Source organism: Dermacentor albipictus, chromosome 1 (assembly GCF_038994185.2).
Source record: "Dermacentor albipictus isolate Rhodes 1998 colony chromosome 1, USDA_Dalb.pri_finalv2, whole genome shotgun sequence".
NCBI classification, from domain to species: domain Eukaryota; kingdom Metazoa; phylum Arthropoda; class Arachnida; order Ixodida; family Ixodidae; genus Dermacentor; species Dermacentor albipictus.
Genome location: NC_091821.1, coordinates 390,410,757 through 390,987,472, shown reverse-complemented (window position 1 = coordinate 390,987,472; position 576,716 = coordinate 390,410,757). Strand labels below are relative to the sequence as shown.

Sequence of the window (576,716 nt, the reverse complement as noted above, 5' to 3'; positions counted from 1 at the left end):
AAATAAACCCATACTCTCCGGCAGGTGCGAGTAGCCAGCGCCTGAGCGATCGGCGGGTAGCCATCTTCGATTCTTTTCTGAACGAAACAGTCTCCGGCTATTCAGAAAAAAATCCAGTCTGGTTCGGCATATTGATGCGTCTTTAACGCGTACACGTCACTTTGACGCAAAGAGCTTTCGAGGTTTTTGACGTCGAGTGGCCGCTGCAGTCATTTGACTTTGGGGCCCTCACCCGTATACTATTAGCAACCAACTTAGTATATTGAAAGAATAATAAACTGAAACTGAAACTGAGTGACAGTCAGGTGAAGTGGGTGCAGCCTGAAACATTTTGACCAATTGCAGAGGGCTAATGGCGAAAAGGCGTCGAATCAGAAATAATTTTTTTTTGGGGGGGGGTCCAGTCATGCATAATCAGTCGGTCCACGTCACGTCAGATTGGGAGCTATCGCGGTTTTCGTGACGTCGCCTAAGAGACAGGCGAAATGGGGGTAATCCAAAAAAAGTTGGCCAATCGTAGAGGGCTTATTGCAGAATTGGAATCATTGTTTGGAATAGCTTTACGTTATAGCGCCCTTGGGTCGCTTTATTTGCGCAACTCGGCATGTTCGACTGGATATGTGCCCGAATAGGCAACTTCAATCACCTGGGCACGTGGTACTGGAGAAAGAGAAAGGGAGAGAAAAGCTTGTGTGAATTAATTCTCGGCCAATCCTCCAGAATGCGTATGTATCACTGGTTATGTGCCTGAATAGACAAGCACAGTAAGCGGCAAGCAGCGAACTCGGCAAACAGATACTGAAGACGTCAGCTGCAAGTCCTGTTTACCAAATACCGATGTTCAATACCTACATTAAACTATTATCTGCATCGATATGGTCTAGCACAGTACTCCTTGTGCTCATATTTCGGTGAGATAGAGACAATAAAATGTAGTTTGTTATGGCGCCGTTTTTTATCATTCGGAAAAGATAGTTTAGACAGACAATTTTACGGCGCTGGATTGAATCTAGCAATTCTCGATATTCTGTCTTGCCTACTGACGTTATCATGGGGATGTTGGTGCAGCTGTTGTGAGGTTTATCATCGAATCAGGACGATTTCTTTGCTATATTGTTAAATATTTATCTGACTTCATTTGGATTTTTCAAAATTTCTCATTAGTGTTTATTTTAGGACTCGAGTTGTTTTCGCAAGTCGCCTGATTCTTGGTCAATCCTCCATAGTGGGCATGAGCCACTTGCAGAGGAAAACCAACCAATCAAATTTTCATCAGTTAAGTCTGATCAATCCCTCTCCTGAGTAGGAGCCGTGTTTTGAGGCAACAACAACAACAACAACAACAACCAAGTCAAGGGAAGAGAAACCAGATCGTGCATTGAGCTAGGAGCCTTGAGCTACATAAAAGTGAAGAACTTAATACATTTCAGTCAGCATCCAAGAAAGCGTCGCTCTGAATCGATTCCCACTTATGCGTGCAATCCGCTTTCTTTTTTTTTTAATTATTACATCGTCCAAATTGCTGACGACATTGTCCTGTTTAACACTCTCTGCATGCATCTTCTTCTTCCGATGTCGTTAGCTCCTTGCTGATTTCATGCTGCCCCCATTCTTTACTGCTTCCTCAGTCTTCCCGATGTTATAATTTTGAACATCAGTTATTTCACTATTGGTCAGCTTTGGCAACTGCATGTGCCACTGCGATGGAGCACTATGGAGCTAGACACTTTCGTGTGATGCAGTTTCTTCATTGGGTATTTTCTTAGTTCGGGCAGCTTGTCAGTTTGCTGTCTTCGTGCACTTCACCTCCAACTTCGAAGGCGGCTTCTGAAATTATTCTCGCTAAAATTTCGTTCATTATGTCTATGCTATATCTCCATCCTCCCGTTCCAAAGCCTCGTATTTGTTTGAGAGCACTAACCTTGAATTCATCCGCTGTTCCCCTGACTGCTTTGACGTTGACCAGTTCCTACATGACTAGTTTTGCTCTTTCTCTCTTCAGATTGGGAGCAACGCTTGACGTCACTAACATGCGATAACTGCCCTTTGCCTTACCTAAAGCTTCTACATCCGGCACAATGCTAGGGTCGGCAAAGAGTATATAATATATTTAATTTCTTGTGTCCCCGTTTGGTGCTTTTCCAAGTACACTTCCAGTTATTAAACATCTCGAAGAAGATATTTATTATTCACAATCAATTCTTCCTGTGAACTCAACCTTCATATGCCTACTGTTATTCCTAGAGTCGATGAAACATCTGCCAATTGCCTATTCCCCAGTCTGTCAGGGTTTTTTTTTTCTTTTTCTCTTTCGCGTTGAAGTCTCACAGGACTACATTATACTGAGTATTCCCTTTTCTCATTGCTTATGCAACGGCCACATAGAACTGTTCTACTTCATCTACATCATGACCGGACATTGGAGCCACGGTCGGCCTTTATTACCTTTAATATTTATCTCCTTTTTAGCTCTATTTCAATGACTGCAAATGATTGCTATTACGATAAACACCGACTGCGCCTTTCTCTCGTCTTGATGGGACTCCCCGAAAAATTATATCACATAGAGTCCCTGAATCACACAATCTACGCGGACGATATTACTATCTGGACCTGTGATGGCAGCGACGGATCAATAGAACAACGACTCCAGACTGCAATTAACACAGTAGAGGAACACCTCATAGGAACAGGCCTCACATGCTCTGCAGAGAAATCTGAACTTCTATTGTACCGCCCCACACTTAGAGGCAGGCCTCCCAGAGGATACGACAGAAACAAGGCTCATGAGGAAATCAAGCTACACACCAAGAACGGGCGGAATATCCCAATAGTAAACCAGCTCAAAGTGCTGGGTCTGATAATCGAGAACAAAGGCACAAATAGGGAAACCGTAATGAAGTTAGACACAAAGGTAACAAACACCATGAGATTAATCAAACGAATTACTAACAAGCACCAAGGTATGAAGGAAGAAAGTATCATACGGCTGATACAATCATTCGTAATCAGTCAGATCACATACATAGCAGCCTTCCACAATTGGTTTGCAGCTGAAAAGCGTAAAATTAACAACATGATAAAAAAAGCATACAAACTAGCGCTAGGGATCCCCATCAGTACTAGCACGGATCTCCTGCTAAAGTTAGGACTCCACAACACACTGGACGAACTCATAGAAGCACAACAAACATCTCAAGCAGAGCGACTTACCAAAACCAAAACGGGACGGCATATACTAAGCAAACTAGGAATGAATTATCACAATCTATACGGGGAAAAGATGACGATAACGAGAGAAATTCGTGACAAACTCCTAGTACCAAATATACCCAAGAACATGCATCCAGGTTACAACGACGGCAGACGCAAGAGTAGAGCAGAGAAAATTATCCGAAGCTTTGGGTCAGACGACAGAGCAACCTTCGTAGACGCGGCTGAATACCCAGACAGAAATAGCTATGTAGCAGTAATCGTAGATCACACCCAAAAACCCCTTACAAGCGTATCAGTTAATACCAAACATTCCGAGACCGCAGAGGAGGTAGCCATTGCACTAGCATTGGTCTCCACGAATGCTCAGTACATCATTAGCGATTCTCAAGCGGCCATTAGAAATTATGCAAAAGGTAGGATCTCTCCTGAGGCATGGCATATCATCAGAGTCAATGAAGCAAAGTTCTCCAATGCAGAGAAGAACGGCAGGCAATTGATCTGGTTCCCAGCGCATACGACTCCAGACATTCCCTCAGTCAACCTCAACGAGGTAGCACACCGCGAAGCTCGAGGTCTTACTCGCCGAGCTGAGCAAAGAGTGACTTCCATCGGTCAGGAGAACGCGGAGGAGGAAATTTGGAGAGAAAAAGACATACTAACAAGATTTAGTGACATTACCAAATTCTATCAAAATCGGAGGCGAGTATTACCACCGCCTCACACTAAACTGAACAGAGCTGAGTCCGTTACTTGGAGGCGACTACAAACAGAAACTTATACGAGTCCCGTGCAACTAAAAACTTTCTACCCCGATATATACGAGAGCGATATGTGCAAGCTATGCAAGTCTGTTAGAGCCACCCTTCAACACATGTTGTGGGGATGTGAAATATATCAAAATAAAATGGCAGTCTCCCCAGAAAATCTACGGGCGCGGTGGTCGGCCGTGCTGCTCAGCTCAGAACTCCAAGACCAACTTTGGGCCGTCCAGCGAGCCAAGGAAGCCACACAGGAGCAGCAGCTCCCAGTGGCCATCTAGGCGGCCCCAGGCCCGGGCCTCTCAATCGCCGGATTCCAAATAAAGTTATCGCATCGCCTTTCTCTATAGGTTGCGTTTGTCAGGAACGAATTGACGAAAACGAAGAGTGTTCCCGCTCGTGGTGCGGTTAACGCGCGAGGCAGGTGTGCCGACGTTTCTCGTTCGAGCCTGCAGCTCCTTCCTACGTGTCAGAATGCTGCTCACCCTCGGTTTCGTGCTGCTGGTGGCCTCAGCGGCGCTGGCCACAGAATACAAGAGATGTCCCGACGGGAGCATCTGCGTCTTAAGTGAGAATATTATTATTTGCGTATTATTTTGTTGTAGGCGTCGGAGCATCGCGCTACCAACATCCGCAAGCCCCGCTGGGGCGTGTCTTGGTCCAGTATATTGGATATATAATTGCGTATAGCTTAGGTGATGTCTCGCGTGACAGCATGTGTCCGCCACACGCAGTCTTCCTTGAGGGCTTCCTTCAGGGATTTTCCTTCAGGGCTTCCTTCAGGGATTCACCTTCATATTGTCCGCATACAAGGTTTTTTTTTTCTTCTTTTCTTCTCAGTAAGTGTACGGAGGAAGTAAAACATAATTTGTAAGCAACCCATACATGAAATAATAGCCTCTTGGCCATGTTACTGCTGGCGGTCGCGGCTCGTGGGATTTTTCTTTCCATCCAGACATGGTGCGAAAGGACAGTCGTATCACCTGAACTTGTTCTTCACATTGTATACAATGGATGAACTTCGGCAGGAGAAGTTTTACAGATTCGAGTCATCCAGGTATTCGAATCAACCGTGTGATCGGATCACCAAGAATCTTTGCACTGTGCCGCAACAAAAGAAAAAAATTAATGTCCCGCTCGTGTCGCGTAGTATCTGCAATACGGCACACACCTGGGGCACACGCCCCGTCAGTGGCGAGATAACAAGCCCTGCCCTGCTCTGCTTCAGCGGTGGGAGACATATACTGCCGTCGCACGCGAGGCATAGCGTGCTACAAGGGCTGGAGCGCTGGGTATTGCAAGAGTCCACCTAGAGATTTGCCATTTCGGCCGCTGCTGATATGCTGATTGGATGGAGCTGTGCGAGCGAGCAGGAGACGAGCGGCCCCAGCCAGTCAGCGGCGGTTGAAATGGGCAGTCCACTAGGTGGACTCTTACAGAACACCCCCCTGGTCTCGATGCTTTTGCTACATGCTTTATAAGTCGAAGTAGCCTTTCAAATCCGAATCGTACTAAACGTGTTTCTGGCGTTTTCTCGGCGTCGCGTGATGTCCCCGCGCTTTCTTTTTCTTTTTTTCAGACGGCACTTGCTGTCTGCTACCAGTCGGCCGCTACTCGTGCTGCACCATGAGCAACGCCGTGTGCTGCCCCGCGCGCAGCAGCTGCTGCCCCCAGCACTACGTGTGCGACGACGCGTCCAACCTGTGCGTGCCGGCGGCCGGGGCGCGCGGGCATTCCGAGGCCGCGAAAGCGACTAAGACGACCACCGTCGCCGCCACCGGAAGGACGACGCGCAGGAGCAGCGTCGGCGACGACGAGCGGCTCCTGACCAAGTGCCCGGCGGGGGACACGTACTGCTTCCGCGACAACAGCACGTGCTGCCGCCAGGAGGCCGGCTCGTACGGCTGCTGCCCCGACCGGGACGCTGTGTGCTGCAGCGACCTGGTCAACTGCTGCCCGCGCGGGTTCGCCTGCATCCGCGGCACGGGCAACTGCGTCCAGACCACGACCGTGGCGAGGCTGGCCGCCGCCGCCGGCGCGCGGCGCCCGGCGTTTCGCGAAGCTCTGCCGGGCTCGGACATGGCGGAGCCACTGGCCGTGCCGGCCATGAGGCTCGAGCGGGGTGCTGCGATGCCTTAGCGCGGGCGCGGATCGTTCGAGGGCCCCCACCGTGTGATCTCGAGTGGGGCGCGCCGTCTCACCCTCCGTCGGGTCCCAGCATGAGAGAAGGCGCCGCGGGTGTCTTTTGTGAAGTATATGTTGTAATCGCATGCGTCATTTGTCTGATCTGTTTTCTATTCGCGTTCACGCATGCGTGCGTGTACTGCGCGCCATAAATGGGGCGCACGCTATCGCACGGAATACAGCACACGAGGAACTCCAATGCCTCCCTACACCATTCCAAAAAAAAAAGTCGTAATATAGTTACTACTTAGTTGTCACACTGTTTACTGCCTTGGTATAACTGCAGTCGGCAACGGTAGAGTTGGCAACATTATTGACTAAAGAAGGTACTGCCTCTTACTTATGGGCCTCCGCTACCATTTCCAAACGAAGTTAGCGCCGCCGGATACGAAGTTTGCAGCCTATAACACTTGTATCGGACCCACTCTGGTGTACTGCAGAGTGGGTGCGATAAATGTTTCGACCCCATCAAAATGTGGTCGCTGCTGCCGGGATCAAGCCCACGACTTCGAGCTATGCGCGCACCACTATATCCATCACTGTAAAAAAAATTTCTTCAGTTTACGGTCAAAGCTGTAGGTAAAACGTTGCCGGACACTTTTCCGTCAAATGAAAAACGGTGTTTCCGTAAAACGGACAGGCCGTAAAAATTATTTCCGTTAAATGGAAAACGGTGTTTCCGTAAAACGGACAGGCCGTAAAATTATTTCCGTTAAATGGAAAACGGTGTTTCCGTAAAACGGACAGGCCATAAAATTATTTCCGTTAAATGGAAAACGGTGAGCTCCGTAGTTGTGATAACAGAATCGACCGTATTTTGCAAATAAGAAAAACGGTGAGTTCCGTAAAACGGAAATGCTGTAAATTGAGCCCCGTACTTGTGATTATAGTACATGACCGTACTTTGGTAATGAAGAAACGGGGACTTGAATGCTCGTGTTCTTGAGCCAAATTGTTTCGTTCATTGGAATAAGTTATTTTGGGCAATGAACCACCCAAGTCGTACATTAGAACGTGGATAACTTGCAACATCATTTAAGATATAGCTGGAAATGGGGCAGAAATCATAGCACACAGGAAATACACCAGACAGAACGTACTGTGTTTGCATGTTTCCTCCTAGTGTAATTGTTTTCTACACCGCTTATTCTTCGTGTCAGTGTTGTCATGTTGCACTTGGGTTCTACACCCAACATGTACACAGCATACATACAGATTTGTGTTCGAGAAACAACAAGCCACTTGAATCTGAAAAAACCTGTGTTTATTCTGCTTTACTGAAAAAAGCAGTGTATGAGACCGGGCTAGTTGGTATTCCATGCTGAAGTGACCATCACAAGAGTGAACGCAGGACACTAAAAACGTGACAAGAACAGGTGCGAACTTCCAATTGGTGTTTATTACGAAAAGGCATGTATATATACTCTTGTGCACTTGATCATAATCAGTTACAAGAGCGCACTAAGGCCGCCCCAAGGCCTAAGGCGGCCTTCCACATACAGACCCCAGGTATGCAAATTCTTTAATGTCAACGCTAGGGATAGTTTGCTAACGCAGTTGCCTTATGCGATATCTGCCCCCTCAATGATGGGCCTAGTGCTTTCTTATGCGTTGCTTGCTATTATTTGGTTTTTCAGAGTGCATGACATTTGCATTGGGAGTTGTGGATTCCAAGGAAACCCTCTCTCCCTTTTGTACTTTTGTATTATGTTCCTGTAGTCTCATATTTAGGCACCTTCCCGTTTGTCCCACGTAACGCTGCCCACAGAAAAGAGGTGTGCTATTCACTACTCCCCCTGAGCATTTCGACAAAACCTTTTCTGTGAGCAATGTTGCATGAAATTGATTGTCTGCTGACAGGGCTGGTTTTGGCACATAACTGAGATAACTTGATGGGTGCGGGAAAAACAACCGAAACTCCCGCCCTTTGGCCTATTTTCTTTAGTTTATGCAAGATAGCGTAATGTATGGGATGACTGCTAGATTCCTGTGAACAGTATCACATAGGTGTAACTAAAGAAAATAGGCCAAAGGACTGCAGTCTTGGTCATTTCTTCCGCGCCCCGCAAGCTATCCAAGTAATGCGCCAAAACCAGCCCTGTCAGCAGACAATCAAAATCATGCAACATTGTGCACAGAAAGGGTTTCATCAAATGCTCAAGAGGAATAGTGTATAGCATACCTCCTTCCTGCAGGCAGCGTTACGTGGGACAAATGGGAAGTTCCCTAAACTTTAGACTACAGGAACATAATCGGAAAGTACAAAACGGGAAAGGAGGTTTCCTTGGAGTCCATTGCTGCCAATGCAAATGTCATCGACTGTTTGAAAAAACAGAAATAATAGCAAGCAGTGTGAAAGAAAACGCTAGACTCATCATTGAGGCAGCGGCTATTGCAGAATGCAACAGCGTTAACAAGCCATCCCTATAGCACTGACTGTTAAAGAATCTGAATATCTGGGGTTTGTATGCGGGAAGCCGCCTTAGGCCTTGGTGCGCTTGTTTATTTGTGATGACCATGTTGACTTGCACGATTGTAACAGATTATGATCAAGTGTGCAAGAGTACATATACATACCTTTTTGTAATGAACACCGGTTGGAAGTTTACGCCTGTCCTTGTCGCCTTTTTAGTGTCCCGTGTCCAGTTTTGCGCAAGTCCTTTCCGCATAGACACTAGAAATTGGCTGACTAGAGGAAGGATTGGTTGAGACTTGGAATGACTGGCTGCTTGCAGAGTCCTTCGGCTTTGACTGAAAAGTAAGAAACACCAATCAATTAAGGCTGTTCAATTATTTACCATCATCATCACTACTGTTACTCAGATAAACAATGATTTCGTATTCACAACTGTCACTACAAGTGCTCTTGTCAAAAGAAATGGTTCAGACTCAGCCATGTGGGTATATATTCATTCGTAGCCTTATAGCATAAAAAGCTTCAGATAGAAAGGACCCAAGTCAATTGATGGTTTGCTTGGAACAGTCAAAGATGTCACGTGCACATTATGACATTCGGAGATTACATCTCCCATATTTAGGTAGAGCTGCCATGGCCACATACTGCAGACCATAGTTTTCAACTTTCACTGCTCCATTAAACAACCTTGCAGATTTCACTGTTTCCCAAAACAATTAAGCACTCTTGAAACAAGCGCAAACCATGCATATTGTTTACTTCCGACGCAGAACAAGCAAGCCAAAGATATTGTCCAGCTGACAGGCTGGTAGAATAGCGACAATACAAAAAAACCATGCTTGCACCACAACTGTGTCACAACAGCTGTCAGCCCCTTTTGGATATGGTCTGTTGTGTCACGGAAGAAGTATCAATGCGTAATATTCTTTTTACTCAAGCAGTGAAAATTGAAAGTTACGGTCCCGAATGCATCAACATACCCTTCCCATCTTCATAAAAAGTTACAATATTGCACTGTGTTCACCAAAAAATTTGCCCTTTTTGTAAAGAAGCCTGCAATTATGCCTGGACCCCATACATGGCTCTGGCAGGCAGCACTGTTTATTCTGTCCGTTTCTTGACTTGCAATCCCATAACGAAACAAATAATGCAACATATTTTTCTAGATTGCATTGCTTCATGCAAATGCGCTTAATTCGGGAAATTTCTGAAATGAATCAAGGCTCTCCTAAAAAATTTTAAAGTAGAGTAATTCATTAACATGCCTAAACATGAGCACTTCCCATAGATTTTGAGAGCCAATGAGGACAGAGCCATTTGCTCAAATTTCTGCGACTCATGGGAACAGGATGGCCAAATTCCGTGCTGTTAGTAAATGCAAAGAAAAAAAACTTTGGTCAATTTGTGCAATGTTTCGTTCCGAAATTTTTCTTCTTTATACCGTAGTGGCGATACTCTGTGGTAATTAGTTGAAATTATTGCTATTGGCCTGCAGTCTGGTACAAAATATTTTTAAACCCGCAGCGACAACACTATTTCCTTCGGATCTATCCAAAGTGCAGATTCGGTAAAATCCAGGAAAAATGCTCCTAACTAAACAGTTCATTCTATATTGTTTTTTGCAGAGACACCTTTTTTTTTTCTTGGGAAAACTAAGGTTAATTTCATTGTCGCCAGGCTCGGGCAGCAAAATAAACTTTTAAATCAAAATTAAAAGTGATCGCCAGGCATGTCCAGTTGAATTTATCTGAACATGCCCTACTGTCTGCAGTACACATGTTGCCACTTTAAAGGCCTGCAAGAAGGCACCAGTTATATTTTCTAGGGCAAGAAGGCAATGAAGTATGTTACTTAAGGCAGTTAGTCACAGGAGTCCTGGATCAGTAGAAGAAAATTTAAAGACTATAAATTGTTTAGAAGACTTAAGTCACACATTACTGAGTCACCGTCTATAGCTTACCATTAGTCTTAAAAGTACCATCATTGCATTGTGATAAAACTAACCTAAGAGACTGAAACCTGGCATGATAAAAATGGAGCTTGAGAATGAAGGTTTGCTCAACAAGCAACGGAACGACAAAAAATGATATGCATGATAAATTAAAAAAAGCCGCTGTTGAGGACGGTAGAGAACTAGGCACCATGAAGAAATTTGTAAATATGCAAGCATAGGATGGAGTCAGTTGGCGCAAGCCATATATATTTACAGATTACTAGGAAATGCCTTCATCCCGCAGTGGACATAATGTATGTGAGAGCGTATGTATGTCTGCGCCCCTTCGATTACGCAGTCCCAGACTGTCCGCAAACCACCTGCGGCTTCTGGTCTGGCTAGCATTGACAGAAGGGCGCATCACAGTCATGTGATCCCGCTGCCTGGGACTGTCCGAGGTTTTGTTTGAAAGCACCGCGATTGGAGGTCGCTCTCCTGGCTGCTGTTGTCCGCTATTAGCTACTTAAATTATGGGGTTTTACGTGCCAAATCCACTTTCTGATTACGAGGCAAGCCGTAGTGGAGGACTCTGGAAATTTCGACCACCTGGGGTTCGTTAACGTGCACCTAGATCTAAGTACATGGGTGTTTTCATAATTTGCCCCCATTGATATGCAGCCACCGTGGACGGGATTCAATCCCGTTACCTCATGCTTTTAGCTACTTGTAGATTGCGCCCTACCCAGCAAATTCAGTAGCGTGGTCATCAAAATAATGCAGTCTCAGAGGCCATGTCGCCGGCACAACCATAAAGCTTGCATAATGGAATCGCAGCCTGAGCACATTGAACATGTTAACAAAGCTCAGTTTACATCGTGCTCTCGCTCTTCGGGCCTTTTAACCGCTGTATTTAAGCCAGCTCATTTATTTCCTGTAAAATTTAAGCGTCACTGCCACACAAAAATAAGCAAAAACACGGTTGTGCCAGATCACTGTTCACCCACAAAGCACAGGCCGATATCCTCAAAGCTCATGAAACCGTCTACTAAAGGCCTGACGTGTGTCTAGGACAAAGCGCGTCTACACTGTCTACTAATCCTGCACAACCAAAAGCAAAATTTCGAATTTGGGTAACAGAAGGGATCAGCACACATGACAACAGCAATCGGTGAAGCTCTGATTATACAGGTTGTCCCACGTAACTTGAGCCAAACAATAAAAATATGCAAGTGTGACGTAGCTCGACAGAACGAAGGTAATGTTGTTTGCCGTCACTTGGAGATACTCGGATATTTTTTCATTCCACCAAAATAAATATTTCAACTTCGTTAATTAATCAACTTTTCAAATATTATAACTAGATTAGAAGTGTCCATGAGAAAATTGTAGAGTAACATGAAAAGCTCCCCATACAGCTTTGTGTTGTTCGAGACATGCTGCGTAGAAGTGTTTTTTCGAGAAAGAAGCTCGCGAATACACGCAAGGTGCTGCGAATGGACAGTCACGCAACAATTTAGTGTGTATTTGCAGGCTTCTTTCACGCTAGGAAAAACACTTTTATGTAGCATGTATTAATCATAATATTTGAGAATTTGATTAATTACCGAATACTAATTATTTAATCTGGCAAAATGAAAAAGAAATGAGTATCTCGAAGCGAGGGCAAACAACATTACTTTGGTTCTGTCCAGTTATGTGGCATTTGCATATTTTTAATGTTTGGCTCAAGTTACGTGAAACACCCTGTATGCCATGCCAGCTACCAGCATTAAATATCTACATGCAATATGATACGTTTCCTCGTTCACCAGTTTCACTCATCTGAAAAGCAAAATCTACCTGTTTACTATGCATATAGCAATGAGCATGACAGATTTCACGAAACACATCAAGAAAAGCAAGCATTTGCGCGTGATCACTGTGCTTTGTCTTAAAAAACACAAGGACTAAGGTTGCAGCAATTAGACCCCTCATGAAAACCTCGCATTATGGCACACGAAGCATCGATTTAACGGAAGCGATAGCTGAGTGCATGATATTTGCTGTCTGGAACGCACAAAGTACACATAAACACACAGCCTCTTTTAAAACATGGCGTCAAGCCCGCGTGCATCTTTTTAAGACAGCCGCCGTCTGCTAGCTACTTGCATATGTCAGAACAAATATCTGCTGACAGCTCTGAGAGTCCGCAGAGTCTGACTTCTGGTAAAACGAATGCGATACTGGGTGCTCTCGGACTGGTGGATGGGGCGTCCGAAGCTGATTGAGAAAATCGAATGCGGGACAGCACTGCTAAGCAGTCCAGGACTGTCAAGGACTGATAATCGAAGAGGCCCACTAATGCTTTGTGTTCCTATCCTATGTAATCTCTTCATACTGATCAGCTCAAGCTGCATGGCAAAGAAGTCTCTTGTTAGTGCTCTGAAGACAAGCCTCTTGCCCAAACATTGGCTATAGAGACGACCATCGTTCGACAACTGTTGATCTGTTCATAGAAGTGAGAATTCCGCGACAAACTTTTCAATGAAGTAAGCAATATGATGATGAACTTGTTTCACAAAACTTCATAAGTACACCTGACATTTGACTCACTTTTGCATGTAAGTAAATATTATGAAATTGTCGCTGTGAACAGTTGTCCCCGACTGCTGTACACTTGTGATAAAAAATTAACCATATTTGAAAGTTTGTATAATTAGCCAGGAGAGCCGCACTTGCTGGATGGCTCATCATCTAATTTGGAAAAAAATTCAGCAGTGAGCAGCAATTGTATCACTAATGACCTTGAACATCTTTTATAATTATTAATTTGTAAACACCTGTTGTCGAACAGCCCACTTACTGAAGTTTTGAACACATTGTACACAATTATAGCACGTACTACACAAAATAAGATCTGTAATAGACCTTACCAAATACAATATTAGTGTGGCGGCAGGTCAACTGGCTCCTCAGCAATGCTTGCGTCCTTCCTGGGAGAACAAAAGACGACATTAGGCTTACACTGACAGCACCAAACCACATAATTTAAGTTGCAAACAAGTGCCCCAGAACATAGGAAGTTCTAATTAGATATGGTCAACCTGCTTAACCATGTCACAGACATTGAATGACAGAATGTACATTTATGAAGCCTCAACTCTATGAAATACATGCTAATACAAACATGCTAGTACACAGAATCAAATTGGATGCATGAAAATTCTCAGTAAACTTTTATTTCCTAGCAACCACAAGTTGCTCTTTGTGAAGTGCAACAAGTGAGTGTCTAACCTACACTAAGAAGGTGGAAAATTCGGGATCCTTTCTGGTGAATAACTAACCATATCTCTACCGGCACCCAGCAATACAAAGGTGAATTGTTAGCATTATATTGATTAAAGAAATAGTTCAGTGCTACCAAGCAAGTACAATAAATAAATTATTTCGAATTCATCTTCATGTCAGGCTAATCAAGTTAATTTTCTTTGGTTCACATGAAAGAATGGTTCGAAAAAAATATTGGAATCTGTCAACAATGTTGAAGCAATTTTATGACGGCCTGCAGATAGCAGTTGTTGAAATAAGACCTGGGGCAGGGGGAGAAAAGACAAAGAAGTGTGATAAAACAAAATGGGGCCTGTGCTGTGCAGCTACTAAATGCAGTTTTATTAAAGTATGATGTGCAAAACAGCATATGTAAGAGATGCGAGACCCTCAGCTGGTATTTTGCAATGTTGTTACGGGAAATTGTTTCAAGGAGCATGACTCCTTAACCCTTCTAGGGTCAATGACGTAAATATACCGCACCGCGCAGTACAAAAATGGTAGATGCCGTATATTTACGGCGCTGTCTGTAGGTTTAAAAAGCACGACAATTTCCTAACCTTTTCTTTTCTGTCATGTGCTGCCACTATGTGGAAATACAGGGAATTTCTCTTGCACGCCTCACTCTCTCAGTTTTCGTTGCATGGTTTGTTTTAGCGCTAGTTTGCTCCTGCGCGTCTATGTACTACCGCTTGAGCATTGGCGTGCGTACGGGTGGCGGTTTGGATTTTGTTTTCGCGGGCGGTTTTGCCTTCTTGCGCTTGCAAAACTGATGGCTATCTCGTTACTAATCGCTCAAAAGGCTACTGCTTGTTTCTCGCTCATTTAGTGCTCGCAGGGGTGCGCATAGGAAGGATGCTGCTGTGCATGAGCTTCTGTTGCTCCTTTTCTTTTTTTTTGAGATTTGCGAAAACTAATTGCATCTGGCTGGCGATAAGATGAAGATTAGCGGAAGTTTGTACACGTTTTGCTTTTTTGATGGGCACACAACCGCACAGTTTTCTTGAGTGCGTGCACCTACACAGTTCGATTATGCTATGGATGTACTATCATAAGCAATATGAAAGGGAACACAGGAACGTGTGGCAAACAGACTCGGAGCGATGCGCGGATGGCGCTGTGAAAAACGAAGGGGGAAAGGAGAGCGCTCTTCCACTAACTGTTGGCACTCTCACCACGCTGGTATTTCTACAAAGGAGCAGCTTACGTCATGGATCGTCCAACAGCCGATAAGACGGTGAGATCGTCGCCAGTGACTTATACCGATTCACTTTCTTTTCTTTCATTCTCTTTTTTTCTTCGTGCAACCGCTTGATAGTACTCTGAGAAAAAGTTTGCCCTGTATTTCAAACCGATTCTTTATTTGAATAGACGCACTCAGTTGTAAGTGGCACCTCGAACAGCGGCGACGCTCGAACCAATGACGACAGAGGAATAGAATACAGAAAAATTTTTTAAAAAGAACATTGACAAACTGCCTCTCGCCCGACTTTGTTGCACGAAGTTCGTTCAGAAAAATTCACATCGCACACTGCAGTGGCCCACGCAGAGCAGTCAACTCTGAATTTGTAACCTCAAGATGCCTCGAGTGCCTTTTAAAGAACGGGAAAACATAATAGAAATGTCTAAAAGAGGTTATACACAGCGCAATATTGCTCTCGTGACAAGCCGCCCATTGAAAACGGTCAACCGGATTATCCAGGCTTACCGAGACGAAGGACGCATAAACGATGCGCCGCACCGCACACGATTTCGATCGACAACGAACGACCAAGACCTTTGCATCGTGGCTGCCGTCAGCGACAAACCATTTCAAAGTGCAAAGGACGCTCGAGGCGCTCTTGGCTTGAACAACTTGAGCGACAGCATGGTACGATGAAGGCTTAGAGAAGCAGGACTGCGAAGTCACATCGCCGCACAGGAACCTCTGCTCACCGCAACCAACAAAGCGGCTCGCCTGAGGTTCGCTACTGAACACCGCAGGTGGAGCGAGAGTGGGTAGAAGTATGTAGTTTTCTCTGATGAGTCCACGTTCTCGAGCCGCTGGGACCAACGAAAGAGAGTGTGGTGGACCGCAAACACGCGCTTTAGTCCACAGAATATCCAGGAGGTGGCCGCCAGTGGATGCATGTCTGTGAACATCTGGGGGGCGATTTCCGACGCAGGCCTAGGCCTACTGGCGAGAATTGATGGGAGGTTCACCAGTGCTGTGTATTGCACTCTGCTCGAGCACCAGATGATCCCTTATGTGTTGAACAGGCCGCACCCAGATGGGCGTTATTTTTTCCAGCAGGACTTGTCTCCCATTCACACATCGAAGGACGTGGCGCGCCTTTTGGAAGAGCGAGGGGTAATGCAACTTCAGTGGTGTGCGAAGGGTGCCGACATGAACATTATAGAGCACGTTTGGGGCCGTATGAAAGTGAACCTTTCGAAGAGCTCACTACAATTGGCGAACTCCGACCAACTATGGGAAGCAATAGAACATGAGTGGAAGCGCCTTCAGCATGATACCGCATTCATCGAGGCTCTCTACGCGTCTTTGCCTCAAAGAATGGAGGCCATCGTTCAAGTCGATGGTGGCATGACGCATTATTAGGCCACCAATGAACAAAACAAAGGACGAGGATAAGCTGCGATAACGCTATTGCCTTATTTCGTTTGCTTCAATATCTTTTTAATATTCGGCAAGTGCCAATAAACTAACTTGGAACGCACCCTTAAAGACCATATTTTCCCGGTTTAGAAGACTTACCATAAATCAATATCGAAGTCTGGAACAGTGCTATCTTTTGTAACGATTCGACGCAAAAGGTTACCAGTGACGCATGCGAAATTCCGCACTTTGCAGACACATGGCGGGAGTGCGAACAGCTGTTAGAACAGCGTTCCCCTTTCCACTTTGTTTCCGATGGTGGGCGCTGCGTATCACCCATACAGCTGGGTCTGAGGGTGTTTTCTACGCGTTCCTGTGTTCCTTTTCATATTGCTCATAACAGTACATATTTGTACATAACAGTACAAAGAGCAGGAACATTTGAGTCTTGCAAGGTATTCTCGTGTGCACATTTTCAAAGCTTTGAACTATAACAATGTATCAAATTTTTTACTCTTATAGGTTTATTTCCTTTTTTATTATTGTTATTCATGAATACAGAGTACATAAGTACCAACACAAAATAATTTTTTTCTCGCTTTACGGACACCCTAGAAAAATTACGGTCAATTTTTTTCGAAATAAGTCTCTAATTGGAATCTGCAATAAAAAAAAAAACGAACCTGGGCGGTCGAATATGGTGAAAAAGATCGACCCTCAAAGGGTTAATTATATTCATGTAATCTTCAGAAACGGATGGCATAAAGGACATACTTGTTGACAGTTTCATAGCGAGTCATGAACACGATGCACGCGGGAGTTAAATAAGCATCTTTAAAAAATGCTCTAGAAACTTGCAAAACGCAAGTTGAAAGCAAGTTTCTATAACCTCTCACAACACCGAGCTTCACCTACAAGTGTTGTAACATTTCCTTGCAACTTGCAGCACTGTTTTTACAGACATAGTTTGAATCACTGTGTCACAAGCTCTGGAAACAAAAGTGCATAAGTGCTAAACAAGCACATATGATGCCCTACTCCTACTGCACAGACACATTTATCTACACCAACACATGTAGATGGATTATGTCATCCATTTGGTAGCTTCTGATCATGTTCCAAAGCATGAATCTCATAACTGCAAATTCTATAAGAATGTGACACCAACTGATTACTTGGGGACAACACGAAAAGACGGGAGAAGGCCAACAACACGAGCGCAGGCTAAGACTTTTGGTTAATTGCACACACACACACACACACACACACACACACACACACACACACACACACACACACACACAAAAGCGCGCGCGTGCGCGCGCACACGCACGTACGCACACGCACACAAATAAATATTAGGCCTATTTGTCCTGCCTAGTTGCAGCTGCAGGACAGCGGGATGTTGTAAACCACCACACACTTGAACTGCTGCATGTGCCTCTTGCTACACTTTGCGTCAAGGCCTGGTCTGATTCACCTTTTTGAACCCAGATTGCTTGACGTGACAAATAAATGTTCTAGCTCTCCCAACAGTCTTTTTGAGACTATGGCTGACCTTCTGAATGTGATCTAACAGTGGTCACACCACTGTAGGCCAATGTTAGACCTGGGTATAGAAGTTCTCCTCGACTTGTTGAGGATGCTATTTCGTGCTTCTGTGACAGTGCTTCACAGCCGAACAGTGCGCTGATGCGAAAGGCAGAATTCCCTCCTTAAAAGATGGAGCATAGATGCAGCGCACATGACACTCACCAAAGAAAACAATGAGGTCAAGAAATGGAAGATCACTGTCTAGTGGTAGTTTTCCAGTAGAACACGTTGTGGGGCTACTTGGTGCAGAGCTTTCAGAAGATGAAGCGCCAACAGAGACAACACAGTAAGAAAGAACAAAGACAGGACAAGGCGCTACTTGTAACTGTTTATTGAGGTCAAAAGCTGCTGAATATGTAGCCATGGGGAGAAGGGGAAGAAAAAAACAGAAGCATTGCTTGTGTGAAGGCACACGTGCGAGAACACAGAAGATGAAGGGAATCATAAGATTAGCCAAAATCTAAAACTTATCTGAAAACATGCATTCACTTGTGTAAATATTCAGACACAGGCATGCTGACACAGGTATCCCCTCTATTCTTAACCTGGTTGGCCTCCAACAGTTCATGTGCCACAGTGTATTTGCTTTTAAGCACGATCGTTGTATCATGAAGCCTTGCTTCACATACTTGCTTATTCTCATCCTTGCAGGCCTTGCAATGAAGTGGCAAGTTTGAGCCATAACTATTTTTCAGCGAAAGCTTGTGCTCCCACAGGTGTTCACTAATACATCAGCCAGTTTGCCCGATATACTCTTTCCCACACTTCCACAGTATACGACCGCTTCTTCACAGTTCACAAAAGGATTTGTATGTTTAATAGAACACTCTACTTTTAGAGTCATGAGATCCAATCAGGCGGCACAAAGTAGCAAGCTTTCGGGGCGCAGCAAAAACCACAGGAATTTTATATATTGCGGCGACGTGTTTAAGATTACGCGCCACTTCGTGAGAATACGGTATCGCCACTGGATACGGCAGAAATTCTTTGTGGGCACGAGGTCGGTATACCGACCCTGCAATTAATTGTTGCAGTATAAGTCTATGCACTCCAAGACTGTTAAACGTGCGATTGCCACTATGTGCCTTGAATTTACCCTTAAAGAATTGTGCTGTCATAAGGCACACAAAACCTTTGACGAACAGATTTTGAAGTTGAAGAAAGCTGGCTTTCCTTGTTTGGTATTGAGTAAAGTTTTGGAGGCGTTGTTGAAGAAGGTGCATAAAGAAAGAAACTGAAGCAGTGAAGAAGGTCAAACATTGGAAAAGAAAGCTAAACCAGTGGTGATATCGTATTCTCACAAAGCAGCGCATAATATTACACATGTCATCGTGAAATACAAAATTCCTGTGGTTTCTTCCGAGTCCCAAAAACTTGCTACTTTGTGCCGTCTGATTGGATATGATGACTAAGAAAGTAGAGTGTTCTAATAAACACACAAAACCTTTTGTGAAGTACGGAGAAGGGGTCGTATACTGCATACCGCTGAAGTGTGGGAAGGAGTAAACCGGACAAACTGGCCGATGTATTAATGAACGCCTGCAGGAGCACAAGCTTTCACTCAAAAATGGTTATGGCTCAAACTTGCTGCTTCATTGCAAGGCATCTGGGAATGAGAATAAGCAAGCACGTGAAGCAAGGCTTCCTGATACAACAATCATGTTTAAAAGCAAAGACACTGTGGCATGTGAACTTTTGGAGGCCAACCAGACTAAGAAAAGAGGGGACGCCTGTGTCGACACCCTGTCTCCGACTATTTACAGAAATGAACGCATGTTTTTAGATAAGTTTTAGATTTTGGTTAATCTTATGATTCCCTTCATATGCCTCTTCCATATTTTTGCACATGTGCATTCACGTAATCAGTGCTTCTTTTTTTTTTTTCTTCCCCCTCTCCCAATGGCTATATATTCAGTGCTTTTGACCTCAATAAACAGTTGCAAGTAGCACCTTGTCCTGTCTTTGTTCTTTCTGACTGTGCTGTCTCTGTTGGCACTTCATCCATTGAAATGTAGTTTTCTTCCTTCCATGAGCTCATCTAGCACTGTAGAGAAGACAGAAAACAAATCACTCAACCCATTTAGTAGGCTTACTTCACGTCATATAGGGTAGAAAGTTTCCAATGAAGCAGAATACTTTTACTACGCTGGTTCTTACAGCAGCTAGTGTTTTACGACTAGCTGACAGTGTTCTCGGCAGTGAAAAGTCGCAATTAAAGTGGTTGAGCAACTTTTTAATGTTTCCTACAAAGTACCACGCATGTTCAAGTAAGCAAAACTACTACTGAAAGGCAAGCTCCACTATCTGGGCCTGAAGATTTTCTGTGGTGAGCATAGAGCTGGAGCTATTCCCTGCACTCAAAGGTGTTTCTACCTTTTCTATTGGTGCACCTGAACACTGAAGCATGTTGTTGCTGCAGGAACACCGGAGAGCACATTTAACACTTCGTACCACCCCGACGTGGAGGGGAGCCTCCATAACCAAATATGTTTGCTTTCAACAGTGCGTTCGCACAGCCTTTTAGCATGCATTGCCAAGAAGCATTTAATGGAGTTGAATGTAGCTGACGTCTCAGGTCAGACAACTTCGAGAAAGCCAAGGCCGATGACTGTTATGCAATTTGTACACAAAGGCAACCATCAATTCAAGCAAATTACTCAGAGAGTTGAAACTACCTTTTTATTTTCAGTGCCAAGCAATCTGGGCACGTTCAAAATGCTAACCGGACCAGGGCAACACGTGAAGTTTACATCAAAAAGTATGTGCTGGAGTTCATAGGTACTACGGTTGGTGCTATTTACAATATGCCACTGTCCTGCAGCCGCAATCATGTGGGACAAACCGGCCAACAACTCAAGGATTATCTTACAAAACATGCACAGACCCTTGACACAACATGGGGGAGCAACATAGCTATTGATGCCGCTTTGTGCAGTTGTACACCAAATTTTTAGCAGTGAAGTATCTTCATGACACATTTTCATAGCAGACATAACTTTCAGAATAGCTCCCACTATGCTAGCGTGTCATCACTTAACCTGCTTGGCAAATTGAAGTATTCAGATCAACCTGCCGGAGCATTCTGAATTGGGCTGCTTGTTGGTGCATGTTTAGAAGGGAACCGAACAGGGCTACAGACAGGACAAAGGGAATACGTTGCTGTGTACAACGCTGTCACTTCGTACTGGCAGTAGCACTGTTCGTTCCCTTTTAAATATTCATATCTTTTGGTCGCCTGACCACGCAACGTAGCTGCGAGCTCAGGCTATAATTTTACATTGTTACGTTGCCTTCCAATGTTGCACTTAATTACATCATCGCATACTCACCTGTTATAGTTAGCTCAACACTAGCTTACAGTGAGCTTATTCGTGGCTAATCTTAGTTACCATGGAGCCATGACAGTGCTAACGATCAGTGTGCAGTGTTGTTGCATACTCATTAAGCCAACACTAGACAAACAGTTATTTTATTGGTGCGTGTTTTATCTGTTGCCTCAAGTCTTGAACTCTGGCACTATAAGTGTTTTTTTAAACACCACTGATATGTGCAACCAAGTCAGGTATGGAACAATATCCCTTTCAAGTTGACGTGCTCATACTGAACCAATTTGTTGCCACAGGAAAACAAATCATCAATTATCCTTTGAATGCACTTGCAAAAATTACTCTACTTGCATAGGCCTCGTCATTCCACCAACATTTGCAATCACTGTCTAATAAGACTGCATATGCAAGACAGATATACAATAGAATGGCACAGCTTACCAGAACAAAGAGCACCACTACACAGACTGCTGTGGCACACTTTCTCAGGCCCGCTGGCTGAGAAATTGTGCACAAACCGGCACACAGACATCCTTGACAGGTGCAATAGCTGCAATTGAAGCAAATAATATCAGGTATTTTCAGACCGGTCGTCCACAGTAAAGCAAAAACATTTTCATATACAAATACTCTTGTACATAAGCTTGTCACCGAATTACCGATTGCTGTGGTATCGCTTGGTGTCTTCAATTGTATCGTTCAACTCATTTAAAGAAAAGACTTCATAAAGCACCTTCTATTCGGCAAAACAGCAGACATTTTGCTCTACATAACTCACAACATGTATTTTAGAATAATTACTGTATTGATGTCTGTATGCTGAAAATTAGTCTACGCAATTAGAGACAGTCAGTATTAGAACCAGCCTTTAACATCAGTGTTGACACATCTTTTGATTTTTTTATACCAGTTTGGAACATTTGTAACTTTGGATGTCCATTACACACTTTTGGGCACCGCTATTCTGTGTCAAGGTTACGTTAAAAATTACTTATCACATGCACTTGCTTTACAATTACGGCCGCAGATGGGCAAAATTTACGTGGCAATCCACTCCCAGATTACGTTAAATGCTGACGCATTGCGTCAGAACGTTGATAGTCAGCCTGGTAGCTGTATGAAGTAAAAACAAAACAAAAACAAAAACTCGCGAAACATCTGATGCCGATTACCAGCTAGCAAAATAATCAATTTCTTCTCCAGCGACCCTTAATGGGTATCACGCGGACACTTTCAAGTGCGATCGCGCACGATTGCTCGGGCTCGATCCTGTCTTTGTGTTCCAAGGCACCGTGTTACACCAGTGTTACCTAACACTGCAGACCGCACGAGGTTACGGCAGCAAGCACGCTACACCGTCCATTCACTGTGATGTAGGGACATCGCATGCAACATGCTCCATGAGGTCTTCATACACAAGCAGACTTTCAATTCCAGAAGCAGTCTTTCAATTACGGGTATGAACACAGCGATTATGCACGCCAAGCACACTGCGTCCTAAGCTTAAGGAAAAATAGAATTTCGCTGTGATGCAATGCGTCGCCGAATACGGCTAACATAGTGTTACAACGCGCCGTGAGAGATTGCTAAGGAGAACAGTAACTTCACTTTATTTTGGAATGCCAAGAACACATCACAACACATTGCAAAGCTGGAATGCCAACGTCAGTAAACCAGCTGCCACATACAGCCGATAACGAACTGCTACAGACGACATCGTCGCTGATGTTGCCTACGCGTCTCAATGTACTTTATATGAAATCAGCACAACAAACGCTACGCCATTTATCACAGACTCGCAATGCCGCGGCTTTATCAATCCTTACGGCCAAGCGGGAATGTCGTTACAGGGCATTGACAGGGCATGCTCACACAACACAGTTGAGCCCGTCAGCGGCCATCGCGGTGCATTTCGCACGCGCGACGTGCACCAACAACAAAAAGGACACTTAAATCACTTACTTGCGTAGCAGTCCATCGTCGATTCCTTCTTATTCTCTCAGTGAAATCCCAAATGCAACAGGTCTACCACCACCACACACCGCCATTTCCAGCCACTGTCCACTCTGTACTGTTGCGGCGGAGAAATGCAACCCGTCGTGTAGAAGCGATGAAGGGTGGTAAGCAGCGCCACCACTGAAACCTCTTCCGTTGTGTGGGCGTACTTACGATTCGCCTATGAATAATGTTCAAGCAGCGTTACCTATGGTGATATTATGTAACAGCTGGTAAATGTGGGCCGTGTCTTTTCTTTATATTCGTTGCGTGGTGATTTTTCGCTCTTAACATGCTCAGTTGCCCTCCACATGAAATTACGGACGGTTTTCCGTATTTCAAAAACAGAGCTCACGTCCGTTTTTTTACGTAGAATTCCGCCGTTTTTCATGAAACTGAACGGTCTACGTAATTTTTACGGCATGTTTGACCGTAAAATTACGGAAATTTTTTACAGTGCACTTAGCCACTACGCCACCGCGGTGGGTATTTTAGATGCATTTACTGATTAGCTTGAAACCCAGCCATACACCTTGCTGCGCATTGTTGAAACAACTGCTCTGTTGAATCAACTGCTCGGCTATCCCATACGTCTCGGCGATTAGTAACGTGTCTACACGTATAGATAAATATGGCTAGAATGAATTAGGCGATTGAGATCATTTACATAAATATGAAATAACAAAGCCGATGAAACGACACCTTGTGGTACTTCAGCAAGAGTAGAAAAGCGCTGTTTCGCCTATAGTGTTTAATATATACGAACGGTTAGAAAGATAATTTTTTAAAGAAGTCATAGTGCGTGTCCTCTAAATCCATAATTATGTAATTTCTTTTCTTGCCTAACGTCATTCGATTGATAGAATCGAACGCCTTTGATAGATTTAGGGAAAAGGCGCATGCAACCGGTTTTGGTTCACACGTTTTCTTTTGTTTATTTATTTTTACTTCCTTCATCTTTTTTTTTAATAAATATGGAGAAGTATGGTAGTCGCCGTGTGCTGGCGGCGGCTCCCTTTTTCGTTTGAATCATAATATAGGATCGTAAAGTATTAATGCTTGCATTATGAAGTGCTTAAACATAAAAAAAAGCGGTTAACACACTAAGTGTGAAAGTTTCTTTCGAAAGGTTCTCATTAAAACAAAGGCCGTGGAAGTCTGGTGTGCACAAGTTTTGGATGCGGGAACGAAACACACTCACGATGCAATAAGGTGAATAATTGTCACAACTGCCGGCGTCTTCAACGAACCGTTGAAGTGCTTTCATAACTTTGTGGTGCACTTTTGATGACCATGGGTCTAAAGGAGGAAGAGAATGGTGCAATCTGCGGGCGGATCTATAGCCTTGCAAATGCATGCAAATACGTTTAGACGCACGCGTTTCAAAGGGGACGCTCCATCCATCCACCCTGTAGTGTTCCTGTATATGCTCCCGCAGGGAACAGAGTTGCGCACAACCTTTCCGGCGCCGCTCGCACCGCTATTCGCCGAGCGCTATCAAGTGGTGCAAAATGACGTCAAATGTGCAACCGCGACGCTGCAAAGCCAACTTTACGGGCGTAGCGCCGACTCGTTCTCGTCAGTGCCAATCCAAATTGCAACCAGCGGACCGTCGAGCGTGCGTTGCACCGATCGGCTCCGGGTTGCAGGTACGGTATTCGACGATATTAGGTTAAGGACATTGGTGAAGTGGTACGAAACACATAATTTTAACACTTGTATTCCAGTATGACGGTGTGCAGCGCACCAAACTGCACAAACAGCACGGTAGGTGGCGAAGCTTTTTACGCGATGCCGTGTGCACGGACGAGACCGACCGGCTCCTAAAGGGACCAGTATATGCGAGATGTGTACGCCTTGTTTACAGAGGTGGGTTCGGCTTGTTTACACTAAAGCAGCGTTTATCTCGAGTGACACTCCTGTACACGATGAAATACGTACGCCTGGCATCAGAGGTTGCTCACTTGTGCAATTTTTTGGTGTATATGTGCAGCGTGACACAGACGCGGGACAAAGAATGGACGACACCTGTGTCGCGCTGCACATATACGCCAAGAATGTTTACTTACCAACTCGCCCAATTCGCTGTGTAGGTTCTACGATTGTTCTGACTGTGCAGCTCTAGAACAGTGTGTTCAAAACAGAGTAAATACTAGCAGATACAATTTGCCTGCTGCACCCTGGCTTTTCTCTACACTGCTCTTTTCTTTATTTTTTTGTCGGCGTTATGATTTTTAATTTAAGGCCGATTGATGTACTGGTGTTCATTGTTTTGTAGTAAGCGAAAACATCGTGTGCTCCCGCTGATGAGACAGCTGTTTTAGCTTCAACATTTACCGCCCGCAATATGTTACTTGTTCGATCAGCCTTAGTCGACATGAACTACATAAATTTGTACGTTATTAAACGTACAAATTATTTTTGTACGTTTAATAAGCGCTGTGTTGCAGTAAATTAACCTGAGTAGTATGAAGAGATAAGCAAAAATTTGTTGTCATATTACAGTGTGCAATGTGTGAATAATATACTTTGCAAGTTTGCCATATTATATGATTAGTGCAACAAAAATAACCTGTTCTTACTCTTAATAACTTGTTGCATTTCGAATGGCTTTCAATTCCACCCCCCAAGGCTCCAAGAACCAGCACTCATCCTCTGCTGCCACCATCCATTCCTCATTCATTCCCTTGTACGAAATAAATTTGATCTAGAAGCTCGCGCATCTTGAATCTTTTTCCACTTGCAGATTTGCTGCTAAGAAGCAGCAGTTAAGTTTGCTGTATGAATCGTAAAAATAAGCTTTGCATGAAATGTGCGCATGTGAACATTTGAAATGCGTTTAAATCTATGTGTCTGTACCGCGTATATCGAAAACGTGCAGCTGCTGTGGACTACAGCTATAGTGATGAATGACGGTCACGGTTAACGGTCACTAACGTAACTGCAGGCAGGATAGTTCTCTTGGTGACGATCGTTATTCGTCGGGTTTCGGCAGCCAAAATGTGCTCACATAAATGTCCACCACACGTGTCTGAAGTTTTCTTTAAACACCCTTTAAGACATATTGGCCTCGAGCTCCACCACTCGAAAAGCTGGCGCTACCGTCGGCGTGACGAGCTATTAGGGATCACGTGGACATAGCGGCCGCGTCGGTTGCTTCGGGAAAGCCGAAGCGAGCTGAAAACGAGAGTTTAAATTCCCTCGTACGCTTCGGTCCTCATTTAGTGGCGAGATTTTCCCGCTTACAACGTTTGAAAACACTAGAAGAGGTAGTGGCATGCTTTTGAAGGCGCGCAACATGGTAGGCTACTGCTCGGTGCCGCAGTGCCGGACGTACGCAACGGAGCCCGGTGTCAGCCTTATTCACACGTAGCCGCAGGACAAGAAGCTGCGTGAAGCTTTGCTCGCGAAACATAAAACCGGCAAACAGTCATCGGCTACAACTCGGGTATGCAGCAAGCACAGACGCGAGGAAGATTTCTACGACGGCGCCGGGTCTGTGATGTTCGGAAAACGCGCACTGAGGCGCCCGAGTCCGCTGCACGACTAATGTCATGACGGTTTGGTCTATGAACTTGTCGATGCTATAGATACTGGCAAGTTCACTGAAATGGAGATGGAGCGGTAAGACGCACACTAAAAAAAAGGCATGGCATATGGTCATATTTGTACGTGTTATGAATTAATGCATTGGATTAAAAAAAAGAAGCAGCGGGAATCTCACGCTGAGAACACCGATAAACATACTGTGCGACGCAACTCGAGAAATAATATGGAAACGTCCAAGAATTTAGAAGAAAAAAAAAGATTGAATCGTCGCGACGGCATATCACAGTCCCTGGCGTCGAAGTCTCTACAATGAGATTATTTTTGAACAGCTCTGATAGCGCTCACGCAACAATGGTTGCTTGTATACTGTCAAATGCTCATATTCTGCTGCCTAAAGCTCATGGCACAGTGCGAAAACGCGCACGCAGCGAAAGCGAAACTGCGCGGACAAGCATGCAGACGTGCAGTCGGTCGCTGCGAATCTGTGCGATCGCTGCATTGAGGCTTCATTCTATTACGCTCCATTTAATTATACAAACACTATAAGAACATATTTCACATAGTTTGCTCTCAGCGTATACCTACCTTTCACACAAAAAGCCGGTTCGGGAGACTCCATCGCTGCGACCGCGCGCAGTGGCGTTCACTGTATGTATTCGGTAAAGAGATAGCGTCTGTAAACGATTCTGCGCTTTCAGTTTGCCCAAGATTATTATTTAGACGGTATACAACTTCTCTCGCTTGGAAATCACTTACAGATATGTCAGGGAGAGCTCGCGCGTGGGTTTTTCAGTGAGCGCTGACAGCAAAACCTATGAGGAGCGCGCCGCGTGATCCCTCATACTACGCCAGCGAGGCGCTTCCGAGAGATGGCGACTCCGTAACTCCTCGCCGCCAATAAGACATTTAACACCCTTTAAGAGTGATATATGCTGATAACGCGCGTGCCGTTCGTTACTGGAAAGTTCCGGGCTCGCAGCGTTAAAGAACGGAAACGCATCAAGGCAGATAACGATTATTGCTGTGTGGCAGAAGGGGCAAGCCAAAGGGTGTAACTTTGCCTAAGAGTGTATAAAGCGAGATATAAGAAGGAAGAAGAAGCATGTGCTTGCTGCAGTAAAGCTAGGGAAACTATTGACACGTGTACTTATCTTTATCGGGCGACCACGTTTCGCCGCTTGACAGCTGTAATCTCACAGCGCGGGACGCGCCTGCATGTATCCGAAGTTTCTGGAAAGTTATCGATGCTTCTATCCGCTGTCTGTTGTCGCCGAACGTTGTGTTATCTGATTTCATCGCTTGACACGAATGGTGTAGAACATTTTAGAAAGCATGCGGGTCCCAACGTTTAATCTGGAACATTCGATGATTGCTGTATAAAAGCCGACGCACTTGACCCGCTGATCAGATTTACGACGATCGCCGACTGTGTTCGCCGCTCTCGTTGTGCTTTAAGTGTAGCCTGTTTTGTGGGCACAGGTTCGCCCAATAAAAACTAGTTTTTGCCTTTCACAGTATTGCTGTGTTCTTTGACGTCACGACCACGTGACATCTGGTGGAGGTGCTTTTCGTCCATGTACCGGACGCCCCCGACAAGCCGTGATCCAAGCCCGGACCGAAAAGAGAACACCAACGTAGTCCCGGAGCATCGAGCAAGCCGCCGTCTTCAACAGCTGCCCCCGGAGCACGGACTTCTACCTGAGAAGACCAAGAAGATTGTGGCCAAGGCAACCCCAATGGCAGCCCCAGCGTCCCCCATCGTGCTGCAGCAGCCCAGGGAACCTCCGACGTTCCGCGGATCAACAATCGAGGACCCGGAAACCTGGCTTGAGACGTATGAGAGGGTCGCTACGTTTAACAGTTGGGACAGCGACGACAAGCTGCGGCATGTCTATTTCGCACTGGAAGACGCCGCCAGGACCTGGTTCGAGAATCGGGAAGCCACCTTAACGACGTGGGACCTGTTCCGAAGCGGCTTCTTGCAAACGTTTACAAGCGTCGTGCGAAAAGAGCGAGCCCAAGCACTACTAGAAACCAGAGTGCAGCTGCCAAACGAGACGATCGCGATCTTCACGGAGGAGATGGCCCGTCTTTTCCGGCATGCCGACCCAGAAATGTCAGAGGAGAAAAAAGTCCGCTTCCTGATGCGGGGTGTCAAGCAAGAACTTTTTGCAGGACTTATCCGTAACCCGCCGAAGACCGTAGCTGAGTTTTCTGCAGAGGCATCGACGATCGAAAAAACTCTGGAGATGCGCACCCGGCAATATAACCGCCAGGGGCTCACGCCGCAGTACGCCATCCAAGGACTGGATTCCGACAACCTTCAGGAGACCATCAGAGCCATTGTGCGTGAAGAACTGCGCAAGGTCCTGCCTTCATCGCAGCCCCAAGTGGCTTCGATCGCCGACATCGTGAAAGAAGAGGTGCACCGATCACTTGGAGTTCCCGAGCTGCAACCACAATTACCGCAGCCCCAGCCAGAAGCGATGACATACGCCGCCGTCGCACGCCGTCAAGGTCCCCCTCCGCGACCACGCCAGGGCCCTGCAACGACGCAATTCCGTCGTCCGCCGCCGCCGCCGCCAGCACGCCCACCCGTTGCCCAGCGCACCTACGCGAGGAAGACGGACATTTGGCGAGCCCCCGACCACCGCCCGCTCTGCTACCACTGCGGAGAAGCTGGTCACGTTTACCGACGATGTCCATACCGGGAGATGGGACAGCGAGGTTTCGCCGTGAACGCTCCGCGCCCGCAGCAAGGTGAACGCCCCCGCGATATCGCCGATTACCTCGCCGCTACTCAGTGGAGCTCTCGACGACCATCGCGTTCGCCATCACCAGGCCGCTACCTGTCGCCGCAGCGCCGACCATACACTGGCCCAGCCCGGGGCCGGTCAGCGAGCCCATATCCGGAAAACTAAAAGCAGCAACCGATGGAGGTGCGGTTGCTGTTCGTCGAACTGACGAAGATCCTCCGCCGGCGACGAAGACACCGAAGAAACTACCTCGACGGTGCAACGACACGCCACCGTCCCGCCGAAATCAGGAAGCCAAGACTACACCGACGAAAGACGACTTGACGACACGACGTTCCAGCTTCAGCTCAACGCGACGCAGCCGTGACCCGACGCCAAGACCCAACTGCAACACCAGAAAAAGAACCACCGACCTCGACGTACTTCTCGACGGCCACGCAGTCACTGCCTTAGTCGACACAGGGGCCGATTACTCCGTAATGAGTGGACACATCGCCGCCCAGTTGAAGAAGGTTAAGACTGCATGGGAGGGACCCCAAATTCGGACCGCTGGAGGACACCTCATTACGCCGACTGGAATCTGCACGGCAAGAATTACCGTTCATGACCGGACTTACCCTGCCTTCATCACGCCAGACGGCCTCTACGAGTTCAAGGTCATGCCATTCGGACTTTGCTCGGCGCCTGCAACGTTTCAGCGCGTCATGGACACGGTGCTAGCCGGACTGAAGTGGCAGACGTGCCTTGTTTACCTGGATGACGTCGTTGTCTTCGCCGGAAATTTCGACGATCACCTTAGGCGGCTTGCGACAGTGTTAGAAGCCATCAAGTCATCAGGGCTCACTCTGAAGCCGGAAAAGTGCCGTTTCGCTTACGGTGAGCTTTTGTTCCTAGGCCACGTGATCAGCGAATCAGGAGTACGCCCCGACCCACAGAAGACAGCTGCCATCGCAAAGTTCCCGCAGCCAACCAACAAGAAGGCAGTGCGCAGATTCCTTGGCATGTGTGCCTACTATAGGCGCTTTGTCAAGGACTTTTCACGCATCGCGGAGCCGCTAACACATCTAACCAAATGTGATGTCGCGTTCAAGTGGGAAACGCCGCAGGTCAAGGCATTTCAATAACTCAAACGACGCATGCAGTCGCCGCCGGTACTTGCACACTTCGACGAGGACGCCGATACCGAAATCCACACTGACGCCTGTAGCCTAGGCCTCGGTGCCGTCCTAGTCCAGAGGAAAGAAGGACTTGAAAGGGTGATATCGTATGCTAGCCGCTCGCTGTCAAAAGCGGAAAGCAACTATTCTACGACTGAAAAGGAATGCCTCGCCATCATTTGGGCTACAGCTAAATTCCGCCCTTACCTCTATGGCAGGCCATTCAAAGTCGTCAGTGACCATCACGCATTGTGTTGGCTAGCTAGCTTAAAGGACCCTTCAGGACGGCTGGCGCGGTGGAGCCTCAGACTACAAGAATATGACGTCACGGTAATATACAAGTCCGGAAGAAAACACTCCGACGCCGACTGCTTATCGCGCGCCCCCATCGATCCCCCGCCGCAAGACGACGAGGACGACGACGCCTTCCTTGGGATAATAAGCGCGGAAGACTTCACTAAACAGCAACGAGCCGACCCGGAGCTAAAAGGCCTCGTCGAGTATTTGGAAGGGAACACCGACGTTGTCCCTAGGACATATAAGCGCGCGTTGTCTTCGTTCACGCTACAAAACAACCTGCTCGTGAAGAAGAACTTCTCACCAGTCCGCGCCAGCTATCTTCTTGTTGTACCGTCAGCGCTACGTCTAGAAATACTGCACGCCCTACACGACGATCCAACCGCTGGGCACCTCGGATTCTCCAGGACGCTGTCGAGAATACAGGAAAGGTATTACTGGCCGCGTCTGACCGCCGACGTCGCCCGTTACGTCAAGACATGCCGAGACTGTCAACGACGCAAGACACCACCGACAAGGCCAGCAGGATTACTACAGCCGATCGAACCTCCTCGCCGACTATTCCAGCAGATTGGGATGGATTTGTTGGGGCCGTTTCCGATATCAACATCCGGGAATAAGTGGATCGTCGTGGCGACGGACTATCTCATCCGTTTTGCTGAAACCAAAGCTCTACCAAAAGGCAGCGCAGCCGAAGTGGCGAAATTTTTTGTGGAGAACATCCTGCTGCGACATGGTGCCCCAGAAGTCCTCATCACCGACAGAGGAACGGCTTTTACAGCAGAGCTCACCCAAGCCATTCTGCAGTACAGCCAGACAAGCCACAGGAGGACAACTGCCTACCATCCGCAGACGAATGGTCTCACGGAGCGCCTGAACAAGACCCTCGCCGACATGCTAGCAATGTACGTCGACGTCGAACACAAGACGTGGGACGCCGTCCTGCCGTACGTAACCTTTGCGTACAACACGGCGGTGCAAGAAACAACACAGATCACGCCGTTTAAGTTGGTTTACGGCAGGAACCCGACGACGACGCTTGACGCCATGCTGCCGCACGTAACTGACGAAGAGAATGTTGACGTCGCTAGCTATCTCCAGCGCGCCGAAGGAGCCCGACAGCTCGCCCGCCTGCGGATCAAGAGCCAGCAGAGGACCGACAGCCGACACTTCAACCTCCGACGACGCTTCGTCGAGTACCAACCTGGCGACCGTGTTTGGGTCTGGACCCCGATACGCCCAGTGGCGTAGCAACAGGGGGGGCCGGGAGGCCGTGGGCCCCGGGTGCAAGGGGCCAGTGGGGGGGGGGGGGGGGGGAGGGGAGGTGTGTGTCATAGACGTTTGAAGACACTCCTCTTTCCGCCGGCTACACCCGGGGGGGGGGAGGGGGGTGACAGAAGACCTATGGGCCCCGGGTGCCATACGACCTAGCTACGCCACTGGATACGCCGACGAGGACTCAGTGAGAAACTACTCCGACGCTATTTCGGACCCTACAAGGTCATCCGACGTATTGGCGCTCTGGACTATGAGGTCGTGCCAGACGGCATTTCGCATTCACAGCGGCGCCGCGCACGATCTGAAGTGGTCCACGTGGTACGCCTTAAACCCTTTTACGGACGCTGACTAACTTCGCCATTTTAGTTCTTTTCTTTGCTACGAGCACTTTTGTTTATTACCTTCGTTTGTTTGCAGCATCGGGTCGATGCTTTTTAAGAGGGGGGTATTGACACGTGTACTTATCTTTATCGGGCGACCACGTTTCGCCGCTTAACAGCTGTAATCGCACAGCGCGGGACGCGCCTGCATGTATCCGAAGTTTCTGGAAAGTTATCGATGCTTCTATCCGCTGTCTGTTGTCGCCGAACGTTGTGTTATCTGATTTCATCGCTTGACACGAATGGTGTAGAACATTTTAGAAAGCATGCGGGTCCCAACGTTTAATCTGGAACATTCGATGATTGCTGTATAAAAGCCGACGCACTTGACCCGCTGATCAGATTTACGACGATCGCCGACTGTGTTCGCCGCTCTCGTTGTGCTTTAAAGGGCCCCTGAAACGGTTCGGACAAATTTTGTAGGCGCGTAGGGTACAGCTTAAGTAGAACATTCGCACTACAATTTAAATGAAGCGTTACGTATTAATGGAGCTGCAAGCGATTAGAAGTTACCCTCCTCCCTAGCTATGCTTTTCCTCCTCAACTCGCTCGCCGAGCGAGCGGCGCTAAGCTCCGCCTTCACTGGTTCAGCGTCACGATGCGACGTCACATCGCTCACTTCCGGTTGTTTAGGAGCACGCCCCCTCCCGCGCGAGACCTCTCCGCTAGCCGCTTGGCCGTCGACCGAGAGCTATCGAAGCAGCGTGCGTTGCGAGCATTCTGTCGTAGCGCCGAACGTGTCCGGTACTCCGCTAAAAACAGGCAAGCTGGTCATTTCGGCAAATGACTGGAGGCATAAACTCAAGCTGATGAAGGAACTTTAGCGTAGACGTACGTGAGCAGCCTGATCGGTCTGTACGGTCCAGACACTTGCTGGCGCAGCGCTTAACCAGTCAAACAAAGCGCTAATATTGCTCTAACCAAGTGTAAAGCATTTTAAACATTTATAAATCAACGTGTTGATGATTACACTCCTGCGAAAAATACACACCAGCAGCAAAGAATACACTTCGTTGCTGCTACTGTGTATGGTTGAGCTCTGTGCCACCAGGTGGCTGCACCGTGCAGACCGTTCACATTTGCCCTTCTGCTCATCTCGTGGCTCATCCCGGCACAGTCAAGCGGCCAGACCCTGTCCCCTTGCGCTTGCGTTTGCCCTAATACTGGACTCGCGATTTGCAGGTCGCTAGGTTTGCAGTCCACAAAGCAACAAAGTCGAATCATAGTGCTCGCGAAAAGACTGAGACCGACTCTGACCGCGGAGCTCTCGTCAAAATGGAGTACGTTGTAACACAAGCAGACGACACTTGCTGTATGCCGGAAGTGCTGAAGTGTACTAAAAAACTATTCTTGTGTATTCTCTTCGGGTTATTTTCTTTTTACAAAAACAAAGTAACTAACATTCCAACTATTACGAGCATCATTTGTTCACCATAAAGTTGGAAAAATTATCAACCACGCGCCCTGGTCAGCCAATCAGATAGCTCGCCCATGTGACGTAATATGGGTTATTTGCATCATATGGGTAGGGGCGGCTTAAAATTCCTCCGAGCAGTGCGCTGCGATCGGTAGCGATGGGTATTTTTAAAACCTTATAATAAATTACACGCTTTACGCAGAGCACTTAGATGCATCAATTAATGATCAGAAGAACCTACTCTAACGACTCAGTACGTTTGTAGAAAATCGCCAAAATCGTTTCAGGGTCCCTTTAAGTGTAGCCTGTTTTGTGGGCACAGGTTCGCCCAATAAAAACTAGTTTTTGCCTTTCACAGTATTGCTGTGTTCTTTGACGTCACGACCACGTGACACTATGGAGCATGTTTTATTAGAATGTGAAGACGTCTACCCAGCGGTCGATTTAGGCACCACTGGCTTCCTTGAAGCCCCTGGGTTCAGCGGGAGCAGTGGGAAAGTAAACATGTCCGCGATAGGCATTAGTAAGAGGCGATTGGAGGATTGGAGGAAGAAAAGTAGGGAAACGACAAAAGACGGAGACGTACAAAAGCACAGTTCGCACTAGGGGATCAAAAAATTTGAGTGTGGTAGTTCATAGTTTTTTTTTCTTTTTTATTGTTTAACCTATAGGTAGGACATTAAACAATATGATAGCAAGGGCTTGGTGGCGCAACCCACCGCCCCGTTTCAAAGGGGACGGTCATAACACCCATCCATTTATCCGTCATGCGCCACTAGCGCGCCAAGAAGCTGCACAACTGGGCAAGTGGCGCCCTCCATTGAGAATTCTTTAAACTGTTGGCGTGGCTCAAGCGCAACCAGTGGTCGCTGGTTATGGCTCAACCATAGGATTTTCGTTGACGCTGCCTTGCACGTTGTGCTCGTTGGCTTTGATATAATGCCTCCGACGTTATCTCTGTCTAGGCAAACATGCTGTATTGCTGGGTGTACCAACAGCTATGCAAACACGGCGAGTTCTGGTGAAACCATTCAGTTTTACCGCTTCCCGACGCGGCCTTTCTACCTTGAACGACGCAATGTTTGGATATCTGCCGTCCGCAAGACCAGGTTCGTACCACGGCAGGGTTGACACTGACTGAAATGAACGAAACGGCAACGTCTTCTCTGTGATAAAGAGCGCCGAAGGAATGAGTGCAACAAGTCGCTTTGCAAAGCTGGCATTCATGGGACAGCTGAACCGAGTTTTGTATGAGCGGCGATGTGCGCACAGCGCATTATGGAATTTTCTTTGTATAATTTTGACAGTGTTGTGTGAAATTACCTCGATCGTGCTGGGAGAGGATAGTGCAAGTACGCCGCCAGTTTTCAAGGAGCTGCTTGTGTTTACTTTGTCGATGGACTTTTTTTTGGACGATGGACTTTTTCATTTGTTGCGATTTATGAGTTTTCATCAGTGGTGTGAGATGGAGCAGTGCACAGGCCGGGCTCGGGCCTGTGAACTTCGGCTGGCTTCAGACAGGCCCGGATTAGGCCCGGACATGCCATTTCCAACTGCACAAAACTGTACTATAAAAACTGCAGCCTTATACAATTTTTAAGTCAGTGGTGTCTGACGGTTTATGTTTCGGAAAATCGAGGCAGGCAGGCCACGACACGACAGCGATACAGTACAGATTCGTGTGCATTAGCGGCGCTCTTCGGCCATGGAGAAAACGGTACCAGTGATTACCCGCGCCCACTGTGTGCACCGTTCTTTAACCCTATTAACATTATTTACTTAAGCAAACAGCGCAAAAAACGAGAAACAGAAAAGGGGCACACGACACGTGTGCTGTGTCCCGTTATTTGCGCTGTTTGCTAATGTATGTGTTTGTACCAACATGCGGCTAGCCACTTTTCTGTAGCATTATTTGCCTACTTAAGAGACTTTTTATCTATCTTCATCATCATCATCACAGCCTGTGTTATCTCTACTGAAGGACGAAGGCCTCTCCCTGCGATCTCCAATTACCCCTGTCCTGCACCAACCGATTCCAACTAGCGCCCGTGAATTATCCTAATTTCATCGCTCCATCTAGTCTTCTGTCGTCCCCGATTGCGTTTTCCTTCTCTTGGTACCCATTCGGCAACCCTAATGGTCCAACGGTTATCTAACCGGTGCATTACATGACCTGCCCAGCTCCATTACTTCCTCTTGATGTCAATAAAAATATCGTCTATACCCGTTTGCTCTCTGATCCAAACCGCTCTCTTTCTGTCTCTTAACGTTATGCCTAGCGTTCTTCGTTCCATCGCTCTTTGTGTGGTCCTTAACTTGTTCCCAAGCTTCTTTGTCTGTCTCCAAATCTCTGCTCCATATGTCAGCACCGATAGAATGCGTTGATTGTATACCTTTCTTTTCAATGATAATGGTAAGCTTCCAGTCAGGAGCTGACGATGTCTGCCGTATGTGGTCCAACCCATTTTTATTCTTCTATGAATTTCCTTCTCATGATAAGGGTTCCCTGTGATTAATTGATCTAGGTAAACATACTCCTTCACCAACTCTAGAGGCTGACTGGCGATCCTGAACTCTTGTTCCTTTGCCCGGCTATTTATCATTATCTTTCTCTTCTGCATATTAATCTTCAACCCCACTCTTACACTCTCTCTGTTAAGGTCCTCAATCATTTGTTGCAACTCATCTGCATTGTTGCTGAATAGAACAGTGTCATTGGCGAACCGAAGGTTGCTGAGACATTCGCCGTCAATCTTTACTCCTAAGCCTTCCCAGTTTAATAGCTTGAATACTTCTAAGCACGCAGGGAATAGCATGAGAGAGATTGTGTCTCCCTGTCTGACCCCTCTCTTTATAGATATCTTCCTGCTTTTCTTGTGTAGAATTAAGGTAGCTGTAGAACCTCCGTAGATATTTTCCAAGGTATTTACGTAAGCATTCTATACTCCTTGATTACGCAATGCCTCTATGACTGATCTATCTTACATCATGTGATAACATTGTTGTCTACTAACTTAATTCCACACATTAAGTGACTCAACCCTTGTTTTCACAACCTTGTATATGTTTTTCTAGCGCTACGTGGGTTCCCTGCACATTTATATCAGCAAGCAGATCGTATCCCAATCTGACGGGGAAAAAAAGCTATGTTGCCTAGATTGTACATGAACTGTACTGAAACAAAAATAAGACACAAGTCCATATTTTCTCATTTTGCAAAACAAGGATGCCTATATTGTCGACTGAAAAATTCACACTATTATAATGAAGCCGAATAAAGGTATAAAACTGGCATTTCCCGGCACGAAAAATGTGCTGCATGATTAGTCACGCGGCACATCCTCGTATTTTGCAGGCTTTCTTTAATACTTGGAAAAAACTATGTAGCATGTATAGAGCAACAGAAAGATCGATCGGGAATGTTTTATGGTGGCCTACAATTTTATGATTGACAATTTCGCTCGGATGATAATATTTCAGAAGTTAATCCAATTATGATGAGTAATGTAATCAGACAAAATATCCAAGCGACGGCAAGCAAAATGACCATGGTTCTGTCTAGCTATGTGGCACCCAGATACTTTAATATTTTAACACACGTTACGTTGGACACCCTGTTTATTGCCACACAACAGAAAATGTACGGCTTTCACATCACACTTTAAACGTCAAGCATGGTGGTCAACAGATGTACTTTTTTGTATCCGCCTCCCTAATATAAGCAGGCATTGTGCCACTTTCGGTGGCTGTTGTGAGCCTGCTTCCTTTCTATTTTCCTCACTGTCCATTGCATATGAGTGTTTTCATGCTGAATATTCAAATAATAATCATCTGTGCGTGTATGGCTAGCAATGAAATTAAATGGAATGTTCATTTCTGTAATGGTTAGAGTAGCCAGCAAGAGGGGACACTGGGCAAGAAACTGCTTTGACATGCCTTGAAGACCGCCCGGCGCACATTGATTAGATGACAGTATCTTCACTAAAACAGAGAACTCGACCTAGCTTCGTATAGGCTCAAGGGCTAGTGGGTTGAACAGAACTGGGCCAGGCAAAGTGAGCCCGGGCCTGAATGTTTCAGGCCCAGGCCAGGTACGAGCCAGATTTGAAATCGCCAGGCCAAGCTCGAGCAGGCCCACGCATGGCACTTTTGGGCTCCGGCTGGGCCTGGCCCTGAAAAGCCAGCCCATGCAGGGCTCTAGGGTGAGGTCTGATATGGGCTTTGCATCTAGCTTCTGGCGACTGAAAGAATTAGGATGTTGAGTATTTTTATTCAGTTTTCTGGACAATGCATGAGACATCCTCTCATTCAAAAACTTGTCGAGAACAACGCGTTGTGCTGCAGTATTAATTTCACCTCTGCCATTGCATCGCAGAGCATTTTATCACATCTTAAATACCTACTCTTCTTGTACCCTAAATATGCCTTGCATTCCCTAGTAGAACTGAATATGTACTTTTTATGTTTAATAATGAATTTTTACCCATGCACACTTTATACATTTGGTTGTAATCTTTTAAGAAATGCCTTCTTTCACAAATTTGAGCCAGGTAAATGTTATTGTGATTTCTTTTCCAGGGGTGATGATGACTGGGAGCCAAATCATAACTCACGTATTTGCAGTCGCCATTTTGTTGGAGATCGAAAGTCGGACAACCCCAGAAACCCAAACTACAATCCATCAGTCTTTCCACAGCCACAGAAACAAAGGTACAGGGGACATGCAAATGATTTTGAAGTCCTTCATGTGCACATCCGAACAGATCTGTGACTGTTGCAATCACTGTTGCATCTACCAATTTTCCCACTTCAATATTGTGTTGATAAAAAAAAATCTGTACAGAGGATTGCTTTTTTAAACACTGTTTATTATGTTTTGGAAGCAAACCAGTAGAACTCATTTTGCTTCTTTGATTTGATAGACAGACAACCATTTGCTCCACCTTGCATCCCACTGCAGGTCTCCCTGCCGCAAGCCAGAAATTGTTTCACAGCCACAATTGCAAAGGAAAAGGACACGGGCACCTGCATCCCAAGGACGCCGCAGGCCGTATGTACTCCTAAACAGATTATTAGCTCTCTGTGCTCCACCTGCTATCATGAAATAATGCATAAGTACCGTATTTTTGCGATTCTAAGCACCCCCCCCCCTCTATTTTTGCAAAAAAGTTAGAAAAAGTTTGCATGTGAATCTAAGCACCCCCCCCCCCCCCTGTTAAGAAGAGTGCGTAGCCAAGGCCGCCAAACCCGCTTGCTCACTCTGGAATCATTGCTCGGCAGACCTGCAGGCACACGGTTGATGCTTACGTTGGGTGAGTTTCGCGGCAACCTGACCCCGGAGGTAAATACAAAGTTTCGGAACATCAATAGCGACGTGGTTCTGATTCTGGGAGGCATGACGCCTGTGCTGCAATTCCTCGACGTTTCAGTCAACAAGCCCTTCCAAGCCACTCTCCAGCAGGAGTACGAAGAGTGAGTGTGAAACCCTGACCGGAAGAAGACGCCGACGGGAAAGCTGCAGAAAGCGTCCCCATCAACCATCGCAAAGTGGATTTCGGATGCGTGGAAGAGGGTCCAAGTGGACGTTGTGGTCAAATCATTTAAGAATTACTCAATCACAAACAACTTCGATGGAACGAAAGACGACCTGCTGTGGGATACCAAGAGCAGTGGTTCAAGCGGTGCGACGAACTCGAGTGGCAGTGATAGTGACTGAGCATCCTACACAAGCGGTGGGTTTACTGTCTGCACCGATTTTTCTTTTGAATGTGTGCAAAATAAAATGTTATTTCTCGCACCCATCTCGTCGTGATGTCGCAGCGAAAAGAGGGAGGGGGGGGGTCAATCTAGATTTTTCGAATCTAAGCGCCCCCCCTCACTTTGGGCATTGTGATCGTGAAAATAAGGGGGTGCTTAGAATCTAGTAAATACGGTATTCAGTTTTCTTCTATTTAGAATGTTTTGTGTGTGTGTGTGTGTGTGTGTGTGTGTGTGTGTGTGTGTGTGTGTGTGTATTTGGTTTGTATTACTTGTTCATTTTTCAAGCATTGCCGTGCTTTGGTACCCTGCCTTATAAAGGCATTAAACATTTTGTTAACAGAAAGAATGTGGAACTTAGAGCTCATTGTTATTTTGTATGTGCTCATAGTTTAACAAGATCACCGCAAGACACTCTTAGTATATTTAAAATAATTCATATCACATGTGTAACTCTTTATTATGTGTTTATTTTTACTAATAACTCATTATAAATGCCTGGCAAGTTTAATACTCACAACTGCTTGTGTAGTCAAATGGCAAAGTTCTCTACTACAGTTTCTGTCACGCCCTGTAACAATGGGCAACAACAATGCCACTTCAATAGCAAGCAAGACTTTCCCAACTACTGCACATAACAAAAATAACCTTCTTGAGGGGTACTAGGGATGGCATAACACAGCTGTTAATCAGCAAAATGATAAATGCAGGCCATTGCTTGATAGCATATTAACGTGATGCAGGCCCTAGTCCCACTGCTTTCCTGATACTCGTGTACTCCTGCGCAGTCACATTGGCAAGACTAGAAACTATTTATGTTACCATGTTACTTAAGGTCACCTCATTCTCAGCTTCACTCCTTGCCATAGGGCAAGAAAAAACCAAAACCAAACCAAGCAGGAATTCAGCTCCCATTTGCAGCAGTGTGCAATTGGGAGCTAGATGCACTAATGACTTTCCTATTCTTTAGCTTCAATGCCTGATAATTTCTGCAGGGTTCTTAGGCCTCGCATAGAGGCTGAGAATCGTGGCATCGGTGCACGTATTTTCAAGGCCACAGCAGGCAGTACTGTAGCAGATGAGGATGACGCTGTGTGCGTTGCAAAAAAAAAAGGTTCCTGAGAAAACAGTGGCGTCCACTGTGGGGGCCTGCTGCAGTCGCAGTAAACGAGTTCAGATTTGGAGGAATCACTGAAGTCTGCCACTTTCTTTTTTTGTTGTTGTAGTTTAACATCGAGCAGTTTTTATGCATTAACAGTGGTAGGAGAGAAATTTAGCATTTCCAGGCAGATTACTCAGAGGCAGACATTAATTGCACATCAAATTGGTGAAGTACAAATCAGTTACGTCATAATGAAGTTCTACTACTAATTTCTTTAGTTATTCACTTTAGGGCGGACGTTGCAATTGCAGGTATGGTCATTGACAGTAAAGAACTCATACGCGTTTAGCAGAAATGAGATTAGCACCAGTTTAAAAACTGCCCTTACTCAAAATGTGCTACTGAACACACTGGCATTCCAGTTAATTTTGTCCTGCAGTGCAGAGGGTAGACTTCTGAACTGCCGTCAACCGCTATGAAATGCCAGTGCCTTTCATGGCATATTCTTTAGACATCTAAACTATGCTGCTAATATCAGAATCTTTATTTAAAAGGTATGCCAAATAGTTATACTTGCTGGCAACTTTCTGTGGCCATAAAGGGGCGCTACAGAAGTAAATCACGTGCTAGTAAGGGTGTTCGTTAAGTGCCACATTCTCATCCACATAGCAAAGCCTTGAATTAAGCTGATTGTGCATTATACAATTCGTCCAACAAGCAATGTCCATTTGTCCAAGTAATCCACCTGTAGAATTGTAAATACACTGCTGAATGCAGGCAATGTTTTCAATTTTAGATATAAAGAACAAAGGCACCCAGTATAAAAATAGCAGCTCCTATACCCCAGGTAATCCAGGCACCTTTGTTCACTTGCAATGCAAAACACCCTTGTACTTAGATTTAGGTGCACGTTACAGAACACCAGGTGGTCCGAATTTCCAGAGTCCCCCAGTATGGCATGCCTCATAATCATATTGTTGTATTGGCACGTAAAACCCATAATTTAATTTTCTTTTTCTGCCTTGGATCAACTCGGTATTGCACTACCTTCGGGATCGGCCCTGTATGGGGAGTGCTTAATGCCTGCCTCACCACCACGGGTCCACCTGGTATTGAATTATCTTCGGGATCGGCCCACGTATGAAAAATTGTTGGTCTACATGCGGACGTGATCCGCTAGATTCTAGCCATATACAGCTTTGCTGTAAAAAGGCTACATGACCCGTATCCATCATGTCTAATAATTTGCTATCACGGAAGGTCTCCTGTGAATTCCACATTTTCATATCAGATTATTGGATATTCAGGATACAGGGCATTGGGCTTTTTGTCGGGATCATTTGAAAAATGACCATTCAACTAGTGCAGCCAAATTGAAAAATGTCAAGTTGTGACCAGAGGAGTGAAAAGCCTTGCCTATACATGCAACTGGTTGATCAGAGCATAGATATTTTACTGGTTTATACCTATATCAGGACTGAATTTCGACTTATGTTTAAGAGAGAGGAACTTTAATAGCAGAAAGGTGGAGAGGTTGGCCTCAGTGAAGTGCCTCTGGCCTGCTACTTCACGCTGGGGAAGGAAAAGGGGGGAGCAATGAGATAGGTTGAAGAGAGGATGGCATGATGAAGTTGATAAGAGCTGCAGAACTGTTCCTGTGCAACTTGTATGTGCACACTTCACATTATACACATCTTCACAGAGGTGAAAGCTACTTCAATGTAGCCAGGACACTGCCTATATTTATTTATTTGTTTGAAATACCTGCAGCGCCCAAAGGCATTATCGCAAGAGGGGAAGAATACTTAGTATATGAATGAGACCAGCGTGGAGCAAACAACGAACAACTGTGCACGCCATTGTGCACCATCAAAAATAACCGCGCGTGCCGTTATAAATCGAACAAAAATAACCATGCATGTCGTTATACACCCAACAACAGAGCTTGAAACGACACTTCAGTTCGGCATTCAGTAATTTGTTGTGATAGTCGATTCCATTGACTGATGGTGTACCAAAAAAATGGTCCATGAAAGGCATTCATTTTACAATTAATTTCCTTTATTTTCCATTGATGATCAGGTCTTTGAGATGTAAAATGAGGGGCAAAAGGTATGTTTCCCTGTCTACTTTAATCAAGCCGCAATAAATTTTGAAACCATCTCCACTCGCATGTTTTTTCTCCACCTGCTTAACCATTCGAATCCCAGCCCATCCTTAGGTGTTGTAACACTACAAGTAAAGTTATAATTATTAGAAACAAAATGAGCTGCGCAGTTTTGTACAAGTTCAAGCATATTAGGAAAGATATTAGTTTGTGGGTCCCAGACAGCACAGGCATACTCTAATGTGAATCTTACATTAGTAAAGTAAAGTAGTTCTCTCTAATTTTTGAAAGTGCTGTCCTGAAGTTACATTTGTCAAAATTCAGCATTTTGTGTGCTCTAGCTGTTACATATCCAACCTGCTTAGTCCAAGTGCTATTACATTCATAATGCATTCATAATGCTCAAATAGAAAAAGAGTACTGCGCGGCATTTGAACATTCATGTGTATAGGTTGGTTTCACAGTGTGGTTGATGTTATGCTTAGTAAAATACCTTGTTCTGGCGCAGCATTTGTGTAACGTGTACTACTGCGTTGACCTCACCTTTTCTTACATTGACATCAGGTTGAAGAGAAGGAAGGCTTGTGCCTTTGAGCTGCAGTCTACCAGCGCAAAAAACTGTGAAGATTACAACCAGGTACCAGCTTGACTATTTTACTACTAATTATGTTGCAGTGCTCTTATTTATTCATTCAAGTTCCACTAAATGTGTTTAAACTATAGTATTATGTAGATTGGGGTCACTACAGAAGTGCCAAAACCAACACTGAAAGTCAAGCAAAAGAAATGTTAATATAAAAGCATGCAGTCGAACTTTGTTATAAGGAAGACGCATCCAATACTAAAATACCTTTATTATATTGAATATTTGTTGCAAGCATGCATTCTTTACCTGCTGGGGGAGTATTAGCAAAAATAATTTTATATTTACTTCATTATATTAGATAACTTGTTATATTGGTGTTTGCTTTGTCAAGGTTTGACATAAACACAAGTTATAGCAATGAGAGGGAAATAGATATTGTTACGGGCATGTTGTGGGTATAGACAGACTGTATTTACAATTTATACGCAAGCAGAGTCAATGTAGTTAAGTGGCTGACCAGCACCAACATCAGACAACAACAGCAAGAAGAACAGACAACAAGAACAACAGACGAAGCCCAAGGGCTCTGGTGGTTCGATGACCCCTTTGCAGAACATTTTGTCCACTTCTGATTGGTTGACTCTATGTTCAGCATGTGATACATGATAGGGACGCCGACAAATAGGATTCATGTCTCCAGTGTTTACACGGTGGTGAACAACAGATGTTTGGCCTAGAGGCCTGTCGCCGAAATCAAAGATGTCACTGTACGATTCGAGCAGGAGACGTATGTCCATGGTCTGTGCAGATGTGAGGTCAGGTGCAATTGTTTAGCTAGGTAATCTGTTAAGGAACCAGAGCTGTGAGCTGCAATTAGTGCTAATAAACCACTCTCGGCATTCATACTCTCAATGTCAAGTTCGGAAGTACTAGAAACGGTGGTGAAGAACGTGCCGGCCAGAAGCACTTGAGGGCACAGGCTGAAATTCGGAAGTGGTAGAACGACGTCGTTATTAGTAACCGTGACCAGCATATGCGGAACAGCAATGTTCCGGTTCAAAACTATGTCGACGATCGGGCGAAGCACATATTCACTGTCAAGAACCTGTGGCTGCGTAGTCAAAGTGGCGTAAGTGACTGCCTCAGGTGACAGACGCACATCGTGAAGCGAGCACGAGTGTGGTGGGGCGGTGCTCGCAGCATCGGCGAGTTGAGGTAGTTAGAACTGAAGAACGCCGGTTGCGCAGTCGAGGAGAGCAAAATGGTTGTATAAAAAGTCCAATCCAAGGACAAAGCAGTGAAGCCAGTTGTCGATCACAGCGAAGAGAACAGAAGTAAGGCGGCCGGCTGTAATTAAATGCGCAGTACACATTCCAAGAACAACCAGCACGCCACTGTTGGCCACACGAAGCACTCAAACAGGGGTGAAGACTTTCTTTAAACGTCTACATAGGCTAGCACTCATCACAGATATGTGGGCTCCAGTGTCGACGAGTGCTTGGACAGATACGCCCTCTATTTTAATGGCAATTACACTTCTCTTTGTGGGCACAGACAGAGGATTTGCTGCAGTAGCAGGCAATGCAGCACCACCTTCGACAGCTGTGTTTAGTAGTTTTCCGAAAGGGTGGGACCAAAAGACACGGGACGAAAGGCGAGGTGGCTGTGGCGAACAGGAAGATGGGCGGCATGTTTGCGGTGAACAAGACCAGTATCCACGCAGCGATGGTGAGCGACTGTACCACGTGTTCCTATCAGAGTTGTTGGCGCTGTTAAACTCGGCGGTGGACGAAACATTGCGGGCATTTCCATCAAAACAGCTCAGGTTGGTCAGCGTGGTATTGAGGACCACAAGTTGCAACAGTATCGGCCGACATGACCAATGCGGCGACAGGCGAAACATACATGCTGGTCATCCGCAGTTCTCCACTCAGTCGGGCTGCGATAATGCGGAGAGGAGCAACGGGATGGATTGAAAATAGTAGAAAGGCACTCGTTGGCTCTGGAGTCGGCAACAGCAAAGACAGAATGTGGACCAATGTTTTCAAGTTCCTGGTGAACGATGGCTTGTATGGGGGTAACTGAAATAAAGGTAGCATCAGGGCTACACAACCAGAAAACTGCGTGCACCATTGCATCCAGTTCACATCAAACGATTCGCACCACATTCTCTGATGGCGACGCATGCTGCTGCGCGGGTTGAACTTCACATGTTGACATTGCAGCAGTAATAGTAAGTCTGGCGAATGGTTGCAGGACGTGTCTGCTTTTGGCCTGCTCGAATTTTCAGCACTGTTTGATGATAGCATGAACTGTAGAGCAGCTTTTGCACATGAGCAGATTAAAGGCATCAGCAACGCCCTTCAGCACGTGCCCGACCTTGTCATGTCGTGATCGGCTTTACGACACAATGCCAGCACGTTCTGGATATACAAGACATAGGACTCCATGGGGGATTGGGCACAGGAGGCCAGTTCCTGCTTTGCAGCAATTTTATGGCCAGCTGGTTCTCCAAACAACTCTGTCAACTTCTTTTTGCATTGGTCTCAGCTCGTTAGCTCCTCTTCGTGGTTTTCGTGCACTTTTGCCGTGCTTCGTAGGTAGAGCAACAGGTTAGCTAGCATAAGCATAGAGCCATCTGATGATTCCACTCACGCATTCGTACATAGCCACCCACTCCTTAACATCGGTGCCATCGCTCTCACAGAAAGTTCCAGGATCCTCGGGTTGCACAACTACAACCGAAGGAGACAGCGACGTAGCTGGTGACGGTGACGTTGGCGGCGGCAACGATGTTCATTCCACGTGCTCATTGTCGTTCATGGTGGAGACAGTGATGCAACGGCCACTGCGGAGCCCCGTTTCCAGCCGTGGTACCCACCAATATGTTACGGGGATGTTGGGAGAATACACAGACTGTATTTACAATTTATACACAAGCAGAGTCAATGTAGCTAAGATGGCTGACTACGAACAACACGCAGCAGCCAGAGTGTTGCGATCTTCTTCCTTTCTCCCCTTTTATCCTTCCGTAACAATATTACAGAAATAGTAGCTAATAGCATATTGTAGCCGGCTAAAGATGAAAAAAAGCAGGCAAGGGCAAAATAAGTCAATAATAGTACTTGTGTTTAATGATCAACGAAAATAAGCGATAGCAATAAGTGATAGCAAAGTGTGTGGGTAAAAAAAATTGTACATGAGACAACGAGGAACCCTTGCAAGCTGTGTGCAGAGGAAAAGATGTGAGCATGACAAAGAAGAGGCAAAACATCAGAAGTAGCTTGCACTAAACATAGAAAACAATGTGCCGAATAGATAAATGAATGGAGCTTGCATAGAGATTTTAAGTGAATCAGGACTAGCAATTCAGTAGTGTCGGTCTCGGTGGCAGTTTGGGGTTTTAGATGTTTTCACTTGTTTCCTTTATTTCTTGCATTTTGGAATCCTGGCTTGACCAAAAACTTCTACTTTTTTTACTCCTGCAGCCAACTGCTAGTCCAGGTTCTCCTACAATTGAATTTGATGGCAAAAATCAAGTGGAAACATGTGAGGCATGTAAATGCTTTAATCATTGATTACAGCTCAGAAAATAAAACTTGCATGTCACAATTGTTTACTTGTGTTTCAGATGGGAACAATGACATCACTTGAAGTTCGTGAGGTACATATATGGATGTTTCACTTGTTAACATCTAGTTGCTATGAAACATTGGTGCGCACTTTCAAGATAATTTATTGAATGAATTTCAGGTTGGCACCATGATGCCATTCAAAGATTGGGATGTACCTCGTAGAGTGAAAACACGGCATGTATGTAAATTCCTGCACTACTTGGTGTTGTTTGTGCGTGGCCTAATTGAACAATACTGTGACCTGTCATGGTTAATTGTTCTTGTTTCAGATTGGCACAGTGACATATTTGCAGCCTGGAGAGCTCCCTTGCCGGCCTTTTGCATTCTTCTGTGTCTCAGATGGCAGAAATGCATCCACACAGACTTGGTGCAAATACATTTCAGTGCAGTCTGCTCAGACTCGTACAGCTTATGCTGCAGCACCGCCACCACATTGTCGCTCACGGGTGGCAGTTAGTAATGCAGTGGTAGGAACAGACCAAAAGTCATTGTGCTTTGCCGGAGCACAGTCAACGGCATCACATGGTCGCTCACTGGTGGCAGTCAGTAATGCAACAGAGGGGCCAGACCACAAGTCAGTGGGTTTTCCTGGAGCACAGTCAGCAGCAGCAGCATCCTGTGGTCGCCCACTGGTAACATTTAATAATGCAGCGGTGGGACCAGATCTCAAATCAGTATGCTTCGTTGGAGCGCAGTCTATGCACCAAGATGACAAATCTATGCAATGCCTCTGTGCGGTGACTGCAGACATGTTCGCACTTCTGATGAGCATCATTCCCAATACAAGAACCCTCCATGACATCTCCAAAGCTGACCGTCTCACCCTTTTTCTGATGAAGCTGAAAACTGGACTCTCATACGGTTCATTGGCAGCACTGTTTGGTATTCACCACACAACAGTAGCAAGGTGTTTTCTCAGTATTCTGAATGCACTGTTTGACAAAACACGTTCGTGGATAAAGTGGCAACATAGCGCTGATGTGCTCTCTAAGGTGCCGGAGTACTTCAAGTTGCACTATCCAAACTGCAAGATCATCATTGACTGCACAGAGGCTCGGGTGGCACAGCCTGCACCAGTAGAGATACAAGACTTTTACACCTGTTCTAAAGGAACATTTTCAGCTAAGTTTTTATTTGGAGTTGCCCCAAATGGAGCCTTGACATTTGTGAGAAGTGCAGATGACAGAGGTAGTTTATTAGATGAGTTCACAGCTGTTGCCTCCTCAATGGATCCCATAGATGTTCTCCCTCACAGACCATCTGCTAAATCTGCTAGCTTGTCACAATCACATGAAATTCTGGTCAAGCCTCCACCTTCAAATGGAGAATGCTCAAACTCTGACAGAGCTGCTGCAGTCTATTCAGTGCACGGTGTACATATGTACGTGGACCGAATGATTCACAGGCTCAAGTTTTTTAACATTCTGAATCTGCCACTTTCATCTGATCTTCAAGATAAAATTGACCGAATTGTGCATGTCATTTGCATTCTGGCAAACCTACAGGGTAGCATTTTAAAAAAGCAGTGATCATGTCGCCTGAACTTAGTATTTTCTTATAATAAATAAATCGAGACCATTCAACTGTGACCAGTTAAAGCTTTCATATTTCACATGTTGCTCTGATATGATGCACAGCACTGAGATACAGTAACTATACAGCAGCTTCCTGTACCTTGTGTCTCTCAGTTCTGTGCATCATATGAGAAAGAGAACATGTGAAATATGAAAGCTTTAACTTGTCACAGTTGAATGATCTCGATTTATTTATTCTCACCTCTGTTTGATGTGACATTGTACAATAAAATTGCAGTGCTCATCTACAGTTTAATATCTATAGCCGTCCTTAAATGCTTAATTGTTCCATGATAAATTTTACCAAAAGAAGTGATAAGCAAGAATTTCTTGCATAAAAGTGACCAAGCACAAAACATATAAAATAAATGCTCATGCACTATTGTTACTGAGTATGACCAATGTGACAGCTGCAGAAATAATTGCTATCAAAAAACATTGCCAGATTAACTCTTTCCGTATCATGCCCATCGGGTATCGTTAGCCCGCTAACGATGATTTGATACGCAACGAGACACGTGCTGTCGGACATGAAGGAGAACTATTCTTTTGTTTTCTAAGCAGTTAGCATTTTTACCCCAGGCGGAGATTTTTGAACGCGCTCCGAAGTTTTCAAGATCGTCAAAGCAACAAGCAAAAATGGCCGCCCGCTCACGATGGTTTGAAACGCCGCTTTCGAGAACTTCCGTGCCGCTCACGGACACTGCACCATAGGACATGAAGGAGGATAACGAATTTTTTTTTCTAAGCAGTTCGCTTTTCCTGCGCAAGGTGTTCAATTTTAACGCCCTCCGAAGTTTCGCGACCATCAAGTAGAAAGCAAAAATGGCAGATCGAGGAGCGGTGCCGCGCTTCGAAAAATCGCAGATCTCGTGATTCCGCTGCGTTTGCAGCTGACTTTATCGGTGGGTAGGACAGCAGCGAGTCTGAGAATGCTGTCTTTTCGTCGGACTTGGACTCTGAGAGCGACGATGACGCAAGCCCGCCCGGAATATCGGCGGCCGCAGCCTGGCACGCCAAACTGTAGTGCTTGCACTTAAATTTTTCTAGTAAAAAACCTGTCGAATGGAAAATTTTGATTTTTCGGGATATATAGTGCCCATTAGACAGGAATATATATTTTTTTTTATATCTCATAGTTTTTGTTGCATTTCTTAGTAGATACAAGCGTGTCTTTACGAACTTTGTTCAATTTTATGTCACAATCTTGATTGGCAATTTATATCTTTTTTTATTACATACACCTCGTTAATAAAGCTTCTATGCGTGAAAAGTGCATTCATTCGGATTTTGTTTGTGCATTGCATAAAATATCGAATGCAGTAGCTCCTTCAGAAAATATCTGGCGTAATCTGCAAAAAAACTAATTTTCCCATGGTACGGAAAGAGCTGATCTTTTTACGTTGTAGTCATCCAGTTGCAGGCAGTTGTGTACGCACCAATTGTCTCGCAAACAATCATAATCAGTTTGGTACATGTTTGGCATTGGTAGCTTGTGCATGCTGATTACTTGCAGCAAGCCTGCCACTAAAGACGGGAATTCCTTTGGGATAACTGCAAAGTACTGATACACATGTTCTTAGTGGTATAAGAGCTCTAATATGTGTTTCCAGCACGCAAAAGAATGACACTTAGAAGATATGAAAGTTGCGAAATGCTTGTAGTATTCAAATTTGACCCTTAAAAGGGGCCATAACCCAATTTCCGAGCTCGAATTACGTATTGCATGTTAAACCGTTTGCTTCCCACAGTAAGCGGGCAAAATTTGAGCACATTCGGTGCAGTAGAAAATTTTTGTTTAAATTTTGCACATCCTACTTAAGCTCTACAGCAGCCTGGTGACGAAATGATATTGCACTCCCTGCAGCAGCTCACTGGTTAGTAATGGAAGCCCATCTCGAAAGCCATGCTTTATGTATGCTGGCACCAGAAGCGATTGCAGGACCCGGAAATGACTTATCATGGTCGCCATGCGTTTTGTTTCCGTATGTGCATCTTGATGGTCAGCCCGTAATCGTTTCTGCAGGCATTCTGGTTTGTGCTGATTTTGCTGCGCAGGTGAACGAATTGCAGGCACAATTTCACGGCGATATCCTTGCTAAGCCCTTCGGTTCTATAGCGAGTGGAGCGAGACTTTCGATGTGGTTTCGGGCTGTTTCGGAGGAGATGACAGGAGTGGCCCCGCACTTCCTGAAGCCACACAATCCATTCCGAAATGGTGGTCACTTCGATGAGGGGATTAAAGGCAGCGATTTTAGGCTTAAATTTCAGTCCATGTTTGTGTGTGTGTGCGCGCGCAATTTTGACGACTCTGTCATGGTCATAACCCCTTTCAATGGTCTCAAAAGACCGAAACTGGTGTCATTGACATTATCATAACGTCATGACAGAAAACATTTGCTGACTCGTGTAGTAACGCTACGTGCGAGATGTTGCTCATAAAAAGTTCAACGATTACGATATTCCCTAATGCGAAATTTGAGCGCAGCTCTATACGTGTTTTTATTTCGCATGCCAGTATTTTGTATTATGATTATATAGGTGCACGGTTTATACTAGAAAGTACAAGCACTAAGTAGCGTGGCTGGCGCGGTCAATCGGTCTAGTGCGGCACATTGCAAATGGAGCGAAATGTGGCGTGATTCCATCGCTAATAGAGAGATCGCGAGAGGCAGAGCGTGGGTGACGCCTGGGTGCGATTCAGAGTACACTCTTAAACAAAATTACGCCCTTTAGGTCGTATCTTGACACACAACAATAATCGTCATGCGAGCCCGGTACGTCCAAGTCACGAACGGCATGCGCGTTTTCAGCATGACAGAGCGGTTTCGAGAGGACAGTAGCGAGCGCAGCGTTTTTAAGAAAGCAAGGCGGCTGATTATCATTATATGGCAAGATACGACCCAAAAGGTGTACATTTGTTAAGAGAGTAGCCGCCGCGGACTGACCTCCGCCCATGAAGCGCTTTTGTTTCCTTATATAGTATCGGTGGACGCGCTCACCGCATGCCTTTTATCGATGGCGTCATGGGTTAACAAATGACGGCGCGCTACTCGTATAGCGGTCATCGCCGCTGAGCCCGTCTTGCGGCACTACGATTTTCTTTTCGCCGCACGTTACTCCGCTTTCCTCATCGCGCTATCGCCGTCTTTTGTCCTCCGCTGCGCTCCACCAACGGCTCCACGTTCGCTCTTCATCCTTCGCTGTGCTCGTTCTCTAGGTTACGCCGAGGGACGCCGACGCTCAACGCAGAAACGGGCGGATATAGGAGCTGCATGCGTGTCTTCTGGCTACGCTGTGCTCATGTTTGGCAGCCACAGCGATCGGAGGAAAGGGGCGAGTCATTGTATTATGACTTCATGACGCGGCCACGACCTGTAGGCCGAAGCTGCTTAGTAGAAACAAGTATTGTTTAGGGCGCTGTGACGCTTGTCAATTTTTGGCTATGGTTTAGAAGGTGGGAACCTTTATTATTGCGAAAGCAATTAGATAGACACTCAGGCGGATTAAAGTCGTCGCCGCCGTGATGTTCCCTATACAGTCTAAGTGCGATAACTTTTATGATGTAGGTGCGAGCGAACGCTTGTGAGGGCGAGCCGAGAAGCATGGTGGCTCGATGTAGCGGTGTCTTCTCGCGCTTGCAAGAGAGGAAGGCGGGAAGAGAGCGCGCTGTCTTATCACACGTCCGAAGGGGCCAGGTGAGTATGCATCCTCTTTCCAGCTGCGGTGGCTGAGCGCGGCCGCGCGCGTCCTATCTTGGAGGTAATCTGCGCTGGGTTCGAAGGCTAGCCGACCTGAGATAGATGGCTTCGTGCGCACTCTGTTCTCGCATACCCAGTTCGCAGTTGAATAGAAATCACTAATTAGGTTTTAACTGATTACCTTATGGCCCATATTGAAATTTACAAATTCTAGCCGAGGAGTTCGCAAGGCAGATCCACTTAGAACGAATTCTCAGGATGACACCAGTTTCGAGATGTTAATCCCCGAACTTTATGGAGAAATGCATTGGCGTTCCAGTTACTTCTTTAACAAAACGTCGTTTTATGCATTCAAGCAAAAGTAACTGAACCGCCAATGCATTTATCCGCAAAGTTCGGAAATTGATGTCTCGAAACTGGTGACATCCTGAATATTCGTTCTAAGTGGATTCGCCTTGCAAACGAGTCCATGGCTAGATTTGCAATATGGGCCATAAGGTAATTAGTTACAAACATAGTGAATATTAATTAGTCAACTATGCATTTCATTTTCTTGTGCAAGTAATGTCCGCGTCTTCGAGTAGACCAGCTCATGAACTAGAATTGTGCTATCTGTCACAGGCAACCTTTAAACATTCTTTTACAGCGAAGCTGTTTATGGTTAGGTTCTGGCAGGTCTCGTCACTGTGGACCTAGACCAACAATATTTCATGCGTGGGCCATTCCCTAGGATAGTGCAACGTGGGGCCGACCCGCGGCGGAGATGAAGCAGGCGTTAAGCACTCCCCATACGTGGGCCGATCCCGAAGATGGTAAAATACCGGGCCGACCCGCGGCGGAGGTGCAGTTCGCCATTAAGGGGCCCACTTTCAGAGCTTCGCTGGTCGTCCTTCACATGTGGAAGAGCACTGGATTTTTCGAAAGCGTACGCTAAAACGCCCGGTATACGCAAGCCGGCTTGCTTCAGCCTGGCTCGCGTGCCTATCGGGCGACGAACCGACGGGCGACCGACGACCCATGCAAAGCAACGGGTTGTTAGACAAAGAAAGCTTCGCTTGAAGGCGGACTCCCCTTCCCGCTTGCGCATTTTGACGCGAAACGTCTTTCATTTCGGTCAGCATATAGGAAGGTTGCTTGCTAAAACAGCACGTAACGATATGTAACGAGAACGTGTACTAATGTCGCTCATACCTTTGTAACCGTACTACCCACGCGCTTTACTTTGGTATCGTCATGTAGAGGGGAAAAATCGCTCAGCAGCACCTTTTGTCGAGCCAAGCGGGTGTGGTCGCGTTTGAGACAGCTCGCTCTGCCACATATAGTAGGCATAATCCGTCAAACTCAAACCTGTGCTCGTTAGTAGTTACAAGGCCTACAAGTGTGCAATTTGTTGCAGAAGTTTGACGGTCAAATTGCTCGGCTGTGCCCTCCCCCCCCCCCCCCGCCACTTTCGACACATAGGTCCGGCAACGGCGTGAAGAGATTCGGGCATCAGAACGGATACTCCAATCCGCACCCACCAGCCCTGACCACGGCGAGCCCACTACGAATAGAGAACGAGCACAATTATCAGATTAAACCGTAGGACCCCCACTACCTGTATCATTATAGTTAAGCATGTAAGTTTTGTAATGCGTGAATAAATGTCACTTGTGTATTTCGTTACACCATCAGAAACATGCACAAGGCGTTTCACGTACCCCAATGTGGCTGCGTTCCCTAAATAGCCGGCCCGATTTCAGTCTTCTACAACGAACTTGTACACCGCTACTCCCCAAATCCATTTGTCGTGTCCGTGGGCAAAAACTCAACCAATCACAGGTGGAGACGTGCGCCGCTGGGTTCCTTGCAGCACCACCAGATGGCGCTCGCATCCGCGGCAGTGGTGGCGACGGCCGTGCAGGGAAAAAAAAGAAGCAGAAAGCTTGCCTTCGCGCATAGCGTTTCCCGGTAAAGATTACTGTTGCATAAGCTGCAGTTGCCGGAAAGCGGCAACTGTAGCATACGAAGCAGGGAGGGACGCAACTACACTTTCGTATGTAAAAGAAGAACCTGCCTAGCAACTGATTTATTTATTTAGGGACACTGCAGGCCTTAGAAGGCCCAGGTATAGGAGGGGAAAGGTACATACAAAAAAGAAAATAGATTGACGAAGCAATAGAAAACGCTCCGGAAAAATGTAATAGAAAGTAAGAATGCATGATGAGTAAAGCACCTAGATAATGCATAGAGAGTGGCAAATAGAAATTGAAACACTGTTTCATAAGCACAATTTCGAAGCAGTGGAAATGTAATAGAGAAAAAGAGGAGTGTATAATTCAATATTATTACAACGCGTAAATCAATATTGCACAACGATACAAGTTGAAACAATCTTTCGTAACAAAAAGCACTAATTCGTGTTCTGATAACGCTATGCAAAAACCACGCATAGTTGGGTCTCCGGAAGAGCAGCGTGAACAAGATGAGCAAAAAAAAAAGGCAACCTCAATATGCTCAACGAAGTCGTGTTCAAGCTCGGCAGGACCCAGTTCAAGGCTAAGTCACGTTGGTCTATCGGATCGGGTGATGCCACAGCTTCGCTGGCCAACCACCTTCACAGCGTGAATCAGAGCCCCCCCCCCCCCTTTTTTTTTTCTCCTTTCCTTTTCGTAGGCGTTGGTGATACGGTTAGCTTTCTGCATCCGCTTTTGGATTTGTCACATATATAGTACACAATGCACAAACAGCACACGATGGCGCAAATAGCACCAGAGAACACGACGGACCAGCAAAAAGGAGGTGATCACAAGGCGCCCCGATAAAGCAAAGAGCCCAACAACACGTCTTGACACAAAGATATTAGAGAGCTTTAGAATGCCCCAATAGTTTGGGGTCTCAAAGAGCTTTGCCGGTGATAGCGTTGGGGCACGCTGGAGTGGAGAGCTTTAGAATAGGGCTTTGAGTTTGCGGACAGTGTCTTGCGCTGACATCGCCATTACGGCGTCAAAGAAAAACTATTAGAAAGAATTAAATAAAATATACCATTTTATGATAGGAATAGTAATTTTCACTTGCGTGTATTCGCGTTTCATTACAATTTAGAGGTTATTCTGTAAACAACAATTAGTTGCGCTTAGTTCTGAGCAAATTGACCAACTTTATGTGCCTTCACCGAACGTTGCCTTCGCCAGCCAAGCTTAGCCGTGTTAGGCCTACGAGCCATAAAATCCACGATCGAATTCGGAATCAGCGGCGTCTAATGAATCAATCTTCATAAACACGCTAGTTGAGAGAAAGCGATAACCGCAGTCACTTCTCCTGGCTTGCGAACTTCACGCGTTACCACGAATCGAACCCAGTTTAGTGCTAGGCTATAGAGCCGTCGCTTCGATGGGTGCCACCATATTTGCTGACGCAAAGCTTTTGGGGCCGCTATTTGGGCTCCCACTAAATCGGTGAAATAGCGTTCCCAAAAACGCAGTTTGCGTCTCGCGCATGCGCAGTGGCTTCGACGCTATTTCTTTGGGGCCCCAAAACGTTTGGGGCCCCTATTCCAAAACTCTCTATTAGCAGTAACACTGTTAGCAGTATCCACGAGCTAACAATTTTAAAATTAAGCTTTATTTGTAGTGCCGGTCAGCACACCTCAGTTCTGCGTAATCAAACAATAATTCACGACATAAAACCTCACGTATATTGATTCTTTGATTTTGGAATATTTCTTATGTTCGGCCTATTACACTGTCGGGCCAGTGTCTATATGTACGCACCGGATGCCCCGAATTATATACGAAATGTTGGCGGGCAAAGTATAGTGCCAGTTAGCGCATGTCCGTTCTGCGTGATAAACCAATAAAATACGGCATAAAATCTGTGCATATAATGTCGGCATATAGCTTTCTCTGTAGCACAAATACCTATTAATGGAATTACGTTCTTTGACTTTAAATTTCATATATTTGGGTTGCCCTGTATTCTTGGGTCTGTGGGTGTACGTCACTGTTGCACAATATGTGTTTAGATAGTATGTGTCGTACTTCTCTGAATACACCTCTCATTACTATTCTTCCCTAGATAGTAAGCATCGTGCAAAACCTTCGTCCGTGGTACATATCGCTGCGTCGACGTCTTAACAGCTAGTGCGCACGTACCCGCTGTTAAGAATGGCGAGCTGCAATGTAAGATTGCCACCCAGTTACGACCGGGGAACAAGACACGCATCCCCCACTCTCCGTCGCTTCAGCTAGGATGCGTTCGATGAAGCGGGCTTTGTGCTGACACCGCCGCCATCCCCCAGCCCCATCGCCGTTGTGACGGAACGAGTTCGGCGGGCGAACTATTGTGCCCGAGCTTACCAGCGCGTACCTGATCTGCTACGCGTGAGCAAGCTGCCGCGGGAAAGCCGTTTTTTGTTGCTTCCCACACGCCTTCCGGGACGCAGGACAACGAGCTACCCACCATGGCTCCGAGCTTCCCGGAACGGCTCCCCTCGGATGTCGGCGCCGGACATCGGAATGTGTGTGCCTATGTGTGCGTAAACTGTTCTGCGGAACGGCGCCCCTCTGACGTCGGCGCCGGACATCGGAATGTGTGTGCCTATGTGTGCGTAAACTGTTCTGCGGGGCGGCGGTGAGTTTACAATGAGTAAACGAACGTTCGCGTCACCTTGTATCGCCGGAGTACCGAGTGTTTAAATACTGCTGTGGTGCGAATGCTGGACACACTTCTCTTGAGCAGTCATGTTAAACTGATACACTTCTCTCGTGCAGTCATGTTGGACTGACACTCTTTTTCTCAAGCAGTCATGTTAGACTGATTTAAATACTGTAAATAAACCCATATTCCTCGTTCTCGATGAGAAGCAGTTCTTCCCTTCATCAACGTTCTCAGCGTGGCTAAGTTGGACGACGGCTTGGGCCAGCTACCTTCGAATTCATGCGGGACTCCAATCTTGACAAAGGGTCACGAGCGATGGGACTGAGCCCCCAATCCTGACACCGCCTGTATTGGCGTTTGCATTATGGCATAGCTTGCTATCAGTGTTGTGCATAAACGTAGAATAGCATTAACTTATGGCCGGTGCAGTACAAATATTTAAATTTCACGATATTACAAGTTGCACTGAATGAAAATCAATTATTCGCGTCGCGTTTATATTTGTTTAGCGCTTATTACCCGTTTTACGGAAGCTCTAGCTGCTTTACATGGATTCCAACATGTGCGTTGGATCTGCAGAACGTTAATTTTCCTCCTACAATGTGATCCAGAATTCAAATGTGGGTGCTGCAACAGCTATAGGCCACACAAGATGTGAACTTTGACGCTTCACCAGCGGAAAAATGCGCTGAATTCAAATGGGCACAATTTCCAGGGCATTCTTTTTTTTTTACTTAGAAGGTAGTGAACGAAACATTAACACTGTCATTCCGCACCAAACTGAGTGAATTGTGTACTTTAAACCAGCAAATGCTGCGGGTTGGCGGGTTTTTTTTTTTTCCCAGACTGCGTACACAACGAGAGCCTCAGAGAGAGAGAGAGCGTCAACTTGCGCTGGACAAAACTAAAGCAAAATATTACAAGATATGGGGACGTTGTTCGTATCCTGCTCTGTCTCTGCGCCGACCAGTGACGCGTTTCTCGACCGAAGCTAACGCGCCACAAGGCTAAACGGCTCGGCTATCACATTCGCTATCTGAGGTCTCGCGGGCACGGGACCGTAATCTCCGCCGGGTTCGAGTTCAAGCAACAGAGAGGGAGAAATAAGTGAGGAGGCGCGCACCACAACCCGAGGCATGCATGTTAAGCTGGCATTACAGCAGTCCGAAGAAATGGCGCCCGCGATGTACGTCTTCGTGCTTCTCGCGGGTCTCGTCGCCGCTAGCCAGAAGACCTGCCCAGATGGATCTCTGTGCAACGCTGGTAATATATGTAGTATTGTACCCTATCGTACGTCTCGGTGCATGCATATTAAGAGGAAAAAGTGAGTGTAGCATGGTCCTCAAACGGCCACGAAGTATGCGTAAGCTTTGCGACGGTGATCACCCGGCCGCACATTTTTTTAAGAGGGGTCGTATAGCTCTGCGCGGCATTGTGGAAAGTATAGCATAGTACAGCTAGACGGTTTCAGCGTGTACGGTTCTCGAGGAAGCATGCGTGTAAGTTGTCACAGTCGACGGCTGTGAGCTGGTCAGTCGAGAACCCTTGACACTTGTACATGGTTTCCACTGTATTGCACAGTTTTAATGGGAAAGCATATAGAGGGACAAGAGCGTTCAAACGCAATAGAAAACATGGACGACGCGAGCGGACACAAGCGCGGCATAGATATATATGTATGGTTCGCAGATACGGCGCTTGTTAACGGTTGTCTCCAGCAACTGAAACGTAACAATGCGAGCGCGTTAGTCTGACACATCCTGAGCTGCGACTATAGTGTTGGTGTACCAGAACGCCCCATTTGCAAGGATGTGTGTACTTAACGGACACTTCTCGCCGCTGTGCCGCCATATGTAAATGCAAAAGGTCCTGCGCACAGTTTGTCGCGTTTCATATTCACTGACGACTGCACTCACATTTTTTTTTTTTAGAGGAAAAGACTGTACATTTGCTCGTTGCAAGCACATTCAGCATGAAGGTGAAAGGACAGAAGGTCCGCCTCTTCCCTCCGCTGTAGCTCACTGGTATCAGCAACGCACTTCTTGCGTTTCGACGCAACAGGTTTATCACGCATGTACTTTCGCCCACGGTGATCAGCTATCGCGCAGAATTAATGCGCGAATTTCTCTTTGTTGTCTCCGTAGTGAGAACAAAAGAAAGAAACCGCGCAAGCTGAGCTCAATGCTCGTCTGGATACTGCGCTCGACAGAGGGAAGAAGGACAAATCTGTCATATTTCTTTCGCGCTTTCAGGACAGTGCGTGAGAGAGCCTAATTTGCATGCCTCCGGCCCGTGCTGAATGACTTAGAACGGTGTGAAAATTAGTTAATGCATATTCAAAGGAATGTGCCTTAAGCTAAACCAGTAACTAGTAATCCAAAAATGGAAGTATACAATGGGAACTAAAGTGCCTGGGTGTACTCATTCAGACATCCAGGTATGTCTTTGCGTATCTATATACTATACAAATGGTATCCTTTCATAGCCTTGGATATCCCTCACACTCCCTTCTTCGTTTTTTTTACTAGTCTGTCTTATCGTCGGAGTTTTTTATTGTTTTGTATTTTTATGGCCTTGGTAAATGGGAGAACAAATTTTCGCTGGTTTTAAGTACATAGTTGTATACAACGTTCGTGTTGAAAGAGTATGACGACGTAAGCAAGAACGGATCGACAATCGCCGATATGACTCACGCCCGTGTATCAACTCAACTGAGAAGGACCATAGTCCTAGAGTAAGTACGAACTGAAGAAATCGCACGCAAGAAAACGGCTGTGAAGCATGTGTGTATTAAATGAGAAAGCTTGTGCGCACGAAACGATCTCAACACGACACGAGCGATCGAAGGCCTTCTCATATTTGCAGCTGCTGCATTGATACGATACAAATAATCACCTCGCTCAGGCTCGTACCTGCCCCCCCCCTCCCCCCACTCCTATATAAAATATACCCTGCAAAACGAACGTCGGTAGGCCCAACTGCTTTGTCTGAAAACAGCTGTTAAGCAATTAGCAGGCAATCAGCTGGTACCGAAAATGCCTTCTGTGCGAAAAACGAAGTCTGGTATGGTGACCTGTAATCTTCTGAATAAGCGGTATTCGTAGTACAGTTGGTGCATACGTCCTGTGATTTTCTTGTTCTTGCCCTCGTTCTTTCGCACCGCTCTGTGCCGACTAATTCGAGCCGAGGTTCTGCCTCTGCAGCCGGGCAGGCACCCAGAGTTCTGGACAGTGATAAAGCTAGACCTCATTATCTCTGCACAGCAAACTCCCGGTGGCCAGGAATACATCGCAAGACTCGCAAAATAATCTTGCAACGTCATGTCCGTGTCGCGTGCGCACTCGCTTGGACTTCGCAGTTTTGATTAGCGTGCTTACAACATGTCAGTCTTTTGTGGTGCAAACAGTACGATGTTACGAACTCCCAACCGGTGCCACCAGTGTTACGAACTCCCAACCGGTGCCACCAGTGTTACGAACATCCAACCGGTGCCGCCAGTGTTACGAACTTGTACCGCTGCACCACGATTACGGCTTTGTGGTCCCGTAGCGCTCGTCACCCGTTTCGTGACAGAGCGTTGGTAGCGAAGACTCGGAGCCTGGCGTCGATGAGAATAACAAAAGGGACTTTATACATTATATACAGGTTATCATACAGGACATGAACGGGGTCGGCACTGGGGCCGAGTGCTCACAACAAACGCGACTGTTCTCGCACGACGACGTCCGGCGAAAACGCGTGACACATCTCACCCCAGTCGGGGCGACACTCTCTCCCGGTGGGGTCGGCGGATCCTGTTTTTCAGGCAGCGCGTTGCTGCTTTTATAATCCCCGAGGAACCATTGTTACTCAAACGGCCCAATACAAAGTCAGCACACGACGGGCGTCCGAGGGGTCCAACCAGCGACCGCGCTGGCCACCCGGTTCAAAGTTCGCGCGCGCGGTGACCTCCAGGCAAAGGGAGGCGCGGCGCCGGGCTGTCTGGCACACGCTGACACGTCCAAACTTGCGGCTTGCCGAGGCTTCTCCGCTTCTCCCGCAGGACCCGCTGCCTGACGGCTCAGCATCTTGACTTGTGAAGGGAGAATTAGGGCGCTCGCAGGATAGATTCTGCATCTTGCAGATTCGGAATCCGGGCTTGTGGTAATGGCACAACAGCATCCCCGCCCTCAGATAAGGCGCCGGGAAGACGAGCTGCCTCCACGTGGCTCGGATGCCAGGCGCGCACGTTCGTCAGGCTCGTCCAAGTTCACGTCCAGTGTCGGGACGCCAGGTAACTTCACGTGCCCAGGTCCGACTCGCCAGGACAGGAGCTCTGCTCACCGCGTCGTCGCCAAGGCACCTTGACCAGCTCCGCTCGGGTCGTTCCTAAGACCTTGCTTCTCGCCACTGGTCCCGCTTGGTCGTTCTGCAGCTTGCAAAACCGACCGGCAAAAGGCAACACCCAACACGAACAAGTGCCCTCTGTCTCCCGTCAAACACCAGACAAGGCCATAATCCAAATCAACCTAACTAAATAGCTATCCCCCTTTTGCTCCCGCTGCAACAGGAGGCAGGTGTACGATCTAGTACACAAGGCTCAAACAACCAGTTTTCAAATTAACAACACAACAAAATAGAAACAATTAATAATCAGCAATAATAATGACAAATAGAATGGTCCCCTTGAAATCACTTGGACCGAAAACATACTTCTGAGGAAGCAAATGAGGTCATTCATTTTTCCCGGCGTTATTTTCGCGGAATCCGAAGCTGCTTATATTTGCGACCCTGCTTATCCGTGTAGCGGCGGTACAATAAGCCAGATTCCTTGCCAAATGAAACCCTCTTTTTTTTCACTCCCCGTTTGACGCTCTTCCTCAGATCGGCTAATGAACAGCCTTCCTGTTGCTCGCGAATCCGAGTTCCCCTTTCAACTGCAGCCTGCTCCTGCCAGCTGGCGGAAACCGGAGCGAGTGTGGAGCCCGCGTCGCCTAATTGCGGCGTCGCGTCTCTATCGCGGCTAGCACTGCACGCGTCACTCCCACTCACCTCCAGGACCCGCTCGCCTAGGCCAGCCTCCGAGCTCTGCCTCTCCCGTGACTGCTCGCCACTCAAGTTACCGTGATCGGTCCGTGTGCCGCACCGCCTTTCGCTCACCGACGCTAAGTCAAGTTCCCTCGACAGCGGGCGCGCTTTGGATCGCGTGGGGGCCATGTACGCCACGTCGGCAAAGAATGATTTGCCCTGATCCCTCAGCAGCTGCTCCGAGTTATTTGAGAAGAGGTAGGAAAATTGCTCCGGGAGGGCGGCTGACACAGCGGCTTCGGTGTTAAGTTTCCCAAACTCTCCTTCAATGATAACCGTTGCGATCGGTAAACAGACACTCTCCTTCTCGGCCACTTGCCGTATCCTAACGCACTCTCCCGTAAAATCACTCGAGGAGACGAAAGACGGGTGAACAACGTCCATAGTTGCTGCAGAGTCCCGCAGTGGTCGGCACTTCTTGCCGTTTACCTTAATTTCCTGCACATAGGGCTCCAATACACGTATGTTTTTGTGAGTTTCCTGTATCGTTGCAAAAGCAATTCTCTCTGGGCAGCTTGCAGCGATGTGCCCTTGCTTTTTGCAATTGTAGCAGGTTAACGGTTTCCGTTTTTCAAAAGAACGCGTCATTTCGTTTCGCTGTTTCGGACCATCGTCATCATTCTGAGATGCATTCTGTCCTTCCCTTACAGTTTCTCTGGTAAGGGATTCGTCGTCCCGAAACTCGCGACGCGTGATTTGCTTCCGTTCGTCGGGCTTCCCGGAAAACCAATCTCTCCTATCAGCTTTTTCTACGCGCACTGCCTTGCTGTGCAAGCTGCGGCGTGTGTAATACTCTTCCGCTAACTCTGCTGCCTTGTTTAGCTTAACATCCTTTAGCCTATCTTGCAGCCAGAGCCGGACATCCTCATCAATGCAACGGTAGAACTGCTCCAACGCGATGCATTCGACAATTTTGTCGCGGTCGTCGTAAACCTCTTCGCCCTTCAGCCATTCCACCAGGTCGGCTTTTAGACGAAACGCGAAGTCAACATTCGACTCCTTACCCTTTTTTGCATACCGGAACCTCTGCCGGAAAGCTTCGGGCGACAATTTGTACTTCCGCAGTAGCGCTTCCTTCACATCACTGTAGCTCTCAAACGCCTCTTTCGATAAGCAAGTTATTACGTCTGATGCCTCCCCAGGAAGCAACGCTAACAGATTCTGTGCCCAAAGGGATCGCTCAATGCTATTCCGTTCGCACACGTGCTCAAATTTCACGAGGTATTTGTCCATATCCTCTCCGACGACAAAGGGTGGAAGTTGATCGCGTATTCTTGGAACATTAGAAGTGAGACTAGGCGCCGGCGAGTTATTTCGGATCTCCAACTCTTTCATTTTAAGCTCGTGCTCACGTCGCTCCCTCTCTCTCCTTTCCTCCTTTTCCTCCTCGCGAAGTTCCTTTTCTCTCCTTTCCTGCTTTTCCTCCTCGCGGCGTTCCTTTTCTCTCCTTTCCTGCTCGCAACGTTCCTTCTCCTCCCTTTCCCGACGTTCATTGATATCCGCCCAGGCCTCTGCGGCTTCCTCAGCCGTTACGTCCCCAGTCCTCATGACCTCAAGGATCGCATTCTTTCTTTTGGTTGAGCCCAACTCAATGCCCAACTCCTCACAAATTTCGAGAAGTTCCTTCACCTTGTACTTCTCCATCGTTCACACTGTCCTCCTGCTGTTTACCCTTTTTGAATATACCTGCCGTACGCTACTATAACACTACTAGTAAGACATATGCAAGTATATCACACACTGCCCTGTTTACCCCCTCAGCATCCCCTGGTTTTCAAAACACTCTTACTAGGCTTGAAACACACAAGGTTATCACAATGCAACACCAAATCCTTCCCTAAGCTACTATAACCTGTGTCAGAGAAAGTCTGGTGTTTGAGGTAAACTTCAGGCACTCACCGCGCCGAGGTAGCTGATGCCGGTCAATCCCGTAGCTGCCATCCAGTGTTACGACACCCCCAACCGGTGCCACCAGTGTTACGAACTCCCAACCGGTGCCACCAGTGTTACGAACATCCAACCGGTGCCGCCAGTGTTACGAACTTGTACCGCTGCACCACGATTACGGCTTTGTGGTCCCGTAGCGCTCGTCACCCGTTTCGTGACAGAGCGTTGGTAGCGAAGACTCGGAGCCTGGCGTCGATGAGAATAACAAAAGGGACTTTATACATTATATACAGGTTATCATACAGGACATGAACGGGGTCGGCACTGGGGCCGAGTGCTCACAACAAACGCGACTGTTCTCGCACGACGACGTCCGGCGAAAACGCGTGACACATCTCACCCCAGTCGGGGCGACACTCTCTCCCGGTGGGGTCGGCGGATCCTGTTTTTCAGGCAGCGCGTTGCTGCTTTTATAATCCCCGAGGAACCATTGTTACTCAAACGGCCCAATACAAAGTCAGCACACGACGGGCGTCCGAGGGGTCCAACCAGCGACCGCGCTGGCCACCCGGTTCAAAGTTCGCGCGCGCGGTGACCTCCAGGCAAAGGGAGGCGCGGCGCCGGGCTGTCTGGCACACGCTGACACGTCCAAACTTGCGGCTTGCCGAGGCTTCTCCGCTTCTCCCGCAGGACCCGCTGCCTGACGGCTCAGCATCTTGACTTGTGAAGGGAGAATTAGGGCGCTCGCAGGATAGATTCTGCATCTTGCAGATTCGGAATCCGGGCTTGTGGTAATGGCACAACAACGAAAAGGGGGGGAAGACGCATGTACGAGCGGCCGCTCCTATTTGTAGTTTAAATTATTCCACGAAGAAGGTAATCAGCACCATGTGCGGCCTGCCGCACATGCGAACAAGCAGGAGGTCTCGTCTGTGTATAACTAACAACAACAACAACAACAACAAAAAAAAAGCAATCTTGGCCCCTCGGCTGGATGACATCCCGGGGACCTGGTGTCATAATATGTTGCTTGTCACTGACTTTCTATACTCCACACCTAGCGCAGAAATCTGCCGGAATAAGCACTATAGGGTCTGCTTTTCACGTCGTCTTTCGCTCGTACCAAACCTCTGCTGCTTTCTGTTGTATCTCACATATTTGGCGTTCGAGAGGTCTAACGTACCAAACTTGCTCAGGTTCAATATTTTTCCTCTTCTACGGCACTTCTCACATGATTCACTGACTCCGTGGGAACCTCGAGAGGGTTCTCAACGCTAGACGCGCCGTTGACGAACGTCGTCTATCGAAGAGCTAGCAAATCGTCTGGCGAGGCAATTCAGATAACCCATCTACATGTGCAAAGCAACATGGACTCGGGAATTCTACTACGTTCACTATAGAACCGAAGTCCGCATATATACCGTTGTTCCCTATATGCAGCATCCATTTTCTCAGTTATTGTGAATTCGGAACGACAGAAAAAGAAAGGTTTATCAGGGGTGTAACTCCTAGAGAATAAAATAAGACACTTTTTTTTTAGTTTCATTGTTTCGTAATCGGGGAGCACTGGAACGGCTTTTTTAAGCGTACCAACGCGGCCCTCACAGCAGGAAGTTTGAAAATCATGCACTCCTTTAGTGTGCCTCTCTCACATGGACACTATGTCCCAGGAGGATACATCAAATCTCAATTAAGCCTAACATAATCGAGTAAGTCGAAGCGGCCTTTATAAATATCTGCAATTGAACTGGCGTTATCTAGTTGTGGCGCACACACGAAACTTAATCCTCTTGGCACGTTCAAATCACCAGGAGATTTTCTGCAACTCACCGATCACAGCTAAATAGGGCGTAGAAGAGGAAAGCTTCTTGCCAGTTTGGCGAGTCGGTGCATAATACGTTGATGTTCAAGTTTCTTGCGCCACAAAACATAACTTGCAGATGCAAATATTTCTCGCGAATTGTGACTCAAGGAACATGAACATCAAATGTAACACAGCTAACTAACCCACCCTTATCGTTTTTTTTTTCCCCTACCAACATCAGATGGTACGTGCTGTAAGCTACGCGGCCAAAAGTACACATGCTGCCCTCTTCCCCACGCCGTCTGCTGTCCGGACCGGGAACACTGCTGTCCGTCGGGTTACACATGCGACAACGAAACCGATGCGTGCACTCCTCGCCGGACGGAAGTGGCTCGGGCGACGTTCCTGTCGCAGGCGCTCGGCAACGTCCACCGGGAACCTAGGTACCGCTACGTCGACTGCGGTCCGCCGGGCGAAACGGCCTGTCCCGCCGGCCACACGTGCTGCACGACGACGCTGGGCAACGTCACCAACCACAGCTGCTGTCCGTCCCGGGACGCCGTGTGCTGCGCCGACGGAGAACACTGCTGTCCCAGAGGAAGAACGTGCGATCTCGCAGCTGGACGGTGCACCCACAACGAGGTCTACGCGCCGGAAACCGGAACGCTCAGGCTGACTCCCGCGAGGCAATACGGAAAGAAGCGGACAAGCACGCCACGCCACGTGACTGTAGTGCCGTGCAGCGACGGCAAGTCTCATTGCCCCGACGGCTACACGTGCTGCGTGGCGCCTAGCGGATCGTACAGCTGCTGCCCGCTGAAGGACGCCGTTTGTTGCGACGACAACGTGCACTGCTGCCCGCACGGCACCGTGTGCAACCCAGACCGCGGTGCCTGCCACAAGGAAGGGCTTTCGCGCGTGCCTTGGAGTACCAAGGTACCCGCCACCCAGTTTTCGTGAAGCGTTCGCCGAGAAACACCAAGCCTTCGCATTTGAGAAGTCCTTTACATAGCGGCAATCTGAATGATAAAGTTGAGTATAATTCCATGTCTCACGCGACTACTTTCATTCGTTTCCGGCGTGTTTGGTGTCACAAAAGGTCTTCAGCAACGAGGCTTTGGGCGTGCCAAACACACATATCACCTGTCGCCGCACAAGTTTCAGCGCGGACAAGATATCAGACATGCGGAGGCTGTAAATGCGTGGAGAAGGTACGTTTGTAGTAGAATGAGAAGAAAAAGGCGTCGCACAAGGCGCTCGGGCCATTTGATCCTGCTCACTGATGGTATAATCAGTTGCAACCGATGCAAACTGATAAATATTTTCGTGCAACGCGACGCAAGTGCCGAACAATTGTTTCGTGGTCATTATGTATGTCAGTAACGTTTGTTCTATATACGCCATCTCGCATGAACGCAGAATATCAACCACAGGAAAGTGGACAGCATTTGCTCATGGTCCGTATTTTAACATGTGTGCTACATCATTGGTTGCAATCGATAAAGATAAAATTCGCCTTCTTTGAATGACCCAACCTTACTTCTAACTCGAAATATGCAAATTAAGTGGACTGAAAGCAAAACAAAGATACCGTTTTAGTGTCTAACAGAGAATGGAACACTGTGTTTGTGCGCGAATTTTAGTTGTGGTGCCTCCGCACTGGTGTGTAAGAGGCGAAAATATCCAGGCTCATCATTGTGCTGACGACTGTCATTCATTTCGTAATAGCCGACATATAGACAAGCAAAACATTCCTGAAGAACAAGCGCACACTAATGAAACTTTTAGCATTGAGTGTATTTTCTTGTACACCTCTAACACAACCCCTTACACCCGTCAGCATAGCTATACTTTGCGTGTAGAAACGCCCTTATCGACGGTGGAGTTACCGACGTTACGTACTTGGAAATGTCGGAATTTCATTGGCGTAATTACAAAATTACACCCTTTAGGCAGACTATCTATCTATCTATCTATCTATCTATCTATCTATCTATCTATCTATCTATCTATCTATCTATCTATCTATCTATCTATCTATCTATCTATCTATCTATCTATCTATCTATCTATCTATCTATCTATCCATCTATCTATCTATCCATCTATCCATCTATCCATCTATCTATCTATCTGTCTATCTATCTATCTATCTATCTATCTATCTATCTATCTATCTATCTATCTATCTATCTATCTATCTATAAACGATCTATTCCCTGACCAATTTTTACTAGACACGAAATCGACAGCACAAATGCTTTGCTACCAAGCCTGTATTTTGGCACAAACATCACAGAGTTACAATACGGTAACAACTCTATTTTCCACTGTTTTCGTCTTCATTCCTCTTGTTCAACAGCTCAGCCGCCACCCTACGTGCCTTTCAAGTTGAGTGAACAAAGCCTCATGTCTGGGATATCAGGTCCGCTATCATAGACTTCGCGGGCACGGGACTGCACCGATAGGTACAGACCTTGGCCTTCGCGTTCATGTATGGGAGGGACAGCTAAGCTTTCAGTGTCACCTTTGCAATCGAATGGGAATGTCAACTGCAATCTGCGTCCTTGCACTCTTTGCGGGACTTGTCGCCAGCCAGAAGACCTGCCCAGATGGATCACTGTGCAACACCGGTATCGAATTTTTCGCATCAATGTTAAGGATGTCAGTCTGAGTTCCCCATAAGGCGATGGAAGCGGATGCAATTAGAGGAACGGCGTACCTATATACCACCATCAGAATTACGTTCGCATCCCACACACACACATATATATATATATATATATATATATATATATATATATATATATATATATATATATATATATATATATATATATATATATATATATATATATATATATATATTCGACAGGATGCCCGTCGCTCCGATCACGCGTCGCATTGGGTGCAGCGTCACGCCAAAGTGATAATATTCCAGAAAGGGATCGATAGATCGAGAATACATAGCCCCATATAAATAATGATCTTCGGGTGGGTTTGTTTCTGATACGTGCTTTTCTCAAGAAGATGCCTCCCAACTAAGCGCACACTGTACGTATCTAACACTGAAAATATCAATTTATATTTCTATATTTGTCAGTTTATATTTTGCATGTGTTTCCGTCCCAAACTAAGGTTTCGTTGTGACTCGTGGGTGGCCAAATTTAACTATAAGTAGGAGGATACTTATTTCAAAGTCAGCGTATAATTTCAATGCGCAATAAGAGTTACACTCGCAGGCTGCAGACAAATTGTAAAAATCGTGGAAATTAAATCCTTACTGAAATTTACTATAGTTTGCAGAGTTCTGATACAGTGTGTCCCAACTAACGTTAGCCAAGAATTTCCAGGAAAAACAAGGCAAAAAAATGTTAAGGTGCAAGATACGATCGAAAAACCTAGGTGTTTGGTCGTCAGGAACCTGACGACCGGACACTCCAGGTCTTATGAATGTATCTTGCACCGTTTTATTTTTAAAGTTTTTTTTTGTTCTTTAGCAACATGGCTAACGTTAGCTGGGACACCCTATTAACACTATTATCGACATGCAGTCACGAATGCTTAGCTAAAGTTTAAGCCTATAATTTATAGCTGAAGTTGGCTAGCGCTGTGTGTGTCAAAAATTTATTCTCTGCCCTCGTCCTGTCTCGCTGCACCGTGTTATTATAAACTATAATTTATAATCGCTGCTAGAACGCAGATTAAGCGTTCCCTTTCAAACTAGTGCAAAGTGTGCGTGCTCTATCTATACTTTGACGAAATCCCAGTATGTGTAGATGGCGATGTGCTTCGTCATTACGGCCAAGCGGTATACGCCGCGCAGTACGATGCGAAACGATCAATACTCGATACTGTCACTATAGTCAGGAACGTAGAAAATTTTGCTTCAGGGTGGTGACGGGCAGAATTTCGCTCGTGGCGTTTTAAGCATCCCTGCGATTGAATTCATTGCCATCATTTGGAGGTATGCCGTAGGAGGAAACAACTATTATAGGACAAAATTATAGGGCATGCTCAGCAGCATGTCCTATACTGTCCACTTAAAGTTGAATTTTTTTAAGTTGACATTTAGGGGCATGCTGCGGAGCCCCTAAAGGTCATTCTACATTATTACGCGTATTTAATAAAGTTTTAACCGCTTCCTTGTATAGCTTGCCTGCTGTGACGCATGCTGTTAAAAGACGGGTGAGTCAATCCTTAAGGCAAAATTGATCGTTATAAGCTTTATATATGGAGATACATTACAACGATAGGATAAGAAGAGAAAGAGAGAGAGAGATAATTTTCAGCACACAGAAAAATAGCCGGTGTGTGTGTGTGTGTGTTTTCCTTCTGATCGAGAACACAGAGCTGCGTTTGATGATCAGCTGATTTAAGCACATGAAGGACCGCTCGCGCTGCGTCTGACTGGTGACGAAAAGTTCATCCGATAAGGAAAAGCAGGGAAAAGGGCAATGATAGCAAGCCACCTGGACGAGATAAAATTATCGACGCTATTTGGCGACTGAAGCAATAGTCGATGCGCCCGCATATCGATAAGCGACTAAAGAACTGTATTCACGCTCAAAAAAATATTGCCCAGAGCGCTCTGTGTTTCATTAAGGTCGCATTTGAACACCGATTTGAGCACAGTGCCATCCCTCGAGTGAAGAAGACGCTATGCTTCCCAAGAATTGTTGTTGAGTGTCCGTGAAACACAGTGACCATTTCTGTCGCGGGGCGGCGCTACCATTCACTTTCTTAGTGAGAATCTGTACGACAACACAAAGGGCAGTGCCTTGCTACTTGAGGCTCGAGCTGGTTGCCTAAGGACACAAACATACCGAAGCAAATATTGGCAACAAGATTAGGCATGCATACGCTGCCGGAAAAATACAGAGATCACTCGGCACATGCTAAGGAAATGCGAAGATATTCTTCACCCAGCGAGACCCCTATGGTAACGTGCATCTTCCAGAAGCACTTGTACCTAAAGCGGATAGAAGCATTAACCAGTCAGCAGTCGAGATAAGCTAGAGACGGTTAGAGTGTCGGTGGAAAAAAAAAAGCAAGAGAGAAATTGATAGGACCAGAACGAACTGAACGACAGGATGCATCCACAGGTGCTTATATGGAGAGAGCAAATGTTCATCAAGATATAGCTGAAAATTATGATTAGTGCTACATTCTCTGTTCAATTTGCCTATTATAAGAACAACCACTATTGTTATATAGCTATATTTGCTGCTGTTAGCGAGCCGCGAATATACATATACGTTTTGCAGTCACACCACAGGCTCTTGCGCATTTCGAGGAAGGCTTGCACGTTTGCCCTTCGCATGGACGGCGTCGAGTAAACCAGTTGTATTTAATTACGAGCGACTTAAGTGCACAGTGTTGATCGTGTTGACAAAAAAATTGGAGGACGCTTAAGCTTCGCCTTCAAGAGTGGAACGCGAAAGCGTTATCGCATACCGTTCGCACCGCCCACTCATTCGCTCGGCATGCTCTTGACGAGACGAAGGCGAGAAGCGGGCGAGTGGCGCGTCATCTGTCGGGGGGCAGCGCCATACATTGCGAGGAGAGGGTCTTCTGTGTTTCCCGCAAGGTGGCTCTGCGTGTGCGCCAAGCGCAGAAGAAATGTAGCGGGAACGTACTTCGCTACTCGTTTAACTGTGACTTCTGTAATTTACATGCTCATAATTACCAATATACACCGCAGTATAACTTTCTACGGCACGTTGCTAAGGCAACACCGCATTCACTAGAGGCGGTTTTGTCCCGCTTTGAACCATCGAGCTCATGGCTGAGTGGTAGCGTCTCCGTCCCCCGCTCCAGAGACCGTGGTTCAAGAGACCCCATCTTGCAAGTTGTTTTTATTTATGAATTACCTTCCGGGATTTTTTCGCTCACGGCCAACGCCTCCGACGCCGACGACACCGGCTTTTCTGCGACACGAGCTCCTTAACGCTGTCGCGTTAATAAGCGCTCTTCGGCGAGCTCGGGTTGGATCACAAGCTCCGTACGCGGCGTCCGCCGAGCTAGGCCCTATCGGCCCTATCGCTAGCTGTCAGCGGAGCCGTCAGTAGACAACGCGCCGCTGTGAAGCGTTTTGTCACACGCAGAGGCACAACTTTATTGAATGTGTTGGCGTAAAGCGAAGCAGCGTTGTGCAAAGTTGTCTGTATTGTTTCTCGACGTGGATACGAGTCTTGCGAGCGGGACACTGGATCTGGGCGGAGCTTACGTGCCGCTCGCTCGTTCGGATGCGCGCACCGTTTGCCCCGAATCGTCGTATGCCGCATGCAGCGCCGCGCGTCAGCTCGGACGCCGAATCGTACCCTGTGTCTCCTCTTTATCTCGTCTCCCGCACTCCGGTTGTGATCTCTCAACCACCGCCGACGCGGCGTGCAAGGCAGCAGCAGCAGTGGAAAAGTCGAAGGGAGAGGAAAAGAAAGCTTCGCTTTAAAAAAAGATGTCTTTAATTAAATAAATAGAAATTTCTTAATGGCTGCACAGACAGCTTTCAGTAACAGAATAAGGAACGGAAAGATTCAATCCAATAGTGTGAAACGGAACTTCAAAAATAATTGTTCTTAATCCCGAACTTGGAACTGTCAGGATTGGGGGCTCAATCCCATCGTCCGTGGTCCTTTGCCAAGATTGGAGTACGGCATGAATTTGAAGGTAGCTGGCCCATGCCGTCGTCCAACTTATTTGCGCTGAGATCGTTGAAGAAGTGAAGAACTGTTTCTCAACGAGAACGAGGAAAAGGGTTTATTTACAGAAACTAAATCAGTCTAACATGACTGCTTGAGAAAAAGAGTATTAGTCCAACAGGACTGCATGAGAGAAGTGACTCAGTCTAACATGACTGCTCAAGGGAAGTGTGTCCTCAGCATTCGCACAACCACAGTTTTTATACACTCGATCCGCCGGTCCTACGACGCGGCGACTGTTCGTTTACACATCACCAACTCGCAGCTGCTCTGAAGATCAGTTTACGTACACAAAGGCAACCGCGCTCTGTACACAGAGGCAACCGCGCGGGGTGCCGTTCCGGGAAACTATCGTTGCCGAACGAGCGTCGCTCGTTGTTCCGCGCCACTCCGAACCGTGAGAAGCACAAAAATACGTCGTCCCCACGGCGGCTTGTCCAGGCGTGTCAAATCAGCTCCGCGTTGGGGAACTCTGGAATCATTGTCCACGCACCGAACTCGTCCCGTCACAATGTCGAAGGGGCTGGAGGAAGGCGGCGGATTCCAGCGCAAAGGCCGCTTCTCTGAACGCCTCCCAGCTGCAGCGACGGAGATGGAGAGGTGCGCGTCTTGCACCCCTTGTCGTAATCGGGTGGCAAGGTGGCAATCTTGTTGCGCAACTCGCCATTCTTGACAGAACCCAGCACAAGCTGGTGGACCAGGCCAGGGAAGCAGCAAAGGCCAATGGCCACCTGGACTGAGGAGGCCATCCGCCTAGGGTGAAGAAAGAAGCACTTTTTCTCACTGATTCAGATTATTAAGCGCTTATTCTCTCTCTCTCTCATTGCGTAATACATGCTGTCTTACTCAGCTCCATGGTTAGCCGAAGGTGTCTCCATGGTAACCCGAGGGTGTACATGCATGAACGTGCTTGCGTGCGTTATCCCCCGCTGCAGCGACACTCCGCTGACAAAAATTCGCTCACCGAGCGGCCAACACAAGATTGCTCAAAATTTTAAGGAAATTGTATATATATTGCGAAGTGGTTGTATACGAGCGAGTTAATTGTGCCATACTGCGCCGGAGACATGTATAGAGGACTTATAGAGGACCTTATATGCTTATGAGGGCTCATACTATGTCGTAAACTAGGAGCATATATTCTCAGGTTACGTCTTATAAATGTGTAAGGGTGCTTTATTTGGCATTACAGAAACACTGATGTCGGTGTTGCAGGATCACTTCTGCCACTCTATGTCTTTATATGATGCTGAATAAATGCTGCTCACTAGCACACAGTGCATAAAGTATTTCGTAGATGAATTCACAGATGACCGCGCAAAGCGCGCAAGGCGCGCAAGCACTCGCCGTTTCCATCGGGGCCCTCCAAAGTAGGGCAATAAATGCCGATTGAGCAGTTCTTGCGAAGGATGGGCTGTATCTTGTGCCATTTGTCTCTCTCTTGCTTGTGGTCGTGCGCCGTCTAGTGAGCGCTATTAACATTGTTTGCGATGTTATAAAATCGTAATTGTCATATACGCTCGTATACGTGACAAAATGCGCATTTTGTCGCAGTGTTCTTGCTGTTGAGTTTGTCTGTCGAGTAAATATTGTCAGAGTATATTACAAGCCAAACGCAGAGGTCAGCCATAGCTGAAGTACATTGCTATGTGTCAGCAGCAATATTTTAAAATTACATTTTATTCTGCTTGAGGGGCGTAATATTGTAATTATTATTGTAATTACACACAAGAAAATGTGACGTTGCCAAGCGTCCCGAATTTAGCGGGACGGTACATACTTCTGAGTACACGTACCCAGTCCCGACTTGGCCCAATTGGAACAGCAAAATATCCCGAATTTTGTCCTTTCTACTGAATAACAATCAATACAAGTTTTTATAATACCTGACAGCTCGGTTGCGTGATCTTCTTATATGCTTTGTTGCATTTTCCTAGCGTTTTTGTTTATCACGTAGTTCTCGTTCTGGTTTAGGCCGGCCCTAACCGTTCAGAGTATACCTCTATTTGTACCGTTATCCGTAGCAAGGCGAATACAGCGCTTTTATTGTTGTAAATCACAACGTGATGAGAGTTTAAAAAGATTTCACGTTTGCACGTACAGAACGGCTGCTCCTGGCACTGACAGGGTCAGTCGTTATTCCCCCGCCGTCCCGGCATCCTTCACTCGAGAGTTGGCAACCATATATAATGGTGGCAATTCCATAGAGTTTCATACAATATGGGTAATTCCACCATCCATGCAAAATACCCATTTTGAGGGTTTGAGGATGTGCATTTTAGACACGTAAAAACACTCTTATGCATGGATGTAATTTGATTTTCTAAGTACGTCGTTCGTGAAAATTTTGAATGCCCATTACATTCGAAATATTTAGAAAGGGTAGAGATACAGTGGACGTACGTTTAGGGTCAATGATTTACTGTTTACCGGGTCCGTCTCTCACTGCCTTAATTAGGAGACACGTGCTGCAAGCTGAGGAGCGGCAAGTACAGCTGCTGCCCCCTTCCCAACGCCGTCTGCTGCGAGGACCAGGAGCACTGCTGTCCCTCCGGCTACCGCTGCGACAACGAGACGGACAGCTGCAAGCCGTCCAGAGCACGAGCGGCTGACGTCGAAGCCCTTCTGTTGCAGACGCTCGAAAACGCTGGCAGGCAACAAGAAAACGACTACGTCCCGTGCGGTTTAGTGGACGACGCGGTCTGTCCCGCAGGCCACACGTGCTGCACGACGACGCCAAAGTCGAAAGCCACCAACCACAGCTGCTGCCCGTTCCGGAACGCCGTGTGCTGCGCTGATGGGAAACACTGCTGCCCCGCACGGACTACGTGCCAGCCAGCTTCTGGACGATGCAGCTACGACCATCCTGACGCGCCGGGAACTGGGCTCACTCCGGCGAAACCCAACGAGACGATGCGGACGCCGACGGCGGCGAAGACCATTCCGACTGAATGCAAAGGCGCTTTCTGTGCCACGAAATCGTCGCCGAACACTGTTGGCATCTGTCCGCCGGACTATTACCAGTGCTCGAACCCCGTCTACTGCTGTCCCGTCAACTTGCTCTGCACGTTCACGGGTGCCTGCGTGCCGTAGCCCCTCTCCGTGCCAGAGACTGACGCGGTGCGCCAATATGAGAGCCGATCTTGTTAACTACAGCGCCAAGGCAGTCATGTATACATATGTCTATGCTGCGAGTCGCAAAGCGCATCCTGTAGCTGATTTCTGCTAAAAACTCTTCTTACTATATGTCGTTCGTACGTAGCTGCTGCGACAATTAGGAAATTACATAGGCGTTTCAGCATATAAAGGAAAAATAAAAAAGGACCCCACAAGTCAGTGGTTGATTTGAACTGAACTGACAATGTTGGTAACAATATAAATACATCCTCGACTGCCACTCCCCTACAAGAATAAACCGCTGTACGATCGACCTAAACAAACGAACATAATGGAACGGTGCCCTTACGTATAAAGGCCGATTCACATGGAGCGATTTTGATTTCTCAAGTGCCGCGTCACGCCTATGACAGATATGCCACCGGGCCGACAGTTTGAAGATAATGTCTTCCTTGGCGAGTTACCGCCCCTCTTCCTTATGGAGTATTTTTGTGTTTGCCTGGGCCGATCCTGGCGATAGTGCAGCCTACAGATATGGGCCGATCCAGAAGGTTGTGCAGCCAGTGGCGTAGCGAGGTCTTCTGGCACCCGGGGCAAATAGGTCTTCCGTCAACACCCCCCCCCCCTCCCCCCGAGTTTAGCCGGCGGAAAGAGGGGTGTCTTCAGACGTATATGACACCCCCCCCCCCCCCACCACCACAGGCCCCTTGCACCCGGGGCCCACGGCCCCCCGGCCCCCCCTGTTGCGACGCCACTGTGTGCAGCCTAAAGTTCGACGCTCTTCTTCACTGCGATCAGTGCACGTAAGAAAGGTACGTGAGGTAATCGCACTTCCAAATAATGAAACAAGAAATAGCTTTGATGGAGTTTCTTGAATAACACAAAATTGACAACGCACGCTTACCAAATTATCTGCAATGAGAAATTTGACATGGGACTTGTAAAATGACATCCGTCCTTAGCTTCCTCGACTGGTAAAGACAGCATCAGCATCAAACATTTCTCGGCATCACATTTCTCAGTCTCTTTCGTTTTGAGTGTTCTGTTGAGTTCCCTTATGACGAAGAAGTCTCTAAGTTGATAAGCCATGCGTGTTTTGTTCGATAGTGGTTATAAGTGCAGACAAGAGCACAGTCGTGCTCTCAGATACAATTCAGCGCTACACGTCATAATGAAGAATAGCCTCCTTCTGATACGCCGATGTCATTTGCCAACATTACTTGTGACGTTGTGCGCACAGTTTCTCTCAGTAATTACTAGGGGGAACTCTAGCGCTGCGATCGCGCGGCCAGCATTATAAACGTTGGCTTGCAGCTCGCGTAGACTCTATCGCCACAGTTTCCTCTAGTAATTATTGTATGCAACTTGATGGTTACGGGTTCACGCATGATTATTGTTGTTTCTGCCCGTCGAGCGTATCCTGGCGTAACTAAGAATTCCATCTTGAATGAAGCGTGCATGACCAAACAAAATTGATTTACCTTATTTAGTAACTGTGTTTACAAATTGTAGTATTTAGTAATTTGCTATATCCATGTTCTATTGTAACGAGTCTATGTGTATAATATTACTTCTTTTTGGTGCTTCCGCTAATGATCTGCAGGCAGGCCAGAATGAAAGTCTAACAGCGAGAGAAAAAAAACTGAAAACAGATTACGAATAACTATTAGACGTGGGTGAATATAAAGTTTTTTTCGAATACGAATCGAATACATAGTGGTAGTGGCGCGAAGCGCCGAATGATAAGACAAGACTATACATTGACCGGGAACCACGGAACTGACCTTTATTCCGATGACAATCGCTTATATATAGCTGATTTAATTGACAGCGCCCCCTATACACAACAATAGTCAGTATCGAAATCCAATCGAATTTCGAACACGAAAACGCAGAGGCTTATATTTACAGCAGGGCATTTATTTTGACTAATTAGGTACCGCGCTTGTACTGAACTGCGAAAAAAAAAAAGACACGACTATCACGGACAATTAAAATCACTTTTAGACATGAAGTCACTACATGTCATTAAAATAACTGCACGAACAGCCTTCCAACATCTTTACAGCCTGTTTACAAACAACGTTTCCAAGAATGAATAGCTGCAGTACGACTAGCTTTCCAAAAGCGTTAAATAAATGATTGTCGAAAAAAAATCGCGTTATAAAAAAAAGTATGCGTAGAATCTCCTGTGGGAGTTATCTGAATGATACGTAGGCATTTGCCACTACTCACCTGCTGTTGCATCGTCGTATGCTGCTGCGTTTGGTACAATTGCGAGAAACGGCGAGAAAGAATCGTGAAACGGAGAAGCACCTTACGGCAACACCGAAATGTTAACTGTGACGACGAAGAAGGGGCGAGTAGTAGCACTGTTCGCTCACGTTATAGAGAACTCCCAGATGATGCGGACGTGGGTTGAAATGACCAAAGAGATTTTGTAAATGAAGCAATGTATGTTCACTGTCTCTTGTTTGGTTCTTGTGTTTCTTATCTTCAAATTGGATGATGCCGCTGCTTCGTGGAAAATAAAGCACTGGCCAACGGGTGCTGTAGTACTTGACGTAATTGAACAGTGTCACGTTTGGTAGGCCTCGTACGTACGCGGGACCATGACGCTGACTTATCTCGATGCAAACCATTATCAACCGTACTCCGGCGGCGGCGGCGGCGGCGGACCTTATCTCGAAAACGATTTGCGATGGGGACACAGTGCGCCGAGAGCTGATAGCTTCGTGTGCGCTGTGTTCTCGCCGATTAGTTGGCGTTGAAGAGAGAGAGGCAGTAAGAAGGACGGGCTTGGGTAGGCATAGAAATGCTTACGCATAAAAAAAAAAACTTCTGAAGTATACTTGGGTGACGTAAACACATGTAAAAGGGCCCGCTGCAGGGAAAGCATCACTGTTTTTAGCGTAAAAGATAAAACTGCTGCGTGAACAGACTCCAAGAAACACGAAACTACACACTACACGCAAGAACAAGTTGTCATGTAGGCCTCCACCGCGAAATCGAAAAGAAAGCTTGCACTACCAATTTCGTTTGTGCATTGCTCGGAAAGCTTTTGTCGTTCTTTCACTTCTAATAATTTGTTCAGCAAACGGAGAACAGTAACCCAACTTTAACAATCTGTTAATTGCGAAACATTTGGTTAGTTTCCAATATTCGGAACGAATAGTTTGCTTTCGAATACAAATAAGGTATAATATTCGATTCGCATTCTAAACTTCAAATATTCATCTGTAATCGTAATGCAGTGTATTTCGACATAGGCGTCCGCATCCCCAAAACTTACTTGGTCTGTGAATGAATCCGTGTGCGTGCGTGTGCTAACTATACAGGCGCAGTGAGCTGAGTTGTAAATATATAAAATAGTCAAACATAGGCGCTTGACTTACGCGCAGGGTCACCAACCCAAATCACAATATAATGCGTGTCCCAACGTTAGCCAAGCTGTTCATCGAAAACCTGCCCGCTGCCATTGCTTAGTGGCTGTGGTGTTGGGCTGCTAACCACGAGGTCGCGGGATGGAATCCCGGCCACGGCGGCCGCATTTTGATGGGGGCGAAATGCGAAAACATCCTTGTACTTAGATGTAGGTGCACGTTAGGGACAGACAACCGCTCAGAATACGAATCGAGATAACCCTGTTGATGGAACGATTCCTTATCGTAGTGGTTAAAACGAGCCATGTCTTTTCTCATTAAACCTGGATTTATATTTTTAATTCATCACTAAAAGTGGCGAAAAATGACTTTTGACGCCCCTTGCGGTAAAAACATTAATCTGCATAAGAGGTCCACCGCGTGACCTTCTACTAATGTACGCGGTTCCTGGTCTTTTTATTGTTATTGAAATGCAGTATACTTTTTGTTAATATAAGTTTTTCCTGACTTACACTGTGCAGATAAGCCTTCGTTTGCAGAGAGCAGAAAAGTGGCGCTGCCTTCGCCTTCCTTTTCCGTGAGTTGGCTTGGCTCGTCCATCCACAAAACAACGACGACGGGGGCCAGCCAGCCATGAAGTCGGCTTGACTTCGAGGAAAACCCGATACAAATATAAGAAATGTCTGTACAACAACGGGAACTTATTGCACCGGCTTTCTATTTTCAAAAGTGGTTGAAAAGGTCAGATCGTAGGTGGTTAACCACAGTTACACTCACTACTGTGGAAGCAGAACGATGGGCGAGGCGGACCGTCGACATCGCTCTCGCTTCTCAGCCTTGCAGAAGGAGGGAATCTTTAAATTTTTTTGAGACCACTCAGATCGAAAATTTCTGCTTACTAAATATCCACGCGCTTTCGGAAGTAACCGCTGCACTATCGAGAGCGAACTTTGCGTTGCGCCATAAAAAAACTAGGTCCTTGAAAATCGGTTGTCAGTCCCTCTAAAGAACCACAGGTGGACCAAATTTGCGGAGCCCTCCCCCCACTGCGGCGTGCCTCATAATCAGATTGTGGTTTTGGCACGTAAAATTCCATAATTTATTTTTCACCGAAAACAAATATTCAAAAAGATTCACCGCCCAATAACTCCGTACAGATGGTTAACCAGCACTTAAACGTGCGGCCCCGGTGTTTATCAATGAGTTAATCCCGACGGTTAACTAAAGGACGGCTTGGTAGGCTGCCGTATCCTCAGTATGCAGTTGCTTCTTGCAGTCGACTTCACAAACGTGTTCTTGTGCCCAGGCTGCTGCATAGGCACGGCGTACTGGTTCTGCTCGCGGCGTTGCTGATCGAAAGCTGCCTGCTCCTAAGGAGTACGTATGACCCGTGGCCTACCCATTTCAGAGCCGGATAGAAACTGCTGCGCGCGCGCTCGGCTGCAACGGAGAGCAAAGACCTCACTCTGGTGCAGCTAGTCCGACACCACCTAGATAGCGCAAGGCATTTTCACTCCAATCCATGACGTCATATTACCTAGCCCGACTGTCATAGTCTAACGGCGATACTCCCGAGTAAGCAACAGTGATTTTGACGTCACAGCTTTCATCACGCCAGCCTTGTTAATGGAAATTTTAGGCCAGGTAGCGTGACGTCATGGATCGGAGTAAACGGGCCTTGTGCTATCTAGGTGATGTTGGCTAATCGCGTTCCTATTTTCCTTTCTTTTTTTTTTCGCGCATGCGCGTGGGGTTGCGCCGGAGGAGTTTTCGGTATACAGCCTACCGAGAGACGGACGGACGAATGGGCTAGCCATACACAGCTTCGCTGTAAAAACACAGTGCAAGATGTAACTATAATACTTACGGCGTTCGGTTGTGCGACTACTGATGAGCGAACACCTTAGGCCTTGTGATTATTATACCTTGAACCGTGTTTTTAAAATACTTTTTTTTTCGGTGAACATGCAGCTTGGCTAACGTTAGTTGGGACACACATCCGGGCGATTTCGCAGCCGGCGTTATGCAAGGATTACTTTAGTTTGACTCTGCGCCGTTTACGGTCGGCCGATCCTAATGATGTGGCCGTAGCATCGCTCGAACAACTGACGAAGCATGGAAAGGGATGAAAAGCAGAAAAAGCAGATTCGCAAGTGAAGCTTCTATAGTGGGCCGCACTTAGCCTGAACTGCCTTCCCTTTATTCACTTCCCTAAATATGCCTCGAGCATATTATCGGGTTGGGTGAAAAAACATATTCCGCGGACAGCTTGCGCTGCTGTGAACATCTCATCCATATTTTTGAAGCTGTATGCGGTGCGTGGAGCTCCCAAGCGGAACGCGAAGTCACCTTTTTCTCCAATGCTCTTTTTTCAACAGAAGCCTGCACCTCACTCTTTTGGGGCTGCTTTATTTCGTAATTTAGCAGATTCCCATATTGTTACGGTTGGCGTGTAGCACCCCGGGCAAAAAGGATGTTGAGAGACCATGCCTAGCCGAAACGGAGGATGAATTCCTAATTTGCTATGGTTGTCTCGAGTGGTTGCCGGCCTGGCAGGCGCCCCGCAGTGATGGCAGGCCCCTTTGTGTGTGTGCGACCAAGGGAAGAACTTCCCGCGAACTGTCCCACTCTAGGGGAGAACGCATTCCGCGAACCAGACAGGCGCCCGGGCTGCTGCTTGCGGAGGCACGCTCGTGAAAACGTCACCTGGGAGAATGGATCAGCAGTCCATCCCCGACCCGCGGGTTGCCGCCAGCGGAGGCACGCTCGCGAAAACGTCAGCTGGGAGAATGGTTCAGCAGCCCATACCCGACCAGACCCACGGGTTTCCACCAGCGAAGGCAAGCTCGGAAAAACATCGCCCAGGAAAGTGGGAGCAGCCGAAAAGCAACGAGGGGAACTCAGTGCATGTCACGTGACGTTTACGTGAGAAAGATCCCGCCTACGATTTTAGTGGGCTTATTTAAGGGTCCCCGCAATGTACTTTTGATCATCATTCATTATCTTCTTATCCTTCACCAACCATCCAATAAAAAGTGCAAGTTTTGCACTAGATATCGTCTCGTCCTTGCCTGGTCGCCATGGTCTACCGGACGCCTGCAGGCCGCCGTCAACGCCACGCTACCCAAAGTAATGCCGGTCGAGCTTCGATAAACGGCGTCGCAACAATATGCAGCTGCTATCATCAAGGCGGATGTTTGGATCAGTGTGCTTCTTACTATTACTGTGTATATTTATTGATGCAGTTTAATGAACAGGGCTGAAGTAAGCGAAAACCTGCTTTCGAATTTCGAGAATTACGTACTTTCTTAAGAAGCCGACTATCGTCTGCTCACGCTCGGCCGCCCGCGTAGGAATTAAACTTGGCCACACTGCTTGTCAATTGTTAGATATGGAGCTGTTTCCTGCGCCTACTTCGAGTTCCCCAAACCACTTCGAATCGCAGCACAGCTAATTGAGAAATCCAGAAGCAGGGATGCCACATTCCTGAGGCACGACACTTGCAAACAAGTTCGTACGCCGCCGGGATTAGAAGGGGCCCTCGGACAATGGAGCCCAATCGTCCCCCTTCGCCTTTGAAGAAGGCATTTGCTACCACGGCGGGGCCGTAGCACCGGGAGCAGGTGGGCCCTCGGACAATGGAGCATGAGCGCCCCCACTTCTCCTCCTTTGAAGAAGCGCATTACACGCAGAGAGCCGCCGGGTGTGACAAGGCGATACGGGCGCCAACCATTGGCTGAAAATGGCGGCATCTGAGCGGACTCTCCCATTGGCCAAACATGACGCGACTTCCAGTCCTCGAAGGGTTTAAAAGAAGCATTCCAGAGAGACCAGAGCATTCCCTGATTCCCTGTTTGACCTCTCTCGAACTTCTTGCCGCGGGCCGCAGCGTCCGAGTTGCTGCCGGCCCGTAATGACTGTACGACTGTTACATGTCTCTCACCTCTCTGTATATAATGTAAAATAAAACCTCCCAAGTTTGGTTTTCATCCCGAAGTCCGTCCTTCAACCCCTACATCTGGTTGGCAGCGGTGAGATCGCCTCCGAATGCAACAGCTGGTGGCAGCGCTACGGATAAACCTTCGTCGAGAAAGATCCTAAGGAACCGGGAAGAGCGAAGAAGAGAGGGCCTTCGTCGAAAGAGGTCCGAAGAAACTGGGAGTAGCGAAGAAGGAGCGAGCCTTCGACCCAGGGAGTCCGGAGGAACCGGGAACAGCGGACGAATGAACCGGATGGCAGGGTGCTGCAACCGTAAGTGAGCGCGTGGTTTTTTTCCCTTATGATTCGCCAGACTCAAATGTTGTGTGTTCATTTTGATAGTTCTGGGAATCGGGAGTTTGATGCATTGTGTGTTTGCACAAATTAATTAAGGAAAACAGTTTTAACCACCTGTCGGGGCAGCTGCCATGGATCTTAGAAGGTTGACGAGGTTAGACTTGTTGTTGGTGTGCGACGATTTGGGAGTTGAGGCGGACGAACGGATGAAAACGCCAGCTATCATAAAGGCGATTAACGATAGTGGCAATGATGACAAAAGCATTGAGCTTGCTTGGGTATAGCCGCGTTTACATGAATGCGACAGTGTCGCATCGCATCGCATTTTTAGCGCATCACATTCATGTAAACAGCAGTAATGCGCTAGGAAGGCGCATCGCATTAATGCGCCAGGCGAGGGTAGATTTACGGGCGCGGAGCATGTAAACGCAGGATCGTCGCATTAGGAATGATGGGAAGGAATTCGCCATCAACATGGCGGCGTTCCCTGCTGCCCGCTTCGAATTGAATTTGGCGTTGCTTTTGTAAAATGCCCTTCGTTCACAGCAAATGATTGTGTAAACGGCTTTCACTTAGTCTCAGGCCGCTTCGACGACAGAGTATTATGGATACCCTTGTGGTGTTTTCGAGATCGCTTCTCATTTCGAACGAGTCGAAGCCTAACGAAACATTCTAGATGTCAGCGCTACCTATCGCTAGAGTGGGAAAATAGCCGCAACATCGGCATATGGCCTCTGAGATCCAAAGACCTCGCTGGCCAACTAAAGCTGCAAAAGACGTGCGCGGCTTTGCGTCCGCTACACTATAGGGTATAGCGTACGCTATAGGTTGCGTACGCTTAACTAAAACTGTCTATTTCTCGGCACTAAACCACCAACGTGCACTCGGCCTACTACCGGAAACCACTTGCACCGGAAGTCGGTTGCACTTCCCTTCTACGACACCATGTGGCGCTACGTTCTCGCGAGAGTTAAGGCGCTACATGTAAACGGCGTCGCATCGCCTTTCCCAAATGCGCTTGGAAATGCGATGCGCCACTGTCGCATTCATGTAAACGGGGCTTTATAGAAGGTTGACAAGGTTAGACTTGTTGTTGGTGTGCGACGATTTGGGAGTTGAGGCGGACGAACGGACGAAAACGCCAGCTATCATAAAGGCGATTAACGATAGTGGCAATGATGACAAAAGCATTGAGCTTGCTTGGGAGGTGATACAGGAGCCACGGGAGCGTGAGCGTCGTGAACTTAGGAGTGAGCCTAAGCGTGAAGAACGCGAGAATGAACGGAAGCATGAGCTTCAAGAACTTACTCTTAGGTGTGAGCGTCACGAACGTGAGAATGAACGCGAACGTGAGTATCAGGAACGTAAGCTTGAGCGTGAGCAAAAGTATGAGAGAGAGAAGGCAGCACTGATCAAAGAGATACAGCATTGTGATCAGTTATTGGCACAGAGACAACGGCTGTCTGAGAATTCTGTAGGAAGTACAGAGCGAAAGAATGAGGAAGTGTCTAGCAGATTTTCGCCAAAAGCCGGCGAGAAGAGTAGTGCCTGTGAGATTGGCTGCCGATTCATAAGTGAAGGGAAAAGGCTAGCTGCTAACGATGACTTAGTGGCAACAGAGGCCGTTAAAGGTCGCAAGGAGAGCGACGAGGTGCTGTGCCAACAGATGACTGTAGAGACAGCTAGGCCAGCTGCGAACAAATTGGCACAGTTACCGCGTGTGTGCGTCGCTGGTAATGTTAGCGAGGTTGCTAGCGAAGAAAAGGGTACTTCTGACCCGACAGAAGCGAGCACCCATGAAGAGCCAGATGTGCGTGCAGAAGTGAAGTGCGAGCTGAGCGATGCAGTTGAGGGTAATTCTCAGAATTGCGAGCTGTGAGGCTCAAGAGAATACAACTGCATTGTTCAGGGATCGGTGCGGCTCTCCGCCAGTCTAGATGGCCTAGATAGGGATGACTCAGTTGTTAATCATTCGGACTGTGCGCGTGAGACAGCGATCGATACCGACGGACTGTGTGTCGATGCACAGCGTGAGCTGGGCAATGCAGTAGAGGGCAGTTCGCAAGAGTGCGAGTTGTCTAACTCGAGTAAAGCCTGCTGCATTGTGCCAGAGTCGGTTGGGCTGTCCGCCAGTCGAGGCAAAGTGAGAGTAGATTTAAATGTAAATCACTCAGACTGTGCGGGCCGACGAAATGTGTACCGGCCAGCACGAGGCACGAGAAGGCGACAGGAAAGCGAGTGCAAAGAGAAAGTGCAGTAAAAAGAAGCGCGGTAAAGACCGAAAGACGGTAACTAATGTAGCGCCGCCAGAGATGGCGAGAAGCCCAAAAGGGCAGAGCGCGAGGAAAAAGGTGCGGTCGTCAAGGACGATGTTGACGCATCCAGAACGTTCGAGCCACCGGTCAAAGGGGGACCGCGAAGCATGTTCTGCACGGACGCGGACAAAGGGCACGGGGCAGTTAAACTCCTCGTCGTTCCGCAGTTATTTTCAAAGCTCAGCGTGCAGTTCGAAGAAACGCAAGGTGGCAGGACGAGACCAGGTGGGGAGTAGCGACGCGGTCAATCGAGTTCGTGTTGAAAGCGGGGCGCCAGGACGCAAATTGGCAGGAGACCATAACGTCTTGGGGGAGCTGATAGTTAGTCAGCCCTTTTGTAGTTCCTCGGCAGCCAGAGTAGCTTTGAAACCGCGACCACCTCGGGTTCGACTCAAAGTATGAGTCAGACGTAAGCGTTTGGAAAGGGAGACCAAGAGCCCTTCCGCAGAAATGAAGTGTGTTGTTTTTTATTTTTGAGCATCGGAAAGTTTTCGCGATTTGAGACTAGGATTTCTTTCAAGGTGTAAGGTTTGAGCTTTGTTTGTGTTTTCGTTTGAGAAGCTCCGTGATTTGAAAGATGAGGTTAGTGTAAACCGGTAGTCTCGCGAGATGTTCATTAATAAGTAGATAGGCTTTTTTTTGTGTGTGTGAGTAACCTGAAGGTCAAGGTTATCGTTGAGAGGCCTATCGTAACGCGCGTGTGTTATTTAACCTTCTTTCTTTTTAAGTGTTTTTGAATTTTCCAAGGTTAAGCGCGTAGTTTTCAGTGAGTGCATGATTTGCACTGAGAGGCGTTCTTAGTTCCATTAGCGCATGTCCTGTGTGGACGGAAGGAAGCAGATTTATGACTGGGTTGCTCGTGTGTGTTGAGGGCAGCCGTATTCTGACTTCTCTGATAAGTATGCGTGGAACGAGTTATTAGAAGACGCATTATTTTAAGGGTTCTGCGGAGTGTGTAAGTCCCGCAAGTTTAATTGTTCGTTTATGTCACGTGTCCTGTAAGACTTTCAGGGAAGAAACGTGAGTAAGCGTAAATGAAAAGTTTGCCTACAACGCAAGTACGCGTTTTGTTTAGTGACCACAATGCTAGTGCGCTTGTGATTACGTGCTTGTGAGGTTGACCAGATTGTTCAGTGGCACCAATACTTGCGATAAGTACGCCACTGCGATAGATTGGAAACATGCTGTTCGTGTAGTTAGGCCACTTAAGTTATGTTCGGCTGTTTTCATTTGTTGTTTGCATCGTCAACGACCCTGTTGTTTTGCAACAACAATAGTACTCTGGTCTTGTCGGCAATCGAGGAGAAATGGATAGCTGTTTGGAAGGGTGGTTGGAACTGTTTTGTCAAAATTGGGGAAATAAAAGATCAGGGTTCATTTTGACTCAGTAATAGCCTGGCGAGTCAGGGGTGAAGAGCCTGCGCTTACACGTGGGGCAGCGCTGTGTTGTTTTGTTTGTTTGACGTAAGTTCTCCAGGGCCCAGGATCCCGAAGTTCGTCAAACGAGGCTCGACACCAATACCCTGCAGGTTCTTTCAGCGTTCCTCATGGCCAGCGAATTGAGTTCAGCGGCCATTCAGAACAACCGGGGCGAGGACGAGCTGTTAGATATGGAGCTGTTTCCTGCGCCTACTTCGAGTTCCCCAAACCACTTCGAATCGCAGCACAGCTAAATGAGGAATGCAGAAGCAGGGATGCCACATTCCTGAGGCAGGACACTTGCAACAAGTTCGTACGCCGCCGGGATTAGAAGGGGCCCTCGGACAATGGAGCCCAATCGTCCCCCTTCGCCTTTGAAGAAGACATTTGCTACCGCTGCGGGGCCGTAGCACCGGGAGCGGGTGGGCCTTCGGACAATGGAGCATGAGCGCCCCCACTTCTCCTCCTTTGAAGAAGCGCATTACAAGTCTGCGAGGCAAGACCGCAGAGAGCCGCCGGGTGTGACAACGCGATACGGGCGCCAACCATTGGCTGAAAATGGCGTCATCTGAGCGGACTCTCCCATTGGCCAAACATGACGCGACTTCCAGTCCTCGAAGGGTTTAAAAGAAGCATTCCAGAGACCAGAGCATTCCCTGATTCCCTGTTTGACCTCTCTCGAACTTCTTGCCGCGGGCCGCAGCGTCCGAGTTGCTGCTGGCCCGTAATGACTGTACGACTGTTACATGTCTCTCACCTCTCTGTATATAATGTAAAATAAAACCTCCCAAGTTTGTTTTCATCTCGAAGTCCGTCCTTCAACCCCTACACAATGTCGTACCCGTCAGGTCCCTCTAATTTGACAGGGCGATTGATAGCAGTTAAAGATGTGCAAGTTGGGTATGGCTAGTAACTGTTGGTCAAGCTGTTGAAGGACGAATCCGGTCCGCACCACATAGCGCGGTCAGACTGGAGCATATATGGGCGTGAGCCCTAACTCAAGCCATGTCGCGAACAACGCAAACGCGGCGCATACGCAATACAGTTGCATGTAGCTGCGGTCTGCTACGTAGCATATATAGATACCAAGGCCGCCGTAGGGTGCCGCGACGAGTCCACTGGCTAAGCGCACTGCGACAACAGCAGGATGGAGCTGCTTCGCAGAGCAAACAGCACCCTGAAATCGGTTGCTTACGCGGCAGCAGCTCCTTCCTGCTGCTGCCGGCTGGCGGCGACACAAGCCTGTGTCAGGGCCCGGTTTTCAGACACCATTTTTCCCATAGGCGACAACAGTTTCTCATTTTTGTCTTAAAAAAATAGGCGACTAATCGTGCCAAGTGTTATACTAAACGAAGTCGACAACAAAATGCGATCGTTCTGCAAAATTCCAGCAAGAACAGTGGAACGGTGAGTGCAAAATATATATATATATATTTTTTTGAACACGCGCAGCCTGCATTCAGGACCCTGCATGTCCGCACTCGTAAACCTTATCCGAAATCAAGCGTTGGATAAGACGCCCAGGCTAGACTGACGGCCATAATAGCGAAGTGCGCATTCACGTGCGGTCCCTTCCGTTTTCGAAAAATCCCTCAGCGGCGTGTATTTTCACCGGCGGCTTGGCTTGTTTGGACCGCAGTTATCAATCCAACGTGATGCCGCATGATAACACCAATCGCATGGTTGCGTATTTGCGGCGGTGAACAACGCGTGTAATTTATTGTTCACGTGCCTCGTACCTGCCCGGAAAGATCCAGATATGGGTCATCAAAATCAGGAGACCCTTTGCTGGCCCGTCGGAAGAACCGCGCTTGCGTTTCTTTCGCGTAGACCGGGGTCAGGGGAAAGGTGGGTCTTCTGTAGTGGACTGCCAATTTCAGCACACACCGACTGGGCAGAGCTCGAAGCCGACAGGGCAGGCGCCAATCGTCACCACCCGCTCTGAAGCTCGATCCATTCAGCGCACGCTGAAATATGGTCCCCTTAGTGTACGCTTACTGGTCGCTTTTTTTCGCCAATATCTGCATGTGTGCTTACAACGAATATCGGATATAATGAAGGTATTTTGTGTGCGCTGCGACTTCGTTATAACGAGGTTGAACTGCATACGCTTATCTGTATCTCCCTGGGTTTTACTTTCTGGTAAGCATTTACACTAGAGGCTGCTGAGTGATGACGAGTTGCTTCCAAATACACCATAAAGGCACCTAAATCTAGGCACACATCCAATTTTGCATTCCACCCCATTGGAACGCAACGTCCGTCACTGGGAATAGAACAGATGACATTTTGCTCAGAAGCAGAACACTGCAGCCAGTGATGCGCATTCTAATCATTTACCAGCAGTATTCTTTAGCAAGAGAATCGAATGTGCTTGGGAGCACTGAAGTGAGCACTGCAGTGACTCTGTGAAGGGTCACAACTCTGCAACAAAAGATAATGCCAACCAATAAATGCAAGCATGCTGCTTTTCAGAAAAAATGAGGAGGATTGTCCGTAACTAAACCTGTTTCCTTTCATAAGCCAGTTTCGCACACAAGAGGATTGACAGCGGCCACCTTTCTTGCTCTCACTCCTAGGTGGCTGATGCCACCCACAGCGTTTAATCTCCTGAATGGAGTTGGTGAGGAAGGGTAAAGCAGAACTAGTGCAATGCACACTCACATCATTTAGTTACATAAAAAAATAAGAAAATGTTCGTAAGTCTGCTTGCTAGTTGTGCTGGCTTACAATATGTAGAGCAACAAACTAGTGCAGCAAATAATGAAGTGCAAGGCGGTGAGCATTCCTGCTCATTATTGTGTTGTAATGTTTTCTGCAATGGCTTATTCTTCTGAAGCCAAGGGTTACCACACAGAAGGCAGGAAGTTCAAAGGCACGATTTTATTAGTCAAGAAGACCATGTGTTTGCACCCTTCAAGAGGACGGCAGGGAAGTCTCGCAAGACTTTCTGAAGAGCAGGGTCCCCTACTATTCAGTGCAGGATTGGTGAATTGTGCGTTTCGTCAGTGCACAATGCCATTACTGCATCATTCATTATTGCGCACTACAAGTATCCCTCACACGTTTTTAAGGTAACTAAAGCTAATGATACTGTATAGGAATATAGGTTATTGCTCCCACTATTGTATTTGGAGCCCACGACCATATGCCTAGTAAAACGAGCATGCATACATTATACAACTACAGCCATTAGGACATGGATGAGTCCAGACATGTTGCACTATCACAAAAACATGAGCAAAGGAACAGGTAATAGAGTGCGTAATTCGAACTACTTGAATAGTTCCTGTAAAGCAGCATGTACACTCCTCAATTGCGATACAAGATACCTCGTTTGCTGCTCCTGTCATCACAATACACAGTCAGCCGTTTCCAGCTTACAGTGTAAAAGTTACAACACGGCAACGAGACAACAATTCACATCCTTATTCACAAAAATTCATTCTGTATTTAATGTGCCTGTCACTGGCACCCTCAATGAATTAAGTTCTACACGAATCCATTATTTACCCATACTTCAGGTGCAGTGAAGCACAAAACAATTCACAGCACACCTGTCATGCAGATAGTGCAAGCTGTCTAAAAGCGTAACGAATATTAGTTTATAAACACTAAGACAAAATATTTGGCAACGTAAAAACACGTCTCGATGATTTCGGACATTGTTGTTTTGTCTTGTCCGCTATGGTGAGCACAATATTCAGTGCAAGAAACATCTGCATGTGATTTTTAACATCAGGCAAAAGGTACTCTTTGTACTTGTTTAACAGTGGATACAGTCACAACAATGATATTCAAGATAGAGAGAGAAAGTGTACAATTTGAAAAATAGATGCAAAATCCATATATAGAGGCCTTCTTTTGCTTTTCTATCAGGATAAATTTCATACTGCATGCTTAGAAATACAGTTCACCTGCATTCAGTGGGTGGATATAGTTTCCTTTGGAAAAATCTTCATACCTATACCGGATAAAGACAGTAGTGGAATGGAAGAGTCTTCCCGACATGGCTGTAAGCTGGGCCATTCATAAACTAATTGACAAATCTTCAACACATTCTGCACTTGCTCTGCACATGCCTGCCGAAGTTCCACAGTTCTAACACACCCATGAGGAAAGTGCCCATATGAATGCAAGAGTGACAACTGACCCAAGTGTGAAGACAATAGGACATGCAAGCTCCAACGATCATACGAGACTTTAATTACAGAAGCAAGAGGATGGCTGTAAACGTCATTTTTCTATCTAGCACAAGCCAAACCTCAACAAGTTCCATCTAGTTCTCAGATCTTTCCATGAGATATTGCATAAAATCAAGTTTTTTTTTTTTTTCATGCAACACAGCCGCCCAATGACTTCTTATATGAAAACTTGTGCTCACACAGTTGTTGAGGCTAAATGTCAAGGTGAGTCAAGATGCACATTTTGTTCTCACTGCATAAAGATGCACACTGGCATAATCGGAAAACTAGTTTGGAAACTGGAAAGAAATTACATGTCTGGAGAGTGAGCATGCAACTCCAACCTACACATGCAATCATTGCCTTCTTGCAAGCCTTAGTATCTCCAAACTGCTTGCAGTACAAGTCCAATAGAGAAACCGGGTACGTAAGGTAGAGAACTGTGGTGGTAAAAACCAGCTGTCTCTTCCTATCAGACCATGGCGACGGAAATAGGGCAGAAAGGGGTAAAAAAAAGCTTTTCAGATACTACTGTCACCTTCGTTCTATCTCGGCCTATTCTACAACCTGTTTAGCCATTTCTCCATTAAAACCAACTTAGAATGGCAGGCCAGTCACAAATGCTTTGGAAAAATAAATCTATAATGTGATGCAGTTTTATGTCCAAGGGCTATACTGGCACTATATCCCAGTGCAGGGGCACAGCATTAAGAATTTGGCCAGGTGGGACTCACTGTGGCTGCACCCAAGTTGCAATACACACACATTTTTGTGTCCTGACACCATCGGAATGACACACCTGCTAAAACAATATGGCAGGTAAAATTTCATGTACAATGCTGGAATCTTTCAACATCAACAGTTTAAGCTGTTTCACAGGTTCTGAAGTTAACGAGCTTTAAAAATAAACTCTCAAGCACTTTGATATTAAATACATACACACAGGGACAGAGTGCAAATTTGGACAACAGATCAATAATTGCTACATTGGTCATTCTTTAAATGACAATTAAATGCAAATTTTACAAGTCACTAGCCAAGAAAGAAAAGGAGGAAGCAATTCAACCTTTCCTGCCTACATATGTAAGTGCACACGTAATGTCATTATATAAATGTACCGTAATAGTACATTGCAGTGCATGAGCCTTAATTGAAAGATGCAAGTTAAAAATAAAATGTGCCGGAGTTCAGCAACAAAAATCACTATTTAAAGATTTTCACACAATGCCATGGACAACACAACAGTGAACAGGTATTTGGTGGTTGGCCAAAATAAGACAACATTCACCAAACTTTCACGGAAACTGTGTGAAATATTGCTGAAAACATTTCAGCTTCTATCAACATCAAATAAGCACATGCAAACAGCACACAACATAACAATCCCTTAAGTGCTAGACAACCTTCTGCAAGGCAACCTGTCCTCGGTGTAAGCTAATTTTGCACATTAGCAGCTTCAAGTCCAAATGGCTTTTTCATTCTTTGAACATTCTTTGAACATTCTTGGATGACTGAACAAGTTCTCTCAGTTCAAATGATGAATTTACATCCAGAAACTGCACTGTGAGCTACGAGGCATGCCTCGATGAAAGAAGCTGGGGCTGACTTTGACGAGCCAGCATTCTTTGATAAGCAACAAAATTATGGTCAAAAACTTTTCTACATTTTGGCATGAGGCCATCATGGCAAAAATAAAAACACAACCTCACATTGAAAAGTAGAGCTTGCCGCCTGCGAAGCCACTGCCGTGTCAAAATTTTCAGTTCGTCGAGGTGGAAAAAAAAAGGAGCACTGTTCTACATTGTTTGTCTGGCACACAGATTGTGTGATGCCTTTACACTGTCATTACAGAACAAGATGACACATTAATAATGCTACCTTAACATGCCTAGACAGATGAGGCACTGTCGAAACAGCCTTATTGTAGCCTTTCGGATGCCAAAGCTGCAGAGGATTACATGTCAATTTTGCCAGCATGACAAGGTCAAAAACCAAAAGTAAAAGCAGCACAACCATTTCTGCCTTTTAGGCAACATTTCTCAATGGTTGCAACTGTGCCCAGTGCAACATGTTCTGGGGTATGCAAGTGGGTGTAAACCCAAAGACAAGCTTACTTCAACAACAACCTTGCCAATATTTCAGTGTTTCACAACTGACTGACATTAAAGGTCAGTCCAAACAAAGCACCACATCTTTGTTAAACAGTACAAGTGCCAGTGGCACTGTTAGCTTGTATGTTAAAGGGGCACTGAAACACTTTTCTTGAAACCTGAACAACATGCTGGAATGAATGCGATGTCTTTCAACAAATATATTCCTGAAGGAACCTTTGAAAAGGACTTAATATGAGCAGAGATTTAATTAATGGAATGTTTATCTTCCCCATTCCCCGTCAACTCATCGATTCCTCCGAGTAGGGCAGCCCTAACAGCAGTGCCTTGACTATCGTCCCTTCTTTTCATGGTGCGGTTGGCATCTGACAAAGGTGCTAGAGAATGGCAAAGGATTGGTAACAGGGAAGGTGGGACAGGGCAGACGTGTATGCATGGCCTTTCGCTCGCGAGTTCTTTCATGGTTTTGAACAATGGCCCAACAGCTGTAATCTATGGGCAGTTGCATTGGCTGTAATGACACGATTGAGGTAATAAAAAAAAATTGGATGCCTCGAAAACCTCAGCAGAAGGCAAGCAATCTATCACGCAAGATTGTAGGCTACCTGCTGCGACGTGGTGGAATAATATACGCTCACACGTTCATGGCAGCAATGTTTACTGATTGGTAGCGTTTTCTTGTCATGTTTGAAAAGCGTCTCAGTGCACCTTTATGAGAAGTTGTGAGCTTTCTAAAGAATATATAAAGAATCAACCATCTACTGAGCATCTATCTTAACTGGCAGATTAAATTAAGGGTCTCTCTAAATATAGCAAAAACGTTTATTATAAGTTGCAATTGCACTGCAGGATGCAACAGGTAAATTATAAAACGTAAACATCGAGGGCACTCCACACTACGCAAATAAGTATGAAGTAGACAGTAAACATTATTTTAACACCAATTAAAAGCATTCAGTTTTGTGATGTTTACAATCTGCTACGCACCTAAAGGGCCTTGGAAGAAAGCATGAATAAATCAGTTGTAATCGCTGAAGACGATGCTAAGCAAATTCAACAGCACAAACAAGTTTTCAAACATAGGTTTTACAACTCCATCAAAGTAATGTAACATTATATCAGGTCACATATATGTGAATGCATGCTTCTTTAAGCAGATGCAAACACTTCTTTAAACACGATGGCTCCACATGAAAAAATGTATAACGAAATTTTGAAAAGACAGGCCTCAGACATCTGCTAGAGCACTCAAGAAACAATGACATTAAAAAAAGAACAAGAAAGAGAACAGAAAAAATTATTTACCACTGACAATGAAGTATTCTAAAAGCCCTGAATAACATGTAAAAGAATGACATCAATATAAGTGATTTATTGATTGCAAGCATTAAAATAAGTTCAAAATTCTAACAATTCACTTATATTTATTGCATCTGAAATGTTCAGCTCTGCAAATGACAATGCATGTGTAGGGCCACGCTTTCCAGATGTTGAAACAAAAAGAACTCTTAATGTGCGCTGCGCAGATATGGCAAAGTGATGCACGTGAACTCAAGTTTTTCACACGGACATCTAGACTAGAAAGAGGTGGCAGCATGCCACTAGAGAAGAGGTAGAACAGCATTTCATGAAGTTAACCAAAAGGGGGCCAGTAGTTTATTCTTATTCTGCATGGTCTGCAGGGAATAAAAGTAAGACAGTGCAGAAGATGGATGATGAATTGAGAACAAAAGTTCATTTTCACATATTAACAACATTGCTCCCCTTGAAGTATTGAAAAGCTGTCGAATGCAAGCGAAGTAAAAAATGAACCTGCTGGTTAAACAGGAGAAAGGACTGGTCAAAGGATAATGCAAGTTAGGTAATAGTGTCATTTGCCGCTGCTTTTGCAAGATACCTTGAAAATGCAAATGTAAACTATCTACCAATGTCTTGAGCGTGTATTTGCTACATTCTACCAAGAACAATTTTCTGAAGACACATAGCTTCTGTTGTAGACACACACACCTTGCCCACTATAGTGAATTATGTTTTACACTATGGTAGGTGTTCTGAGCTCACGTCAGTTTGAAATCTTGGTTCAGTGTTCAAATGAGCAGTTCAAGAACTGCCCTACATTCCTTGCCCTTTGCTTTAAGTTTGGATTCTTATATCAAAATGAGAATGGCAATACAGTTGCTTCTTGAATGCCTCAGCACACAAGCAAAAGTTCAAGTTTGCAACAGTTTTTTTCTTCTTACCAATGCTGTCACAACAATAACAATGTCCAATGTCATCTGAACAACAAGAAACTAAAACTGTAAACAGCAGCTACATAAAGACGGCAAGTGCATGTTACAGGCAAAAAAACCAATTAGAGTTCCTGACCATAGTCTTTGCCGAATGATCAGTTCAAAACATACATACACATGAAGCAGGAAAAAGAAAGAAGAAAAAAAAACACCTTATAACTGATGGCACCAAAGAAATGTCCTTACTACAACTGAACAAGCAACTTGAACTATGAGCACACTACTACTATACATGATGAATACTAGACCACAAGGAGCTAAAATAAAATGTGAACCCTAAACTAACTGGCAATGCGTCAGTATTCAGACGAGATTCCGCTGCCATGTAAGATCACTGGTTGTGCAATGCATTCTTAAAACCTAGAGTAAAACGTTGCTGAATGAGCTAAACAGTGAAGTAGGTATATGGTACCTCACTTTCTGAAGGAAGCCCTGTATGAAGCGGTAACTGGACATGTGATCAGCCTGCAAAAGAAAGAATGAGGTCGATGCCTGTTAATAAGCAGCAACATGAAGATGGGTCAGTTGATAATAGTTCATGTTTAAGAAACGAACAAATGGGATTGGTTGCCATGTCAAGCCCATAAGAACTCAGGCTCCCCTTTCTGCTCTGACAAATTCCATTATAAAATGCAAACCAAACTAGCATCATACAGCTTGTAAAAACAGGCCAGACGGTAACATGGCACTAGTGTCTATGCAAGTTTTTTTCAAGGTTGCTTCAACCAGCTTGCAGATGGTGGGAAGAACAAGCATCAACTCTGTCGGGGTGATGGTTCACACGTGATACCATTCCAGCTGCATAAATGCCCTTTAGAGCAACAAAAACATTGGATAGAACTTGTTACAATGTTCTATTTTGTATTTTTGATATGAAACTCATACACTGAAAGGTTGCAAATACTGCAAACCACCATGAAACTGTAATACTGCAAGCTTTTCCTAGTAAATTGATCACGTGATCATTCATTACCGATGAAAGTGTCACTGTACCAGTATGACTGTTGCGTGAAAGAGTACACAGAATCAAAACACATTAGCACAAATTCATAGTAATTTAGTCTCCTACCGTTACTTCAACCCTGACGAGACCTACAAAACTGATTGAATTATCCGGCAGGCTCAATTAAGCAAGATGCAGAAAAAAACTCCAATACACACGACTGAATTATTTGGCAGTATTTGCCAGATTCTAATACACCGCCTAATCAAATGCACAACCATATTTTATGTGTCTGAAGTGCAATTAAGGTAGAAATGACATTAAAGCTCCTAAACAAAGTAGAAATCAAATGCGTCCCTGATATTTTAGCAGCAAAAATGGGCAAGTGTGTTATATGTGTAGCACAATGACGTGCAGTTTTCTAAACTTAGCTTCGCCGCACAATTTATTAAAGTCAGCTTTAGCCACATTACACTAATGTTATGCAGTGAAGGATACAAAAGCCGCAAAGGCGGTTTCCGTTTCATATCCGATTTCACCGCGCCAGCAATTTTTCGGCCCGATTTTCTTGAAAAAACTTTGAAAATCTCGCATTATAGTTGGGTAAATACCATAATTACACATATTGAGCTGAGGTTATTGCTGGAGAATCTCCCTAGGCAGGCCGAAAATTAGGACGGTTTCAAGGGGAGATGAATTATGTTCAACGCGTTCAATGTCCCCTAAGCTCAACCGAGACAGACACTACCAGTGAAGGGGTCGCTATTGGAGTCACCAGAAGGGTTAGGTGCATGCGTGCTGACTGCACAAGTTCGAATTATCTGGCCAAGGCTAATTTTAGGATAGAAATAACGAAATTATGGCCCATAGGAATGCATGGGCGCCAGCTAGGACCTTCAGTCGAGATTGAATTAACCAAAACAGTCAAATTAAGCAGAGTCGAATTTATGGAGGTTGACTGCAGTAGCATGAAACTACCAAGCGAGGGGAAAACGGGAACTAATGTGAGCAGAACAGAAAATGTGTGCTTGTGGCAATACTTGAGTAGAGTGGCACATCTGATGCAGTCTTTTAAAGGCGTACTGACGTAAAATTTCCGCCTTGCTTTTTTTTTATGCGATTGATGATAGTCCAAAGGCTCTCTAAATTATAGACATAATATTGGCAAGCATCAGAGCGACCTCAAAAGCTTATTACAATACTTTTTTTTATTAACAAGTTACGGTTTCAACACCTTGGAAGTAGATGAGTCGTGACGTCATGACACATGAGCACCCTCCGTTACTGCCATTGCTGTAGCTGCCATACTAGAGTGCAGCCAGAAGAAACACGAGCAGCCCTCATGTTCATTACTATTTTTTTTTTTGTGAACAACGTCGTCGTGACTAGCTTTATTGCAATACAACGTCAGCAAATTTTGCTCTACATCATGACGTCATGACAATGATGACGCCAGCTCGTGTTTTCAGACCAGCTTTAGCACCCAGTTAAAGTATATTATAACCGTATTAATGTTTCCCAACTTTCACACTTATAAAGTGTCATCATTTCACACGTGGTAGAGTTTCCACAACTACGAAAATGTTTGTCAGCATTTCCTCAATGGCTAAGACACGAAATGTGTGAACGAAACCTACCATAAAACTTTGTGAAAGTTCCCAAGCTTGAATAAGTACCTGCACCCCTTTATAAATGATTCTCAACTTTGTTTTCTGACATAGCAAGTGCCCAGTCACCATTTCCACCTCAAGTCACCTCAAGGTCACAGTCATACAAAGCTGTCACAGAGTCACTGGTGTTTCTCAATTAAATCCCGTGAATATTCTCCATATTTTGTACGCTGCCCACCCAGTCAGTGAATGTCTTCTCCTACAGGCAATGCTGTTTGCTTCACCAATGGTTACACTGGTGCCATTGACTCACTGCTCTTTTGTATCTGTGCAGCAATTGCAATTCTCTTCAATGGGTACGAAGCCTAAGCATGTTATACTGACTTGGACAATGTAATTCATGTTTTCTACAAAGAAGAGGAGATCTGGCAGGTTACAGGAAATTTTTTAAATTCTGACCACGGCTTGAAGTGTTTTAACATTATATTTTTCGCGAGTGTGAACCATATGTACAATTACTGTCTTGCATAATATTAATGACCTGCATGTTCAACTCGGATCTCTGATCTATCAATTAGTATGCATTTCAGATACTTGACAGAACCACCACCCATGTCACTTTTCTTTTGGTGAATGTCTATAAATTTCAGACAGGCACTTGGCCGGTATTTCACTGTATGTAGCACACAAATTTTTTAACCCCTGGCACATTTACACCTTCTGCAAAGTAAGGCTGACCACTGCAATAATGGTATGCACCAGCTCACCTGACCTGCGTGAAGGCCTGGCAGCCACTCGTTACAATTGCCCTCTTCAGCTTGCAAGGTAAGAAAACAGCGCCTTCTAGTCCGTGTTGAGGTCCACCTCTTCGAAGTCATCCGGACTGCAAATCCTGGGTGGCGCCGAAGCACGGATTGCAGGTGGCACCGGCCCGATGTGAGAATGAGCAGACGACATCAAGCTTCCTCGTAACACGGGGCTCTGCTGCTCATCGTCAGCCAATGATGGCGATTCCTGCAGGCTAAGCCCAGACAGGACTTCGCACATGGTAGTTTTGGACAGATCGGTGGGAAGCGAGAGGGTGCTGCCATTGGACGGCGAGGAGCCGAGGGAACCATAGGACTCGGACTCTGCCTTGGAGAACGACCCATCACCGCCAGGAATATCCAGCAGACGTGAGGTCGTTTGCCGAAGCAGGTTCATGGAGGCTTCCAGTACTCGGGAGTGGAACTCAGCTGCGCATGAGACAAGATGGGCACAGGGAAACAATGTGTCTGTTTTAAAACAGACAAACACTGCAGGTGTTGCATATAGCCAAATGGTTTTTGACTACAGTGAAACCTCATTAATTTGAAGTCAGCCGGACCAGGAAAAATCTTCAAATTAAGTGAATTTCCGAATGATCCGAAAAGAAACAAGAAAAAGAATAGCAAGACTGTGTGATATAAGCATGTCATGTTTATTTTACGTGCAGCTGGACTGCTTGAAGTAATCATTGATGGAAAATTGTTTGATATGGTAGTTTGCTGCACCAATGGTCATTAGATGGTATTCTTGGGAGATCACTTCTGCAAAGATTGGTGCTAAATGCGTCAAATTATACTTATTGCATGTGATGTCACATCCGTCATCTGTCCTGAGCATCTGCCATTGCTGGATACCTCGTTTGAAAGTGGCTATGTGTTCACAGTTGGTGTCAAAACACACGCACCACTTGTTTACAGTCTAAGGAGCGGTGTGACGGTAAAAGTTAGAAGCCCCGAATTTTTTCCCTTTTTACATGGACGGTCTTGCGGAGCCAATATGGTCTCACTATAAAAAAAAAAAGTCGGAATGTGCGACAGCGTGGAACCACACAAACTGCGCATTATCCTTCACAACCTGCGCAAACCTCCTTTATCCACTTGTGAGTGCTGCACAAACTACATCATGTGTGCATCGGTGCGGATGCAACTTCATATCCCGATATGCTGCTAGCCGCTATGAACGTGGATATGATTATAATTACTTGTTGCTGTATGTGAGCTATGTCACTCTACAAGAAAAGAAGATCTGAAAATCACTGTAGGTTCACATTATCTTGAATGAGAAACATATCAGCAGAGCACCTGCCAGTAGGTCTTAATACCGTATTCAGCCAAATCAACATAAGTAAGTTTTTTTGCTTGCCTCATTACATTTTTGTCACAGACGGCCTGCATGTCACGTAGGCTAAAATACGTGTGCACAATTTTCCTTTTCTGTGCATGAAACACAAATCAGCTGTTCACTGCTTTCCAAGAGTTTATTTTGCTTTTAATAGTTTCCCACCATAATTACGAGAGGGAACTCGGGCTCTGCAATTGTACAGCCACCATGGGAATGAAGGGCGGCACGTGGACTTGTTTGACCTTTGTGCTTGTGGACTCGGATGTTTCTGTGGGTTTGTTTATTATGCTTTATCTGCCTTCATATCCTAAATTTCAGAGCACTTTTCTAAAGGCAGGAAACTATGCAAACATGCACAATCACTCCCAATTACAGCAGTTCAGCCTGTTGAGGTGGCCAAACCGAAATGCACCAAGTGTCTCAATGCAATGGCTTGCCCATGAGAAATTCGTAGAGACATTCTGTGCCACTTGTCAATGCATCCGTCCGTGGTATAATGGTTTCATTATCGGGCTTCAGTGCTAAAGGTCTTCTGTTTAAATCCTGCCATCGGACAATTTAAAATGGTAATTTAATTATTTATTACACATTACTTTGTCGAAAATTACAAGTTTACTAAGTCACGAAGTTGTTCAAAGCCAAAACAACAAAGTTTAGGCAAATCCATGCACTACCCATCACTGCCATGATGGGCAGCACCCACTGTCCCGCTTGCACAGCTCCAGTACACACTAGTACCAGAGTTCCATCAAGTAACTATTTTGTGAAAGTCTATGTGGCTTTCTAGCTAGCAGGTACTCCCAGTTCGTAAAGTGAAAATTTTGTTTCAAACGCATTATGTAAGTTATGCCCGGAGCTGATGACCGAAAGCTCAGATCAGATCCTCCATCATCAATTGGCAGGTTACCCTACACATGTACTTATTAGTGTTGCTGAGGGTCTGCTCAAGTCGAAGCTATCAAAGAATTCTGCCAGCCTGCCTTGTGTCGATAAGAGGAGCGTTGCTGTCATCCCATATATCCACGGCCTATCGCACCGTTTAAAGAAATTAGGTCAACGTGCGAATGTTAGGGTTGTGTTTTAAGCGTCCACAAAATTGCAATGTCTGTGCAGACTAACCAGGCCAGGCCTCTCTGACAAGCGCACGTGCAAAAAGAAACACCAGGAACTGTTTGTTCAATGTGTGGAAGCAGTTATTTACAACCTTCCTTTAAGGTGTGGGAAGAACTACGTGGGGCAAAGCGGAAGGTGCCTCAACGAGTGTTTAAAGGAACACCGGTATAATGTAGCAGAAAAGCGGGGTAGGTTCCTTGACGCTCACTGCAGGCATTGCAAGTGCGCTGTTGCCAGGGTGGATGATGGTGACCACTCAACGTGTGCTCCAGCATACAGAGACTGCTCCATTGTGGGAAGAGCCCGAGGTAGGATAACTTGCAAAATTATAGAAGCAGAAATGATTGATAGGCTTGGGTAAAACTGTGTGTCAAAACCATCGATTGCCCTTTCCCGCAAAGAGTTATCGTACCTGCGCAATGGTGTGCAAGGAATTTTTGCAAACAGCGCATGTATGATGTACGCGAAAAAGTTGCATATATGTATGGGTCCCTTGCTCGAAATAAAGATTGTTGCAAGTTAGCGCCTGTGTGTGCGTCACGTCTCCCTTTTGTCCTTGTCTTTTTCATGCGCTATAAGCCTCATGATGTCTTATCAAGAAGCCCAAATCACTGCTTTACAGAATAACGTAGCCATGACCACTTTGAGGGGACAGAAACAGAGATGGGCGTGCTTAGCTGCCAGTGACATAGAAACACATGGCGGGTATGCTGCGGAAACTGTGGCCATTTGTCTTCACTACTATCCTAATACGGCATATTTCCCATAAGGCTGGGTGAATATCTTAGCTGTTTTACAAGCGTCAGCGTATGAATAAGGTACACTTCCAACGTATCAGTGTAAACGTGGCTACTATCATTGCCACTCGCGATTTGTTGTGTGCCCACGAGTGCAGACGAGAAGAATCGAAAGGCGCCTTTCTTGTTGTTGTTGTTGACCACAACCATCATAAAGCCTACAAATAATAAAGTCAAGGCAAGTTTGGTTGTAGCTTTTTTTTGTCATGGAAGTGATGAAAGGAATGAAATGGGGCATCTGCTTAAGAACATTTGGTGCGTGCAGACCGCTTGGTCGTTCACGTAGCATTTGACAGCATTTGACAGATGGTAAGCGTGATCATCATTAGCTAGACTTGGCACACAACATAAATCGCTCCGGCATGTTTGGGGTGCGATCATTACATGAGAAAGAAAAAACATTGAATAAATTTTGACGACAAAATTCAGGGGTGCGATCATTATGCAAGTAAATATGGTATTTGGAAGTGTTTTATATCTACATGCATGCATCTTAACATATGTGTACATTGTTGTTTGTACAATGCATTGTATTCCTTCTTTGAATTTGCCCTTCCTGCTTGGACCAAAAAGGTCTGGAGTATCATGTAAAAAAAAAAATCTTGTTGATTTCACAGATGGGGGAATGTACACTTGCGCATAAAAAGAAAAAAAAAAGAAGAAATAAATATTATATCCAGACGGGTAAATCTGATGGGTGAAGTAAAGGTCGAAATACATGACAATTTATGTTCAGGTTTTGTGTTTCACTTCAATATAATGCAGCCACCTGAATTTCTGCAATAGTCATAGGCTCATAGAATAACAAACCTGGGTCCCCAGGCTTGGCATCTCCACCTGGCACTGATGGCGGCTTGTACTCAGCACCGACACCTGGCTCTCGAGTTGACAAGTGCGCTTTGCGCCGCTCATGGATCTCTGTAGAAATCTGTTCCAGGCTGTGCAGGGCGTCTGTGTATGCCTGCTTGGACTGTATTACCGCTTTGCGCAACACTTCCACCTGGCTCTTGATTTCCTGTCAAGTCAGTCCAAGAAATAGCAGTCATATGATACAGTCATCAGTGTGCTTTGAGTTAGAAAAAAAATATATTTAATTATAAATTTATGTGACCTGAAGCTGCAGTGGTTTAGAAGAATCGTGTAGTGGATAATGCACAACTAATTTTGTTAGCTGGGGTATCTTATTGTGCAACTAAAGCATTGTACACAAAACGTTTTTGCAATTCATGCCCCCTCTTAGAATGGGGGTGCCTCAGCTGTAACACCATGGCTCAAATTCTATCCTAATAGAATTAACTAAACTACAGAGTGCAATATGATATGTCACTGGAAAGAACAGAACTAGGTCCACAAAGGCTGCTTGAACTGTGTCATATCAGGCTCTAAATTGTGCGTTTAGAGCGTAGTAAGGTGCCAAGGTGCACCTTTTAGTGCACCTTGGACAGATCTCAAGGTCCTAATCAACACTAACTGAACTTTTTGATCATATGCAGAAAGGAAATTAGATGCATGTGGCTATTAATCCAATTCACATCAGCTGAGTTGAGTTCCTGGTATGTTCAAAGCAGATGAGTAGTATCAAACACATATCCATATTTTGCAAGCTGTGTTGGTTGACAAAGGGTGTGAAACAGAAGCTTTGATCCTACTTTCATGCCACATTAAGCTGGATATTAAAATGAACTGCAAACTTAGATAGGTTCCTTTTCAGGTTTTAACTGTTATACATTCAAGTACGTACTCTAACTGAAGTGAAGAGACATTTACACATCAAATTAGAAACAAAAGAGCTAGTACAGACAATGCAAGTGCCGTGCTTCACTTTAACGGCATCTTCGGATGGTTTTGCTGATTCTAACCCCAGTATTCAGAAATGCAACTTAAGTTGAAGCCCATGCTTGACTTGATCTGAGTGACGCTTATCGGGAACGCGCCGAAGGAAACGCAGTGAGCGTCTTTGGGCACGTTAACGCCAGGCGTCATCTAAATCAACTCAAGCATGGGCTTCGACTTAAGTTGCATTTCGGCATACGGGGTAAGAATCCAAGCAGACTAACTCCTGAGGCACTCTGGGCACAAGACGGAGACACATTGTGCCACCTGAACAGCTGGCTACCTTTCAGAGCAGCGAGAGGGAAGGAAGCAAAAGCTGAGGGGAACTTCTGGTAATGCAGCAGATGTTGCCACTGCAGGCGAAAAAAGACAAAGTTGCGATTAAAGCAAACAAAGTTAAGGCAGGTAGTACCAATGTCGCCAACCTGCACCAACGCAAGCAGTGAAAACCACAAAAACGGGTAAGGTCACGTGACCGGTAACCAGACTAGATTCTCCACTGCTTCAACAGCAATGTGGACTGAAACACAGAGCTCTGATCTGGAGCCAGAGCGCCTCTTTTCAACCATATGAACAAGATCGATCTTTTGGGACCGCTTTAGAGCTCTCAAGAACGACCATCAGAAGATGCCATAAGATGCTTTGCGATTTGTACGTAGAGAACCTATAGCATATCTGTACCTGGAGTTTTTGCTGGAAGGCAGCCTTCTTTTCAAAGTATAACCTGAAAACCAGAAATTGAGCAAAACAACGTCACAACTTCCACACATAATGTGAACACAGCATAAGTGTGCATCCAAAACCAGAGAAAAGAGATTTCTGCATGCTTAATGTTCCCAATGCAAGAAGAATGTGCACTGAAATGCTGTAATGAAATGCAAACAGGGAAAAACAAAACAGAACAGCTCTTATGCTCACAGTTACTTGAAACTGCAACAGGTGATCATGGAACAGCTGTGTGATAACAATGCTCACCCCAAAACTTAAGCCTGCGAATGAATAGTAAGGTGCCGCATACACTGGCAAACATGGAGAGGGAAACATGCCCTTGTGCTGTCGTATTCAGTAATTTAGTGTGAGAGTATATTACTTCTCACTTAAAAATAATATGATACAGCCTACTTAACAAGATAAGCTACTACATAAGAGATTGTAATGTAAAAAGCATGGATGGTATGACACTCAAGGGAAATTTAGGTCTAGCTAGAATGATTGTAGTCCTCAAAATTTTTCGCCATTTTTTTCTGTTTCAAGAGATGATTTAGTCATTGAGAAAACTACAACTGAAGACATGGGACATCAGGACCTGGTTCCATTTTCAGAATGATACAGGTAAACTTTTCCTGTTTATGTAATTCTCTCAGTAACAAAAGAGTTTTCTCTTTATGAAAGTGACACTTTGGACATTCTGGAGCTCTGACCTGTCACTTAAGCCTCATTTAATGTTAGCCTCTAGTGCCTTCCAATGTACAAATCCTACATGCACGCACAAATCATGCAGTCATAGTGCAGTGCAAAGCAACATGATGTAACAGCATTCAAATATCTCCACTGCCTTTCTTTACCTACGTCTGCTAAAAGTACAAGTTTACCACTGCCACCCCATTTTTCATGCTGTTCCGATATAGCTGAAAATGATACATCAATGTCAGTTTTGACTTATTGATGTGAAAGCATCAAATGGCCGATTGAGCAAAAAAGCCAGCGTGTGTTGTAACTGCAAGTAAATTCCCATTGGTTGCGATGCCATGTCATGAGCATGCCTCGACGAATTCCCATTGGCTGCGACGCCATGTCATGAGCACGCCTCAACAGAGCACAATTGCCAAAAGGTTACACCTGCTGCTGCAGTAGTGTGCCAGGCATTGCGCGAGGGGAGAAGACATCGCCGAGACACTCTCGGAAGCCTATGTCTTGAAAACATCACTCTCGGAAGCCCGTGTTATCCATGTGTTCCTTGCCCGTGCACTCTCCCGCCTGCGTTCTAGCTGCGCCTCGGTAAGACCAGATCAACACGCGTCAAGCGTTTCAACGCACTTGCTTGCCCGCGAGGAGTTCATAACTCCAACGACAGCTCAGTGGCGTTTAACTGGACATTAATGCTTTCGCATTCACAACTATTACGTGCTTAGGTGTCCACAAATTTTTTTATTCAACCCTCTGAGCAGACTGGTGTTGACACATCTGGAGTTCCAACCGACCATGCTGCTTCTAGTTATGTGTGCTCTGTGAACCCTTAGGATAGCCCACTCCCAATTTGCAAATTGCTTGCTGCATGCCGGTGCATGGAAGGGGACACTTCCTAGACGATTTGTACAACGAATTGCAGGCAGGCAAAAGCATCATTGCTCAGCGTTCTTTTTTTGGGAGGGGTAGGGGGGGATGGTATCCTTAATAATTAAGTACACTAACACAGGGAGCTTTCCAAAAACACATGGAATCGTAAAGTGTGAATGACTCTGGTTTTATCATTCTCTTCGTTGCTATTTTTACACAAATAGTAGAATGCGTCCCAATATGTGATTTTCTGATTCTCACTTTAAAGCGTGCTATTTATATTCTCAGCCCTATCTTAGCTCATATATTTAATTGCTGTTTCAAAGATGGTATTTTTCCCAAGAACATGCAAAATGCTAGAGTGACGGTAATTTATAAAGGTGGAGATAGAAATAATTTAGCAAATTACCGCCCAATATCTATACTTCCAATATTTTCAAAGTGTCTAGAAAAAATAATACATGTACAAATATCAAATTTTTGTGCAAAACATCACTTGATAATGCTCAGCCAGCATGGTTTTCAAAAATCCCATTCCACCGAAATGGTGCTTTTAACTAAAAAATAACTTATTCTAAATTGTTTTGATCAAAAGGAATTAGCATTGGGCATATATGTGGACTTTTCTAAAGCATTCGAAGGGATTAACCACTATACATTACTTGCCAAACTTTGTGTATATGGTTTCCAGGGTGTGTTCCTTAACCTCATAAGATCCTGTTTAGCATCCCGTCATCAACAGGTAGTCATCAATGATCAATACTCGGACAATAAAGCTATTCCTGCAGGTGTTCCTCAGGGTAGCATATTAGGCCCACTACTATTTAACTTATATACTATATATTAATGACATTGTTCAAATTAACGATAAACTTACTTTCGTTATATATGCAGAGGATGTAATTTGCTCCCTATCAATACTAATAAAACAAAAGCTGCATTGTCTAGACCTCGGAACAAGGTTATTGAATTTCATGTTACTGTTTTTCAAATAGGATCTCACATTATAGAAACTGTACCTCGTGTAAAGAGCTTAGGTGTTCTCTTTGAGGAACACCTGCAGTGGAATCATCATATTGATTCTGTCGCAGTAAAAATTTCAAGAACGGTAGGGATCCTTTCGAAATTCAGAAATTTATTTCCGCAGTGTATCAAAAAACTGTGATATTATACTCGGTGTTTTACTCTGTCATTAACTACTGTTTTCTGGTATGGGGCACGACTTCTTTTTCCAACGCTAAAAAACTATACACAATCCAAAAAACGGGCTGTACGCAACATTGCCAGTACCGTGTTCGATTCCCCCTTCAAACTTATTTTTGAAGCACAAATAACATAATGCCCATAACAGAATTGTAACAACTTAAAAGATGTAAATTTAGCATTAAGCAAAATGCCTTTCTTGTTAAGCTATGTAACTTGAAACATAAAACGCACACATACGATTCCCAAGCCGCTGGTGATTGGTTTATACTAGAAACACGTACGAATTATAGTCGACAAATGATTTCTTATTGACTACCCTCTCCATCAAATTCATGCAATGACTTTGCCCTGCAGAAGAGTGATTTTTGTTTGCTTTCACATGTAAATCAACCCTAGAGAGCAAGTCGTAATATGCTTTTCTTTGTATTGCTGTATAAATGTTTTGTTGTCGCTGTATAAATGGCTGCTTTGTATTTATTACCTATGCTCATATAAGCCAAGTTTTCTAGGGGGCATAGACTTTCATCAAGCCTGTGAAAGGTTTTTTGTCTACGGCCCCATTATTTTAATGATGTAAATAAAGTTTCTGTCTGTCTGTCTCTTGCTTACCTCGACTGCTGACCAGTCCCCGGCACCCTCAACCACAATGCCCCATCTCGACCTAGCAGAGGGAGTGCGCAAGGAGACAAGTCTGGACAAGGGAAATGTGCTGTGCTCTTTACAGCTCTAGCCACCCTAGCACAGGGTCACTGACATAAGGTATCTATGCGAACCCAGCCCTTTAAAATACTATTCTGTTAAAAAAAGAAACTGCCACAGAAACACTTCACAACCATCATCAACACACTACCATGGTCTCGTGATTTGTGAACCAAGCTAGTCAAAAGCAAAATGAAGAGGTCTGTCGTGACAATCCCACTTTAAAAAACAAATAATATCAAGCACCAAGAACTCTACTGTTCTTTTGCATGGCAACACTCCAAATGCAAAGACACAAGTGCCGAACATCAACTAATGTCTTCTTCACCTAGTATTTTGCATTTTCCACTGTAACTGTAATCCCATCCGAATCAACATACCAAATAGCTTGCTTGCCTGCACTGACATGTTGCGATATACTTTAGCGATTTCAGCACAGGCCATTAGAAATGGCAATGAGATGGTACAGCCTCAGTTACTGTACATGCAAAATTGCACAGGACATAGTGCCAACTCACCTAGACTTGGCTATGTCTTTCTTCAATCTTCGCTCGAGTGAGTGGACCTTATGTTCTGCTTCAGTGAACGAAGCTGCCCGTCTGCGGTGCTCCCTTTCACTATCAAGCCTCATCGCTTCTGCTTCCATCACCTAGCAGACAAAAGTTAGGACACCAGCTCCATAAATGCCATCAGTCACTATAACCTGTATAAGCTGCATCAACCAATACCCAAAGTCATGTGCTGGTGCATTGCAAGCAACAGTTACTCCCCTGAGCAAAAGTACATGGACCAGGAATTCCGCAATAAAGCCGATCGTCTTGTCCACCTATGAATGTAACTTGAAATTCAGGACTCCAATCCAAACTTGGCATTGTGAGCATTCCAGTGCACTAGTCAATCTCAGTTTGTGCATCTGAATTACAAAAAAAATTCAGCTTTTTCTATAAGCCTGTGGCCCATATACCTTTGGTCACGCACATACATGAGAGCATGAACAATAAACTAATGAACCATTAAGGATCAGCATGAGTGCTACAAAATAATAATATAGAAAAGGACAAAATGAGCTATGGCCCTATCCTTTACTTGATGTCTTGTGCAACGTCCAAATAAGTTTGCTCTGGCTGTCTGCTAGGGCGGGACTCAAAAATGGAATAGGTCAAAGAGGCTAACAAAATAAGAGACTCACAATGTTCTGGAGTGGTGCTTAATAACATTCAAGAATGAATAAGGTACCCAATATGTACATAAATAATATCCAGAGAGAGAGGCAGCCACCTCATAGCTTATAGAACACAGAGCTATTACAGTCAGGCTTAGTCAGCACAAACGGGCAAGCTATTAATTACCCCACTCCACTTAACACCAAGACTATCCCGCATTTTCTTTGCTTTTAATGGCTTCCTGTGACAAACTGCAAATTTAAGCAAGTACAAGATAACAGTAAGCCCATGACCCTATTGTTGGACATCACACTGTTCATTAGAAAATTGAGTTGTCAGTTTCTGCAACTGGATACTCAGTCTAATTTACTTCCTCACATAGCATCTGTACTTCCTCAGAGAAACGTTTTCACGGACATGCGAGTCAGTGCATGCTGCACACATACCTTCATGGTAGCATGGTTGAGCATCTCCTGCCAGGCATTGTCAAACTCCCACTGTGTCTGATTGCTAAGAAAGCGCTGTTCCGCCAGCGAAATTGTTTCCTTGGCTGCCTGGTGCACTTCCGATGCCCGCTGGTACTGCACAGCCGCCCGCTGGCACTCCAGCTGTGCCTGCACGCACCAGAAATGTTTGCACCCCGACTTCCATATTTTCAGGATGGAGGTGCAGCCACAGCTCGACACATCAAGTGCGATGAAAAGTGACAAGAAGATTGATATGCTACAAAACATGGCCTGTTGAAGTCAGAGTTTGAAAAACAAAGAACCCCTAGGTCTAGCACATGTGCTACACATGTGTTACAGAGTGCTACACAGTGAATCTCTGCACCACCTCTCCATTACTGCCTAATAATCCTCTACAAACACTGAATTGAATCGAATTCTGGGGTTTTACGTGCCAAAACCACAATTCAATTATGAGGCATGCCGTATTAGGCGACTTTGAATTAATTTTGACCACCAAACGAAGGATCTTTAACATGCCGATAATGCACGGGACACAGGCATTTTTGCATTTTAGCCCCGATCGAAATGCTGCCACAGCAGCCGGGATTTGATCTCGTGACCTCGTGCTTAGTAGTGCAGCACTATAGTCACTAAGCTACCACACCACAGGTTCTACAATCATAAAACTAAAGTCACAATGTTCCGGCCCACTACAAAAACTGTGAATGCTGTACTGCTTTTCAGCACGTCTTTGTAAAATTTTGTTAGCAGTTATGAGCAAATGAAAGGGAAAAAAAAATTAGGGATACAATTTTAATGCCAGCACATGCCTGCAACCTAATATTCTTCCATCCTGTGCATTTTCACAGGCAGCATAATGTGCCTATTTTCAAAGGCAGTCCTACTAATTGCATACACAGACCATGTAATGAACCCAAATACGCAAATACCATGTAATGAACCATTACCAGCTATTCAATGGAAAAAATTATATGGTAGACAAGCCACTCCAAAAGAACTGTTAGCCAAAGTAGCAATGACCTTCTGTTTGTTTCTGTTCAATGTTCAATCCATTACGGCATGTCCCTTGATAGCATCGGGAAGCTGCACAGGGCAGTCCTGCTCCTTTCATCCTTTCCCCAGCAATGAGCCAAGAAAGAGAAGACAAGGTAACCATGTCATAGCAAAAAGATTCATCGCAGGCCTTAGATAATCGAGCCCAGCAATGTGATTTTAAGAAGACATTAGTTTCCTGAGCACTTCATGGTGCCGAAATGTGTGGAATATTGCAAACACCTCGTCCTTTTGTTTCATACAAAACTGCTTTTTCATCTTGGCACACAAAAGACGCGTTAAACGTCAGAGTCATATGCCATAAGATGCCATAAGCTGTGCAGTAAGATCCAGCATACCCAAATTCAATATTTTATGTCCAACAGTGTTAGCATTTAAACATTTAAATACAGGCAGTTTCAATGACAATGTATATATTATTGAAATCTTATCAAGAATTCTAATGTACTATGAAGTGCAAGTGCAGCTACAGCTATCAGTTTCTGTAGTACAATACTTCATAGAAATATATCTTCAAGCTTACCTTCAACAAGCTCCAAATGTACTGGTTAGAAATTAATTGATGAAAAACTACTTACCTTCTGTGCATATTCTTTGGCTTCATAGTATGGTCTTGCTGCTTCAATGGACTTTCCAAGCTTCTTTGACAAAATGCGCAGCTTGTGACTAGACTCACTGAGAGTTGCTCGAAAGGCAGAGTTGGCATCCTGCAGTCCCAAATTTGAGTATATGTGACACACTATGAGATGGGCTAGCAAGGTTAAAGGTGACAAAAATTAAGTCAAGCTTTTTCAGCAGTGTTCTCTAAAATATCTTTCAAATGCACTGCTGTGGATGAAAGCAATGCACAAAATGCCTTAAGAATGCAAGAGATGAGGCACCCCATATCAGAAATAAGGAACCAGCTACAGCTGACATGTTGTCCTGGTTATGATTTGTTAATATAGTAGTCAACCACTGACAATAAAAAACATCAAATTAAATTTGAATATGGTGCCACCTATGCTGCACCTTAATAACACTCTTCGGGCATGGTTTTCAAGCCTGTTTCAATCTCTTTGACAACCCTTTAATTTGTTAAAGGGCACTTCACCAGACCCCATAGCAAGTTTTGGTTATATGCTGCAAGTTGTTATGTGTCCTCTAGGAAGCATTCTGCTGCAAAAATTTTTCAAGTCAGATCATTAATAGCCGAGATAGAAATATTTCAGTGCCGCGAACCCATGATTTCAGCAAGCGGGCTCCACTGCCAAGCAAAACACTCTCTCCACTCGCCCCGTCTAGCCTCCGCAAGCGAAATTCCTTCCCTGCGCTCTCCTATACTGGACTTCAAGGATTGCGTGACGCATACGTCAAAGGCCCCGCCTTCATTTTTTTTTCTTCTCCCCCTTTTTTTTCGGCGCTACGTGCTTCTGCTGATGGCATCGCGCACGAGCTATTGTCTTGTTCGCGCAGCGCACGATTTTGCACGCTGTGTGTAAGGAAACATGACTAGTGGTATAATTTAGTGCTACACGAATATTGGGGCAGAACAAACAGATTGCAGAGCACGATCACATGCTGGAACACAGTAGAAAATTACACAGTTTCAGTACCTGCGCATGTGACCGCACGACCGTGGGAACAAGCAGACGAAGCGGAAGTACATCTCTCTTGCTTCAGTGTAAAGTAAAACAAAAACACGCAGACATTCCGTTTGTGTGTTTTATTATTTCTCTAAACTTCAATTTGTCAATTCAAGCAACAGGTCGCACAGATAACTGATGCTGTCTTAAATAAGTCTCGATGTCACGTGTCACCACGAACGACGTTACACTGTGGACACCAGTACGCAGGCGCAGGCACACGAGTACGTCATCCTCCGGCTTGGAGTGCGGCGGCCGCAAGGAGAAGGAAAAACGGCATTCTGTTTGAAATTTCAGATCTTTCCACAGCGCGTAGCGATGTAATACTTTGCAGACACGATCATTATTGCTCAAATGTATGCTCTGCGCTTGTCAGCTCAAGATGGCCAGACCTGATGAGGGGGCCCTTTAAGGTTGAGACAGTGTGGCCTTCAAGATTCTCAATGTGGTGGAAGGTTTCCAGTAGCACTGAGAAATTTGTACACAAGGTGATACCTCTTCTCCGTTCACTAAAAATTTAACTGTGCTATTTTCATCGGTAATTTTCTATGCGACTAAGGACGCTTTCTTGGCACAAGACAAATGCTGATAAGACTTCTAAGAGAACAATCTTATCAGTCTAAATAAGCATAATGTTTGCATTTATAATCGTATATAATGGACTATATTTAGGACTTCCCTGCCACCACTCAAAGAGAAAAGCAGAGTCCTCTATAAGTCTCCAAAGGCCTGAAAAGGGCACTAGGCTTAACATTTTATATAAAATTACGCTTGAAATTACATACAGAAAGTGAATAACTAGCTCGAACAATCCAGATAATGAGTCTATCAAAAAGCCTGTTCAGCACCAAATTCCTTAACTAAGGCATCCCACCATTATTCTTTTGTGTGCAATGGCCTGAATAACAGCTGTAAGAAGAAAGACTGAACGACTGAGCTATTTATTTGTGGCTTTCAGAAAACAAATTAGTCTCTAACGACTGCAAAAGTATTTACGTGCACTTTTATGTGAAAGACATCCATCTTAATTTCAGATGCACCTCACGATTGAACAATGAATTGTCACACTGTAAACATGTAACCAGGCTTCCTGGTGAACAAGAAGAAAAGAAACTTAGGGCCCGATTTTTGTAAGTCATATCATAAGAAGCCAACGAACAGAGACACCAAGAACTGCATAGGCGAAATTACATGTACTTATTAATTCAATTAAAGAAATTATAAATTAACAAAAATGAAAGTGGATGAAAGAACAACTGACTGCAGGTGGAGCACAAACACATGTATTCACATTATACGTGCAATGCTCTTACCAGCTGAGCTACCATGGTGCCGTTTTCCCATCCACTTTCTGGAGTACTGATGTTTATCTACTGGAACTAAATCTGGGAGTGTTAGCCAGCGCCACACCTCACAGCCTTGACAGCAGATGCGGAACATCCTTTCTTGTCGCAAGCATCATGTGTACATGATCTTTTTGGGTGAGGGAAACTGGTTAATAAATCCACGCATGATGCGAAGCCATGGGTTCATGCCTCACCTGTGGCCAGTTGTTTTTTCTTCTACTTCCATTTTTATTAATTTATAATGTCTTTAATTCAATCAATAAGTACATGTAATTTCCCCTATGCAGTCTTTGGTGTCTTTGTTTGTTTGCTTCTTATGATATGACTCATAAAAATCGGGCGCTCAGTTTCCTTTCTTCTCGTTTATTACATAGCGGGGTCTCAAATCCAGCAGCATTGATGCCTTCGGGTAGCATGTGTGGGTTTATTAACCTTCATCTGTGTGCCTTCACCGAAAAAGATCACGTGCATGTGACGCCTGCGACAAAAAAGGATATTTCACATCTGCCATCAAAACCACGAGGTGCGGCGCTGCCTAACACTCACAGGTTTAATTCTAGTAGAGAAACGTAGATAAACTCAGATAAGTAGATAAACTCCAGAAAGTGGATGGGAAAACGGCACCGCGGTAGTTCAGGTGATAAGAGCATCACACGCGTAATGAAAAGATGAGAGTTCGTGCCCCACCTGCAGCCAGTTGTTTTTTGATCCAGTTTCATTTACATTAATTTATCTTTTCTTTATTCAATTAATAAGTACATTTAATTTCCCCTATGCGGTCCTTGGTGTCTTTGTTTGTGGGCTTCTTATGATATGACTAAGTTTCCTGGTGTAACGTTAAACAGCAAGCTATCATGGAACCGACAGGTGGAGAAATTGTGTGAAAAGGTAGATAAAGACATGTGATACTAAACAAATTGCGACATATTTTCTCTCTCAAAACTCTATGAGCCCTTTATTACTACTTCATCCATTGTCACATAAATTAAGCCATTGCTGCGTGCACTTAACCTTAACCTTCCACATTACTTTCTCTGCAGATTGCCCAAAACGCTGCCCTACGTATTATCCTGTTTCTAGATTAGTGTGACTCTATCCGTTTCACCTTTTCTTTACTAAACATTCTACAGTACCAGTAAGGCAAATCGCTGAACATTCACGTATCAACCTAACGTAAAGCTTCACAACATCATGTGCTATAACAGCCATAAGACCACAGCATCATATTGCCCATCATCAGTTCAACTTAAAGCCCACAGCTTTTCAAACTAACTACAGAGCATTTTTCTTCCTTTATATCGCTTCTAAACTGGGAATTCATTCCATCAGAACATAACAAACAAAAAGGTTATGAATTCCATTAAAACCAAACTGGTAGAGTAGCTTTTCCTTGCCACAAATATAAAGGCAACCTTAGTGAACAGTATTTAATTATTCTATATTCTTGCAATTCAGGAATTGCAGTTGGAATAATGAAACTTTTTGCCAGTTTACTGCTATAATAACAATGTTCCCTACTTCTTATTGACCTTTTATTGTTATTGTATTATTTGTATGAGCCCCCCCTCTCACAACTCCACGAGTTCTGAATTTCACCTGTATAAAAATGTGTTAAATGTTTCTCCGATATACGTGAAAATAAAATTGACTGATAGATTTAGTTGGCTACAGCTAAGATTAAAAGTTGTGCTAGCAGAAGACAAGCCTAGTGAAGAGAGGATGTGTCGTGTCATTCTTTGTTTGTCCACAGCTTTTACCACTAACACAAGGTTTGCTATCTATGAAAAAAAATTGTCTCTTTTACGCCCTGAAACAAAACAAAAGACAAGAAAAGTAGAAATGGAAAACAACATTCACCCAACAGCACTGAAGAGATTATAAGAAAGCAACATCATCAACCAATGACATTGGCAAACAAAAAGCCCCAGAAGGAATACAAACCTGGACAGAGAGCAGTCACATGGCACAGTCACAATAGCTGCCTACTGCCACTTTATCACCTCTCTAAGTAGCTATTCTTTAACAAGGATATCCTTGATAAGGTGACACAAAAGCAGAAAGCAATTCCGCAGATATGGCATAACAACAGCATAAAAACTTGCACAGTTCCAGTCACATACCCCAGCATGTGATCAATTACTTCAGTCAGTGGTACACAACTGATACCTGGCAGGAAATGCATTCCCCATGACGAAAACCTTTGTTGCGGCAAAGGCATCTTATATAGTGGGGCTGCTTGCCACAGGTTAAAATTAAGCAATAAGTGGAGAAAGATAAATGAAGCTTTACAACCAAGTTTGGCTTTTCACTTTATAAAGGCAAAATACGCCATGAAAGTGTTATGATATGATGTACCTCAGTCCTGAACAGAGTATAGCTGTCAGATGATAATACCACGGGATGTAGCACACAAAACTAGCCAAGGTAGAAAAAATGCTCAGCCCTAGTCACAGAACTAAGCAGTGTTACTTACATCTAATTCGACTTCTAGCCGGTTGATTTCATCTGTGCAGGTATTCAATTTCTCCAACTGGATCTGCATGAGAAAAGCAGCCTTGATGTGAGGCACTGTCATAGCTGCAACAGCAGTAGAGCAACTGTCTTGCCCAGGGAAAGCTTCGAACCCTATCTGCTACTGGTATCGAGAGTATGCTCGCTTTTTCAAGTGCAAGGCAAACAGGAAGCATATGGCCTATGGGATGGCCAGCCACTTCCAAGAGGCTTGAAGCAACGCCTATCAGATTTGCCGGCACCGCTGTTATCGGTACGATATGCCAACAGTGCCTGACTGCCACAAAGAAAACAAAAGTTACAGAATTAGCAAGCCATGCAAACAAGTGTTGCTCTTCTGCCACCAGCTTAAAGGCCAACAGCAACGAAGCTTCACTTTAGCTAACTTGATTACAAATGAGTAGTACATACTATTGAAGCAATGGTGGCAAGGCTTCACAATTGTTAGTTGCCTAAAATTTTTATTCACAGGCTTTAAATATCACCCACACAGACAATACAAGCAGGTGGTTAGCAAATGCAATGCGAGTTCCAGCACATCGTTGCCAAGATATTTAACTTACCACTGGCTCTGCCTAATCTCAGAGGTCATGTTAAGAAACCTGTGCTGATTATCAGTGTTTTAGTTCTGTGTAATCTTTAGAGAGTGATGATGGCAGCGAGTTTTCTCTCTCTCTCTCTTTCCATTGTGATATTCAAACTCCTACTTTTGCGAGCTTTTTATGATGTGTCCACTTGTATTTCCAATTTAACAGTTTGTACACAGGTTTCTATATAACTACGCTATCTGAAGCTAGGCTTTCTTATGTGGTCCAAATTGCAGTTGTCTTTTAATAGTTGCTGAATGAATACACTAAACATCCCAATTAACCCACTGGCTATGAAATATGCTGCAGTGGAGGATTCCAAATTAGTTTTTACCAGCTAGTGGCCTTTAATGTGCACCCAAAGTTTGGCCCGCATGTTTTTTCATTGCATCCCCAATGAGAATGTGGCTGCAAGGCTGGGAATCCCATAACCCTGTGCTCAATAGAAAAATGCCATAGTCACTGAGCCGATACGCGGGTGAGTACCATAAACAGTGGATCATAGAGAAAAAAGTGGTTGCTGAAGTATTCAAAGCCCAAAACTAAAAGCTGCAGTGCTTACTTTGCACTTACAAACACTGAGTGAACATAGATTCCTCTGCTTACTGTGCATAGTTATGCTGCAACAAAATTTAAGCAGTTTATTTCTTAAAAACTCCTCGAATTAGTGCCTGTACACAATCATTTTAAGCGACTACCGATAACCACTGCCACCAACAAGAGTGCTGCAAAGTACCACCATACCGAGTTATGCGAACAACTTACACAACTTCCAACGACTAAACAACCATTTGCATCAGGCTTGATGCTGGCTTTTGATGCGCTTTTGAATTTCACCTCCATCAAAATGTGGCCAACTACCACTACCAGTTGATCCCGCTACTATCATTTTATGAAAGGTCTGTTGTGGTCCTTCCTGTCAAAACTGTACTTTTATTGTAAAGTAGGTGAGAAAGCGCACATTTTTTTTTTTTTTTGACCCAACTTCTCTTTTTTTTTTCTTTGAACGTCCTACGTATATGCTTGCGCACATACTCCACAAGTAGTGAGAATGAAAAAACGAAAGAAATAATTTTTGCTTTCTAGAGTCATGCTGAATATTGAGGATGCATCTGCCAACTGTGCGGTTGTAAGCAGAGCCTTGTATCACAAGCCACCTCTTCCTTTATTTTTGAAAGGCTTATGAGCATGGGTACCTGGTATAGCAATGATAAGATCCGCAAAAGAGACAACATTTTAACAGAAAGCTGCCATGATTCTGAAATATGATGCTTTGGAAACACTGAAATAAAAAACTACTTAACGCTTGTCCATCCTGTCGCCCCTGCTTTCCCTCCACACTTCAAGTTTACTAGTTATAAAAAACTTCCCAGCAAATGAGATACTTGTGGCAAAGTACAGCATAATGGTGGCCTTATGAGGCATGATGGAAATTATGACCACAGAGGCACTGGAATGTTGCATAGCTAGAATGTACCTCTCAACCTTGTGCATATTTTTATTTTTTATTTCTCAGACCTAATCAAAAATTAGATGCCACTGTAGTTCCCCTTGCCGTTTTACCACAATGAAAAGGCAGGAAGAAGTGTTCCCATTTGAGAGTCGCACCCCTATAAACTCAGGCCATCTATTCCAGGAGGTCACTACTCTCCCTTGCTCTGATCAATAAGAAATAGGGGTCAGATGCAGTTCCCCGACTTATTCTTGAAACAGATGCACAAATGGGTAGATGAGATGGTCTGGATATAAAGCAGCTTTGCAGGGAAGCTGCCTTTAGAGCATTTTGCTAATTGTGCACCTGCAACATGATGAGCAATAAATAAGCTGGCTATTGTGAGAATAGCAAAAGGCTCGCTGTCCTTGGACTGTCTTCTGGCAGAAGCATGGGAAGTGTTCTGCCTTCTTTGCTACAGGCTGCAGCAGTGCTTTTTGCTGTATTAGACACCTTATTGCTGTTTAAACCTACTTTCTGACTTTACATGTTAATTTACATTTAAAATAAAACACTATAAGTACTCTCCACAAGTCTAGCACCAGAGCTGGTACTGCAAAAAATGTGCCACGAACCTTCAATGCTGTAAAACCACGAGTAAGCTGTTCACATACATGCCTTTAAACTCTACTTCTTAATATTAGCAATGCAGTAAGAGGTACAGCCAACTTGCATTTATTGAAACTCCTAGGGATCCCAGAATCTGAATAATCCACAGTTAAGTAAAATGCACTAAAAACAGCACACACAAAATGACTTTATATAGTGTGTGAGTCAGCACCTAGTTATTATCCTGTCGCTGCACAATACGTGTCCAATATAGCCACAAACACCGCTTCGGGCAAGAGGTCAATGCACGTTTGAAATGCACATCCAATATGTTATACCCACGAACACAAATTCGGGCAAGTGGTCAACGCATGTTTGCAATGCCCAACCAATATATTATAGCCACGAACATGAGTTCGGCCAAGCGGTACCACTTCACACTGGTGCTCATCAACACACAATGCAGCTTGAACAACTAACACTAGCACATTTCGGCTACTTGTGCCTTATGAATGTTGTCTCAATTTTTTTTCTGTCACCTTGGTTTGGTGGGAAGCCAAGAAATTTGAATTAACCAAGTCTTACTTGAATACCACCTTCAAACTTCATTGTAGATGTAGTGAGCCCCCCAAAATTGGTGCTTTCATTTAATTGCCTGGAATTTAAACTTCTCATTGTTTATCACAATCAACTGCATCCCCACAAAACTGAAGCTTGCAGCATTGTTAGTGGCACCATCTCGGGCAGCTGTGTTAACTGAAATACAGTGACATTTTATTCACTGCGTCACTGCTCAAAGTGAAGGTAGACAAAAGTAACTACATTGAGATTGCCACCAGTGATAGAAGATTCAGACCAGGAGATGGGCAGGGCATAGCTGACCATCTTTGTAGCAGCTATGTATTATTCCTGTCAAAGAGAGCTTGATAAGATGAAATTAGCACTGACAGCTACTGCCTAGCCTTGATGTGGTTATAACATACCAGTAGTAATATTTGTGCGTCTAAGCTAAAACTTTCAATTAATGTTTATTAATACCTTGAGGGCAGATGTAGGACAAAAAATCAGTTTTATTTAAAAACATGTTTTTTTTTTACATTCTGATTGCAAAATTATGCTATTTACACGTGAAAATTCTATTTTCATGTGTAAAATAATCAAGGTTTCTCTAACGGGAAGACAGCAAGAAATTATCCTAATCAAAGCATGGTAGCTGTCTGGGCTCCATTTTCCATTCGTGCTTTAATGATAAGGTCCACAACAACTTTTGCCCAGATGACAAGCTTTCCTGGTGTAACAACAAGCGCGCACTAGCCTTGGCTGAGTTGGCACCAGCTCAATCTCCACTTTTCAGCGGTACTCAGGTGAAGGCCACGTTGTTATGCTTTTTGCACATGAAAGGCTGTTCCTTCATGTCAAAAAATTTTTTAAAAAGCCTTATGGTGCTCCATTTTTACACTCTGTTTGTCCCATCCCTACGCTTTTTCCTCCATTCTGCTATATTTCACCACCAAGTACAGGAGCACAAAATTTAACAATGATATGAATGCCACCTTCTACAGAGATCATGACTGCAATGCTGGCACTGAAGTTGGAAATATTTACAAACTGCCGAAAGAGCTCAGCTATACTAGAAAACACTTGGGTCTGTATTGAGAGCACAGGTGACCAAGCACACGAGTATATTGCGCAGCGAAATGTCTTTCTTCGAAAGCAAACTCCCAGAGTTACGTTTGCATTGCCTGCGAAACATTTAAAGACGAAAGACCTATCTCTGCGCGCGCAAAGGCCAGCATGCGAAAGCTCCGAATTCTTGCATGTCATGCGCGCCACATGAAAAATAACAACGCCAGGAGATTCTTACGGCCTGCAACAGGCGCGAGCAGCTGAGCGCAGCCTTGGGTGACATTTGCGCACAGAATAAAGAGAAAAGAAATAATAAAGCAAGCGTCCTTCGTCGCCCACAAGCCGGAAGCCGCAATTACGCACAGATGCTCGTGGCAGTCGACAATCTGAATGCCGCGTCGTCTTAACCTTCAGCGAAGCGGTTTCGCTTCGTTTCAGTAGGTATTCGCACACAAGCCCGTCTCGATGACGCAGGCGCGAAACCCCGAAAGAGTGCGCAATTGCTCACGCGCGCAATATCTTTGCAGCTGAGTAATAGGTGACCGACTACGCACGCTTGATTCGCGGAATCCTGTTTACGAAACGCGCAGCCTTGGGTTTCCGCGCGTTCCAAGGCGCATCTTCGCGCGGGCACTGCACAGCGGTACGCGGAAAACAGCAGCGGTCTTTCGATACGGAGCAAAAAAAAATTGATCAAAGCGCACAAATTTGAGATTTCCTCACGCATGCTGTATATAGCATCGATCACTTCCTCGAGTCGTGCGGCCAAGTCTATTTTCGGAAGCGCTAGTAGCGACCGCCAAAAACAATATCGATGCGTTGCTGCTACACCTTGCGAAGCAGGTCAGGTACGGTAATCGCATGCGCTGGGGTACCAGCAAGATTAGGAAAGCAGAACACTGACCGAAAGGTCAACGAGGTTACATTCATCAGTGTCCTCCGATGCGAAAGTACCGATTCTAAAAATCGCGCCTCTAAATATCGCCAACGTCAATGCAAACAAATCGTACACCACCTCAAGAAATTTGCGCACTGTCATGCCAGCGCAATTGCTCTCAGCTTACAAAGTAGAAAAAGAGAACTGCGGATCGTCAGGAATACCTACCACGATCACAACACTGTTTACAAACTTTACAAAGACAGCGCAAGATTCTCCAGGCAGCGAGTTATCAGCATAATTTAACTACGCAGAAAGAAATTCTGACACTTGCCGACTTAATCAAGCGCTTCAATCGCGAGTCACCTTACTTGAACTCGGGGATCCAAAGTTTCCTCTCCAGCGTCATCAGCCATCCGCCGTCGCTGACCAAACCCACTTCAGCCATTGATGCACAAAACTTGCGTCAGCCGTTTATCTCTTCCCATCAAACGTTTATTCACGTATAATACATGCTATAAGAAACACATATTTAAACAAAATAAATCTGAATACACATATTTAGTACAAAATTTATTTATGTTTTGCAAATTAACTGGTTTTGTTGGGAGTAATATTTTACATAGTGTACGAAAATGCGCGATAACAACTCGCCATTGCTCATTTTCCGTGCGGCAATGGCGGCAATGGCGCCTTATACAAGTGCGTTGAGCTAGAATTGTGGACTAAGAGCTATAATAGCTAAAATTCTAGCTCGCAGTATTGTGGCTGCCGTGACTGGAAACCATGTAGATACGTCCAGGTGCTTTACATGTTTGCGTCAACAGGTGTGTCGCAATATTCCATCGTGTCACGACGGGAACAATGTCTATGAACGCAGTGGACGAGGACTGGAAAGTGGAGTGCAGCGACGATGAGAAATACCTGTCGCAGCGTGATGACCATGGCAGTCGAAGCTGGGAGCCCACTCCCGAGGATATCATTCGTTTGTACACAACTTTGGTTGAAAAAGGTACGCTCGAGCTCGAATGGCGTTGCCCGGGCCGGCGTTCTCCGAGCGTCCATTCGAACGAGTCGGAAGGAGCGGAGCGGCGCGCCGTGGAAGAGAACCAGACTAAGACGTCCGAACCAAACGAGTTCGACTTCGACGACGACGAAGGCCCGGACACCAGCTGCAGCCCGAAGATTACGCCTCGGCGCCGAGCGGCGCCGCCTAGCAGCGTACAGAAGCGGGTCGCGAAATTTGACAAGATCGTTTTTGATGTGCGCAGACAGCGCGAGCTCGATGCCATTGATAAAATCGAGCAGCGACAGCAGCCCCAGCAAGCGGAAAGCAGCTCGTCACCCAGCGTCAAGCGTTAATGACGAGGCACGAAATCGGCGGCGACGTTTTGTTCATGCGGCGCGCTGTGACGACTTTCAGTCAAGTGCACATTCGCTCACTTAGTTTCGTGTCTGAATGCGTTGTGCAAAGCACCATCATCCTTAGTACTGATTCGAGCGAAGCAAAGCGTGCTACTAAATTATCACCCCCCCCCCCTTTTTTTTCTGCTTTAATTAATATTTATGTGACGTGCGGATAAATTATGTGGTGCCACTCGTACCCAGTGCTGTCATAAATTTTTGGTACGTGTCGGTAAACTGAGACAGAAAAGACGTAAGAGCGCATTCACACTTGCGAGTCGCAGAGGTCGTGCGACAGTCAGTCGCCTGCGACCAGGCAGCGGATCGACAACACCGACGTTCACGCTTGCAAGGGCCATAGAGGTTCATACAACAATTACTAGAGGGAACTCTGGCGCTAGTGTCCACGGGAGCTGCAATGAAAGTCGTTGTACCGTCATAGGAATTATGGGAAGTACATGGATTTGCCTAAACTTCGTCCTTTTGGCTTCAAATGGCTTTGTGATTTTGTAAGCTCGCTAGTTTCAACAGTGTGGCCTAATGGTTTCAATATCGGGCTTCTATGTTAGAGTTCCTGGGTTCGATTCCTGCCGTCGGACAATATTAATGATGTTTATTTAATTATGTATCACACAGTACATTGTTGATGTACTGCGTAAAACATAATTAAATAAACATCATTAAAATTGTTCGACAGCAGGATTCTAACAAAGGAACTCTAGCACAGAAGCCCGATATTGAAACCATTGAGCCACGAACGCATGTATCAAGTGAACGAAATGCCCTTATGAATTTATCGCGGGCATGCCAGTGCCTTCAGACGCTTGGAGCGTTTGGATTTGGCCACCTGGAAAAACTCACTCGTTGCAATAGCAATTGTACGTGTTCGCGGCGTCTTCTGCACTTCGAAGAGTATAGATTGCACTGAAATTTACGACAATAAAATTCATATAGCATAATGAAGAAAGCCACAAGAACGTCTGAATCCACAAGCACAAAGGTCATACAAATCCATGTGCTTCCCATCATTCCCATGGTGGTACAACAACTGCAGTGCCAGAGTTCCCTCTAGTAATTATTGTATGAAACTCTATGATAAGGGCCACCTCGGCGACCTGCGAGGCGCCTTCTCATTCGAAACGAGAACTCTCTGGAAGGACGCCGCTCACGTTTGCGGGCGTGTTCTTTGCTGCGACTGCGTCTCCCGCATTCGAGCTCGGTGTGTTCTAAAAGTAATTCCGAGCAATGAAATTGCCTGAAAAGATGTTGCTTCTTCCACCATGCAAGTCCTGCTCTTGCCAGTCTCTCAAAATGAATTTCTCAAAAGTGTGTGGTACTTACGAGATAAGCCGAATATCTTCTCCGTGATCTGTTATTGAAATCCGCATGCCTCTTGTCATTCAGAAATGGGTACTCCTTCACTGCATTCAGGAAGACCTCGGTGGAGTACTCGGTTTTTCCTTCCCAAGCCAGTTTCGTTTTTGCCACCGGCAATTACAACCGGATGTACAAAATCTTGTGCGCTCCTTCTAGGGCATCGCTGATTGGTTTAGTGGTTTGCAACTCGTAGTCGCAAGGCTGGAAAATCAAGCAGCGTGTGACTGGCCTGCAACCGTCGCTTTTTGACCGATGTGGTTATTTGCGACTGTTGCTTTGTGACCAGAAGGGCCGCACGACTTCTGCGACTCGCAAGTGTGAATGGACCCTAAATTTTGCATCAGTCACTAAAGCTGTCGCTAAACCTATCGAGTTAATTGCAGACACGGGCGTTTTGGAACAGGATTAGCTAGTGCTAGATCACCTAACAAAGTGTTTGTCTAAGGGCCACACATATGAGCAATAAACAGTACATTTACTGGCAAGGCTTATAGGGCATTTCATTTTCTGATATATGTTCAGGTGGGTACACTGTTAGAGGGAACACATGAGCGCGTGGCTCATTTTCTGCGCAGAGCCATGTATAAAAAGCACCGAAAACCAAGCGCATGCACAAAATCACGCAGGGGCCGCGCATTCTGCAGGTGGTTCCACTGAACCACCCCTTTGCTTTTCCCATATGCGGCGGCCCTGCCGTGCAATCACACGCCAAGAACCCTCCGCTTAATGAAGAAACATTAATTTTATGCACTGCCACCCATGAGGCGCAGGAAGTACATAAGTACACTCACTTCTACTGCAGTGACGTGGAATGCAAATAAGCAGGAGCAGAACAATTTTGTTTTGGAGACGGTACTTTTGGACATGCTAAATAACGTCGCTGTGCTGTGTCTCACGTGAGCATTCCACAGCCGGAAACACATTCACAACACCGTCAGCAATGCCAAATCGTTCAGTCTATTTGCTTCATATGCTGATGTTGCTCCCTCACTGGCATTTTGGAAGAAAAGAGTGATACCTTCGAATGATTTAGGCTGTGTGTGTGTGTATGTGTGTCCGCAATTCTGATTCCCCGGTGGTAGAGAGAGAGTAAAAACTTTATTGAATATAAATAAAATAAGGCACGATGGTTGGAGCCCCTATTCCAGGGTCCCACTGGCACGAGCAGCTCGCTGGGCTTGGTCCAGAAGAGCCAAGTGGCTCTCCCGACCCTCGTCCGCAAGCCATGCCTCCCACTGCCTATTCCTCATTAGTGGATGTTGGTGTAATATGGGGCTGTCTATGTGCAGAGGCCTCCTGGGGCACTCCCATGTGATGTGTTTTAGTGCTTTACACAGCTTTTCTAAACTCGACAGACTGAGCGCGACATAGCCAGACACCGCTGAAACATGCCGCGCACAACAGTGCCAAAAGGAAGCTGTGGTGTGACTCGTGCTCATTTCATTGAGTCAGATTTGCGTAGACAAGTGTAGCCGCTACAGCATGCATGCCTTTCTGCAGTTGCTCTGTCTGATACGATTGTTAATTCTGAATCTCACCGTATAATTTTTTTGCAATATTGGTAATTTTTTACAGCTGCGAAGGTTCACCAATCAAGCATGTTTAGTGAGACTGCAGAACCTGTGAGTTCTGCAATGATTTGAAGATTCATTCAAATCGGTTAAAAAAAAAAAATTCATTTTTGAGCACAATGTGAGACCTGTTAGGAACACCATGCTGTGAAGCACAAGCACTATGTGAACACCACGAATGTGAAGACAGCTGTTGCTTCATCATGGGGCGCTGTATATTTAATTTTGGCCACATGTTTGTAGATTTTGAATATTAAAGGGTGTCCTCTACACCATTTCTGAAGCAATTTTTCTAACTTTGAAGCCGCTGACATGTCGCCAGTTCGTTGCATGTCACTAAAATCACGCTGGCCGCTAAATGGAAAGATTTGTCACTAGCAGACCAAAATGTCACGAATTCAGGGACAAAATTGCTAAAATGGCAGCACTGTTAGTAACCATTTGTTTGTGGTGGATAAAACAAGGTGTGTAGGAAGTTTCTAAAAGTTGGAAAAATGATTTACAAGTTCCATATACTGTTCGGTTGCAAATAAACAAGCTAAAGCCATTGTGTTATGGACAGAACTCGTTTCGACGTGGCTGTTATATCACTTTCGCTGTTACAGTAAATTGAATCTGGCAAATGCACTGTGTTGCATTCTCCTATATTTAAAGGCTACCGCTGAACAAATGTAACCACTTATGATTTTTATGGCACTATGCTTGCTTTTGATGAAGAAATTGTGGTATGAAGCCTAAATTTTGCGAGGGTATAACAAATAATTACATTGTCTCTTATGCAACCAGTTCAACTAGCACGATTGACTGTATATCATCATCATCAGTTTGTTCTATGTCCATTGCAGGACAAAGGCCTCTCCCTGCGATCTCCAATTACCCCTTTCCTGCACCAACCAATTCTAACTTGCGCCCACGAATTATCCTAATTTCATCGCTCCATCTAGTCTTCTGTCGTCCCCGATTGCATTTCCCTTCTCTTGGTACCCATTCTGTAACCCTAATGGTCAAACGGTTATGTAAACTGTGCATTACATGACCTGCCTAGCTCCATTTTTTTCTCTTGATGTCAATTAGAATGCCGTCTATACCCGTTAGCTCTCCGATCCAAACCACTCTTTTTCTGTCTCTTAACGCTATGCCTAGCAATGTTCGTTTCATCGCTCTTTGTGCGGTCCTTAACTTGGTCTCAAGCTTCTTTGTCAGTCTCCAAGTCTCTGCCCCATATGTCAGCACTGGTAAAATGCACTGATTGTACACCTTTCTTTTCAATGATAATGGTAAGCTTCCAGTCAGGAACTGGAAATATCTGACGTATGCGACCCAGCCCATTTTTATTATTCTGTGAATTTTCTTCTTATGATCAGGGTTCCCTGTGATTAATTGACCTAGGTAAATGTGCTCCTTCACAGACTCTAGAGGCCGACTGGTGATCCTGAACTCTTGTTCCTTTGCGCGGCTATTTATCATTGTCTTTGTCTTTGCATATTAATCTCAGAACCTACTCTTACACTCTCTCTGTTAAGGTCCTCAATCATTTCTTGTAACTCGTCTGCATTGTTGCTGAATAGAACAATGTCATCAGCAAACCGAAGGTTGCTGAGATATTCGCCGTCGATCTTTACTCGTAAGCCTTCCCAATTTAATAGCTTGAATACTTCTTCCAAGCACGCAGTGAATAGCATGGGAGAGATTGTGTCTACCTGTCTGACTCCTTTCTTTATAGGTATCTTCCTGCTTTTCTTGTGTAGAATTTAGGTAGCTGTAGAACCTCTGCAGATATTTTCCGAGGTATTTATGTAAGCGTTCTGTACTCCTTGATTATGTAATGCCGCTATGACTGTTGGTATCTCTACTGAATCAAATGCCTTTTCGCAATCTATGAAAGCCATATAATGAGGCTTATTATACTCTGTGGATTTCTCAATAAGCTGATTAATGACATGGATGTGATTCATTGTAGAGTATCCCTTCCTGAAGCCAGCCTGTTCCCTTGGTTGACTAAAGTCCAGTGTTGCTCTTATTCTGAATTCCCCTTTTACATGTATTTAGATAGGAGCACCCAAGCTAAAGCTTCCCCTTGAGAGGAAGCTTTAGCTCGCGTGCTCCTAACTTTATACATGCAAAAGGAGAATTCCTTTTTCTCGGCAACCACAGCACCAAATTTGACGAAGTTTGTTGCATTTAAAAGAAAAACTTAAAATCTAGTGACTATTGGTTTCGAATTTTCGATTAAGGTCGTCAATTTTTTATTAAAGTTTGGCAGAAATTGTAGATTTTCAAAAAAACGAAACTGGCAAGTTTACAACTCTGTAACTCATCAATGAAAATGAGAATACAATTCTATGAATTGCATGTAATAGTACATCTAAAGCGGACAAAATTGGTATGTTACACATGAATCTCAAATAAGTTGATAACATGGAGATACAGCTTTTGCAGAACCCTTGTAAACAACATAACAAATTCACGTAAGATGTAAAATGACATATCCAATTTGTCCGCTTTCAATGACCTAGGACGCCGTTCACATAACCGCGAAATCTGTTCTTGATGCACAGCTATAAATTTTGAAACCTCGTGCTTCCATTTTTTTCAAGCTTCCATATTTTTGAAAATTCTTTTAACAAAATTCAGGCCCTATATCGAAATTCCGCTTCCAACAGTCACTAGAATTTAACTTTCTCTCTCAAATGCAAAAAATTTCAGTCAAATCTGTCCAGGGGTTATTTCAGAAAAACGTGTTTGCGTTTTGCATGTATTTGAATAGGCCGCATCGGAGTTCGGCCCGAGCTAAAGCTTTTTCTTAAGCGAGCTGCAAAGGGAGAAGACTAATGAGAGCAGCCCCTTCCGTGACGTGCACATGGGAAGCCGGTGTCATGGAAACCTGCCGGCCGCTTGTTTCGTGCTATCGTCTGCTCGCGTCTGTTCCCGTTCGCGCTTGCTTTGGTTGGCTTGGTTTCGTCTCGTTTGCGCTTGTTTTAATGCGCAAAAATATTACCCACTACGCAAGGATGCCGCGTCGCCACCATATGGCACCAAAAATGGCCGACGCAGTGAGTGGAAACATGTCATAAATGCTGTGACTGACATCAAATTTCCCAGGGAGGTTCCTGTAAACAAAGTAAATGATGGCTTTGAAAATAAAATATGGTAAATTTCGGTCTTGGCAGGAATCGAACTTGTGTCCCCAGGTGCAAGTCAAGCATGCTTCCCAGACGCCATAACGGTTCCATGTACGGTTCTGGTTGACTAAATGACATGCGTCATTGCACATGTCACGTAGAAAGGTGCGGCCTAGTGCATGCGTCATTGGTCACGTGACAGTGCAGCCAATGGGGAGGAGGTGACGCCATGTCAATCACGAGTGTATAAAATAAATTCATCAGCGATTACGATACTACCTAATGCGAAATTTGAGTGCAGATCTGTACGGGTTTTCATTACGCGATATATTGACTGGTCTGGAAAATTTTTTTTGTGCAGCATGTTGCACATGGAGCGAAATGTGTCGCTACTGCCTCGCTAATCAGGAGATCACGAGAGGCAGAGCGTGGGTGACACGTGGGCGCAATTCATAGCAGTCGCTGCAGACAGCCCTCCGCTCGCGCTGTGCTTTGCTTCCATACAGACGACCCATGCTACTCTGGCTCCATCTCGCAGCCCTCGTCACCTCAAAGCCCATCTTGCGCGGCACTACGCTCTCCTTAAGCTTTCATCATACCCTGTGCTTTCCGCCTCATGGTTCCGCTGCACCCTCCTCCTCCGCTTTCCACCTCACACTCTCTTCACCATGGCAGTCTTTCATCCCCCATGGCAATCTACATTCACTCTTTCATCCTTCACTGTGATCATTCGCTCAGTTACACCGAGGGACGCTGAATGCAGGAACGGGAGTCTAAGAGCTGCACTCTAAAGCATTTCACCAAAGGGACTATAATGCTTTCACATATTCCCACATATAAGCAGTCTTAAGGGTGTCTGCCAAATTTTTACATTGTCATTGTTTGCAATTGTTTTTTTACAACGATGAGTCTAAACCGAGATATCCTGATGGAAAGGTTTTTTGGAGACAGTGCACTACATCCGATTCTGTATGACAAAACGGACCCTGAATACAAGGACATTGAGGCGACAACCAGTACCTCATTGTCCTTTTCTTTTGAATGCAGTGACGCCGCAACAGAAGAGAGTGCACCAACACCATAATGATTAGTGGCAATGACGTTGGCAACTTCAAAGGTATGACTTGCATTAAAACGTAAACACAGTGCAGATCTGTCAACAGACAAAAAGAAAGCAACATCTTGCACCTACACGCAGAGTAAAAGTGAGGAGGCGAGATTTTCATGTTGTCTCTCACTATGCAAATGCAAATGAAAAGATAAAGTGGGCAAAGGCTGAAGTTCAAATGTGTGTATATTGAAATTAGCTGACAGGCATATCAATTCCTGGCTTTTATTATTTGTTTTCACCCCCAACCAGCATGGCCTGTGGGATGGGTGCATACCTGTCAACTCCTGAATTTTCCATAAGGTTTACAAATTCAGGCTTGTTCTACGATACTGCAAATCTTTCATCAAGTTTTACGAGAAATAAATTGTTTACAAAAAAGTTTTGCTCGCCGGTGTCTGACAATACCCTTGGAAGTCTTATGATGGTGAAAGGACACCAGAGATGTGCCTGCTTCAAGAACCTTTATTCAGACAAGTTCATGAAGCAGGCAAAATCAGCCACGACAAAGTCGCTGTGATCAAAACACTGTGTTGCTTGTCAGCTTGTGCCCACGAGCGGCCCACCTTATTTGGCAAGAAGCCAACGGAGCAGATGTGCTAAATCCCAGGAAAGAAGGCATAGAAAGATTCACTTTATTGAAGGAATTATGCACATTAAGGCTAATATTTCTTGCATTGAGGATATTTAGGCACTGTTTGTTGTGTCACAGTGCAATACCGTAGAGAATATAGCCAGTAAACAGCACATCTTCAGTGGTAGTAGAGATGGAGCTACATGTAAGCCAATTTGTTATATTGTACAAGAGCAGTTTTGTGCATGATATTCGGCAAGACGACAACAAAGGAAAATATATTCAGCAAGAGAAGCAGCAGCCACGATCTGCAAAATTCGGGAGGTTTCGCTTAGAAAGCTTCACTTTATAGTGTGATATTCCCCCTCCCCGTTTACAGTGTAGTGTCTGTGAGATTTTTACCAATTTTAATGTTCGTAGGTTGGCAGGTATATAGATGTGCCCTCAACAGACATGTAGGTTCAATGTCCCAACTCTGTCACTGTACTATATGGATCAAATCCCACAATAAAGGGCAAATTCTCGAGCTCAACTGCGCATACTGAAGTGAGCCGACACAAACAGTCACTTTCTGGCAAACAAAGCAATAGCAAATAAGACTCGGTCAACTCTTTTTGACTTACTGGACTTTGACACTTTCTACATTATTTCAGCAAAAGAGGATCGCTTATAAGCAGCAAAATGAATAACTTCTAAAATTTGACGGCCAAGTCATGGCTTCACCCCGGACACTACAGTGACGCTCGATTTCACAGCGTCATTGCGGCCTTACCAGCCTCAGTTCAAGATTCTCAAAGGCAGTGTTGCCACTGGTCCCTTCTGTTTTTATGCATTTTCCACTAAACTAGGCTTGTAGCCTGGCAAGACTGGCATGTGTTTGCAATTCCAGAAGCGCAATGTACAAAGCTGTAAGGGATGCCAAAGAAGTAATAAAACAGCTCATACTGATAAAGAATTATTTAAAAACTCTCATTCATGTTGGGGTTGATTATGAATGGTTGGCTACTAAATGAAAAAATATGTTTTTCTTTTTGTTTAGTCTTGAAATGCCAGCCCCAGTCCATGAGCATGATGTCACCGAAATCCTAATATTATTCCTTTTTTTCTCATATTCGGGTTGCTATGGCCCAGTAGATGTTCTCGAAACTTGCGAAGTTCAGTCTTTGGCTCTCTTGAAATGTAATGTAGTGCGTCTTCAACAATTAAAAATGAATTAAGCAGGAGCAAACACCATCCCAATCTACGTTGTCACGGTGATCTGGAGTTTGGAAATTTGGTGCAGCAATACCACCCATTCTTCCTTTGAGTCTTTTGGCTTGTCATCTCACGGCAAGAGCGTATTTTGGTATTCTAGAATGGCAGTTTACTAATACAGCTGAAATCTTTCTGTTGAGTGTTTCTTTTACGGCTCGTGTTGGGGTGACTTTATGGTGTAAACGAAGCAGCTAATCTGCAAGCTGTCTACTGCAGCTGGCATGTTAGCTTGTAAATAAGCAGCAACAGAAGGAGAGAAGTATTTCTTCTTTTTTTTATTATTTGTCACAAAGTTATATAAGGAGGCTAATTTCTGCACCAATTGAACAAATTGTGAAGCAGTGCAGAATATTTACTATACAGAAAACAGCCTTGTTGAATAAAACATTGAGATACTAACCAATGACCCACATTATCTCTGTGCTTGAAAATAATAAAAAAGAAACTTGCAGGAAAACAAAACAAAAACTTGCTAAACATAAATGGCACCAGGACTAGAAAATATATTTCTTTTGCAGCAATTAGAACATTGCACAGCAGATGGCATACTAATAAAATGTATGAATGGAAAGGTAAAAAAAAATTGTAAAGATAAAGAAGCCAACGTGAATCGGAACAGCCCCCCTTTTTAACTGCAGTTAAAACCTGCACAATTACATGTACAGGTACACTGTGTACATGTGTGGATTTTTCTATCTAAAAGTTAACCAAGTAAGGCAGAACGGACAATTTTGCTTTTGTCCCCCAAGAACATCCGGGGCATTAAAATACACCAGCAAAACGTCGCTGCATCTCAACCGATATAAAAATTGGGGCTATACGGATTCGACTATAGTCCCCTTAGCCCCGTTTGACAGCTTACAAACAATGGCAAACAGACTTCCGACTCACGCCAACATTGCTGCCACTTTTGAGCAAGCACATTTGATTGACGCTATGCTACAGTTTTGTACCAGTTTAAAAAAATAAAGAAGCAAGGCTCTAAACAATAAAAATAATGAGAAAAAAAATAACAATGTGCTTTTGTTTGCTTTTTTTTCGCCAGCACACACCACAAAGAAAAACAAAACACGTCTTTTCATTCTCTGGCATTGTGCATATGCGACCAGCACACAGTGCTCAATGCGCCAGTCACTTTCTTTCCTAACGCACCCATACACACACACACACACACCCATATGCTAACAGATAAGCACAAGATATATATGTACACCGCAAAGCCAAACAGCAGGCAGGTGGCACAGTCTCCATTAGCACTACAGGGCACTTCCAATGGAAATGGAAAGTTTTGGAGAGAGAGAAAAAAAAAGAAAGAGCTGGAGAAGGTGACTGCCAGAGGTAGCTAGCTCACACTTTCCTGGGGCAGGAGACTTGTGCCAATGCACTCTCGATTGGCTCAAAAAAAAAAGAAAAAGATTCACTACTAAAGCACGCTAAAAAAGCTCTTACAGTATTCCACTTTGAAAAAATGAGCTTCCCAATAAAGGCTGCCATACTTGTGAGAGTCAAGTGTCGAGAACACGAAGGACCTACTTTGTTCTGGGAGGGACTTGAACGCGATGCAGTATTGAGAGAATGTGTGCCTTGTTGCAAAGCAAAGTTCTGGTACAATCAAATCTGCCACGTCACAACAGTGAGGCAGAGGGGAACGGGGTCAACAGTGGAATACTGTATAAAAGTTTCAGCACAGTCGTACTCAACAGTCGTCAGTCATTCCTGAAAGGAAAGGATGGTCCCCAAAAAGAGTGCAATAGCACCTGCCGCCTCGTTAATAGGCACCCCATTAACAGAAACGGCGTGGGGATGGATCAGTTGTGTAGACAAAATATGTAAGAGATTCTTTTGTTCTGGACAAGAAATGCACATATCTTCTACAGTCATTGTATCTCTATCATGACATCATCTCACACATGCCACTGCCACAAATGGCTGAGTGGCATAGAATTCCACCTTTCATTAATGCACAAGCCTTAGGATTAAACTCGTGCTCAATGGTGGCTTGTAGAAGTTTCACACTGTGAATGTGACAACCCTGCCACCAACATATTCTGGCTTGTAGTGCAGTGGAGAGCTTAAAAAAGAACTATTTCCTAAAACACTGCTTTAATGAACTGTACTCTCTACAAATGTGAAGGCACAACTGTACTCTTGCAGTGCTTTTCAAAAATGTAACATTTACATGAAATATATTAAAATATTCTTTCAACCGTTGTGTCGCCAAAATGGAGGTACAGGAAAGCCACCAAGGAGCACTAATTATCTGCTCCTATTTATCAGTGCATCCATAATACAAATCGTATTGACAGAAAATTAAAAGGAGACAAATACACAAAAGAAGGGGGATGGGGGCACTGAGTATGCGCAGGTAACCGGTTATCAGCTTGATCCACAGGCAGCTGATGTTAACACAACCCTCTCCAATGCTCTTCGACATGTGCAAGAGAGCATCATCGACAAACCGGCTTGTTCATGGCAACAGATAGTTTACTAAGCACTGGGTGCTGACACAATCTCTTCACAGCAGGTACATATGAAGAATGTGCAACTAAATAAGCTAAAAACTAACACTAAAAGAGACCACAGCTAAATTAATTCTTTTGCTTCCTTCTTCGGGCTACAAGTAAGCAGCAAAGAAGAAGAAAGAAAAGAAACTTGCACACAGGGAAGTCGCCCGCTCTCTTCTGGAGCACGGAGAGGGTGAAACCACATCTTGTAGACCGGCACACACTTCCTAATTTAGTTTTGCTGGCACCAAGAAACACTGACTAGCTTCTTCACAGAGGCACCAGTTCGCAAACCACAAAAGGACACACCTTACAACAAGCCATGGATCCCCCAGCACGCACCGAGTTAACATGCAAGTTTGACGCAGGGCATAGTCTGGCAGAAGGTTCACAGGAGACAGGAAGACCGATTCCACCAGGGCCCGAATGTTACAAATTCCATAAAGTGTAACAGAAAGCAAGATTCCAACCATAATGGCACGATCATCTAAAACAAAGCAAGCTTCATTCAGAAGCAGAGCACTAAACATTGTTCACCAGGTTCTTTCTTCTACATGGTGTAAATATTAGCACAGCAACTTTGGGACCTGGCAGACACAGACACACACACCGCTCTGCCTTGAAACTTCAGGGACAAAAAGAAGTGGCGCAGCCAATAAAAGAAGGGTGCCTCCTGATGACAGTGGAAGTGATGTCTCTTCCAGTCCGCACTAACTCGAGCACACGAAAAGCAAAGACATGAACTCTGCACACGCTGTCATTTACCAAGCACTCCCATGTTGGAAATAGTCAAAAACAAAAAGGAACGCATTCCTAAAAAGAAAAATGAACATCGAGTTCGCCAAGCTCCCTTGTTTTCCTTGTACATCAAACTGGGGCCAGTGAAACCAGCTGGCCAGCCAGCGAGCCGTCTCAGATGCAGTGGGTGTGATGGTGGCACGCATGTGCGCAAGTGCAGTGAAGAGTCATCACTGGGGAAGAAAAGAGGCACGCAGAGGAAAGAAGTCCGTGAGGCAGGAATGGGCAGCAGCAGATGAGTCAAGTGAGTGATCGCAGCAGGTGCGGGCAAGTAGACGGCTCTCTCTCTTCAGACCCTCCAAAGCCGAGTGGTGGTGTGTTCGTTGTCGAGCCGCAATGTGTCTATTATCAATTCCTGAAGCAGCAAACAAATAGATTACAAATAGGTGAGTAAAAACTGCCAGCCACATCATCAGCGCCATCACGTATAGCATAAAACGTCTATCACAGTCCTTCTTAAGTTTCTGTGGTGATCTGTCTTGGGTCAAGTGCATTAATGAACGAGCACTGATATACTATTTTGCACCTTACACATCGTCATGGCACAAAGGCATCCTGTGATGCAGCCGAGACATGACACAAATACTAATGATCGAAGGGGACAAGCAACTTGTAGCAGTGCCCATCTCTCCACCAAAGCAAAGCTGAATAAAGCATCCAGATGTGCAGCTCCTTAGAAATGAATAATTTCATCCTCGTTTGGCACAAGAAAGACTATTCATGATTTGAATGCTAGTGAAATGTAAGTAAGTCTCATTGCGAAGTTAAATGCCAATGCGGAACTAAATAATTTTATATTGCAATTTCATGCAAAGTCATTAACAATCAAAGCAAGCAATGTATATTGATGCTAGTGCATTCTCATAAGAGCAATCCCCAATACCAAACTTACATGCGATAAGCTAGATATGAAACTCCCTACAAAAAAGGGAGCATACCTTTCCTCACTAACACGCAACACGCATAGGGCTGGAACAGCTCTAGATAACCAAACATAATGCCATGCAGTTCAGTTCAACTTATGTCAATTTACACCATGCTGTGCATCTGCATTACACCTTCCGAGCACAGGAACAAACCATAGCAGACTACACACAATCAGCTTTATTTTGTCATTTAGTAGGCACATGGTTAGGACATATCACATCCGAGATATAGTTATCACAAATTGTGGTAGCAAACTCGAGCTTTTCAGGCTGTTAGCAAGCACACAGAAACAACACAGCGGGCACTGCGGTTTTTCGCCGTTCATAGTTCACACCCATGCGTTTACCTCATTTCCCTCGACACGAGCCGATATGCCCATCAAAGTTGTCGGTGATTTAAAAGAAAAACTGCAAATGTAAAGAGTTGCAAACCTTCAGAATGGCAACTCAAGCAAGCTATTACATTACTACTACAACTACTACACAGCTACTACAGTAGAATTCATTTTCAACAAGACTGAGCACTTGTAGGCAGCTAGTCACAATGTCAGATATGTGAAAGTTACAACACAGAACAGTGCAAGGCACCTATCACTGGCCATCATAAAATATTTCTGCCACATTAAACTAAATTCCAAGGTTTTACGTGCCAAAACATGATCCGATTATCAGGCATGCCATAGCGGGGGACTCTGGATTAATTTTGACCACCTGGGATTGTTTATTGTACACCTAAACCCGCATACGCGTACATTTTTTTCATTTCGCCCCTGTCGAAATGCAGCCTCCATCGCCAGAATTGAACCATCCATAGTGAGTGTTACCGCGGTGGGTATATCTGCCAGATCTACAGTCTTAAAAGCCACCAGATACTACTTATCATACTGACTGAAGTTGCCTGATCGTTAAGCAAACAAACCCTTTGAAAAGGTCTGCAAAAGCCTCATCATCATCAGAGCCACCCAGTTCTTCAGGAGCGATGGCATGTAACAGAAAAACTATGTTCTGGGCAACAGTAGTCAAACAAGGAATGTCTTAGCCTGGCACCAAAATTTTAACAAGGAGACTTGTTTTTGTAAGACTAAGGGGACCTTGAAACAATGGCTCCAGCCTGAGACATCCCTTGTTCAATCACAGTTTATCTCTTCAAATATCCATCTTCCTGTAAACCTTGCATTGTGGGCAGTACTTTATGATCAATGTTTTTGTTGATATATCCTGAAGTAATTTTAGGTAAACAACCAGAATGTAAACAAATTGAGAAAATGAAACATTCATTCAATGAGCCTATAGCTTAATGAACTAGCAGCAATATGGTATAAAGAGAGAATGTTTCTGACCTTGTTAGAGAGTCGGGACCCAAACTCCTTGAGCTGTTCATCGATACTCTTCTTGGAATCTGAGCACTGTGACTGCGAGACTGAAGTACTTGTTGCACTAGCTGCTGCTTCACTGGTGACCACACCGGAGAGACTAGAAGAGCCTGAAACAAGTTCCATTCATTGCATTTCATTCATTCATTTATTCACTCATTTATTTATCCATTGCAGAAGCAAACACAAATAGAAGGAAGCACCTAAATTGCGTTAGCTTGTTTTTACAGATCAACAGAATTTTGCTTGAATTATTGAAATTTTGAATCAGCCAATGTTGATACAAATATAAGGCAATGTAGAATATGGTTTATTACTCATGTTGAATTCCAATGGCAGATTGCGAGTGTCCGGCCGCATCACGAACGGAACGTGTCGCTTCGATTGAGGATGCTCTCGCTAAATATGCGAATGGAATGTGTGCGTTCTCGCGGGGGCACTTAGTACAGGAAAATCAAGTGAGAGGGTGTTAGACTAGAGGTGGATCGGGTAGGCCTCATCACCATCACCACCATCATCTGGATCATCCCACTATTTCATCCGTTTGCTCTTCTTCCGTGTCAAAAGAATCATCACTGGATTCGGAGCTGAGTCGGAGCTGTCACTATTCAGGAGCAAGAACAAAAACGAATGGCACGACGTAACGTCCATGTTTTCCACGCCGTCCATAGCTGCTCGCGACCCGAAATAGATGACCTTGACAGGAAGCAGAGGCGGGCGAAGGAAATACATCACGCGGACCTTCCGGTCACATCTGCCGATTTCGGCGGAGCAAATGTGTTTGCTCCTCAGAGCAATCCGGAATCGGTGGCTGCTCTCAATCTGCCATAGGAACACACAATTCACGTTCTCATTCTGCCATTGGAATAGTGGTGCTCCATACAGAGCAGAAAAACTTGATCTGGATCTACCTTTGTAATTCAACATTACACATGCATTTCTTGTTCCATTCCGATAGCTAGATTCTCAGGACAGCTATATGAAAAGATCCATACATGATCAGGCAGCAGCTAAGCCTGTTGCACCATTTTGTAGCTATGCCCATCAACAAATGCATGCAGTGGCATTAATATAAAACAAGGGCTTATTTTCACTATTTACACATCATGAATGTCCTCTCTAAAGCTTGTTTTGGCTGCATTCCCCTGCCATGTTTACCCATACAGTCCAAAAAAACTGAAATACTTGCTTGTCTTGCTTGAGTACCACAGATTCAAAATGCATTGCAAACACGGCAGCCCAACAAAAATATTTAGCTTTTGTATTAATTAACCGAAATTAGTCTACTTGTTAGTTATCGCAAGCCCACTGTACTGTACTGTCAGTGATATTTTAGCAAGAAGGAGGCAAAGTGGAATCAAAAGCAGGACTGGGAATAGCATGTTCACCTGGACTAGTCAATACACTCACTGCAGCTTCAAAAGTAATAGCTAAGCAAGCTAAGTATGCTACATACAAAAGCAGGAGTAACATACACTTATGCTGCTGACAACTCCTCTCTCTTATGCATGTGTGTGTGGTTCTGTGTGTGTGTCATTGAGAAACAGCACAAGCTGTGACTACATGCGTGATGCATGGTTCTAAATTTTGGTACATGGAATGGGTCAAGTGTACCCAAAATCAGTAGAGTTCTAGCATGCATGACAAAACATTCCTTCAATTCTAAGACAAATGTACCAAAAAGTATCTTCCAGGCCTGGCCCACAGATAATGGCAGCGGAATTCTCACCAATCTCATCCTTGCTCCCTGTCCTGCGATGTGCAGCTGTCCCCGTAGCGGCAGAGCCCAACGTGACGGAGGAAGCTGCCCGTGCATGCCGTGGTCGCCCCATGACAGCGCTCTGCAGTACCGCATCTTTCTCCTGGGAGTGCTGTTGCAGTACTCGAATCATGGCGTCTTTCTCTGCGAGCCGGGACTCCAGGTCCTTCAGCCTACACACAACAAGAAAGGCATGCATAAAGATGGGGCCCAAGTCGCATGCTTCGTGAGGGCAGACACATGCGAATATTAGGGTACTGCAATGTATACAGGTCTTTAATTGTCTTTCATGTAGCACTGTTACTCAATCTGAGCTCCTTGAGTTTTCAAATCATGCTCGGAGAAGCACAAATTGTTTAGTACTGCCATGGAAACCACACAGCCCAACTTTTCTATTCAGCGGCATATATTATCAGGCTAACAAAGGGCGGACAAGTTAGGCCTAACTAGACTGCATCCTTTCGTTTCTCCTTTGGTCATTTTTAAAGGTGTCCTGAACCACCCCTTGGGCTTGGTGAAAAAACACAGTCCATGGATAGCATACACTGCTGTGAACATCTCAACCAAATTTCGAAGCTGTATGCAGTGCGTGGAGCTTGCAAGCTTGCAAGTCACCTTTTACTCCAATGCTCTTCTTTCAACAGAAGCCTCCTCCTCACTCTTTTCGGGCTGCTTTATATTGTAATATATCAGATTCCCATATGCAGCTGCTATTGACCAGTAGCTGACACCAATCAAGAAGGGCATTTTGATCAGTGCAGTTCTTACTGTTACTGTGTATATTTATTGATGCAGTTTAATAAACAGGCTGAAGTAAGCAAAAATCTGCTTTCGAATTTTGATAATCACGTACTTCTGGAAGAAGCTGACTGTCATGTACTCACGCTTTGCCACGGCCACCCGCATAGGAATTCAGCTTTGGCAACCCTGCTTATCGGTGCCGTAGTCGTCGGTCCTCACTAACTTTGACTACTTTTGAACACTCAGCTAGCCTCGAACCACGAGAAACGCAAGGTTGGACCCCACGCACGCTTGCCAGAGCGCATGCACTCACTTTTCGTTAGATGCCTTGGCAGACTTTGCTTCATATTGGGTGACTGATAGTGCTTCAATATGCACAGACTGAATGTGGCTGCTATCTGTCAGCCAAGTTGGTGCAGGATAAAGCTGGTCTGCACCATGTAGTACGGCCAGACTGGAGCATATGAGCATGAGTGCACATTCAAGCCCTGTCGTACACAAAGCAAACACCGCGCATATGCACTACAGTTGCACGTGGCTACAGTATGTTACAGAGTGTAGATACCATGGATGCACATGTTTATCAAGCAATTACATAACCACATATCAAATGGCTGCTCTGATTGCATTTCTAGTGCTTATTGAGACACATTTAAAATTATTAGGGTGGCCCATAGCAAGTACCTTTATTAGAGCAAGATTTCAATAAACTGTTTGGTCTATGCATTGTCAAGAATGGCGAGTTGCGCAACAAGATTGCCACCTTGCCACCCGATTACGACAAGGGGTGCAAGACGCGCACCTCTCCCTCTCCGTCGCTGCAGCTGGGAGGCGTTCAAAGAAGCGGCCTTTGCGTTGGAATCCGCCGCCTTCCTCCAGCCCCTTCGACATTGTGACGGGACTAGTTCGGTGCGTGAACAATGATTCCGGAGTTCCCCAACGCGGAGCTGATTTGAAACGCTGGACAAGCTGCCGTGGGGACGACGTATTTTGAGCGTCTCACGCTTCGGCCTAGCACGGAACAACGAGCGACCCTCGATCAGCGCCGATAGTTTCCCGGAACGGCACCCCGCGCGGTTGCCTCTGTGAACAGAGCGCGGTTGCCTTTGTGTACGTAAACTGGTCTGCAGAGCAGCTGCGAGTTGGTGATGTGTAAACGAACAGTCGCCGCGTCGTAGGACCGGCGGATCGAGTGTATAAAAACTGTGGTTGTGCGAATGCTGAGGACACACTTCTCTTGAGCAGTCATGTTAGACTGAGTCACTTCTCTCATGCAGTCCTGTTGGACTAATACTCTTTTTCTCAAGCAGTCATGTTAGACTGATTTAATTTCTGTAAATAAACCCTTTTCCTCGTTCTCGATGAGAAGCAGTTCTTCACTTCATCAACGATCTCAGCGTAAATAAGTTGGACGACGGCATGGGCCAGCTACCTCCGAATTCATGCCGTACTCCAATCTTGGCAAAGGACCACGGACGATGGGATTGAGCCCCCAATCCTGACAGCATGCATTGGTGCTTATGCTCCTGGTTATTACCTGCAGCCATATGCTGGGAGCTAAATGCTCAGTGCTCCATTATCCTATGATAAAAACAACCATGTCCGCTCTGACTCTCTGCGTAACTTTCTCAAGTTACTCTTTCATCAAATGCAACCTGTAAAAAATTATTGCTGGCAGCAGGCACTCGTAATCGAATATGTTTATAAGTCCGATCCATGCATACACAGAGGACTTGAAGATTATGCACAATGAACACACAACAGCCATCCACTGCAACCAGATGGAACAACAGCCAAGCAGCTGATGACACACCACGTTACTGCTGCTAATTTTGCCAGAAAAACAGCAAAGCCATTGCTCACAAATGGCAAGGCTAAGGAAGCACTCACTTTCCTTCCTGCTCAGCGCACTTTCGTTGTGATGCATAGAGCTCGTCCATCTGCTTGAGCTTCTCTGACCGGACCTGCGCAATCAGCTTCTCGCTCTCCTGGGAGGTGCGCTCCAATGCAGCTATCTTGGCATCCCTGTAAACAATGTGAAAGTGATCACAAGTTATAGAGGCTTAACATTTCCATTGTGGCTTTCCAGATTTCACAAAAGGCACAACACGTAGAAGTCCCTATATCAGGCAATGGCAAACATTTGAAGCAAGTTAAGGCATACCCTACAAACATGAAACCTCTGAACTTTGTGCTCATTATCATTTGTATGAGAACTGAGCACTTGGACACAAGCATCAACTACACAGCCATTTCAATGCCAGCTGTACAACTACAACAAAGTCAGTAACCAATAAATCCAAATCATTGGTGGCATTGTCATGTGCACTATTGAAGCACTGTACAACAGTGACAACTTTTGAATGCAGTATGGTTTCTTGTTTGGTTTTTCTAACATGATTGTCTTTTTAGGATAACCGTTTATCATGTGCTTCGTTGATTCTGGGCCAACCTGTACTGAAAGCTGCCAACTCGATAGCACAGCAATGTTGCCAATAAAACAGCACAGTTAAAGGGACACTAAAGGCAAATACTAAGGCAATGTGGACTGTTTAAATACCATTTCAGAAACCTCGCAACGTTTGTTTGGTGCCAAGAAAAGACTTAGCTTACGAGAAAATTGCATCTGAAGGGTCCGAATACCTTTTTTTTTTTTTTAATTCAAACCTCCTGCCATTAAACCGGCAGAGTGGTGACGTTGCATACACCATCACCACCCTTTGCTGCCATAAATGAGTAAAATGGCACCCGACAGACGGCGGTACCAAGCCAAGGCAGAGCAGTGGATTCACCGCTGCAGCTGCTTTTTAGTCAAGTGGCACAGACCATTCGGGTATCTCACGACATCGCATGGAAGTTGAATTCTCCGCTACTTGCCGTTTGTGCGAGTTTTGCAAACCAGCAAAATGAGCGCAGCAACACGCAATAACGGAACTACTAAAATGCGAAAGCACGGGTGGTGTGGAGTCGAGCGAAAACTAAACCATTCGACCGCCTGCGTCATTCTCAAGGGTAACATCAATGAGCTCCTTTTTTCTAAAAATGAAATACAACTGGCTAAGTGGCACTTTATTTAATCTTATAATGCAATACAATGATGTTTTTATAACGAGTAGTTGAGTACTAGTGACATAATTTAAATGAGGAGTGTTGTCGTCATCGTGCAAGCACTTGAATGTCCCAGGGGAGTCTCTAATCATGCCCTGCATTTACCTCAATTTCTCGATTACTAAGGCCCTGTTCGCGATAATATTGACACCTTAGAGATTTCCTAACTAATCTATCACTCTAGCTTGACATAATATTTTTCCTTTAGTGTCCCTTTACAGTGGAACAGTATGTAAGGTGTCAAAGCAGACCGATACACAGGTGGGAGCAGCAGCCAGTGCGGAGCCACACTGCTGGGTCAGATGCGCAGGCGCATGAGTTGATGTGCTGCAGAGAGCATGGTTGACAGAGTGGCATGTTTGAATTAACTGCTCTAAACGCTTACGCATTTGAGTTACTGGGCATTTTCACACGCTGAAATACAAATAATTTTGAAAGGGCCACAGCGTCAGCTAGAATAAACCAGAAGTTCAAATTGACAAGATTCCATTATGTCGGGCCACTTTTTTTAGTTCCCTTGTTGAGCGAAAATTCAGTCAGTTGTGTTATGACTTCACAGATTGAGACGAGATCTGAACCAAGGGAAAATGATGCTGGTAGCATTTTACGCAGTACACCTGTATCTGTGTAGTCCCGGCATGTCGCACTTCTTCACGCCTCACACAGATACAGCAAATGATGGCGAAAATGCCACTCTGTAGGAGAGTCTATGCTAAAACCATGCCTGCAACAACAGAAAAAACAAGTTGTGCAGCAACACTTACTTGGGTACAGAAGCAGCATCCACAGCAATTTGGCGCATTGTGCTTTCCTCCAGGTATCTCTGCTCCCACTGGAAGCATAGAAAAGAAAACAAAGCTTAAAATGTGCCCTACAATTTCACATGCTAATATGTGCCATTCTATTTTTCGACTGGCTACCCACCTTTGACACTTCGTTTTCCAGGCCAATTATCTTCTCCTCGTACTCTCTCAATGTCTTCTTGAGGATCTCCACATCCTCCGATTCCTTCCTTGGATTGCTAGGCGATTTACCATCGGTCTGAAGGCACAAGAAATTAAGCAAAGTTACTCACAACTCGATAGATCAGATGCGTTTTGGACACACTTTACACAGCAAGCAAAGGACAGACTACTGTTGATAAGCAGTATTTCCAACTTGCAACTTTACATAATTCCTGGAAGTAACTCTCTGAATACCCTCGCATGTGAATTAATTTGTTTTTAGTGCTGCCTGTGTGCCTCCTCCTTAAAGGGACACTAAAGGCAAAAACTAAGTCGACGTGGACTGCTAAAATACAATTCCAGAAATCTTGCAGCACTTGTTTCGTGCCAAGATAACGCTTAGATTACGAGAAAGCTGCATCTGAAGGGTCTGCATACCTTTAGCACAATTCAAACTGCCTGCCTCCAAGCAGGGAGTGGCGATTGGATACGCCATCGCTAAGTAAAACGATACCTGACAGACAGCGCTACGGTTTTCAGTGCAAAACGCTAACGTGCGGCCATGGAGAAACCGAGCTAAGACAGAGCTTTGGATTCACCGCTGCAGCTGCTTTTGGTCAAGTGGCGTGGCCCGTTCGGGAATCCCGTGACATTGCACGGACATGGCATTCGCTGCTAGTTGCAGTTTGTGCGATTTTCGCAAGCCAACAAAACCAGCGTTCCCTACTAAAATGCAAAAGTGCGGGCTGCGCAGAGTGGAGAAACTGAAACCTTTTGACTACCCCCGTCGATGTCACATGTAATGTCAATTAGTTCTTTTTTCTAAAAATCAAACAACATTGCGCAAGTAGCATTTTCCTTCGTCTTATAATGCTAAAGAACAATGACCCTTTTATTAGAAGTAGTTGAGTACTAGTGACATAATTACAAGGAGGAATGCCTTTATCATAGGGCTAGTGCTTGAATGTCCCGGGGGAGTCTCTAATCGTGTCCTGCATTTGCTTCAATTTCTCTATTACTAAAGCTCTGTTCGCGATAACATTGATGCCTTATGCCTTCTCAAACACTTAACTATCACTTAGCTTGACTTAATATTCGCCTTTAGTGTCCCTTTATATAGTGTCTGCTCAGTGAGTCACACCTTTCAGAGTATTTGATTAGAATGCAAAGTTAATATGTGAAATAAAACTGAGCTTTCACAGCCAACAAAGAGTTGCCCTTTTATACATGTAACAGCACATTTCTGTGGTGCATTATGCAAAGCTACAGTGCTCCATCTACAGCTTCGTTTTTCTTTATTTTCATTTTTAGCTTTTCTTTCTTTTCAGAGCAGCATTAGAGCAACCGAGATTTCTTATGAAGCACATGGTACATGTGTACAAGTTGTGTGAACACCTGGAACTAGCAGTGTTCAAAAAGGTGAACAATGAGAAAAGAAAGAAGAGGAGGAACACCATAGATTTAAACACGCCAATTATGAGGAATATTCCTAAGGTACTCAAAACGACCTAGATCATATATACAGGAACAAATTTGTAGGGCTGGGATTATTAATGAAACAGAAAAGCAAGTAAAAGATTCATTCAAATGAGAATCATTTGAGCATGCATGCTGCAACAAAATAACTGTAGTTAACTGAGAAAGTCTCAAAACATAAAGAAAGCTACTGCACTGTGTGTCAAATGACAGAAACACGTTACCCACCTTTTGTGCGCTAAGGTTTTCTACATCCCGCTCCAGCTGGCTTCGGAAACGCTTCTCCATCTGCAGCCTCCGTTCACTCGCCATCTGCATTTCGGCTAGATGCTTCTGAAGCTGACCAGCCCGCTCCACATAAAACTGCTTCTTGCGACACTGCAGTGAAAAAAAAAGAAAAAAAAAGTAGTGTGATACAGCGTTTCTCGAAGACATCAGAGAAGCAGAAAAAGACAATGACAGGCAGGTTCTCGAAAGTGCCACTGCTTAACAGAACAAGATTGAATATAATGCTAACCTTGCATTTCAAAAACTGTAACCAGAAGTCTGGACATTTAGCTCACTTAGTGCGCCCGGCATCATAAATTTACTCAATCTGCACCCCATCGACAACCCAAGAAGTATTTCTAAGGCTTAGACAGGGCGCACGACAACTACATAAACACGCACATTGAAATGCATGGAAGAGAATGTAGTGTCTACGGTTACCGGAGTCAGACAACCTGTTGCACTATGAAGAAATATATTCATTCAACACACACACACACGTGCACATATAGTTTGCAGGTGGAGCCATCCTTCAGGCAGGCATGTTACCAGTTCCTACCTCTTCTTCCAATTTGACCACGTTGGCTTGTGCATTGTTCAGTGCATTGTCAAGGATATCGATGTGGTTGCGCTGCTCCTGCAGTGTCGCTCGTTGTGCCTGTAGCTCTATCTCCTTGCGCTCCTTCTCAGCAGTAAGCTCCTTGTCTGCACAAAGTAAAACAGGAATCCCATGGTTGCAAAACTCCCTTAGGCAATTATATAATGATTAATGCTACAAGAATACCACAAGTACTACAAGAATAGGATGTCTTTCACTAGGCACCTAATGTTAATTTAAATTGCATGCATATGTCTGCACTTCAGTCACCTCAAATTGGGTATCTCGTATATGCCTATGTGAAACTGAATGAAAGGACATTTACTTTGCGTGAGAAGCTGTGCAATTAGCACATCCCTTCTGCTGACTTCTTTCTTCAGGTCAGAGTCACTGTGGTCTGGCAGCTGCAAACCAAACACATGCCACATTTGAGAACTCTTGGCAGTACATAAATGAAAGAACTACATGTGATGTAGGTAGTCTTTACAACACTTACCGATCGAATGGACAGCTGTGTCAGTGTGGCATCCAGTTGCTCTGTACAAGTAAAGTAAGCAAATACAATTTAGCGTTCCTTGCATGAAAAAGTGGTTCCAGAACAGCTGTGCATCAATAAGTCCCACATTAAAATCCAAGAACCATTCCTAGAACAACGTGCTTGCTGATTAAGTCGATGACAGAGAAAAGTACCAAGTGCTTTTTTGGTTCCCTTGGTCAATATGACATGTGAAAGCGCATGCCCCCACACACATATAAACATGTGCGCACACACATGTACACATAAGAAGACATGAAGGAACATAACTTTTGTTCCCAATATGGGGTGTGTGTATGCTCACATTACTGCGTGTCCTGTCCCTTTGCCCTATCTTTCTGACTTCCTTTTGTGCAATGTCACATTATCAACTGGGCACATGCTCATTATTAATTCTGCCCTTCTCCTGGTTTACGTTCTTTCACCAGTAAATATTAATTTATACATGCAAACAAAGGTTTAAGTCTGAGCCACAAGGCAGTGAAGGCCTTGATAAAGGTCTCAGAGGATTATACAGCTAAATTGCAAATGGACCTCAATCCCTAACCCATCCTAACTCCATGAAGATATTGCTACTGCTCAAGTTAAGTGAAACAGTCACTATACTACGAAAGCACTCTTTATTAACCTATGATAAACAGTTTCTTGAGAAACACTCTTCAGATGCTAAAATTGAAGAAATCCCAAAATTATATTTCAGGAACCGCCAAGTACGCTCGCAAAGAATAGTGACCACTTAAGTTGAGGGATAGTGCAACCCTACGCTGAATCAAGGTGATAAAGGTGAGCAAGAACTCAAAAGCCTAGAAATGAAACCATAGCTTATGTACAGACATCACACAATGCCTCAATGAATGCAAGCCACAAGAAGACAGGCTTATTCTTTCCCTTAACCATGGTCTAACAAGCACCAACTGACGGGACTAACTGAACTTTAGGCTTCTCATAATTTTATCTCTTCTCTATTCCCATGGTCATTTTTATGCATGATCAACCTCCCAAAAAAGCACAGTGGCTGACCAATGACAACCACGCCGCTTTCTAGAAATTGTGAGTAAGATGGCCAACTAGATTTCGGCTGCACATGTCCTGAATCTTGATAAGGGGCAGGCAATACAGACCAGTTCAACAATGACAGACCGGTGCTGCCACCTTGCCATAATGGTAACACTAGGCTGGTAATGGATGTTTATTTAGCCAATGCTGCAAGCAGCCATGTTAAGAAAACACATTCAACATGTGTTTTTGGTGTCAGCGCACTCAATTGCCTTGCTGATATCAGGTTAGTCGCAGTACCATGGAATCAGTCATATAGTTTAAAAGCATCCACACTAATGAAACTATGAGCAGATGCTGCTAGCGCAACCGCACCGTCTGACTCTACTTCGAAATGACCCTCACGCTTGTCACAAATGTCATGCAGTCACAGCTGTCTCCCTCTTCATGCTGACCATGAAAGGCCTACCTTTGAGTCGGCGTGACACCTCTTGCGACTTGCTGAGCTCCCGCTCAAGACGAGACTGCATGGCACCGTGCAAGCGCTCGCGCTTCTCTGTTGACTGCGCCAGGCTGTCGTGGTCGTTCTGCAGCTTCTGCAGCTCCAATTCCAACCGCTGCAGCCGGGACACCTTGCTGTAGTACATGTCCAGCTCAGCCTTCAGAGCGCTATTCTCTTCAAGCAACTGCTGCACCGCCTGCACTGCAGTCTCCGGTTCCAAGGTCATGGCACTTCCACTGGGACGAGCATGCGCCTGCTGCTGTTGCTGTAGCTGCTGTTGCTGTAGCTGCTGTTGCTGTAGTTGCTGTAGTTGCTGTTGCTGTAGTTGCTGCTGCTGCTGTTGCTGCTGGTAAAGAAGTGCAGCTGCAGCAGCAGCCATGTTGGTTTGCTGCTGCAACTGCTGTTGGTACTGCTGCTGCATCGATTGCTGCTGCGAAAACATGCGCGGCGGCGATCCCCTGCCACTACCTACACCTCCACTTGTGGCTGCCTCAATGTCAACTGCTGCGACCTTCCAACGTGGAGAGCTGCTGCCTCCATTCACAACCTGCAAGAATGCGCAACATTTTCATGTCGTTGAACACACATTTACTGATTTAAAAAATATGCATGTGCATGTCTCGGTAATCACAAGTCTATGAGGATATGTAAAAAGAAGTGGGCAGTAAATGGGAAGCAATAAAACATGAGGGTGAGACACGATAAACTGTGCAGCAGGCCAGGCTGCCTTGGCAAGTGTGGCAGTACAGCACAACTTTCGGCGACTGTTCTTCCTGCCTCCCTTAGTAACGTACTGGGTTAGCCCACAATGTGCAATGTGTAGGAATTTACACCTGCTTTTTGTTTTGCGCACATTCACTGTCCATTGAGGATAATCAATGAAATCAAACAAACCATGAGAACAGTATGCTAAATAATAACTAAGCATGCACTGATAATGATGTGCATTATGAACTGATGATAATCTGCATGAAAATTAGACTATGTTGAACTCTAGCTAAGTTTCATTAGATAAAGGCTACAAATATGAGCCTGTTGTTACACTATGGGCAAGAAGCCCAACACCACATGGTGCAATATAATGCACAGCCATAAATAGACAGCCCAATCATAATTAGCACGCTATGTGGAGGCCACTCCACAGACACAGTGCTAGCAGTGTGAGCGATTCAGTGTTACGACATGAGCATTTAGCACAGTCACCATCAGCAAAGGAGGGCAACAAGCTAGAAATAAGACTAGAAGTCACAAACTGAGTGCGCAGGAGGCAGTGAAAATAAAAGCTGCACTTCGTACCCTACATTTCTTTTATTTGTTAACTAAGCAATGCAGGCAGAAAAAGCAGCAATGACAAAATGTCATGCTGCACACTACATTTTTTTTATTGCAAGCTGGAAACTGAAAATGTTTCAGGTTCCAGCGAGCTTTGAATATTATTCAAGTCAAAACATTACCATCATGATAACCACTGCCTCCCGGACTGCAATTTTTGTTCTCGCATAGCATGTGCATATCAATTTACAGACACAGTACCCTCATATTCCCACATTGTCTTCTTAATTCCTTAAGTGAAAGGAAGAAGCGTAAAAATATAAAGCCTCACATGTACTTCACACATGTGATAGTTCGAAACAGTATATGGGACAAACGAGGCACGCAAGTATAATCTTTCGTGAGCGTTATTGCAATAAGCATGAACTCTGGGTGAGAAGACTGTTTGAAACAGATTGTTAGGAAAATTTTGAAGAGCAATTTTGGAGAAAAGAGAGCATCAGCTCTATTGCACGAGCATTCATACAGTGCAAATGCAGGATTTTGTAAACCTGAACACCATTAAAATGGGATTGTACGAGCGGTAAAAATAACTACAAAGCTACACATGTTTGCTGCACATGTTTGTGTTGCCTCACATGAACTCTGCACAGACCTGATAAAACAGGTGCTTTAGAGTGCAACAGGGGAAAAGGAAAGCACTCTGCTTGTAGATCAAGGCCACACAGCTAAAGCACAACTGCCCAGAAAGGCTTTTTCTATTGTTTACTTGAGGCGAGTGGCGCGGCCAACACATTTTTATCCCAACATATTACTAGCAAAAGCAAGAGACACACACAAAAATAGCTGCCAATACAAATTTCTGGCTACTTTCCCATGTCCTGCAGTAAAACATGGCACACGAAATTTTAATATAAACCTAAAATTGGGAAACATCGGTCCACAACTCTACCAATTCGGAATGAATGATCCCAGTGCCCAGCTCACAGACTGCCACAGATGCCATATAGGCCTGTCAAATAATGCTGCATACTGATCCTGCATAACATACTGATACTGCATAGCATACTGCACTGCATAACATATTGATGCATACTGGTACTTCATTCGCAATACACAGATATAGTATAGAACTTGAAGCTACACACACACACAGAAGCCCAGTTTCGAAAATATTCAGTCATTCCCTTAATCGCAGTACATTGTGGCAGATTCCTTGCTGCAATTTCTAACTTGTAATCTGTCAATGCACCATAATCACCATCATCATGCCCCCCCCCTTTATTTAAGCCCACTCAATGCCCTCCAACTATTCTTGTCCCTGGATTGTGCAGCCTGCACACCGCACCGCCGACTCCAACAAAAAGACATGGTTGATGCCTCAGCTTGCTTCATGGCTTCAAAAGAGAAATAATGCACGCTACAAATGTAACTCACCGGGCTGAGGTCGTTGTGAGACTGGGAGAAGGAGAAGCTTCCCGTGGAGCCTTTGCGCACACATTGAGGGTCCTTGTGCACTTCTTTGGCAAGGTGCTTGAGCACTTCGGACTGGTCCAAGTAATGCTTAGGTATCTCGGTGATTTCACGCACTGGCGCATTTGCTGCTGGCAGCGATGCCATGCCCTTGACAGGACCGCTTTCTGGTGGCTTCCCATAGAATGGTGATGTGAAACCATCAATGGAGCTGTTGTTTCGAATCACAAGAGTGTTTGAACGTGAGCTGAGCTCATCCTCGGTGAGCGCCGTTTCCTCGCCCTGGGGTTCCTGCCGCTCCCCGCGTCTCAGGGCAAGTCGCTCCTCCGCACTCAAGTTCTCGTTCGATGTGGAGACATCTGTCTCACTCCCAGAGCAGCTCTGGCAGTAGCCTGCACAAAGACAGTTTTACTGTATTTACTGCCAGTACTTGACTTGGGCCTTAGCAGAGAAAAGGAGAAAGCTTAAGGAATATCACTGTATGTGGTGAAACAGCGTATCAATTTAGAGTTGAAAAGTAATTTCTTTTCTCTGTTCTTGTCCTCTCCTATTATATAGACACCTAATCGTATGTGCTCTAGAAAGGGAAGTGATAGTAAAATGAATTACCCAAAATCAGTACAAAAAGATACTCAATAATCAAACAGCATGACATTCAAATAAGGGTCAAATTTACTGAAATACCTGTTCCTTTTGCTTTAATTAGCATCAGTTGTTAATTTGTTAGCACCTACAGCTTACGGTGCGTCAATGCCAAAAGCCTTAGTTCACTACTGCACATATTCATGATGCCATATTATCAGGTTCCCTTTCTAGTTTTGCACAAGAAATAGAGAGTGCCATGTGCGCCTAGCATATGAACTACTGTAAAAGGAACATCTTGCTTTGAAAGTAAGCAGACCAAACATGCGCAGCTATTCACTACACAGTAAGTCTTATTAAATTAGCGACAAAATAAAAGGAGCATCAGTTTTATGTGATTCAACGATCATGCACAGCTAAGCGAAATTGAATAAAAATAATTTTGAATGGGAATCATAAGGACTGACCCAGCTATCCACACGAGGCAACACAAGGTATTATAATGGTGAAACAGTACACATAATGCAGACGAAAGCGTTAAAAGTCAATATAATTGTATGTCGCATATGAGGACAGCACATATTAAGCAAAACACAAAAAATGCATACAGTGTAGGATTTTCACGTCATTTCTGCGAGAACACATCACCGTCTCGGGCACTCAAGCAGATCCAAAACCCGAGAACCTGCTCCCGTGGGAGAAAAGCCACGATTGCTGGCACCACCCTGACACTAAAACAGTGCTTTTCATTTACACATCCCTCAGCTGATCCATCATGAGACATTTGTTTAACATTTTCATAAAAAATTTTGCGCAGCAAAGGTCGCTGTACGCAAAACTCTACACTTTAAACATTCAAGATGGGTACATCTTAACGTACCAAGGCTGCCCCGCTGGGCCATGTTGTACTGTAGATAATCGAGAAACTGCCCCTAAGTTCACACAACTGGCAAAAACGATTTAGGGCGACTCGCGGAGCTCAACGAGAAAGAGCCAAAGTCGCACTTTTGCGAAGACGCTCGCAGCCCCCGACAGCAATCGCTGCGGAGTACGCGCTAGCTAGGTTGAGCGTACGTGATCATCACGACGTTGTACTGTGAACATGACGGTACACGGTAATAAGCACGCGCAGTACTTACTCGATTGGTAGAACGGCGTTTGGCCATTGTTGGTGGCGTACGACGTGGAGGAGAGGGTGCTACGCACAGCTTTCATTTTCAAGCGTTGACTGATGTTGTAATAGTTCCCACTATCATCCGCTCGATCATTAGCGCATGCTGCAATAAAAGCAAAAGCACGCACACATAAGAATAACATGAATTAGAACACGTAATCGACAGCGCTGTTACCCCAAATCCAGAAACGTAATGCTGCAACAACGCGAATTGCAAATACGCTAACGATCGCTAGTTATCTCCAGAGTATGCCACTCAGATAAAGCAAGCCCTGATCGATGTCACTTATCACTGCGACCAAACCACAACAAAACGCAGGACGCGACACGAGCACTTTATCGTAGGAATGCGAGCCGTGTTGCTTGTGTAAGGGCCGCGAAGTTACGGCGTATCGCCGTGGCACATAACGCACACATAGGAACACACAGTCAATACTAACGCAAATGACAGTCAAAACCAGGTCGCAGAGGTAACACGCGGATTACACGCAAAAATATGACCCCCAACCGGGAATGCTTGCGTTGCCGAGACAGTGGAGGCCGCACAGTCTTCCTCAATGTATGAAACGCAGCACGTTCTGCTCCATTTTCGTTTCCCGCACGGGACACATACGGCCCGTATGTGCTTGACACAGAGCAGGACAAGAGCGATCGTCGCAGACACACCTCACAGAGGGCCCTTACGCACACTAGACGAATCGGCACAACATCCAAGGCATCCGGAGTCCGCTCGGGCGTCCACGATTACGTGCGCATTCTTCAGTCAACTGGCTTTAGGCCTATCCTCTTCGCTCGCGATGGGTGCTCCGGGGCCGCCGTAGCGCCTTCCGTCCCGTACTCGCCAAGCGGGCAACAGAACACCACTGATGCTTACCTTAAGCTGCAGAGTTGTTCGAAGGCTTGGGTCGCAGTCGTACGCGTTAGTCGGTTTCGCGAGAAAACTCAAAAATGAGAGCGCAGGAACGAAACGTGTTCGAGCAATAAAGCACACTAAAGACACGGAAAGAAAAGAAATGTTTGGAATTCGCCCACGGATAAACGCTTACGAGGAGGAAGGAAGCGCATTCTCTCCCTCTGGAATTTCAGGCTTAGCGGAGAGAGCAGCGGCTCCCGGAGAGTTGCATGCAGCGTTGTTTACCTTACAAAACCGGATAGTGCCTATTCTGCCGCTTTCTCCTACGCGACAGAAAATAGTTCTGCGTGTGAAACCTGAAATTCACGTTTATTCTGGCAGTATATACACAAAATAAATTAATCACCGTAAAATTACGCATACCCTCTCATAAATTTGCATTTATTGAACTTAAAGTAGTATGTTTGATCACGTCAGTCTTGCTCCAGCGCAACACGACGACGTCCGCGCGCGCTTTCGTTCTCTCCACATTGGCTCGACGGGGCGCGGACGACGCTGTAGGTTCCGTTACGCCGCATGGAACTCCCGATACGGAGTTTCGAGTCACGCGTCGGCGACTGACCAATGAAAGGGCGCTCAGCGTGTCTTGCTTTTGGTTTTCTTTTTTGCGCTTAAGGACTCCGCTGGGAGCTCCGCTGGCTAGCAAAGCAGATGGCTCGCGCGCGGTGACGCCGTAGTGGCTGCTAGTGCGCACAGAGGATGGGGAGTACCCCCTCCTCTCTTTCGGTGATTCTTGCGTTGTTTGCGACGACAAGAAGTTGGCTTCCTCGGAGTTCCAATAAGCTGAAGAAACCGTCAACTGCATGCAGCAATGTCTGAGCTCCGAATAGTCGCGTGTTCGGCTACGATAGTCATGTTTGGGGTATTTATCTGTACAACGGTGCCAGAAATAGAGGATTTTGTTGCAATGCATTTTTTACATGCCGCAGCACACTTACAATTTAATGAACGTAGTCGTCTTTAGCGCTTGAACAAAAGGCTGTCTTCTTTCAGTAGTATTGCTGCCAGTCCTAAGGTTTTTCACTAAATCGGTATGCTTTCACTTACCGGCGGATACAGAATGGGCATGACCCCCCCCCCTACCCTCTCGACATTCTCTGTATGCTTTGGTGATCCCCCTTCTCCACCCCTGCTTTCACTGGTGCCCGGTTTCAGTTCCATAAATGCAGTTGTGGTCTAAAATGATTAAAGTTATTTAATATAACTTTCTTAAATAGCAAACGGAGTATTGTGATCTCTTGAAGCGAAGGGCCGCCTCTTCAAGTAATCCACTTGAAGAAGAGCGTGAGCTATCCGCTACCGCTTCTTTTTTTTTTATGTACATTAAATCTTGCTAGACCCGGCCGCAGCTTGTCAAATCCCCTATTCATATATATATTCATATTCTCGTGCTGCAGGGAACTGCGAATCGCTGGCATAGCTTCCGCGATAATGCGCTTGCAACGACCTTGTTTAGCAGCTTGAATGAAGAGCACGTCGATTTCTTTTTTGTGCATAATGCGCGGAGGTATGTCTCCGGTATTAAATGAAAAGCACATCGAAACAAGCTTTCATAGCGGAGTTGCAATACGCGCGTGGAATACCTTTACCGTCTCTTCAAGGAGGAAAAATGTTAGCAGTCACTCGAAAAGCGTTACATTTTTGCAAGCGGAATAAAACAATCACGACGGCCGCTCTCCGAGCCTATAGGTGCTTTATCTCTCAAGCTCATAAGGAAAAGCTACGTCGATGGAGTAGAGGATTTACGTGCTAAGTATCCGAATCGATGTGTGCTTATCATTCCTTCGCCTATAGCGTAACGTCGTTGTAAACAGTTCTGCGTTTTATGCGGTACCCACATACCTTCCAGGTGACACTGACACTAACGGGAACATGGTCCATGGTTTATTGTACGCAAACATGCACGGCACACTTAAAAACACCCGGATGTAGAAAATGCAATATGCCAGGCTCTTTCATAACGGAATAGTTCTGTGAAGGGGTTCGACATAAGTGGTATCTCGTTAAACCGAGGACCTGAAAATGTAGTGATAGAAGACACACGCGGGAACAGGCCGTCATGAAGAAGGGGCAGACCACAGGCAGGTAATCATTGTGTTTTTTCCGGGCGTGAAATAAGCCCGCGAATACGCGGGACTGGCCACTCGAGGCACTTTGCGTGTATTCGCGGGCTTCTTTCATGCTCGGAAAAACACTTTTATGTCGCACGTATTGAGCAACTGAAAGCTGTATCGGGAGTTTCCCATGTTGCTCTACAGTTTTCTCATTGACAATTTTCATCTAATTAAAATGTTTGAGAAGTTAACCAATAGATTAATTAATTAATTAATTAATAAGCTTTATTATGTGCTTAGGCGGAATGCAAGAAATAATCTGAGTATCTCCAAGCGACGGCAACCATTACCTCGGTTCTGTCCAGCTACGTGGCCTTTGCATATTTTAAAATCTTGGCACATGATAGCTGAGACAGCTTGCATAAACATAAAGGGGGTAAATGTACCGTGAAGTGCAGACAGATCAGGTAGCGCCATCATGGAATGTTCGTTTTCCTCCAATTCACAGAAACAGACTACAGGAGAAATCTGCAGTATGCTGAGCAATCGGCTTTTCGTTTCATGTAAACGTGCAACATCTCTCTCTCTCTCGCGAGCGTTTAAGCAACTCTCCTCGCTTGCATATCGCGGTACCCCGGAGACCGCTCCGCCACATGTGTGCAGCGGTGCTGGTTACATAGTAAGCTTTGTTGTATCTCCTGCAATTGGAAAACTGTTTCAATACCCCGTTCGCGATTTCCCCGAAAAGAGGACGCGAAACAGCTTATTTCTCTATTTTCCTCGCCTACTTTCTTCCATTCCTTCTACTGGGGAGGAATGACGTCAGAGTCATTTTCTCCTCGTCATCACTCACCGCGTAATACGAAGTGTATAATCGTGCACTCAACGGGAAGCCGCGCTTGAAGTGCGCGAACCTATGACGAGAAAGCTCGAAATGTGCTCGAGGAGATGCGACATAATAATGTCAATTGTTTCTGTTGGTGTGTGTGTGTTGGGGGGGGGGGGGGATTTATCGAGAATACCAGTGATCATTCCTTGCCAGGTGCGCTCGTTCGAGTGGCAACCCTTTCGCAAGCGCGTTCCGTTAGGCTATCTGTAGAGCCGGCAGATATCATTGTGCTGGCTTATCTCGTGGAATGCCGTTCCATGGAATCTTTGGCTATCATTACGCGTTGTCCTGCAAACGCTCTGGTACCACGTGTCTGGACAAGTGCTCAGTTCCAGTTTAAGCATGTAAATAGAAAGAACGCAATATCTTAAGCTCTGAATCGGGTACACTAAACAATACCACAAATTTTGAATGTGACTGATTTTCAGGTTGAGCGCCTTTCCTCGTCGATATGATTTATTAAGGAATCGAAAAGTCCATCCAAGGGTGCAGCTCGAGAAATCCCAAAGAAGAAAACACTTAAGCTATTGTTGACTTCAGCCATGCTCTCGTATCAACATCGTACCGTGGTTGGTTGGTTAGTTCGTTACGGTGTTTGTCCGCTTACACCAACGGCTCGATGAGAATGGGGGCGCCAACATTTTTTTCTGCTTTTGCTGTTTTAATTATGCGTAGGTGGGTTGGGGGAGCTTGAGCGGACGAGGGAATAGTCGCGTATATTTCAATTCAACGGGCGGAGGTGGAGTTAGGAATGGGTGCTTGCTAGAGGAACGTGGGCAGGGCGAGGTATACTTGCCGACCGCGTGGACCGTCGTATAACCGCTCAAGGCAAACACTTGAATTATCCACAAGAGAAGCCAGTAGAACACCGGCGTCCTCAGGTGACCTTGATCGGGTTTGGCATTGCAAATGAGCAAAGGTCGGTGCTTAGATAAAGCAAATCAGGCGATCGTGTCTGCAATCAACCGGTGAATGCGAGGGGGCCAGGTTGCCCCCAAGCTACAACCTGCAGCTTTTTCACCTGGCCATCCTCGCAACTTTGTTGCAGAACAAATTCAACTCAATTAAGAAATTGCACCTGTGTATGCCGCGAGAACAGCTGAAATTTCGAACGAGGGCCCTCACGCCTTTATGTAGTCTCGGAGTAGCTGCAGCCTCTTCTTGCTAACAAATATGATACCGCCTGCAACAGAGAAAGAGACAAAAAAAAAAAAGTGGCTCGTGGGTTCTTGGGAAACGCTGGGCACATATAGCTGCCACATCCACGGCGCCTAAGAAAAAGGGGAAAGAGAAGTAAAGAGGCAGGTGTCGCGACGTATACTTAGGGTATTTTCTTTTCGGGTAAAACCCGGTGGTTCCCGCTTCTTCAACCCCCAACAAGTGTTTCGAAAGTCGGGTTCAAGTCGATTTCTCTACTGTGTTCTGCGCTTCTGTAACGTGTAGAAATGAATGCAGGCGGCAAAAAAAAAGAAAAAAAAAAGAAACGAATGAAGGCACCTCGCTGTGTGTAAGCACATGGTCAAGTTATAGTATTATTAATATTATTCAGGTATGAATACATGTGATATGTTTCCTTTTTCACTAAACAGTCAACCGGAAACAGGCATATAGTGTAATGTATGCAATGCCTGCCGGCCTTGAGTAAACGAAAAACTTGTTACCCTCTCAGTATTAGCCGCGCCTATGCATGAATGCGACGATGGCGCATTGCGGCGTGTGTTTCCTGAACGTATGTACATACGTCGCACGTGCAATGCTTGTAAACGGCGTTAGTGCGCTCGGAAGCGAACGCAGCGCTGACTTTGTCAGAACAGTTTTCCCAGCAAATGTACTGTCAAAAGCCCGACAGCTGCAGGTTTACGTAAGTGAAACAGAAATGCTCAAATTGCAACCGATAATGCACGTTCCGCTTGTTTATGTGACTATTTGCGTACCAAAGGAGACCGTTGCCCGAGTTTAATGGTTTGCTGAAGTCATCGGGAAAACGCCGAGCTTTTTGGCAGCGGACAACTAAAACCGCGAGTTGGCGCACGGAAATCGCCCTTGGCGGACGCTGCATGGCCGAGCCAATGCGAGAGAGCCTCTGCTGCAGGAAGGGTAGACACAGCTTGCCTCCTCGTTTCGAAGAATTTTATTTGGTCCCATCTCTTCTGTTACTAAGGCGTTTCTTCTTCTTCTTGTTAATTCCTACCGAAGAACGTTCTCCGGATGGTGCATGAACAAAAGAAAATTCCAGTGAGACATGGTGAGGGTTTTTTTTTTTCATTTTGGTTTACGACTTACCATACCTGCTGCTTAGCTTCAGAGGCCTGACACCTTCTTGGTCGCTTTGGCCGCGCGTGGCCGAAGGGATGGATATATACAGGGTGTTTCAGCGAACGCTTTCAAAAATCTTTAAAAGTTGCCTGTGGCAGATATCACAATTCTAGTTCATGAGCTTGTCTTACTCGAAGCGGTGGACACTACTAGCACAAAAAATTGAAATGCGAAATCGAGTAATTAACAAGAATGCAATAATTCACCTTTTAGCTAATTATCTTATCATCCATACTGCAATTTGCAAATTCTAGGAGTGGACTTTGCAAGGCGGATCCACTTGGAACGAATATAAATTCCCGAACTTTGCGGAGAAATGCATTGCCGTTCCAGTTACTTCTGTGCTTCAGTGCATGAAACGACGTTTTGTCAACAAATTAACTGGAACGCGAATGCATTTCTTCGCAAAGTTCGGGAATTTATATCTCGAAACTGGTGTCATATTGTCCACGGCTAGACTTTGTAAATTGCAGCATGGGCCTTATGTAAATAAGTAAAAACTTAATTAGTGAATTTTTAGTAATTAGTCGATTTATATATATATATATATATATAAGAGAAGTAGATTGCTGGTCCCTGCATTGTAGCTGTCTAGCGCGGTCTGCTGAGACTTGAACGGGAGTCAGCAGTGATCGGACACGGAAGTAGGGGAGTAAAAGGACAGGGACAGAGGGTAACAGAGGGGAGAGAGTAAAGGAGAGACCCGTTTACGTATTTACAACAGAGCGACCAGGTCATACCGTAAAGAATTAGCCTTCGCATCGTTAGCTTTTGAGGGGCTTATGGGATCCAAAGCTAAATCAGAAAGTCACAATGTCATTGTGACTTACAGCCAAGGAGGAAGCAATTAGTTGTTTATTTACCATACATACCAAACAAACAAAGGGAAACAAATTAACTTCGAACCGCACCGTAAATGTCTGGCGCGGTCGGCTGACACCCGAACAGCGGTCAGTAGAGGAAGTGGGAGCAGGGACGTGTGCTCTACATATCCGCGACTGCGACTGCCTTTCGACAGGACGAGCGCGCCGCTTTTCCCTGCAGCCCACTCGTCCATCGTAAAGCATGCTCTTACGGCCCTGCTTGACTTCTGCAATGCGACGCACTTGAGAGCGCGGCTCTGAGCCCCGCACTCGCTTCTTCTTCTTTTATCATTATTATTTTTTTACCACCTTCTTCCGGTCTCTCTCTCTCCTTCATCTTTTTCTCTCCATACCCCTTTCCCCGTGCAGTGCTGTTGAGGTGTTCTCCCGTGAGAGACAGTTTCTCTTTAAAATCACTTCACACACGCACACTGTAAAATACAGGGCGCGAGGATAACGCCAGGGACTGCGTTCGCAACTTTTCGACATAGGAAAGCACCAGCGCTGTGCGCTCCGCTCCGGTACCGTTCCATTCAAGACGGCGAGGAAAGTGAGCCGGAAAATCGCCTTTCTGCGACGTGCAAACAACCGCGAAAGAGCCCGGGTGCGCAAGATGAGTGGGCGCACAGAGTTTCCCTTGTTTACACACGCCAGACACGCCTGTTTTATACAAACACTCTCAGAGAGTAAGAGTGGATGAGAGAGAGAGAGACCTTACTTCTGATTGACCGCTGCCGTAGACATGCTAGGCCATCGTCGTGGCGCTGAGTTCATTCTTCTTTTTTTTTTTTTTTGTCTGGACTGGGCCGATCTCTCTGCCTTTTTTTACAAATAAAATTCCCCGTTCTTTCGTTCATCCCTTCGCTGCGCTCACGACATCAGTTCAGCGCTCCCGCCCGCTAATTTTTGTACTCAGACGTACGTAGCACCAACAGTCATTGAGATGGAACAAAGCGGACATTCGTTTCGCAGTGCAGTCAACGCGTGACGCCGTTGCGACTAGAGCAAGGGTGGATTCCGACTCGTACCGGAAGAAAGCTACGGATAAAGTTTAAAGAGAAAAAGACCCGCAACTTCAGACGGGACTTCTGAAGTCGCGATTCTTTTCCTCTTTACACATGTCGGACCAACTGGCCCAAAGTTCCCCCCTCTTCTACCGCCGATAATGTTCGGAGGCCGGTCATTGAGGTGTACCGTAGATGGCCGTAGGAGGGCCTGTATAAGAACGCTCAAGAGAAGCCGGGGAAGCCACCTACGCATTTACGCTATACAGCCTTGGCCGCCACACGTATAGATGTAAGTTTCCGTTGTTTATGAGCCTGGGAGAACCGGTGAAGTATGTGGATCTTTCTTTCGATCTTTTTTTGTTTCTATCGCATCCTCGACTCCAGGTGCGCGCAGGGAACTCTGGAGTACGTGGGTGGCAGTGTGCGTAAGCAACGGCCACAGACGTCGCAGGCCTTTGCAAACAGGGTTATCGCCCGCGTACCCTCGGTGTGCTGTTCGGCGCTATCTTGTTTATTTGTTGCTTCACTGCTCATGGTATGTTGAGCATTCTATTGCAATCAATAGAATGATCATTCTGTACACATACGTATCCACAGCACACTGCATGCAGTAGCACATAAAGAAGCAGAAACAAGAACAAAGGTATAAAGACGTAACGGAAAGCTGCGGTGAACGTAATAAGCAGAACGTCTTATTTTTTACAGCGAAGCTGTTAGCCTTATAGTTGGTCGGGATTTTCGTGGCGTGCTCACCTACAAAACAGCAGCTGGGAAAGGGTTTGAGTTTCCGCGTAATAGAATTGTTTTCTCGCATATTCGAATTACAATCCGATGCTACCATGTCTGTAGGTTGTATGCAAGTCGTACTTTACGAATTTTGTGTCGCAGTTTAGTTTGAGAAATTCAATTAGCTCGATAACGCACTTGCGCCAGGCGGAAGGCCTACAAGAATGGCGATGCATGACTCACTTCCGCGCACGCCCATGCACGCGTGACGAAGGTGTGCGCACAATGTATCCGTCCTTGACGCGTGGGCGCTCTGCCCCGCTGCATCTGTCGCACAGCGTGTGCCGCGACCGTAATCGATAATGTGACGAACACTGTCCAACAAACGTACTGCCACGGCAGCTGGAAAAGGGGTTTGTGTTTGAGTTGCCACGTAACATAACCATGTTCTCTCGTATATTCGAATTACACTCCGACGCTATCATCTGCTATCATGTCTGTAGGTTGTATGCAAGTCGTACTTTACCAATTTTGTGTCGCAGTTTATTTTGAGAAATTCAATTAGTTAAATAACGCACTTGCGCTAGGCAGAGGGCCTACAAGAGTGCAGAATGAATGGACCTCAAACGGCAGCTGAAAAGGGGATTTGTCTTTCAGTTTCTGCGTAACATAACCATTGTGTACACTGTATATATTGGACATCATTTTATATAATCTGTAAGGCTGAAGAATGACACTGGAAAATCCCGTCGCCATCGCGTGTCTCGGAGCCAGAAGAAGGTCGTCACGCTAGAAAGCGATGTCGCCATTGCGTCTCGCGTAGTCAGTTCGCCTATCAGAGTGGGTACGTGCCTGCAGATCACAAGGTTCTACATCTACGTCTAGCTGAGCTATCGTTGCTACCGCTGTGTATATGACTGTCACTTGACGAGTCCAATAAACCTCGTCGTAATTGTGACAATTACTTTTATGTGCACCTGCAGGTGCGTTTCCCTTGGTCTGTGTGGTTATATGTGAGTGAGTGTGGACTCGAACATTTCTTTGAAAATACTCCGTACTTTGTACATATTATCGTCCTGGTGGAATTGTGCCGTCATTGTGATTCAGTGTTCGCATCGTCTTTTGTTGAAATAAGCTTTTCTAAACAACATAATTATGTTTTCTCGTATGTTCGTATTATAATCCGAAGCTATCATGTCTGCAGCTTGCGTGTAAGTCGTAATTTACGCATTTTTTCTGACGCAATTTACTTTAAAAAATTAATTGAGCAATAAGGCACTTGCGCTTGGCGGAGGGCTAAAGAATAGTGATGTACGCCGTACTTCCGCACACGTGCGTGAGCGCGTGACGTACAGTCAACCACAAAATTTTACGGGACGCGAAATCCGAGAGAACTCTGAATATCTGCGCAGCCTCACAACGCAGCCTAGTAATCGCATTTGCAACCTCTACCAGTACATGTGAACAACGTTGCGATTTTCGGTTTTACTGACTATACCGTTACAGACTGCTCCGAAATTGAAAGTTTTCTGAGATCCCGCGGTCCGTAAACTTTTGTGGTTGACTGTACGTCGCTTGTGGTGGTACTGCATGTGCGACGTTGTCTAACGTCAGTTGGGGTGTGGTACTTATTTAACCTCCGCACTAGCTTCCCTGTACATCCACTTTCACCGGATGGAATGGAGACGGACTTTTTAAAATTAATTTCATAATTGTTACATTTTAATCTCATTGACAAGACATTCTCGTACCTATAAGAGGCTGAAATTCGCGTACCTAATTATTCAATCTCGTAAACGTCCTCAAAGCTACACCAGTCCACCGTGCACCACCACGAGCACCAGAAAATCGATTAATCATTATCTGTCGAAGCCGAATTTACTCAAACGAGGCAATGCAGCAGTCATATTCGAAACGCCAATCAAAGTGTTCTTCGGAGCTCGATTGTAACGTCACAGAAGAACACTTGCTCTAATTGTAGGCTGTATTAGCGATCACATTAGAGTGCCTCTGCCGCCATCGGTGGAAATATGAACGTACAGAAATTTGCCGCGAACATACTTTCCACAAGCGCTGCTTCAAGTAGCTGTAAATATAAAGAAACAAACAGTCCGCCAAAGCGGCTCATGACGATAAACGCATACATAATTTATATTCTGTGCCTGGCGCAGCGGTTCATTACTATATTTAGTTTCTTTTTAAATTCTAAGGCGTGGATATCTGATTGCTTTATTGCTTATGCGGTGCACGGCTCAATTGCTTTGTAACCTCGATGGAAATTCGTCGTCCGTGTTCGAAGCGAGAAACCACACGATCGGCGGGATAAATTATGGGACATTTAGGTCTTTTTACATTAATATCCGCGCCACCTATCGCTTCTGTATAACTGCGTTGTCCGCTGACCGCTCAGTATACTAAATCGATAAATAAAAGGTTGGATATATGCAAGAAAACAAGCGTCAAGAGAAAAATAGGCAGTGTCATTTCTGTTTCACAAACGTCCGTGCACTTTTCAAAAAGCACGGTGGAGTATTTGGCGTGCTCCATAAATAACGCCTTGGTTCTGTCCTAATATCGATGACACTTTCTCCATAAAGTTCCACGTGAATCAGTGACAACTGTTATTTTAATGTGTGTGATTCGACGTAGAATATTAGCAATGAATCGGGAAGTATGTAAGTGCGATCCCATACAATGCGTGCAATGCTACACATATTAGCAATGCATAGCGATGTAGGAATGTTGGGTTAGATCTTCCATTTTGTCTCTCGCAAGCAGTTAACTTCAATATTCCTGTCTCTGGAAAAGCATCACCTTAACAGCGTCACTTTTCCACAAAACAGACTGGTGCAAACAGAAATGCACGACAGGTCATGTGCGCCTTCTCTCGTGTCGTGCGTTTCTTTGCGCTAAGAAAAAAACTATTAGCTGAAGTTCATCACGCATGTAAGGACCTCGTTTGTCTGCTTCACCCCCTCGCACCTCGCCTTGTCGGACGATGCGATCACACCGAAGACCTCGCGCCGAAGTCTGCCCTCGTCACGCGCACACCCCCAGAGAGCGGGGCTCTCCTTCCTTCTCGGATACGCTTGCGTGCCGCAGGCTGCAGCGTCGTCAGTTTCGTTCAATCGTCGGACACACGCCTCGCATTCCTTGATGCGGCACGGGTAGGCGGACGGGACGGGGCACATTACGACCTGGCGCTCCCTGGTGGATATGAATAGAACAACGCCGCGCAGCGGGACGAGCAAGCCGAGCCACAGGACGCAGCGGCAGCGGCGTGGAGCGTGTGCCAACGCTCGGCCGTCGCCGTAACAGCATGAGAGAGGTGGGGGGAAAGGAGCGGGCAGAGCGGCGGCTACGGCGGCAGCTGCGCGAGGAATGCGGTTGCCGCCCGTAGGAGAGAAGCGGGCGCAGCAGCCGCCGCTGCTTTCCGAGGAACCCGCGGGAGACGCGACCGGCGCGGCACGCAGGAATTCCCCTCGGGGCCTTTGTGTGAAAGCGCGCGCCAAGAAGGAGCAGCCGCAAGCCCCCGACGTCGTGGAGTGTGTGCGTGCGTCGTTGAACTGGAATGCTGTCGCCCCCCCCCCCCTCTCTCACACCACGCCGCCGCCGCTCCGCCCTTCGAGGCAGCGGCATGCAGCGGAGCGGTGGCAGCCGGAGGAGGGCTCACGCGCTCAGTGCAGCAGCCGAGGTGGCGCCGCCGGACGGGGACGCGAGGCGCGCGGCAGAAGGCAGGCGATGCCATGCGCATCTGCCGTGGCTGGTTGTTTGCCACGTATCATTCATAGGGCGCGGGAACGGGCAACAACAAAAACCACATTCGGCAAGCAAGGTGTCCGAGGGGGTTTGTGGACGGTTCGGCGTCGATCTTTCTGCTATCCCATGGGCCGGCAGACTGCGGCTGCTGTTGCATTGCCAAAGAAGAACAAAAAAAGGAATTCGCGCGTCTCTTCGAGCGCTCACCCGCTCGCTGTTGACCTGCCGTCGACGCCACCAATATACGCGCTGCCTGGCACGCGGCGACGAGTAGTCGGCGGAAGGGATCAGTGCCGGGCCACCCTATGAAATAAAGAAAGGATGTCGCCGGGAAGTGGACGGAGGTCGCTGTTCTCTTTCAGGACCGCGAGTCGCGCGCGGCGTCTTGCATCAGGACATGCGGGTTAAGTCACACGTACGCACACCACTGGCGCCGTGGCAGCCAGTGCGTTTGTTTGCTTGTTTTGCCCGTTTTCTTCCATCCGCTTCGTCCATTCCGCCGAGGTAGCTGGCTCTGCGATCACGGCGTGCGCTTGTGTTGCGTGCTGCCGGGGAAGTTTTCCGTTGCTCCAAATATGCGTGAGCCCGCGCGGAATGCGGGGATACCAGGACGCGTTGCTCGAAGCGCGGGTAACTGATATCTATTTTTCGAGCCGCAAGGGCGAGCTCGTTAGCGCGCCTTCGTGATCAGCCGATCGGGAGATCGAGTCACGCAGCCTTCGATCCGGGCGCTGGCCCCGGGGGCAAAGTGGACGTACAATTCAGCCAAGCTGAAGAGCGGGGGTCAGGCGCCACGCTCCGCTCATGAGATGCGAGTAAGAAATGCCCAGTAAGGAGGCTAAGGGACTCAACGCCGCACCTGGTCTATCCGGGGCTTGCGCCACGGTCAGCTTCATTTTTTTGCGCACCGTGTGAACGAGAAGCTCATGCAGAACACTTCGCTCTCATCACTACAACCGTCAATAAAAACGCTCACGTTCGTACTTTTGGTGGCCTGTGATTTGGGAAGTGCGCGCAACAACCATTCAATCGATGTAACTTGCAGATTTAGAGACAGTAATGAAAGCATAGGAACCACAGACCGTAGCTACTATTTGTAGGTCTGCACGAAAATTTGAAATGTGCACTTCAACAGCGGTCATGCCATGCTGAATACGCCGGCTGTCGTCAGGTCACTGAAGCAACGTTTTTTTTTTTGTGTGTGTGTGTGTGTGTCAGTAAGTAAGAGGGATGCTACCTAGGAAGCGTAGATGCATGGCTGCGCTGGACGTCTATCTAGACGTCTCCCACACACGAATGTGAAATGCGTCCTCCGTATAAAGGACAAGAGCGTACGCCTTGCGCCGTGGCTCATTTGATGGGAACCTTTCGCAGCGCTCGCTGTATAAAATTCCGGATGTGTCGTCAATTCTTCAAGTCTTTCATTGACCTTCTAGTGATGATCTTTTCGGATGTACAAATATTCTTGGTCATTCTTCCGCCTGTCACCTTTCCTTAAAGGTTCACTGAAGACCCCATGGTTAGTCATTTCATCTTTCTATTCCCTCTTTCCCGTCCCCCGGAGTATCGTAGCCAACCGGACGCATTTTTAGCTAAAATCCCTGAATTCTCTCTTTGTTTTCTCTTCCTCCTTCAGCGGAAAGAAAGAACTTATTAGCGAACATAAATGATGGCGCGCACTTCTCTTTCATGTTGATAACGCAGTTGTCCGTGACGTCATGGGTGAAAATAAAATATCGCAGTATTTTATACTTGGTTACTTTTCGTGCGGGAAAAGTCAACAAGTCACCATGTTTTGCTTCCGTGTACCTTCGAATAATATGTAATTTGTTTTCACCCCAAATGTCAGGCAGTTTACTAGCCTTTGCCAGGCGAGTTCTATGACGTCGCGGAAAACCGGTACGGGAATTTTCGAGACGACGTCGCCACATGCCTTTACTGTTTACGTCCTTCTTGGCATACCAAGCTCCCACTCACGACAAGACTGCGTGACCTGTTTGCTATTCTGAAAGCGTTATCTGCAGCGATGTGGCATAAATTAATGCTTCTCTTTAGCGCGTCATTAGTGCTATGTGTCCCATACGTTTCCTGTCGGAAACGGAGTTGAGTGATCATTTAATACGCGCATGACATTCCTGTCAGAAAGCAGAGGGAAGGGCGTGCTATAGACCAATGACATTTCTTCCGAGAATGCATAAAATTGAATAAATAAATAAGGTGCAGAACAGTAACTGTCACTAGCCCTTACGAACTTCAACGCTGAGTTCGCCAGCGGATTTGACTTAAGCAAGCGTAGTCTTTATAACTCGGGAGCCGTCTGACGCAGTTGTAAGTAAATTGAGGGAAGTTGTAAAGCCAATTTTAAAAGGTGATAGAAGCACCAGTGGGGATGGGAGTATTCTGTAAGTGCCCATCTAGTGGACTGTCGATTTCGAATGCTGCTAATTGGCTGGACAAATGTACCAGCGAGGAGGTCACAGGTAACCTTCCTAGTGGAGATTAGAGTTAACCCATAAGCTCCCTTTAGGGAGTACTGTATAGGCTCCTAATACAGTAACTATAGTGGAGATCAGTCGGCACACATAGAGGCACTAGAAGGCGCCCCTAGCTAGTCTCCTCCTCCCTGGTACTGCTCCAGCGAATCAGCGACGGCCGAAATGGACTGTCCACTAGCTGGACACTTACAGAACTCCGCTCCAGATCACTTTAGTCTGATAAAGTATTCATTCCGAACTCTATTTTCGTCAGTTAAGGGGTAATAGTCATCATGATCAGCCTGTTTTATGTCCACTGCAGGATGACGGCCTCTGCCTGCGATTTCCAATTACCCATGTCCTGCGCCAACCGATTCCAACTAGCACCTGCGAATTTCCTAATTTCATCACTCCACCTAGCCTTCTGTGGTCCTCGATTGCGTTTCCCTTCTCTTGGTACCCATACTGTAAGCCTAATGGTCTAACGGTTATCTAACCGGCGCATTACATGACCTGTCCAGCTCCATTTTTTCTCCTGATGTAAATTAGAATGTCGTTTATACCCGTTTGCTCTCCGATCCAAACCACTCTCTTTCTGTCTCTTAACATAATAGGTGGATTATTGAAAAAAATGAAGGCCAAACTTTCATTTTTCTTACCCTCGCGCTGAAAACCCAGCGCTGGCACGTCAGTGTGACGTCATGGATTTTGAAGTGTTTGGTACCTTGGCTGTTGAGGATGAGAAAACATTGGCTGCAGCTTAGCTCAGCTAACCCTGGATATGCAAAGCGATAGCTTGGTTTAGCCTGGTTAAGTCTTGATTTCACTTGGTTAACTTTTTATTTAGCTGTGATTACTATACTTAGGTATACAACCATCGTTAAGAAAGGTATGACGGCTGTGTCTAGGTCGGTGGCTAGACAAGACTGTGATTATGCTTGTGTAGACACACATTGTTCGACGGTGCGACACTTGTTGTGCCACAGGGTAAGCCCAAGTGCTAGACATGCAAACAGACGCCGCGAACATGTGCAGCGTCGAAGCACAAACGGACAGGGCGCGAACGCAGTCGTGATCTCGACGGTGAGAAGCCTGTTGCATTCCGGACCCTCTCCAGTGGAGCAGTTCGCCGGACGATGTCCGCGGGGTGGTCAGACGACGGCTCAAAGCCTCCCGCTCTCGCGCAACGCCCAGAGAAGACGGCCTAGCCTCGCTCTCATCCATAGCCAAGCTCGCAGTGACTTGGCGAGCGCTGCGCTCCTCTTAGCCAGGCGCGCGGCGAGTCACGTGGTCAGGCGGCGACCCAGATGCGGATAGATAGCTAAACTTTAATAAAACAATAAACAGAAAAACCGCTAATGGTCGGGGCCCTTAGTCCAGGGCTCCGCTGGCTCTTGCCATCTTCTCAGCTCTCTTTATCAGCTTGAGCTGGTCGTCGAGGGCCGAGCTGGACAGCAGTGCCTCCCATTGCTCCCTCGAGGTGTTCGTGTCTGGGTGTTCTATGTTGTGTAGTGTGCACTCCCACGTAATGTGCTATAGGGTTGGTGTGCACTCACACCATGGGCATTCGTCCCTGTGGGCTGTGGGGTGTATCCGATGTAATATGTGTAGGTTCGTGTAAGTGCCTGTCTGGAGCCTACGCCAGGCAGCGGCATCTTCTGTCTTTAGGTTTCGATGGGGTGGTGGATATCGCAAGCGACGCCCTCTGTGGTAGTTCACGATGGCTGAATACTCGAGGTCGACAGGGTCCAGGTCTTCTGCAGCCGGCGTGATGAGTGCTCGGTTACGTACGAATCCTCGAGCTGCTCTGTCGGCTTGCAGTGTCGGCTGCTCTGTCGGCTTGCTGGTGTCACGGTTGCCCGTGACACCAGTGTGGCCCGGTATCCAGATGATGGTTTGGGTGGTGAAGTCCTCAGAGTCCTCCTTGAGTATTCCGGCTAGGACATGTGCAGCAGGTCTTCCAATTCTACCCTGTAGGAAGTTGTGGCAGGCCTTCTGGGAATCCGCGAGGATCTCCGTGGTTGGTTTGCGTGTAGGCCCTCGCGGATGGCTAACGCGATGGCCAGCTCTTCGGCTTCTGTAATCGTGCAGGGGCGGGTCGATACCGCGGAGGAAACGTGGCGTCGGTGGTCGCATGCCACTGCAACTGCGCCCTTGTTGTTCGTCCCATACATGGCGGCGTCCGTAAAACGGGCCGTAGTATATTGAACCTGAACGCTTCCTCCATGTACTGGGCCCTTGCTCTCCTCCTGCCGGAGTGTACGTTAGGGTCCATGTTGCGTGGTATCGGGGCAACGTGAAGAGCGCATGCACCAAGCTGACGGCGGCGGAGCTCGGCGAGTCACGTGATTCATTGCCGAGGTTACGGCGCAGCTGCGGCCAAATGAAGGTCAAATTGTTCGTGACGGCGAAACTCGGCTCGACGCGGTTAGTAAAGCTTTCGCTTTAAATCTCTTAAAATTTGCGAGGTTCCGTCTTCGATTCCCTTTGAACACAATGCAGTCCATCTTTACCGATAACAAATCAACTGGACCCGAGCAGACGCTCTCAAAATCCATGACGTCACAGCAAGCTGGTGCGGGAAATTGGAAGTCGGCGTTGCCACCCGTCTTCCATTTTTTCCATCTTTTGTTCCTTTTGATGCTTAAAAGTGGCTTTTTTCTTTCTTTTTGGTATCGCAGAAGGACAATTTACTACATTGTTCGAATTATTGTCGTCTTCATTGTTCCTACAAGTTTACAAAATGTTGAAGTACAAGAATGCGGCAGCGAGATGTGTTTCTACCTCGGTCAACTTTGTCAATGGTTGCAGCGAGATTTTGCATATCTTTATCCAGCCAGATGTATCGGAGGCGCACGAAGTTGAGTGCCCTATATATCCTATTTATTCCGCGCACTATACTGTAGCACCAGCTTGCCGAATCAGAGGGTGTCACAAATCCCGGCAAAGGGGAGACCATGGATATAGGACGCGTCAAGCAGCTTTCACGTAAGCGGGCAAGCGTGCGCAGCGGCCGCCCAGTCACCAAGTGACGTCACACGCGAGAATTTGGCTCATAATTCTCAAGGCTAGTATAGTATAGTCACAATCAGACTACGTGTGCGATGCATAGTTTGGTATTTATTGTGATATCAATTATATGGGGACTCCAGGCGCGTTGTCACCATTGCCGTAACGTTCCGTATAAAGTCTAAGTGCGATAACATCGCGGCCGCGCGCCGTATGCTGCGAGTGGGAGTGTAAGGGTAAGCGAGGGTAAGGGTGTGAGGGTAAGCCGAGGATGGAGGCTCGATCTCGCGGGAGCAAAGCAGGAAGGCGGGGAGGAAGAGCGTCGTCTTTCTTCGCGCGCAAGGCACCGGGAGAAGTGGGAATACTCCGGCGGCTCAGCCACAGCCGATGGGTACAGAGTCTAAGTGCCCCGAGGCCTGATAGCTTCGTGCGCGCTGTGTTATCGCCGCTTAGTTCGCGCTGAAGCGAGTGGCAACTCGAAGGTCAATTCGCTCGCTGCTGCTACCGCTCTTACCACACGCTAGCGTTTTGATAGCGAGTGTCCGAGGTCATTGAGTGAGATATGTTCATATTTGTAGGTGCGTGTGTGACACCGTGCTTGTTCATTTAGTTAGTAAGCGATGTTTACAAGTTTAGACGGTCGATATAGCTACTATCCTTACCTTGTACAGGATTTGCTATCGCAATGGATGCTTCGCCTTTCGGATGGAAACACTACTTTTTGGACAAACACGTCGTTCCGCCACGTTTATATATGGAGACAGTTTACTGATTCCTCCTTTCCCAGTTGCGTTTCGAGACGGGCGTCAAAAATATTACTCCAACTAGCGCAAAAGTCGGGAACACGAGTAAAGCTCACGCGCTCTGTGAGTTGGAAGCTGTCTCGTCCCACCGCGTCTATTTCGCGGGGCTCTCGATAAGTTAGCACCGTCGTCACGCTATATGAAAGCACAGGAAGTTCTCAGCAGGACTCACCCATTTATGCATTGATTGAAGCTCCGTATAGATAATCACTTCTCACAACCAGGACCACGTATCTCGTCACTAAGATTTCTCTGTTTTTCACGATCTCTCTCTAAACATTTTGCACAGTGCTCGGTGCACATACATTTGCACCGACTGATTTTGTCTCGTTTGCGAGCAACATTTTAACTTCTCGACAAAACGCAGTGACGTGCTGCACATGTGCGTATATGTATATAGACGCACATGCATGAAATTTGAGAGCGTGCGTCAAATTGTCTGCAGCAACAGCGTCATCTCATTATATCAAAGCTCCTCTTTGCACATATGTCAACACTCCAGCTCCGCATATGCGCGATATGTTAAAGGAGGAAGGACATTATGTGCGTCATCGAAACCACGAGAACGGTCGACGCCGTCTGTTCGTCTATAGGGGATTGGGCTTGACTGGGGCACGTCGTTAATGGCATGCATGGGGCCCATCAATCACCATTATGCCGAGACCCGTGGTGCATTTCCTTCGAGCGACAGCTGGGGGTCGGCATTATTAAGCGAAGTATTATTATTTTTTTGAAGAATAATAAGCAAGCCCTCCAGCGCTGTCGTTTTTCTTATTTTAAATAGTATATACTATATGGGATGTCTTTATCTTTCTTTTTTTTTAGAACACGCAGAATTAAAGAAAAAATCGCTTGTGGCAGATAGCGTATCGCAGTCCTTGGGCTGGATTACTCGAAGCGGAGGGCATTACTCGCACGAGGAATTGAAATTCATAATTTACTAATTAACAAAATCCACTAAGTATCATTTTAAGTGAATTAAATTACGGCACTTCTTGTAATTTCTGAATTGTATCCGGCGGGTTTGCTATGCATATCCGCTCGTAACGAATCCCAAGGGTCGCACGGGTTTTGAAATGTGCGCTGTGAAACGCGTGGTAAAAATGAATTTTTGTTCCACTTACTTTCTTTTTAACAAACCCGCCGTTTTGTGCATTGAAGCACAAAGGTAAGTGGAACGCCCACGTATTTCGTCCCACACTTTGGAAAATAATATTTCGAAATTGGTGCCATTGTAAAGATTCGTTCCTAGTGCATACGCCTCGCGAACTCACCGGCTGCAATTTGTAAATCGCAATATGCGCTGCAAAGCAAATAATTAAGTAAAGAGTTTTATTAGTGAATCCTCCTAATTAGCCGATTATGCATTTTGATTTCGCTTACATGTCAGCCACTCTGAGTAATCCAGCGCAATGGCTACAATTCTATGCCATCCGCCACAGGCCATGTTTAAAAATTCTGTATAGTGTTAAAAAACAACAACCGGTATAGACAAGAAAACCATGGCCAGGCGGCGCTACTGCGCCTCTTGACAGCGCCCCCAATGTGGAAGCGTCAAGCCGGGCGGTCGCGCCGTGGCGCAGTCTCCGCTTTGTTTACATTGTGTTGTCCGCACTTCTCTTCGCTGCTCGTGCTCACGGCGCTCCGTTTTCGACGGCGGCAGATCGCCTGCTTGCGCAACAGCCATGCAAAGGTTGCCGTGCGGTTTCAAGAAGGCTGCCGACGCCGACAGCTTTTTTCGTGGCGGCAACCTCAAGATAGGGGAGCGTCTGCTTCCGAACGTGTACGGCGTTGAACTAATTGTGGACGGTGATGTGATAGTGAAAGCCAAGTGCGTGTCACAGGTGTCCGACAAGATCGTAGACGACGTCGAGTTAGAGGTACGCACTATGTTCAGAAATTTAGCCACATTTATTTCAATTACATCATAAGTCACACTGGCAGCAGGAACTTCTGTTGTCATACTACTCGATGACTGCAGCTCCATTGGGCTGCTTCTTGACGGTTCCGTCACTTCACAAAGGCTTGTTCTGGAGTCTGTTTCACACGTGTCTTGCCGCTGCTCAAGAGCTGCGTCGCTGCAGTAGGAAAGCACATGTCCCGGTGGTGCTGACTGCTGAGAAGACTGTTGTGATTGCCATTGGTCTGTTTGGCGCCGCTTCCCTCTGCATCGCATATGAATGAAACAGTATGTGTGCCTATTTGTTGTGGGGATTAAATTACTCCCAATAATATGTTTGCAAAGGTAACGTTCCTGTGATTATGTGCATATATTATTTTACAAGAGTGCTACCACTACAAGTTACGATACTTGCACACTTAGATACTTAGACAGCATGGGAAAACAACAAACATAACGCGCACGTCTCGAGCGGCTGCTTTCCGATCTGCCGCTTCCCGACGCACGCGACGACCGCGGCTTGCATTAAATACGGTCTGATACCACACACAAGTAGCGCGCGGCCCCTTTCGTTACCTGCACAACTAGTAATTTAAGTTGCAGCGTTTGGAAAAAGGAAATAATTCTCTTGAGCTCGTCCATGCCAATCGCGAGGGAAGGCACAGTGCAATCAAATAAATTCGGAGGTTCCAAGTGCCAAAACCGTGCCAAAACCACGAAATCAATATGAAGCCCGCTGTAATGGGGAGTATCAGGAATAATTTTAAGCTCTGGGGGTTCTTTAACGTGCACAAAAATCAAAGCACACGGTAACAAGGGTGTTCTTGCATTTTGCCCCTATCGAAATGCGGCCGCCGTGGCTGGGAATCGAGCACGCGTCGTAGAGCTTAGCGGCGCAACACGCCTGCATTTACCGCTAACAAACGGCGCATGCCACCACAATTCAACAACGCGACACGACTAAACAAACGGCCGTGCACTAAAAACAGGCATATGACTATTCCGCTTTCAAGATATTACACGCGAATGCGAAAGTATGAGACTTACTTGACTCGGCGCACTGCAGTTATCTATGCTTGTCGTCTGTCCTTCTCGTACCACTTCCCGGGAAATCTGTAGAACTTCACGGGCGGCGTAGGACCTTTCGTGTTTTCGAGGCTGATGTGGCAATCAACAACACATCAGTATTGCGTGCCACCTTTCCTGGCTGATGAGGTCGCACTCGGCGTCGCAAAAACCACGCGCACGAGCGCTCCCGCCGTACAGAACACAGGCGCGCGCTAGCGCAGCGACGACCCTCCAAACTTCCATCGGTCCGCTAGGGGAGCATTCGGCGCTGGTGCCGCGCGGGCAAACTTTAGGTTGCCTCGTCTATATAGAACATCGACGTATGACTTTAGGCTTTATATTACCAAAAATGCAAAATCGCTTATTTGAACGGTCGAAGTACTACTTTTGGTTGTTTTAGTATACCCTTCGAATGAGTGCCCGTATTCATGAAACGTTCTTACGCTAGAACTATTATTAAGAGAGCGAAGGTAGCAACCAATCGTGATGAACACACAGGCACACACACGCTGTGAAAGCGTCTGTGTCCGCTGAAGGTTCATAATTTTGTGTCAGGGTTATAAATTAATGAATGGTTGGATCCCACGTGCAAAAACCACGATTTTATTATGAGGCACGCCATATACATAGTATGCACGTGAGGTCACATCCGCTGCTGTCATCTGCTTCCGCCATCTTGGGGTATCTTATCAACAGGCGTGCGCATAGGCCCCAAGATGGCGCTGCCGTAAACCGGAACTCGCGGAGTATCATTGAATGACGTACGTACGTGCATACTATGTGTATAGTGGAGGACTCCGGATTAATTTTGACTACCTGGGAGACCTTTACCCTTCCCCCTATGCACGGGACACGGGCTTTTTTTTTTTGCATTTCGCTTCCAACCGACATGCGGCTGGCGCGGCCGGGATTCGATGCCGCGACCTCGTGCTTGGCGACTCAACACCACAACCGCTAAGCCACCGCGGCGAGTTGTCAGGGTTAAGAATGCTACACATGCGCATTTCGCATTTTAACGCCCTTAAGAGAGCTAATAGAGAATTTTCAACGTTAGGCCCTCGAATACACAGATTTAAAACTGCAAGGCTTCGTTGCGAATTGTGCTCGTTTTAAGCGGGTCGCCATTGAACAACCTGTATAGTGAGCATCTGCTCAATGAATGGCATCTTTGCATTCCTTCACATTGGGAGAGTAGCTACCAGTATTTTAAATGTTTGTTGGTGTTCCGCTATGTTCCGTGATGGATGAAATTCTTGACTGAACCCAAAGTTCGATGAGTTGCATGCGTTCCACTTGGAATGTGTGCAGCGTTCACGTGCAGATGCCAGCATTCCTCAAATCGACGCACATCTAAACGGTGCAAGTGACCTTATGTTTCTCTCCCTTCTGACCTTTATCGTTTCTCGTGCCTCGTTGGAACGTGCATGCCTTAGCTGGTTGTGAGAAACACTTTTGTCTGAAGCCTATAGGGGGAAAACAGCGCCTACTTAGTGAGCAAAACTTAATTTAATTAGCGCTTCAGCGGCAAGCACGTGGAACGCATACGCTTCCGACATATCTCCAACGCTGTGATATGACCGCGCTGTATAGTCCAGTTAGAAGCAAATGGGTGGGGTCAGCGATTACACGAAACGTTTTCTGGTACACATTTGGACCTATTGTAGGTGTACATTTTTGTAGCTGTATACACCAACAGAAAAAAAAAGTGCCTAGACAGCTTTACCGCGATGCGCAAATGCTCGAAATGCGGCAGAATGGAGATAACTGGGAAACTGGTCAACTGCTCCTGATTTCCTCCTTCTTTTTGCGTTAAAGCTGATAAGGAACACACGGAAGCACAAACAATGCGCTGGTCGTACATTTATGACCATTTTGGCAATAAGTAACACGGTGCATTGTGGGAAAGCTAGCTCGGAAGTTTCCCCTAAATGGTTCACTGCGTGGCGTGAAAGAAATGCAAATTTCGCATGAAAGATTGTGCACATAATAAATTCAAAAAAATCCAAATCGCTCGTGTCTGCAAAGGTACGCTATCATCATCTGCCTAAAAAAAAAAAGCACGCAGAAATAACACCACTTCGGAAGCAGAGTGAATATGAAGAATTCCTGCAAGTGATGCTTGCGCAGGTTTTCCATGTTTAAGCTGAAATATTTATTGCAGCATTTGCAGCGCGAGTGGACAAGGCCACGAAGGCAGACAAACGACGCGTGTGCGCGGGCTTATGCACGGTATTACTTATTTGCATATGCGCGCCGTATGTACGGTCCGTGAAATAATTATTTTTGTAAACATTGAGCCCCTATAAGTTTTGTAGCAGCCTGGCATAGGCAAGCAGTGAATAACGACTTGGCCGCGAGGAACGAAAAGCATGTGTCTCGAAGAAATGGCTGTCACAACAATTTCTTGTATATGTACGCCGCGCGCATTTGTGAAATAAATAAATCACATACGAACCAAGATGCCGATGACGAAACGAATTTAATAAACAAAAGAAGAAACAGGACATATATATATATATATATATATATATATATATATATATATATATATGAAAGAGAAATAAATGGGAACTATATACACCGATTGCAAAGTGCGTCACTTGTTCCGATGCACAAATGCTCGAAAAAAACAAAAAGAATAAAGAAATAGGCGAGCCATATCTTCACATATGAAGCTATATTCGCGAAAACATGCAATGGCGTGTGAGTCAGCGCCCACCTATGTGGCGAAATTTAACGTCAGCATAGCCACCTCCGTCATTACAAGAATATTATACTGCGCGCGGAATTGTTCGTGGTGGCATTTCCTCGATGTCAGCAGCGTATATTCGCACTTAGAAGTCAGCTTTTAGGCAAATGCCTATTCATTCATTGCTTTTTCCTTTCTTTTTTTTTCATTTCTTTGTTCACGCCTCTCTTGATGGATGAGTCTTGAAGTCTAAGCGCTGTTCTGGGCCTATGTGCCTGTTCTGCCGAGCGCAAATTCCTCTCTGATGTTCACGCTAAATCATTTTATTTGAACAGAGAATTTGAATTTTTATCTTGTTAGGGCGTACTGATATACTTCGACGCTGACTCGGTTTCGTGCGAAATGGCGGAAAGATATGTCCCTATACTAGTAACATCAATGCGCTCGCCTATATAGTTAACGTTTGTTACTTATGTGTTCAGTGCGCTTGCAGTTGTTTTTCATTGTCTACTGTTGTTTTTGTAACGTGTACAATGATCTTGAATAGCCTGCATTCATCGAACCTCTTGGCATACCACGGTTCGCAAGTGGATCACTGCCACGTGCCCAAAGGCGCACTTGCCGTATTTGCAAAAAGAGCTCTCGCATTCAAATTTTTCATATGACCAAGTGCCAGCCAATGATAATGAAGAACCTGTTATTAGCGAAGGCGGCTGAACAATATAATAACAAAGACAACTTACGAAGGAAAAGCTTTGCGAGTTCGGCACCTGAGCAGGCGCAATCTGTTGCCTTCTGTAACCGCTTGACAGCGTTTGGTTTCTTCGACGTGACAATATCGAGGGAACGCTGACGCATTGCGCTCCCTTTTAAGAGGAAGCTTTAGCTCGGGCCCAACTCCGACGCGGCCTATTCAAATACATGTAAAACGCAAGAACATTTGTCTGAGATAACCTCTGGACAGATTGATGAAATTTGCAGCATTTGAGAGAGAAAGTTAAATTCTAGTGACTGTTGGAAGCGAAATTTCGATTTAGTTGAATTTCGTTAAAAAGATTTTCAAATATTCGACAGTTTGAAAAAAATAAAAGCACGAAGTTTACAAATTCATATCTCTGCATCAAGAACAGATATCGTGGTTCTGTAAGCGGCATCCATTACATCATTCAAAGCGGACCATTTCGATATGTCATTTTACATCTTAAGTGAACTTGTTACGTTGTTTACAAGGGTTCTGCAAAATCTGTATTTCCCTATTACCATTTTTGTATATTCATGTATAACATATCAATTTTGTCCGCTTTAGATGTAGTCTCATATGCGATGAACATAATTGTATTATCATTTTTACTTGTTGAGTTACACAGTTGTAAACCTTATAGTTTCGTTTTTCCCAAATTTTGGATTTTTGCCAATTTTTAATAAAAAATTCACGACCTAACTAAAAAATTCGAAACCGACAGTCAGTAAATTTTAAGTTTTTTTTTTTTAAATGCAACAAACCTTGTCAAATTTGGTGCAGTGGTTGCCGAGAAAAACGAATTCTCCTTTTACATGTATATACATAGGAGCACCCGAGCTAAAACTTCCTCTTAAAGTGAAAGCTTTACTAGCCGCGTGGAGCCGAGTTTGCCGTCGCCGCGAATTGGACCTTCATTTGACCGCAGCTGCGCCGTAGCCTTGGCAACGCATCAAGTGACTCGCCGCGCCGAGCTCCGCCGCCGCCGCGTGCACCAAGAGTGTCCTACAAACTCTATGGCGTGCGCTAGCCGCCGCCTGACCACGTGACCCGTCGCGCGCCTGGCTGGCTGGCTGCAGCGCCGCGCTCGCCTAATCAGTGCATGCTTGGCCATGGATGGATGAGAGCGAGGCTAGGTCGTCTTCTATGAGCGTTGCGCGGGAGCGGGAGGCTTTGGGCCACGGTCGCCAAGCGGCGACTGACCACCCCGCGGTTATCGCCTGGCGAACTGCTTCACTGGGGAGGGTCCGGAATGCAACAGGCGTCGCACCGTCGAGGTCAATGCAGCGACGGCGTTCGGGCCCTGTCCGTTGTGCTTCAACCCTAGGCATGTTCGCGGCGTCTCTTTGCATGTCTAGCACTAGCGCTTTCCCTGTGACACAACAGGCGTTGCACCGTCGAACGATGCGTGTCTACCCAAGCCTAATCACAGCACTGTCTAGCCACCGACCTAGACACAGCCGTCATACCTGGCTTAACGATCGTTGTATATCTAAGTATAATAATTACAGCTAAATCAGAAGTTAACCAAGTAAAACCAAGACTTAACCAGGCTAAACCAAGCTTTCGCTTTGAACATCCAGGGTTAGCTGAGCTAAGCCGCAGCCATTTTTTTCTTAATCTTACGAAATGTCTGTATCAATTTCCTGTGCCTGTCCTACCCATCTCGTCTACGTCTTATGTTGAGCTTTTCTTAAGCTTGTGGCTTATAAGATGGCAGAGGCACTGCCGCCACTATATTTCGAAGGAACATTCATGCGAACTCGATTTGAGAGCGCGATTTAAGCATAGCAAAATATATAGTATACTCTTGGTTAAGCCAAATATTTGGATATGAAAAACAGTTGAGAACATTTAGTTGGCTTCCCCTGGACTGAGAGAGAAGGCATGGAGAAGAAAGGCAGGTATGTCAACCAGACGAGCATTCGGTTTGCTACCCTACACTGAGGGTAAGGAGAAGGGGAACTGGAAAGAGGAAACATGGAGATAGTGAACACTGCGTGTGCAGCGAAGCGCTGTGACAGCAAAGTCAAGTCACATAGCTGGTGATGTGTGTTGAAGTTATGTGGGGTGATCTAGGGGCCAGTGGTCGTTGTGCGAATAGGAGGCTGCGGGGGAGCCATGGGGCTTACTCGAAACTAGCAGAACGCTGGATTAAGAGCATCCAGCCCTTGCAGTGGACTTCGCACTGACGCAGTATGCAGCTTGCTCAAGAGTACGCGAATGCGTGAATCCGTTCGCATTCCGTTAGGATGTGCTGAGTGGTCTTCGGACTTTTGCTGCAGCACACACGCCTCATCTAGTTGCGAATATTTACTCCAGTATATTTTTGTCCTTAGGCAATCAGCTCGAGCCTCAAATAGCAAAGCACTTGCCTTCGTGTTATTGTACGGATTCTCCCTTGTAATTTAATTCTTCACATTCTTGTAAATCTCAATGGTCGTTTTAGTTTCTATTCTTTGCATCCAATTTACTTTCTCTGTTTCTCTCACTTCCTTTCGGATGACTCCTGATTGTCCATTTACGCTTTCAATTACAATGTACTTAGTTGCCGACCTTCTTGACCTCTTCCTCCGTCCTGTGTCCACGCTTTTCAGTTACATATGCTTGTGTATTTTAGCAGCCCGTTCATTTTGATCCACATTCCTGAGTTTTCTTTCAAAACAAATTTTGCTCTGTGCTTCTCTGACTTCAAACGAGGCCGGCCCAACCCATGTCCCCCTGCACTGCCTCATTTGCGGTTTTGCCGTGGGCTCCCAAAGCCAACCGGCCTACAGATCTTTGCTTAACTTCCAGCCCCGACAAGCTATCCAATTTTAAGCCCAGAATGCCATTTGCGAACGTTAGCGCTGGTGCCATTACTCCATTCCAGATTCCGGGCACCACCTCATATTTATTGCGGCACCAAAGTGCTCTCTGTTTCACTAATGCTGCATTACGCTTCTCCTTTACATTCAGATTATCTTGGTGGGTGCTTGAGCAAGTCCTTGCTTCGTTTATGTATACGCCGATGTATTTATATTGCTTGACTATGAGTACGACTTGTCGTTGAACCGACACTCCGTAATTACTCGTCTCTTCATTGAAGATCACAAGTCCCGATTTCTGTGTGCTAAACTTAAGGCCCAGATTTCTCGCTGCAATGACACATATGTTCGCAACTGTCTGTGAATATCTTGCATTGTCCGTTATAGTAGCACTATATGGTCGTCCGCATGCACCAGTCTGGGGAACTTCTGTCGCACGTACCATTTGTCCATTATGCGTGTATGATAAATCAAATCCTAATGAACTGTTTTCCAGTTGCCCTTCTATGCCCTTAACATTGTAGCGCCCTCCCTTGGGCGGCGCTTAGAACCCGGACAGCGCGCTCCCGCGTGAGAAGAAAATTAAGATGGCCGCTTGGCCATGGCACGCGAAGTCGCGGCTCGCAGTTCTATGCCGGCGTCAATTCGGGTCACCTGTCTCTCTCCTTCGCGCCTGAGGCATAAGCCTACAAGTGGCGACCCTGACGTGATTCGAACACGCAACCTGTCGAACACGCAAGCGTGAACAACATTGGAGACAGAGGGCAGCCTTGCTTCAGTCCTTGGTGAACTTCCACCACACTTCATTACATCTTCGGCCTTTCAATACAATTTTTACTCGGTTGTCTCCATATATCTCCCTCAGCAGCTCCCCGAGATCTTCATCTATGCCTTCGTACCTGAGAATATCCCATAACAACTCCCTGTGCACGTTGTCGCAGGCTCCCTTAATACCTAGAAGTGATATCCATAAAGGTCTATATTCTGAGCTACTGAAACCTATATATGCACAGAATTGGAACAAAAATACTATCTGTGTCTTCCTGGTTTGAACCCATCGTGTAGTTCCCCAAGTACGTCACTTGTTTCAGCCCATTTGAACAATTCTAATTTTATGACTTGCATAGCCATTATATGCAGCACTGACGTTACTGGAACTGGCCTGTACGAGCTCGTCCTATACTTATCGCCTTTGCCTTTGCAGATGAGGCTTATCTTGCTTTCACGCCATCCAACTGGAATTTTCTTCATTTTATTGATTTCTCCAATGGCATTACTCAGCAGCGCCCTGTTCTTTGGACCGAGGTTTTGGTTAGTTGCACTGAGATCTCATCGGGTCCTGCGGCGGTGTTATTAGGGACATTGTCTTCTGCTTTTTTTCCCAGTAAAAGTTTGTTATGGTAAATTTTGATCTCTCAGGCTTCTCTGCTGATGCTAGATCTGTTTGGGACTGAACTACGCTTTCTTTTATGCCGAAGTTAGTCCTAACAGTGTCTTTGATGTACCGCAGCACATCGTCTCCTTTGAGGATGTTTGCGTTTTCATCCCTTATAGCTGTCTGCAAATATTTAGTTGGAGCGCTGAGTGCGCTTACATGGTTCCAGAATCTTCTTGGTGCACATTAGTCTCCATTGCAAATGTTGTGCGCCCAACGTTCACTTGTGTATTTATTTTTCTCTTGCATGAGCTCACTCGCATCTCCTTTCTTTTCTCGGTATTTGTTCCACCTAAGGAGTCCCGTCTAAGGAGTATTTGTTCCATCTGCAGACACCGAATGTAGAGTTACCGTATACTCTCTCTACGGGGAGCATATACAAGGGAAGCACATACAGTAGCTCTAACCGAATGGTGTCTGCAGCTCCAACCGGCTGCACTGCAAAACAACATGTTAGGCTATGAGGCTGCGTTCCTCTGCATATATCTCACTATTGGCGGCGAGGAGTTACGGAGTCGCCCTCTATCGGAAGCGCCTCGCTGGCGTAGTATGAGGGATCACGTGGCGCGCTCCTCATAGGTTTTGCTGTCAGCGCTCACTGAAAACACCACGCGCGAGCTCTGCCGGACATTTCTGTAAGTACTTCCGAAACGAGAGAAGTTTCTTACTGTCTAAATAATAATCTTTGGCAAACTGAAAGCACACAATCGTTTACAGCCGCGATCTCTTTACCGAATACGTACAGTGAACGCCACTGCGCGCGGTCGCCGCGATGGAGTCTCCCGAACCGGCTTCTTGCGTGAAGGGTAGGTAAACGCTGAGAGCAAACTATGTGAAATATGTTCTTATAGTGTTTGTATAACTAAATGGAGCGTAATAGAATGAAGCCTCAATGCAGCGATCGCGCAGATTCGCAGCGACCGACTGCGCGTCTGCATGCTTGTCCGCGCACTGTTTCGCTTTTTCCGCGCGCGCGTTTTCGCACCGTGCCATGAGCTTAAGGCCGCAGAATATGAGCATTTGACAGTATACAAGCAACCATTGTTGCGTGGGCGCTATCAAAGCTGTTCAAAAATAATTTCATTGTAGAGACTTGACGCCTACGGGACTGTGATGTGCCGTCGCGACGATTCAATCTTTTTTTTTTCTTCTAAATTCTTTGATCTTTCAATACTATTTCTCGAGTTGCGTCGCACTGTATGTTTATCGGCGTTCTCAGCGCGCAATTTCCCGCTTCTCCTTTTTTGTAATCCAGTGCATTAATTCATAACACAAACATGACCATATGCCATGCTTTCTTTAAATGTGCTTCTTACCGCTGCCTTTCCACTCCACTGAAATTGCCAGTATCTATAATATCACAAGTTCATAGACTAAACCGTCATGACATTAGTCGGGCAGCGGACTCGCGCGAGCGTCTCAGTGCGCGTTTTCAGAACGTCGCCGACTGGGCGTCGTAGCAGAAATCTTCCTCGCGTCTTGGCTTGCTGCATACCCGACTTGTAGCCGATGACTGTTTGCCGGTTTTATGTTTCGCGAGCCAAGCTTCACCCAGCTTGTCCTGCGGGTATACGTGCGAATAAGGCTGACACCGGCCTCCGTTACGTGCGTCCGGCCCTGCGGCACCGAGCAGTAGCCTACCATGTCGCGCGCCTTCAAAGGCAGCCACTACCTATTGTAGTGCTTAAGCGTTGTAAAGGAGACACTCGAAGCGGGAAAATTTCGCCACTAAATGAAAACCTCAGCGTACGAGGGAATTTAAGCTCGTTTTCAGCTCGCTTCGGCGCGCCCGAAGCAGCCGACGCGGCCGCTATGTCCACGTGATCCCTCCTAGCACGTCACGCCGACGGTGGCGCCAGCTTTTCCAGTGGTGGAGCTCGAGGCCAATACGCTCGCTATTTTGGAATTGTAACAAGTAAAAGAAAGTAACGACGACATGGAGCGCTGTACAGATAAGTCGCCCATCGGAAGAGCGGGGACACGGAACTTCTTAAGAGCCCTTTATTATCAAGGCTAAAGGCTAAACCCCACGAGAGCGATCTTGTGCGCGACGGCGACGAGCGACGGCTTCGAGCGACGAAACGGGCCGTCGCTCGAACAGATCGCTCGGTCTTGTCGCTCGATCGCTCGGTTCCGGAAACCTAGAATTCGTCGCTCGTCTCCCGGAAGTGCTATGAGCGACTAGCCAATAGCGCGAAGCCGGAACTGGACGTGCACTCGAGTACTACCGATTGTCGCACGGAACGAGCAAACGATTGGATTTTTGTACGTGCAAGGATAAGAACCTACTGCAAGATCGCAGAAATATCCTATGCTGCTCTTTACAGTAAAACACACCAATTTAATTTATCTAAGCACGCGTCACGCCAGTTACGACGCGTACTTGCTGCCCTCATACCGGAAACACCGGGGAGACGTCGCTCGAAGTCGTCGCTCGCATGGGGCACAACTAGTAGGCGATGAGTGAACGCAACATCCATCTCTATCGCGTCGGTCGTCGCTGTCGCGCGCAAGATCGCTTGCGCATGGGGTTAATATACAAACCCCATGCAAGCGATCTTGCACGCTTGCAAGCGATATCGCGCGCTTCGAAACAATAATATGCTGTTCAATAACCTATGCGTGTGTGTGCATGTTGCACGCGTTGCGACAAGGTTACCGAAATGTGAGCAATTCAGAATGACAATTCAAGAAGAAAACGGAAAGAAGAAAGGTAAAAGAAGACGTTCAGTCGACTGCGGGGTTATCAGTTGAGTACTCGTAGTTCACGACGGCAGGCATCCTTTTTCTTTGTCTACATTTAAAGTTTTCATCCTGCATTGCGCGATCGAGGCTACGGAATAACTAAATCGCCACTGCGTTTTACATGACAATTTAGGGCCGGATATGTCGAAGCTGTTGCTAAGTCGGTATATGACCTGACGATACCTTTGGCATCCGTTATGTTTATTTCTTGCCATTCACCGCTCACGACCGACTCATTCTGGTGATGGGTGGAGCGGTGCTCGAATCCCTGACGAATCGGGGAAAAAGAAGAAAGAAACAACGAATCGCAACATTATCCTGACTCCATAGTCTCAGGATTTTCGCCAAGTACACTGTAAAATAATTTACACCCTAAAAAGTGAAAAAGAGTGTAAATGGGTTTATAACTCCCACCCTAAGGGTGTTATCTAATTATGCCGGACACCCTAAGGGTGGGAGTTATAGACACATGTACGCCCTTTTTCACTTTTTAGGGTGTAAATTATTTTACAGTATAGGTGCGTGCGTCTTCACTACTACCCGGCTTCGATTAGACAGTCGCAGCTTGTGCTCTCTGATGGCAATACAGATCATTACGTGTACGCAGATGACAATCCGGAGTTTTTCGTTTCTGGCGTTGTGCTATTTGATGAATGCGAAGACATCCGTCGAAACTACATCTGCTGCTCTGACGTTGCCTGCAATGGCACATACCCGAGGGGCCTCCTGTTAAACAGAGTTTGCAGACAGATGGCTTGGTCACAGCTGTCAGTAGGGCGTGTTGGTGAACATTCATGATGGAAGAAACGCTACTAAAACGGAAAATAAGCAAGAACACAGGACAAGGCGCTTGTCCTTCTGTTCTTGCTTAGTCTCCGTTTTAGTAGAGCATTTTCCATCATGTTTCTATAGGTAACTTAGGGTCGAATACTATTATTATTATCATCATTATTACGAAGTTAAACGTGCCCTTATACCGGTGCGCGATCATCAACGTGAAAGTGGTTAATGTCAACTACCATGTATACAGATGTGCCTGAACGGGGAAAAAAAAAGACGAGGAAGAAACCCGTGCGTGTACTACGGCGGGCAGGACACGCGGTATCCAAACGCTTTTTCGCCCATCTGGTGCGGCGGCAGTGAGGGGCCCCCTCGACCGCCGAGAAAACATTATCCCACTTGAACTCACCAAACATAAACATTCCTGTCCGGTTCTTTGTATTTTTTGTCCTCCTTCTCCGGACGCAAGGTCGGTAAACGGCCTTGATATTTTCGGGATGGAGAGGACGCAGGAAGGGGAGGGGGAGAGAGAGAAGGCGGCCCCCAGTGCGTGTCCGTACATCGGGGCGCCGGCCAGCCTTGGGCGCTCATAAAGCAAAGACGCCAACCCGTCTGGGTCTAATAGCCGCGTGTCTGCTCCTCTGCCCACTTATATTCTACTCGTCGTCCCTATTTATTTGCGCGTTTCTCTTTTTTTGCTTTTGTCTCACCACGGCCAGTCCCGGACGGTGTTCTGCATGGATTCCACTACCTCCTCCTCTCTCTCTTTCCATACCCGCCTGTCCCTCACGCGCTCCGAACTGAGGCAGCGCCTTTTCTTTTCGCCTTTTATGCTCGCGCATCCTGCCCAGAAGGGGAGGCCTCCATTACGCGCGCAGGCCTCCCAGAGGTCACGACTCTCAAGGTCGCACATCCTGCCCACCTCGCGAGGTTGCGTGCCGGGCACCGGAGAAGAAGGATGGGTGGACGCGTAGCGCGAGCGCGTCGTGGGGCCAGTGTTGGGGAGACTCGAGGGCGGTGGGGGAGGTAGGGGGGAGGAAGGGGGGGGGGTGCGTATGCGCGCCGTGGGCTCGGTTTACAGTTGCGCGTCTGCGGTCGCGCAGGCACGGAGCGTAAAGATATCAGGGTTGCACCTTGCACTTCCGAGCAGAAACTTCTCTGCGATTGTCTCTTCTTTGAGCTTTTGTTTCGTTTCTGCTTCTACATGCTGTTTTCTTTCTTTTCTCTCTCTCTCTCTCTCTCTAGATTTTCTTTTTTTTTTGTGGGCGGAGATACCGCGAGAATTGCCGGACCGGGGGCCGCCAGCTGTTCGAGGGCGTCATTCGGAATGCAGCGTTTCGGAAAAGATTGTTCAACCGATTTAATGAGTTCGTGAGGTCAAGTGGGCCATCATTCACCTTTTGACCAACGGAATCCTGAGTAAGCGCGGAGTTAATGGAGTAGGCTTTAGGTGCTTAAGATTTTATTTACATTTTTTACATAAGTGAGACAGAGGAGGGAGGGACAGTTTAAACAGGGCCGCGTGGTTCCCATTTTTTTTTTTCTGACCGGAAATTTGCACTCTGGTCAAGTGAATTAGAGAGGGCTATTTCTCCAGAAGAAAAAAATACTGTGAGGCGAACCGCACCAAAGGAGAGAATAAAAAAGGTATCGGAGGAGCAGTCGTTCTTCTCGGAGTATTCGTATCGCGTCCCTTAGATGATTTTGTTCGTTTCTGTCCGTTATATTGTTAACATGCACCAAAATACTGCTTGTAAACTACCGTTTACAAGCAGTATTAGGTTTAGTATTAGGTTTCCGACATGTCATCTTTGCACATCGATCCATATAACTATGTGATTTTCCAACAGGAAGTCAAGAATAAAAAGTCTGCTTGCGAGAGGTATGCCACAAAAGGAAAATGCAATGTTCGACGTGTTGAGCATTTGCTTTCAAGGGTCCCGTTGCGGAGGCTCTCACGCATACATTGCGAGGAGCCTGAAGCCAGTGAGTTATCACTACTGATGTGTCGAAGATCACGATTGGCTGACACCTGCTACCACGTGAAAAGCTTCGGCGTGACACCTTTGTTGAGAATGCGGGCCCCAGGCTACCAACTGTTTCCAGAACGCGGCACTACATCCATCTGTTTGAAGAAGAGGAAATTAAAAAAAAGGGAAATAGAGAAGAAGGAGAGGAGTAAAACACATCACAGCAAATACAGGCGCCGGGACATCGTTATAAGCGGCAGCCAAGAACTGTGGTCGAGAAAAATTACACAGCCGACTCGTGGGCCACGTTGTGACTTGAAGCTCGACATCTTGGAAACAGGAAGTCTTCTGTGGGCAACGATTTCGATGCAACGAAGTGATGACACCTTCTCAGCATCACGCACGAAGACTGCTGAAAGGTGTGCAATCTAAAAGCAAGTGCTGATGTGTTTCGCTGCTGTTTCGAGGATACGATGGGCTCGGCGCATGTCCTTGCTGGTGCAGGCTGCCTTGCACACTGTACGCCGCTTGAGCAGAATAAGGGCCTTCGCGCCGTTGGTTAAGCCCCGAATAATCAATGATGTATGGCGCGATCACCCCGTCGACCCATCCTGACGCGAGGCACTGTAGGCAGCGTATAAGCAACCAATAATCGTCGAAATCGCACAACTTTATTGTAGATAAGCGAACGGTGCATGCTGAAGTCTTCGTTTCGTTGCTTCGTTTCCGTGGCTAACGAACGTGTGATGGCGTCCACTTGTGTTGACAAAAACACCCGCATTGATGGATGAGCGTTCTGCTTCTGAGCATGAGGCTGCCGGTTTAATGCCCGACCGGCAGATGCAGCAGTCCAATGAGGAATGCAAAAGCGCCCCAATACAGATATTTTGGTGCACGCCACAGAAAGAGAGAAAAAGAAAGTCAGTTGGTCGAAATTTACGAGTGTAGACGTAAGCTATATAGTTAGATGCGTCTGCGCTAGTTGACTGACACAGAGCTCGCGGGTTGTTGAAGGTATATCCTACGCAGTGTAATTACTGAGAAAAGCGAAAGCATGTCATACACCGTAGATCATCGCATACCGTCGCTCCTCCCCTGTGCGACAGCGCAGTGAATTCAATTTGTTTTTTTTCCCACAATGTTTTAGAATAGATGATTTGGAGATATTGATTGTAAGCTCGCATCCTATATAAAACTATATTTCCTTAATTATTTTGAGCCATTGCGGTCGCCTGAACACGAACTATATGCGTCTTCAAAGGGATGGCATAAATGAGGGCCGCTCTATGCATGTTATACAACACCTGCGCAGTCCCGACAGAAATTTTTACTGCCCAGGTATAAACAGCGACATAAGGAAGTATAATATGGATAGAATTGAACATGCTCTCAGGAACGGAGGAAGCCTAAAAACAGTGAAGAAGAAACTAGGAATTGGCAAGAATCAGATGTATGCGTTAAGAGACAAAGCCGGCAATATCATTACTAATATGGATGAGATAGTACAAGTGGCTGAGGAGTTCTACAGAGATTTATACAGTGCCAGTGCCACGGACGATAATGACGATAATGGAAGAGAAAATAGTCTAGAGGAATTCGAAATCCCACAGGTAACGCCGGAAGAAGTAAAGAAAGCCTTGGGAGATATGCAAAGGGGGAAGGCAGCTGGGGAGGATCAGGTAACAGCAGATTTGTTGAAGGATGGTGGGCAGATTGTTCTAGAGAAACTGGCCACCCTGTATACGCAATGCCTCATAACGTCGAGCGTACCGGAATCTTGGAAAAACGCTAACATAATCATAACCCATAAGAAAGGGGACACCAAAGACTTGAAAAATTATAGACCAATCAGCTTACTGTCCGTTGCCTACAAACTATTTACTAAGGTAATCGCAAATAGAATCAGGAACACCTTAGACTTCTGTCAAGCAAAGGACCAGGCAGGATTCCGTAAAAGCTACTCAACAATAGATCATATTCACACTATCAATCAGGTGATAGAGAAATGTGCGGAATATAACCAACCCTTATATATAGCTTTCATTGATTATGAGAAAGCATTTGATTCTGTCGAAACCTCAGCAGTCATGGAGGCGTTACGGAATCAGGGTGTAGACGAGCCATATGTAAAAATACTGAAAAATATCTATAGCGGCTCCACAGCCACCGTAGTCCTCCATAAAGAAAGCAACAAAATCCCAATAAAGAAAGGCGTCAGGCAGGGAGATACGATCTCTCCAATGCTATTCACAGCGTGTTTACAGGAGGTATTCAGAGACCTGAATTGGGAAGAATTGGGGATAAAAGTTAATGGAGAATACCTTAGTAACTTGCGATTCGCTGATGATATTGCCTTGCTTAGTAACTCAGGGGACCAACTGCAATGCATGCTCACTGACCTGGAAAGGCAAAGCAGAAGAGTGGGTCTAAAAATTAATCTGCAGAAAACTAAAGTAATGTTTAACAGTCTCGGAAGAGAACAGCAATTTACAATAGGCAGCGAGGCACTGGAAGTCGTAAGGGAATACACCTACTTGAGGCAGGTAGTGACGGCGGATCCGGATCATGAGACAGAAATAATCAGAAGAATAAGAATGGGCTGGGGTGCGTTTGGCAGACATTCTCAGATCATGAACAGCAGGTTGCCATTATCCCTCAAGAGAAAAGTGTATAATAGCTGTGTCTTACCAGTACTCACCTACGGAGCTGAAACCTGGAGGCTTACGAAAAGGGTTCTACTCAAATTGAGGACGACGCAACGAGCTATGGAAAGAAGAATGATAGGTGTAACATTAAGGGATAAGAAAAGAGCAGATTGGGTGAGGGAACAAACGCGAGTTAATGACATCTTAGTTGAAATCAAGAAAAAGAAATGGGCATGGGCAGGACATGTAATGAGGAGGGAAGATAACCGATGGTCATTAAGGGTTACGGACTGGATTCCAAGGGAAGGGAAGCGTAGCAGGGGACGGCAGAAAGTTAGGTGGGCGGATGAGATTAAGAAGTTTGCAGGGATGGCATGGCCACAATTAGTACATGACCGGGGTTGTTGGAGAAATATGGGAGAGGCCTTTGCCCTGCAGTGGGCGTAACCAGGCTGATGATGATGATGATAAACAGCGACGTTGCTCATAGCTCTGCTGCACTCTGTACATGCCTCACTTATTTATAGATTTTTGTAGGGGAGGGGAGGGGGCGAGGGGACAGCGGGAAACGCGCCCTGGGGAGACTAAGCCATGGTGATTAATCGTGCACACATAGCTACTGACCCCATAGGCCATAGCCGTCTTGCACCCTCGCAAATATACCTTGTCGTAGATCCACGCAATACACATTTTCTTGCACAGAACACGAAAGGAAAAGTAAAAGCAAAAGCGGGATTCCATCACAGGTACGTACAACTAACAGGATTGTTTCACTTCTCTGAGTGAGATATCGGATCGACGGAAGGCACCACGAATTATGACGTTTATTTATTCATACACCTCACGGGCTCCAGGACGAATATTGCATTAAGGCAGGGTGGTTCAGACAATGAAAAAAAAGGAGGAAAAAAAGTTGTGCAATATAATCAAAAGCGTGGAATATTTAAACTTAAAAAATAACAGAATCTGTACGTTACGATCAAGATAAAAAATTTTCAATAGAATTAACACCATGGATACATAAAATAACAATCGAACACCGTAGCGTTTACCCATATGCGACACTAGCCAAGTATTACACTGTGTTGCGACTCGGGCTCGGCTGGCACGAGCGCCTGGCGGCCTAGTGCGCAATACTGTGCGTTATGTACCGTTGCCCTTGCATGACACTTTGACTGAAACTGCAGTTTTTGCGTCAACTCAACGACCTCACTGACCTACAGCAAGTGTTTCAACGGCCCCAGCCTTTTCCTCCTTCCAACGCGCTTTTTTCAGGGTGCGACAGTGCATCTTTTGCTGTGTAGGACACCAGCTGCCGCACTGCAGCAGGCTGCAGCCAGCAAACTTGGCGAACAGCTGGAGGGAAGGTTGCTGGCCTTCACAGATGGATCGCTCTAGGCGAACGGATTGGCCGCGGCAGCTTGCACCATTCCAACTAGGGAGGTCAACAAACAACGCCGTATCCCCTTCACTGCGAGCTTCCCCGCGGCAGAATTAGCGGGGATCATCATCATCATCATCATCATCATCATCATCATCATCATCATCAGCCTGGTTACGCGCACTGCAGGGCAAAGGCCTCTCCCATATTTCTCCAACAACCCCGGTCATGTACTAATTGTGGCCATGCCGTCCTTGCAAACTTCTTAATCTCATCCGCCCACCTAACTTTCTGCCGTCCCCTGCTACGCTTTCCTTCCCTTGGAATCCAGTCCGTAACCCTTAATGACCATCGGGTATCTTCCCTCCTCATTACATGTCCTGCCCATGCCCATTTCTTTTTCTTGATTTCAACTAAGATGTCATTAACTCGCGTTTGTTCCCTCACCCAATCTGCTCTTTCCTTATCCCTTAACGTTACACCTATCATTCTTCTTTCCATAGCTCGTTGCGTCGTCCCCAATTTGAGGAGAACCCTTTTCGTAAGCCTCCAGGTTTCTGCCCCGTAGGTGAGTACTGGCCACAACCTCCTATATGAACAACACAATCAAGCGGGGCTCATCTAGCCCCAAACGTCGAGGCTGAGGACCCTCCTGGGCAACAGGTGGCAGTGCTCTGCGACTGTAAGCCAGTTCTCTAGAGCCTCATCAACCACCACCGATCAGGGCTTACAGGGGCCTTGCTCGTCTCCAAGTTCTCAGCTTTGGCTGCCGAGGGAATCACCACCTCCTCTCACTGCCTGCCTTCCTATGTGGGAAAAACCGGTAATGAAGAAGCGGACACTCTCGCTAAAGCCACTCACTATCCTGACGTGCCGCTCACACGACCAGTCGCTGCCGCTGATTTTTCGAGGAAGCGCCTGAAGAAACTGCTCACAACCGTCCACTCGGCTGCCAGAGTGACCAATGGCAAAGATCGCAGGCCACTTACAGAGGGTGGCTTAACCAGGAGGGAACGTTCAACACTACTTCGGCTCCGCACGGACTGCGTCTTGACGGCTGCGTGACTGCATGCCGTAAGGTTTGGAGGGCGATCCCACCACTGGCGACCAGTTGTAAGGGTCGTAGTCGGGCATGAACTATGTGGTAGCTGACCCATGCCGTCGTCCAATTCATCCACGCTTGGGACGTGGTTGTAGGGAAGAACTTGCTCTCATCGAGAACTAGGAGTACAGAATTTAATTACAATATTTACATTAAAACATGTGGTATATTTTAACAGCCTAGCATGACTGCAAAAAAAAAAGCACGAAGCTCCCACCACGAAGCACACAGAACCCGAGCACAAAGCTCCAAGCACACCGCTTGTCGAGCACACGGCTGCTTAAAAACACTCCGTCCTCCCTAGATCCCTAGGTGAGGGAAAACTGCTGTCCAACCTTCGTCCAATCGGACCGTCCACAGTCATTGGAGGCGTAGTTGACCCGCCTTTGAGGGGGAGGGCTCACACACTCACGTACGCACTTTGGATTCCCAGAACCCACCGAGTTGAGCGGGTCCTCGTAACCAGGTTGTCACCCTTGACCCCAGCCGGCGCCTCTTAATTCCAGAGCTGACTTCTCAGGTAGCCGCCACGAGTGACAGCAGACTGTGACGAATCCTGGGGCCCGAGGAAAAATGCACCGCAAAGCATCCTTTTCCGAGAAGCTCTCTTGCTGCAAATAGATCATGAAAGCGACAGCGAACCAGGTAACAATACACGATCCACCAAATATGGCTTGACTTGCAGGCGCCGTCGACTCGACGAAGGAGGCGCATGGTTGATTAACTTTGCTGTGGTCTCCAGTTCTCCGTTGGAAGTGCACGGTCGGTTAACGTCGCTGGCGTTTGGTTGGTTAGGTGCATGGTTGGTTAACCTAGCTGGCGTCGCCTGTTCTCTGAAGGACGCCACCCCCGCAGAACGATCGAAACTACAGCAGCGGGCCGAGAAAGGTTCGCAGGTGAATATCACTGCAGGCCGATAGTAACAATGCCAAGCGACGCTCCACCTCACCAGCCTGCGGACGTTGCGGCGACCCCGAGACCCTTGTGCACCTCCTCCTGCTTGCCCAGCGCTGGCAGACGATCCATTTCTACCGATCGTGTCGCTCCTTGTTCAGAAAGAAAGCGTAAACACGGGAACGCGTGAGTTGCGCGGAGCACGTTCTGTAGCGGCGGCGGCTCAGGCGAAGTGGCGCATGCGCAGTGGGTCCGAAGCCCACGCCAGCTGTGGACGCGCTCGCCGAATTCCTGGTCTCTGCCATCGTGCGGCGCTCCGCTTTCCTCCTCACCATTTCACCATGCTCTCCTCCTTCGCCTTTGCTACAGCTATACACCCTCCTCCACAGCTTTCCTCCTCGCGCTCTCTTCGCTCTCGCCGTCTTTCATCCCCGCTGCGCTCCGCGTTCGCTCTTTCATCCTTCGCTGTGCTTGTTCTCTCGTTTACGCCGGTGCCGACGCTCAACGCAGGAACGGGCACCTAAGAGCTGTGCTCCAAAACGCGCACAGACACCCACTCGTACAGACGCTGCAAACACTCGTGCCGTGTAACACGTTGCAACTCCAACGGCAGCTCTACACTGCAAAAATGTTTACACCTTAAAGGGTGTTTGCTGGTCACGCGGGTAACACTTCTACCGTTAGGGCCTTAAAGCATTTATAGAGGACGACAACGGAGCTCTAACTAGACGTGCAATGACAAAAGACGTAGTTGAAAACTACGTAATCATTCTGACAGCCTTGGGCGCACAGGAATATCCGACAAGAATTTCACAGGGATAGATATGAAACTTTAGTTAATGCACTTATTATGTCGCCATGGCACAGCAGTCATTATTTTTACTCGCAAGAAAATTTGACAAACAAGATGCCATCATTGCTTTCCGCCAACAATTTCATCTTGCCTCTTAAGATTATTTTTGTGAGGCCTTAACGGTAAGGGTGTTACACGTGTGACAAGCAAGCACCCTTAAGGGTGCAAACATTTTTACACTATACGTTGGTGCGGTGCCGAAAGCGTGCGTCTATAGCCTAAGACCGCAACTCCACGTTTAAAACGGAAAGCGGCCAGGGCTTCGTCCGGATTGACTGCACCGTGAACCGCGCAGAAGCTGCCTGTCATTCTTGACAAACAAATTTATCAAAAAGCCCCTGCGTTAACCAGGGGTGACGCTTAAAAAAACATCACGCTTCTGACGAAGTCTTCTTGCAGCGTTGGCCCTCTCTTGCTGGTGGTGGCAGCGCGTACCTGACTTCACGTACTCGTTTCAGGCGCGGTAACACATGGTTCGATACGAGACCGACAAGACGCCGACGCCAACGATTGGCCGACTATTGAGCACAGTATGTCGTTGAGACCATTTTATCACACCGCCCCGACCACAACGCAACCGACGATGTCTAGTTGTCGTATTGTGCGACGGGCTTTCGTGTCGACGGCACCGACAAAACCAACCTGCCCACCAACCGTCGACCGACCCCCGCGCGATCAGTTGCCGAACCAAGAACGCGATAGCCGCAGCGCCTTCACTTGTACATGTAACTTTTTTGTGTGCTCAAAATGAGTCGGAACGTGCTTTCAAGTTTGATGGATGGATGGATGGATGGATACAACTTTCTTGTACGTCCGGCAAGGGTTAACGCGACTCCGGCTCAGGTCGCCCACGGGGGAACGTCAAGGCCCTGCCTCAACGCCGCCTCATGGGCTTGCTGGACTGTCCACGTCTTGATTCCGATGTCTGCATGAGCTGCGCAGAGCGGCGGCGCAGCTCGACGACAGGGTCTCCGGAGTAACTGCCATTCCTCCTGTAACTACATTGCGCTCCCACAGCATGTGTTTGAGTGTTTCTGGTCCTTCCTGGCACAATTTCAAAGTTGAAATGCACGAACTTCAGACGTGCACAGGAAGTATGAGCCGATGCTGATCCTGCACAGCGAAGGTTAGTCCTATACCGGAGCCGTTCATTTAGTACTCCGGCTACCGGTGGACCTGCGCTGAAAAGCGGCTAGCACGAAGGAAACTGATTTTATAGTTAATCGTTATGGCCTTGGCGGCTTGAAATGAACTACTCTTCACTTCGCACAGCGTACACACACTATAAGAGCTGGAAGCGGTGACCGCGCTGTACCAACACCTGTACGTCCCCTTTCGCGAGGGCTGCCAGTAGCATTCGCTATACGTAGATGGGTGGGTCTGCACGTGCTGTCATCCTGACCCATGTTTTATTCCAGAGATGCACTGTTTATCTGTACGTGACGTGGGAAACAAGAGATGGTGCATTCGGTACAACAGCATTAACAACCGCCTCGTTTCATTACCGACAGTGTCAGCCATGACATCCGCGTTTTCGCGTGGGTACACGGCCGACATTTGAGAGCTTATGCGGGCATAGTTTTCTCTAATAATACTTCATGAAAGCGCACAGTGTAACTATGATGAAATTAAAGAAAATAAACCATCAGTAATAACTGCTCGTAATATATGTATACAGCTGGTTCACAGTCGCAGTTGCTTAATGGGCTCGACGCTCATATTGACTCGTTTCAGGGTGGAGCAATGCGGCTCATATGCGCAGATATCTATGTTTTCACATTATTTAATATCAGCGATGCGACGCGTTTTTATATAATATTTGAAGCTAACAACGCTCTGAAGCTATATATGCTGATGTAAACAAATGTACCTCTTTGGTAAATGCGACGCGGATGGCTGCACTCGAAGGCTTCTTGAATATGCGAAATGTCTAATGAATGTGTAAAAGAAACCGAATAAGCGAACTGCAAGGGCCCGAAATCAGCAACAGCAAATTCCAAGACAGCCGCGTCGGCAGACGGAACCTCAGCATTCTTTTATCGGCCACACTGTTAGCATAATAGCGCAGTCGTGCCTTCTCAAGTTCTCACCGAGTAGTCCGTGAGTGCTACGTAACCTTCACGAACGACATGCTGCGGCGTAGAAGCCATTAATAATTAACCGTGATCCACGAAACGCACAACCGACGCACGCTCAAGGTGAGTGCAGGTACACAAATCAAAAGACGAAAGTTCTGGCACCCTTCCAAAATGTTTCCAACGGCGTGCGCCAGAGGGCAGCACAGTGAAATAATAAAAGCAAGAAGGTGAATTTGTCTTTTGTCGGCCTAGGCGTACACGCCATGTTATCTGTTTCTGCCAGTCAACGAATCGTTGAGCAGCTATGGCATGAACTCCGCGCTGGCGATCGAACGCTCAACTACGTTCAAGAGAGAGAGAGAGAGAGAATATATATATATATATATATATATATATATATATATATATATATATATATATATATATATATATATATATATATATATATATATATATATATATATATATATATAATTTAGTGAAAAGCTTGAAATGCTACCCTGACTGTTCGCCTGACATGCTATTCCAGGCGCTTGGTGATAGTTATGGCATGTACATATGGTAACATAAACATACAAACCGCACATACACTCACAGACATGCACAAATGCAATAATTTGATTAATTATGGGGTTTAACGTGCCAAAACCACTTTCTGATTATGAGGCACGCCGTAGTGGAGGACTCCGGTAATTTCGACCACCTGGGGTTCTTTAACGTGCACCTAAATCTAAGTACCGCGGATGTTTTCGCATTTCGCCCCCATCGAAATGCGGTCGCCGTGGCCGGGATTCGATCCCGCGACCTCCTGCTCAGCAGCCCAACACCATAGCCACTGAGCAACCACGGCGGTTTAAAATGCAATAGATGTCTTCACAAAGTCTCGTTAAGGCTTGTAGTCCACAGAGACCGCTTTCGCCCTCGCAGCGCGAGACACGCTGGTGGTGCTTTTTTTTTTTAATTCGAAAGCATGACCTTAGGCATAATACCGGTGGTGCTTTTCCACGGGGCAAAAATGTGCCGCATTTACAAGCTCGAGTAGCGCAGCAAGCGTTGTGCGGCCTTCAGAGATTGTCTCGCTGACAAGATAGCGGCGGTCGTCACACATAACATGTTGCAAGTCCTTGTTTCTTGCCGTTACTCCATACGTTACTCTGCCCGTCGCCAGAGCCTTCTTTGTTTCCTGACTCTTGACGGCACTGCCAGTGTGTGTGTGTAAACACTATATGCAGGGTTGTGAAGGTAGCTGTTCGATATTCATAACATCCTGTCACGCCACTCTACCTGCCATTTGTCGAAGTCATGCTTTTCGTGTTGTTTATACGCTCGATCGTCGTTACGTAGTCATTGAGGCCCCGTCGGTGACTCGTGTGCGCTTTGAGCAAACGAAATTTAAACCCGCTAAAAGTTCGCAGAATATGCGAGGTTACGAATATGAAATATTCGCTCAGAGAGGTAAATCTGATATATCATGTTATTCCTATTTATTCAATTTTGTACCCTTATCTGTAACATCGATTTCTGTAGGTGATTCAACATTGGAAGCTATAAATGCATGTTTTATGCCCTTCTTTTGTAGTTATTTTAATTAAACATGCCATCTACGTGTTTTTGTTCTCTTTAATAAAAGTCCGCTGCCTAATACGGCAGGGCCGGAGCCCTTGTCAAACTGCTCGTAAGCGACTTTTTCCTCTAATAATGGTACTGTGTCTTTCTTCTCCGTAAGGATTGAATGCGAAAAGTGAATTAAAATGGGAGAGAAAAAGGACCGTTCTCCAAGAGTATTATGTGTCATTTTAGTAATACTAGACTATGAGCTAAACAAGAACAAGGTGAAAGCAGGAGCCAACGTTTCGGCAAGTGGACTTGTATTCTTCTTGAGGAAGACAAGTCCACTTTTCGAAGCGTTGGCTTTTGCTTTCAACTTGTTCTCGTTTTTCTCACCGTCTTGAATTTCCATCTCCTGCCTTCCCCCTGTCTTCCCTAGTTGCTCTGGCAGCGGCTTCAAGCGTTTGAATTTTTCTTTGCCTCCCTCGTATGAAATTAAAAATTGTGATCCACTCGAATGCAGCAGGAAGCCTCCCTTGTATATTCACTAAAAGTTGTGCAACACTCAAAGTTCATTACTGCCGAAAACTGCGCTAAGTAATCCCGTTATATTACAGGTTTCTATTCTTAAAGCTCTCGTCACAACTATTTCATTATTAACTCGGTAATTTCTTCACATGAATTCCTTTTTTTTTCACTAATGTTGTTGGTAGTGAGAAATATGGGCACAAATAGAAAAAGAAAAACTTATTTGCGTCATTCCAAACATTTCTGAATTTCAATGGAACTACATATTCGTACTAGATCCTCTTATTTCAAGTACGTCTTTTGTGGCGACATCGGTGTTTTGACATCGGTGTTTAAACGAATAAAGATGAGGCCCGGGATAATGTGACGGTCCTGTTCCAATTCTATTGATTTCCTTGCTCCGGGAGCCACTTACAGGGACACTATGCATACTTCGTCAATGGTCCGAGATCCGCTCCGCTTATCTTTTCACCGGGATCGGCCGGTAGTGAACGGTGTATGATAACAAAAGAAAAGAATCGAGTTCAGCAATCCTTACATACAGATGTGCACCGGCGCCTTCTGTTTGGTCTGCTCATGGTTCCGGAGGAAGACATTTCCTTCACCCGTCTTTCAAGTGCTCACGTTGCCCACTGGTTATCTTCTGACATATTAGCTCAAGAATGACAGTATATAGCGCCGACCTTGCCCGCACTTTCACCATGAGCGAGAAACATTACACTAGACAGATTCCCAGCTTTCTGGTGATGACGTTAAACGCGGACATTCGGCGCTTTCAACGGTTAGGCGCACTGACGCTGCAGAGGGAGGTCAACGGGATGTGCTCGTTCTAAACCGGAGTGCGCTTTAATCGGTTTGCTTTCCGCGTTTTGTTCGTCTAGTATATTTTTCAGCTGCAACAGTTCGACGCGTAAAGAGAGAAACACTTTTGCGAGCTGCTTCTCACCAAGCCGCACGACCACTCTGCGGCAAGCATGAGTGAAATGGCGTGTCGAGAGCCCTACAACTTTCCCACAGAGAGGATGCATTCAATCTCTTTGGCTGATTCTGTGCAGTGATGTCAAAGCGGAAACATGGGCCTCCTAAGTCAGCAGAGAGAACGCTTTCAACCAACCTGTGCTAATTCACGGCCTTGTTACCCTTCCTCTTGTTCCACTTTCACTTCTTATCTCTGATAAGCCCTACAGCCGCAACTGAAAAAAAAAAAAGGATCCCGAAGCCACGTTCTGTGCAATTTTCTTTCCTCTATGTGAGTTCCCTTCGGTATTGCCTTTAGTATTAGGGGGTGCCTGAACATAGTTACGTGAATCTGGGACCTACAGATCTGGGCCTACAGGTCTCGGCCCTACAGGACCTGGCCCTATACATTGATTTTTCTGCTCCGACGCATTCGACTGAGGGATCTACGGGGCCAGGCCTTACAAGAGCCGACTCTACAAAGTTCGCCGTGGTATTCGTCGGAGCAGAAAGATCAAAACGTCTCCTGCTCCTCGAGTTGGAGTCGGAGTGCTGAGCACTCCGACTCCATCACAACCATCTCATTCATTAAAACAGCATAACTGGACTTCCCTGCAGGACAAAAACCTTCTGCGACAGTTCCCTTATTACCCGATAAATTTCTCATAGAAGTGGGGGGGGGGGGGGTGCGTGTCGTCTTTACTTGCCATCCCGTAGTCGTCTTACTGCCGAGTTCCTTTTGTATCGCACTCTAGTCGATGGGTTTCTTGTCTCTTCTCATTCATAACAAAGGCAAACAGAGAGAGAGAGAGAGAGAGAGAGAGAGAGAGAGAGAGAGAGAGATGACAGGGGCACTAACCAGTCAAGAGTCCGGGAATGGAAAGAAGGACGAGAGGGAGGGAGGTGTAGATAGATAGATAGATAGATAGATAGATAGATAGATAGATAGATAGATAGATAGATAGATAGATAGATAGATAGATAGAGAGAGAGAGAGAGAGAGAGAGAGAGAGAGAGAGAGAGAGAGAGAGAGAGAGAGAGAGAGAGAGAGAGAGAGAGAGATGCACAGAGAGCACTAGTCAAAAGCATGAGTCGAAGGCGCTCGCACAAACCAGACGTTCTTAGAAAGCACATGAGCGTCTTCACTGTCTTCTGAGGCGATGATTGGTGGGGACGGTGTTACAGCATTGTCGATTCACTCAGAGGACGATCACCTAATTTCCCGAATGCGCTAGACATAGATTGTCTTCGTGCTTCAAAGTGAGGACATTGGCACAATAGGTTGTCAATGTTCTCCTCGCAGCCACAGACATCACATGGAGGACGGTTAGCCATTCCGTTTAGTGCTGAACGAGCTTTTGTTGAGGCAGCTCCCAACCACAACCGGCACAGAAGAGACGCTTCCCGTCGGTACAGCCCAGCCGGAGGTCCGAGTTGCAGCGAAGGGTTGAGTCTGGGCAGTCTGGTGCATTTTGTATGTGCGGTATTTCATTCAGCTAACGAGAACGTGCGTGCCAGAATGTGAAGCTGTTTCGCAGAGTCTGTACTTGATAGAGAAATGGGGACGCAGCGGCCTTCTTGGTTTGATGTCCAAGCTGCCTTATCTGCGTTATCATTACTAATGATACGGCAATGACCTGGTATCAATTGAAAAGAAATATCATGGCCTTTTTCTCCCAAGTGATGGCTAAGTTCCACGATTTCGCACACCAGTTGATCGTTAGTTCCATGTCGGAGAAACGACTGCAAACATTGTAAGGACGGCTTTGAATCGCAGAAGACTGTCCATTTTCCAGGACTCTGTATTAATCACATGAAGCGCACCGCGGAGAGCCGCGAGCTCTGCAGATTCAGACGTAGTGATATGGGAAGTCTTGAAGCATTGGATTATTCCCCTAGTTGATATAACTACCTCGCCACCAGAACTCGTTGATGTAGTAGAGCCATCAGTACACAGGGTGTACCACGTAACTTGAGCCAAACATTAAAAATATGCAAATGCCACGTAGCTGGACAGAACCGCAAGCTAATGTTCTTTGGCGTCGCTTGGAGATACCTCGATTATTTTTTAAATTCCGCCTAATGAAATAATTAGTTTTAACTAATTAATCAACTTCTCAAATATTATAGTTAGATGAAAAGTGTCAATGAGCAAATTGTAGAGCAACATGAAAAACTCCCGATACAGCTTTCTGTTGCTCAATACGTGCTACATAAAATCGTTTTTCCAACGCCCAATACAAATGTCGACAAAACGGACAAAGAATTCGCAGACACAGACAAAAAGTTTGTGATATCCCGACACCTAAAAAAGAAAGAAAAAAAAGAAAGAAATTTCTAAGAATTCTTAGTAAGGAATGCCACTACAACAGGGATATCCGTGCACACATATGTGGACGCTCAACAAGAATGTTCCGATTCCTCGTTGGGCGCCGACGTAATGCCGGTGTAATGGAAGGACGTCGACGTAGTAATGTCGATGGCGCGCTTGTTCGCAACAACGGATTTCCACCTATATCAGTCTTAGAGGAGATTGCCTGCGTACGTAGTAGCAGGGTGGCCGTAATAGTACTCAATCAGAGACGTTAGTTCTGTTGTCAGTCCTTCCGTACGCAACTGACAAGGCAGCATCTCAGTTCCATGCCGCCAGCAAGGAAACTGACAGCATGCAACAGCAGGTCATGCAACAAAGAAGAATCAGCTATAACGTCAATATAGTACATGCATTAGAGTGTACGGCTCTTAATGTATCTTCACATGTGACAACTGCAATTAGCGTCATAATTATTGATTTACTTATCTTCGAGTAACGCTACTCTCAGAGATATGCGTTGGTACCTGTCCTGCCTTAGCCGACTCCATCTTATGTATGTCAATTTCTTATGTAAACGCTCTATCTAATCTTTTACCGAATGTATTTGCATTTCATTTTCCTTGACGCACGTTCTGCTCCTATATCGACCGCCGTTACCTTTACTTGCCCTACTCTATACTGTTTAATTCCTCTTAAGTTCAACTGGATTATTGGAGGAAACCGTGTCCGCTCTCTAATTCATGATATAGTCTTCCTATACTTAACGTTATGACTATTGCTTTTCGTTCCGTCGCTCGTTTGAACAATGCGAGGGCGCGTCTAACCCACAGCTACATTTTTTTATTGCTCTAGCAATTATATGGACACTTCAGGCGAATATTTGCCTTCGTCATCACCGTGAGGTTCCACGTAAAGCCGTTGTTTGCTGTTGCGAATAACAGCGTGCGAGGGTGAGATGAGAAGGATGGTGGCTCGATACACGCCGTTCTCCTGCGCAGGCGCTGAGCCGTGCTCCCTGCAGGGAAGCAGGAATAGCACCCTTTTCCTCTGCGACCTCTCTGCCTCCCTCCCTCCCTCTCTCTCTCGTCCCCCCGCGTGCCCTATGTTGGAGGTCACGTGATCAAATGCGCGCTAGCGGGGTTGGGGGGGGGTGCGATGAGAGCCCGCGCCTTCTCTTCTACCCCGGCCGTGGCTGCGCATGTCTGTCGGCGCGCGCATAAACGCGGGCTTCCCCGCGCCGTATCTTGGAGGTAACCTAGCTGCGGCAGGTGCAATGCTGGGGCGTGCTGTGGTGGTTGATCAATCCATGTGCGCTGTTTTCACGCGCACCTAGCGGTGGAGGTCGTCTAATCACGTGTCGGACACGCGTTGAAGCGATAGGCAGCCCGAAGCGTTCGATCCCCGAGGCGGACGCTCTTCATCACGCCAGCCGTTCTCCTGCGCAGGCGCTGAGCTGTGCTCCCTGCAGGGAAGCAGGAATAGCACCCCTTTCCTCTGCGACCTCTCTCCCCCTCTCTCTCTCTCTCGTCCCCCCACGTGCCCTATGTTGGAGGTCACGTGATCAAATGCGCGCTAGCGGGGTTGGGGGGGGGGTGCGATGAGAGCCCGCGCCTTCTCTTCTACCCCGGCCGTGGCTGCGCATGTCTGTCGGCGCGCGCATACGCGGGCTTCCCCGCGACGTATCTTGGAGGTAATCTAGCTGCGGCAGGTGCAAAGCTGTGGCGAGCCGTGGTGGTTGATCCATCCATGTGCGCTGTTTTCACGCGCACCTAGCGGTGGAGGTCGTCTAATCACGTGTCGGACACGCGTTGAAGCGATAGGCAGCCCGAAGCGTTCGATCCCCGAGGCGGACGCTCTTCATCACGCCAGCGTTGTGACAGCGAGTGTTCGCGGTCATCGAGTGAGGTATGTTCATGCTTACCTGTGCGCGCGTGACAGCGTGATTGTTAATTCAATTAGCAAGTGAATGTTTACAGAAATTTACACGACCGACAAAACTACGAACCTCACTTCGGGCAGCTCTCTTATACATTACTATCACTATCAATCCTGCGCCTTCCGAGCGAAACTGCGACTTTTCTTTTTAAAGCGGCTCAATTTCCATACGTTCAATTCTCGGTTCGCATTATCCTCTCGCACAAGCATGACACCACTCAAGTCGTTACGATAAGCTGGAGCAGGGCATTCAGTTCATTCACCCAACGATCAACGGCGTCTCACTCGCCGAGCCATATACGCGTGGGAAAAAAAGCGTGCCACGCGTAAGAGCAGTGAACGAGTCGAGACTGCTTTGGATTCAAAGCGACCACTACGTGTACAGCGACAGATACGTGCACGTGTGGCGCCTGCCCGTCTGGCGCATCCTTCCGTACTCACTTGTCGAGTGAGTTTTCTGTGTGCTTACTGCTTCTGTTTCGGTCTATACCCTCCACCGCGGACACTTATCCGTGCACTTTGTCTACGATCTATTTTTATTTTCATGCAGATTTCGCGCTTAAATGCAGGACTGCCGTAGAGTGACAACGAGGTGCGGCGGCGCGCGCAGCGGAGACGCATAAAATGATCGCCATAACCAGAATGAGTCTCGTCTGGTGGGTTGGCGAAAGATAAGCGCTCACACGAGGGCGGCCGCGAAGGAGCGCAAATACACGGCAGTTCCGTCAAGGGGTTGTAAAAAAAAGCGTCCCACGCCTGGATCCGCTGCCTACGTTCCTGCTTCCCTCAGCTGGGGTATAGCTTAGCGAGCGTGCAGCCCCTGCTCCGCAATAAAGGATCTGCGAGGCCATTAACGTGAAGTCAAAGGTGACACGATAGACTCCCGTGCTGCCCGGCCCGCCTTGTCTTGAGCGTCTCTATCTGCGCCTCAGCTGGTGGCCATCTGTATATGCGGAGTGTGCGTCACGTTCAGACGGATGGGCCGACTTCGGTCCAAGGGCGCCGCGTTGCTCCTTATACAGCAGGCGTATTGCACAAATAACACAATGATTAAACCTCTTAACTGTGGCTAAGAACAGCTTTCGGACCATCTTATACGCATTCTGTAAGCTGACGTGTGTGCCCTGGACAACTTGGTTGCTCCAGTCAAGGCGGCCGGCCATTACCAGAAGCTGTGGCAGGTAGCTTAGCGAGCCTGCAGCTACTGGGTGTTTCTGCGATGTCCTTTGTAAATTTTCTAAGATAACCTGTGGCAGATAGAGCAATTCCAATCTTTGAGATGGATTGCTCAAAGAGGCGGACATTTTCTGCACGAGAAGTCGAAATGCACAATTGAAACATTACTGAAATTCACTCGTCAAGATTTAACTAATTATCTTACGGCACATATTGTATTTTAGAACTGTAGCTGGGGAGTTCACTAGGCGGATCCACTTCGAACCAATTCTCAGGATGACACCAGATTAGAGATATTAATTCCCGAACTTGGCGAATGAATACATTGATGGTCCAGTTACCTCCGTGCTTCAATGCATAAGACGGTGTTTTGTTCGAAAAGTAACTGGAATAACAGTACATTTCTACTGCCAAGTTTGAAGGCATGCATCCTCGAAAATGGTGTCATATTGTGATGGTTGGGGTCGGGCTTGAAATAGAAGGTAGCTGGCCCATGCCGTCGTCCAACTCATCCACGCTAAGGACGTTGTTGAAGGGAAGGACTGCTTCTTAGCTAGAACGAGGAATATGGGATTTATTTACAGTATCAGAACGTTACAGTTCATCAGTCTAACATGACTGAAAGAGGAATGCACACTGAGGAGCCACAAACGGCTCCTTAAATACACTCTGTCCTCCCTAGATCCCTAGGTGAGGGAAAATGGCCGTTCGACCAAGCGCAGCGTCCAAAGCCATCGTAGCCGACCCGCCTTTGAGGGGGAGGGTTTACGCACTCACTTCCACACACGTTGCACTGACCACACCGAGGTGAGTGGGTTCTCGCAGACACGGTGCTTGACCCGAGCAGGCGCCTCTTTATCCCAGAGTCGACGCCGCAGACGATGGCCGCCGCGTCTCTCCATTCTAAGCTGCGTGAGACGGCCCCGCCAAATGTCTTCTTCCAGGAATTACCCCGCTCCAATCAGACCATGATGGTGTCGGCGTACGCACTAACAACACTTGCACCGCCGACTACGTCCAGACATTTCGGCGCCATCCCCCGTGTTGACGTGGCGCATTCGTGTCCTCAAAAAGCAGGCCGTTGCAGGGCTGTTGACTCGCGCATCGTAGTCCTCACAAAGAGAGTCACCGCAGCGGGCCAGGCAGATTTCGTCCTTTCAAAGCGAGCCGTTGCAGCCGACGTGGTGGCGCCTTTCCGCCGTGGTTGCTTCCCGGAAGATCGCCAGCCCCCGCAGGTCAAGCGTAACAACATACATAATTTTATTCACGTGGATATTCCTTGCAGTGTCACCGGCTACTGTGTGTAAATTGCAATATACGTGCCGCGAGCTAACTACTTAAATGCTCAATTACCTATTTTTAGCAATTATGCATTTCAGCGCCTCATGCAAATAATGTCCTCCTCCTTGAGTAATTCAGCTTAAGGACTAGAATTATCTTATCTGTCACAGGTGAAATTTAGTGATTGCTAAAGTCTTCGCAGAAACACTGAGTATGTTGTCCTACGGACATGAAACGTGTTGTCGCCAACATTCACACTCTCGTCCTCGTGTTTGTGCCAGCGCAGAAATTTTCGCGGTCGACGTAGCGACATCGACGACACATTCTTCAACAATGCGTTTTTTATGCTATTGTTCTGTCTATTCATCGCTAGTAGCCCGCACTCGATGCCACATAAAAATTATGCGTGTCTATGAAGGCTTTCTGGTTCGTTCTTTCGCTGAGATACGCGCCTACACGACCCAGCTGTCTTCGAAGAAACGGGGCGCACATCTATGCGAACACTGCCGCTGTCTATGCATACGCGTACATGGACGACAGCTCAGTGACTGGCATGTGGTGCTGCCAGGTGAAAATGGGCAATTTGCCATTGGTTCCATACCCGCTGCCGCTCACGAGCGAAATTTACTTATTAGCGGATGACTTTCGTTGAATTATAGTGTCTTACCTTTCGGTTAGCACTGACCTCCACTGGATTCGCATGAACTTTGCTTGTACTCTGGATATCCTCTCTCGAACCCCCTCACAAACCTAAGCAGAAGTATTTCACCGTTCCACAAAAGTTTAATGCCGCAACGTCAGCTTCGGCGACCTCCTGCAAAATCGGGGGGAAGGGAGACTTTGGCCCGAGAACAGGCGTTTCAAAGTCGGCTCGTAATTTCCCCGCAAGGGACGTGGTTATCTCCGTTAAACAATACAACGTGGCGGAAAGCGTATCAGCCGTCACCACAACGCAACCCTATCTACAGTCTCCTGTTTGTGCAACAGAGGACGCAAGCAGGATATGTGCGCACTCCATCCTGATATGCTTTGCTTTGACGACAGGACGTTGATACGGGAACTTCAGTGGTCCGCGCATTTCTGTGAACATCAAGAGTGCCTGAGCTAAACACACACAGGCAAACAAACACAGGAAACGCAGCAGCCTTCTGGGATGTTGCGGAATCGGAGCCCACATTCCAGCCAAATGGACGAAGACGCAGCGGCGCCCGTAAATCCGGCTCTTGTGGAACTTTTTCGCAGCCTTCGTGCATCGGCCTTAGAGCCTACACATGGTACCGTCCCCTGAGGAGATGTATACTCATAACACATTTCCTTCTGCGATATAGGCGCACCTTGTAATCTGAGAGCTTGCGTGCCTAAGATTGAGAGAGAGAGCGAAGCAAGTTCATTGGAAGATGGAGGATCGAAGTTATGATCATGCAGGTGGCCGAACAACGAGTGTCGACGAAGTCAACATTTTGATTAACGGGCTTGTCTTCTTTGTGATAGCAACTTTAATAATACTTAATACTTAATACTTTGTGATAGCAACTTTAATTAAGTACTTTAATGAAAACTGGAGAGGTTTGCATGGCGGGACGCCATGCATGCTTCCCCAGGTGATTGCAAATACACCATGGATAAAGCACGTAGGCCTGTTAGTCCGGCAAGCGTTTCCGAATGTCATTTACTACTGTGCATCTTACTCATACGCATGCAATCAATCACCTCAGGTATGGTTACTCTCTTGTCCGAGCTTCTTCTGAAATGTAAATCTATAGTGGGCAGTCGCGACAGTTCTCGAGTATAGGTTATTTACTCCGTGCAGCGAGCAGGATTTCTTGGTATTTGCGGGATACCTTTACATTAAAGGTCATGCTAACGCGCTTCTTTGCGGTTGGGCCATACTGTTTGTAAACACAAAGACGCAGAGCATTATAGTGCTTCATTTCGGACCCGGTGACAAACAACACGGCGTTATTTGCCAACATTCATTCAGACATCTAACTGAGTGATTTGTCATGGTGGAAGATCCCTACGACCTCAAACGGTTGGTTGCTGTTGGCGACATGAAAATGGATGACCCATCGTGCGGTTCTACAGAATGTGAAGAATGTGATGCACGTCACGTTTCTTTAGAAGAAAATTGATATGAATGGAGAAGGAGATGTTGGGGCCATAAAATGTGTACTGGCTATACCTTGACGCATTAACAAAATGAAGACTGCAGTTCTAAATTAGCAGACGTACCTTGACAAGCGCAATGGTGCTATACAAAATTTGTGCACACGAACATAAAATGTCAAGCGTATACCTAATGAGCACACCTGTTCTCACAACAATTAGAGTAGCAACGCAGCACAAGAAAATCGAACTCAGTCAGCCCTGCTAGGAGATTTATAAAAAAGAAAGAAAGAAAGAAAGAAAGAAAGGAAGAAAGAAAGAAAGAAAGGAAGAAAGAAAGAAAGGAAGAAAGGTGACCAAAGGGAAATTCTTGCAAAGTATCTCAGCACCTGTATTAAAGCGCAGATTTTAAGAAATTGAGCATTCTCGAGCAAATTTTTTGCGTCAGCCAATTGCAAGGCGGCTATTTGAGATTTTTTTATTGTACGAAGGTATTCTGACAAACTAAAACGATTGTGAGGAACCTAAGCCGGGCGCCCCCAGCTAAAGGTGCGCTCAAGAGGCCGGTGAGGTCTTGATGAGGGCTAGTTGGTTCATATTTAGAACTGAGGTTGAACAGCGCGAATAAGACAAGGACACGAGCAAACAAATGCCACAGACAAGCGCTGACTGCCAACGTCTCAGCCAAATTTTGCAGTCGTGCGCGTCGCGTAGAGCTCGCAAGCGGAGCGCGAAGTCACCTCTTTCTCAAACGCTCTCTTTTAAACAGAAGCTTGCTCCTCCCTCTTTTCCGGACGCTTTATTTCGTTATATAGCAGGTTCATGTACGCGGCTACTATTAGATAATAGCTGACATCAACCAAAGGGGTTTTCGCACCGGTGTTCTTTGTACTGTTACTGTGTATAAACAGGCTGAAGTGAGCGAAGATCTTTTTGAATTTCTATTATACTTACTGCTCACTATTAGCCGCGGCCGCCCGCGTAGGAGTTGAAATTTGACCACCCTGCTTATCGGTGTCGTCGTCGTTGGGTGTCGCTGATTTCGAGTAGTTGTGAACACTCAACTAGCCTCGAGCGAGGCGGAACTTAAGGTCACACCGCACGCGCGCTTGCTAGAGCGCGCTCACTCTTGGCCTCTCCTGGTTAGACGCTTTGGCAGAGTTCGCTTCGTATTGGGCTATCGATATCGCTTCAAAATGCGCAAGCAGGATGTGGCTGGTATCCGTCGGTCAAGCTGGTGCAGGGCAAAGCCGGTCTCCGCATCACGTAGCACGGCCAGACTGGAGCATATGAGCGCGAGCAGGCACTCACTCAAGCCCTGTCGTGCCCAGAGCAAACGCTGCGCATACGCAGTGCAGCTGTATGTAGCTGCGGTCTGCTACGTAGCGTATATACCACGGCCGCCGCGGGGTGTCGCGACGACTAGGTGTCGCCCATAGTCCGGCACGTCATTGGTCGAAGCCGCCGCTCGAACCCGTTGGACCGGAGCTCGTTGTTCCTCTATTTCGGAGCTGCTCAGCAGGGTCGCCTCCCAGTCCTTTCGAGTGGGGTGGGAAAGAGGGGATTCTGTTGGCAGGCCCTGCCCATGGGATATATATCGGCGAAATAACCGCAGTGCTGACATTGTCCATTGACTTTTGGACCGAAATGTTTTAACTATAGCTGGGCAGATCAACGTGTTAGTTTGGAGGCGCTGTAGGACGCGTTCTTCTGTTTTGGATAGGCCTTTCGCCGGAGGGGGATACGCCCGGCGCTGCTCGCAGAAGTAATCTCGGATTGCACTGAACCGTAGTAGAGGGGTAGGACATTGAGGCTCCTTAGGGCAACAAGGAGGTTCCCGGGGAAGTGCGCGGGCCGCTGCATGTGCAGCTTCATTACTTCGGAGGTTCTGATGGCCTGGAACCCAGATTCATCGTCTTGGCGCGGGGTCTCGGCTCCTGATGCAAATTCTCAAAATTTTGTTGACGCCACCAACATTTCCATTCGAGAAGCTTTCTCCATTTTTCACGAGGAACGTCTTCCATTTCGGTCAGCGTAGGGTGTCGCTTTCTGAAACCGCGTACAACGAAAACATAACGCCATTATTTGGTATCGTTTTGTGGAAGAAAGAAGCCATTACTCGATCATGCACAGATGGTGCCATTGTCACACCAGGCGTGACGCAGACGAAGCTAAATTTAGTGTCGCGTACGGCGTTCACGCCCGGTGGTACGTTATCGAACTGAGCAAGAGTAGTCGAGTTTGAGAGAGCTCACTCTGCCATAATATACCGTGTGTCCCAGCTAACGTTAGCCAAGCTGCTCAACTAAAAAAAAAAAGTTTTGAGGACACCGTGCAAGATACAACATTCATCTTTAACTTATATAGTCTGACTGCTCGCTCGCATACTTGTCTAGTTATTGCATCATCTCCTTTTTTTGTATTCATTTTAGTTTGCGTTTGTCGTCTTCAAATAAGAATTCCCTTTAGCTACCTCCTGCCGCCGCATTCTTGTCCTATCCCCCTTGGTGGGTGCGAGCCATAACAGAGGTTCATCCTCCTCATCATGGCGCCTAAAAGTGTTCGGTCGTCTGCGTTCCGACAACTGAACACCGCAGGCCTTGAAATCATATCTTGCACCTTGTTTCTTTAATACTTTTCTTTTTCGTTGAAAGGCTTGGCTAACATTAGCTGGGACACCCTGTATATAATCCACCGAACTCAAACCGGCGCTTATCAGAAGTCACAAGGCCTACAAGCGTTCAGTTGGCCGCGGAAATGCCCCGCTTGCTCGGCTATGGCGCCCCTGCGCGCGACACGTATAATTTCCAGAAACGGCGTGAAGAGACTCGGGCAGCTAGACAGGGCGATACCCAATACCTTCGACCGAGGCTTAACGTGTTCGTCTCCATAGGGAGCGCAAGCGCAGGAGGCCTAACCGTGCACGAGTGGGGCGGGTTCGAGCGGTGCAGGCAGTCTCGGGCACCGGCCATGCCAGTAGAGGGTGTACGCTATACTGCATAGGGAGGAAGCACGATTGCAAAATTGCACCGTATGACCTCCCCTAGCTCCGCCCCCTCCCGCTAAACGTAACGCAAGTTAAGGCTGTTCTTTCAAAGCGTGAATAAATGTGACCCGTGTATTTGGTCACCTCATTGCTGCGCGCCCAGTGCCCGTACACACCCTCTGCGGCACGCACAACACCTTTCACGTAGCGCATGCACTGAGCATGCGTCCCTGATACACAGCCGACCCGCATTTTAAAGACGCGTTCAATGCCGTGGCTTCTTCCGTAACGATTCCGGAAAGTTGCCATGACACAGATGTCCTGCGCCTCTAACGTTGCCACTTAAGCTTCTGAATCGATGGCGGCGAGGTGACAATTTCCGAGAGTTTTATATATCAGAAGCTGAAGGCCAAGGACTGCTAGCGAGCGAAGTAGACGCGATTTTTAGCGTTGGCGCGACTCAACTAAAGGACTGCGAGTAGTTTAAGGTCCCAGATAACGGCTGCGTATACGGTAGGTAATTACGCCGTTAGGTATCGCAGGAATGCGCAAACAAGAACTTCGTGAAGACTTCTTATCTATCCCCGCTTATCTTTGCAATGTCATAAACTTTACTGCTTCTTCAGTGTTACTTTCTTGTAATACTGCAGTAGAAACGTTCTCGTTTTTTTAACACTCCTGAAATGTATCCCGTTCAAAAAGAAAGAATAAGAAGAGGAAGAGAAAAAGAAAAGGAAAACGAAAGTAAGACCTGAATGCACGGGGGGGACATGCACCGGCGGCTCTCAGTCTGCTCTACACTGCTTACCGTTAAACATGAAACAAGTTACCGTAAAACATGAGACATTTTGCAGCCTATAGCTGGTGCATTAAACTTCGCTTTTTTGCTGGTTGTCGCATGCGCACGTCTTAGCCACTTAGCCCTTTAGAAAGACGAGTGGCCCAACGAACACAAGCTGAACGGGTGGCGAACGAGAGCAAGTAAGTAAGCAGTGCATAGAACCGCACAGGACACAAAAGCAGGCCTCTGAGGCATTCTCGTGGGCTCTGATTTTCTGGAATTCGGCACTGGAAATTTGACAGCTGACAGTATAGGTTTGACAGTACACTCCGGCAATATGCCGTCGAGGTAGATATACAGAGCGTCGTTTTTGGGAAGCAATCCCCGTCAAACTTCGTGTACATGTGTGACGCGCGATAGGATTTGCGTAAAACTATTTTCCGATGCATCCTGCAATGACAGATTTCGTCACCACGTGCGACGAAGCGGCGAACGGGAGTGGCCGTCACAGCTCTGTGAAGTGTGCTCGTGCACTTTGTGACAAACAATGTGCGCAACGGAAGCTGAGGGCCGTCTTTTGCAAACGAATTCTTTCTTTCTTATTTTCCATTACCTCTTTTTAAATAGGTTCCACTATCTTTCCTTAAAATTGGGCTAATTCTGCGGTGACACTGGAACAAACCCAGTGAGTCCTTAGCTATTTTCAGCAGCATCGGGCGGCGTGCACCATACTGCTACTCGGGCGACATCATCCCTACTCGTAAATAAATGCGCACTTTTCGATGCGTGCGTCGAGGTGCGGTAAGGAATAAGCCAGAAGGAAAAAAGAAAAAACTTTTATTCATTGAGGTTTTGGCAGAATCCACTTATTTTGACGTGGTTCTCTGGCATAGTGCGGAACTACCATACACGACGATTCCAGATCGCTAATTTATCGTTTGTTACGTGCAGACGTTATACGATCGACACTTCGTGAGAGGACTCACTCCTTCGCCGTTTCCGCTCGCATCACAAGTGCCAACTTCGTCAGCCAAGCGCCTTCTCCGCGCCTTTTACGATGCAGCCAAGAGGTTGTTCAGATAAGTTCGCGTGTCCGGCAGCAGACGTACCTCGACCCAGCTCGTGCAATTCCTTCCCTCTGTCTTAACGTTGTTGTTCAATTTTACTGCCAGTCTCCCTTTCCCGCGGTGCAAACAACGACTGCGGAGGAGGGAAGAGAGCATGGCGGGTTCGAATGAGCCTGCGGGCAGACTGCGGTCTAGGCATGCATGCGAGGAGAGGCGGTGTGCAGCAACTGGGACTGCTCGGGCACTGCCGGCGTTCCCACACAGCGGCTTGATCGTTGAAATATACATGGTGCCCCACCTGGACCCGGAATCTGCGCTGCATCGGCCGAAACCAGCGATCCAAGTCGAGCTGATCGAACACCGGAAGCAACTGCTGCTGTATCTCAAGCTAAGCCTTCCACCTCGACTGGCATCTGGAGGCACCGTTTGGACCCGCCCGTGTAAATTGTGTGCGCCAAGGTGTTGCTGACGAACAAGGACGTCCTAAACTCACTCGAAAAGCGAGAGGCACGTGCGACTCTAGGAGAGCTGTGTTGAAAATATCTTCGCATGTATCGCACAGGCGGTCGCCAAATCGCGCGCCTTCGTTACAGTGCGGGATTGTTTTGAGAGTGACGACAAAGAAGTTATCTCCACATTTGAATCCCGACATCGTACGTCTATTCTTCTGTTACACTGACAATTGCTTCGAGTAGATCAACTGCCCAATCTTGTACTGATGAGCGCATGTTCAAGGCAGAAGCGCGCTTTCAGAACTATACAGATAGAAAAATAAGTACAACTTACAGTTCTGTCCGAACGCAGCCAGCTTTTCGTAGTTTAGAACCTGTAAAGCCGCTGCTCACAGAAATAATTTCCTGCGTGATTGTTGGAACTCAGAATCGCAACATAATCGAAGACCGTAAGATATAACAATAAGCAACTGGGCGTCGTCATCTGTCACCACCAAAACAATTAAGCATTCTACAAGGTTTGACGCGGTTAACTGTGCCAACATCTGCTTGTGCTACGGAGAACGTTTCGCCTCCAGCGCGTAAACTTAGCTAAGCTGCGCTAAACGTACAACCGTTGGGTAGTTGCTTTCAATGCGAAATTTAAGTTACTTATGTTTTTTGTGCGCAATGAATTGCTGCGAGCTCAGTGTTGGTAATGTTTTTCACTAAACCGACGCCGGCAGACAACTGAGAGCGATTTCGTTGCGCCTATGACGTGCAGTTATCGCGGAAGTACTTATTCCAGAACGCATATTTGAAAGCCTGTTGGACAATAACCTGACACCGGCAGCACTGAACCTGTTTTATTACTAAATTTATTTTGTTTTCTAACCTCACCCACCGCCAACCAAGCCAACACAGGGCGAAACGGGATTTCCCGTCAAATTCGCCTCAACTGTGCGAGAACACACCTGCGTGTCAGTCAAAACTGTCGTCAAACAAAATAACCCGCTGAAGAAAAACGCAAGAACAACAGAACCCAGCTCTCTTGGTTATACGTTACGGTACAGTTATAGTGCTCCAGTTTTCAGACCACCGCCGCGGACCATCGTCCTTGATCAAGCCAACCTGCGCCTCCAAGGACATAGCTCTCTTGTATCTTCACATCGCCGGTGTAGGAAGGAAGTCAAAGCACCGGACGAGCTTCGCCGGAAGTTCGAAGGTCGTCATGGATTTTGACGGGGCCCTGATGAAGACCGGCGGCTTCGGCCGCTTTCAAACGACGCTCGCCCTCGTGTTCCTCACTACGGCCACAGCACACTTCTCGTTCAACCACATGGCTCAGGTGTTCATACTCATCGTGCCCGAGCACTACTGGTGTCCCGTCGCGGAGCCCGAGGGCGGCGGTGCCAACTCGAGCTTCGTGGTCGGCTTCTCAGAAGGAGACTCGTGGAACGGCTCGCTCCTGCTGTCCAGACAAACTTGCCGTCTCGAACTGGGCATCGGTGCCGTGGATATTAATGGGACCACTACAGAGCAATGCCCCGAAGGCTGGCACTACGAGTACGGTGACCTGTACGCGACCATGTCCACTGAGGTAACGTGGAAGGTTGCAGATACCTGTACCCAACGTTATATTGGCGTTCTGTAGATGCGGGAGTGAGGCAGAGGAGAGGCGTAACTTGAACCAACTATTTGCCCTTCCGGGGTTACCTCGCTCTTTGGTTTCCTTTTCCGCCAGTGGTGTCTGTGTAGATTAATGGTCTAAATGCCAACGTTCAGTGGAAACTTGAGAGCCACTGCGAATCTTCTCTTAGAAGGTCCTTTTCGGTTAAACACCAATTCGCATAGACGAAGTGCGGTCGCTTCACTCTGAATCGACGGGTCCACGTAATGGAAATCAAGCTATACGGTGGGTAGACGCAAATAATACCTTCTGAGCAGGCTCGCAGAAAGTGCATCTGGCAACAGAAATCGGCAGCTGAATATTAAATACGGAGTACTTGGTGTTTTATAGTTCGCTTCGCAGTAACTAGACTCCTTCTTGCATTGCTGAAGTGGATCGGCTCATACCGTGCTCCATGAGTTATTTCAGGATGTCGTAACTAAATGTTTCGCAATTACAAACTTGTACTATAGCTTGAATACTAGTACTACCACTACTACAAATATAATAGCTGGAACAGAATAGCACAGAACTAATGTTGTTTGCAGTTGCTTAGAGATCGATTATATTAAATGCGAAGCAATTCTTGGGGGACATTTGCCAGTTAGACAGTATCTATCTAGCCGCCTCTGTCTTGGTGCTCTCATGGTCGTTTCATTAACTTGGTATGTACCTAAATTGGCACAGTATGACAAGAGTGCATAATAATAATAATATATGGGGTTTTACGTGCCAAAACCACTTTCTGATTATGAGGCACGCCGTAGTGGGGGACTCCGGAAATTTTGACCACCTGGGGTTCTTTAAGGTGCACCTAAATCTAAGTACACGGGTGTTTTCGCATTTCGCCCCCATCGAAATGCGGCCGCCGTGGCCGGGATTCGATCCCGCGACCTCGTGCTCAGCAGCCTAACACCATAGCCACTGAGCAACCACGGCGGGTACAAGAGTGCATGACGAACATAAATGATAGGTCATGAAACAGCCACCTACCTATTGGTATGTACCAACATTGGCATAGTATGACAAGACTGTATACCGAACATAAATAACAGGTCATGACATGAATGTCATGACGTGTGTTAGCCGCCTATGTCTTGGTGCTCTCATGGTCGTTTCGTTAACTTGGTAGGTACCTAAATTGGAATAGTATGACAAGAGCTTGTGACGAACATAAATGATAGGTCATGATATGAATTTCATGACGTGCGTGTCATGTAGGTCACGAAACAGCCGCCTACGCCTTGGTGCTCTCATGGTCGTTTCGTTAACTTGGTAGGTACCTAAATTGAAATAGTATGACAAGAGCTTGTGACTAACATAAGTGATAGGTCATGACATGAATTTCATGACGTGCGTGTCATGTAGGTCACGAAACAGCCGCCTACGCCTTGGTGCTCTCATGGTCGTTTCGTTAACTTGGTAGGTACCTAAATTGGAATAGTATGACAAGAGCTTGTGACTAACATAAGTGATAGGTCATGACATGAATTTCATGACGTGCGTGTCATGTAGGTCACGAAACAGCCGCCTACGCCTTGGTGCTCTCATGGTCGTTTCGTTAACTTGGTAGGTACCTAAATTGGAATAGTATGACAAGAGCTTGTGACTAACATAAGTGATAGGTCATGACATGAATTTCATGACGTGCGTGTCATGTAGGTCACGAAACAGCCGCCTACGCCTTGGTGCTCTCATGGTCGTTTCGTTAACTTGGTAGGTACCTAAATTGGAATAGTATGACAAGAGCTTGTGACGAACATAAGTGATAGGTCATGACATGAATTTCATGACGTGCGTGTCATGTAGGTCACGAAACAGCCGCCTACGCCTTGGTGCTCTCACGGTCGTTTCGTTAACTTGGTAGGTACCTAAATTGGAATGGTATGACAAGAGCTTGTGACTAACATAAATGATAGGTCATGACATGAATTTCATGACGTGCGTGTCATGTAGGTTGTCGTTAAGTTGGTAGGCTCCTCCGCACACTGCTTCACACAACATCGATTCCCACAGGGGGTGCGATCTGTCGGCTTTTTATTGCATTCCTCCTCACTACATAATCAGTGTCAATAAACAAACAAACAAACAAACAAACAAACAAACAAACAAACAAACAAACAAACAAACAAACAAACAAACAAACAAACAAACAAACAAACAAACAAACAAACAAACAAACAAACAAACAAACAAACAAACAAACAAACAAATAAATAAATAAATAAATAAATAAATAAATAAATAAATAAATTTTAATATTTGAGAAACTGAATAATTAATTAAGACTAATTATGTCATTAGGTGGCATGCAAAAAAATAATCTGAGTATCTCCAAGCGACGGCAAACAACATTACCTTGGTTCTGTCCAGCCACGTGGCATTAGAATATTTTAAAGCTTGGTGCATGATACTCGGGGACACCCTGTATATATACTTCTAATACTAATACATACTAATAGTACTAGCATACTACTACCATAGCTTGAATGCAAAAATACTAATGCATACCACCATTTCTCACTTTCATACAAAAAAAGAGCGATGTTGAATGTGTTATATGAAGCAACTGAGAGATTGAGAAGTTACACATGGTCTTCTGGCCAAGCCTGCGAACAACACTCAACGCAAAAATAAGCTTCATATCATACGCATGTCGCGGGTGTCCTTAGGGACTGTACGGCAAATTAGAGCTAAACAAGGCCACGGCGGGCGCAGCGAAAAGAGACAATCCTTGTTTACAAACTTTCCAAGGCACATGGAGGCCAGCATAACATCGAGAACTGCGACATCAAAAGAGGAACGGTTAAGAGGATGCTTTACATCGCGGCTCTTCATATTCAAATGCGCGTAAAAATAAAAGAAAATCCGACGACGCCTAAGCAGTTCTAACGAGTCGTGAATGTTAAAACATTAATGCCACATTGAATGCCGCTGAACGGTCCTTCTAGTTATGAACTGCTCGCGGGCAAGCGAGCGTGTTAAGACGCTTGACCAACGCCTCATTGATAGCATAAGGCCGGTGCCCTTCGATCCGTGACGTAATGCTATATTGCCCGACTGCCATAGAATCTAATGGAGACGTTTCCGAGTAAGCCGCGGTGATTTTGACGTCCGAGTAGCATGATGGTCCGAGTAGCATGATGGTCCGAGTAGTATGATGTCATAAAGCAGTGTGCACAGGCCTGCTATCTGAGAGCCACTGGCTTAGCCCAGTGGATAAGACACTCGCCTTCTGAGCGTGCGGTCGTATATGTTCGACACTCACTACCGCTAACGCTCTCCCTTTCTAATTATGTTTCTTTATACATTAATTTCTTAATAGCGATTACAGATTCGAAGTTATAACGCAAGCGAGTGTTTGCGCGGAGAAGGAACGTGCGGATAACACAGGCCTGCGAGAGCGACGGTGGCGTGGCATCGAGGCGGTGCCCTCACGCAACACCTGGCGCGCCAGCGTCACGTGACGACGCACGTGACATGGCGTCACTACCAGTAGGAATTTAGGTGCCGATTTCACTGCTACAGACGCCGACTTTTTCGCTCAATGGACCATGTGATGCTATCACGCGAAAAAATATATACGCGCTCATTTGGAAAGTTGAAGAGTAAGATTGTTCCGAAATGTCTTTTTTAAGAGAAAGAAAACTTCCTGCAGTCGTACTAGATTTCTTTATTTGCCGTATGCCCGTAAGTTACACTGGCACACACTATGAATGATCGAGTACCGTATACCGCGCTCTGGAATGAATCAAGGATGTACTCCTCTGGCAGCTGTCACTTAGCCGACACGTTGCACCGGGATACTAAATAGGGTTGACCCTTAGCTTACACTCAATAAAGTACGCAATACGTTTTTACAGTTCCACGCATAAAGAAAGGGCAGGTGTTTGTGTACATATCAGAAATATACACAACAGGGCAGATGCTATAAAAGAAACTCCCTTCTATTTTCTCAGCACAACTGGGTTTGCGGCGACAGCTGGAAGCAATATGTGCTCCACACAACCTTCTGGATCGGCTCGATGGCCGGATACGTCACATCCGGATTCCTCGCGGACAGGTGGGTAACCGGGCTTCGTTTTTGGTAGAACACGTGCACCGCGAGATTCGTAAATACTTTTGGGGTCGAGTTCGGGGCACTTGTCTTCCCTTCGAACTCGTGATTTTTTTTTAAACATCTCAAAAACAGCTACGTCGGTTTGCTATATATTTCTCATACGCAGCCTGCAGTCATAAAATTTTGAACGATCACAGTTTTATAGCGCGAGGCAATAACTCCCCATACAATAGTCACTTTATTCACTTCATATTGAACTAAGAAACAGCGTGTTTCATTAAAATTGAAAAAAAAAACAGCAAGCAATGCCAAAAGTGTGAGTGAAGAAACTCTTTATTGGGCGAATTCGAACCCGGAAAGACAGGTAACGCTCGAATCAGAACGATAGCGGCGAGCACATTCGTCGACCGCGTCTAACCTGAACTGAAGACTCAAGTGCTCTCGCTATTTGAACAAGTAACACCACACATCCCAGAGCAGTTTGTTGGTGCTAACGTATACGTCCGAGAACGTACAATACTATTCGCGTCGTGCGCGCAATTGAATTAGACAAGCCTCTTTCGATACGGAAATTATGCCAACATTCGATAAATTTCGTACACCGCTGTAAAGGCTTGTCTTGCGCCGAGTGATAGCTGGACAAGTTAAATACAGTCACCGGCGAAAAGTAAAACGAGTGTACACGTGACAATAGAGAATGTGCAGGCTTTCTTTTAACATCGTCTGCAACCGTTTGTGGGCAAATGTCAACATCATAATATATTATAGGGTCGAATTCACAAAGCTTCTATGGTTTGTAAGAACGGTATCATTGGCCAGCGGCTTTCGTTGGCCATATATGTTAGCTGTCACTATGGTCTAGCGCTTGTTACAAACTGCTACAGCGTAAGAATTAGGGCCCGTACTCACAAAAAGTTCGCACGCTAAATGCGTTCATGCTAGCCAATAGCACTGTAGGACATATTATTAGCGAAGGCGATCAACCAATGAAAAACAGCGCTTACCAACGAAAAGCTTTGTGAATTCGGCCTTAGATTGTGAATGCGAACCCGGACAAGTATTCAAAGGCGTTCGCTTGTGCAGTTCTAATGTACAGTACAGACTTCGTGAATACTGGTCCCTGTATTATACCGTAAAATTCGAAATCGAGCCGCACTAAAGAAATATGGCAAAAAAAGAAAAAAAAAAGTAAAGCCAAAGATAGTAGGGCCGAATTTACAAAGAAGGCTTTTCTTTGGAAAGTGCCATTTGCCATTGGCCGGTGGTCTTCGGTAATCATATGTCCAGCACCAGGATTCGTTAGAATTTGCTCTGAAGAAAAAATCGAGCGTAAGAGCTTTTCGCCAATATGGGCCGACATTTGTGTGACCTAGCAGAATCACAATACAATTTCCAGCTAAATCACAAAATTTTTACTTCGTAGGTGCTCTTTGCCATTATTCGGCCGCATTCGCTCATATGTCCAGCATCAGCATTGGCTGGATTTTTTCTCATACGAACAATTATAGCGTAAGAGCTTTTTTGTGAGTACGGGCCTTGTTTCTTTGGAGCAGTTGTAATAAGAAGTTCAGTTATCTAAAATTAAATCACATACCTTTTAAAACGTTGCCAGCATGTGACTTGGCCTGTTCGAAACCTTGTCCGCATATAACGCATTCTAAGTTGTTAGGAGCTGTTACGAAATATTTACGAATTCAGTAATTCAACCACACAAATTTTACTTGTGTGGATGAATTAGAGCGTGGCCCCCTGCCGGATGTTTGCGGCAGTATGTCATACATAAATAGGATGTATTCCCATGTTTGGTGTCATTTGTGTACTGACGATGTCACCCGCATAGATGGCGAAACGCCTGTTTTTGTTATACTTTATCGTTGAGTAAAGTCAGTGATAAAAAAAAAAAAACGTTAAAGTATAAGTTCCCTTGGCTTTTGGAACATTTTCTTCAAAGTTTACTTAGCCAGAACATTGGCCATAGATTTCAGGATGCTTTTCGTTCGTAAAGGCTGTTTGCCTTTGGCCTTGGCTAACACTATTACCAACGTCACGATTTCATGGGACCTGCCTTTACTAACAGTTCACGCGGAAGAATTGGTTTGTGAATACGGGTCCTGCTATACATGCGGTCGGTGAATCAAGTGCAGGAAAATGCTAACGTGAGGGTGAAGTACGTGCTGATAAACCGAGCTAAATGCCGGTTGTGATCCTTCTTTTTCCTTGTTTTTTTTTATGGTAAGACCATCATGCGTGTATGTAAAGTGGGTATTCTTTAGAACCGTGGCGTTCAGGGAAATTAAGACATGATCACGTGGAATGGTGCCGTAATAGATAATGGGCGAATTAACAAATATTTTCTTTCGTGAGTGTCCCTTGCCATTTGCCAGTAGGCTTCATTGAAGATTATGTCCGTCATCAGGATTGGTTAAAATTTTCTCTTACGAACAATTCTAGCGTAAGACATTTTTGTGAATACGGGCAATGGACCGGTATGATGTGAGGGTTACTTTCGTTCGATTCTGCTCCTTTATTATCATCCAGCGTTCACTGACGGCCGATCACGGTGGTAACTTTGGGCGGGACACCGATCGGATCACAGACGTTGAGATAAACCCTGGGCAAGCATTCACAAAGCGCTTGCTACGCTAGAACGAATTTTGTAATAACAGGAGCCTGTCTGTAGCGATAGCGAGCTTGCCATTAGCGGATGGCGCTTACGAGCGAAAAAAAAAAGCTTGCGAATTCGGCCCCCTATTTCTTAAGATCGACAATTGTTAAAAAATTCGGTGTGGTTTATTGAATTCATCGTTGTTTTCGCGATTGTCCCGTTACCTAATCGCGCAACTCCCAGGTTTCTCAGCAGTGCACATGAAAGATGTGTACATCCCGTCACGTATAGGCACAGCCTACGGAGACCCGTGCTTAAAGACTCACTCGGCTTGCGCGCCTGTGCATGCAGGTTCGGTCGTCGGGTGGCCATCGGTTGCCTCTCTGCGGTGAGCGCTCTGGCCAACTTGATGCCGCTCTTCATCTCGCAGCACTGGGGCCTGGCTGTGGCCAGGCTCATCGCCGGCATGGGCGCCGAAAGTGTCTGCTCCACCATCTTCGTTCTCGGTGAGTCGACCCGGCTGTGTCGTGGTTTGGCCGATCGTACTATATACTATACGGTATCGTACGTACTATACCTGCGTGCACACGTGTGCACACGCGTGTGCACACGTGTGCACGCAGGTGTGCACGTGTAGACGTGTGCACGCTGCGTGTGCACGCGCGCGCGTAGTTGGACGTATAAGAAGGCAGAGAAAGAGAAAAAAAGAGTGTCCGCCGTGCACTTAACAATTAAACGACAGAGGTCGAAATGAAGGGTCATTGCGTGTGTCTGCTTTATAGAAGTAATGGAAACAATGGGCTTGCTGAATCGTATACTCCGGTATAACTATAGAACAGCTTATACGATGTGACAATAATCGAATTAATCTAGCAGCCTCACTTCGGCACGTGCCAGTTTAGGTTGTGTCAGCGCAATTTCCTTCGGGCGAAGTGATTTCCATGCTTTCTTAACCAACATATATGCGTATACTGCACTTGACGCCTCCGATTTCGCGCGTCGGTGCGCGTATGTATCCGAACATCCATGCGTTCGCAGGCACGAATTCTTCATGCAAGGCAGCGCGCGGCGCATACGTCCAGCTCTTAGGGAGGCGAAGCTCGCGACAGAATTGCTTGCACAATCGCGGATGCTGCACGGACAGCAAGTAAAAAAGCTTCAAAAGACTGGAACGGAGCACGCGGACGTTACGAGAATGATAATGTCAATGATAATAATAATAAAAAGAAGAAGAAGGAGAACGCGCACAGAGGAAAGGAGGAGCAAAACCAAGACTGAGCTTCACGCTGAGAGACATCGCGGTTGCGTCGCGTTTCCAAACGCGGCGACCTCGTCCGACGACTAAGAGGCGGAAGAAGGAAGGCCTGACATGTAATAGTATATCCTCGCGCGCACGCACGCCAACTCGCACGTCTATGCGCACACATACGTATATCTGTCGCAACGGCATTGCGGAGGTGCGGTCGGTATTGACGCGCGATGCATTCCCCGCCTTCGTTTCGATATGCGCGGCGAAATTTGCATTGGCATTCGACGGTATGATTGCTCTTCGCTCCGGCCGTTCTTCATTTTGCCTTTCCGCCTCTTTCTCAGCTCTACACTCTCGTTCCCCACGAACGTATACGTGTACTTCATGCAAGATAGATGGGGTGTATACTTTTCTTTCTTTTTTCTCGCGTTTCTTTCGCCGCCTCTTTTTGCTTCGTTTTACCGCGGCGGCATGCGAGACACGTTAGCGCCACTTATGATGCGCGATTATACCAACGAGGACATACAGGCGCCCACTAGGGAATTTCTCGCTCCTCCTTTAGCAGAGCTTTAATTTCCTCCTGCATTCCGCTCCGTACTCAGCCGCCGATTACGCACTTGTAAATGGCTTGTGCGCTCAGGCACTATGCAGGGCGGTTTTTTTTCTCCTTTTTTTCATATCATTAGCAGAATCTTTCAATATACCCCATGACAGGTAGCGCAATTGTACTTCTTGAGCTGGATTACGCTCAGAGGCGGACGTTATTTGCACAAGAAGTAAAAGGGAATATTTGATTAGCAAATTTAGGTAATTAACTTTTAAACTAAGTATTTTATGGCACATATTGTATGAATTGTAGCCGGTGACTTCGTCATGTCTACTTGAAATAAAATTCGACGATGACACCAGTTTCAAGAGTAAAATAAATAAATAAATAAATAACGGAAAGGAAAGGAAAGGAAAAGGAAAAGCGACCATAGAGCATTCTTGTGTACTATAATGCGCACTGCGTCGCAAGATCATTTCCCGTTCGCGAAGCCCGAATTTTGATAGAGATAGAATGTAAAAAAAAAAAAAATGCTCGCGTAAGGAGCTTACGCTGTTCACTTATTTTCATTGCGCTATGTACTGGAAGACACTAACAGGGACGAAATGAGCACTGGTTGTAAAGAGGACGCCAAGCGACACGGGGGAGCTCAAGCTAAGGGGCACGTGCAAGGAAGCAAATTCAGATAAGAAGCTCACCCAGATGAACATGTCGCGCAAAACACGCGCAAAAGTAAAATTGCGCTCCTGCGTGTCGCTTCGTGTCCTATATTTACAGCCAGCGTTTCTTTCGACCCAGTTAGTGTCTTCCAGTACATAGCGCCAGGAAGAGGAATACTCACCAACCAACTGAATTCATCGCTCTTCTAATATCTTCTAAAAGATAGCAAAAGAAAACTGGTGGTCAAAATTTAACCGGAATCCTGCATTTCATTACGACTCTCTCTCTCTCACAATCAATCAATCAATCAATCAATCAATCAATCAATCAATCAATCAATCAATCAATCAATCAATCAATCAATCAATCAATCAATCAATCAATCAATCAATCAATCAATCAATCAATCAATCAATCAATCAATCAAGAACATGTGTGAGGAGCCCATTGCACTAGTATCCAAATAGAGGACAGGTGTTCTTAGCAGACAAACATTTAGAAAGGTTAACTGGGCCTGTTGGTTCGCATTGATGTTGAAGTTGCAAACAACCACGGAAAACTCTCGTGATCTGCTCGCCGTCTCTGCTATCCTTTTTTTTTTTGCGCTGCATTCAACATGAATGCTACAGCAGCGCTGCAAGGCCCATAACGTTGGTGTCGCACGCCAGAACGCCATACATGTCCACATCCCAGTGGGGGCACTGCACACCGTGTGCAGTTATGATGCGTGTATTATCTTTGCGTTCACCGCAATACACTTACATTGCGCATGAGGGCATATTAACCGTGTAATCTTGAACAAGCCGTGGCTGTACTGACAGCGAAAAATACTTGTCGAAGTGGAGGTACCTCTTCTGCATTGCGCCTATTGAGCTCGTTGCGCCGGCAAGCGTTGCGTCTCGTGTGCTCCCGGTGCACTTGAGGCGCAACAGTCGCCGTGAGCGAAGGGGAGACGTTGATCGTCCGTTGTGTGGCGGGGCACCTATTCTTCGAAACGGCGCAGTCTACATACATGTGTACATGTACACAGACTGCGTATACGTGTATGCGCTCTAAGTCTGTAAGCAAAGATGCTGTGTAGAATGTTGCGACGATGACCCAGAGGCTTTGTCGAATGAAATATTTGGCCCCTATAAGTATAAGAAAGCTGAACGCAACCAGATGGCCCACGGAGCAGGCCTGCATATTGCCACCGATGTGTGCGCACGCGTAGGACTCGATTCTACGTATTACACCCCGCAGTTTAGCTCTTCCTACGAGCAAACAGTCATCTCAGCTTTCCTATAGCGACTAAAGAGAAAAAATGAAAGAAAGTAAAGAAAGGCTTCACTTCTCGTTGGGCGTTTACTATTGGCTACTTTCGAGACGCCAAGGTAAAGGCAGAGGGTGCGCGACGCTGTTCTTCGGCCACAGACGAGTAACTCCTCGTCCTCTAATGGCGTTCTTAGAAAATGCTGACTCGCTCAGCCCGTTGCAGTCGAGTCCATAACAACGGGGGATCCAAAACGTCCCATGTGCGGCAATATTTTCGCGACTGCCGACACCGCTAGACACTTGCGCAATGCGGAGCCTCTGCCGCAGACAGCAGGTATGTTTCCTCGCTATATACCATAGCGGAGCGTCGGGCGTGCGCGGAAAGAGTGTTCTCGGGCGCATTCTCAGAATTTATTGCAGTTGTCGCACGCCGCACAAGCCCTTGCGAGCAACGGTCTCAGCATTGCCCATTCTTTGCGCGTGGTTCCGCCTACGTGACGACGGGACCCAAGGGCAGGGCAGTCGTTTGAGGCGCGCCTACGCAAGCACGCACTGGCAACACGCCAAGGGATCAACACAGCCCAGCGATGCTATCTCGAATCGCGCCTAATAATGACGCCGCGCAGTAATTGGGGCGAAGTGTCACGAATTAGTAGTAGTACTAGTAGTAGTAGTAGTAGTAGTAGTAGTAGTAGTAGTAGTAGTAGTAGTAGTAGTAGTAGTAGTAGTAGTAGTAGTAGTAGTAGTAGTAGGAGGAGGAGGAGGTAGAGGAGCCGTAGTTGTTGCTCTTAAGAAAAGAGCAAGAGGCAAGGTAACTGTTATACCAACTGGGGTAACTGTTACACAAACAGCAAGAACTCGGTAGTGTCGCGGAATGTTTCACGCAGAATCAGGTTACACTTAACATCGACAAAACCAATTTTGTAGTCCTCCATTCCAGGAGGAAGGAAACGAATTGTGACTCCCTGTCTATATTTTTAAATAATGTCCGGTTGAACAGAGTATGCCGCTTGAAGCATCTAGGAATTTGGTTTGAATCGGATATGCATTGGAAATATAAAATTGGTAAGGTATGTTATAAATTGGCGTATGGTTGTCATGTATTGTTAAAAGCCCGTCAATGTTTTGACCTTCGAGTTTTACGGATGCTTTACTTTGCGTTTATACAGAGTCACCTTTATTATTGTTTACGGTCTCGAGGCAGTACATGAAAAACCGTAGAACCTGTCGCCGGTCTTAAAAAACGGGCGACACCTTTTCTACCTTTTCTAAACATACTGCCTACCTTTCTACCTTTCTAAACATCAGTTACCTTTCCTAAACATACTGATCCAAGTAAACCTGTGTTTCAATGGCTTCGTATTCTGCCGTTCATTGAGGCCTATAAAGTAAAGGTTGCTCAGGTAGTTAATGCAATAACACATTTTAATAATCCGCTACCAATCACAATATTACATTTTCCGGCACGAAACACGAGGGACGCTACTAAAACTGTATCAGCTTACCACCATGTCACAATGTTTATGGACAGAGACTCGTGGAGTTCAATGGTGCTATAATATGGAAGGCACTGCCACACAGTGTAAAGGCTAGCCATAACGTTACGCAATGCTTAAAGAACTTCTTTCATGAATGCTGACATGGTCTTTCTGTTTGTATCCCCTGCTGTCATAACATAGTCTTTTGCTTACCTTATATTTTCCCTGTAAAAATGCTTTAATAACGTGTGCTTAAGTTGTCTCGTAGAATAAGTACGCTGTTCTTCTTATGTATATTTTGTTATTGAACTCCAAACTAGCCGCGAAGGCTATTGGTCCGAACCGTATATTGTATTGTGTGTATTCCATGAATCAAATAAGAAAGAAATCTAGGTGCCGAATCCACAAAGGTTTTCGTTCGCAAGTGCTATTTGCCATCGGCTGGCCACCTTCTCTAATAATATTTACAGCATCAGCACTCGCTGGAATTTGCTCTTACGAACAATTCCAACATAACAGTTTCTTGTGAATACGGGCCCAGATATTTTCATAAGAATATAAGCCTTACATCAACCCGCAAAGAACCTTTGGTAATGCGGAGACTGCGGTAAACGCCATGAACACGTCAACTGCCGTCAACAGACTTGCCCTTGATTCGGAGCATCAAACTTACTGTGACGGCAGTTAGAAGCTAAAAAAAAAAAAGACAAGGAATCAAGCAAACAAGCGAACAGAAAATGTGGTGGGTGGGTGGAGTGGGAGGGAGGGGGGGAGGCACTAATCGTTTCCGTTAAGCTGTCGTCATCAATTTGTCACCGTTATTTTGTTGTGGTTGCCCAGGCAACTTCTCGATCCCCAGTTTCACCCTCATGGATAAGAACAAAAGTCATGCCGAACAAATCCTTGATGACTGTCCATGTTAAGCGAAGCTTTTGTTAGTTTTTCAGAGAGAGAGAGAGAGAGAGAGAGAGAGAGAGAGAGAGAGAGAGAAACATTTAGAACGGTGCACTAAAACACAGCACATGGCATGTCCAACGTGCATGCAGGCAGGTCTTATTTACCGATGACGAAGCGTCCGTGCTTTGGGTAATTTCTTTTCTTCTGCCGCAGCTTTCTGGACCTCACGAGGGGGTGTCATTCACATCATTCAAAACTGAGAGAAAAGGTCTTCTGTAGTTATATTTATATACATATGATGACATGAGTTGCCCTTTCTGATTGGGTAATAGTTCAGCGCACCTTCCTTTTCCAGTTATTTGCGAAGCGCAACTGCTCTTGCCCAAAAGACGCCGTGCTGACGATTTTCGCGCGTTTATATCCCTTGCTACTCTGCGTATGCGTCACAAATCACGCGAATAAACTAAGAACACATGTAGCGCACAACCTTTCGAGAAACGCCGCAGGAGATCGGGACTGATTAGGTGTGAGCAATAATGGTGCGGAAAGGGTGCAGAGTGCGTGGTCCGAATTAGGCAAGTAGAAGCGTATAAGCCGATATAAGACTATATGACGTCACTGTGCACCTACGCATTCGATAAAGGTTAGGCGAACAAACGGACGCCAAAGTGCGGGAGTGATGCTGCGACAACGAAAGCTAGGGTTTAAAACTTCGCCACCCACACCATCCTCAGTGGGAATCGAACTTAGCCGCACACTCTAACTACTACCCTGCATATCCGACGCAGCACTGGCGCTTAACAATTGGTGCGGAGCTTGGTTATCTACGCAGACTCTGAGAGTCGGGTGTCCCTGCTGCTGTGCACGTATTTCGGAAGCTAGGCGAAGCAATACCGTACAGGACGCAGCCAATAATCTCTGCATCGGAAAGTATGGGTTCTTGTGCCTGAAGGATCGGTCATTTCCACCTTTCTTGCCGCTGCTTATCCTCCCTCCGCAGAATGTTCCTCGAACCTCCGTCAAGGTTTATAGACCACCAATCCCTCGTGTCATTCGACGCATTTCAGTCGGGATGCATTGAGGGCACGGGACCGCTTTATCGATTCTCCGCAAGTTCATTCTACGGAGAGTTCCGCTGCTTGGGTCGCCGATGGTGGTGCGCTCTTGTTGCGCTGCGAAATCACATTCTAATTTCATGGTGTCTTCAAATGCTTTCTTTCTTTCTGTTAATGCGTTCGCACTAGGAGTATAAAAGTGGAAAAAAAGAACTGTACTTATGGGAAGCCGGTCGCGTGGTAGAGAGGGGATGGGAGAGCGTAGGAGAGCATGTATGTGCAGGATGTTTGAGCGAACGCTTTCAAAAATTTTTAAGGGTTGCCTGTGGCAGATCGCACAATTCTAGTTCGCGAGCTGGTATGCTCGAAGAGGCGGATGTTACTTGCACAAGAGATTCAAATGCAAAATCGACTAAGAAACAAGAATTCGCAAATTAAGATTTTATCTATTAACTTATGGACCATACTGCAATTTACAAATTCTAGACATGGTGTTCGCAAGGTGGATCCACTTGAAATGAATTCTCAGGAAGACACTAGTTTCGAGATATTAATCGGCGAACTTTGCGGAGAAATGAATTGGCGTTGCAGTTACTTTTGTGCTTTAATTACATAAGACGGCGTTTCGTTAATTAAGAAAGTAGCTGGAACGCCAATGCATTTCTCCGCAAAGTTCAGGAATAAATATCTCGAAACCGGTTTCATCCTGAGAATTCGTTCCAAGTAAATTCACCTTGCGAAGTCAACGGCTGGAATGTGTAAATTGCAGTATGGGCCATTAGGGAATTAGTAAAAAGTGTAATCAGTAAATTTTTGTCAATTATTTGATTATGCATTTTAACTTTTTGTGAAAGTAATGTCCGCCTCGTCGAGTAGACCGGCTCATGAACTACCTGGCACAGGCAACTTCTAATAATTTTTGAAAGTACTCGCTGAATCACCCGATATATAATTTACACTTAGCGCCTCGACGAGGCAGGACATGACGTGTCGAGTGAGCTCCTGAACAACACTTTGCAATGTGGGGGGGAACACGGTTTTATATCGTGGATACGGGATACGGGACTTCAAAGAAGTACGACGTAATGCTAACGAAATTCTCTCGCATTTGTCGCTCGATCACCGCTGATTTCTTCCTTCCTTTCTTTCTTGTTGTGCGAATGGCCATATGGCTGTAGGGCATATGGGTATGTGGCTTCTATGTGGCCAACACCCACAGTGGGTACGAGCCATGCCTTGCGCCACCACCACCAACAGCAACGTAGACGATGACGACGACGACAATGGCTGTGCCCGCTATGAGAGTGTGCTGCCCGTTGTACCTACTGCCGCCCGGTTCATGGCCGATCCTCTGTAGTGGGATGAGCCACATCCGTTGGCTCCAAACCAAAACAAACCAAGCTGCTGCCGCTATCATTGAGTTCAAAGCAGGACGAGTCGCTAATAACTTCTGACCCTTATTTTATTTTTACTTATCGGAAGCTTTTGTGGATACGCGTACATACATGGACAAGGTAGTCGTTAAAACAAAGCGCACCATGCTAAAGTTACTTTTAAATTTATTGCGAAGTACTGTACTCGGGCTAACAGTTCTGCGAGTGAGTATCCATAAAAATGTTGGAAGGCGATTCATCGTCTAGTTGAAGTCGATGAAATACGTCTTTCTGGTCGTGTTGGGGATGACAAAGATCAGTGAACCGTGTGATTTATTATGACAGCTGTGCTGGGGCGACGTTTGATCGACGTCAGCCAGAGGTTGAGTCGCTTTCCTCATTTTGTCATCATCATCATCATCATTGCAGCGGCTGCAACAACAACAACAACAATGACAATGACGACGACAATAATAATAATCTTCATCACCATCATCACATACCAAGCAGCCCCAGGAGCATACACTCAGTGGCAGTTATATTTAAACTGCGCTATCTTTGGAATCGGCCCGCGAAGGGGGCTATAGAAACAGGTTAGAAACACACATACCCGATGCGGAAAAGTGGCGGTAACTCGCCGAGGAAGGCAAAATAGACGCAAGGCACCGTGATGCAAATGTCTAAGGGGCCTATTCGCGAAGAGGAACAGGTTTACCAACATGCCTGTGTTGTTGACAACAACGAAGTTGCTTGGCGTGGCAGATTTCGGCCACAGAAACGAGCGAGAAATCGATGGCATGTACAGCCGCATTTTTTTTCTTCTGTGCTCGTTTTTTGTTTTAGCATGCACACGTCGCGCCGTCCGCTATATGGAGTTGTACACCGGTTTTATCACGGTTATCTCGCATTTGCGAGACGCTCGAAATCGGCGCGTGCCCAAGGACACTGCGCTATATTTTCCTTCTATACTATGCTTCATTTCACTGGGCTGCGTGGGTCGTGCTTCTTCACCAGGGAACACTTAGAAGATCGCGTCGCTTTCTTGCAGAAAATCTTTGTCGTCAGGAAGAATCTACAATATTGGAGGTGGTCGTTCCGAGCTTTCATCTTTATTTTTAATTCATTACCAGTATTTCAGTTTACAATTTGTTTAGAAAAAAAGGTCGTAGTTTCGTCCGAAAGGCGGGGCATATATTACGATAGCAAATTAGAAGACAGGTATGCGAAGTAAGGATATTAGTCCTATAAACTTGGAAACATTCGCTTACTTACTGAATAAACGAGCATGGTGTCGAATATATTTCGAATCAGTATTTGAAGTGACACGATATCATGTTGTAAACAAATCGAGCACATCTTGCGCATTTTTGGAAATAACTTATGAACATTTCCAGCTTATTGGAAGCTGGATATTTAGGCCGCGGAGGGTGAATTGTTTACGAATTTAGAATATACTATTAGATCAAGCAAAGTACAGCATGGTAAAGAAAACTAAAGAAAAATACACCGCAAAGATTGTAGGATCTTTTAAACAGTGGGCGGCATTCCAGTGCGCTCATTTCACTCTACTAAGACCGTATGCAGATAAGTCAAGTGGTGTTCTCTGCTTCGATTACTCTTGTGGAAATTCGCTTGTGGACGTGCCTTTATTAATAAATCGCGGAATCGTCAATAATTTCAGTCCGCAAGCAGCCTTGTAGCAGTTAGAAGATACGGGGACCCCGTCGGTTCTTATTTTCACCTAAGCGCACAGCCAGGGTTCCTGGCTCACCGTCGCTGAATTCCAAAGTATAACGCAGACAAAATTTCTACGTCCATGACATTTAAGCAACAATGAAAGCGTCTACTGAGCATAAACGACACAAGGGACGAATCATGGGGACAGACACAAGCGCTGGCTTCCAACTCAATGTTTATTTTCAATTTCACAGATACTTCATGAACACATGACTGCCGATTGCAAGACACGCGGGAAATGGAAGAACAGTGAAAGGAATCGCACAAAGCCAACAAGAAGCTAACTAAAGATCTACAAGGAAACACTATACATGCCGCAATACCGAGGTATGATAGTAGGTGATAGTTATGGATTATCAGCTAGCCCGTTCTTATACCTTGTTGCAACTTGGACAGCGCCCGACGCATTTCGAAGATTGTTAAAAAGCTCGCCACCACGCTTCATCAGAAATTTTGCTTATTGATATACACTAATTTGTAAAACGGCGTCCGGGGAGCGTTCCACCGCAATAAGTTTAAATAGGGTTGAGTGTTAGCCGAGATATGAAATATTTCAAAGAAAATCTCCGGTTGCTGTGATTTGAGGAGGCGAGCAGCTTTCACGACAGAACTTTTCTCCTGCTGCCGCGACCAGCACCCGCGAGAGACAATCCTTTATTACTTTCTTTCACATCGAAGCAAAACGCACAAATTCTTTCTAGAGCACCGCTCTTAGGCGCCCGTTCCGGCGTTGAGCGTCGACGTGCCTCGGCGTTGTTGTACCTCGTAACCGAGCGAACGAGCGCAGCGAAAGTTGAAAGCGAACGCGGAGGGCAGCGGGAGATGAAAGAAGAGCGCGCGAGGAGGAAACCCGAGGAGGAGCGGAGGGGAGACGGATAGGTCATAGCAGTGTTAAACTCTGCGTCACGAGATGCCGTTACCAAGTTCCCAACGTTGTTACTGTATGGGCATATACATTAACTCTACAACGTTGGAGCTGCCGTACACCAATCTAGTAACACGGCATTCCGCGAACGGTCATACGTTTACGGACAAGTGAAAAAACTATTTTCGTGTCATTTCGTTTCTTGCCGTGCGGAGCGTTTCCAGTAGCGGTTTCGTGTCCCCTGCGTTTCACGTGAATCCATGAGCGCACAGAAGAATGTCCGCCCCTACTCCTCCCAATCATATTTGTGTTCTGTTGTACTAAGCTTTGCTATGTCGCCCACACGCATGGCCATGCGACGCGTCTCCACTAGCTGCAACTTCATCGCGCAGTGATCGAGTTCACCATTCCCGAGCGACGCACTCTGATCGGCTTCGTGTGGGCCTTCAGCTGGACCATCATGTCGTCTTCTTATCCCTGGTACGCCGACCTCATCCAGAGCTGGCGAGGGCTGGTCCTCACCAACTCCGCGCTCAGCGTCGCCATCCTGGTCATTCTTTGGTAAGTGCCCATAAAAACATGTCCCTTGGTAATAACGGTGCGACATGTAAGCGTTCCCACTGCAAGTTGTTTCGGATGTGCGCCTACATTTTTAGGCGTCTGAAGATGAGTAAATCAAAAAACCACGACGTTGACGCTTAGGTGCCCGTTGAACGGAAGAAAACTTGTAGCCTACAACAGACTTTACGAAACATAAGAAGCCGTTGCGCACTCAACTCTCTCAGGTTCCGTGCCTCGCGGCATATATGGTATCCTGTTGCATCGTCTGCACTCCAAAGCTGTGAGGAGTGAATATTCGTTTCAGCAAGTCGACCAGATATTATGGAACTATTTCACAGAGCTCTGGGAACTATTTAAAAGTATTTTGGTGTCTTAAGGTGGTACTGACGTGATATTTTCGACTATTCATTTCTCGTGTTAAGTGAAAGCCTGAGGACCTCTAAACTCCAGAAAGAATCGTGACAAGCCTCTAAGCGCCGTTGATAATTTTATAAAATGGCTTTTCTACGGCAAGTTCCGGTTTCGTTTTCAGGAGGATACTATGTCGTGACGTCGTGGCACGGTACGTCCGAGCAGAACATTGCGGCGTTTCGACACTCGCTTCGGCTCGCAAGGTCACCTCGTATGCTGCTACTCATTGTGAGGGCCGATGCAGGAGCATAACGGACGGCCGAGCGGACCGGTGCCACTGTCCAAACGTCGCAATGTCCTGCTCCCACGTGAGCGCGCACCGTTTTCGCTAGGATTTACAACTCTAGGACCTATACTTTAGGCAAAGAATGAATGGTCGAAAATATATTGTCAGTGCCCCTTTAAAACACATAGCTGGAACGCACCAGTGTGTTGTTTTATGTGGCCCCAGCACGATCACACGGCTCTCACGGTGCAGAAGCCACCCTAGTACCATGGGAATTGCAGATGGAATCAGAATTAAGGGGTGGTGGTGGGCGTCGTAGAGGTGGTATGTGTGAGCGGGGCGGGGGAGCTAGGGGGGGGGGGGCGAGGAGGTAGTAGAGAAGTGTGATGCGGCCATGCTTCTGTTTGTCCTCTAAGCATTACAGCTTGCGAACTGCAAAATTAAACAAACAGTGGTCTCGTGTAGAAATGGGAAATGTATAGTCCGAGAGAAGTAGACTGTACGATTATTACGTTTGCAGACTTTCCCTGTCGTGAATTTTAACTTTTACCTTTCGAGACTAGTGCACTACTGTTCAGATTTTCTACGGGAAGTATTTACGGAGATGTATCACGATGGGAGGTGTTGGAAGGTTTTTTTTTGATTAGCAACTGCCGTGCTGCCGAGCACCAGCACTTTATCGGCTATAAGGCCCGGGTTGTGTAGCTGTGTGCACGCCACCTTCTATATAAGCATAAGGATTTGGTGCTTCGAGCCGGGACTTCACAGGAGTAGGCCCTATAGGCCCTTTTCGCGGCAATCCCGTAGGCGCCGCCATGTTTGATCACGTGGTAACGCGTCCATCTTGCGTCAGGTGCCTCCATTGCTTCCGTGTTTACTATGGATGTGCATGACACCCCGGTGCGGCTCAGCAAACCTCTGTTTCGGTGGATATCGTGGACGATGACTGAGTGAACGACACGAAGATTTGACCTCAGCTTTAGAGGACATGTAAGCGCTTTCTGAGTTCATTATGCCTCGTCCAAATGGCGCGAGCAGTGTACAGGGTGCTTATACTAAAAACGGTGCTACAAATGCAGTCCAGGCTGCCCAAACTTCCCGTTTATGAAATAAATCAGGATTAATGTCTTTTGCTCTTCGTTCCCTAATTTCAAACACTTTGAAGCAGCGGCTTGTCATGTGTTTGATTCGGCAAGGTTCCTTGGTGCGGTCACTATCCGATGGTGTTTTTTCTGCCTAATGGCTCACGGATGTGCTCAGTTGCGATAGATTTTTTCTCGCTGCGCGCAAGACTTAGAACGTAGATGTTCCGCACTTTGTAATGGCTTGTAGCAAATACGTATCATCGCTAGTCACTTGCTGACTCTATGGACCGTCACGAAACGTTCAGCTTCGAACGTTCGTGTGTTGTTGGGGTAGTCGCCTTCACCCGTGCTTCGGCACATTGATTCAAGTGTGCGCCCATTCAATTATTCTTGATAAGTTGGCGATAGAGTAGGCGTATCTTTACGCGCGAGTCGGGGTAGACGCGTGTAGATAACGTGTGAAAAACTTACTATGCCAGGAGGCGGCGCCACTAACAATAATAATAATAATAATAATAATAATAATAATAATAATAATAATAATAATAATAATAATAATAATAATAATAATAATAATAATAATAATGGAATTTTGCATTTGTGTGCTGCGTTGTTTTAATGAATGCCCCGCATAACGCCATGTTATACTAAAATGTTGTCTAAACATCTGCAATCCCATAGACTTAGATGAATTGTGTTCTGGAACAAGCTGGTTGTTGGCGTTCAAATCAGTTTTCTCCGTATATGTGCATGAAACTTAAAGATCCCGCTAACTATACTACTAAGTCATGCATATCGAAGCTACCTTGCTCTGTGAAGTTTTTGTCTCCGCGCGTTGCTGATGAATGCTTTCTTGGGCGCCCAAAAAGTTGCTCTCCTGTACGTTTGCATTAGCGTCATGTTACATGCTGTAGCTCATAAGCCTGAAAGAAAGAAAGAAAGAAAGAAAGCAAGAAAGAAAGAAAGAAAGAAAAAGGAAGAAGAGAGAGAACGCAAGCGAGTGACTCCAGCAGTGAGTAACAGCAACGAACTATGTCTTGACGTCAACGCATCCCCTTGCGAAGTCCGAGAATTTCCCATTTAGAAGTCTGGCGCTCTGGGAGGCCAAGATCTCGATCTCTGCGCCTTGGCCGAGGCACGAGCGTGTATACGCGCGAGTAGAACACACCAACTCGCGCGCGCGCACGCACGCGCGCTGTCTGGCGGTCTATTTTCGTGCCCAGGAAATAGAAAAAGTCCAGCGGGGAATCACCCTTGGGAAAGAACACGCGCGAGACACCGCCGTCGCAGCGATAAACACTGACAACAGCAGCAGCAGCAACGCTGCCTCGGCCGCCCGGCTTTGCTATATTTATCGATACTCATTCACGGAGAGGCGATCACACCGGTATTTCTCTTTTTTGTCTTCGTTTTGTCTCTTTCTTCTTTAACCTCCACCACGAACTCGCCGCTAATGATAAGACTTACATGGACTGCAGGAGAGACTGCAGCACTGCTGTCTCTTTGTCGCCCCTTTTTTTGTTTCTTTGTGCGATATGGTGGCCTTTGCTCGCAACGAAGACTCGGACGAAGTTTTCCTTTTTGTTTTTGCCGGCGAGAGATTAGTGGCTTGCAGCGCAATCGCACGACCACGCCGCCGACTGCACGACCGCGGGATGAGCGCAGATATACTTGCAGCCCGCCGTTTAATCGTGCCGCGTACAGGTTGTGTTTTCATTCCCATGTTGGTCATCCTCCCGCACAGACTCGTCTGGGGACCAATGGCCTCTACTCCTTTCTAGCCGCGCTTTCCCTGCGCTGTGCGACGAACGAGGAGACAGCCAGACCGGCAAGTGGATTAGCAGACAGTGTTTGTCCAATTCGTTAATATCTCAGCACAGTCTACTTCTCTCGGACCATACATTTCCCACTTCTACGCGAGGTCACTGTTCGTTGAATTTTCTAATTGGCAAGCTTGTCGTGCTGCATGAGACACGCGTGGAAGCATCTTACAGTTTGTTAGGTTCGGTGAAGACCAGCAGGGATACAAGCCACTGGCGATGGATGCACCCCACTGGCGATTGTGCATTATCAAGCCTCCCTTCCGAGCAAAATCTCACACGTGCAAGTTCTGCTAGCAAACGGGGAAGCGGCGGTTGTTTACCCGTCTTGTAACCGCACCTTTGTTGCTCTCTGACACCTTATCAGACGTCAACATTGAAGGGTCGCCGGAAGAGCACCGCGGAAAGAAAGAAAAATAAATAAGGAAGGTGCAAAAGGCAGACATTGCTATCGCTATAGGCGCCGACTACGGGGGGAGGAGGCGGGGGGGGGGTGCAAGCAAGGGGTGTCGGAGCCCATGCGTCACCGAAGCTCTTGACAAAGACGAGTCCCCTCGTCGGAACGTCGGCTTCAACAGAGCTGTGTCTTCCCTCGTTTCCCGCACTATTCCCATGTTTTAAAGCGTATAAGAGTTTGTGGAAAGTGACGCGCGTAAGCTGGAAGTTATTCCGATCGCATGTAGCGCGCAAACCGACACGTACGACTTAGGGATCTTTAATCGGTAGTTACGACTGGACTAAACATGTGCGATTTATCTTGTGATTCTGCGCCGCCCCGTCTGTATTGGTAAAGCTCAAGCCCGATGGCGGGCAGGGGCTGAGCAACATTGCTGTGGGACACAGCGACGTTTGGGCGTAGCTGAAGACCATGAAGGCCACATTCTTAGCTGTTCCGATGATGGCCAAGCCAAGAAACCGTTTGATGTGTGCTCACGCTGCACACTTCGGGACTCGCGGATGGGCCGCCGAACGTGTTCTTAAAAAAAATTAAATTACGGGGTTTTACGTGCCAAAACCGCTTTCTGATTATGAGGCACGCCGTAGTGGAGGACTCCGGAAATTGCGACCACCTGGGGTTCTTTAACATGCACATAAATCTAAGTACACGGGTGTTTTCGCATTTCGCCCCCATCCAAATGCGGCCGCCGTGGCCGGGATTCGATCCCGCGACCTCGTGCTCAGCAGCCTAACACCATAGCCACTGAGCAACCACGGCGCGTGAACGTGTTCTTCAGCAGACGTCCTCGGAAAGACGCGCATTGACTGCCCGCAGATATAAACTTTCTGGTGGATGACTCGACCATCGCTATATAGCCATCCCCACTCTACCTTCTCTACCTTTCTTACGAGGCGAGTCTGCTGGAGGCTCTGGGATCGGTCTTGTGTACAATGGACAGGGACGTAATCAACGCTACCTTATACGACTCGCGCTTACTGGGAATCCTCATTCAAGGAGAATCATTGCCAGCCCATATCGCAGTCACGAAGTAAGTTCCGCGGGTCACCCACTCCTTGTAGACAGGGATAAGGACACGCTAAATCCTTCAGTGCAACGCGTGTGCTGCCCTGGACATCTACAAGGGCATCACACAGACCTGCTATTGCTCTGTTTCGTGCGGCTATGTAGGAGCCGCTTGCCCCTCTGAAAAGGCTGTGCGGTGCTGAGAACCCCGCAACTATATATTATAGGCTAGATTCTCGTTCGCTCTCGAATTTAACCAGACACGCCGCTCCACCAACCAAGAATTGTCATGCACCACTATCCACCTAATCAAGGAAGAGCTCTCAATCTGTCAATCCAACCTGTCAACAGGACGACCGCTGGTCCTCTGTTGTCCCCAAGACGGCTTCATCTTTTTGTGTGCTGATTACTATAGATAGGTGATTATCCTTAGTCATTCCGTTCTTTGGAACGTGAGAACTTGTTTCCGCACTTGATATCTGTAGCACTATAGAAAAAAAGAAAAAAGGGCACTAAGGGACGAGTATTTTACTGAGAACCTGATATTACAACTGGTAGCTATAGGGGAACAGTACGATTTGCTAGAACACCGGATGTGCGCGCAGTCATTATAACTCTCAATTTTTTTCTTGTCACCCCTAATCCTCTTCATGTCTAGGGCAGTAAGCCGAAAGTGCGTCTTTTTGACCACCGCACCTTCCCTTCCCCTTTTGTCTTTGTTATAGCAAGCTGCGTCACCACCTCCGAAGTCTCCAACCCAGCGAGTTGCTAGACGCCGGCGATTTTGGAGCGCCATTCCTGCGCTTATGGCTACGAGTCTTGCCGTGCTTGCTAGACCTCGCCTATGACAGATACGGCCAAGCGTAAAGGTGCTCATTCCGCAGCCCGCCACCGTAGCTTCGATTTTATTCCCCATTAAAGTCACAGCAATGGTTTCCTGATTTTGAACTTGTGCCTACGCAGGTAAAGCTGCTCATCGCCGTGTTTTTTTTACGACGCTCTTGCCCTGCAGGTTCGTGCCCGAATCTCCTAGCTGGCACCTGACAGTAGGGCGGAGGGACGAGGCCATCCGTACCCTCACCAAGATCGCTAAGGTGAATGGGCGGCGCGAGATCACAGTGGATGACTTCAAGGCACTACAGGTAAGCCAGTGGATTTGGCCTCTTACCCTATAGATTGTGATATGGACTATTCCGTACGTAAGATACACAGGAACCTTCGAAGCAACAACAACAACAACAACAACAACAACAACAACAACAACAACAACAACAACAACAACAACAACAACAACAACAACAACAACAACAACAACAACAACAACAACAACAACAACAACAACAGCAGCAGCAGCAACAACAACAACGACGACGACAACACACACAGAGAGAGAGAGAGAGATAGAGAGGGTAAGAGGGAAAGGTATGGAGCTTATAACCAAGGACGCGCCCGGTTGGCTGCCTATACGCTTGGGGAGGTGGAAATGCGAAGAACAGATAAGGAGAAAAAAAAGACAATAATAGAGTCAGTCATTCACAGAGTCAGACGTAGAGGAATATTCGCAACGCAGAAATGGTATATGCATACTAGAGCTTCGACAACAGCACCTATAGCCGTGCGTTCGCTCCATGAACGTGAAACGTTTTGCCGTGTTCCCTCGCTGCGCTCACTTCACGTGTTTACATTCTCAACCCTGTAAGCGCTTCCATCCCACGGTAAAATCTGGATCATGGCCAACCTTCTCACGTGCAGAAACCAAGCCGAGGCTTGTCGTGGTTTCCGATGTCAACAAGACTCACAATGTACTCATGCATGCGCGCATTGTTCACCCTCTCTCACATTTATTTCCTTCTCTCTTTCATATTACCTCTTTCCCGTTTCGTAGGGCGGGGAAAGGAAGTAAGCGCTCTCTCAAAGCCCTTCCAATTACTATTTAAAATGGCGAGGCGGGTGATTTTTTTTATTAATGCGGTGGTAACAGTGTGTTTATGGGTGGTGTATACTGTCATGGCGGCTAATTGACCACGACGACGGAAACATTCAGCTGTTACTACGGCACGGAGCAATCGTAATGTTACGCCGTTCCTTCTTCAGGCGGAACCTGAATTCGATGCACTCTTGTCTCTTCTCTCTGTGGCTTCTTGTCCCCCTTGTGTTGAAACGTAGCCATGTATACGCAAAAACTAAGCTCACCTTCCCGCATTCTCTCTTCGATAGTAATTAGACGCGCACCTGCGTGCGCGCGCGTCGTTGAACGCTGCGATGGCAGCTGGCACCGGCGACCACACGAGAACGCGCGTTTCCGGTGGATGTAGGGCGTGGCGTCTGCGGACGTCGGCGCGATTATTCCATACGATACGTTGTGGGATGACCTCACTGTAATGCCGGCAAAAATGCGGTAGGTGTGGTCACTTAAAAAAAGAAAGGCACACACCTAAAGAAGAAAAAGAAAAAGCCTAAAACAAAATGTCACGTGCTTCGCGGCCTTGAAACCAGTGGTTTTGCGACTCATCGTGAAACGGTCGAGCCACCATACGACCGACGAAGGCACGTCCAAACCCCATCGGAAGTTCGTTTCATGCAAGTACACTAGCCCTATTAGAGCCCTGACCGCTGCAATGCCAAAAAATGTCTTCGCGTCACTAACGTTTCGTGTACGGCCAGTTTCACGCGGGCCAGCCAACAGGCTATCCCATGTCCACACATATACGTCAATGCGCACGCACTGACGTATATACTATACACTTGTAGGCAATATTACGCGGCGAGCAATGAGTATACTGTATCGTTGCCCTGAATAAATGGAGTGAAACACTGCAGTGTTTCTGGAGGTCGCAATATTCTGTGCAACGTGAAATTTTCGACAGAATTTGTCTGACATTCCCGTCAGCGGGATATATCCCTTACCAGACGTTAGCTACTGGAATGGACATACGCATTGCCTTCCACTTTACCGTATCTCTTTTTTCCTTCTGGATAATACACGCGCTGTTTTACATGTTCAAACTCTATTCCGAGCTACCGTATAGCATGCCTTCGCGAGTTTCCCACTTCCACGTGCTTGCAGAGCTCAGCGGCGCGCGAAGCGATTGCTTTTCTGCGCAGTGCAGACGGACAAACACGCCAGCCGCAATACTCGCTTCGATGACGCACGGGATGGCTTCAGTCGCACGCGGAGTTTCTCTGCGCGCCACACAAGTGTGGGTCGTCTGTGCGTGGATGCACAAACAATTATGCGCGACATACCTCGAATTCTTCTGTCTCGCTTTGCTCACATCTGAACTGCCGTCGTTGCCTCACCGTTGGACAGGCATTTCGGCTCCAGATGTGCTAGCGTATGAATTAAATAAAAACGCACGCGACGGAAAATCGTCACTCTACCAACATAGAACGCTACGAGTTCGCGCGACAGCTGCACCGTGCGAAAGCGCGCGGCTGTTGGCAGCAGCGTTTGCAAGCAGCGCCACAGGCAGCGCGCCTCGAGACGTGGTGCGGTATCGAGAGTCCAGGCAGGCCAAACTTTTGCGGCTGGTAGCGCCATCTGCAGCCCGGAATGAAAACCAAGTCGGAGGGCGGCGGTCGCGCCCAGAGTGCGAGGCGCCGACACCATCGCGCGCTAAGTTTAAATATCACCCATTTAATGATTTCGCCTTAAAGGCTTACTAAAGACTCTGATGGCGCTCTTGTCTGGCTGGGTTATGAGTTTATTGCGTGGGAAACAGCAGCAACAACAACAACAACAACAACAACTGTTATACGAGATTCTACTGGCCTCTAGGAAGGATGTCTGATTTTAAGTAGTTCTGTAGAATAGAGTTTTTGAATTAATATGAAGAGGAGAATTTCTTTTTGTCGACCGTCCCAGATCCCCGACATAAATATCTACAAATGTGGCAAGGAAATTTCTCAGCATACCTGTTTCGCGGTAAAGGATTGTGCCATCTTTTGATCGCTGTCTGGTACTCCCCAGAAACAACGATTAGCGTCCAAAGCAGTCTATTTACGCAGAAACTCGCTTCATTTATTCACGTCCAATGTACCAGTGGTAATTTTTGCAGTGGTTACTCTTTACACACCATTACGTCGTTGAATGTACTGCATTTCCATCATTTTCATCCACGGAGAAGAGAGCACTTTAATAACTGGTCTCCGGGGGGGCGGGGGGGGGGGGGAGGCGTTGTCAAGATTTCACATCGTGCGCAGCATTTTAGTGGCGACCTAAAACGATCCAATATTTAATCATTTTAGCTGTTTAATGTTGTCGACATGTGTTCCGTGGCTCATGTCACAGAGCACCAAAGCCAAACGCCAGAACAAGTTGTCACCACGGGATATGCGATAATACACAATTTGATGTGTTCCGCGCAAGAAAAGTGTAAACAAACGACCCACTAGAAGCAGCAGTTGCCAGGTGCTCCAGACTCACCCAAGCATGCTAGCCGCCAGATGAGCGCATACGCTAGCAAGAGTGGTTACTCCGGTCTAGCGGACATAGAAACCTCGCTAACGTTTCCGAGGCTACAAAAATTAAACAATATATCGATCAGCAGTTGCCTTGCCATCAAACAGCGCTGGTTTCATCGGTATTCTTCGCTCGTCGTTGCATGGGACATCATCATCATTATTATTAGTAGTAGTAGTACTAATCATGCAAGCACAGAAATATATAAACACCACTCAGAGACAAAGAGAATAGGAACGAGATATAAAACAAGCGGAAAAGAAGAGGTAGGCGTAAGCACAGCCCGTACGTATATAACACACAAGAGTACGAACACTAACAGACGAGAGTCCAGTCCCGTGGTAGAGAAGAATCCTTGCTACAGCTTTGTGAGCGTCGTTTCGACTTGAAGCACGACCTTTCGGAAATCGCAAACGATTGAGCGCACTTAGAGAACAGAACTTGCTCAGTGACAGAGAGAGAGAGAACTGTTAAACTTGGGCATTCTATAACAGCAAGTGTGGTATATGTGTCCGTAATATTGCTACGAAGAGCTTTGCGCGCACGTCCTTGATTATCCGCCCGGTGGGTACCTTGCGCGGCGGGCTAAAGCATGCTTAGAGACGGATGTAAGGAACGATATCCCTTGGCGACAAGTTTATCCGGTTTCGGAGAGTTGCGGACACATTTCTCAAACTATATATAGTCTGAAACAAGCATTTTCGCCTCAGCGCACTCATGCGATCAGAAAAACAATTGCAAGGCTTTAGGAGCGTTCAAGCGTCGGGGTCACCCAGTACGCTATAATAATAAATTATGAGAAACGCTAAGAAAGAAAATTAAAAAAACGCGACGAACTATCGCGAAAGTGAGCGAGCGCTGCTCAATAAGGCGCGAATTGTAGCACGTTCGCCAACCCTCCTCGTATTGCCCGGCGTGAAACGCCCCGTCAGCGAGCAGTTGTTACGAGATAAGGAGACGACTGTTCCGACAGACGCAGCAAATTTTTGTCTTTCTTTCATTGCAGCGTGGGGCCATTGAGGTCGGCGGGGACACAGCTGCAATTACTATGTCGCGCGGACTGGAGAGCGCGCTCGCTTGCTGACGTGTTTCCTAACGCGCCGGCGAGTGAGAAACGCACCGTAGTATGCATTCACGCGCTTATCTTTACATTATCTTAGTGTCACGGAGCTCCGCTAAACTAATTCGCAGAATAGCACTTACGAGAACCTTGTGCTAGGGTAGTTTCGTTCCTATAGCTACTACATAACTACGGAAAGGCGCAAACGAGACTACGCAAACGACGTTTCCCTCGTCGTTCTATAGGGCGACGACGATTAGGCTCGTAAAAAGGCAGGCAAAAGCACCGACGACACTGACAATCCAGACCAGGGCCGGAGGTGCCGGCTGATTCTGCGAAGGCTCGAAGGCTCGAAGGCTTTGTCTCTGCTGTGCTGTAAACAGCACAGCAGAGACAAAGAGGCTTCTTTGGAGATACATATCGGGGTATGAGAACTTTAGCGAACATGACTGAATATAGGGACACTAAAGCGAAACAATAAATCAGTCGAGACTAATAAAGCATTGCTTGAGAATCCTGCAGGCAGTCATTTCAAAATAATAGTTTGATCAGTAGGTCAGAAAATGAAGGTCGAAGTATCAGTACTTGATTTTCGCGCGGAATCCCCGACGCCGGCACGTCAGTGTGACGTCAGGGATTCCACAGTATGTTTTCGCATTTGGGCCGCGTTGGCTGAGTAAAGGTTCCAAAAAGTTGCCATGTTTAATATTTGGTTCCTATAGAACACTACGCAGTCAATCTGTACCGCTATATAATTAAGCAGGCCCTAGAAGATGCCATCAAAATCCGTGACGTCACGGCGACCAGGTGCGGGAACTTCAAGGAGGCGTCGCCACCCGTCTTTCGTTCTTGCGCCTTTTCTGGCTTATCAAGGGTCTTATCGCGGTAAGAGTGGTGTTTTTGGCGTTGCAGAAAGGCAGTTTACTGATGCAGAAGAAATAATTTTTCTCTTTAGTGTCCCTTTAGATATTGACACGTGTTCTAGTCTGTCTTTATCGGGCGACCACGTTTCACCGCCTAACAAATGTTATCGCACCGCGCAAGACGCACCTGCATGTGTGGGAAGTTTCTGGAATGTTTCCCTCTTCCCCAGTGCAGAGTAGCAGACTAGAGCGCACTAGCTCAGGTCGACCTCTCTGTCTTTCCAATCAATAAATTCTATTCATTCATTCTGGAATGTTATCGATGGTTCCATCCGCTGTCTGTGACCGAACCTTGGGTAATCTGATTGCACGTATGCGCGACGCGAACAATGTAGAACTTTGTGGAAGGCACGCGGGTCCCAGCGATTACTCTGGAACATTCGACGACTGATGTATAAAAGCCGACGCGCTTGACCCGCCGATCAGATTTTCGACGACCGCCGAGTGTGTTCGCCGCTGTCGTTGTTCTTTGAGTGTAGCCTGCTTTTGAGAGCACAAGTTCGCCCAATAAAACACTAGTTTCATTGATCACAGTTTTGCTGCATTCTTCACCGTGCATTCTTACGTGACAATACGTAATTAATAATGTTCACTTCGTAATTAGTAAATTTATGACACATTTTGCAATCACTGATTGAAATCGGTTAGTATGCATGAAAGAGAGGCTCTTAATGAAAACGAATGAGATGTTCGCCTGGAGGCATACCTAGCCTGCTGCTTCCAGATGAACGTGATGATGAACGAAATGATACACACAAGACACACGACACTTTACACACGTAATATGCGCAAAACACACACTCGCAGTATTAAAAGACCTTGTTGAGACCAGTGCCCCAGAAAAGTTAAGAGCGCCTTCGTAACGCGATACGCATGATTGCCAGATAATCCACGGCCCGAGTACATGTTTGTAACTCACGGCGTAAGCCTTGAGGCACAATCGAGAGCAAAAGTCTGGGGACCAGAGGTGCCGCTATAAGTGTTCTCTTCGCAGCCTAGGCATATAGACTGAAATCAAGTGGTACTGCCTACGTATCTGTTTGACCAGCGTCATGCATTAAGACAATTTTATGTTGCACGGCTGCACCAGAAGAATTTTTTTTTTTTTTTGCTGATGGCGTGGTCTTTAGACTTTTGCTCTCGACTGTAGATCTATAGTACGGTACAACTTTAGAAAAAAGGGTAGTCCCCGCCCAGGTGACTGAAGCGCGACAGCCGATTGCCTCCGCGACTAATATAGTCCCGCTCAAAAAACGTGCTTCTAGAACGCGTAATTCTTTGTATAAATACTTTTGTAATTTGATGACTGGTTTGATAGACCTATCGTGATTGGAATGCTGCAGCACATCCGTGGCAGGGGGTAAACAACATCTTTGCGCGTGATATTGTTCAGCGCACGGTAATCAACACAGATACGCAATGAGACGTCTTTCTTCTGCACTAGAACTGGGGAGGACCAGGAACTCGAGGAAGGACGTTTGATATTTCGTCTAAGCATGTCTGATACGTTTTCCTCAATGATTTTGCGCTCTGTAAGAGACTCGCGATATGGGCGCCGCTGAGCAAGGCGGGAGCCATTGCTTTGTATGCTGTGAGTAGCGTCGATAGTCATACCGAAGACTGGCGAATTGGTGTCGAACAAAGAACAGTGTCCGTTCAATAGTGCGAGGAGATCTTGACTCTGGGCAGGCGTTAGGTCAGGACTCATGGTTGCCAGCAATGGTGAGCAAGAGGCATTACTTGGCGGCGATCTTGACTAGGGTGGCACTATCGGAAGTGTGACAATTTGCAGCGGGATGAATGTCAACAGCGCAAGTGACAGTTGATCCACGAGGCAACAGTTGGGGTTCGGGAGTTGGGTCGAAGGCGGTAAGCAATGCAGACCTCTCAGAGAAGCGAATAAGGCCAGGGGTAATCAGGATCCCTCAAGATATGGTATGGCCGTAGAGTCGCCATCCACAATGTTGCATGAGTTGACACTTGCAATCTCTTCTCTAGATGGCCAAAGAACGTAATCGAAAGAAGTGACGAGACGAATGTGTTCTTCGTCGTTAGGAAGATAATTGCTGGTGGCATCTAGTAGTATGAGGCGCTGACAAGAGATAGAAACGGACGCAGAAGACCCACCCCAAGATGAGTTCGTGAGTAAACTCACGAAATATCGCAAGAACAATGTGGTGGCGAATTCCGTCTACGGCCACACGAACGCGTGATTGGACGGATAACAGCGTTGGTCACTGCACGAAGAGAAGAGCCGGAGTAAGGTGTGGTCACTTTTCGGAGGCGGGAACAAAATTCAGCACGAATAATCAGAGTGGCAGCGCCTGTATCAACGAGAGCTTCGACGTATACACCTTCTACAAACACTGACACGTTGGACGGTCGCTGCGGAGGAGTAGTAGGCTGCCCAGTGGATGCAGTTTCCACTCCTAAAACTGCAACGGGGAGTTTTCCGAGAGGGTGTTCGTGACACAAGAAGCGGGTCGGAGAGGCGACACCGAACGACGATGTGGAGACGGCGACCTGCGGTGAGATTCACGAGAATTCACAGGCATATCAGTAGGGTAGGAAGGAGAAGGTGACCGGTGATAAGAGGAAGCGGTAAGACGTGCACTGATAGCCCAATGCTGGATGGACGCTTGTACGTTCCTCGGGAGCGTAGCCCCATTGCTCACCCTGTTGACGCCTTCGACAAAATCGGGAGATGTGCCCTCGATAGCCACAGTAGTAGCAAATGAGCCTGGCAGGACGTGGAGCGTAGTAACGCTGTACACGCACTGGTGGTGAAAGCGAAGCCACTGGACGGTAGTCTCCTGTTGTAGGCAGAGGGGTGGTAATGGCTGGAGAGAGCGCCGCAACGTCGGCATACGTTGATACCTGATGAGTGCAGGGGCTGTCGGAGAGCGGTAGACACGATGCGGACGTGATCTCTCGCCGAATGATGTCGCGCAAGCCGCTCGGTGGAGAAGGAACGGTACTTTGCGGAGCGCAGGAAGAGCACCGCCCGTGAAGCTCTTCACGGAGGATGTCGCGGATAAGCGTGCGCAAGCCCATGGTCGAAGGGAGACGAATGTCGGAGGTATCGGTGCATAACAGAAGGGGCAGTAGCTCCTCAAGTCGCTGGCAAGTAGTTATCACATCCTGGATGGTAGCAGGATTTTGCGTTCCAAGGACATCGAAGCCGACGGTGTTTATGCCTTTAATAATGTGGCGTATTCGGTCGCTCTGAGACATGGTGGCGTTCACACGCTTGCACAATGCAAGCAAATCCTCAATGTATGAGGTGTACGATTCCTCAGCGAATCGGATGCGCTCACTGAGCTTCTTCGCGGCCTCAGTGCGAACAGCTGGGGCACCGGAAACCTGCCGAAGCTGTTGCGCGAACGTCGCCCAGTCAGGAATACCTCGCTCATGGTTCCAAAGCCAGGTTTTCGCGACATTGGACAGGTAGAACGGGACGTTCTGTAATTTCTCTGAACTGCCCCAGTTGTTGAAGTCGTTTACGAGGTCGTAGTTTCGGTGCCATTTCTCCACGTCATCCCCGCGAAGACCAGCTGAGATTTGGGGGTCGCGCTGGCGGCTGTTGATGGTGTGAGGATTTGGGGGGTCAATCCCATCGCTCGTAATCAGTTGTCAAGATTGGAGTCGGGCATGGATTAGATGGTAGCTGGCTCATGCCGTCGTCCAACTTATCCACGCTGAGGACGTTGTTGAAGGGAAGGACTGCTTCTCATCGAGAACGAGGAATATGGGTTTATTTACACTATTACATCAGGACGTTGCAGTTCATCAGTCTAGCATGACTGCGAGAGAAAGTACATCAGTCTAGCATGGCTGCGAGAGAAAGTACCTCTGAGCAGCCGCACAACAGCGGTTTATAAACACTCGGTCCTCCCTAGATCCCAAGGGGAGGGAAACGTTCAACCAGTCATCGTAAACGAGCCGCCTCTCTGCGGGAGGGACACACACACACACTTCCGCACAGGTTCATGGCCCCCACCAACGTCAGATGGTCTTCGCAGAGCTCGGGGCTTACGTCAGGAAAGGTAGATCTCATTCCCCGAGCTGACCCCCGCAGAGCGGTCGCCGCTGCTCCATTGTCTTGAGTCTTGAAAGGCGCGTGGGATGGGGCCCCCGAAGACGTTCCCTCGGGACCTCCCTTGCTCACGGCCGACCGGGCCGGCGGTGGCGTGTTTAGTCACAAAGCCTGGTTCGTCGAACTCATCTCGGCTCCTGCGACGGAGAGTCGAGGTCGCGGCGTAGTGTTGACGCCGTGACGCCGGTGTATTGTTGACTTAGTGACGCCGTGTGGCTAGACGGTTGCGGTGGCGTTCCAGAAAAAGTTGACGCGCTGTCGCAAGTGGCTGGCAAAACTTGCACCTCAGTGGGCCGTTCTTAACAATGGTCACGACGGAAGGCGAAGGCTGTAGTGGAGCAGTGGCCTCGGACGTGCCTGGATTCGGGGCCGGTGGTGTTATGCGGTGACCCAAGCGGAGCTCCAGTGAGAACATGCGAGAGGTCTTGGGGGAACGAAAAGCACGGTCCACCACTTGTAAGAAACCGCTTTATTCCACCCGAGCTCGTGCTACTACCACGAGGTTCTTGCTGTGCTGCTGGTGATGATATATACAGATGTAGAATGGATGATGATATGTGTAGAAGATGAAGTTGGAAGTCAGGCGTGTGTTGCGCTCACAATAAATAAATAAATAAATAAATAAATAAATAAATAAATAAATAAATGGGGTTTGAAAAGCTGGTCGGGCCCCAGCCCTTTCGGTAAAATGAAAGCTCTCGGGTCCGCCTAAATGGGGCGATGAAATTAGGAAATTTGCGGGCGCTAGTTAGAATTGGTTGGCGCAGGACAGGGGTAACTGGAGATCGCAGGGAAAGGCCTTCGTCCTGCAGTGCACATAAAATAGGCTGCTGCTGCTGCTGATGATGATGATAATTATACGATATGCTATGTATCCGACACACACACACACACACACACACACACACACACACACACACACACACACACACACACACACACATATATATATATATATATATATATATATATATATATATATATATATATGTTCTTCAATTCTACTAGCAGACGGTCAGTCAAGCTCTCGAGTGCTTACAAATTTCAAAACAGCGTATAAGCCTGAGGGCATTATTTCTCTTATGGTGCTTCGCACCTGTTCCGGTGTCACAGTTTTATCGTCGCACGCGCAAAGGTCGGGCGCCGCTTATACACTGCAGCCAAAGTACAGTGCAACGGGTAAAACGTCTAAAGAGAGACAGTCTAAAATCGAGTGACTGTTCGCGTTCTTTATGGCATATAAAATAACAGTAATCTAAGCGCGTCGCATAATAACGCATGCCTCGATCCGTGAAAGTCCGTGTTGGATCACCTCCGTATCTTTCTACTCGCCAGTTGCGTTTCCATTTATACAGTCCAAGTGAGCAGCTCACATTCAATTGGATTACGCTTCGCGCAGCACCATCAGGCGACAACTTCAAGTTAATCTGGAAACAGAACTAACTGCAGGATATATCGTAATCAGGAATGTCTCAGAGAAATATCTAAGTGCAACTACTGAATACGGGGGTTGCAATTTGGGCTTGTTGGTAATGCATTTTCAAGGGGTGTACGGTAGCGCGATTAAAAGACGGGACAAAAGAAGACACACAGGCGCTGTGTGTGTCCCTGTGTGTCTTCTTTTGTCCCGTCTTTTAATCGCGCTACCGTACACCCCTTGAAGATACTGAATACGATACAGGAAAGCAACGAGCGGGCATTTCCATCGTAGTTGCGCACTTCAATTGTCTAGTTGATTGGGCCTCGTTTCTAGTCAGTGGAAGCGTTAGTTATCGTAGCAAAAAAAGAAAAAAAAAGAACAGTGCGAAAAATTTGGAGGAACAAAAGAAAAACACTATTTTACGCTGATCACACATGTGGTTTTGCAAACATTTTGAAACCGCAGATAAAGCCGTCGGAAGTGGCACCAACCGAGCAGAAAAGGAGCTTCTGGAAGGACACCCTAGCTCTGGTGGCGACTCCCCGGCTTCGGAGGAATACTCTGGTGCTGTTCGGCGGATGGTAAGGCGGCCAACTTGTATTCACCTCAGTGTTCTTAAGCTCGCACTTTACCTCCACGACTACCAGGCGAACAGCTGTATCTTCGTTGACAATGAATCGGTGCTCGTATTGGGCACCAGGCCTAGGTTGGTCTCGATCTCATGCATGTGAAAATCCAGGCCATAGTCCATGACAAAGGCACTATAAGCAATTTGTATACAAGGCGTCCCAGCTAACTTTAGTCAGAGTCTAAAAATATGCAAATGCCACTTAGCTGGACAGAACAAAGGTAATGTTGTTAGCCGTCGGTGGGAAACAAACAAACAAACAAACAAACAAACAAACAAACAAACAAACAAACAAACAAACAAACAAACAAACAAACAAACAAACAAACAAACAAACAAACAAACAAACAAACAAACAAACAAACAAACAAACAAACAAACAAACAAACAAACAAAGGTGCAATGCACACGGCGCTATACAACGTCTCGAAGGCCTGTTCTACTGTACATACACTCTACAGTTAATGTGTATCCAACCTGCATCAGTTTAAGGGGCCATAGATGCTTGGCTCACCATTTTTGGCTAGTGTTTTGTGTCGTTTGGCTCGCTAGAGTAACTGCAGAGCTGTATAGAGTCATGGAGGCTGTGGAAAGCTCCCCTACGATCACCATAGCATCGTAGCACCGACAAGCACTGTCAAGAGCCCAAGATCCGGTTCAGTAGCATCAGGTAGCATTAAGTTAACATGGCTGGGATGGACAGAAAAAGAGTGAGCAAGAGACCCTAATGATAACTGAAGTGGTCCCAAAAAATTCAGTGCTACTGCACTCTGTGGAGGTGGATGATCAGCGAAGCTGTGCATATGGGCCCCTTAAAGGCGAACTGTCCATTGCCGTGCTTCGAACACCGTATGCACATAAATGGAAGGCGATGCGCGACTATAGTCGCTCCTCCCCGATGTTGAGCCTTGGAAGATGATGAGGTAGCGGGGGGTATACATACTCATGTATTGTTACAAAACGCGGCATGACACATTTTACTAACGAATCCCGGCACGCAGAACAGGCCCGCAACTCACCGAACTCCGAGGGGACACACTGCTTCACTGTAGCCGAGGCGATCATGCGTTGGTTGACATCCCGCGGTGCAGTTATGGTAGTGAGGTCACTCGAAAACCACAAGCTGTCGCAAACAACACAGGCCACACAAAATTGGTTCCCATCAAACTCCTTCTGAAACCTGGCCGTTGCTCCGGTGAAACGTTCTAAGTTTGCGGGATCGGGGCCACACGAACGGTTCGCATTTCTTTCCACCTCGCGGTCATGGCGCACGTAGCGCTTACGGAACCACCACCACGTAAAGCGGAAGGAAAGGAAATACACGAGCGCTTGGAACGCAGACAAGGAGAGGGACTGTTTGCATGAAATTAGGCATTGTTCAATCTTATTGGGCCTAATATTTATTTATTTATCAGTCGTACCTTCAGGGCCAGAGCAATACAGAGGGGAGTGTGGTATGGTATGAAAAACTTTATTCAGGTCCTTCAAGTCACGCTAGTTTCCTAGCTCACCCGCCGTGGTTGCTTAGTGGTTATGATGTTGGGCTGCTAAGTAGGAAGTCGCGGTATCGAATCCCGAGCACGGCGGCCGCATTTCGATGGTGGCGAAATGCGAAAACACCCGTGGGTACTTAGATTTAGGTGCACGTTAAAGGTGGTCCGAATTTTCGGAGCCTCTCACTACGGCGTGCCTCATAATCAGATCGTGGTTTTGGCATGTAAAACCTGATAACTTATTATTATGACTTTTTTTTAGTTTCCTAGCTCGAAGCGGGCTGCTCCCACGTCGGGACCGAAAGGCCTAGCCTCTGGGCTACATCGCGGGCCCGATGGACTGCCCATGTCCGTTCTTCTAGTTCGGGGCTACGGAGAGTCGCGTCCCAAGGCTCTTTGATGTTGTCCCTGTCGCTGCGTAACGCGGAGCACCGCCAGAGCGTACGGTCTAAGTCTGCTACGCTGCCGCATCGCGGACAAGTGTATGAAGCCAAGGCCCGGGAAATATTTTGCTTAGTGGCAAATAAAAATACGCAATCAGGAAAAAGGACCGTTAAAGATATTACAAAAACAAGATACACAACGATCAATTGATGAGGAAAAAAAAGAAAGGTAACGAAGTAAATGCTATCTATAAAAGGGCGTTCTAAGAAAACATTATAAACGCGATCGATTAATACGGCAAAAAGAAGCTTCCTTGCAATGTCTGTCCATCAACCGGCCGCGCTTGGCACTTGTGATTCTGTTGTGGATGGGGCGCTAACAATTTAATACATTTTAATATTTAAAGTTACGCACCCCTTGTGTCATCCTGGCACGTCAATTTCGGGGGACTGGCCAAGAACGTGCATATAGGAATATTAGGCACGCGGTGCCGAACTAGTCTGTTCGGGCACATATACAATGGCACATGACGAATGACCCAAGCCATCTTTTATAGACCGGAGAGGAGCCAGTAGCAATTCGTCTATCCGGGCACACACCGGTGGCCCATGCTACCTGATCGGCAAGACAGAGAAGGGGAAGGGAAGCAGGAATAGACAGAAAGACAAGTAGGTTAGCCAGTTCTCAGACCGGCTGGCTGCCCTGTGCGGGGGAGAAAGATGTTTTTCGCCAGACAACGGTCACCACATACCTAGCGGCACAAGTTGACTCTCCTCCCATAAAGGGAGAGAAATAAGCACACAACGAAGTGGGGGGAAGAGCCAAAGAAAGCAAAGAAAGAAAGAGGCAGCACACGGCGACAGGCTCACAACACTCCCGGCGTAGTCGAATGCAGTCACAATTGAAGCACTCAACACACTCGGCTGAAACTAATGCAGTCCAAATGCACTGATCTAGTAGCGCACAGTTGGGCGAGCCGATCGCTGGGGACCCGCGACTTCCTCGGTGACCGGACACGTGATGCAGGTTCCTCATCTGCCTCGTCTACAACGCCAACACGCTGGAGCTGAGCCACCTCGGCTTGAACGTGTATGGCACGTACTCGACGGCCGTCGCGTTCGAGCTTCCCGTCAACCTGTTCACTATCCTGGCCCTCGACAGGCTGGGGCGGCGGTGGCCCAATGTGGCCTTTATGTTCATCGGAGGCATCATCGCCCTTGTCATGGCCCTGCTCAGAACAGGTAGGTGAACTACTTCTTGACTTCTTGAACCTGTACGTGCAGTTCTTGGAGGCTTCGCTTTAAATTCTCGAAAACGTCTTCACTGCCTTCTGGGCCAATAATCGGCGGGGACGATGTGCCAGTAGCGTCTTAATTCGCTGGCGAGTAATTGTCTTTCCAAATCATATTGACGAGGGGAAGGATAAAAAGTGGTTGACTTCCTCTTCGAGGTCGCAGACATCGCACGATGCGCTGTTAGTCATTCCAAGAAATGTATAAGTCTTCGCGAAGGTAACTTCTCACACAGCCGACACAGAAGTAAGGCCTCACGCCGTTGCAGTCTGGGTGAAGGCCGGAGTTGCAGCGAAGAGTTTAGTTCGTGTAATCTGGCGCACTTCCATTTGGGGTATTTCACAGTGCAAACGAGAGTGCACGTGCCAGGTGGCGAAGCCGCCTCGCAGTGTCTGTGTCGGATGATCTGAATGTAGTGTTCTTCATGTGACCCTCGAGCAGCATTGTCTGAGTAACAACTTCCAGTGATCCTGCAAAGGCCCCGTAACGATTCTAAATAAATTTCGTGGAATATTTTTTGACGTCCTCACGATTTAGTACGTGAACTGACCGTGAGCTCCCTGCCTAAGAGCCGACATTGTAGTGCCGACTTTGAGTCACAAAACACGGTCCATTCACCGAGTCTCTTTGTAATAATAAAATTAAGTGCACCGCGCTGAGCCGAATTCTGTAGCCGTAGATGTCGTGACATGCGAAGTTTTTAACCGTAGTGTTATTCCTCTTGTCGATGGCCACAGCACCGCCGGAACTGTTAGTAAGAATGTAGTGTATATAATGGTTCAATCCCAGAAACTTCAATGCGTGACAGTTTTTCTGTACGCATGCACGACAGAACTCGCGTGTCACTTCATTCATCTTACCCTTCTGTCGCGCTTAACGGGCGCAGACTCGTCGGCAGCCACGCTAGTCATGGCTGTGATCACGATCGTCTGTTACGCGGGCGGCTACAATATCACGTACCAGCTGGCCTCCGAGATCTTCCCCACCGAGATACGAGGTCGGGGTGTGCTCATCAAGCGGCTCTTCGGCGACATCGGCAGCTGCCTGGGTGCGGACGTCGCTTACTTGGTGAGACGAGAGGATGATCACGGGTGCCGCAGTGGGCATGCCCGATGCGCTGACTCCTCGCATTTCATAAAATCCGAGGCCCTTGCGCATTGAAGATTTGCTTGTGCCAGTCGATGACGCGTTGCGACAGGAAAATATTCTACAGATTTGGTTTGCTCATGCCGGCTGAACCACGGTATAGTACTGCGCCAAGTACATGACTGTCATGCCATGTACTCGGATGCCGGACATCGTTTTCTAAGGCTACGGACTGGCAGTCCGAACACGCTTTCCGCCATGAAGCGAGAACTACTACTGCCTGCACTGTAGCATGCCCATGAATTTTGGTCATTGCCCCTGCGACCGAATGTCGAACTTCACAACTATGCACCAGCTTAACTGAGTGGGCAGCATACTTAAAAAAATCATATTTCGAAAGGCCGCCTGAATTTCAGCAACTTTCAGTTTGAAACATCGAGAACGTATGCCCTTCTAACAACAGGTGCATTTGCGGCACTTATTTGTAGCTTTCCTGATGCGTTAAAGCAGTGTTTTAATCCTGACCGAACTACTGCTATAACGCAGCAAGTGCGTTACGACTAAGTGCCGAAAATACACAAGTCAAAGAAAGGGTGTACCCTGTCAACGTTGTCAACTGAACGCTGTGGAAACTCGGGCGTTCTTTTTAAAAAATATTTTTAATGCTGCTCATTAAGTTACGCTGGTGCATTGCAGTGAAGTTTGACGGATAGCTGAAGTGGCAATGTCAAAAATTCTTGAACATGATTCGGTCACATCAACTGGATTACCTGAAGACGTAGCTAGACATTATTTTCTCAGTGAATCCCAATGTGAGTTTAGCTGATTAAAAATCTTTTACTAGTCATCTTTAATCAATCACCTAAGAGGAAGCTTTAGCTCGGACCCAACTCCAATGCCGCCTATTCAAGTTCATTTAAAACGGAGAAATGTTTTTCTTGGGTGACGTCTAGACCAATTTTAATGAAATTTGTTGCATTTGAGAGATAAAGTGTAATTACAGTGACTACAGAAAGCGGAGTTTGATCTATGGCATGAATGTGTATTAAAAACTTTCGAAAATTGGTGACTTGGAACGAAAAATAGGAACACGAACTTTACATGTTCGTAGCTATGCACCAAAAATAGTATCGCAGTGCTGTAATATGCGTCCGTTAGAGAACCTAAAGTTGACAACATTGGTGCATTAAATCACAGCTTACGTGAATTTGTTACAATGTTCATGTGAGTTTTGCAAAAGTCCTATTCACAAAGGAGTAATGTGTTTCCAAAGGGTGTATAATATAAGAAATTTGTACGCGTTAGATTTATTATTAAATTCACTTTGCAGAATTATGATATAGTTTTCATTGCTGAGCTAGAGAGTTGTAAACTTTGTTAGCGTTCCTTACTGGTATTTTACAATATTTATAAAAATATCGAAAGCTAGCTAAGCAAATTATACCCGTCCAACACTGGCTATATTTTAACGTTTTCTTTTAAATGTAACTAATTTAATCAATTTCGGGGCTGTGATATCCGAGAATAACGGTGTTTTCTTTCCGATGTATTTAATAAGAGGCACCGAGTTTCCTTTTAAGGGCGCATGTCTCAAGTGCAGAACTGAAGCTGAACTATAATAAGACGTATCGACTTGGCAAAAATCTTGTGCTTAACAACAGTTTCAAGGGATACGGCCTCGAAATCTGTGGCGAAATCCAATAATGATCCAGTAAACCTTGATCAACAGTGTAGGAATACCTGTGCTCATAAGTTTAAATTATAACGCCAATGCATTCCCTCACATATTTTGAGTTCGGGAAAGCCTCGCTAAAGAGCCATTGAGGCTTTCCGTTGAGCCTGATGTCGTACACATCTTTGGCGCTTAGGGACTACATAGATAACGAAGCAGATACGGCAGTGCACGATAGTTAAGCGAAGATAAAAAACAAAAGCTTCCACAAGAACTTTGCGTTTAGAAGTTTAAACGAAGTGGGAATCACCATTGGGATGTTAAGAGGACGGTGTCACCGTATACTAGTTCAATGCTCGGGAGGGGGGTCGCGTTTTTCGATATCACATTCTGTCCTGCGGTCCTTCGTACAGTGCATACGCTTTGCGCATTGCAGGTGGAATACGACCGGTACCTGCCGCTGCTGGTGATGGGCGTGTTGTCGCTGCTGGCTGCGCTGCTGCTCTTCTTCGTGCCGGACACGGTGCACGAGCCGCTGCCGCAGACTATCGAGGATGGCGAGGAGTTCGCAAAGGGCCAGGGGCTCTGCTTCTGCCCCGTGCTCGTCACAAGGTTGCCCGACCGGCAGGAATGGGAAAGGCGAGTGCGCATCCACCGCGACAGCTTTCGCTTTTAATTAGACTCTCGGGGCAGAAACCAAGCCAGGCCCGATTGGTCGCATAGACATCTTTAAAAAAAATTTTAAGTACGCTCTGTAGGGAAAAAAAGTGCGACGGCACTCCTATAAGTGTTTAAAGGATCCTCTCAATTCATATTACTCTAAAACCATAGCAATACGAAATGAAAATGTCGTGTCGCAATTTCCCGCAGTCTTATCGCCAAACACGCTATGTTTCAGGGTGACCAATTGTGCTTATGATAAGGAGATATGGTCTTGTGGTTCTCGCTGAGCTGCTCGTAAAGTTCGTCAGTCACTCGTCGCGTTTATTTTGGTCTCGCCAGTACATGTTCTAGTCATTCATTAGTCCTACGCTGAAGTTGCCACGTGACAGAATGTTACGTGCATGTAGACGGGTAACTATCGTCGAAAAGATGGAGAGCAACCTGAAGGCTATCAGCAACACACGTAGCCTATGTCCTTTTAATAATGGTGGTAACCAGGGGAAGATTAATGCTTCGCTTCACACCACAAATGTTTTCATTGCTTGGTCGATGTTCAATGACGAAAAGACGTCAAGTAATTAAAAAGTATAACCGACAATTTTGCGAAGCTCTCACTGAGAAAGAAAATAGACTAATGCTTGCAGTCTTAATGTATGTATGTGTGTATGTATGCGTGTGTGTACGCGCGTGTGTGCGTGTATGCGTGTGTGTACGCGCGTGTGTGTGTGTGTGTGTATGCGTGTGTGTACGCGTGTGTGTGTATGCGCGTGCGTGCGTGCGCAATAGAGATAGTGCACTCTGGAACACGCTTGTCGTGATGCCTTCACTAAGGCAGATATCGCAGGCTAGAGGAAGCGAAAAAGGAAAATTCCACATTGAACTGTGGCGTAAATAGTACACAAATTAAACATCTTGGCCATAAGATGATAAATTCTGAAAGGGCTACCTACCTGTCCGAGTGGAGCGAAATGCAGTTGTATTACATTGGCTATTTTCAAAAATATTGCGTTGGCTATTTCCAAAAACAGTGCGTTCAATTGATTAAAGAATCTGTTACGCCGTTAAAGAAGCGGACCTATTTCAGAGTCTAGGCAACGCAAAGCAGGCATGCAACCTATGCTGGATATATTGAATATTTATATTACTCTTGTTATTATTATGTCAAACAGAAGGAAAAGAAGAAACGCGTCATTCAAAGTCATTTTGGTTTCCTTGCAGGAGCGACAAGTCCAATGGAGAGCCCGTCAAGGATCAACAAATCGTCACACACTTATAGGAATACAAGCTAACAACAATTTGATCGCCAGATACATGCCTGAGTTAAGAAAAGAGGAGAGACGTCCCCTGAAGTTAGCAATAAACTTTTTTATTTTACACCAGTGACTTCGCTGTATTCTTTTACAGCGAAGCTGTTGATGCGACTAGAAGCGCTCGAAAACGTTATACAGGCATTCCAGTTTTCATGGCTTTCTGAAAAAGAATATGCTAAAACACTTACGTAGCTCATATTTTAAGTAATCACAAAGAATATTAGGGTCAAGATGCAGGAAAGTTTTAAAGCGTCCGTGTTAATTACGAGCTAAATAAAAAAAATATTACCGCTCTTCCACTACTGTGAAGAGGGGTGCAAGCGAAGCTCGGGATACGCGGCTCTTCGTTGTCGTAACACCTCGGCTTCGCGCTGCCTCACGGCAAGGTCGACACGGCGACGACGAGCCCTTTCTCGAGCGAGTTCTTGTTGCAATTCAAAAAGAAAATGGTGACTGCTATGTAACTGATTATTTTTTTTTGCTTCTGCATCGTTCATGAACATTTATACGTGGTAATGTCAAAACAAGAAACTGGTCACCGGAATGCTGACGTATACACATCTGGCAGATCAGCAGGAGTATCGAACCCTCTGTTGTCTGAAGCATCACATACCATGGATACGCCGTTCACCTTTCGTGAGTTGGATTTGGCGCTTAGCAAATTAAGAAGACGCTGTGCTGTGGGTCCCGATTCGATCAGCAATCAGATGCTGACAAATCTGCCATATGAACGAAAACAAGCACTTCTGGACATATTTAATCACGTCTGGAGCACAGGAGAGATCCCAGAAGCATGGAAGACAGCATGGGTGGTGCCAGTGCTCAAGTCTGGAAAGGATCCTGCAAACCTCACCTCATACCGGCCAGTATCGCTAACATCATGCGCATCAAAGTTGATGGAAAGACTAATATGTACGAGGTTAACATGGTATCTCGAGCAAGGAAATAGACTGCCATCATGTATGACTGGATTTCGTCCACGGTTGAGTGCCCAGGACAGTGTCTTGGATCTACTGAGCCATATCGAGCACCATCGCGCAGACGGCCTTTCCACACTCGCCATCTTTATGGACGTTGCCAAGGCATACGACTGTGTGCTTCATACAGGCATCATCAACGGACTCCGAGCCATGGGCGTCTCGGGAAATGCTCTTCGATTCGTCCATGAATTTCTCAGTGATCGATGTGTCCAAGTTAAGCTCGGAAGTGTAATGAGTGACAAGCGACGAATTTCCCTCGGCGTCCTACAAGGAAGTGTCCTATCCCCCTTGCTTTTTAACGTTGCCATGGCCAGCCTTCCAAATGCCCTGAAAGTAGGTCGGACGGCAGTTAAAATGTCCATCTACGCAGATGACATCTGCATTTGGATCTCGGGGTACCAGCACAAACGTTTGGCCCGAATAGCCCAGGCCGCAATCTCCACTATCGATCGCCACTTATCGACGCTTGGCCTATCTTTATCAGCAGAAAAATCGGCCTTCATGCTTTTCCCGGGAGTGAGACGCAAGTCAACACGTCTGACGCTGAATATCAGAGGGCATTCAATTCTTCGCGCAACTCATGTTCGTTTCCTGGGCGTCACCATCGACAACAGGCTGCTATGGCGTGGTGCGGTCGAAAGTGTTGTGGCTGCATCAGTGCAAAGAATCAACGCACTTCGTCGATTGGCAGGTATACGTTGGGGTAACAATCCTATATCCATGCTTAAATTGAACGCTGCACTGATAACAAGCCGCATTCTCTATCAGGTCCCTCTGATATCACCGTCATCGAGTCAATTCGAGCGCTTGGAGGCAGTGCACAGAAAGGGACTTCGCTTGGCGATGGGAGTTCCAACGGCGGCTTCAAACAAAAAAGTCGCTAATGAGGCAGAGTCTCTTCCACTCCGCCTCTTGGCATCTCAGGCCTTGCTGACGCAGCTATTAAGGCTGGGCGAGTCACGCGCAGGCACGGCGCTTCTCCGGCGGCTAAGAGCAAGAACTCGCTCACATTTCCATGCGGCGCTGAACACCTTCCGATTTTTAGGATTGGAATGGCCTAAACGAAGTCGCCTTGACCCGCCATGGTCTTTTCCGGACGTTACCTGCAGCATCAATGTACCCCACCTACCGACGAAACGCACCATTTCAACTGCCGAAGCCAAGTTCATTGTGCTGGACCACTTGAGCACTGTGTTTCAAAGCCATCTACAAGTGTACATAGACGGTTCGGTGTGCGCACAAACAGATAGCTGTGCAGCGGCATTCTGCATACCATCCCTTGATGTGTCATGGTCTGGCCGACTGGATCGCGTAGTTTCCTCTACAACAGTCGAAAGTGCCGCAATCACCGCGGCTTTGCGGAAACTACGGGCCTTTTCTGCCCGAGATGTCGTGGTGCTGACGGATTCCAAGTCAGCATTACAGAGATTACATCGGGGCCTACCTCTAGAGAAATTTACAAGGCAATCTCTGGCACTGATCGACGACCTAACGAGCAAAGGATTTAACATAAGGTTTCAGTGGATTCCATCACACGTAGGCATTGATGGGAACGAGGAAGCTGACGCTCTTGCACGCCTAGCGCTGTCTTGTGTCCCAAAGGTGAAAGCTCCAAAAGCTTTTCGAAACCCTAAGGGTGCAATCCACCTTCACTTTAGAGAGATGTTCAAGAATCCGCACGAACCCTGTGTGACCCATGGATTTACACGTGAACAAGCGACGCTTTTATACCGCATCAGGACCGACTCCGCGTACACCCCAGCTTGGTTATTCAAGACTGGGCTTCGCGCTTCCCCACTCTGTGTTTTCTGTGGTGACATTGGCGACATCGAGCATTTCATTTGGCTATGCCCTCAGTTTGACACAGAACGAGAAGTAATGGTCGACAACCTACAAAAAAGCGGTCTCACGCACGGGACCTTTGACGATGTTGTTTTCCCCGGCGGGCCCGCGGCATTGAGGAAGAGAGCGCAACGACTTCTGATAGCCTTCCTGCGAGACACGGGGCTCATCGACAACTGGTGACACACCACTGATCTCAACTCAAAGGAGGATCAGGCGGAACAATTGCCGGCTATGTATGCCAGGCTAATCCCGCCTGCTTCAACAACATCACCACCACCACCACCACCACCTGCTCTTAAGCGCAACCAGTTTGTGCAGCAAGCATTCAAAAACCTTCAGAAAATATTAATTGCAAGTTTTCTACTCGTGCAATAAAATGAAGAGCAACCGCTAACATAAGCAGAAGCGAAATTTCCATCTACGCGTCAACTAGCGTCGATCCGCTCATGAGCGACTGCCAACAAGTATAGCTTCAGTTTCTTAGAACACCGCAGAAAAATGCGCCGCTCCAAACCGCGCCCTGTGGTTGTTTTGATAAGGATAGCGCTTGTTTCTGCAAAAAAAAGTGCGCTTACCTCTCGTCCGCTGGGAAACGGAAAAATTTCGCCTTAGCGTTGCTCCCCGAGTTGCCACACCACACAGCCGCACAGCACGCCTTGCGTCCTTTCCCGAGTTTTTCCGACATTGCCGCAACGTTCGCGGGCACAGAAAGGAAACTTTTAAGTGCACATCATACGAAAAAAACATGCACGTGCATAGAAAGCGGCAAGAGAGCACGAACAGCTTGGCAGCCGAAGCGATAAGAGCGAAAGCGCCACGCTATGGCGCTAGAAATGAACCGACTAGGTAAAGATATAGGATGCCGCAAAAGAAAATTGCCGAAACCACATTTTACTTCTACACATAATTGAGTCATTTTATTTGATTACTGTGTAAGTTGAAAAGAGAAAGCCACATACGCAAAAGTTCATGAATTTTTTGGGGGGGACCAGTATCATGGCGACGCCTTGTTGCCAATACCGAAACTAGCCCCACTGTCCACCCACTGCTTGTAGCTCCCGTAGTCAGCGCCCTTCAAGAGACCTTGAGCCAAATCCTGAGCTGTTATCCCGACACTCAAGACTGACAAGGAAATTTATTCACCCGTAGGCACGCTTACAACTGTGGTAAAAACGAAAAGTACAGTATGAGGTACATCGCATGTAATACATCATACTTGATGTAAACAAAACAGATTAACAAATGAAATAATAAATGGTGTCTGCTTGACACTGGCTTTGCCACACACAACAACAACAACAAAACTCATTACCGCATCCACGCAAAAGCATTATTGTTGGCCTCGAATTTATGAAAGGTACTCGGGGCACATACAGACACAGCCTGAACTCAGGCAACCGAATTGAGTTATATTCTGGCTGTAGAAAGACTTTGCCTCGGGGGACAGTTATGTACCGCGTAGACCAGCGGCGAAGAAACTCGGCTTCACCGAGTTTGAACAACTGTTCAATTCAAGATGACCCCATATTATCACCCGTAGTTTCCGCATTCTGGGATACATTGCTCTATTTGTCTGCCGAGATCGTTTTGCGATGTTACAGAAGCACCACAAAATGTAGCTAGCGCTGTAGTAGACGAGACTCGCGAACCGATCTCGGCGCTGTGGTGGCCGCACGATGGATATTCCGAACATTCTTGCAACTAGCTTCCAGAAGGAGCGTGCTACAACGCAGTCCTTTACTAAATGTGCGTTGGTCTCTGTTTGTGCGCAATATATGCATTTATCATTCACTACCATATGCCAGCGTTCAAGCCTGCCTCTTGCAGGTAGAATGCCCCACTGATATTGCCAATGAAAATCCTTCACTTGAGAGGGCAAATCAGGTGAAAGCACAGCTGTCCATGTTTGTGTAGTAGGTGTCCGTGGAGGTACAGCTGTCTCACACAACATTTCACAAAGCCTGGAAACTGGTGTCGCACGCCACTTTGTAATTCTTAGTTGTACAAGCTGGCTTTGCAAGCGCGCAGCCGCCGCATACTGCGGTGCTGGCGTTACCGCCGTCGGAAGCAAGTTGCCTGTACTCTGCGGCATAAGCGTTCGGCGGTAATGGCCCAGCCAATAAAGGAGCAGTGGCCTACCAGGGTACTCATCATCATCAAGTAGATCACATGTACTCTTAGTGCACAACAGCCTACCGAATGTAACTATGCACGGCAAGCTCCATCCTCCGCTGGATTTTGGCAAACGCAAAAATTGCTGCACTACGTATTGCGACTTGTTTAGCCAGAACCATGAGAAAATAAGTGAGTTTACTACTCGAACTGTTGGTGACGGCGGGAGAGCTACCCTTGCAGCAAACCACAGTTTACTGCACAATACGTTCTTAATGAAGAAAGCCCTTTCTGCCAGTGGCAGTGGCGACGCAGTCACTGCTTCTGACTATTCTTTAATGGAGCTGACAATTTCACGCCACGTGTGAGGTGAAACACCACTTGTACAAAACTTGATACCTAGTATTTGCATATGCTCGGTCTGTTTAATGTCCCCTGGTAACGTTATTTCGCCGCGACCTAAATTTAATGCTTCACATTTTCTCATATTTATTTTGCCCCCTGACATTGAAGCATATTAATTATAAATACGAAATACCTCTACAAGACTGTCCCCATCCCGTAAAAACAAAGTGATGTCATCCGCATACGCCGATACTTTTATGCACTCGGATCCCGGCATAGGAAGACCTCTTATGAGCGGGCTCTCGCTAAACCACCTTAACAACAGGTCAATCGCAAGCACAAACAATATGGGTGACAAAGGACAACCCTGCCGCACTCCCCTTGTCACATCAAATCTAGGTGTTAAAATGTTGTTAAGCAGTAGCTCAGCTGTTGTTCGCGAATACAACATCCGCAGGATGTCTACAAACTCTTCAGGGAAGTTAGAGCATCGTAAAACCTCAAATAAGTACTGGTGTTCTAAGCGGTAGAACGCTTTGGCTTGGTCCAAGCTTACTAATACTCCTGAAGCTTCACGCGCTGTTGTGTATTGTATGATATCACGTGTTAAGTTGAGAAAGGAAAATATACTCCGTCCCGGCACGGAACATGTTTGATGTACACTGACTATTTTCGGCAATAATATCTTCATGCGATTTACAAGAAGGGTTGTCAATATCTTATAGTCTGTGTTGAGCAGCGTTATAGGCCTCCAGGATGAGGGTTCTGCAAGGTCGGAGTGTGGCTTTGGCAAGAGCATTACGCGGACCCGATTAAACGATTTAGGTATACCTTCCCGTGCAAGAATGCCGTTAAGGAGCGACACTAAGGCAGTGCCTACTTCCTCCCAGCAAGATCGGTAAAATTCGACTGGTAAGCCATCCGGACCGGGTGTTGATCCGCTGTTCATAGATCGTATAACATCAAAAACTTCTGGCAGATTTGTTGGAGACAATAAATTCTGGCCTTCTGTATCTTCTACTTGAGGTAGGTTAGCGCAAAAGCCTGAAATTTCTTCACTCAATAGTTCTGCATTATAAGTCTTTTCCGATGAAAATGTGTCTGAGAACCAGTTCCAAAAAATTATTTCGATATCTCGCCTCGCACCACTCTCTGTGACATCTTCTATTATAACCCTTTCAATGAAAGAGCTGCCATTCTGCTTCCTGCTGGACGCATGAGCCAGCCGCAGTACCTCAGGGTCGGAAATTGGCCTGTTGGTCATCCACGCCTTTGCAGAGGTGCGAGAGTACCAGCTCATAAGTCTATGGTAGCGTTCACGCTGAAGATCTAGGTATTCGCGCATTAACTGTGTTTGGGAGTTACCGTCTCGTACTATTCTTATCCTTCTCAGGCACTCACAAAGAGGCCTTTGGCCCCCAACTCCTTGTACAGGACCACCTTACATACTCTAGTTACTGCCCAAACAAGTTATAAAAAATCTTGCTTCCGAGTTCTTCCTATTATTTGTTCACAGTATCACTCAAGCTGTAACTTGTAGTACGCTGAAATTTTATTTGTCATTTTGAATAGCGATGTTCAAATGGCTATACACTTGGATGTCATATTTTCGTGCTGCGACAGGGTTGCCTGTGCTCATTTCAACGCCAGCGGTCCGTGAGTTCCTCAGCGCGTCCGCCGCGCCGCGGATTGCTGTTTGGTCGAGACGAGACTTGCAATGAGGTTGTGTTGGTGAGAGGAAGCTACTGCGTCCATATGGACCAGTACACATTATGGCGTGGTGCGCTGTGGTATGATGGGGTGTGCTGTTGCGAACATGAACTACACCTATTTTAATACTGTGGTGAGTATCATCTCCAACCAATATAATTTGCCGGTAGCTTTTTCACGCTTACATCTACTCTCGATTATGGGAGTGCCAGCATTTTTTTTATGTAAACCTCAAAAATTCTCGTGTCAGCCGGATTAGCAGTATTGTCTGTTGGAGAACATGAGTGTGCGGTAAACTGCGTAAGGAAAATCTGGCGACGCCGGCCTTTCGTACTTGCAAACGTGAACCACGCGGTGGCCTGTGATGGATAGTGCGATGAGGAATATCGGCTTTTGCATGGAGGCGTGCAACGTTTGTTGTGATGTGGTAAAGTGTGCGGCGAAAAAAACAGCGTCGACATCGGCTCATACTTATGAAGGAGAACGGACCACATATTGTGTAGGTGTGTGTGTGCGTGGTGTACTACGCGATTAGCAATACATATTGCTTGCGAGACACTCTGCACGCGTGTTGCATGTGGTAAGGCCAATCGTAGTGATCAGGCGCTGATAGAACTCCAGGAGCCGTAGTTGTTGAACAGGTGAGAATGAATGAAACGCGATTATTAGTGAGCGCATGTATCTCGGTGCCATCTTCGCTCTGTGCAGAAGAGAAAAAAAGAAAAGAAAAAATGGGGAAAAAACTTTCATTTGGAAATCATCTATCGGCTGGAACGTATGACTATAAATTAGTTCCTTCCATGTTTCGACCACTGTTGAAGCTGCGTGTATACATTTAACAACGGGGAATGCAGAAATGGCAAACCACTGAAATTATCGCGTTTTAACGCAGATTTCGTGGGTCTCAAGTAAAACTGAACTTTCTATTTTTCTTTATTGCTATACTTACGTTTACGGCCCGAACTTTGTGCAGTGATGACGCACATAAACATGCAAAAATTGGGTCCTTTAAAGTTGACAGCAGCAAAGGGAGGCACCTGACAATTTGGAGGCACAGTGAAGGTAACGCGCAACGGATTATGCATTTATGCATGTTTTTGCTTTGTACATTCACACGACCATGACAAGTAATGAAAATTAACTTATGGCGTTTAACACTACTAAGCTACACAGCGGCTTATGAGCCACACTGGAAGGAAAGGCTTCGGATCAATTCTGACAAGTTGGGTTTCTTACCACGTTCCTAAAATGCGGTAACAAGTGTTTTTTGCATTCCTCCCGCATCTGAATTTAGGCGCCGCCACTGGGTACGGCTCCACTGAGCCCACGTGATGGCTATGGCTGATAGTTGTAGACTAAGTCGATCTTTCGTAGCGTTTAACGATACAGTGTAAGTGCCGCAACTACAAGTACATTCACGGCAATTCAATACACACCTTTTGTCCCAAGACATTTTAGTGAAGTGTCATTTCAGCAGATGGAAAATGTGCTTCTTCTGTGGTCAAGTGCTCGCTTTCGAAGGGTAATCAATATTGGGGGCTGTTTGATGCACGCCAGAGGCACATTCTTATGACATCACTACATGCTGACTCAAGGTAACCATGCACTCGGCAACTCCATTATATGTTGTTGTGCCGGTAAAACCGGGACGATAATATTTTCTAAGCACAGCTTCTAGATGCTCTCCCTTCAAAAATAGCAATATGCGCGAAATACGATTGCGGCAGTTGTTGTACGAGCAGCGCTCTTATGCCGAGGGAACAAGGTCGTACGAACATTTTTTTTTTTGCCAACAAGCGCCCACTTCGAACGTGCGGCAGATGGAAGGGACACTTGCAGTGACGTCACATCGTTTGCAAAACAGGGAGATATCTACTCGGGGTACGATACGGTACGCTTCTACCTTTTCCAAACAAACAAACAAACAAACAAACAAACAAACAAACAAACAAACAAACAAACAAACAAACAAACAAACAAACAAACAAACAAACAAACAAACAAACAAACAAACAAACAAACAAACAAACAAACAAACAAAACAAACAACCAACCAAGCAAACAAACAAACAAACACTGTGAAAATTTAGCGCCTGAACTGCACTATAGAAGTGGCCGCACACTCAATCGACACTTCTGTGCCCGTCGCGGCACCTTCGTGGCTATGGCATTGCTCGAGGTAGCAGGTTGGGTACCGACCGCGGCAGCCACATTTAGAAGGAGGCGAAACGCAAAAGCACCCGTAGACAAACGCAAGTGCAGGTAAGTGACGTCTATCATCAACTCACCACTCCAGCATTGCACTAAAGACCAATTTACGCATTCGCCGTATACATCACTGCCTATTGTCGCCCATTAACGCAAACATCACAGAAAGCCTCGCTTGCATCGATTCCCACAGTGCGTGGGATCCGCGTAATTTTCTTCTTCTTTTATTGTATGTGTTATAAGAGGTTATTAGTATTTAGTATGTTTCTGCGGCGTACTTGGTGAACTAAAAAAAAGGCACCTTGTTTATATTTCTTTAAAACGAAAGGTAGGTTATGGGTTATATCTAGACGAAGTTATTAGTGTGTGGACAAATGACGTCCTTAGCAGTAAATTACGGAGCGTTTTAAGTGTGATTTACGAGCAACGCGGAATATGCTCTCCTGTCCTGGGGGAACTATAAACGCCGTAAAGATCGCATATAGTGAGAATTGGAGGAATATCACGGTCTATGTTATCGCCAAGTAAAATATGTGTGGCTGAGTTACTGATTCTGGAAAAATTCCCTGACAAGTGTCCAAAGGCATTATATGCCTGCAAGGTTTCATGCGGACCAGTCATATAGGAAGAACGTTTTTAAATATATGATTCGGTTTCCGGCAAGTGAAATTCTTATTAAAACTGCTCGAAAAAAACAGCTTCGCTGGGAATTGGTTTATGATCCTGCAAAGTCGCACAAGCCAGCTGCCTTTTTTCTTCCGTGACGTTCGCCCTACGGCGCATATATTTATCTAAGTAAAAGCGTGAAAGTCTTCCTTCCGCAGAACGTACAGTATTGGCATAGCGATCTAATTGTCCGGTAGCCAACGCCTGTAACCGTCCGTCTGATTTGTTCGTAACTTGGGAGCTATTGATATCTTCTCTCGAGAAGTCCTCGTTTTTACGCAGAGCCACAAGAGATGGTAAAACGCTGCTGTAGTAGCGACAGCACTAGAATAACAGACCTTGGTCCGTTTACCGGGTCTTCAGGTGTTGGAACCCAAGCTCTGGTTACAGAAGGTGTAGGGGCTGCCCGTATTCCCCGAGGAGAGCTTTGTTGTATTTCTCATCTGCGAGCGCAAAAAAACAAGAATGAGTTCAAATGAATCATAACCGGGCTATATAATCAGAGAAAAAAAAACACCGAATAAAAAAACAATGACCCCAAACATCAAACTGTTGACTGCCAGAAGACTGCCAGCTGGTAGAGCAGCTGTTTCATACGCAAAGCACATTCCGACAGGGAGTCACAGAGCGTGTTGCTATACGGCACTGGAACGCATACAGTTACTACGAGTTCTTTTCCCGTATCGCTAGTTGCAACGGGATGTTACAACATAGCGGACTTCGCACTTGAGACATTGAGTACGAGCACACGAAGCTTGACACCGGCTGGACAAGACGAGTTTCAAGGTAGCAGTTGCCGTAAGCAAAGTGTTCAAGTTTAATAGCCTTACTGCTGTAAAGATATCGCTAACATCCATATGGTTTAAGTCTCACGAAATATTTACTGGTAAAGACTGGAATTCTTTAAAACTTGTTTAGCCAACGAATGATGCCAGTTACCATACTGTTATCGTACTTGATATCGTATTGCACATGGGAAACGTTTCCGTATAGTCTCTTACAAAGTATCTTGTGTATACTCTGTAGAAATTCTGGCCGAAGTACTCGTACCGTTTTATCTTCGCAGTTATCAATTGTCTTTCAGTAGACGACGAGCGATTCCCAGAGTAGTAGGAAATCAGCAGACAGTCAGTAGTACACACATGCGAATACAAAATCACTTGATCTAAAAAGCTCCACACGGCGTCATATCAACGTAAGCAATTAATCCAATACACAAACACCAGAGTAAGAAATATAGATGTCGCACATGCAATGGGTGTATCCATATCGACGCTCTGTAGCACTCATCCGGTCTAGCGCCGATCTTGGCGATGCTGATATGTAGGGACGTATTTCTTCTCAATTTTTATTATTATTGATATTATTTCTCTGTCGCGCCTCTCGACGCGGCCAGAGACAATGGAATGTATAAATAATATCAGCCTGCCTATCGCAATCAGTCGCGCTTTGTTCACCTCGCACTGCTGTCTAGCATAAATTAGTTGCAGCTTTGTCCATCCAATTCACCTAGGTCGCCCCCATCACCAGTATATCGCGGATGATTCAAGTGACTTTTTAGGCAGGTAGGATCTTCTGGGATGGTCTTCTGCGCTTTAAGGTGGCCTCACCTTCTGTAGGATTATTTGACTCAGATATCTCGTATGCTCGGTTGCTATAGTCAGAAGTTCATTTTTTTTAGCTGTGTGTTTTTGAAGTGTTTCATTTGTAGCTATATGTGAGGTCTACGATTTCTTCAAAATGAAGAGAGAAAGAGTAGAATTACTCAAGAAGATCCGTTGGACCATTAGGGTGACAGAATGGGTACCAAGAGAAGGGAAACCCAGTCGAGGACAGCGGGAGACTAGGTGGAGTGATGAAATTAGGAAATTCGCGGGCGCTAGTTGGAATCTGTTGGCGCAGGACAGGGGTAATTGGAGATTGCAGGGAGAGGCCTTCGTCCTGCAGTGGACATAAAATAGGCTGCAGCTGCTGATGATGACGAGGCAGCCTTAGAACAGAGAATTGATGATGACAGAAATAATGAATGAAACCTTAACTAGGCTGGCTTCAGTGGCAGTAATTGAAATGAGAGGCAAAGCCCCAAGGCAACCAGTAGGCAAGCTCTTCCAAGTAACGAAGGGTCTAATAAAGCAACGACAAGGAACGAAATGGTCCAACTCAAGAGATAAGATAGAATTCGCAGAACTGTCAAAACTGATCAGCAAGGCGAGAACAAGGGATATTCGAAATTATAACGTTAGAAAGACTGAGGAAGCCGTAAAACATGGACGCAGCCTGAAATCAGTGAGAAAGAAACTTGGCATATGACAAACCAAAAATATATGCACTGAATGATAAGCAGGGTAATATCATGAGCAATCTCGAAGGTATAGTAACAGCAGCGGAAGAATACTATACTGACCTGTACAGTACCCAGAGAAGTCAGAATGCCTCCATTTGAAGCAGTAATTAATAAGGCACAGAAACTCCTCCTATAACTAAGGTCAGAAGTGCCTTGCAAGACATAAAACGGGGAAAAGCTGCAGGAGAAGATGGAATAACAGTAAATTTAATCAAAGAAGGAGGAGATATAATGCTTCGAAAACTGGCGGCTCTCCCTATGAAATGTCTATTGACTGCAAGGGTGCCAGAAAACTGGAAGAATGCAAACTTTATACTAATCAACAAAGAGGGAGACGTTAAAGAATTAAAAAATTACAGGCCTGCTTACTCCCATTATTATATAAAATATTTAAGAAAATAATCTGTAATAGAATAAGGGCAACACTGGACTTTAGTCAACAAATGGAACAGGCAGCTTGCAGAAAGAGATTATTTACAATGGATCACATCCATGTCATCAATCAGGTAATTGAGAAATCCGCAGAGTACAATCAGCCTCTATATATGGCTTTCATAGATTACGAAAAGGCATTTGATTTAGTAGAGATACCAGCAGTCGTAGAGGCATTACATAAGGAGTACAGACTGCTTACGTAAATATCCTGGAAAATATCTACAGAGATTCCACAGCTACCTTAAATCTACACAAGAAAAGCAGCAAAGTACCTATAAAGAAAGGAGTCAGACAGGGAGACACAATCTCTCCAATGCTATGCACTGCGTGCTTGGAAGAAGTATTCAAGCTATTCTGCTGGGAAGACTTAGGAGTAAGGACCGACAGCGAATGTCTCATCAACCTTCGGTTTGCCGGTGACATTGTCCTATTCAGAAATACTGCAGACGAGTTACAACAAATGATTGAGGACCCTAACAGAGAGAGTGTAAGAGTGGTGTTAAATATTATTATGCAGAATACAACGATAATCATGAGTAGCTGGGAAAGGAAACAAGACTTCAGGATCACGAGTCAGCCTCTAGAGTGTCTAAAGGAGTACGTTTACCTAAGTCAATTCTTCACAGAGAACCCTGATCATAAGAAGGACATTCATAGAATAAAAATGGATTGGATCGCATACGGCAGGCATCGTCAGCTCCTGACTGGAAGCTTACCAGTGGCATTGAAAAGGAAGGTGTACACTCAGTGCATTTTACCGGTCCTCAAATATATTGCAGATTCTTGGAGACTGCAAAGAAGCTTGAAAACAAGTTAAGGACCGCGCAAAGAGCGATTGAACGAAAAATGCTTGGCATAACGTTAAGAGACAGAAATAGAGCGGTTCGGATCAGAGAGCAAATGGGTATAGCCGAGATTCTAGTTGACATTAAGAGAAAAAAATGGAGCTGGGCACGTCATGTAATGCGCAGGTTACATAACCGTTGAACCATTAGGGTTACAGAATGGGTAACAAGAGAAGGGAAGCACAGTTGAGGACGGCAGAAGATTAGGTGGGGCGATGAAATTAAGAAATTCGCAGGCGCTAGTTGGAATCGGTTTGCGCAGGACAGGGGTAATTGGAGATCGCAGGAGGAGGCCTTCGTCCTGCAGTGGACGTAACACATGCTGCTGCTGCTGATGATGATGATATTGTAAACAAACATTAGGAAATACTTCGACGAAATATTTTTTGTAGCTTATTTGGGAGTAACTAGCGTATGTAACGCGGTACTGTACAAAGGGGGAGGAGATCTCGTTTTGTTCTCGCAACTCGCCCGGATGTTTTCGTTTGTGTGCCCGGATAACGGCTCTGACTTTTGGTTCAAGGTCAATGGAAGGTCGCCTACAACGGGACCTAAAAACACTTCACGCTTAAAAAAAAGATAATCTGGCTTTCCTACTGGAAACCTCGCTCGATGTTCACGCGCCCCAAAAGAGGGGCACCGAGGCTCAGTCTTTGCTGTGCGCATACCGCACAAAACCCGCGTCTGCGTACTGGTGTTCGCGACCATGGCCTTTTCGCTTCGGTGCGTGGCATATTCGTTTTTATACGCACTTTTTTGCCGCTTGTGCGGGCTGCAAGCTGCTTTAAAGGAAATCGGTTTTCGCGTACAGGTGCTCTGCGCACAGGCCAGGTGTGTCGGCATATGAACGCGTAAACAAACGAACTATAGGGGAAATCAGGTGAGTCCCTCGCGACGTGTGGTAGCACTGGTCTCACCGCAGACAGGTATGCTTTTCTCTTTAGGAAAGGTGGCGATCGACGGTTTCGTTTCTCGCTCATCGTTAGAAGGAAAGCAAATATACAATAAGTTATAAACAGTTCTTGAATATATATTTTGCGTAATGTAGTTATGCGTCAACTCCAGACGGAAACCTGTAACTTGTTTGTCGTTTAGCGTGTTGTGAAACTCCGTCAGAAAGTGCTTGAATATTATTGGAAGGCCGTGGTGCCGGAAGTAACAGTGACGCGTAAAGTAGCGTAATCGCGCTAGGTTAGTCACGCTCTTACGGTCCGTAAACTGGCTGCGCGATTAACCCGCTCGGGGTATCGAAAACCCGAAGCAGGAGCTCACGAAGCATTCGAATGACGACTCCAGTCACCCTATATACTTAATTTCCAGTGAAGAGTGTGCCACTTCGTGTTTTTTACCTTTCCATAGAACCTTCCAAATAAGCACTTTTTTATTCAGAAGGATAAACAAAATTTTCTTCGGTTTAGCGGTATTTTCATGATCTTTTGAGTATGCAAAAGTTTAGGCTAGTTGGTGGGTTATCCTTAACTATTCTTACAGCGCCAGGCTCCACGTGGATGAAAGAAGAGACTAGGACACAGACAGCGCTGTCTATATCTTAGTCGCGCTTTTCGTCTACGGGAAGTCTTGCGCTGTAGCTTTTGAGTATCTTCGTTCGATTTTGAGAATTGAAATCTTGACACTTTGAGACTTTGAGAACGCTGCCTACTACTGAGCGATCGTGTAGACGGTTTACTTCTTTTGTACTCCTCCCTCTTTTTTCTTCTGTCCCCTTACTCCTTATATCCAGCAGCACAGTGGAAGCTGGGAATAAGACAACAATATGGCGCGTGTGACGTCACATGAGTTCTCTTTACATGCCATAATGTTCCGAGTCATTGCTCGACCTGAACATCGATCACTCTCAATTTTCTTTTGTAACGAATAAATTAAAGAAAGTGCACCTAGGTGACCCTAATATTCACTTCCAAAGAATCCGCTCGAAAGCCAAAGCTTACTCATGCATATGGGTGTCTTCTGTAGCAGCTGCAGGCGCATTGTGTTGTTTCTGGGATGTGTAGTTAGTGGAAGCAATGCATCGTCATCTCGCACAGTCGGACAGTGTCAGCGCATGATGCACATGGATGTATAACAGCCGCTGCTCACCCTTTACAGCTAGCTGCAAAATAGAACGGAAAACTAAATGCAAAATGCAATGCACTATCTAAAGCAAAACCTTTTCTTTTGCTATGAATGACAGTTCAAATAATAAAGCTACAAGCTTAAAAAAGTTTACACTTTTTGGGTCGTATAGTCACGGGTATAAAACTATTCAGAGGATGTATTTACGAGAGATACATAAACAGCAGCTTAGAATCCCGAGAGGCTGTTGCCACTTCTCCGTCTTTTCCGTTGTCGTCATTGTCCTCTTCTCCCACCGTAACAGTACCTTGTCCCACAACAGTAATCGTCATCTATCTTGGCCGCATTTGCTTTCTTTAACGCTGCAAGCCTGGTACTTCCAAGTCACGAACGGCTTGCGCGTTACCAGCGTGACGCAGGATTCTCGAAAGAAAGTAGCGAGCGCTGAGTTTTCCAGAAAGGAAACGCAAGCAAGGCAGATGACGATTATTGTGAGACAAGATACGCCCCAATGGGTGTAAACTTCTTCAAGAGTGTAACTGGCTACGAAGGATATTAACTATCGCATATACATATATAGGTAACTAAGAAAAGAAAGGAACAAGACAAAGAAAGAAATAAAGAAATTATACGCTACGAAGAAACTGGACTTACAAAGCTATACGTGTTCAAGATGCAATTTTAAGAGAATTACTGCATTCTAGAAAAGACTATTTACAGCAATAAACACGAATTGTAAAAGAAAATGACATAGTTCTGGAGTGCTCACAGGTCGATGCGTTTAAACATTTTAGCAGTATATATTTAAGCATTGCGAATCCATAATTTGCACGACGCTTAGGTAATAGTAAGGTATCAGGCTTCCTAGTTGCATAGGGTTTTTTATAACGTTAAAGTGGTATATCTTTAAGACAGCTGCAATTATTTGTTATTTGTCTTTCATGAAAGCAAGTAAATTTATAAGCAAACAAATAGCTCACAGGTATGACTTTGTATTCCAAGAAAGTTAAGGTCTCGTTTCAGAATCATAAGGAAAGGTAACTTCTACTCACAACATCTTTTTTTCAGTAACGCTTGAAGTTTAAAAATGTCAGCCATTGTGGTACGACCCCAAACGATAAAACAGTAATTCATGTAAGACTAGTAAAAGTCATAGTACAAGGACAGCTTAGTCTTAGTGGGTAATAAGTGTTGGTTGCAAGAGATCACATCTATAAATTTAGCTATCTTAACGCTAATGTCGTTAAATTTGCGTCCCATGACAGGCGTGAGTATAATGCCAAAGGACCAAAATGTCTTAAAATACCAAGTCACGTGGTTTTCGATAAAAGGCGGGGCGGGGGGAGAACCATCGCTTTATTTTTATTCGTGTTTCTAGCAGGAGGATTCAATGCGGCCCATTATTATAGTATGTGTGGTGTGTGGTCTACATTGTTAGCTATTTCATTTAGGCCAGAGGGAGTTAACAGAACAATACGGTCATCAGTGTATATAACAAATTTCGTGAGTGTACTTACAATGTTTTTGATATAAATTTTAAAGATTCGTCCTATAGGATGCTGCCTTGGAAAACGCCCCAAGAAATTTTCAACGGGTCAGAAGTGCAGTTGTTTATTAGTACGTATTGTTGTCTAAAACTTAGATATGATTTTGTGAAGGTAAGAGCGTGACCGTGATACTACAGTGTTCGAGTTCAGCAAAAAGTATGCTATAGATTACAGTGTCGAACGGCTTACTGAAATCTCAAATATGTGCAAATTCAGGACCTGTTTTGCAATATTTTCTGAGATGTATTCTTTTTTTTTACAAGTATTGCGAGTTCTGTTGATCTTTGTGGAATAAATTCATACTTGGAGCCAGTTATTATAGCGTGACTAAACAGAAATGTTTGGTCGTGGCTATAAATTGCATTTCCTAGCCCTTTCGAAAAATGTGGAAGCACGCATATTGGTCTGTAGTTTTCTAGTGTATTTCTGTCAAATTTTTATAGGGTGCTGTCACTCTGGCAAGTTGCATATCGAAGGAAAATTGTCCAGTCGATATTGCAGTGGCATAAATAAATATTAGGTATGGTGTAATTATTGACAGGACATATTTTATTGATCGGCTTAGTATTTTACATGGGTCAAGGCTAGTTATATGTCTCATGTTTCTATATATAAAAAAAACTTCGCGTTCATCGGTAGGGTGTAAAATAAGGACTGTGATAGTTGTGTCTCCTAAAAATCAAAATGTATCTGGATTCTTTTACATCTAACAACCTCACAAAATGTTATTGAATGCCGCAGGCAGTCTTGCATCCTTCATCTCTTCGCCATTTATCGTTAGCCAAGCTGTTACCATGGTTTGTGAACTTCTATTAAGATATCAATTAAACTGTTTTTATTCTTCTTTTGGGTTCCCAGAAAACTGTTTATAAAAAACTATTGTAATATGCTCTTTGTGCTGATCTTAGTTGATTGATAAGTCGGTTTCAGAGTGTTTTAAAGCTTGAAGGAGTCTCCTCACTTCTAGATTTTATAAGTAATGCGAATAATTTGTTTTTGTTATTAATAAGTCGAATGAGACTACGCTTAATTCACGGTTTGCCCGAATTTTTAGTGGGTGGCGTATGTGTCCTAAGAAAACATTCATCATATATCAGAATAAGCTGTTCCAAAATTTTTTGTATGCTTCATTGACTACTGTGTAATTAAAAACGGGGTCTCTGTTTACTAACGCAATGTGGCATCTTAAATGGTCGATTGCCTTTTAGCCAGATGTTACTGCCTGCTGCTTGATATTGAAATTCATGCAGCAATGACCAGGCAATATGTTACACTTGTAGCTACATTTCCTCAAAATAGCACACCCCCGCTACGATTCGAACAGTGGTTAAGATAAAAAAGAAACAATTATACTCTGGAAGGTGTATCACATCATCTTCGCTACGATAACAGGTTTCACATAATGCACTCTCATCAAAAAGATGTTAGTAAAGAGGTAGTATGTGGTGCAGTTACTTTGCCGCCGGCTATTACCTATTTGCTAGCTGTTTACCACCTTCAATAATTTAGACTTAGTATGGGCGCTGTTTTTACTAAGCAATTACTAGGTTTCAGTTAGTAAAAGGTGCTACCCTTTGTCATCCATGGTCTATTATGCTGTGAAGGGACTATCTTAATGCGATGCTTAGATAAACTAAGTCCTTATCATTATGTTGAATAATAGTCATGTTCTGCGTTGTGACGCACGCATTGCACGTCACACAAATATAGGTTGATAAATTTGTTTATGTATCCAAATACTTAAGTGTCCGCCAATGCCAACTGCGCTCCTAAAGACTATGGCTATATATACTCATAAAGTCGTTTTTGGAAATGTGTCGCGTACAGTATCCCGATCAATGTACTGTACGATGTGTTGCTCCCCTTTGTTTTTTTTGTTCCTTTCTGTACGGACCTGCGTAATACATGCAACTTAAGCATTTTGCCCCGCATGACCCCAAGCTGCCATAATTTGGTTGGTGTTAAATACACGTGAACTGTGTGACAATGAGATCCTCGTTTTAAAGAGAAAAAATAACTCATACCATCGATGGCATTGAAAAAAAAAAACGCGTCGTCCTGCACGATGGTATAAAACTGTCATCATGAGCGATGGCTCATACCCCCCTGAGCAAGCAAAAATGCAATTACTCATTCCTCTCGTAATGCAGAGGCTACAAGCACTCATCAAAGCGAAGCGTAAAGTGCATACATTCATTGGAATAACGCATACAGCGCACAGAAACGCGGCGTCTGGTCGAGTGGCACAAAACACACACACAAAAAAACTAAGTGACGACCTCAATAGCTCATACCCCCGTAAGCAATGGCTCCTGCCCTCCTAAGCAAGCAAAACACGCAATGGAGGATTACACCATCTTCATAACACCATCTTCAATAGGTCTGGCTCCAATTTTATGCATCTTGGGGAGGAGAGGGGGAGAGGGGGGGAGTGAGGTTGATGTCCTCAAATAATACGGCAACTTTTGCAGGAATGCTTACAAAGCCACTTACGTGCCTCCAACACTGTAAACGAAAGTACTGCATATGCGGTGCACTTAGAACAAGTTATCGAGGAAATAGCCATAAGCGGTCCAAATTTTCACATCTTATTAAGCCTGCTGCAAATGAACGCCAGCGGCTGATATTTGCATGGGATTGATTGGCGGGGCTTTCGATGATTACCTCGATGCCCGTTATCTCCTACTGAAGCTTTCGCGGATGCATGCGTCTGTCAGCCTCTTTTATTTAACCCTCGGTACACCACCACTGTATATGCCGTGTTGCTTTATTTTCCTTACTTTGCACACGCAGCAGCTGCTCCGGGGCCAAGAGTTTATTTCTGAGCCACGGCCGGGCCCACCGCACGGCATCAACGCCAACAACTGCGTGTCGCGCCTCGGCAACGTTACCTCATTCGCCGAAGGGCGGCTGCGTTTTGGCATTTTCGCCAAGTGCTCCACTTCGAGCCCGCACTCCGACGAAGAGCACTCTGCTTTACGCGGAAAAATTATGCAGCTAATCGGTAGGCAGCTATCTGCAAGCACGCGTACGTAGTATAAGATGCAGCCAACACGCAGACCACGGAAGCGCTCAGATATCCGACCGATGCGAGCGGCGTGAGCTTCGGATAACTGGCAGCCAAGACAGAAAGCTGACGCAAGCACGCGTCGGATAAGGTGGCGAACGAATGTGCTCGGCGGACTGCGATCCTGGACATATAAAGGAACTCGGGACACTTTGAGCAGACTACGACACATCGTTGCTTCATTACGTAAGTCGTGTGACTGCAAGGGCGCGTGTTGAATGAAAGTGAAGTTTACCTTGAACGCCCTTGAGTGACAACGCGTCAGTGTCGTATCGCCTGTCTCTTTCTCTTACGTGTGACTCTACCGCCGGGGCTGCGTGAGTACTTGAGGAGATGATGGACCGCGTCGATGCCGCACACCTCGTCGTCACCTCGCGCGTGCACAGTTTCGAAGGGGCGACTGATCGCTGTCACCTGGAATGATTAATCGCCGAGCTGTTGACGTGTGCACTGTCGCTGAGTCACGAAGGAGTGCCGTTAGCGAAAGTCTTTCGCCTTCGTGCGCGTGAGTGGCGAGTGAATCATGAACAGCTTTGTGCTTTTACTGGAGCTAAATTTCCCCATTTCACGTGAGCTGCGTATTTATTTTCGCATATTCTACACGCAACTGCCCAACTGTAAGCAGCACATCACCGCAACGGCTTTTGGTACATCGCACAGGACTTTGGAGAAAGCGCGCGATAAGATGACAGCGGGATTAAAGTCAATCAGAAGAAATGAATTTTTTTGCGGGCGAGCTCACTTCACTTGCGAGTATAGCTGCCAGTTATTTATTTATTTATTTATTTATTTATTTATTTATTTATGTAGTCTTTGGTTGATTGATTGTTTTATTCATTCAGTGCTATGCATATTGATTTCACGGAGTCAACTTCATTCTAAACATGTATAACAACTATAGGCATTTTCAATTTTTAACATCACAATCGGTAGCAGATTGTTCATTTGTTTCTAGCACTTGTGAACGTTAAGCGAGAAGAGTAACAATTACTTTTTGAAAGAAAGAAACGCAATAAAGGATATACGTCGCTATGTAGAGACCACTGCCCTACTTCAGCAATAGAATGCGTTATCGGCTCGGTAAGGAAGAAAATTGCAGAATAAATTAAGGTACAGCATTGCGGAGGGGGGGGGGGGGGGCATGCAAACCTTCAGATTAACCCCAGAAACTGACAAGGCTTAGCTAAGAACAGGTGGAGTGGGGAGGCTTTGAACAGTACCAGTGGCGTAGCCAGACATTTCGTTCAGAGCGGGCTGCGGGCTCACGTTGCAGCTCGGCCTCTTCCTTATAGAATTTGTCGAGGGATCAAACACATGAATAATAACTGCGTAGCCACTACCAAAGATGCTGCAAACGTATTCTTGAACGCTACCCACTGTCAAGGCAAGTAAGATATGTATTCTTTAACAAAAAAATATACTCGTATGTCCCAAAAATTGTGCCAGAAATACCTGATATCAATGCTTCCATGTTTTTTGTCTATTTAATAAGTAATGAAAATATCACACGGACTTTAGCACTATATCATTTCGAAACCAGTAAAGCAGTGCATGCCGCTGATATGAAAAATGTAGAGGCCATGAAGCGAACAAGTTGTGGATAAATATTTTATTGAAACTTTGTAATTCAAGAAACTTGGTTACATTCTTGTACATATGCAATGGCCAAGGAAAAATCTCAATGACGCTCTCCTTTGTCCCAGTGTATTGCGCAGGAGCAGCCGTCACCGATCGTGTATTGTGAGTAATTGCACCGAAATTATAGCCGAAACAGAGCGCACATATAAAAAACAGTTCTGCAAAATATACGAGGGCGAATCAAATGAAAGTCAGCTAATGCGAATATATGGCTAACGGGGTACTTTATTGAAAAGTAGTCTCCATGAGCATTCAGACTCACGAGCTGTGTGATTCCCGTGTCATAAAATTCCTTGGGTTGCTGCTTTGAAAAATCTGTACTGACTTTTTCACATCATTGTCCGACATGAATCTGGTTCCCTTGACCTGTTTCTTCAATTTCCCCAGAATGTGGAAGTCGCAAGGCGACAGTCCTGGTCTGTATGGCGGATGTTGCAGTGGTTCCCCACTTGAACTTTGCCCGTTTCGGGTCAACCACATCAGCGACGTAGGGACGCGCTTTGTCGTGGAATAAGATGATCTCACTCGTCAATCTTCCACTTCGTTTGTTCTTGATTGCGATACGCAGCCGATCCGGCGTTTCACAATATCGGAAATGATTGATAGTCTCTACAGATTTAGCAAATGCGATCAGTACTGGCCCCTGACGATCGAAAAAAAGTCAACAACACCTTTCCGGCAGAAATGTCAGCCTTTGCTTTCTTTGGGAGTGGTGAATTCGAATATTTCCACTGTAAGCTTTGCCGTCATGTTTCAGGCTCGTATAGTAGTGACACCATAATTCGTCCCCAGTCGCAACTGTAGACAAGAAGTCATCACCCTCATTCTTATACATGATCAGATCAGTCAAGGCAGTACCGAACCTCTCCGTCTTCTGACGGTGGTTCAAAATCTTGGGCATCCATTGCGCACACAAGAGCCGATAACCGAGATGTTCATGAATTATGGTTTGAGCTAAACTCTGATTGATATTTACACGCTTTGCCAGTTCGCCGATGCTTATCATACGTTCTTGTCTAATCAGCTCATCAACCTTGCAATTGTGTAGGGGGTGATTACACGGTGGCTATGGCGCGGTCATGGATCGTCTTTGCAACTTTCACGTCCTTCTTTGAACCATTTGCTCCAACGCTTCACAGTGGCCAATGAAATACAATGTTATCATAAATGAGATATGCCTGTGTGCTACGCGCATGCCTCGCAGATAATGAACCGAAGCATTATTGCGCGGAATAGGTTGGCTCCATTTCATTTGACTCGCCCTCGTACATTGGAAATGCAAAGATACAATGGAATATACAAAAGCGCAGATACAGTCCTATAAAGGGCGAAAAAGTGTCATCGGAAACAAAGTTCACTGCACGCATACACAAAATTTCGCAACAACATATTCAAATATACGTATAAGTCTCCGATAAATGTACGTATCTAAGCGATCGGCAACTACGGCGTCCATTCTAGGAACGCTAGAGGAAAGATGCTGGTAGAATTCGCGGAAAGGAATAAGTTGCGAATAAAGAACACCTTCTTCAGGAAGCGTAGTAACAGAAAGTGGATCTGTAAAATCTCTAATGGTGAAACAAAAAAATCAAATAAACCTCATGCTTTCTGCCAATTCCAGCATAGCGAAGGATGCTGAAGTACTATGTAAAGAGCAGTGATCATAGATTGGTGAGATCTAGGATTCACCTCAATTTGAAATGAGAAAGAATAAAATTGGTCAGGAAGAAATAGGCCAACAAAGACGCAGTAAGGGCAAGAACAGACCAATTCAGGCTGCTACTTGTAAACAAATATGCAGCCTTAGAACAGAGAGATGATGACATAGAGATAATGAATGAAACCGTAACAAGGCTGGCTTCAGATGTAGCAAGTGATGTGGGAGGTAAGGCACCAAGGCAACGAGTAGGCAAGTTCTCCCAAGCAACAAATGACCTAATAAAGAAACGACAAAGAATGAAAGTGTCCAACTCAAGAGATAACAGAGAATTCGCGGAACTGTCAAAACTGATCTCCATTGAGAAAATAAGGGATATTCGAAATTATAACGTGAGAAAGACTGAGGAAGCTGTAAAAAATTGACGCAGCATGAAATCGGTGAGAAAGAAACTTGGCATAAGAGAAACCAAGACGTATGCCCGGAAAGATAAGCAGGGTAATATCATCTGCAATGCCGAAGGTATAGTAAAACCTGCGTAAGAATTCTATACTGACCTGTACAGTACCAAGAGGAGCCACGATAAGTCAATTCGAAGGAGTAATGAACGGGTTGTAGAAACTCCATACATTACTAGCTATCTTTTTAGAAATGCCTTACAATACATGAAACTGGAAAAAGTGACAGGAGACGATGGAATAACAGTCGAATAAATCAAAGATGGAGGAAACATAATGTTGAAAAACTGGCGGCTCTCTATACAAAGTGTCTATCGACTTCAAGGGACCCAGAGAACTGGAAGAATGCAGACATTATACTAATTCACAATAATGTAGACGTTAAAGAACTGAAAAATTATAGGCTCATTATCTTACTCCCAGTATTATATAAAATATTCACCAAGATAACTTCCAAAAAAATAAGGGCAACACTGGACTTTAGTCAACCAAGGGAACAGACTGGCTTTAGGAAGGGATACTCTGCAATGGATACATCCATGTCATTAATCAGATAATCGAGAAATCCGTAGAGTACAACCAGCCTCTATATATGGCATTCATAGATTACGAAAAGGCATTTGATTCAGTAGAGATACCAGCAGTCATAGAGGCATTACGTAACCAAGGAGTACAGCAGTACGCTTAGATAAATATATTCGATAATATCTACAGAGATTCCACAGCTACCTTAATTCTCCACAAGTAGGAAGATATCTATAAAGAAAGGGGTCAGACAAGGAGGCACAATCTCTCCAATGTTCTTCACTGCGTGCCTGGAAGAAGTAGTCAAGCTATTAAACTGCGAAGGCTTAGGAGTAAGGACTAACGGCGAATATCTCAGCAACCTTCGGTTTGCGCATAACATTGTCCTGTTCAGCAACGCTGGAGACGAGTTACAACAAACGATTGAGAACCCTAACAGAGAGAGTGTAAGAGTGGTGTTAAATATTAATATGCAGCAGACAAAGATAATGATGAATAGCCGGGCAAGGGAACAAGAGTTCAGGATGGCCAGTCAGCGTCTAGAGTCCGTGAAGGAGTACGTTTACCTAGGTCAATTACTCACAGGGAACCTTTATTAAGACAAGGAAATTTACGGAAGAATAAAAATGGTTTAGAGCGCATACGGCAAACATTGTCAGCTCCTGAATGGAAGTTTACCATTATCATTGAAAAGGAACGAGTAGAATCTGCATTTTACCGGTGCTGACATATGGGACAGAAACTTGGAGACTGACAAAGAAGCTTGAGAACAAGTTAAGGACCGCGCCAAGAGCGATGGAACGAATTCTAGGCATAACGTTGAGAGACAGCAAGAGAGCGGTTTGGATCAGAGAGCAAACGGGTATAGCCTATGTTCTAATTGACATCAAGAGAAAAAAATGAATGTGGGTAGGTCATGTAACGCGTAGGTTAGATAACCGGTGGACCATTAAGGTTATAGAATGGGTGCCAGAGAAGTGCAGTCGAGGACGGTAGAAGACTAGGTGGGGGGATGAAATTAGGAAATTCGTGGGTGCTAGTTGGAATCTGTTGGGGCACGACAGGGGTAACTGGAGAACTCACGGAGAGGCCTTCGTCCTGCAACGGACATAAAATAGGATGATGATGATGATCTAAGAAGAAGTCACTCTATATAATTCGTCAAACAAGCAAAATTAACGTGTTGCGCGATTCCAGATTCACAGATCCCAGAATGCTAAAGCCCACGCCCCCTCCCTCCACTCCCCCTGATGTATCGCGCGCGAAGGGAAGGCGACGCGCTTCCTCCCCGTTGTTCTTCCTTGCGCACACAAAACTGAGTCACCATCGCTGGCTTACCGATGCCACCGAGCCCGCGAGTAGCGAGAACAAGAAAATTGAAGAGGCTTAATGTGTCCTCGCGAATAAAAGTCGAAGTAGAAAAATAAATGAGAACGTAGTTACCTTTGCTGGCTTTAGTGTCTTGACATGGATGCTTTGGCGCAGGTGAAAAAAATGTTTACATTCTTTTGTGTGACATGACGACACAAATCAACCAACACAACGCTTCGTCTCATCGGACCTCGCTGCGTGCTTTGTCAGCTTGTCTGATAGTGTGTTGATCTGTTTTGTCTCGCTGTATGGTACGATGTACGACTTCAGAAAAGTCAATGCGACTTTGGGGTGAAATGTTTATAGCAACGTTAAACCCACAACGTTCCGGAATTGAAAGTCTAAAGCACGACTTTGGAAGCGTCAATGCACCTTTCGCATCAAAAGTTTATGAGAACTTTGTACTCACAAAGTTTCGGAATTGAAATCCATGCGATTCGTAGATTCCGCGGCCTCCACGAGATGCCTAGACGAGCCCGTTCGCTATCAAAACGCCCTTGAAACTTCGTGCTCTGGATGGGGATCATTGCGTTATGTGACTCCCGGTGCATGAGCGTTGCCACGAAATCCAGCCCGAGTTCGCAATGTTGGCGCTGATATGCCTTTTCGAGCGTGAAAAAGACAAAATCTAGAATGATTTCTGGCGCCGGCGGTTGTTTTGGTTAGCGGCGCATGGTAGCACGAAAAAATTTCTTGGAGGGGGGGATGGATGAAGCCCCATAAGACCGCCCCCCCCCCCTGGCTATGCCCCTGAACAGTATTGCCAGTACTGAGTTTCTGACAGTCATTGGTACTCGAGTCAAACATGAAGCCTACCCAGTCATGGCGCGCCTAAAGTTGGCTGAATACCTAAAAGTAGTTTTTTGCAGAGATAATGGCTTCGATCTACCACTGGCGGTAGCCCTGCCTGACCCCCTTGTGACAAACAGAAGTCATCTCATGCGCGTTGCCACAGGCTTACCACATCCATGTGATTGCACAGAACCGACCGGCGAATAATGGTATTGCCAGACAATCTACCAGTTTTGCATTGCTGGTGACGCATGAAACAGTGGAATAATGTAAGCCATACTTCATCTGCTTTGTTTTCAGCTGTCCAGAGGTAGATTTCAAGGGTAAAGGAACGTTATTGGAAACTAAATGCACTTTCAGATCTGAGGCATGGATTTTGAGCAAGTCCTCGTCAAGGCCGGTGGCTTCGGCTTGTTCAACAAGACCGCCATGTTGCTACTCCTGGTGCTGAGCGGCTTCCACACAGCTTTGTACGTGTTCGGCCATTTCCTAATCACGGTGACGCCGTTCAGCCAATGGTGCTTCCCGAATGGCAGCATACCATCTGTTGATGAGATAAGCCGTCTACCCAGGGGCAAGTGTCTTGACCTCCGCGCACTTTCTGCGTCAGAACACGCTTACCGCAACGAAACAACTGTTCAGGGATATCTCAAGTCTTGTCCTGAAGGATGGCAGTACGACCGGAGCGAGTTTTTCCAGACGATAACGATGGAGGTAAGCAATAGAAATGACAAATTACATTTATTTGCTCACACGTGTAGCGTGTGCTGTCTGAGAAAACTGCCGCTCGAGAACTTTCTTACCGCCGGAAATAATCGTGAGCTGTAGCACGCAGGGCATTTATCGTGGACCTGATGTTTTTACACATCGCCTGGAGAGCCGTCGTCCAACCAATCAGAAAAAAATAAGTGACGGGTCCTTCGCATCTAGTTTGTCTTGGATACATGCATGGATATTTGTCGTGAGTTGCGTAAGTGGGTAGTCCACAGACAGCGAAACGTGAGGTGTTGACTGTAAACTTTCATCCTAAAGAACATCCCAAGTATCGGTTTTTCTAGATACCAGTTGGTGAACCTTTGCCTAACTCGCTTTGTAAAGCTAGATAGTTGTTTTTCTCCGGCAGGTACACAGCCTTGGACTTATAGCTGCTCATTGTTTCAATTGTTTCATACGTTATCGCGGTTAGTGGCTCGTGACAATAAAACTATGGCGTGTCTAATTCCCATCACTTCAGATGATCTTGCAGCACCCTGATGAAAAGTTTCACAGACGATCAAACAGCTTGTCCCACTTGTAATGTAGAGTAAAGTATGATACTATACTTTATAAGACACGTTTAGAATGTGTCTTCTGCTAAACTATATTACCAGACACGCTTGTAAAATCAGAAACGAAGAATGCCCATATTGCTTTTGAGCAGCTAGATCGGCCTGCATGTAAAAACTTCCTCATTTCAGAAGCGTGAGTTGGACGTGCTCTTTGTTTCGATTCTTGGCAGAACCAGTGGTTTTGTGGAGAGAGCTGGCAGTTGTACACGGTCCACACTGCATTTTGGCTTGGTTCCATGGCCGGGTACTTGATCTGCGGAACATTATCAGATAGGTATGTACTTCAGGTATCAAGTGACTGGTGCTATCGAATGTAGCTGCGTCGTGCGCATTTATTGGTCGAATAAATACGCATCTCAGAGGTCAGCTTCCTGTCAGCTAGCATATTGAAGGCGGTTATTCAGACGGAAAGCCTTCAACTGAAGCCCTCCTGTTTGAATACCGCCTTTACATCGCACCGTCACATGGGTACGAGCGCAATGCAAGTACTTCATCGCTCAGAATTTCATTGACAGAACAAGCGCGTCGGTATGGTTTCTCGTCGGAGCACAAAGTTTCGCGACGTATAAAGCAGCATGTATACAGCCTAATTGAAGCGTGGGCAGACATCTTTATGAAAGTGATGAAGACGAAGAGGTGCAGACCTGCTTCCTCTATTGGTTCACCATACTGACTGCTGCTTCTACTCTGTAGGCAGCATATATGTAAATATATACTCAGACTTAAAATAAACCAGTTATTTCCCATAGTAGTTTGGCTACTGCAGTATGTTTGGCACGTAAAACCACATAACGTTTATTTTCCGGCAGCATTACCGATGAAATGGCGAGTGAGGAACTGTTCTAGTCATCAGACAGCACGGTTTTTTGGGCCCGCGAGATATTCACTGGTCCGCTTCAGGTTGCCAGAGAACCGCGTGCCTTCCACCAAGCTGTCACAGAAACATAAAGTATACAGAGAACTGACACGCAACATATAGCAAGTCGACAGACCAAGTCAGCGGCGTCGCTCGTCGTCACCAACCCCACGAGTGCAATGCCTCCCCTGTCTTACATCGCTGACTGATTGTTCTGAAACATTATACGTGGCGAATGAGTACCGATTAAAAATCAGCGGAGGTTTTAAATGATCTTGTGGGAACAAGGAACGAGCGAAGTGGGCATATTATGCAAGTCATGGCAGCGACAAACGGTCATTTTAATGGTTACGTTCAGCTTTCTTTGTCATGTGAGCGTCGGCAATATGCATTTATATTGAACCGTGTTTTGGAATTGTTGCTAGGACGGAAAGCGAATACAAAAACTCACAGTTAAACATATAGGAACCTGCGTTTTTAGCTGAAAATTTTATAAAAAATATCTTGCGCTTATCGCTGTTCTGTTCTTAGTGAAATTTTACAGAAAGGTCGCATTCCGCGGGCAGAATCGTTCACTTTTACACTTGTTAGAGTTACTTGCCTGACTATAAAAAAATAAAAATGCGAGAGTGCCTTTGTCTATGGCAGTCGCTGCAAACACAGTACTAGCAGCCGTTAGCATGAGCTTGTGTCACCATCTGTTGGAAGCTGAGGAAAGCAGTCGTTCCGGGAGGGTTGCTGCGCGCTCCACGGGAGCGGGCAGCACGCGGCAGCCCTCCTGGAACGGCTGCTTGCCGCAGGTGCCGACAGGCGGCGACACAAAGTCATGCTTGCCCTGCCTTCGCAGCAGCTAGCTTCCCAACAGGCAATGGCGCAACATCGCAGATTTTTTTAAAAACCACGCAAGTAATCGTACGGGTTGTTACATTGAAGAATGTAGGCCTTCAAATGCGATCTTTCTGCGAAATTTGAGCAAGTGCTCAACAACGTAGGTGCAAAATCTTTTTTACGAGTTTCAGCGAAAAATGTACGTTCCTGTATAAAGGACGCTTCTAGCTCAAACTAAAACCCCTGGATCTACGTGCCACCACCGCTTTCTTAAGTAGCGACAACCTTTGTTGTGCGCCGCCTTTTCCCCTCACACCAAATCCAGTTCCGGTATTTCCGCTTCCGGCATTTCCGATTTAAAAAATTCCGGTTCCGGCGTTTCCGCTTCCTGGAGTTGCGCTGCAGGAATTTCCGCTTTGACTGCTGTTAGACGATGGTGAGACGTCCGCGCGTGCTTAAAGCTGTGGCAGTCACCATAAGAAGAATGCAAAGGGGACAAGCTGTTGTATTCCGCTGAAGTAGTAGTTCGCGGTCGCTGTTGTCCAAATGCACGAAAAACGGCAGTGGTCTCCAAGCGCCCAGGCACTACATTCCACTGTACGCAGTTGCTCGTGCCACAACCCGTCGCAGGTTGACGCGAAGCAGCGAACACGAGCAGATCGCTGGTTACAGTAGGCGGTGGTTCTTGGATGGAATCGCATTCACAGTTTCAACCGCAGCTCGTGCAATTAAAGCCTCTGCAGTGGCGCGAAAGTAAACAACGCTAAAAAACAAAGTGTCACTTCCACTCTGAACAGGAAGCTGCAGCTACGTAAGTTCCGCTTGACGCCGGAAGCTAAGGGGGTGAGTGGGATAGGAGCGTGGAGGAGGAGGGCAGGTTGGCGGTACTTAACCTGGTCGGCGGGAACGTGTATGGAGGGGCTTTAGTTCAAACAATGTCACTAGATAGATAGATAGATAGATAGACACTAAACGGCGGAAGAAATAACAACTGAGCGTAAAAGCTGAAAAGAAAGCAGGAAAGCAACGCATGACTATAAGGAGCATTCCGTTTTTGTGTTAGGCAGCAAACCGCACGTGCGTCTGGCTAACCTCCCTTCCTTTACTCTCTTCTATTTTGATGTCTGTCTCTCTCCGCGTTTTTTTTGTTGATCTTTTTTTCATGCGTTCACGTTCGTAACAAACTTCGTGATCAGTGACTTTTTAATATTTTCGGTGAAATGCGCTCTCCCTAACGTGTATTTTTCTTGCTCCAGTGCAGAATTGGACGGAAGAAGACTGCCGCGATATTGACGCTTATCGGAACTGGTGCCAATATCGCTGGGACCTTCTTCAGCGATCTTGTGGGATTCGCAGTGCTTCGATGTTTTGCTGGCATGAGCTCACTGAGCGTTAATAGTGCGATATTTGTCCTGGGTAAGTCATGCAGGCCCCTCTAATTGTTATTTTTATGGCAGCTGTCACTATAGGTAGAATGTGACATTACTTTAACTGCTTAGTAGAAACGGCGGTATACCTGCTACGGACTCTTATGAGAAAAATGCATTGAACACGCAGGGACACCTCATATTGAAACAAAGAGAGAGTGTCAAGTTCAATTGCATCGGCTGGCTTTAATGCCTACATATATATATATATATATATATATATATATATATATATATATATATATATATATATATATATATATATATATATATATATATATATATATATATATACATATATATATATATATGCATGCTGGAGTGCAAGGCCTCCAATATATCGTTCTAACACAGCTACCTTTAAACTGTTGAGCTTCTGTAACAATTTATCTGTTTATCGAAGCGGTGAAATAGCAAATACTCTAATGAATATAAGCGGTGTTACTTAATTAATTAGCCCCACCAAGCACAAGCACCATTCCACCCGAAGGAAAAGTTGAACAACTTCGCCAAATTTATTTCTGTCCGTGCTGGGCATGAAAAAAACAACAGTGAAATTTTATTTCACCATAGTAATTAGACATTACCTAGTTGGTTTACTGACCTTCCCCCAAGTGAAACCACGCATAAGCTTGCCAAAAACGCTACCATGTGTACTGTGTTAAGTTTAGCTTAAGTCACCATATTGAGGTACACAACAGCGTATCATAAATTATACATTGCGCTTTGTGGTGTTCACCGCACAACGCCCAATGTATTGTAAATGTATTCTCAAGTCACTATACACAGGAGAGAAAATAAACGCACGTAGAAGCATTCGGATGCCCCGTACTACTAATCTGCCGCATCATAATGAGCAGCACAAACGTAGCAGACTGATGGCTCCGGTCACAGACGTATGACAGACCACGGGTATGACAGGCGGTAGCGTGCCGCCGTCATACAGGGAGATAACTCATTTACCATGACCATGGGTCTTAAGTTTATCGTGCTCGTTGCTTCAATCTACAAACGGTTCTGTCTTGGGCAAAGAAAATGTGCGAGACCTAATGTTGCTCGACCAGGCAAAATGAGAAATTTGCAGGAAACAATCTCTGTACGACTGTTTACTTACCGCACCAAAATAGGTTCACGCACGCACGTGGTAGGTATAATATATGTCTATTAGCGCTCCCTCCAAAAATCAAATAAAAAGTTCCCAATGGAAGCATTAGGTACTGGCTTTTTCGGTGGTGCCGAGTGTAACACACAAGCTACGACTTGAAGTCTTGGTGAATCATTTAAAGAAAAAAAATGAAAATGCTAACTGACAGAACACACACGGCGATGCTCGTAAACGTTGCGTATGGCTGGCAAAACGAAAACTGGATCTTCTAATATGGTGACTGCATTGAATGATCTCGCAAGTAACGTATGCACGCACAAGGGCGCCAGCAATGAACACGTATACATTCGTGCAGAAAAAGATGCAAAAGCGAGAGCTGTACAGGAAAACGCGGTCGCTGTTGTTGGCATCCAGCTGCAAGTATTCTGTAATTATTATTCGATTTCAAATTATTTCGGTGCCCATTGCTTCAGCATCTCTCATATGCATGTTTTACTTTCGGACGTCAAAGATTGACCATAAATCTACTGCATCATAGATACAGCGCCGTCAGTTGCAGTTGCGCGCATGTTTTGCAAACGTCTAAAGCATGCCGTGGTCTCCTGGTGACTTCTGTCTCATGTTTGCATTTGTTTCTGATAACGTTTACAAGCATCGGTACGGTGGCCTCGTGACGAACTGCCATGTTGTTGCTATCCTGTTCGCGGAAGCATGGCATTAACTTTAATTTGTCATGAAATGTGGCAGAGCAGTGTTGAAATATTTGGTCAACATAATCTAATGCAGACTAACTGTATCTAAACACGATGTGTCTGCTCCTCCGTGAATTAACTGCTTGCCGTATTCCCTTCATAACTTGTTCTCCTATACGCTCTCCCTCTATAGGCTAGCCAACTGACCGAGAGTGTCGTTGACCTGTTTTACCTTTAACATGTTTTCCGTGTTCCGTGTAACAAGCGGTGAAATTCACAAGACTTTTTGTTCGTACGTGTTCTTTGGCATTGGCCGGCCTCCTTCGCTAGCATCAGGATTGGCCGGAATCTCTTCTTACCAAAACATATATAGTAAGCGATCTTTGTGAATACGGGCCCAGTACGATATGTTCCATTTTCTTTTTCATTATTTCGCCTTGCTGTATTGAGCAACGATTCATTTGTGTGGCGTATGATGCAGTGTTGGAGTACACAGTAGCTCAGAGAAGGACTCTGGTGGCCTTTGTGTGGGCCACCGCGTGGGGAGTGGTTGGCTGCGCGGTACCCTGGTACGGCTACCTGACACAGAACTGGCGGGCCTTCCTCTACGGTGCAGCAATTTCCGACGTACTGCTGCTGCTTTGTCTATTGTATGTTCCTTTTTTTTATTAACAAGTCTAAGATCTTTAGGGGCTAAAGAACATGTTCTCAATAGTCTAGAAGCGGCATAAAATCCCAACAGAGAGTTTGCTGAACGTACACATCTTTTGTGCGTACACGGTGCGTACATGCGTACAGTACGTACACGTGCTCAAAACATTTGCATAGGAAGGAAGTTTGCGATCCTTGTGCCGTTACGGTTGACTGATATTTCTATTTTATACGACGGCTGATGACTGGGCGGAAATTTAGCCGCATTAGGGTTCAATGCCCATCGGGACAAGTTCAGACAGCTGTTTCATATGTCCAGACGAAGTGTATCAGGCTTGACCGCTTGGGAGACACATCTAGCGCACTGCTTAGCTGTTCTATTCGGTATTCTGATACACTGAACTTTTTTGGTTTTGCAAGATAACTACTGGTATATATTTCAATATTCTTTAATAAACAACTAATTGTTATGCTTGACACCCTTGTGTGACTATATTCCTCAATTGTGTGTTCTTTGTTGTTATGCGCGAGTAGATTTACCAACATCTAGGTACATGTGTTATTGTTACTGTTCTGAGAAACTTCTCAACACAAATCTGTCCCTCAGATTGTCAGATCCTTGTCAGTACCAAATTTAAGATGCTACATTTCTTTGCTTTTTCAAGTCTGAGAATGACAATAATCTCAACAAGCTGGTGCGAACAGCGACCTTAGAGGAAACGGTGCTATATATATGGTTGTTGTTGCCCTTAAACTTCACATGTTTAGGCACGGCTTATTGCACCATGTTTGTGAATTTCCAGGCATCTGCTTGTCTAGTGCCGTACTTGTGTTATCAGTCGGTCATCAAATGCGGATTCAAATTGCGCTCCATTTTGTGACGCAGCGTCAATACACAAACATTTCACGCTTAAAAGCACAAATGGAAATCATGTGCTGTCATAATGCGGAACATGAGCGTTGTGACAAGGCTGCCAAATTACCATTATGCGCATTCGTTGCACCATACTTCGTTATGACGAGGTATAGTGAACTTGTCTCAATGTAACGCCCTTGGTCTGAAACATAGATACTGCAATTGATATGATGTCAATGTTGCACCACAGCTGGATTCCCGAGTCTTCGAGCTGGCTTGTGTCAGTTGGTCGCGTTGCCGAGGCGGTCCATTCCCTCGAGCGCCTCGCATCAAGGAATAGAAGAAAAGTCACAAGAGAACAAATTTTGGAACTCCTAATTGTGAGTACTGAAGTGTTAGAGAACATGAAAAAAATCAGAAATTTTTTTATTTCTCGATAAACTGTACTGCATGATAAACTGTACTATAAATGGATACTGTGTGATTCTGGACTAACAAAATAATACATTAAGAAAAGGGCTTGCCTATGGCGTGTTCATAACATCTCTATGGCTTCTGCGTTTTTTGAGTGTGACCAGTTATAAGTTATTTAAGCGAGTAATTACAAATGCACATCTTGCTAAAGCTCTGAGAAAGGCGCGTGTTTTCACTCAATCGAAAGTAATTTATACGCGGGGACAAAGCTTCCGCCTATCGGCGTAAGGCTACCCAGGCACAAGCTACTCTTGGTGATAGAAAATGTAGTCGCAGTGTGAAGAAACCACCCGGACGTCGTCCGCGCATGAGAATCCTTGGTCAGCACAAAGCTGCGGTCATAGCACGTCTATAAAGTCTCTCCATGCCTTCACAAAATCGAGGAAACTTAAGAGCCTTTCTGAATTGTACTGCTCGCGCAAAACCCAAAAGATAAATACAGTAAAAGCTCGTTAATTCGAACCGCATGGGGAAGCCGCTTCAGTTCGAATTAACGAAAGTTCGAACTAACGAAAGTGAAGGAGAGCAACAGTACACTGCGATTTGGAAGCAGTAGGGAATGTCAGAAATTTGGCGTGTCAGAAAGTGATGGCATGTGCTGCGGGCACACGCCATCTTCAAGTCGAAGCTCTGGGTCCGACTGTGCCACACCACCGATGTCCACAGAAACGAATGTTAGCCGAGGCTTAACACCACCACAATGAGTCGCGACGGCCGATACCTCCTAAGCTGAAAACAGAGGTACACAACCGATGAAGACTGCCGAGACGAAGACGCCGAACATGTGAAGGTGGCGAAGGCCCTGATTCGTTGGTTCTTGATTGCAAACGCAGCTGCGACGTACTTGATTCGCTGTGTTTTGGCGCTTGCCGTGCCATCTTCGCACAACATTAGCAGCTGTACAAGATTTGCAAAGCCTCCGAGATTCGCAACGGGCAAGAAGTCTCGGAGGTTACGTAGAACGGAGAGGCGGCAGCCGCCGCTGCCTTCTGGCTGACCCCGCGTCGGTTAGATTTTTTCCGATTTTGCCTTCTCTCGCCGTTCTCTCCAATAAGGAGGCAACACAGCCTTGTGTGTAGGCCGTAGGCGCATTTCTCTGGCCGTGTGCCATGCGAGCGTAGTTCGAATTATCCGTGAGGGAACCTTCTCGCGTTCGAATTAACGGACTTTTTTATACATAGACTTCTGTGGAGCTTGGCCGGACCAAATCGTACAGTTCGAATTATCCATAAATTCGAATTAATGAAGTTCGAATTAACGAGCTTTCACTGTAGTACGAACGACAGAAGACTCAGAAAGAGGAAAAGTCGCGACGATTATTTCCTTTCTTTGTTTCCGGTCATTTATGCGTTTCTTCTTTAGAGTGAAGCTGTATACATCTACCCCCCAGTGCATTCGTCATTCCGTGGGCAAAAATTAATCACCCACAGCGGGAGGCGCGCGCCTCGTGCCCCGCTGCGTTCCTAACAGGACCACCAGATGGCGGTCGCCTCCGCGCATGCGCGACAGCGGCACCGCCGGCCTTGCGAGGAAACGAAAGAAAAGAACCAGAAAACTCGCCTTCGCGCATAGAGTTCGCCGCGAGGATTTCGCGGTAAAGTTTACGGTTGCATAAGCTGCAGTTGAATAAGCTGCGTGGAATCGGCGATGGGTAAAGTCAAAACAAAATACACTATACTGATGGGCGAACTCAATGCCAGGGTAGGCAAGAAGCAGGCTGGAGACAAGTCAGTGGGGGAATATGCCATAGGCTCGAGGAATAGCAGGGGAGAGTTATTAGTAGAGTTTGTAGAACAGAATAATATGCGGATAATGAATACCTTCTTCCGCAAGCGGGATAGCCGAAAGTGGACGTGGAGGAGACTGAATGGCGAGGCTAGAAATGAAGTAGACTTTATACTCTCTGCTAACCCTGGCATCATGCAAGATGTGGACGTGCTCGGCAAGGTGCGCTACAGTGACCATAGCATGGTAATAAGTAGAAGCGGCCTAGACTTGAGGAGGGAACGGAAGAAACCGGTAGATAAGAAGCCGATCAATGAGTTAGTGGTAAGAGCGAAAATAAACGAATTCCGGATCAAGCTGCAGAACAGATATTCGGCTTTAACTCAGTATGAGGACCTTAGTGTTGAAGCAATGAACGACAATCTTTTGGGCATCATTAAGGAGGGTGCAATAGAAGTCGGTGGTAACTCCGATAGACAGGATACCAGTAAGCTATCACAGGAGACGAATTATCTGATCAAGAAACGCCAATGTATGAAAGCCTCTAATCCTATAGCTAGAATAGAACTGGCCGAGCTTCCCAAGTTAATCAACAAGCGTAAGACAGCTGACATAAGGAGGTATAATATGGATAGCATTGAACATGCTCTCAGGAACGGAGGAAGCCTAAAAGCAGTAGAGAAGAAACTAGGAATATGCAAGAATCAGATGTGTTAAGAGACAGAGCTGGCAATATCATTGCTAATATGGATGAGATGGTTCAAGTGGCTGAGGAGTCCTATAGAGATTTATACACTACCAGTGGCACCCACGACGATAATGGAAGAGAGAATAGTCAAGAGGAATCTGAAATCGCACAAGAAACGCCGGAAGAAATAAAGAAAGCCTTGGGAGCTATGCAAAGGGGGAAAGCAGTTGGGGAGGATCAGGTAACAGCAGATTTGTTGAAGGATGGTGGGCAGATTGTCCTAGGAAAACTGGACACGCTGTATACGCAATGCCTCATGACTTCGAGCGTACCGGAATCTTGGAAGAACGCTAACATAATCCTAATACATAAGAAAGGCGACGCCAAAAACTTGAAAAATTATAGACCGATCAGCTTACTGTCCGTTGCCTACAAACTATTTACTAAGGTAATCGCAAATACAATAAGGAACACCTTAGACTTCTGTCAAGCAAAGGACCAGGCAGGATTCGGTAAAGGCTACTCAACAATAGACCATATTCACACTATCAATCAGGTGATAGAGAAATGTGCGGAATATAACCAACCAGTATATATAGCTTTCATTGATTACGAGAAAGCGTTTGATTCAATTGAAACCTCAGCAGTCATGGAGGCATTACGGAATCAGGGTGTAGACAAGCCGTATGTAAAAATACTGAAATATATTTATAGTGGCTCCACAGCCACCGTAGTCCTCCATAAAGAAAACAACAAAATCCCAATACAGAAAGGCGTCAGACAGGGAGATACGATCTCTCCAATGCTATTCAGAGCGTGTTTAGAGGAGGTATTTAGAGACCTGGATTTGGAAGAATTGGGGATAAGAGTTAATGGAGAATACCTAAGTAACTTGCGATTCGCTGATGATATTGCCTTGCTTAGTAACTCAGGGGACCAATCGCAATGCATGCACACTGACCTGGAGAGACAAAGCAGAAGGGTGGGTCTAAAAATTAATCTGCAGAAAATTGATGTTTAACAGTCTCGGGAAAAGAACAGGTAGCGAGGCACTGGAAGAGGTAAGGGAATACATCTACTTAGGACAGGTAGTAACCGCGGATCCGGATCATGAGACTGAAGTAGTCAGAAGAATAAGAATGGGCTGGGGTGCGTTCAGCAGGCATTTTCAGATCATGAACAGCAGGTTGACATTATCCCTTGAAGCGGTCTGCGCTGGACGCATGAAAGAAGACGAAGGAAGGTGCTAGGGGAGAAGTGAAAAGAAAGAAGTTGGAATAAAATGGCGGACGACACCCGTCTCACTTAGATAATGTCATTTCTGTTGCCGTTCTAGTTAGGAACGCTACATTTTGGCGCAGCCGACAGTTTTCGAAGACCAGCGATGCGGGTGACGTTTTTCGTCGACCAGGCGTCATCAGAGTCTGTTGTGTTCACCCGATACCAAGTGCACGGTGAGCCAGCGACGGACCTTCCTCTTGAAGTTAGTTCTACCGCGCTGATCAACGTGGTGCTGCAACAAGCTGCAATCAGCCGCCAAGCCCTCGTGCAAACAGGATCGGTGACAGTGAATCTACAACTGCGGACACTGAGCGAACTCGTTCTGGAACCCATACGACGTGGCACCCTCAAAGAGGAAACGCCTGCCGGGAAGGTGAGCCTAGACTTGAGTGTTATGGAACTGCAAAGGAACATTATACAACAGATCGAAATAATGAGAACTTTCGTCCAAGCGCTTAGTCGAGAGCAGTCAGCACGAAGTATTGTTGAACCAGATGTTTTTGAAGGAAAATCGCAAAATGCACACTACTGGCTGTGTTTTTTCGAGTACGCCTGTGACAAGAATCTGTGGCACTCCGACGACACAAAGATTTTGCATATGCGCCGCTATTTGGGCGGTATAGCCAGAAAATGGTATGACGTGCAACTCATGGATTATGGAACAACATGTTGGGAACTGTGGAAAAGCAACTTTTTAGGGGCTTTCGAAGGCAACGCAGTAGAAAGATGGGATGCGGCACTGCGGTTAAGTTATACAGGTGGCTCTCTGCTTGAGTACTGTCTTGAGAAGCGTCGCCTGTTGTATTCTGCAGAACCGAAGCTGTCGTCTTCTGCTGTTGTAGCTTTGATAACGCAAGGGTTGTGTATCGAGATCCGTAGTCATGTCCAGCTCAAAGGTCCAAGAACGTTTGATGACCTTCTGAACTTTCTACAGACCTCAGTGCCAAGAATTACATCGAGAAGACAGCCAGATGGTAGAACAGAGCAACTTGATTCCAATCTAGAGTCATTGCCGTCAACTGAATGTGAACACAGCTTCATAAACAAATCTCTGGGAAGCGTAAATCATGACTGTGAGGATGGTGAAGAACCAATTACCGCAGTTCACGGCAACCTACTTCCACATAATCTGTCTACCGTGCATCACAAGCCCCAGAAAAAGAGCTTCAGTGAGACAGTATATTTGGTGTCGTCAAGCTTATTGTACGCCCCCATTAAGGTAGATGGCATTGAAGTGAAGGCTCTCGTTGACAGTGGAGCTTCGGTATCTTTTATCAACAAGACTCGAGTGGATGCCAGTCGTCTGCACGCTGGTAGAACATTGCGTGTCCAAGCCTACGATGGGTCAGTGACCATGCATAGCGAATGGGTAACCCTGGCTATTGAATTTCAAGGAAATGCTATTACCAGTGACGTATTGGCCATTCCCAATGTCACCTACGATTTTCTTTTGTCCCGTCCAGACATGAAAAAACTTAAGATGAACCTCTATTGGGATGACAAGGTAATGGCCGAAGACACGATAAGAACAGAAGACCCTGGTGAAGATCCTAGTGTATCAAGGCTAATTTTTCACCACGAAGACATCAAGACTAAGTACCCAGAGCTTATATGCATAGGAAGCTACCCTCCAGCAATGAAATCCTATGTCGTTCCTTTCGAGCTCGCAGATAAAACAGTGGTTCGTAGAACCCCCTATAATATGTCCAGAGATAAAAAGGTGTGGCTGAAAAAGGAGTTGCAAGAAATGTTAGACGCAGGTATCATCCGACCTTCTGTATCCCCATTTGCTTCTCCTATCACTATTGCACCTAAAGAAGACGGGACATTCCGCCTCTGCACAGACTACCGGGCTCTCAATCGTCAAACTGAATTGATACCTTATCCAATGCCGAGAATCGACGACATCATTGACGAAACCGGTGGTTGCCATTGGTTTTCACGAATAGATCTCTGCAAGGGCTTTTGGCAGATTCCACTAAGTGAAGAAACGAAGAAGTACACCGCGTTCATAACCCCATTTGACTTGTTTGAGTACAACCGCCTACCATTTGGTTGGAAAAACTCCCCTGCGTGGTTTCAGAAGATTATGACGGACATTCTGAAACCTTACCTGGGCACATTTTGCAATGTGTACATCGACGACATCATCATCTACTCAAAGACAAAGGACGAACACCGTAGTCATCTTTCAAAAGTTCTTCATGCCCTCAGTCTTGCCCAACTCAAAGTCAACTTCAAGAAAAGTGCGTTCTTTCAAGATACCGTAGTATTTCTTGGCAGGGTGTTTGATGGACAGACTAAAAGCACCAAGCAAGAATCGGTAGAGAGAATCTCCAAGCTGGTAAAGCCTTATGATGTGCACTCCCTGCGCGTTTTTCTTGGCCTTGCAGGACACTTCCGGGCGTTTATCAAAGACTACGCACTGAGAACAAGGTGCCTCACACGTTTAACTCAGAAAGACGTGCCTTTTCATTGGGACGAGAAGTGCGAAGCTGTCTATCGTGAGCTTGTAAAACTAATATCGTCGGACCCCATCTTGCGAATACCGGATTTTTCCTTGCCTTTCGTGCTGAACACGGACGCATCACATTATGCTACCGGTGCAGTTCTATACCAGAAGCCATCCAAACAAGCTGATCAAACCAAACACTACGTCGTGGGGTACTACAGCTATACTCTGAAACCCGCCGAAATCAATTACTGTACCACAGAAAAGGAAGCTCTGGCCGTCTTAAAAGCTGTGCAGTACTTTCGTACTTACCTGGAAGGTGCCAAATTCATACTTTTCACGGACCATCAAGCATTGACTCAACTTCTGAGCATGGCCCAGCCAAGAGGCCGCATTGCTAGATGGGTGAACTATCTGCAACAATTTGATTTCGTAATTTCGCACCGTCCTGGCCCACTCCTCACTGACGCTGACGCACTATCAAGATTACTTGTACAGGAATCAGGCAATAATCCAGATACAATCAATCATATTAAGCTATGGGAAGGTACAGAAGAGCTCCAGTTTATCAATGGAAGGTATCACGTACCACCAACTATGATTCCAAGGATTCTTCATCTATACCACGACACCCCTGAATCGGGTGGACATGATGGCTTCTGGCGCACTTATAAGAAATTGCTCATGAGATTCACATGGCCGGGCATGAAAAACGACATCAGCCATTACATCCGCACATGCCACCTCTGCCAGGTGAACAAAGTTAAATTCAAGCAATCGACAGACGTTATGACAAACCCTGAATATTCAAGCATCCCGTTCGAAGTAATTCATTTGGACTTCGCGGAGCTCAAAAAGAAGGGGGAAGGAGTCAAGCGAACGCAAGCTTTCTTGCTCTCCATAGATGAGTGCACACGGACGATTGCGGCTAAAGCTGGCAAAGAAGACGCAAACAGCGTAATAGACCTCCTCAAAGCTGAGTGTTTTAAACACACAAAGACGCTCGTCTGCGACAACGGGCCGGCTTTTCGGAGTGCCAAATTATCAAAGTGGGCCCAGGAGCACGACATCATGATAAAGTATTCTTCTCCATACCACCCGGCAGCAAACGGCCTAGCGGAACGTGCCATACGAGACATCAAACAGTATCTGAAGATGTATCCAGACTTTGCCGGTGGCTGGAAGTGCTGTCTCGAGGCCGCTGTGAAGCATCACAACAGATCATACACCACGAGTTTAGGCTGCAGCCCTCATTTTGTAACTTCAGGTACAGCGCCCATACTTCCTGCAGATCGTGAGCTAGGTCTCCTAGAGAACCTCGAACTTGCGGAAGTAAGAAAAACTGTCAAAGAACAGGAGATCTACAAGCGCCGCATGAAGCGAAACTTTGATAAAAGGCACAGTAGCGAGATACCGGACATACAGCCTGGAGACTATGTCCTTGTAAGGAAAGGAGCTGTGCCCTCAAATTCAAAATATTGCGGACAATTTCAAGTTATTAAGACTGCATGCCAGCATGGAATATTGAAGAATGTCTGGTACGCCGGAGCCTCGGGCCAAACGGAGTGCGCCGCTATTGGAAACGTATTCAAGTATTACCCCAGGAGGTGTAATTAAAAGAAATCCGGAAGAGTGAAGCGGTCTGCGCTGGACGCATGAAAGAAGACGAAGGAAGGTGCTAGGGGAGAAGTGAAAAGAAAGAAGTTGGAATAAAATGGCGGACGACACCCGTCTCACTTAGATAATGTCATTTCTGTTGCCGTTCTAGTTAGGAACGCTACATCCCTCAAGAGAAAAGTGTATAACAGCTGTGTCTTACCGGTACTCACTTACGGGGCAGAAACCTGGAGGCTTACGAAAAGGGTTCTACTTAAATTGAGGATGACGCAACGAGCTATGGAACGAGGAATGATGGGTGTAATGTTAAGGGATAAGAAACGAGCAGGTTGGGTGAGGAAACAAACGCGAGTTAATGACATCTTAGTTGAAATCAAGAAAATGAAATGGGCATGGGCAGGACATGTAATGAGGAGGTAAGATAACCGATGGTCATTATGGGTTACGGACTGGATTCCAATGGAAGGGAAGCGTAGGAGGGGGTGGCAGAGAGTTAGGTGGGCGGATGAGATAAAGAAGTTTGTAGGGCTAACATGGCCACAATTAGTACATGACCGGGGTAGTAGGAGAAATATGGCAGAGGCCTTTGCCCTGCAGTGGGCGTAACCAGGTTGTTGATGACGATGATGAAGATGCAGTTGCCGGGAAGCGGCAACTTCGACGATGGCATGACAGTGGCATGAGAACAGTGGGATGTCGATGAGTGTGTGACGACAATGACGGGACGACGACAGTATCGCGAAGCCTTTATGGCGACAAGGGCATGATGGCAATCGTGTGAGGAAGCTGTAGTGACGTGGATGGCACGACTACGGAGGCATTATCAGTAGAGGTCTGATAGTGACTGTCTGACGATGACGGCCCGACAAGGGTGGCATAATCACGATTGAATGATCACAGTATGATTACAGTACTATGACGAAGAAAGAGTCGCATCGTTCAAACGACGAAGGTGGTATGTCGACGGCGGCGTCAAGACAGTGGGATGACGTAACTGAAACGATGCCAATGATAAAACGACAGTGCGACGAATAACGCACGAGGACGCCTGCGTGACGACGATGGACGATGACGACGGAGCGACATCAGTCCGATGTCAAAGGTGGCGTGATGATGCAACGACCACGACGGCAACACGACACCTGACACACACCTATCGCGCCAAGCTATTAGACAACATCGACCATTGGGTCGGAGTCGGAGTACGACGACATAATGATGAGAATCAGATCAACAAGCTGGAATGACGACGATTGAACGACCATGACAGCATCACTACGACGGAGTGTCAACGAACGCAGGACATGTATGACGACTGGGGTGTGACGACGCCGGCGTGACGAGCGTCGGATGACAAAGCTTGAACGACGGCGATGCAATGAGCACGACGGCATACCTATTAGGAGCTCAAACGTAGTGGCCAAACCTATTAGACCACTTGGGTCACTGGGTCGGGGCAGAAGGCGTGGTGAAGATTTAAGGACGAAAGTAAAATGTCCGGAAACTGGAATGACGATAATGGAAAGACCACAACACATGACGACCAGGAGCACATACCTAGCGACCTAAGAAGGTAGACAACTTGCGCCACTGGGTCGGCCTAAGAGGCTAGCTAGCTAGCTAGCTAGCTAGCTAGATAGATAGATAGATAGATAGATAGATAGATAGATAGATAGATAGATAGATAGATAGATAGATAGATAGATAGATAGATAGATAGATAGATAGATAGATAGATAGATAGATAGATAGGCTCAAAATGGCTGAAGCAGCCAAGGAATGCGATTCGCGTTTAAACGTGGGACTATTTTCAGGAAAGCTCTCACTCGTGCACGCTTTGCCTCCATAGCTTACCTTTCACTGCCACAGAAAGTTGGCGCGTGTCGCATCGCGCAGCGCGGGTACGCGAGAGAAGATGCGCGAACTCGTTTCCATTATGCCAAGGACGAAGGAATAAAATAGGCGCATTTATAGCATTTCATTACCCGCTTCACGAAAGCTTCGCTTCACATACTAGATTCCAAAATGGGCGCCGGATATGCGCATTTCCTTCTTTTTTTTCTGTGCTTGCGCGTGTGTACGGATAGCAGTTATATATCCTATGGAATGCTGAATAAGTTTACAGCGCATCGGGAACCTCTATTTAACATGGTATAAATATGCACGCTATGAAAAATTAAATTCTTCTATTCCGCTGAGAAAAGCTGACCGGTAATTTCTTACAATACCCTAAAGTTTCTTTACAATTGTTCTTTATATAGCCCGGTTCTTACCCCAAGTTTTGATGTAAGTACGTAGCAGCAGAATAATTGAGGAGGAGGAAAAACTTTTTCTTCAGACGTGTGACGGAGCCTAGCTGGAGTTCGGCAGTCCTGCTGGAGAGGAAGGCTTTGATAAAGTTGTATGCTTTGTGCCCGACATTGAGTTTCTCCAATGCAAGCATGAATGCCTCATGTTTAATGTTGTTAAAGGCTTTTGTTAGATCTGGGGTTAGGACAGCTCTAGTTTTTTTCCTGTGAATATGGTATAAAACCTCTTCTGAAGGTATTAGCATGATGTCTTGTGCTGATAGATTTGCCCTAAAGCCTATCGTGGTGTGCGGGAAGTAATTCCTGTCATCCATGTGGCTCTGTAGCCTGCTTAGAATTACGTGCTCCAGCACTTTGCCTAAGCAGGAGGTTAAAGATGTGTGCCTGAGGTTCTGCAAGTCAAGCTTCTTTCCCGGGTTCTATTCTATTGTACTATTCTATTCAGCCAATGAATAGAATAACTGAAACTTAGATTGTTTACATCAGAAAGAACGATTAGGACATAGACAAGTAAATACCCCTAAAACTTGGGCAACACACAAAGGCATGAGTGATTAAAAAGTACGGTTCATGTTAAAAAAGCTTGCTCTAATACTTTGCATAAAAACCTTACTCGCCTCACAATCATGAAAAGCCTTAGGGAAAACAAAATACAATATTCTCGATTTCCGTTTCTTGGTGTTAAATACGCAGCATTGAACCGGGCTCACTAATGAGGTAAGCAAATCTTTTCAGCACACAACAGCTTAGAACTAGTTTGTGAGGGAGCAGATTTTTTTTTGCATTTTCCTTGCCGCAAGTCTCCCGGTTTCGTCTAGGGATAGAGGAGGGGCACTATTACTGAGCGCGTCCTGACTTGGCTATCGTCGCGGTCGTCGTAACCAAGCGCCCGACAGCACGACTGCTGCCCAAGACTTTCGGGTGTCGCTGAGCCGCCCGCAGGAACCGTAAGGGCAAACACCGACGCATAAAAAACGAAATAATATTATCGAGATCCGCTCCTAGCTTTCTTTCTGCGAAAACAACTGTCGCCTAGTTTCACAGTGTAATTCTTGACTGAAAAATATATATATGTAGCTCACAGCTCATTGGCTGCTTTGCTCTTCCGTCACTGAAAGTATTGGACACGTCTAAAGGGGGGGGGGGGTGAGGGGGTGGACTGCAGGAACTGCGCTCTGCCAGAACCAGCAAGCGTGTCACGACATCGAACGACACAGCAGGCGAGAGAGCCAACTGCTGCGGCGCAGCGGGGCCTGGCAGAAACTAGCAACTGTGTCACAGCGCTGACGCGATGAGTTATGGCTGCGGCTGCGGGACAGGTGTCCCACCTCGAAAGTGCGCGAGATGAGGACAACGGAAAACCACCAGTGTTTGTCGGCGCCCAATCAAATGATTGGATAGATTTAGCTTGACATTTACTACACGTTCCGCCCAGACCAGTGCGTGCGTCACAGGTGGGGTACACGCACGGCTCCTCAACAGGGACGCTTACGTGTGTGCTCAGAAAGCTCATGCAAACAGCCGAAGCGAAACACTGTCTTTGCCCCGGCAGAGTCGGCTGAGCAGAGCGGGACAGTGCGTCCTCTTGGCTTCGTCGCTTTTGCAGCCAAACGCGTCACACTTCTTTCAAGGCCTTCTAAGTCTCGACCTTTGTGGGCCTCACATGCGCCGTCGATAGCAGAGGAAAGCACGGCGACTCCAACGTCGACAGCTTTTGCCATAACGATATCTATTGCTATCAGGACTGCTACCACAGTTAAGTAAGCATATATAGGAGTCAGAATTTATTACTAACACTGGCGCACCTCCTCAGCATTGAGCGATCATTTATATTCTTCTAAAAAGCACAAAATATCGCTGAACGTGTGGCGGAGAGCTGCAAGGCTAGTTTCTTGTTTCCTTTTCTAGAACAAACAGAATCATATCTGCTATCTAGTTAGTTCACGATGTTAAAAGGGTAATGACTGTCCTTGCAGGAAAGACCTCGACGGCTGCCAAATGGACCAATATTATAGCATTTTGCGACAAAGGAGACAAATAATATTTGCCCGCTGCGTTGGTTCCGTATGCGTCTCCAGGCACGGGGGTGCGTTGGTTATTCTGAGTTCATTGCAGGACCTCGTAGTCGCAGATTGCAACAAATCTGGTGGCCCCTGCTACCCTCGTTTTTTTTTTTTTCATTTGCCGCTTGAACAGGAGACCTCTTGTTATACTAAACACAGAGGATAAACTGGCCCTCTTTCAGAATATTGTCTACTAAATGACTGATCACTGTGAAAAGAAGGTTCATCCTCAGGGCTTGCAATACGTAGCCCGTTTTTATTCCTTTTTTTTTCTTGTGCACAATGGGAATTTCCCTCTCGAGCCCTCGGTGCGAACAATTCTTGTGGTATTTAGTGGTGGCGCGCATCAATAGGATGGTATACACTGCAGCATAATGATGTGAAATAGTCACGTACGTGCAAATTTCATTTTTGTTTGCACTTAAATTACACCATGTAAACATGGATATGGTGTAACCTACTAGGCGGGAATATGTTCAGTCTGCCCCACTCCCCTCCCCGAAATCTCCCGCGCCCTTTTCAAGTACTAGAAACGGCCTCACGCAACTTGACTGGCCTGCATTTGCAGGGCGGCGACAATGGCATGACCAGGGACAACCTGAGCTTTTGGGAAAGCACTAAAGCCATGCTGAAGCGGCCCCGGCTTCGACGAAGAACCTTGCTGATTTACGCAGCATGGTGAGCCTTGAATCCTTACGAATGCTGTTCGCCCAAATGACGAATTTCATCTCACCATGTTGGCTCGTAGGAGCTAAAACAAGCCTGTTATTTGTTTCTTTACACCAGTCACTTCTAGAAGAGTGACGTGGTTTGACGGCTACACATTTCATTCCTTTTGATTTGCTGTCAGCAACATACTCGTTCGCCTTTTTACAGAGTTTTCAGGAGGAACGGGTATTTATATTCAGAAAATGCAGAAAGGGCATATTCAATGTCGGGTATGGGGATGCTCATAAGGAATGCCTATTTATTATTTTACGTTACTAAAAGGTTTCGGAAAAACCCAAGTAGATGGCGTAGAACTAGGACATGTTACAGTAAACTGTACCTGCATGAGAGTTGCTGTATAACCGAGAAGCACTGAACGATATGCGACGTTATTAAAGAATGGTTATTATTCCGCAGTAGAATGACGATGTTATGGCTACCAAAGCGGTGAGTAAAGAAACATGGTCATTGGTGTCCAGTCACTTTTAGAAACACTGACGTCGTGGTGCGAAATCACGCGACAATTTTCGTATTTCGGGCGCTACGCGTACTGCGAGCTCAAGAAACAAGATAATAATAATCATTACGCAGGGCATAGTTCGCTGAAATCGACTGAATTGGTTGTTTTAAGACGCAGTAACAGTTTTCCTATCGAGAGCAATGCTCTGAATTAAAAAATATCGATTAAAAATATTCTTCTCTAATTAGCCGGGTAACTTGTAAAAAAATACATTCGTGGTGGCGGAAGAGGACTTATGACCGGAAACCGTAGGTCTCATAATCGTACGTTGTGCAAGTATTTTCTTAACTACTTGGCTAACGTTTCCTGGGACATCCTTTTTACTTTCTTTTTTTTTTGGTCAGGATTTTGCCGTAGGCAATACGCATAAAAGAACGTTGAATAAAAGCTTCGAACTTCGCGTCACGCAAGAACTGAAGCAGTGTCTTAGTAAGCTTTCTGATCACAAACAAATCGTAGTTTTTAGGTAGCTCTGGCTTCGTTGCAGCCTTTCATGATTCTTTAAGTCTCCTCACTGGCGTTCCAGGCCACATCCAAAGCAGCTGTCGAGCATCTGACATTTTCACAGGAGCCAAGCACTTGAGGCATGTTCCTTTGTCATCTTTTGAAAACTTGTTAGTCATTCGCTTCGGCATTCATGGCGTATTTATGTGATCACATCAGAACGGATACGGGCATGCTTCATAAATTTTCTCTGAGCCCTTTTTGGAAGCCAGATAATACTTCGAAGCGCAAGTAGTAGTTGCTAGCAGCATGTAAAACGACCTGCATTACTTAATAATGTTCTTGTTTGCTCAGTAAATCAATATAGAGGGCTAGCACGTATGCGTACTTGTCATGTCCTCCTGACCGGCAGTGGGCATAGAGGGTTACTAAACACGTATGTTTATCTTGGTGAACAGGAGACCCTGATTACGAGATGGAAATTTACAGCAGAATAAAAATGCGTTGGAGCACATGCTCCACGCTTTGCCAAGTCAAGAGCGGGAGACTGTCACTATATTTTCGAAAAAAAAAAAATGAAAGCGTACGATCATGCATCCTACTGGCACAGCATATGGGGCAGAAACTTGGAGGTTAACAAAGAAACCTGAGAACAAGTTAAGGACTGCGCAGCCAGCGATGGAACGAACGATTTAAGCGTAACGTTAAGAGACGGGAAGAGAGCGGTGTAGATCAAAGAGCTAACGTGCGCAGCCGATATGGGCAGGCCACATAATGCGTAGGGCAGATAACCGGTGGTTTTTTGGACCTACGGAGCGGGTGCCAAGGGAAAGGAAGCGCATTTGAAGACAGGAGAGAATTAGGTGGTATGACGAAATTAGGAAATGTGCAGGAATATCTTGTAATTAGCTACCGTAGTACAGGGATAATAGGAGATCGCTGGGAGAGGCCTTGCAGCTGGCAGTGGACATAAATGTAGGCTGATAATGTTGATTGTGACATGCACAAGCTTGAGACTAAAAGACAAATAAATGTGAAATTACGCATGTTCCTGTAGCGCTGGCGGTTATAAAATCTTATAGATATGTGGTGTGCCTGAACACAACGACAGCAGAAGTCGGTGTTTTCGCATATCACTTCTCTCGAGTCTCGAAACACGCTTACGCATCTAGGTATGTCTTTCATTAGGACCTCTTGTCGGCTTAGCTGGCACATGTGCATATAGAAAGACTGGGTACTCGTTAAATACGGATGGAAGAGACGATAAAAACATCACAAGTGCTTGTGTTTATGTTGTCTCCTGCGGCCCTGTCCTGCAGAGCCCAGACTTAAAGTTTTGAAGCTAACACGCGATTGACAGGATCCACGTTCAGGCTTGTGCGCGGCGCATTGAATATCGAGAAGCAACGTGTTCCAACTCCCCTACACTTTTTTCGTTACTGGGCTAGCGAACGTCGAGCCGAGTGGGCAAGCTCGTTAGCAGTGGGATGGATAGTGCGCAGCCTTGGCCAACGCGCCCTGTTCAAGTGCATCATTTGCATTGACCTTGTCTGTGTGTCTCCTGTCGCGTTTCTGACATAAATGAAGTCCACTAACATCTAGTTTTTATATTAGTCTGGCATGAAGCGTCTAACGCTTTTGACAAGTGTCACTTGGGTGGAGCATTTGCAAATCTAGACCCTCTTGCATTTAAGAATGTTGGCGATTATTTTCAAGTTGGCCAGGTGTGCTTCTCGCTCTTATAGGTTTCAGCCGGCTATATAAGGCGGGTTATCTTGTTCAGCAATGATGTATATAATTTGGAACAAATTATTGAGGACCTTAGCTGGCAAAGTGCAACAGTAGGGTTGAATATAAATATGTAGATGACAAAGGCTACGTTCAATAGCCTGGCAAGAGAATGAAAATTCGTGATTGGCCATCAGCCTCTAGAAGCTGTGCAAGGCTACAGTTAACTAGGCCAATTACTCAAAGGGAATTTATACCACAAGAAAGGCATTTACAAAATAAAAATTGGTTGGAGAACGTATGGCAGGCGTTATCAAGTTATGAGCGGCAGCTTATCGCTATCCTTGAAGAGAAATGTGTGAAATGGTCGCATCCTACTTCTAGTAACATATAGAGCAAGAACTTGGAGGTTAACGGAAAAGCTTGATACAAATTTAAGGACCACGCAATGCTCGATAAAACAAGAACAATAACAACAACAACAGCAACAAAATATAGGCGTAACGTTAAAGTACAGGAAGACAGCAGTAGCCGATATTCTAATCACATTAAGATCAATAAATCAAATTGGACAGGCCATGTAATACCTAGGGCAGATAAGCGGTGCTCTATAATAGAGCGGGCGCCAAGAGAAGGAAAGCGTACTCGGGGACGCCAAAAAATTCGGTGGTATAATGAATTTAGGAGATTGTAATGTATTAGGTTATGGTACTGGGTTGCTAAGCACGAGGTCACGGGATTGAATTCCGGCCACGGCGGCTGCATTTGGATGGGGGCGAAACGCGAAAACACTCGTCGTACTTAGATTTAGGTGCACGTTAAAGTACCCCAGGTGGTGCGAATTTCCGGAGTCCCCCACTACGGCGTGCTCAATAATCAGATCGTGGTTTTGGCACGTCAAACCCCTAATTTAATTAATTTTTACAGGAAAGCTGTTAACGGCTAGCTTCTCCAATATCGTGTCCATGTGTAGAAAAGCTATCATCAGCAGCAATCGCTTGAGCGTCGGCGTCGTCTTCCATAGCTGGCTCGTTGTCGCCCCTCGGAGCTACCGCGCGAACGCACTCGTGCCACTTCTCTAGCGTTCGTCGTCGCCGTCCTCTTCTTCCATAGATGGCTCCGTTACCACTCGTCATTGCACTGCAGAGTTTCACTTCTGTCGTCGTAATGGGGAGGCCACGTTTACGGGGGTATGAGCCAAAGCTTAAGGGGGTATGAGCCATTCGTTGTCTTACGTGACGGACAGATTTAATTGTGAAGCAATTTACTTCTGAAGAATAGCAAGCGGGAATGCCGGGCGGATGCTGCTAACCAAGCCACCGAACAAACTCAATACATCGAACGCAAGCGACAACGGTGGACTGCGGGCATAGCGCCACTGACGTCGTTCTCTCCATCGCAGCGAAACGTTTGTGTAACGTCATTAAGAAGCACAAAGACGTAACCAATAATTGAGAAAGACTTTATTGAACTGTCGGGGTTTACCCAGTAACATGGTGTAAGCCCATTCTTACACCGTGCCCAGTAATAAACACCGAGGCCGCACGTTTCGGCTTTGGTGGTTAACCATCTATACAGAGTGCTTGGGCTGATAGTTTTTAATCATATCGGGTCAGCTAACTCAAGACATGGCAAAATTGGAGATCGCTGGCAGAGGCCTGCAGGGAACACGAACAGGCTGGTGATGACAACGACGATGATTACACATGAGTGCGATAAAGATGGTTCCTTCCTCGAACCAGTGGCCCGCAAGTAGAGGGCACGAGAGTGCTCCAGAGTGTGCTGCAGTCTCGCCCGTGCAACAAACATTACAATGGAACATTACACGAACAGTAAAGAAACACGCCGTTCCTCTGCCTCGTACCCCGCTGCAGGTTCTGCATATGCCTCTGCTACAATGGCTGCATCCTTGAGCTGGGGAGGCTCGACCTCAATATTTACACAACTTATTCGATCGCCATGGCCTTCGAGTTTCCGGTGAACGTCTTCTGCATCCTCACTCTGGACGTGCTGGGCCGTCGTTGGCCTAACACGGTCTTTCTGGCAATCGGAGGCGCCGCTTGCATCACCATGGGCCTCGCACGTACAGGTGGGTTAGGCGCTTTAGAATATTTCATGCGTTCATTTCGAGCGCTGTCTCAAGGCGGTGTGTGTGTGAAAACATTTATTCGAATGAGGTCCGGAGGCTCGACTCCTTAAGTCAAGGCGGGCCGCTCCCACGTTGGCACTGTCAGGCCAAGCCTTTCAGCGACCTCATGGACCCTCTGGACGGCCCTTAGTTGGTCCTGAAACAATGGGCTTTCAATCCTTTTCTCCCACTGTGTCCATTCTTCAGTGAGATTGGGGAGAGTCGCGGGGCACCCCGCCAGCATGCGTATGATTCCAATGATGCCATTACAATCGTTGCAGTCCATCCTAATCTCCCTCTCTGGATATATTTTATTGATGGTGTACGGTGTGGGATATGTACCTGTTTGCAATAAGCGCAGTGAGACTGCCTGAGCCCTGTTCAGTTTTGAATGTGGCAATGGGAATTGCCTGCGTCCTAAATAGTAGTGTTTGGTAATGTCATTGTATGTTATTAAATGATCTCTAGATTCCCTGGCTTGATGGTGAACGGCTCGGTTGTGACTGTCACGGTTAGCAAGTCCTCGTGCCAAGTCATGAGCAACCTCATTGAGGTTTATCCGAGTCTCGCCCACTTTTCCCATATGCGCAGGAAACCATCGAATTTCAGTTCTCATAATCCCAATGCTTTCAAAAAGTTTCGCTGCAACACCAGCTACGTAGCCTTTATCAAAACACTTTATAGCGGATTTCGAATCACTGTAAAAGCCCGTCCAAAAAACCCGTCCAAAAATGCTCGGGTTGACGTCAAGCTGGTCAGTGAGGTTCCTCTAAACAAAGTACTACATTGATGACTTTGCAAAGAAAATTTGGTACATTTGGGGTTGGGTGGGAATCGAGCGCCGGGCCTCTGCCGTGCGAGATGAGCACGCTTCCGCGACGCCACGGTGGCTACACGGTTCTGGCTGACTAAAGGTGTGCGTAATGCGTGCGTCATTGCACACGTCTCGTCGCAGCCATCTGAATGTGACGTTAGAATGGATTAAGGTGGATTCTGGTCGGCACAAATTAATGCAAAGTGAATTAAGGCACGATAAAATGGATTAAAGTTGGTACAAACTAGAGTGCGGTGGATTAAGGTTGGTACAAATTAGATCTAGGTGTATTAAGGTGTATTATGGTGGAATAAAGTTGGCTATATAAGTTGAATTAAAGTGGATTAAGGTTGGTTAACGTTCGTAAAATTAGAGCAAGCTGGATTAAGTTGGATTAAGGTCGAGTTGGGAACTACACGTGACAAGGTATGATGTCTTCATCGTGGACGTAAGCACTTAATTAGGGATGTCATAATGGTTTTGCATTCAAATGATGTAAGGATACTTAAGTGACTGTGAGTTTCTTAGGTGGGGGAGGGGGCGGCGCGAGTAGGAAAGCTTTTAAAACCAGTTTCAGTCAGGCATCCACGACAACGACTCCTTAGCTATGATCGACGATTTCACGCGTCCCAAACTACATATGCTAAGACTGCAATTCAGTGCATTTTCCTTGCTCTGAACATGATAATTTTAATGCAACGGTTCTCATTCTGCAGAATAGGAGGGTATAGCATAATAGCTCTCCCCTCTTCTCCGACCAAAATTTGTCACTTTAAGTACGATTCACCGGTGTATAAATATAATAAATTCGCTCAGGTGGCTTCTGGCTCATTAGATATGTAGAGCAGTGCGTAGGCCAAAGCGGTCTTCAGCGTTTACACGGAATTTGCGCCGGTGGCGCATCGCATTTCTTAGTTGAAAATTTTAATGCAGGTAAATGCAGAGCTTAAACTCATTCTCATCTGCCATGGTTGCTCAGTGGCTATGGTGTTAAGCTGCTGAGCACGACTTCGCGGGATCGAATCCCGGCCACGGCGGCCCAATTTCGATGGGGGCTAAATGCGAAAACACCCGTGTACTTAGATTTAGGTGCACGTTAAAGTACCCCAGGTGGTCAATATTTTCGGAGTCCTCCACTACGGCGTGCCTCATATCAGAAAGTTGTTTTGGCACGTAAAACCCCATAATTAATTAGACTCATTCTCTTTCGTGCCATCTGTCTCTCTCTCTCACGCACAACCTGCGGATTGGTGCAACGAGTCTGGCTGCGTGTCGCTACACTGCCGCGCACGCCGAACGGGAAGTTGTGCTATATTGGTGCCAGTACATTCATATGATTCTGCAGGTTCTGCAAAAGAAGAGATGTGTAACAGAGAATTACAGAAACTATGTCTGGTTTCTCGATGTTCGAAAATATTTCGCGCTTTTATTGGGTGCGACCAGAAGCATCTGTGGCAAGACCGCAGGAAATGCAAAAAGAAGTAAATTGAAGCGTTAACTTGCACTGAACCGAGCGTCGTGCATTAGTCGATTCCGTAGCCAAGTTCTCCATACCGAAGAAGCTTGCATTCCTGGACCTTGGAATGCGTGCGAAACACAGAAGTGACTGCTCCCGTATACCAGACACTCCTCGTGTCTCTTATTTGGGCCAGTAAGTAGGTGACGCCTTTCTTTTCACAATAGCCTCGAAAACAAGTCGTGCCGCCTGAGAGCGGTGGTGTCTTCCGACGAACCGATAGATATCTCCAGATGCAACATTGAAGCGTTGCGTACGCCCAAATAGTAGCACTGTAGCGGTGACCCTATCGTACGCGGCATGTATAAAGCATCGCCTGTTTCATCATTTGTACATGTAAGCTATGGCTCACTTATGTTCATAGGCGTTCGCAAATGTTCTAATGTTCAGGAGTTCAACGAGTTTTCGTTGAACTCCTGATTTCATTAATCATGGCCAGGCGTATGGCCAAACTGTCACATTGCCAACAAGGCCCCCGTACGGGAGCTGAAACGTCGCTACACTGCCGCGCACGCCGAACGGGAAGTTGTGCTATATTGGTGCCAGTACATTCATATGATTCTGCAGGTTCTGCAAAAGAAGAGATATGTAACAGAGAATTACAGAAACTATGTCTGGTTTCTCGATGTTCGAAAATATTTCGCGCTTTTAACTGTCACATTGCCAACAAGGCCCCCGTACGGGAGCTGAAACGTCTTGGTTTCTTTTCTTTTAATGTTTTTGGTCGGCGTCCCTTTTACCCTTGACATATTCATTTATGTTTGCTTCTACACGTATCATTTTCCTCTGGTTAACCTGCATTTATTCCTTTGATTTGATCTCTCCCTCTCTTCAAAGAAAACATTACACGGGTCTTAGCACAGGAAGTTAACCAGGATGACGGCGTTAACCAAGGTGTGACGGCCCTGTACGGATAATGTGGTAATGTTTGACAAACATTGGATAATCTTGTGGCCTTCAACGGGTGCGTTAAGACGCATTCGAGCCATTACATGAATGGATGAAATTGCGCGAATGGGAGTCTAGGTGAAATACAGTGCTCGCTGAATCAGTGTACTAGACGGAACCGTTTTAACGTGTTTTGACATCCTCTTTATTAGGCTATGTTTCCTACGCGCGAACTTGTCACACGCAAAACATTCAGTGTGGGCAACACACTTTTACAAAATCAATGTGACGTTAGTTACGACCTCGACACTGCTTCCTAACGCCACTGCAGCGGCCTACCACCTCGGCAGCCAAATGGCACTGGCGTCCACGTCCACTTTTCAGGTTCGGGCGCTTGGACAATGGCGATGGCTGGTCTGGGCATCGCTTCGATCGCCGGTAGCTACGCCATCACGTACCAGGTGGCATCAGAGGTCTTCCCTACCGTGGTCCGCGGGAGAGCAGTGCAGCTCCAGCGCTTCATAGGGGACCTCGGTGGACTCGTGGGCATGCAAGTGGCGGCACTGGTGAGATTGTGACGGCGCGCTGGGCCATGGCGACGTTAGAATTATACTCTAGAAGACGTGAGGCTGTCGCAAAAGTTGATGGGACGGTGAGCGCGCGTGCGCGTGCATGAAGGCAGATGACGGTCGGCCGGTATACAGACGCGCGCGTGACATTGGAACTGTAATAACTGGATTTGATAACCGATTCCAGGTCCTCCATGGTGCGACAAATGACGCATTAGAGCAAACGAGGCTAACGAGATATAAACGGAAATACGAGTAACAACTTTTCCCGTTTCTTGAGAGACTTTGGTTCGTGACTGGCAAGTGCGGCATAAGGCGAAGCCGACCTAGTGTAGAAAGGATGTACGCTTTTCATGAGGCATAAAAGCGGACGTGTGGTTCCGTACGTTTTGTAACAGTCATGGTTAGATAGGCAGGTGTGATCAGTGTGCTCAGGGTGAGTGCGTTGTCTAGTTGTCTATCGCGGAGATCCCGTCCATTCGTACGTTATATATATATATATATATATATATATATATATATATATATATATATATATATATATATATATATATATATATATATATATATATATATATATATATATATATATATATAAGATTCCCTACAATTCCCGATGCAGTATGTTTACTGTACTTAGGTGGGCATGCGAAGGGATCGCAGTCCGTCAGAAGAGGGTATTTAATTCATCAGGAAAAATACGAGAAGTGCGGGATACTAGAAAACAAAATTCGAGTAAAATAGTGACTATTTCGAAAAGAAACAAATAGTGATGAAGACTTTGAAGATACATTACGTATAATTTAACATCATCACATATGTACCGACACTAAGATCTACGTCAGAATCCACATCTCGTCTAGCCTCCTGAGAACTGTACATTGAAAACTTAATATATTGAACGACAGATTCTTGGACGCTACTGCTATGTGAACAACTTGTACCCCACAGGAAGTTGCCTGTCGGGGTAGTAATAGGACCTTTGACACAATTTAGCGAACATGAGCATAGTTGCATCGTTTCCCATCTCACCAGCAGTTCCTGAAATAGCGGCATTCACACATACAGCGTGTTCTGCGTAGCATGTCCCGTGATCGTTTTAGCATTTCGCGCTCGCATAGACGCGGCAGCAGATCGCCATGTAGTTATCGAGCCACCTCCACGTGTAGCGTTTTTCAATCATTGGGCGGGTTTAGTTCGAGCATTCCTGCTCCACCATCCAATTTGTTAAAAATTGCCGGATTTCGGGTGATTGATTTACTTGAATGTTGGTAACTATTTGGTTGCCCGCTTATCCACAAACTGTACATACCTACAAGCTCTCCCGAATTTTTCCTAATGTTTACGAAGTTGGACTCGCACTAAAATTTTACGAATGTTCTGTGAGCTTCTGCGAAAAATAAATTCTGCTTGCGAAAAAGTTTCGTTTGTTGGTCTCCGAGCCTTCCGTTAGAATTCTTCTGTTGCTGAAAAGGCGCAAGAGGGGTACTTGCTTCGATATAGACACGTTTTTGCAGAAAACTAAATCGGCAACAGCAAAGCTGCTAAAAAAATCACCACGACATAAAAACTGCGTTGCTTGCCAGCCTTTGCTGTTCGTTGCTGCTTGTGTGCTGTGTCTACAGGTAAATCACCGCTAATAAAGTATGCATGTATCCTCCAAACGCCTTCTGCTCGGGGTAAGATTTATATAAATGATTGCTATAATGCAACATTCCATTCGTTGATTCTTCTTCTCCCCAACGATCGCAGGCAGAACGGGACCGCTGCCTTCCAGTGACAGTGATGGGTGCCGTCTCGCTGGCAGCGTCTGTGCTCGTGTTCTTTCTTCCAGAGACAGTGCACTTGGCGTTGCCACAGACGCTCGATGACGGCGAGTCTCTGGCCGTGGATAGAGGTATCTGCTTCTGCACCTTATCGGCCAAAAGGCAGCACAGTCGCCGAAATGGACAGTGCCGTCGCCATGAGAATCATGCTTACAAGAACGAACTCGAAAGCATGGCGTAGTCTGCAGATAAAGCAAACAGCATGCCATATGAGATAACGCAGCGGTCGTTACTGCCACAATCACCTCTCACTCACTCACTCACTCACTCACTCACTCACTCACTCACTCACTCACTCACTCACTCACTCACTCACTCACTCACTCACTCACTCACTCACTCACTCACTCACTCACTCACTCACTCACTCACTCACTCACTCACTCACTCACTCACTCACTCACTCACTCACTCACTCACTCACTCACTCACTCACTCACTCACTCACTCACTCACTCACTCACTCACTCACTCACTCACTCACTCACTCACTCACTCACTCACTCACTCACTCAAACAACGCCCGATGCTTATGTCTGTGGTTAAAATTTGACGTCAGGAGATTGGAATAAATACAGATTGGAGTAGTTTTACGTTATGGGGCCCCATATTGCAGAACGAACTTCCTTTCTATTTGATACCTTCAATGTGTTTCTGTTGACTGTACGCAGGAAAATTATAATGATTCCAAACCATAACTACTTTAAAAATGCCTTAGCTAACATTGTAGGAATAGCATCCACTTCCGTACCTGTTTCCTTTTCCTGTATTAATAGTTCATGTTCATTGTTCTTTTTAGAATGCGCTAGCTAATGTTGTACATATTAGATTCGTTTGATAAAAAAATTTACTTGTTTACCAGTTTGTGTCTTTTTGTTTGCTACTCTCCTATGTAATGTTTTGGCTTTGAGTGTATCACAAGTAAAAATAAATAAATATTAGGCACCATAACAAAAGAAAAAGCATAATTACGCATTGCGATACGCGACGCCATGGTCTCAAGATCTAGTTAAATGTAAATGGTTTTGTATCTGGGCAGAGGTAATGTCTTTCATTTTCAAAAGATGGGCAGTAGCATAGTCGATGTTCTATAGTCTTCTCGACACCGCAGGCATTGCCCTCGGCGCTAACAGCTATTCCAGTCAAACACATATATTCATTGGTGAATGCGACGCCCAAGCGTAAGCCGCGCTGCATCGTTTCCTCATTTTGCGGAAGCCCAGGTAACAGCCGCAGTTGCATACATGAGTCGAGAGAATGCACTCGATGCTGGGGGAATTCAGGTGTGTGCCTCTTCTCCAATGTCATACGGTGCGCTGGCTTGCTTAAGGGCGCGGAAGTCTATTATGGACGGATAATGGAGGAACCTTTCTTTTCGTGTGCTCATGCGTGTACGTAGAGGAGTTGTGGGTGTGTAGCGAGCAGGAGAGAGTCCCTGTGGGGAAGGTAGCGAAGGCGAGGGAGAAACCACGGTGGCCGCGCAGCCACTCATCAAACGCCCGTAACTTTGCTATAGGCTCCCCAACCTGGTCCAGGCGGCACCGCAGGCGCTGCTGAGATAAAGTACCTTGATAATTTGAAAGTACCGCCACTGTTTGAGAGAGAGAGAGAAAAACTTTATTGATTCTATCAAGGGATTTAGCGGTGAGCCGTCTTGCGCTTGCTGCCTGGCTCTTCAGCACGGGTGCACCCCCTATTCCAGGGCTCCACTGAGCCTGGCCACTTCGCACGCGTGCTGCACCATTGCCCTTTGGGCGGTGAGCTCGCTGCTGGTGAGCAGGCCCTCCCATTGCTCCGCACTCGGGTTTTTATGTTTATGGAATGTGTAGTTATGCTTACATTCCCATGTTATGTGGTAAAGAGTTGGTATTTCTCCGCACCATGGGCAGGAGTTTCTGTATTGTGTCGGGTACATTTTACTTAGTATGTGTAGATTATAGAAAGTTCCGGTTTGTAGCCTTCTCCAGTCGGCTGCTTCCTGTTGTGTAAGTAGTGTGTGTGAAGGAGGATATTTGATTCTCTGCCCTCTACTGTTTTGAACACTGCCGCCACCGCGCGACCTCCTCGTCTCCTTCTCGACCCTTGCGCTCGTTTCGCGCCCGTTTTTCTGCACGACGATTGGTCTCCTGCCGTTGCCTCTGGAAACGCGCGGAACTTGCGCTTAGCAAGGTTGGCGCACAACTCGTTCGCGAAATAGCGCACAGCTCGTTGGCGCCATTTTTCTCCTTAGGTCGGCTGTCTCGGCACCGCGAACGTTGTGCGCTGTGTTTTTGCGGTGTTGTGCTAGCGCTATTCCATGCTGTGGCGCATATAACTGCAGCAAGAAGCCTGAAGATAGTTATGAAGCTTTTATGGTACCACGACGAAAGCGTGATGGCTTGTGCAAGAAGTAGTGGCTCCATAACATTGGCCAAAAAAACTTTGTTCCGACAAAGAACAGTGTTCTTCGCAAGGTAAGGCGCCTTTCTTATTACTCGTACCAAAACGTCCCCTAATGTTTCATTTTTTTTCATTCTTCCGGCCTGCTCATCAGCGTTTTCGCTGTGTCAGTTTGTGCGCTGCAGAAAAATGGGGTGGTCATTCTGAATATTCTGCTCGGGCTCCGTAACCTCGCACGTCGTCAACTGCTATTCAGTCGGAAATGCAGCACTATAGGTTCTACTTTCCGCGGTGAACAATTATGTAAGAAAATGTAACCTCTCGATCGCACTTTTCGTGATTGTTAGGATCGCTGAAAATCGAAATAGTGGCGTGTAGAGGAGCGTTCTTTCGAGCTTACTTCGGTGTGTGCGTCAGCCACTTATATACAATGAATGTAGGCACTGAAAAAAAAATGGCTGTGGCTTAGCTAAGGTTAAGCCCAGGATGCGAAGCATACTAGCCTTTATTTTAGTTGTTGAACCACTGTTTAGCTTGGTGAACTGCTGTTGCTTGGCTATATTTGGTTCGGCTAGAAGAAGAAACAACTCATGCGTTACTCTGCTTCGCCTTGGACGCCCCGTATTGGACGCGGTGAGCGTCGAGCAACGCAGCGTTCGGCGCGGCAACGAAATGTGCGCCTGAGCAAGCGACGCACGCCTGAGCCTCAGAAACAGCTCGTTTCTAAGGCAACACCGCATTCACTAGAGGCGCTTTTGTACCGCTTTGAAGCATCGTACTCGTGGCTCAGTGGTAGCGTCTCCGTCTCACACTCCGGAGACCCTGGTTCGATTCTCACCCAGCCCATCTTGCAAGAGTTGAGCCAAAGCCACTTCTCCTCTGTCGTGACGTCACGGTGTCACGTGGTATTCAAGGCGACACCGCCGCGCCTGAGGAGCTGGGTTGAGCTCTCGTAATATGCTTCGCATAAAAAATAGCGGTAAGTATACCCGTGGCGTTGCGGGTGATGAGTACTAGCTAGTCTACATTGCGTTTTTAATGCGTAAGCATTCTTTGGAGAGTACCTCACCCCCGTCACGAGAAAAGTGTAATGCCTAGCATGGGCACAAAAACGCGTAATTTGTCAATTTAAGACATTTAATCTTTATAATAGTATCAATGTAGATAGCTTTATAAACGATAAGGAACATAACCCCCCCAAAAATACATAGAAAGAGAATGCCCATAGAGATACATAAGGCTCCTCAGAAAATACATGGACAAGGTTTTAGTAGGGATGGCTCAACTTGAAATTCGAGGTTGGGCCAACTGACATTCGGGGGTGCGCCAAATTGAAATTTAGGGGTTGGCCAACTTAAACTTGGGGATAAGCAAACTTAAAATTTGGCAGTGGGCCAACTGAAATTTGGGGATATGCTTACGCATACTTAGACACCTTCAGTGTAGATTTTGCATTATTTTTCACTTCTTGCATTTGCTTAGAATTGGGCTACCACGCATGCATAGGTAGCGGACGATTATTATTTGGTTTTGTGATGGATACAGGCAATGAGCAGCAGGGGCGTAGCCAGGGGGGGGGTCTTAAGGGGCTTCAGCCTGCCCCCCCCCCCCCCCCCCCCCAGTTTTTTTTTGTAGTGTCATGCACCGCCGACCAAAACAACCCCTGGCACCGGAAATAATTCTGGATTTTGTTTAGAATGTCTTTTTCACGCTCGAAAAGACATTTTGCCGTGAACATTGCGAACTCAGGCTGGATTTCGTGTCAACGCCCACGCACCTGGAGTCACATAATTCAAGGAGCCCTAGGCATTCGAGCACAAAGTTTCAAGGGCGTTTTGATAGCGAGTGGGCTCGTTGTGGCATCTCGCAGAGGCAGCGGAATCTACGGAGCACACGGATTTGAATTCCGAAACACACACACACACACACACACACACACACACACACACACACACACACACACACACACACACACACACACACACACACACACGCACGCACGCACGCACGCACGCACGCACGCACGCACGCACGCACACACACACACACACACACACACACACACGCACGCACACGCGCACGCGCGCACGCACACGCACACACACACACACGCACGCACACAAAGGACATCCCCATAAAAGAAAAAAACGTTGTTTCGGCGCAGCGAATTGTCGCTAGGTGAAAGTTTGATTTTGTTACTTCTTTCGCGGAAACTAACCGGCTACCGGACTCTTCAGTTGTCGGATACACTTACTATATTATTGCGATAGCAATTATATGAACACTCCAGGCGAATTCATGCTGTCGCAGTCGCTGTTATGTTCCGTATGAAGTCCAAGGGCGAGAAGATCGTCAGCGCGCGCCGTATGCTGTATGTGCGAGCGAAAGCGTATAAGGAGGGATGAGTGAGCCGACGATGGTGGCTCAGTCTTCTGTGCGCAAGGGAGAAAAGCGTGGAGAAAGCGCGCCGGCTTCTGTCGCGCGCGATACATCAGGGGGAGGGGGAGGGGCTTAAGATTCCGTGATCTGCGAATTTGTGGTTCCACAAATTGTTTATTTGCCTTGTTTGACGCATTAAACACATTGACTTTTGCTTAGATACGTATATTTACTGGAAAGTAATACGTATATTTAAACATCTTGTTGCGAGCGTTTTTTGTATACATTGTTAGATATGGAGCTGTTTCCTGCGATTACTTCGAGTTCCCCAGACCACATCGGATTGCAGCACAGCTAATTGAGGAATGCAGAAGCAGGAAAGCGCATTCCAGAGGAGACACGTGCAAACAAGTTTGCGGCCCCCAGGTCGTGTGCCGCCGGGATTAGAAGGGGCCCTGGGACAATGGAGCTCAATCGTCCCCGTTCGCCTTTGAAGAAGGCATTTGCCACCGCTGCGGAGCCGAGTCCCTGGGAGCAGGTGGGCCCTTGTACAATGGAGCATGAGCGTCCCCCCTCCTTCTCCACCTTAGAAGTGGATTGCAATTCTGCGAGGCAAGAGCGCAGTACCGGGAACAAGTGATCAAGAGTGGAGGACCAGGCGCTGACTCTCTTCGCCGGGTATGACGCCATCGCACGGGCGCCTGCCATTGGCGGAAAGTGGCGTCATCGGAGCGGACTCTCCTATTGGTCGAACATGACGTGACTTCCAGTGCTCGAAGGGTTTATAAGAAGCCTTCCAGAGAGACCTGAGCATTCTGGAGCAGTCCCTGATTCCCTGATTCCCTGATTCACCTCTCTCGAACTTCTTGCCGCGGGCCGCAGCGTCCGAGTTGCTGCCGGCCCGTAATGACTGTACGAATGTTACTTGACGCTCACCTCCTTGTAAATAATGTAGAATAAATACTCCCAAGTTTTGGGTTTTCATCCCGAAGTCCGTCCTTCAACCCCTACAACATGCAGTGAACTTTGTTTCCAGTGACACTTTTTTTTTGCCCTTTATCAAGCTCTATCTTCGCATTCTTAATGAATATTTTACATAACTTCTGCTTTTTATACGTGCTCTCTGTTGCAATGATATTTTCGGTGCGATTACTATACACGACCGGTGACAGCTGCTCCTGTGCAATACATTGGAACGAAGTACAGCGTCACTGAGATTTTTCCCTGGCCGTTGCATACGTACAAAAATGTAAACAAAGTTCTTGAATGAAAAAGTGTCATTACAATATTTGTCCTCAACCTGTTCATTACATGGCCTTTACGTTTTTCATATCAGCGGCATGCACTGCTTTGCTGGTTTCGAAATGATATAGTCCTGAAGTTCGCGTGATACTTTCTTTACTTTAAAGAGTCAAAAAGAAAAGCAGGAAACAATTGATATCAGTTATTTCTGGCATAAAATTTGTGACACACGAATATATTGTTTCATGAAAAAAATACATATTTTACATGTCTCGACATTGGGTAGCGTTCAAGAATTCATTTGCAGCATCTTTGGCAATGGCAAAGCAGTTATTATTAATCTATTTGATACCTCGACAAATTCTTTGAGCAGGAGGGCGAGCTGCAACGTGCCGTGCGCAGCGCGTGCAGCCGGAGCGCGAGGAGAATCGAGGAGGAAAGCGTCGCGGGGAGGAGAGTGTCGCTACTTTCAAGTTATCAAGGGGTTTTATGCTGAGGGGCGCTGCCTTCGGGATCAAGTGAAAACGTCGCTAGACGACATGGTCACGTAGGCGAGTTGTGTGCGGGTGTACGCACTCCGATATTGTGTCTTCAGCGCATTTGTTTGCGCAATTCTGCCGTTCAGTGCAAAAAGCAAACAAAAGAAAAATTCCCTGAAAACACTAAGGGCCTATACACGCCGGTGAAAGTCTACATATTTCCGGGCAGGTATTTCAAAAAAGAGAGGAGAGAAGCGTGAACCACTACTGCTGTTGGCAAAGTCAAGTAAGTAGCGCTTGCTCGCATGCCAAATTTTTATCCGTGTTGTGCAGTCATTGGAGTGGGGTCTCGCGTATTAACTGGGATCCGTTATTAAAGGGGACACTGGGGCTCGTGGCCTCAGCTGGAGGCCACCTCTCAGCGCCGATGAAAGCTTTGTGCTGGTGTAGTGAGTGGCGCGAGGAGTGCTCGTGTCCGGCTCTGCCGGGGCTATGTTACGTACACCCTTGAGCAAAAGTCTACGGAACAGGGATTGCGCGATAAAACTCATTTTCTCCTCTGTCTGTGACTGCAACTTGAAATGAAAGAGTGCAGGCCAAACTTGGCATTACGAATTTTATAGTGCACTCGTCAGTTGCCGTTTGTTGGCGTTCATTACGAAGAAATCCTGTTTTTTTTTTCGGCGACCCTGTGGCCCGTATACTTTTGCTCAAGGGTGTACTTTAGAAAAGCATTGAAATGTGAACGGCGGAGCGCGTGCCTTTTGTACACTCTATGTCGCCGAGCGCCGACCTTTTTGACAATGTGAGATGGAGGCCAGCGCTCGGGGACGGATTCTGCGAGATAATCTGCGCCGCTGAATCGAGGTAGCGAGATGCCACCGCGGCAATGCCCAGCAAAAACAGTCGTTAGCATGACGTTGGCGGGACTTCCTTGTCCTATAGTATACCTCTGTCATACAGACACTTTGGGTCGCAATCGAGTCTGGTCCGGATCGGGTGCTTCTACGCGGGTACTTTCGACCGCAATTTTACATGATCCGGATCTATAGTACATCGCGATTTTACACTCTTAGTCAAGTCCTGCATAACATCCTCGGTATAAGTGGTATGTTCTCAGTTTAGCCCAGACAACCACATATAAGCGTACTTTCAAGCGAAAACATGCGTGACAAAACGCGGTCGACCAGCTGGTCGCAGCTGTATGCAGCCAATTAACAAACGAAGTGTTTACATGCAGCCCTGTTTATATGCAACCCTGGTAATTTGGCCACCAAACAGCGCGCCTAGGCTTTGAGAAACCGTTACAAAGCAAAAGGTGTAAGGAGCGGAGAGGGAAAGGCTGTATGCGTTGAGGAATGCGGTCTCATAAGAGAAAGAAAAGCGAAATATAGAATAAGGAAGGAACTGAACTTGAATTGAGCCCTGGGGGTTTTAAGTGCCAAAACCATGATTTGATCATCAGGCACGCCGTAGGATTAATTTTGACCATTAGGGGTTCAACCAGGAAATTTCCAACGCGCCCCCAATGCACGGGACACGGGCGTTTTAGCATTTCGCCCCCATGCATGGAAATGCTGCCGCAATTTGATCGTGCGACCTCGTGTGTAGCAGCGCAAAACCAGTGCCGTTAAGCCTCCGCGGCGGGTAACCAAGAGTCCTCGCCTCTGCGCGTTGCTTTGAGTAATCATCAGACGGCGGGGAGGAGGAAAGACTGCGCCGGTCATTAAGGAACATAAACATGGCGTGAGCGGGCGGCAGAGTCGATTGCTTTCGGTGGAAATTACCGCCATTTCTTTGTACCGGCGACGTTATTCGACCGTGTTCGTGTTGTGGAGTCATCTGGCGGCTTTGATGAACGCTCTCGGTGATGTTCCATACCACCGATGTCACCGGAAATAGCGGGAAGGCAGTGCGACTTCGACGACTCTTGTGAGTGCGACGGCCACACAAGGGCGATGAGCGGCGTCGGGTCATGTGCGCTGTACCAGGCGTTGCGCAGGTGCGCGTGCTGTACAGCTGTGAACCAGTGTCGACTCGGTAGGTCCATTTTTGCTGCCCACACGCGAAGCTTTGCAAATGCTTAATTTTTGGCATTGCATTATCATGAGCCAGCAGGTGACTAATCGCGGTGATTCAAACATCCGAACGTGTACGAATGCGGACACGTTATGCATGGAACTTTTAGCATGCGAACTAGTTATAATTGCAGGGGTATTTCCGTTTCTGTTTCCTCCAATTTCAGGTTTGCTGGCGATTTCTTTCTTGCGTATATATAGTGAGGTGGCCTAATCGTCGAAATTTCTTGCACGAATTCTCATTAATGCATACATTTTATAGCACCGCTAGTAATCCCGTATACAGCGTTCTAACGATGAAACCTGCCGTTTTATTTCGTCAAATTTGTTGCATTTCGTAGTCGAAGGTTGTAGAACGACGGTTACGTCTTGAACTATCTTCTGGCGTGTTACGCACTTTCCTCTCTATAGTGTGAGGGTTTGCGTGGGTTTCTCGCTTTCCTGTTCAATGCGTCGCGTTCGCTGAACTTCGAAGCCCAATTTAGCGCGAAGCTTGCTTGACGCGCAAATAATCATAACTTATCAATAACTCTGACGACGCAGCAGCTCCGAAGTGTCGGTTTGCGCTAGGAGAAGAATTTGCCACAGTAATTATTTTTACTGCGATAGGAATTATATAGACACCCCATACGCATTTATGCCGTCGCCGTCGCCATGACCGTTGTGTTCCATATAAAATCCAAGCGCGATAACATCGTCGCCGCGCGCCGTATTCGGTATGCGCGAGTGAAAGCGCACGAGGGTGAACCAACGATAGTGGCTTAAATCTCCCGCGCGCGCAAGGAAGGAAAGCGGCGAGGAAGCGCGCCCTCTTCCGTCGCGCGGAAGGCACCAGGGAGAGGGGAGGGTTCTACCCCGGCGGTGGTTGCGTATGGCGCGGCCGCGCGGACCTTATCTTGAAAGCGTCCTGTGATAGGGACAGAGTGCGCAGAGTGCTGATAGCTTCGTGCGCGCTGTGTTGTCGCCGCTTAGCGTTGAAACGAGTGGCAGCACAAAGGGTCAATTCGTTCGCTGCTGCTGCTGCGCTTTCTCACTGCAGCGTTCTCACAGCGAGTGTGCGCAGTCATAGAGTACGATGTGTTCAAGTTTGCTTGTGCGCGCGTGGCACCATGTTTGCTTATTTAGTTAGTAAGCGAGTATTTACAAGATTATACGGCCGATAAACGCTATTCTTACTTCGTTTAGCTGTGTACTAATTTGCTATCGCAATCGATGCTTCGCCTTTCGGGCGAAACCCCGACATTCTTTAATGAGAGACAAAACACCAGGCCCTAGCTTTGCAACGCAGTTTCAAAAAAAAAAAACGAGTTTTATAACTAAAGAAGACATCTGTTTCAGCTTGAAACCATGCTTCTGCTAAAAGGAAAAAAAAGAAAGTCGGACGTTTGCGTGAACTGTTTAAGAAAAACACCCCTTGGTTTTTCTCATTGACGGCAGATCGACTGCATGGTTAAGGTGAACGATTTGTAGCAGCTTACCACCGGCCTTACACCAATATTGTTCGCAAGACTGATACAGCATGAATAGAGTGTCATTGCCCATTTTAAGCAAGCTAGATACACTGTGCATCGTAAAAGAAACCATCCACGACATTTTCACCAGGTCATATGGGCAACCAATTCGCACTGCAGTAACCTGTGTTTTGTCTAAAATAGCGACATTCCTCGTCCACAGATGCTTCCAAGACATTTCTCGCCTTTTTAAAAGTGTATAGCACCGAGAAGACGCTCGTTTTGCGGCTTGGGATGCTCGCTGACGTATACCGACTGGTCAGGGCCAGTGAACTCAGATATCGAGGTTGACAGTTTTACTTTTTTTGGGTTGGCCGCAGCTAGAAACATGTCACCTTTGTTACCTAGTCGCAAACGTAACAAGTTCATATTCTTGTCAGTCCTCTTTGATGCATTGTGCGCGATGTCTATGTCAGGGTCGAGCAGAGCGAGACGGCAAGCCTCAGCTACTTTCTCTTTGCCCTGTCGCATGCTCTTTCTTTCACAGTGGCTGGCAAGCCTTTGATCTCTACACTTTGGATCCGGCTGCATTGCTCGAGCTTAGGGATAGGCTCTTCAGCTTTCGCCACTTTCTCTGTAAGGTGCTGATCTTCCTGTCTTTAAGAAATGGTAGGCTTCACTGACCTTTTTTCAGGTCGGAAACGAGCTACTGAAGCTCCTTTACGGCCGTCTTAAATTTATCAGCATAGTCACAGCAGTACTGGACGCTCTGTCGTGCATGACTCTGATCTCGTCTCGCATTTTTCTTCTGAAGTCATTGAACGCCTTGGTTAGTTCAGCTGCGTCAGAACTCGTGTCACGTACTGCATCAAACAGCAAGACATTGTGCTGAGAAAGGTTAGTGTTCAGTCGGCAGCGGCTCCAACCTGCACCTTAGTCAGTCGCAGTGTTTGGGCTGTGCCACTGCCGACAGGTGAAAGGGAACTCGCTCTGACCCAATTTGTACGCCAGCATGGAGGCGTGTCGGCGACGGCAGGGACATTGGCTATGTAATGGTCATCAGCAGGCGACGAGCCAATTGATACGTTTTCAGGCTTCTTGCCCCAGCGCAGATGTCCACATCAGGCCCAATTGCAGCAGCTCGGGAATCATGGGAGAGCAAAATGAGTAACACAGTAAATGGTTTTAACTGGACTGCGCCACTGCCAATTAGATTATCGACAAGACCCCTCAGGCTTGTCTCTGGTGTTAAATTACAGCATCGCGAGGTGTGCGCAAAACACGAAGTAAAACCGAGGGTGTCTCATGTGTGGCACCCATGTAGAGAGATTCTACTAGAAGCTGTCCGTCGAAATAGTGACGAGGGTTGTCCCGCGCGACATACAAGGTCCATTAACCGCGAAAATTGCATTTAAATTGGCAATGAAAATTTTCTATTAATCTTTCGATTTCTTTATTGCTATTAGTTTCTACAAGACTAATCAGTCGGATTCAAGTAGGCGAAAGAGAGCCGGGGTACTTCACTTGACCTTAAATCGTTAAGGTATACTTGTGGTAACGCTATATCGCCTACATTATCATGTGCATCTCGTCTAGACATAAGTCTGTATGTACAACGAAGCCCTTCGCTCTTCAGGGATACTGGTGCACTCAGAGAAATAATGTTGCTCGTAACCGGGCATCGAATAGGACGCGCGCAATGGCGACGCGGGCTATCATATCTTTCACTGTCGGGCTTGAATTCGAGCAGGCGCCTTACGAAACCAGCAGAGCTGCTCACATCTTGCTGACACTCTTGGTCACCCAAGGTTGACCAAGTTAACAGCGCAGAGGCCTACAAGGACAGCAAACGGGACGAAGACAAGTGCTGACTTCCAACGGAAGCTTAAGTATTAATGTGACGAATTTATACCACCTATTGAAAGAACTCTAATTGGGGAACCATTTCCGGCAAGAAAGAAGTAACCAAGAACTGGATATATATACATATATATATATATATATATATATATATATATATATATATATATATATATATATATATATATATATATATATATATATATATATATATATATATATATATATATATATATATGTAGAACCATGCATCATCAATATCGGCTCTCGCTCCTCTCTATTATTTTATTGGCGTAATAAAAAGGAGATGGTACAGGAATGCAGCGCCATGACACTCGCCTCAATAATGGTTGCTTTTCTATATGATGCTCTAGTGGGGCGCTATAACCTAAACCTATTCCAAACTTTTTCTATTTCAATTCTGCAATGAGCCTTGCGCCTTGGATAGCGAACCCAGCCCAGCCTAGGATAGCGAACCAATCTTTCTCCTGTGGTTGACTTCGCCGCGTTTCTCCTTTATTTTGTTTCTCTCTACTTGAGTGATACAGTCTCTGGGGATTGTGCACGCAGCAAAAGCGCAGATGTCCCAACAAAATGGCGGGTCTCTCACGCTATTTCTTATATTTAACATTCTGTAGTAGCGTGAACTTCAGTGACCGGCCTTACTGTGTGTGACCTGTACTGTGTGTTCTACTTTCTTCGTTTAGATTTGTCCTGTTGCTCTTTCTTTCCTCTTTCCTTCCCTCCTTCCTATCTTCCATTTATGTGTTTGTGTCACCCTCTTTTTGAAGAGTAGGCAGGTGTTGTGCCCCTTACGGTGGCAGTTGCCAGCCTCGCTTGCCCTTTCCTGTCGATATATGTTTCAACATAACTAAATAAATACATTAATAATAATAATAATAATAATAATAATAATAATAATAATAATAATAATAATAATAATAATAATAATAATAATAATAATAATAATAATAATAATAATCGTTAGAATAAACGCTTTCAAGTAGAGGTGGGCGAATATTCAGAGTTTCGAATGCGAATCAAACATGACAAACAATGTATTCGTATTCGTACTTAAAAAAAGAACTATTCGGTAGTTTCTAATATTGGAAACGAACCATATGTTTTGTAACAACTGACTGTCAAAATCTTGCTGCTATTGTATGACGGGTTAAGAAAATATCGCAAATTATCAGCAGGGAAACAACGAAAAAAGTTTTCGAAGCAATATAAATACAAAATGAATACTGCAAGCTTTGTTTTCGGCTTCCCAGTGAAAGCATGCCTGAGATAAGTGTTTTCTGCTTTTAGTATGTCACTTAGTTTTTTTTTCGAAGTCTACTCATGATACAGTTTTTTTTACGTTAGAATCTGTGATGTTTTTCTTCAAGACGCCCATTTACGTGTATACATACGACACATAACTTCTTCAGAAACCTTTTATTTCTTTTTTTTCTTCCGTTACAACTTCTGATAGTTATTTAGCTTTTTAGAAAATAGTCCTTAAATACCTTGAATGTATATACTTGCACCTTTTAAATGACAATTTGTGATATCTGAAAGGCGAACAGCGCAAAAAAAAAGAATAAAGAACACGGACGGAGACGAGGCGACAAAGAGGTCTTGTACATAAAACTGGCTTTTTCTTTTTTTGTAGTTACCTTTCTTTTTAAACTAGTCAATACAGACATGGTACCTAATATTAATTAAGTAAACGCTCCTGTTGTAATCATAGGCGTCTGATTTTGACTATACGATATTCGATTCGAAATTCGATACTTTCGTATTCGATTCGTCTTTCGAAGAAGTTGATGTTCGCTCGACTATAGTCGCAAGCGATAGGCGAACTGATAAGCAGCAGGAGCTATGTCGGGATGAGCGGTTGAATAAACGAGCAGGCGATGTCCGGGCAAAGAGGACGCTTCGCGCGCATGCGCGGGGTGTTAGTTTCGTAGAGGCGCTCCGTGACGTGGCGCCGACCACCGTGACCGCCGACACTCCCGCGAGATTATTAAAACCGTAGAGTTTCTCACTATAACACCTAGAGGGTAATCTGGCGCCACCGTCTATGGGAGTTTCTTAAGGGGGCACCGTGCCGTCATGGGAATGACGGTATATGTGTCTGCGAGGCTCGTGTTGGCTGGTGTTGTAAGAGGCTTCGTCTAAAACGTGGATATGGCTACGCAAATAACGCGTTCTCAAAGTAAAACCTTCATAAAATGTTTCCGTTCACGCATATTACATCTTTACTCACCCACGATGCATGACCGAGAGAAGAAAAGCGAGAACAGACGGCTAACTGTTGCAAAGCGAGCGCGAACCTTCTCGGCTGTCCTCCAACAATAGCGGCCCGCTGATACTTTTTACGTAACATGTAGTCGTACACACAATAACAAGTTCTCATAGTTAAACAAAACATGTTTTGGCGTAATAATAAAGCTAAAACAGCTTTTTCCGTGCTGTTCTAGTAGAAAATGAATCATTGTGACAGACGGAATGGTACTTGCCAAGCGCGTCTTCAAAGTGTCCTGTCTCTACGAGAACGATGCCAATCCGAAGCCACAATATACCGGCATTCCCATGCATACCACAGCGCCGCAGCGCCAGATTTCCCTCTAGGTAATGTAGTGAGAAACTCTATGATTAAAACTAAGAGCTGTGCAAGGATCATTCAGTGACCGAGGGCGAGAACTGCAGAAAATACTTCAAACCTAACCGCTTCAACGATGAGACACCTGGTTTAGTTACACATGTATCACGAAGGAAGCGGTGCAAAAGGCGAAACACAGAGGGGAAAGAAAACACCTGGACAAGGCGTTGAACTCAAGCTTTCATTCGACGCGAACCAGTTGTGTTTGTGTGCGCGCGTCTGCACACACGTGTCCACACGCAGGCGAGCGGACGACAAGGGGCTGGTTAACGCACTTGCGGCCGCTCCGAGCTAAGAACACCTGCTTTCATAAGTTCACGTGTTCGTCATTCTTTTTGAGTAAACAGCATTTCGGTTTCCTTTAAACTTTGGCGTGTACGTGAAAACGTCACACCGAGCAGGGAAGTGCGGGTATCCAGCGTTACGTTATGATAAGAATACAAGCTCTCGCGTTATCACGTTAACACAGCGCCCACTTTCGCACAAAGACACTTTGCCAAGAGACAGCGAAAGCCTCAAAACTCGCTGGGTCTGAATGTGTTACCGCTCTGAGTCTGTGGGCTTTTGCGCCGGCTGCCATCTTGCCGAACGGCCTCTGTTTGTTATACTCCACAATGTCGTCGCACTAAGCGAGCGTCGAAATGCGGCCGAGCCATTAGTTTCAATTTCTCTCAATAAATGGCGCCCCAAGTCGTCACAACCCTTTCGCCTTGACGCAGACCGCGCAACGGCGTTCACAGCCGCTGTCGACACTCCGGGTCCTTCAAGAGGCACCGTCGGCCAGCAACAACCGAAGACGACGGGGACTCGAGCGTAGTTGCAGAGCATCGGGTATGTCATCGGATATCTCCCTTCCTTTTGGTGAATGTTTTGACGTTGAAGGCTCAGAGGAGTCACCTTACAGAGGAGCCCTTCGCGGCTCCAGCACATCTGTGGCCGGACTTCGCCGGCTGCCTGTAAGCCTTCCCCGTTTGTCTCTCCCCCTCCCTCCCCCCCCTTCCCCCACACACACCGCCACTGCAGACGCCGTAAGGCGCAGCCTCACATTGAAGCAGGGACCCCCGCTTCAACTGACCTCCAGAATCAGTTTTCTATAGATCGCTTTCACTACTAGAAACGCGCGCAAACGTACAGACGTCAATGCACCGCTGTTGTTTTTGCAAGCCTGGAAGTACGCACGTGTTAGAGAGAATGCGCGCTTTTATTTTTTTTGCAGAACGCACTGAAGGTACATGCGACACCGCGCTAGTCACCAGTTGCGTCGGCAGCTATTGTATGCAGATGGTGAAGAGTCGCAAACATCATAATACGGTCTGCCGTTTGTGCCGTTGATATCAGGCGATCCTTGAGTTCCTGTGTGTTCACCAGCGACGCATGCAGTCTGCACCCTGAGCACGCATCAAGACATTAGAAGATCAAAGCGAGTCAAGCGCAAGTCAAGCCCTCGCTAGGTGAGTTGAATTTGAATTTTGGTTTTTACTCTGCCGGGGCCATATTTTTAGTAGGACATCTAGGGAAAAAAATTGATGTGTCTAAGCGCTCGGGCAGAGGGTATCGACGCAGCGTGTATTGCCGGTGAGCAGTACTTTATCTGCGTATACGAACTGACAATAGAACAATAGCATGGGGAAAGTTATGAGGCATCACCTGAAAATTTAAGGATAAGCAGTCCGAGTGCGTGTGGTGTAGTTGATAATGATAAAACCACCTTCTGAGCGGCTGTATGCATGTTTTCGACTTGTGTACTTGTTTGCCAAGGTATTAACTTTTTCTTTGTGAGCATGTTTAACTGGGCGTGTGTGTTTGTTTATAATTAGCCTTGGTGTAACATTATTTTACTGTGGATTTGCGAGCAATGATTAGTATTAAAGTATAAAAAAAGGGATTAATCTTTGCGAACAGCCGACGCACAGGATAGCGGTCCAGAATGTTGTGAGAGTAACCTAAATAATAGGAAATAGAAGGTAAACGAAGTTACGATACCAATGTATCCGCATAAATACAATGAAAGCGTTTGACAATGTGTACAGTGTTTCATAAACTCCAGGTGCTTAAAAAACAATATTGCTTTTAAAGAAACTCGGGCGGACGTCGTCTGGGACCAATGTTCAAAGATTTTGATTTCCGTGAGGTGAAGGTTGTCAAATTTGCCGAGCGTGGTGCAGAGCGCTGTCTTTAGTGAATTGAAATTATGATTGATAGATAGATAGATAGACAGATAGACAGATAGACAGATAGATAGATAGATAGATAGATAGATAGATAGATAGATAGAGAGAGAGAGAGAGAGAGAGAGAGAGAGAGAGAGAGAGAGAGAGAGAGAGAGAGAGAGAGAGAGGTGGGACAGGCAGGGAGATTAACGGGAAGAGAAGGTTCTGGTTTGCTGTCCTACACTAGGGGAAGGATAAGCAGGACAGAAACATGGAAAGATTAGCGGAGAAGGCAAGTAAACGCGCGAAAAATGAATATAAGCGATGGTGGATTCCCAAATTATTAAAGTTTCTAATAGGCCACTCGAATGCAGAAACTTCAATAGCGCTTTAATCGGCTTCTGATGTGACGACCGTAGCTCCGAAAACTGTACAGAGGAAAACTGTACAGAGGAAAACTGTACAGAGGAAAACGGCAAATGCAGCGTTCCACAGTTCCCTCGCTGCCGCAGTCGTTGCAAGCAACACTGCCATCAATTCCCGTGCGGAAATAAAAGTATATTGTAAAAGCAATGTCAAGCCACAGTATACGTGATAGTCCGGATGGAGGACGGTGTCGAAGAGAGGGGTCAAGGTGATGCAGACGTATGTGCTGGAACCTTGGTGTGCTTCATAAAGAATATGTGGCATCATTCCCAAGTATGCAACTTTTCTCTGACGCACTTCTTCGTGTCCATGCGCGCCCTCTTCATAAGCTGGGGACAAGGAAGTTCATAGAAAAGATGCACAATCATCTTTTTTCATCTACAAACTACACATTTGGGACATTTGTCCGTCTTAAAAAAAAAGTAATATGGGGTTTCACGTGTAAATACCATGATCTGGTCATGAGACGCGTCGTGGTTCGGAACTCAGGAAATTCAGACCACTTGGAGTTCTTTACCGTGCACCTAAATCTAAGTACACAGGTGTTTTCGCATTTCGCCCCCACCGAAATGGGCCGGGATTCAATCCCGCGACCCCGTGCTTCGCAGCCTAATTGTCCATTTTGATTAGAAAGGAGTAGGGACTCGCGAAGGTTACTTCAAGTCATAGAAGACATGTGGGAATTACGCATGCTGTGGTAAGTCGAGTGGGAGATGGAGCTTTATTTAGGATCCAGGTAACGAAGGCTTTAATTCGTGATTCCGCTGAATTTTATTGGGCTATTGTAAGCCAGCGTGCGAACACGCGGAGCATTCCCACTGCATTTCCGCTTGCCGTCATGACAACAAAGCCCACTCTGTCATGGACGGGACGAGTGCCTGCGTCTGTTCGCAATTGAAAGATGATATGGTGTCATTTCTCAACTGCCCGACGACAATTGTCTCGTGTGCCCACGGCAAGTTGTACGTGGGATCTACGGCGCCATGCAGAGTTTTGGTGAGCCGCCTTAGAACCCACAGTGACCGCTTGCGTGTCTGCGCCTGTATAGATCGGTCACATCCTCTAGCTCTGCAACTACAGTGTTCGTCCCGGCTAAGTCGAATGAGATCGAATTCGAAACATTGCACGTGAAATCGACGACGGCCGCCGGCCGGGCTTGCAGCCTTGCGGGGGGTATTTCAATCCATCAGTCAGGAAACACTCAAGCAGTGCTCTGTCTTCAGCTTTTCTGTTCAAGCGAAATGTGACTGCAATAGATTATAGGGGCACGAAAGCTTCTTTTTCTGATAAATGGGGTTACTCGAGCGCATTACAATGTATTGCATAGCATCGCAATGGATATTGTCCGTGCAACTACATTTCCTTCTGTCATGTTTATCCTTTATAAAGTAAATCTGCCCATTCAATGTCGCGCATAGCGTTCCGCTGCTGCAATGCCTGACTCCGCGAAGCATGAGCCGTGCGATGTGACTTCTCGCATCTTGCCTTGTAGCTGTCGCTGAAAGCGTTCCAGTGCGCGAAACGCCAAGCTGTATTCCTCCGTGGCGGAACGTGCGAAGTGGCGTGTCTTATCAGATCTCTTCAATGAGTGCAGTGCAACTGGGGTGTCTTAGCTAACGTTAGCCAAGCTCTTAAATATACAATACTGAATATACGAGGACGCAACCAATGGCATTCTGTCAGTAAGTGACGCACCGCACTGAAGGAGGATTTTTATGCGTTGCATATTGCAATCATTCAGTTCAGCCCTTGGGCGCGGCCGGGCAGCCACCATTGACCTTTAGCGCAACCACGTGACGTGAAGTCACGACAGTCGGAGGAGAAGCTGGGCCCCAACTCGCGTAATATGCAACGCATTCTTGGCTTAACCAAGCTAAGCCTGGCCATTTTTTGTTTTTCTTACAATTGAGCTATCATTAATTAGATGAGATGATAAGTAATAAATGTGTTTTAAAACATCCAATTCATTATTTTCAGTGGGCCATGTCACGCGTAATTTCATTCTGACAAGCCATTCATTCATTAAGGCAGCATTTCATTTTGACATTCCGTAGGATTGCGTACTAACGAATTGCCTATAGTGATGGCGAGAGACGTGCCCCTAATCGCAACACGGCGTCCGCAGTACAGCGTCCTCGAAAAGAATTAAATTACGTAGCTGATAAGGTATCCTGTGCGACCTTCTTATTCCCCCATGAACTTCCAGCTCAAATGGCAAAAATACAACGAAATTCAGTTTTTCTTTCTTTCTGTTTCTTGTTAGCAGCACGAGCATCGAGTGACACTCTTGTTTCTTGCGCAGCACTTCCGGTTCACCTCCTGAGACGACCGGGGAGGAAATACAAAATATATCAGAAAAAGAAACACAAAATATAGTACAGTACAAAATTCATGGGTTTCATTACAGATATTATATCAGTGCATAAGTTTAGTTACAAGCTGAGTTACTGAAGTGTCTGCAATAATTATAAATAATTAGAAATCACTGAGATGAACGGGGATGGAATATAAGATAAATCAGAAAAGAAAAATATAGTACAGTACAGAAGTCATGGGCTTCATTATATATATGATATCAGAGCATAAGTTTAGTTAGAAGTCGAATTATTGAAGTGTCTGCAATAATTAAAATTAATTAGAAATGACTGATTACCCGCACACCAAAGCACAGAATCGTAGAGTTTAGAAACCGCCACGTGAGCACGACTTTGGCGAAATTCCTGGAAACCGGGAAGTAGAACGCGAAAGTAATGAAGTCACTAATGACGTCACTTTAGTTAATGAAAAACAGTTGCCTCCGAATTAGGTTAAAGTTAAACTAAAGAACATGAATGCCGAGGCGCGATTTCCACTAAGAGACACCGAAGTCAGAGATTAGGGTTACCTACCATTTTTTTTTTAATTTAGGGCTTTGAATAGTTTGCGGTCGGCTGTACGTGGAACGAAAGGGCGCTACACCAGTTTGACGCCCTGAGAAAGTACTCCATGTTGTTGGTGCCAAAGTACCATGCTTCTTCCGAGTTACAGATCCTATATCTGCTCTGCTGACATCCGGCGACTTACGAGCGTTTAAGCAACGGCCGCCACCTACCACGCCGGGAGCCATGGAATTCGAGCGAGTGCTGAAGGAGATCGGCGGCTTCGGAATGTTCAACAAGACTATCATCGCCGCCGCAGTAGTGCTTGGTACGTGGCACGCGGCGATATGCTACTTGGGTCACGTGCTCGTCCTTGTTGCGCCGCCTAGCCAGTGGTGTTTCGGCAAGGGAGCGATCGTGAGTGGCGAAGCGTTGGACATGACGTCGCTGCCCAGAGGACGCTGCCAGTTCGTAGACGAAATGTCGGACGCCGCCGGGAGCGGCGACCACGCTAACTTCACGGCCCGTCACTACACCGGCGCCACGTGTCCGACGGGGTGGAGGTACGACAACGCAGAGTTCTTCACGTCCATCACGATGGAGGTGAGCCCGTCGTCAGTCTTGTTCTGCACTCATTCGTAATTTTAGCGCACAAATCCATTGCCTACAGTGTTTCGAAGATGCAGCTACTCAAGTATTGAGCCTGATCAGGTAGTACGTTTTCGAGCAGGCTTGCTGACAAGACGTTTCGATATCCTCATCCTCCATTCGGCTCTAACGAAAGATAACCTTAGCTCTATCGCCACAAAAGTGCTAGTCATGTGAGGTAACAAGTGAGGAGGTAGCATTACGTGATAAAATTGAAGCGAAAGAACGTAAGCCCAACCCACGATCATGTTGCAGTACGTTTCAGTGTCTTCCGACACCGCGCTCTTCCCCAGCAGGTGCGGCTGCAGCGTGTGGTGGCCACACCAGCACGTTGCAACGACGACCATAAACGTGTAGACCCCTTTATATCGTGCTCCCGTACGTGGGCGCCGCCGTGTGCGATCACGTGTTCACGCATCCATTGCTAGCCTCAGCCGGTCTCCGCTGCCTTAGCTTAAAAGGGCGGCGCACAGTGCCGGTTCGGCGCCACTGAGCCACCGGTTGGGCGTTTATCGTCAACAATTACTGCCTCAGCTGCCCGAAACCGGACAAAAGTTCAGAAGACATATGAATGTCGCATACGTATCATTCCGAGCTCATCGCGCCTTGTCCATGAAAAAGATAATTGCAAAATTGTCCCGCTACAGCAAAAACCTTGGTTTGAGTTAGGCGTTGGTTTGGCGTTTTATTCCGGGGCAGTGGCGCAAAGAAACAAGGAGGATATCTGGTAGGACAGTAACTACAGAAAACGCCGACGAGGGCACATTTCTTTTCGACGCTTGTCCATTGTGAACACCAAACACGGCGAGCTGATCAGTCTTTGGTACAAAGATCTACGTGAGAATGTGACAGTTTTCAATACACTAATCGGGAATATATAAGCAACCGTAACCAGGCGTGTGCGCGTACAGGATATTTAGCATATCTTCAAAGAAATGTATTTCAGCGTCTTCGAACTGCACAATGACTTAGGATGGGCGCAGTAGCGCTGGGGCTTCGGATTCACTTCGACCACTTGCAGTACGTTAACGGGCGCCTAAATCTAAGTACACGAGCGTTATTGTATTGCACCCCATCGAAAAGTCGAAAAGCGCCCCCCCCCCCCCCACCCTAACCCACCACGGCGGATCTTGAGGCAACAAATGGTTATGCGCGGCGCAAGCGCCATCTGTCTCTAGTGAGCGAACCAACCGGTGAAAAAAAAGGGTTTATACCTTACTACAAACAATGATCCATGGAAGAAAATGCGCGCACAATGGGTGGCAAAATTAAAAATAAATCTGAGGCCTCACGTGACAGCTTCTCCCACGGCCTGAATATGAGGCATGCCGTAATGGGGTACTCCGGGTCAACCTCGACCATGTGGGGTTCTTTAACGTATCTGGGATTCTTTAACGTATACGTTTAAATCTAAGAACACGAGCGTTCTTGGTCATCCCCACTAGAATGCGGCCATCGTGGTGGGGATCGAACCCGCGTCTTCGGGCTCAGCACAGCGCGACGCCACAGCCAGTAGACTACCGCGTTGCGCGCGCTGTTGACAGAGCCTCTGAAGGAGAACGCATGGATTAAACTTTCCTGGACCGAAACAGACTAGGCTAAGTGTGCCGAGTGCTGGCGATCGACTCAGAGCTCACGTGCTGGGTCGAATTTTGAAGACATGCGATAGAGGAAAAGCGAAGTGGATGGCTTCGAGTTGACTTGGCAAGGATAGCTTCATGACGCCATTGCTCCCTCCTAGTTTATTTCCTTCTTCCCTGTTTTTTGAACTCAGGTCATTACTTACGGCAAGTCAGTTCTGCAAAAATCTGCAATGTGGATCACAACACACAGTAGCACACAGTAGTAGATCACAACACACAGTAGCACGAAATTAAGGAAGGAGCCCCTCGAATTGCCGAATAACTCGGTCCCTCTCTGCAGCTGAGGAAGCAGAGTAGCCACCACGCAAAGGCGTCTGTCCCTGGTTCGGTCTCCTTAGCAGGTGAATTTTAAATTAAACTGCGAAACACCTGTGGGTTTTCTTTGCGGTATTACGCTACTCCGAGGTGGATGACAATTTTTTCTTTCATTTCTTTTTTCTTAATAGAAGTGACTGTACCGCGTCAGTGAATGGCTTTATTGCTGCAAACAGATCTGCTTCACGTCATGTCGTCCCTCTCCACTCGAAAATTTATTGTTTTGTTTCAAAAACCCCATTGCAGTCATTTATTGTACTTCTTACGAATGGTACCGCTCCTTTAAATATAAATGAATCAGTGAGTTTCTACGCACCTAACCAGTTGCCTGTGCACCTCTGAACCCTAGAACAGAACTCCGGCTGACAAAAAAAAAAAGGTAATGTTTTTTTTTTTTGCTTGAACGCATCTGACCCAAGCAGTCATCAATAAGAGCCAACAATTGCTGCAGCCTTTAGTCTATAGTTATATACCGTAGAACAGCATTGCTAGCATTCAAGAGGTTTGTCGGCTTACGCAAGCACAAGGTACATGCAGAAGGGCCTAATCACAATGCTAAAGGGTAATGGGAACATCAAACTCTATAGGAATAATGCTGATGGCGTCGGGTCTAAAGCTCGTCCTTTCCCTCGGCCGGGCTCGAACAGCTGATATCCTTGTTATTACTAGTGGAAGCGCTTTTTTTCTTCCTTTTTTTGTCTACCTCTACCCCTTCCCCAGTGCATGGTAGCAAACTGGATATCTATCATTCGGTTAACCTACCTGTCTTTCCCATATCATTTATGTATGCCTCTCCCTCTAGCCACAGTGTTAGGATTAACCCCCGTTGCAGCAGTGTCAACTGATCACCATAATTAAACAGCCCAAGAACGACAAGACGCAGACTACAGTAGCCTGTATGTTTTGCACTGTCTAGTATTACTTCATTTCTACGAGCTATAGCGCAAAATACCAACCACCCAAGGTAATACCTGGTAATACTGAGCTAAGAACGCTGCTAAAACAGACATTTTAAGTTCCGTTTCCGGCTTCTGAAGTGATAATCCCATAGCCACGTGCCCATACATTTGCTCTTGTGTGCACATGCCTTTGGAATGTACTTAATGACCATAATAAGCAAAAAAAATACTCATTGATAAATAAGCAACGAACCTTGATAATAACCTAGGGCCGGATTCACAAAGCCTTTGGAAGCTCTTTTTCTCATTGGCTGGTCGCCTACACTAATTATATATATATATATATATATATATATATGTATGTCCAACAACACGATAGGCTGGCATTTGCTCTTACGGACATTTCCACGGTTAAAATATGTTCTTTTCTTTGGTATGCAGACCCTGATGTTCTAATCAGCAATTATGACGCGGCTAGTCTTCAACCTTTATTGTTTTGTACCCCAGAACGAGTGGATATGTGGTGACAGCTGGAAGATGTACGCCACGCACACTGCCTATTGGATAGGATCAATGGCCGGATGCCTTATCTCCGGTTTTCTCGCAGACAGGTAGGCATATAATCGTTTTTCCGCACCCGTATATTTGTATGTTGGTGTTGCGACCTGAGCAATTCTCGCCTGATTTTAGCGCATGCTTTTATTCGCATTTCCAGCTTTTTTATTGCACTAAGAAATAAGGCCGTGTTTCAACCGTTTCTATATAGACCCACCGAGACGATCTCTCTTGATTTTTTACTACATTGCAATGCAGTGGCAGTGTTAGTAATGATTCTTTTCATCCATTTCATCCATCCTTTTCAACCCGTCGCAGTGAATAGCCGATATTGGCGATAACTGAAGGCTTGACGTGGTGCCAGCGAATTACAAACGGCAGGACGAAGGGAATATGTAACGAGTCGTTGCATAATAAAGCACCAGGACCCACGTTTTGCGTCGATCAATTTTTTTTTTGCTTTTCATTTACTTGTTATTCACAATACCGAGTAGCCGGGTGATGACGGTGGCGTCACGTCATCAGTGTCAGAGCCAATGACGAAGATCGGCAAGATTTGTAACGATCCATCTGATTTTCGTCCTCTATTTTCACCTTTCACCATTCGCTCGGGTGCGAATTGAACTCCGCCGCACCATGGTTGTCGCTTGTATCGGCCACTCGGCTAAACGGATGAAATGAAAAAAAAAAGAAATGAAAATGAAATTGAACGTAACAAATTGCAAGCCCCGTATCACTTCTGCTATTCAGTTCAAGTGAAATTCTAGCAGTTACTCTTAGCGCGAAAGTAGACAACATTCATTGACGGATCGATGACAAAGTAAAAACCGCGGCGTTCCAATGCCAAGCGCAATATGGCAGCTGACAATGTGGAGCGCCTGAATTCGGTGGCGGGATTCCGATATGATGCGGATGTAAAGACGCCAGCGTATTGAAAACTTTGAAGGACGTAAAAGAATCCAAGCTTGCTCGTGCAAACTACTTTACTGGCGTATATGCCACAGCTTCCTTGGGCAAGTTAGTGCTTCGTGAATCGTTGGGTACGCAGTTTTACAGCTGCGCAAAAGTGGCATTGACAAGGCATCTAGTTAGTTCGTGTGCGAACGCTTATTTCTCGACACGCACACGTTAATATTTTCTAGACGCCTGGTGCCAACCAACTCGACTCTTAAGAACGCGTGTGAAACAGTTCGTACGCGAGAGCTTCAGTGGCTTTTGAAGGTGTGCGTATTCGGGAATTCGCGAGAGTGCGCATAAAGTTAGCGATAACGGACGCCCCATGACACGCAGTTCTTGAAAAGACCGACGAATTTAGTTCCCCATTGTCCCGACCCCCGTCCAACGCACACAATGTTACTGCTCAAATATGCCGCGTCGAGTTTTGCCTAGCACTTGTCCGCCTAGATGGCGCCACCAATCTATCAGCCAAGCTCACAAGAAAACATCTGTCATCTGACAAACGAAACTAACCTTTAATCGAAGCAGGTGTTCTTACGCCCTACGGCAGATATATGATTGTGCCCTACGCAACTGCGTATCACGTTGATCTGCTATGTAGATCGCTGGGTGACGAGCGTTTATGTAAAGGCAGTTCCTGTAGGACAGTATATATTTTGGCTCATATTTGAGGAAGACGAAGTGCTTCTCTTGCGGAACACATCTCGCCCGTCTCTGTGTTTTTCTGGACTTCTTACTGCACCTGTGGGGTCTACCGCCCCCTCCATCGCGGTGATGGATGTACAACACCCCGAGGATCCTCCCGGTTCCCGTTCACCCGCGGACATCGGTTCGAGGAAGCGAGGAAGTACGTCGAGTGGTAGCGAGGACACGGAGCTGTACTGCGCTTCAGGTGACGAGTCCTCGGAGGACAGCTTTCGACTTGTCCAGTACCGCAAGGCCAAACGAAGAATTATCAACTCATCTTCGGCGTCCAGCTCGAACACTGTGAAAACAGCTCCTCAGCGATGGCCTCACTCCATCCTGTTTGTGCCACAGAACGCTACCGACAACCTGCGCGTCCTCAACAGGCAAGCACTCTCCGTGTATCTAGAGAACACCGTGCCAAATGAGATCAAGGATGTTAGGATAAATACTAGACGAAACATCCTGGCAATCGATGTGATGAACCCGAGTGCACTGACCATACTACAACATGTTGCGCAGCTGGGAAACATCAAGGTCCGATCCATCGTGCCAACGAATGGTGCCACAATAACTGGAGTCATCTATGACATTGACAATGAAATATCTAATGCGGACCTCCCAATTCTCATAAAACCAGCAAGCGAACACAACGTGATTGTGCATGTTGGTCGCCTCGGCAACACACGTTGTGTGAAGATAACCTTCAAAGGCGACTGCCTTCCACCCTACGTGAAGGTCGGCCACTTTCGCCACCAGGTTCGACCATTTATTCCAAGACCAATGCAATGCTTCAATTGTCAGAAGATTGGACATGTGAAGGGTGTTTGCAGAAATTCGGCCGTGTGCCCTCGATGTGCCGAACCCCACTCAGAAGACAACTGCAACGCAACCACGTTCAAGTGTCCGAACTGTCAAGGTGATCACTGCGCCTCTTCCAAAGACTGTCCCCAGATCAAGAAAGAGTTCACCATTCTTAAGCAAATGGTGAGAGACAACTCTACCCACAAAGAGGCCGCTGTGAAAGTACGGCGAAGACGACGTCACCGACAACGGTCTTCACGGCGAAAAACATCAAGCTTTCAGGAAAAGTCCCCTCGTCAAGCTTCATCATCAGCGGACGTTTCCAGCACTCCGATCACCAATGTTGGAAGGGAGCAAACTGCCAGATCTCTCTCCACAAAGGAATGGCCGCCACTTCCACGTACACGACCGCCAGAAGAGCCGCAGAAGAAGCCGCCCCCAGTACAGCAAGGTGCTGTATCCGAGGAGTCGCGGAAAACAGATGAGCAAGTGATAGCACTTATTAGGCCTTTAATGAATGCCATTCGCGTGCTGCTAAGCAACATGCACACACCGTCTGCCAGAAGTGCGCTTCAAGTACTGGACGCTCTGAGTCCGGTGCTTGCAACCCTTGAGTAGATCATGGCTGCACAGCCACGGTCTTTTAGGGAAGACGTCCGACAAGCAGCTATTTTTCAGTGGAATGCCCGCGGACTCAGAGCGCGCCTTTCGGATTTCCGTCGCTTCGTGTTCGCCAATATGTTTCCCATTATCGTCATTTGCGAGCCGAACTTATCGAACAAAATCAGGCTTTCTGGATATGAATCATTTATGTCGTCAGCTGTTTATGAAAACAGTAAGGTTTTGGTGTTCATTCGCCGTGACCTCACCTACACTCATCAGCCTGTACCACCTAATGACAGTAATAAATATATATGCCTCAACGTAAGGAAAAAGAATCTGGCCTTCACTTTTGTGGGCGCCTACCTATCTCCGTCAAGTCGATTTGATTACAGAAGACTACGAGACATCCTTTCCTCAACTTCCAATCCCTGGGTCATCACTGGAGATTTCAACGCCCATCATACACTCTGGGGAAGTCCGATCATCAACGCAAGAGGCAGAGCTCTGGTATCTTTCGCCTCCAGTAATGAACTTTGGCTGCTGAATGATGGAAGTCCTACGTTCTTACGTGGCTCCACGTACAGCAGCTGTCTTGACTTGGCTTTCGTCTCACGAAGCCTAGTCAGGCGTGCAGGGTGGTTTGCGGACATAGAGACGCACGGAAGCGACCATATCCCCACGTACATCAAGATCAGAGGATTGACTGCTTCCAAAATACGGGATACGATCCAAAGAGTGGACTGGCCTAAATTTCAATCTATTATAGAAGAACACTGCGACGCCAATCCATCTTTCGACCTGGAAGAGGCAATCAAGAGCGTGGTGCAAGACACTATGCGTACTCTAACATGCTCCTCGAAACTTAATGATTATGATGTGGAACTAGAACGACTTCGAGCAATCCGACGACGTGCCGAACGAAGATACCGACGTACGAAAACAATGGACGATCTACGGACCGCCAGGCGCACGCAAAAGAAGATACAGCGCCGGTTAGACAAGCTCGAATCGCAACGTTGGGCTGCCTTCTGTGAGTCGCTAGATCCACGCAAGCCTTTATCGCAACTATGGAGAACGGTGCGCGGACTGCGGACACTTCCCGTACAGCGATTCCCATTCAAGGCACTTGCCCTCTCTCAAAAGAGATCGGAGATTGACGTGGCAGAGGATTTCTGCGCCAGATTATCCGGCCAATTAACTCACAGCTACCAACATTCCATCGCCTTCGAGCAGCTGTCCGCCACCACGTGATCACCGGTTGGATCTACCATTCTCGATCCACGAACTTAAGGCAGCATTAGCTTTGTGTAGCCGCACATCAGCGCCAGGACCTGACGGAATTTCCTACCGAGCTTTGTGTCACCTGGGGGAGCGAGCGAGAGGGGTTCTTCTTGAGGTGTACAATGAATCTTGGAGAAATGGCACGCTACCAACAACCTGGAAGACAAGTCGCCTTGTTCCACTGCTGAAGCCTGGCAAGTCGCCGTTGGAGCTCTCCTCATATCGCCCGATCGCTTTGGCGAGCTGTGTGGGCAAAGTAATGGAGAGGATGATCCTAGGACGCCTGGAGTGGTACTTGGAGTACCACAACACCTACCCAGATGCCATGGCGGGCTTCCGACGTGGTCGATCATCGATCGATAACGTCGTCGACCTGGTCACCTACATTCAACATGAGAAACGCCGTAAGCGTCTCTGCGCATCCTTATTCCTCGACGTTAAAGGGGCGTATGACAACGTTACGCATGAAGCCATCCTCTCTGCTCTCGCAGAGGTAGGAGTGGGTGGTCGCATGTTTCAATGGATACGGAGTTATCTATCCATGCGATCCTTCTTTGTAAGCACCGAGGAAGGCCATACTTCTCTACATTATAGCTACCGCGGCGTCCCCCAGGGCGGTGTACTTAGCCCCGTGTTATTTAATCTAACACTAATTGCTCTCCTTGAGCACGTGCCAACCACAGTCAGGCTATCAATGTACGCGGATGACATCTGCATATGGACATCTGCAGTAACACGCCTACAGCTGCGAGCGAGAATTCAGAAAGCCGCGACACAAACTGCTGTCTACCTCCGTAATCGAGGCCTGGAAATTTCCTCCGAGAAATGCGCACTAGTGCCATTTACGCGCAAACCCATGGCAAACTACAGTGTTACGATAAATGGCCAAGTAATACGACGGGTCCGATCGTACAAGTTCCTAGGTGTCATAATCGACAGGGACTTGTCATGGAGCCCACACATATCTTACGTGAAAAAACGGTTGACAGGCATATGCCACCTGTTCAAATTTTTCGCTGGCAAGACCTGGGGAATGTCGCCTAGTGCCATGTTACAACTGTACAGGGTGCTTTTTCTGGGATTTCTGCGATACAGCTTGCCAGCAATAATCAACACAGGCAAAACGAATCTACGCACTATACAAAGTCTTCAGGGTCAAGTGCTCCGGATCTGTCTAGGCCTGCCTCAGAGTGCTTCAACAGTGGCTACGATAGCAATCGCTAGAGACCACCTTGTCAAGACCCACATTGACATTGAAGTACTCAGGACCCATATAAGGCATCTAGCCAGGACTCCTCGTCACCATTTAGCCTCTCTACCAGCGGACAGGCCACACACATCTTTCAGCCAAACGATAACTGCATATGATGAATCATTGCCAGCTTGTTTCACTCCGGCTGCGAGACCTTCGATCCCTCCATGGTGCCTCGCTCAGCCGAAAATCAACCTCGCAATACCTGGTATCTCGAAAAAAGCTGATCTGTCATCACCAGCCCTTAGACAGCTCACGCTACTATATTTGTACGAGAACTACCGTGACTCTACTCATATTTACACTGATGGATCTGTCCTTCCAAGCAGCTCCGCGGCGGCAATCGTCATACCAGCGCAAGCTACAACAATCAAATTTAAGACGACCCACGCGACAACATCGACAGCAGCAGAGCTCGCAGCGCTATTTACTGCTCTTCATCACATTGGTGATGAACCGCCACACAAATGGACTATATTCTGTGACTCGAAGGCGGCACTGCAGTCTCTACTGTCACCTCTACGACGCGGACCACATGAACAACTAATATTCCATATTACAGAGACATTACACCATATCAGTGATGCAGGCCACGACATAACCTTTCAGTGGCTTCCAAGTCACTGCGGGATTGTCGGCAATGAACGGGCGGATCACGCTGCCCGCTCAGCCCATACTGAGGAGCGCCACGTCCCCATTCCTCTTTCTAGAACTGACGCTGCACGGAAGCTCCACCTACTTGCTCGGCAGTGCACCGCGTCGCAATGGAATGAGCCACATTTAAGAAATCCGCGACTGCACTCACTTGATCCAACATTAAGTCTTCGAGCGCCATCACAGCTTCGCCGTAGAGACGCCACGCTTTTATATCGACTTTGGTTGGGCGTTGCCTTTACTAAAGCCTATGCCTTCCGCATAGGGATGACCGACACCCCAACCTGTGACCACTGCGGCCATGAAGAATCAATTGGCCATATTTTGTGCACCTGCCCGGAGTACAGTCCACAGAGGGCATGCCTCAGCCAGGAACTAGACCAATTGGACGACCAACCGCTATCTGAAAAAAGAATTCTGCAACATCGAAAGGACCTACCGTCACAGAAGAAGGCCGTGCAAGCGCTTTTGCGCTTCTTGCGATCTACCGGCCTTTGTGAACGACTTTAACTGGAACGCCTTTTGTGTGTATGTCTCCATGTGTGCGCGTTCGTTTTTGTTTTTTTTTCTCTCTGTCATCTTTCTAACCCCTATCCCCCATCCCCAGTGTAGGGTAGCAAACCGGAGACTCATATCTGGTTAACCTCCCTGCCTTTCCTCTTCATTCTCTCTCTCTTGGCTCATATCGTGCAAACGCATATCCTGTGAAGCTATTACTATTGCTGCCTACCGGATGTGCCACCGACCCCTTTCTATTCTTCTGTGAATTTACCCTTCATGACGAGGATCGCCTGTGATTATTTGGCGCAGATAACGCGCTCTTGAACAGATTCTAGAAGCTTACTGCCAATCACAAATTCTCGTTCTCTTACCAGGCTGCCGAACATTTGAGTCTTGTGCATAATGATGTTAAAACTTACTCTTAAGCTTTGGCGGTGAAGGCTCTCAATCAATTTTTGCAAGTCATATCCATCGTTGCTGAACATGACACCAATGTCATCTTCAAACCACAGGTTGCTGAGATACCCCCTGTTGATCTTCCCTGCTAATCTTTCGAAGCCTATAGCCTGCTTGAATACTTCTAAAACCTTGCGTTTTCCAACTTGCGAAATCATAGTTGTGGCAAATGGGCCGTCGGACCCTCCGTGCGTGCGATTTTTCGGTGTTCGGAGTGCTGAACTTCTCTGTGAAAACACACATGCGGCAAGTACGGGGAACCAATCACAACGCGGATTGTAGACACGTACGTCATTGCGACCTGGCTATTTAATTTTTGTTTCGTAAAGTAACGCACACGCGCGCGCGAACGCACACACACACACACACGCACACACACACACACACACACACTTTCACAGGAAAAAAAATTCTAAGCTGTGTTACTTTGTTTTCACCGAAGGAAACTGACGCCAAGAATAATGCAATCTTCCGGCAGGTACTTACAAATGTGAAAATCACAGCTGCCGCGCTCTGCTCATGTGGAACGGCTAAGCGAAGTTCGCATTTGCAAAAATCGCATACCTGGGAGTAACGCAGTGTTATGTCGCACCGTGTCAAACAGGCTTAAGCCTGCAGTGAATAGCATTGGACAGATTGAGTCTCCTTGCCTTGCTCCTTTCTTGGTCAGTATTTTCCCGCTTTTCCTGCAAAGAATGAATGTACTTGTGGAGTCTTTATAAATATTTGCTAAGATATTAACCCGTGCTTCCTGTACCCCTTGACTACGCAATGATTCACTCATGCTTGGTATCTCTACAGAATCAAACGGTTTTTCGTAATCTATGAAAGCCATGTAGAGAACTTCATCTTATTTCGCAGATTTCCAAATTACGTGATTGATGACATAGGTGTGATGCACAGTTGAATTCTCCTCCGTGAAGCCACCTTGTTCTCTTGGTTGACTGAATTCACGTTGCCCTGATTATATTTAAAATTAGCTTGATGAATATCGTCTGCAACACTGAAAGCAAACTACACAGCCTACAATTCTAAACAAACTCATAATAAATAATATAAAGTTGTGTACATAACTAATTTTGTAACGCGGTAACAGTCAACGAGACGGAGGGAAACACATACACGAGCGCAATGTCTCTTGCTATATCTGAATAGTGGCGCTCTGCTGTTCAGCTACTTCTTGGGTGCAATATAAGCTATATATGTATATATGTACATGTGTATATATCTATATATGTACGTGTGTATATATGTAAATTACTAATTTGCGCATTGTTATGTAAGAGAAACCGTGACTACTCGTGCGGCCTACGCTTGAGACCAAGTTCATACTCGCAGGCTGGGAAGGAAGAAGACCATCCTGATACTTCTTGCCCTAGGCGGGAGCGGCAACGCATTCAGCGCCCTGTTTTCCAGCTTCGTGGGCTTCACGGCTCTGCGTTTCATTACTGGTCTTGGAGCCGGCACCGTTTGCAGCGCGACATTCGTCATAGGTATTCTGCTCCATTGCTAATAGCTGGTGTGACAGTGCACAGCCTCGCGGCGAGCACGTTTGCCCTGACCCCTTGACCAGATGTACAGCTAACTTGCGTGAGCGCGCCTTATTTGCGTTAATGTGAACGATGCCGATCGTCAAAGACTGCAAGAGGGCCAGTACAACCAGTACAACAGCACGTGCCCTTCACAACGGTACATTTGAGAGCTAGATAGAACACCGTTCACCTTGAAGAAGATCTTGGGACCATGGCCTCGCATATCGCAGCTACAAAAGGCCACAAAAGCTCTGCTGCGATATTTGAAGGCTACTGGACTGAGTCAGCGTCTGTGATCCGGACTGAGTGAACGAACGATATCCCCAGTGGACTTTGTCTTCTTCTTTTAATCTTTCCGTCCCCTTTTCCCTTTCCCCAGTGTAGGGTAGCCAACCGGGCTCAGTCCTGGTTAACCTCCCTACCTTTCCTTTATCATTTGCTCTCTCTTGAGAGCGGCTGTAGAAAGGAAAATTCTATGCCCCAAAACAAGCTGCGACGCCATCTCTTGTGCGGAATTCACTGTGTCGCTTTCACGACAGACTGGCGTCGCGACGCCGTCTCTACGGCTAGCGCGGCGCGCACTATACAAGCACTTAACGTACCGCGCGCACTCTCGCAGCGATCGAGTTCACGGTGTCCCACAGAAGGTCCCTGATTACGCTGATCTTCGCCATGAGTTGGTCGGGCCTCTCCGCCGCGCTTCCCTGGTACGGTTATCTGGTGCAGAGCTGGAGGATCCTGCTTCTGTCCACCACGGTCATCGACTTCATGCTCGCGGCACTCCTCTGGTGAGTGCGTGTGCAGGGACGAAAAAGTGTTTTCCTAAAATATGTGGACACGAAAGGGCCTAAAAGAACGTGGTAATGGGGCGCTATTGTTTATGTAAGTGAAGAAAAAAAAAACTACGCCTGTCCTTGCGCTACTTCTGAACTACTTGTATTGCCGGAGCCGGTGGACACTATGCAACTACTCATATGCAACGTAGGTACGGAAGTATAATGTACTTGCTAGGCAAAGAACCACAAGCGTGCAAGAACACAATTCACGAGGCGAGGTACATAGATTATCCACTTTTTTTGGTGCCTCGCATGTGCTGATGAAAACTCTAGTTTCGAGAATCGCCACTAATTTTGTTGTTATTAACAAGAACGTGCACCCTAGTCGACAAGCCTACTCCTCTTGTAAAGGTGGTATGTAAAGACGCTTGAAAGAGAGCTTCTGCCGCACCTGCTTTGTTGACGAAACCGTCCGTACAAGCGTGAATTATAGTCCTGGGGAGGAGCTAAGAAAGCTTTTCGTTCGTAATTTCTCTGCCGCTGGCTGACCGCATTCGCTAATGATGTGTCGAGCATCAGGATTGGCTGGAATTTGCTCTTACGAACAGTTCTACCTTAAATTGGTCTTGTAAATATTGGCAATGGTACTTTGGTATGGTTGATCTAATGTCAGTTGTTTCGCTAATTATATAAAAACGTATCATTTCTTTTGAAAACTTCAATTGACGTTTCTATTTTTCGTGCCCCTGTGAAGCCAAGGAGGATAGCAGAGATCTGAGCCCGTATTCACAAAACTTTTCATTAGTGCCGTTTTGTCTTTGGTCGGCCACCTTTGCTGATGATATGTCGAGAGCCAGGATTTGCTAGAATTTACTCTTACGAGTAATTCTAGCGTAAGAGCTTTTTGTCAATACGAGCATTATTTTCAAAAGAGAGAGGGAGGATAAGGACAGGAAAGAAAGGAAGGTCAACCAGGCGAGAGTCCGGTTTGCTACCCTACACTGGTGGTAAGGGAAAGGGTGAGTAAAAAGCGGGAGAGAGGGAATACCGAGTGCACGTGGAATGATGCACAGGACGCTTCCAATAAAAAAAGTAATCGGCCGTAGAAGTCGTGATTTATACTTTTGAAGCAAGGCCTTTATCTGTGCAGCTGGACAGCTTTATCTGTGCAGCTGGACAGCTTTATCTGGACAGCTGTGCATTTGTGAAAGGAGTGCACGGAGATGGGCAGAATGCTGAGCAGAAAGTCTGAAGAGTTGCTGGCATGTTTCCGAAATGCGAATTTCAACAATCACATGTAGCTCCTGTGCTTCTGCCATATTGACGTGACTCGACATAGCTCACAAAACTCTTAGGCTCACGGACTAGAATAGAACTCCTAAGGGCTCGAGCCTGTAACAGCTTTGTCGGTCAGGTGAAGTCGTAGATAAGTTCTGCAAAACAGACGCAGAGCAAGCAATTCTATGGCAGACAAGAGCTGACTGGGCATGGGGGAAGGTATGCAGTCGTCCCCACCGTACAGTACCAGCGATTCTGGCAGTGTGAAATCGCGCCCACGAAACAGTGTTTCAGAACTAGTTCGATCCACTGATCATCTCTGGAAGGAAAGATGTTTCAAACTTATTTTCTCGCGAAGTGCAAGACCACCGATTTGGCATGAGATATCTGCATGCTCCGTTACATACTAGTTTATTGAATTTAAGGCTACACGCAGCCGATTTCTGACCACAATTTTTTAGTTTATTTTTTAATGACTAATGACTTGTACGACGTCCATAAGTCATCATCAAATTCTGCGAATCAGGCAGGATAGATTACAGGAAAGAAATTTTGGTGTTCAGGTGAGATTTTGTGCGCTAATATGAGACCATCCTCCACCGAACCAACGCTGAAATAGTTTAATGAACAGCGCTCTGGTAAACCCTTCTAGACAGTGTTCGCAGTGAGTGTGTTGTGAAACTCACTTTTGCTGCCATTGCTGTTTAAGCAAAATGCTCACAAGCGCGTGCCCTACTGAATCGCAACATAATTAAGCTGGCTTGGGGATACAAACATCGCCATTGCAGCATTCCTTTACACGAATAAACACAAAAGGAAGAATGAAAGGTATCTTTCTCGCAAAGCTTGGTAGCATTTTCACGAAATAATTTGTCATGTTTACGCGTATAATGCGAAAGTAAAACTCACTAAAGGCCGGAGCAGTATTTTCTTTACTTGACTAGTGTTTTACCATTTATTTCTCGTACAATTTCATCAGCGCCAGTCCTGTCTTATTAGTCCTTGTGCCTAGCTTATTCTCGCTTTATTAATGAGAACCGCTTTGAGTGTATTAACATTAGCGGGCTTCGTCGCAGTTGCAGTGACATTTCATTTCAACTCGGAAAGGTCCGGCCACAAGGCTGGCGTTACGCCGATAATGCCAGCTCTTTGATGGTTTCGTTCGTAGTTTCGTTTGTGAGTTTCATTTACGGGGATTAGACCGAGCGTACGGAGCTGGCGTGCTTGAAACAAACAAACAAACAAACAAACAAACAAACAAACAAACAAACAAACAAACAAACAAACAAACAAACAAACAAACAAACAAACAAACAAACAAACAAACAAACAAACAAACAAACAAACAAGCAAGCAAACAAACAAACAAACAAACAAACAAACAAACAAACAAAACTACTGTCCTGATTAGATGTTGGAAGAACACGCCGTCACGTGCTCATTGATGTTATAGTCTAGTAATTCCGGAATGTTCTTTAAGTACCTGTTTGCTTGGTGAATTAGTGCTAAATAGATGCACGCAGAGCTAAGGAGACGAACTAGACCACTCACCTTTGTCTCCGTTTATGTGCGTACCGTTCTACTTAGCGCTAATTCATAACTGTGGATAGCATACCAGACCAACTAGACAAGCTGTTGTCCCTCTTTATGCGCTTTGCTTACCATTTGTCATGCCCTATCTATACGTAAGCGTATATTATGCCGCTATTTTGGTCCTGCAGCTTCTGGGTACCAGAATCACCCCGGTGGCTTCTGTCTGTTGGCCGTAAGGAGGAAGCGCTGGCCTCCCTGGAACGGATTTCTCACATTAACGGAAAGAAAATGTCCAGGGAAACCCTCAACAAACTGCTGCTCGTAAGATGAACATTGCCAACGCTTATGCAACGTCTGCCTGCGCGCAAGGTGGCCTCGCATTTCCTGCTACGAACTTGCAAGTATATAGACATACCACGATTCAAACGCCAATGTTGCCATTATTCGAGCAGGTTCTGCGGATATTCGAAAGTGAAGAAAGTTTCACGTAATGAAAAACTGGCACCCACCTGCGTTCTTCACAGTACCCCCAGTGGACCTGATTCGGTGTCCCCGAAAAGCAGATTGCGCTGCCGAAAAAAAAAAAATCGTCTTGTTCCGGGGATCGTACGCTGGGCAGGATGGTCGCTCTGTGCCATTTGAGCTAACCAGTAGGCTAGCGGGTGGCAGCGTGACACCGAATTAACAAACAACTCAAAGCCTCTTCCTCCCCTCCAGGAAGCTATATTAATCATTCAAGTAAGGTTACGAAAATGAGCCATGTAGATTAAGCTTATAGTAAATTATGAGTGCGGATTTGCGCACAACATACCTGAATGATTCATTCAAAGGTATAAGCACGAAGACAGGCAGGTCGGGACGCCCTAATGCCGAGAAGTTGAGTCAAGGTAGCATTGCAGTTAAGGCTAGCCGGCAATTCCCTCCAAGGACATCTTATTTCTACTTTACTGGCGTGGGATGCCCTGTTTTATAGTGGTTGGATAACCCTCTGGCTTAAGGAAGCATCGATGGATGAAGTAAGGCTGTGCTCACTGCGCAAAAATAACAACTTGCATTTGAAAACTTTTAGATGAACGTATAAACAACACATGTTTAAGCTTTGAATTCTAAACGTGCGCTGGAAAATTTCTTTAGTCACTAAAAGAAAGAAAAGAACCTAGATGTAAGTAACGCGTGAGCGTATGCCATGTGAGAAAAAAGTCTGTTAAAATTTTCAAATACATATTTTAAAATTTGGCATCAAAGTGCTTTCCTGCATGTGCGCACCTTAGACGCTATTGTAATATGGCCTGCCGCTTGACTGCAACATCGTTTAAGAATACGATAGTCGGAAGTGCAGTATTTGGTTCTTCATTCTTACCCCTTTATTGCATGTTCCTTAGTTCCTGTGTTCTGTTGTTTCAGTGTTCTATCGTTGTAAGATCAACATTGCGCGAATTTTTCTTGTTTTGAACTGGGTAAGTTCGCCAGCACTGTCAGTAAGTTATAACTTGAAAGAGCGTAGGTTAGGGCGTGTTGGTATTCCATAACTGAGGTTTTTTAGCGCACGAAAAGGGACGAAAGACAGTGGCAAGACGCTGAAATTATATTCGCGTATATTCGCGTCTAGATGCGTCTTGCCACTGTCTTTCGTCCCTTTTCGTGCGCTAAAAAATCGCAGTAAATTATGTTCGGAGTGCTGCGTACTTACGTCCAAGTGGCTGAGCACATGAATGCGAGGTCGAGCCCATGACTGACACTTAGGCTTTCTTAAATACAGCAACAAGAAGCAAACGAAGAGAGCGACGAGCAAGTCACACCTTCGAGGAAACTGCCAAGCTTCTTTCAGACGACGCTGCTGCTCGTGAAATCACCGAGAATCCGGCGACTCACAATATTTATTTATTTTGCATGGTACGGCAACAACATTTTCCTGTACTCTAACCTTCGTGCTTTATGGTAGGCCTAATTTTCGGATTTCGCAACATTTTAGCCCCAGAACTTGAGACTGTGATATCCGCAGCGCCATTAAAGGGACGGAAACATTTTTCTGACTAATTATAGAATAGCCTAGATATTAAAGCGTGTCGTCAAAAATCTCGTGTCTCAATTTTTCTTTTAGTCCTTCGACAGTAAGTCGAGTTATCGCAGAGATTTCCGGCTTTCTCTCTGTTTTCGTCTCCACTAGTACGCTGGAAGCTACTCAGCGGAGGAACCAAGATGGCAAAGCGCCGGCCACAAGTTGTGTCGTGGTGGTGAAAGGGCTCGTCGCGGCACCCCTTGGTGGCCGCTAGGCCACGCAGCACGCCGCTGCCAAGTCACACACACACACACACACACACACACACACACACACACACACACACACACACACACACACACACACACACACACACACACACACACACACACACACACACACACACACACACACACACACACACACACACACACACACACACACACACACACACACACACACACACACACACACACACACACACACACACACACACACACACACACACACACACACACACACACACACACACACACACACACACACACACACACACACACACACACACACACACACACACACACACACACACACACACACACACACACACACACACACACACACACACACACACACACACACACACACACACACACACACACACACACACACACACACACACACACACACACACACACACACACACACACACACACACACACACACACACACACACACACACACACACACACACACACACACACACACACACACACACACACACACACACACACACACACACACACACACACACACACACACACACACACACACACACACACACACACACACACACACACACATATATATATATATATATCTATATATATATATATATATAGAATTGTGGTATTGTATTATGGAATGTTCTTGTTGCGATCATGAAATCAGCCAGTAGCGTTGGTGGGCCAACTGTCTTAGATGACGACATTGCAGATGCGAGAGCAAGCGACTCTTCACTGCTTTTGACACGATACTCAATTACCTGCTGCATCTAGCGCAATAATATTTGGCTCACAGGAGTGTCGTTAACAGAACAACGACGTTTTGTTATGTTGTAAAAGTGTTTCGAAGGCCCGTTTAAATAAATTGAGCTTGAATGTAGGTGATTTCCCGCAATATGTTGCCGATAGTGCGCAAGTCGCGTTCCGTACGAGATAGCGTATATTGATTGAAGCATCATAACGCGTTGAATTGCCAAAATAGAATGCAGATTTCATTCATTAAGCACATATTGTATAGCCGGCAGAGAATGCCTGAACAGCTGCTGTGTTGAAAATTTCGGCTGGACTAATGTATTGAACGAAAAATTCTGTGTTCTCTCTAAGCAAAACGAAATGTTTTCATATTTAATGTGTTACACATCACGACAGTAATAATCAAGCAAGCAAGCCTGCTCCTCATCTCTCCCCACAATTCATTATTTACTGAGAGTAATCAGGAACACGAGCTTTGTTTTTCACCGTTCGTTGAAGAGAATAACTTCCCCCTACCCCCTTCTCCTGGCATTTCCTAATCGCACTAACACTTAAGCTCATTGCTGTCGGGTAAAGACTATCACATGCTCATACTTCATAATTGTAGATTATTAAATCTAAAGGACATTCATGGGGCATTATACAAGGAAGACGGGAACAATCAGTAAGGAAATAACGATTCTAACAGGTTGTACAATTGTGAACAATCTTACACAGGACACAAGCTTAGTTACAATATAGCCATAATACCGGTGCAAAAGAATGGCAGGAAATTACATGTTGCAAACACTATCATGTAATTCCAAAGACTCATGATATAATATGACAAAAAGAAATGAATCACCTGGTGATGTGTGGCTGGGTGACTCTCAGAAAACAGTACGTGACTCAGAATCTTGAAAGGCTATGTTAGTTTACTGTTAAATCTGGCAGTTTGTTCCTGTTTTCAATGACAACTTCGCCCTTCTAGACTGAATCATTAGCTTGACATTTAGTATGATTGTTTCTGCCTCCCTCAAAGACGAACGCGCGCCATGATTTTGTATGCACAGGTTCGTCATTACGCTGTGCTACAATGTGATCACGCTGCAGCTCGGCAGACTCGACCTGAACATATACTCGACCTACGCCATTGCCATCGCTTTCGAGCTGCCCGTGAATGTCCTCTGTCTCGTCCTCATGGATTCGGTGGGTCGTCGATGGTCTAACACCGGCTTCCTGTTCCTATCGGCTGTCGCCTGTTTCCTCCTAGGCCTACTGCGTCCAGGTAATGACACTTTGATCGTCTGCGCCCTCTGCGTTTTGCTTTCCTCCTTTCCGCGGGTTTCCACAGTTATACAGGACTTTCTAAATCACCCTATGCACTGCATGTGGTCTTTTCTGATTCCTCTGTTTGTTCAGCCAGACCATGCGCCCCTCATCGGGAATAACATATGGCGATCCCAAGGAGGTGCTTACATTTTCAGTTTCCCCTAAGGCATGACATGAATACCCATCATATGTAACAAGGAACGCCATTTGAGCGGCTCGATCGCAATTATACCAGCGCGCGAAATAGTACGAACGAGCACGCCGATCAGTATCGCCAGCAGTTTCCAACGGCATGACCATGATGCGGCCCGCTGTACTTCGATCGCACCGCCGCCGCAGTATTTTTCGTCGTCGGGCGCCTCACTGGCAACTTCCTCGCTCACATCAAAGCATGCGACACCCCGGTCGCTCGTCCCACTTAACCTTATTCTAGTAAACGCATGAGTACATACCTTAGGCGAAACTGCCGAAGTTGTCAGCTGCCCAACGCCCTACTTCTTGAAACACCAGTGTCACAATTTCTTGCTTTTATTTAAGTATTAAATCAACTTTTGTTCACTATATCCAAGAGTTTAAAATAAGATTCAGTGCTTCTAAAAGGAATTAGTCTAACTAGTTAATATTTCAAGGAAACATTTGTAATTAAGATAAGTTGTTTTGGAAAAGTAATAGAATAATAATATTTGGGGTTTTTACGTGCCAAAACCACTTTCTGATTATGAGGCACGCCGTAGTGGAGGACTCCGGAAATTTTGACTACCTGGGGTTCTTTAACGTGCACCTAAATCTAAGCACACGGGTGTTTTCGCATTTCGCCCCCATCGAAATGCGGCCGCCGTGGCCGGGATTCGATCCCGCGACCTCGTGCTCAGCAGCCCAACACCATAGCCACTGAGCAACCACGGCGGGTAAAAGTAATAGAAGAACCTTGTGCTAAAGCTGTTGCTGAAACGAAAGACTACTCTATTAGTGCGCATAATTTGATGCCTTTATTCGCGTACACACTTCAGAACTACATTCGGGGGCATTGTGCCTTCATTGTGGCTAAAGTTTGTATCATGATCACGTCAGTGTTTTGACTGCTACTAGTGTCAGCGGTCATCGAGTGTGATGTGCGCATGTTTGCCTGCGCGCGCTGACACCATGCTTGATAATTTAGTTAGTAAGCGAGTGTTTACAAGTTTATACGGCCGATAAATCTGCTATCCTTAATTATTATGGCTGTGGAGTAATTTGCTATCGCAATCTATGCTTCGCATTTCGGGTGGAACTATATACGTCTTTTTAAAAACACATTTAAGCACATGTTTTCTGCCGTACCGAGCTTATCATTAAGGGTGCGTGCGCTTACCATTTTTGAATTATGATTAAAATATTTTGCTGTATGAGTGCCAATGACAACAATATCAATCTTTGCTTAGTGAAAGAACAAATAGCTGCAAAGAAAAGAAAAATATCAACAAGCGTCCGCTTAGTCACAAGCGCTTTTTGCGGATGTTGCCTAATCTGCATTTTGGTTGGCTCCCAAAGAAATAGTGTTGCCGCTACGACTCTAAAGATATGTAGTTATATGCTGTGGCTGAATAGCATTGATTCTAGTTACCATGACATATCCCCGCGACGATACGGAAGTAAAAAATGGCGCCGTATCGCATAAAGTCCAGATTTTTTTTCTTCGAATCTGAAAACAATGTGGTTCTCAGGATGTTTTTACATGCTGCCATAAAAAAATTCGAAATTTTATGCAGATATCTGTGACTTCGTTGGTACTGAATATCTATGATAAGGGAATGTTTAGGCATGTTAGCAAATAATCGGTACTTTAGATATCATTTTAAAAGCCGTTGCTGATTAAAAAGAATCCCAAGAAATGTCATTTCTGACGAACTAATGTAATCTGGAAAATAATTATTCATTATTTGCTCCATTTTGGTATACAAAGCCAGCAATATGTTACCGCAGCGGCGACACAGGGGGCCCGTGTGGGCTCGTTGCGGCAAATGGGGCATTTTGACCAGCTGGGTGTTTCTAACGTGGATTAAATCCAAGTACACGAGTGCTTTTGCATTTCGTCGCCATCGAAACACGGCCGCGGCACCTGGTATCTTTTAATCGCTGCTCACGCTCCCTATACCAGAGTCCAGCACGTGGACGCTGGTTCTAGCCGTGGCGGCCATCATGGCGATGGCAGGCGCCTACAACATCACCAACCAGCTGGCGCCAGAGGCGTTCCCCACCGTTATACGGGGCAGGGCGGTGCTTCTTCAAAAGCTCATCGGAGACGTCGGTGGACTCACGGGCATTCAAGTGGCCTCGCTGGTGAGCACGCACATCATGTACTGTTGCGCGAACGCACGCCCCTATCTCAAAAAAATAAAATAAAATAAATAATAATCACTGGCCACGGTTGTGGGAATCCCCGTCCCCAGACGGTCACCCACGCGGCAAACTCTGGGTGGGCGCGCCAAGCATGTTTGGGCAGAGGAGGAAAAAACTTCCTTTACGCGGTTGCGCGCGGGCGCGCAAGCGCTGTCAGCGCCACCGGGCGACTCAGGTGAGTTCTTGTCGAGACCGCCTGAACCCTTTTGGTCGCCAGCGGGTGCGGAGGGCTCCGCCGCCACTACCGTTTTGTCAACCACATTTCTGCGGTGGCAGTCGTCACGGGCGCCTCTGCCTCAGCTGGTAACCGTTCGGAAACCGTTCATAAGCTGGAGTGTTATTCTCATCGAGGGCACACTGTAAAATAATTTACACCCTAAAAAGTGAAAAAGAGTGTAAATGTGTCTATAACTCCCACCCTTAGGGTGTCCATTATACAGATAACACCCTAAGGCTGTGAGTTAAGAACACATTTACACCTTTTTTCACTTTTTAGGGTATAAATTATTTTACAGTGCACCCTCAGTGATGTGAACTATGGCTAGCTGGCCTGCTCATAGTGTTGGTTGCAATCGTAATAAATGCCTTCCGAAGGGGCCCCCAAAATGTAACCAGAGGGTGCCAACGATGTTACGCTTCGGCACACGGCGCACCGTGGTTGGCCCGCGCCTGCCCATCAACCGCTGCAGAGTAAAACTCGAGAAAACAATGAACGACAACCACGTGCACACTCATAAAATATTTAATACGATTGCAACTAACACTTTGAGCAGGCCAGCTAGCTACAGTTTCCATCACTCAGGGTTCCTTCGGAGAGAATAACACGTTATAGATGAAGAAAGCCTTCCGACTTTCCAGCTGGGGTATGAGCGGCCGTGGCGACTGCTAGGCAGAAATGTGGTTGGCTAACCCCCTGCGGGAAAACTGGAGCGGCGACGGAGGCTTCCGCATTCGCCGCTTGCTGCTGACCAAAGAGCCTCGGGCAATGTCGGAGTGTTCTCAGGTGAGACGGCCGTTGGCGCTGACAGCGCTTGTGATTCGTGTGTATGTGCGAGGCGTGTGTATGCTGCAGCAAAAATACGGACACTATTCAGGACATCCTACGTGGATGGGAACGAATTCGCCCAGAGAGACTCGGAGGTAATCTACACCTTCCAGAAGCGCGTGTATTTAAAGTGGGCGGAAGCATCAACCGGTCAGGAACCCAGATAAGCAAGCGACGTTTAGAGTATTGGTGGGGAAAAAAAAAAACAGGGAAGAGATTGATACGACCAGATCCGTTACAGGCATAAATAGCGGTACAAGGTAGATAGAGAATTCTGAGGGACAAGAAAAAAAAAAAAGATTAAGGAGATGTATCAAAAATGCAGGAAGGAAAAACATGTACAGCATACCTGATTAAATCAATCAGACTAGTGACTATTTGCCACCACCCCGTTTCAAAGGGGATGCCAATAAATAATAATAATAATAATAATAATAATAATAATAATAATAATAATAATAATAATAATAATAATAATAATAATAATAATAATCAACATTCCCGTGCACCGCTTGCGAAAGGACGGCTTCTCCCCTTCCCCTAAACCTGTGGGCGCCCGCGCCTGACGCGACGCTTGCCACGCATGCGACCATCTTGGGACACGAAGATTTCCACATGAATGACACAGAGAAAGAAAGAGAAAAAAGTTTTCTTCTAGACCAGCGTATAGAGTAAAACTTGGATGACCAGAGATGATATAGAGTAAAACTTGGCTGACACTGAGGAAGCACCTTCCTCAGTGTCAGCATAAGCTTTGGTTCCTTACAAAACTGAATGCATTTACTACCACCACTTCCCCCTCCTCCTAAGTCCGGAACTTTGCCAGTCCTATGAATTTCTGACGCATAGGTAGTGAAGCTAAACGCCACATGTGTTACTTGTAATTTTATTACCAGTGGGCGAACTAGGGAAGCCTTAGCCCGAGAGAAACTCGTCGTCGTCAGGACAACGCTTCGCAGAAATTTTTGCTCCTGGTTGAGGCTTCTTTCGTTTGCCCACCGTTCATCAATTTCATTGTCCGTATTCCGCGAACGCCGTTTGTTTCGCATGGACCTGTGATTACAGGCGCACAAGAATGAGACCATTTTTCACGATTACGAAGTGTAGCAGAGACAAGAATGTGAGAGCGCCATGCACTGCTGCTGCCGCAGGTGGAGCGCGACACGTACACGCCCGTGCTGGTGATGGGAGCGCTGTCCCTGGCTGCCACTGTGGTGGTGTTCTTCCTCCCGGAAACCCTGGAGCAGGCGCTGCCGCAGAGCATAGAAGACGGCGAGAACTTTGGAAAGGACCAGACGCTCTGCTTCTGCCCCGTATCGGTGGCCAAGCGCGCGAGGAAGAATCGGTAAGTGCTCGTGGTGCACCCCCATGCTCACAATTTACATCCGGTGACAATACACGACCAACATTTACGTCGAACCAGGTACAGGGCAAGAATGCTAGAACTACCAAGAACTATTGATAGCAGTGACGGCTATCTCCCGTCTGTTTATGCTCGACCCATCCGCCACGTGTCGAGGCCTGCTTAAAAGGACACCACAGATGAAAGTTATTTGAGCATCGTTAGTGAATGACGCCGTTACAATACAAAAAGAAAAAGCTCGCCCTTACCCGAGAACAGGCTTGAAGACTGTGTAACCGCCAGCCGCGACGTCACATATTTTGACGGCGTCTGCTCGGGCTTACTTAATTGTTTAATTGTTTAAATGGACTTCATGGTATTCTAAAAGAACCATAGATTGAACTTCGAAAGTGTCAAGTACTTTTAAAGAGCCACAATGGCACAAGTACGAAATAAATATTCACACTCGCTCACCGTCGTAAGAGTTTCTGCGCAAAATTAAAAAAATAAACTGGATTTAGATCATTTCCTTAGCTAAAATAAACATATTACCGCGAAATTAAAAACAATTAAGTTGGGAATGAACACATATCAGTTTGCACGGAATGAGTGTTTTTATATTATTGCCCTCTTTGCGAACCATATTTCCCGCACCGCAGTGCAGGGTAGCAAACCGGAAATTCGCATCTGGTTAACCTCTCTGCCTTTCCTTTCTCTCTGGAATCGCTTGAGCGTCTTGGTATTCCTGAACAAGACACGTGCGGGGTCCCAAACGTCTCGTCCTTTGATGCGATAAGCATTCTTTGCCCAGTTTAGGCGTTTTGAGCACATCTATCTATCTATCTATCTATCTATCTATCTATCTATCTATCTATCTATCTATCTATCTATCTATCTATCTATCTATCTATCTATCTATCTATCTATCTATCTATCTATCTATCTATCTATCTATCTATCTATCTATCTGTCTGTCTGTCTGTCTGTCTGTCTGTCTGTCTGTCTGTCTGTCTGTCTGTCTGTCTGTCTGTCTGTCTGTCTGTCTGTCCGTCCGTCCGTCCGTCCGTCCGTCCGTCCGTCCGTCCGTCCGTCCGTCCGCTTACGTCAATCCAGCGGCCCAGGTTGTCCGCCAACTTTGGCCACTAGGCACCTGGGCGTGGTGCCATTGTGGTTGTTCCATGGTCGTCACTCTGGCTTCGTCATATGACTCTCGTCACGCCATCGGTGTCATGCCTCTTGCGCCGACTCAGCGGCGCAAGTTGTCTATGAGCGTGGGCCACTACGTATGTGTTCGTGAAGCCATCGTGGTCGTTTCATCATCATCATTCCAGCTTCGTGATCTGACTCCCTTCATGGCGTCATCGTCACGCACTGTACAGCCACTCAGTGGCGCAAGTAGCCTGCCACCTTGGGCCACGTTGTATGCGCTCCTGGTCTTAAATGTCAACATGGTGCTTTCACCGTCGTCGTTCAAGCTTCATCATCAGACTCTTGTCATGCTGTCGTCGTCATGCCAGCGTCGTCACACAGTCATTGTGAAGCAGTCATCGTCACGTCCCCATCGTCCTAATACCCTCACCTTCAACCAATTTCCCACATACCGTTGTAATGTCATCGGTGCCACTGCCACGTCGTGATACTGCCGCTGTGTCACACCGTGATCGTGATGGCGTTGTTGCCGTCCTGTCGTCTTCATTCAAGCTTCGTCGTCCGGCATCATTATGCCATCGGCATTGTACCATCGTCGTCATGCAGTTAATTTACCACCATCATCACTTCAGAGACGTCATCCCATTGACGTCATACATCGTCATCTGTGTCATTTCATCTTCGTCATTCCACCGTAATGTCATCGCTAAACAATCACTTTCATGCATCCTTTGTAATACTGTCGTCGTCTTGCCGCCGTGTTCGTGCCGTCATTTTCATTCCAGCTTCGTCATTAAACTCGTCATGCTGTCATTATTGGTGGAACGTTGGTGGAACGATGAAGGTGATATGAGGACTGCGGCATGACAAGGGGAAGGCATTATTGAAGTCTTCCCATTGATGTCGCTCAGTGGTCCAAGTGGTCCACCGAATTGCGCCACTAGGTATGTACGCGGATTAGTGATCCCGACGTGGTCGCTCCATTGTCGACACTCTAGATTAGTGACGTGACTCTCGTCATGCCGTCGTCGTATAGCCATCGTTGTCATACAGTAGTCGTGCATTCGTTGTCATGATGCAGTCGTGATGTCATCGTAGTCGTTGCCTGTCATCGTAGTCGTTGTCATTGTCATGACTTCACGAATGTCTTCCCATTGTCATGCCGCAATCCTCGTATCACCTTCATCGTTCCAGTGCGTCCCTGACTGCACACGTTGCGTTGCAGTAATCTCGCTGACCAGTACGTGCGTCATTGGGCGGCACATGTGACGGTGCGGAGGAGGTGGCGCCGCGTCACGGGTGTATAAAATGAGCGCGTTCGTGACGTGCCGAGGTCTACGAACAGTACAATGCTTTCGCATTTCCGCACGTAAGGAGTCTCAAGTGTCTGCCGAATCTTTAAGTTTAGTAATTGCGGTCGCGCCAGGCGGTGTTGCGCAGAAAAGCGGGCGCGTGCGCCCTGCGCGTTGACGTCACAGTCGCAGCGGCAGCTGTCGGCGGCGAGCGATGGAGGAACGTGCACGCTCTTGCGGCTCGCGAGGACGGCCGCGCAAGTACGGGCTGATTTACGCTCGAGCCGCCCATCGCCGCAAGCCGCACCGCACGCGTGCGGTCGCGCGAATGACTGCACGTATCAAACACTTGTGCACAAATTTCGGTTTACAATGTGTAAGGTATACACTGTGTACACAGTGTAAACGGTAATTTGCGCACAAGTGCTGGATACGTGCAATTTTTCACGCGACCGCAAGCGTGCGGTGCGGCTTGCGGCGATGGGCGGCTCGAGCTTAGATCGGCCCTACGCCCCTTCGGAAGGAGCGCGCGCCGCTGCGCCTTAGTGAGGAGGTCGCCTTATTGCCACGCGGGTACTTCCCATTGCGGCTCGTTATGTCTTGCAATAACTCCAGCCGCGATTGTATAACTTGATGCATTATCAATATGTCTCGCAAAGAAGTCTAACCCTGATTGTATAACTCCATGTATTGGCAAATGTGCAGCAAGTTTTCGCCTTGTGTTAAAAGAGTGTATCACTTGCCGAACTCTTTGTTTTCTTAAAATGCTTTGCTTGGCCTGGCGCGCATTTTACAGCGAAGCTATAGGGCAGTTCAGCCGTTTTCGGCGGCGTGCTACTGCGTAAAAGGTATCAAATGATAAAAATGACAGCCGAAGTGCCGCGTTTTATTCGATAGCAATTATATGGACACTCCAAGCTAATTTTCATCGTCGGCGTCGTCATGGGGCTCCGTATATACTTCGGTTTATGTATGCTATAGGATCGCCCATGCCGTATGTGCTGGTTATATTGCTACACTATTCAAGCTCTAACGTTGCTCATACCAGGTTTTACGTTCTCAACTAAATTATTCCTCAGAATTTTCAGAATGGCAACCACAAGACGAATATCATGAAGCATAACATTCCCAGCGCATACATTTCACCTTCGATCTTTTAAGACTACTAAATGTTAAAACTGCAAAACAATCTCGTAGCTGAAACCTGAAAGGTACGCAATTTTACTGGCATGGCTCTTTACGCGTGCAGCGTAGTGACGCCTGTGCGATTTCGATTAGCAGCTCTACACGGCGTGTTAAAGCGTTCAAAGGTGCCATAAATTTAGCTACAGCCGCCTATGTCGCGTCCGCGTTATGTGAATCAACGTGTTGGGACACGGTCCGATAAATTCAAGTGCAGGGCTAAACCTTGCTCACAGAATCAGTGCTCCGCCCTTCGGGCGAGATTGCCAATCTGTTTTGAAACGTATTCAATAATTACGAAATAAAAGTTGCCTTGCGTATACCTCACTCGACTAGACAGCAACCAATTGGCGCAGTTCCATTTTTAGCGCTAATGCTTGGAATTTCTGTTTTTCACGTCGCGATTTATCGAGTTCGCGTTGGAGGTCCGCTTCGAGTTCAAGGCTGCGGCGGGAAAAGCAGCCGGGTCAGTACTGCAGCGCAGCGTCGCTGAACACATGTGTTCGAGCGCGCTTGTGGCTGGCTGCGCAGTGAAAGCTGTAGGCGAGATGCCAGAGCCATCCGTGGACCTTGCTCAAACGCCGCAGCAACGCAGTCAGGAAACAGACTCCTATAAAGTCGGTGACGACCTAATTACAAACGACCTTCAGCCACAAATGCACAGAGCAGCTGTCCTTCACCTACGAAAGAGAGACTAGCCGGCTTTGTTTATTGCGCCAAAAATTTATTGCGCCCATCACTGTTTGGTGAATTTTGTGGCCCTGAAACCTCCGCTCGTACGTCACTTTCTTTTTGACGGCATGCTTAGAAACTTCCGCTTTAAAGTGAAAGATGCACAATATGTGAGGCAAATCTGAGATTCAATACTCAGCCACACAATTTATATTTTCACGATTTCTTCGTGTTTTCTGATCAGCTTGGGCTTTTTGCATCGTGCCACACCATTTAAAGCTGCTTATCCATCACTTACCTAATGCATCCATTGAAGTCGTAGCACTGGATTGACAGGGACATGAAAGACGACAGGACATGCGCGCGTCCTGTCGTCTTTCATGTTCCTGTGTTCCTGTCAATCCAGCGCTATGACTTCAATGGATGCAACGAACCAACTAGCCCCTAAATCTGCACTCCTGGATTACCTAATGCTGTTTTACATTCATGCCACTGCCGCTAAAGTAGCGTTTGCATTGACGCCACCCAGCGACGACCTAATGTCTTGAGAACGGCATCAGACGTCTTTCGTGATATTCCTAAAGCGCTCGGAAGCAACAAAATTGATATATCTTTGGCCAATGGAGCGGGCGACCGAACACGCCACATGCACTAGACGAAGACAAAGACAGTATTACAGCTCAGAACCGATAGCCGAGGCTCAAATGGTGCAGTTCATCGTCAAAACATGGTCGACAAGTCACTATGAGTGGACCCCGACAACGGAACAAAAATGACGAGAAACCAACGCCCGTGCAGGCGCGCGCACCTACTTATTCCTAGCCGACGACACCATGAGCAATCCACACTAAGTGTGGGAATGACTGCGACGCCGCTCGATTTCGCAGGCAATATTGTTAGGAAACAGTCCATATACACTGTTCTCCTAACCTATCGACTCGCATTTCAAAAACTCGAGCGGAAGAGATCAGCCGACTGCATAAAGTTGCCTTAACGTCGCTGCAGCGGAGTCCCCCCGCTGACGTCAGACGCGAGAGAGCGCCACTCAACGAGATTTCGGGGCTAATAGTACTTCCGAAGGGTGTGAGAAATCGCCCGTACAGCTTCGCTGCCTTTGATGTATCATTTGCCAGGATAGCATGCACCTGTGAAGGAATATTTAACCTTTAATACGCCATCGATAGGCAGCGGATGACTTCGCTACGTGTGAGACAGCATCGATCGGTCCACGAGACTCTTTTGCCGAAGTGGTGTTTAACAGGTTACTAAGCTTGTAGGTTTCTTTTTGTACCCTGCATAATAATGCCCTGCTGATAGGCTTTTGTCTGTGCCTACTTTATTACTTAATTCTGGAAAACTAATTGAACTATGTGCATACACTGAGAAATGTTATTTTTGCGCATTTGTGTGTTACGCTGTCGGCTGCACCTGAATATTTCCTCATCTGTCTCACGGATTCTGCTTCGTGCGTTCGCTGGGCTGCATCTTCTCCCCTGCGGATATTTATGGCTACGCGCTTGGTTTTCGTCTCTGGGATTTACAAGTGTTTTTTTCTACCGTAACGTTGACTCTGGGCCACGGTTTTCTGGACCTATATGTTTACGCTTCATTTTAGCCGCCGAGGTGCTCTTTACTGAATCTTTGTGTCTTTTGCCTAACCACACGCCTGGCATCCCACTACGATTAGAAATGACGAGAAATCAAGTGGTATTCACTGCAGATCACAGATCTGCAACGTAAACAAAACACTGTAACATAACCTACAAGATAAGTAAAATATATCACTGGAATCAGTGTCTCTCAGAAAACTTAAAAATTCCCGCGAATACGACCAGCAGTGGTTCGATTAGAGTGTGAAAGTGAGCCACTTGGACAGACATGATTATCCTGTAACGAAAGCATGTGGTCCATGGTCACACCCCGATGAAGAGCGATGTGTTTGACAGCCCTTAGAGGTTTGCTCGTTCACAGCAAGCTAACCATTTTAATTGAACAATACATTCTGGCGAACTTTATGTTTATACTGAGTGTTCACTTTCAGGACGGCTTCAACAATCGCATTCGTGTGTGCGCGTACAATAGTGTTCTTATTGCACAGTAGGAGTGAAATTATAATTCTTAACGAGGTCGGATACGGCTAGTTTCTTCTGGTTGGCGTTATTCTTTTGTCTTGTTTGTATTTACGTTTTTTGTAAGCGTAGCCTCTTTATGTGTTTTGCGTATGCGTGTCAGTGTTATATGGAAAAGGGGTAGATCCTTACTTTCTTAACTGCGTATTGAGATAGTCGGTTATAACGTAGCCTGCCTTCCCGTTCGTCTGCAGTTGATAAACAGTCAACAAACAATACGTGATCAGCGGACAGAAAACAACGAGATCTCTGCTGCTGAGATGGTCACTGCCATGCGGAGCGACACCTCCTGGCATTCTTGTTATTTATTAGCCAAGCTAAACGGATCCCGTATATGTGCCTTCGAGTCCAATAGGCAGCAGTAACGTGAACACATGAATTCCCGGTAAGTGCTGAGAACGGAAAACTGCAACGAAAACGAGCCGCGCATCAAGAGAAAGAAATGTGCAGAAACCATCGACGGTTATTGTCAATGTCAACGAATAGCCCGAACGAACGAGAGCCACGTTCCCCTTTCTGCCTCCCTCCCTCCCACCACACCCCGCAATTCGGTTGTTTGCGAGCACGCGCTTTTTCCCTCGCCGCCTTTGTACCGCCAGTTCGACCACAGACCTCCTCCAAGTACGAAAACGGACGAAACAGCCAGAGAAAGCTGCTCGCATTAAAAGAACAAGACGCGGTGCTCGTGACGTAATGGGGACGTAAGCTCTCGATTACCAGGTAGAAGAAAGCAGGCGACGAATGTTGCCTGTGGATGCTGGCGCAGGGGGGCGCGAGAGAGCTTGTGCTGCGGCTAGGGTATAGCTGGCCTTACCCGTATACCATCGCGACGCAGCATTTCGTTTGCTAGCATCTCCGGTATTACCGAGACGTTGCGAGAAATTCTTGAGGTGGAACGCTCGCTCCGACGGGGATTTTCAACATCAAATATAGGAAAAATTTCACGTAGGGCGTGGTAAGGGGCCCTTTAAGAGGCTCGTGGCACGCGTACCGGTGCAAACGCCTATAGGAACACTCTTGCGGATTTGAAGGACCAAGTTGCCCCCCCCCCCTCCCCCCCCCCCCCCCCCAGAACGTTTGCCTGACCTTGTGTACCACACGATCGCTTGTACTGACGTCATCGTCGTCACCGCCTTGGTGTACTGGTGCGTCGAGAAACTTCGTAAAGAAGCAACATGACAGCACGAAAGCGCGACAGTTAAATCATGCACCAAATGATAACTTGATAACAGTGATAACCCAGTGAAAAATGCTCACCGTCAAAGAAAAAAAAAAAGAACGATGTAAGCGTGATACTATGGAGCACAGACTTCACCGCTGCCGCATTGTTAGAGTATTAACATGTCAGGAAGCTGCGTTTGGGACCTCTCGTTAAAACGATATAAACCTTGTACACCTTACATGCATTTTAGGATGTCGAAACCGGCAGTTTAACCGGAAGCAGTTGAATGTGCGGATGTCTTCGCCTGCCATTGCGCTGTACTTTGCTGCTTCATCGTTGGTGCACATGGCCTATATACAAGTTTTCCTAAAGATACAAGTTCCTAAAAACCGTTTTCAGGAACAGCTGTGCAGCATTTCTGAGTGGTGTGTTCTTGAAGAAACACACGATTCTTTTATGCTTAGAGGGGCTCTTCTTCTTTGCAGGTGGCTTGAGAAGCAGGCAAGGATAGCGGCACGGAATTCCAATGAAGACGAGCTGGGAGCAGCAGCTACTCCTCTGGCCGCGGACTCGTCAGTTTAAAGCATAAACGACGGATACACCATTTTAGTGGCTCTCTATACAAGCCGCCATGCTCACACACACCTGACTAGCTAGCCTTTGTACGGACAGCTAGGAATGCTCCGTTTGACTCCGCGATAGCGAGTCAAGATTCATGTATACTCAGACGAACATGACGGCTCAAGCACTTCGTTCTCACGAACAAGCCTCTGTCAGGCAATGAGAGCCAGACCAACGAGAACTTATTTGAAATAAACTTCTAAAGTGAAATTAGCCAGTCATCGTTAGAATAATGTTAATAATAATAAAGTTCTTTCGCGCCAGTTGGTGCAGGAATAATATTTACATTAACAACAAATGAATTATAATTTTGCGCATGTCATAAATGCATACGCGAGCCTGCCGTCGTCGCGCGTGTTTTGAGCGTTTTGTTTTCTTTTTTGCGTTTGCTGAAATTTTCGGAGCACGTGTCCAGTGACGCACCTTGTGAAGGGTATATGTACAGCTCATCTCGGAAATATATTGTTGAAAGCTAGCGCTGTGTGCGTTTTTCTGTCCCGCTGCGTATCCTCTTACATGCGTTAGGCCAGTGGCATTTCATGTGACGCACGAACAGGCCCAACGTGCAACCTCAGCTTGTTATACTGGTGGCTAATGCGCGATGATAATTTTTAAGTTTTCCAGAAATTTTAAAAATCGCCTGTGGCCGATAGCATCGAGCTGGACTATTAGAACAGGCTGACAATAATAGCACGTGAAACAAAACATATATTCTACTAATTAACAGAAATTCACGAAGTAACTTCTTATTGATTAATTTACGGCGCTATATTTACAACGGCACATTGCAATTTACGAATTGTAACCACTGAGTTTGCAAGGCGTATCCACTTGGAGTTACATTCCAGTATGACGCCAGTTTCGATATATCATTCCCTAAGTGTGAGATGAAATACACGGGCGTTCCAATTACATCGTGCTTCAATTCATAAAAGAGCGTTTTGTTAAAGAAGTAAGTAGAACAACAGTACCATTTTACGGCGAGTTTGATGGCGCGTACACCCAAACTGGTGTCAGTCTGGAAATCCATCCCAAGTGAATACGCCTAGCAAACTTACCGGCTACAATTCGTAAATTGCGATATGTACCGCAAAGTAATTAATTGAGAAGTTAATTAGCGATTTTCAAATTAGATAAAGATATGTTTCGATTTCGCGTGCAACTAATGTCCGCCTCTCTGAATAATACAGTTCAAGGACTAGAATTATGGTATCTGCAAGACGCGATAATTAAAAATTTCATAAAGATCAAAATTAATCACCCCGTATTGTATCAGTTATTTACTTTTTTGATGTTAATAGAATTTTCTGATTACTCGAAGATGCTCAAGGTTGGATTACACGAAGTTGGATTCCTCTTAGAGGGACGTAATACTTGCGCGAGAAATCAAACAAACGTAAGTATAATTGACTAATAAAAATATTTTTACAAAACAGACTCTTAGTTATTACTTGAGTGCACCTACAGCAGTTTGCAAGTTGAAACCAGTGTGTTTTCAAAGCGCATATACATGGAAAATATTTTGAATCTAGTAGCAGTTTTGAGCATTCATAAAAATGAGCTGTTCTTCGATTTACTTCTCTAACAAAATGTCTTTTTATACACTGAAGCTAAAAAATAATTGGACCACCGATGTATTTTGTCGCACATTTTGGGAACTCATAATCTCGAAACTGTTGTCATCCTTCCAATTTGTTCAAAACGGATATATCCATACATATCCATATATGCCTTGCGAACTCACTCTCTACAATTCGTATGTTGCAACATGTGCCGCAAAATAATTATGAAAGTAATGTGCGAAAACTTCATAATCGCTCAATTACACATTTTTATATTTCATGTAAATAATTTCCTCATGTTAAAGTAGTCCAGCTCGAGGAGCAGAATTTCGCTATGCGCCACAACTGGTATTTCAATGTTTTGTTAACTGTAACGCAAGAATGAAGAAACTAATACTCCATGTGCGGCTAGCTAATAAGCTACCCTGTTGGACACAGAAAGTACAGGATCGTGCTCGGCTATTTCATTGCATGTTACCGCTTTTTGATATTTGGAATTCAGATACGATTTTGTTATGTGTAAGAATTTGCCGCGGAAGCCTTGAAAACTATTTTATTATTACACATTTGGCGTTTTATGCAGTGAAATGGGGCCTTAGATAAAGTCAAGGACAGTTCCAAGCGTAATCGTTAATGCCTATATGCATTCTTAAGCGACACAGCCAAGAAATCTGTCCGTCGGTCTGTCAGGGCGTAATGCGTAAAACGATGCGCTCCATAAATAAAAACAGAATAACCTCGAAAGGAAAAACGTTGGCGGTGGTCAGATTGGAACCTACGACCCCACGCCCAACAGTCGAGTGTCTTACCCGTGCTTGTACAAGGTGAATGTATCCGAACCTTATCAGTGTGTTGTGATGGCGGTACACAACAAATGTCAGAGGAGAATAGTTTGTATGAAGGCTTTGTTGAAAAATTTGGTGGTGATGGAACAAAATGCCAACTCTAGGGCCAAGTGTAGAGCGGACTTAGAGGCTTGTAGACGTAGGAAAATTCCGGGTTTGCCAAAATTTCATCCCCGATGCGCTTTATCGCTGGTCGTGGGACGAGCATCCTGTCGGGGCGATCCTCCACTGAAGACACTACGGTATCTTGCAGTGACAAAACGGTTGCCTCTCTAACTACAAAGCTGTGCACTAAGTGAGGATGCTAACTGGTAAAAAAAAATAATCATCTAACTATAAACCCTTCTAAAACTAAATTCATGATTTTCATATCCCTTCAAAAGCCGATATTTACTCCGCTAGTTCTGGCGCTCGGTTCTGATATTATCTCTGCTTGTGATTTTGTCTCTTTTCTTGGAGTGCGTTTAGACGTAACTCTTAATTTTGGTTTGCATATGTTATTGGCTTAGCGGGGAGAAGAGAACTAGGCGTCGGATTCCTGATTAATAAGAATATAGCTGGTAACATACAGGAATTCTATAGCATTAACGAGAGGGTGGCAGGTCTTGTTGTGAAACTTAATAAGAGGTACAAAATGAAGATTGTACAGGCCTACGCCCCTACATCCAGTCATGATGACCAGGAAGTCGAAAGCTTCTATGAAGACGTGGAATCGGCGATGGGTAGAGTGAAAACTAAATACACTATACTAATGGGCGACTTTCATGCCAAGGTAGGCAAGAAGCAGGCTGGAGACAAGGCCGTGGGGGAATATGGCATAGGCACTAGGAATATCAGGGGAGAGTTATTAATAGAGTTTGCGGAACAGAATAATATGAGGATAATGAATACCTTCTTCCGCAAGCGGGATAGCCGAAAGTGGACGTGGAGGAGCCCGAACGGCGAGACTAGAAATGAAATAGACTTCATACTCTGCGCTAACCCGGGCATCATACAAGATGTGGACGTGCTCGGCAAGGTGCGCTGCAGTGACCACAGGATGGTAAGAAGTCGAATTAGCCTAGACCTGAGAAGGGAACGGAAGAAACTGGTACATAAGAAGCCGATTAATGAGTTAGCGGTAAGAGGGAAAATAGAGGAAATCCAGATCAAGCTACAGAACAGGTATTCGGCTTTAACTTAAGAAGAGGAACGTAGTGTTGAAGCAATGAACGACAATCTTGTGGGCATCATTAAGGAGTGTGCAATGGAAGTCGGTGGTAACTCCGTTAGGCAGGATACCAGTAAACTATCGCAGGAGACGAAAGATCTGATCAAGAAACGCCAATGTATGAAAGCCTCTAACCCTACAGCTAGAAGAGAACTGGCAGAACTTTCGAAGTTAATCAGCAAGCGTAAGACAGCTGATATAAGGAAGTATAATATGGATAGAATCGAACATGCTCTCAGGAACGGAGGAAGCCTAAAAACAGTGATGAAGAAACTGGGAATTGGCAAGAATCAGATGTATGCGTTAAGAGACAAAGCCGGCAATATCATTACTAATATGGATGAGATAGTTCAAGTGGCTGAGGAGTTCTATAGAGATTTATACAGTACCAGTGGCACCCATGACGATAACGGAAGAGAAAATAGTCTAGACGAATTCGAAATCCCACAGGTAACGCCGGAAGAAGTAAAGAAAGCCTTGGGAGATATGCAAAGGGGGAAGGCAGCTGGGGAGGATCAGGTAACAGCAGATTTGTTGAAGGATGGGGGTCAGATTGTTCTAGAGAAACTGGCCACCCTGTATACGCAATGCCTCATGACCTCGAGCGTACCGGAATCTCGGAAAAACGCTAACATAATCCTAATCCATAAGAAAGGGGACGCCACAGACTTGAAAAATTATAGACCGATAAGCTTGCTGTCTGTTGCCTACAAATTATTTACTAAGGTAATCGCAAATAGAATCAGGAACACCTTAGACTTCTGTCAACCAAAGGACCAGGCAGGATTCCGTAAAGGCTACTCAACAATAGACCATATTCACACTATCAATCAGGTTATAGAGAAATGTGCGGAATATAACCAACCCTTATATATAGCTTTCATTGATTACGAGAAAGCATTTGATTCTGTCGAAACCTCAGCAGTCATGCAGGCGTTACGGAATCAGGGTGTAGACGAGCCATATGTAAAAATACTGAAAGATATCTATAGCGGCTCCACAGCCACCATAGTCCTCCATAAAGAAAGCAACAAAATCCCAATAAAGAAAGGCGTCAGGCAGGAAGATACGATCTCTCCAATGCTATTCACAGCGTCTTTACAGGAGGTATTCAGAGACCTGGTTTGGGAAGAAATGGGGATAAAAGTTAATGGAGAATACCTTAGTAACTTGCGATTCGCTGATGATATTGCCTTGCTTAGTAACTCAGGGGACCAACTGCAATGTACGCTCACTGACCTGGAGAGGCAAAGCAGAAGAGTGGGTCTAAAAATTAATCTGCAGAAAACTAAAGTAATGTTTAACAGTCTCGGAAGAGAACAGCAATTTACAATAGGCAGCGAGGCACTGGAAGGCGTAAGGGAATACATCTACTTAGGGCAGGTAGTGACTGCGGATCCGGATCATGAGACGGAAATAATCAGAAGAATAAGAATGGGCTGGGGTGCGTTTGGCAGGAATTCTCAGATCATGAACAGCAGGTTGCCATTATCCCTCAAGAGAAAAGTGTATAATAGCTGTGTCTTACCAGTACTCACCTACGGGGCAGAAACCTGGAGGCTTCCGAAAAGGGTTCTACTTAAATTGAGGACGACGCAACGAGCTATGGAAAGACGAATGATAGGTGTAACGTTAAGGGATAAGAAAAAAAGCAGATTGGTTGAGGGAACAAACGCGAGTTAATGACATCTTAGTTGAAATCAAGAAAAAGAAATGGGAATGGGCAGGACATGTAATGAGGAGGGAAGATAACCGATGGTCATTAAGGGTTACGGACTGGATTCCAAGGGAAGGGAAGCGTAACAGGGGGCGGCAGAAAGTTAGGTGGGCGGATGAGATTAAGAAGTTTGCAGGGACGGCATGGCCACAATTAGTACATCCCCGGGGTTGTTGGAGAAATATGGGAGAGGACTTTGCCCTGCAGTGGGCGTAACCAGGCTGATGATGATGATGATGATGATGATGATGATCTATTTATTTAAACCTACAATGGCTACACGAGTGTAGGTAGTGTAGGAAGTCGCCATTTTTCTTAACTGGTGTAGAAAAAGCGTAGCTCCGCCCACCTATACGAAGCCATCCTTTATAGCACTCATGTGGCATGAAAACTACATTTTTTGCACTGTGGTTTCGATGTGTGTAGGTAGCAGACCACAATTAAGCTCGCGTCGCACACGCATGGCGCCATTTTGCCTACCACTGTCGGCGCTCATATGGTGACGATAGTGAAGATTCGCGGCAGGGACGGGCAGCGAAGTGGGGGCGTGACCGTGTGTCGCAGACTGTCGCAGGTGAAGGTGACTTAATCTTTCAAGAAGGCAAACTTATCTTACTCGAGGATGGTGCAGGCTCTTTTAGACTCCGCGCTGTATTATATGCATAAAGAAGTTGTCTTCGTGCGCTGCGCGTTCGCAATGTATATAGCTGCAATTTGTCTAGATTTGTTGCTGAAAGGAAGCTCGTACATTGGCTCTTAGTCTCACGCAAGGGCATATACGAAGCCAGTAAGTGCGAAGTCTTGAAAAGTGCGAAACGGGCGCTTTTCGTTTGCTTGTGTAGAAGACGACATGCAGTCTGCTCTGATTGGCTACAGCCCAGTGAACCAAGGGCAGCACACGACGTCATAGCCTCTGGCCGAGACAACACTAGTCTGCACGAGACTACACGAAGCGTAGGCAAAAGAAAAATAGCCTTACTAATATTTATATCTCTAAAACCACACTCCACATATTGTACATGCACACATGTTTCATGAGCCAATCACAGCAAGAATACTTCGCTTTACCTAGATGTCAACTGGAGCTGAGTCTGCCTGTTTCCTTTTTTTAAATTTTTAGACAGTTACCCGTACCTTATGATTGCCGTGACGCGTTATATCAGCTCCATGTAAGAGGTACAGCTGCGGTGGTGAATACAGACGCCGTGTTGCTGGAACGCATGACTGCGTCGTAGCCGTCACCGTAAAGGAGGAGCCAGCCACATGAGCGCTCGAACGCAAGCATCAGTTTCTGCGTTTGCGGCGAGACCGTGAGCCAGCAAACAGATTCCCAGTACTTTCGAAAGGTGTGGTAACTTTCTTTTATAGCTTCGCCGTGGTTAGATGTATCGGTTGCGCAGACTGGCATTCACATTTGTTTTAAGCAATATGTCAAACAATAATCGAGCAATATGTGCCCTTAACTGTAACAATTTTCGACCGAAACCGAACGTGCCGAATGTTCTAAGGAAAGAAAATATTAAACAATCTACTCGATGACTTCCGCTAAAAAAAAAAGAACGCATTCGATTTGTATTCGAAATCGCGACTAAATAGAGAATGCAGCTGGTCGGGAGTGCAATGGCCGAGAACCCTCTCTGCACGCTGTTTGTTATCTTGAATCCGGACTGGACCGGCTCGTTTCTCTGCAAACGCTTGTCGTAAACGCAAGGCAGGTGCTTTGTACTCACCATAAAAGCAAGAAGGACGGAGGAAATTGAAGCACGTGTCAAGAAGGTGACGGATGTAGTGGATTCTTTCAATGAACGCCGCAGATGTATTGTTTGGCGTCCCCGGTTTGGGAATCCGGAACGATCATCGTAATTTTTTTTATTTGTTGAATGAAACACTTTCACTTCTCTCTTTTTAATTATTTTCTTCCAGCACAGAAGTTAGACTTCGGATATTTTCCTAATATATACTGTTTTACACCTGAATTCCGCTATTCGGTTCACTTGAAAGCGTTTAACTTCTTTCACGTGCGTACTTACCAATTTTAATAATACTGTTAGATAATATAAGAAATTCCATAAGGAGGCTGTCCTGTACCTCTAGCTTGCCCCATCTAAGATGGCCGCGGTCCCGCTGACAGCCCTTTTAAAGCTAAGACACGCGTTTCGGAAGCTTGGATGAGGTGCGAACGAGAGGCGCCATGCATGACGTCAATGGTCCACTTGTTGGCACTTACAGTTCTTGCGCGGGGTGCGCCATCTCTGATAAGTCAGGCGAGATGACGCAGTGATGTCGCAGGTTTTGCGTAAGCAGAAAAACCGGCGAAGAGTGAATGAAAGACTCGAAATCTTTCTTCGGTTAACTTGTACCCAGAAGGCAGATCAACACCTTACTGACGACAATACCAGCGAGTGGCGGTCACACGTCGCAGAATCGAATACCGCCGCTCAAGTTCATTCGCTACTTTATGCACATGTCATCGCGCATTCCAGGTCAGTCGGCGGTGCTCGCGTAAATTGCGAAAACGTACCGTGCTTTTGCGTCGCGCGTAGAATCAGATTAAACGTGGCTTTCGCGCTGTCGAATAGGCGACAACGTTCACGAAGATTCTGATGCAGCCAGAGCTTTTTGAACGAGTGCGTCAACACGATAACGATGGTAACTCTGCCAAAGGTGGCAAGAACGCACGCGTGATCGTACGTAACAACCTATGATTGAACGGCGTGATATTTAATAGGACATGTTTCATATGTAATCTTGAACAAGGGACACAACATAATCTTTCCGTGGCTTCCAGGACATTGTAACATCAGCGGGAATGACCACACCGACGAAGCCACCCGATCTGCACATGAAAGTGTGCAGATCGTGTGGTCAACGAGTCTTCATTCCGCTTTCGCGAACAGACGCTGCGGCTGAGCTGCGATTGATGTCCCGTGAGTGTACCTTGCCCCTGTGGGACTCGAATGTTTTCATCATGTGTCGGTTGCGTTCGTTGTCTCCGGACATACGGATGCACCTCCCGCCTGGATTACCACGACGTGAACAGACCATGCTCTACCGTCTGTGGCTAGGCGTTGCCTTTACAAACTCATATGCTTTCCTTATAGGAATGGCCAACAGTCCCACGTGCAACACATGTAACATCGACGAGACACTGCACACATTATCTGTGTCTGCCCACGGTACAGGGCTGAGAGACAAATGTGCAGAGTACTGGACCAGTTGGACAATCGTCCACTTTCAGAACTGAAAGCTTTAGACCAATGCTCCGAAAGATCATCCGCGCTGAAGGATTTACTCGCGCTATTAAGGTTCTTGCGGTCCACAGCGCTTCGCGACAGACTCTAAGAATGCCGCCCCCTACCGCTGTGTAGTGTACGCGCTTTGTTCGTGCTTGTCTCCCTTTCTTTCTATCTCCCCCTTTCACTCTGTTTCTCTTTTTATCCCACTTAATTCTTCCCCCTGCGCAGGGTAGCCAACCGGAACTACCTCTGGTTAACCTCCCTGCCTTTCTCTGCATTATTTTCTCTCTATCTCTCTCCTGAACTCTGCATGTTGTATGATGGAACCACTCAAGAGATAAGGAGTAGCTAAGATAAGAATTGCGCGCCAACATCTCCTTATACCATATAAATAAAAAAAAGGGCATGCATGTTTGATTCTTACCCTTATATAAGAGACAAGCTTCTGTTGGGAACAGCACCCAGAGAGTCTGACGTGAGGCATACGTAAGCATTACGAGTACCAGGCATTGAAAAAGCCGAATCTCCCGAAAAATTGGTTACGTGAACATTGGATAGAAACTTGGATCAAGCATAGAAAACAGGGCGTGCTTGACTGGTACACTGGGCGTTATGTCAAATGCGAGAGGAATATTGCGAAATTACCAAGCGCTAATGCTTTATTTGCTATGATTTCTTTTTCTGCCGAGCCTCTGCACTGCCTTGAGATGACGATCTCCCTGTCACATTCTTTTCCAGCAGAAGTCCGCTTACGTCCTTGTAGTACACTGACCTCTGATACTCCGAAAAGTATATAGGGAACTTCAACTGCAACAAATCGCGGCAGATCCATGCAGCGCACCTTGTTGGAATCTGCATACAGCGAAGCTTTGTTTAAATTCGCAAAGGGCGCTGAAACCTGCGTTCTCCTGGCCAAGGCAAGGTCATACCGAAGGCACTTGCTCAAAACTCCATCATGCACGTTACAAGCTGTCAGGTGGGTGAGCATGTGCTCTTGCGCACCCGTGCTACACAATGTGACAAATGCGGCGATCATCTAAGAGAGCTAGCTGGCTTTGGCACCGTGCAAGTGCACATCAGTTTGTGGCCCAGTGGTTATGACACCCGGCTTCTGTATTGGGAGGCCGAGGTTTGATTCCACCGTCGGGAACCTAAGTCGTTCTTTTTTAAGTGTGAGCTTCTGGGCAAGACAGCAGCAGCAGCCACGGTCAGGAAAGCCCGGGAGGATTCGCAAGCTTCGCTTTAAAAGCGCACGGCCCAGTCTCTCTTAAACCCGACGAGAACTGTCCCCCGAGGAGCGTAGTTATGCCTCGTACGGCTTACCCAAAGTTCAAACGCGCAAGGCAGTGAATAAAAATAAAACTGTTGTCCTCTAGTTTCAGAACCTCAGAGTTCCGCAGATCAACTAGAACGCTCAAGATAATGTGTTTGGTCGCCGGCTTATTGGTCTGCGAGACACACTGTACCCACAAGAAGTATTTCGGGGGCAAGCAATAGCAAACAGAAGTTTTGATGGACTTGCAGGGCAAAGGGAATATGCAAAAGGGATTTTAAGCTGAGATGGATTCGAATAAATGGTATTTTTCCATAACGATTGCTTTAAGCAACAGTCTGCAAGTTAATAATGAGGTTCGGCCATTCTTCGAAACTCTAGCATCAGCCTGAAACGGTGGCTAGGAATTGAGCGTGGGTGTTTCTGTACATCACTGTAGTGCGCATACATTCGCGTGCATGCACCATTTCATACGCACCTCTTTCATTTAGAATAAAGCAATCAAGGACAGTCACCCGGCGAACCTCCACAACTTTCGGTGTAAAGCCTCCCTCTTTCTCTTTCGAAGTGCTGCCAGAGCTCCTGCCTGTCCGAGGGGAGAGGGGAGGCAAACAAGAATGGTCAGCCGGGATGCTGACGCAGAAGCTAACCGTTCAGAGTACGGTTTCTGAATGGTCCCAGTAAAGACTGACACGTTATTTTGACAAATGGGCGTACCTGTGGAGTAGTACGGACAGACGGTCCGTCAAGCTCGTCACGTACTACGTGCGGAGGGAGCGGCAGTTTACGTGTGTCATATATGGTGCTGATGGCCGTATCCTTATCGCAGACGATGAAACACGTCTACGTCATGACTGCGCTTGCCGCTGCAGACTGGCGTTGGTTTCTTCTTATGTTCTCGTTCTCGTTGTTTTTGCCACTCTTCGTATTCAGCGGCTATTTCTCGAAAAAAAAGAAAAGAAACGCGAACGCAAAATCATTTCATTTCAGAAGTATTCCTCTGGCGTTAGAAGGAGCTTCAATCGAGTCGAGCTCCTGTGCGGGTACACGTAGTACCAGAGCCCAATATTTAAAGATATTCTTGCTAACCCTCTGCAATTTAAAGGGAAAAGAAATGGCGCGGACAGCTTGCACTGACTGCGCGCACTTCTGTCCTTAGAGTACTGCATACAGTGCAATGTCGATCGCAAGGCAGTCGCAGAAAGCTATTGTTTCCCGTTTTATCTAGTCAATCACGTTTTTTGCTTACCTTCAACCTCGACTTTATCTGCGGGCTGTTTTACACGTGTTGCAAATCTGTGCTTATCGGTCTCCTTACCCATTACGCCATTGTTTTCGAGTTTGAACAATGCACCAACCGGCGCACTTCACTACGCTCTTACGCTTTTCAAATGCTGGCAACGTGACAATGACAAGAAATTACTTGCAATCCTATCACATACTTAGATGTTATCTTTCTACGTAAGCATGCCTGAGTGGAAGCGACGCTACTTCCAAGAAACCGTTATCTCCGTCGTTTGTCTGCAATCACATTAAAGGAGTAGCACCCATTGGGGCGTACATTTGTCCCACAACGATAATCATCATCTTCCTTGCCTGCCTTGCCTTTCTTGAAAATGCTGAGCTCGCTACTTTCCTATCGAGAATGCTATACGTCACTCTGATAACGCGCGTGCCGTTCGTCACTTGGAAATGCCGGGCTCGCAGCGTTAAAAAAAGGAAATGCGGGCAAGACAGATGTCAATTACTGTAGTGGGACAAGATACACACCAAAGGGCGTGAACTTTTTGAAGAGTGACGGCTGCGAACATCGAATGTAAGCCTCGAACGGAACATCGACGCGTCCGTTCCTTAATTACTTCTGCAAGATCTCTGACGTAAGGGTAAGCCGTTATAACCTTCGAATGAATACATATCTTCCATCCATTCCTGCTCGCTGTATCCCCGCCACGCCATGCATTCAAGTTCCACCAACACTTTCGTTTCAGCCTCAGTTGCTAGGGGACTGCCGGGTTCTGAGAAAACCCCATGAAAGAGGATATACTCTGATCGCACGGAGGCGCAGGGCCGTGGCGCAGTGGTTGCGTGGTCGCGTTATCGTCGCGGATGATCACTTAGCATGACGCGTATCTTTATAACAGGCCGTCCGCAGTCGTGCGAGGTTATAAGATCGCCCGGCCACGCGCAGTGCGCTGCGCCCAAGGCTTCGCCGGATCCGGACGGCAGCGATTCGAGACGGATATAGCGGTGCGTGGATGCGCTCGTGTCTTCGCCGTGACGGGACGTCGCTCATCGCCACTGGAGAAACATTTTAGCGTCGTTTAAAAGAGATTACCGTTCAATCAGCGTTCTGGTAAGTCTCTCGGTAGGAGATTTTGATTATTGTATATTACGTTGCGCTGCGACCAATTAGATTTAAACCTTTTCCTACTATTATTTTCTTTTCGCTAAGAACTATCAAGAATTACTAATCTTCAGAAATATACGCAGTGAAGTTTGTGTGAGAGAAAAAAAGGTAAAGGAATCGCTGAAAATTTTCGTTTCAGTGTTTATTATTTAGAAAAACTCAACAGAAGAAGCACGCTCCACTGCGATGGTGGTGTAGGTAACCTCGACTTTTCTGCAATTGTTAGAACCAAAATAAGCGCAATTCGTCGCTTTTGTGTACTTTGCAAATTAATAAAATCATGCGTGAGCCGCATGTTTGAAATCCTCAACTCATTCTGGAAAAGCAGACACGCTGTTATTACTCAATGTGAGGTGTCGGCGGACAAAAAATAAATGCGCTTGTTCACCCTCAGGTGTTGTTATTCCGCTATATTATTCTGAGAAGTTACCCAAATGGCCCGAGTGACCACTTTTGCGTCACGACAGCCACAAGGCAAAATGTTGCCTGACGACGACGCCGCATTCAGATAGCGATTCCTCAATTACAAAGCGTTCTCAGCTTGAATAATCAGCACTTCGTAGTAGTGCCACCTAGGTTTTACATGAGTGGAAACAAGCACGTTCTCATGAGCACAACTGCAGGTTCTCGCATGACATAGGTGTGTGCGACGATGCGTAGAAGGCGAGGAAAGTGATTTTCAATAAGGACAGGGGGACGTGTACGTACAAGCCGTGTAGGGAGAAGGTCTCGTCAACGGTAAGGGGAGTAAACTTTAATGATATTTCGAGCTATTGTACTCCGGTGCCTCTCCGCCTATATGATATTGTTACGTTACAGAATCTGCCACCTCTGTTGCACAATTTGTGCGCAAATCTCGCGTGATCGTATACGGGGTCGCGTCATCAGTCGCGACCTTGACCCACTTATTGCCAGATTTCGACATCGGAAAAAGGGCCGAGCAGATCGACGCGATAGAATGGTTCTGAGCGCACATAGATCGGGTGAAGGCGTCAAGAGGGCAGCACAGCAGGTTTTTTTGCGGCGCTGACAGAGCGCACAGGCTGCAGCGTAGCGGTGCACAGAGCGGTACACGCCTGGCCAGTAAAAGCGGCGCCGTACGTGGTCGTAAGTGCCCGCAACGCCGAGGTGGCCTGCAGTAGCGGCTTTATACAACTCCTCAAGAACTGATGTCCGGAGATGACATGGCACAACACGTAAATGTTCTGGTCCTTCAGGGCATAAGCTGCGACGGTAGAGAACGTCGTCGTAGAGCACGAACATGCGCAGCGTGGGCTCCCAATGTCCTGAATTTAGACGATCGATCAGAACACGTAAGCAGTCATCACGCCGTTGTCAGTGCGGATGTCGTGCAGATCAGAAATGGCCAGGAGGCAGTAGTCGGTGTCATGTCAAGACGGCTTTATAACGCCTTTAGTCAAGATCATATCGACTTCTCGTTGTATCGCTTGTCGTTCAGCATGTGAAACACTGTACGGCCGGCGGCGTATCGGATTGGCGTCTCCGGTGTAAATAGCATGGGTGGCCACTGATGTCTGGGCTAAAAGGTGGCCGTCTAGGTAAAAAAATGTCCCGGTAAGTTTCCAAGAGACGGTGGAGGTCAGCAGCTTGCGACGGAGCACGATCACGCGCAATCACCTTGCTAAATTCGTCTGTAAGAGTCGGTAAATCGGAGGTTCCTGTTGAGGGCAACGAAATTTTGGCGTCAAGAGCCGATATCTCGCAATCGTTCCCAGGCCAGATGTCGCCAAGGACATGCCTCTGGGAAAAATTTGAGTGGAGCAGTTAAAATTAAGGAGAGGGGCGAAGTCTGATTGCCTGCAACAGTGAGCACGGTATGGGAAACAGCTAAATTTCTTTCAAGCAGTATGTCAGCGGTGGAATATAGTACACAGACGCCGTCAGGAACAGATAGGAACGACAGTGAGGTGACGTACTGCGTAGTGTCTTCAGGCGACAGGCGGATGTCTTCGGGAGAGCATAACCATGGTTGCGTGACTGGTGGACTATATATAGCAGCCATGGGGCTGTTCTAGCTGAATGACACTAGACGCGCAATGAAAGATGGCAGGATGGCACGATAAAAAGTCGAATCCGAGTATAACGTCGTAGAGACATTGTTCCAAAACGGCAAACAAAGGAGTCGTTAGGCGCCCTGTAATGCCAATGCCAGCGGTGCACATACCAAGCACGGTAGGCATTCCTCCGTCGGCGACGCGGAGGGTGCGTGATCCAGCGGGTGTAGAAACTTTGTTTAGGCGTCGGCGCAATCGGGCACTCATCACGGATACGTGCGCGTCAGTGTCAATGAGTGCTGGGACACTGAAGGCACCAACTAAAAGGTCCATCAAGTTATGTGTGGTCGGCAAAGTGGTCAGAGGGTTTTGCGGTCGAGTCGTCAATGCAGCGTCACCTCCGGGAGTTGCATCACTTAGTTTTCTGGAGAAGGGCGTCGGGGCTGCTTCGGGGATGGTGGGCGAGGAGCCTGCGGCGATAGGGACCATGATGGTCGACGAGCTGGTGGTGAACGGGACTGGTGACGTCGGAATGACGACGAAGGACAATTCCAAGGAGCATGAGGGTCACTTTTCGTCTGTTGTGGTGCCAATTGAGGCAGGTAACAATGTTCGCTCTGTTCGGGGCGGTAGTAACTGGTGAATGGCGGTCGCAGAGGGGAGGAGACAGTACGGTTGTACTATGGCGAGCAACGTGACCGATACTCCGGCAGGCAAAACAGATTGGCCGATCGCCTGAGGTTAGCCACTCGGCTGGATTTCGGTAGCATGCAGGATACCGCGGACCAGTCGATGGACCTGTAGCATGAGACAGCTGTGAAGCGGCAACGGCACATATAGAATGAACTCCAAGGTTACCTAGTTCTTCGCAGACTATTTTTGCCTTCACAAATGATGCTGCAGGCAAGTTGTTCGACTCACTGGGGCGGGAAAAAGGGACTGCAGGAGCCATGGCCTCAAGTTCTCGCCGTACTATCGACGTCAGGTCATCTGATCATGATGGTGGCTGCAGTCCTATCCTGTCGTCACAAGAGGATGTCGCGGCTGTGTTCGGCAGACGAGCTAACGGCATTGCAATGTGGCAACTCTTGGCCTGCTCAAAGCGTTCTGTTCTGTCCTGTACTGTTCCACAATTTTTTGCACATGAGCAGGTTGAAAGCATCGTCGTCGATCCCCTTCAGTACATGCCCAAACTTGTCCGACTCATACATATCGCTGTCTGCCTTACGGCACAGAGCCAGCACGTCCTGAATTTAAGAGACGTATGATCCTGTGGACGTGTGGGTGTGGTTCGCTAGTTCTTTCTTAGCGGCGCTCTTCCGCCCGGCGGGACGTCCGAACAAGTCTGCTAGCTTCTGTTTGCAATTTACCAGTTGTTAAGCTCTTCCTCGTGGTTGTCATACCACACCTTCGCCGTGCCTCGTAGGCGGAAGATCAAGTTAGCCAACATAATCATCGGGTCCCATTTGATGTGGGCTCTTATACGCTCATACGTGGCGATCCAGTCTTCCAACTCGAGGTGATCGGTGCCACAGAACGTTCCTGGATCCCGCGGGTGAGCCAGCACAATCGTCGGGGTCGTAGGCGTTTATGTGGGCCGTGCCATGTCGGGTCCTCATTTGTCCGTCATGTCGTGCAGTCCGAGGCGACGACCACTGCGGACCTACGTTGTTGTTTCTCGTGGGTACACCGGACCTCCACCAATTTGTTACGTTGCAGAAGTCACATATAACGATGTATTTACAATATTTACAAGAGAGACAACGATGCATAAAAAGATGGCTGTCGAGACCGATTCCACCTACACACGTTAAATCGTCTTCTTCCGACTTGAGCCACTCTTGGTTGCGTCGTAACAAAATGGGGTCTACCGAAAGGCTTGTCACTGAAGCGATGCGAGCGACGACGGCACGATGTTATTAAAGGAAAGAATTTGTGCGGGAAAGCCAAATCTGACAACGGGGGTGATTGTCCCAAATGACAATGAACCTTGCTCTCGTCTACTGCTACTGCAATATTTCTATCGAAGCTTTTGTGTTTTCGTTTCACTCAAACAGTAAGTTGAGACCCGGAAGGGCATTGTCCAGATTGTCAAAAGACAAAAGAGGGATCAGCAGGCAACAACGCAAGAACAATGGCGAAGAAATTGAAAATGAACGGTGCTAGAAAAAAAAAACGAGACTAGAGGTGGCCATCAGTAAAGACGTGGAAAAACGTGGCAGAAGACGCGAAAAGCAAACCAGGTAGTCGGCACCACGTAGACGGGTGCAAGTACCGAGCGGAAGGCGTGAAGTATAGAAAGAGTGCAGGGTATTCGCATTGCCACACTGGTGTGGGTCCAACGTTAGCATTTAACGTTGCTAAAAGTATCAGCTACGATCTCCTATGCTCTTGACCTGATCGCGCCCACGGGGACCCAGCAGCGGAGGCCGGTTTCCGTAAGTGGCCTTCCGCGCTCATCATAGTGCACACGACACCAGTGATCATGCGTTATTTTCTCGGTCGAGAACTTCCGTATCATCTGGGTAACGCATCCGGAGGAGGTGCCTCGACCATAAATGAAGCAAATTTCAAGGTACTTTGAGAGTGGACAGGCATCACATTGGCAATGTCTTCGCCCGAGTAGTTTTCAGAAGTGTCTTGTATCACTGAAGTTTTCAAGAGCAACAATTTACCTTGAAAGCTGTTGGCCTTTTCGACCAAGCTGAAAGCGGGTGACCAACGTCCATTCACCGTGTTTCCCTTCGTTTGCACATATCGCGCGACAAGCAACACTATCTGTCTGTTTGTGTTGTTCCGCTCTTCACTATCGCACCGTTGTCTCTCTGAAACCGCGTTGCCCACTGATGTAAAAAATTCGATGCAGCGAATTGAGCAATGTGATATGGTACTAATATTCCGTGTGTAGTGGGTAACATGCATGTGGCGCTGTGCGGACTGCCACCGCTGCAGCGCGAGACCGGTTTTAGGTGGTCGCGGGGCGCCCACGAAGGCTGGATAGCGCCGGCGGCAGAAGCACGCTACATGTCCCGGTGTACCGCAGGCATAGCATATTGTGCGGTTGTCAGCAGTTCGCCAAGGATTTGTACCAGGCACGTACCCAGGATTTTTTTTCGGGGGGGGGGGGGCCACCACCTTCATCATCATCATCATCATCATCGTCGTCGTCGTCCTCGTCGTCGTCGTCATCATCATCATCATCAGCCTGTTTTTAGTCCACTGCAGAACGAAGGCCTCTCCCTGCGATCTCCAATTACCCCTGTCCTGCGCCAACCGATTCCAACTAGCGCCCGCGAATTTCCTAATTTCATCGCTCCACCTAGTCTTTTGTCATCCTCGATTGCGTTTTCCTTCTCTTGGTACCCATTCTGCAACCCTAATGGTCCAACGGTTATCTAATCAGCGCATTACATCCATTTTTTCCTCTTGATGTCAATTAGAATATCCTCTATACCCGTTTGCTCTCTGATTCAAACAACTGTCTTTCTGTATCTTAATGCTATGCCTAGCAATCTTCGTTCCATCGCTCTTTGCGTGGTCCTTGCTCTCAAACATCTTTGTCAGTCTCCGAATCTCTGCCCCATATGTCAGCATTGGCAAAATGCACTGATTGCACATCTTACTTTTCAATGATAATGGCAAGCTTCCAGTCAGGAGCTGGCAATGTCTGCCGTATGCGATCCAACCCATTTTTATTCTTCTGTGAATTTCCTTCTCATAATCAGGGTTCCCTGTGATTAATTAACCTAGGTAAGCGTGCTCCTTCACAGTCTCTAGAGGCCCACTGGTGATCCTGACCTCTTGTTCCTTTGCCCGGCTATTTATCATTATCTTTATCTTCTGCATATTAATATTCAACCCCACTCTTACACTCTCTCTGTTAAGGTCTCCAATGATTTGCTGTAACTCGACTGCATTGTTGCTGAATAGAACAATGTCATCGGCAAACCGAAGGTAACTGAGATATTCGCCGCCGATCTTTACTCGTAAGCCTTCCCAGCTTAATAGCTTGAATTCTTCTAAGCAAGCAGTGAATAGCTTTGGAGAAATTGTGTCTCCCTGTCTCACCCCTTTCTCTATAGGTATCTCCCTGCTTTTCTTGTGTAGAATTAAGGTAGCTGTAGAACCTCTGTAGATATTCTTAAGCGAAAGACGAGCCAGTAAGACGAGAAACTATTTATAGGTTATATTTACAACAACACTTGCAGCGCTGACCGGTTAGATCCACAGCTCGAGCCCAGTTCGTTCTTACTCCTCTTTTCTGGAGTGATGGCACCCACGCGCCTCGTTCAAACAAATACCACACGCATGTAGCAATATTACTCCGCCAGTTAATCACAGAAGCAAACAAAATCATCGTCATGCGGCCTTATCAATATGGCGTCGTGCTTGATAGCTCCAGATCGTCCGCTGTTCTTGAAGAGTTTTTCCATCGGCGGAACCAATGAGGTATGCAACAGACATGGACAAAGTGTACGGAGTCTGAGTATATTTCACTCTTCAAAAGTCTGCGGTACAGTTCTTTTCACTGCTGAGCCGGTTTACTCATGAAACTTCGCTGCCAACTGAAGTGAAGCTTGACAATAAATAGTTGCAGCGAAGCAAGCATTTCAGTTCAATAAAGAATTAGGCTTTCGTCATTCCACTGTAATATGCGAGGGAAAACGTGTAAAATTAAGCGCTAATAATTTTACTTTTTTGTGGTTACCGCCTTATTTGGGTAACAGGAAAAGTTTGAAGTACGGATTATTTGCAGCCTCGTGGAGGAACAGTGGCTGGTTGTAATGAGGGCGTGGGCGAGGCTTCACTGTAGACTTAAGTTGTCTCCGACTATAGTAGCATTTTTTGTATTAGCTCTGGAAGAATTACAGCGAAATATATATTTGCGGAACAATCACAGTTCTTTTGGATTCCTCGTTTACTGCTCCAAGTGCGAAAACGACTCGTGTTGTTATTTGGGAAGTTGCGTACCGCTGTGTGGCCGCCAGTCCCATACAACCGCGTAGAGCGCAGGATACTGCGATTGTAGACGTACTGCGCCCACCGCGAAAGGTTAGAAAAACACCCACATAAGCACAATAGAGAAGTGGCTACGTGAGGCGGTTCGACCGATAACTGTAGAAGCGTCATTCAAAACACGTAATTGTTCTCCGCTTCCGACGGCGTTTTCTCTAATTCCTATTTAAATAAAAAGATGTTGATCCATAAATATTTTGTGAAGCAACGGTTATATTTGTTAGATTTGTTGTTAAATTCGCTTTTCCTTGCAGTTTGGTTGTTGCCTTGGCTCTCTCCCTTAGTAGATCGCTTGATTTCTCAACTCCTTGCGATTTCTGTTTCCAGTTGCCAATTTTGCACGAAAGGTGCTATACAATTAGGGAAAAACCAGACGAGGTAACGGGCGACAGTCATCTTGATTATCGGTTTGACGGTTATTGCAAGATTTCGTGATGGATGCTGTTTCACATTATTTTATTTCTCACCTTATCTAACCCATATCACGTGTATATGATTCCGGGCATCTGCCAGCGTCGCGACGAGCTGTCATTCAAAGAAATAATGAAGCAAAAGGAAAAGTTAAACGCAATTGGAGTTTTCTCCGCCCGCAACTCGTTCCACGAGAGTACAGACCAGCTGACTAACAGCCGCATCCCTTTCCGGGTCCCAGGATGAGCCTAAACAAAGAAGTTTGAACCAAAAAAAGCAACAGCTATGCGCGTGACAGTTGAATGGATGGTGACAAATGAACGCATCTCGGGTTAATCTGACGGGCGCCGAATCTATGAGAAAACTGGCCTTCACATCCCAAGAAATGCTGATAACTACCTCCATCCAAAAGGAGTGAAAAAGGCAGCATGCATAATGCTGACCGGTGAATAGCTGCCAAGTCTCAACATCGATCTGGCAGCGCTTTAGGAATGTGTGAGGAGTGGTGGCGCGGGTGGGGAGGGGGGGGGGGGGGGTATGCCATCTGATTTCGGGGGGGGGGGGGCCCGGGCCCCCCCGGCCCCCCCCCCCCCTGGGTACGTGCCCGATTTGTACCCTGCTGCTGTGCACTGAAAAAGGGAGCCGCCAGCTGGCGAGGCGAAGGCGGAGGAGAGAACATGGAGCGACAGAAAATGTCCGGTGATACTCGGTTAGTTCGCACATGGGGTGTCAGTGCTGTTACGTTGGCAGTATCCGCGTCGTCGGCAGCGGGGTACACGTGGTATATACCACGGCATATTACACATCCATTACCCCGCTGGCTGGATAAACAGGCTATGGTGTGTGTTCATCTGACAGCTGAAAGCAATGTTAAAGGTGTCCTGGAAAAGGTTTCTGACGATCATATCCAGGTTAGCTGTCAGTCATATCCAATAGTCCTTTCCCATTGTTTTGCTTAGTAAGTGTGCTGCGAAGCCAGTACGCGAACCTGAGAGAAGGCTGCACTGCACTGCGATGCACTTTATTATGTACCATGGCTTTCCTGACTTCATCAGGTTTTCATGGCAAGGCATCCACGTGCAATCCTGATTGCCTGTGCAACCTCCTGAGGTCGGCTGCGACTGGTATTGGGTAAACCGCCTATGAAAGTATTCTCGGGCGTTTGATTTCTTTACTAGCGCTTTTCATGCTTTTGGTGGCTCCTAATATTCATGAGTTTGAACTGATTGAGAATGGCGACTAAATAAATCCAGGTGATACTGTCGACAGCCACACCACGTCGCCATAGAACCAGACTAAGGGCAACTATTTTAAAAATTACACTATAAGCATTACAAGGGGAATTTATAAGTATACTTGTGTCATCTGCTTGTGTAGGTACCCCTGGTTCAGTTGTTAACAAAGTTAATGACTGGACACCTTCAAAAGAATGTAGCAGGACAGCTTTAAGGAACGGGGACACTGAAATAACACGCTATTGTTTTTCTTCAATGGGTGTGGTATAAGTGCTCAGAGTTCTGTATCTATGCTATTTACCACTAACACACTGAACTGAAGCATGACGCTCACAAAATCGATGATGTCCTTGTTATCAACATCATATTCAATGTTATTGGTATTCTTTGGGAACTTCACCCAGTTTGCGGTATGTGTCTGTGTATCTACTTATGTATGTCCGCGCCTAAGCTCTTTCCCGCCAATTAGGGCCCCTGGGTTGTCCATTGTCAAATGGGTAGAGCGTCAGCCTGCTTCGCTGAGGGATCGGGGTCCGAAACCAACCATCGGAGCAACTTGAATCACTGGCTATGTGCCACTCTTCAAAGAACCTCTTTGACGCCAACTTAGACCGCTAGGTATGACCCACTAGGTACATCCCGTGATCAAAATTATACGGACAAGGGATTAGGCGATAAAACAAATTTTTTCCTCTGTCTGTGAATGCAGCTTGAAATTAAAGACTGCGGTCCTAATTTGGCATTACGGATTTTCTAGAGCACTCCTCAGTTTCCGTTTATGTGTGCTAATTACGAATAAATTTTGTTTTTTCGGCGACCCTTTGGCCCGTATGTTTTTGCTCACGTGTATACGTGCTGCTCTTCAACGAACCTCCTTTATGTCAATTTGGGTCCCTGGGTTTCTGCCGATCTTTTTGACGCCGAGTTTGGTCACTGGGTGTACACCACTGAGTATATACTACTGGGTATGTCGACCCCCTTCAATGATAAAAAAAAATGTAAACTTTCTCCCGTGCAGAATGGAATTGAACCCACGTCGTAATATATTCAGACAATCTTGTCTGTACATATATTCACACACACGCGAAGGCTTCGCGAAGGCATTCCCAGTTGGCGCAGCTATATCCCCCTCAGAATTGAGGGGGATATAGGAACCCTGCCGCATACATGCCACATACATAACGTGTCTCTGCCGCTGTAATACGATGTTCTGCTACATTGCTTCAATTCTAGTAGCATTAGCGTCGACATTCATCACGAGACGAGTTCTGCCGGAATTTCTTATTCCGTTGTTATGTAGCACATGGTACTTGCATTTTACGGTAGCAATGAAAGGCAATTTTCTTGCGCTTTGACTTCCAAGGTCTCTATTTTGGCAACCTGCATGGTGACAGACGAGACGCATATACAGAACAGCTTGCAATGGAGCTATTGTCTAATTTATATGGCGGATACCTTGCCTTCAATTTATACCACGTATCACTTGTCTGGTCTGGACAAGGAAGGAAAAAAAACAAGAGGTGAAAAGCAGAGAGGTTAACCAGATTGAGTGTCCGGTTGGCTACTCTGCACAGGGGGATGGGGTAAGGGCAGGAAAGATAAGAAAACAAGAGAAGATTAAAAAAACGAAATAGAAGGAAAAAATACTTGGAGGACGCTTAAGATTCGCCTTCAAGAGTGGAACGCAACAGCGTTATCGCACCCAGTTCGCGCCGCCCACTCTTTCGATCGGCATGCTCTTAAGTCACACAAAGACGAAACATGCGCCTAAGCAAGAGGAACGAACCAAAGAACTCGATGTCTCGTAGGGAGAAACGATCTACGCGAGCCAAACGTCGTGATCGGCACGGACAGCCGGGCCGCGATGCGCCATGAAGGGGGACGCGACCATGGGGCTGACGCCTCAATGAGATCGTCCTCTATCTCGCTTGGGAGCACCACGCAGACGCATGACTCCTCGCCGGCAGCACGGCACACATCGAAGGGGACGCTTTCCCACCAGACGCGCTACGGCGCAGCGATCACGTCAGAGGTGTCCCGCATCGGACGCTGCAGCTAGGAATCGCGCTGTGAGCGGGAAGAAGAGCCGCGTCGCCTAAACACGAGGCTTCGAGTGACGCACGCTGGAAGTTGGAAGGGGAGATAGCGAGAAAACTTATTAAACTCAAGGGTATTGGGGCATCCTCGCACCGGTCCTCGCACGGCCCCAACGCACTCAAACGAGACGAAGGGGAGAAGCAGGCGAGTGGCGCGCCAGCTGTCGGGGCAGCGTCGTACATTGCGAGGAGGGAGTCTTCTGTGCTTGCCACAAGATGGCTCTGCGTGTGCGCCAAGCACAGCAGAAATGTAGCGGAAACGTACTTCGCTACTCCTTTAACTGTGACTTCTGTAGTTGACATGCTCATAATTACCGATATACACAGCAGCATAACTTTCTACGGCATGTTTCTAAGGCAACACCGCATTCACTAGAGGCGCTTTTGTCCCGCTTTGATCCATAGTACTCATGGCTGAGTGGTGGCCTCTCCGCCTTCCACTCCGGATACCCTGGTTCGATTCCCATCCAGCCCATCTTGCAAGTTGTTTTTATTTATAAATTGGCTTCCGCCATTTTTTGCTCACGGTCAACGCCGCTGACGCCGACGTTTCTGCGACACGAGAACCTTAACGCTATCGCGTTAAAAGGAATTCATCAGTTCGCACATTCTATAGTTTTCAATGAGGCCCGTTTCCTAATGAAATCGTGGTTACCGCCCGTAAAACCCCATAATTTTATTTTGTTTATTCCTAGCAACTATTATAGAAGGTCGCTAATTTTTCAGAAATGTTGATGATGACCTCCATTCTACGCAGGGGTCACTGTAGTAGAAGGCCATGGAGTTTGAAAGAGTGCTGAAGGAAGTTGGTGGCTTCGGTCTTTTCAACAAGACAATCATGGTCGGAGCGCTGGTGCTATCAACTTGGAACACGGCCCTGTGTTACTTCTTTCATGTATTCGTGCTAATCGCGCCACCCAGCCAGTGGTGCTTTGTCAACGGCACTTCACTCGAAGACTTCTCCTTTGCTAGCGCGTTGCCTCGACGGCGCTGCCAGATGGTGAGTTTATCCAGTGACGGCGCTAATGCCAGCTTCGCCGACGGCAGTGCGACAACTTGCCCTACGGGTTGGAAGTTCGATCCCACTGAGTTCTTCACGTCGGTCACGATGGAGGTATGTACAAGTTGCAATGCTGGCCTACTTTTTTTTTCTTGTGGCCTCGAGCGCATAAAAAAAGGATGGATATCTAGTATCTGTTTGCGAACGTTACTCTCTTTGTAAGGTCTATTTCACGTACGGTATCTCTGAAACCTTGCGATCCTTGCATTCAACTTTGCGTGTTCAATCTCGTCGATATCAAGAATAATCGTGGCGCGCGTGGCACCGATTCGGAGCAGTGACGAGGGTAGCAGAAAATAAATCTAAAAAAGAAAAAGAAACAAAACAACGATGATGTTTGAATCGCGTTGTCAAGCATATTGGAATAGCCCCTTTGTGCTGAGGGTTTTGTCATACTGATGAACTTGAGGGGAACAAATGTATATAAGTCCTCAGCTATGACATGTTTTAGGGTTTATTTTGAGCATCCGGGTTATCAAGATAGTCAGCCCCACTTCTGGGATTACTTGGAACATTGTAATAACGGGGTTGTTTGCTGAGAGATATATGTTTCTTCCCAACTTTTCCCTAGCTGGGTCAAATATAGATCAACTGGTTTCGTCAGCACTTTCATTTGTTTATCGAGGTTGGTATTTTGTTCGAACTCTAAAGTAATGCTGTGACTTTTTATGTATGAATATATGTACTCACGGTGAATTTGGTAACTACTTTTCCAGCACCGGAGGGTTGCTTGGTGCTCATCGTATAGATAGATCCAATGAAGATTAACCCACGAATAAGCTGTCACGCGGTAGCTGCGAAAGTACTGGGAAAGTCTCAATTAGGTACCCCTGCAGGTGGTTAGACTTTTCTGAGCGACTTGAGGGTTCGCTTTAAGGAAGCCAGTGAAATTAATTGTAGCGCGTTACTGCTGAAACTACGAAGGTCCTCGACATCAATCCCAGAGAAGAACAAATCATTTCGAGCAAGCAGACCATAGCGTGAAATATAGGGTGTATAATCATGGCCCTCGTCATTAGCATGAAATCTCATCCATCTACTCGCATTTTTGCCCTACAGACCATGGGTACTGCGATTACTGTTCTCCATGCCTGTATAGAAAATTGTGCATGAAAAAGCACCAGCCTGTATTCTCCGAGTGCTGACATTTTCAGCCAAGCATCCTTGGAGGCCGAATACAACAATGTGCTCGCTTTTGTGACCATGATAGAAATATTTGAGTACGTATATTAGGTATATCGTAGCAGAGGCAAGAACCATTCCAATAAGTTGCTTTATGCGCGTTCCTCTTCCCACATTTCATGTGAAGTAAGCACGATCACATAGCCTACGAAAAATTTGCTCAACTTCATAGAGTTCATGCATATTTGCGAGTGAACGCGAACAATCATTGTAGTGTTTGCCTTTTTGCGTTTTTATTTTTCAGAATCAGTGGATATGCGGCGAAAGCTGGAAAATGTACGCTGTCCACACCGCTTATTGGTCAGGATCGATGACGGGTTACTTCGTGTCAGGATTTCTCGCCGACAAGTAAGGTTAACACCCCTTGTACATACAGTTAAACGTGCGCGAACGAAAGGCAAGTAGGAAGGGCTACAACGGATTGCTCACCGTTCCTTTAAGCTTGTCATTTAATTAGAAACGAAAGCATGCAAAATTATGTCATCTATGAACTAAGAATGGAAATACACCCACTGTTAGATTTTCTACAGAGCGCTACGACTTTTCTTCTCAGTTTATTTGGTAGCCGAATCATCGATCCAGTACTGTATGAAGCGAGGTATTGCTTTCGAGTGTTTTATTAGTTTTTAGACTTCCATATTTGCTTGAGTGCAAGGTTTGCAACATTGCCTGCATGACTTGCAAGCCTGCATGACTTGCAAACCTGGTATGTGAAAATACGCTCATTACTCAAGTTTCGGAGCATGTAAAAAAAAAAATCAGGAAACGTCTCATTATTAAGAACAGGCAATGTTAATGTGACTTTTCGTATGATAATAACTATCATTACAAGGCTGTTTGGTAATTTTATTGTAAGATACAACCTACAGACTCCGCGTTGTCTCCGCATAGGGACAGCCGTAGGAAAAAAAAGAAGAGGTGTTATGAGAAAAAGCCCAGCCGGTGAACCACTCCGGTCGTCGTAGAACCAACATAACAAGAGAAATCGTCAAAACTCCACAGAGCATATTCTTCTAAAAAATTTGTCGCTGTGATCACGCCCACGTTGCAGAGATGGCGCTTGCACTTCTCAAGCAAACTCAAGTGCTTACACGCAATCTACTTTTCCTGATTAAAGGGACAAATGGAATAAAGAGTGGTTAGCGCTCTGTTTTCTTCCAGTCCAGACTTGGGCGATGTTCGATGCTGTTAGTCCACTCTCTTGAAAGATGGAGTTTATTTTTCGTTGAGTTCTCTCCTGCTTGGTGGAATTCTTATTGGCTGGGATATTGGAAACAGACTCATGCCTGTGTTTCAGCCAGTTCGTGTCCTTCGCTGTCATTTGTATTGCGGGCGTGCCAAGTTAATCCTTTGTCAATTATAACGAGTTTTTCTCAAAAATTAGTTATCAGTTTGAAAGCCAAGGTAAAGTGTGCTTGCCGTATGCTTTAGTTTGTAACACATATAACGCTGTAGGAATTCATTGGTATTAAGTTGCTTGACGTGTTGCCGTATGCTTTAGTTTGCAACACATAGAACGCTGTAGGAATTCATTGGTATTAAGTTGTTTGACGTGCTACAAATGGATCGGGTATATGTTTATTGAACAGTAAGCATCACATGGGAACTTGTATTTCAATTTGTTCTTTAGGGTGAGATATTCTGTGGTCCAAAATGTTGATTTTTTTCTGATTTCGCGCTATTTTTTTATAGCACATGTCTTTATTGCTTTCAAAAATTATAGAACACTTGACTGTGCGTGACTACTAAAATATTAGTTAGTTCATTTTAGTCGTCGCGCCAACCGGGCAGTGTGTATATTCCCCATCGTCGAATCTAGATTTATTGTGAAGCTTTATTCAAATAATAACTTGTATTAACGTGACAGCATTAAGGGCCCCGTGTCGCAGAAAATCAGGTGTCGACGTCGGAGGAATTGTCCGTGAGTGAAAATTTCCGTGCATATTTAGGTATATGTATATGCCATGCCTTGCTATATGACATGCGGTATATGTGCGCTATATTTCCGCACCATTCTATCACTTAAGTTACTCCCAGCTTGTCTTAAATTCTTGGCTAAGTTACTCCTAGGAATTTTGTGAATGGCAACCCATAAACAAACGTCACGAGACAAAACACCGAAAGTGGATGTTAAATATTCTCAGACTTAAACAATAAAAGCGCGAAACAGTAACATAAACCTGAAAATGTTGCAATTTTCCGGTGCGGCTTTTCCCTACCCCCCGGATCGGCCCAGAAAGCTCCCCTTCGTGCATAGCGTTCGCCGCCAGCATTTCCCGGTAAACATTACGGTTACATAAGCTGTAGTTGCCGGGAAACGTGAGAAGCAGTCGGGGATTTTTGAATGCTATCGCGTTCCACTTCTGAAGGCGCAGCTTAATCTTCCTGCAATTTTTTTTTTGACGCGAGTAGCGGTTTTGGTATTGCGTCTTTATTTTGCTAAGTAGCGCATCTTACAGTCATTAGAGATGTTTCTGTAGCTCTCGTGTGGTCCTCGTTTGTTTGTTTATGGTGGCGCGTTCCCTTCGGGAAATACGTCGCGTCTGTGACTGCCCTATTTCATGCCATTTTTCGGTGTTGCTGATGGGGAGAACGCAAAGACTGACACGATAACGCTGCATTTATCGCATCCACTGCAGTGCAAGTGCGCTTAAGCACCTAGGGGTCACTCCTGGACATTTGTGTGTTTCATGTGCACACTATCGATGGACTCGGAGGGGCTAAAGAAAGGCGAACTCAAACTGGAAGCGAAAGGAAAACAGCAACGTAAGGAGACCAGAAACATAAAGAAAGGCTACATTAATGTGGACCATAAGAAAGACTGTAATACTGAGGATGGTTTGGTAAATTATCAGTTTGACGCCACTGTAATAATATTTCCCTGAGTAAGTGCCTCGTACAACTTCGGAAGTAGAATGAATATCCGAAAGCTGGTGGGCGCTTACTAAAAAAATAAATAAATAAAAAGAAAAATGTCCCAGTCGTCGTTCCACCATGAAAAAAACAGAAAAAAGATTTTCTTAATTTTCTTGCGTAAATACTTAGTTACAGTTCCTAGCAGTTTCGACAGAAAAGGTAGCTTTGTGAAAGAACGAATGGAATAAACTTTTCAAAACATTTTCAGCCTTACGGACAGTCCAACTATAGCTGATACCACATGAAGAATGTCAAAAGCCCGACCACGTTCCCGACTCTTTGGATTGCAGTTCTTTCATACCACCCTTGCAATGTATCACCAGGAAAGGAGAAGAAAAAAAAAAAACCCTGAAAGGCGTGTCACGTGACACTCTCGAAACCTAAAAGAAGATAAGAAGGAGCAGTCAGGGAAACGTGCCCAAGCACGTGGAGGCATCCCAGGTGCTTCCTGGTGACAGAGTGCGGCAGCGCTGGGTTTTTTGGCTGCTTGTCTGCTGCGCCACCCGGAAGTTGTAATGCGCGGCTAACCGAGCTCACACTCCGGAGGTAGTGTTGCCGTTGTAACGGCAACAAATTTCCTGGTATCGAGGTGGCCAAAATAACTAAAAGCATCAAATGCGGCGAGCTGAAGCCGAGTGGCATGAGCTGGAGAAAGCGGCGGCAACTTCGTCGGCCAACGGCACTCAAAGCTAACACGAACCGCCATGCTGTTTTCAGGATTCAACACGCAATGTGCCCATTTCAGTTGATTCCCGAAGTGTAAGCATGGGGGAGAACGAATTGAGAGCAGCTTGCCTTGCGAAGACTGGATTGACGAAGTCATACTGCAGCCAAGTTCTTTTTTTTCTTTCTTTCATGTACTAGAGTGTGCGATGACTTAAAGGAGGTGCACGGAGTGATCTAGTAGAAACGCAAATAATTATTTCGCATCATGACTATCATTTCGCAGTGACTATCATGAGCGACGTCCAAACGGGCGCTTGTATCGGCAGCTTCGAAGCTTCGAGAAAGGAAATAAACTATGGGAGGCAGCATTACGTCAACGCAGCTAGCCTTGGCATGACAAGCAAACTTCCCGTGAAGCCATTATCTTCGCTTTTTTACTCGAAAAGTACGCTCAATATGTGACCTCTGTGGTTCAGCGTATTGTCCGGACCTGCTTGGTTCCTGGTAGTTCTTTAATCGATGCGTAGACTGTACTAGTTGCTCGAAGTTCTGCCTGTAGAGCGTGGACCGAACGGGAGCACTAAATCCTACCGCGCGTCCTGACTTGACGAGCACTAGTTGGGCTGACTGGTTTGGCTTCATTCGTGTAGCGCAGTGCTCCCTCCTAGTTCATTGCTTCCTCCATGCTTCGAAGTTTTAACCGTATCCCACCGCACACAGGCACAACGCCACGGCTTGATTTGGCGGTCGGCTCGCGGTTCGTTTGCTGCCGGCCAGATGCTTATGCTCTTGTCATCATACAGCCTCACCTGTCTCATATACTTTTTTTTTTGCTGCAGAATTGGCCGCAAGAAGACGGCCCTGCTGCTAATAGCGGTGGGATCCACGTGCAACCTGCTCGGTGCCTTCTTCTCCCAGTTCGTTAGCTACACGATCCTCAAGTTCTTTGCTGCCGCAGGCTCTTACACGGTCACGACGACAGTATTTGTGTTAGGTGAGTTGTTGGAATGAAGGAAGGGTCATAGGATAGCATTCACCCACTTGTAGTGCCACAAGAGAGCTTTAAGGTAGATGAGAATTCCAAAAGAGTTGCTTATAAGATGTCCATACTAGGGCCTGATGGGTACCTTTTATGAAATATGTCCAAGTGTGTGACTGTGGTCAATGTCTGAAGAAAAAGTTATGAGACTTGTTGTAACAAACGCGAAGAATGGGTAGGTGATAGCCTCTCTTTGTTTCGTTTTTTTTGCGATAGCAATTACATGGACATACAGGCGCATTTTTGCCGTCGCCGTCGCTGCCGGGCGATGTATGCTCTATGTGCGAGTGAAAGCACGCGAGGGAAGCGCACGATCGCGGCTCTATCTCGCGCTCCATATATGGAGGAAAGTGGGGAGGGAGCGCAAGAGGGTGTGGGTGGCTTCGACTCCGCCAACAAGTGCATACTTTGCACGGCCACGCGCGGTCGCGCGTGCCGTATCTTGGGAGGGATTTGCAGACGGCCCATACCTTTGTGCGCACTGTGTTCTGGCCGCTATTGGGTTGAAGCGATAAACCGCACGAATGTCACTTCGCTCGCTGCGGCTGCCGCGCTTGCTCGCACCAGCGTTTTGACAGCGAGTGTCCGCGCTAATCGAGTGTGATGTGTTCATCTTTGCTTGTGCGCGCTGGCACTATCCTTGTTAGGGTTTTCTTGGGTATCCTTTCTGGCAGTTTCTACGATAGCGTAGATGTCTCATTTTTCTTTTTATGCGAAGCATATTACGAGGGCTCAACCCAGCTCCTCAGGCGCGGCGGTGACCATGAAATCACGTGACACCGTGACGTCACGACAGAGGAGAAGTGGCTTTGGCTCAACTCTTGCAAGACGGGCTGGGTGGGAATCGAACCAGGGTCTCCGGAGTGTGGGACGGAGACGCTACCACTGAGCCACGAGTACAACGCTTCAAAGCGGTACAAAAGCGCCTCTAGTGAATGCGGTGTTGCCTTAGAAACGCGCTGTTTCTAAGGCGTGCGTCTCTTGCTCAGGCGCACATTTCGTTGCCGCGCCGAACGCTGCTTTGCTCGACGCTCACCGCGTCCAATGCGGGGCGCGTAGTCGCTGCCCTGTAGCCCATTGTCTTACACCCCTTGGCGGGTCGACGGGAACGCTGTCGCGTTCCACTCTTGAAGGCGAAGAAGTAATGCATGAGTTGTTTCTTCGTCTAGCCGAACCAAATATAGCCAAGCAACAGCAGTTCACCAGGCTAAACAGTGGTTCAACAACTAAAATAAAGGCTAGTATGCTTCGCATCCTGGGCTTAACCTTACCTAAGCCACAGCCATTTTTTATTAATTACTTTTCGCCACCTTGCGAGCTTCTGCAGAACTATTACGTCGAACCATCCTTGATATATCAGTTAGTAAGCGAATGTTTCGAAGTTTATACGGGCGATAAAACTGCTATCCTTGCTTCGTATAGCGTTTATTGGAGGCCGCACAAGACCTAGATCTTACTATCCTCAATGACCCACAAAAACCCACACGGGTCGGTAACAGTGGCGCAAAAACACCACGCCAGACCACTGGCGTTCTTTACAAGAACGCACCGGGCCGCCGCTGCCAGAACACAGGCCACACGGTCGGCATTGATTACATTTTGCCGCTGACTTATGAAATGGTCGCCAACAGGGTGAAAACGGCCACGGCCCGCATTACGCAGTGGGATAAATTCCTTCAGCTACGCGAAGAAACAGCACCCGACTCCGTATTTAATCTCAACGAATGGATCAGGTCGCTGAGCCGGGACGTGACTTCCATGACATACGAAATGGCGGCGCCTCAAGAACAGCCATCGACGGATTCCCGCCTCCTGCACATGTGGGAAGCGCTCGAAAGCCCCACGCGCAGATGGCAGCGCCAATGTCACAACAAGCTGCGACGGTGCATAGCGAAGCTCGAACGCGAGATAGAGGCTCACACCTCTACAGTGGAATGTCAGCAGTGGAACCAGATGTGCGACAGCCTCAACGGCCAGCTGGGCTGCGAAATGACATGGCACCTGCTGCGATACCTACTGGATCCCGGCAACACCAAGTCAACGGCATGCGATAAGTTGACGCAACTAATACACCAATACCCTGGCACCGACGAGGAGCTGCCGGCGGAGCTCGCCAGCTGGTACATTGACATCTCGAGACAGAGTGGCACATGCCACACTACGTTGGAGCTCCCAATGAACAGCTGGATGCTGATATTTCGGACGCAGAGGTATACGCTGCGCTGCACAGGCTGCGCACGATGTCAGCTCCGGGCATCGACGGGGTTACGAACAAGGCGCTGCGTAACCTCGTCGACCCGAAGTCGTTGGGAGCAATAACCGAATACATGAAAGAGTGCTGGCACTTCAGCCGTTTACCTCCTTAGTGGAAACACACACGGGTGGTGTTCATACCAAAACCGGGCAAGAAACTTAACCTAGAGAATCTTCGCCCCATTTTACTCACCTCCTGTCTAGACAAGCTCATGGAGCATGTAATACTCTGCCGCTTGCAGATCTTTGCAGAGGAACACGATCTCCTACCATCCACAATGCTTGGTTTTCGAGCACAATTGTCTGCACAGGACGTTCTTCTCCAATTACACCACGACCTCTTGCATCTAGACAGGGGTTCGAGCACGAAAGCTCCGCCGTAAGTCTGGACGTCCATAAGGCTTTTTACAACGCGCTACACGCGGTCGTGCTCGAGAGCTTAGCCGACTTACAACTCGGCGAACAAACCTACAACTATATGAGGTCCTTCCTCACAGACAGGACGGTCGAGCACTCGGTCGGGGACCTGCGCTCGGCTGTAATCCGGCTCGCGAACAGAGGCACGCCGCAAGACGCAGTCTTGTCACCATTCCTATTCAACCTAGCATGCGCGCCCTGCCTCTGAAACTGAATAAAGTCCCGGGACTCAGAAACACGCTATACCACAATGACATCGCGCTCCGGACGTGTGAAGGGTCGGACGGCACAATTCAAGAAAGGCTCCATTATGTCACCGACATCGTCGTGCGACAGGTGAACGCAGTGGGACTAGAGTGCTCACAGCACAAATCGGAACTCCTCCTGATCCGGCCACCCAACCGAAGCAAGCAAAACTCCCCTCACCTCTCATCCCGATACGCGCAGACCGGCAGCCGGTCACCCACGTCGAGCACATGCGAGTACTGGGCATGATACTACAGCAGAACCGGCGGAATGGCATCACCATGGACCAGCTTCAGATGACGGTGAAACAGAACCCGAGGCTGCTACGCAGAGTGAGCGCGCGTAAGCAAGGCATGAAGGAGAAAGACCTGCTCCAACTAGTCCAAGCCTATGTCGTCAGCCGTCTCATCTATGCACTACCATACCTACAGTTGCAGAAGACAGAACGAGCTCGCCTCGACTGCATTATACGACACGCATACAAGGTAGCCCTGGGCTTACCAAGACACACATACACAGAAAAACAATTGAACTGAGAGTTCATGACACCATCGATGGACTCATTTAAGCACACCGCACATCACAGCTTCACCGTCTTCAAGGCAGCAAGACCGGCCGCTGGATCCTCGCTCGAAAGGGCCTCAGAGCATCCCCGACTAGCAGTGACCCCGCTACTATCCCACCACACATAAGGGGCATGTTCATCATCAAACCGCTGCCCCAAACACACTCGCCGACCACCACGACGGCAGAAGAGCGAGGGCCTTGGCCCTACAAAAGACGTACGGGACCAACTCCGCCTTGGCATAAGTCTACGCAGCCTAGTACTCTGATCAACCGCACAACTACGCCATTGGCGCCGTTCCAGGCCCTGGACTGAAGGCACAGACAGCTTCGACCTCCCTTCGCGCTGCCACCCGCAGCGAAGCAGAAGAAGCCGCCATTGCGTTGGCAGTGGCCTCCACAGACGCCTGTATAGTTATGAGTGAATCCAAAACCGCCATAACAATGTTTGCGCGAGGGAAAGTGGCACACACCACGCTAACGCTCCTACATTCACTTAACTACAGTGAAGAACCACGCTCAATAGAGTTAATATGGGCCCCGGCTCACGCGGGAAATCCAGGGAAAGAAGCTGCCCGAAATGCTCGAGGATTCGTAGGCTGAGCGGTGGGCCTGCTGCACCCGGAGTCCTTAATCAAAGTCCTGCACTCATATCACGACATAACCCCATATCACCGTCTTACACGACACACTAGGCCCGCATCACACAGTAAGCTAAATAAGCGTCACGAGATCACCTGGCGTAGGTTACAGACACGCTCATACCAGAACCCCTACGTATACTCACACATTTACCCGGACAGAGTATGTCCGTGCTGTCACCTGTGCGGCGAGCTAGCTACGCTCAGTCACATCCTCTGGGACTGTGAGGAGGAGCCCCCGCCCCCCGAATCCTGGCCTCTCCCTCACCTTCATCGTGGGAGGAAGTGCCGCTTCGCTCCAGCCCGGACGTGCTACTCCGAGCCATGGAGCGAGCCGAAGAAGTCGCCGTCACGCATCGCCTGGCGGTCATCTGGCCTTCCTGACGAGCCCATACGAATGAAATTGTCTATATTTCGCTCTCTGTAGCTGTTTACTAATTAGTTATCACAATCGATGCATACCATTTCAGGCGAAACTGCGACTTTCTTTTAGTGACGTTCAAAGCTTACATTGCAGTAGGGGTAGGTAGTTGTGAGGAGTCTTCATTCTTGAATAACGCCCTGAAATAAAAACAAAAGGAGTACTAAAGAATGAGGAGTACAAAATAATTCTAACTTCTTTTATTTATTTTTACAAGAGTACATGCTTATCTTCATGGGCTTCCTGGACTGGAAAGCAGAACTCGGTATCGCTTCACGGTCTCTGACTTTTCAGGGTCTTCCAACACATTTTACTATTTCATTTGGTTTGCCATGAAACGAGGAGTAGTCGGCGTCATCTAAATGTGCCAGCCTGCACCACGTCATAAAAGAATAAATGGAAGAACATATTACTGAATTCGTTTTGGCATTTCTTCCTCTGCTTTTAATAAATTTTCATGGCACAAGTTCAAGGCACGATGCCGTTCAATATCGTCACCCCAAAGATGGTGCACGGCACAGTTTTTTTTTGCGATAGCCAATTATATGAACACTCAAGACGCCTTTCCACCGTCGTCGTGGCCGTCGTCGTGGTCGTCGGCATCACCGTGGTGTTCCGTATATATATGTTACGCGATCTCCGGAATACAAGTATACTAAGTAACGCAAAAGAGATCACTGGAAGATGTTTTCAATAATGGGAGCAACAAATTAACAACTCTCCAATTGTGTGAATTTCTTTTTAAGTCGCACAAACTACAAGTCTGCGGTTAGTTTTTTTTTACAACTTACAAAGAAACATGCACGATGTAACGTCAGTAGCGCTCTCAGAACAACGCTACACATGCCACTGCTTTACGCACACGCGTTAGAGGACGAAGTTCCAAATGGCTAGATAAAGCACTACGTTCACATTATTATGCCGGCAACAAATGTGCCGTCAATAGTACGCTTCGCAAAACTAGTGTTGTCCTAGTGTGCGCAACGAGAACAGATAAAGGCAGCCTTGTAGCCCTACTCCGTAAATTAAGGTACCCAGCCTTCATATCATGTATTGGCAGAATTGTATGAGCCACATACTGCGCGTCTAAATGCATCAGAGATTGGAAAATTGAGTCTAAGATGGCACTGACGTGTCTGCTGCGGCAGCAGTCTGAAAAGCAGGGCATTCTTGTGAAGAAAACAGGCATGGTCTAGCTTTTGTCAAATGTAATGAATAATCAGCACAAATTCAGTGATGGAGGAGGCCGCAGTGGGCCAATGTCGGCCAAACAGAAACAAGAAGCTAACGAAAAGGGACGTCTGGTGCAAAAAAAAGAAAAAAATTATTCTAACGGGTATTTGGGTTGCATGCGCGCAGAATGAGCCTAGCCGTTTTCTGTAGAAGAAAGCGATATATATATATATATATATATATATATATATATATATATATATATATATATATATATATATATATATATATATATATATATATATATATATATATATATATATATATATATATATATATATATATATATATATAAAGCGCAGCGTTATCAAGTGCCACTAGGCAGAGTACCGTCCTCGCTGGCAGGAGGTTGCATCTTGCAGCTCATTTCTTATAGGACTGACAAAAGAGGGAACTTCGAAGGGGTGAAATGCAGCCTTTCACTTTTCACAACTGCTTTGATGTAAACCGTCTAGTAGATGATCGTGTAAAAAGGTATTTCGTGCGCTTATTAAGGAAAATGGCCCTGGGTCTTGTGCCGGAACTACGATAGTGAAGTTACATTAACGCTACATGGCAATAATTATAACAACACTTGAAAGTTTGAAAAGCAACTTTAACAGTGCAACGCTGGTGTAATCACGTTCGCGGCAAGGTGCTTGGCTACTAAGGAATGCCACATCTTTCTGTTCCCCCATTTTCTTCCTGCCGCCTAGAGTAGCCAACAAGATGCTTTTATGGTTAACATCCCCGCCCTCTGCCTTTCTTGTCTCTTTGTTCCCCACTGCGGCGATCCCTATCATATAGACTCGTAGATGGGTAATGGCATGTTAGCGCTATAGAACCGGCAGAACTTGCCATAGGCATGATATCGCTGTAGATCGTGGGTTTGACTTCCGCTGCCATCTGGCATTACCGGTGTGGTAATGATAATAATAAAAAATGGCTGTGGCTTAGGCAAGGTTAAGCCCAGGATGCGAAGCATACTAGCCTTTATTTTAGTTGTTGAACCACTGTTTAGCCTGGTGAACTGCTGTTCCTTGGCTATATTTGGTTCGGCTAGACGAAGAAACAACTCATGCATTACTTCTTCGCCTTCAAGAGTGGAACGCGACAGCGTTCCCGTCGACCCGCCAAGGGGTGTAAGACAATGGGCTACAGGGCAGCGACTACGCGCCCCGCATTGGACGCGGTGAGCGTCGAGCAAAGCAGCGTTCGGCGCGGCAACGAAATGTGCGCCTGAGCAAGAGACGCACGCCTTAGAAACAGCGCGTTTCTAAGGCAACACCGCATTCACTAGAGGCGTTTTTGTACCGCTTTGAAGCGTTGTACTCGTGGCTCAGTGGTAGCGTCTCCGTCCCACACTCCGGAGACCCTGGTTCGATTCCCACCCGGCCCGTCTTGCAAGAGTTGAGCCAAAGCCACTTCTCCTCTGTCGTGACGTCACGGTGTCACGTGATTTCATGGTCACCGCCGCGCCTGAGGAGCTGGGTTGAGCCCTCGTAATATGCTTCGCATAAAAAATGAATGGCACAATGTGCTCGTCACTGGGCTTTGTACCCTGGTGAACAGTTAGGGAAGAAGCCTGCGATTGCAAAATACATACAAATTGTGCTCGATCGTGACACTGGGAGCAAGTCAATGTTTCGTCAATTTCTCATGAAAACGCAGCTGCGATGTTGATAGGTGGATACACAGACAGACAACTAGGCAGATAGATCGAGTCAAACAGAGAGAGAGAGAGAGAGAGAGAGATGCTGCAGATGTTTGCCAGGCCACACGCCTAGTATGCTATTCCTATGACAAGGGTGATGCATCAAATCATAATATTTTATCCAAGGAATTGTGTACTTGTCACGGCGTTCCAAATTGCAATCTCTATCTTTATGCAGTAATGAAACGCGTTATAAATCTGATGTTTTACAGTTCTAACGTGGAATTCACAAGGCGTTCCGTATGTAAGATCTGTTTGCCATTGTCCAATACACGCCTGATTTCGTTATGTTGAAGTGTGATTTCCGCAGTGATGGAGTACACCATATCGGAAAAAAGGACCCTGGTTGCCTTCATCTGGGCCACAAGTTGGACTGTACTGGCCACCATGCTGCCCTGGTACGCGTACCTCTTGCAGAACTGGAGGGTGCTCATCGCTACGAATGCCTCCATGAGCGTGTTTTTACTCGTCATCTTCTGGTGAGTATGACTCGATTATTATTGCGATAGTAATTGTGTGGACGCTCGAAGCTTATTCACACCGCCGCCACCACCGCTGGCGTTGTGTCCTGATGCGCGGCTCGCGCGTGGAAGGTTGGACGGTCTTTACGCGGGCAGTGAGTGTGGCAGGAAGAAAAAATCGACGAAGAGGAGTGGACGCACCGTTAACGCTGCACTCAGTCACCTCGGTGACGGAGCAATTAAGGGCAGCGTTCTGCCTTCCACTACTGCCAGGAGCGTTACTGCCGGGCGGATGTGCGTAAGATCTGGCGAATAAACGTTAAGCTAGCCTTATCAAGTATATTACTAGTCCGTGCAACGTGGGCGTGCACCACCGTGCACCATCGAGTTGCGACGCCTGCAACTCCACTTGCGACGCGCATCACGCGAGCGTCCTGAGAGGCCAAGTCCCAGAAGCAGTTGCTTTGCGTGCTGCGTCGCGTCAACATCGTCCGAAAAGTTCAAGCGCCACGCTAAACATCGCTACCGCTGTCGATGCACCGCTTTTCGTTGCTATACTGCCACATCTTCTACTCTTATTGTTTCCAGAGGAGGGAACGCGCATCCGCGACGAGAGCAAAAGGAGCGTGACGTCAGTTGGACGTACGACAGTTTCATGAGGACCAGATATTAACACGAATAACGCTCTAATTTAGTCCATGCCGACTTCAAAGATTAGATGAATAAAAGAAAACTTAATTGAATATCTTCTTCGGAAGTGGAACGTCTTCGATGTACTGCCGAACTCCATCACAACTTGCTTATTACATAAAGTGTTGATAGAGGGATCGAAGCGCAACATGGCCCCAACTCGAGCGCAAGTGGCATTTAGTTGTTCCTTTGAGGACACTGGGTATTTAGGAGAGAGGTGTTTTGGCTCCTCCTGAAGTTCGTCCGTGATATGAGGGCTAGAATGTGAATGGTGAGCGATGTTTGTTGTCCTGGAATGGATGCCGCGCATCCTGTTGGGCCCCGGTTCAAAGCCACCCTCGCTGTTTGTATTCCCTTGTGTTACCAGATGGAATGTGACGGGCTTCAGATCCTATATTGCTCGTAATAAGTGGTGCTCGGGTGAACCGTTTGCCGGCAATGCTAGCAACGCTTGCAGCAAGCAACACTCCTCTTGCTGCTCCTCGACAATTATTGCTGTTCACGTGACAAATGTACATCGCTAAAGATGTTTTCCTTTTTATTCAAGGTGGGTCCCAGAATCGTCTAGTTGGCTGTTGTCCGTGAACCGCAAGCAAGAAGCCCGTGTCATCCTCCAGAGGATTGCGCGTATAAACGGCAAGGACGCGTCAGAAGAGCAACTCGATAAGCTGCTGAAGGCAAGTGAATGAAAATATCCCGTTACGTGAGTTCAGTCCCCCTCGCCGTTACAATTTGCATGTTGCGTTTGTTGCATGAGCACCGCTTTTTTCACAACTTGTGCTTTTCGGCCTCCTTTGCATTCGAAACAAATCGAGGGGGACGTCAGAAAAGTCATCTTCGAGCCCTCTTGACAAAACTTATCCCGTGCTAAATTCCAAACAGATTCAAGCGGTACGCAAGGGGGTGCAAGATCAACACCACTGGCAGTGCACGGCTTGATGCACAGTGGCAAGGTGCAGAACGAAACCAGTGTACTAGGGTAATTGGTGCATTCAAATGCTCGTTATACGATGCGATCAGTACCAGTGACTACCGTACCACCGGTTTTACTCCGTGACGGGACACTGGAATTAGGCATGTTTTTTAAGTAGCCCAATTAAATGATTACATAATTATTTGTGTCATGCTAGTGAACCGAGCTCTTATAGCATGATTATTGGGTTGATTTCTATTTAATAATCAAGCACACTAGCCTGATTTTCGTCCTCAATGTGTAAATCACTGACAGTGATAGCTCTTCAGGTTCGGGCGATTCGAGTGCACGATTTTTCAGCAATCACTCCTTTAACTTCAGCTGTAACTTCAGCTGTCGTCGTCTTGGCCACACCTCGTAAAAAACTTCAACGGCTATTTAAATCAGGGACATCCATCCGAAGGCCTGCTTACATTAGCTGTCAGTTCTGTCGGGACGAAGATATTCTTATCCTAAAGCTTCCTTTTTTTTCTCTTCTTTAAGATCACGCCGAATTTGTCCTTCACGATAACTCCATTTCAATCCGAGAAAATTTGTCCAGGTTAATCCAACAGCCTTTTCTTGCACACCAATTTTTAAGGGAAATAGAAGAGATGCGAACCTGGAGTGAAAACGCGTTATCTCAGCAGCATACGAATGTAAGGTAACGAACACTAAAATGGCTTCCTACGCAGTGATCATTGCACAATTCGCAGCGTAACTGACGGAGAGCCTCCGAATTTTCGGGTTCCTGTCACACAAACATGAAATGTGTTGTTGCGATGTTGCGAAACCCATATGGCGAATATGTGGTGCAAAACACCAGTCGTACAGTTATCGTGGTGAAATGGAGGCTGGCTTGCTGCAACTGCCCGCGCAGAGAAAAAAAAAAGGAACAGGAGTAGCAGCGCCATTCTGACTGCCTTTCCTATATCGCGACAGTCTAAAAAACATTGACAGTCTAAAAATCAACGCAAGTGTGCTAACAATATCGTGAATTTTTAAGGTGCAACTTAATAAATACGACCTTCTGATAATTTCTTATATATTTCTTATCTAATAGATAGACCAGTGTGGGAAAATTGAAAGAGTTAAAAGAAGAAAGTATTCGCAAGCAGAGATTGGACATTTCCACAAGTCACTCGGCTACATAAAAATTTAATTATTCTGCTTGTTAACCCTGAAAAGCCCGCATCTGCGTAGGTCCGCCCCCCCCCCCCCCCCCTCCTTTGATTTTTTTTTTGGTCATCATAAGCCATGAAGGTTGGCCGAATGTTGTTCTCTTCGGAGGGCTCAAACCGATCCTTCTGTACGTTGCAATACAGACAAACGCCCTCTTAGCGAAGTGCTTGAGATCTCCAAGACGGTTCGTTATACTTACATTTTGTTTTAAAAATCGCGCACCCTACCACTCACAGTTGAAAAGACTAAGCCCGTTCAACAAGAGACCGAAAAGCCTTGAATTGAGACGAATTCAAAAGATAATTAGTCCAATAAGTAGATAATTTTATGGCTCTAGATGACTCCAGATGGCCTTGACGACGTCGTCGGTCGCGAGTTAGTATTACATTATAGCATCGTTATCATCTGCGACGCATTCGTCAGCCTTCGCGCCCGCTTCTGTGTTACATGCAGCCTAGGAAGTGAGCAATTCCGGGAGCAGGGCCGCAGGATTGTAACGCTCGCTTACATCGGCACCCTTGTCAAGTGCGCTGCTATAGCGCCACCGTTAGTGCTAGCACGGAGCGCAACTGAGCGGAGTCTGTTGAGCGCAGTGGTGGCACCATCACGTGGCCTTCGTCGTAAAGCAACAAAGCAGCCGCTGGAGATGCCTATGTTCCTTCGTTGTACAGACAAATCTGTTGTAGTGGTCTTCGATGTAGAGGCGTTCGCAATACATTTGAGAGATAAGAATTCTGCCGGGATATCGTCAATCCTTCGTTATAGGGCTCATTTCGTTGTAGAGGCGTTCGTTGTAGGTGCATGAGACTCTATAACGCTTAGCCTGTCACTCAGAGTTCAGGAACACTGACATGTTATTACGTACGCCCAGTCGGGGCGTACGTATAACATGCCATAACATAACATAACAATGCCTTACTGCTTTGAGAACATTACATCATTTTTTTCAATTAGAACACAGTGAAACATAGACGCGCAGTGTGAATGCTTGCGTGCGATTCGCACAGCACAGCATGTTGATTCTGAATATGGGCCCTAAGGTTGCGAAAAAGAATTGTGGTTACCGTGACATCAATAAAACGCTACGCGGACAGGTATACTCTTTATGTGGCATTCACCTTTCGCCCTGCTATTGAGTTCTCTTTCAAACAGCTATCGAAGCAGCATATCAAAAATGATATACTCGTAGGGAAACTTTTAAGAAGAACTAACCTTGGGACTGTTAGCCAGCGGCACCACTCACACAGCTTGGCGGCGGATGTGGAACATCCTTTCTGCCGCAGGCGTCACGAGTACGTGATATTTTTGGGTGAGGGCAACTGGTCAATAACACGTGCAATAATAGACACGTGCTACCTGAAGGCATCAATGTTGTAGGAATCGATACCTTCATTATGTAGTGAACGAGAAAAAAGGAGGTTAACCGAGGGGCCCGATTTTTATTAATCATATCATAAGAAGCCAACAAACACTCTCAGGGCTAACACTCCCAGGGTGAGCTCCAACAGTAACACATAAATACACCAGAAAGTGGATGGGAAGATGGCGCCGCGGTATCTCAATTGGTAAAGCATCGAACGCGTAATACGAAGACTCCAGCACTCGAATCCAGCAGCACTGATGCCTTCAGGTAGCACGTGTGGTTTATTGACCAGTTGTCTTCACCCAAAAAGATCATGCACTCGTGTCGCCTGCGGCAGAAAGGATGCTCCACATCCGCCGCCAAGGTTTGTGAGTGGTGACGCTGGCTCTCGCTCCCAGAATTAGTTCTAGTAGTAACACATAAATACCCAGGAAAATGGATGGGAAGACGGTGCCACGGTAGCGCAATTGGTAGAGCATCGCACGCGCAATGCGAAGACGCGAGATCGTTCGCCCCGCCGGCGGCAAGTTGTTTTTTCATGTGCGATTTACGCCAGCAGCCGTAATGGGAACGCTACCATGGTGAGCGGCATCGGAGCCAGCTGTAGACGAAGACGACGACAAAGTCGCGAGTGATATATTGAGGCGAATAATTTATGACCGAAATCACCACACCGACTGGCAGTGGGCCAGTGCCGTAAGCGCCTTCGATGAGCGAGGGGTAGTATGCGAAGGCTCGCATAATATGAGCGGCAACGGAACCAGCAGTGGCAGAAGACGACGACGAACGCGCGAGCAGTGGGACGAGCCATCGCTGATGATAGTTTGTGTTCACACAAATTTGTTGACGGACGCAAAATATGCTCGGAACCCTACACATAAACAGCTTCGCTGTAGAAAGCCTGCCGATTGCGAAATGTTTGGGTGTTTGGGCTTCTGTTCCGATTATAAAACTGATAAAGCACACCATGCATAACATTAGGAAGTGGCGCTAGCGCGAGAATATTTAAGTAGCCTACCAGTGTTACTTTGTTTCAGTACTTTCTCCGCAAAACGGGCATTAATTATTTGCTCCTGTCTACCATTGTGCGACTTGCAGAAGACAGCCAGCGATGTGCAGACCAATGCTGCCGCTGAGGAGGCTCCGAGCTTCTGGAGAAGCACTCTGCTCATGCTCAAGTCGCCTAACATCAGAAAGATCATGGTGCTAATATACCTTGGCTGGTATGTGGACGCAAAATCCTATACGCACTAGACTCACCAGTGCATATTGCTATCCGCACTGCGATTTCATAGAATGTGTTCAATTGCAGCTTGTAAAATAGGTTTTTCGTTATGACGTGCCTATGCTTTTTTTCTGTGCGCAAGATTTCGCTTTAGTGGTGATCACGAGGTGCGTTGGAAGAGTGTCATGGGTTAACTAATAGCTAAAGCGATTTTAAACCCAGGGATTCATCGCATTCAATATATTTTTTTTCCCGAAAGTTCTGTTGCAAGTGATACAAAAGAAGGAAATGTGATATTAATAGCTTCCAAAGTGTCAAATTGAAGCCAACGTGTGACTCCTATGCCTTCATTGACACTGCATCATGAATGCCACGCCCCTAGTAAAACAATTCCAAAGTAAAACGCATGCCTGGTTGCCTTTCATACGCTACATCCAGGTTTATAGTTTGCATGTGCTACAACGTGACCACCCTGGAGCTTGGACGGCTTGGCCTGAACATATACTCAACGTACTCGATCGCCATCGCATGCGAGTTGCCCGTGAACATCATATGCATCTCTTCGCTGGACAAACTTGGACGACGCTGGCCAAATTCCATTTTTATACTCATCGGTGGCACTGTCTGCCTCGTCATGTGGCTACTTAGGAGCGGTGAGTGCCATCATCACATCAGAAGGTGGGCGTTGTCTGGTGCACTGGGCTAAAAGCCGTACTTGCTTCTCTGATTTCTTGTCGCAATTGAAGCGTGCAATAGTTGCAGCAGAAGCAGCAGCAGAGGAAAAACAAAAGTAAATGAGTAAATGAATAAAAATACGTGCACTCACAAAAAATACTTAAAGCAAGAATTCGGTGCTACTTTGGATCTAAGCAAGTAATCATTCGAACGCGACCATGACGCAAAAAATTATGCATAAGACTGAAAAACATGAATTTATTGTACACTTACTGTGAGAAGAATATCTGACACATCATAAGTAATGCAATTCTAATTTTCCAATCATAACTCGCATATCAGATATGTCCTCTCCAATGTTTTTATGCTTTAAGTAGGTAGGTACTTTATTGCCAGGTACCTGAACGCTACGATGTCATTATAACCGCTTAAAAAACTCCATTTTCGTCTCGTAATAAATGATCAGATTATGGTGGCATAATTTTTACGGCAGCGCGAACTGATGTTATTTTCCTGCTTCTGGCATTCAATTTGCAGAGTCGGCCACCTGGACGCTCGTGATGGCGACCATGCTCATTATGGCCTTCGCCGGCGGCTACAACATCACGTACCAGATGGCGTCGGAAGTGTTCCCCACCATCGTCCGCGGTCGCGCCGTGCTGCTTCAGAGGCTGCTCGGAGACGCTGGTGGATTGCTCGGTGCACAGGTCGCCTCCCTGGTATGAGCTGTGGAGTGTTAGTGCCGAGACACAAACGCGCTGAATCAGGAAATTGAGCACTACACTAGGCGGCCAACGTGAGAAATCAGTGCAAACTCCGCACCGATAAACAGAGTGCACCTTCCACATCTTCCTCCGCGTTCCAAACAAAGTTCTCGAGGGACGCCGATGTTGAAAAAAAGTTTTCTTCCACTGGTGACGCCGGGTAAATGATCGAACGTAATTGGGTGGCACATCTATACAAATTCCTTTTGAGTTGGGCAATTGGTACAGAAAGATGAGCAGTGACAAAAAAATAAAGAAAAAAGGAAAAGAAAAGAACACAGAGTACTTCTGGGCAAGAGATGTTGACGTGTTAATAAGGATAGAAAATACAGCTGTTTACGCGTGCCAAACTTCAATACAGGCAGAAGCAATATTCTGAACGAAGTCTAACGACGTCATGGTCTTCAAGTGTGTGGATGGTTTCGCCATGATTTCGTAATGAATTCGAACAATGTCATAGTCTTCAAGTGCGAAGATGGCTTCGCCATGATTTCGTAATGAAGTCGAACAATATCATAGTTTTCAAGTGCGGGGATGGTTTCGCCATGATTTCGTAATGAACTCGAACAATGTCATAGTCTTCAAGTGCGAAGATCATTTCGCCATGATCTCGTAATGAAGTCGAACGATATCATGGTCTTCATGTGCGAAGATGCTTTTGCCATTATTTATACAACAATTCTTTGTACTTCCTTCTCCTCATTGTTCATTAGCACCTGCGTTCGAGCGTGCTGTCTGAAGTTATGCTGCTGCGTGCACGGTAAAGAAAAAGAAGATCTGCGGATCCCACGCACTGCGTTTTTTTTATTTATGCAAATACATGCAGCGCCACAAGGGCATTGTAGCAGAGGTGGGACATTTCAGAGATACGCTGTTACAGAAAGGATTGTCCCCGAAAAGCGGAGCAATTGCGGAGCAATTGCCGGCCTTGTTCGCCAGGCTAAACCCACCTGTTGCTAGAATTCACCACCACCACCACCACCAGCTTGTGCGAAGCTTTATGTGCCGTTTGCTTCGATTGATGATAATTAGCGGTGATGTTGACGGCGAATGTATCTTTTCTTCAGCGTTTAGTCCAATATGTCAGTGATGAGTTGATCTTAAACGTTACTTTGCCTGCACCATTGCTGTTTGTCTGTGTAGGCTACAGAACACACAGGGGGACGTGTTTGCTCGAGAAGTTGTTGTGCGTCATTGTTCGTAATCTCTGAGAGGGTTGAACCTTATCATTGTCTCACATGGCTGATTGCATCGCCACAGAAGTGTTAAACTTTGATTTCGTTATGGGGCTTCACGCAATTCAATTAATCACGCATCCCGGCGCCGGCCAGGATGCATGGAGGCGAGCGCCATCTGGTGGCGTTGCAAGAAACCCAGCGGCGCGCGTCAGCAAGACCACAGCAGCAGCAGCAGCACCAGCGCCCGGAAAGACGGGAGAAGAGGCAAAGGAAACTTTGCTGTAAAAAAACATATGCATATTTGCCTAAGTGGCCATTTGGTATTGTTAGTTATTAATTACGAGCACTATGAGTAGCGTGCCACGAATGAGGGCAAAAGAAGAGGTGACCGGACACACTTGGCGTTACCTCACAACCAGATGTCTCCTGTTACCCTTTCAAGTCCAAAGGGTCAAGTCTGTCAAGCCCAAACTGCCACATTAGCGGAGTTATTGTCTAGTCCATCGAGCCCTCTCTTCTGCGTTTCTTGTGACCCCAGTGCCATAGTGGACCTTCTTGCGGCGGCTGTGTTCAAAGCAAGACCACCATTTCGATGCCTTTTGACTCACGTTGGATATTTTACGCCTGCGCTAATAATAATAATACCTGTCATGTTTTCGTCATTCTTACGACTTCGCCTTATTCTTCCAACAGGCCTGAACCGTTGATCAATGCCACCTTAGTGCAGCTTCGACGAGCTTCAACGACCTCGGCTTACATTTTATAGACACCCTACCTAGCTATTTTTGAACCACTAAACTGACCCGATAAGAGGTTACGTCTCCTGAGCTATGTCAGACATGCTCTCTCAGTTTATGTGAGGTGTGTGCCGACCACTTTGAGTTAGCGCTTTGCAGATATGAACTTTTCTTTTTGTCCTGCTCTTTCAGGCTGAACTGGACGAGTATTTACCTATGCTGGTGATGGGCTGCCTAGCTTTGCTAGGCAGTGTGCTGGTCTTCTTTCTGCCGGAGACAGTAGGCACCGCCATGCCGCAGACCATTGAGGACGGCGAGCGCTTCGGCCGCGATCAGGGCCTATGGTTCTGCCCTCTGTTCACTAGAGATGCAGAAGATACCACACAGGGCGAGTCACCAAACAAACGAAGGTATGTGGCGCCACTTTTATGACGAAGCCGTGGACTTTCCTGTTCGTTGTACGTGATTAGATGGGTGTATATATATTTCATTAATTAATTAGATAAGAAAATAATTCATTTATTTATTTGTAGTACCCTCAGGGCCATCAGGCATTGATAGGGTAGTGGTTAATAAGCATTAAAGTAACACAAGCAAGCAAACAAACAAACAAACAAACAAACAAACAAACAAACAAACAAACAAACAAACAAACAAACAAACAAACAAACAAACAAACAAACAAACAAACAAACAAACAAACAAACAAACAAACAAACAAACAAACAAACAAACAAACAAACAAACAAACAAACAAACAAGCAAACAAACAAACAAACAAACAGGCAAACAAACAAACAAACAAACAAACAAAGTTCACTGAGTTCAGGTAAGAATCATTCTCCAGATATAACAAGAGTAGAATGGTAACCATGGGGCACTAGCGGATCTAGGGGGGGGGGCGCCGCCTCCGTCGCGTGCGAAGCTTTATCACACCTCTTGCGTAGTGGAATGCATGAATAGTTATGCAAACATGAAAACAGGATTTATAGCGTGCAGACGAACCGATTTCCTTGGACCCGCCGTGGTTGCTCAGTGGCTATGGTGTTGGGTGTTTTCGCATTTCGATGAGGGCGAAATGCGAAAACACCCGTGTACTTAGATTTAGGTGCACGTTAAAGAACCCCAAGTGGTCAAAATTACCGGAGTCCTCCACTACGGCGTGCCTGATAATCAGAAAGTGGTTTTGGCACGTAAAACCCCATAATAATAAATAATAATAAATTTCTTTCAATATCTATAGAACACGAAATCCGTTAAACACCCCGAAGGTAGGCGTTTGAAAATATTCTCGTACTTGGTCTTGTCCTCTAAAAAATTGAAAGGGTTCATCGCCCCTTTACATGCCAAGCTTCCAGCAGCGGAGCCATACTTCCCATTTCTTCAACATTTTACGTGGCCGTGTCTGGTTCAAGGTTGGTGTTCTAAAATAGCTTTCTTGGTTTGTTTCTCTCAGTGCTAATTTTTGTTGCATTCTTGAGTTGGCAAGCTATTGTAGCGTGTCGTTGGAATTGTGAGTATAACTGTAGGCAGTGCAAGCGCCTAGGCATAGTAAGAAAGCAGAGACGCGACTCAGCTTCGGCGGCTTCGGGTCCGACCTTCCATCAGCAACGACGCGCGATCATCTGCGCGAGAACTGACCCACCGCGCAAGGTCGGAGACCCCCTCTTCGATTTCGGACCGCCTGGTCAGAAACACCCGAAAACCCTTATTCAAATACAACGACATCACCAAGGAGAGGAGGAGACAAAGGAGAGGAAAAACAGAGAGGTTAGCCAGTGTAAGTACCGGCTGGCTACCCTGTGCTGGGTAAAGGGGTAAAGGGAATAAAAAAGAAAGAAGAAAGCACTACCACATAGGCAGGCGGATATTGTTTCCACCTCACCCCAAATAGAAACGTCGCGAGGCAGTCGTCTGGGGACAACTGCCGGCACACACCTTTTCCTATTCCCGTGCGATTGCGGCATATTTTCCCCGCGCAATACCCGAGTGCTCTCTGCAAGTTATGCCAGGCAATTAGAGCGAAGCTCTGGCACATGTTGTGGGAGTGTGCTGTTATATCAGCTAAAATGGCAGTAGCTCCGGAGGCTCTTGCGTCGAAGTGCGCCGACGCTCTGCGCAGCTCCAACCTCAAGACACAAGAGTGGGCTGTCCAGCAAGCCCGAGAGGCGGCGACGAGGCAAGGCCTCGAAGTCCCCTCATGGGAGACCTGAGCCCGGGTCGTTAAACTTTGCCGGATTTGCAATAAAGTTGCTTGCATCCATCCATCCACCCTATAAAGATAGTGGAACGAAAACTGAGGAAAATACAAACATAAGATGTCGCACTCGGACAACGCATTTGTTGGAGGGAGCTAGGCTATGTTTGAGCTAGGAATGCTTTATAGACGCGCATTGAACTCGTACGCATCGAACCAGTTAAGCAGGTGGCAGGTTTTTTTCGCGTTGAAGCTTCGAAAGCAGAAGCCAGAACTGCAAATGTTTTAAAGTCAAGGGAAAACACGATGACAGCACTACGCACCGTGCCTTTGCTTCACTGACTGCCCTGTGCTCCACATGTCACAGCCGAAGCGTTCACCACTGGTGACCTCTCAGCTAAGACTGGGATGACGACGTTCAAGGGAGCAATGCGCTAATTTGATGTCAAGAGACATCGGAAAGTCTTGCAAGGCGGTTGTAGAGGGAGCAGGGAACCAGTTACTTAATTGCCACCGCTATGGTCGCTCCAGTGGCCCGCCGATGCAATGACGGGGCAGGCCTATAGAGCTGGAATGGCAATTCCTTTCTTCTATATCCGTTCCCTTGGATGCCACTGCGGTGCCCACCAGAATATTCTCTGCCTCAACTTGATCGTCAGCAATTAAGAAGAAAGCAAAATTAGCCTCGTCATAAGGGCGAAGAAATGAATGCGACAGGATGTTAAAATATTAAAGGAATTGTAAGACTTGTAGCTGTAGTGTCAGTATGAATTCAAGTAAACGTAAGCTGTTGTGCTAGGGGTCCACTGTTTGAATCGCTGCCATCGGCTAATTTCATTTATGTTTACTAACTAAAGCAACGCCTTTCTTAGCGACTTTACGCCCCCTTTTCCCTATCGGGTACGTGTTTAACCTCTTTCCTGAGCCAATCCCGGAGGCTGTAGGCAGCTGCGCCAATAAAATTAGGTCCTTTTCAGGCTTCCGCTCGGTTATTGTTTCGCACATTTAATATTTATGTCTCAGGAGATTTTAGACAGAAGGCATGCGCTGTCGGTGTTTTACTTCATGATTGTTTCATGACATTTGGTTGTGGGATGCCATTCCCAAAATTCTGAGGAATAATTTTGTCAAGAATGTAGGATCTGGTGTGATCCATTTTGGCGATAGAATAGTGTGGCAATATAACCCGCAAATACCACACATAATTTAGCATAGCGTGCTATATAGCATATATATGCCTAAATATATTTACGGAACCTCACAGCGACGCTGACATCTGTGGCGAAAATTTGGTCGGAGTCCAAATAGTTGATATCGTAATAAAAAAGAATAGCTTAGGCAATGACAGGTGTACTGGCAATGAACACCGTTTTCAACTACGGCGCGGACGACTAAATCGGTACAAGTCATTCAGAGCTTTAATGTATAGCATTATTTGACAAGTCGGTCGAAAAATTCCATGTGAAACCCGAAAACACCTTTCCCAATGCAGGGCGAGAATGCACAGTTTAACCCCATTGAATGTGCAGTTGATGGATTCCAACCGGAGCACAGTGACAAATGACACATTGTCCACGTTAATGATGGGCGCGTCGGCGCAAAACATTCTACGAGCCCCTCCGCTTTCGCCACTCCCCATATGCCATAGGTAGACGGGAGGAGTTAAATCTAGGCCAGAAGCGCCGAAGCCTATACTCGATGGGGGATCGCAAGTTGCATTAGACTGCCTGGTAAACACACGACTGCAGTGACATGGAAGGTGGCTAAAGGGGACCCAAAACGAGAGGATGCGGCCACTCGTGCATTAATTAGGCATGCACGCGCAGCCGTGGCCCCTTCGCTGCCTATGACGGCACTGGTTATGCCGCGCCGGCCATCCCTCAATTTAACTGAAGCCTCACTGAACGAGAACTTCCGAAGATGTGTGTAGCACTATACAGGGTATTTCAGCTAACGCTAGCCAGAGTTTAAAAATATGCCAATGCGCTCTAAGACGACGCGATTAAATGCATGCTGCTAACTTTTATAGGTAGTGTGTAACGCTTGCTATATTTTGTATATTGCCTAATTAGATAATTAGTCAAAATTAATTAACCAACATCTAAAGCAACGAAGCTAGGAAAACAATTCCAATTAGAAAGTTGCAGAGCGGTTTGCAAAACATCCAAATTAACCGTTTCTGTCTTTCTATCTATTAAGTATGACTGTTTTTCAGCTTACTGCGGATGCCCACAATATACAAAAAAACACCACGTGACATGCCCGCTTGCACGCCGTGATTGCAGTGCTCCCAAGCGTTCGGCGCGCAAACGAACATTGAATTTAGCCGGGTGTGTTGCCACTGCGTCTGCTTATCGCTATAATGAACCGCCACGAGGTAAGCGCATCGCTTGCACAAATTGCACAGCCAACGCCTTCGTCACAGTCCTGTCGCCTTTTGGCTGCAGCACGCCCTGCTATGTGCAATATTCGCTTGTACGCGGACAGTTTGAGTTCCGCTGCAATCACGGCGCGCAAGCGGGTATGTGACGTGGTATTTTTTTTTTTGTGCTTCGCGGGCATCCGCAGTAAGTTTGAAAACACTACTACTTAATAGATAGGAACTTAGAAACTGTCTAATCGGACGTTTTGCAAAGCGGTCTACATTTTTCTAATAGGAATCTTTTGCCTAACTTTGCTGCTTCAGAAGTTGCTTAATTAATCTTGACTAATTATCTAATTAAGCAACATACAAAACACAGCGTAACACACTACATACAAAAGTGAGCAAAATGCATTTAGTCGCGTCGTCTTAGAGTGCATCGGCATGTTTTTAAACTCTGGCTAAAGTTAGCTGAAACACTCTGTATATATGGAGGTTGGCGTGGTGTGCAATGTATATCTTCGGCAATGTAAATATGTGTATATTTCTACTCGCACTCCTGACGCATATCTAAATATAATGCATACAACATCAGCATAACCCCCACACAAATAATTATTTCGCACAACACATTCCGCACCACACTTATTCGCCATACAATGCTACGCATATCTTGAACAATTCCCGTTCAGGGAGGTCCTGCTTATTTTTCTAAAATAATTTGTTTTAAATAATTGCTTCCGCTGTGGTCATAGATTTGATGTCATTGAATATTCGAAGTTTCAACGCAAAACTGACCGTAGTTTCAGCTAGCGAAGCGATCTATATTACCCGGAAGGGCGAATTTTGAGAACCTTATGAACATTCAAAACATCACACCTAATACCGACTCTTAAAATAAAAAGTTCATTCTCAATAAAGTACTTCGCATTGCAAGTCACCTTTGCGTTTCAGTCCAAGTTTTAACCACAAAACTACTTTAATTAGGCCCAGAAAGCGCAAGAATCTATTCGGCGTTGACCAATCTGTTCGTGCAAGCAGCAGCTATCATGTGTAAGACTAGAAACCATCGGTGCGAGAACGTGCTAGTAAAGTCCTATTTTGCTTATTCAACATAATTTGTAAACTAGGTTGTGCTTATTTTGGTACTGCTGCATGCCGTCTCTCGTATATATTTTTTTCTTTTTGTCCGCAGGCGAGGAGTCTTGTCCTTCCACAAGAAAATGCCGGTCACAGGTCAGCCAGCTGTCAACAGGGCTTTCGATAACGATGAGTCGGTCGTGGCAACAGTCTACAATGCCGTTAGGTGAAACTTCCCGTATCTGCAGTCTGCCACGGCTGGAGAGGTCTACATCGTTTCACTCCTATGCGGCGCCACAAACACTGCCATCACAACTCGTTTCCTGTGTTCCGTGCTCAAGCATCTATGCAGCTCGTGCTCCGAACGATAACTCTGCAGACACATCTTTCTGTGAGATAATATTGAGTTCTTGTGGGGAGTTGCAAGTAACCACGCCGTCTGCTGCTGCCCTTTATGAAGGAAAGCATATATGGTAAGAGGCAGAAGAGCATTCATCGCCGTAGTATTGCACTTGGATGAGCAAAGATGGACTGATGGCGCAGGTGGATGACGCTTGGGCCACTCCTACGGTGACATTGTTTGTGTTTAATTTAATTCCAATTTGGCGGATTGTTTCTCGTCTTGCAGTGATCGGATGTGCTTCACTTCGGTTTACTGTGCACGACTAAATAAAGATACAACGACCTACTTGACGAGTTCCTTTAGGGAAAATTTTTCAATTGAAAGAAGGTAGACAGGTAGGCCTGAGCTAGCGCGCTCTAGTCTGCTACTCTGCACAAGGGAAGGGGGAACGTGGACATGAAGGTGAGATGACGGATGGCGGTGACATTCGTTCACCGAAGCCTGCGAAATCGCTGCTGTGTTTCGCAACGAGGAATGGAGGGAGATAAAAGGAAATATAACCGAGATGGTTATCGCAAAAACCAGTTTTGTAAGTTTAGTGACAAATACCAGGCACTGCCATATGAGAAAACAATTCAGAACCATTCCACTCTGTGAAGGCGGATGACCTGCGGAGCTGCATACATGGTGCTAAATATATTGAAAATAAATATGGTGATTTCAAAATAAAAGACACATACCACAATAAATTTCGTTTGTTCAGGACTCATTTTTGTTTTATTCAATTGCATGCTCAATGTTTTATTTTTTGCTTTTACCCTCCTTTTCTTTGCTTTTTTGGATGTATTGCTTGGTAACCAAGGTGACTATCGCTTTATGATCCCTACGATAGCGATCATAAAGCTAGTGGCTCTGTGGCGACACTGGATAGGTTCTCGGCCAATGTGAGGTCTATACACGATCGATGACGCGTCCTGGACACACTGATGTTTGTGTAACATTGCATACCGAATGTTTCCAAGAAAAACGACACGAATCACTTTCCGTCTGGCCGAGACACTTCTATGTTGAAATCACCCACAATTACGATGGTAGTGGAGTCGGTAGGGGTGATGGAACTAAACCTGCATACACTTGGCGTTTGCAGCACGATATTCGTCCCTATTACGCGCCACCCGCCGTCGCCCGCTTCTGTTCACGACGGTGTTCTTCGTAGGCGCGCTGTTCTTCCGCAGTCCTCACCAGACCCGTCCTATCCATTGCACAGGTGGAAGGGAACAGAGATGAGGTTGCGTGGTTTTCGTATAGAGCCCGCGACGTCAAACCGGAATCCATATCAAGCGGCGTCTATTACGGTTTTATAAGCTCGGGAATGAAACATCTACGCTTTCGGCCATTTTGTGCAGAAAGTAGGTGAAAGCTCCCAGTATAAGTATTAATACCGTACGCATGAGCGTTGCCATGCATGACGCGCCATATGTGTGGCTTGTTGCAGTATCTACCCGTAAAGCAGCACGCTACTGCCACAGCTGCAGCACTGAACATGACGCAAAATGCAGGCACAGCGAGGAGATTGTACATTTTTATCGTTAGTTCGCTGAAAACAGCTGAATGCTCTCCTGCGGTCTCGTCCCGACCTTCGCCTCAATAAGGTCCGTTGCGTTATTCTATTTTGAAACTATAGCTGTGCAGGAAACTGAAGCAGAAACGATATACGGTTCAGACACACGTCTGTGGAGTCGATTATGTGTACTTTTTTTGCGTGTATATGATGATTTAGGCTGTTTAATGGCACAAGGACCAGCTTTGGCGAAAGAGTGCCGTGACATATGGTAATTGATTCTGTAATACGTATGAAACGATCAAATTGAGTTGCAAATGTAGACGTTATGTGGCTGTAAAGAGACCAAAAAATGGGTCGCTATAAACTGCGTAAAATATATAAGCATCCAAATAATGACAATGACTCATGATAAAACATGGAAATAAATGTTTCGATATAAAGAAGTCATATGAAAGGATGCCTACAAGCACTACTGCCTCCGCAATGCTCTTGAAGTAAAGCAAGAGCTGAGAAGCGCGTGCTGTATAAACTTATGTCAGTGAAGCTACAGCCTCAAAGGCAAGGTTGTGCTACACACGACTTGGCCGAATGATTTCTAAGATACTAAATTCATCTAAAAAGCTGAAAACTGTTTCCAGATTAAAAGCGGTCTGTTACTAAGAAAAAATGTTGGGGGAAGTGGAATACTCTGAAGGCGATACCTAAAATGAAAATACTTTTTACGCTCATTTCCTATTTCCCTGTTCTGGACGAGGACATGGAGGCTGTAAGGCTGTCGCCACACCTTCCACATGAAGGAGGATGACTTCAAGTCAGTAGATAAGAGCGGGTGCCGAAGGCATGACCTATTCTTAGCCGACAAAGGACCACTTGTATCATGTTTTCTCCGATATCCATGTCCTAATTTAGGTTTGATCAAGTTGAATTGATTGGACACGTAGGAATCTCACTGTTTCTGCCAATGCTTCTTCAGCCTGTGACGCAAGTATGATTTAAGGTCCGTGGCTGGAATGGGTTTGTTATTGTCGGTGTCCCTAAAAGCTAGGGAGGTTGCGTTCTGGTCAGCAGCTTCATTGCCTTTTATGCCATTGTGGCCAGGCACCCAGCAAAGAGTGATGACTTGTTTATCCATCAAAGCAGAGCATAGCAATGAAAATACTTAACTAAAACATCGTTCTTACGTTTTGGCAAACTCATTAGGGCTCGGACTACACTAAATGAGTCCGTAAATACAATAGCCCAAGTCAGATTGGTTTGTTTAATGTGGTTAACTGCGGAGAGTATCGCTTATGCTTCCGCTGTAAGAATGCTTCTATATGGATTCAATTTACTGGTTATTAAAAGCGATGGTCCTAAATCTGCCTAAGCAACGCCATGAGGATACTTCGAAGCATCTGTATAAAAGTCAGGACAGAAATACTTCTCCTTAAGTTCAAGAAAATCCGAATGTATATGTGCCTCAGGTGCTCGTTTTGATATTTCTAAGAAAGAGGTGTCACATTGGATTCTCGGCCACTCCGAAAGCAGTACGTGCCAGCCTATAGAAGGAGCCGTTAGCACATTCTCTAAAAGAGGGATGCTTGTTTCATCTGACAGTGCTGGCTATCGGTGCGAGATAGGAGGCCTAGTGGCTGGCCCGCTACTGAACAGCCTGGTGGAGGACAAATCGCGAATAATTGAATGACATCGATGATTTACCGGTGATTTTACCTTCAAGGCGCAGAAAAGCTTAGATATGTCCGTTGTAAGTATGAAGACCATTCGTTAGATTCAACGTGCAGGCTTTGCATCAGGGCGCCTGCATCAAGATGGAAGCCTAAGTGGTGGATAGGATCTAACATTATCAGAGCACTAGGCGCAGCAGAATTATGTACTATGACTCCTTAGTCAAAACGTGATAATATTAGACTTTTGTACAAGCTTATGAGGCATTTCCTGTCGCTTCCTCAGCATGTGCGTGACAAGAGTTTCAGCGAATTCATAATCTTGAGGCACTTTATCTTAAAGATACTTCAGCTGCGGGACAAAACTTATAACTTGCTGTTTAAAGGGTCCCTAACAATGTGTACTCACGGCTCACAGATAGCCGTTCTCCATTGAGATCTTTTGCTGTGTCCGGCAGTATACCTCTCTTATTACAGAACAAAACGCACGTACTGTTTTTAGGGCTTAGTTTAAAACCGCTATCGTCTGCCCACTTAGACAATTTATTTAAGCCAAGCTGTACTTCCTGGTGGCAGATACTTAGATTACATGATTGGTAACATGTCTGGAGGTCACCCACATATACAGAATAAAACGTGGTACGTGGTATGTCAGTGTGGAGCGAATTCATTCTGACAACAAAGATAGTGCGGCTCAGCACATCACCTTGTGGAACACCCGTCTCATGCGTGAAACGACGAGGCAGAACGTTACCTACTCTAACACTCAACGTGCGATGTGAGAGGTAACTCTGAATCACATTCAGTAAGTTGCCTCGGACTCCCATTCCTGACAGATCACGGAAAATCCCAAAGCGACAAGTTGCGTCGTACGCCTTTTCCATACCTAAAAATACTGACAAGTGTTTGTGGTCAAAAACTTCACGAGTTTGTGTCTCAATAAGTATCATAGGGTCAGTGGGGTCAGTGGTGGATAGACCCTCGCGAAATCCGCACTGGTATGTGTCGAGTATTGGCTCGATTCTAGGAAATGTAGCAGACGGCGGTTTATCATTTTTTCGAAGACTTTGCAGTGGTGGCTTGTTAGTGCTATGAGTCGGTAACTCGAAACAGATGACGGATCTTTGGCCTTTTTCAGAATAGGAATGCGGATGACCTCTTTCCAAGCATACGGGATCTCGCTCGAATACCATACAGCGTTGTAGAGGAAAAGGACGTTTTTTTGTGTTTCAGAGGTTAGGTGCTTCAACATTTCATATATTACACAGTCGGCTCCTGGGGCAGATTTATTTCAGCTGTTTAGTGACGCCTTGAAGCTCAGATAAACAGAATGGCTCATTATATACCTCATATTTTTCGCATTTTGTTTCCAGCTTCTCTCCTTCTACACTGACTTTGTATCGTTTAAATGTTTCAGGACAGTGCGATGAGCTAAACACATGTTCAATATGTGTACCCAGAAAGTTCGTTTGGACTTCCAAGCTGTCGCCCTGTGTGTTTACCAAAGGGAGTGAATATGTTTGCCACCCTCGTACTTTATTAACCTTGTTACAGGCTTTGGCCTCATCTGTATTCGAGTTGATACGTGATAAAAACGTCTGCCAACTCTCCCTTCTAGCCTGTCGGCTTGTTCTCCTCCCTTGAGACTTTACTTTCATAAAATTATCCGCAAGGAGAGACGCGCATAGCAACCCCCACACTTTGTTCTGTTTCCTACGAACGTTCCCACATTCGTCGTTTCCCCACGGGACACGCCGTTTGCATGCCACACCGCTTACTTCAGATACGCATTTAGAAGTGGCATCTATTATGAAGGTTTTAAAATATTCCACAGCAGCATCAATTCCTAGCGAAGACACGTCCGCCCTTGAGATACTTGTAAGAGTTAGGAATTTCTCCCAATCGGCTGTATGAATTTTTCACCGAGGAGCCTGCGGTGGAGATTCATTTTCTTTGGATGTTCTGAGTAGTATTGGGAAGTGATCACTCCATTAAGAACTTTTAGTAACTTCCCATTTCTCGTTCAAGTGATATAGACGGAGAAACTGTGCTAAGGTCCATAGAAGAAAAGGTTTTGTTTGCGAGACAGTAATATTTCGGTTGCCTCTTATTCAGGAGACACGCACCAGAGGAAAAAATAATCTGTTCTATAAGACGACCTGGCCCACCGCCACGAGGGTCGCGTTACAGATTTCTGTGTGTATTGAAATCGCCAAGAACTTGATAAGGCTCTGGCAATTCATCTATGAATGAGTGAAATTCATGTTTGTGTAATTGGTAATGTGGGGGTATGCAAAACGAGCAAATTGTGATGAGTTTGTTTAGGAGAACAATTCAAACTGCCATTGTTTAAGAGGTGTTTGCAGGCGTAAACGTTGACACGCTATGCTTTTATGAGTTGCAATGGCAACACAGCCTGACGATGCGAGAGCGTCTTCGCGATCTTTACGAAACGTAGCATATTGTCGGAGAAAGGTTGTGTGTTTCAATTTTAAGTGCGTTTCCTGTACACACAGCACTTTTGCATTGTGTTCATAGATAAGTCTTTGCACATGAAGACCTTAGGGCGATCTTCCTCAAGACGGAGAGAGGGCGATTTCCGATACCGGAGGAGTACGGACATCATCGAGGTTTGTATGAAGACCTCTGACAGCCCACTGTATAATTTGTGTATCCATACTGAAAGTAAATTGGTGCTGTTTGTGCAAAGGAGGATGCGTTGCCTTAGATTAGATAGCCATTTCTTCTTCTTCTTCTTAAGCACGGGGTTTGTGCTTTCTGGAGTGGTTGACGGAGCCTCGCCACTCTTTAGGCACTTGGTGCGCCATGAGGATAGTTATATTGTTCATTGCCTCTTGTGAGGTGTCGGACACGTGCTCTTGCGAGCGAGAAGTTCCGCGAGGGAGTCTTGCCTCAGAGGAGGAGACCCCTGCGCCTACCAGCCCGGAGGTCGATGAGGCTACCTTTGGGTCTGAGCTGCGCCGGCTGTTGCCAGCGACAGCAGGGCCGGGGAGGGTGAGGCAGCCTTGACTACACCCACGCTAAGGGCTGCTGGCGGTCCTGCGGGATCGCTACGCGTAGCGCAGGTTGCGGCCGAGAAGTCTTGTGGTGCTGGCAACCCTAGGTCACAAGTGAGAGCTCGCTGCGCGCGTGCTGCCGAGAAGTGTTGTGGTGCCGGCAACCCTAGGGTAGCCGGGCCTGTTTGCTGGCTGGGTGGAGTAGGCTTAACTACTTCTACCCCGGGGGTAGGAGCCACAAGTTACAGCTCGCTGCGCGCGTGCTGGTCAATTGGCAGTGGCCGCTACGACGCTGCCACCTCCCCCCCTCCCCCCCCCCCCCCGACTCGCCGCATCAGCAAAAGGTGTGCTGCGGAAAGGAGAGCATGTCTTACGGGCTTGTTTAAAAGAAATATTTTCCTTGACTTTTAGGGTGAATATGGCTTTTTCTTTTTTTCCAGTTCGGACAGGCACGTGAGTAGGCTTCGTGGTCACCACTGCAGTTCACACACTCAGGTGCGCCACCACGGTTGTCAGAAGGGCGTTCCTGGACCTCACACTTTGCACAGGCTATTTGACCACGACAGCTCTGCGAGCCATGGCCCAATCTTTGGCATTGGAAGCAGCGTGTAGGGTTTGGAGTATATGGCCGGGCAGTTAGCCTAATGTATCCTGTTTCAATGGTTTGAGGCAGAACGCTAGATGCAAATGTTAGACTAAGATGTTTGATGTTTGGTGGGGATTTCTTTGTTGGCATGCCTAACGATGATACGTTTTATATTATTCACATTTTGATCTTTGCACCCTTCCAGGACTTCAGATTCCGACAATTCTAGGAGGTCTGCTTCTAATACGACTCCGGGTGAACTAGATCGGTGTTGTGTGAAAGAAATTGGTATGTTGCCAAACGTCACAAGACTGCCGAGCTTCTCGTACTACCTGTTTCTAAGGGATCTCAAGAAGAAGGTCTCCGCTAGCCATTTTAATCACTTTATAACCTGACCCAAAGGCTTCAGTCAAAGATTTGTCAACTCTGAATGGCGAAATGAATCGGGCCTGTTTTCCAAAATTCTCACAATGTACAACATGGAAAATCGGATAGGTCTCTTTTGGTCTGTTGAAACATGAGTTCAGTTCATCGGTGCGTCCCGTCTTTTGAGAGTGACCATCAAGTATGCGGGGAAATGCTGATGTTCCCATAGTAGTTCGGTTTTCTTTTTTTGGCAGCAGTGGCACCCACCCACCATGGTGCCCAACTAGGGGACGCTGCAGTGCTTAAAGGGCCTGCCAACCAATTTTCATTGGATTGATTGAATAACTTTAATGAGAGGTCCTGCGAGCTACGGGCCGCAAGGTCCCATAGAGCGGGCTACTCCCACGTTGGGACCGGGAGTTGTAACTCCCTGGCCGCATCGTGGGCTCGCTGGACGGCCCATAGCTGCTCCGCCAGGTCCGTGCTGCGTAATGCTTCTTGTAGCCTGGCGGAGTCTTGATCCTTGTTTGCGTGGGTCCGACCACACGGCCAGAGCAAGTGATGTACGTCTAGTGTGCTATGGAAATTTTCGCAATATGATGTTTTGTATAGGTCAGTCATGTAGTGATGTAGTCTGTTCTGCGTGGGGTACGTGTTTGTTTGAAGCATTCTGAACGTGAGGGCTTGAGGCCTGGTGAGCTTATTGTGAGGTGTGCTGTATATTCTGCGGTCTAGATAAAAGTGCTTTGTTATCTCGTTATATGTGGAGGGAGGGTCCCGATTCTCGCTGGGATGGTCACGACCAGAATAGGTGGCGTCGCGGAGGGGTAGGTCTCGCGCGCTCCTGTGAGCCATTTCATTGAGATTGCGAGGGGCGTCCTCGATATCTCCGAGGTGTGCCGGGAACCAGCAGATGGTGTGATGCTGCAGCGGTGCGGATCTGTTGATTATTTGTAGAGCTTGGCTTGCAATTGCTCCTTTCTGAAAGGCTTTAACAGCCGAGCGTGAATCGCTGTAGACGTGGGTGGTGGTCGGGTCTGTGAGCGCGAGTGCGATGGCGACCTGTTCTGCTATCTCGGACTTGTGGGTCTTGACTGTGAGAGCGTTTGTGACTTGACCTTGCGTATTGATCGTGGTGGCAACGAAAGCCTTCCTGGTCGGGTATTGTGCCGCGTCTACGAAACAGGCTAAGATCTTCTTATCACGTATTTCGCGCAGGATGAACGATCCGCGTGCCAGCCTTCTGGGTTGATGGTGCGCGGGGTTCATGTTCCGTGGGAGTGGGCGAACCGTGTAGGAGTTGCGTGTGTCCGTCGGAACGCCTCGATATAGTTTCTCCATTACTGTGGTGTCATGACCTAGTTTGGCTAGGATTTCTCTACCTGGTTTGGTTCCAGAGAGTCTTGTCCATTGAGCCCGTTCTTGAGCTTCGGCGATTTCTTCAAGTGTATTGTGCACCCCCAGTTGCAGCAGGAGCTCTGTCTCGGTGTTCTTGGGGATTCCCAGCGCTAGTTTGACTAGCTTCCTCAGTTGTACATTGAGTTTTTCCTTCTCCGCTACCTTCCATCTGTGTATGGCCGCCTCGTAGGTGAAGTGGCATAGCGCAAAGGCGTGTGTTAGCTTGAGCAGATTTTCTTCCTTAAGACCGTGTTGTCTGTTTGCCACGCGTCGTATGAGATTTAAGGCATTATTCGACTTCGTCACGATCTTCTCCACTGTCGCGGCGTTAGAGCCGTTGCTCTCAATGAGCATTCCAAGGACTCTGATTTTGCTGACGTGTGGAATGGTTCCTCCGTCTTTTGTTCTGAGAGTAATGGAATGTGTGTCTCTGATTTCATTCTTTGGCTTGGGACCGCTTCTCGATGGTTTGTAGACGAGGAGCTCCGATTTCGCAGGCGAACACCGCAGGCCGGTGGGAGCAAGGTATTCCTCGATCGCGTCGATCGCTTGCTGCAGAGCGCTTTCAATTGATCCCAGGCTACCTCCAGGGACCCAAAGCGTTACGTCATCTGCGTATATCGTGTATCTGACGTTCTCGATTAGATCCAGTTTCTTGCCTAGGCCGGCTAGCGCAAGATTAAAAAGCGTCGGAGAGATGACTGAACCTTGCGGTGTGCCCTTGCCACCGAGTTTGTATTTCTGGGACTTGATTTCCCCTAGACGGAGGGTGGCCGTTCTGTCGCTCAGGAACGATTTTGTGTAAGCGTAGAGTCTCGTGCCGAGGTCGAGGTTGGAAATCGTGTCGAGTATGTAGTCATGTGATAAGTTATCGAATGCCTTTTCGAGGTCTAGCCCTAGGATTACTCTTGCGTCTCTCGTGTCTGCGTCAATGATCTCATGCTTGAGGAGCTTCATGGCGTCTTGGGTGGATAGCCCGGGTCTAAAGCCGATCATTGCTGCGGGGTAGACATCTTTTTCTTCGAGATGCCTCGAGAGCCTGTTTAGAACCGCGTGCTCGGCTATCTTTCCGACGCAAGACGTCAGCGAGATAGGTCTGAGGTTATTGATGTTGGGCGCCTTGCCAGGCTTTGGGATGAGCACGATGAGGGCCGTTTTCCAATCTTCGGGTAGGGCTCCATTCCTCCAGATTTTGTTGATTTCCACTGTGAGTGTTTCGATTGAGGTTTCGTCGAGGTTTCTAAGTGCCTTGTTAGTTACGCCGTCCGACCCCGGCGCTGACTTGCTGTTTAGATTCTGAAGCGCTGTGCGTATCTCTTCGGTTGAGAATTCCCGATCTAGCTCTGGGTTGGCTTTGCCGCGATATGCTTCGGCGGTCGTGCCTCTAGCATTTTTGGCCAGAGGGAGGTACTTGTCGGCGAGACGGTCAATGAGCTCATTTTCAGTGGTAATTTTGAGTTCCTCGTGCATGATCCTGTTCAGCGTACGACCCTGGTCCGCTTTGGTTCTGGTTCTGTCTAGAAGATGCTTGAGCAGTTGCCACGTCGTCCGGCTGTTGATGCGACCGTCCGCGGCGTCGCACACCTCGTTCCATTGCTGGTTAGATAGTTGCGCGCAATATTCTGCAATCAGCCGGTTGAGGGAAGAAATTCTTTTCCGCAGCCGTCGATTGTGTCTTTGTTCTTTCCATCTCTTGGTGAGCGATTGTTTGGCTTCGAGCATGTGAGCCAGTCGGCTGTCCATGCTTTGAACGGGGAGATCTGTCTCTATTTCCTTCGTGGCCGTCTTAATGTCGGCCTTTAGTTGCGACGTCCATTGTTCAATTGATTCATTGCCTGTTCGGCGTTCGTGTCTGAACTCGCGGAACTTGTCCCCGTCGACGTACGTCATTTTTCTGGGTTCTCTGGATGGGGTGTCAATCGCTGTCTCAACAATGTGATGATCGCTGCCCAAATCCTCGAAGAGGTTGTTCCACTGATAGTTTGGAACGTTGCGGACGAAAGTGAGATCTGGCGTTGTGTCGCTGTTGACCGAGTTACCCGTTCTTGTGGGGTACGCGGCGTTCGTGATGAGCGTTAGGTCAAGTTCATCGGCGTCGTTTAGTAAGTATTTTCATGGTACCCACTTTTTTAGTACAATGGAAAGCTTACCGACCAGAGCGTGTAATCATGAAGTAGTAACGCGGAAAACGCCGTGGAACATTTTTTATCAGAATTTTTCGATCTGCAGTGAGGATGACATCGTTCACTGGAAGCATGCTGAAAACTGTGATAGGTGAGCGCGATAGCGATTATAGGTCAACACTAATGGGAGGCAGACGACAAGTGTGGCCGTAGGCGTGAGATAGTATTATTTTGTTTATCAAGTCGATGTTCCTGCAATTCATGTTTGCCAAACTGTTGAAGTATTTCTGTGATAACAGCTACGTGTTTTCGCGGTTTCCTGCCCAGCTGCTTTGGTATTTGAATAGTTAAAACGAAACCAAGCGCATCGGAACCAAAACCATGCTAATTACGTGCCCAGGCGGACATCATTAGCAAGAAAAACCAAGGCAAATAATTCACTCATTGGGCTAATTACATTAAGAACTTCTTAGTTACAAACTTTACGGCACATGTTTATATTGAAAAGGTGACGCCAATCGTCATAAATGTTGTAAGGCTGCCAAGCACGGTAAAAGTTTTCAGTACTTTAATTACACTAGTCAGCTCCCATTACGGTCCTCCATGTCTTTGTTCTCCTCTTATTCTCCGTCTTTGTCGTCCTTGTTATCGGTTCATCCCAGATGACTACATCCTCCTGAGTTTCTATTATCTCTCCTGCGAGGATATTGCCGCCAGCATTGCGAGAAAAAAAAGACGACCGCCACATCCCAACTGCGTTTCAAAGAGCTGCTACACCGCAAGCGTCAAGCAAAGCCCCGCAAGGCAACGCTGGGCCGGTGCTGACAGACCGGCGGCTCGTGTGCGAGAATCGGACGACTCGCACACGACAGGAGACGATAAAGAGGAGAACGACGTTCGAAGAAGCGAAGCTTGAGGCACGTTTTTTTGGGTGTACAGTCGGTTTTTGATGGCGGGCACAGGTTCGCCCAGAATGAATTAGTTTTCATGGAAACGGCTGTCCTAACTGTTGATTACGATATTGAAGAATATTAGCCATCAACACCTCTTCTGTTTCTCTTCAGGGTCCTCGATAGTACACGATCTTCAGAATCCGTTGATGCTTTGCTGTTTTCAATAATAAATATGGGCCCATAGAGGGGCACTTTGAATCGAACCCCTTTCGGACCAGCACCATGTCTGCTGCTTCAATATCGGGCATCGTAGACTGGTGACGTTTGTCGAAGATCCTTTTTATTGTTGTACGATACTTTTCTTTCTGGTTCAAATCCAGTGGCTTTTCGCAAAGTGTTATTTTTTTAATTATATCAAGTTATTTCCCGCAGGTGACCAACAGGGTTTCCGGAAAGCGGCGAAGTAACGGGTGCATCCCAATGCTGCAGTAGGAGATCGGTTATGGTGAAGAACAGCTGCTTCCAGAGTACACTTCCACCCACCTTTGAAGTTGGGTATAGAGCTAGGAATGTTCTTCAAGTCCCGAAACACCCTTTCTGCAAAAGGATTCGCCTTTCGGTGATAGGGTGCTGGAAAGCGCAGCTCGACGCCTCCTGCTTCATCCCAACGGCGAAGCTTTACCCTTCTGAATGCCGGTCGACTGTCCGCAACGATGACCTTAACATTGAAGAAGACATTCCTCTCTAGAAAAGAAGTTACTGAGTTCGCATTCTCCTTGGCAGCTTTAGCAGCCACAAACCGCGTGCACTTCCTCACTGCAACTAGCAATGCTTGTGTCTTTTTGACTCCTTCGCACTTCTTTTTGAGTTCAGCAAAATCAAGATGTAGTATTTCGAAAGATGCATTTGAATATTCCGGCGTGACCATTTTGTTTCCACTTGGCCTGAGCTTGGCTTTGCAAAGTTGACAGTTGTGAGAGGTTTTTGTGTATTTAGCGACATCTGTCTTCATGCCTTTCCAAGTGAATCTTTGCGTTAGCTTTGTGTATGTTTTAGTGAATCAGTCACGGTCTCTAGACTCCGGTCTGTCGTGGTAGAGCGGCAGTATAGTCGGTATTGCTGTTTCGTACACTTCTAACTTTCCGTTTTGTATCTTCATGTCTTGCGTTCCTTCCCACAATTCGCTCTTATTCACTTCTTTGTGGGTAATTTCTCTCGCTGCATGAAGTCTAGACAAAGCATCTGCGTCCCAGTGCGTTTGTCCTGCATGATGCACTACCTCGAAAGTCTACTCTTGAATTTCACTCACCCGTCTTGTTACTCTATCTTTTGTCTGGGTCAGTTGCAAGATGTGAGTCAGGGCTTCATTAGGCGTAAACAATTTGAAGCTTCTTCCTTCCAGATAGCTTCTAAAATATTTGAAGGCCATGACTACGGTCAATGCTTCTTTGTTCTGCCGTAGCATAGTTTATTTGGGCCTTGGTAAATGTGTAAGAAAAATATCCTGCCACTTGTAGTTGTTTCGCAACACGCTTGTTAACATGTATTTGACAAAAATGGCTCCCGTGCCATAATGAGAGGCGTCAGTGCACAGTTTAAAAGGCAGGTCAAAGTCTGGGAGTGTCAGGACAGGGCCTGAAGAAATAATTTCGACAAGTTCTCCATAACACCGCTCACAGTTTTCAAACCACATTAATGGGGCCTAATTTCGGGTAAGGGTTGCGAGATATTTTGTCTTTGATGCATAATCCCTTATGAAGGCCCCGAAATGTCCAGCAAGGCTTAAGAAGAGACTGCAGATCGAGGGGCTCGGGAAAACTCTTCTTAAGCTGAACACTTTCTTCTTTCGTCTTCCCATCGAATATTCTGCCTAGAAAAACAATCCTCTGGCAGAAGAATTCCTTCTTTCTGAGATTGATCTTAAGCTGTCCCTGCTTAATGCACCTAGAACCACTGATAGATGTATAATACGGTCATCTCCAGTTTTTGAATATACGAGTATGTCGTCGACATACACACTACAAAATTTACCAATAAATTCTTTGAGCAGAGAGTTCATCATTTTCCGGAACCATGCGCCTGAGTTTTTCAGGCCAAATGCAGCCGGTTATATTTGCAGATGTCGAAAGGCGTAATAAACGTAATGAGCATCTTGGTTTCCTCTTTGAGTGGTACTTGCCAACACACTTTACATAGGTCTATCCTGGAAAACTACTGATAGCTACCGTTCTCATAAATTATTTCGTCTATTCGTGGCATCGGGAAAGAGAACAAGTTTGTTTGTCGATTGATAAGTCAGTAATTTGTACACAAGTGATAGGACTCGTCTTCTTTTGGTACTATGGTAATGGGTGAGGCAAACGGAGAGGTCGAAGGTCTGATGATACCGGAATACAACATTCCTTGTAGCTCCTGTTTAAGCCATTCTTTCGTTTCATGGCTTAACCCATGGCCTTTCTTTCTTACAACACTTTTGTATCGAAGTTCGAAAGGCACTTCGATTGCAGTTGTCGCGGAAGGATAGATGCCGACACGCAAAAGTTCCGAAAATTTCAACGAAACCTCCTCAGAGTTTTTGACTGTCCTATCTTGTAACTGAATGAGGCTGGAATTCTCAGTGGTGATGATGTCGTTCCAAAGAATGTTCATCTTGAATATTTTTGCCAGGCCGGGATAAAAGAAAATCAAACTCCACTCCTGACATGACAAAGTTCCTCACGGTGAGCTCTAGATCTCTGAATTCCACTTTTGCATCCGCCCATTTTGCTAGCTCTCGACAGTTCCCGTCGTAATCTTGAACTTTCACAGCTCTTCTGGAAAAGGTTTCGTCTTTGTCAACTCTTTTCTCATTAATCAGACTGACCGAGACCTTATATTGATGACTGTGGGAAATTTGATATTATTCACATAACTGGGACAAACAAAACGTTGAATTTTACAAGGAATATTGTCTCCTGCCCCTCAGATGTCCTGACGTCTGGGGATTTTCCGAACACATTCTTAGCGAATTTCCCTTCACTAGGGATGTGACAACTCATGTTGGCAGAGTAACCATCTCTTCTGTTCTGCGTCCATCCCCTTTTCGGTTTGTGTTGCACTTCGCGTATTGACGGATGTTGAGGCCAGGATTCGAACGACGCACACTTTGAGCAGTAGAGCAGCTCCTCGGAAGTGGACGGTGCCTTAACCTGGACTTGTCTCTGGCAATCTTTTGTCATCCCGTGTAGTGACACGACACAGGAACCTGGAAGCGTGGGATCCGACAATCGCAGTAGACGCCTCTTCTCAAATAGTCCAGCAAATTGCTGTCCCTCTGCTTGTAAAAAATTGCTTTGTCCCACAAGTGGACTAGGCTCGATTGAAATGCCTGAATAAGCTTTATTCCCCCGTTTCCCATGTTTTTTTTTCACATATCCTGTGATGCGCAGATCATGCCACTTTATATCGTTGCCACATATAGGTATAGCCGCATGTTAAGTATCCGATAGGAGTCGCTTAACGAGTTATTCCGCTTACACGCGTACTGCGAAAATTCCAGCCGGAGAGCGGCACCAGCTGTGCCACTGTCAAACATTTCCGGCTTCACTGTCTCTAGGCGTATCGCACCAGCGGCAAGTGTACTGAAAATTGCTTGTTGTTGTTCCATGCGCTGCATTTGCGCTTGGATTAGTCCTGCCTTCGCATTTACTATGCCTTCAAGATGCGGCAGTTCATTCTGATTTGCATCGCCTTGAGCGATACACTTATTTCCGATCTGGTTCCTCGAGACTCAAGTTCTGCCAGTTCTACGTCAATATTCACGGTACCTCTGTCGCTGACGTCTCTAAGCGGTGCATTCGCTTTGTTGGGGATGGTTTTGAGTAGGCCTGGTGTAGTCAGTTGTTCCGGCGCCACCAACGAATTTCTCACCTTTCAAAGCAGAGCGCGTTACGAGGTCTTGCGACGTGGGAGGTCACCCAGATTTAGATCCTATCGGCTACGCCAAATACAAAGTTTCCACGCATGGTAAAAGTCTTCAATACTTTAATTATACTAGTCATCGGCCATTACAGTACTCCATATCTTCGTTCTCCTCTTCTTCTCCATCTTTGTCGTCTTTGTTATCGGATTATCCCAGATCCTTACAAAGGTCTAGCTTCGTGCTTCAATATTTCAAAACGGTAATTTAAGCCGTAATTATTAGCCTCAGATTATGTGTTGAATTTACCTGAGCACCCACGCAGCACTGCGAAGCGCAGCTCGCGGTGCAACCCTCCTTTGACGTAGCTAGGAGAGCGGCGTAAAATGAAGCTGGGCAATGCGGGGCTATGAACCGGTGTTTCTGGTCCTTGCTGCTAAAGCGACTATGCATCCAATCGAGAATGTCGCAGACCGCCAATTGGAAGACGATCGTGAGAAGAGGGAAGTGCGACGGCAGTTTCTTTTTTTCTTTCTTTTACACCGCTCTGCAACGTCGAAGCATGGTTACACGGTGAGGCGCGCTTCACAGTGCAGCATGTGTAATCAGGAAAATTCAACAAATAATTTGAGGCCGAGACTTTTGACTTACGTGACCGTTCTGAAATGTTGAAGCAGGAAACTAGACCTTTATGACGACAGTCTTCTAGTTTCCAATATAGACATGTGTCGTAAAGTTTATGACTGAGTAGTTGATTATTATAATTAGCTTAATAAGTGAATTGGCTGATTTCGTTTTTCTTGCAAATGATGTCTGCCTGGGCACATAATCAATCGGTAATGACGTGATTCGAGTTACCTTCATGAGCTTTCTTTTTCTTTGTCAGAGTGTTCAAACTAAAAAAAAAAGAAAAAGAACACTGTACATGCTGACGTCCTTTACTATAGGGTCAATGAAATGAGGCAAGTGCAAGCACAGCGTAGTGTCACGGCCACAGTACTTAAAAAAAAAAGAAAAAAAAGTGCGGCCTGCCGCGTCGGGCGTGCTGCAATAGGAGCGAACGTGACACAGCCGTAATTGCATTCTCGGCCGCTTGGCTGGGCCAAACAGCACTAGTTGCGAGGGGCAAGATGCGTCGGGCATCGGGGTTGCGAGCACATTTCCAGACATGTTAGTCTGCGCCGATCGCAGACAAACAGACCCGGCTGGTGGCGCCACAGCGGAAGACAGCGTTTTCGATGCACGCGACAGGCCGCACCCCTTTATTTTATTTTTTTACCTAGCGGCCGTGGCAGTGTAAATGTTTGTGAGAGCTAAACGTATACAGCATGTGCAGTCGCAGCTAAAGAAGAAATAAATAGCAGAGTGTGTGTCAAAGGAGAAAACAATAAGACATGGAAATGAAAAATTTATCCTATGGCCTTGCTTTTTTATGTGGCCCTTGTTTACAGCACCATTCCCCCTACTTTTCTTTCCTGAAGCGAGAAGCAGCTGCCCAGTTATTGATGAATCAAGCTTTTGAGGACCTCTGTGACAGCGTAAATAAATACAGTGTCGAGTCTTATGGTGACAAATACCTAGAATTCACCCCTCAAAAAATGTATGCACACGCTCTCACGAAGTCCGAGCAGGTGATAACGGCAAGCACACAACAGTCCGTGCTCCAGGATACACGTCCAGGAAAAGGTGTGCCGCTGTTGCACCTCGCTTGCACGGATTCGACACAGCAACCGCCAACTACGCCTTGAAGGGCATCATCTCAGACGTCAACACGGAGAACAAGTTTAACGTCGTCGGTTTGCAATCCGGCAGAAAGCACAGCCTGAACACCACATTGGAAGTGTGCGTAACGCCTCGAGATGCGGTCGCGCTATAGCCACACGTGAGAGAAAACGGGGTAGACGACCGACAACGTCTATACAAGGGTTGCACAAGTGCGTTCCGGTGAAGCCCTATCCGAGGGCTCGAAAACCCAAGTGAGCGGCTTTGGAGGAAGCTATGTTCGCGAGTTGGGAATAGCCAAGCGGAGCCGAACTAGTCATTTCTGACAGGAGAGGAGTCAACGGAGGAATACACGAGTGAAGCGAAAGCCTAATGGGTACGGGCCGACGGCCGTTGCCTTCACCGATTCAACGGATGAAGGCCGCGTCGAAGAGCTTCTTTTTCGTGGAGTGGGAGGTGTCGGGATATGCGATAGTACGTAAACACATGATTGACTGCACGTGCCGATGGCTTTCCCCGCTCGATCGCGACGCAGCTAAGAGTGCGGTCGACCGCTCATTCAAAAATCGGCGAACCATCGCGCATGCGCAGTGAAGTACTCACGTTGCAGCGATGGCAGCAATACGTGGAGAGACTGGGGGACCAGAGCAGCAAGCGATATGGCCGTGCCATAGCGAAGTCTAGTGTCCGTTGTGTTGGAACTCTTTCGCGGACGTTTGTCCGACTTCAACTTATTTATTAATTTATTTAATTACCACGTTTCATCTTGGAAATAGAGGCTGGCAAAGTATTCTGTTCCGAGAACCCGAACCGAAGAGACGACGTTTGAATGTAAGTGCCCTTTTGCGGAGCCTTGACTGACGTCCGGGCTAATTCTGCGAACTTCGACATTTTGCGGGATTGATTGATCGCCCAGCTGGAGGTAAAACGATTGATCATCAAGAATATAGAGCTAGGTATAAGGAAGGAAGGAACCTATCATTCCCTTTATATTGATATCATAATAAGCCTGGTGCTTTCATTTCTCATATCCTCAGTGCTATTCCTATGCAGTAATGAGAACGTGCTCACACTCTTTCATCCTGGAAGGCACCGAATTGTAATTATGTGTTAGCGAGGTAAGGGGTTTCGAAAGAGCCAATGCGTTCAAAGGGAACGAGGTCTTACCCTGAGAGAGTTATAGTAAGACAAGGGAGGAAAACGCAACCCTATCTGGGAAATATTTATTGCATTGCTGAAATAGCAGACAAGAGAACTTAAGCAGTGGCGAAGGATTGAGATGACTGAAAATGACGTGAAAGCGAGGAACCTGGAGGCGGTCGGTGTCCCTGTTAAATTCATGCAGGGACGAGGGAGTTTTCATTAAGGTATAAATGGACGCAACGTCTAGCTTCGTCTAGTATATTGTCGTTCTTATTGTAAAAGAAATTTCATTACCTGCAAAAATTATTAAAAAAATGAAGCCATCTTTCCTCAAAATGTTTCCGCGCGAGGATAACCTTAATAATAATAATAATAATAATAATAATAATAATAATAATAATAATAATAATAATAATAATAATAATAATTCTTTCTTATTTCCATCAGTGATGGAGGAGACTGCGGGTAAAAGTCGCTTTAGAGGCAAGCGACTTGAGTAGAGCCCGCAGCCTCCTTTACAAGGCAAACAGTGATTGAACAGGAAATATATATACATAAGAATTGACTACATGTGAAATATGCAAAAAAATAAACGCTAAAACACAAATTACCTGATAAACGCTCTTTAATTATTTAAGAAAGATTGAGTGACAAAATGTTCACGTAAAGCTCGTACATCAGTTATATAAATATCAAGACTTGATTTCAGAAACAAATTTAAAAGTGTTGGCAGTGTGTATGATATCTTTTGTGTAGAATAATTGGCACACGTAGTGGCTACCTTCCACTGTTCCGTACACCTTGTGATGTAACAATGTGTGTTCCTGGTGAGATTAGATAACTCATGAAGAAAATTTAAGTTCTCTTTTACGTCCCGTTTGAAAGCTTGACTTGACTTGTAATTATAAAGGTTAAACACGGGTATTATATTTTTCTTTCGGAAACAAGTCTGATGTGTGGGCATTGTAAGGCAGGTTAAATAGTACTCGCAAAAATTTTTTTTTGAAGTATATGTATCTTTTCGAGATTCGTACGTGATGTGGTACTCCACACGAGCAGATAGTATAAAGTGTAGAAAAAGATAGGGGTGTTATAAACAAGAACCTTCATTCTGTAAGGTAAAAGAGGTCTCAGCCGAACCATCATGCCAACTACACCAGATACTTTGCCCAATATTGATTCTATGTGCAGGTCCCAAAGCATATTTTGTGTGAAAATAACTCCAAGTATTTTAAAACTATCTAAAATTTCTATGTTTACATCGTCCATAAACATGGTGATGTAACTGTTTATTTGCTTAGATTTGGGCCTAGAATATATTGCTTTTGTTTTGTTTATGTTGTTTTGTAGACAGTTTTGTTTGACCATACATGAAGAATTTTCAGAGCAGTGTTAGCTTTATTCTCAAGGGCTACTAGAGTCAGGTGATGAAAAAAATATACTGTCATCGTCTGCGTACATTACGTATTTCACATCTTTATAGATATTTACTAAGTCATTTAAATATGCAATAAACCGGAACGAGCCAAGAATACTACCCTGAGGAACGCCTCTGGTGATATATTTCAAATTTGAGCGGCTATTGTTTATTTCAGCATATTGATAGCGATTATCAAGATAAGATTTTATAACGCTTCCACAGTGCCCTCAGCGAAATTCAGCGAAATTAAAGAAGAAAGCGCACCCACAAAGTTGGTGCAGCGTAATAAATTGTGCATTGTACACTGAATTGTACAAGCGAAGATGGACCTTCGTATGCATAATTAAGAAGCCTTATTTCTCGGCTGTCGTGTTTCTCCGCAGTATAAGTCCCAAATATATTTGAAAGAGCGATTTTCCCGTCCACTGCCTCACTTAGCGCTTTTTTTATGTGTACAGTTTGGCATAATGTACTGATTAACAGCCAGCTTTGTAAAGAAGAGATTATTGTCTCTGGACAATTTCCTTTCAAAATGGTTCACCGATAAAAAAGCAGTATTTCCTGCAGCCGCTTCCGGCGTGCGTCGAACATGGCGGTAACGTCAAAAGCAAAGTGCTGTTAGCAACTGTGCCTTTAGTGAAAACTGCCAGCACAAGTCCTGCACAGCTGATACAACAGTGCTTGCTACGAAACATGTGCGCGTCGCAGCAGGGAAACTAGTTTTTTTTATTTCGCCACGCACCTCTGTGGGGATGAAAGGAACGGTTGAGAGGCATTTGGTCCGCGCATTTAAGCACGCCAGACTTCAGCTGAAGCTCTTTTCCACATTTGCGCCGAGGGCTGCGCCACAGCTTCGGCGGCGGAGCGGAGCGAGCCGAATTTAGAGTTCCAATCGGACATGCATTGTGTGCCGCATTGTGTTCACTGTGTGCCGTTCAAATGCATCGCGCTGACATTGTGCAACGTTCCAGCCTAGATGAGCTGCGACGACTCTAATTCTAACTTTGCAGATAAGCCCGCTTCGTCATGTCTATTTCTTCCGTCACGAGAAGCGGACGATCGTCACAAGCGCCTCAAGAAGGGACGCCTCCAGCCGGGGACGCAACTCAGTCTATGGAGTTCGAGAAGGTGCTCGAGGAAGTGGGTGGCTTCGGCCTTTTCAACAAGACCGTCATGACACTGGCTCTGGTGATAGCCACGGGAAATGCCGCAATGGCCTACTTCTTTCACGTTTTTTTACTCATCGCGCCAACTAGCCAGTGGTGCTTCGTGAACGGCACTTCGCTCGAAGACTTTGCCGACATCACGGTGCTGCCGCAGCAACGGTGTCAGCTTGTGAGCCTGTCCGGCGACGGTGCAAATGTTACCACCACTGATGGCAGTGCCCATACGTGCCCAACTGGATGGAAGTTCAACCCAGACGAGTTCTTCACATCGGTTGCGATGGAGGTGCGTGAGTAGTTGCAGTGATACGCATGTCCTATTCAGACCCGAAGTCAGTTGAGAACAAAATCGCTTTTCAAGTGGGTTCTTATTACAGACACACTGCACGAAAAAATGTGTGTGCTCCACCTTTCTTTTTAAATCTCACACTGCATCTTTTTTCACAATTTTCAAAGTTGGATAACTGCAAAAGTGTAGTAATAGCCCGAATGGAAATAAAGGTGACGTGCCCTGCATCTCTGCTAGGCCATCTATACTCTTGCGCGACCCGGATAGCGGACAGAGCATTTTTAAAGGACATCTCGCCTGATACAAACACCTTACCTGCATGACAAAATCGGAGCATTGTGTTTGTGGTCTCTTGTATATGGGTTGCAGCAGGTAAATCGAGGTAGATAGGTCGGCTACACCGTTCGTGTCTTTTCTACAGCATGTGCCGTTGTAAGCAATAGCTTTGATCTCCCTGCCTGGAACACAAGGCGCCGTCACGCGGCAATGCCATAGACTGACTGCTTTTCTTAAAGTTGGGCTTTCTAGGCACAAACTCTTAGCATCCCCCCCCCCCCCCCCGAATCGGTCTATACCCAATCTTTCCGATCTGGAGGCTCACAAAGTCTAAAAAAAATATTTAACGCAAATAAAAATTTTTTGATTAAAAACAATTGCTAATCTAAAGGACATAATTTGAGTATGAAATGTAATCTAATAGCAATAGTTTTAAGAGCGACCACAAGATTATTACGCCTGGAAGCTAAGGTCACGTGAGCGCAAATCGTCTGGTCCATGCCCGTGCAGGTCAACCCTGTATAGTGTAGGTCGTTAGGACGTTCATGGTGGCTCAATGTTTTCGCCAATTTCTTTTTTTCAACTGTGCCTGACAGGTAGCAGTTGATTTTGCTTGTAATCACAGCCGATGAACGGTTTCAGTCGTCACGGGACAAATTTTACCGGACCAGAGCTGATACCTATGCTCGAACACACAATGATTTCCTGCAGTCTCCTCGTTGAGGGCATTCTTGTTTTAACAAACTTGAAAAGAAACAATAAGCTTCGACATTTGCCACGATGACCATGTACATTAGTCGATATGCTATTGAGGTAACGGTTTGAGTGTCAACCATGCCCTGTTGAAGCACAAATCCTCTGGAGCGCCACTGCATTCGTTTTGGTCATTTGCTTACGAAGCAATAACTTTTCTTGTCATTATCATTTCATACCTTGAAAATATATTATGAAAATATTTCTGTTTGCGACCTCTGTGAGGGACATCTATTGTGGGTTTCAAGACAGACGGAACGCTCGCGTGCATTTCTTGACAATCTGCTCTACGTCGCATATTTTGGGCTGCCTTGTTATTATTTTACGGTTATTACATATTCATTTATTCATTCTATCTCCGACTACATGCGACGGCTCTCGCTAGTTTCTTGAGGAGCAGTTGAAGTAGATATGAGTTCACCTTTTTGATGCTTGCCAGTAGATAATAAACCTGTCGGTTAATATACCCGATGCCACAACGGCAACAGCGTGACGTGCATCAATATTGGTAGATTATGTCGTTGCTTAGGTCGTTGCTGTATGTCGTTGCTTCTGTATCTATTACAGGTATAGTATATTGTTTTGAACGGCGTTCGTAAAGAGTGCCTAATGGCCTCGTTCGCCATGAATGAGTAACCACAGCCCATTACTGCACAATTCAGTTTTTGCAGTGGCAGTTACGTCTGCCTCTATAATTCTGCCTCATACCTTGGCAACAACGTTCATTTTGCCGAAATACGCTGCATGGCATGTACAATTTTTGTAGTGAAATGGTAATTTGAGAGATTTCATTCATTATTCTTTAATGGCCATGACGTTTTTAGCGTTGCCTTCTGTGATCATCTGACATGTTCTCCTCAATGGCCTTAATGAGGAGAGCATCTCGGCCTCGTTTGCCGTGTAGTAAGCAGTTCGATAAGCAGGGCCTCTGAAAGCAGCTTCACTTGAATGAAGCTCGGTATGTCTAACTACTACACCAGCCGAAATGAATAGTGCGCGGCTGTGTCTATAATGTCAAATACAGGGGTTTATGTGGTGAAGAGGCACTTTTATTAAGGGAGGCGCGTTGTTGTGAACCGCTGCGAATTAACTTAATCTAGCTTTAGTATTCAATGTGACGCATAACACACTATCTGCCAGACATGGAGGGTTAAGCTGCAAGAAAAGGCACACAGGATTTGGCGGTGCCATTTCACAAGTACTGTTTTACTGTTTGCAGTTCTAGCCTTGCGCAGCACAGCGTCTTCTCTATAACGTTTATTTGTCTTTCTTTTTGCAGCATGGCTGGGTATGTGCCGAGAGCTGGAGAACGTACACCGTTCATACAGTTTTCTGGGCGGGATCAATGACGAGCTACTTTGTCTCCGGATTTCTGGCTGATAGGTATGAACGACATTCACAGGTGTTTGCCTTGACACATATTCGGGAAGTGAGGCAGTTTTCGCAGCCTCCTATCTTGCGCAGTTGTAGTTTTTCTTTTGCACGTGAGGCTGACTGACATCCGTGAATAGCTGCATTTATGAATTTCATTTCATATTTTATATTTCACGACATGTGTTCTGTAGGGTTATTAATAGCCCACCGCCATATTTTCCATGCACGAATGCAGTCAAGCGAGAAGCTAAATTTGCTGTAACATCAGCGGGGCTTCGATAAATCGAGGAAAGAGTCCTGGTAGATCAGTCACCTAAAACAAGCAACATGCAAAGAAGAGTGGAAAAGAAAGAAAGCACATCCCATTGTGCTGATGCTCAAATAATTCCTGATCATATCTTTAGGGTTAGTTTGCATGGCGATGCAAATGTTAGTAAAAAACGAATGAGCTGAATACGTCTTTTTGAAATAAGCTTGTCACACGACGAATATGAAAGTCACTTTCCGTGAAGTATTCGCTCACTTGCTACGGATTGCCTAATATCTGCCAATAGAAAATACCAATACTAATCAATAATGCATTACGATGAATGCTGAAAACTGCACGTTTCTTAATTGTCGGCTACCGGGTTTCTGCTGTTAGAACAAAACGAAGTAAGAATATTAGTGTTATTCGCACGAAAGGTGCGAATAGCAATGCTGCATGGTTGACGGTCACTTGTTTTGACTTACTTCTATTTGAAAACTATCCTTTACGTAAAGTATACAATATTCGATTCCGCAAGGCCTAAGGCTAAAGTGAGCCTGGAAATTTTTGCTGCTTTCGATAATGTATTCGCTAGGGGCTTGAACGCACATTTCCTGACGCATTGTTTTCAACCATAGTACTTGACCGTAGCAGGTGATTTTCTTTACAACCGGATTTATCCCTTTCCGCAGCGTTGTTCTCAGTAAAATTTTGGATTCGTGACAACCATAAGAATTCAGCACAACCTCCGCCAACAAAACCGCAACGGCACCTCTTCTTTGTATTACCTCCGTGCTTAAAAGCCGCTTCCAATTGCATGCCGGTATATTCAAATAAGTCGGGCTATCTCGTGACGTCACAGAAGTGGCGAATAGCATTGGCTGGCGTATCTATAGAGATTTTCCTTGAGATGGACAGCGGTTTATTTGCGACTGTATTCTTAAGTTGTCATCGACTATAGCGGTCTGTTAGTTATTGAAGGACTAAGGGCGACGGGGCAAAGAACACAAACTTGTTCGCAGTGTCGTCGGAAGTAGCATAATTTCTTTCGGTGCTCGGTTGTCTTCAGATGTATCTTGAATCGCGAAGGAAGTCACTCAATGTTACGCTTAATGTGGATCTTCGGATTTTTTGCTCCTATGGTGCGTAGCCATGTAGCAACTTGATTTTATACGACTGACTGCTGAGCTCGGTGTTTCTCCGTTCCCGTTCAGTCAATACTAGAAATTTCTGTTTTACTTTACTGAAAAGTAGACGTGGGACAATGTCAACTTTAAATGCGTAGCGGTACATAGCATTTCGGTCGAAAACTCCCCAATACAGGGCGAGAATACGCATTTTAAGCGCACTGTGTGCGCGGTTGATAGCTGCCATCCGGAGTGGAGTGACAAACGACCCATTGTCCGCGATAACAAAAGGCGCGCGCAGGTGCAAAGCATTGTACGAGCTCGTCTGCTTTCGCCGTTCCCCATACGTCACACGCAGAAATGATACGTTCAACCTTGATCGCAAATTCTAGGCCTATGCTGAAAGGGGAGTAGCAAGCTGTATGGGCTGCCATGGCAAGCACACGACTAGTAAGAATGGAAGGTGACTAAAGGGGACCCAAATCGAGAGGATGCGCCGCTAATTACACATGCACTCGCAGCCATTCCTCCTCCGCTGCCTATGACGGCATTAACGCGTTGGTTATGTCTCGCCGGGCATCGCGCAGACAAATTAAGCCGAAGCACCCTGAACGTGAACTGTCGAAGATATGCGTAGCATTAAATGGCGATCGGCGTGGTGCGGAATGTATATGTTCGGCCACGTAAATATATGCATCTCTCTGCTCGTACTTCTGGGGCATTTATGTACGAGGGCGAATCGGAAAGTTGTTGCCTCTATTTCTTTTAGCCAAATTACGGCTGTAAATGCGAAGTCAGCATACCCATTCTCAGCGGTGGAGCTTTCTTGGACCGGCCCGGCTTTATCTTCGCGTAGCTCCGCGGCACGGCGCTGCTGTCAGTTGTTGGAGGTGGCGGTTGTGCTTCGCACGTCCACGGCGTACGAGCAACGAAGTGTGATTCATTTTCTATGGAGCAAGGGACGAAAGCCCATCGAAATCCGCAGGGAAATGCAGCCCACGTGTGGGGGAAAGGTGTCTTGCATTGAGAAGTGTGAGGTGGTGGTGTTGCGATTTCTCAAAAGGTCGTAAGACTTGCATGACAATGAGCGTTCGGGGTGGCCGCGTGTTTCGCTGACTGATGACAATATGGCACAGGGGCATCTGAAATTTGGTGCTGCGATGGGACAAATGTCTGAACCGGTGCGGGGACTACGAGGAAAAATATTGTAATATATGTAGAATAGTACGTACATTTGTAATTACCTGTCTGTGCCTTATTTTGGCTTATAAAAATAAGGACAAATACTTTCTGTTTCGCCCTCGTAGTGCCCGTTCAGGGTGGTTCCGCTTAATTTTTTCAAGTACGAATGAAATACGAATAGTAGGTATCGAATATCTATTCAAATAACTAAATCCAGACGCATATACTCACGACAGAAATATTTTTCGGAATAATAAGGTTCAACGCCTGTACTGACCAGTGCAAAAAAGACAGCAAACTGTCAGGAACAGAGGATCAATTTTAAGCAGAAAATAATGCGTCGTCAGTAAATAATTGCGCAGTTTCGGCCAAAGCGCGAGACATTGTCAGCTATAGCAAAGTTTATCGTCGTGCTCGAGCTCGTCGGACGTTGTCGCAATTGAACAACGTGTTCATTTGGGCTGTTTGGTACATCTTGTCAAACCACAGAAAGTTGAACAGCGTGACATAGGATGACGAAAAAAGGCACAGGAGAAAGCACTGACTAACACCCAAATGCTTTATTCACATAAGTGGCATATAAAGACGTGACGAAAGCAAAAATAAAGTCTGTTTCGCCTGAAAGGCGAAACATCGATTGCGATAGCAAACTATTAGACAGTTGTGCGAAGTAAGGATAGCAGTTTTATCGGCCATATAATCGTGTAAACATTCATTTACTAACTGGATTAAGAAGCATGGTGTCATGCGCACACAGTCAAACATAAACACATCCAACTCGATGACCACGGACACTCGCTGTCAAAACGCTGGCGTGAGGAAGCGCAGCAGCGGCAGCGAGCGAAGTGACCTTCGTGCTGCCTCTCGCTTCAACGCAAGCTTAGCGGCAAGAACACAGCGCACACGAAGCTATCAGCCCTCGGCGCAGCGCACCTAGACTCTGTTCCCATCGCAGATCGCTTTCAAGATAGGGCCCGCCATAAGCAGCCCCTGCCGGAGTAGAACGCCCCCCAATCACCCTCCCCCCTCCGGTGCACCAGTCTACGTGTTCATAGGTGAACACCTACACTGAGGGCTGGGACCAATGCAGTCACTCTGCACGTGCGCACAGCTGGATCATATGAACATATTAATGGGTCACTGTAATCACCAAATGGCCTTCAACGCACAAGTTTAGAACACAATATACAGAATTCTCAAGATGCTGGCGAACCAATAGCAAAAAAAAAGAGAAACAACTAAATATTGAAATTGATTTTTCTTTCGCCTCCATAACTCTAGGTATCATCGAATGATAGCGTATCACTGGGTACCCATCTGCACAGCTAAGCGATAACAGTAAAAACGTCTTGATCAACCTTTTGTTTTCTATATATATCCGGTGATAGAGGAGCCATAGCCTGCTGTTGCAAGGCTTGTTCGTCTAGGATCCTACCCGGTTTCTGCGATTATCGTCCGTGGTTCAGCAGACAGAAATACACCGCATGAACCGAAACATTATTAATGCACTCCTGCGCCAAAGCGATCTAAAATAAATCCCATGCTTTTGACTTTATCATCAAACTTCATCGGTCAGTAATAAACAGCAGGGACAGCTGTGGCGGTACATTGAAAGCAGAGCCATCCTGTCTGTTTCGTGAGATTCGTATTTACTGTTACTATTGATTTTTCGAACAATACAAGGCATTGCCGGCGGGTCAGGACAAAAAGAGGTGATTAACCTTTTGACGGGGTCCTGCTCGCGCTGGGCGCGACAGCAATACTGTTGATGTTACAAAAGAGGAAAAATAACTTTTTTTATATATGAGCCGCCGGAGTAGAACGCCATCTACCAGGTGCCTTGCACGCCAGGAAGACGGCACGTTTCCACCCCGCCTTCCTCCCTCGAACGCGCGAGATCGAGCCAACATCATCGGCTCACCCTTGCGCGCTTTCACTCGCACGCACAGCGTATGCCGCACGGCCACGATCACCACCGACGCCGACGACGACGGTGGTAATGAGTGTGCTGAAGTGTCCGCATTGCTGTCACAATGGTGGTGGTGGTAACAACTTTATTGAGACTCTGCTCAGTTATGATCTGGCAGGCCCGAGTCCTAGAATGGCCCCTCACGAAGAGCGACCCTTTCGGCGCAGGCAACGAGGGCTTTTTGTACTTTTTAATCCGGAGTTCTGAGCAGTTCTTCCCACGTCTGTTGTGAGGGAGCTGGCAGGAGTGACCTGGGAGGGGGTAAGCCCTCGCACCCTCAAAGAATGTGATTTTGGGTAGCCAATGTTTGATTGGTGCAATTTTGACATATTGGGTTCCATTGCCCGTTGGTAATTATGGCTAGCCAATGTGGGCTGGGGAACGATTTAGTTTGGATTCGACGCAGGATCGAGGCTTGCGCTCGCGTGAGGCTTGCGTTTGTAGGTGGGTAGATTCGCCTTTTTTGCTTGTAATAGTTTGTTATTTAGTGGTATGTCGTCGGTGCCTCATCCATGGGATCCGAGTCTGAGGGGCACATCTCCCGGTTGATTAGACCTCGGGCTACCCAGTGCGCCTCCTGTCACAATAAGAACCGAAAACAGTTTGACAGTTGGACAGGCACGTGGACACAAAAAAAATTGACGATCTGTCCTTTCTTTTCCCATTCGTGTTTGTGTAAGATTCATGCGTTTATATGTCACGCTTGTAAATAAGCAGTTTCGTTGTTAGTCAGCGCTCTGTGCTGTGCCTCTTCGTGTTGTGGCATGCTGTTTAAAATTTTGCTGTGTGGTAGCTATACTTGGTTGCGACGTGCTGCCGCTAAGCAATAGAGTGTAAAACAGGGCTAGTCGATTTATCATCTTAGAAAGAGCAGCGCAAAAGCAACTGCAACACAAGACAGAGAAGTACACAGGACAGGCGCTGACAAACCAGTCAATTGTTAGTTCAGCGCCTGTCATGTGCACTTCTCTATCATGCGTTGCCGTTCTTCTTGCGCTAAGCGGCGCGCAAGGCAACTCCTACGGTGCGGAAGGAACAGCGCGCCGCCAGCTGCCAGGCATCCGAGAACGCTAGTGTTATGAGCGCCACCGGTGGTGTTTCAGGCGTCGCAACTCGACGCTGAACGATAAAGAGACCGGTGAGAAACAGCCGCCGCATTAGTCTCCGCCAAGTAAAAAATTAGATCCTAAAAATCACTGGTGCCGTTACCCGTGAAATTCCATCAGTTTCAGATTGTGGGAGCTAGTATTATTTTGCATTTTTTATTATTTAAGATAGCCGGCATACGTTGCGATGACATACTTTTATTACTCTTCTTTGAGCGCTGCAATAGCCCGAATTCTCATGAATAAATCAGTCAAGACCATAAAATTCGGTCGGAGCAACGTTGGCGTTTCCGTAATATAACATCTACCTATCATACAGAAGCGTCAATACCAACCACCACATTAACGCCTATGCCGACGGCGGCAACAACACCGACCCCCCAAAATTTGGAGGACGCTTAAGCTTCGCCTTTAAGAGTGGAACGCGATAGATTTCAAAGTTTTCTGACTGCTTGTCACACTTCCCGGCCACCGCAGCTTTTCTTGCGGTTGCGCGACGGCGAGCGCGATGGTGCTGTTGCGAAAAACCGAGTGGGCCGCACCGTTCGGAAAAGGGGTTTGCGTTTGAGTTTCTGTGTAACAGAATTATGTTTTCTGCTATATTCGAATTAAACTCCGACGCCATCATGTCTATAGGTTGTTTTTGGGTCGTACTTTACGACTTCTCTGGCGTATTTTACGTTGAGGAGTTTGATTAGTTCAGTGACGAATCTGCGCCACGCTCAGGGCCTGCGTTATTGTGGTTCTTTCCCCTGTGGCCTTAGAATTGCGTAATTGCTAGGGCAATAAAACTGCATATACACAACAGCGCGTGAAGCTTCAGGAGTATTAGTAAGCTTGGACCAAGCCAAAGCGTTCGACTGCTTAGAACACCAATTTGAAGTTTTACGATGCTATAACTTCCCTGAAGAGTTTGTAGACATCCTGCGGATGTTGTATTCGCGAACAACAGCTGAGCTACTGCTTAAAAGCATTTTAACACCTAGATTTGATGTGACAAGGGGAGTGCGGCAGGGTTGTCCTTTGTCACCCATATTGCTTGTGCTTGCAATTGACCCGTTGTTAAGGCGGTTTAGCGAGAGCCCGCTCGTAAGAGGCCTTCCTATGCCGGGAACCGGGTGCATAAAAGTATCAGCATATGCGGATGACATCACTTTGTTTTTACGGGATGGGGACAGTCTTGTAGAGGTATTTCGTGTTTATAATCAGCATGCTTCAATGTCAGGGGACAAAATAAATATGAGAAAATGTGAAGCATTAAATTTAGGTCGCGGCGAAATAACGCTACCAGGGGACATTAAACAGACCGAGCATATACAAATACTAGGTATCAAATTTTGTACAAGTGGTGTTTCACCTCACACGTGGCGAGACATTGTCAGCTCCATTAAAGAACAGTCGGAAGCAGTGACTGTGTCGCCACTGCCGCTGGCAGAAAGAGCTTTCTTCATTAAGAACGTATTGTGCAGTAAACTGTGGTTTGCTGCAAGGGTAGCTCTCCCGCCGTCACCAACAGTACGAGTAATAAACTCACTTATTTTCTCATGGTTCTGGCTAAACAAGTCGCAATACGTAGCGCAGCAATTTTTGCGTCTGCCAAAATCCAGCGGAGGATGGAGCTTGCCGTGCATAGTTACATTCGGTAGGCTGTTGTGCAATAAGAGTACATGTGATCTACTTGATGAGGATAAGTACCCTGGTAGGCCACTGCTCCTTTATTGGCTGGGTCATTACCGTCGAACACTTATGCCGCAGAGTATAGGCAACTTGCATCCGACAGCGGTAACGCCAGCACCACAGTATGCGGCGGCTGCGCGCTTGCAAAGCCAGCTTGTACAACTAAGAATTACAAAGTGGCGTGTGACACCAGTTTCCAGGCTTTGTGAAATGTTGTGTCAGACAGCTGTACCTCCACAGACAGCTATTACACAAACATGGACAGCCGTGCTTTCACCTGATTTGCCCTCTCAAGTGAAAGATTTTCATTGGCAACATCAGTGGGGCGTTCTACCTACAAGAGACAGGCTTGAACGCTGGCATATGGCAGCGAACGATAAATGCATATATTGCGCACGAACAGAGACCAACGCGCATGTAGTAAAGGACTGCGTTGTAGCACGCACCTTTTGGAAGCTAGTTGCAAGAATGTTCGGAATATCCATCATACGGCCACCACAGCGCCGAGATCGGTTTGCGAGTCCCGTCTACTACAGCGCTAGCTACGTTTTGTGGTGCTTCCGCAACATCGCAGAACGATCTCGGCAGTCAAATAGAGCAGTGTACCCCAGAATGCGAAAACTACGAGTGATAGTATGGGGTCATCTTGAAGAAAAGTTGTTCAAACTCCGAGCTTCTTCGCCGCTGGTCTACGCGGTACATAACCGTCTCCCGAGGCAAAGTCTTTCTACAGCCAGAATAATGGTCAGTTCTGTTACCTGAGTTCAGACTGTATCTGCGTGTGCCCCGGGTACATTTCGTAAATTCGAGGCTGACAACAATGCTTTTGCGTGGATGCGGTAATGAGTATTGTTGTTGTTGTTGTTGTTGTTGTTGTTGTTGTTGTTGTTGTTGTTGTTGTTGTTGTGTGGCAAAGCCAGTGTGAAGAAGGCAACATTTATTATTTCATTTGTTAATCTGTTTTGTTTACATCAAATATGATGTATTACATGTGATGTGCCTTATATTGTACTTTTAGTTCATACCACAGTTGTAGGCGTGCCTACGGGTGAATAAATTTCCTTGTCAACCAGCCTCTCAACAGCATTAAAGCCTCATTGCAAACAAGTTCTCCTAGTAATAATTACTGCTATATGACTACCTTTCGATAAACATTAACTAAATGGTTGCCGAAAAAAGATAAGAAATTCTGAAAAAATTCCGAGGATTTCTAAGTATTTCTTATTAGTTATGAATGCTAAAGCATTAATGTCGAACTGAACTTGAACACGCATTGAACACACATTGAACAGACAACCGGTATTGACAACCTACGCATTGAACAGACAACCGGCAACAACATGGAAGGAAAAGACACGAAAAACCCATCGAAAAATCTTTGAAAAAGCTTATTCCTGCAGGAACACTGTATTTTGCAGGGAGAAATCGATCAGATGACTTTCACGAATAATTAATGATCACAGGAAGAAGTCGACCCCATGACCTTTGAGAATGGGAGACCATGCGGCCACAAAAACGGCCATCCGTCACGAGACACCTCTGCAAGGGTTCCTCATTCAAAACACCATCAACCTCTAAATCCCGTCGTTGTTAGTTTCCTACACGACATAAGTGACTCTAGAAAATGCCATGATATAATGCGAATAAATTGGTATTTTTCTACCATTTGCAAAAACTAAAATAAGCGATTCGATGACGTTGGTGGCGGATTGTGCATGCAGAAGTTTTGTCGGAGCACCATTATTTCACGTTGGCATGCTGTGTGCATTTGAACAATTAATCCCTAAAACGTTAACAAAATCATATATACGTAAGCCACCGCCCTTGGAAAACATAATTTATTGGAAGTCAGAAAGATGAAAACACTTGAAAAAATACAGTGGGAATGGCAAAACGAAATGGCCTTGCGCGGACGTACAGAGTAAGGCAGCATCATGCCCGTAGAGCGCCGAGAGATCCCTGCTTTTAGTGTGTGTGCATTGTTATGTAGGACATGCCATTTATCAGACGCCCACACAAAGGCACTCGCACCTGCGAAAGGAGTTTGTGTCGTGGGCACATTCGTGGCTCCAGATCCAATGCGTCATTCTTTTTTGGTACACAGGCCTGACGCTCGAAGCTAAGCGTTTCGATGGAGTTGCTCTCCTGGTTGGGCTACTCAACTGTAAAGTTAATGACACGTCTATAAAAAAAGTGCTATATATTAAACTCGTCCTTTTGGGGTGAAGTTATCTCTTTTCTCGTCAGTTAAAAGATGGATGGTGGAACAGCTGCTGCCAATTCCGCGAAATTGTGCCGGAGTGGTTCTTTGCGTCATCCTGTTCAGAAAAGGCACTTTAGCGAATATCTGCGCCAACCCTGTGTAGGAGAAGAATGACGGCTATCTCGCAAGTAAAGCTTAAAACTAACGCGGGCTGTCATAATCATTATCATCAGCATAACGGAGGCTAACCGAGCTGCGGATATAGGCGACGCCATCGATCTCGCATTCGCCGTTTTCGTTCTTTGCTTGCGTTCACTTCTGGCGGAGTTTACAATGTGCTGCCACTGTGTGATCTTGATGTTTGTGCCGTTTGAGGAGCAGTGCTGTACTATACTGTGGCGGGGAGCTCGCTGAACGAGGCTGTCGAATCAAAAAGCACATTCGTATAGTATTGGGACGCACTTCGTTCAGCATAATTGTTGACGGTGCCACTTTAGAGATGCCTCGTAATACTCGTACACGTGCTCAACCGCTGGCTATACGAGGACGTGGAGGAGAAGAAAAAAAGGATAGATAGGCAGGTTAGCGTCACTGGTTAATAAGTTCGCATTATTGGGGACCTTCCTTGCAACCCTGCACGATTGGAAGAGCAATTAAGTTCCGTGGTTGTAATTCCCACAGCTTTCACATGACCAAACGGAAAATTATATGCAAGAGAAGCTTTGCGCGTTAAACGTATATAAATCTCCGTGCTCATTGTTGCCTTCATTTAGTCATGCGATCCTTTTTTCCTTCTTTTATTGTTCGATTGAAGAGATGTGAACGGACAAGCGCCTGTCGCAAGTTGAGGTGGCAGAAACGGCTTTATACCGCGATGTGCGCTGAGGGACAAGCATTCTGCTAAAATTTAATGAAAATATCCGGGTAATATTTATCTTGAATCCTGTGCTGACACGCTGAAAGTCAGCTTTGCTATATTTGTTGACAATTTCAGGCAATATTGATCCCATGTGGCGTATGGACTTACGCTGGACGCTGCTTCAAACGGGCTAATCGCTTCGCCAAATGACTTTTTTGCTATTCCAAGATATGCTCTGAAAGGTCAAATGGCCATTCCACCAACTGTTCCGGGAATCGCTTTATATAATATTTTTGTTATTACACTGTTATTTTTGTTATACAGTGAACACGTTGCCTTTAAAACGGTTGATGTCGTTCGGCGTGCTTTGTGTTTTTCGCAACACCATTAACACCCTTCTTCACGGCTTGGTATTTGTTTTTAGGATGTAGAATTCGTAGAAAATAATTTTTGTTGGCTGGGACGTACGTTGGTTTTATAAGCGACCTTGTTCGAACGACGAAGACAGTATAGCTGGATACCGTGCGTCATTCATTTAAAAGCTAAACAACTTGGGAGGCGGAATGAAAGTTTCTCGATTCTCTTGATTATATATGCGTCCCAAACCTGCAAATTATTAGGGATGATGGAAGGCACCAGCAAATTTTTGACCATGTGAGGTGTGAGGTTGTGCTTTTATCCCATATATACACATTTATACAGCCAAGGCACGCGCGAAACATTCTGCAATAGCATCTTTTATGCCTCCCCATTTCGATTTTGGCGCCTGAGAGCGAGATGGGCCATGACTTCGTAATATGCTAGGTCACGTCGGCTTCAGGTCAAGCGGGCTAATCGCGTACGGCTGAAGGTTATATGCCACCACTGCATTGCGGCTTCGCCTCTGAACAGTTGAGAACGGAGTGATTACACACGCAGTATGATGAGAGAGAAATACCGTGCATTACAATGAACTATTCCAACCATGCAGGAACACTCAGAAGCTGGTTAACGGAAACAGTGTCTTTCACAAACGACTCATGCACTGTTCTGATATCAGGCAAGCATGATTGGTTTGCACGATGTCAGCAGAACGAGAACACGATTGCGACGCGAGTCCACCTAGCGTGCGATGATTCCATTTGACCAAAGGCAGAAAATATATACGGTCGTTTACAGCTCAACTGCGCATATCTGCATGCTACTCGCATGCAGTTTCTCGGTATTCGGGTGTCTGCACTGAGTGCTGGGATCTGCGCAATCGACCTTTACGTGCGCACAGCTGGATCATTTGAACATATTAATGAGCCATTGGAATCACTGAATGGCCTTCGACGCACATGTTTAAAACACGGATTTCTCACGACGCTGGCGAACCAATGGCAAAAAAGAGAAACGACTTGATTAATAAAATATTTATATACATAATAAAGTTGTATTTTTTTCTTTCGCCTTCATAATTCTAAGTATCATCGTATGATAGCGTTAAACTGAATACCCATCTGCAGAGCTAAGCGATAAAAGTAAAAATTTCTTGATCCACTTTTTGTCTTCTACATATATTCGGTGATAAAGGAGCCGGAGCCTGCTGCAGCATGGCTTATTCGACTAGCATCCTGCCCAGTTTCTGCGACTATCATCCGTGGTTCAGTAGGCAAAATTATGCCGCATGAAACGAAAGACGAATAATGTGCTCTTGCACCAAAACGACTTAAAATAAATCCCATGCTCTTGACTTTATCAACTAAATTTGATTCGCCGGTCAGTTGAAAAGAGTAGGGACAGCTGCAGCGGTAGTTTGAAAGCACAAGTATCCTGTTTGTTTCGTAACATACCTGTTTATCGTAGTTATTTTTTTGACAATACAAGGCATTGCCTGCGGGCCAAGGCAAAAAAGGGCCTCCTGACGGGGATCTGCTCGCAGTGGGCGCAACAACAGTGCTCCTGTTACAAAATAAAATATTTTTTTTTACATATATATGAACACTATACGTAGCTATTCCTATCACACAAGAATGTCAAAATTTTCACATAATTTCCTGTTACACAATAAAGAAGCACTAATAACATTTCACACATTTAGTAGTCATTTGCTCATGAAATTGTACGGAAATGCCTAACAACAAAGATTGGTAAACGTCCCAATAACGTCAAAATGTATCAGAGACGGGAGTACACACATTTAACTGTAACCAAACTAAACCTTATGTTTTACTCGATTTCTTAAAACTTGAATAGTGAGACAGCATGAAATTTTAAATCTTGAGCAGTTGCACTTGTTTTGCTCTACGCTAGAAGCAATATGCCGTCTTACTCACATTCGATATTGCTAAAGCTTATGACAGCATAGTGCATGTCATTTTAATAAAAACACTTCAGAAAACAGGCCTATAAAAGTATGTTATAGTGTGGATATACGCATTTTTTAAGCGGCAGAAATATTTACTTCTCTCAGTGCGGATTGCCATCTTTAAAATGAAAACAAACTCAAGGCTTCCCTTAATGTCAGTCCTATCATAATTATTGCTGAACGTTTTACTAAGCTCTCTCAAATCTCAATAGGAGATGCAGGTGTATGTTCACGCTGATCAGACAGTGTTTTTTGCCGCATCAATAGACATACATACTCTTCAGCAAATTCTGCAGGGCTATACGAGTAACCTTGAAAAGGGGCTTGATGGCGTTAACCTCTCTTCTAATGTCAGCAAAAGTGCGATGCTTGTTTTTCCTAAAACCAAACCCGCACACATTTCACCGGCATACCGACAGGAAGTTATCCCACAGGTGCAGTCACTCCACAGGTGGAGTCACTTAAATATTTGACAGTTATGTACAACGATAAACTGAACATGAGCCCACACTTAGAACGCGTTGCATCCAAGGGAGCACGTGCAGTAGGCACCCTGCGTAGTCTTAGCAACAGTCGCTACGGATTGCGCAGGGACGTCCTTGTAATGATTTACGTATTGCTTGTATGTTCGCCCAATATTAGAGTTTAGCTCCGTTTTATTCTCACGCTGACCTGCTTAAAAAATTACCTCCCTTGTTCTTTTAGAACGAGAAGCGTTTCGTTTATGTCGTGGTCCCCTTAAATTTCTCGCGATTAACCTTTTATATCAAGACGCACGCATGTCTTCTCATTCGATTGCATAACCTATTCGTGCAAACCTTTTCGAAGGTCTATGCATCCCACACAGGAGATCTCAGTAGGCTTTCATTAATGACTCAGACTTATGTTTTAAAAACATAAGTGGCCTCGTTTATGGTGCTTCAATTTTTTTTTGTGAAACTCTGTTAGACAAGTCGCAAGTTCATCTTTGTGAGACAGACTAATTAAGCAGCGCTGCTCTGATAGCTAGGATTGAGTTCGATTACATTTCTCCAAATAATGCCAAGCATTTTCCCTTTCGATTCCTAAATAGTATCTTAAATAATCACCTTGCACCACTAGAAATAAAAGCTGTGATACAGTGACTGACGCTTCCGTTTGTGAAGAGAAGGCAGGTGTGGGCATTGTATTGCCATCTCTTAATTATCTTTTCAATCCCGCTGCCTGACTTCACATCTGTATTTCAGGCTGAATTATCAGTAATTATTATAGCTTTGCGTAAATTACCATCATCGTTGTCAGCAGCCGTAATTTTAACAGATTGTCTCTCTGTTCTTTCCCAACTATTTCTACGTCATCAAACGCACTAGAAGTGTTAAATTTGTTCGTCCCAAGAGATTTACGCCTCGTTCGTAAGGTGTGGGTGCCGGGACAGAAAGGTCTAATAATAAATTAATCTGCGGATGAATTCGCAGTAGCATCACATGGTGGCCCGATAATCCCTATTTTAGCCTAGAGAATAACTTTCACAAATCTTCATCGTCTACCTCTGAATTTTGGCATCTAAATTTTCTCATATAGAATAGATGATATTCTACTAGAAAGGCTAAAGTGTCGCTTACGAGACTTCGTTGTCGAGCCTCCGAATAAGCTGTTGCCGTCACCGGCGTGTTCCGGCGACTTCAGCATTGTGTCATTTCTGTAGCGAGAGGGAAACTCTGGAACATATCTTTAACGTTCAGAGACAGGTCGCGGGATCGAATTCCGGCAACGGAGGCCACATTTCGATGGGGGCAAAATGCCAAAACACCTGTGCACTTAGATTTAGGTGCACGCTAAAAAACCCCAGGTGGTGCAAATTTCCGGAGTCCCACACTACGGCGTGCCTCATAATCAGACCGTGGTTTTGGCACGTAAAACCCCATAGTTTGATTTTTATGTTCGGTGAAAAAAATTGTTGGAAGAACAATTACGTAAACTTTACTTGATGTTGATTCTCTTGGTGGTCCTTTCCTTTGGCGCTACCGAAACGGGTTTTAGCCACAGGAACGTTGGTGATGCCCTCTGCAATTTTTGTGCGAAACAAAAACTATTCAATGCTCAAATTTCCGCTTTATTTTCCCTTCTTAATTACAATTTTGAATTGTTTACTGTGGAGTTTACATCTACATCGCGTAATTTTTGCTTAGCACTGTTTCAAATTACCGGTTTCATTGAAATAATATTCCTCAAAACTAGTAGACGTATATTTTTTAACCTATGCACCGCCTGGTTCATGGCCTATATTCCCGCGCGGGGCGCATGACGTCATTGAGGACCAAGCAAAACGTATTTACAACTGCCAGTTCAGTTATAGCAGGGTATCAGAAAAGTCACGGTGCTGCATTCTTTGTGCGCATAGCCACGTCGCAGGGATGTCGACCGCCCCACGTGCGGTGGCTTGAACCTGCTCGCACGTGCGCAGTTTAAATTTCAAACAGAAAAAAAGTTTTAATGGTTTCCTGACGCCCCCGCACACTCCCGTGATAAACTTACTGAGTGTACGGGTGCCACGTGCCACACGTTTCAGGGCGATGAGAATTTTTACCACTTCCCTTCCAAAAACGCGCATCGAATCCTTGCACGCAGGAAATCCTTTTTATTTTTATTTTATGCTACCTCTGTAATGTAGAAGCCCACGATGAAAATCGAAAACCGTGCGACGTGGGGATCTGGCTCATCGTTCATCGTAGAAGGGCCAATGTACCCAATCCATCACATACGCCTCGAGTTTGTTCTGGAGAGTGGGACTTGGGTAATGATCGAAAACAAAGGTCAAGCAGGGATTTTATTCACTTTCACAAAGGGAAGTGGTCAATAAATGCTTACTAAGCGTCTACGAGTGTTGCTATCTTCCCCCAGGGGACGTTTACTCCAGATTTCCGGCACGGAAATATGAACATACAGACTTAGGAAGCACATCGATATGCTTCACGTGCGAAGAGATCGATATCATCATCGAAGAGATCCATATCATTCGAACGTGTGAATCGCGAGTTCTTTCCTGGTGAGAAGGCTGGCAGCATTAGTTTTCTTGGTCAAGCAAGGCAGCTTTTCAGAATGCGCGCCGTCACTGGAAGCCCATCCTTCGAAGGTTAACTTCGTGGACGAAAACCCTAGTCCTACTCTTTACCGACTATAATGCTTGGAAGCCTTGTCGAGCTCAAAAGTGAGCTTCATTATAAGTTTGTGGTGATACTTTTGAAGCAGACGACAGTTCGGGTGCCTGGAAGTTGGCGGGGCAAATGTGGAAGCCGATTCGGACACCGATTTTAATATCGCCGAAACGGAGCGGGGCGACGTCATTGACAAGTATAAACAAAAACAAGTTCCACTCAAAAAGGATAGAAGTTCAATTCGCACAGAAGCACTTATAAGATCGGTAGAAGTAATCAAAAGTGAGGAATGGAAGTACTGTCGGCTTGAAGGCTATAGATTTATGTATACACAGATGCTGTGAAGCATGCGCATCAAGGTAAATCATTTAATTTCCTTATAAAAAGAAGCGAAGGTAACTTTGCTCCGTAAATGAAACGTAAGACACGTATTATTTGCAGATTTCTCTCTTGCGACATAAAACTTAGTACTTCACCGTAGCTGGCAGTTACTGCAAGTTGCGTAGCTGCGCTAAAAAGCATGAGGAAGATAACGCGCGCATTGTGTTATGCACAATTCTTGCTTAACCAACCGTCCACAATTATCGATGCTATAACCAAAGTTTGTTACTGTGATTTGTCTTCCCTATCTTTCGCAGAATTGGACGAAGGAAAACAGCGTTGCTGCTCATAGCAGTGGGTTCCATTGCCAACCTGCTGAGCGCCTTTTTCTCAGATTTTATTAGTTACACGGCTCTGAGGTTCTTCGCCGCCGCAGGAACGTACCCGGTGACGACAACGGTATTCGTGTTGGGTAGGCCTCAGTGTTCCCCGTATAGTCTCTCTTTCGGCCAGCGCCTGTCTCTCCTTCCTCCTTGCCCTTTATTCTCGCTATGCCCTGTCTCTGCCCTTCTCTAAATCAAACCGAATTTGGCACTCACTTAACTAATTTTGCATTCACGGGCGTGGATCTCGGCACAAGGCCCAGCCCCATGGTGAGTTAGCTCACTGCGTGTGGCGCAACGATTACAAGCTGGACGAAGCTGATAGCAGCTACGACCCTACTCTCGGCTGCCGAAAACAGGCAACGACCGACTTTTACGTTTCCATGACGTTGGCATTCCCTCACGGCTTGACGTTGTGTCGAGAGCCACAACCCTGAACGCTAAATTAGCTGCCCGAGTGCCAAGTTTAATTATGAATATGTTGGAAGGCAAGCGCTCCAGGAGAATCAAAGAAAGTGAAGTTGACCCCAAACATGATTGTCCTCACGTATCAAATACAAACATGTATAATAATCTTGAACGCAAACAAATAATAATTAAGAAGCTTTTGTTTAGTTATTCCAATTTGTCGCGAAAATTGCGCCCTACAATGTGCATAAACTGCCCATGCGAACCGTGTTTGCATAGTTAGCGTAGCGTTTTTATTAAATTAGCGCTACTTTACCTTGAATACCCCGTATATTTGTGCGTGAATGGCAAGAGCAATAAACTTACAATGCAAAGCAGCTGTGGTGATTTGTTGAAGGATAAGGAAACAATATCGCTGTTAATTTCCTTTGTAACAGCGCTATTCCGAAAATAATATTCCAAGACGGCAGAATGAAGTCGGCGGGCTGATATGTGTGCGTTCTTAATAAGCTCTGTCATGTTAAGGTGAGAACAAAGGTTGACACGGAATGCATTTGTAGCAATGAGTTCCTCACCTGTGGAATTCCGCAATTATGCAAATTCCTAGTAGCTGGTAAGGTTGCGTGCGGCCACCTGCTAAGTTCTGTGCATCAAGAATTAAAGTCTGTGGCACGAATGATACAATACTCCGTAATGCTCACCAGGCCGTAGTGTTGGGTGGCGAAAAAAAATTGCCTGTATATGTAAAGCAGCTTTGAGAAGAAACAAAAAAAAAAGAGAGAAGATACATATACAGGTGCAGCAACAAAACTTCTAAACGAATGAACGTTGCATAACGTGTCGATGGGCTAGCTGGCGTATTTGCTTAGATGTATTGAATAAGATGCTTTGCATCGATTCAATTGTTTTTATATTATCGCTGCGGCTACACCTACGTAATTGTCAGCAAAAAACTGCCCATTAATACATGTAGGTCGAAGGTTTCAAGTGAGGCTAGGTTTGAAAGAAAGTGGCTGTTCCACCCGAAAGGCGAAGCATCGATTGCGATAGCAAATTAGTAGATAGCTGTACGAAGTAAAAATAGTAGATTTATCGGTCGTATAAATTATCTAACTATCACTTACTAACTAAATTAACTATGATTTAATATGCAAGCGCGACTGAACGAAGACGTAGAAAGAAATAGATACAAATAGATAGCGCTGTCTTTGTGTATTTTCTTCTTTCTACGTCCTTGTTCAGTCGCGCTTACACAGTCTATCATGGATTGAAGTCAACTAGCCGGCCAACGTGTTTTAACTAAATTAACATGCAAGGTGTCACGAGCGCGCAGGTAAACATGGGCACATCTCGCTCAACGAGAAACTCGCTGTCAGAATGCTGGAGTGAGGAATCGCGGCAGCAGCAAGTGAATTGACCTTCGTCATCTCTCGCTTCAACGCGAACGAAACGTCAAAAACACAGCGCACACGAAGTTACCGGCACTACGCGCACTCTGCAAACATCGCAGATCGTTTTGAAGATGAGGCTCGCGCGGGCGCGCACTTTGGCCATGTCGCATACGGCTTTCAAGGCACACGAGCGCCGGCAACGCGTCCCTACGGCGTCCGCCAAAGCGTCTACTGCGGTGTCCGCCATTCTCGCGCCCAACGCCGTAGTAGACGCCGCGGTTGCCTCCCCTCTGCACGGAGTGGAAGGCGAGGAGAACACCGAAGCTGACGCCGAAGAAGAACACCCCTCCCATTCCCTCCCTCTCCTGACCTCCATGCCTCGCGCACGACAGGAAAGGGCACGCTTCTGGCCCGTGTTCTTCGCTTGAGCACGCGAGATTGAACCGCGTTAGTTCGCCGGCTCACCCTCACATGCTTTCACTAGTGCATACAGCACACGGCGCGCGGCGACGGTTTTATTGCCCATGGACTTTAAGCAGAAACCCGCTGCGACGGCGATGCCGACGGTATAACTGTGCCAAGGGTGTCCAATTCAATAATAATACAGCCACCAAGGCAAGAAATAAATGCCAGATACCTATAATGAGCCATTTATTTCTTGCCAGATACCTATAATGAGCCGCTGAGCACGAGGTCGCGGGATCGAATTCCGGCCACGGCGGCCGCATTTCGATGGGGGCAAAATGCGAAAACACCCGTGTGCTTAGATTTAGGTGCACGTTAAAGAACCCCAGGTGGTCAAAATTTCCGGAGTCCTCCACTACGGCGTGCCTCATAATCAGAAAGTGGTTTTGGCACGTAAAATCCCAAATTTATATATATATATATATATATATATATATATATATATATATATATATATATATATATATATATATATATACATATATATATATATATACCTCTAATGAGCCCTCATGTAGTCCATCTGCAAGGTGCTTGCTTCATTCTCACGTTGATGTGCTGCAGAGAGTGAATAGAGAGCAATAGAATAGGGTCAGGTCGATGCTTTTCACACGTAAATTCTCCTGCTCACTGTCCACCTCTTCGTCTGCACATACGAACGGTCTCATGTGTGCTCATATCTGGCCCTGTGCCCGGAGTACGGCAGCCAGTTAGATTACGTAAATGCCTGATCGAGCTATTGAAGAAAGAAAATGCCGTGGACTCCGCAGAAATTTTTTTTGGCCGCACTGATGCTTTCCTTTCCTTGGTCTGTCATATTAGCTAAAGTAGATGAAAAGGAATTTCTTGCGAGCCAAACGTGACATAAAAACACATTGGTTTTAAAAAAAAACAGTGTTAATTTACTTCTCCTGCAGTAAAGGCCTGCGTGAGAAGTTGTCAATCCCTTTTTTTTATGTTGGTAAGCGTTCTATGAATGCACACGTACAGCTGTGCACAGCAACACAGTCAATTGTCACCGACGCCAGGAATGACCACTTGTTATAAAGTTTCACACCGAATGACTGCATTAGTAGCGTTACGAAGTCAACGCGAGACCCATAAATGTTCGTTTGTCATTGCGAATTCACACGAGGCCACCGTCGGACTTTGGCTACAGTGTGCAATCTAAATAAAATACATACCCGATTCCGTCACATCTGTTGCCTAATTTAACAATAGCCGTGGCAAGTTCGAAGGCATTCATTAGAAATACTGAGTACTATAAGAACAAAGCAACTAGTGGGTCATTCTATATACTATTCAGGGAAGCAGTGCTGAAGAGTGTTCTTATCTGCTGTTATTTGGACGCGTCATAAGTGCATTCTGCGCGTCAATCACGCAGTCATGGAGTACACCGTAGCTGAAAGGAGGACGCTGGTCGCCTTCGTATGGAGCGTCGCCTGGACTGCCTTCGGCGCGCTGTCACCCTGGTACGCCTACCTGGTGCAGAATTCCAGGACACTCATCGAAACCAGCGTGTGTTTCAGCGCTGTCCTCTTTATATTAACACTGTGAGTGATCCACGCTTGCTGTTGAATCCCCGCTTCGGCCGTACGCAGGCGTAATAACCTTAAATTAGGCCTGCGCGATGAAAATGCCGAAATTATATAAATAACAGATTACAGCGGCATTGTGGTAATCCATTATACACCGAGCCAAGGCGTTTGCTACGAAGATTATTGTACAGTAATCGCTGTCGCTTCGGCGTGCAGGATTAAAGCTATCTCGCTTGAACACTGAACCAATAGTTTATTGGACCACAAATCCTAACGAAGGAAATCTTGCTAACCAAACAATATGCTTCAACTGCGCAGACAACAACAGACAAGTTCAACCTTAAATCAAATCAATGTTTACTTTCATTTTGGTGAAGTACCTGAAGGGTTGTAAGAAATAGCGACCTATTCATAGCCCCATAATAAATTTCGGAAGAAATTTTGTAATAATTTCACAGCCCCGTGATAAATTCCTGAGTGTAGATATCGCTCCTATAGAGAGACATGTGTGGACGAAAGCGATGAAAGGGATCAGATTCAAAAGTAGACTGCACAACTTCGATTCTTATATCCACGATACTCTCAACTGCATCACGCGAAGTGACGCACATTTTTGTCCCTGAAGAAGACACAAATGGGAAAACATCGGTGCTTCCACACTGCACAAGACAACCAAGCATAGTAACATAGCCACGAGCACTGCCGGAAGGAAGGAAAGAAGGAATCCTGTGCTCTGCGATTCTGTAAAGGCGTACGTTTGGAGATATTCGTTATTTCAACATTTTTGTTTGTTTCACCTGACGGCTGTGCTACCCACTCACCTGAAATACTAAATCACTTATAACCACATATGCTGCATACCGTTAATACGTCACTGCTTGCGGCATTCTGGCTGACCATGCGCGTAGCTTCGCTTCTCTTTCTTCTCATTTTGCCGATTATGTTAAATGCGTAAGCATTTCTATTTCGACTCACTGAGGAAAACCGTCGCTGACGCTTGACACTTTCCCTTCATAGCGAAAATGTCATATTGATAAAAATAAATAAGCGAAATAAGATGGCTATAAACGTAAATTAGCTACAATGAGTTCCGAGCCTGTGACTTCTTGATTCAAAGTCAGGCACCTTAGTCACTGCGCTGCCAATCAGTTACCGCAAAGCGGCGCGAAACCACATGTCTATCGTTTATTGCAGGCGTAGCGACGCGGCCGCGCAAGTGACGTGATTTCGCCACCGCAGCAAACGTGCCACTTGCATTTGTGTACTTGGGTTTCTGGGGAAGGTTCTAAAACACGTTAGACCCCAAAATTTATTTGTTCTTTTATTCGGACGATGTGTTGCTTTATTGGCAATCAGTTTATCGCAGACTTGAGATATAGACAACTTCGCCACTTTATTATCGTACTATAAATAATAACTGAGCCTATATGATTCCTGGTAAGTGGTATGTATACTCACGTGGATGACATATTTTGTGCCGCTTGAAATTCGTCGTATGTCTCGCTTAGGAACTCCAAATTCTAATTGAGTAATTTAGCTGTAGCAGGTGCTTATTTTACGCGTTACTGATAGAGTTTACGGTTTATCTACAAGCGTCCCCTAAGAACCTTCTCTAGAGGGAAAATTTGCATACTATTAATTTCAAGATGCGACGCAACTGGCAGAAAGTAACAGAACCTTTATGCTATTGATTACGGCGCTCATCGACTTCAATGACATTGCAGCAATAAAGCCAGATGAGCGATTTGTCCACACATCTTCGGCTTACAGGTGCAAACGATACGTTGGGTAGTGTTCTCTTCCTTGATGTTCGAAAACGCGGCAAAAAGTGGAGTATAGGTAAGAATATACACTCCAATGTCATGAATTCAAAAAAAAAAGTTTGTAGGTCATGTGTACGCATGATTGAATTCATATTCTGTGTGTATGTGCGTGCGTGCGGGCGTGTGTGTTTGTGCGCTTTACAGACATCAACAAGGAATGTCCAGTGTAACTGGAATCACCTTGCTTAATGCAGCTGAAACATTGGCGTAATGGGCGATGGAAAACTTTCAAGATGCTGTGGCTTCCAGGGCTAAACATGTTTTCCTCACAGTTTGCCTGCGGTTAAACGGATTCTCACTAGCGTCGTTCACTGCCTGGGCTTTCAGTCTGTGTTAATACTTTCCACAAATTGGTACTCATGGCGTTTATAGCTACTTTCTTGTTTTCATATCCTCAGGTGGCTTCCCGAGTCATCTAGCTGGCTATTGTCGGTCAACCGCAGAGAAGAAGCTTACGCCACTCTTCAGAGGATTGCGCGCATCAACGGCAAGGACGTATCTCAAGAAAAGCTGAGCAAGTTGCTAAATGTGAGTTAATTGCGCTTTAGCTACGGGCCCGTGACTATATGCCTTAACGTTTACGTGAGGTGTTGCTACATTAGGTATTATGAGAAATTTGGTGCATGGCTTGTCACGTGACTTCTACCTAAATACCAATATAATTTTCCATTGGTCAAATATAGCAGTCGTATACGTTCTTCCCCAGCAAGGGGTAGCCAGCCAGTACTTGCGCTGGTTAACCTCCCTTTCTTTTCTTCTTCTTTTCTTCTTCTCTCTATCACTTTATGTTATATTGGTAACGTTTTGGAACTCGATGAATTTAATTTGAAGTATGTTGCTACCTGTAGGGCCCAACAGGTGACATCTATTTGTCGCCTATTGCAGTAATAGGTTTGCGTTGGTACAAATAGGGTCAGATAGGTGGTAGCTATTCGACACATGTATGTATTTGTCTCATAGTGGAGGAAAAGAGATCGGAAGCTCATCAGCAACTATGCGACCGGTATGGTGAGCACTATGGTAACAAAGAACGTCAAGCGGAAAGTCAGAGAGGCTGAGATAATCTCATGGGTGGGTGCAACGGAAAAGAAACCTACTATGAGTAACTACTTAAGAGGAAAAAAAACAAATTCAGGAAAGAAACAATTTATGATAACTCAAAAGGAAGCTCATTACTTCTCAAAGCGAGATCAGGACGCCTTAGAACACGAATTTATAAAGCGAGATACAACAAGGAAGAAGAAGCATGTGCTTGCTGCGGTAAAGCTAGGGAAACGACGGAGCGTGTTTTATTAGAATGCAAAGATATCTGCCCAGCAGTTGATTTAGGCACCTCTGACCTCTTTGAAGCCCTTCGGTTCAGCGAAAGCAGGGGGAAAGTAAACATGTCCGCAATAGAGACTAGTAAGCGGCAATTGAAATATTGGCAGAAGAAAAGTAGACAAATGACAAGCAGTTGAGGCTTACAAAAGCAAAGTTCCTAATCGAGGTTCAGAAAGTTTAGTGATGGGAATTATTTGTAGTTTCTTTCACTTTTTTTTCTTTAACATAGGTAGGAGATTAGGCAATATAATAACAATAGCTTGGTAGCACAACCTACCACCACGTTCCAAAGGGGTGCTCATGGCATCCATTCATCCATCCATACGACCAATAAATGTGTATTTGCACTAGATATTTGCCGTTAATAGACCCAATAGGTTTGTTTTGGTGCCACTAGGGTGCAATAGGGTACAATAAGCAGGAGCTTTTGTTGCTTAGTTATCTTCTGTTTGACCGATAGGTAGTGGAAATATAGGAATGACGGAGCTCAAATGCAATTATCCACGCAATTTCCCGAATTGTATCATTCTAACGCTTGTAAAAGCATAATATAGCGCGGTGGTTGCCACAGAACCCGCGTGCTTAGAATCAAGAAGTTTCGTACGCAGTCGATTTGATTCACGGTAAAACACTGAGCTGCGAAGCAATACTATGGGACAATGACGCGAAGAACTAGGGCACTGATACACGTGAAGCGCAGGCTCTCAGCTGTTTAATGACACCGACAGGTCGCGCTCACCTACTTCGATCTGCCAGTACCCTTATTTAATATCCAAATGGGTGGAGAATTGGGCGTGGTGTAGACGGTCCAGAGCGTCATCCATCCGTGGCAGGGGATAAATGTCGCGTTTGGTGACACAGTTAAGATGTCAATAGTCTACACAGAAGCGTAGTGTTTTGTCGTTCTTTTTAACCAACACAACGGGGGACGCTCATGGGCTTATGGACGGCTGAATCACGTCATCATTGACCATCTCTTGAACCTGGCGCTTTATCACCTCCCTTTCCGTAGGCGAAACGCGATAAGAATGTTGACGAACGGGGCGTGCTGACTCGTCCATAGGAATACGATGTTTCGCAACGGAGGTACTCCGCACTTTAGACTCGGTAGAGAAGCAGGCAGTGAAGTCATTGACAAGGTCGAGTAGTTGCTGTTTCTGTCCTTCCGATAAACTGGAGTTAATCTGAATGCGATCGCTCAGGTTGACCGCTTCCACTGAATTAGGCGAAGCAGTTCCGAGCGCGGAGACATAGATGAGGGCAGCAATTTCATGGCAGAAAGCGACAGCTGTCCCTTGCGGTAAATGCGGATATCCGTTGCTGAAGTTGGTCAGCAGGTCTATTGAGTGTCCGTTCTAAAGCTGGACGAGGCCCCGTGCAATGCAGATGTTCCGCTCAAGCATTAATGGAGCGTTTGCCTCGGCGATACCCTCACAGCCGTCGAATGCGTCGCACTTTACCAGGGTCTGTGGGCTGCTTCTTGGCGGTACCACTATGCTGTCATCGACGATGCGCAAGGCGTTTTCGGTGTGGTTTTCGTTGCCAGCGTCGCTTGCTACGGCTTTCCTCGCAGAGAACATCACACTCGATTTTTACAGGTTGATTATGCTCCATTCGCCTGTAGAAACTCCATACCGAGTATCAAGTCCCTCGAGCAACTGGGCAGAATAATGAAGACGTACGTAAATCCGCGAATATTTACTCGAGCAGTGCATCTGCCCATGCGAATTAGTATATGACCCCAAGCAGCACGGATCTGCGACCCAGTCCATTGTGTAAAAACTTTCTTTAACTTTGACGCAAGCTCTCTGCTCACAACCGAGCAGTCAGCACCAGTGTCAATTAAAGCAGTGACTTCGTCGTATATGGTAACCAGTATGTCCGACGTTACAACTTGTCGTTGAACGCTGGAATACGCCTGAACGTCGTTTTGTTGTCGTCGTTGTCATCGTTTATGTCGTTGTCGTCGTTGTCATCATTGTCGTCGTGATGGAGGATATTCGATGCGCTCGGCGTCAGCAACTTCACCACCGGAGGTCGCTTGACTCAGTTTTCCGGGTCTGTAGGGCTGGGCGAAAGACGCCGACGAGCATCTCGAGGAAACACGGGTCTGGGCGATCGGTATCGAGCGGGCGATGGAAAACGGGCCTCGCGCCTTCGCTGCTCGAATGAATTACCACGACGCGCGATGAAGTTCTCCATCTCCATAGGGTGCTCACCAGGTCGTGGACGAGGAGCACTTGGAGGGAACTCACGGAGTCCCACGAGTCGATAGGGACACATTCTGTAGACGTGGCCAGCCTCTACGCAATGAAAGCATAGGGGACTGAGGTCAGGAGCTCGCGAGACGTTGCTGTTCAGGGGCCTCGACTTCTCAATGGACGGTGGACTGCGACGCCTAAATGCTAGTTCCGTTTGTTCGGGGGGGCGAATGTCGTATGAGGGGCCGTACAGCGACGGTCGTCGTACAGCGTCCGCATAAGTCATTCGGCCTGGCTCCCGCCGTTGTGGTACCTCATAGTGTTCAGGAGCTTGGATGATTTGCCTTATCTCGTCGCGCACTATCTATGCCACAGAAATTCGTGCTGTCGTTGCGTGGGTAACCTGCAGTTTCTGGAGCTCTTCTCGTACCACAGCCATGATAATTTCGCGCAGGCCCTCGAGGTGGTCTCCCGAAGTCATCGTAGGGGGGCTGTTCGAAAGTTCCATCACGTTGCGATCGTATTGTTTAACACGCTGTCGAAAGGCCCTTTCCATTGCTGCCGCTTCAGCAAGGAAGTCCGCAAGTGTAGTGGGTGGATTTCGAATAAGCCCAACAAAAATCTCTTGCTTCACGCCTCGCATCAGATATCGAACCTTATTGTCTTAGGCCATTGAGGCATCCGCACGTCTTAAAAGCCGAGCCATGCCTTCAGTATACGTGATGACGCTCTCCTTCGGGGCTTGGAATCTTGCCTGTATTGCAAACTCCGCTGTCTCTTTCCTGTCCGTTCTGGAGTATTTGGCGCTCAGCTGTCGTCGAAATTCGTACCACGAAGACAATGCCGTTTAATGGTTATGAAACCACGTCCTCGTAGAATCTTGGAGGGCGAAGTGCACGTTGAGTAGCTTGCGGTCTTTGTTCCATTCGTTGAATTCGGTGACCCGCTCAAAATGGTCTAGCCAAACTTCCACATCTTCGGTAGAATCTTCGGGGAATACAATCGGTGCCCGCGGCTGGTTGATGACGAACTGCGCCGGCACAACAGCCGCAGCAGAAGGCGGTGGGCTGTGGTTCATCGTCCGAATACGCTCGGGCAAAAGACCGTGCTCAGATTGAAGCCCTTGCAGACGGCGGCTGGCACGTACGTACAAGGGGGTAATCTTTCCCAGACTACGCATAGGAGACGTGTCAGGGGTACACTGCGTCTCCGGCAATGGTAACATATACCCAGCACCTCCACCAGTAGAATGTCACGAACATAGCTAAGACGGGCTTGCCGAAAAAGAACAGCATTCTTTCAGTGATGGCCGACACTCAAAAAACCCATGGGGGCACAACTGAGCCCTTCGTCGTCCGCTCTCTGGCGATCGGCGCCTGTAGTGGACCGCTGACTTCTGGCGTTCGAAACTCGTAGCGGTCAGCTTACTTCGCGTCAGTATTCATCAGTGCTTCTGCTTTTGATGCACTACCTTGCTGTACACAGTTGTGTAGACAGCGTCTGAACGAATTACCTTAGCGTCATTTTATGTCGGTTTAAGCGGTTTTTCTGTGGGCGTTGTACTTCATGTTTGAAATAAGTGCCGTCCCGCAGAGTGCGCAGTTCTTTAAGCTTTAACCCGGTTTAAATTTTCTTATCGCGCAAGCATGCGTGCTGCGGGGTCGCCCCTGCCAGGGTATCTCATCGCACCAATACGCCTATTAGACCAGTAGGACTATTGAACCAATACGCCTGTAGGCCTATATTACGCCTATAGGACGAATAACATATACAGTAGTGTATATCCATGGATGAGGGAGGGGCGCACCGTGCGCATGCCTTCCCCTCCTCTCCCCCTCCAGGAAAAAAATCCTCTGTGCACCACGATGCCGCCTGCCCAGGCCCTCCTCCTCCCTCTCCTCCATCTCTGCACCCAGTTCCTGGTCAAAGGTGCGCCCACTACCTGGAAAAAAATATACTGGCTAGGCCGTTGCAAACATATAGAACCGATACACCTGCCGTAGTCAGTATCATGAGTCAGGGTTGGCTATTCACTCGTATTACTCTCTGAAACACTTGAACAAGCAGGACGCACAGCTGGGCTAGTTGAATATAGTTCACGTTTGAAAATACAGCGCCAAAATATGGCTAGAACCAAAGAGGGGAGAACGGGATCGCGCTGGATGAGTGTCGCGCACTTGGGTCCATGACGTTGTTATGCATTTCTTGCGCGAGTTAGTCCTAGGTTTATGCATACACCAGCTTCCGTGTAATAACGCTTTAATTTGATAGGTTAGAGCGCTATCCCGTCTTCTCTTTCGTGCACTGCTGTTGTCGCGCTGCACATTGAAGCATTAGTACAAGCCTTAGAGAGAACGTCACAGATTCACATATTGCCACTGTTAACTAGCATTTGACTTTCCTGCCTCCTATGTCTCTTTCTCTCTCGCAGGCAACGGCTAGCGATGCACAGACACAGACGGTCGCTGACAAGGCTCCAAGTTTCTGGAGTGGCACCATGGTCATGCTGACGTCTCCTAACATCCGCAAGATCTCGCTGCTGATATATGTCGCCTGGTGCGTTTCCAATTCACCAAGCTACGAAACAGAGAATGATTGTGCGTGGCTGAGTCGCGTGATTTAAACATTCTTTTAATGATTAGCAGAGATAGGAGTGCTGGGAAAACACAAAAAGTTAGCTGACTCGAAGAGTTGCGTCGCATTTTGCAGAGTTCCCTACGAAGTTCTCTACAAGGCGAGAACTTAGGGTTAACAGCAGCATTTCTTACGCTTTGAATTCTTAATAATTTCATTGATTATTTCTTAAGAGCGCTATAAAGGAGTATAATTTCGCAAATACTTGGCAATATCGGCGGGATCGATCGGTTTGTTGCGCAAGAATGTAATGCGCTTTCATGTAAAGGGGTTACGCAACGAAAGCGTTAACCGGTGTACACTGGAGCAGAATATTGGGTTTTGAGTGAGCGTTAACCTTACTTCGATAAATTGATTATTGTAACTCGCTATTTTCCGCCATGGTCACCCCAGCACAAAAGTTTGAATCTCAAGAACATAGTGGAACTATCGTGCTTACGAAACGTTTCAGGCTTTGAAGCTGAAACGCCTTAAAACACTTAGGCTGCCATTTCGGGTTGTAAACTGAAATGCTAACTGGCCAGTGCACTAAATTAACATACTTTAGCGTCTTTAAAGAGGCGTTTATCAGTTCAGGGTAAACCACTAATGATGCATACATGTATAATTGAAGTCGTAACATTCTTTATTCCTTTTGAATATACGAAAAAAAAAGCTTTCTCTCCTTTTCTGAAAGCGTGACACATAAAATGCAGGTTATCAGTGTCTCGCCAATGGTCGATATTTCACGCCAATATGCCAAAATTATTACAACAGCGACAACTTATCAGCAAAAATGAACTATAACGCACCTCGATTTTTTTTTTCAGTCAGAAAAGTGACATTCGTCTCACTAATGACAAATATAGTTTTGGAGCGCGTATGACGAACAAGTGAAGAAACCAAAACCATTAATGAACCTTGTGCTCGACCATTCCTTCCCCTCCCCCCCCCCCTCGCGCGCTTTCTCTGCCGTGCCTAGGTTCGCCATCTGCATCTGCTACAACGGGACCAGTGTGCAGATAGGAGCACTGAGCCTGGACATTTACACTGCCTATTCCGTTGCCTTAGCATTCGAGCTTCCCGTGAACCTCTTCTGCATATTTTCACTGGACGTACTGGGCCGACGCTGGCCCAATAGCATGTTTATGCTCACTGGTGGAATCATCTGCCTTCTTATGTGGGCCATTAGAAAAGGTTAGTGAAGGTACTCGTTGGCAAAACTTTCTTTCTTTCTTTCTTTCTTTCGTTCTTTCTTTATTTTTCTTTATTTCTTTTTGTCAATAAACCGTAAGGCTCTTCGAGGCTCTTTTGAGCACTTGTATATTGTGCAGAAGACAGAGAAAATATTTGGTGCTAAATAAATTGATTATTCGTATCAAAATAACACAAAACGTTATTTGCCACCTGTTAAGCAAAACAAAACAAAACGTGAAACAAAGAGGAAGCCCATTGTATGTCAACATTAAGTATCAAAGGTCGACAAACAGATCAATGTTGTATGCCCTGGGATTGCAAGCAACGTACAACAGTAAAGAAGCCACCCTTCTTGCCTCCACCCAACCTGTCCAACTTTCACTTTGGTTTGTTTGGTTTAGTCGCAGTACTGATGGCAAACATGCACATCAAAAGGGATTGGCCAAAATTGGGAAGGAATTAGAATAAGAATAAATCTAACTAGAAAGCAACAGGAACTTTTGAAAAATCATCAAAGTAACGGAAAATGACAGAGTGGGTTAAGAATTTAGCATAATTAATTTAACTCTTTGAAACGAATAGGAATTCCTCAATGGTAGAACAAGCATGCCTATGTCATTGTCCATGAGAGTGCTGACTCCTCCTAACAGTTTGAATGGTTTTTTTACTTAATGATTTTACCCGCAACCTCTCGCTCGCAGAGTCAGAAACATGGACGCTCATCATGGTGGCCTTGCTGACAATGTCCTTCGCCGGCGCCTACAATATCACGTACCAGGTGGCATCTGAGGTGTTCCCCACCATGATCCGGGGCCGCGCTGTCCTGCTTCAGAGGATGTTGGGAGATGTGGGCAGCCAGCTGGGAGCCCAGATCGCCTCACTGGTATGTAGACTGTTACGAATGCTCCACTATGTAACTATTTTCACTTTACTTATCATATTTCTTCATGGACCTATCTGTATAAGCCAAGCTACGCGCAGCAATGGCATCTAATTGAAATTCGCGGGTGGCCTTCGACCTTAATTTTTCGAGTTTCTGGGTTACGGCAGGATGCCGTTGAAATACGGTCACGTACGATATTAAGTCCAAAGAACGAGAATCAACCATTTCAGTTATTGTGTAGTCTGAGGACATTTTCGGCACGGAGGATGCAAGGCTAGACAAGACTGTCGGGGCTTCCCTCATTCTGTTTTGTTCATGGCAGCAGTCATCATTCCTGCTCAGATGCACTCACTTCCGGTGGCCATGTGCCTTTCTTTTTTTCCAGTACATTTTTTTCATTGTTGCCGTGATGCACAATACGGCTTTTCGTTAAAGCACTCACAGCGATTGCATACCTACTATTTACACATGCGCGAACAATGACGGAGTTGAAATGGTGCCCTTAAAAGATGGTGAATGCACCTCAGCGAGACTGGTCGCCGCTTTAAGGTACAGCAAAAGAGGGGGAGAAGAACCTACACTCTCGCCCAGTCGCGTTTTTTCAGCGTCGAATTAGCCTACCGACGGCATAGTTACGGAAGCGGTTCCTGTTCGCACCTTAACATTCATATGATTGTGAGATTGCGTAATTTTATGACGTTAAAGTCAGATCTGTTGCAACTTGTGTAGCGCTCGTTTGACGATTTTTTTCAGCATTCCTTTTTACTCAGCGACAACTCACTGATCATGGCGCTCCGCCGCTACGCACGAGGTTACGGGTTCGGTCCTCGATATCGGCCACCGCACTCCGATTAGGGTGGAACGTAAAAAGCCTTACATACAGCGATTTAAGTCCTCGGTATAGAGAACCCAGGTGCTTCGTGTTATTCGTGTTCGTTGATTATGAGATAGAAGGATCGATTCATAATCAGTCAGTTAGTTAGCCAGTCAATGAATGAATGAATGAATGAATGAATGAATGAATGAATCAATCAATCAATCAATCAATCAATCAATCAATCAATCAATCAATCAATCAATCAATCAAATCACTATTTACTTTTGACAAGAGTAAGCAAGAATGCACTACGCTGCGCCTCCTATCGACATCTTTCTAGGCTGTGCTGGACGAGTACTCCCCCTTCCTGGTGACGGGAAGTTTGGCCCTGGTGGCCACTGTGCTCTTGTTCCTGCTGCCAGAAACCGCGGGCACAGTCGTTCCGCAGACAATCGAGGACGGTGAGGGCTTCGGAAAGGGACAGGGCATCTGCTACTGCCCGCTCTTTGCCAGTGAATCACAGACGCCGGAGAAGAAGCCTTCCTTGAGTGAATGGTGGGTGAACACCCGAAACACTGGCGCTGCTGCCCGGCTTCCAGAAGTGCACATATTGTGTGCAGAAATGCAAGCTATATATATAGAACGGGTACCGAGGGGCCCGAATTTATTAATCATATTATAAGAAGCTTCTTATATGATAATATATATATATTTATTTCACAGGCTCCATGTAGGAGGGAAACTCGTGAGGGAAACTCGCCAATAATTTTTAACAGGAACACGAGAAGAAAGAAAAGAAATTCAAGCACCAGGTATTATACCATGGTAAAATGTAGTAGATATGGTGTAACGTTGTAATTATAGAATACTTCATAGGTTTTATACAAAAGTGAGTGGGCCTACAGGATATCCCTGTAAAATCTATAGACATGAGAGTGTGTGTGTATATATATATATATATATATATATATATATATATATATATATATATATATATATATATATATATATATATATATATATATATATGCCGTTTCTCTTATCTCGTGCCAGGCCGTAAATTTGGAGTTAACTGTTTGCTCATTGTAATTATAAACACGCATCGTACCTGAGAGTTAAGCGGCTTTTTGTCCGTTTGTTTTGAAGGCGTATAGACAACGGCAAGAATTTAAGTCTTGAGAACAGACAAGCTGAGTATTAAGTTGCGGCGGCCCCTACAGCACACTTTGGTCACTAACACGTCTCTCTGCTGTTTTCTTGCAGGACTGGCATCCTCTCATTCCACAAGAAACTGCCAGTCACCCAAAAGCCTGCCGTCAACAAAGCATTTGAACACGACTTAGTTATAGCAACAATATACAATTCAATTAGGTGAAACCACTATAGTGTGCGTTCCTATATACCATGCGCGGCGACGTGCGGCCGACGTTTTGGGAGTTTGCGTCAACGAGGAAAGTAAGCTAATGCCACCTAAGAGATCTACAGCCTCTGTAATTCGCTTACTGAAAACGTTCAAGGGTAATGTTGAGAGCAAATGCATTACTACTGCCATATCTTTCGTACGATGCGGGTAGCCTTTGCGAGCTTGGGAGAAGTTTAGGGGGTTCTCACGAAACAATATGACCATGCCATTATGACTAGTAGAGCATGCCGAAAATCAGGTCCCAGAAGGGAAAACACAATCCCTCAGAGAGACTCTAAACATCCGAAAGCAGTCTAAGCAGCATAAATCTTTTCTGTAGAGTTATATGTACCCAGGTGCAGTAAAGCCTAAGTGAAACGAGATGTCCTCATGTTTCCGCGTCGATGCAGGGTGTTGCCAAGCGTGGTAATTAACACGATTTTATTGTGAAGCACATCCGCTGCATTTGCGCAAAGGTATATACTGTAAACAAGCACTTCACGTGTCTTGGATAGCATATGTCAGCCAGTACACCGTTCGTTGCATTGAACGTCCAAGAATTGAAGAGGAGTATATTCACCACCAGTTAGACCCTGAGCTTCTGCGCCGCCATTGACACCCTGTTACAACATTTTCACCTCGGAGCTGCCTATACAAAACATATTTTATTTCGAATAAAGCTTACGACTTCTCCGACACGTTCGTGCGGCCACGACTACGAGGATGTATACCGCCTACTCCTCAACTATCCGAGGCACATTACGCATAGACGGCGTCCCAAACAAGAACTCTGTTCAGTTGATTCGCACCGATCCCTTAATGCGTTAGCATTCGGGTACTTCACGCACTTTATGGGGATATCACTGACCTATGTATGCATGTATGTATGTATGTATGTATGTATGTATGTATGTATGTATGTATGTATGTATGTATGTATGTATGTATGTATGTATGTATGTATGTATGTATGTATGTATGTATGTATGTATGTATGTATGTATGTATGTATGTATGTATGTATGTATGTATGTATGTATGTAAGTATGCATGCATGCATGCATGCATGTATGTATGTATGTATGTATGTATGTATGTATGTATGTATGTATGTATGTATGTATGTATGTATGTATGTATGTATGTATGTATGTATGTATGTATGTATGTATGTATGTATGTGTGTGTGTGTGTGTGTGTGTGTGTGTGTATGTATGTATGTATGTATGTATGTATGTATGTATGTATGTATGTATGTATGTATGTATGTATGTATGTATGTATGTATGTATGTATGTATGTATGTATGTATGTATGTATGTATGTATGTATGTATGTATGTATGTATGTATGTATGTATGTATGTATGTATGTATGTATGTATGTATGTATGTATGTATTATTTCTAACCATTTTTCCGCCTAGCTGGGTCACAGGGTAGTCCACGGTCGAATGGGTAGCGCGTCGGGTTGCTGGGCTGAGGGAGCAAAGTTTGAAACCAACCGTCGACCGAACCTGGGTGATTGAGTATATGGAAATGTGTACAAATGTTCTGCTATTCAACGAACCTCTTTCAAGCCGACATGGGTCACTGTAGTCACGGGACTGGATAGACACTGCTATTCGAAGAAACTCTTTGACACCGACTTGGAGCACTGGGTATCTGCCACTCGCTCTGTGCTTGTCTCCAGTGAATCTCTGAGATGCCAACTTGGGTCATCGGGTATGTGCCAGTAGGTGTTTTGCCGCTCTTCAGCTAATGTACTTGACAAAATAATGGCAAAAAGATTCTTTAAGTTTCACCGATGATAGGCGGAAGCGAAACCACATCACAAGGGTTCCTCAAGGGCAGCAACTCGACGCTTTAGCAGGCTGCGCCACATGTGCACTGGGTTATGTTGCCACTTTTCAAGAACCATCTTTCACGCCAACACTTTAGGAAGCTACTCCGCGAATGTACTGGGTATGTGCCGTTCTTCCATGAACCCCTTGCCATCTTGGGTCACTGAGTGTGCGGGTGTGCAGCAAGCGAGGAAACAATTCTCAGCTTTCGCAGGCGCTGGCACGCCACGCTTCTCACCTAGGAGACCACGCGCAAGCTTCTCGGCAGCGCTACTAGATTGCGCAGCGTGTCCAGAAAGAAGCGCGAGAGAGGAGCTTATTTGCCGAACGACACGTTTCTCAATGTTCGCACGCACTGGGGCGCCATGAATTTCGGAGGCCATGCGCAGGCTTCACAGTGGCGGTGCTAGATGGCGCTGATTGTTGTAGGGAAGTGCGAAAGAGAAATTCTGATGCAGTACATGCCATATATCTCATTTCGATGGTGGCAATACGTTGTGTCACTATACTGATGCAATGCTAACGCATTGCCGTCGACAGTCATCGTGAAATGGGTTCCGCCGCCTTATTAGGTGTCACCTAATAAAGAAACTTAGCCCTTCTTAAAACTTATTTTATTAACCAAATCGAAGGGGATAGCCATCGGTAGCAAACGGTGACTGCTCATTTGTTGATTTTTATGTCAATAAAGAAAAACAAGGAATATTCTGATGTGTAAGCATGCCACAGGGCATTTACAACAACAACAACAACAACAACAACAATGCACCTGGATGTCACAACTCAGTCACAGGCGATCCTGCTTAAGTCATATGGTGCGCGCTACGCCATTAGTGACTGTTAGAAAGCCGTACCTCAGCGTAGGACGTTCATAGGGTTATCGGATGAAAAAAGATATTAAAGGTGCAAAGCATGGTCGCTCATGAGAAATCACGTACTGGAGCGGCATACGGACCACACCATGCGCTGAACTAGTGCACAAAACTATGGTGGCATCTTTATTAGCTAGTTGATAAGCTAAGCTGGGTAAATATTTGCATGAATGCCACATAAGTCAGGTAGCGATGCCTGAATGATGTCATAAAGGTAATTCCCTATTAGCAGCTAATGTTGCTTAAAAGATAAATGGAAAGGTACCTGAAGCGCCTTGCTGTTAATAAGAAAGGAGTGGAACGTGGTTGACTTTTGGAAGAATCAACGTCTTCACGGCAGCATACTGCTTGTTCCTTAAGCTGGTAGTTTCTTTTTATTTTACACCTTACGTTTCTTTTTTTTATTCAGGAGCATTTAGTTTACACGTTTCGAACTACGTGATAATTATGAGCGATTCGATTTCTCTTTGGAGCTCTTTTGTATGCATTAGAGGAATGCTGTCACACAGTAAATGTTGTAGAAACGCTGGTATTTTACAATATTCTTTCCCCAATGTAGCAATGCCATCTGCGGCCGCTAGCTGGTACTTCTACTCAGAAACAAGACACTAGATTAACTTTAGGCCTCCCATCAGAGGCCACTATACGAGTTACCCGTTTTATTTCTGTCTCGTTCTTTAAATAAACGTGTTGTATTCCCTGTCGCTTTTCTGTATTACTAATGTGATCTCTATAGTAGGACACACTCCCAAACTATTATATTTGTTTGGTTTTCTGGAGCACTGCGGCATCTAGTAACTGTGTACAGTGGAGTCTCGTTGATAAAATTTGCACGGGAACCGGTAAATGAAATGTATCATCCGAATATTTTATTATCCAAAGGAAGCTCCAAACATTGTGAGAACAGGTGCACTCGGTGACAGACTCAACAGCAAATGTTCCTGTGGCATCACTCGTTGGGCATCATTCGGTCGTTGGGATGTTATTTAAGCCGATACCCCGAAGTATAAAGCCACGAGTTTTACTAATACCAGTAGAAGCACACTTCTGCAGTCGTATTATCAAATTTCAGGTGAAAACGCAATCGCAGTAACAGCACGAAAATACATTGCTTCAACACGTTGGCCGGTAAAGAATAGAAAACGTATCGTCCCGAAAACGTATGAAGCAGAATCGTACCAACAATATTTCACTGAATAGTAATGCTGCGACGAGAGCTAGTTGGTCGAACATCATGGCTAGGGGCGCTGCTTAATTTTCTGTCTTTTATAGTCGCTCCTAAACTGCAATTCGTGATGTCTGATGCAGCGCACGCGCGGAGCCACAATGTCCAATAATGCAGGAAGTGGATCTATGTCAGCAAAAAGAGACTTGATTTATCACTCACGCGTTAAACTTGTTCATTTTAAAGGTCAAATAAAGTATCTTGATCACATCAAATTATGAGAATCCAAACTCAAAGACATTGTGAGCAAATGGCGCTTTTATGTGGCCTCATAGATAGTCGTAGGAAGAGACTACGATGGTTAATCGAGCCATCGCGTGACCCAATTCGCCCGTAAGCGACCCCGTTTTCGGGAAAATGAGGACAAAGTATGCTGCGCCACAGACGACCCTCGTGGCGGTGGAGCCGACCATCGTGGCAGTGTATTTTTGACGCAGCGTCAAGAACAGTTGCTGCGTGTAGGCGTTCTGTTTTGCAGCTGCATCTACGCATATGCGAAACATTTGGGACTATACAAAGAAGTGAGGAAGGGTCGTGCGGCAGCTGAGTCTCCTTTCCACCCTCGAACTACGTAAATATATATTGTATTCTTCAAAATAATCATACGTCCTACGAACAGAATTTTCATACGGTTTCGAAACAGCAACCTCTGTGTATTACAGGACAGAACAGATAATAGGTCGTGGCCACAGAGTCTCATAAACCGCGCCAGCAACGAGTGCCATCTCTACAGACTGCGTATGGGATTCAGACGCACGTAACTCTCGATTTTCTCAGAGCGCACATATTCGCCGTCTTTCAAGGATACCCGCCCACTACGTAGCTTGTCTGACGGCAGGGAGACCTCAAACAACCATTTCAAGAGTAATCAGAGTTCCCAATTTTAAAAAAGGAGGCCCTTGATTCGTCCTTACCTTAGCTCTAAAGAGGCTGGCGCTGCTATTATTGCACCACACATATCAAGACCACATGCACGTTGCTACGTAGGAGCAGAGATGGAATCAACACGTATATACAATATACTCACAAAAATCAAGCGCGGAACAACATGGTTGAGAGCGCGTGCATGGACATGGCGTCGTCTAGGCCGGCACTGTTCACGATGTCTTGGAATATAGGTGCATAATGCTCAAACGCTGTCGCGGAGCACGGAGAAGCTCCATCTCCATTAGGCTCTATCGGTGCGAAGCAAGAGAGAGAGAGAACTAAACTTTTATTTTCCGAAACGGTAAACCGAGTCAGAACCCGGTTCACCCTAGGTGGGAGGATTCCTTATTCCAAGAACCCTCTGGCTTGGGCTGCCTCTTTGGCCCGGGCGACGAGACTGCGTTGGTCGTCCAGGTCATCGGAGGAAAGCTTGGCCTCCCACGTTTCGGTTATGGTATGGATCTGCGGTGATTTGGGGCGCTCTTCTTGTGCTTCTATGGGGCGGCTTTCTTTGGAGTCGTCTTGTGGAGCTTGTGAGGTAGGGTCTGTGGGTGTGCCACGCAGTGGGCAATCCTGGACCATGTGTTGCAGGGTGTCTGGAACGTCGCAATGGGGGCATATGTACGAGTACTGCGTAGGATACAGTCTGTGCATGATTATTCCGTGCACGTAGGTGTTGGTCTGTAGGCGGCGCAGGATGACTTCTTCCTCCTTGCTTAGATTCTTGTGTGGCAAAGCGTACGTTCTTCTGCTGAGTCGGTGGTGTTGCAGAAGCTCCGAGTACTTTAGGGCGATGTCATCAACGTTGGTGGCCGGCCTAGTGTGGGATTGCAGGAAAGCCCGGCTGGTATGCTCGCGGGCAGCGGCGTGTGCCGCCTCATTTCCTGTCATGCCCTGATGGCCTGGAACCCAGTCGATGTAGGTGTCGGGGAGCGGGGCGCGTGCGATGTGATTTCTTAGTATCTTGAGCGCTGTTTCTGATACGCGGCCTTTTTGATAGTTGCGAGCTGCTGCTTGAGAGTCTGTTAGTATTACTGCTACTTCAGGGCAAGTTGTTATTGCTAGAGCAATTGCCGTTTCCTCTGCAATCTCAGGGGCTCTTGCTCGGATGGTGACAGCTGCAAGTTCTTTGCCTTGGTGATCCGTGACGCTTAGGGCAAAGGCGTTTCGTTTAATATACCGGGCAGCATCGGTGTACCTCGTATGGGGGTCTCTCCCGTATTTCTTGCTGAGTGCGCGGATTCTGCTTTGGCGACGCTCCTTATGATAATTTGGATGCATATTGCGCGGTATACTTGCAACGCTGATGCAGTCCCGGACTGCAGGTGGGATTCTTGCTTTCTGGTCTGTGTCTGCAATGTAGCTTTCACTGTAGTTGAGGTAGCGCAAAACTGCACGTCCGGTAGGTGTGAGCTTGAGCCGCTCTAGTTGGCTGATCTTATGAGCCTCGACAAGCTCTTCCCATGTATTGTGGACGCCGAGCCGGAGGAGTTTCTCCGTTGATGCCATGGGTGGCAGCGTCAAGGCTACTTTGATTGCCTTTCGAATGACGACATTGAGTTTTTTGATTTCTGCCGGCTTGAGCTTCAAGTAGGGAGTTCCGTAGGTGATACGGCTAGTTAGGAGAGCTTGAATTATGCTAAGCGTGTCGTGCTCCTTGAGTCCGCTTCTTTGGTTTGTGATCCTCTTGACGAGGTGCGTAACTTGTGACAGTGTGCGTTGGAGACGCGGGAGAGTGGCCGCCCCTGATCCGTCCTTGTGGATGTGAAGTCCGAGTACGCGAAGAGAGTCGACTGTAGGGATCTTGGTTCCGTTGAGCGAGACGCTAGGATCGGGTTCGATATAGTTAAGTGGTCTTCCTCGTGTCCGTGCTCTCAGGACAAGAAGCTCCGACTTTTCAGGTGCGCATTGGAGACCGCAGTCTCCGAGGTATCTTTCGATAATATCTACGGCTTCTTGTAGATTGCGTTCTTGTTGTCCAGTAGTAGGTGCTTTGGTCCAGAGTGTGACGTCGTCGGCGTAAAGGGCATGGCATAGGTTTGGGATGGCGTTCAGTTGTTTCGGTAGCTTGATCATTGCGATATTGAAAAGGAGGGGTGAAATAACTGATCCTTGTGGGGTTCCTTTGTTGGGTAGCCGAAATTTATCGCTGCGGAGGTTGCAGACGCCTACTGTTGCTGTTCGGTGCGTCAAAAAGCTGCTGATATAGTTATAGATCCGGGCTCCGCAGCCTGTATCTTCGAGGTTGCGGAGAATGGCTTCGTGGCTCACGTTGTCGAATGCGCCCTTTACGTCGATTGCCAGGATTGATGATTTGCGTCTGTGATCGAGGTAATCAAGTAAGTCTTCTTTGAGGAGCAGGGGTACGTCCTGCGTGGACAGATGCTGCCGGAATCCGAACATGGTGTGCGGCAAGTGTCCGTTGTCCTCGAGGTATGTTGTTAACCGGTCGTGCACCATGTGCTCGAGGAGTTTGCCCACGCAAGATGTGAGGGAAATGGGACGTAGGTTTTCGATGCGAAGAGGTTTGTTGGGTTTGGGGATCATGGTGACCTCCGAATGCTTCCAGGCTGCTGGTAGGTCCCCCTTTTCCCAGCAGTCGTTGTAGTACTGTAGCAGTGCTGTAGTGGCAGATTGCGGGAGGTTGCGTAAGAGCTTATTAGTTATTCTGTCCTTGCCGGGACTGGTGTTTCTAGTGAGTTTGGCTAATGCTGCGTGGAGCTCTGCCTGGGTGAATGGTCGATAGAGATCTGGGTTTGGTGTACCGCCGTACGCCTTTCGGGTGGCTGATGAAGTGGGCTTGTCGGTGCTAAGTTTTTGCTGAAGCTCACGAAGGAGATCATCCTCCGATCCAGCATGATTGTGGATCAGTCTGTGTAGATCTTGCCTCTGTTGCGTTTTGGTGCGATCGGTAGCTAAGAGAGCACGTAGGAGATGCCAGGTTTTCTTGGTGCTGAGTGTCCCTTGTATGCTGTCACAAAAGGCGTGCCAATTTTGCCTGCTAAGTTGCTCCGCGTAATCTTGGGCCTGTATGGTGAGAAGGGCGATTCGTTGTTTAAGTTTTCTATTGAGCTTTTGTCTCTTCCACCTCTTCAGGAGGCTTCTTTTGGCCTCCCAGAGATGAAGGAGATGCGGGTCGACTGCGGGGGTGTTGGTGCTTAGCTGGATGGTCTTGGTGTGGTTTTCTGCGGTGATGAGAAGGCCCTTGAGCCAATGGTCGATGTCGTCAATTGTTGTGTTGCCGCTGAGGTTGTCTCTGAAGGACTTCCAGTCTGTTAGTCGAGCAACTCCAGTCTTGTTTGGTTTCCGGTTGTGCGCGATGTCAAGTTGGATAATGTGGTGGTCGCTTCCGAGCGTCTCCGAGAGTCGACTCCACTCGGCCCAGTGGACGTTCGCTGTGAACGTAAGGTCCGGGCTAGTGTCCCTGGAGACACTGTTCCCGACTCTTGTGGCCTGCAATGGGTCGTTCCAGAGGGTTAGCCTGTGGTGTTGAGCAGTGTCGTGCACTCGCGCTCCCTTCTTCGTGGTGCTTGGATAAGCCCATGCTGTATGTGGGGCGTTGAAATCTCCCATTATAACTACTTGATGGCCTTTCGTGCGTTTCCTAAGTTCACGGACAAAGTGGTCGAATCCCGGAAGTTGATCACGAGGAGGGCTGTATATGCTGGCGATAAAGATACTTTGCTGCGTTTTTCTGTCTGGTATGATCTCCACTAGGGTGTGCTCGATGGGGATGTCTTCTATTTCGTGTTCCTGCGTTGTGAGAGTTTTCTTGGTAAGGATGGCTGTGCGTTGAGTTTGTGCATGAGCGATGTATCCTTGAAGTCGGACGTTGTGGGTATTGGTTTCCTGTAGGGCAATTACATCAGGGTAGTCCAGTTTGACAAGTTCTTGTAGGTTTGCATACCGGGGACGGAAGGATCGACAGTTCCATTGCCAGATGCGCAGAGTATTTTGCGGGCTCTTTGTTGTGGTTTTAAGTGTCGCCATCATGAGGATCTTCAGCTTCACAGGCAGCATCATGGTTGGGTGAGATCGAGCGGGAGGCATTGCGACTGTTCGTGCGAGCCTTCTTTCTACCCTGCTCGGTCGTGTTGAGAAGGCTGTCGAGGTAGGACTTGGTGACATAATTGTTCTTTGCGTGTGCTATGAAATTGTTGACCTGGGCTGTTAGGCCGGTAACCTGGCTTGTGAGAGTGGCGACTTGATTCGCGAGGGTGGTCACTTGGGTGTTAAGGGTCGCAATCTTCTCGACGACAGGCTTGGTGATGTTTTCAATCAGGGCAAGGATGTTCTTTGTGAAGACGTCCTCGAAAGCCTGGAGGTGCTTTTGAACTCTAGCTTCGATAGCGGAATCAACTGCATCCGTGGTTAGCGCTGTAAATGATTGATTGCTTCCATGTTCATATTCTTTGCATCTTTGGAATAGTCTGTCTATGAGACTTTGTTGATTTTGTAGCTTGCTCTCGAGGGCTCTTACGGCTACCGCTTCTGCCGATGCGACGCTGGCACTGCCTGAGCTGCCGGCCACTTCAGCGTAATTCAGGCGTTTTCGGGAACGCGATCGCGATCTTGATCGTGATCTTGACGTGGGTCTGTTATTTCTTGCGGTGCTACTGCAGGCGTTACTTGAGTTGGCGGCGCGTGCACTGGCCACTTCAGCGTAATTCACGCGTTTTCGGGAACGCGACCACGATCTTGATCGTGACCTTGACGTGGGTCTGCTAGTTGTTGCGGTGCTACTGGAGGCATTACTTGAGTTGGCGGCGCATCCATTGGCAGCGGCTAGTTCAGGGAACTCATCGCGGTTGGAGCTCCATCGACTGTCTCGCTCTTGGATCCTGTTTTGCCATTGCTGTCTTACTTGGTAAGGCGGTGGGTTGGGCTTGAGCTTTTTCTTGCATTCTTTCCCAGCGGTTTCGTGCCCCTCTCCGCATATCTTGCACGTGGGATGGCAGTCATGGCTCGGGGGTTGGTTTGTTTTGCCACATTTGTAGCAGAAATTTGGGGTTGGTTTTGGGCAAACGTCTTGACGATGTCCGAGGTTGCCACAGGTTCGGCAATACTGAACTGATTTGCGGTAGGGCTTGCATCGGTAGTCGCCGCTCTGATAAATGATGTTGTAGGGGACGTGTGGGCCCTCAAAATAGATGACCGCCGCCGTGGACTGTCCGAGCATGCGGGCGTTGAGGACTGTATAGCGTGCTGGCACTCGAATTCCGTCCATTAGTTCCGCAGTGCAAGTCCCAGGCGTGATACCGTAGATAACACCTTTGCTGACATCTTCGGGTAGACGAGAGTTGGCTTTTACGTTGTAGATGTTGCCTCCAAGCTGTATGTTAGTGACCTTGGCTAAGTTTTGAGCGTAGTTCTTGTTTGCTGTACTTGCAATGATGAGGTTTTCTTCTTTTTGCATTTGTACTCGCACGTTGTCATGGAATTCTTTTTGCAATATTCCGCTGGATCTTCCGATTGCGTGAGTGACTGCGACGAGTGACCATTTGGCGAGTTCAAGGCCAGCTTGTGGGCGGTAGACAATCTTGATGTCGTCCAAAGGTAGCGGTGGCATTCTGGATTTGCGCGGCGGTGGCGGCATGGCTGGCTGTTGTGTGGATTGGGTCACTGCGGGGGCTTTGATGCGCGTGATTTCCTTCTTGCCTTTCCTTTCCCGTGTCAGCCATTGGTCGTTGAGGTCTATGGTTCTGCCGCTGTTTTTATCGTAGGTCCAAGATTGCGCGACGTCGGCTTCTTCCGCTGAGTCTGTATGCATTGCGCTGGTTTCTTCTCGTCGTTCGCTTGACGTCGCGTCCGTCGCGGGTGTTTCTTGGCTCATCTCAAAGTCTGCTTGTCAGCCGCAGCGCCTGCGAGCGCCGAGCCTCCTCTTCGGCTCACAGTGCACGTGCCACGCACGTGCGGCAGCGAGCGCTGTCGAACTCCTTCCACGCGCACCGTGTGCCTGTTGCACGTGCGACAGCGGTTCTCCCCTGCGGGCCTGTGGGGTCTCGCGCGGCGTTAGGCTTAGCAAGGCACGGGATGGTCGGTGAAGATAAAGCTCGAAATCTTGACCAAAACGCACTCACTTTTAAAGTAGGTGGTATCCGCTGGTTCCTTGCAGCTTGCCAATTCTGTCGGTGCAAAATGAAAGGGGTGAGTGGCCTTTCTGTAGAAATGAGCGCAAGACGCAGGAGCCCATGTGAGGCACGTCAGTACTGCACGGCCCCCTAGCCTGCGAAGCAAGGCTTTGCAAACATTTTTCTTGATATGCGAAACTATTTCGGATAAATGGCAGGAGGAGGAGGGGAAAGAAAGAAAGAAAGAAAGAAAGAAGAAAGAAAGAAAGAAAGAAAGAAAGAAAGAAAGAAAGAAAGAAAGAAAGAAAGAAAGAAAGAAAGAAAGAAAGAAAGAAGGCAGGGATGTTAACCAGAACTCCGCACGAACTGATCTGCCTCGGTAGGCCTGATTTTATCAGCATGGCGGTGAGGCATGTAAGTACACGAGGACAGGCGGATGAATTTTCTCTCCTTGAAAAGCTTCTCAGCTCCGTTTCTTCACGCCGCCGCGCAAATCAGCAAATAAGACGAAGTTCTTTTTAAAAATGCGGTCTTTTCTGAAAAAGGAAAGAGATGCCGCCTGGTTCACGACAACTCTGTCTGCAAATGGTGCCAAGAAGTGTGGCAATGCTGCAGACACCAAAACCATACATGCTTTTAGGAGTGCAAGACGATTTCTCGGGATTTTCTTTACCATAGCCGGCTAGCACCCCCGACTACAGCTAAAGTCGGCCTCGAAGATTACGGACTATAGTACCTGAGAAAACATTGATTTTCCGAGCCCTTCGTGACCGTAAGCCAGTAAAACCGTACAACACTACGTGGTTCGTGTGCACTAGTACAAGCTAGAAATCTGAATGGCAGGCGCTATGCCCAGGCTGCTTAAATATTCTGCTTCTTCTGAGATGTCGCAGTCCTTAAACATTTGACACTGATTGTACACTGCAAGGTCTCGATATACTTTGAGTCGCCGCAGCATCGGGCGGCGCTTTCTCGAAGCAGGACGTACGTGCTGGTCGGCTTACTTGACAACATCGCTTAATAATTTCCCGTCGATGTTTCGTTGCGCGCTTAAATGGGAACGCCCGCTCTCTGTTCACGTGCAGTCGACGACCCGACGCCAGTCGAAGCTGCATTTTGTGCCTGGCCTGCGCTTTGCGAAAGAGCGCCCGTTCTTTTATTGGAGGCAATACGCTCGTGTCGACGCCACCGTTGTCACGGTGCCCTCTGCACGAGCGTCCGGGGGCTGCCCTTCCGCAAAGGCGGTCTGAGAATCTGCTTGCTGCGCTTTAGGCTTTAAGGACGGTCTCGCGTATTCTGGGTGCACGTATGTAATTACGCATTTGTCGGATTTCGCAAACAGCAGCTGTATAATATATATATATATATGGAAACACCAGATACGCGTTTGCCCAGCGTGCACAAATATATGCAGGGTGTTTCAGCGAACACTTTCAAAGTTATTTAGGTTGCCTGTGACAGATATCACAATTCTAGTTGATGAGCCGGTCTACTCAAAGCGGCGGACACTACTTGAACAAAACAACAAAAAAATGAACTGCAACATTGACTATAATTAACACGAATTCACTATAGTTAACTTTAAAGCTAATTATGTTCTGACCCATGTTGCAATTTACAAATTCTAGCAGTGGACTTCACAAGGCGGATCCACTTGGAACAAATTCTCAGGACGGCACCAGTTTGGAGATATAAATTCCCGAACTTTGCGGAGAAATGCATCGGCATTCCAGTTACTTGTGTGCTTCAGTGCATGAAACAACGTTTTCTTAACAAATTAAATGGAACGCCAGTGCATTTCTCCGCAAAGTTCGGGAATTTATATGTCGAAACTTGTGTCATCTTGAAAATTCGTTCGAACTGGATCCCCCTTGCAAACGCTACGGCTAAAATTTGTAAATTGCAATATGGGCCATAATGTGATTAGTTAAAAACTTAAGTAGTGAATTTTTATTAATTAGTTAATTCTGCATCTCAATCTTTGCGCAAGTATTGTCTGCCGCTTCGAGTAGACGAGCTCATGGACTAGAATTGTGATATCTGCCACATGCAACTCTCAAAGATTTTTGAAAGTGTTCGCTGAAACACCCTGTATACATATATGTATTCAGTTTTGAAAGAATAAGCTGCAGCACGAACAAGCTTTGTTTTTGTATTGATGCAGTAGTCCGAAGTTTTCTTTCGTTTATTTACGTGTAGAAACCTAACTTAGCTCTATTACGGCTGATCAAGTTGTAACTTTTTTTATAAGGCGACCCACTGCGGCACAGAGCTTTCATGGATGTAAGAAATTACTGTGCGTCCGAAGTAAGCGCTTTGCGTCAGTGGAGATGGAGTTGTAGGACACATAACAGGGGCGCTAACTTATATATAATGTTAAGAACGGCCCAGCTGAGGTGCAAGTGTTGTCAGTCAGTTGCGACGACGGCGGCGTCAACTTTCAAGGAACGCCACCGTTACGCTCTAGCTTCGTCGCTGTTGTGACTGAATGAGTTCGACGAAGCAGGCGTTGTGCCGCAACACGACACCGCCAACCGGGTCGGCCGTGAGTGGGGGAGTTGCCACGGGAACGTCGTCGGGGACACCTCCCCACGCACCGACCAAGACGCAGGACAATGGCTACCCGGCGCACTATCAGGGTCAGCTCCGAGTTCAACGAAGTCCGTGTGACGTCGGTTCCGGACCAGACCGTGAACCTGTGTGTGTGTGCGTGTGTGTGTAAGCCGTCCCGGAGAGAGGTGGCATGTTTACAATGGCTGGACGAACGTTCCCGTCCCCTTGGAATCAAGGGGGGACCGATTGTTTATAAACCGCTGTTGTGCGTATGCTCGACACACTTTCTTGAGCAGTCATGTTAGACTGATATACTCTCTCAACCAGTCGTGTTAGACTCTCTCGCAGTCATGCTAGACTGATGAACTGCATGTAAATACTGTAAATAAAGCCACATTCCTCGTTCTCGATGAGAAGCAATCCTTCCCGTCATCAACGTCCTCAGCGTGAATAAGTTGGACGACGGCATGGGCCAGGTACCTTCTAATTCATGCCGGACTCCAATCTTGACAACGGATCACGAGCGATGGGATTGAGCCCCCAATCCTTACAATACTGCATAGTGACAAAGATGACATTGATATGGTGCTTCCTCAAGCTGTCGAACAAACATAACTTATAATCTTTTAGAGCCCTCTTACTACAGCGTGACCAAGCATGACAGTGCGGTCCATACTTTGCGTCTGGACGTTGGTCACCCTATAACTGTGCCGATGTGTTGGTACTCCGTGTTATGACCTGATAATGGTCAATTGTTCCCACAATGCTAATAAAAACAAAATTAATAAGCTCAACGCACAATTAACGCCCTTATTTGCGACGTCGAACTCTGCCTGGCGTTGATGAACCGACGTGAACGTTCCAAACATTTCTCTCTGTCTTTTATGGAGAAATAATTTCCGGTTAAGTGGACAAGCTCCAGAATGCCCTCTGGGAACAAATTTGCTCTCCACATTTTTTAGTACAATGCTGCCATACAAACCCAATTATTTCTTTCTAAATTAGACTTTCGATTTGTATTGGAATACGATGTTCCCCGGCGATCGGATCCTATGTGAAAGCGTCACGGCAACTTTTTGAACCTCTGCCCAGGTCAGTGTTGCACTGTTCACAAAGTGGCAGCACAGTGTGGCTGTTTTGGACTCAACTCCAGAACAACGAAGAGCTTGACCTCAACCACGAAGATTCGTATTAAAAGAACCGAGTTTTTTTTTAATTTGTCATTTGGATATTGTCACAGAAAGGTGAAATTTCATTTTCAGCTGCTATTCCGCACTGACGTAAACGCTTTAAGTGACGGCAAGCTCAGCGAAACGATTTCAGACACAACACCGGATTGTTTATTTGTAGGGTTTGCGACAGCATACTTAGGTGGTCGACTTACAACATATTAGTTTTGCCAACATCGACAGAGAAAGTCTCCTGTGACAAAGAGCTCACGATGCGCCGTGGCGCAGAATGATGTTTTCAGCCGAACGAGGTATACGACATCGAGGGGCTTCAACTTGGCGGAGCACAACATATGCGTCGCCATGATATATAGTAGCCTTGTTAGCGGAACATGGCGTGGGAAATTTAGAACATTTAGGCTAATAGAGGTCTCAGCGTACGATGTATAGTATAGAAGGTATATCACGTTCTGAAATGTGTTCTGAATATGATCGCCTCCGCGCATCCGACCTGATACGCAATGCTAGGAAAGAGGAATAGGGAGAGAATTTGTAAGCAGTACACTGGAAACCATGAGGCGCCCAGGTCATAAGAGGAAAGAGAGAAAGAGAGAGAGAAAGGCCTTTTTTGAAATGAAGCGAATTCTGCCGATACAAATTATCAACGCCCGTGACGGCACATTCTTGAGCTTGGTAGCAGTTTGTGACAATTATCTCGCAATCCGTCTTTTGTTTCCGACTTGTTTGCTTTATTCACTTTTTTGCTGAGGAGCCTCGAAAACATGGCAGTCGTTTATGTCTCCGCAAGCGGCCGCTTTTGGCCAAGCTTCAAAATTATGAGAGGACAATAATTAAAATGCACCTACAGCCAGAAGAAACGACTAAGCTTTATTTCTGTGGTTCTGGTTTTCCTGCAGGGTGACATCGTGAACCCTCACGTGGAGAAGAGACGCAGGTTAGGTCAAAAACAGCTAGCGCCGAAAACCCAGAAGGGTATCTTCAAGCATTTGGCCAAAAGTAAAGAACCTCAAACACTAGCGAAAACAAAGTCATCGAAAATAGCAGTTTCCGGAGTGTCGCGTAACTTAGGAATTCGGTGGGCTATATTATAACAAGACAGGTATTGTGATCCGAAAACCTGCGACCCCTAAATTGGCTACGAGACAGACCACATACGCTGGTGCTTATAGCCACCCAGTTGTTGATTTTGGCAGGTGTGTTTGTGGCGACGATAGTGCCGCATTACTCGTACGCGTATGCCCCAACACTACACGGAGTGACTTCTATTGACATCATAAGGATAATAAAAACCCAATAAAGATCACTGTCAATACACGTACCTTCTTTTTCAATGACCTCTTATAATCTCTGTTATAAGTCAGTCGTGCCCATTATATGTCTGTAGAATATCAATCTTTTGTTATCTTATATCCACCAGATTGTATTCCCATTTCTATGGTACGCAATTTTTTGCATCGATAGTCGACCTTATAAATAGTTATGCCCAGCGTATAAAACATTTTTTTTCTCTTGATCCCGACTAGAATATCATCGGTACACATTTCTTCTTTGATCAATCCACCCGTCTTTCTATACTATCGTATTACGTGAGACCTGCGCATTTATTCAATCGATAAGGAGGTTCCGGCGCGCTAATGCTTTTCTGATTTGCTAATGCGACCCATTAGAAAAGCCGGTGGGTTTCCGGGGCGCCGGTATTTGATCCGAGTACTTCCCGCATACGAGGCGGATGGAGTGGGCAACCGCAGCGAACTAGGCCACCTCTTCGGTTTGCTCATCTATTAGAATCACGTTTAACTAGACATCAAAACTCTGGATCTTTAACTCCCTATCATACAAGAACTAACGTTTTATAATTTTCGTTCTTTCTTTGCGCGCACTCTAGGTGAAGGGAGCACTCGAATATTGTGATTGATAAAGAGTAGTGATTCTATATAACGAATTAATTGCTGACGTCACAATTTTAGAATTTGGTTGCGATTTTTTTGCTTCCTGAATGTTTGTATTTCTGTTTCTTGTTTTTTAGGTGTACCCCTCCATGTATGGGCTCAGATGGGCCCATGCAGCCCATGCAAACCACAAACACGAGACTGCGCCACCGGCAAGCCAGTATCTCGTCCTTCACTTCAGTCGCCAAAAGCCTCTCGCACGGAGTGACTGCATACGTCCTGAAAGGAACCGAGAATATTTTTATGGTACTCGCTTTTTTTTCTTCTTCTACTTACTCTTCTTTAGTGCAACGGAATGCTTACCGGCCTGAGTGTCCAATCTTACAGTTGTAACGCGGAAAACTTCCTGGATCGTTCATTTTCTTAAATCAAAATCTTTCGATCTGCAGTCACATTCGTGTTTATCAGGGCGTTTACATGGAGGCGAGGGGCCGCCACAGAAGTGGGTGGAGCTTACGTGTAGGAAAATTTACAAGAGCACTTTCGTACAATTGCTTAGCAGCAATGGAAATTTGGAAATTTTAAACCTTAGGCGGCTTGTGTAAGCTTCAAAAAAGTTTCGAACGTTGTATCGTTGTTTTATTTTTAATTCTCAATAAGTACCACGGGAAATTGAAAGCTTGTTTCGGACTAATGTAGATCCCATTTCAGAGAAAGGCTAAGTTAATTGAATGAAGCCGTGGTTGCCTACGACTCAATAGCTTCGAATACTTTACATACTTCCAATTCAGGAAACTCTTCTTAGAGGGGAGACTGGAAGAGCTGAATTGCTCAATTATGTACGTGCCACCTTGCCCAATTATCGGTTTTGCCTTACACCGCGCTGAGCACGCAAAAGAACGCAACCGTCAACAAAGCGCAAGCTCCTAGCTGCTGGTGAAACTGAGGCAAAGAGCGCTCATTGTCTGCAATGACCGCGGAATTACGGTAAACATTATCTTTACAGCGGCCACTATGCACTCGACAAACGACGGTAATAAAGTGGAGGCGGTCGGACGACGCTCCAGCGACTCTCGCACAGGAAAAAACGGCCAGACGGAACAAGGTGTGTGTGTGTGTGTGTGTGTGTGTGTGTGTCTGTGCATGCGTGCCTCTTTGTGTGCGTGTATGTGCGCGCGTGCGTGTGCGTGCGCATGTGTGTGCGTGTGTGTGTGTGTGTGTGCAAGTGAGGGGCGCGCAGTTCTCGCATGACTTGGTGCTGAGAAACTGGATAGGACTCGCCGCTAGCAGCGGCACAAGGCGTGTGTGGTTTCGCCACCTGCAGTCTCGTTTCGGGGGATGTGGGCTGCCGCCGTCGCCGCTGTCAAGCCATCGGAAGCGTTCACTCCCACGAGTGGTGAGCTTCTGGTCACATGCATCTTTTTCGCCTTGTTTAATTTTTTTTTACGAATTCCTGTATTGTTAAACTTAATTCGTAGCCCACGATAAGAAGGTCCTACGTTAGGCTGAAGGACTGAGTGAATGCAGTGATTTATCCGGATTAAATTGGCACCGTTCACAGCCATTGAACAGATCTTCATTAAAGAAAGACACCAACTACAAGGTGGTTAGAAATCATTGGTTAGAAACGAAGAAAAAGGAAGGTGTGAAGAAACTAGGAGGTTCATTACAAAGGAGGAGCTCAGTGGCCGGCCTCAGCAAGTTGTGGTGGTGGTGACAATTATGTTGATACAAGCAGGGTTTACCTAGCAGACTTTCCCGTTTATTACTCCGTCTGAGCGCCTCTTCCGCTTTTGTCAGTATGTGCTCACCATAGGTTTATCTATTACCTCGCGGAAATGTGAGTATAGCGATCAACATCTCCACGCACACTTTCCAGTGGTTCTTCCGGAAAAAGTAACTGCTCAGCAAGCTCGTAAGAGAACCATCTTCTTGTCCTCCTCTTAGAAAAGAAGCGTTTACACTACCATATCAAGTGTTCTATATCGCCCAGGTCGTTGTACTGAGTACAACATGGAGAAGTGGCATGACTTGAAGTATCAAGCTGTTTTTAAATGTGTACTAAAGGAAAAAATTATTTCTTCTGAATCATTAAGTTACCGTTCTACAATATCGAAAACACCACTCTTACCACGATAAGAGGCTTGGTAAGCCAAAAAACGTGATAAAAAAAACGGGTGGCGACGCCTCCTTGAAGTTCCCGCACAAGCTTACTCTGGCTTCACGTATTATGACAGCGTCTTCTAAAGCCTAGGTAATTCTTTAGCGGTAAAAATAGACTACAGTGTGTTCTAAAGGAGCCAAACATTGAACATGGCGAGTTTCGGGAACTATATGCTGAGCCAACGTAGCCTAAACACGAAAATATACCTTGAAATCCCTGATTTCACGGTGACAAACCGGCGTTGGGGATTCGGCGAAAAATTCAAAAACTGAAAGTTGGACCATTTATTCGTTTCATAATCAACCTGTTATTCACAAGTTAAACAAAACAGTTTTTCAAAGAACACATTATCCGTCTAAACTGATTTAGTCTTTTGCTTTGCTTTAGTGCTCCTTTATGAAATCAAGACGCGAAGATACAAGAAAGACATGGACATTAACCAGGACGGAACCCGGCTAGCTACTTTGCTTTGAATGAGAGGAAAAGGGCGAGTAAAAAAAATGGAGAGATGTAGACGAGGAATACATTCTAATAACAAGGAACGTTCCGACAACTCCTTTTATATTTAATTCAAATATTCTGGTGTCCAGTTAAAGAAGCGACTTCGCTCCTCCGAGTTTAGACAGGGTAAATCAGGGAGCACGAGAACTGCCGAGAAACGGTGGTAAACATAGGACTAGCAGAGAGAGAGAGAGAGAGAGAGAGAGAGAGAGAGAGAAACGAAACAGAGCAAAGCAGGAAGGTTAACCACACGCACGTCTGGTTCGCTACCCTGCACTGGGAGAAAGGGATACCGGGAAAAACACTAGGAGAGGGGGAGAGAGCATACTTTCGTGCACATTTGAAGGTGCGCACTGAGCCTATAAACAGTTGCAGAGACCTTTCGACTTGAGGTACTGCAATAACACTTTCGTTGCCTTCTGTGTCATCGAAGCGCATGGCCGTGGTCTAAGGATCTTCATTTTCGAAAGTGACTTAGATTCCCGCTGTTCTAATGGTGTCCGTAGAGATTCACGTTCGACGTCGTACCGGGGACAATGGAACAAAATGTGTTGAATAATTTCTGTCGATTCACAAGATCCACACATGTGCGTATCACCCATTTCAATGCGGAACGAGTAAGCCTTGGTATGCCTAAATGCCATACCGAGTTACAAGTGGCATAACAATGTCGCCATAGGAGGAGGGAGGAGGGGGGGAGTTTTGACGACACTTGTAGATTTAGGGATGGATAAAGTTAAGGAGTTTATAAAAAAAACAGTATGTGTGAGATAGCTTTAGTCACGAAATGAAGTTTTCTGCAGGGTCGGTTCTGAATAGGAGGATTGGAAGGGTTCGGGCTCTTGCATGAGCGGAGTGGGCGGTCTCGTCGACGAAGTCATAACCAACCCTGCCGGTGTGTCCAGACTGAGGCATAATTTCAAGCCCTTTATCCAGAGCTTAATGGAGGTGTTCTCTTATCCCGTGTACCAGTTGCTCATGAGGCCTGGGACACTGGACAAAATGCAGACTCTGTTCGTTTCAATTTCAAGTGCGCGGCGTTCGGCTGCTACGTAGTTGACGGTGAGTTGGAAAGAGGATTCTCCAGTGTGCGCTTGCCTTCCTCCCCACGCCAACTCGCGTTCGGCCGTTCGGCTAAGCGCACGGAATGTATGCCTGGCAGCTTCCGATTTGGTTTCACGCTTCCTGTTTACGTGCGCCTCGCGCCCGTGTCTGCCACGTTGCCATGCCTGGCGTTTGAACGGACGACGTACGCGCATGAAGGCTCTCAACGAAATATGCCATGGCAAGGAATTGGTGCATAGGAGTAGCAAGCAAAGAGCCACCACTTTGTTGGTGTCGACGCCCGTCCTGACTGACGGTCCATTCTCGTTTAAGACGAAAGCTTTACTAGGCTCACGCTGCAGAAACCGATGAACCTGCCATCGGTGCCCGGAAGCCGTCCGCCACCGCCGTGCCAAGGACTACGGCAACACGGCAAACGAAGCAAAGTGGAAGCACCCTCCTGTGCACTGACCATCAGCTTCGAAGCAGCCGAACGCCGCGCTTGAAATTTATGAAGCGCGTGATTTGGCCGCACGGGAGTGAGGGCGAAGATTGGCGTCACTCAGTGCACCCTCAAAGCAAGCGTCCGATGGAGTTAACAGCGCCGGGGTGTGGCCCCGCAACTGCTCCTGCGCCCGGAACAGTGGGCCGCGTATTTTTGATTGCGATTGTGCATTCCACTACAGTGCATATCAACCTCCTTTTATTTTTTTGTATTTTTTTTGTACACACAACCCGAGAATGCAATAACCTTCCCTGTAACGTCGCCCTCATCACCGACATTGCTTGTCTCAAAACTGCCATTGAAAAATACCATCTGTCAAGTCACGCCACCTAATCTGAACCGTCATTTTTCCATGTGCTCATCCGTCATGTGACGTCCCAATCCTTGGAACTTTTGACGCATAATAAATGAATAAACAGATTGAGACGAAAATAATAGCGCTTCTTGGAACGAAGAAGTGGCATCTATTCTTATATTTTCGGACCCATTTCGTATTAATCAAAATTATTTCCAAACATGCCTAGACCTGAAAAGGATGTAAAAATGGACGAGTTGGTATTACTGAACTTTTAACAGCGCAAAAAGGGAAGATGCAAATATAGTGTCCTTGTGTTTCTTGGCCTTCTTCGTATTTGTCTTGTCTTTCTGCAGTATTGTTAAAAAGAATTCCTGGACCTTAGACTACTTCGGTGGTCTAATCACGTGGCCAATATAACTTATTCGGATGAATGCGAGTAATTCAAGTAATCGAAAGTTATTTCTAGTCTTCTGTCTCGCGTACGTAAGGCAATTGCGCACGTAAAATAGTGTGCAGCAGCATGTACTGACCGCAGTGCAAAACTGTGCGTGCGATCGAGGAGATTCCCATAGCATGAAGCCGAGGGCACGTATAGCTTCATATCCTCGGCCAAGTTGTTACCAATAAGCTTTTTCATTAAGACTAACATATGCACTGGCACGTGCGCACAGTTACTTTTTACGCACGCGGTTGCTTTCATGTGCGTAAAAAACAGCCTAAAAGGACGCTGTTACATTTCCTACATCCTGATGTACCCTATGTGCCTGAGGTTTCGGCGAAGACTTCAAGTAGTTCTTAAACAAAATAACAGCTCAGAGAAAAATAATTACGTCTTACGCGGTACATCATAAGCACCGGTCAACATAAGAAAATATCCTATAAATAGGGAATGTGCCATGTAATTGACTAAAATTCGCCAATTCATATCTGAGGGCAAATTTCCACAACATGTGGCGAAATCCTTGCCGTTATGTGCATTACGCTCCCCGAAAGCAATCGTTATTGAGTGTGGGACAAAGCTACGTGGAACTCAAATAAGGATGGTTCATTTATTTTTATTCGATTAAAGATTAATCATTCATCACTTTAGCCTTTAATTGATTAGTCGCTTCTGATGCAGGGCTTTCCCTCAATTAATTGATCAAATGAAAAATTTTTCGGCACTTCTAAACAGGTTGAAACACAATTACCTGCTTTTGTAGGACCCTATTTTAATGTTTGAGAGGCGGAACCACGTTTGAAACACAAGCTTATAAAGGTTTGATAAAGGACAAAATTTAACTTGTTAAAGACTAAATATAGTCGGCCGTAGTAGCCTCTACGGCCGAAATATAAAGAGAATGTATATTATAATATGGCACTTTTTTATTTATTTATTTATTATACATACTTTCAGGGCCCTAAGGCACTACAGAAAGGAGTGGTACATACAAAGCAATGTAATATGCAGACAATGGTATGCAGGCAACGTTAAGTGACAGCGTGGTAGACTGCTGTTTTGAATGAAGTTACATCTGTGATCTGAACGATGGAAGCAGGAAGGTGGTTCCAGTCGACACTTGTGCGGGGTAAAAAAGAATCATGATACTTGTTCGTTCGGGAGGATGGGACGGCAACTTTATATCTGTGGTCTGAACGGGACCAAGTGTAGGAAGGTGGGGTGATAAGTTGATTCTTGAGCACCTGGTTTGAGTGATAAACCTTGTGAAATAGGCAAAGACGAGCACATTTGCGGCGTAAAGAAAGATCTGGCAGATTCAGGGTTGTTTTCATACATGTAACACTGGAATGGCGGGAATAGTTAGATAAAATAAAGCGAGCTGCTCGATTTTGAATTGCTTCAAGTGTTACGGTTAGTGATGCTTGATTGTTATCCCAAATGGCAGATGCGTATTCAAGTTTTGAGCGAACTAGGGTTTTGTAGAGCGTCAATTTTACCGAAGTAGGAACGGTAGAAAAGTTACGACGAAGATATCCTAGCATACGATTAGCATTAGCAGTAATATAATTAGTATGCAAATTCCATGAAAGATCGTTAGTTATGTGAAGGCCAATATATTTTTGAGCGTTAACGGATGCTAATGAAGTGTCATTCAGTACATATCGACACTGATTGCTATCGCTGGTTTTACGTGATATGCGCATTGATTTACACTTGTTAGCGTTAAGTTTCATGAGCCATTTTTTAGACCAGAGTGATATACTGTGAAGATCTTCTTGCAGTTTATCTTGCACTTAATGCAGAATTATATAAGATATAACGTCGCACTGGTGAATTCCTGAACAGTACAGATAAAAAAGAAATGAGGAAAATTGCAAAAGTGAAAGCTGACATCCAATTGAAAAAATGCAAGAAATTTCAATATGGGGAAAGAAAATGACTTGCTCAGGTTTTTAAACAACATGCTCTTTTTTACAGAGCGAAGGAATGTCACTTAGCGGGTACATTTGGGTGAAACCGACACCTCTGAATGACCACAGAACCAGCATGCGAGAATAAACGCTCGGACGCTGTAGATTTGCTGTAATCGACATGAACGCCGCCAATCGCTATACGTCAAATACTTTCTCCCAACGGGCGCGCATGCTGTGCTCCGTCTTTAGTGAACTGGGAGTGGCACGCCGACCAAAGAGTGGATTGTTATAGTGTGACTTGATTTGCGAAGGCATTTCAAGCCTCCGGCTTCGGGTGGCGTGGTGGCATGTGCCGGGGGGGGGGGGGGCGTGGAAGCACTACTCAGCTCGGCATTAGTCGAGACTCGGAAAAACAGTCCACAGTCGCTCTATCACAGTCGCACCGTCACTTCTCATGTGCCGCTAGTCCAATACGATTTCAAAATTTTCGCTCCACTGCTGTCCAACTCTCGAGAACGATTAATCGCAAAGGAGTAATCGATTAAGTCGATTAAATGAAAGGTGGACATTGATGACGATTAGTCGTTTGGCGAGATACATTTAATCGATCAATCATTCATCGATATTACCGACCCTAAACCCAAATGGTTGCTTAGGGGGATTGATATTCTCTAAGCGCCTGGTAGCCTCAGTATAACTATTAGGTATCGAGCGTTTAATTTCCGCAATTGAAAATTACGCCTCAAGGTACTGAACTCAAGAACTCAGCTCCTTGCCTCTACTGCATTCTTAAAAATAAAGTAGTCTTCGTTGAAGCATCGGGAGTAAATTAATCCGTTACAGTCATCCATTAGCACATGCTAATGCATGACTACTGGAGATGTCCATTAGCCCATGCACTATCAATGCGAATACTGCAGGAGTGCAACTGATATCATTATAACCGCAAAGTGCTAATATTTGTTATCTGTTTCGCTGCTAGCAAGGTCTATAAATTCTGCAGTTCCCGCTTCTTCTTGCAGAGACGAGGTCGCATTCCTCAGATAAGGCGCCTAACCTTCACTACGCTTCACTGTACAATGAAGTGGGTTCAACACTTTGTCGCTGCAGTCATCTGTGTTGCCGAGGCGGATCTGCCGCCGACAACAACGGGCCATAATTTTTAGGGCATAATGATACTCACACATCCTGATCACGTAATTAATCGTCAAAGAGATAGCACAGAGGAAACAGAGAAAGGAGCTATTTAGGATTAAAAAAAAAAACGACCACCTTCTGCTTACTGTTAAAGGGGATGAATGCAGAGTCCGACCAAAGCACCTGTAAGAACTTAAAAAAATAGCATGTGATATCAAATACTTAAAGTCTGAATTCTCGGAATCCGTCTTATGTATCTACTTACGATCACCACCTGTCCACTGCTTTATATCGCCAGCGCGCCAAAAGCGGAAAGCGGTCGAATCTGCAGACAACGATTCCCGCTCTGCTAGCGATGTCTCGGCCATTTATGTTATTCGATTACGATGGCGACATCCCGCCCCATGTTGCAATTGCAACAGCCTATAGCCCGACTGCATAAGCGTCGATGACCTGTTCCGTAACGGCAGTATTGTGCGACTCATGATATTCTTCGAGGATTGGGCTTAATTTTTAGCCCGCTGCTCATACCTTGGCTACGTGTTACTTCATGCATCGCATGTTTTGTATGCGATAATAGCTGGACTTTGCGATTATAAACACTTGTCTTAAAGCTCATAAAAACACGAGTGAAATTTCAATCGCCTACAATGAGCGTGTTGACAGTTAGAGCGCTCTTGAAGCTATTTAGCTATTTGTGAGCTCTGGCACTCCCCTTGTATTATCTGGCTGTCTCGCTCTTATAGCCTAATTGCTATCATCACTCTTCCCCAGTTTCGCAATGCTGTCCATCAGACCAGACCTCGTCACCCTATCTGCCATCACAGCACATCTAACACACTTGTATATCCTGTTACGTAGCCTAAACGCAAAGAGCAGTCACCAGCGTGCTGTTAATTGCAACTGAGCCTCTGTTATTGCTGTTAAGCTATTGCTTATCATGGAGGAAATCAGGGCAGTTAAGCTTTGCCACGCACGTTTCCCCGCTGGACGCAACACGACACACCGTTTTACAAGGGTTGCCGGCCAGCGCATTTAGCGAATCGCTCGTCTGGGGTAAGAGCTGTGTGTTCTGTCCGATATGAAATCAGGGCGTCTAAACGCGCCATGAATAATCCACACACTCTCAAATAATTGACGCGCTTGTCTTAACACATCTACATCGGCAGCATAGACAATCATCGAAGGGGTCAAATGCGGGCACGGCTATACGTACAAGCGGAATTGGCCGTACTCTAGTAACGCTACTCGAACGTGCTCTAATGACGCAGTGGCGGTGTACAAGCAAAATTGCAAAGTTAAGAGAGTAAGAATGTGAAATAGAAGAAAAAATGGAACTTAGAAATTTTGTGACTTATTTCGAAGTCGTGAAAGTCAGTCTGTAAGGAGATGCTACTCTCGTTATACACGTTATAAATAAATATAGCTGTAGGGCTTTGAATAGATTTGAGTGTCCCAGACTGGACAGGAATATCTTATTTTCGGTCCTACTGTTGCCGAATATGCTAGCAGTTTTACAGAAAGTGGTGCGAGTATCAAGGAACGACGCACGTAATCCAGAACGCAGTTAGGTTTCGAGCTTATTTTAGTGCGAAAGCCCTACTAGCCTACCAACCTGGATTTCGCTCTGTCTGGGTGAATCCTCTATAAAAAGAGCCCCGCCAAACTGAAAAAAAAAAGAACTTGACAGTGACTTTAGCATACGATAAAAGGGGTAAAGGCTAAAGCCTGCGCGCTCAAGAGACATTCATTAAATAAACTTTACCATCTCATTTTAATGGGTTGTTACTTCTTCTTACTTGTTTTCTCCCGCCAAATGTCGTGGGTTTTAGTGATATAATTGACGCTGCCTTAATTAACTACGCCTTAATTAACTTCATGGGTTCGAGTCCTATAAGCCTCGAGAGTTCGAGTGCCTGAATTCACTCTCTTAATCAACTTTGCCTTGTTTTTCTTTTTTTGGCAAGATGAGCGGCATCGGAGCCAGCTGTGAAAGAATACGATGAACGCGCGAGCTGTGGCGCGAGCGTGTGTCTGCGCCAGGCAAACTCGCACGACTTCCTGTACCGCCCGCCGCGTTTTCCGGACCACAGTGGGTATGAGCCACTAGAGCCTCTCGCCTTAATAACCTCGGCTGTCGAGCATATCAGCCCGGTGCTCTAACCATTACCGTTAGACTACACTTCTCTCGTTCCAAAGCCAGCCAGCTCTTCGAAACGCCCGGCACGTGCGCCCCATGCCACTTCCTCGTCTCCTCTCTTTGTGACGTCTCGCACGTGACGTCATGAAAAGCAACCGTGCTACATGGATACACGTGTCGTGCCGCTCAGTCGCTTCTCCCTTGTGCCTCGCCTTGTGCGCAACGACGCCTGCAGGCGTACGTGTGGAAAAAAATTCAAGCAAATATCAAGATGAACAAGAAAAACAGATCAACAAGATATCTTATTCATGCCGGCTGGCGCACGGCTACGAATGGTCATATGGGGTGGTGGTTTTGTCGAAGTAGCGCAGCCTTACCAGGACCTCGTTTGCCGCCATCGTTGAGAAGGATGTGCGATGCCCCAACAAAGGATAATCGCGCTGTGATAACCGCGGCTGGCTTGCGAATTTCTTTCCAGCGTTAGTCGAACGCGTCTTGAACAGCGGCTCGTAAGCTAACGCCGGTGAGCCAGTGTAAGGCGCAAGTGGCATCTTTGGCCGTGCTTTCGCCCGCTATTACGAGCGGTTGCGAAGCGTACGCAGGAGACATGAGCACGCCGTCAATGCCGATACAAACTCGTGCCATGACACACCGTGCAAGTCGCCACCATACGGCTACACATCAGCTACACATATCGGCCTTGTGAGCGGCTAGACGAAGCGACAAGCAAGAACCGGCCGGCGATTCGGCGACACATTTTAATTTCATAGGAGCGGTAGAGGAAGCTACGCCGTTCACTTGCATGCCCAGAAAGAATGACGATGGCTGAACGTCACAAAAGCACTCGCATGAGGTCTAGAATACTAACCCATAGCAAGGAAGCGTGCCATATAGAAAGGCAGGCGCACGTGTAGGCAGTGGGTCAGTGATTCGTAGATGAAGAGCTTTCTGACATAACAAAGAATTTAAGTTATTTCGAACTTACCGTGCAATCGTTTGACAGGAACCGCAAAATCCACAGCGCTGCACGGTTGGACCTTGCAGCAGCGAAAAACGTGGGAAATGATGAAACCAGGGGCAAAGCCACCGATCCTCGCACATACGAAACCACGACGGAAACGACGCCGCAGGGGTGATTCTTCGCATGGCTGCCATTGGCTGTTTTCAAGCAGACGCTCTTTCCACGCTAGCGCCAATGTCCCCTTCAGTTACGGCCGTAGCAGGAGGGCGATACTTTGGCAAAATGGCGGAGCACATGATTATTTACGTTGCCATGGCAACAGGAACAGCCGCCTTGCGGCACCTCTTCACCCTATTAGCGCTCTTTGTTTTTTTTTCTTTTTGTTTTCATTATGACGACCCGCTCCGCTGCCTCTCCACCCTTCTCCATGCTTAAAGGGGGAAAAAAACACGTAACAAAAGGCAAAAGAGAAGAAGAAAGGTTCACACCACAACGACTGATTAGAAAGACGCCCTGAGAAGAAGAAATGTTTTGCAGAATGGTTGAAATCCGGGCCATATGGTACATAGTTGAAGGAAAAAGACCAATCACAAAACACAAGAACAAAGTTTCACACCACAACGACTGGATTTTCTTGTCCTTTGTGAGTGTATTTTTCCTTCAACTATGTACCAACTGGCCTGGATTTCAACCCTTCTTCTCCATGCCCCACGCACCTCCACTTTTGCTTTTTTTTGCCTGTCCGTGGCGCGTACATGTATATATATATATATATTTCTTATTGCGCTGCCGCGCGCTGCCCCAGGGACTGTTTGTGAACTGGTGCGTGGTACGCCGTGGGTTCTTTATACGTTAGCACGCGCGCAGTCTTGTGTATACTTTCAGTATACCAGCATATGCCACAGCACATATAGATTCTACTTCCAACACAACAGATCTCTGGCCTCGTTTAATTGACTTCCGTTTCCGAAAACAAATATTTTCTCATAACTTGGTATGATACACGCTCAGAAAATGAACAGAAGTGAAAAATGCATGACATGTACGTGACTACTAAACAACACAAAAGTTCACAGATAGTGAAATAATAAAAATCTAATCAAACTAAACAAAACTGGAAGGCCGCTTCATGTGCACATATATAAAAGATTTTTGTATAATGCCCTAAAGACCAAAGTAAAGAAGAGAGTCTGATATGCGCACTGAGAGCTTCTGATATGCTAACGGAGATATTGCACAAAACTGGATGACGTGTATGACATAGTCATAACAACTAAAGAAAGGTGAAATTCACTGGTAATGGCAAAAACCATGACATGCAAAATACCTAAAAAGTAGAATAATATGTTCACATTGTTTTTTTTTTGAGAGCCATACCAAGAAAAAACACATAAACTTAATTATAAACCTCCACAAAAGTGTATGAAATGCATGACATGTTCATTACTACTGAACAAAACGAAAAAAGACATGGTAGAACCAAAATAACATTGTACTAAAAAGGAAATGCACATTATCAACTTTTTTTGCACTTGGCTACAAATTGAGTAACGGAGGCTAGGGGGAGGCAGAACGTAGTCAGCTTTTGCAGCAGCACATAAAAAACATTCGCAGAAATGTCTATTCGTCAATCTAAGACCAGGTGAACTAAACCAAGAACACGACTTTTCTTTCACCACGAATGCAATGCTTATCAGTAAAATTACGTCACTTAAGGCACTAAGTCGTACCTGCTGGGCACTCCTTTGTGTAATAAACACGAACTGCAAAAATCTGCCTATAGCACACTTCCAATGTTCATGCTTTCCAGAAAAAAAGCGTGTCATGCCTACACATGAAGGTTGTTCGCGCGGTTTTCCCGTCGGCAATTACTGAGATAATACATACACACGAGCAGTAATTTTTCAGCCGTTAGTATGTTTGTAGAACGGTGCTACACAGAAAAAGCACTGAGGGCAGAAGGGAAAGCTGTGCGAGTTACTGAAGTTGCAGAATGAGACTTGGCACAGAAAACCAAATCATAGATCAGGTGACAATGAGGAGGAACATCTATTTGTCAGCTTTCTCTACCGGGAAGAGGGAAGTGTAGCACAACCAAGGTGCAACGACGTCCGGAAACTCATGGATCACACACGTGCACAGGGCCGCGTTCGTGTACATGTGTCTTCTTATGTCCTTGAGTCTGCGCGCTCACCTGTTGTCTTCAGGCACCCGGAAGAACCTTGCAGGGCTTGTTTTTGAGGTATTCGTGCACCACTGCAAGATGCACGAGCGGAGCGAGTCGTGAAACGGGTGAAACATCGTGGAGCGCAAACACACAGCTATCGAGGACCACGAAACTGCCCACGCCGGTCAATGCACAGCAGCGCACGCTTCCCGATAACCAGCAGATAACAAAACATGAAACTTCACTCAGAGGGCTAAGCTGGCGCCCGGCCGGCGGGCGCGCACGCAGGCAGTCAAAAGTGAGGGAGTTACGAGGGTGGGCAAGGGGAGAGCAGTTTAAAGAGGGGCGAAAGGGCATGGCCTCTTGGATCGGCGCGCGAGGGCGCGCGCCGATCTATGAGGCTGTGCAAGAAAGGCGGAGTTGCTTTCCCGCCCTCCTGGTGGATGGCGCCAATTACCTCTGCCACCTAAAGCCTCTAAATGATCTAAAAGTAACGATATCTCTCTCCTCCTCCTATGCCGGCGATCCTTCTCTCGGCTCCTCCCGGCCGCCGACGGTGGCAGCACCTCGGCTGGGTACAGCTAGCATACGCTCCCAACGTTCGCCCCTTTGGCGCGCAGTGCACTGCGCGCCTGTAGGATTTGGTTGTTGCGTTTATGGCAGGAGAGATTCATAAATTAGTTACTACAATAACCCACGTCACATTGCTTTATCGAAGCTCCTTCCGCTGCGATCACTTTGATTGCGGTGTAAGCGGTGGAGGTGGTGTGCGCAAGGGAGCTAATGGAGTGTTTTTTTTTCTTTTTTTCTCGAACGGCCGCCTTTTGATACAAAACTCCCCTCCTCCTCAGCCTGGCTTCCGACCGTGAGAACGCGGTGGTCTCGCACATGAACGTTGGTTCGTGGAATTCGAGCGCAGGTTCACCGGAGCTAGCCGGCGTAAAGTACTTTAGAGCCCGGCCGGCTGCCCGCGACGAGACATTTCGGCACGGATAGTTTTACATTTCGTTGAAGCCTCTGATTCGTCGGTCCCGGGCCCCGGGCTGCCCTGGGACGTGGTGAGAGAGAAAAATGCCACACAGGAACCACGGAATGCGTGGCAGTGCAGTCCGAGGTGAAGATTTTCGTAGTGGCCACGTGCTAGCTCACTGCGCGTGCGTATGGAGTGCCAGCCGAGAAGAGGTGGGCTCGTCGCTATGTGCGTATCCAGCAAGAAACCACTCCGCGGAACCGACATCGACAGCCCGACGCTCATCTCAGACCGGTCCTCGACCTCCCCGAACAGCTAAACTCTCGCCGCTCTTCATTTTTACGAATTGATATGGCCTTTGACCATACGTGGGCATGAAGAACTCACGCTGTAACCCACCTGCACTCACACCTTGAAGAAGAGACCGAGTAGGTTTCTAAACGTCAGGTTTTCATAAACAGCTTGACTGAGGTTATTGATATATTATTGAAATATCCAAGAATATGTTTAAAATAGCAACGACGTACTTAGCTGCCTAATGCCACAGATTATCTATCATACTTTTCAGACAAAAAAAAAAAACCTCAATCCCGCGGAGTGGAGCGGGGTGCACGTAGTAGGAAAAATAAATTTGAAAAGAAAATGTAGAGCTTCTGCGAACCTCGACAACTACTTGCTGTTATTTTACATTGCTGATTCCAATCTTTTTTTCGATGCTGCGGCTTCCACATTTTATCGCGGTTCCATTTTCATTTGCTCGTTGGTTTTGCTTCCCGAGAAGGATGTGCACCCTTGTTCGTAAAAACACTTGCAGTATTCGGTCGGCAACCTTGTGGCATTCAGGAAAGCAGTTAACTGCCATTACACCTTGCAAAGCAAAAGCTTCTATTGCGCAAGAGTTATATGATTCTGAATAAGTCCATCGCTGTTCGCTCGAAATAAGCCTTCTGCTGTCTCTAACAACTGTGTAAGACCTGGTGATGGCACAGCCAGTCGCATAGTTTCGGAATATGATTTCAGCTGCGTGAGCTTGCTAGCTTTGTTGCATGTCACCGCTTCCATGCACGCGGAACATGTAGATACACTGTTCTGCGCGTTCTTTACTAGGTAGCCAGCTAAATATTCTAATGATTCGTGTTCTGGCCAGTGGCGTAGCTAGGTCGTCTGGCACCCGGGGCCCATAGGTCTTCTGTCACCCCCCTCTCCGGGTGTAGCCGGCGGAAAGAGGGGTGCCTTCAGACGTATATGACACCCCCCCCCCCCCCTCACTGGCCCCTTGCACCCGGGGCCCATGGCCCCCCGGCCCCCCCTGTTGCTACGCCACTGGTTCTGGCACACTTAATAGTGGGATGTCTTCAGGGAGGTTTACTTCAGTTTTTCATTAGCGGTAGAGTGCTCGCGTTCTTTTCTCACACTAAGAAGAAAAAAACCCGAATCGCAAGCATAACTGCAATTCTTGTTTAGTTTAAGGAACTGCGCCATTGATGCCGCCCTAAGTGCAGCGCGAAATTCAAGCGGCGTCGGAACGGGGTTTTTTGACCTCAGTGTAGAGAAAACGTTTTCTCGTGCGTCTTGGCCAAAACGGCTCAACAGGGCACAGAGAAACCCTTTGGTGTCGATGTAGTAATGCTGAAGTTCTAGGGCAACTGGAGTGGATAGGATGATGCCAGTCTGGACTGGCTTCCAGGCGCATTTCTTAGCGTCACCAATGCGGATGCTCTCGAAGAAAACAATGATTTCCCTTAGGAACACAAGTATTTCATCGTACTTTTGCTCGTCAAATTTGCTAACAGCGAGTTTCGTAGTTCGAGATGTCATCACTTCGAACCATTTAAAGAGCACTTTAAAAAATAAACTGGATGTTGTGAGTGCATCCTCTGGCAAGTCGTCTCTATCCACTAGAAAACGCAAGGCCGCGGCTGTGTCATGGTTAAATAAAGAAAATGCCAACCCCATTTTCATTTTTTTCGAAATGGCCTGGATCCAAACAAGCTGACTTCAGATGTGGCGCAATATTCAGCTCTAGTTCTGAGTGAATCTCCACTAGCTGCTTTACGTATTCAGTTCACTTCAGTGGATGGCAAGCCGTTCTCTTGGGCAATCTTTTCGAGCAATGACAAGGACTGTCCACGAGTGAGGTGATTCCGTAAATTCTTAAGCAAATGTGCAGTTTATGCCATGAAATATAGGCTTCGGTTGGGGTCACAATGGTGTTTACAAGACACTCTGCGCCTAGAATGCTTGCCAGCGACAATCCCAAACAGCTTCCACAAGCCTTGGTTGCCGCCTCCCACGTCACTAACTACAGCGTCGACAATTATGCCAATTTCCTCGCAAGCACCAATGATATCAAAAATAATACTTTTGGCACTCGCACTGCAAAACGAGTTTCCTGAAAAGCGGTACGCGACTGTCTGCTTCCAGCGAGGGGTCACGCCTCCCAGCATAAAAACAAGAGCATGCGTGGCCATGGTGTCCGATGGAAGCGACCCATCGCTCGATGGAACAATGGGTTTTCCGATCACAGTGCCTGTTGTCTGATCGAAAGCTAGCGCAGGTGTGATCAGCATTTCGTCGATCGTCAGGAATGCGTGGTGCCTCATAGTTCTGCGTGTTTTCAACCTGAAAGAAATTAAAGGAAACGCTGCAGAAAAGTTTTTTTCTTTGTTGAAACCTGTCAAGTATAGGTCACCGCGGCAGTGTTTGTGGGAAAAACGTATAAATTATAGCGTGTGCCCGAGCAGCTCACTATGTCTAAACAAACTTATTTAAAATTGATGTGACTGTAGGGGTCTCTTCCACTAAAGAGAGCCGGAGATTTCAAATTTGGCTTGCCGCCTACAGGCCTGCTACTTTTTAAAAACATCATCTTTTGCATTCTCTTTCTGCTGTCCACCACGAAAAGCGCCTAGAAAAATGTAACCTATCACAGAACGTGAGCATACCTTGTCACGAAGCGCACGAAGGATGTTCTGAAGTATTCTGGGAAGGAACTTGAACCCCTCAATATGCCTCTGGAGAGTTCTTTCTGTAGACAAAGGTGCGACGATTCAAAGGTGCGACGAACATTTTAGCCTCTTGAACCGCAGAAAAGTCATATTTTTAGGCCCTTTTCAATTGCTGCCTCCGTCCACCACGTTCCTTTCATGGTCTCTCGTTCCATAGTTTCGAGTTTATCAGGGGCAATAAACTGCTTCAACTGCCTCTTCAGTGCAAGCTTCTCCTTCAGCATTCTGTTTTTCTCTCGTCGTGACAGGGACATCTGCCGTTTTGTGCTTTGTAGCTTGGTTTTTATGTCGCTAATCTCGGCTTGGAGAGCGGCGATCGTTTGTGCATAGATGAGACAGTTAGAGAGAAGTCCTGGTGAAGAAATAAATAACTGTATTTAGTAAGAAATCTTGAGAAACGTCAATACAAAGAGATTTCCGTCATTAGGGCTGATGTCTTGGCCATTGGCAGGCCTTGCGTTACGCAGTGGAGAACTATGTTGCGCGTAAACGGCGCAGCCGCTACCTGTAAAAGAAATATATTAAAGGTGGGATGAATTTAAAACAACAAGTTGCGTAAAACGAAAGTTTTTTTTTCCCGCTGTCCTTTACTTTGCTGATAGCTGGACGGTATGTCTACACTGGAAGCTGTAAACAATCAAAATTAAACAATCGTATAGATATGTTAATTTGCAGAAAGTAGGTAGTGCAGGGACCGGACTCACGGCTTCAACTCCATACGGCTACCGGCAGGGAATGGTCCACTGGGGAGGCACTGTGTGACGGTCCACTATCTGTGGACCACATACAAAGGCATACACATGAAACAAGCCACAGCTGGTATTTAAAAGGGCACCAGTGCCCAACTCTCCGTCAGCATGTTCCGCTTGTGCTGGATGCAGTTCGACGTCCGAAAAGGCTGTGTTTTGTTCGCGGTCTGTGCTTAGCCAGATTGTCGACGAGAGAGCAACAGTGAAAAAAAAATATTTTAGTCCTGAAGACCAGCATCGCCTGGTGAGCAGGGCCAAGTTATCAGCTCAGGCCCACGGCATCCTGGACTAGGGAAGCCGCCCACCTCGGACGATTTTACCGTCGGCTCATTTCTACTAATAAAGTTTATTCCTCCTCCACTCCAACCAGAAAATGAGTTTTTTAAAGCTTACAATCCTCAGAGCCGTACTCCGTGTCAACAGTAGCGGCTTTTCCGGATATTCCCTTCTGGTTAACCTCCCTGCCTTTCCCCTTTCCTCTGTCTCTCTCTCTCTCAACAAATCGACACGTGAGATTGGCGGTAAGGCGTCGTCTTACAACAAGTGTGGGCTGTAGAGGCCGTACCCACAGCTGGAGCTGTATGAAAATGTGGACGGGTCCGGATCTAGCTGAGGTTCAGAAGGTACGCTTGGCATGCTGTGTGGCGGTATTCTGTCTGCTCATTTCGGGAAATGTTCGGGTCATTTAGTGAGGTGCAGGTCGTACTGAACAATTCAAGAGTGCAGCGAAACCCATCTTCGGCACATTCCGCTGCTGCTAGAAGCTGTGCGAGGCCAGAAGATGAATCGAGGCTTGTGTGGAGGCCACCTGTCGAAAATGGACAGTAACAGTGAACAAGACCGCTAATTGGATCGAATTGGATTGGAGCAAACTTTGTTTGTGCCTGCAGTTGGGCGCTCGCGCGCCCCGACGAGGGCCTACGTCCTCCTCGAGGTTGCCGTTACTCGGCGCGGGTCTCCGCTCGCCGTTGCCGGCTCCCTGGGTCATTGCCTTTCGAGCGCTCCGAGGACCAGCTGGACGGGCCAGAGCTGTTGGTCTTGGTCGTAGCTCTTCACGGCTGCCTCGAGCCGCGGTGGGATTGTTCTTGATCTTGCTTCTTCTGGATTTTTTTTTAGCAGTCCCAAAAGGTGTGCGTGTAATCTTCCGTCTCCCTCCGGCAGACTCTACCGGTCGGGTATGTCTCGGGGTACATCGCGATCCATCAGTCCCAGGCTCGGTAGCGATCCGGTCTGGAGCTGTCTCAGTACTACCGCCTGCACTCGACTAAGTCTCGGGTGCGGGGGTGGGAGAGTCCCGCGAGCCAGGCGGTAGGCCTTCGTGACGTCGTCGTAGTCCGTCATGCGGTCCTTGGCTCCGAACCACGTCGGATGGTCTGTCGCCGGGGCGCGGTTGGTTAGCGCTCGCGCCGCTGCGTGTGCCGTCTCATTGTGGTGCTCACTGCGCTCCGACGCGTCGCGAGCGTGCGCCGGGAACCACTTGAGTCCCACTTTTCTGTCTTGCAGTTTGGCCGGTCGCAGTACGCGCTCGGCCTCGCTGCATATTTGGCCTTAGACGAAGTTTCGCACCGCCTGTGTCGAGTCACTCAGCACCGTGTTGCAGTCTGCGTCGGCGATGGCCAGGGCGATCGCTACCTCCTCCGCTTATTCCGCTCCGGCTCTTCGCACGCTCGCCGTTGTCCTCATGACGCCGGTTGACGCCTCTATGACGACCGCTGCAAAGACGTTCCGTTAGTATTCGGCCGCGTCCACGTACCGCGCGTGCTCGTCGTTGGCGTGCAGGTCGATGAGAGGCTTGGCCCACGCCGCTCTTGTTCCCTTGTTGAACTCGGGATTCATGTTCCTGGGTATGGGGTCGATTCCGGTCTGGCGTCGGACCTCTTCGGGGACGGGGAGCTTCATCTCTGCCTCGTTCGAGCGTCCTATTCCCAGGTCGTCCACTAACTTCCTCCCGGCTTTCGTCATGGACAGCCGCTCCAGTTAAGAGGTCCGTTGCGCTTCGCCTATTTCTTCAAGCGGAATGTGTATTCCGAATTGTAAAAAGCGGGTCGTGCTCGTGGACTCGAACAGGTCCCGCGCCGTCTTGTACGCTTTTCTGGTGATCACGTTGATTTTGTTACGTTCGTGTTGCAGCCATCTGTGGTAGGCTGCAACGTACGCGACGTGGCTGTTGATGAAGGATTGGACGAGCCTAATTAGGCTCTCCTCTCTCATGCCAACCTTCCGGGAAGTGACTCGTTTGAGGAGTCGAATCGCGTTGCCCGCCTTTGCCGTGAGACGGGTGATGGTTTCGCCGTTTATTCTGCGCTTTTCGATGACCATGCCTAGGATCCTAATTTTGCTTACCTCGGGCATATAGGACTATACTCTGCGGGGAGAGAAAGATTGCGTGGCATGAGTGGCACCCGAGAAAAAATGAGAGGCAAATAAGTTATGGTGTCCAATCGTACAAAGTGCAGTACTCACAGCTGGAGCATCCTGCGGCTGCCAACAGGTCCAGGTGAAGTGCGCACGGTGGACTTAGCAATGGTATTTAATCTGCAAACTTGATCAAAAATGGCGCTGATGCACGGTGCGAGGGCCCACGGGATGCTATTAGGCCAATAGCGACGCGGCGTCGGCCTATAGGCCAGAGCGCGCGAGGAGGAAGCGGCATTCTTCAAAGCGTGGCAGTACTTTACGAAGTTTAAGGGGCTTTACGCGTACTACGCCTATAGCTTTCCAGGATCACTCTCGCCCCGGAGAGGAAATCGACTTGCACCTCGTTTGTGGTCAACACTAAGTGGCATGCTTTTGTAAGAACAATAGTCCGCATTTGATTTACGCACTATAACATCGGAACATTAGTAAGAACCAAGAGGATTGTAGGCTTGCCGCTTCTAAAGACAGTGTGCACAAGTGCTACCTATCGTGCGCCACATGCCTTCGCCTACTGGCCTAGCTTTATGTAGCTCAGTTTTACCATCTTCATACAATAGGCAGCTTCCTATAGAAACGCTTGGCGTAAAAGATAAAAAATACTAAAGCGATTGATGTGCTGTGTAATCTTCTAATTTGCAAATGTTTCTTCATTTTCATAAGCGTTACGAAACAATGAAACGTAAGGAATTCGGAGCGGAGAAGCGGAGAACAAGGATGCGTGGTCTGTTACATGGTTGCCGTACTCTTCTCATCAATCCCTTTCGTAGTTCCCAGTTCCATTTCACCTCGATTGGCTAAGCGACCGTAAACAGGTGTGATGGAAAAAATGACGAACTTTGTTTCCCCATTGCGATGTCATTGTTTTCCCTGACAGCATCTGAAAGTTAAACATAGCTACTTCAACAAATGCACGTAGTCATATTGGGGCAAAGCTTGACGTATAATCATGCCAGATAATGTTCCCTTGAAACTTACCTATCGGGCTTACGTTTCGGTGAGTCGCCGAAATGAGTGATACGTCAGGATGAGCACATTTTCGCGAAAACATTACCCTTAGCCCAAATTCATCGAGCGACCGTCGTCTCTGCTTCATCCATGCAGTCTAGTACCGAAGAACGAAGTGGATCCCTCAGGTGACAGTGAGGGGCGACCATGGAGTTCGAGAAGGTTCTGCGCGAAGTTGGAGGCTACGGCCTCTTTAACAAGACCATCGTCACCGCAGCGCTGATGCTGTCCGCATGGCACGCGACACTTTGCTACTTCGGTCAAGTGTTCATCCACATCACGCCAGCCAGCCAGTGGTGCTTCCTCAATTACACCGGCGACGGCTCGACACCGCCGGTGGACTTAGCGCAGCTTCCCCGAGGCCGCTGCCAGGTGAGTGTGCACACTCAACGTAGCGCTGGCGCCGCCTATGCAGCCCGCATGAGAACGTAACACATTATATGAAAGTAAGGTAATACGTCACATTTATCACTAATAGCGCCATAGTGCTCTCCTTTCCGGGATCTGGAATTTCTTGCATCCGGTTAGGTGTCGTATTGTCGAGTCCATCGAGAAAGCGACGTTGAATCGCAAGATGCAAACATTTCCTGCCTCTCCACTAGGTTCCGCAGCTAACGAAGTGCTCAGAAGTTACTTAGCATAATTGCGAGAGGCGTCACTCTTGTCGCCATTCAGTCAGCAATATTTAGGATGTCTGAGTACTTACATAGGAACATTTAAAACAGATATACGAAGTACCTTACGGATCCTCTTGCGTGCTCGAGATATTTGACAAAATATAAAAAACGAAAGTAAAGCCAACGAAGCAGTCGGAGCCCTCGCTAAATGTCAAGGTGTCCTTCTTAGATCCCCATTGCTGTGAAACAAATCCTCACAATTCGCTTTCAATGTTTCCAGATACTCCGGCAGCAGCCCGATGGCCAATACAGCAGCAATGATTCGGCAGTCATTGACAGCGGCAGCGAGTGGATCACCTGCCCCACGAGATGGTACTACGACAACAGCGAGATATACACCACTGTCACCATGGAGGTGGGTTAACGTTTCCGGACGTTTCCCATACGTCGTTTGTTTGAGCTCGCAAACCATTCTGGTTTCTTGCGTGCGCCCCGGATGAACGTTGTACTGTCATCCGTCACGAAAGGCAACGGAGGAAATGCCATCACTGCCCACTCATTCGGTTGATGAAGCGGTCGTGCCAGCCGGGTGGCCCGAACGAGCCTTTGATCCATTCTCGGTTACCTCAAGTCCCCTAAGTAAATGGCAAGTTGGCTTGATTAGACGCTCGAGAAATTCATTAAATAGACAATAGAGGCTACGAATTCTTGTGTTGTGTAAAAATGTGTTATAAGGCTTCTTTTCTTTGCTTGATGCGACCCTAAAGACAACAAAAATATTTTAGCTGTATTACTGAATTAAATTTCTGTTTTTACGTTCGATTGGGCTATGTTAGGGAAACTCTAGTTCGCACGGGCATTCCCAACCGGCTCTATTTATTTTTTTCTTTGCTTTTTCTCCGCTCATCTTTCTGTCTTTCATTCCTCTTAGCATTCCCCCAGTGCAGGGCAGTAAACCAGAATACTCTCCGGTTGACCTCCCTGCCTTTCCCACCCCATTTATCTCTCTCTCTCTCTCTCTCTCTAAAATACCACGGAAGTCACTCTTTCAGTGAGATCAGATTTGAGAGGCCAGAAGAAGAAAAAAAACGCGCTCCGAAAAACGAGGCGTCATATATTTTGACGATGCCTGCTCTGGTATAGCTAATTCTTTATCCGTAAAGACAGACTACAGCGTGTACTAAATATAGCCAACCATTAAACTAAACAAGCTTCATTAACAGCGGTTCAAATAAGCAATCCTACTTCGAAAGTCATGATATCACATTGATGTAGCGGTGCTAGAGCTCTAGCGCCAAATTCGAAATAACATGACACATTGATGTTCCTTTTATTCTAATAAGAGTTATGAAAGTAAGCTTTATCAGTGTAGATTGATTTAGTGTTCCCTTTACTGCCACACTATTGTTTGCATCAATTTGCCAATAATTTTGACTCTTGTCCTTAAGTTACAATAGGAAGCGCATGAAGCGACAATAAACAACAATAAAGTCAGTCCAACAATAAGTCCAACAATAAAGCATATGTCCAACAACGACAAGTCCAACAATAAAGCATATGTTACCGTTCTCCAGGGTGCGCCATCGCCTTTGTTCCTTAAACGCCCTTGAGGTAGTCGTCATCGGACTGCGAGCCAACAACAAAAGGGAGTTAAAATAAACATGCTATTGGAGACGAAAGCTGTTTGCTTTGCATTAATATATTTATATTACTCTGTTTGTATATGGAAGCTTCTTTCTCTTTCTTTTTTTTTTGGGGGGGGGGGGGGGCGTTTAACAACGGCACCCGTCGCTTACGCATTGAATTATACTATAGATGTAATGGGCACCGCTCCGCCTCTCACTTGGTCTTATAGAGGCTATCGAAGTGCTATGCACAGTAAACCGCGTTCGCATTCTCGGCCTCCATATTCAACAGGACGGCGGAGGCGCATCCACCATCCAACGTCTCAAGCAAACCACCTTCCAAATCATGCGAATGGTCAGCCGTATCACCACCAAACAATACGGACTGAAAGAAGACGACGTAATACAGCTCGTTCAGGCCCTGATAATCAGCCGCATTGCCTACGCTGCCCTGTACTTGGCTTTACTCCCAAGGAGCTAGATCAATTAGACGTACTTCTTCGGAAAGCCTACAAGCAAGCCCTCGGCCTACCACCGGGAACAGCGACACTGAAGCTTGAAGCCCTAGGAGTCCATAATGCTATAAGAGAAATTATAAACGCCCACCTCACAAGCCAACGAGAACGACTAGCCCTCACATCAACAGGAAAAACAGTCCTAGCGTGCCTAGGCTACCCCACACACGGCAAAGGCCACGAACAAGCAATCCATCGGGCCCCCAACTTCCGGGAGCACATCAAGGTAGCTCCTATCCCCAGATGCATGCACCCGAAACATCATGCCGATCGTCGCCAAGCTCACGCAAAAACTCTACAGACAAGATATGGCAGTCTCCCCACCACACTATACACAGATGCCGCGCAGTACCCCCCAAAAGAAGCCATGACGGCCAGCGTTGTCGACTATAACCTACAAGAGGTGGTCTCGATGACGGTCCGCATTGCCAGCGCCCTTGTAGCGGAGGAGACAGCCATCGCCTTGGCCATCACCTCTAGTCTGACCAACGAGTACGTCACAATTATTACTGACTCCCAGGCAGCTTGCCGTAGATAAAGGAGAGGCAGAATATCTTCAATCGCCCACCGACTCCTCAAACAAGCCTCCCAATTCCCGGACATAGTGTGTTGAAATAGTGTAAAATCCAGGCCACGAGTCCCTCCGTGGAAATCAGCGTGCGCACGCTGTAGCCCGAGCTCATGCCTCCCGGGCGCCACAAGAAAGGGATACGGCCGCATCCATGGAGCCTGTACCTTTACAATACAACGCCATACTACAACACCACAGATTGAACAGACGACAATACCCACCTCCACACAATTAAGACCCTCTCACGTGAAGACGCCGTAACGTGGTGACAATCACAAGCCAATACAAACCCCCATTTAAGCAGACTACACGTAATACACCCTGTATTATATTCATACAAATGTCCCCTTTGTAATGATTACGCCTCCCTATATCACACCACATGGGCGTGCCCCAACGTGAAAGCGGCCCCGCAAATACCCAACCCCACACCCGAGCAGTGGGAGGCCGTGCTGACTAGTTCGGACCCTCGTAACCAGCAGCAACTGGGGCGGCGGGCCCGGGAAACAGCAAGAGCCGCAGGAGCCCTGGACTAAAGGAGCCTCCCGCACAAGCAGAAAGAAACCTGCTTGTCCTTTATTTTTTTTAAATAAATGTTTCTGCTCCTCCTCCTCCTCCTCCTTATGCAACCTCTTCTTTCACGCCGATCGCACTCACTCAATGCTGCCTTTCTGAGCCGTGCGCAGGCAGCATAGCAGCATAGCATATCGTTAGTCTTTCCCTCTCATCTGCGGGTGTAGAATTTCTGCGAAGCATAGTGCAACTTTGATGACGCGCTGCCTTTTGACTTGGTCAAACTAAGCGTTGTACTGGCCGCCTATATATGGTGAACCATTTGCTAATCGTCGGGCGTTGTGGAGACATGAGTAACTAGACTTCGACAGGCTCTGAAGGATTTCTCCGAAATACAGCGTGTATCGAAGTTGATTAGATATTTACGATAACCGACGTTTCGTAGATTTTGAACCAAAGCACCACACGCCTCGCGCAGTATATGTACTTTTTTTCCAGCGGCCACTGAGACGTGCACCTCTGAAACACTTAAGGCATATTCGGCTGGTCGTTTCAGAGTGCTTGGCCGCTCTACGAAAGTTTTGAAGAACAGCTTTAAAACTGTTTTACGATAATACGTGGGTCTAGCAGTAATAATCTGGCTTAATCATTACGCTTGCATCCTGTATATGCTTAATGGTTGTCCTACACGATTTTTTAGCGCTGCCTATGCATTCAGAAGTGACTACACGTTCGTAAAATACCCCATTGCATTCAGCGCTTTATGAACGCAATGAAAGCACGTGCATCTCACGAAATTTATCTGCAGTAAAAGAAGGCGCCCATTCAATTTAAATATTAGTACAATAAAACTCAACTTAACATTTAAAACAAAGTAGGTTCGCTCGTCCACAGCATATCTTGTCTCGCTGCAGCGTGCACCGTCAATAAATACAGAACCACTTTCGCCACATGCTCATTCCTCGGTTAATGATTCTTTTTTTTTTAGATATCATCATGTCTTTTGAGAAGCGTGTGCAGCTGGGGCACTCGACATGTATACAGCCTATTGCAAAAATCTTAAGACCAGCCGGCCGCTGCTGGCGACGACCGGTTTGTCTTTATTATTTTTTTTACATGGTGCTGCGCTATAGTTCTCAGCAAAACTAAGTAAGCGCTTGCGTACTAAGTGTCGCATTTGGCATGATTTCTTCTTTTTTTTTTCGCCGCCATGTTTAATATTTACAGAACCAATGGGTGTGCGGAGACAGCTGGAAGATGTACGCCGTCCACACAGCATACTTCACTGGGTCCATAGTCTCCTATTTATTGTCTGGATTCCTTGCCGACAGGTGAGATATCTGCGCGCCCAAACAGGTTGCTTAAATAGATTGCCTGTGTAACGTTTCGATGATGTCCAAGAGGTTTAAAACTTTCTTTGGAACTTTTCGAACAGATCAATTTTATGACTATGCGATGTTTTCTTCTTTCCATATTTTACTGATTCCAGAATAGGCAGGAAGAAGACAGTAATCCTAGTCATGCTCATCGGAGCCACCGGAAACTTGCTGGGGACATTCTTTCCCACTTTCACAACTTTCCCGATTTGGAGGTTTCTGACGTCTATGGGATCTGACACTGTATGCACCACCATTTATGTCATCGGTAAGACGATCATGTGGTTGTTTGAAGAGTCGGCAGAGGGGAGTAATTTTTATAATGAGGCTAAGACGCCGCCATAACTGCGAAATACGTTGTGGACGTTTTTGCAGAGAAGAATTAATCCCCAAGAGAAAGGCGCTGTACTTTGTGCTGAGTAACCAGCTGATTTACCCGTATGGCTACAGTTGTGTAACTTGTCGTTTCGACATCAGTGAGAAATTGCGACGCGATAGGAAGATGGACAGAATGAAATTGTCCCCTGGCGGTTTTCATTAGCATTGCCATATTGAGCTTTTCTGCTTGGTCACTTGTACAACCGTTTGCTCTCCTTGGTGTTGCTGAATCCACAGACAAGGTATCCCACTGTCTCCGAACACCGGCTTATTACGGCGCAAAGCGGCCTAGATAAATGTGTCGAGGCGTAAGAACATATATTTACACTTTCCACTGATTTAATGAATGCCTGTCATGCCCGCTGCGTGCAACTTTCACCTGGAACGAATGCTATGACATGACTATATAGATAAGATGATTATTTGCAAGGTGCAATGTGCAGCGCTAAAAAAAGAAATGAAACACCAACAGCAACGAACGCCTTTTACGAGCAACTATTCTAAACGTGAGCTTATGTTTTGGAGTCTTTAGGCTGCTTTTATAAATGGAGGACAACTTGGAAACGAAACGACGTATTAGAGGAGTTTCTGAGTTGTTCGCGTTTCGATTATTAAGTGCTGTACTTGCCGAGGAACTACAAAACTAGTTTATCTAACATTAACACATGTGTTTCCTTATTTTAGTTCTTTATCTTGATGAGCAACCATAGGGATGAGAGAAACTGCGTGTACGAAAGAGATCGCAAAGCCATCGTCACAACATATCGGTTCGGGAAACTTCCTTGCTGCATCCTTTTTTTTTCTGTCTTTATACCATGCTATGCCCTGCTACAGCCCTGGAGTACACGGTGAAGGAGCGGCGGACACTCGTCGCCTTCCTGTGGGCTATCAACTGGTCCGTGCTGGCCACTGCGCTGCCTTGGTACACTTATCTCATTCAGAGCTGGAGGGGCCTCCTTATCACCAACACCGCTGTCGACGCTGTCCTGCTTCTGTCCCTCTGGTGGGTGCCATTCGGACGGATTTTATTGGCCGTAAAGAGGCTGTTACACTTTGCGTGATCGAGTGTACAGCTAACTGATACACAGCATGGCACGCCGTTCAGTAAACATGTTATTCACGCCGGCCGCTGAGAATGCAAAGGCACCTTCTGGATCCCCTTGCCCCCGCTAGGTAATCTTGGAGGCTTTGCAAGTCTGACTTAGAATTTCGGGCTTTATGCCGCACATTCGCAGGACGAATGTCAACCGGAAGATTTGTCAGTGTCGTGGCGACCTAACAGGCCGGAGACTGTACTCACAGAAAGCTAGCTCTAGCGTTGAAGTTGCTCGTAAGAAAAAAAAAAAATGTCCTGGCTCTCCCGTAATCCGGAGTAGGTGTGAGCATGAAATGCTTGAAGCCAGCGAGGCAGATTTGTCGGGGTTGATAATATAGCCACAATCTTAAAATGGGCGTAGCGCATGTTCGCAACGGCGCACACCACCACACCCCACCGCATCACAGCGCACCACGCTATACTGGGCACTGGTCCATGTGGACGCAGTAGTTCCCTGTCACAGACAGAACCTCACTGCGAATCTCGTCTCGGTCAAACAGCCATTCGCGCCGCTCCGGACGCTGCCGACGCGCCGGAGGCGCTGCAGAACTCACGGGCCGCTGGCGTTGAAAATAGCATTCAGTGCCCAAAGATGATCCTCAAGTGTATAGTGCCCTGTATCTGCCTTTTGAACGTCACTATTGGAAATGATAAATAAAACTTCAGCGTGCTAGTTGTTACAGATTGAATGATATTGTAAATAAACATTAGAATAAACGCGGAAGTAATATTTTTGTAACTTGTTTGGGAAGTAACTAGCGCATTAGCGTATGCAATGCGGTCTTGTCTGGTTACCAGGATGATGTTATTTATTCATTTTGTTTATTTATTTATACATACTGCAACCTTGAGAGGGTTATCGCAGGAGTAGGGTGCAGCATTAAGGGTGCCACAACACAGCAAAAGGGGGTACACAAGTCAAGGGTACGAGGCACACAGCAAAGCACTAGCGAACAAAATATGAGAAAGAAAAAAAATGGTCTCAATACATACATATATGTGAAATACGATACACAAAGAACGGTACTGCAAGCTAATTTGTTTATATTAGACAGAAGACCATTCACTCTAAAAAAGATACTTGGCCCATGGCCAACTGCGGGCCTTCAAAGAAGAGCGCTTCTTGCTCTAAAAAAGTTTTGAGAGGACACCAACACTTTGGGAAAATATTAAGTATTGGATGATCCGAATACGCTAAATGAGTTACATAAACGTTGTTCGTGGTTCATAGTTGGGTTATGTGGTTATCGCAACTTTTACGCAATATGTATAATTCTGTCCTGTACTTGGAGTGTATTACAAGTGTTGTGTGTTTTGGCTGTTCAAAACATCGGACTTTATATATCCGTACGTGGACTGAACTAATGCACAGTACTTTGCGACTCATGTACTGTTGGACTGTATATCTTTCATTCATCCGTTGTTCTACTGAGTGTTATGTCTAGTGTCGCTATTCTCCCTTATTGCGCAAATTTGTTTCCTCTGCCAAGTGATAAGGAGTAGCCGGTGCCACCACATAAAGGCGCCAACCTCTCCTAACATTCACGTCAATAAAAAAAAAACATGATATATAATACATGGTCCTAGGAATCATAAGCGTGAACCAGTGATTGCCTTAACAAAGTTATGAGGTGTCAGTTTTCGTATGTTAGGGGGAAGTTGGTTCCATATTTCAATGGATCGGGGAAAAAACAACTACATTTGAATTTGTCAGTGCGGGCATACAGGAGTGCTATATTTAGAGGGTAAAAATTCCGTGTGTTACACGCTTTGGCAAACTTAGCATAGCCTAGCATACATAGGAAACTGTAAAACAGTTTAATACTTTCTACATTATGCCGCTCTACTAGCAAAGAGAGGTTTAAGCAGGAAAGGTTGGAAGAGGGGAGAAGTCCTTGTCGTAACGCCGGTGTATAAATCTAATAGCTTTATTTTTCGGATGGCTTCGAGTTTTTTAATGTCGTATTTCAGGTATGGACTCCAAATTCCTAGGTCAAGTTCGTGGCAGATGTCATGAGCAAATTCAGGTGCTTGCGTAGTGGTGCTGAGGCCAGTGCGAAATCCATGCTGGAAGACTGTCAAAATATTGTTGGCTTCAAGAAACTCAATAATATGTTTGTAGACGACATGTTCCAAAAGTTTACTGCATCTACAGGCTAAGGAAATCAGTCTGTAGTTGGATAGGTGTTGTTTACGACCAGACTTGTGCAAAGGAATAACTTTCGCAACTTTCCATGCTGATGGAATGGTACTTGTTTGCAAGGATTTATTAAATATCACTGCAAGAAACCTGCTAGACCAGAGGGCATAACGTATGAGAAAGGAATTGTGAATGTTATTGTGAATGAATTGTGAATTGTGAAAATTACTGATAGTCTGGTCGTCAGCGTGTGTAAAGCCATAAGAAAAGTGCGAAGAACAAATTTAGCTATCTCGTTTTGTTGTCGCAACTTGCCCGGATTTTCTCGTTTGAATGCCCGGATAACGGCTTTGGCATTTGGCTCAAGGTCGTTTGAAGGTCGCCGACAACGGGGGCTAAAATCATTTCATGCTTAAAAAAATGAAGTCAATCGTGACGTTAGATATATCATTAGCGGAAGCGGCTATAAACAACGACAAAAAAAAAGAAATTAGGAAAAGAACACTGTGAATTCGGCACCGTGGACCCATAGGAGTCATGAGGTTTTGATTTTGGTAGTGATCAGTCATGTTGAGCGAAGGACACTCCCTGCAGACCGAAACATATCCGGGCAAACGCAGATTGCAATTTTGTGTTTCCGCGAATCCGGTCCTTCTCCACTTTTATATTGCTCACAAAGTGGCAGAAATTTTGCCTTGTCTCAGCCTATCGTGCTTCCCGTTCGTCGACCAACGTACAGGGTAACAACGTAGATGCTACACGATGATTCTGCGGTTACCCCCTTTTCCTTACGACTGATATACTTTGTAGCATCTTTTTTTTTTGCGATGCACGTGCCAAAATTGGGTAGCTTCAAATTTTGAGTTCTCTTTCGTAGGATTTCCCGAAAAGGGCTAATTGTCATCCTGAAAGGGCCTAGAGTTTCCTCAATAGGGCTCAGGGCCAACTCGGATTTCCCTGTTTAAATACACGTAAAGCACAGCAATGCGTTTATGAAAAAAAATCCCTTCATCAGTTTAATCATACTGTTGCATTTGAAAAAGATAGTTAAAATTCTAGTGTCTCAAGGAGCAACTTCAACCACATTAGCGATGAGTAAAATTCACCCCCTGGCCCTGGCTTTGCCGAACCTGCGCGAAGCTCGAGCCTTGACTTTTGCTTCGTGCAACCTGGTCTGCACATGCCACCGGTGGCGACTTTAGGAAGGAGAATTTCAATGTAGGACCTGGAACGTACTACAAAAAAAGAATTCTAAATTGTGGTAAGTTTCAAGAAAACTGAAGCACGAAGTTTACAAATCCGTAATTCTGCACCAAAACAGACATATCAGTTTTGTAATCAGCATCTGTTAGAGTATCAGAAGCGGATAAATTTGATATATTTATTTACCGCCTACGCGAAATCGCTACGACGATTATGAAGCTTCTCTCGTACTCTCAAATTCGTGCTAAACTTCAGAGCGGTATAAAAAGAAATGCATCAATTTCGACTGCTTTATACTTGTTAGGTGCATGTACAACATTTTGAAATCGTTTCTTACTGCTCAGTTACAGAGTTGTCAACTTGATACTTGGGAATTCTTCTTTTTTCTCACTTTGCAATTTCCAGCAACTTGTAAAAAAAACGGTGCCAGCCTAAATACGAAATCTACTTCCCACATTCACTAGATTTTATCGCCTTTCTTTAACGCCACAAACCTCATCAAAATCAATGCAGTAGTCGCATTCTATTTGGAAACTATTTTTCGCAAACTATTTTTCGCAAACTATTTTTCCCTTCCTATGTATTTAGAATAGGAGCCATTGGACTAAGGCTTCCTCTTTTCCTGTAAAGCTTCCTCTTCAACTTATTCAGTGTTTCTCTTTAGTGGCTAAGGATTCCTGTAACATGGTTGTAGCCCTTAAAACTCAACACGCCGAACCCCAGCACTCTGAACCCCGACAACATTGCAGACACTGGCACAAGAGCAAACTCAAATCCACTCACTTATTTTTACTTGTTTGAGAACCATCTTGAAATAACGTGCAACGGGACGGCACAACAAAAAGGTTGACGAACACAGGCGCAAACTAACAACTGATTTTATTGGAGCCAAACCCACAGGTATGTATACCTACAAGCTACGGAGACGCGCCGTTCCAAGGAGAAATGGAATTCGTTCTCATGTCAAAAATGTCAACTAGCCTAGCATTCAACACTTTGAAAACTGACTTGTTTGCTTTCTTTATTACTGACAGTATCTGCATGACAGTAAGCACGAGTACATTCAAGGATTATTTAGTCACCTTCCACGTGTCTCACTCGCTTGCACACTTTCCTTGCCTTTGTGCTTGCACCAACAAAACAGGTGGCTTCCAGAGTCTTCTGGATGGCTGCTCTCCGTTGGCAAGAAGAAGAAGGCCCTCCAGACGTTTCAGAAAATTGCCAAATTCAACGGGAAGGAAGTCAGCGAGGAGCGCCTCAACGAACTATTACAGGTACAAGCTTCTTTTCAGAGTATTTTGTGGTGTTATACGTACGTCAGTGATTAAAGGCCGCACTCAATTCGAAAGCAATTTGCTGCTCCTACGACAACAGTGAATCGCCCCCCTCCCCCCAGCCTCTTCGGAAGGGTAATTGAAACAACAATTGAAGGACAACTGAAAGAACATTTTACACACGTTTAATTTACTGAATATTCGATTTCTTTTAAAAAGTCAACAGACTATAACGATTTCTCCGGCTCTCACTCATCTACTACGACAGCAGCAATATATGCTCTTGCCGTTGACGCCACGATCTACTGAACCACTTCTTAGCGACACGCACATCCAATTGTCATTCTCCGATACAGTATTGCCGGCTGTAGACACCAAAACGCATGCATAGACGTCGAAACCGACACCCCCGTGTATGGTACACGGGGGTGTCGTTTTGGGCGTTTCGTTATTCCATGAAGTTTTCTTGAATTAGCGTGACTAACAATGAGTGAAGGTCAGAAGAAGAAACAAGATACAGGGGATCGCCTTCATGTCTACTGCTTTTTCGTTTGTGTCTTGTTTCCTTCCCTTTTTCTCAGTAGAGCTAAGATCTGTACGGTTCACCTGGGGTTCTTTAACGTTTACCTAAATCTAAGTACTTTTTTTTTTCATTTCGCCCCCATCGAAATGCCGCGTTCAAGCCCGGGACCTCAATCTTTGCAGTGCAACGTGATAGCTACTAAGGTATACCGTGGTGGGTGCCATATGGTAAGGGTGAAGTTGACAACTACGGGGAATGACTTGACTTCGATCAGTGCTTGAGGACAACGGCGTAATGCAAAGAACGAACGGACGCGCGCAGCGAGCCTTGTTTCGCATTTATAGCTGCTGTCGCAGTGAAATGGTCGGCGGATTTCTAAGGTAGCTGTGAAGCGGCGAACACTAGTTTTAATTTCGGTGGTACAATGTGTGTGTCACCAGCTATTAAAATTCCTTGCAAAGTGAGACAGTGTATGTGTTACGCTTGCTCATGACGACGCTGTTCGAAGGTACCGGCTTCAAATGATCTCCGACCCGTTTCCTAATTAAGTGTTAAGCTCACGAGATCTACTGTTGGCGGAATCGCCTAATTTCTGCCGTCTATTACTAAAGGAATAGTGTGACAAAATGCTTGTTTCTCTGCTTATATTCTTTGATGAGCAGACATGCGTCCAATAACCCCTGAATGAAAGTGAAGATTATCTCAACGTCACAAATAACTAATAATAGAATTGCGAATTCTCACTAGTCATTGCTTTAATTCAAAACGAGTGGCATTCGGTCTATAGCTAGCCAAGCGGCGTTGCGCTGCGCTCAGTGCTCCTTTAAAATGTCGCGAAGTTTGATTTAAAATTAACACAGTATTTGTCTGACTGACAGTGACTAACATTATAGCCCTCGCTCAACGATATGTGTTCAACTCGGATCGTTCGTGTGTGTCATCAGGGCTAAAAACTATAAAGATGTGAGAACGCGGCTTACTTCGCAGCCAAAACAAGGCAGCTACGTCCTTGCGTTGCATGGGATCGCCTCTGCGAGGCAGACTCGCTGCAACGCGGTATATAAACGGTACGTTATAAACGGTATAAACGGTATAAACGGTATAAATGGTACGAAACTTCCTGCACACTCGCATATGCAGGAATTTAGTTCACAACTGAAGTTCCATATGTGTCAGTTCACCTCATGATAATCTAACGGATACAGAGGTGGCCTATATCTAGTTGTGTCTCTGTCTGACCTGTGCTTCATAACATTGTTATGGTGTAGCTTTTTGCGTATTCGCTGCACCTTCTTTTCTTTCTTTCTCATAACTGCATCTTCAAATATTTGTTTTCTGTTTGATAAACACGTAGCTGAAAGAAACTATGGGAGATAAGGTATCCTCCTTACCGGATAGATAATTCAAGGCAATTCTGTTTTCCTGCATGATACATGGTCATAAACGCATGCTTGTGCGATAAAGAGAGCCTTCCTCGCTGCGTTCGCGCAGGCGTCATGACTATCGCGGTGCACATTGATGACACTTTTATGTTGACTGCAAAGATTCAGAGAAGTTACGACGTCGCTGGCATATTTATTCCCTCAGGACCCAGCGTCCAAAGATCCCCAGGGCAACGACGAAAAACAGAAGACCGGATTCTGGACGACAACGGTCGCAGTGGTCAAGTACCCCAGGCTACGCAAGATAGTCATTCTGTCGTATCTTGGTTGGTAAGTGCGTTACTCTACTGTGTCATATTCGTGTTATCTTTACGGTTGAGTTTATGGATGCAGTTCGACTGCATCCGCTGCACACACTTAGTTTTAGAAACAAATTTACATTCTAAAGATATCCTTGCGTTTTATTCACCAGTAACCTCCCACTCGGACGCCACAGCACTTAGTGAGGTTTGCTGACGATGCCGCGCTACTATTCCCTGGGCACAACCTACTGTGTATGAACTGCAGAACTTAGCTAAAATTGATCCTGCTAAAGCGCCACACTGGTTTTCGGGAAAGAGAACAGCGCTAGAGAGAGATAAACGGGGTGGGAAAGGCAGGGAGGTTAACCGGATGAGATTCTGGTTCGCTACCCTGCACTGGGGGAAGAGGAAAAGGAAATACAGAAATAACAGAGGAGAAAAAGAGCAAATTAACGGAAAAAATGTAGGGAAGGTCGTGAACGTCTATGCGAATTACAGTCTCTCCAATAGGCTACTCGAAAGCAAAAATTTCAAGCACGCCTTCACTGATTTGTGGTGTGATGGCTGTATAGGTCGTCGTTCCACGGCTGTCTGCTCCGAAAACAGCAGGTCGTCAAAACGCGCCAGCGCGGTTGCGAGTGACTGCCTGTGTGCTCTGTATCGGGGACAATGACAAAGAACAACGTATAATATCTGGAAAAAAAGTATATCGTACTTTCCGGCTCAGTCGGATTCTAAGCAGCTCCATTTCCCTATCCATCCAATCCAGTCGACCAGCTTGGCGCACATATATATTTTGGTGTTGCGCTGAACTCTGCTCGACATTAGAAATTAGGTAGCGCGTGCTACGCCCTCTTGAAAGCCAGAAGCCAATTGCTTATTAGTAGGCTTAAAGTTGAATGTCATTTTTTTTTTCTTTTACAGTCGCATGACTTATGGAATGTACATGTCCAGGAACTTTGGACATTGCCCGTTCGGCAACCTGTCGAACTTCACCGCAATACACCAGCCTAACTCAACGGCAAGAATCTTTAAAAGCTTACATTTCAAAAGATCGGCCGCGTTTGAACAAGTTGCAAAAAGCAACGTCGAGAAGGTGCTTCTTTTTATTAGCATACGCATTTGCGGCATTTAGTCGCAGCACTAAGCGCCGACTAAGTGCCGAAAATGCTTATGTTTTTTAGAAAGAAGTGCCCTGTCCACGTTATTAGCAAAAGCTTGTTGAAACAAGGCCGATCTCCTGAAATATAACTTTTCAAACTGCTGCCCATTGAGTTACACTGGTTTGTTATGGTGAAGTTCAGCAGATTATCAAAGGGAAGATGTCCAAATTTTCTCGCTATGACATGGGGATTTAGAGGCACAGCTTCTTTGAGTCCAGTCATGGCTCACAGATAAGAGTCCACCGCATCATTACGCACTCTAAACAGCATGAAAGAGCGGATACCTCTTTACGAATGTTAAACATCACGTCTTTTCTTCCATGCGCGCTACATTGAGATTTCCTGCGCAGTGAACAAATAAACCAAAAGAATTTTACCTTCCCTTCATCCTACATTATTCAGCCAACTCGACAGAATCGGCATTAGTATAACCTACGGTTAAATTTTCCGGGAATTTCGAAGTATTACAAGAATTCACGAGAAAAAATATTCGGGAACTAAACTATAAAGCACCTTACTTTACGATATGAAAATAGACTTGGGGTTTATTATTGACATTAAAGAAACTTCTCTCTCGGCCAAATATGTGTGTCTTCATAGTATCTAGTGCTTATTTATCTTTATATATCTGTGTTGCATCCATATGATTTAGTTTATTCTTACTCATCTAGCACTTTTTTCGTGTATGTGCTGTCGAATATGCATATCATAAGAAGCCAACAAACACTGACACCAAGGACTTGGTGTTAATGTTTGCTGACTTCTTATGATATGCTTAATAAAAATCGGGCTCCGCGATTAACCCCCTTTCTTCTTGTCTTTGAGTATGCGTGGCAGATGACCTCGCTTTTTAATGCATGTATACATTGCTGTACCCACATACAGCTCGTATTACTTTGCCTGAAATTCATCCATGGGCCCATGCCTAGCCTAAGGTTGCCTGCTCTAAAGTGAACGAAGTCGGGAGGAGAGAGAGAAGGAGGGGGGGGGCAAGTGGGGGAGCGGCTATGCAAGTGGGGAATGCTCATATGCTAGAAGAAAATTAGATTACAAAAAAAAACTATGCCTGACATAAAGTAGCTTTTATTACACAGATTCATTATGATGATAATGATGATCAAATGTAAGGCCAAAGTCAGCGCCGCACAATCGAAATCTCCAAAATCACAAGCACCACCCCGGCCGCCATTTATAGGCAGAAAAACGTCAAAAGTGAAAAGCATTGTGCAGAAGATGCGGTGATAGAAGCCACGTTAATCTAGATTTCATACAAAACGCTAGACTGCAGAGTCATGTGAACTTGTGTCGTCTGGTCCTGCTTTCTGAGGATATGGTGTTTTTATACCGCTGCTTCAAGACAAACCTGTCCTCTGCTGTGTGCAGACACCCAGCACTTATGTGAAGACGACTGAAAAGAGGAAATAGCAAATTTTCGCAATTAGAGTGTTATCTGGTGTCTTCAAATTTTCGCCATACATATTTACTGGCGTCTTCCGACAGTTCTCTGCACTGTTGCTGTCACAACGATAACAGAGGAAGTTCCAGTAGAGATCGTAAACGGTTTCATGTAGATGGCAGCAGTATCCCAAAGCTAGCTACAGATGCCTGTCTGGTGTCTCCGAGTTCCGTGTTTGAGGTAAGTTTCCTTTCGTGCCACATACATTCGATGATCTCGTTCACGCAGCTTTATCGTGTGCCTGTGCTACAACTCGAACGCTCTCGGCCTGGGCCGACTGGGGCTCAACCTGTACGCCATCTATTCGATCGCCATCGCCTTCGAGATGCCCGTCAACATCCTGTGCATCACGGCGCTGGATATTCTGGGCCGGCGTTGGCCCAACGCCGGGTTCATGCTGCTCGGAGGAGCCGTGTGCCTGCTCATGGCCATCGTGCGAACTGGTACGACTATACCAGGCGGCTTTTCTTTGGCTGCGCCAACTTCTTTGCTTAATTGGCTGTGGCAGATAGCGCAATTGAACTATATTACACGATGAGGTAGCCATTACTTCTACGAGAAATTAAAATGCGCAATTGAATATTTAATGCAATTACACCATTTAACGTTTTTGATTAGTTACTTTAACGCAGATATTTCAATCTACGAATTATAGCCGGTGAGTTCGCAAGGCGTATCCACTTGCTCAGGGCCACACTAGTTTTGGGATATTAAATTTTAATGTGCTGGAAGAAATGCATTGGCGTTCCAGTTGCTTTTGCGCTTAAGTGCATAAAATATCGTTGTCATAAAAAAGCAAGTGGAACATTGCATTTTTATCGTAAGTTTAACGGCGTATATCTGGAAACCGGTGCCTTCCTCCGAATTGGTTCCAAGTCAATATACCTTGCAAACTCACTAGGTACAATTCGTATATTCAAATATGTGCCGTAAGGTAACTTATTAAAACGTCAAATATAGTAATTATGTTAATTACTCAATTAGGCATCTTAACTTCTCGTGATGGCCGCCTCAACGGACAATTTAGCTCCACAGTTAAAACCGTGCTATCTGCTACAAGCAATTGTAAAAAAATTTGGTGCAGATAAAGAAAACACCCTATAGGCACGCTTGCTTCAGACAGATGGAGAATAAACATAACAGGTCCATATTACACTCGCAGGGGCTTCGTCGCATAGAAGGCTTATGCATAATACGTAGATTGTGACAATATTCTATGCTGCAATCATCCTTCCTTTCCCATGCGCTTTCCAGTTTTTACTGGTTATTCTAGTGACTAACAATAGTTTCAGTTTTATCTATTTTCTCTTTAAACATACAAAGCTGTAGGTGCAGTCTTAAGCCTTTGTAGAGTTAACTTCGCTGTTAGGGGCACAACATCTCTCAGAGTAGTCGAGCACGTATTTACGTTTTTACAAACACATCAAGTCATTAGGTTTATTTCTCACATGGACGACACTGTTGTGACTCTCCTCTTCGGTGGGATTCTGATTGCGTGACATGCAATTTGAAAACCTTTGTTGGTGTATTTTATATTCAGGTTGGAGATGAACTGGGAGTGGCGCTTTTCCTACGTCTTCGATTCGCGCCGCGAAATCCTTGTGTACCTTGCTCTCTGGTGGTTTAGTAAGGCAGCGTCATCTCCTCGATTCTTTGCCACATTCGGTATCTGCGTCTGCTTCTCGGGACGCTGAAGCTTGGCTCAGTCTTGTGCGACAAAGCGCATGAAAACCTAATGCCAGCATAAAGTTGAAAGAGAACTAGCAGCGCCATTGGGCAGCGGGTGGCTATAAAAGCAAGACGGATCTCCCATTAATCGGGGCGTCAATTTGGACGTCACTTCAGACATGTGTCTAACTGACTAGTCAAGGTTGGCTAGCAATGGGTCAGCAATTAAGGCTACGCCTTTTGGTATACGAGTCTTGTACGTTTATAGCACCAAATATCCTTGATGTATGGCGTAAACATTCTATTTTACATAGTCACACATGGAAAACACGGTGAAGGCGGGATATGGAAATTCAAAACGATGAGCAAAACGAGAACGAAGTGAAAGCTGAAGCGAACGTTTCTACAAGAGGGCTTTGTCTTTTATGCGAAGCATATTACGAGAGCTCAACCCAGCTCCTCAGGCGCGGCGGTGTCGCCTTGAATACCACGTGACACCGTGACGTCACGACAGAGGAGAAGTGGCTTTGGCTCAACTCTTGCAAGATGGGCTGGGTGGGAATCGAACCAGGGTCTCCGGAGTGTGAGACGGAGACGCTACCACTGAGCCACGAGTACGATGCTTCAAAGCGGTACAAAAGCGCCTCTAGTGAATGCGGTGTTGCCTTAGAAACGAGCTGTTTCTAACAGGCGTGCGTCGCTTGCTCAGGCGCACATTTCGTTGCCGCGCCGAACGCTGCGTTGCTCGACGCTCACCGCGTCCAAAGCGGGGCGTCCAAGGCGAAGCAGAGTAACGCATGAGTTTTCTTCGTCTAGCCGAACCAAATATAGCCAGGCAACAGCAGTTCACCAGGCTAAACAGTGGTTCAACAACTAAAATAAAGGCTAGTATGCTTCGCATCCTGGGCTTAACCTTACCTAAGCCACAGCCATTTTTTTTTCAAGACCGAAAAGATAAATGCGCTTGTCGAAACGTTGGCTTCCGCTTGTACCTTGTTCTCGTTTTGCTCATAGTCACGCATGAACTTACGAATTACGGCTGTGTGTGATTTTGTAGACGTTTGCACCGCGGAATCTTCGCATTTGTTCTGACTATGGACTGTGCCCTCAAGGAAGGAAGGAAGGAAGGGAGGAAAATGTGGAGAAGGAAAGGCAGGGAGATTAACCAGTTTAGCTCAACCGGTTTGCTATCCTACACATGGGAGCGCAAAGTAAACACAATGGGTAATAGAAGCAACAGCAACGTTTATTGGCTTACACTCTTGAACTTTGGGGCACACATTTCAAACGCGCGAAGGTCCTAACGTTGCCCTCCTCCTCTCTGTGTGACAGAGAACCAGACCTGGACGTTGGTGATGGGCGTCATCTCGATGATGTCTTTCGCTGGAGGCTACAACATCACGTTCCAAACATCCTCGGAGCTGTATCCCACCGTGATCCGCGGTCGCATTCTCTTCCTTCAGCGCCTCGTGGGCGACATCGGCAGCCTCCTTGGGGCGCAAGTCGCGTCCTTGGTAAGCGTTCTGTGCTTCCCTTTGTGGCATACAGACTTACGCCTGCCTGCGTTATACAGCACGTTACCGCGGTTCAAACCAATATTTGCCTTTAAAATTTCAGGCCTGCCGCAAACAAGATGCCATTCCGTTCAGGCGTGTCCCAACCTAACCTTCGTTATAAACATTACGCCCACTGGGACATAGCAGAAAGGGACAGCGAAAGCTAATGTAAACAACATTCAGGACATTTTGGCAGTTGCAGGTGGCTCACTATATTCAACGAAAGATGATTGTGGCAGAATACTTGGCTAGTCGTGAAATTGCAACACAAATGATTGTCCCGTCAAGGGGAAGTCCAGAACCATGGCTCTATATAGTCATGATTCTTTCACGCAAAATCACGAGACTCTCAGATACTAGCATCTGTGAGTCCTGGGATATGTGGGCCCGTTGTAAGCGTAACGTGAAATATAGAGACAGTCGGATGTACAGCGTCACAGTCTCACATTTACCACAACTTAGGGGAATACGGTGTGCACACTCCAGATTAGCAAAATAGCTCAAATTGTGTCACTCCCGTGTCCACTGCAGACCGAGTACGACAAGTACCTGCCCATGATGGTGATGGGTGTGTTGAGCCTGGTCGCCGGCGTGCTGCTCTTCTGCCTACCCGAGACCCTCAACCAGGCGCTGCCTCAGAGCATCGAAGACAGCGAGAACTTCGCCCTGGGGCAGTCGTTCTGCTTCTGTCCGCTCGTGTCCGCGCGAAGGAACCGCCGCAGGGCACGACAGACAGAAGCAAATGGGATGGTGCGATACGATTCTTCGCTTCCTTCCACAACTAATAAACAGACAAACGAGCAAAGCAAGCAGCAAGCAAAAAAATAAGTTAACGAACAACTAAACAAGCATCGCTGTTGTCTTTCGCAACTTTAGCCTGTTGCTATTTGTTTAACTTATCGACGCGTTCGGAGAGCATTCATCGAAGGCAACATAGTATACCCTGTCCGTGGCCTTGGTTTTTAAAGATGGTAGGGGAAAGGCAAATGGTTCTGCACTAAAGATTAACAAAACACGGCTGACGGATTATTGCTATGTATGTAGAAGACACACAGTAGGAAAGGAAAAATATTCTTTAGTTCGATAATGTGCTTTTATGATTTGGTGGTTTAACACGAAGCACTGATATGCAGAGGCCGAGAACAGTCTCAGAAGAAGGAAATAAAGAGTTGATTGCACCACACACCGGCCCTTTTAAAATTGGTTGCCTATCTAATACATGCAAATCCATCCATGCAGACAACATTTACGAGTCAGACTACACTGCAGGCCACATTCCTTATCTTTGCTCAAAAGGTCGCTCAGCTACATTCTTATTTTCTACGCAGCAATAGGTAAACGTTGGCGGCGTATGGTTTACGCCCCCCTGTCAAAGGGTTAGACCTTACCTCTGCAGCATGTCTGACGACTTTGTCACATTATTGAATATGTGAGACAAAAAGAAAAGGAGAAAAAAGGATGTGCTGATCAACCATATTGGTGCAGGAACTTACAACGAACTTGTATCACGGCAGCTTTATCGTGCTTGTATTATCCCGCCCTTATGATTCTTGTTCGTATACTTCGCACGACGGAGCACAGATGGCGCTCGTAACATTAAAACGAGTGAAGCAGCTGGAACTGAGGCCAAGAAGCTCGGTGTCTTGCGACTACCCTTTGAGCAAGAAATTGATGACACCGAACGTCAGCTTCTAATTCACAACGATCGAACCCTAATGTTCCTACTAAAGAACACACAATTCTATGCTCAATGAGCGGCTTTGCGCTCTTTAACGTGGTCGTTACGCTGAGAGACCATATGACTGTTGGCGATCGTCAAGCGCGCCGTCTTAATGATACCGGTGCTTGTTCGCGAGATATGGGGTGGTGCGCCCGCAATTTGCGAAAAATAAAAAAAAAAACAGCGTGCACGACTATCATCTTGTGATGGGCCGACACGTCACACATAACGAGCTCTGGTTGCCTGAAATCACGAACGTGCCATTTCTTATCTAACAGAAAGAATGAAAGAAAAAAAAGAGAGAGAAAGAAACAATGAACATGTTCTCTTGATAGTGGCGCAGATAGAGTGGGTTTCGGTTGCGTCGGAACCTGCAGGACGATGCGTGTCAGTAAACCAAGTCTGCACCGCGGTATTCTCACATGCTTCATCGACTTTCCTGTGAAAATACGTCCCATGCATTGAGCTCTCGGTGGTGCAACGTCGTGGACTGTAGGAAATTAACGAACCGTGACTTAGCAATGATATTTGCTACATCGTAAAAACGCAATACGATGTATACTAATGACCCTCGCAATGATCATTAAGTCATGTGCGTTGCCTCACATTGCTTCTTTTTTTTTTATTTGTCTCTTCCTCCAGGAGGCGAAATCCTCACCCAACAACAGCGTTGTGCAAGCACGCTTGTGAAGTTCTCTAAGCAAAGAAGCCGTCGGGGCCAGCAGGCATGAAACAGGCGCCAAGCAATAGCCAGAACACGTGCCCGGGTACCGAGTCTTCACCGCTCGACGACGTCTGGGTGTGCTTTAATTTAGGACAAGTGCCAACTGACCAAAGATGACCGCTAAGAATGACTGAAGGAATCCTGGAATTAGGTTCTTTCTCTTTCCAGATGTTTCCGCGGGAGGTAGTCTTTTCTTTTTTTTTTCATTTTTTGATTGGCGGAAATTGCAAGCCCTCACTGACTTCGGCAGCGCTGCTTGTGTGGCAGAATCCCGGATTGGGTAAAACGGAACACATTCGGATCACAAGTGCAGAGTCGAGAAAAAATTGATAAGAAATCCGCGCCGTCGCCACACGTATGTCTAGCCGAGCATGGCTGGCATTGCGAATCCTGCCACGGGCTGACCTTGCTTGAATGATAAAGGTCACTGTGAAAATAGAAGATGCAAAGCCGCCGACACCAAGAAGCGGTTATACATCGCTCAGAGGTTCTTCAGAACTATTCTGCCAAACACGAATCCGCTCACACGTGTAACAACTGGTGTGCTTTCTCAAGGAGCCGTTGTTTACGACGGAAAGAATGAGCACACGTGTGAAATGCAAGGGGACCAGACACGCTGCGAGCACGTCACATCAGGGACTCATCAGGCTGCGAGTGAAAACACCTTGACAAGGCCACACGTTTGTCTCTCTTCCTCATCGCTGTTCGGCTGATCGTTGGTTGGCAGCGTCTGATGACGCGCATCGTCATTTCGTACGACTCAGCAGAAACGTCACGAAGCTGCTGCGACTCGCATGTCTTCGGCACCGTGCTGAATCGTACAGCTCTCAGCCTCAGCCTTCTGAAAGGCTACAAGTGGCAGCCCCAGCCGAACAAAAGAACGTGGTGCCAAATGTTTTGTGACTAAAAGCAAACCCGCACCTTTGAAACAATGGGCTCGTTTCTTCTTATATCCATTGGTGCAGTGTGAAAGAAAGAAAAATGGCTGTGGTCACGCCAACGTTCCTAACGTGCAATCTATCTTTGGAGGTGCTATACTTAGAAATCGCGCTCAAAAAAGCGCAAGAGTCTTTTCTCTTTCTTTTTTTCTTTTTCTTTAAGCCAAAGAGTGCAGAACGAGCAGCAGATGGGGTACTTAGCATGTGTTGGAAATGTTTATGTCTCGGGAATCTTCAAGAAGCGTTAAGTGGTGAATCCGGCTTGGAAGACATTTATTCTTTCTTGTGTGAATTTGACTTTTTCCTGACATCTTGTTCTGGTTTCTTGATATTGTTCGCGTATCCGCTGATGAATTTTATTGCATAAAATGCCTTTTTAATGACTGTTTGGTGAATATTGTGTTATGTTGTGCTACTCATGGATCATTCCAGTGCCGGATGAGCTGTCTGACACCCTAATGTTGAAGCCTGAAAGCTTTTTTTTTTACTTTTTGAGAGACTGAGAAGAGAGTTGATCTTGTGAAAGCCGTTTTCCTTATCATTATCCTCACATTCTGCCCTAGCGAACTTCTAGGTTCAGCTAACCGCTGCACAAGCTGTACGACCGTGACCACAGGATCGCGGAGTGCAATATTATCGACATAACTAGAGCTAGATGAGTGGGACGGATATGCGAACCACGGCGCCTTTAGGGCATTTCGGATGCCATTGCCATCGTAAATTGCCGTCGCCAAACTCCACAGCTGCGTAACTTGACAAAATGCTGTTTCTCCCTATCCGAAAAAGAAAGAAAAAGATAATAAATACAACAAAAATAATTTCATTTGCTTAATTAGGACATATTCCTGGATCGCCAAACGAAAAAAAAAGAATATGAAAGAAAGCAAAGTTGCGAAAGCTTCGGGATTTTCGCAGAAGGCACAACAGCAACTTTCAGTAGTGGATGAAGAGCATCTCCCGGCGGTAATGTGATTAAAGAAACTAATGAATAAAATAATCGTGCATCAAGAGAGAAATACAGCCAGGACTGTTCACACTGTAATTTTCGATTAAGGTAACTGCTAAGGTTTATTTTAGATCCGATAGTACAATTATCCCTCCCAAGCTTTACTGAGTTTCCTTCCATTTATGCTTTCTTTCTTTCTTTCTTTCTTTCTTTCTTTCTTTCTTTCTTTCTTTCTTTCTTTCTTTCTTTCTTTCTTTAAACGGCGGACATTCTGCGAACACATCCAGGGGGAGAAGCCTTCGATGGTGATCTGCCGGAAAGGGCGCCCATGATTGGTCAGCGCTAGGGATAGGGTTGACTTCATGACACGTGCTTTGGCAACCAGTGAAAGGAAAGCGATAAACGCTGTTAATCGCTTAAACAGTGTTAAGAAATGAGAGAGTGAGAAATAAGACGCCCACTCAAGCAAAGAACGACGAGAAGAAGGTGACGCTGGTGGGGAACGGCATACGATGGACCGGAAATATTCAGGCAGCCTGCTAGAGCCAGAAAGAGAGAGAGAGAAGCTAATTTCCTTTCTCTAATTGCGAATTCATGTATTGGCTAAACGCCTGGCTACCATGTTTATTTCTATTTCAAACACCTTGATCACGTGGGGCCGTAAACGCAGAAGGTTACTCGCATTACTCTTGCGGATCCAGAGAAATCTGGGGCACGAAGTGCGCGTAGTCTTCGCCTGGCGCCCTCTCTTGGAGGCGGTCCTCTCAACGCTGCGTAACTCAATGTATATCGTAGTTAAAGAAAATCACATCCCTTGAAGAACCGTACTTAATTATCAATTAGAATTTAATTGACATATGAAAAAGGCCCTTCGGCAATTATCTTCGGCAAGTTTCATCTGCATGGTTATTACTGCATAGGTGCCTCTCTTATTTCCTGGGAAGTTTGATTGCATCGATGGGTCACCATTCAAGTAAGCAAACGGCCCCGGAGCCTAGGGTATTAAAATCCAAATCTAAATGACAGTTATGGTTCTTGGTGAGATAGATTTCTCTGAACTGCGATGCCGATTCTGTTAGGCAGCACCGAGCAGACGACAACCAAAAGGGGGCGCCGGACATTCCGCGCACCTACGCGCGCCTGATGTGCAGCGGTTCTGGCCATGCCTGGAGTCAATTTAGCTGAACAAATGGCCAAACTCCGCGTTTTTTACTATGGACGCTTAAAGGGGCACTAAAGCAGAACAATAAATCAGTTTAGACTAATAAAGCATTGTTTGAGAACTCTGCAGGCCGTCATTTCAATATAATAGCTTGATTATTAGATGAGAAAATGAACGTCGAATCATCAGTATTTGAATTTGCACCGAAACCACGACCCCGGCACGTCACTGTGACGTCAGTGATTCCAAAGTATGTTTTCGCATTTGGGTCGCGTTGGCTGAGTGAAGGTTCCCGAAACTTGACATGTTTAATATTCGGTTCCTTTAGAACACAATGTAGTGAGTCTGTAACGCGATATAATTAAATAGGCCCTAGAAGGTGCCATCAAAATCCATGACGTCGCAGCGACCAGGTGCGGGAACTTGAAGGAGGCGTCGCCACCCATCTTTCGTTCTTGTGCCTTTTCTGGCTTGCCAAGCGTCTTATCATGGTAAGAGTGGTGTTTTTTGGGGTTGTAGAGAGGTAATTTATTGATGCAGAAGAAGTCATTTCTCTCTTTAGTGTCCCTTTAAGTAGGTTGTACCAGAGTACCATCTCATTGTTTTATTGCAATAGCATTTATATGGCCACTCTAGACGTATTTCTGCGTCGCCGTTGCCGTGATGTTCCGTATTAAGTCCACGGGCGATAACAACCTCGCCGCGCGCCGATTGCTTAATTAGAAAGTGTGCGAGGTTGAAGTGGGATGAGCAGAGAGCACCACCATTTGGTGTTGCCACCATGTGGTGGCGGAAGAGGTAATTTACGCACAATCTCAACGGAACGCCTCCATAGCTGTACTTCCATTAGGACTGCCGAAGTATGTGTCATTTCTTCACCTCAACAAATTAGAAGCAATTTTTCAAGTCGACTTTCCTGAATTTGCTTTTTTCTCTCCTCCTCCTCCTCCTTCTCCTTCCGTTCAAAGGTGTGTCCCGAGAAAATTTAGAATCTTGGCTAACTTTGTGAAAGGCCAACGCAGCCGTAGCTGACAGAGGTTGTAATCCAGGAATAACACTGCATAATGTATTCAGAGCGCCATTTCTAGGATCGTCGATTTCCCACAAAAATGATTTATATTTTGTTCAACATGAATGCATTACACCTAAAGAGTTGCAGTTTTCGCAACCCCATAGGTACGATGTTTTCGCTTTCTTGAGTTTTCCTGTCACCGTCACTCGGCTAGACACTGCATTGACGGCAGAAACAGCGCTTCGAACATGCGAAGTATCCATCATGCAGTCGTAGTCACGCGATTTGTCCGCTTGAGTTACTTTTACCTTACATTAGGCAACCTACGATTACATTTCTGACGTACACACTGACGGCAAAAAAAAAAAGACACATTATCTCGCCCGACAACAACACGGAAACGCTGCCAAAGCGAACTGCGAACTTTTCTTTTTCTATCCTTCAAAATAAATAAAGCAAGGAGAACAAGAAAGCAGCAGTGAAACCTGCACTGAAATCGTGCCCAACAAGGTGACGTAAAACACTAACGGAGCTCTTTCCTACAAGACAACGGTCACTGCAGCCCCGCTCTAGTCACCATATGATAGTATCACATGCTGCGAGTGAGACATGAAATGTGTTGTGTTTTTCATACCGTGAATACTTTTTGTTTGAATAAAACAGTTAGTCGAAGTGATCGAAGTACAAAACAGTAGGGTTAGTATTTTTACAGCTTGATACACGCCTCTAATGTGGCTGCTGGAGGTCATGGCGTGGACAGATACACAGTACACCTGTCACTGGGAGACACGTAGCTGTGTTCATGTTTTTGCTCTTTGATTCTCGGGGTCTAAAAGCCCGACCACACGGAGCACGGGATAAGCGTCTCGCTAAGCGTAATAGCATATACGTTAGCGTACGTGTCTCTGAGTCCGTACCCAGGTGACGAAGGGAAAGTCGAGCAGCCACACGATACGCGCACAAGTGAGCGCTTCATTGCGCATAGCCTAATGCTGTTAGGTCGCCTTCGGTGGGAACGTTTGAGTTTGGGGAAAGTTTATTTTTGACTTGGCGAAAAAGAGCTAGGCACTCGCGATCGAGAAATCTCATCCCGAGCGGGCTAGAGTGTAATTCAACGTGATCCGTATGTGACACCGGAATCAAAATTTTAGTTCTTACCTGTTACGGCAGCGCTGGACATGATATTTCTCGCCACCTTGACCCACAGGCACCTCGTCACTTGCTTATTCTTATGGTGCTTGGGCTTCGCCGGCGAAAGTGCAGGCTGAGCCTCGACGCAGTCGACCAGCGTTTCATTACTGATAACGTCCATCGTCTTTGTGAGACAGGGAACCGGCGGTGACTACCGGCGTCTCAGCGCGATTCCGAAACCACAGCAACCAGTTTCGAAGCCTGCACCGGAAGTATACACGCCGGCTACGTCACGGTGGCGCGCAAGCGGCCACTTCCGTCGCTTTTACGGGCAAAATCACGCGCGAAATCAAGCGCTGCGTGACGCGCGCGATTGACGCTCGCATGCGCGTGACGCGTCGCTAGGTGCGCACAATTAGTCCCCGTGTGGTTGGGGCTTAATAACGTTCCAAATCAGCCCTACGGCACTAGCGTTGCAGCATTGTCGTGAGTATATGGCTATGAGAGGCACCGTAGTGGACGGCCTCACATTAAATTTTGACAATTTGGAATTACTCGACATTATCCTGATTCTGATTATACACACAAGCATTTTCTTTTTTTCTTTCTTTTCGTACCATCGGAATGCGGTCGCTGCTGCCGGAAATCGGACCCGCGATCTTGTGCTCAGCGGTAGAAAGCAATCGCGACTGAGATGGCGAGGCTGGTATACCATTAATTAAGAAAAAATGAGACATCCACGCAATCGTAGCAACTGCTGCAAAGGAAACCAGTACGGGTTCCTCGAAAGAAAAGCCTAGTAGTTGAAAAAAATTTCATCCTGGTGCGGGACTCGAACCCGGGACCGCCGCCTTTCCTGGCAGCCGCTCTACCATCTGAGCTAACAGATGGCAGGGTGAAGTCGAATTCTTCAACGATTCGAAGCAAATGCAAGAGTTTGACCTAATAGTAGTTCGTAAACCCGCAAGTTGGTGAGCAGTAATTAAGGGAAAATGAGACATCCTACTACGAGGCTTTTCGTTCGAAGAACCTGTATGTGTTTCCTTTGGAGCAATTTCTACGATTGGGTGGATGTCTCGTTTTCCCTTAATTAATCATTTCTCTCCACCTTGCGGGTTTCCGCAGAACTATTACATCAAACTAGTGTACCACTGTTCAAACAATCCCACAAAACAATTGTTTTGTATGATGAGATGTGTAAGGTCGCTCTGATTGTTCGTGTTCTTAAGTGTCACGAATCGGCCTCGTGCTTTGTGTATAGAGAGGGGGTTCACTTCCCCCCATGTCAGCGGGGCGACAGTTGCTGTGTTATGTGGGGTCACAGGCAACGCGCGGGGTTGGGTGACGCGTCGCGGCAGGCGCCAGGCGGGCGAGTGCCGATTCCGGGAAGTCGGTATTGTGCGCACGATGTTGGCATTCCGCCGACGGTCACACAGACCAGCCTTGAAACGGACCGCTGTACAAGGTATTGTGGGTCTGGCGCCCGAGTGCCTGACTAATTGGAGGCGCCGCCGAGGTTAAGAAGGACTTAGCAACTCTGACCCCGTGCCGCATGCAGTGAGCATGGACCTGATCTGCTACGCGTCCGGAACGCAATCGCCAGCCTTGTTGTTGGGTGCGACTGCCTGTGTGGTGTCGAAGGCCAGCTTACCGTGCACGCTGTAGGAATGCGGTGCTCACGTAAAGAGTGCATTCGGACGACGGCGTCTTGGAAACACGCACTCGGAGAACTTTGACTTGTAGACAATAAGTTTGAAGGACAAGGAGGGCCATCCGTCTCCCACACGGCCAAACTTTGAGTACAGCGGCACTTCGTGGTGTCGATGCCCCTGCTTCCGAGACATTTGTGGCCTAAACGCCGTTGGGATTTGAAACGGTCTAGCGATAACTTGTTCGGGCCTGGCGTGTTTTGCTGAGCCCGTCACTAACTACGGAGAAATGAGAGGGCAACGGAGTTTTGGCGAAGAAGGAAAAGAGCTTTGTTTTCCAATATGTTTATTTTTGAGAGTAAGCCCATCCCTGTGGGTTGTGGCTTAACAAACGGTTGACTCTGATTGGCAACTGAACCTGTGGGATGGGCCAACGGCCCTACCGCCTTTGTTTCTTTGTATATTTGGGCTATAAAAATCGGGACGACATACTGTCCCTCAGACTGGGCTGAAATCAAGATTGCTGATAGATCAGTGAGCCTCCGTACTATGTACGTTAAAACGAGTCTGGGCTCTAACAGTCATTGAGACAGTAGAAGAGTGAGACTTTGTTTCTCAATTGTTCCAATTTGTAATGTATTTGTTTTACCTGCCATGTATATAGAAAAGTTTACGTATAAATATTTCTTGTACATCTGACCTCATCGTGTCCTGCCTGCGTTTGATGAACAACTGCCGATCATCATCCGAGAAGCTTCAAGTTCCAACGGTGAAGCGAGGACGGAGAACGAACGAAACTTTACTAGATGCTTGAAACTTGCGTGTCGTGAGAAAAACGGGCGCACTGTTAAGGCGACCCTTCTCGACGCTGTTTTATATAGCTGAGCTCGATGCTCTAGCTCTGGCACGGCCGCAATTCCCAGCATCTTTACACCGGTCATCACATCAGCAATAGTAAAATTTAAGTTCCCGAACTTGGTGCAGAACATCGATCTCCACGAGTCTATCGAGCCATTGTCTTAAAGCGTTTTCTATCCAGAAATTGGTCACGACAGTTTCTTGAAGCCTATGCCTCACGGTCAACGATCGTTATTGTTAAAACGGGAGATTCTTTATGCGCTGGCAAGAAAGGTCACGAACGAAACATTTACACGATGCGTGGTATGTGAGTAGCTGTCGCCTGCTCTCGTGCCACCATTGACCCTACTACGTAAGTTAGAAAGGCTTCTTCGCACACGTGATGAACGTTTTATTGTGTTTTGTTTACCTATTGAACACTCGGAAGCTGTATCTGTTTCTGTACAAAAAGAATGCAGCGGATCCAACGAGTGGGAATCTATATAAAGCGAAGCTTTGTGTGAGTGCATAAAGAGTCGAAACACGAGTTTGTGTTTATCGAATGTCCGTACAAAGTGACACGGAAGGCTTTATTCAGGCATTGCAGAGAGGTTGATGCAACGCCGCCACCGCTGACGTGGATGCGCGAAGGCGAACTTTCAGGTTCTTTTATTTCTTGCCCCCGCACGGCCTTTGCGCTCCTGCAGCGGGTGCATGAAGGCCAGCGCCATCTGTTGGTGGTGCAAGGAACCGAGCAGCGCGTGCGGCACGCGTACTACGCTGTGATTGGTTGGCCTTTTCGACAAAAGAACAGCCAGGCCACAGCAACCACTGTCACGATTCCCGGCGAGGTTCGCAAAGAAAAGCTTTGCTTTTAAAACATTTCCACGCTTTCCCTGAAAATTGCATAAATCAGAATGCCAGCATTCATGACAAGATGAGGCGCAGTGTTTGTCGAGTGCTCAAGTGTGTTACAAAAAAAACAAAAAAAGCAGGGCCCCTGTGGTGTCGCTCTTCGTGCTTTAAGAAAACATTAGGCCTATTAGATTTCTGAACCAAGCTGTAGAGGTGACCTCAGAAACTGACGGTAGTGGCGCGGGTGAGGGCTACAGGAGCAATGAATGTAGTCACAAAAAGGTGTGCAAGCACCAGATGGTTGGCGATGACCCCGTTCAGGGCGGCTAGCATGGTCACAGCGTTCCTTCCCTCTTTAGAAAGCATTAAAATACTGTGTCGAATGTGCTTCCCACACAGTCGTGCAACCTAGATCAGTCCGTTGAGGTCTTTGCCATAGATTCTACGTTTTCAGTGTTTCAACAGATGCAGCGAAAGTGAGGAAGGCAGCGAAATTTAGAGAAGAAAAAGGAAACGAACGGTCGAAGCTCGCGGTTGACAAATGTCAGTGCAATAAACAATTCCTAATGAACATACAGAATGTGGAGTTCTGTCGAATTATTCACGAGTTTGGTATGTTTTAGGAGGTCGGTTTTATACGAAATTTAGTATCAGCGACACTAAGGTTAGCAAATTGTGGGGGAAGAAAAATTAATGCGCCAGCAACACGCAAGAAACGACACTTTCTTGCCAAATCTTTATTCAATGGTTCGTAGAGTACTAACAATAGACAGCACAAACCCACATCGTAACATATCCTGCGCTAACGGACGAATTGTGTAAGCAATGCAAGACGCCGCTCTACATACCAAAAAAGAAAAACATACTCATACGGCTTGCACGAAAAACTATTCAACAAAAGAGTAAAAGGGAGAAGCATGGCTTACAGAACAAAATGGACATACTGCATCACTAGCATAATGAATGTTCAGCATATGAAGCTCATAAAACTCAACCCTTATAATCACGCAACGAAACTCTATATACATTATCATTTCGTTAAAGTAAGATTATTTACTTTCTCACAGAAAATACGAATGCTATGAACTTCAGTGCTTCGAAAGTGACGTAATCAGGTAAAATAGAGAAAGAGGGAACTTGTTCGTGTTTTATGTCGAAAATGAAACATGTGGCCTCCTATCTTGAATGTAAAGTGAAAAAGAAGGTATTGTTGTGCTAGAAGGGAGTAAAAACAAACGGATTCATGACAGCAATCTCGTTGTGAGCATCGCAGGATGCAGAACGAATTCGTAAACATAAGATAATCATCTAGACCAAAAATAAGTGTACAGCTAAACTCTCGCTTCTATATGTTAAAGAAGTTTCTTATATATACAATGTTCGTAGATATGAAGTTTCTTATATCTACAAAGAGTAACCCGATTTTCGGAATGAGAATATACTTCTGCAAAGGGAAAAATAAGTTTAAGGAAAACGTCTATTATTTAAACCTATGGTTGTCTCCACCAGCAAATTGCGCGAGTACCGTATTGTCTAATTTATACTCCACCAAGTTAACGTGTTTAGAAATTGAAATTTAGAGCGTTACGTGCCATAACTGGGTGCGAAAATTTTCTAACTTGATTCTTACAGCCGAACACGCCCAGCGGGACTGTCAGCATGAAACGTATTAAATTCCGCACACACGAAAAAAAATATATATAGAAAACAGCACATAAACACACATTTTGCGCAAATCGCATAGAAGAAAAAAACAATTCTGCAATGTCCTTCGTTGCACAAGGGGGGCAAACTTCGAGGTAAGATTTCTCCCGGCTCATTAAGCGTCGGGGACCAGTCTATCCCAGTAAAATACGTTTCTTTTCTGCAAAAAGGTTTTACAGCGTAACGGCGTTCGGACTATAGATAGAAAAGTACCATGCTTTAGTGTAACTACGGTGCATGACAAAAGTTTTATTCAGCGCTTGCATATGGCGCCAGGAGATATAAGGAACATGGGGGACAGCGAGAGCATCCAGTACGTCAGCATTTAATCAGTACTAGAGAACAGCGTTGAACAAGAGATAGCTGATGTATAGGAATGGCCATCTTAAATGGTTGTTGTGAGATTAACGTTTAGCCCAACTTCTGCGGTCCACAATACGTCACAGGAATCGTGCAAAACTTTTACTAATGCGCTACGTTTCGGGTGACCTAAATTCAACTCACTTAGCCGCGTTCTTCTATTAACTTTGCCCTGTTATCTGCAGAGGCGCTGTAGCAATTACGTCTGCCTCCAACAAAGAAGAGTCACCCATCCCAATCACAATTCTAGCACGTCTTTTGGTCGCGCACACTTTCACATGGCAACATCATCAGCACTGTAAACATTGTGCTTAAGTCTCACGTGCATTTCAGTATGATGGCAACCCGTTCTTGCGAGCTTTAGTCAGACCACTCACGATCGTGCTAAGACGAGCACGGTGGCTATTTCCTGCGCTTATCACATCCTGAACGATTGAACTTGAATCTGTGCTCACCCGCAGACGCCACCTGTCTTTAAACGACAGCAACAGACGTGCAGTTTTCCAAACAGTTAAACGAGTGACAATGACCATAAAAGCAACACAGCAAGTTTCTATATCAGGTTATTCACAGAGTAGAGCGCGATGCTATAATGTGAAAATAATAAATGATTAATTGCACACACCACGAGCACTATAACACACCTTGAATGTTGACCAGGCCGTTACTTCGGGAAACCTACTGTGAGAAGAAATCGGCTTAACATGAAGCTTCGTGTCTATAGGCCAAACTTTTCCATTATGCTGAAATTCCCCATTTAGACAACCACTTAACCAATCTAATTTCAATAAATTTTGCTGCATTTAAGGGAGAAATATAATTCTGCCTGCTCTTCGAAGCATATTTTTTATTTAGGGCCTTTGGTTACATACTCGAAATTGATCAAGAAAAATAAATTTTAAGAAACAGAAGCTCCGACTATAAAAATTCGCAGATCTGTGCCTAAAATGAATACATAACGATTCAGTAAACGGTATCAGTTACGCTATCGAAAGTGGAAAAATATTGTTCAACTATTTTACCACGTTCGTTAGAAATCATTACAATGTTTGCGTGATTTGCGCAAAGTTATTTCTCTGAAATTGTAGCGGAATATTTCAGAGATTTGCAGAATATATTTACTGTGTCGACTTTAAATGTGATGTGGTTCTTGTCTCCGTAATGCTGAGTTACGGAGTTATAAACTTGATGCTTCTGCCCCTTTATTTATTTATCAATCTTTGGCAATATCTACAAACATGTGATAACCGAAACCAAGAACATGGTTCCAGCTGTCGGTAGAACTCCCAGCCTTCGCATTTCATTCCAACAAACCTCATGAAAAGTGGTTTGGTGGACACTGAACAAAACAATTTCTCCGTTCCCATGCATTTAGAATGTTGCTCACGAGTGAAAGCACGAGTGAAAGCTTGTATGGCGCATCGTGTTTTGCCAGTGTACCTTGCACGCATATTGGCGCCTCCGCTCAGGTGCCTGATATTGTCCGGGATCAACGCTCAACGGCGTGTCAGGTCCTGCCGCCTGGGCGCTCGCGGAGCGAAAGTATCTGTCATTACGCATGCGCCAAAAGCATTAAAGCCACACCATGCGCGACAGCGACATATCTGACGGTCCACATAGTGAGCTTTTAGCACTGCCGGCGCTTAAACTGCTCGCGATTTGAACAGGGTGGTTATTTTCAACCGTCTTGTTCGAGCCACGAGCGCTCCGGAAGACCTTGTTTGCGGCCCTTAGCACTTGCCGTCATGCGCGGAGTGGCACACATTATGCTTACATGAACTCGACAATAACGGGGTGAAATCGGGCTGAAAGTTCCCAGCCAGAGATCATGTAAACAGTATAGCGGATTCGGCGGAGGCGAAGCTTGAGACTGCAGGCGGAGCCGGACTCTCAAATCTCTACACGACCCGCACTTGCTTTCGGCATCGCGTTACCGCTCTATTATTACCGTTGCCGATACCACCTGTGCCACCGACTGCGAATGCGAGGCGCTTACCGCTCACGTGCAGTACGGAGGAGGCGGCAGCGCTGACGCTAACGGTTCTACACTAAGGCTACACTAAAATGTTCTAGTGGTACCCGTGGAGCCCATGTCCTGCAGAAGCAAGGATCACGGTCTGGTGTGGCGCCGCGTCGACGTAGACGGGTACCTCTAGCTGCTCCTTGTGGTGGTGGCCGTGGTGGACCACGTGTTGAGGGGCGTTCGAGTGGTACTGCGCATGCGCGGCGCTGTGCGTCTTCGTGCCGGGTTCATTGGTCTTGATGACGGCACGGAAACCGTGATCGTCGGCCACGTACTCAACACGCCGGTAGATTCCGTGCGCGTCCGTGAATCCGTACGAGCCGCGCTTGGTGTTGTACTCGTCGCCGACCTCGTGCCGGTGTTGCGTGTTGCCCCAGGCGTCCTTCATTTCGTAGCCGAACACGTACGGCTGTGGTTTGTACTGCGCAGACCAAACAAAAATGACATGACATAGAACAGTTTAAAGAGAGGCCGGGATTAGCCATTGAAAGACAAAAAACTAAATTACTGTGTGGATGACGCGTATTGCGGGAATCGACATTATGCGGAGCATTTTATAGGCAGCTGGTTATCTCACATTGCGCGTGCTCCTCAAAGAGTTGCCAGATGGGCGAACGTGATTGTGTAAAACAAGCAATTGTGTGTGTTATGAAATCTCCGTGTGACGACCGAAGCAACACGACGACATGATGTCATTTCGTTAATTTCGTGGCATATGCATGCATGTCCTTCATGTCATATCAATTATGCACGATATAAATGCATGCCACGTCCTACGTGTTATGTGCTGCATGCATGCCACACATATCCTGATGTAATCCAGTTCAAACAATGACTAAGATGGCATCACGGCTACGTAAGAGACTAGATCATAATATTCATGTCATTGATGTCATGAATGCCATGTCATGTCATTCAAGGAATCGCATGCATGCATGTCAGTTTTATCTTGATTAAATCCAGTTAAAGTTCACCAAGTTAAACGACCAAGACAACGTAAGAAGATAGATAGATAGATAGATAGATAGATAGATAGATAGATAGATAGATAGATAGATAGATAGATAGATAGATAGATAGACAGATAGACAGATAGACAGATAGATAGATAGATAGATAGATAGATAGATAGATAGATAGATAGATAGATAGATAGATAGATAGATAGATAGATAGATAGATAGATAGATAGATAGATAGATAGATAGATAGATAGATAGATAGATAGATAGATAGATAGATAGATGTCCGAAGTTGATTGCAGGTTGTGACGTGTGGAGCTGAGGCGGCACCACTGTACATGCGCGCACTAGTTGGAACTGCTTATACACGATGCACCACCACCCTCAACTTTTCTGCGAGGAGGGCACACAGATTTTGATTTAAGCATTAATTCAAAAACACTTTGCAAGTTGGATTATGACAGAAAACAGGACAGAAATGGAGGGCCGTGCTCGCGAAGAAGAAGAATGCGGACCAAGGGGTGAGGCGACGGTCCGAATAGCAGGACGCTCGTGCGAAGGCAAGATACTTATAGCGAGAAGCGTCAACGCGATGCCTCGCAGCAACACGAAGAGGTTAATTCAATCCGAATATATGGGGGGAGATGGTCTAATGACAGAATCGGGCAAATTCTCTCGAATTACATCTTTGCAAGGTGATAAAAGGAAGAGCCCATGAGTTGTTTGTACAATTGGCGGCTTCCTGGAGATATGACGATGTTTAGAAACGCATGCGATTTATTTCAATAGCGCACCGCTGCGTTTGTTGGAGATGAGGTAAGCCACGTGTTTGCAAAGCCACGCAGCTCGTTCTTGTGCGGAAAAAGGAGAATAAAGCACTCAAACGAGAACGAACATATCTGCTGGCAAAAGATAGCACAGCGATCACTTCTGCGAATTATCTCTCGGGTTACATATTATCGTGCGTTGCATCGTACGTTGCAAAGCACCCGCTGATGTAAGCGCTACAAGGGCTTGCGCACGTGGCCAATGAACACAATTTTCTATTTTTCCTGCTATAGGTTTGGCTATATTATTGATTTGGTTCCTGTTACTTTAACATAGTTACTCGCATATTATCCTTTCTTTTGCTTTTCGATATGCAGGCTACTTAAGGCGGGGTTCACAATGACGAGTCGCAGAAGTCATGCGATCTTGTTTAGTCACCAAGTTATGGTCGTATAGGGTGAGTTCGACCGAGAAGTAACCAACTTTTCGTGAAGTCATTAACTGGCCGATTTTTTAGCTCCGTTACTAGAGCCGTAAAGAAGCTGGATCAATCAGCGGCACTCGAGGAGGAGGTCGGTATGTGCTCACGGTTATTTTACGTGCCCACGACGGTGCAAGAAAGTGTGTGCCGACGTGAACGCCACCAATCACGACACATTTCAATGTCGTGCTGCCCTGTGTAAACGTCTGTCTCTGTTGTCGGTTGCACTGCTTTTGCAATCACCGGTGTCAGTTCTCCCTAGAGGTCTTACCTCAGTGAGGCGTGTGAAACATTTTTGATAAAACGCGCTCCCTTTAACTGTCAGGCAGTCAAGCACTGCGCATGTCAACCAGCAGGTATCTGTGCACAGCCCTCGGAGCATTTGTTGGAAGAACTTATTGATCCGCTACTCGCCGGTACCCGAAAGGTTCGAGTCTTCGTGCCACCTAGTCTAGATGCCAGAGAGCTTGGAGACCAGTCAATGTACTACCGGAGCTGCACAACATAGCCATGGTGGCGAGAAATCTGAAGAGAGTGACTGACTTTCCGTCCAAGGTTTTAGACTAAAAAGAAGTGATGCGCCTCATAGTCTGTTTCAGCGGTTCCAGGCAACGCGTTTTATTCAAAAGTTCCAAAGCCACTGTGTCCACCAATGAGACTTGCCGTTGGACCGCTTTTTTAGGACCCTGGAGACCCTTCACAACACAAAATACATGTAGGGTTTCCCAAGTAACCAATGGAGAATACCTTAGTAACTTGCGATTCACTGATGATATTGCCTTGCTTAGTAACTCAGGGGACCAATTGCAATGCATGCTCACTGACCTGGACAGGCAAAGAAGCATGGGTCTAAAAGTTAATCTGCAGAAAACTAAAGCAATATTAAACAGTCTCGGAAGAGAACAGCCGTTTACGATAGGTAGTGAGGCACTGGAAGTGGTAAGGGAATAATACATCTACTTAGGGCAGGTAGTGACCGCGGATCCGGATCGTGAGACTAAAATAATCAGAAGAATAAGAATGGGCTGGGGTGTGTTCGGCAGGCATTCTCAGATCATGAACGGCAGGGTGCCATTATCCCTCAAAAGAAAAGTTTATAACAGCTGTGTCTTACCAGTACTCACCTACGGGGCAGAAACCTGAAGGCTTACGAAAAGGGTTCTACTTAAATTGAAGACGACACAACGAGCTTTAGAAAGAAGAATGATGGGTGTATAGTTAAGGGGATAAGGAGAGAGCAGTTGGGTGAGGGAACAAACGCGAGTTTATGACATCTTAGTCGAAATCAAGAAAGAGAAGTGCGCATGCTCAGGGCATGTAATGAAGAGGGAAGATAACTGATGGTCATTAAGGGTTACGGACTGGATTCCAAGAGAAGGAAAGCGTAGCAGGGGGGGGGGGGGTGGCAGAAAGTTAGGTGGGAGTATGAGATTAAGAAGCTTGCAGGGACAACACGGCCACAATTAGCACATGACCGGGGTAGTTGGAGAAGTATGGGACAGGCCTTTGTGAGCACTGACCTAAATTGCACTGGCAAATAGCACTGGCAGGTTCTTTGTGAGCACTGACCTAAAAATTTTAGTTCCGATGGCGGAAAATTGTCGAATCGGTCGGGTGGAGCACTGCACATCACTTCCTTGTAGTCACTATAGCGCATGTAGAAACAGATAATGTGCGAGCGTCACAACTACATGTGTCACACATATGGCTGTTGGTTATTCCAATAAGGAAGGCATAAGAATGTGTAAATACGACGCCTATCCACAGACGGTACAGCATGGCCTAAGTCAGCTGATGTGCACTGAGGTAGTCCGTAAGGGGAACATAAAACAGAACAGAACAGAACATAAACAGAACATAAAAGCCTACTTAGCCGGAAGTGAGGCGTGAGCATTGAGGAATCGGCATTTGCTTACGGAGTGGAAGAACTTCTGTTCTTCAAACTCTTTATGTCAGCTTCATTTCGAATGCGACGCTATGTTTGGCTCTGCTCCCATTTTGCGCTGACGGCTGACTGGCTGGATAAGCTAGGCCGATCCCGGACACAGTGTAATCAATGCTGCGCCGATTTCGGGGACTGTAATCAAAGGTAGTGCCCTTGTGGGCCTATCCTGACACCAGTGCATGGCATTCGTCCTCACAAGGGTTTTAATGCGATTTCTAACCAGTGGCGTAGCTAGGTCGTCTGGCCCCCGGGGCCCATAGTTCTTCTCTCCCCCCTTCCAGGTGTAGTCAAAAAGGCGAGGATATCGAAAATTTCCGGGGAATGGGGAGGGTTGATGTTTCAGCACCAGCAAAGCCGCCTTGCACCCCCTCTCCCCCACCCTCCCCATCCCTCCCCATCCCTCCTCATTCGCTTTCGTTCCCAGAGATCCCTAATACAGCAGGTATACAGGCTGTTTTATTAGAGCGCAGCTCTTTGGCGTCCGTTCCTGGGTTTCGCGTCGTCGTTGTCGGCGTTGTCGTCGGCCTCGTAACCAGCTCGCCGACGAATCTGCTCCGCCGCCGCCGCGCATGCGCGCTGTCGGCTCTCCGGGCGAGGGAGGATGATGGAAGGGAGGAGGAGAGACTGTGAAGGAGAGCTGGCTACACAAATGGCTCTTTGGCGTCCGTTCCTGGGTTTCGCGTCGTCGTCGGCCTCGTAACCAGCTCGCCGACGAATCTGCTCCGCCGCCGCGCATGCGCGCTATCGGCTCTCCGGGCGAGGGAGGATGATGGAAGGGAGGAGGAGAGACTGTGGAGGAGGGCTGGCTACACAAATGGCTCTTTGGCGTCCGTTCCTGGGTTTCGCGTCGGCGTTGTCGTCGGCCTCGTAACCAGCTCCGCCCCCCTTTCATCCCCCCAGCGCTAGCAGCGACCGACTGATGCCGCTTTCGTGAGTCCGCTACCGCACTCACGAAAGACGTCGTGCACTTCCTGCAACTCGCATTAACCGTCCATCGATCCACACCGATGTTAGTAGTGGGGGACTTTAATGTTGACATAAAGACAAACAGCAATTTCCTAACACTTATGCGGGAGAACATCCCGTTCCTCTCGCTCGTAACGCGTCCCACGGCTGTGACAACCTCGCGAGGCACTTGTATAGATCTCGTCTTTGAGAATCAAGCATTGGTGTACCAAGTCGAACATATATCAGTCTATTTCTCCGACCACAAAGCTTCCTTCATGACTGTCAAGAACTGTTAGTGGAGTCTTTGTTAAAGGAATACGTGTGAAAAATAAAAAAAAATTCTGTGAAAGCGCATACATGTGTTGCTCGATTTCTTTGCCTCAATCTATCGAAAAGGTGAAACAGCTTATTTGCTGCGCTCAAATTTCGCATTAGGAAGTAACGTAATCGTCGGTAATTTTTTTTCTGCAATAAATAACACAGGGTGCTGCAGTGATAAATTTAGTTAGGATAGGCGCATTTGCACATCTGCTGTCAGACTGTAAGGCTTGGCAACCAATACAGGTAAATTTTTAATTAGTGATTTTAGAGGCAGTATTGCCTTTGCAAAATTGAAGCACGACATAGTTTGCCCAACAACAACTTCACAAAAATCGTCGTAGGTGCTACGGCGTGCAGTATTTTGGCTGTCGCCAGCCCTGAACCCAAACGAAAACTAAATATTGCGTCAGTGACGCTGATCTCCCCACCCTATCAGAAAATTCCACCTGCTTCCTTGCTACGCGGGCGCCAATGCTATGACAATCACGAGTTCTCTTCAGTCTGATCCATAAAGCCTTTCTTTATTTGATGCTATTGGCAAACGTGATCATCCGAGATGCGGTACCGCCACAAGATTGGAAACGGAATCGAGCACGCTCTGCGTCGATTCCTGGAGTCACCATGCAAAAAACGAGAAGGCCACCATGAAGCCCGTGCCAGCGAAAGCTTGCGCTACTGGTGGCCTGCACTCGCAATGGAGAGGCTAGAGAGATCGACGCCACTGGTGCGCTATTTCATATTTCTTTCGGTACTGCCATACTGGGACGCCAGCAATGCCAAACTAGTGCAGGCTCTAGCACCCAAGAGGATTTTGTTTAGAGAAGAAGTTTTTGTTGAGTTAAATTTATGACAGTGGGTCCTTAATTTTCGAATTGCAACGTTTCCTCTATAATTCTTAATTAAGCAGTTATTTAAGATATCCTTATTAATTATCTGCCATATATTGCACGATAGCGAGTTCCTAGTTGTCCCAAAGACACATAACCTGATAGAATACCGGGAGATATCCTCACGAAATTCACCTTTTTGTAAAATTCCGTGTAGCTGAAATAGGACACTGTATTTATGACATGAAGTCACACAACTACAACAGGACGAGGAGGAGGGAAAAAAGAAAGAAGGAAATGTAGGAATGTAAACCAGACGCACGTCCGGTTTGCTACCCTAGACAAGGAAAGGTGGTTAGGGGAAGAAAAGGAAGGAAAGGTAGGAAGGTCAACCAGAGGCACGTCCAGTTTTCTACCCTATAAAGGGCAAGGTGTTTAAGGGAAGAAAATAATGAAGGAAAGGTAGGAAGGCCGACCAGACGTACGTCTGGTTTGCTACTCTAGACAGGGGAATGTGTTTAAGGGAAGAAAAAAGAAGAAGGAGGGAAGCAGTTACTATCAGTGTGAATATGTGCGGTTGTACATAACTTCACGACTATAATTGGTCGCTGAGGCTAGTAGATTTCATGAAACGTAGCAGCGCCCGCGTCACATTCTGAGCCTGCCACACGTGGGGCCATGCTCCAAGAATATCAGTCTCTGAAAATGGACTGGTATTTAATCAGCTTAACACCGTCCGATGAACGTCGCGTTCGATCTCATACAGATTACAAAAACGCAAACACTTTCTCTATAGTCTCTTCACATTTGCCCGCTGAATTCTTGCGAGCACTTGAAGACGAGTCACCGCAGAAGACCAAAGACAAATATCATGAGCGTGCAATCATAGAGGTACAATGATAGGTGTATTGTCTTGGCTAATATTTCAGCAAGGCCAACCATAGTTAGGTTAAAGAGAATAGGGCTCAATACCCCGCCCTGTGGGACGCCACCGTGACAACAACAAAATGACAGAAAAATGGCTAGCTATCCCTAGAAGACGGTATTTTTATTACACACCGCGAAACTGGAACAAAACTAATACAAACGATACGAAACTGATAAATGGAACACTGTATGCATACTGACGACAGACAAACTTTGGTGGGACATGAGTGCACCGCACGAGCACATGAAACCGCACATGAAACGTTCCGCTACCATTTTCGCCCATGGAAGCCGGCGGAAAGAGGGGGTTTTAAGACATATATGACACCCCTACCTCCCCCTGGCCCCTGGCATCCGGGGCCCCCCGCCCCCCGTTACTACGCCACTGTTCCTAACACTCAACGATCATGGATGCAGTATGACGTCACAGTATTCGTACGCCTCATGACATTAACCAGCAGAGATAACCAATAAGTGGCCTCATCAGAAGGTCTACGGGCAAGTTATTGCTTGATTTTGACAATAATCCTCCAATGGTGTGTGCTGTTCTTTTCCTCTATTGATTTGGAATGCCAATAAGACCTAGTTCTACGCCGTTATCTGGAGGCCCCTGCATGCGTGCATTTGTAGAGTGTTTTAGCATAGCCTTACTTTTATAGCGTTACCGTCAACACGCCTGTTGGGAGCCACGTACGCACCTATGCTGTAGTATGATTCACGCGAAAACGCTTGTAACAGCTTGCCGGTGCGGTAATGACAGCGGTAGACGGGAACGCAATGTTAAAACTCTCTTGACTTTATTTTTCACACATGTATTCTGTGCAATTTCTGATGAGTAAGGCGAAGGAAAAGCTGCAAATCATGCATCGTGGCCGTCCTGACGTGTGGCCGGTTGGCGCCAAAGTTTGCTTCTTGTGGCAAGAAACTCTTCACGCAGAACTTGGATGAAGAAACACGGTTTTCTCATCGTGTCTTAGTGTAGTAGGATGAAGATGACTAAATGAAATGATGGGCAGGTGTTAAACAAATTGCGGAACAGCATTTTTCTCCATACTTTACAATGATTTGGTAGGCCGCTTACAACAATAGCAAAAACATTGAATCAGTAGCTGCAGCAACAATATCGAAACAGTTTTGACCGTGGTCATGGCTTGATAACTAGAGGCGTGCCGTCATCATCCTTTACGATGTTTTAGTGGACACTAATGTCATGGACTACCTTTGAGTATTATTACGGGATTTCTTTCTTTCTTATTTTAGATGTAGAAAAATGGGAAGGTGTGGCCTACATGAGTGCTTTGCGCTGTGTCTCTTATTGGACAGCCTATTGATCTCACATTTTTTTTTTTCAACGATTGAAATCATGGCCGCGTTGTCCTTCGGGGTCAGGTTTAGGTGTAAATGTGAATGCTGCATATATGTATATATGGATACATGAAAGGACTTGTGTGTACTCCCACTCTCCTGTGTGATGGATCACGGTTACACGTAGTAAACGTAATTACACGTAAACTGTGCTACGGTTGCTAAAGCCCATGTAATGGCACTTTCGTGCGCTTGTTACTTGCATTTGTGTATCTTTTTCATGTTGAAATTTTATTGCGATAGCACTTGCATGGACACTCGCGGCTAATTTTCACCATCGTCGTCATCGGCTTCGGCGTGAGGTACGATATAAAGTCGAAGCGCGATAACGTCGCAGCCGCGCGCCATTCGCTGGCTCGCGGACAACTTTCTGTGGCAATGAAGGGAAAGCTACGGAGGCAAAGCACGCACAAGTAAGATTGCTTCTGAAACTCGTCCCATGTTTTCATACACATTAGCTTAAGCTGGTCAAGGTAGAACATAAACGCCTTACTAGCAACAATTAAATAAGATAAAACAACCAACAGAATGTAAAAGTTTACTAATTTTGCAGCTTTCCCCTTTCGCGTCTGGGCAAACGCGAAGCCGTCGCACATGAAGCTGCGTCGATTCAGCGTCTGTTTCGAGCAACCAAGAGCACTTCAAACGCTGTAGGACTACTTGGCGCCGTAACACATGTGCAGCAGCCAAGCGCCCGTAGCTTTCATTTCATTGCCGCAGAAATTTGTCTGCGAAAGCATGCGAGGATGAGCCAAGGATGGCGGTTTGATGAGGCGGTGCCTCCTCGCGCTTGCAAGGAAGAAAGTCGAGGAGGGTACACGCCGCCTCCTCACGCCCGCACTGAGGGGGCGGGGTGGTGGGGGATGCAGGTTAGTGCGCGTTCAGTGTTTTTGCCGGTGTTTTCTGGCGTTGCGTCCTTCGGCGGCGTCGCGTGAACGTCGCCAGCATGGTGTAACAATGGTCGCCAGTGAGAGCGTCCAGCCACATCAGCGGCGCGAGGACCAGCGCTGATTGGTCTGCGCTGATCGAGCCGCTTGCAGCGGCGGCGGTGCCATCTAGTGTCTCTTGAGCGCGCCACCCTCAGCGTCGACGCCGAGCGACGCCGGGTGAGGAAACGTCAGAAAACGCCGCGAAAACACTGAATGTGGGGCAGCTGCGGGCGGCAGAGCGCGGCCGCGCGCGTCTTAGAGGCAATTTGCGGTGGGTTCGAAGGCTAGCGGACCTAGGACAGCTGATGGCTTCGTGTGCACTATGTTCTCGCGCGCGTAGTCTGGATTGAAACGAGAGGCAGTACGAAGGGGAATTCACTAGCCGCTGCTACCGCTCTTCACCACGCCAGTGTTCTGACAGCGTGTGTCAGCGGTCATCTGTAGTAACATGTGTTTGTGTGTGCCTGTGTGCGCGTGAACGAGGTACTCGTTCATTTAGTTAGTAGGCGAATGTTTACAGCTGTTTGTGCAGCTTATAAAACGACTGACTTTACTTCGTATATCTGTCTAAAAATTTGCTATCGCAATCAAGGCTTTGGCTTTCGGGTGATGCTGTCTTTTTTTTTCCTCATTGCGTTTTTTTCTTCAATCTTTCACGATTTCTGCTGACTAGTGCATCCGTAATTTCGAAATAGTCGGTTCTTAAGAGGCTTGCCTTTCCATTTTTCTACATAAGAAAAGATTATCACAAGCTGCAACAACAAATAAAAGGGTATTCTTCGAGATGATTAGAACAACACATTACATTTCCGCATTGTTTTTAATGTATCATTAATCACTGATGTTCAAATCACCAACGTCACTGGATTGCAAACAACGCAATTAGCGAGCGGCTACAGTCTACGTCCGGGCGCAACCTGCGCGCGTTGTGCGCTCTACACATCCCCTTTCATACACCACGTTCCCTTATCACTACACGGAAGGTTCACCGCAATGTTGCGTGTCACATCGCATCCTCCGGCATTCGGACAGCATCCCGTACGCATCTCGCGTTACGCAGGCGAGTAACAAGAGACGTCCGGGCCTCGCTTACGTAAAGCTGCTGTGTCGCAACGTAGGCCGGAACGACGCCATGGCCGATGTTCCCCGCATGGACAGCGACGACGCACAGGAAGGACGCCAACAGCGCTGCGAGCTGCGACAGAAACAGAGGCGGAAAGAGAAAGTCAGCACTCGCGTTCTGCATGGTTGGTGGTTTACTGAAATGAATAAAATAAATAAATAAATAAAGGGGAGGGACGGGGGAAAAGTACTGAGTGCCTAGCTTTAGCTACGGTCAACCTGAAAGGCGCTAATCAGTGCGGGCACGGATGTACACGAGTAAAAGGACAGGGAGATGTGGCAGCACAGAGGAGTGAGCAAAAGAAGGCAACTATTTCGATGTACAATCGAGCGCCTCTAGAAAGAAAGTCTCTACAACGAAATGACCTGTATAGCGAAGCAATAATTATGTCCCGGTTCTGGTTGCGAGCGGTGCTGTGTGGAATGAAGCGACATGTAATAACGAATAATTTCGGAGGCGCCAGGCACTTCGTTATAAAGCCGTTGGACTGTATACAACGGAGCGACTGCTGGGTACAAGTTTGTCCATAGTTTCCTAGCATAGAGTAATTTCCTCAAGAGAGTTCGTCACTTGGCCTTACACACCGGCACTGTCAGTTGACATAGAGTAGCCTGGTGGCGAGGTTTGACGGCTCGAGGAAGTCGTGCAGAGTTTAACGAGCTGCCTCCCGCGCTCGAAATCGAACGCGTGGCCAGAAGAACACCTCGGCGCTGCCGGCCGGCGGCCCGTCAAGTTTCTCCTGCGGCGCCACAAACGCGCTGCACTGGAATGCAAGTGGTATCCGCTTCACCGCATGTTTTGCAATTGCTCGTGGTGGCGCGACGGAGACATTGCCTGCGCTTGCGTCTGCATGTATCCGACATGCAACCGTATACAGCTAAAATCGCCCGTTGCTGAGCAAAGGAAGCGGACGCATTTGACGGCTGTATACGCGTACTAAGCGGGCGTCAGGTATACGGAGCACTTCGCCGGATGGTAATATTAGGGGTGCTATGCACGCAGCTACGAAAGAGGGGCGCGAAGAAGACGTCTACGCAATCAAGACGAAACAAGATGGCCGTGCATGCGCGCGATCGGAGTGCAGAGAGTGCTCGTGCTTCTCACGCGACATGCCCTGACTCTGCATTACACGTGATGTGTATATATACGAAATTTTATTTGAAATTCTTAGCAGGTGGTGTGAGATTTTTTTTTACTCCTATGTGAAAGTTCTGATTAATCTGTACAATTTTTCTTTATCTATATTGTTATATTGTGTAGTGTTACAATGTTTGTTGTTGCTTGTTTTTATATGGAATTTTGAGATAGCGGAATCTTCAGTAGCCAAACTTCCAATACTATCTTAGTAACAAACAATAACAAAAAAAACACACAAACATATGCGTAACACAACATGCGGAGATACAGCCACGAAATTCGCTTTCTGGTTTGTCCCTGTTGATATTCTCGAGAATGGGGCGAATACGATTGTGCAAGCGCAGAAATGCCGTCTGAAATGAAAATTCTTTAGCCCGAGGGGACACACTTTCCTTGTTTACGTTCTCAGTCGTGCTGACTGACATATATTTTTTTCCGTTGCTCATTGCTGGAAAGGCAATTGACCAACCACGCAAATACTCCTCCCCCCCCCCGCCCCCAAGACTGCAAACGTTGCTACGAAATTTCCTACCTTCATTTTTTTGCGCAAGAGCCGCAGTGAGCCATGCAGGTTCTCTTGGCGAAGAAAAAATAGCGTTGCTCTCAAGGCCAAACACCTCATGTGCAACTACACCCGCTTCGACGTCAGTCTCGTTGGAGCGCGCTCAGACAACTAGATGGTCGGTCACTTGCAGAGGCAAAGATGCTGGGTGTATGTCTTCACCCGTTCTTAATGCAGAAAGCTATGTGCTCTATTGACTTCCATAAAATCAATAGACCTGATAAGATGTTTAAGACACCCTGCATCTGCGCATGCGAACTCTCTCTCACTCTGTCTTTCTCTCTCTCTCATTGTGCTTACTCATTCGTTCTTTATATTTACATGCAATGTAGCCAACCGGACAACTATCGGCGTTAACCTCCGTGCCTCTTCTTGTTTCCTTTATATATATATCTCTCAAGGCGGTAAAGTAATACTCAACTTAAGAAAGCTTCGTTATGTAGCATCCGCTTCAAGCAACGCTATCTACAGGTCCTATACCGTCTTGATCTTAGCTAAAAAATTAAATTATGGGGTTTTACGTGCCAAAACCACTTTCTGATTATGAGGCACGCCGTAGTGGAGGACTCCGGAAATTTCGACCACCTGGGGTTCTTTAACGTACACCTAAATCTAAGTACACGGGTGTTTTCGCATTTAGCCCCCACCGAAATGCCGCCGTGGCCGGGATTTGATCCCGCGACCTCGGCGCTGACAGGGCTCACAAGCGGCAACGTAGCGCCGCACGGAGCGGGCGAGCTCGTGCTCAGCAGCCTAACAGCATAGCCACTGAGCAACCACGGCGGGTCTTGATCTTATCTATAGGTACACATTCAAATGTCTGGGACCTGTATTACGCTTGTATACTCATTGCTGCGTCTAGCAGCAATATTTTCAAAAGGCTCATGGAAAATGTCGCAAGCATGCTTAACAACAAATTTCGAGAAAAATAAATGGTATAAATTTTGAGAAGCTGAGAAACGCTACTCCAGCGGCAGAGAAAAAACGACAGGATGCTACACTTCGTCTTCGTAAAAGAACCTTTTACTCCCCAGTGGTTTTATGCAGTTTCTTCCCTTTAAGAGAAGCTATAACACTATTTTCAGGCTCGCCGTATGTGTAAATTCATGCGCAAGAAAGTGATACCGGAACTAATGTAAGTGCTGACCGCTTGCTCACAAGCACGTTTGTAAAGCACAAAGATTGCGAACCGCCCAGAGAGAAAGACGAAGCTACAAAAGGAATTTCCTTCTCCGTGTTTTACTCAAATACATCTTTTTCCCTGGTCCATCTTTGATGCCTAGAAAGGCAGATTACTCTCGACCAGCTTCGAACAAGAATTTGCACAAATTACGCAGTCAACCAGAAACATCTCTCTTTAAGATCCCTGTCTTCTCTCTTTATTTCTTCCTCCTGCTCCTACGTAGTCACGGCCATTGATTATATTTAAGCCATGATTGCTATAGTTGACAACATCTGGTATACATTGCAAGCGGGTAGCGTGGGCATGCGTGCAAACGAACTCAAGTGTTAGGAGTTGTATGAGGACAAACAAAAGTGATAGCTGAAAAAGTGTACATTTATGATGGCTAGACGTATTCAACAGTGGAGCATGTGCCCATTTTCAGCTCTTCGACGAGAGGTCTATACTCTGACAAGCCGAATGGGGCTTAATTTTATTTTTATTCACATGGTTTAATGTCCTAATTAAGAAAATTTGTTGCGGTCTTGCACATATGCAGGGCTATATGACATTACATTAGGCTGGTGCTGCAGCCCAAGACTCAATGCGTAAAAAAGCCAAACGTTATGTAATTTTCCAACTTTATGCATCTTCTCGATTGAAGCAGGTACGGGTCTGAAAAGGTTGATAACGTTATGGCAGAATATAAAACCAATTAGAGTGACAAAATGGCACTCAAAAGTATACGTGGAAAGAAATGGGCACAACATGTGCTTAAGTTCGTGAAATTCCCCCCAAAAAGGCACGTAAAGATTACGCGATCTCATCGCTTCAGCAGCACGCCGGTATTTTGACTTGCAAGCAATGCAGCCAATTTTCTGTGAATGCACTTCCATCATCACCTGATCATACATATTTGTGCGTTCGGTGGGCATTACAGGGTCTTAGCAGGCCATGCACTATTCAACAAGCAATGCAAAGCACAACATGAGCTATGTTCGCAGCACACGATAAGCATGTAGAAAAAGAAAAAGCCACAAGACCCGCATTCAACGCACACTGGTTCAACCGATGCCGATCGTTTGAAAGTACGTCTCACCTTATTCATCTTGGTTTCTCTGGAGGTTCGCACGGGAGTTCAATTCCTTCTCTTGGTAGCAGTAAACGGCGAAGTCCGGCGACTAGTGCAGTCACGTCGGTACACGCAGCGCCCTCAACGAAACTCGGCGGTCCAGGTTGCCTGGCTGTCCAGGATCACAGCAAGCCGCGGACGGGTCACCACCACCAGCACCGAGCGAAGTTCAGAAGACCGTATATAGTTTCGGCGCGTCCCTTTTGAGCAATCAATCCCGAGGAAGCAATTTCGTTAGCGTCCGCTCCTTCCTCGTGCGTCGTAGCACAGTGGGCGTGTCGCTCTGCGGTTGCTTCCGTGCGGCTTTTGGCGGTGAGAACGGTCCGTGTCAAAGACAAGGAGCCCCCGACGTGTCCTTATATACGGGCGGATCCCCCCGCCTCCCCTCACCTGACCGCCTGTGTGTGTATCTGCGGACAGAAGAGAGCCCCCCTCCATCCGATGCGGAAGAACTGGGTCAGCGAACGGTTACCGCCGGAGGATGGCCCGCAGCGGTTCGGCTATGCCCGCCCCCCGCATCGGCGCACGTCCGCTGAAAGCGTTAACCCGTGGCGAAAGTGGTGTTGCACTGGCGCTCTCCACGAACATAGCAACTTATGTTTGTGTTTACGTTCTTATTGTAATGCCAGTGTCGCACGTCAATTATCGTAGTTCTGTCTCCGTAAGCTGGACATTCCAACAATAAAGAACTTGTATTTTTTTATTTGGTATGCAATAGAATGGGCTCATATCGTCCCACGAACCGCTAGAGCTGGCGAGCATACTTCGTGGAGGCGGAAAGCCACTTAGTGCGTGACTATCACTCGGGGTGGCATTTTTAGGTTCGAATGCAATAATGCTATAACAACTTATATTAACGCTAAGTAAGCTCTGAGAGTGCACGTATGAGACCCATATGATTCGATTATGTCCAGGCTGACTTGACAGAATGAAAGAGGCATTCGAATACACTAAACTAACAGAGATAAGACAAGACTGTGGTTCGGTGACGAGGAATACCCGTTCACCGAACGAGATCTTGCAAATTTCAGTCCGTTCTAACGACACTTGCAAGTCTACGCCCGTTACTTTCCAGCCCGAGAAACATGGGACCGCAAAGATCAGCTGCTACCTTTTCACTAATTTGAATGCTGCACTGCTGCTTGAGCAGGCCAAAGCATGTCATCTCATTCTATCATGTTCTGTTCTTGGGGTCTCCTTCAGTTAATTATGTGCAGTATGTTAGCGTACAGGTCTTACTGCGGAAAAGTACACCCAAAGCCTGATACACGAGGGCTCGTGACCTTGTTGCCACTTGCATTCTACTACTTCTACAACGATGAAAAATGTGAGTGGGAACAGCAGAGTTCTTCTAAAATAAATATTACGTGACGCCAGCATTTGAAACTGACTTTATGACTGCATACAAGGAGCTCTTCTGTCTAACATTGTCTGCAGCGTTTTTGTGTACGACACAAACGATGAGCTGCTGTACCCCCCGAATCGCAGTATGAGTGTTTGTGTAGTTTATATATTAGCCAAGAAACTCGGGGAAAAAATTGTGCTAGGCGATTAAGGTATCTCAACTGCAACAGAGGGGTAGACGCACAACTAAGGTATGGATAAGGAAACAAACTAAAGGTACAATAGACGACTGTGTGACGTCGACACACTGATGACGCTCGAATGACGAAGGAAGGAAGGACGTCAATGGAACAAAAAAGCGGCGTGACGACATCCGCATGATGACAATGAGATGATGATTCTTAAATGATGACGTTGGTATAACGACGACAGCGTGGCGATGACGACACACAGACATTGGAATGACAACGAGTGCGCGGCGATAAAGGCGTGATGGCGAATATATCAAGACAACCTGATGACGAAGCTCGAATAAGGACGATAGCACGACCACGACGACCAATGACGACGGTCTGACCACAGATGCATGATAGCGACTCTCTGAAGACGACGCAGTGATAACGATGGTATGACAACAGCGGCGCAATCATGATTTAATGACAACTGAAGTATGACAGAATGACGAAGAAGAAACGAGGTCGATGGATCGACGAAGACGGTATGATGGCAATGGGATGAAGTTACTGATGACGATGGTAAAACGACAGCATGACAATGAAGACACGACAGTGGTATTACGACGACTGTGGTGACGACGAGGGCTTCATGACTAGAGTCGGATGTCGAAGTTAGAATGACGACAATGGAATGTCGATGACGGCATCACGAATAACGTCGAATGCTAAATATGCTAATTGCATTAATGATAATTCGAAAACATTTTCGCATACTCCACGCAGAAATTTAGCTGGAAACGTATCTAATTGTGGAAATAGATACAGAACGTTTCACTAGAATGCGCATGGGTTTGCACGCACAAGACATATCCGAAAGGAAGGAAGGAAGGAAGCAGGAACATACGGAAAGACGGGGAGATCAGCCAGTTCTCAGACCGGCTGGCTACCATGTGCTTAGGAAAGGGGGTAAGGGGAATAAAAGATCATAGAAAAGAGTTATTTCAGAAAAGAAAGGAAAGAAGGGCAAAAAAGAAGGGAAAAATGAAAGGAGAATACGGCATTGCTTAAAGCCTGTCTATAAGACCAGTTCTCAGCAAGAAACGCAACAACGCTTTGAAAGCCTTCTGCGCTGAGGACGGTCTCGGCCAGTGTCCCAGGGCCTTGTCCTCCGAAAAAGGGTGTTTGTCAAGACTATCAAACAGTTTTGAAAGTTCTTTCCTGGGCGCACTGAAGCGGAGACACTCACAGAGAAGGTGGGAAATTGCTCCCTCGCACCTACAGTTATCGCATATAGATAGGGCTTTGGCTATTTCGATCCGAAATGAGTAAGCATCCGTGAAGGCCACGACGTAGCCGTAGATTGGTATCCAAGTTGTGGGGACGAGCGTTGGTAAATTCCTTCGAGTTCCACTGTGCACGTGCGAGTGAACGAAGACCTGTAGCTGCGTCTGTTCTGAATAACGGTATAGCTACACAGTGGAAGCCATCATGAGCAGATCGGGCGGCCTCATTTGCACGGTTTCCGTAGATACCGCATTGGCCCGGTATCCACTGATCAACTATGTTGTGTTTTTTCTCTATTACGTGGTGATGAAAAAGTATTACGTAAGCGACTAATTGTTCATTCGGTCCATGACGAAATGGCGACATAATGCACAGGAGAGCGGCCTTGGAGTCGGAGAAGATTGACCATGCCTGTGACGGTTCTTCAATTACGAACTCGAAAGCAGCACAAAGGGTGGCGAGTTCTGCAGCTGTCGATGATGTAAAATGATGATGTCTTTTATTTTATGGTGACGGACTGCGTGGAAATAAACACTGCTCCTGCTGAGCTTGCAGGAGAAACTGAACCATCCTTGTAAATGTTAAGGTGTCCGCTTTGCTTCTCATGCAGGAACAGTAGTGTTGCTTGTTGTAGACCTAAAAATGGCGACTGCGTTTCCTTTTGAATTATAGGAATTGTTAGGAGGGCTTAGAGAGGATGTAGGCACTACAATGATAATGGTGAGCTTACTGCAGGCGTGAAGTTCGAGGGAAGCACTGAACCGTGTGAAGCAATAATATCGCTGAACGCAGAGTGGGGCCTAGGGCAGGAAGTGAGAAGAAAGGGTGTGGTGGAATCCTGGCGAAACGCCTGATGTGCATTCTTAAGGCGTGGACGCGATTATATGTTGGGATTGGATGATCATGCACGATGACGACAGTTGCTGCTGAAGATGTGCATCTCGGGAGGCCAAGGCATATTCTCAGTTCTTGAGCTTGAATCGACTGGAGGACGTGTACGTTTGTTGTTCGAGTCCTGCTCAGCACAGGTAAGCTGTAGGGCATTAAGACCGAAGAACAGTACAGTATAAAGTTGAAGCATCGCTCACACAGATGCACCCCACGATTTCCCCGTAAAATATCTTATCACGTGGTTGATTATGGGGAGTTCCTTTTTCATGTAGGCAATAAGAGGAGTCCAGGACAGGTCGCGATCTATTATTACTCCCAGAAAGTAATGGGTCTTCTCATAACTAATAATCTCTCCATTGATTATAATTATGTATGGGCCCATCGCGTTGCGCGGGAAGGCAACCAGCGAGCACTTCTCAGATGGCAGCTCTAGTCCCTGTCCCCCGGAGATAATTTGATGTCAGTATAGCCGCTCTTTGAAGCTTGGTACGTAGTTGAAGACGCATTACCCCTGATTCCCAGATGCAGATGTCATCTGCGTATGTTGACAGATGCCCAGACCGCGGAAGTGCATCAGCAAGGTCGATGAGCGCAAGGCTAAAGAGAGTGGGGCTCACGAGTTCACCTTGGGGCACATCGCGAAAAGTACAATGGGGCGTTGTTGTATCATCTTCTGTTTGTACAAAGAAGGTTCTGCCCTTCAAATTGCTGCAAATCCATTGGTAGACATGGCCCCCCAATCCAATGTACCCCAAGGCATCCAAAATAGCTTCATGCGATACATTGTCGTATGCGCCTTTCACGTCCAAGAACTTCGCCGCAGATAATACCTGAAAGGATCTCGCGATGCGTTTACGTACCTTCCATAGGCGCACACGTTGCTAACGTCAGCTTCTTACTGTGTATGCGGATATCGTATTACTCCGGAAGCATTCGCATGAGCTAAAACATATCCCGTCACCCTTTCAATCTAGCCTTAAGCGCAAACATTTTCTTGTTCTCTTGTTACATTAGTTTCTTACTGGTATGCAGCTCCTCACTTACGGCGATTCCGCTACCACACAACGCTTCATTAAGCAGTAGCTCAATGCCGCCCGCATTACCGAAACCGTTTTTCTTATAACGCGAATGTGACGACATATTACCTGCGAAACGACTAAACAAAAAATATTTTGACAGGAAGCCAAAGGGGCGCTCGCTTAAATACACTGAAAAGATCGACCCCATACGGAGGGTAGTATAACTGGCCATAAAAACCGGCCACTCAAATCCTCTAGAAGGCACTGTGTGGTTATTCGGTGCGACCCGCATTTAGCAACCGGGACGCCCGAAGCATCGCATTCAGAGCGTGGACGCATAGATAAAGATGATGCTCCCGCGCGTAACGCCTGAGTAGCTTCGCCGGGCCAGGCCTTTCTTCCCCCACATCTACACCCGGCTCGCAATAAGCTGCCACAGTTATATATAGGTGATCCAATGGACGAACACTTAAAAAAGCGAGCGCTTACATGCACCGTAACGCCGATACCCCCACGAGAGAAAGTGGTTGAAGTGCCGCCCCGCCCGCAGCTCTGGGGCACTTTTCTGCAGTTCCCCCGGCGACAGCACTTGGCACGTGACGACTTCCCACCGCGGTTGCCAGCGGGGTGTCGAAGTTGCTCGTTCATCCTTCATCGCCACTCCGGACGCAACAAACCGTCAAGTCGTTGCCGACGAGCGCTTTTACAGCCGTTTGCGGAGTGCTCTTAAATTCCGCGGCCGACGTCGCCTCTAAGCCATTCCGCGCACCTCACCAGCCTCACTTTGTTTCCTTATTGCTGTCTTCATATTCTTATTCTCGCTTCAGAGCGCAATGTGGTTATTTACTGCCACTTCAACGGGGCTGGGAAGAGTAAAGACCCAAACGCAAGCTCCTGACGTACGTGCGAACCTGGAAATGGCGAAGGGCCGTCATGTGTGCGTGCGTGCGTGTATGTGCGTGGGTGTGCGTGTGTGTGTGCAAAGGTTAACGCGCGGATTGGCGGTATCCACCATTAGAGTAGAGTAGACTCCCACTTCATCCTGCCTCTGTCACTAGCTTGTCGGCGGGGCGCCGACGAGATTTTGCCTTCGATACGAACGCGGAACCGCTGTTGCTGCATAGGCGAGCAAATACAGTTGAAGTGACGTTATATTGGTTTGAAATCATATAGTATGAATAAAAAGATGGCTTAAAACCGCAGTATATTTACAAGCCCGTCGCGCATCTTTTGCGAAGGGGTGTGTGAATGCACGCCTCTTCCTCTTCAGTGGAATCGGTTTCCTCGCCACATCTTGCGCCCCGACGTGGTTGAAGTATTCCGCATGCATGATACGCCAATACAGGCCGTATACAGAGTGGCATCCCCCCCTGCACCACGTTCGTCTAGTAGACACCCTGTCTGGCGATTCTGTGTCGTCCTTGCTGCGAGATAGGCGTTTTACTGCCAGGAAACGGCGTCGGAAATAGTGCACAGCAGCACAGCGCGCGCGTCGACGGAAGTACCGTTTGCAAGCACCGCAACGAGAGTCGCCGGTGTGGCCCGTGTCGCCTCCGTATAAGGAATCGCCGATAATCTCTCGGTTCCCGAGACCGTAAATATGCAGTGCAGGGTGACATGCCACACGGAAGCAGTGGCTTTTTTGTGATTTCGAATACTCCCCGTCTCCTGCTGGGATTCTTAGGGGCAGACGTACGTGAGTCGTTTTTATAATCACAGCCGTAGAATCCAACGCTACACAACTCTCTTCCCGACACCGCTCTCTCTCTCTTGGTGCCGTCCCCGGAGGCTCCGTGTAGCGCGAAATGAATGCCTTGAAGAGTTTCCCCTCGGAGTTAGAAATTCCGCGGACAAAAAAGAAAGAAAGAAAGAAAGAAAGCAAGAAAGAAAGAAAGAAAGAAAGAAAGAAAGAAAGAAAGAAAGAAAGAAAGAAAGAAAGAAAGAAAGAATGAATGAAAGAAAGAAAGAAAGAAAGAAAGAAAGAAAGAAAGAAAGCAAGAAAGAAAGAAAGAAAGAAAGAAAGAAAGGAAAGGACGTGCACTTAACCCTGAAGAACATCGCCGGAGGCCCTCATTGGGTACCTTATATCGTTATTATAGAGATGGATACGTGTGTGATCTGTTGGTATAGTGTCTGCATGCAGTGAGTGCATGCGACAGATAACCAACGTGGCAGTGTTGCATGGATTAATCTAACCTTCATTCTTGTGTCTTCGGACGTCGTTGTGGCTACCTCAGATGAAAGTCGAAGCTAATACCCCTGTCACACGGGTAAACTAAAGTGAACTTTGAGCAAGTGCACTTCAGCGCGCTGAGTGACATTTTTGCGGCGCGATGCTACACGAGAAAGTGTTCTTTCAAATTGGTGGCGATGGCGATCGGCAGTCAGAAGTCAAAGCACATGTTTCTAAGCAGCCCAAGAGCTAGAGTAGTTTGCTGCTGTCTTTTTTCTTTAGTTTGCAGTGTGGCACCACTTATTACCTCGTAACGTTAGCAATTTAATAAACAATGTTATTAAATATTACTCCTGACTCGGCTTTCAATATTACATCACTTATGTTTTACTCATTACTAACGAGGTTACGCACTTCGCCACCACTAAGTGTGTTCGCCGAACACATTCGCCGAGAGTGCGCTCTGCAGTAAGTGTCACTAAGCGTTCCCATGTGGCAGCCTGCGAATTACACTAGCGGCGAAGGGCACTAGCTCAAAGTGCTCTTAAGGGGACAGGGTAGGTCCTATTCTAGCCATGCATTTTAGGCTATGTTCATGACCCTTTTTCTCGTGATCTGCTGGGGTTAGAACATTATTCTTGGTGGCATTGTAATCAGCAATGTTAGGTAGTGTTACTGAACCAGGATTATTTCTTTTTAAAAATTAGATTTTTTGTTTTAATTTTTTTACTGGACCCACCAAGTTTTAGAGCCAAAATCTGCAGTAAATAGCCTGTAAATAAAAATCCCCTACAAGAATATTTATAATCCTGGTTCAGTAGACTTTCTGTAATGTTTGCTCAATATCTGGAAAATGTTATCGTCCTAGCGCTTGTAGTTTCTGAAAAAAAGGGTCAAATGCAGCAAAATTTGCTGTTTTGAGATAATTGGCTTTGAAGTGGAAGAAAGAGCTTTATTGCAATATAGGACTATAGAAACAAATTCTGGCGCATGTTTGCAATAGCCACCAGCCTGGTAGTCCCCTCCATCGTCAACACTTCTTTTCTGTGCTAGCTGCCTTGTTTTCCAGGCCTCCTTAGTTACCAGTCGTGTAGCCCTCTCTGCAAAGTACAGTCACCGCCGGTCAACTTCGCGCAACCACTGGACTGTGAACCGTCCTGGAGAAACTCCGAATGACCTCAAAATGTCAGCTCGGGCAATGCTGCGCTCATTAAAAGTTAGCACAGCATCCATTGTCGCTATTTTCAGCGTCTTGAGGCCAAGAAAGACATTCTTCGGAGCGCGCTCCCATAAAACCTTGTTGAACGCCTCATTCGCGTTCTGAGTTTTTCCATGGAGACATTTCTGAGAACCTCAGGCTTTGAGAGCTGCTGAAACACCGGCGTTCTGCTTCAAGCGTTCCGCCGAGCGCGAAAGCTTCGATGCAGACGCTCACGTGGTGGCCGCGGCGCCCACTCCTGGATTGTGTTGCGGAGAATGGGCGTCATTCGAGTTCGACTTATGCCGGTTTCCGTGGAAGACACATTTTTTAAAGCACTTCTTTGGTTGCGTCATTGCATTACCGCTAAATACCCAGCACCAAAGAATAAATAAATTCGATTGTTCGCGAAAACACGCCAAAGCACGAGCAAAACGCCGCGCGTTGCGAGTAATCCACCTGCGTCTTAGGATTCGTTTGGCTAAGTGAAATATGCTAGCTAAGTTTTCACTAATGCCACATGAGTGACAGCCATACCGCTAAACGTGACAAAAAATTGGCGGTGAAAAACATTTTTTTTTTCAGTTTAGGAGAGGCAAAGTTTCCGAGCATGTGTCAAAGGGGGTGTTGCTGGATGCTGCCTAGGTTTCGAAAAATGTTGATTGTGAGATAAATATTTCGCGTGCGCGCAAATGAAACACTGGGCCATGTTAAGGAAAGAATAGAGATTTTAAATTACACAAAAACAAAAAATCGATTTTTTTCGGAAAATTTGCCTACCCTGTTCCCTTAAGTTTGCCCGTGTGACAGGGGCATAATTTGTCGACGGAAGCTCTATTATACGGCAACGATTAGTCTCATTCACCATCGGATTGACACCGCTGATCTGTACTTAATATTAGAGGGAGATATAGTTGTTCAAACTAGTAAGTGCACCTTCCCAATACCCGCCACAGTAACCCGCTGGTTATGGCACTGCGCTGCTGAGTTCGAGGTCACGGGTTCTAAGCCTGCCGCGGTGGCGGTATTTCGATAGGGACGAAATGCGTAAACTTAGATGAACGTTAAAGAACCACAAGTGACAGAACTAATCCGGAGTGCCTCACTATTGCGTGCAGCTTAACCAGATCGTGGTTATGGCACGTATACCTCTCGAGTTTATCATTTATTACTTAGTACCTTCCCGATGGTGGATTTTGCTTCTTAATTACTTTGTATGTGTTGGTTCTCTTTTCCGCATATCGCGGTTGTCTTAAATGTTCTGCTGCTTGCTTGTGCTGTTTTGTCATTCTCCTGCAGGTTTCGCGACTATTTGGATTATGCATTGGCGCTTATCTTGTACGTTATCAGCGTAAACGTACCCATGTTATGTTTTATGATGC

General features: G+C 46.2%; 14 protein-coding genes and 2 long non-coding RNA genes across 33 annotated transcripts; 11 read left to right on the top strand and 5 right to left on the bottom strand.

Annotated features, from left to right (window-relative positions):
* Positions 1–4,355: 4,355 nt before the first annotated feature.
* LOC135913531 (progranulin-like) lies at positions 4,356–6,251 on the top strand. Its single transcript, XM_065446065.1, has 2 exons — positions 4,356–4,542; positions 5,554–6,251. The coding sequence occupies exons 1-2, from the start codon at positions 4,449–4,451 to the stop codon at positions 6,111–6,113; spliced, it is 654 nt and encodes a 217-aa protein (XP_065302137.1). The 5' UTR covers positions 4,356–4,448; the 3' UTR covers positions 6,114–6,251.
* A 1,149-nt stretch (positions 6,252–7,400) lies between these two features.
* LOC135914312 (uncharacterized) lies at positions 7,401–23,447 on the bottom strand. The gene is made up of 4 exons (XR_010568282.1): positions 23,291–23,447; positions 21,770–21,878; positions 13,420–13,479; positions 7,401–8,909 (listed from the first exon to the last, which is right to left on the bottom strand). It is a non-coding gene; the product is annotated as an uncharacterized lncRNA (long non-coding RNA).
* Positions 23,448–34,979: 11,532 nt separating this feature from the next.
* LOC135914305 (uncharacterized) lies at positions 34,980–49,168 on the top strand. Its single transcript, XM_065447092.1, has 8 exons — positions 34,980–35,266; positions 38,736–38,867; positions 39,118–39,207; positions 43,688–43,760; positions 47,198–47,263; positions 47,341–47,373; positions 47,463–47,522; positions 47,614–49,168. Exons 1-8 carry the CDS (start codon positions 35,097–35,099, stop codon positions 48,871–48,873), a joined length of 1,884 nt encoding a protein of 627 aa, XP_065303164.1. The 5' UTR covers positions 34,980–35,096; the 3' UTR covers positions 48,874–49,168.
* A 9,180-nt stretch (positions 49,169–58,348) lies between these two features.
* LOC135913515 (progranulin-like) lies at positions 58,349–67,062 on the top strand. Its single transcript, XM_065446064.1, has 2 exons — positions 58,349–58,520; positions 66,257–67,062. Exons 1-2 carry the CDS (start codon positions 58,394–58,396, stop codon positions 66,973–66,975), a joined length of 846 nt encoding a protein of 281 aa, XP_065302136.1. The 5' UTR covers positions 58,349–58,393; the 3' UTR covers positions 66,976–67,062.
* A 1,498-nt stretch (positions 67,063–68,560) lies between these two features.
* Positions 68,561–75,809, top strand: LOC135913738 (progranulin-like). The gene is made up of 2 exons (XM_065446366.1): positions 68,561–68,648; positions 75,175–75,809. The coding sequence occupies exons 1-2, from the start codon at positions 68,561–68,563 to the stop codon at positions 75,807–75,809; spliced, it is 723 nt and encodes a 240-aa protein (XP_065302438.1).
* A 14,284-nt stretch (positions 75,810–90,093) lies between these two features.
* Positions 90,094–122,794, bottom strand: LOC135914285 (SH3 domain-binding protein 5 homolog). Of its 3 annotated transcripts, none has more exons than XM_065447084.1 (9): positions 122,661–122,794; positions 116,568–116,630; positions 111,702–111,830; positions 110,047–110,214; positions 108,956–109,086; positions 104,937–104,979; positions 103,233–103,437; positions 99,132–99,599; positions 90,094–96,276 (listed from the first exon to the last, which is right to left on the bottom strand). In XM_065447084.1, the coding sequence occupies exons 1-8, from the start codon at positions 122,679–122,681 to the stop codon at positions 99,208–99,210; spliced, it is 1,152 nt and encodes a 383-aa protein (XP_065303156.1). In that variant the 5' UTR covers positions 122,682–122,794; the 3' UTR covers positions 90,094–96,276; positions 99,132–99,207. The 3 variants fall into 3 exon arrangements, with proteins under 3 accessions (XP_065303156.1, XP_065303144.1, XP_065303151.1); XM_065447072.1 differs by lacking the exon at positions 122,661–122,794 and adding an exon at positions 122,108–122,223; XM_065447079.1 differs by lacking the exon at positions 122,661–122,794 and adding an exon at positions 122,108–122,223 and having other exon boundaries at positions 99,137–99,599.
* A 9,604-nt stretch (positions 122,795–132,398) lies between these two features.
* On the bottom strand, positions 132,399–263,294 carry LOC135914201 (angiomotin-like). 8 transcript variants are annotated; one of them, XM_065446965.1, is made up of 15 exons: positions 263,087–263,294; positions 153,140–153,277; positions 151,383–151,810; positions 148,641–149,220; positions 147,137–147,177; positions 146,966–147,044; positions 146,602–146,747; positions 146,004–146,153; positions 144,280–144,396; positions 144,120–144,187; positions 142,138–142,272; positions 139,477–139,679; positions 137,715–137,857; positions 136,722–136,782; positions 132,399–135,803 (listed from the first exon to the last, which is right to left on the bottom strand). In XM_065446965.1, exons 1-14 carry the CDS (start codon positions 263,256–263,258, stop codon positions 136,771–136,773), a joined length of 2,412 nt encoding a protein of 803 aa, XP_065303037.1. In that variant the 5' UTR covers positions 263,259–263,294; the 3' UTR covers positions 132,399–135,803; positions 136,722–136,770. The 8 variants fall into 8 exon arrangements, with proteins under 8 accessions (XP_065303037.1, XP_065303021.1, XP_065303029.1 ...); XM_065446949.1 differs by lacking the exon at positions 136,722–136,782; XM_065446957.1 differs by lacking the exons at positions 136,722–136,782; positions 263,087–263,294 and adding an exon at positions 222,844–223,017.
* Positions 226,499–259,752, top strand: LOC139054655 (solute carrier family 22 member 13-like). The gene is made up of 8 exons (XM_070532033.1): positions 226,499–226,561; positions 234,006–234,193; positions 240,210–240,339; positions 251,624–251,739; positions 254,690–254,904; positions 255,842–256,023; positions 258,150–258,352; positions 259,595–259,752. The coding sequence occupies exons 1-8, from the start codon at positions 226,535–226,537 to the stop codon at positions 259,650–259,652; spliced, it is 1,119 nt and encodes a 372-aa protein (XP_070388134.1). The 5' UTR covers positions 226,499–226,534; the 3' UTR covers positions 259,653–259,752.
* Positions 263,295–266,601: 3,307 nt separating the features above from the next.
* LOC135914277 (uncharacterized) lies at positions 266,602–508,050 on the bottom strand. 2 transcript variants are annotated; one of them, XR_010568262.1, is made up of 5 exons: positions 507,949–508,050; positions 280,099–280,277; positions 275,126–275,286; positions 269,891–269,995; positions 266,602–267,378 (listed from the first exon to the last, which is right to left on the bottom strand). It is a non-coding gene; the product is annotated as an uncharacterized lncRNA (long non-coding RNA). The 2 variants fall into 2 exon arrangements; XR_010568266.1 differs by lacking the exon at positions 275,126–275,286.
* LOC135914264 (solute carrier family 22 member 7-like) lies at positions 279,700–318,655 on the top strand. Of its 2 annotated transcripts, XM_070532032.1 has the most exons (11): positions 279,700–280,049; positions 286,382–286,573; positions 286,665–287,018; positions 287,803–287,906; positions 290,578–290,732; positions 293,022–293,190; positions 294,298–294,427; positions 307,225–307,334; positions 311,931–312,145; positions 315,787–315,968; positions 317,724–318,655. In XM_070532032.1, the coding sequence occupies exons 3-11, from the start codon at positions 286,674–286,676 to the stop codon at positions 317,976–317,978; spliced, it is 1,665 nt and encodes a 554-aa protein (XP_070388133.1). In that variant the 5' UTR covers positions 279,700–280,049; positions 286,382–286,573; positions 286,665–286,673; the 3' UTR covers positions 317,979–318,655. The 2 variants fall into 2 exon arrangements, with proteins under 2 accessions (XP_070388133.1, XP_065303116.1); XM_065447044.1 differs by lacking the exon at positions 286,382–286,573.
* LOC135913702 (solute carrier family 22 member 13-like) lies at positions 324,337–371,915 on the top strand. Of its 5 annotated transcripts, none has more exons than XM_070532028.1 (13): positions 324,339–324,562; positions 333,035–333,146; positions 333,532–333,766; positions 337,919–338,352; positions 341,762–341,865; positions 350,340–350,494; positions 351,153–351,321; positions 354,309–354,441; positions 355,880–356,013; positions 358,209–358,423; positions 360,605–360,786; positions 363,043–363,236; positions 371,305–371,915. In XM_070532028.1, exons 4-13 carry the CDS (start codon positions 337,996–337,998, stop codon positions 371,399–371,401), a joined length of 1,740 nt encoding a protein of 579 aa, XP_070388129.1. In that variant the 5' UTR covers positions 324,339–324,562; positions 333,035–333,146; positions 333,532–333,766; positions 337,919–337,995; the 3' UTR covers positions 371,402–371,915. The 5 variants fall into 5 exon arrangements, with proteins under 5 accessions (XP_070388131.1, XP_070388129.1, XP_070388130.1 ...); XM_070532029.1 differs by lacking the exon at positions 324,339–324,562 and adding an exon at positions 326,184–326,316; XM_070532030.1 differs by lacking the exons at positions 354,309–354,441; positions 355,880–356,013 and having other exon boundaries at positions 324,337–324,562.
* Positions 383,424–412,544, top strand: LOC139054988 (solute carrier family 22 member 7-like). Its single transcript, XM_070532693.1, has 7 exons — positions 383,424–383,636; positions 395,221–395,577; positions 396,950–397,053; positions 401,127–401,281; positions 409,105–409,273; positions 410,493–410,622; positions 412,533–412,544. The coding sequence occupies exons 2-7, from the start codon at positions 395,242–395,244 to the stop codon at positions 412,542–412,544; spliced, it is 906 nt and encodes a 301-aa protein (XP_070388794.1). The 5' UTR covers positions 383,424–383,636; positions 395,221–395,241.
* LOC139054987 (organic cation transporter 1-like) lies at positions 413,756–424,768 on the top strand. Its single transcript, XM_070532692.1, has 6 exons — positions 413,756–413,806; positions 414,541–414,665; positions 415,106–415,320; positions 415,880–416,061; positions 418,214–418,431; positions 423,776–424,768. The coding sequence occupies exons 1-6, from the start codon at positions 413,756–413,758 to the stop codon at positions 423,888–423,890; spliced, it is 906 nt and encodes a 301-aa protein (XP_070388793.1). The 3' UTR covers positions 423,891–424,768.
* On the top strand, positions 441,978–481,088 carry LOC135914242 (solute carrier family 22 member 7-like). Of its 3 annotated transcripts, none has more exons than XM_065447025.2 (11): positions 441,978–442,065; positions 444,808–445,246; positions 447,558–447,661; positions 464,124–464,278; positions 467,838–468,006; positions 470,213–470,342; positions 475,770–475,894; positions 476,934–477,148; positions 477,850–478,031; positions 479,189–479,403; positions 480,112–481,088. In XM_065447025.2, exons 2-11 carry the CDS (start codon positions 444,824–444,826, stop codon positions 480,221–480,223), a joined length of 1,830 nt encoding a protein of 609 aa, XP_065303097.2. In that variant the 5' UTR covers positions 441,978–442,065; positions 444,808–444,823; the 3' UTR covers positions 480,224–481,088. The 3 variants fall into 3 exon arrangements, with proteins under 3 accessions (XP_065303097.2, XP_070388128.1, XP_065303089.2); XM_070532027.1 differs by lacking the exon at positions 441,978–442,065 and adding an exon at positions 479,572–479,660 and having other exon boundaries at positions 444,626–445,246; positions 480,112–480,235; XM_065447017.2 differs by lacking the exon at positions 441,978–442,065 and having other exon boundaries at positions 444,626–445,246.
* On the top strand, positions 498,004–541,376 carry LOC135914254 (organic anion transporter 3-like). The gene is made up of 12 exons (XM_065447037.2): positions 498,004–498,215; positions 518,338–518,613; positions 519,139–519,273; positions 523,310–523,413; positions 523,572–523,726; positions 524,671–524,839; positions 529,420–529,549; positions 531,660–531,784; positions 534,604–534,818; positions 537,376–537,557; positions 538,131–538,349; positions 539,962–541,376. Exons 2-12 carry the CDS (start codon positions 518,389–518,391, stop codon positions 540,007–540,009), a joined length of 1,707 nt encoding a protein of 568 aa, XP_065303109.2. The 5' UTR covers positions 498,004–498,215; positions 518,338–518,388; the 3' UTR covers positions 540,010–541,376.
* A 7,912-nt stretch (positions 541,377–549,288) lies between these two features.
* Positions 549,289–567,675, bottom strand: LOC135913499 (cuticle protein 10.9-like). The gene is made up of 3 exons (XM_065446063.2): positions 567,217–567,675; positions 563,227–563,328; positions 549,289–553,081 (listed from the first exon to the last, which is right to left on the bottom strand). Exons 1-3 carry the CDS (start codon positions 567,223–567,225, stop codon positions 552,707–552,709), a joined length of 486 nt encoding a protein of 161 aa, XP_065302135.2. The 5' UTR covers positions 567,226–567,675; the 3' UTR covers positions 549,289–552,706.
* Between the last annotated feature and the right edge of the window lie 9,041 nt (positions 567,676–576,716).

What these genes read in the sequence shown, in the direction of transcription:
- LOC135913531 (XM_065446065.1), top strand. Translation starts at nt 4,449, where the DNA reads ATGCTGCTCACCCTCGGTTTCGTGCTGCTGGTGGCCTCAGCGGCGCTG. An exon ending in CGGGAGCATCTGCGTCTTAA is followed by an intron (nt 4,543 to 5,553) that starts GTGAGAATATTA and finishes TCTTTTTTTCAG; the next exon opens with ACGGCACTTGCTGTCTGCTA.
- LOC135914305 (XM_065447092.1), top strand. Translation starts at nt 35,097, where the DNA reads ATGCCTCCGACGTTATCTCTGTCTAGGCAAACATGCTGTATTGCTGGG. An exon ending in TCTGCCGTCCGCAAGACCAG is followed by an intron (nt 35,267 to 38,735) that starts GTTCGTACCACG and finishes TTTCTTTTCCAG; the next exon opens with GGGTGATGATGACTGGGAGC. An exon ending in CATCACTTGAAGTTCGTGAG is followed by an intron (nt 47,374 to 47,462) that starts GTACATATATGG and finishes AATGAATTTCAG; the next exon opens with GTTGGCACCATGATGCCATT.
- LOC135913515 (XM_065446064.1), top strand. Translation starts at nt 58,394, where the DNA reads ATGCATGTTAAGCTGGCATTACAGCAGTCCGAAGAAATGGCGCCCGCG. An exon ending in TGGATCTCTGTGCAACGCTG is followed by an intron (nt 58,521 to 66,256) that starts GTAATATATGTA and finishes TACCAACATCAG; the next exon opens with ATGGTACGTGCTGTAAGCTA.
- LOC135913738 (XM_065446366.1), top strand. Translation starts at nt 68,561, where the DNA reads ATGTCAACTGCAATCTGCGTCCTTGCACTCTTTGCGGGACTTGTCGCC. An exon ending in TGGATCACTGTGCAACACCG is followed by an intron (nt 68,649 to 75,174) that starts GTATCGAATTTT and finishes TGCCTTAATTAG; the next exon opens with GAGACACGTGCTGCAAGCTG.
- LOC135914285 (XM_065447072.1), bottom strand. Translation starts at nt 122,152, where the DNA reads ATGGCTGATGACGCTGGAGAGGAAACTTTGGATCCCCGAGTTCAA. An exon ending in CTTTGGATCCCCGAGTTCAA is followed by an intron (nt 116,631 to 122,107) that starts GTAAGGTGACTC and finishes TTTCTCATGCAG; the next exon opens with ATCCAGTTGGAGAAATTGAA. An exon ending in GGCTAGAAGTCGAATTAGAT is followed by an intron (nt 111,831 to 116,567) that starts GTAAGTAACACT and finishes TTGGGACTGCAG; the next exon opens with GATGCCAACTCTGCCTTTCG.
- LOC139054655 (XM_070532033.1), top strand. Translation starts at nt 226,535, where the DNA reads ATGCGGAGCCTCTGCCGCAGACAGCAG. An exon ending in CTGGTGCTGTTCGGCGGATG is followed by an intron (nt 251,740 to 254,689) that starts GTAAGGCGGCCA and finishes CACGTGATGCAG; the next exon opens with GTTCCTCATCTGCCTCGTCT. An exon ending in GACCGGCAGGAATGGGAAAG is followed by an intron (nt 258,353 to 259,594) that starts GCGAGTGCGCAT and finishes GTTTCCTTGCAG; the next exon opens with GAGCGACAAGTCCAATGGAG.
- LOC135914201 (XM_065446949.1), bottom strand. Translation starts at nt 263,258, where the DNA reads ATGTTTTTTTCGTATGATGTGCACTTAAAAGTTTCCTTTCTGTGCCCG. An exon ending in CTCACAACGACCTCAGCCCG is followed by an intron (nt 149,221 to 151,382) that starts GTGAGTTACATT and finishes GCATTCTTGCAG; the next exon opens with GTTGTGAATGGAGGCAGCAG. An exon ending in GGTGTCACGCCGACTCAAAG is followed by an intron (nt 147,178 to 148,640) that starts GTAGGCCTTTCA and finishes TTACTTGTACAG; the next exon opens with AGCAACTGGATGCCACACTG.
- LOC135914264 (XM_065447044.1), top strand. Translation starts at nt 286,674, where the DNA reads ATGGATTTTGAGCAAGTCCTCGTCAAGGCCGGTGGCTTCGGCTTGTTC. An exon ending in CTGCTGCTGCTTTGTCTATT is followed by an intron (nt 293,191 to 294,297) that starts GTATGTTCCTTT and finishes GTTGCACCACAG; the next exon opens with CTGGATTCCCGAGTCTTCGA. An exon ending in AAATTTTGGAACTCCTAATT is followed by an intron (nt 294,428 to 307,224) that starts GTGAGTACTGAA and finishes CTGCATTTGCAG; the next exon opens with GGCGGCGACAATGGCATGAC.
- LOC135913702 (XM_070532028.1), top strand. Translation starts at nt 337,996, where the DNA reads ATGGAATTCGAGCGAGTGCTGAAGGAGATCGGCGGCTTCGGAATGTTC. An exon ending in TCACGTCCATCACGATGGAG is followed by an intron (nt 338,353 to 341,761) that starts GTGAGCCCGTCG and finishes TTTGTACCCCAG; the next exon opens with AACGAGTGGATATGTGGTGA. An exon ending in AAGCGCGCGAGGAAGAATCG is followed by an intron (nt 363,237 to 371,304) that starts GTAAGTGCTCGT and finishes TCTTCTTTGCAG; the next exon opens with GTGGCTTGAGAAGCAGGCAA.
- LOC139054988 (XM_070532693.1), top strand. Translation starts at nt 395,242, where the DNA reads ATGGAGTTTGAAAGAGTGCTGAAGGAAGTTGGTGGCTTCGGTCTTTTC. An exon ending in GACGACAGTATTTGTGTTAG is followed by an intron (nt 401,282 to 409,104) that starts GTGAGTTGTTGG and finishes TGATTTCCGCAG; the next exon opens with TGATGGAGTACACCATATCG. An exon ending in TTTTTACTCGTCATCTTCTG is followed by an intron (nt 409,274 to 410,492) that starts GTGAGTATGACT and finishes TTTTTATTCAAG; the next exon opens with GTGGGTCCCAGAATCGTCTA.
- LOC139054987 (XM_070532692.1), top strand. Translation starts at nt 413,756, where the DNA reads ATGCACTCGTGTCGCCTGCGGCAGAAAGGATGCTCCACATCCGCCGCC. An exon ending in CATGTGGCTACTTAGGAGCG is followed by an intron (nt 415,321 to 415,879) that starts GTGAGTGCCATC and finishes TTCAATTTGCAG; the next exon opens with AGTCGGCCACCTGGACGCTC. An exon ending in GTGCACAGGTCGCCTCCCTG is followed by an intron (nt 416,062 to 418,213) that starts GTATGAGCTGTG and finishes CTGCTCTTTCAG; the next exon opens with GCTGAACTGGACGAGTATTT.
- LOC135914242 (XM_065447025.2), top strand. Translation starts at nt 444,824, where the DNA reads ATGTCTATTTCTTCCGTCACGAGAAGCGGACGATCGTCACAAGCGCCT. An exon ending in TCACATCGGTTGCGATGGAG is followed by an intron (nt 445,247 to 447,557) that starts GTGCGTGAGTAG and finishes TTCTTTTTGCAG; the next exon opens with CATGGCTGGGTATGTGCCGA. An exon ending in AAGCCTTCCTTGAGTGAATG is followed by an intron (nt 479,404 to 480,111) that starts GTGGGTGAACAC and finishes GTTTTCTTGCAG; the next exon opens with GACTGGCATCCTCTCATTCC.
- LOC135914254 (XM_065447037.2), top strand. Translation starts at nt 518,389, where the DNA reads ATGGAGTTCGAGAAGGTTCTGCGCGAAGTTGGAGGCTACGGCCTCTTT. An exon ending in CATGGCCATCGTGCGAACTG is followed by an intron (nt 534,819 to 537,375) that starts GTACGACTATAC and finishes TCTGTGTGACAG; the next exon opens with AGAACCAGACCTGGACGTTG. An exon ending in AGACAGAAGCAAATGGGATG is followed by an intron (nt 538,350 to 539,961) that starts GTGCGATACGAT and finishes CTCTTCCTCCAG; the next exon opens with GAGGCGAAATCCTCACCCAA.
- LOC135913499 (XM_065446063.2), bottom strand. An exon ending in TTGCGACACAGCAGCTTTAC is followed by an intron (nt 553,082 to 563,226) that starts GTAAGCGAGGCC and finishes TGGTCTGCGCAG; the next exon opens with TACAAACCACAGCCGTACGT.